At 43.1% G+C, this 523471-nt stretch overlaps 5 protein-coding genes and 1 pseudogene across 9 annotated transcripts; 3 read left to right on the top strand and 3 right to left on the bottom strand.

Annotated features, from left to right (window-relative positions):
- The first annotated feature begins 25425 nt into the window (after positions 1 to 25425).
- LOC121441881 (E3 ubiquitin-protein ligase RNF125) lies at positions 25426 to 56594 on the top strand. Its single transcript, XM_041643215.1, has 6 exons — positions 25426 to 25639; positions 39464 to 39617; positions 50648 to 50742; positions 52132 to 52222; positions 53924 to 54031; positions 55622 to 56594. The coding sequence occupies exons 1-6, from the start codon at positions 25476 to 25478 to the stop codon at positions 55706 to 55708; spliced, it is 699 nt and encodes a 232-aa protein (XP_041499149.1). The 5' UTR covers positions 25426 to 25475; the 3' UTR covers positions 55709 to 56594.
- Positions 56595 to 75115: 18521 nt separating this feature from the next.
- Positions 75116 to 98593, top strand: LOC121441891 (E3 ubiquitin-protein ligase RNF138). 3 transcript variants are annotated; one of them, XM_041643255.1, is made up of 8 exons: positions 75116 to 75250; positions 75653 to 75847; positions 83399 to 83564; positions 84901 to 85016; positions 90234 to 90290; positions 92209 to 92320; positions 95157 to 95264; positions 97149 to 98593. In XM_041643255.1, the coding sequence occupies exons 2-8, from the start codon at positions 75738 to 75740 to the stop codon at positions 97215 to 97217; spliced, it is 738 nt and encodes a 245-aa protein (XP_041499189.1). In that variant the 5' UTR covers positions 75116 to 75250; positions 75653 to 75737; the 3' UTR covers positions 97218 to 98593. The 3 variants fall into 3 exon arrangements, with proteins under 3 accessions (XP_041499189.1, XP_041499191.1, XP_041499190.1); XM_041643257.1 differs by lacking the exon at positions 95157 to 95264; XM_041643256.1 differs by lacking the exons at positions 75116 to 75250; positions 75653 to 75847 and adding an exon at positions 79122 to 79198.
- Positions 98594 to 130592: 31999 nt separating this feature from the next.
- On the bottom strand, positions 130593 to 157148 carry LOC121441893 (meprin A subunit beta-like). Of its 3 annotated transcripts, none has more exons than XM_041643259.1 (14): positions 157136 to 157148; positions 156511 to 156561; positions 155732 to 155772; positions 152927 to 152982; positions 145621 to 145738; positions 144102 to 144280; positions 142950 to 143168; positions 142205 to 142357; positions 140752 to 140967; positions 138976 to 139419; positions 136866 to 137045; positions 135972 to 136098; positions 131488 to 131692; positions 130593 to 130760 (listed from the first exon to the last, which is right to left on the bottom strand). In XM_041643259.1, exons 2-14 carry the CDS (start codon positions 156547 to 156549, stop codon positions 130746 to 130748), a joined length of 1992 nt encoding a protein of 663 aa, XP_041499193.1. In that variant the 5' UTR covers positions 156550 to 156561; positions 157136 to 157148; the 3' UTR covers positions 130593 to 130745. The 3 variants fall into 3 exon arrangements, with proteins under 3 accessions (XP_041499193.1, XP_041499195.1, XP_041499192.1); XM_041643261.1 differs by lacking the exon at positions 157136 to 157148 and adding an exon at positions 157102 to 157124; XM_041643258.1 differs by lacking the exon at positions 157136 to 157148 and adding an exon at positions 157102 to 157118 and having other exon boundaries at positions 152904 to 152982.
- Positions 157149 to 182951: 25803 nt separating this feature from the next.
- On the top strand, positions 182952 to 207123 carry LOC121441844 (meprin A subunit beta-like). The gene is made up of 15 exons (XM_041643165.1): positions 182952 to 183014; positions 185934 to 185952; positions 186526 to 186576; positions 187311 to 187351; positions 190000 to 190078; positions 194741 to 194858; positions 196198 to 196376; positions 197296 to 197514; positions 198074 to 198226; positions 199488 to 199703; positions 202195 to 202638; positions 203726 to 203905; positions 204890 to 205043; positions 206110 to 206305; positions 207034 to 207123. Exons 1-15 carry the CDS (start codon positions 182952 to 182954, stop codon positions 207121 to 207123), a joined length of 2202 nt encoding a protein of 733 aa, XP_041499099.1.
- Positions 207124 to 242987: 35864 nt separating this feature from the next.
- On the bottom strand, positions 242988 to 423419 carry LOC121441859 (GRB2-associated and regulator of MAPK protein). The gene is made up of 6 exons (XM_041643181.1): positions 422950 to 423419; positions 362179 to 362319; positions 289099 to 289229; positions 269044 to 270216; positions 249599 to 249765; positions 242988 to 248082 (listed from the first exon to the last, which is right to left on the bottom strand). The coding sequence occupies exons 1-6, from the start codon at positions 423068 to 423070 to the stop codon at positions 247182 to 247184; spliced, it is 2634 nt and encodes an 877-aa protein (XP_041499115.1). The 5' UTR covers positions 423071 to 423419; the 3' UTR covers positions 242988 to 247181.
- LOC121441860 lies at positions 399707 to 399961 on the bottom strand (annotated as a pseudogene).
- Positions 423420 to 523471: the final 100052 nt, after the last annotated feature.

Genomic DNA, 523471 nt, shown 5'->3' with positions numbered 1-523471 from the left:
TCAGCTGGTGGGGTGTTTATCCAGTGTGTACAAAGCCCTCTGGCTTCAATCCCTAGCTCAAATACAAAGGCTCGAGACATGGTGGAGCCTTAATCCCAGCACTCAAGAATAACAGGCAGGCAGGGCAGAAATTCAAGGTCATTTTCTGATACACAGTAAATTTAAATCTAGCCTGGGCTACATGAGACCCGGCTATACACAAAACAAAATGAAAGGTGAGGTATCTAGCTTTTGCCATATTTAAAGTTAAAATGGGGCTTGTAAAGATGGCTCAGCAGTTAAGAGAACTGGCTGTTCTTCCAGACGATCTGGGTTCAATTCCCAGCACCCACACAGTGTCTGTCTCACAGTGATCTTAACTCCAGTTTCAAAGGATCCGACACACTCTTCTGGCCTCTTCAGGCACCAGGCATGCATGTGGTGCACAGACATGCAAGCAAAACATGCGTATAAACAAAATAAAAAAATTAAACATAAATAAATAAGGTTATGGGGGGTTAAAGTGCGGCTCAGTGGTATAGTGCTTATACTGTAGAAGAAGCACAATTCAGTTTTCTATGGCAAAAATCAAAGATGAATTTAACATGTTTCAAGATATCTCATGCTCAGTTAGGCATGGTGGAACAACACAGTAATCCCAGCACTTGGGAGACTGATGCAGGAGGATTGCCATGAGTTTGGGTTTGATAGTAACTTGAGTTATACAGTAAGACCCTGTCTTAAAACAAAGTCAGGACCATGACTTTGACTTGTACTTGTGGTGTCAGAACCCTAGTACTTCTTTGTGCCATGTTCCAAGTAGACCCAGATACATATTTGTTTGGTTGAGTTGACTTGAGTTCCAGAATTGGTAAAGAAATGTACTGATGGGGAAGAAGGATTTGATTTACTTAAAGGAAGACTTGCAACACAGCTCTTCTAAACCTGTCCTTGTACTCCCCAAAGTGTCCTCAGGAGATGACATAGCTCAGAAGCCTTCGGACCCCAACCTACAAGCTTTGCCTTTTAATTTGTTTTTAATTTTAATTCTATTCATTGCTAGTGGGGGATACTCACTTGCATGGTGTCCATGTGGAAACCATAACTTTTCAGAGTCAATTCTTTCCTTCCACCATGGGATATGAGCTCAAACTCAGCACAGGCATGCACAGCAATCCCTTTACCTTCTGAGCCATCATACTCACCGATCTTTGCCTTAAGTCACCACAGGTGTAATAACCTAAGCAGCTACATCCTGTGTGTCACTGTCATTCTCTCCCTTCGTGTCACAGCCTTCTAGCAAAGGTGTTTTCAATTTGTTAATTTTTTTTTTAAAAAAAAGATGCATTACACTTACTCATTTTGCCTTTGTATGTATGTACTTATTGGGGGCACACAGGCTACAGTGCATGTGTGGGGATCCGAAGCCAACTTTTGGATAGCTCTCTCCTTCCACCATGTAGGATGCGGGAATGAAACTACCATTGTCAGGGTTCCGTGACAAGCTCACTAAAGCAGATTTCCCCCCCAAATTCCCAGTGTAGCTAAGAATGACCTTGAACTTCTGGTCCTCTGTCATCTACCTCCCAAGCACTAAGACAGACTTAGTGCTTGTACCCCACCACACCTGCTGGTTTGTGCAATACTGATGACCAGATAGAGTGCTTTGAGAGCTAAGCTGGCGCTCCACCAACTGGAGACACCTGAAGCTCAGCAAGGTTTGTTGTTATTGTTGCTTGTTTGTTTGTTTTAATAAAGGAGAAATTATCATATAGGAAGAGATACTTTGGAAAGCGTTTCTGTGTCAAGTGTCTAAAACTAGGAGTCTGAGATAGTCACATGCAAAGACCCCAAAGAGAAAGCCTGGGAGGGAGGGAAAGCTGTCTGTCAAGTAACTGGTGTGCTGTGACTTCCCAGAATCATCTGACACAATGACCTAATTCATGCCAAGTTGGGACTGTGTAGCTCCCAGCAAAGTGCATTGGCTGGAGTCCTGTGGATGCAAAAGACCTTGCGTCTACTTGCCCTTGTTTAAGAAAGGTTTACACTTTAACCATATGCTTATTAGCAGCACAAGTTGTACTGTCACTGGGACCGTGGATGTTTTCTGAGAGAGAAACAGGCACCAGTCTTGGGACATGGCCCTGGGCATGCTATCCAAGGAGGGGTTAGAGAATGTGACTCAGCTAATGAACGTCTAGCCAGGAGGGTAGAGTACAGTGTGCTTGGGTAAAACAGCCAGTGTTGGGGAGATCTGTCTTGCTTGATGATAATCTCCACTCACCAAAAAGGCTGGGTTGCAGGTACAAGGTCTCAGTTGCCAAGGAGATGAGCAAAAGCGCACCCTATATCCTTTCCTTGCTCCCAGTCTTTTAGCTAATATGGATCTTAGGCCAGGACAGCTGTGTAGCACCTGCTGTCTTAATGTAACTAACAGTCTCTTTCCTGGCATGGTAGCATGCCTATGATACAAGCGCTCAGGAGATAGAGGCAGAAGAATCAGGAATTGAAGGTCACTGTTTGCCACAGGAACCTTGCCTTTACCCCTTCTTGCCCCCAAATCCCAAGAATCATCTTCCTCATTTTCAACGAGGTTTTGCTTAGGACAATAAATTTCCTATCATTATTGGCATGAAGTACTTAGAAGGGTACCTACCAGATAAAGAGCGTTTTGCAATAGAGACCAAAGCGAAGACCAGTTTTATAAACTAAGCCAAGAGGAATCCAGGTGGGAAACAAAGGACCTCAGGTGTGCTGTTCTTGCAGTACAGGGAGCCTAGAAAACAATCTGAACCACACTATGCCTTGAATAACAGTTCAAGGTCGTCCTTGGCTACCTATCGTATTTAAGATCAGCCTGGACTACGTGAGACCTTGTCTCACTCAAATAACAAAAATAAGTGTCTTCCTGGGAGCCAGGTGTGCTGATAGAGGTGTAATCCTGCCTCTCAAAACACTGGGGCAGGGAAACCTTGAGTTCAAGGCTGGTTTGGGCTACATACAAGATCTTGTCTCTAAATACATAAATAAATACATGCCAGGATGTAATAACTTAAAAACCCAATGCCTACTTAATGGCAACCCAGTTGTGCTTATTGTCATTTTTACGAGAATCTGAAAAGAAAGCATTGATCACTTCAGGCTGAGAAAAATCAAACAAACTTAGGCAAAAGATGGGGTGTCAGATCTGAAGAACTTCTCTGGGGAGGTGGTGTTTTTAGAGGGGGGGGGTCTCATGCAGCCCTGCAGAGCTGAGTGCGGACTTACCATGGATGATGACAACATATCCTGATCGTCCCAACGCTGCCTCCAGACCCCTGGGATCACAGGTGTGTGATGGCGCCTGGCCATAGGACTTCTTGTTTATTGTGTTTCTTAGTTGTCAGGCTCTGAAAGAGTTTGTGAGATCAGTTCTCATATCCATGGCATATACAAAATGGATGTGAGGGCTATGGCACTCAGACAGTGATGGTGGAGCTGGTGGACGCAGACTGTGTCTGTCTTATGTCAAAGTTTTCTTTTTTCCAAATAAGAGGAAGGGATAGCACAAACAGAATCGAAACCCCTGAGAGATCGAACAAGTTAAGAAGAGATTTAGCTATGGAAGTTGAGTTTGGAGTTACACAGCTGCCCTATTTAACAGGAGTGAAGGTCTGCCGAAAATGGTGTTGTGGCTCAAGTGATACTTGCCAGCAGCTGTGGCCCAGTCTTATTGTGTGGCCTAGAGTCCAGAATGGAGAGTGATGCTCCAGGGTCTGCATTGTGTGCACTGACAAGGCAATGCTCCAGTCAGTCCCAGGTGCCATTACAAGTGGACTGGGAAGTGTGTGGGGGGGTGCACACCTTTAATCACAGCACTTGGGAGGCACAGGCAGGAGGATCCCTGAGTTTCAGGCCAGCCTGGTAGGTCTAGCACAGCAAGTCCCAGGCCAGCCTGGGCTACATAGTGAGACTCTATCTCTAAAAAAGGGGAACTTGGAGTGACAGCTAAGAGGTTAAGAAGAGCCCTGATTCTTAACCCAGGTTCAACCGCCAGAACCCATATAGCAGTTCACAACCATCCATGACCCTAGGGATCCCATACTTCCCTTTGGTCTCTGTAGGTATGAGGTATGGATGTGATGCACAGACATGCATGTAGGCAAAATACACACATGTATAACAGTTTTTGTTTTTTTTTTTTTTTGAGACAAGGTTTCTCTGTAACTTTGGAGCCTGTCCTGGAACTAGCTCTTGTAGACCAGGCTGGCTTTGAACTCACAGAGATCCGCCTGCCTCTGCCTCCTGAGTGCTGGGATTAAAGGTGTGCACCACCACTGCCCGGCTGTATAATAGTTTTTAAAAACTTCATAAAATCAAAAGGAGAAGGAACTAAAACAAGAAGGCCCAGATGAACTGCAAAGTCAAAAGGCAAACAGGAGGCGAGCAAAGGCAGAGGCTTCGAATCTCGGTTGAGTTTAACTCCTGACTGTGCTGCTTCTTCTGCTTGGCCTTGGCCTGCTCTCTCAGATCCAGGATCCCTAGGTGAAATATGCTTCCTCTGTGGTTGAACTTTGTGACTGACTCTTCTTAAACCCTCTTCTCAGCTTATCAAACTAAGCTAATCCAGAAAATCCTGTTCTCTTTGCTGATAACTGGTTCAGGGAAGGCAAATACAATATGAGGAGGGATGGTATGGATTGAACTATGTTCACACACAACTAATACATTACAAAGGTACCTGGCAAAGCCCGTGGATCTCGTGCAAAGCTGGTAGGAACTGTCTCGCTGGTCCTGTCCTTGAAGGACACACCTGCTCCCATTTCCTGGCACCTTTGATATGCTGGTGGGAGGAACACATTAGAACAACCACGGAAAGTCTCCAGTGGGCCACAAGTGGGAGTCTGTGGTGCAAGATGTCCTTGGCTTGTGGACACTTCTCTCCAGACGTGTCAGCACTGCTAGTGTAAAGCTCATTCATCTGCCCTCCACTCTGGCTGATGATTGGCATGGGCAGAGGGCTGCATTTGGAGGGTATGGCAACATTGCAATCCTCAGAATTTTGAAAAGTACCAGAAGAACTGAACTGATAGGGATACCTGTGTAGCTTTGAGGTTGGAAAGGGAAAGAATGTGTGTTGTGTAAGAAGAAAAGGCTTGGAAGTAGAATGACCGCCATTCTACTTCGCTGTCTTCCCAGTGTATCAGTTATCTCCGTAAACATGAACTAATGGGAAGTAACTAACATGGTAAAACAAGAAGATGGGCATGTAGAAGAAACACATTTGTTGTACCAGAGATGGGGACTAGATATATCTCTATAGAAGGTCTCATATGGAATAGTTTGGATCTGATTAGGTGTTACGTAGGTCATGAGGCTGGGGCCCTCATAATGGAATCAATGCCCTTACAAGAAGAAAGTACGGCATGGAGTTGTTTGGTGGTGAAGAGCATGCATACAGCTCTTGTAGAGGACCCAAATTTGTTTCCTAGCACCCACATGAGGCAACTGGCAACCTACCCTTAACTCCAGCTCTGGGTGACTCGCTGCCATCTTCTGACCTCAGCAAGTACTGCACTCATGGTTCAGTTGGCATCTCCAGCTCCCCTCACCCCCATAGTCTGAGAAGCACCATTCCTGTCTCTCTCTGTCTCCTAACTCCTCCTCGGAGAGTCTCTGAGCAAAGGAAAGGCACCAAAACAAGTTCTTAGCGAGTATTGCATCTTCCTCCCCTAATGCTGCCACTCAAGTCCCCCTAGGTACTCTGCTTTTTATCATACTTGGCCACAAACCCAGGTTGTAGCAGACACGTCATCATCCCTTGCCTACAATCTATAAAATTTCCCTGCCTTAGTTCAGGCAGGTGACTTCTCTGGCCTCTATCTCCGGGTCAGTGAACCCACCCAGAAGGTGCTTTGCTCAATAATCCTGCTGTTATACTTTTTCAGTTTAATTTGATCTGACTTACTGCACCAGCAGAGAAACTTATTATCAGGTGGCAGAAAACCTAGTATTCATGTGCACACATACACACACCAACCCATCTTTCTTCTTTCCTTCTCTCTTTCCTTCCTTCCTTCACCCTTTATCCCTTACCCCTCTTAAAATTTATATTCTAGTTGACAGAGAGGAGATCAGAAGTGATAGGGCTGGATATTATAGCTCAGCAGGTAAAATGGTTTGCCACCAAACCTGACTGACTGAGCCCAGTCCCCAGCACCCACATGATGGAAGGAGAAAGATCAGCTGGTGCCTTTCTTGAGCTCTTTTCCTTCTGCTTATTTTGTCTAATGTCAATATGTTAGTTTTTGTTTTATCTTATTTTACTTTATTTTTGATTAAATTGTTATATATTTATTTTATGATTATTCCTTTGAAGCCTGTTTGTTTTCTAACAAGAGACAGAAAAGGTGTGGATCCAGATGGCAGGGGAAGTGGGGAGAAACTGGAAGGAACAGGGGAAGGGAAAAACTGTAATCAGGATATATTATATGAGAAAAAAATATTTTCAATAAATGGAGAAAAAAGATATCCTGTGACCACTTTTGAACTGTGGCTCATGCAGCACACATGTTTGTGCACACACACTAATGATGATGATGAGGGTGATAAAATATAGCTATTAAGCATACTTATCTTTAAAGTGACATAGATGTTGAACTGTGGTCTCATTCTTTTTTCCTGTGGTCCTGCTAAGTGAAACAGCACGCTTTGCCTTAGAAGCTTCCTCGTATCATCAACATCTTTGGAATAGATTGCACTTTTATTATTATTCTTTAACTACTTTATTTACTGATTTTTTGAGACAAAGTCTCACAATGCAGTCCTAACTGTCCTAGAACTCACTCTGAAGACCAGGCTGGCCTAGAACTCACAGAGATCTGCCTGCCTCTGCCTCCCAAGTGCTGGGATTACAGGTGCCATACCTAACTTGGAATATATATATATATATATACACTTATATACATCTTTTAGTTAAACACTATGATTTAAGCAGGTAAGAAACAGTAAAAACTGCTTGTTTAGTTCTTTTCCAGTTCTACTTCTTTAAAGGTAAAAGATAACTATATATTTAAAGCAAAGTAAAACATAATAACTGAAAACTCTTCCCAAACTACATTGTTCACTTGACAGCGAGAGTCTAAACAAAATTGAGGTAGCCAGGAAGATGGCTGTGCTGGGCCCCTGGGACAAAACTTCCTTGAATTGTTGGAGTTGGTAATTAAGCTTGTCTTCATGGTAGGGTTGTTAAGATTTCTATTTTTACCAAGTTGCACTTTTAAGTCCTGAAAACTACTCTGTCCTTGACTACTTATGATATCACTTCCTTATTATTAAGAGAATGTAAAACAGATTAAGTTAGCAATTATGACCCTAAAGAAAATAGGGGGTGGGGGTGCAGGACATCACTCCAGAGATGTCCCTAGTGGCACCATCAAAACAGCAAAGAAGGAAATAACAAACTATTCTACAACAGAGGATCACTTGGATCCATTTTGATACAGCAGACGATACCACTGAGATGTGTGGTAAAATTCTATTAATTTGATATGCCCAGATACATAACATGAGCTTATAAAGATTTCTGATTTTCTATCAGAAGTATAGTTCAGCTTACTTTGTGCCCAAGACCCTAGGTCCATAGATGGGCATAGTGACACATACCTGTAATCCCAGAAGTTGAGAGGGGGAGGTGGGAAGATCAAGAGGTTCACAACTGGCCTTGGGTACATAGTGAACTTGTGTCTTCCTGTAGGAAGCCCTGTCTCAAAACAACTACACAAAGCCAACTCAAAGACAGTTTAGATAGTTCTATGTAAAGGGAAAATACTCCGTACATAGCCATAGGCAACAGAGACAGCAATACGCATCAGAGCTGTGAGCCTCACAAAGATAGTTCTGGCTAGAGAACTGGGGTAGCCTCCAAAGGGTCACGACAGCACCCAGCAGTATGAGGTCACTAGAAAATCATGGGACTGATGGGAATGAGCTCCTGCCTTATAACAACTTTCAAAAACCACCACAGTTAGAGTGACAAGGAACAGAATAGATGCTGCACTATGAGGGCACTACAACAAGATTTGAATTTGCTCTGGGGAGCAGGAGGAACAAGATCTAGTGTAGTCCAAAGCAATCTCAAACTCAGTACACAGCCAAGGCTTTCCTTTATTAGAAAGGTCATTTCACAGAGAAACAAAGCACAAGTGACCCAACAAGGCAATTTCTTCTTGCAGAAAGGGCGTGCCACAACCTAATACCAGGCTAGCAAGCACACTGGGACAGGAAGCTTTTATACTAATGCAGGTGGAGACAGTGTCTCACCCTCTTGGTGAGAGCTTGACCTCACAGTCTGAGACAACTGATTAATAAATAATTGGCATGGAAAAAATAAAGGGAAGGGAGAGGACATCAACCTCCCTGAGTCACCGGGTTCTGGGGTGCAGCAGGACCTGTTTATAAACAAAAGTTGACCAGGGGGAAAATATAAAATTTGCATAAAAGTTTTACAAGATTGGGGCAGGTTTGTAGAATATTGGCCTCTGGAGACCAAGTCACCTTTGACAGTCACACCTCAGCCTTCTGATCCTTAACCGAAGTGCTTATTTTCTTTGTTGTTAGAAAGGAACCAAGACCACAGGTCTGCTCCAAAGTGAGCTGTCTCTAGCCTGAGTTCTTGTCTCCTGTAAGAAAACAAACCAGCACTTAGTGTTGAATGAGGAAGAAAAGGTTATAGTGAAGAGGAAAAAAGGTTAAGGGAGGGAGGGATGAAGGGAGGGAAGAAAAGAGAATGAGGGAGGAGGGGGAGCAAAACATGGAGAAAAGTAGAAAAAGAAAGAAATTGTGCATGATGGCACCTATCTATGTCCCAGCATGGAGAGGTGGAGGCAGGAAGATTAGTTCAAGGTTGTCTTCATCCATATAGCAAAATGTGAGGCCAATCTGGGCTACACTGTTTCAACCATCCCTTTGAAGGGGTTAACAATATGCAAATGTGGAGTAATTGTTAAGTAAATAGTCAGAGGGGAATCCTACTTTCTTTCAACAAGTTTTTATCTTATTTCTTCCACATTTAAGACCTTGGACAGAAAATAGAAAAATAAAATAAAAAGGGCTGGTCATGATGGTGCATGTCTTTAATCCCAGCACTAGGGGTCAGAGGCCTGCCTGGTCTATGCAGCAAGTTCCAGGACAGCCAGGAGTGCAAAGAGAGAACTTATCTTAAGATCAAAAACAAACAGACCACCTTGTACTAGAAGTTAGGTGTATAAAGTTGACTGACATAGGTAACTCTTAGGTCCAGAATAAGCCCCCCAAATGGCAGTGCTGGTAGCAACATCCTAAACAGACGAACCTGGTGAGAAGGACTGTGACTGGGTAAATGGAAGCCTATACTCAGCGTTCCTCAGGAAAACCTTTATCTCCCCAACAGTCACCAACCTCAAGCAAGGGCATCCAATTCCCATCAGTCTGAAAGACCCCCACCCTGCTGACTATCCTGTAAAATTTGATGGCTTTCCAACCAGGATGCTGTGTGCTACTTAGAGGCAGCCTGGTAGTTCGTTCCCCTAATAAACATTTCTTTCTCCCCACGGAGTGGTCAGGTTTGGTGACTTCACTGCACCCTCACATCCAATACCTAATTCAGGAGACAGACAAGGCTCATTGTTAAAATACTTTCATTTTACTTCTGTGTCTGTGTATGGATATGAGCATGTGTGTGGGGAGCCCGTGGAGCCATCATATCCTTTGGAGCTAGTATTACACAGGATTGTGCACAGACCATCACAGGTGCTGGGAACCAAACTGGTCCTTTCTAAGAGTAGTGTGTGCTCTCAACCACTGAGCCACCTTTCCAGCCCAAAGGCTCCCTGATTTTACTTACTTCTTGGCATCATGCATTTTTATTCTTTCTTAATTTCTATCGAACCTTAGATATTAACAAGATCATAATGCCTAATGTAAAATTAACTGTGGGTCACCAGTGTAAAAAAGATACAAATGCCGGGCAGTGGTGGCGCACGCCTTTAATCCCAGCACTCAGGAGGCAGAGGCAGGCAGATCTCTGGGAGTTCGAGGCCAGCCTGGTCTACAAGAGCTAGTTCCAGGACAGGCACCAAAGCTACAGGGAAACCCTGTCTCGAAAAACCAAAAAAAAAAAAAAAAAAAAAAAAAAAAGATACAAATACAGAGGAAAAAAATCCATTTATTTGCTCTTAGCTCTTTTCCTCTTGGTGGCATAATGCCATTGAGCCTTCACTTATAAAATACATTCCAGAATAAACCAGAGTGATCTCTCTTCAGCTTACTGAGTGCTGGGATGACAAATGTTTACCAAAGTTGACTCCCATTTTCCAATGTTGATCAGGTATCTTTTCCTATGACATGATAGCTGTTCTTGGTTGTCACCTTGACTACATCTGGAACTAACACCCAAAATGGAGGGCATATCTGTGAGGGATATTTATTTTCTAATACATCTTTTTTCTATATACATAGAAATTCAGTCTGTAAGTTCTGTTACTCTAGAGAATGCTGACTCATACTTTGAGTACTGGCATGTTTGGAGGAGGCTTGTTTTTCACACTTAGCTCGAAGGATCTGCAGCTGGAACTGGGAAAGACAGTGATGCAAAGTGCAGATCAATGAGCTTGCGGCCACCATCTCAGCTGAATGAATCTGTGGGTGAATGAATATGCCAGGGTCATTTATGAAGACCTGTCTACTGGATGCTACCATGCACCACCCAGATCTGCCTACAACCGCTGTTCTCTCTCTCTCTCTCTCTCTCTCTCTCTCTCTCTCTCTCTCTCTGTCTCTCTCTCTATTCAGACAGGGCATTATTACCAGGCTGCTCTCAAATGCACAATTCTGCCTTATCTTCCTGAGCTCTGAGATGACAGGAGTGAGCCATGTCCAACTCCCAAGTCATCTAGCCCTGCCCACTGCCATGAGTGATGACTGCTGACAGCTCATAGCCAGAACCACTTCATGGGTTGTCCTGTCTGAATTCTCAGGGGAACTCTCACCAGTTTCCTCATGGGAGACAAAAATGTGAGGCAAGGGTAGGTACAAAGGCCTCATGAGTCAGTCCTGTTTCTCCCCTCCCCACCGAACTGTGTGACGCCTCTGAGACAACTGTGTCATTAGGCTCAACCTCTCCCTCTGCCCAGGAAGCAGGCTTCCTTCTCTTAATCATGGGGTAGACCTCAACAGTACAGGCCAATATTGCCTGCATCCAAATTCCTATCTCAGAGTCTGCGCCCTGGGACCTGGAAAAAAAGTGTTATGATAGATGATAGTAGATAGGTAGGTAAGTAGGTAGATAGGTAGGTAGGTAGCTGTAGATAGATGATAGGTGATAGATAGATAGATAGAAGATAAGAGATAGATAGATGATAGGTGATTGATAGATAAACAAAAGATAGTGATAGACAGATAGATAGATTATAGGTGATTGATAGATATATAGAAGATAAGAGATAGATAGATAGATGATAGGTGATTGATAGATGTATAAAAGATAGATGATAGATAGATAGATAGATAGATAGATGAGAGAGAGGGGATGGATGGGTGACAGATCTCATATAGCCCAGTCATAGTATAGCTAAACATAATTTTTAACTACTGTTTTTTTTAATTTTATGTATATGAATGCTTTACTTACATGTATGTCTGTGTGGCATGTTTGTACCTCATGCCTTCAGAAGTCAGAAGAGAGACTTGGTTCCCCTGAAACTGAAGTTAAAGATGGTTGTGAGCCACCATGTAGCTGGAAATTGAATCCTGGACCTCTGGAAGAGCAGCCAGTGCTCTTAACTACTGTCTTTAGTTCATCCTTGAGCTTCTGATCCTTGAAACTCTGTCTGAGAGCTGGGGTGGCAAGTATTTTTCCACCACTCCCAGCTTATGTGGTGCTGGGGATTGAACACAGGGCCTTGTGCATTGTATACAAGCACTCTACCAGTCAAGAAACATCACAGACTCTATATATACTATTTTTCAGATATAAGGTCTCACATTGTAGTTCAGGTTGACCTGCAACTTACTGTATAGTCAGTCCAGGCTGGTCTTAAACTCATGGCAGTCATTCCTACTCCATTTCCCCAAGTGCTGAAGCCTGCCTCACTCAGCACCCCACCCCATGCATGGTAAGTGCCATGACTAGCCTTGTTTCATGGATAAGACAATCAGGCACTGGAGAACTAAACACGATACCCTGATTCACACACATGCTAAGTGTCACAGTGGGGACCCAAGCCTAGGAAATGTATTTGAAGACTTTCTATGCTCTTTGATGTAGCTGCCTTTCAAAACTTTTGGACACTGCTTGCCCTGTTTTATTTTTTTTTCCCATTTCATAGCCATGACCAGCCTGGAACTGGGTATGTGGACCAGGTAGGTCTCCAACTCAGAGATGCATCTGTCCTGCCTCCTGAGGCCTGAGATTAAAGGTGTGCACTGCCACACCCGACTGTTTGGTTAGTTTTTGAGATGGGCACTTCTAATTTTCCTACCTCAGCTTCTTGAGGGCAGGAATTACAGAGTTCACCAGCATGCCTGTTTTAATTCTTCCTCTGCCTTCCTCTAGGTCTTCTGTCTTTCCCTCACTGTCAAACGGCTTTGTCTGCTCTTCAATTTACAATGAAGAATGTGAATTCCATAAAGCTCTTCAATTTTGCATGTCACAACCAATGCAAGAGAAACATTTATCCTCCTGCCCTCCTTTTTCTCCCACCTCTGTATTTTGAAATCTTTCTACCTGAATTTTGAAATTCCCGTAGAATAAACTCAGCCTGGATGGGGTCAGGCAGCTACCTTGAGCTAGTAAACAGTAGCTCATAGGGTCAGGGGAGGTCCAGTTCAAGGCCACTTCTAGAGAAGTGGCAGCTCCTGTGCTGAAAGGACCGAGTGGGTGGGGAGAACAATACAAGGAAAAGAAGTTCCCAGCAGCATTCATACAAGCAAACAATAATGAAGGGAATCTGAGAAACTGAAAGCATTTCAAAGTCATGTGAGTACTTAGGAAGTTATTCCCCTTAAACTTTGTGTTTTCAAACAGAAACTAGAGTGCAGAAGCTAACAAATTGAAACTGTAATCACAGAAACCTAAGTTTACATCTGGGATGTGAGCTTATCAGCTTCATTCCTTGTGCTGGTTATCTGAGTTCAAATGGGGCTGGCTGCATTGTCTGACAGCGAGAGGCAAGACCAGTTACCTATACAATATGCTCAGCATAGCAAACACCCCATAAATAATCCTGAGGGGTGGCATACAGAGACCTAAATGACCTGATACTAAGTCTGATGACCAGGACGAGCATGGTGGAGGGAGAGAACCAACTCCTGCACACTGTCCCCTGACCTCCACAAGTGTGCTCCCCTACACACGCAATAACTAACAAAATTAATGTAAATTAAAAGTAGCTAATATTGCTGGGCAGTGGTGGCACAAGGCTTTAATTCTAACATTCAGGAGGCAGAGGCAGGTGGATCTCTGTGAGTACAAGGCCAGCCTTGTCTACAGAGCTAGTTCCAGACAGTCAAGGATACATAGAGAAACCTTGTCTCAAAAATAAATAAATAAATATCAAAATAAAGAAAGGAAGGAAGGGGAAAGGAAAGTAAAAGGTAGCGGATATTATTTGTGAATCTTCTTTAAATGGATGAAATATTTAAAAGAATTATAGACAGGCTGGGGATGAGGCTCAGGTAGGATGCACAAGGCCCTGGATTTAATCCCCAGCACTGCATAAATTAGGGTACGGTGGCTCTTACCTGTAAGCCAGGGGTGGTAGCAGTCAAAGCATAATGATCAGAAAATTAATCCCAGCTTCAGTGAATTTGAGAAGCCAACCACTGCTACATGAGACACCCCACACACACACACACAATCAAAACAAACAAACAAGCAGAAAAACTGAGAGGGACGTGGTAGTGCATGCTTGCAATTCCAGGACTCTGTAAGCTTAGGCAGGCTCATTGTCACAATGGAGCTACATAGTAAGTTTCCAGTTAGACTGGAGTATGCATGAGACCTTGCCTCAAACACGGAAGTAAATAGCTTCAGTCCCCAGCACCACGATAAAATTCAAATACAGTTGACTTGTTTTGGGGGGAAACATGTCTCACGCAACCCAGTTTGGCCTCCTATAGTTGGAGATGATCTTTGTTTTCCTGCAGTCACCTTCATAGTGCTGGGACAGCAGACAAGGACTGCCTGCCTGTTTCTGCCCTGTACTCTGGGGAGTGAACCCAGGGCCTCATGGTAGGCAGGCATTCTACCAAATACAACTTTAACAGCAGGCTGAAAATGGAGAGGGCTGGACATTTTTTCTGTTTTGTCTGAACCAAGTTATCAGTCACAAGTACCCAGGAGAAGCAGTCTGGCTAGGGCTCTGAGGACATCAGCTATTTTCTTTGATGGATGTATATGGTTTCTTATCTGCAGTCTGCTTTGCTGCAAGATGTTTGTATTGATTCCCTGCAGAGGAATCTGCTCGCAGATCTGACTACAGCAGAACCATTAGCAACATCCCCTCCAGAGCCTTCTGGCATTGATTTCCCTCTATCCTTCCTGAGGGAGGGGCTAAGAGCCTTGAGTAAAGGAAATGCTGAGTCTCTCCTCTCTGCCACAGCTGACCGATAAGCACCTGCTTTTTCCATATTCATTGTGACAACACAGAGATAAGCAGGAAGTAGCCACTGCCATGCCATATAAAAAGCCATTATATATTACAGTGGCTGGCCTGTAAGTCCTGGCACTCAGGAGGCCAAGGGAAGATCACCAAGTGTCTGAGCCCTATCTGAGCCCAGCATGAGCAACTTAGTCCTGTCTACATATTAGGGGAAAAGACATTATTCCTCAGATTGTATATGTGTTAGTAGCCTAGTGGTTCTGTTTTGCTAGGCATGTAGCTCTGGTAGAATACTTGCTAGATATGTGTAAGGTTCTGGTATTTTGGGGGCTTGTTTTCACTTTGATTGCATGATTTGGAGTTGGCTAGTTGGGTTTTAGTTGTGAAGGTCTTAAAAATTACATTTATGAAAGCGGGGGAGGAAGGACAACTTGCAAAAGTCAGTTCTTCTAACATGTGAGACCCGGGGATTCAACTGAGGTCATCAGGCTTGGTGACAAGTGCTGGTATTTAGTTTCTATTTTGTCTTGTTTCATTTGGCTTGTTGTTGTTGGGTTTGGGGTTTTGTTATTGGTCTTTTGAGACAGGGTGTCACTAGGTAGGGAACTTGTTATATAGACCAAGCTAGCCCCAAACTCATAAAGATCTCCCTTTTCCTGCCCCTCAAGTGTGAATGCTGAAATTAAGGTGTGTGCCACTCTGTCCCATTTATTTCTGTTCTTTTGAGGTAAAAGGTCTCAATGCATAGCTGCGGTTTGCCTCATATTTAAGTGTCCTGGACCAAACCCAAACTTCTGATTCCCCTGCCTCAGCCTCTAAAGCTTTGGGTGTATTGACATGCGCCCTCTTCAGACCTTTGCCATTTATTTGTGTAGTGCTGCTTGAATTCCGTAGAATGGTCTTAGATGAGGCTCAGATATAAAAATGTAATAGTACCCCGTCTGACAGGTCGCGCTGCTGTTTCTCTTCACCAGTCTGTTCACTGCGCAGCACTGGCATTTCCATAGCTGCTGGCTCATATGACAGAAGGGCAGCCAGTTTTACATCAGGGTCAACAGAAGAAGAAAACAGGCTAATGCAATGCATTCAAGCTAGACAGACTAAAAAGCAATTATGGCATATTTTGATCCTGCTGGGTCTAATTACCTAATGCCTTGAAGAATTTATGGATAAATATAAGCTAGTTCTTGTCATATGACCTTTTATATACTCATATTATTGTTTTAATGAGTTTTTTATTGCTAGTGATGATGTGTTATCTTGATATTTTGTACTGAAGGGAGAAAATGCATATATTTTTGAGGGGAGCATTTCATATAGCCAAGTCTGCGCTGGAGATCACTATGTAGCCAAAGATGACCTTTAGTTTCTAGTCTTCCTTCCTTTGTCTTCTGAGTACTGCCATACCTGGTTTAATGTTTTTCTTTTAATGTCCTCAGATTAAGAATATAGTTCTGCTGCCCACTGATCTATGAATTCTCTTGCAGCAGTATCTGCTGCCTACTGTAAAGGGGTAGGGGATGACTTTTCTCAGCTTCCAAGATGCTTACACTAGCAAGTTCACACACGATGGGTGTGAGCCCATCATGGTATCTAGAGATGTAGCCTAGTCCAGGAGTTCATGGTCTATCATCGCTAGGTGGACCATGGCTCCCCACTGTCTCCATGTTGTCCCACTTTCCTCTGGTGGCCGAAGGATAATAGGACAGAAAAAAAGCCAAAACCAAATAGTGTTTTGCCTTTTTTTTTTCTTTTTCTTTTTAAGAAAATACCTTATTTTCTGGTTTCCTTCCACACCTGAGCTTAATACAACCCGTGTTTCATGTGGTACAAGCAATTTGAAATTTGAGGTGATTTTAAAAGTGACAATGTGACTGTGGTGGCACATATCATCAGTCCAGCACTCAGAAGCAGGAGGATCAGAAGTTCAAGACCATCCTCAACTACAAGAAATCTGCTCTCAATGCCTCTGCCTGCCCCATCCTTGCTACTGAGTCGGTCATTGTCTCAAGGAGAGAGCTAGGGAAATGCTGTATTTTAAAAACAGCTCTTAGCTCTGTCTTTCCCAGAGGTTCCTAAAATGCATATATCATTTGCTCTTGCCAGCTTTAGGTCATTACCATTTAAGTGCTGCCATGCTTCCCATGCGTCTGTTTCTCAGCTGCCCTGTGTTTCTAATTATGGGGGCACAGACTATAAATAAAGTGCCCCACATCTATTTATACCCTTCAGTTTTCCATTTGTGAAATGGGATAATAAAGTTCATACATGCTTTTTTCTGGAGATACTTGAATTACTCTGACTTTTTGTGGTGTGGGAACAACACTATGTGGATGATGCCTTATCCTGAGGCTCTGCTCTGAGATCTTAAGGCTGTGCCTTAAAGACATAAAGTTTTCCCATTTTCACTGTACTTCGTATTATTTCAGGGATTTATGAATTCAGACTTTAAATCTTGATACTATCTTAATTAAGATTTCTATTGCTGTAATGAAACACTGTGACCAAAAAGCAAGTTGGGAAGGAAAGGGATTTTTGGCTTACATTTCAGCATTGCTGTTCATCACTGAAGGAAGTTTGGGCAGAAACTCAAATAGAGCAGGATCTTAGAGGCAGGAGCTGATGCAGAGGCCATGGAGGGGAGCTGCTCACTGGCCTGTTTCTCTGGGCTCTCTCAGCCTGATGCTTTATAGAACCCAGGACCACCAGCTCAGGGATAGCACCACCCACTGTGGGCTAAGCCCTCCCTCGCTGATCACTAATTGAGAAATGCCTGCAAGTGGATCTCATGGAGGCATTTCTTCAACTGAGGCTCCATCCTCTCTGATGACTCTAGCTTGTGTCAAGTTGACACACAAAACCAGCCAGTACCAATACATTAAAGGAAACACAGCACAGAAATCGAACACGCCCAGTCCTGTCTATATTTTCATGACATGATGAGAGGCAGAATCACTGACTAAGCATCACACATAGGACCTTTGCTCTAGTCCAGGCAGAGCAATAGGTGGCTCAAGGCTTGTTTGTCAGAAGAAGCCCTGAGTTCCATCTCAGCACTGCCGAACACTATCCTGTCATGTAGGGGTTGCTAGGTTGTGGAAACTCTCTGAGCCTGACTATGTAGAAAGTGGGAACGAAAAAGATGCACGCTATAAACATTGTATGTGTGTGTGTTAAGTGTGCTTGTACTTACACATGACACACACAACTTAAGGAAGGAAGGATTTGGTTTATTTGGCTCGCAATTTTGAGAGCACAGCCTGTCCCTGTGGGGAAAGCTCGGCGGCAGGGGTGAGCGGCAGCTCATCACATTGCATCCACAGTTGGGAAGCAGAGAGAGACCAATGTGGTGCTCGGCTCACTTTCTCTTTCTTCGGCAGTCCATCCGTGCTGTGCTGCCACTCACATTCAGGCTGTCTTCCCTATTCCATTAGCCCTTTCTGGAAGTATCCTTCACCCAGACATGTGTTTCTGTGGTTAGCCTACAGCCAGTCACACTCACAGCAGCTATCAGACATCATGTACAGCTTAATTTTTATAATACAGACATACACATGCTTATATATTAATTATAATAATATTTACATGGCCTATGTAGTCATCTAAACTAGTATTAGTGTATTCGTTTGTTGTTGATATTTGAGACAGAGTTTCCACTTATAGATAGCCTTGAACTCACTATGGAGTCCAGGCTAACCTCAAATTCTTGCTCCTTTTGCCTTGCTAAGATTATAGATGTTTGCCACTACGTTCAGCACTGGTTTGTATTTTCATTGTTGCCTACCATTTCTTAAGGTGTAGAATATAGACAGCATTTAATAGAGTAATAAGGTATGAGAGTAGGCAATGGCCAAAGGGATCCCAGTCTTGCCAGTTAACTGAAAGAAGCCTTCTAACTTGAGGCAGATTTATATACATGTGTAGGACATACCTACAAAAAGAAAGCTTCACTTACCCAGGTGAAAGATAAGATTTACGTAAATTACATTCATATATTGCTAGTACAAGATACAACCACAGCTCATACACAGACACACAGACACACCCTGACACACTGGTAGAGGTCAGTGGACACTTTCTGAAGTGTTCTCTCCTTCCACCATGCGGGTCCTGGAGATGAACCCAGATTGTTAGGTGTGGCAGCAAGCCCCTTTACCTGCTGAGCCACCTTGCCCACCAACATTTACTCTGTTTTGAAGTGGACACCTGAAGCACTGACATCCTTTTGTGATATAGGACAAGTGTACATGGTAGGCAAATATCAAGTAGGAAATTGTTTATGTCGTGTGAGGCTGTCTGGCAAAAAATCATAAAAGCTCTTGCATGTGGTGAGTCATGGATTAATAGACAGTGTTGCTTTTAGGTTTCTATGGTGTTGCTATTTTTGTTTTTAAGACAGGGTCTCTCTATGTAGCCCTAACTGTCCTGAAGCTCCATATGTAGACCAGTTTGAATTTGAACTCATGGAGATAATCTTGCCTCTGCCTCTCAGGTGCTGGGATTAAGGAGTGTACCACCACACCCAGCTATGCCTTATTATTTCCAAGTATTGGCCCATTTACAAGGGAGGGATAACATTGGCTCTGAGCAGTTCTGGATCTGCTGCTTTTCTCAACCCTGATACAAAATATATGACAGAAGCCATGTCATGAGAAGCAGAGACTCAGGCGGGCTCAGAACTTCAGTCCCTCTTGAGAGAAGGCATGGCGGCTGCATGGCACGAGGAATGTGTACTGAATTTCCTCACATGGTGACAGACCAGGCAACAGAAAACAAGACAGCAAGCAGGGCCAGGATAAACCCCTTAAACACCCACCCTGGTATCCAAGTCTCACGTATTAAAGGTTCCTCTACCCCTCAAAACTGTGTTACTAGCTAAGTGTTCATGTTTGTGGTGCTGGAGGTGGAACCCAGGGCTTGCTCATGCTGAGCAAGTTTTACCTCTGAACTGCACTCCTGGCCCAAAGACTCCATTTGTATTTCAGATGTGACTATCTGAAACATTGAAAGAGGCAGAGTGAATGCTTTTGCCCAACTGGGAATTAGTTTACTTCCTGGGAAATGGGAGGATTGGATCAGGTGCTCCTTTGGACCTTTTCCATTCTGTACCTGTTGTGATTTCATGCTAATTGAAGTAGAACACCCCAAATGTGAAAGAAATGCAGGCCTGGGAGTTACCCAGGAAGAATTTCCCACTGACACCTACATAGTCTTCTGTGAGTCATCACTAAAGTAAAACAGCTGATTTTGGGGCTATGTTGTACTGGGACTACCTACAGCAGATGAAGAATTCATTGGTCGGAATGGCATGGAGATACCTGCCTACCATGCACGCACCATCTGATCCTTAGGAACTAAAGATGGTAAGATTGGCTAGCAGAAAGACGAAGGGCAACACTTAAGTCTGAAAAACCAGTGATCCAAATTAAGGCAGAAAATCCAGGTCCTTGGTTGATTTACCTGGATGAACACACAAGTCCTTTGGTAGAATGGCATTTAGGATGATGTCCTTTTTGCTTTGAGAAGAACGCAATGGAGCCAGCGAGATAGTTAAGTGGGAAAGGAGCTTGCTGCCAGTCTAAGTGGAAAGAGAGAACCGACTCCCACGAGTTGTTCTCTGACCTCCACATGCACGCCATGGCACGTGAGCACCTCGCCGCTGACAAGTAGACATTTAAAAAATAAACAACTGTAAAAGTAACTAATAATAATAAATGGAACTCTGAAGACAACTTAGTACAGAGCATATGGCTAGCATGTGTGGCCCTCGTTTCCATCCCCGAGTATTGCCTAAAAAAGAAAATGATTTTTCATTTTATCATTGTGAAGGTGCTATATACTGCTCAAGATCACATCTCAGATGCTTCAATTATTATTATGCCCACCCAGTAGGACTTACAGGTGAGAATTTACTAAGTAATCACCATAGCCTGTAGATGCCCTTGTTTCGGGGCCTGAGTGACTAGCCAGCGTGAAGTCACCCAGTGGTGTCAGAATAAAAGCACGCACCTCTCCACCACCTGACAGGTCTGCTATTGCTGCAGTGACTTACAGAGGCTGCTGCGGGGGAAGCCACTGAACTGCTTCTCAAGGAATGGTCTACTGAGCCCCTTATGCTAGCCAGCTGGGGACTTTAAGGATTTTATCTGGTTGGTTGTCTGGTTTGGTTTGGTTTTAGTTTTGATTTGCTAGTGTTTCCTTTACCTTTCTGAGGTCTTTCTGTGTACCCCAAGCTGGCCTCATCATACACTCAGTGATATTCCTGTGCTTGCTTCCTGAGGGCACCACCACACCCAGCTAAAGTGTAGCTTTCATAACTCACCCAGACACTGAAATTTGATATGTTGGCATTGAACGGTTTCAACAGGCTTTCAGGTGAGTCTGATGCAAGACACTTTGAGGACAGAATGACTTGACAAAACTGTCTGTGTGGCCATGCCACTGACTTGCTCAATTGATTCTATAAAGCCAACTAAAAATACCTAACCAGGGCCATTTTCATGTTCACACCTCCTGGTCTCTAGTTTCCTCTGTGATGGGTGCTGTGTGCTGAAAATTCTAGCAGCAGGGATCTGAGTGCAGCTTTCTGAACCAGAGCTTGGGGCTTCCTGCCCCCTTGTCTCTGCCTACCACATTATAGTCATCCCCATCTGTCTGGAGTGCTTTGATTTTCCTTCATTTGAATTGAGAATATCTTCTCTCCTCACATCTTCCTCCTCCTCCTCTTCCTAGAAGACTCACTGTATAGCCCTGGTTGTCCTGAAACTCCCTATGTAGACAGGCCTCTATTCCGAAGAGAACTTCCTACCTCTGTCCCCTGAGTGCTGAGATTAAGTGTGCTCCATTATGACTAACCATGAAATGCTGTTTTCTATTTTGATCTTTTCTTCCTTTTTTATTTTCTATTTTTCTTTTTGAGACAGGGTTTGTCTATGTAACCCTGTTTGTTCTGGAACTTGGTATATAGACAAGGCTCTCCTCAAACATACAGAAATCCACCTGCCTCTGTCTACAAAGTGCTGGGGTTAAAGGCCTTCAATACCATGCTGGCATTTGTAATTTTTTAAGATAGGCCTAGAGGTGTGTCACGCAGGCAGGCCTCAAATTTGCTACATAGCTGAGAAAGACCTTGAATTTTTGATCCTCCTGCCTCCACCTCCCCAAGCTGGGATTACAGGTGTGCACTGCCACACTCAGTTTCTGTTGTGCCGGAGATGGAACTCAGAGTTCCTTGTGGCTCTACCAACTGAGCCACATCCCTAAAAAGAACACATTTCCAGAGTGTTCTTTCTTGTGCTCACCTTCCTTTTACACTCTGGGTGATGTCAGCATTCTCATTCATTTCATAGATTCTGGTCACTGATGATATACTGTATTATGAAGGTTTTTCTTTAATTTTTGGGGAGGGGGCTGTTTCAAGACAGGGTTTCTCTGTATCCCTGCTGTAGACCAGGCTGGCCACAATCTTACAGAGATCTGCCTCCTGAGTGCTGGAACTAAAGGTGTGCATGCACCGCCCAGCTAAGATGTTATTCTCTTAGGCAGCTTATGTATCAGAAATGAAAGCCTTGAGGACAGGAAAAAGCTGTCAACTTTGGTGTGAACCACAGGATTAACTGAATAGATTATGCAAGAGAAAAAGGAAGTGTTGGTAAAATGTGGGCTGCAAAGGCAGGAGATGGCTATGAGGGAGGTGCTGGAAAGCTGGGGACTCCGTGGAAGGGGACAACACTCCAAAGTCACTGTGTGTCATGGAAACGTACATAGACACACACTGCATTGCCTTTACCACCGCAGTCCACAGTAACCAGCCAAAAGTGTCTCTTAAATTCAGAGGTGAAGCAAAGAATGCACCCAAAGAGGACAGTGAAGGGGAAGAGGCGCTCAGTGGCCAAAACCAGTAGCTGCCCACTCCTTAGTTTATCCTAGTTTCCTTCTTGTTGCTGTGAGAAAACATTCTAACTAAAACAACCTATGGGAGGGAAAAATTTATTAGGCTTCACCTCCAGGTCACAGTCCATTATTGAGGGAAGTCAGGGAAGGAACTGAAGACAGGAGCCTGAAGCAGGAACCATGGGGACCACTGTTTTCTGGCTCTCTTCCAGGCTCATGCTTAGGTCACTTCCTGATATAGCCCAGGACCACCTGCTTGGAGAAAGGTGCTGCCTGCCATGGGCTGTGCTCTCCTACATCAATAAACAACCAAGACAACTTCTCATTGTCACACACAAGCCCAAATACCAAACTGGTAAAGACAATCTCTCAGTTACTTTCTAGACGGGGTCATGTTGGCAACTAATGCTAACTAACTAACAGAACACTCCTTATCCTGCCCCAGAGACTAGTGATATATTTGACACAAAGCAGACTCCCTCATTAAATGCCTGCAGAATGGGTAAAGCCAGAGACAGAGCATAGCTTAACTCTACCTGGTTGGTTCCACTGATCATGGCATCCATTGACTTCTAACCAAAATTCTACCTGCGAAGATTGCCTATCACTGTTGTAATAGTGGCATGGCTGTTCTGGGATTAACCAACTGATTTTTGATTGGATTTCAGGCCTGGTCTAAAGGAGAGAATACATAACTTGTGTTATGCCCGTGTCACGGAATCCCCAAACAAGACCACAACAGAACTGGTATTGGATGCAAATACACTGGGATTTATTGATTACAAGTTAGCTACCTCAGACTGTAATCCAACACACCGCCACAGCAGATGGGGGAGAACGGGCCTCAAGGCTTCAAGGTAAGGGGATTTTAGAGGGGAAAACCACAGTTAGGGTGGCACAAGCCTTGACGTTTCAGGATTGGGTAAAAGTTTACAAATTCGTTGGTTGGGGTCTAGGGGAATTTCAAAACAGTGGTTAATCAGATACCTACCTGATGGGTCACTTTGACCAGGGCTGGCACAGTTTCTTGGGAATATTTATGACTTTGCTGGGCTGCATTCACCTCCGTAGTAGGTCCTGTCTAAAATGGAGTTCTTTCTTAAAATGGAGTTTGTTCTACTCCTTCACTTGATAGTGTAAACCTATTCATTAGCTTATGGCTAGGCCAAGCATGTTGGTTATGCTGTGGAATATTCCTTTACACTGTTTGAATATATGTTGCTGTGATTGGTTTAATAAAGACACTGACTGGCCAATAGATGAACAGAATAATGTTAGGCAGGAGAGCCAGACTAGGAGAATGTGGGGAGAAAGAAGGGCAGAGTATGGAGTTGCCAGCCAGACACAAAAGGAACAGGATATAATAATAAAGGTACTGCCACGCGACAGAGTGTAAATAAGGAATATGGGCTAACTTAAATGAAAAGCTAGTTAGTAATAAGCCTAAGCTATTGGCCAAGCATTTATGAATAATATAAGTCTCTGTGTGTTTATTTGAGAGTGGCTGCCTACATTGGTGCTTTCCTTTAATTCCAGTATTCGGGAGGAAGAGGCAGGTAGATCTCTGGGAACTCAAGGCCAGTCTGAGCTCTAGGCCAGCTATTGCTACATTGTAAGACCCATTTTCAAAACAGCAACAACCAAAATCAAAAACTAAGCCAAAAAAAAAAAAAACCTTACCAAAAACTAACTAAAAAGAAAGTCCCAGCTTAATGTCTGCCTGAGAGAGAAGGCCCAGCATCAATTAAGCAATAGCAAATAAAATTAAAAGTGTCAGCTGGGCATGGTGGTATATGCCTTTGATTCCAGCAGAGGCAGATGCAGGCAGCTCCTTGAGTTTGAGGCCAGCATGGTCTACAAAGCAAGTTTCAGGGCAGCCAGACTATCCAAAGAGACCCTGTCTTGAGAAGAAAGAAAAAATAAAATTAAAAGTCTCAAAAACAAATGGAAAACATAAAGACTGGAAGAAACTGGATGAAGACCAGAAATTTTAATACATTACATATTTTGTAGTATTATCTATAGTCCACAGCATACTGTATATTTGTCCATGCAATTGCATTTAATATATAACTCTCCAACCTATGTTTCCCTCCCTTCTCAGCCTCCCAGGCACTGTTACTACAGGCGTGACCACCACAGGCAGGTACGAGCTTTAGTGTATCCTTCACTTTTTCATTTACATCAGTACTGGGGACCAAACCCAGACCTCATCCAGCGTGGACAAGCACACCACCACTAAACTACATCTAAAACGATGGTGTTTTCTTGAGATGGACTCATTCCATAGCCCTGAATGTTCTGGAATTCACTGTATAGCCCAGTGCTGCCCTGAAACTTTGGATAATCCTCTTTCCTGAGTGTCCTACGTGCTGAAATTTAAGGCATAAACCACGATGTCTGTCTGGCTTTTTTGTGTTTTTGAAACACAGCCGTGTTCAAATGCAGCCCAGGCTGGCCTCGAACTCACAGCTAACAGACTGTTGGCTTTGTATTTGTTAAGTCACCAAGTGGCACACTCTGGAGCAGGAAACTTTCCACTACCCCAGGCTATCATCTCACCCTGATTGAAGTATTGAGTCAATCACCGAAATGGTCATAGGTCGGCTCTGAGGCTTATTAAGATACCAACTTGGAGGCCAGATAGAGTCATCCTGTCTCCAGTGGGTGTTCTCAAACTGTACTTTGCAGAACTCTTAGTGCGGTCGCCTGGTGGAAGGTTCAGGTTTCACTCTCCAGGGACCTCGAGCCTCTGCAGCGCCTGGTCGCTCGCGGAAGAGCGTTTGCAAGCGGCAGCCGCGCGCTCCGCTTGCGCTCCACCGAGAGGCCCCGCGACGCTGCTGGCCGAGCCAGGAGGCGGCGATCCCGGCTGGGCCGGGACTTCCTTCCTCCCGGGAGGGACAACTGACACACCCCCCCCCCCCCCCCCGCCCAGCCCGCAGCCCGCACCGAGCTCCTGGCAGCCTGCGGTGCTAGCGCGCAGCGATGGGCTCCCTGCTGAGCAGCGACAGCTCCAAGTCCGCGCCCGCCTCCGCCGCCCCGCGGTCCCTGGAGCGCAGCCGGGACCCCGAGCTGCCCATCACCTCCTTCGACTGCTCAGTGTGCCTGGAGGTGCTACATCAGCCGGTCCGGACCCGCTGTGGCCACGTGTGAGTGTTTGGGAGCTTGAGTGGCGCGCCCACCCAGCGGGGAAGGATGCGGGAGGCAGAGGAGGGCGAGGTGGGGGAGTGGAGGGGCACAAAGTGGGTGGGAGTAGAAGCAGCGACTATTGAGGAAACTGACACAGGACTGGTTAGGGGCGCACTTACACAAGGATTGCAAGAGCTGAGTCTCATGGGGCTGTATGGTAGGGGCTTCCACCATGAACAGGTCCCCCGGATTTTGAGTGAATTCGGGTGTGCTTCCTACTCTCCTGAGAACCTGGGTGGGTTTTGTTTTGCTGGAGCTTTGTACATGTTCCAGAAGCTTATCTCTTGTGCTGTAGAGGATCAGTACGAACTCTTTCAATTCCCACCCCGCGTCCTTTTCCCAACAGACACAGACGCCGACCCCCTCGAAGGTGGAAGGTCGTAGGTCGTTAATATGACTTTCATATTGCCAAAGATCTCTCAGACGTTTGCTCCCCGCCAGTATATTCACTCATTTAAAATTCAGCTGCAAAGTGACTGGATGCTGTGTGCTACCTGCCAGAGGCACCGGCTCCTCCCAGAACTGAAAGTATAGACCGAACTGAAAGTATAGAGCGTGTTCTTCAAAATCTTGTGTCATGTCGTGAAAACTCACTACTGTTGCAAAGCAGTGGTAGTTTCTAAGGCTTTAAAAATGAAGCCCCAACCCTAATGGGTATGCTCTTAGGGGATGTTCGAAAAAACCAGGAGGCCTTCGATGTGTGAATGTGTGTTAACCATTTTTTAGGCAGTTTTTTTTCGTGGTAATGTGGGTCTGAGTTGTGTGTGCGTCATAGGTCGAAATTAAAGCTCACAGCACCGTCAACTCTACGAAACTAACTACACTGAGATAAAGCAACAGAACAAAAACACTGTTTGTTGGTGTGGACATTCAGCTGATCCACAAAAACAAACCAAATCCTGTATATTAAAAATGCATGTGCGCGACTGTGCTTCTTAATAGCGCTTGAGTGAGGCTTGACAGCTACGGAGAGCCAGGGCGAAGTATGTGCCGGTCACACAGTGTTTAAATCAAGAGTGCTCTGCACTCTACTTTGTGGTTTATTCTCAGGACCTATTTTTTTTTTTCCAGCTTTGTACTTTAAACTAAAGGCTTACATTTTAAACGTCTTTTCCAATTAGTGATGTTTCCTAGCTTTCTCAACATAGCTCTTTGACATACCATCCAAAGGCCAAGTGGATGGTTTAAGAGCCAAGGTTCTGTTGTGTAATGTCATGAAAGATGTTATTAGGTCAGAACAATAGCCTAAAGAGAACTACATTTTTTAAAGACCTATTTGTTTTCCTTTGGGAGGCTCAGAGGTGAGTTTGGGTCTCATGTAGAATAGTCTAGCTTCAGACTTACTAAGTAGCTGAGGATGTGAGTTTTTTTTGGTTTTTGTTTTGTTTTGAGAATCTATTTAGCCTTGGCTGGCCTTGATATCGCTTTTGTAGACAGGCCGACCTCTAACTCAGAGATCTGATGACCTCTGCCTCTTGGGTGCTGCCACACTCGCCCAGCCTTGGCCTTGAACCTCCTGTGTCCACTGGCCAACTGCTGGGACCACTGACCTGCATACACCGCATGCCCAGTTTGTATCAGGCTGGGGATCCTTGCATGGCAAGAAAGCTCCCTGCCTGCCAGCTCCTCCTTTTCCACTGTGTGTGTGGAATTCAGGGACCTGTAGATCACTAAGTGAGTGTTCTGTCCCTGAGCTAGATCCCCACAGTTTTAACTTAAACTTTATTAAAGTTTTGCAGTTGAACCAAAGATGTGTAATAGTGTTGAAAATCCCTTCTACAGCACTGAAGGGGCAGAGCGGCTGCTGTAATCAGATGACTCCAGACTGTTTTTAAGGGTTGGACTTTAAACACAATAATTTATTTGTTTCTACCAAAGGGTAGTATAAACTTACAAAATGTTACATTTATTTTTGTTTCATCTTTTTTTCTTTGTTAAAGTGAATAGGAAACTGGCCCCTGGAAAAATAGTCATAAAGTAGCATAATAAGGGCTGGATGAATTGTCTTCCCTCCCTTCGCTGTTCTTTGTTTGGACAAATTTATGTCCATTGTTCTGGCTGGGGCAGAATTTCCATGTCCTTCCTTTTGGCCAACTTGGGCCCCTTCCATTTTATAAATGTTAACGCAAGGCCTTCTACACTGGAGACTGTTGTTAGCACCAATTGCACATTCTAAATGAATTCCTCTTTTCTGCCCAACGTCGGTTGGAAAATGAGAAAATCGCAAGTGAAGCCCTTTGTTTTCAATATCCCGTATTGAGGTTAGATTTCTAACAGGACTGGCTTTGTTGATTTTAGTTCATAAATGTATGACAAGTCAAATACACATAGTGACAGCAGTTCTCTGCATGGATGTGTAGATGATTCTTACGAACACAATTGTGCCACAGCTGAGCATGATTGAAAGTGGGGCTGAAATCAGCACAGCCGCGAGCCATCTTGTGACCAAGTGGCTGGATCTCAGAATCTCAGTCTCTTCCTTTTAAAATGGTGAGAAATGTGATTTTGTGGGCATGTGAAACTTAGAGAAGCCTGCAAGAAGGGCTGAGAGCTGGAAGTGTGGATGCAGCGGTAGAGCACTTGCATAGCACAAGCCAAGCCCTGTACTGGATCCCAGTGTCCCACACGCAAAAGGCTCAAAATGTGGTTTCTACTTGTTTCAGTCATTTTATAAGCAACGCATCCATACATAGGTATGATCATCATCATCTTTATTTTGACAGAGTCCCAGGTATTCCTGAACTCACCATGTAGTCAAGGATGACTGTCCATTTTTAGTCATTAAATTTCTCTCGTTTTTTTTTCTTCTTTCTTTCAGGCTGGCATTAAACTCACTTTAGAAGCAAGGATGACCTTGAACTTCTGATCTTCATGCCTCTCTCTCCCCTTCTACTTTGTGGGCTCTGGGGATTAAACTAACAAATGCCTTTCTTCTCAGAGCCATCTTAATGGCCCAATGTTTTATACTTTGGACAATTTCTATAACTGTAGGACTCAGTCTCTCTCTCTTTCTGAAACAAGATCTCATTCTATATCCCAGACTGGCCTGGAACTCACTGTGTAGTGACATCCAGTATTTTATATTTTATATTAATTATCCATATCACAAAAATAGTTTTAAAGCCGGGTGGTGGTGGCGCACACCTTCAATCCCAGTACTTGGGAGGCAGAGGTAGGCAGATCTCTGTGAGTTCGAGGTCAGCCTGGTCTACAAGAACTATTCCAGGACAGGCACCAAAGCTACAAAGAAACCTTGTCTCAAGAAAAAAATAATAATAATAATAATAGTTTTTAAAATGGAGTAGGAGAAAAGGATTTTTTACTTTTGCTTTAATATTGTCAGAGAACTAGGGAAAGAGGGAATTACTGAATAGAAACTGTGAACTGAACTAAAAAGGAACCAGATTTACAGGTAGAGAGAAAAATCAAAGATGTGGGGCAGTTGTTCCTTGGTAAAGCGCTTGTCTGGCATGCAAGGCCCAGGCTCAGTGACCAGCGCCAGCGAAATCAACTGTTGTGAGCGCTCTAACACTGATGAGTGACATGCCTGCCCAGGGCTGGGCATACACATTAGCTCTTTGTTGTTACTATGCTAAGACACTGTGACCAAGGCAACCTATAAAAGAAGGAATTTCTTATAGTTCCATGATGGCAGAGTGGAGGCATGGCAGCTAAAAACTGAGAGCTTACCTTTTGGAACACAAACAGGAAGTAGGGAGAATGAGCTCAGTCTTTAAATTCTCAAAGCCTGCCTCAGGTGGATCCTTCCTCCATCAAAGCTGCAACCCCCAACCTTCCCAAACATCACCACCAGCGAGGGACCAAATGTCTACATGCCCAGAACTAGAAGGGACATCTTCAGACCAGCACAGGGTATATTGCAGTGGCAGGGTTCTTGCCTGGGATGCGCAAGGTTTGGGATTCAATCCCTTAGTTTCACACACTCAAATAGAAACAGCCGAATAATTAGTTTTCCAGTTGGGTATGGAAGACAAAGGAGAAAGATGTTGGAGACGATTCCTAGGATTTAATGGACTCATGAAAGAGCCTTGTATTGTTTGGGGTTCTCTAGAGTCACAGAACTTATAGAATGAACTCTCTCGATATATAGAAAGGGGATTTATTAGAATGGCTTACAGGTTGCCATTCAGCTAATCCAACAATGGCTGGCTGTGAATGGAAGGTCCAAGAATCCAGTAGTTGCTCAGTCCACAAGGCTGAAAGTCTCAGATGGTCTTCAGTCTACCCTAAAATCCTGAAGAAGTCAGCTGTAATGCCAGTGAGGGAATGGATGTGCTAGCAAGGCAAGGGCAAGCAGGCAAAGAGCAGAAGCTTTGGTCTCCCACGTCCTCAGCAGGTGTATTTTCCTGCCACAAGATCTGGATCAGAGGTCCTACCTTAAAGATCTGGATTAGAAGTGTATCTACCTATTTCAAATTAAGAAAAATGAAATCCCTCATAGGTGTGCCCTCCATTTTGGGGTTTTGGTTAATTCCAGATGTAGTCAATTTGACAACCTAGAATAGCCACCACAGGCCTACTGAGCATTTAACAATCTGGTAAAAAGAGAATTTAAAATGCAGTTGCTTATAGCTGGTTCTGGTGGGGCATGCTTGTAATCGCAGAATTTGAAACGTAGAAGCTGAAGACTGTCACAAGTTTAAATCCAGCCTGAATATCAAGTGTTGGCCAGCTAGGACTGCATAAGGAGACACTGTCTCCAAAATAACAAATGCCACAAACAAATAAGCAAACACAATTTTCTCAAAGATCGGGAGTAATTTTGGGGAAGTAGATGAAAGCTAAAAGGGTAACTTACAAGATCTAGAACAGTGTTTCTCAACCTGTGGGTCACGGCCCCTTTGGGTGTTGTCATGTTCATTTCACAGCATTTACCTAAGACCACCAGAAAACACAAATATTTACATTATGATTTATAACAGTAGCAAAATCACAGCTATGAAGTAGCAACAAAAATAATTTTATTGCTGGGGAGTCACCAAGGGTTGCAGAATTAGGAAGGTTGAGAACCACTGCTCTAGAGGTTGAGAATGGGCCTAAGAGAGCCAAGACTGGGGTGTGGGATAGGATGGGAAGAGCTGTATCTCCCTCGAACTCAGTGGAGACAATGGCTTAAAGCTATAGATGTGCACACTTTTCCTGGAAGGAAAAGCTGCTGAGGAAAGTGGATGAAAGTGTTCATTTGTGATGAAGTAGCAGCAAAGCTTCTCCGAGGTGGCAGCTCTCTCGACTAAGCACATCCTGGCTGGTTTTTGTTTGTTTGGTTGCTTGGTTTTGGGATGGTTCTTGCTATGTCGCCCTACCTAGTCTAGAACTTGAGATTCTCTGGCCCCAGACTCCTAAATGCTATGATTGTGGGCATACTCTATGACACCAGACTCAGATGAGGTTTCACTTCCCCGTGACTAAGAATCAAACTTGGGCCCTTGAGTCAAGAGGCAAGTGCTGAGTTACACCCCCAAATACAGAGCTTTCATTCTTGGAGATGAACAACTCAAAGACTTCTTTCTTAACTTAAAGTGACCCCATCTTACCTTATTGTGTAACATAGTCTTCGTTATCTGCTTATGTATTAGCAGTTAGTGAGAGTCCCTAGAGAAACTATCTAGGGGACGTGTGTCTCTGTGTGCTTGTTACGTTCAGCCTCCAGGGTGTAACCGAGTTTGGTGAAGACAGTAGACAGAAGTTTTGTGGCTTTTCCTCCCGAGATGTGAATTAACACCTATTCACTCCAGATAAGACACCAGTTGACAGATCAACGGGATTATTTCAAGTGCCTCTTGGTAAAACAGTGAGTTCATTTTGGGGGTTACCTACATGATCATAAGTGACTCAGAAGCTTTGTCACAAACCCCCATTCCAATGTGAATGGTGAACCTAAAGAGCTGTATCCCTGCAGCTCCTTGGACAATCTGTAAGTACCTCCACTCAAGAGTCACCTCTCCACTAGCAATTATTAAAGGTTTATTTTTAGTTATGTGTGTGTGTGTGTGTGTGGTGTGCATGTGTGTGTGTGGTGTGTGTGTGTAGTGTGGTGTGCATGTGTGTGTGATGTGTGTGTAGTGTGGTGTGCATGTGGGTGTGGTGTGGTGTGGTGTGTATTTGTGGGTAGGTGCACACCAGTGTAAGTACCTTCAGAGACCAGAGAGGGAGCTTGATTTCCTAGGGCTGGCTGGGATTGCAGTGTTTGTGTACCCCTGACATGGATGAGGGGAGCAGAACTCAGGTCCTCTAGAAGAGCAGGATGTGCTCTTAACCACTGTGTTATCTCTCCAGCCCCCTAGATAGCTTTCTTGTTTCTGTAACAAAATGCCTGAGAAGCAACTTAAGGAAGGGTTTTTTTTTTTATATTTTAAATTGTTCAGTTATATCACAAAAAACTTTTAAAGTAGGAGAGGATTTCTTATATTTGCTTTAATATTGTCAGAGAACTAGGGAAAGAGGGAATTACTGAATAGAAACTGTGAACTGAACTAAAATGGAACCTGATTTACAGTTAAAAAGAAAAATCAAAGATGTGGGGCAGTTGTTCCTTGGTAAAGCGCTTGTCTGGCGTGCAAGGCCCAGGTTCAGTGCCCAGTGTCAGCGAAATCAACTGTTGTGAGCGTTCTAACACTGATGAGTAACATGCCTGCCCAGGGGCCGGGGATACACATTAGCTGCTATGGTGACCATGACCAAGAATTTTATAAAAGAATGAATTTATTTGGGCATATGGAAGGCATGGTGGGCAGAGTACAAGGCACCTGATGATATTTTGTCTACAGTTAGGAAGCTGAGGGAGATGAATTATGAAGTCGCTAGCTTTATACTTTCCCTCCTTTTATTCAGTCTGGGGCCCCAGCCCATGGGATAGTGCCACCCAGATTCTGACTGGATCTTCTTCAGAAACCTCTCCAGAAATGTGTGTGCTGCATGCTTCCAAATACAGTTGAACTGACGATGAAGATGAGCCTTCATGGACCCTTCTAACTTTGTTTGCGTCCTGAGTTTTGTGAGCTCTCCTCTCCCTCTAGGAGGGCATGCTGGGATTGCTGGAGTGGGCCACCGTGCTCAGCTCCTTCTATAGACTTAACATGAACATTAATGAACAACTCTTTATTCCTGGGGGAAAGAAGGGTAAGGAAGTTATTTTGGTTACAGCTAAGTGAATGAGGGTCCAGGTAAGCTTTTTTCTTAGATTGATTTTTATTTTCTTGACCAAACCATTGCCATTTTTAACATTAGTGTATGGTAGAAAGTCTCTAATTTCCTGGAAATCCTCACCTGCCTCACATAGACTTTCAGACTTCATCTGAACAAAACAAGTTCAGGTCATGAGACTCAGACGGGGACATATGTACTTGGGTTTGTGAGGTGTTATTGGGGATTGAACCCAGGACTTTGTGGATGCTAGGCAAGCACTCTACCAACTGAGCCACACCCCGGCTCCAATGATCTATGATTTGTCTATAATGATTTTAAGATAAACCTGATTAGACACAAACCTCCATACCCCAGAAGAACACGCCAGTGTACCTGGTGAGTGTGTTAGGATGTGATGTATGAAGTCCTTTGTGTCACAGCAATCTGGAAGTTCTTAAGAACCATTGTTCTAGTAAATGAACACTCCTCTTAAAATCACAATGCCCCCTGATGTAGGGTTCCCCTCTGTGTGTTGTGAACACCATTGGTGAATAAAGAAACCGTCTTGGGCCTGAGCAGGTAGGTGGGGAAAACTAAACAGAATGCTGAGAGAAAGGAGGCAGAGTCAGGAGAAGCCATGTAGCCCTGCAGGAGACAGTCGCTGAAACTTTGCCAGTAACCCACAGCCTCATGGTGATCCTTGGGCCAAGCAGTAATTTAAATAATACAGTTTCTGTGTGATTATTTTGGGGCTGAGCAGCGGGGAACAAGTGAGTGGTCCTCCTACAACAGTCACCACTCCATGAAGGTTTGGCAATTAAATGTTGGATATTGGTTGGGTTAACGAGTATAAGTGACTCCAAAATAAAACATAGTTTGTACCATTTGATGTCCTTCCATATCATAAGTCACCCAACCTTGTGTGTGTGTGTGTGTGTGTGTGTGTGTGTGTGTGTGTGTGTGATATTAGACAGGATAGGATTGCTGTTGGTTTTTGTTTTGTTTTGTTTTGCTGTGCTGGGAACTGAACTCTGTTTCTCGCTCCTACTAGGCAACCACTATATACATACACTGTACTCTGTAGCTGTACTTGGGTCTGAGCTGTATGGTATGATCTATAGTTGAAGGGAAAGTGTGTGTGTGTGTGTGTGTGTGTGTGTGTGTGTGTGTTACCCTATAGTAGACTCTTGTCTTTGGATAATGGCTCTAATTCTGTTATTCTATTTCCATTTTCATGCTTACTTTGCCAGCTTGTCTTTTGTTTTTAAACACTGTTTAGACAGGTTCTTACTGTAACCCAGGCTGACATAGAACACACTACATAGCCTCGACCAGTCTTTAACTTAAAGAAATCCTCCTGCTTCAGCCTCCAACTGGTGGGATTCCAGGTGTGAGCCATTAAACTAGCCATCTCAAGGTTTGAACTCAACTTTGTAATGTGGTGAAGCTTTGTGTTAGGTCTCACTTAAAAGGTTAGGCCTGCCACATGCTGCCAGCAGCCTCTTCCAGAACCCTGCCCTGTCCCCAAGAGAGTCCCCAGGGCTTCTCTTTCCTGTTTCAATTCATTTAGAGTTTAGTTTTGCCCTGAGATTGGGACATACGTCTCTCCATTGTCCTTAGCTGTGTTTTCCTGGTTCCTTCCAGCACTCTGCTGGCCTGTTTATCACAGGGGATTTGGCTAATTACTTAATTTAGAGAAATAGAATGGGGTTTGTAAAGTAAAAAATAGAAGTGATGTAATTCAGTTTCCAGCTGGTTTCAGAGTTGGTTGAGTTGTTATGGAGTTTCCTTATTGGTTTGCTCCCGCTGTGCTACAGGGGAGGCAAGGGGAGTGCCGTCTCTTCAGGGAGGGCTTCAGGCACAGCCCTTCTGGGAGATGGCACTGTAGGGGCAGGGACTAGTAAGGCAAGCCACACCGCTGAGCCACGAGACTGGACTCCTGTTAAATCTCATTTCTAAGCCCTGGTAATTCTTTCAGATTTCCTTTTGTTGTGTTTTCATTTAAAAATTACATTTGTCTATCTTATGTGGGGTGTATGTGGAAGGGTGCGTGTGCCGAGTCTGCACGTGGCAGTGGGAGAACCACTGGTGATAGACTGGGTATTTCACTGACCACATTCAGAGTTTTTGAAAAAGAGGAGCCAGATTGTTTTTTTTTCTGTTGCTATTTGAGACATGGGGTCTCACAACGCAGTAGTCATGGCTGGCCTATAGACAAGGCTGGTCCTGAATTCACAGGGATCCTCCAGCCTCTGCCTCCTGGGTACTAGGATTAAAGGAGTGTTCCACCATGCTAGAGTGGAGCGAGATTTCCATCCATGTCCAACTTTTATCTTCCAACTACATATTGTCTTTGTGATGGTCCTCCCTTTGCGATTGCTCATTGCACAGCCTCCTGATGGGACAGGCCAGATGAGCAAATCTCCTTTCCTTAGTGTCCATTCCTCCCCTTGGACTCCTCAGGGCAGAAAGAATCACCCCCTTTGAGACAAGTTCTCACGTAGAGTTCTGGCTGGTCAACTCTTTGTCATTGGGGTTGATCTTGAACTGTGGGCCTCCTGCCCTCACCTTCCCAATGCTGGGATTATAGACCTGCACAGCGGCACCTGGGGCTCTGTGCACAGGCACTCCATCCCCTGAGCTACAGGGCACCACAGTATGACTTACTCCCGGGAACTTTGGGAATTCCCAGAAAAGACCCTATTGGGCAATTCCTCCTGATTGTTATGTCAACTTTCTGACCGTGTTCTGAGCAGTTGTGTCCTGCGTGGTGTAGAAGGGAGGCTGTGTTGGAAGTGGTCCTGTGATCTTTCTCACAGTGTTACTGTAACTGCCCTGGCATCACAGAGACGTTTTTGTTTTGCTCCTCGGCTTTACTGAGGTGATAGAGTGTGACTCATGCAGTGTGTGTGGTTGATGAATTCCAGCAATTGTTGACGGCCTGTAACAACACCACACGGAGATCTGAACAATTAGTTCCTTAAGCTGAGAAATCCCTTCCTGTCCTTTGTGGTCACTCTCTCCTGTGGCTAGCCCCATCAGCCCCATCTGCTTCTGCCATCAACTTTGGGATCACTTGCACAAGGGGCATGGCTTTTATTTTGCCTGTCTTGTCCCTTCGCCACTGTCAACTGCCATATGCTGCTGTAAGGCACAAGTATGTCTTGGCTTTTGAGTGAGGGTCTCCCATATCAAACTCACTAATGTAGCTAAGATGACTCTGAACAACTCCTCCCTCCACCTCCTGATTTCTGAGATTACTGGTATGTTCAACCATGTCTCGTTGTGGTGGGTATGGGTCCTGGGGCTGGATACGTGCTAGGCAAGCACTCTACCCACTGAGCCATAGTCCTAACCTGGTCCTGGTTTTTAGAGACAAGATCTCAGGTGGCTGAAGCTGGTCTTGAACTTGTTTGGGGTCACATTAGTCTTCTGATCCTCCTTATACTTCCCAAGTATAAGGTTTGCAAGTTTGTTTTTCCACACCCAGCTTAAGGCACCAAAGTGTCTTGAATAAATTTATTATAAACTTAAAAGCATATGAGGTGGTTGCTTCTTTTGTAGGGCCTAGAATAGCCTATGAAATGTTAAACCTCCTGCTTAATTCTAAATACCTTTCTATGACTCTCAGCTTTAGCCCTGGTTTTATGTTTTGTGAGAGGTCCCCAGGGCTGAAAGTGTATTCTTGAAGTACATATTGCAAGAGGTTCAAATGTTCAACTAAAAATAACATATTTTTTAATGGTCCTCCGGATCTGCAACTAGGCTGGCCTTGAACTTGTGTGATCTTCCTCTTGAGTTTAGGCTGGTCCCCATTTACTTCTGCCCCCTCTCCCTCCCTCCCTTTCTCTCTCCCTCCTTCCCTCCCTAGCTCAGATTATGTCCTAGGATTCCTAGCTGCCTTCCCTAACTTCATTCAGCAAAATGGTAAAATGGTCCCAAGCTGGTGTAGTTTTTGGTTTTGTTTCCATTAGGAAAGTATTCCCAGTTCTCCAGGTTTCTTTGGACATGCACCACTGTTTTTCTGTTTGGTTTCTGGAAAGGGTCTTATATTGTAGCTTGGGCTATCTCATGTGTAGCCCAGGTTGACTGAAATCCTCTGCCTAGATCTCCCAGTACTGGGATTATAGTGGTGAGTTACCATGCTCATTTAAATTGTGTCCTTCTAATATGACAAAGAATGTACCCCTGTTTTTATTTCATTCCTCTTCTTTCTATCCCCTTTTAGTTTAGTTTGTTTGTTTTTTGTATTTGGAGGTTCCAGGTCAGCCAGAGTCATACAGTGAGACCCTGTTTCAAAAAAAGAAGGTGGGAGTACCTGGGCTTGTAAAGGCCACTCAGCTGCTCCCAGGGGAAAAGACCAGGAATCCAAGGTCTGCCTATGGCTCTGCATGGACACCCAAAACAGTCAATCCAGCTAGGCCCATCAATCACCTAGCACTGGCTGACTTTCTCAAGCCTTGATAAAACGATGGGAGGAGTAACTATCTCCTTAATGGGAAACATTCTTTTCCTTCTCAGAAACCCCACCCTGGAAGTAATCTTTTCCTTCTCAGAAACCCCACCCTGGAAGTAGTCTCTTATGGGAGTCTCAACTTTTCTGATTACCCAGAAAAACGTTAACTTTTTTCCTTCCTTCCTTCCTTCCTTCCTTCCTCCCTCCCTCCCTTCCTTCCCTCCTCCCTCCCTAACTCTGGGCATACCCTCATTGATTGATACTCTGGGTTTCTCAGTCTCTGCTCCCGCCATGTGGCTGCTTGCTGAACATGCTGGACCCTAACTCAAAAGGCATGACTTTCTCCCCACATCTAAATCCTTTTATGAATGAGATGAAGAATCTGAAGAGGGAACCTCAGTTTTCTCACTAACATCTCTACCTCCTATAATCTACCTGGGTGTTTGTTATGGTTTTGGTCCCTTTAAGAGACAAGCCACACCCATTCCCCTCCCCATCCGCTGAGGCAGGCTGATCTTCAGCTTCCAGCCTGAGCTCGCTCTCTTTTCCATCTTCCTCTCGGAGAGGCAGCTTTGCTTCTGCCTCTCTCCCCACTTTTCTCTTCCCCCTTCTCTGTCTCTTTCTTCTCTTCTCTTCTCTCTCTCTCTCTCTCTCTCTCTCTCTCTCTGTCCCCCCTTTCACCCTTCCTCCTCCATAACCCCCTGAATAAACATTCAACCTCACCCTGCATGTCGTGTCTATCCATGTTTCTGTCTTCTTCCCACCCGCCATGTATCTCCCTGCCTGGAACCAGCCATTGCTCGGGGACCAGCACCCATCTCCCATCTCTGCCTGGGGCCCACTGCCTGCTGCCACATGGCCCGCCACCACTGCTCTGGGACCAGCAGCCATCTCTGCCTGGGACTGGCTGCTCCCAGGGCCTGCTGTCTGCCGCCACATGGCCCGCCGCCACCCTGGGACCGGCAGCCATTTCTGCCTGGGACTGGCTGCTCCCAGAGTCCGCTGCCTGCCACCACATGGCCCGCTGCCACCGTTTGGGACCTATAGCATTTCTGCTGCCTACTGCCGCGGGGATCTTGCAGCATTTTTTAAAAAAGAACAACACTGGGGTTACAGGAATACATCACTAGGCCTGACTGAATGTAATTCTTGTTTTGTTTGTCCGTTTTGGAGAAAGGGTCTAACTGTGTAGTCTTGGTTGTTCTGGAACACACTATGTAGATGAGGCTGGCTCACAGATTCTGCTTCCTAAGTGCTAAGAGTATGGGCCACCATGCACAGCCTTCAAAGTATATTCTTTTAAGAGTATTCATTACAAATGGTTCAAAGGTATTTGTTTATTTGTTTGTTTTTGAGACAGGGTTTCACTGTGAAGCCCTGGTTGTCCTGAAACTCACTCTGTAGACCAGACTGGCCTCAAACCACAGAGATGCACCTGCCTCTGCCTCCTGAGTGCTGGGATTAAAGGCATGAGCCACCAGTGTCCTGTTATAAATGGTTCAAATGTCCAACTAAAAAAATTAACATGCCAACTACACTATAATTGGCTCCAACCTGAATTAATCTGCTTATGTGACTTGTGTACCAGCAGATAACCCTTACTCTACAGAAGTTGGAAATGAGACTCAGAAGTACTCAGTTTAATAAGACCCGAGGTTTTAAGTTGGGCATGGTGCCCAGCACTCGGGAGGCAGAGGCAGGCGGATCTCTGTGAGTTCGAGACCAGCCTGGTCTACAGAGCTAGTTCCAGGACAGGCTCCAAAGCCACAGAGAAACCCTGTATCGAAAAACCAAAAAAAAAAAAAAAAAAAAAAAAAGTTGGGCATGGTGGCACACATCTATAATCTTAGCACTTGGGAGTTGGAGGCAGGAAAATTGGAAGTTCAAGGTCATCCCCAGCTTAATATCTAATGAGTCTAGTCTAGCCTCCAGGCTGGCCTTGAACTCGCAGAACTGTTTGTCTCTGCCTCCTGAGTGCTAGCATTAAAATCATGGACTACCAAGCCTAGCTATTTTATTTTCAGTCATGTGTCTGTAATGGGTGTGTGCCCACATGAGTGCAGGTGTCCTGGGAGGCCAGAAGACTTGGGTGCTGGGAATGGAATCAGGTCCTCTGGACAAGCAGTGTGAACTCAAGTGCTAAGCAGTGTCTCCTGATGCATCCTCTGTCTGTTTTGAGTAGGTTCTGCCGATCCTGTATTGCGACCAGTATTAAAAATCATAAATGGACATGTCCATACTGCCGAGCATACCTTCCTTCGGAGGGAGTGCCAGCAACTGACATAGCCAAGAGAATGAAGTCAGAATACCAGAACTGTGCTGAGTGCGGGACTCTGGTGAGTAACACAACCCTCGTTCATGATTACAAGAAAAGTTTTCCAGGGATGTTTTCATTCCACCTGCTCTGTCTCTCCAGCTCCTCCACTTTGGGAACAGGATCTCATTCTGTAACCCACGGCGAACTTAAACTTGCCATCCTCCTGCCTCTGCTGTGGAAGTGTCAGGATTACATGCATACCCACCACATCAGCTCCTTTAATTTTGGTGTATATATAGCACAGAGAGATGGAACCCAAGGCTTCCTGCATGCTAGGTGACTGTTTACCCCAGCCCTCATTTTTACCTTTGATATAGAGACAGAGTCATTAAGTGACCTGTGCAGCTGTGAACTTACTCTGTAGCCCTGTAGTAGCTTGTATTACAGGCTTGCCCCACCAGCCTTGTAAACACTTGGTAAGGAGGAGGGGGGTTTCAAGACAGGGTTTCTCAGTGTAGTCTTGGCTGTCTTGGAACTAGCTCTATAGACCAGGTTGGTCCCAAGCCCACGGAGATCCGCCTGCCTCTGCCTCCCGAGTGCTGCGACTAAAAGCATGCACCACCACCTGGCAAACATTTTTTTTTCAAAGTTGGAACTTTTACTTCATTCTTCTGTTTTCTTACCACCATCCAGAGCTGGAAAATAAAATATTTTTAACCTGGATGGAATTTAAAGAAACATACGAAAAATTCATGCCTTTAATCTCAGCACACCAGAGGCCGAAACAGGAGGATCTGCTGCATGTTCACGGCAGTAGTTCTAGTCCAGCTAGGACACTGTAACAATGCACATGCCTGAACAATAAGGACAAATACCCAAAACAAAGTCAGTCCTCGCCAGGACGTGGTGGCGCACTCAGGAGGCAGAAGCCAGCCTGGGCTACAGAGCAAGTTTCAGGACAGCCAAGGCTACATGAAGAAACCCTGTCTGGGAAAAAAAGGGAAAAGAGGCTGGAGAGATGGCTCAGCGGTTAAGAGCACTGACTGCTTGTCCAGAGGTCCCGAGTTCAACTCCAACACCCACATGGTGACTCACAACCACCTGTGATGAAATCTGGTGCCCTCTTTCGGCAAGTAGGCATGTATGCAGGCAGAATGCTATACATAATAAGTAAACTTAAAAAAAAAAACCCAATCCTCAGCAGTTATTCTCACCCCTTGCCTGAGATCCTGGAAACCAACTGAACTTCATCCTCCTTCATCTGCCCCTTAAGAAATTACTACTGACTGAGGGAGCAGGAAGATGCTAAATGGCCTTTCATTTTCCTAGCTTCTGAGAGTGATTGATTGTAACACCCGATTTGGTGTTACACCCTCGGTACAGTTCGCGCGCCACTGTACCGAACGCGAGTCGGGCAAGGGCCTGGAGATTGAAAAGAAGACACAGAGAGACCAGGGTCATTCGAAAGGAGATCAGCCGAATGTCACTTTATTCAGCATTGGGGGAGTCCTTATCTACCTGACTGTAGCACAAGGATCTCCGCCCAGGCAGGTGGGAAATTACCATATTAACAATGGAGTAAATGCCCTGCAGCTAACCACCAGGTGGGGCAGGCATAGCACAGAAACACACAGGAAGCTTAGTTAGTTGATCATAAACTGTCCCCATGAATGCACCACAGGAATAAGGGAGACCAGGGCCCTACAGGTCCCCCTTTTGTATAAATTATGACTAGGCCTGTTTTGGGTGGTATTGGACGTCAGGCAATACCCCTTACCCGTTATGGGAAAGTATCCAGGTCAAAACACATTTCCTGTCTTAGGTTGAGGCAGCCCCCCAAAAGCCTTTCCTGTCTTTGGCTCACTAGTCATCCATTACCGAGTTTAGCCAGATTTGTGTTGAGATTCTCTGGGGCAATAGCTAAGAGGACTTGCCATGTGGCAATATTGACCTGAGCTTGCCTTTGGCTCTGGCATCATAACCATGAAGATGATGCTCCAGCACATGTAAGCATCCCTTAAGGAGACTGTGCTTGCTCAATCCTTAATAATTCTGCCCAAAATGGAGCCCTATAAGTAAGGTCTTAGCGCTGGTGAAAATAACCTTGGTAAAGCTAACTAGAATAATTTTAAGAGCCAATTTGTAAATTGTACAGCTCAGGGTCTGTGAATAACAGCAATAAGCTTATCATTGTAACATCTAGCAGTGGTCTTTAACCACAACCAAGAGCAAAATTAACTGTAATATTCATTTGTAAATTTAGCTCAATTTGAATGGCTACGGCATTTGTAACCTGTCCTGAGAAGGTATCCTTTGTGCTAGCAGGAAGCAACTGACTGACTAATGAAAAATCCAGCAGCTTAGCTGCTGTGGCAGCAACAGCTGTGGCTGCCGATATCATGGGATGGGTAGATGGGTAGACAGGCGAGGAATAATCCTTGGCACTTGGACCACCGCAGCCAGCTCCTCAGGAATCCCGCAACTCTTCAGTTGACAAGCCAGAATCTCTTTGATCTCTCGGCTCTGTCTTGTCTTCAGGCTTTTGGACAGGAAAATCCACAGCACGCACCAGCCGCTCAGGTACCCAAATTGGATTGTCAGCATCCTGTGGGAAAACACAAACAGCCCCTCTTCCCCACACCAGTACAGGATCTGGACCATGCCAGGTGCCATCTGATAGATTCTTCCATTTGACATGAGGCATCCCGGAAGAATCTGGCCGCCAATGTCTGTCAGCGGCAGTATGAGATTGAGCATCAACAGTCAAAAAATTTAAAATGTATAAAATAAAAGATAAATGATCTCTGGGGGTGGAACCATATTCCCCCTTTTTAGTTTTATGTAAATAGGCTTTGAGCGTACAATGAGCTCGTTCCATTATAGCTTGTCCTTGAGGATTATAAGGTATACCCGTTTTGTGAGAAATTGAAAACTCAGAACAAAATTTAGCAAAGCCAGTGTTAGTATAGGCTGGTCCATTATCAGTTTTTACAGTTTTAGGAACTCCCATGTAGGCAAAAGCCTGGAGACAATGACTTTTAACATCTCGTAATCTTTCTCCTGTGTGAGTTGAGGCAAAAATGAGATGAGAATATGTATCCACGGTTACGTGAACATATTGCATGCGCCCAAAAGAAGGAATATGGGTGACATCCATTTGTCATAAATGATTAGGGGCAAGCCCACGAGGATTAACTCCCAAATGGGGAACAGTTAAAAGTTCTGTACACAGAGAGCACTTTTTAACAATATTAGTGGCTTGCTCTCGAGATATCTTAAAATGAAATCTTAAAGATCCAGCATTGAGATGAAAATGATTATGAGCTTTTTTTGTAACTTTATAAGATTTTTGACTAACTACATAAATTTGATGAGTGAGCTGATCAGCCAAAGCATTTCCCTCATTCAAAGGACCAGGGAGGTCAGTATGAGCCCGCAAATGCCCTACGTAAATGGGTACAGATCGGGCCCAAAGCAAAGTTTGAATAGCCAATAACTGTATCTGGACTCGAGATACAGAGGCAATATAAGCTGCAGTTTCCAACGGTGTAAGAATTTTGTTTATATACTGACTGTCAGTAAAAAGGTTAAATGGAATATCAGCATATTTCTCTAGGGCTATCTGGACAGTAACCAATTTGCCACCTGAGCAGAGTTATTATTAACAGACTGAATATCAAAATCAGGAGGGGAGGCTACTACAGCTCTCCCGGTGGAAGATCCATCAGTAAACACATTTTGTGCCCCTGCCAGGGACTGCAAACAAATAATTTTAGGGAAACATATCGGATGATTTTTAAAGAACGTGACTAACTTATCAGAAGGATAATGATTGTCTAACTTGTAGGGATTAGTGTATAAAAATAAAGTCCAATCTTTAGCAAAATTTTGTAACCAAGTTATTTCTGCCTGAGTATAAGGTGTAATAACCTCACCAGGTAACATTCCAAAAGTTTGTAAACTAAGCTTATATCCTTTCTGAATAACACGTAGCACAGCTGATGGATACGAGATAACAATTTTTACAGGTGACACATGTTCATGTACCCACAGGATGGGTCCTTGTTGCCAAAAAACTCCAGTAGGACTATGCTTGGAGGGGAAAATTATTAACAGCAGTGGCTGACTATAGTCAATATAATTAATATGAGCAGAGGCAAGCTTTTTTTTAATTAAAGTAATACATTGTCTTGCTTGAGGTGTTAACTCACGAAAGGAGGTTGGGTTTGGATTTTCCTGCAGAATGTCAAAAAGTGGTTTTAAGTCTCCAGTAGGAATTTCCAGACTTGGCCGGACCCAATTTAGGTCTCCAAGCAACTTTTGAAAATCATTTAAAGTTTGTAGTTTATCTAGGCGAAGAGTAACTTTCTGCGGTTTTACTCCTGTCTGCAACAGCTGATGCCCCAAGTATTGATATGGAAACTGTTGTTGTATTTTTTCAGAAGCAATAACTAACCCAGCATGTGCTAGGCATTCTTGCAAGTCAGCAAAAGCCTCAAGGACTATTTCTGGGTCCTGTCCAGTTAATAGGATGTCATCCAAATAATGACTTATATATAGTTGAGAATATTTATACCTAATAGGGGCAATGACCCGTGCCATAAACATTTGGCAAATTACAGAACTATTGGCCATACCCTGGGGCAATGTTACCCATTGGTAGCGCTTGTATGGTTCTGTGAAATTTACAGACGGTACACTGAAAGCAAATTTATCAGAGTCTTTTGGATGCAAGGGAATGGTGAAAAAACAATCCTTCAGGTCAATAACTAAAAGATGATATCTTGCAGGAATACCTACAGGCTGAGGCAACCCAGGTTGAGTTGTCCCCATAATTTTTATGTAATCATTTACTGCTCTAAGATCCTCCATTTACCAGACTTTTTTTTTAATAACAAAGATAGGGGTATTTCAGGGAGAAGTGGATGGCACTATGTGTCCTGCTTCTAGCTGTTTCTGGACTAGAGTACGAGCAGCCTGTAATTTCTCTTTACTCAGGGGCCATTGCTCTATCCAAACAGGTTTTTTAGTTTTTTATTTTATAGGAATGTTTTTTGGCTGCTCTGCAATGGCCCCTAGGAAAAATTTCCTAACCCTGCATGCTGTCCAGGTGACTGTTGTATAATTTTCTTGTCTGTTAAAATCTGCACATCCCCTTGCAGATTTTTGCCCAAACCCTGACCAGGGACAAAGCCCTGCCTCGATAGCATACGCTGCACAGGTTCAGTGGTCAGAACTGCTCCCATAGCTTGCAAAACGTCTCTTCCCCACAAATTAAGAGGAAGGTGTTCCAGTACAAATGGTTTAAAAATGTCCTTATGGCCTTCTTTGTCTTCCCAATTTAAATATTGAGTACTGCATTCTGGAGAACTGGCCGTTCCTACTCCCTGTAAGGTTGTAGAGGCTGGCTGTAGAGGCCAGGCTACAGGCCAGTGCCTTTTAGCAATCACTGAAGAATCAGCCCCTGTATCAGGAAGGCCTTGGAACCTTTTCCCATTGACTGTTAAAGTAAGGGTGGGGCGATTCTCTAAACTAGAAACCCAAAAAGCTCCAGGGGATCCTGTGGAGCCAAATCTCTTGTCTCCTCGTTCTTGTTTAAAGAAAGGATTAGTAGAGCGAAACATGGGCAAAAGCACTAATTGAGCTATTTTTGTTCCTTGAGGGATGACAAGGACTCCCATACCAGCTTTAATCATAATTTTAATTTCTCCAGTAAAATCACAGTCTATAATTCCTGGTAAAATTTTGATTCCCTTGAGCGCAGAACTACTTCTACCCAAAACTATACCTACTGAACCCTCTGGGATAGGTCCAAATACTCCAGTCCCCAAGGCTTGCATACCCATTTGTGGGGTCAATATTACTCGGGCGGAGGTACAGAGATCTAGTCCTGCATTTCCTGAGGTACCTCGTACAAGGTTGTTGACAGTGAGGCATTTCTCTGAGGAATGAATCTGATGGGAGCTGCTGCTCCGCTCATGGCCCCATACACTTGTGTTTTGGGGGCCCGGGGCAGGCCCCTCCCCCCGTTTTTTGACCTGGGGATAAGATTTCCTTGACTGTCTGTCTTAGAGTGACAGTCATTGGCCCAGTGAACTCCCTTTTGGCATTTTGGGCAAACGCCTGGATTTCCTCTAGGCTGATTAATAGCTCCTTTACCAGCAGGGCAGTTCCTTTTGAGGTGTCCTGACCTTCCGCATTGAAAACAATTCCTAGGCCTAGCTCCACCTTGGCCTTCCTTGAGGGCAGAAACAATGACCTGGCCCATCACGTGGGTGCCATCAATGTCTCTGCATAATCGGATAAAGTCATTCAAATCTCCATCTCTATGGGGGCGTAAAACTTGCTGACAGAACTTGTTTGCATTTTTAAAGGCCAAATGTTTGACGACTGGCATAGCTGAATCCACATCCCCAAAAATGCGGCTTCCCACCTATAGAAGGTGGTCAATGAACTCAGAATAAGGTTCTGAAGATCCTTGAAGGATCTTAGAAAGCTGTTCTCGTGATCCTTTGTTAGGTAAAGTTTTCCAAGCTTTAACGGCTGCTGCAGCTATCTGAGCATAAATTGCAGGATCATAAGCAATCTGTGCTTCTAAGCTAGTATATTGTCCTTCACCAGTTAACATGTCAAGGTTATTCTGGGGGAAACCTGCTTCAGCATTTTTGTCTGCAGTCTTTTTGCAATTTTTCTGCATTTCACCTCTCCATAACAAATAATCTCCCCCTGAAAGACAAGCCCTGCAAAGCTGCATCCAGTCATTGGGTATAAGGTTGAGTTCTGTAAAAGATTCCAATAAAGCTACAGTGAAAGGAGCATGAGCTCCATAGTCTACAACTGCTTCTTTTAACTGCTTGATATCCTTAAAGGCCAGAGGGTTATGTTGCCTGGCCCTCTGTCCCTGTTGATCAATCTTTTCCATAACAGGATAAATCTGCTTCTCTCCAACTAAATTATTTAATCTGTCCCGGATCTCTCGGATCTCTGCCTCTAAGTCCATAGGGGCAGAAGCAGTAGTGCAAGGATTACGCGGAGGAGGTCTCATGGAGACATCTCCGTTTGCTTTCTTCCTTTCCTCTTTTTTTAACTTCTTTCTTATCAGTGTGATATCCTTTTCTAAAATTTCTTTTTCTTCTATATCCTTTTTATTACTTCCTGTTCCTAAAACTTTCTGTTCCTCAAAACTCTTAATAGAACTCATAGATTTTACTTCCTGAATCTCCTCAAGGGTTTTGTTTAAACTCTCTAATTGCTCCTTCATTTTAACATCATCATTGAGAAGAGCATCTCTGACCAAGCGCCATAGTGAAAATATCGCCATGGGGAATTCTTGTGGCCCTCGCTCTTTTAGTGTATTTTGAAGATCAGCCTTTACCTGCTCCCAATCAGTAATATTAAAACCCCCTGCTTGTAGGAACCAGGGACTAAACTCTAAAACTGTCTTAATGATCTCTTGTGCTGTTTTAACTTTAATACCGGTGCCTTTATTTTCCAAAAGACCTAACAACTGGCCTGTTAACCGGCCCTTTAACACAGGAACAGAATAACTTGCATCCATAACCAATTCACCCTCGCCGCATAATTTCTTACCTGCTGGCCAGCCTTCCTGAGGGCGACCTCTCAGGGATCCCTACTTCCCGATCTCACAGATGGGTCTAGTTGCCGATGATCATCCCAGCGGGGCCTCCAATTGTAACACCCGATTTGGTGTTACACCCTCGGTAGAGTTCGCGCGCCACTGTACCGAACGCGAGTCGGGCAAGGGCCTGGAGATTGAAAAGAAGACACAGAGAGACCAGGGTCATTTGAAAGGAGATCAGCCGAATGTCACTTTATTCAGCATTGGGGGAGTCCTTATCTACCTGACTGTAGCACAAGGATCTCCGCCCAGGCAGGTGGGAAATTACCATATTAACAATGGAGTAAATGCCCTGCAGCTAACCACCAGGTGGGGCAGGCATAGCACAGAAACACACAGGAAGCTTAGTTGATCATAAACTGTCCCCATGAATGCACCACAGGAATAAGGGAGACCAGGGCCCTACAATTGATTTGATTTGGTTCCCTGCACCCCTTTCTCAGGGCCCTTGTCTCCTGTTAGGCTCCCTTCCTGTTACCATCTTTCCTGTTACCTGGAGAGCTGTATGGTCACACTCTCCATGTCAGCCACTGCCAGGGCCCTTGAGGCAAGAACACAGGGGAGCTTGGCACCTCCTCTAACATAGCACCCAGCACCTACCCTCTAAGGCCTTGGTGCATTAAAAGACATTTATAAGATTGGCGTGTTGGCACACACCTTTAAGCCTAGCTCTTCGGAAGCAGAGGCAGGTAGATCTCCATGAGTTCGAGGCCAGCCTGGTCTACAGAGCAAGTTCCAGGACAGCCACAGCAGTTACAAAGAGAAACCCTGTCTCGAGAAACAAAAAAACAAAAGTAAAAGGAAAAAATAAAGACATTTTTAAGTATAAGGCTCAATAATCTATCATGACCACCTGGCCAGAATTTATACATATCCTTCGGAGACAAGCATCCTGAGATCCAACACTAATTCTCTGTTTCTGGTTTTACACAAATGATTTGTCTGTTCTTATTAATCTATTTATTTTATGTTTGCGGGGGTTAGGGGACACACATAGACAACCTTACTTTGGTTGTCTATCCTGGGTGGACCCCTCACCTGATTCTCATCTCTGGTAGCCGTCGGTCACAGGATTTTGGTTAATGTATGAGGAACTCTGTGCCCTCTCTTGCTTTCTAGACTGTTCTGTCCAGGAGTGCTGCCTGTTTCTTTTACAGGTTTCAGCTTTGCATGCTTCACTGTGAGGCCTGCTCTCCTCTCCATGCAGCCTGGCCTTGGTATTTTTAGTTCCTCTCAAAACAACTTCTGAGATAGTCGTCTGCACATATTTTCCTCTGTTTGGTTATCTGCAGCATTAGAACACTCAAGAGGCTCGTTGTCTACCGTCTCTTCAATGGCATCTTACATAATGTTGTTTGTATCTCTGGATTATAAATTTAACAATCTGTTTATTTGTCAGTGTACAATCCCCAGGTTGATGATTTTTCTAAGGAAAGCTTGTCTTTTTTGAGCAAAGAATCTGAATTTTTTTGTGAAACAGAGTCTTAGTCTGGTCTAGCCTGAAACTTGTGATCCTCCTGCTTCAAATCCTCCTCCTTTCAAACCTTGAGAATTATGTATGTACCACCACACCCACTGTCACACTGATTTTGCTTTCCTTTTCCTCCCTCTCTCCCTCCCTCCCTCCCTCCCTCCCTCCTTCCCTCCATCCCTCCCTCCCATTCTTTCTCTTTCTTCCTTTCTTTCTTCCTTCTCCTGTTTTTATGTTTCTTTGGAGACCAGTCTCACTCAGTATGCCTGTATGGCCTGGGACTCACAGTGTGGATCAGGTTGGCAGAGATTACATGCTTCTCCCTCTCAAGTGTTGGGATTAAAAATGTGTGCCATAATGCCTGGCTTAGAAGTATAGACGATTAAACTAAATAAAGAGAAGCTATGTAAATAGAATTCTTAAATTTTTATCTTGGTTAAGAGGAGAGCGGGAGCATGTGTGCGCACCAACAGGCATACATGGGCCACAGCGTGCATGTGGAAACCAGAATACAGTTTGTAGGAACTGGTTCTCTCCTCCCTTGTGGGGGCCTAGAATCAGTTGTCAGGCTTAGTAGCAGGTACCTTTACTCAGTGAACTATCTCAGCCACACCCAAAGAAGATGCTACAGGTTATAAACATGTCCTTCCTCCTTCCGTTCCTCCTCCTCCTCCCCTTCCCCACCCCCCTCTCAGATAGGGTCTCATTGTATAGCCCTGGCTGGTCTGGAACTCGGAAAGATCTACTCACCTTTGCCTTCCAAGTACTGCGATTAGAGGCGTGCGCCACTGCTGGGCTTACACCTTTAATCCTTTATATCTTAATATCTTTTTAAGATCGGTACCTTCATCAGTCTCCTTTTTATGTTTTTGATGGGTTCTTTGTCACTGTTTTCATGTTCTCGCTAGCTTGCTTTACTTCTGCCTTTTGTTAAGTGACTGTGGCTATTTCCATCACGTGGTAGAGTCTTTGAAGCTGAACTTTCAAACGAAGTTTGGGCAGAATGAGGCTGGCTGTGGGCTGCCACCTAACTACAGCTGTAAGAAGCCTCCTCCACCGGGAGATCTTATCAGTGTTTCTGCTGAAACTGAGTGCAGGGTTACTGTTTGTCTAGCCCCTGAGTGTTTGTCTGCACTGATCAAGGTGGGCTACAAGAACTGTGGCTCCTTAGCCCTGATGGCACCATTAAGCATACTGTGCATTCTGAATTCACACAACACTCTTGGCCATATGGTGAATTGATGGCATTATGACTTCACTTAAGGTGTGAGAGGTTTCCTTTACTTCATGATGGACACTTGTAAAGCGTGTGCATTCGGTGATCTCCATCTCCATTTCTTTTCATCTCTTGTTAATGTTTTTCTTCTTCTCTTATTCTCACTCTTTCTCTTCATCTAGTTTTCTTTTTATCCAAAACCTACTTACAAAACAGCATGCACCAGGCGGCGGTGGCGCACACCTTTAATCCCAGCACTTGGGAAGCAGAGCAGAACGCTGTGAGTTCAAGGCCAGCCTGGTCTACAAGAGCTAGTTCCAGGACATGCTCCAAACCTACAGAGAAATACTATCTCAAAAAAAAACCCCAAAAAACAAAAAAAAAAAAAAGAAAGAAAGAAAAAATAGCATGCTTTTTTAGAAGGAACAAATTTAAAAGCTTAACATTGTGTTAGGAGATTTTAACACAGTATATTTATTATTATTATTATTATTATTACTACTACTACTACTATTACTTTTTGGTTTTTAGAAACAGGGTTTCTCTGTGTATCCCTGGCTATCCACAGGCCGTGAACACAGAGATCTGCCTGCCTCTGCCTCTTGAGTGCTGGGATTAAAAGGCGTTCTCATCGGACTTAGTATTATTCTTGATAATGCCTGTACTTTGTGACTATTCATGAATAAATCCAATTAATTACTGCCCCGATTTGAAAGTTATGGAGCTAGGTCACATAAAGGCCCTCTCCCACAGGAGTCTGATCTTGAATGTGCCTTTTTGTAGGTTTGCCTCAGTGACATGAGGACGCACATAAGGACTTGTGAGAAGTACATTGACAGATATGGACCACTGCAAGAACTTGGCGAGACAACAACAAGGTTTGCTTGAATACGGTGTAGTGTCATGCTAAATTCAGTATGTCTCTGAAGAATTTAAGCTTAACACTTGGGAAGCGGAGACAGGAGGATTCTTATGAGTCTGAGGCCATCCTGGGCTACATACGAAATTGCACTAGAAATTCAGTTTGAATATCTCTTTTAAAAAAGACTTTTAAAAATTTTTATTTTATGTGTCTTGCATTGTCTGTGCACCATGTGTATGCAATGGCCACAGAGGTCAGAAGAAGGTGTCAGAAAACCACCATGCAGGTATTAGAATTCCAAGCCAGGTCCTCTGTAAGAATAGCCAGTGCTCTTCCCTGCTGAGCTATCTCTCCAGCCCCAACAGCCCTTTGTTTTTAATAGTGAGTGATTTCAGTACCCATATCCCATCTCTATTTTCTTAGTATTAGTGTGTATGTATGGTGCTTGAGTGTATGTCTGTACCAAGTGGATGCAGGGCCCTGTGGAGGTGGGAAATTGTGTTGGATCCCCACGGGAGTTATGCAGAGTTGTGAACCGCCCCTACGCAGATGCTGAGACTGGGCCTGTGTCCTCTGCAAGTGCAGCGAGTGCTTTGCACCACCGAGCCATCTCCAGCCTCGGACTTACGCATCTCAACCTGGAAGTCTAAGGCTTACTCTGGCCTTTTTATAAATGATGCCATAAATTTTAAATGAATATTTTTAATGTAAGCAGAGTACAGATTCTGCTAAATTGACCAGAAGAGAGGGGAAAAAAAAAAGACTAAAATATAGCTTGAGAAAATATGGCTTTGACTGCAAATTGATGGAGTTTATGGAAAATTTAAAATATATAGAAATTAACTTAACCTCTTATTTCTTTTGCTGGTTAAAGTTATAGCAAAGACTCCTGCAGCTAAACTTGGAGGCGCCAACTATAATTCCAGTACTTAGGAGACTAAGGCAGGAGGATCACCACTGCAGGGCTAGCCTATGCTACATAACAACTTTGAGGGCAGCTTGAACCATGCAACAAAACAGACAAAAACCCAGCCCAGTATGGTGACAAATGTCTATAACTACAGGATTCTAAGAAGCTGAGGCAGAGGGATTGCTATAAGCTTGAGAAAAGCCTGAGCTACATAGCAAAACACTTGTCTCAAAACAAACAAACCAGAAAAGCAAACCAGGTGTGATGGTACATACCCATAATCCCAGCACTTAGAGGCTAGAAGTAGAAGGACCAAGGTAAGCCTGGGATACATAATGAGACCCTGCTTCCTCACACAAAACAAAACAAAACAAAGAAAAGAAAAGATACTAACCTAGCTATAGTCAGTATAGTCTGTTTTTTTAAATTTCTAATTAGGTGACTACGCTCTAGCAGGCCACTATTTTAGTGATTGCAATTCTGTGCTATTTCTAGATGTGTCTGTCCATTTTGTCAGAAGGAATTGGAAGAAGACTGCTTGCTGGATCATTGTATTACCTATCACAGATCAGAGAGGAGGCCTGTGGTAATGACTCTTGCCTACTACCTGTCTGTCTGCCTTTCTGTCTGTATGTACTGTCTAAATTTAAGATGTGTTAGAATCTGGGTATCGTGGCTCATGTTTGTAATCTCAGCACTGGGGAGGTAAGGAAGGACGGATGCTGGAGGTTTGAGACCAACCTGAACTACACAGTGAGTTCCATGTCAGCACTTACGTACTTTTTAAAGTTACTACATTTATTTACCTGTGAGTTCACACATGTGGAGATGAGAGAACTTGGAAAGTCTTTGGCAGAGAACTTTTGGCACAACTGGTGTCAAGTGCCTTTACCACAGAGCACTTCACCAGCCCTGAGAAACTGTTTAATACTGTGTTGCTGGCATGCTGGCACACACGTTTGGAAGGCAGAAGCAGGCAGATCTTCATGAATTCAAGACAAACCTGGCCTACACAGTAAGTTCTAGGCTAGGCAGGTCTACAGCAGTGAAACACTGTCATTTTTTTAATTCTTAAAAAAAAAAAAAGATATTCAGTTGAAAAATAAATGCATAGGATCTCACTATGCAGCCCCATCTGACCTGACCTGGAAATTTCTTTGTGAACCTGACTGGCCTTGAACTCACAGAGATCTTCCTGGCTATACATGTAATTCTTTTAATATTGAGATATGAAACCAAGTATAGTAGTAGACAGGTTGTTTCAGGCCATCCTTGGCCACAGTGGATTCAAAGCTAGCCTGAACTACATGAGAAACAAAACAAAGCAGTTCTAGAGAGGTGACTTGGTCACCCAAGCAGGAAGACCCAAGTTCTGATCCCCAGCACTCCCCTAAAGCCCACGTGTGATGCTGCGGTGCCCACCTGGAATCCCAGAACTGGGAATACAGAGGTGGAGTCCTGGAGCCTGCTGGCCAGCCAGCTAGATGAGCTTAATTGCGTACCTCCAGGCTCAATGAGAAGCTCTCTCTCAAAAAAGAAAGTTGGAGGGGGCTGAAGAGACTGCTCAGTGTTTAAGAATACTTGCTTCTCTTCCAGAGGACCTGGGTTCAGGTCTCAGCACCTATGTGGTGACCTACAGCAATCTATAACTTCAGTTCCAGGATATCTGATGCTCTCTTCTGGATTTTATGGGCACCAGGCATGGATGTGATACACATATCATATGCTAGCAAACACTCATACATGTAAAGTCAATAAATCATTTTTTTAAAACCATAAAAACTGTATGGCAACTTAAATACATAAAATGGAAATTAAAAATAAAAATAAGAACACAGGGTTGAGAACAATTGAGGAAAACACCTGACATTGACCTATGACCTTCACATGAACACGCACAAACATGACCAAGTACATATACATGCAAACACAAGAACACACACATGAAACGAAACAAAGCACAATGTTGAGGTATGTTCTATGTATTTCTAGTTAAAATTCACATTCAATGGTGACTTCTTTTTAAAAATTCTGGTATTGCCGGGCGATGGTAGCACACGCCTTTAATCCCAGCACTTGGGAGGCAAAGGCAGGTGGATCTCTGTGAGTTCGAGACCAGCCTGGTCTACAGAGCTAGTTCCAGGACAGGCTCCAAAGCCACAGAGAAACCCTGTCTCGAAAAACCAAAAAGAAATGAAAATAAAAAAAATAAAAAATAAATAAAAATTCTGGTATTAATAGTTATTTGAAATTCTTTCTTGAACTGTTGATTGGTCTTTCTCTCTAGTTCTGCCCACTTTGCCATTTGCTACCTAATGAGAGCCCAAGTACCTTCAACAGCAGTTTTATCAGACATCTGCAAGTCAGCCACACTTTGTTTTATGATGATTTCATAGTAAGTATAATTCTACCTTTTCCATTATGTTTTTGTGGTGTCTGTGTTAATATTACTTTTTAAAATCCCAGTGAATAAAATTATACAAGAAAAGTTGAGCATGTTGGTAAAGTGTATAGTATTAGCATTAGCAAGGAGACCGCCGGAACAGTAGAGTGCTTTATAGCGCTCACTACTAATGTTGACGTAGTCTGCTCTAACTGTCTGTGAAAGTGTGCACCTTTCACCCAGCACTGGAGAGGCAGAGGCAGCTGGAGCTCTGTGAGTTCAAGGCCAGCCTGTTCTACACAGTAAGTTCACTGTCTGAAAGAACAAACTAAAATGATAAAACGGACTTAAAGTAGCAGCTTCACCTTCGGTTGTAGAAGCAAGAGGGACTGGAAAGGGATGGAGATCTTACAGCTTTTGTTTTTACTCATAGAAGTGCTAATATGAAGCTTAAATTTCACCGTGACAAATAAAGAAGCAAGAAGAGCATTTTGCTACATTTTTCTGTCCATAAATCAATAATTAATAGAACTGTTAGCATTCTGAGTCCTAGGAGTGGCTTTGTTTTCCCCCCAGTGTTAGAGATTGACCCTGGGGTCTTCCCCATTCTAGGAAAATACAGTCATTCAACCATGACCGCCCCCCCCCCCGCGCCCCCCAGGCTATCAGGAATGTGTAAACTTTATTCCAAGTATGTGTGAAATGCAGAGAACATCCTGACCTGACAAGGCTTTCTTTCTCTTACATTTCTAAATCTTCAGGTTTTAGTTGACTTTTTACTTATATGTCTATGTGTATTGTTGCGGAAGAGGGGGTGTTTGTCCATTGAGGTCAGAAGTGGACCTCAGATTCCCTAGTAGTTGTGAGCCACCTGAGGTGGTGTTGTAGAGTTTGAGATCACCGGGAAAAGACCCCGGAGTCCATTCAGAGTATAATTAAACGAATTTATTAAGGCTGCTAGCAGGGACATCAGAGATGTGCCTTACAGAAGCAGGCGAAGGAAGGGCTCTTAAAGCCTTTTATCCCCAAGAACTGTTCTGCCATGCCAAGATTTGAGGTGGTCGAGGCCACCTCAAAATAGTCCTTGAATGTCTGCACAAGCAAGTTACAGAAGCCAAAATCAGCAGTTAGTCATAATGAGCAGATGGTCACAGCTGGGCATTCCTGAGTGGGGGTCAACGAGTCAGGGTTGCTGGGAACTTATCTTCCAGGAGCTTGAGTCAGAGGTGGCTTAGGTACCAACGTGGATGACTAGCACAAAATGGAGTTTCTTTAGCCATCACAGTGGGTGCTAGGACATGAGCTCAGGCCCTCTGGAAAAGCAGTTTGTGTTCTTAACACTGAGCCATTTCTCCAGCACACATTCTCTATATTCTCTATTAATTAAGACTTGATGGCAATTCCTGAAAGGCCAGTGAAGTCAAACAGGAACCAGTAACCTCAGAGTAAGTTCTGGGTCTGACAGGCTTCCTGGAATGATGGACAAGCCATGTAACTCAGGGAATTTATTCCTGAAAAATGAGCGTTGCATTCACCCTTGTTCTACCCCATCCCATTTCTGAAACACTACTGGCTGTTTCTAACCATTCTTCTCTATTGTAGGATTTTGATATAATCGAGGAAGCCCTTATCCGAAGAGTGTTAGACCGCTCACTTCTTGAATATGTGAATCACTCAAACACCACATAAGTTTATAAATAGCAAAGGACCATTCCCTTGTACCATTTAAGATGCTGCTTGAAGGACTGGGGGAAACTCTCAATGTTTCATGGAGAAAAATGTACTACAGTGTTACACACTTGTCTTTGTTATGTTGCTTTCATTCTGGTCTAGATCTGCCTTTACATTCTTGAGTTTCTTAGACATTTAACCACAGGCACTCGGCTCTACAAGCTGTCGGCAAATGGAAGAGTCACAGGCTGAGTATGTGTGCAGGAGCTCCGTGTGCACATTGGTGATGCTGGGCAGAATGCTACGTGTTCATGACTGTCATCATGGTTAGGCAAGATGACCAACCTTTGTTCGACACAAGAAGATGGAGAAAGGAACAAAATGTGGACATTAAAGGAAACCTGAAATTTATTGAAATCCTTATGCTCTAATCTCCAATAAAGGAATGTGGACAATCTTATGTGGAAGGAGGAAGGGAAAGAATTTGAAGTCAACAAAATCCATTTTAACCAAATTACAGTACATAATACTATAACAGGAACGTATGGTGATGCATGCCTGCAGTCCAAGTATTTGGGAGGAGAAAGAATCAGAAGTGCAAGGCCAGTCTTGGCTAATGAGACCATAAAAAAAACATTAAAAAAATTGAAAAAAGAAAAAATCTATGTGAACTTAACTATTGAAATACTATATATGCACATATAAAAATTTGATAGAATATTTTTCAAATATTTGTAGCTTATTATTTAGAAGTATTTTATAATGTAGGTGATTTCTTAAGACCTATCTGTTGATATCTGTGGTTGAAGTTTTCACATTGGTAATTTTGCATGGAATTCCAAGGCTTTGTTTTTAATTTTAACATCTTAAAAGGTGTAAAATAAAGCACACATACTGAAAACCAGATACGAAATGTATAGCTTAATGTGTTGTTGTAAGAAGCATTATTGCTCGTGGATGGTGACATGCATATTACTGAGAGACACAGCAGGATTGTTTCAAGTTCAAAGCCAATCTGGGCTACAAGTTGCAGGCCTGCTTGGGCTATCGTGTGAGACCCTGTCTCAAAACCAAAAAAACAAAGCACTATGAACTCATGTATCTAGACATCTATCAATGGACTTCCTTCCGTTACCTGTGTCACTTTCCTGAGGTTCAACCTCTCTTTTCTTTGACTGCTCCTCGAAGGTTGGCTGAGTCCTTTGAACACTTTAGTACTTTCCTTGCTGTCTCCTACGGCAAGATCTTCCCTGCTGAACCCATGTTTGCTACTATGGACCTGAAATCATCAACTCTCTTAGAAGCCTGGTTGCTTTCTGTGCAGAATGGTATTTCAAACCACAGTCTGAAGCTGGGGATAGTAGCCCGTGCCTGTAAGGAGGATTTGTTGAAGACCTTCCTCAGCTACATGGCAGGGTCAAGGACAGCCTAGGCTATCTCAACCCACCCCCTTTCTCATTCCAGAAAAAGTCTCTACGGATATTTACTGCTATTGAGGTGGCCGTTGTTTGAAGGAGAGAGCTGGTCAACAACTGTGTGTCTGTTTAAAGAGAGAACACTTCATAGCCAGGCCTGGTGGTCATGGTAGTCCAGGATGGCTGCTAACTTGAGACCCTCTTGCTTCAGCTTCCTGTGTGTGAGGATACCCGTGTGTGTTACCATGCCTGGCAGTTATTCCCCATTTTCAAAAATAGTTTATTGTGCCAACATTCTTGTGTTATGCTGCACTCTCTCCCTTTTATCCCCCAGTTCTGCAAATAATGTGCATTTATTATTACTGCAGTTTTCACCTCTGATTCTTTAATGACACATTCAGGACACTGATGAGAATTTCCATTCTGAAATGAAGAAAAAAAGGTAACAAAGACTGACCATCAACTCCTGAGGGTGAAGTGCTATTTGACTTAAAAGTAGCTTCTTTAAAGGGCTGGTGAGATGGCTCGATAGGCAAAGGCACTTGCTGCCAAGCCTAGCAATCCGAGTTTTGATCCCTGTGACCCACATAAAAGAGAACTAACTCCCACAAAGTACTGACATAAGGGGTACCACACACACAAACAAACACAATACAGCTAAAGTTGTAACGATTTATAAGCATCATTCATGCACATCAACATTGTCACAATCGGGTGTCGTGATTTCTTCCCCTCCTTTGTGAGACAGCTTCTCCATATGTATACCTGGCTGGTCTAGAACTCACTGTGTAGGGCAGACTGGCCTTGAGCATTAGGTGATCTTCCTGATTCTGCCTCCTAGTGCTGGAATTTAGATGTGGGCCACTGGTTTCTAAAATTTCTTTAATGAATTCTCCATGACTACTTTGATATTGCTACTGTTTTCCCACCCAGGACACGGTCACTTGGGAGATATAAAGGCAGGGAGGAAAAAGACTTCAGGACATCCCTTTTGTTCGTTCATTTCTCTATTTTTGGTCTTGGATTACATCCAAGAATTGGTGTGTGTCTGGCCAGTGTAACAGTCATTCTATGTTAATTTAGAATCATAAAGTCATTACATCTGTAAGTTTAAAAACCCATTCAGAGGGCTGGAGAGATCGCTCAGTGATTAAGAGCACTGGCTGCTCTTCCAGAGGACCCCAGTTCAATTCCAGCACCCACATGGGAGCTCACAACTGAAATTCCTGCTCTAGGGCACCTGACAGCCTCACACAGACATAAATTTAGGCAAAATACCAATGCACATAAAATAAGAATAAACATTGAAAAAATTAAGGAAAAAACACCAACCTATTCTGGATAACCAAGATGGCCCAGCAGGTAAAGGCTTTCTGCGCCAGTCTGGCATCCAAGTTTGTCTGATCCCCGACAGCTCGTGGTGGAAGAACTGACTCCGGAAAGTTGTCTTCACCTCCGCACGTGCACCATGCATGCTCATGTTGGAACTCAATCAGCACACCTAAAAGTAACAGCTTGGGGGGAGGGGCCTGGCTGAAGGGTGTCCAAGGTCCAGCACCCATGCAGGACAGCTCACTGCAGCAGCTCCTCTGACCTCTACTAGTACTTGAGAGCGAGTGAGCGAGCACAGGTGTAAAAGCATCTGCACACACAAAAAAACATTTAAAAATAATGAAGTAAGAAACCCAACAACCGAATTCTAAGTTGGACATGGTGACTAAAGTCTGTAGTCCCAGCACTTGGGAGGTAAATGCAGAAAGATCAGAAGCTTGGGGCCAGCCTCAGCTACACAACAAGTTTAGGCCAGCCTGGGTTCGCATGTGACTCTGTCTCTAAAACCAAAGCACTGTGTTTTAAGTACACGCATTGCTAACAATGCGTGGACAGACTCAGAATAGTATCTGAGGTTTGTTTTTTAATTTTGTCACCTATAGGATAAGGTAGTGCTGGCCACCTGAATGCTTTTGGGTTCTGGATCGCTGCAGTTTGAGAGCGGCATGCAGGTAGATATCCTTTCACTGTGTGCATACCTTTTTATAAAACGGCGTTTGTGATTCGTTGCTTTAAAAAGTCAAAATTGGTATTCAAAGCTGTGTCGATTGCCAATACAAATCTTTCATGTGCTTTCTTGTAAATACTGCCTTATGATACAACTGTATCGAAGGGAAAAATATTCCAGTGGCGTGCTAAAGCTAAGTTCTCCTAAACTGTGGGCGGAAAATGAAATGGCTGGGGACCAGTGGTAAAGAGGTCGCACTCCTAAGACCCCCTGACTGTGCTAATGTTGGTTCCATACTGTTACTGGGTATTACGTGTGTTTCGTTTCAAAGTGAGCTTACTCTACTTTTTGAATGCTTATCATATGATGATTTGTATGCTCACACATTGAAGGTATTTTTTAAGTACTAAGAGATTCATTCTTGTTCAAATGTAGAAAGAACTTTGACCAGAATTTAAAATGTATAATTATTTTTCTTTTGAAAACTATTATGAAAAATAAAAATGGCAGGACCATTGCTTTCATTAAAATATTCAATGTGTGTATTTGGTTTATTTTATTTTATTTATTTATTTATTTATTTATTTTGTTTTTCGAGACAGGGTTTCTCTGTGGTTTTGGAGCCTGTCCTGGAACTAGCTCTTTTGACCAGGCTGGTCTCGAACTCACAGAGATACGCCTGCCTCTGCCTCCCGAGTGCTGGGATTAAAGGCGTGCGCCACCACCGCCCGGCTTGGTTTTTTATTTTTGTGGTACTGAGCATTGAACCTGAGACCTCACACATGCTGGTAAAGCATTTGTGTGCCAAGCTACATCCCTGGTCCTCTTCCTTTTTAAGACAGAATCTAAATTAGTTGCCTAGGCTGCCCTCGAACTTGCGACCCTCTGTCTTAGCCTCTCAAGTGTCTGGGATTACAAGCCTGAGTCACCATAAAGTTTTTATGGTTTTGAAACAGGGTTTCACCATGTTGCCCTGCTTACATAGCCCAGGCTGGTCTTGAACTTGTGATCATTCTCTCTATGTGCTCCCCTGCAATCCTGGGACTGTGGCCCTGCACTACTATTCCTGGCCAGGTAGTTTGGAGAAGCCCCTCCCCTCTCCTTTGCAGTGCTAGGGCAGGACCCAGGACATGTGCACACCAGCTTACCTTTTCAGTTCCAGTGGAGCCCCTTGCTCACAGCCAGCAGTAACACCATGGTGCTCAGAATGCCCTGTTGTTATGGGTATTTTGAGTGTTAGCAAGGAGGGTCTACCTTCTCACTGTAGAATACTGAATATTCTTAGTTTCTGCCTAGATCCCAAGCCACAAGCATGCTCTTCCCTGTTAGGACAACCAGGCATGTCTCTAGACAATGACAGTGTCTGCTGGGACATAGGATCTTTAGTGTTGAGAACTACTGAACTAAGTGAAGATTTGTTTATGGGCCGGGTGGTAGTGGCACATGCCTTTAATTCCAGCACTCGGGAGGCAGGAAGATCTCTGTGAGTTCGTGGCCAGTCTGGTCTACAGAGCAAGTGCCAGGACAGGCTCTAAAGCCACAGAGAGACACCCTGACTTGAAAACAAAAACAAACAAAACAACAACAACAACAAAGAGGACTGTAGAGCTGGCTCAGCAGTTAAGAGCACTGACTGCGGTTCGAGTCCCAGATGAGTCTGTACTGTGTGAATGTGTCTGTGCCTCTGTGTATGAATGTCTCTGTGTCTGTGCTGTCTGTGTGCTGTGTGAGTGACGTCTGCATGCATAATTAATCAGAAAAAAAAAGCCAGGCGATGGTGGCACACGCCTTTAATCCCAGCACTCGGAAGGCAGAGGCATCTCTGTGAGTTCGAGACCAGCCTGGTCTACAGAGCTAGTTCCAGGACAGGCTCCAAAACCACAGAGAAACCCTGTCTCGAAAAACCAAAAAAGGGGCTGGAGAGACGGCTCAGTGGTTAAGAGCATTGCCTGCTCTTCCAAAGGTCATGAGTTCAATTCCCGGCAACCACATGGTGGCTCACAACCATCTGTAATGAGGTCTGGTGCCCTCTTCTGGCCTGCAGACATACATTCAGACAGAATATTGTATACATAATAAATAAATAAATATTAAAAAAAAAGCACTGACTGCCCTTCTAGAGGTTCTGAGTTCAATTCCCAGCAACCACGTGGGTGGCTCATAACCATCTGTAATGAGATCTCTTATGGCATGCAAGCATATATGTAGACAGAACACTGTGTGTATATATAAACAAAAATCTTTAAAAAAAAAAAAAAAAAGAAACAGCCAATACTTTTAACCACAGAATCATCTCTCCATCCAGAAGAGAACACATCTTGGTTTTTTTGTTTTTTAGGCAGAATCTTAACCTACAGCTCCTACTGGCCCTAGAAGTCAGAAATTTGCCTCCTGGGAACACAGATTAGACATGTGTGCCACCTTACTTAAAGCAAAGCAAAACAAAACAAAAAAAAATGAACACATCTTTCATTTGTTAATGTTTCCCAGGTTTGAGTAAAATTAACTAAAAGTTACCATGGCAAAACTGTCTACCAGAGCCAGGCACATCCCTCTAATCCTGGGATTTTGGAGGCTGACGCAGGAAGAGAGTTTAGACCTAACGAACTGTGTAAATAGGTCAAGACTAGACTTCAAACCTTAGTGAGAATCTTTTTTGTTTTTGAGACAGGATCTCAGCCCAGACTGACCTCAAATTCAACAGATAGCTAAGAACAACCTGGAACTCTCTCACCAGAATGCTCGGATTGCTAACCTGGAAGTCTGTCACTGGAATGCTAGGATTACTAACCTCAGGCTCTGTCACTGGAATGCTAGGATCACTAACCTGGAACTCTGTCACCGGGATGCTAGGATCGCTAACCTGGAACTCTGCCACCAGAATGCTAAGATTACTAACCTGGAACTCTGTCACTGGGATGCTAGGATTACTAGCACCTGCCATCTCATGTAGCTCTTGTTTTGTTTTTGAGACAGGCGCTCACTATGTAGCCCTGGCTGGAACTCTCTATGTTGACCAGGATGGCTTCAAACTCACAGACACTCCTCTCTCTCTCTAACTCTCTCTCCCCCCCCCCCCCCAGAGGGCCTAAAATATCATCCTTTGATTTCAAGGTTGTGGTCTGCTTGTTTGAAAAGAACTGAACAGTCAATAGCTAGGCAGAGAAAGGATAGGTGGGGCTGGCAGCAGAGGAGAAATCTAGGCTTGAGAGAAGAGAAGAACAAGAAGGAGGAGGAGAGAACGAGGAATTATGCTGCTGCGGCAAGAAGCCTGGCAAACACCAGCCAGCCAGACCAGGAACACGCCCGGGGCAAGAAGCCAGGGAGACGCCAGCCAGACATAAAGAAGCAAAGAAAGATCTACAGAAGTAAGAAAGGCAATAAACCCTGAGGCGAAAGGTAGATAAAGAGAAACTTTTAAGTTAAAAGAACTAGCCAGAAATGATCCTGAGTGAGACCCAGCACTCAAAACTAATAATAAGTCTCAGTGTCATGATTTGGGAGCTAGTTGGTGGCTAAAAGGAAAACCTGGTACAGATGGGGAATAACATTTCCCCCCAGTGTTGGGCACTGAACCGAGGACCTTACACATGCTGCCCAAATTCTCTACCACATAACAACACCCCCAGCCTTCCCAGTTAAAAACATGTAGTAATGTAATACAATTCATAGAAACAAAAAACGGAATGGTTTCCAGCAGTTGAAAGGAGGAAATTGGGAGTTATTGTTTAATGGGCATAGAGTTTCAGTTCAGTAGGAGGCAAAGTTCTAAAACCTGTTGTACAAACAAGGTATATAGCTGATACTATGACACTGTACATTTAAAAGTGATCAAAAAGGGCGGTTCGAGATTCAATTCCCAAACACCCACAGGGCCCTCTTCTGGCTTGTGCCAGCATTGTGTACACATGGTGCACAGACATACAAACTGGCAAAACACTGAAATCCAGAAGTAATAAAATCTCTGTTAGATGTATTCATTTTATAAGTGTTTTTGCCTGCATGTATGTATGGCTTGTTGCGCATGGAGGTCAGAAGAGGGCATCAGATACTCCGGAGTTGGAGTTACAGGTGCTGAGCCATCTCTCTACCACCCCCCCCCCCCCAATAAATAATCTTTTTTTTTTTTTTTTTTTTTTTTTTTTCCGAGTCAGGGTTTCTCTGTGGTTTTGGAGCCTGTCCTGGAACTAGCTCTTGTAGACCAGGCTGGTCTCGAACTCACAGAGATCCGCCTGCCTCTGCCTCCCGAGTGCTGGGATTAAAGGCGTGCACCACCACTGCCCGGCTCCCAATAAATAATCTTTAAAAAATTATCTAATTATCTAGATGGGTTTTCTTTTGTGTGAGTGCTTGTATGCATGTGAGGACTGCATGGAGGCCAGAGACTGGTGTCTTCATCAGTTTACTCTCCACTGGACTTTTTATTCTTGAGGCAAAGATCTCATTATGAAGCTCTGGCTAGCCTGGAACTTGCTATGGCCTCAACCTCACAGAGATTCACCTGCCACTGCCTCAAAAGATGTACACACTGGGGGCTGGAGAGATGGCTCAGTGGTTAAGAGCATTGCCTACTCTTCCAAAGGTCCTGAGTTCAATTCCCAGCAACCACATGGTGGCTCACAACCATCTGTAGTGACGTCTGGTGCCCTCTTCTGGTCGGCAGACATACGGACAGAATATTGTATACATAATAAATAAATAAATAAATAAAAAATATATAAAATTTAAAAAAAAGATGTACACACTATTCCTAGCTCCGCCTTAATTTTGGAGACAAGGTCCTCACTAAACATGGGTTTTGCTAATTTGGCTTGACTGGCTGGCCAGTCAATCCTAAGAATCCTCCTGTTGCTGCCTTACCTACACTGGGATTACAGATGCAAACTGCCCTTCCTGACTTTGGGGGGGGGGGTGCGGGGAGGTTTGAGACAGAGTTTCTCAGTGGTTTGGAGCCTGTCCTGGAACTAATTCTTGTAGACCAGGCTGGTCTTGAACTCACAGAGATCCTCCTGCCTCTGCCTCCCTAGTACTGGCATTAAAAGTCTGCACCACCAACACCTGGTTTATTCCTGGATTTTAAAAAACAAACAAACACCACAAATTCTGGGGAATCAAGGTCAGGTCTTCTTGCTTGTTATACCGAGCTGTCTCTTCAGTGCATAAGAGAGGCTACATTAGTGTTCTTTTTCTCACTCCAGTTCTCTCTCTCTCTCTCTCTCTCTCTCTCTCTCTCTCTCTCTCTGACACACACATACACACACACGAGTGTTTTTTTTAAAACAAGTCTGGTAAATTCTAGTTGTCAATGAAATTTGGAATAAAATTAAAGTCATCTCCCTGGAGTGTTCCTAAACTTTCAAAATTAAAGCATGTAAATATAGACTGAGAAACCCCTTGTGCTGGTTTTCACCCCTGGTTTCTGATCAGATCTCTGATAGAGCTCAAAGCACTCGGCCTTGTCTGACCTTTTCACCTTTCGTGTGCTGCTGTGGTGTTCTCTCACTGAGTGCTAGCCAGAGGACAATCACCCTCATTTTAACTTTTTTGTTCATTTGTGTTTTGTTTTGACACAAGGCCTCATTATGTAGAACCGGCTGGCCTGGAACTCACTGTGTAGACCAGACTGACCTGGAATTCACAAAGGACTTCTTACCTCTGCCTGGGTTAAGCTGTGTATCACCATGATTACCCCATTTTAACATTTTGTTTTGCAATGATGGGGATGGAGCCCAGGACCTTGCACATGCTAGGCAAGCATCCTACCACCCGGCTCCATCCCTTGCCTCCCCACCCTGTCTCAGCTTAGTTATCTCAAGTGCTCCACCACTGAGTGGCATACTTAGGAATGGGTTGGTTTCTTTTGGTGGGGGTTACACAGGTGGCCTTGACCTCCTGGGACCTAGTGAGCCTTCGGCCTCAGTCTCTCAAATAGCCTGGACTATGGCATATGACGCTGGACAGGGCTAAAATTCTCATATGGAGTTTCATGTAATGCAGACTTGTGGATGTCCAGTGTGCAATATGGCGAAGGAAGTTTATATAACCCTGTGAAGGGGCCATCTTTGTTAGGGTTTCTATTGTGAAGAAACACTATGACCACAGCAACTCTTAGAAATGAAAACATCAGGCAGTGGTGGCGCATGCCTTTAATCCCAGCACTAGGGAGGCAGAGGCAGGCAGATCTCTGTGAGTTCGAGGCCAGCCTGGTCTACAAGAGCCAGTTCCAGGAGAGGCTCCAAAGCTACAGAGAAACCCTGTCTCGAAAAACCAAAGAAAGAAAGAGAGAGAGAAAGAAAGAACTATCTGAGGCTTCCTTACAGTTTCAGAGGTTCATTCTATTATCATCACAGTGGGGAGCACGGTGGTGTGGGGAGCATGGCAGTGTGTAGGCAGCCATGATGCTGGAATAGTAGCTGGAATATCATGCAAGCAACAGAAAGTCATCTGACACACTGGGTGGTACTATGAGCATAGGAAACCTCAAAGCCTACCCCACCATATGCATTTCCTGTAACAAGGCTGTACCCACTCCAACAAAGTCACACTTCTTAATAGTGCCACTCCCTATGAGATTATGGGGCCAATTACATTGAACTGCCCCAGATCCCAAGACCAAATTCTCAGAACAAAGGAGATTTATTTGCCTCAGAGGGACAAAAGACAGGGAATATGAGACAAATACAGAAAAGGAAGGGTGAGGGAGAAGGGAACAAGGGGGAAGAGGAAGGCATATTTGCCCTGAAGGGACAATGGACTGCCTCTGCAGAGAGAGGAGGCAGTCACCACGGCCCACAGGCCATGAAGAGATATGGAAAAATGCATGTTAGGTCGAGGTGTTTAATTTTGTTTGGACAGGTTAATTAGGACTGCCAAAGGGGGCTTTTGCTTGCTGGACTTTGATATTTTGAAAGCAGGACCTTGGTAGTCAGCCTCAGGAGGAAGTGGCAAAATAAGGGAATAGACCTGGGTGGCCAGCTTTAGAAATGTAATCTATTTTAGCAAGGCAGAGGAAATAGGGGCAGGGCAAAGCCTAGCAGAACCGTGTTCGCCATGCTGGGCCTGCCAGAGCCATGTTCGCCATGCTGGGCCTGCCAGAGCCATGTTCGTCATGCTCAGGTCTGCTAGAACCAGGTTAGCCATGCTCAGGTCTGCCAGAGCCATGTTAGCTATGCTGGGCCTGCCAGAGCCATGTTAGCCATGCTGGGCCTGCCAGAGCCATGTTAGCTGTGCTCGGGTCCGGCCGAGTCATGTTAGCTGTGCTCAGGTTCCCCAGAGCCATGTTAGCCGTGCTCGGGTATGGTAGAGCCCCTCACCTGAGCTTTTGATTCCCCTGCTTTCCCAGTATAGAATGCAAGGGTATGTCTCTACACCTAGTTTTCATGGTAGTGGAGTCTGAACCCTGGGCCTCACCACAATACCAACTGAACCACAACCCATGCCCTTTGAGTTTTTTTCTCGACAAGATCTCACTATGTAGTGTAGGACCCAGCCATGACAATCTCAATAGAGGCCCAAGTCTCAGTAGTTTATCCTAAGGCATTCCCTGGTTCTGAGAAAGACCACAAACTGAGACTACCCAGGAGCCACCAACGAACAGATTATCTAAAGGAAATTCCTAACGTTCCAACCATTGTAGATAGGATCACCTGCCAGCACACACCCATTGCTTATCACCAGGATACCCCCAGACAAACATCAGCCAATCAGGGGTCCTGAACCTTAGAAAGCCCTCACCCCCACCTTTGCTACCATAAAAACCCAACCCTAACTAAGCTTGGGGCTCTCTGACCCCTCCAGTACGTTGGACACATGGAGAGTCCGAGTTTGCAAACTTGTGTGAGAATAAAGGCTCTTTCCAGGAGGATCTCTATATGTTTTGCTTTGGGTTCGCCTTATTATTTAACTTCTCTAGGATCACAAACTATAGGCTCAATGTCCTTTGTTTACGGCTAGAATCCACTAATGAGTGAGTACATACCATATTCATATTTTGGAAGCAGACAAGATTGCCAGACAAAAGTTGGGAGCATGTGGGTGGGGGTGGGATGAGGGGGGGAAGGGGAGGGGGAGAGAGAGAGGAGAAGGGAAGGGTTGGGGAGAGCTTGGGGGAGTGGAATGGTTGAGCTGGAGGAAGGATGGATATGGGAGCAGGGAAGAAGATATCTTAATTAAGGGAGCCATTTTGTGTAGGCAAGTGGCTTGGCTCTAGAGGGGCTCCCAGGTGTCCACGGGGATGTCCCCAGCTAGGACCCTGGGCAGTGGAGGAGAGGGTGCCTGAACTGGTCTTGTCCCATAGCCACATTGATGAATATCTTGAATATCACCATAGAACCTTCGTCCAGCAACAGATGGAGACAGAGACAGAGACCCACATCAGAGCACTGGACTGAGCTCCCAAGGTTCAGTTGAAGAGCAGAAGGAGGGAGAAGATGAGCAAGGAAGTCAGGACCACGAGGGGTTGGTCCACCTACTGAAACAGTGTGCCTGAGTTAATGGGAGCACCAAATCCAGCTGGACTGGAAAAGAATGAGCATGTGATCAAACTAAATCCTTTGAAAATGCGGTTGACAATTGGGGCAGGCTGAGGGGCCAATGATAATGGCACTGGGATTTGTTTCTACTGCATGTACTGGCTTTTTGGGATCCTAGTCTATTTGTTCTCTTTTTCTTTTTCTTTCTTTCTTTCTTTCTTTCTTTTTTTTTTTTTTCGAGACAGGGTTTCTCTGTGGCTTTAAAGCCTGTCCTGGAACTAGCTCTGTAGACCAGGCTGGTCTCGAACTCACAGAGATCCGCCTGCCTCTGCCTCCCGAGTGCTGGGATTAAAGGCGTGCTCCACCATCGCCCTGCGATCCTAGTCTATTTGGATGCATACCTTCCTAAGCCTGAATGGAGGAGGGCCTTAGACTTCCCACAGGGCAGGGTACCCAGCCCTGTCTTAGGACTGGAGGAGGGGAGGGTGAGTGGGGGAGTGGGAGGGAGGGAAGTGGGAGAAGAGGAGGAAGTGCAAATTTTGAATAGTAAAAAAAATAAAAATAATTTTTTAAAAAAGAATAAAGGCTCGTTGCTTTTTACATGGTGAAAAGGCCCTCTGCAAAGAAGGGCCACTTGGGAAGGTGAGAAATCCATGGTTTTCTGGAGGGCTGGAAGTTTTAAAATCTCCGAAGAGATCCTTCCCTAATTTAGAGTTGGTCATTTTGAAGAAAGACAGAGGGCTGTTGTGTAAACACGCCCTGACCCAGTCTTTGGGAGACAGGGGCCTACAAAGCCTTTGTCTTAAGCTGCCAGGCTTTCATCTCAGATCCAAAAGGCGAGGAAGAAGCCAGCTACCTTGCAAGTTCATTGTAGGGCCCATGGGTCTACCCCTGCTCCCGGGGTTCATTTTGAGGACAGTTTCTGGTCAGCCAGCATTTTGTTTGTTCCTGTGCTTCCTCCCCTCCCCCCATTAGCTATAGGGCATTGTTGACTCCACCTTGGATGTGGTAATTTCCCACCTGCCTGGGGGGTATTCCATTGTGCAGCAGCCAGGTATTTAAGGATTTTCCTAAATTTGAATAAATGGCATTCGGCTGTTCTCCTTTCAAATGACCCAGGTCTCTGGTGTGTTCTTTCAATCCCCAGGCCCTCGCCTGCCTCGCGCATATGGTACAGTGGCGAGTGAACTGCACCGAGAGTAACACAGGCACAGGCTTTACAGTTCGTCATCTTTATTACCCAGTCATGGTCCAGCTCCCTATCTGTCTGCCTACCTGGGAGTCTAAGCCCTAGTTTCTCAGGAGCACACCCATGCTGGCCAAGTGCTCTACCATGGAGCAATCTTCCCAGCCCCAGGCTTGGCTCTTCAATTCAGCAGACTTGCTGGCCTGACCAAGTTTTTGATGTTTGCATTTTAAAAGTTCCCCTGAAGCAAATCTAGCAGTGAATTCATCTCAGGGGAGTGTAAAGGCAAAGTAAGCACAGCCACAACTTAAACAGGGGAGGGAGTTGTCTTAACTGCTGCAGGATGGTTGAGCCTAGAGCAGTGTGAGTGTGTGTGTGTGTGTGTGTGTGTGTGTGTGATTTCCTCATCTATTCCTTCCTTGAACTAAGGAATCATGGGGATTTGTCTTTGGGGCCTCTATATAGTCATGTCCATCCTAAGCATGCTTAATGAAGGAGTCATTGCCGTGCAAACTCAGCTCAAGATCATAATCTCAGAAGACAGCGGACACGTTTTCAGGCATTTGTAGCTTAAGGTCATGGAGCAAACAGAAGGTGGAACCTGAGCCTTTCTCTCATTCTGTTGTTTTCCAGTTGCTTCTTCTAAAGCAATCATTTAACCAACAAAGTGGGCTTTTGAAGTTTTACATTGAGACAAAGTAAGGCTTTGTCAAGAAAGAAAATTATTTTCTTGTTTATTTAATTTTTGAGACAAGGTCTCATGAAAAGCTCATTTTGTGCCTAAGACTAGCTTTGAGAGTGTTGATTACAGGTTTGTCTCACCATGCCTACTTCTTTTTTTTTTAATGTTTATTTATTTATTATGTATACAATATTCTGTCTGTGTGTATGCCTGCAGGCCAGAAGAGGGCACCAGACCTCATTGCAGATGGCTGTGAGCCACTATGTGGTTGCTGGGAATTGAACTCAGGACCTTTGGAAGAGCAGGCAATGCTCTTAACCTCTGAGCCATCTCTCCAGCCCCCCATGCCTTAAAACAAATTTGTTGATGGATTTGTGTATGCTACCAACTACAGCTTACAGCTGCACCAAACAGTTTAGAATATAGGGAGCAGTATGAATATATTTGAAATAGACACATGGAAAGTCAGGATTACAGAGGATGAAACAAAATTAAAACCATAAGATTAACTTCATTGTTAGGTATTCTTAGAAATGACTTTAAAGAACACTTAAGGAAATGTTTAACATCCTTAGTCATCAGAGAAATGCAAATCAAAACAACTCTGAGATTCCAAGAATGGCTAAGATCAAAAACACTGATGACAACTTATGTTGGAAAGGTTGTGGGGAAAAGGGAACAGTTCTGCATTGCTGGTGGGAATGCAAGCTGGTACAACCCCTTTGGACGTCAATATGGCAATTTCTCAGAAAATTAGGAAACAACCTTCCTCAAGACCCAGTAATACCACTTTTGGGTATATATCCAAAGGATGCTCAATCGTGCCACAAGGACATGTGCTCAACTATGTTCATAACAGCATTGTTTATCATAGCCAGAACCTGGAAACAACCTAAATGCCCCTCTACTGACAAATGGATGAGGAAAATGTGGTACATTTACACAATGGAGTATTACACAGCAGAAAAAAATAATGACACCTTGAATTTTGCAGGAAAATGGATGGAGCTAGAAAACATTTTGAGTGAGGTAACCCAGACACAGAAAGACAATTATCACATGTACTCACTCATAGGTGGTTTTTAAACATAAAGCAAAGAAAACCAGCCTACAAACCACAATCCCAGAGAACTTAGACAACAATGAGGACACTAAGAGAGACTTACATAGATTTAATCTACATGGGAAGTAGAAAGTAGAAAAAGACAAGATCTCCTGAGTAAATTGGGAGCATGGGGACCTTGGGGGAGGGTTGAAGGACAGAGGGGAGAGGCAGGGAGGGGAGCAGAGAAAAATGTAGAGTTCAATATATATCAATTAAAAAAAAATAAAGGCGTGTGCCACCACACCCCCCCCCCAAAAAAAAAGAAAGAAAAAAAAAAGCTAAGACTAGTTTAACACAAGAAAGTTCTGAGCTTTCACATGAGGACGCTGAAGCAGAAACTCACTGCCTCTCATGAAAGGAAATAAATATATGAACTAGAGTGTGCTGGAACACACCTGTAATCTCACCAATGAGGAAGCAGAAGCTGGGAGATCACCATAGTTTTAGGCTAGCTTATACTACACAGTGAGTTCCAGTCTCAGCCTTCCCTCACCGAAGATGAGTGTACAAAGAGATATATCACTGCCATTCAGTTAACTACTCACCCTTGCACAATAAAGGGCACATGCCAAAAAAAAAAAAAAAAAAAAAAGAAATGACTTTAAAGACTATCATATTGTGTGCGTTTGTGGGATTTTTTTCCACTCCGAGTCATTGGTTCAGGCGCCACTGTAAACCGCTTTGGGTGGGCTACTCAGTCTAGGGGTTGTAACCCACCCTGCAGTTCAGTTATTCCAGGGTCACGGAGAGGCACTACCTAAAAGATATGAGCTAAAAAAGAGAAAGGAGGCTAAGCGGGGGTTCTTGTCAAAGCCTCAGTTTATTAGAGACGGGGTACAACTTTTATAGGGTAAAGAGTTGGGGGATGGGCACAGGGGCCTGGGCTCTTGCCCCGTGGTTCACGTTGGTCACATGGTCCGAGTTGGTCACGTAGGCAGGAGGTTGTCTTCGGTCGGGTCACTGTAGGCCAAAAGGTCACGAGTTGACACACCTAGATCTTTAGATAGTTTGGAATATGAAATGGGTTCCGCTAACAGATAGCTCTCCATAAACAGCCAATTTGGGTGTGGGGTAGGCTCTGTCAATAAAACGATTCCTAACACAATTAGGGGTGTGGGGGTTCTCTGCAGACTCCCCAGGGTGATGGTTCCTGTAATGATTTTTAGGAGAAAATTGGCTCCTGACAACTTAAAAAATAACTTTGCTATTTTATTTATGTGTCTTGCCTGCATGTATATCTGTGTACTGCCTGTGTGGCTGTGCTCTCAGAAGCCAGCAGATGTCATTGGATCCCCTGGAATTGGAGTTACAGATGTTTATGAGCTACCATGTGGGTGCTGGGTATTAAAGCTGAGTCCTCTATAAAAGGACTGGCTGCTCTTCCAAAGGTCCTGAGTTCAGTTTCCATCACCCACATAGTGGCTCAAAACTATCTGTAATGAGAGCTGGTGCCCTCTTCTGGTGTGTGTATACATAATACAGAAATCTTTAAAACACACACACACACACACACACACACACAGAGTAGCAAGTGCTCTCAACCATTGAACCATATCTCCAGCCCCTAATTTATTTACTTTTATTCTGTTTCTTTCCTGCCTCTTTTGTTGTTGTTTGTTTGTTTTTTGAGACAAGGTTTCTCTGTAGCTTTGGAGCCTGTCCTAGAACTAGCTCTTGTAGACCAGGCTGGCCTCCAACTCTGTGCCTGCCTCTGCCTCCTGAGTGCTGGGATTAAAGATGTGTGCCACCACTGTCTGGCTGCTTGTTTTGTAAAGAGAGAAAAAGAGGCATAGAGTTGAATAGGCAAGGAGGTGGGGGAGGATCTGGAAGGTGACAGGGGAAGGGGGAACATGATTAGAATATATTTTATAAATTGTAACTAAAAAGCAGAATATCAGATTGATACTGTATTATATTTCCTAAGGTGGTCAGAAGAGTGGAATGAGTTTAATATACACTATCAAACAGTGACACTGGCATCTGGAAAACATCTATGGAGCATGTCCTGCCTATCACATGCTCTTTCCCCTCCCAGGAAATTTCAAGCTAATATTAGCTTTCCTGCTCTGTTTCCACTTCCACTGTACTCGATGTTATGGAGCAAAAAAGAACAAGAATACAAGCAGTTATATCCTGGTAGAAGGAGTTAGCTATTCTAGAAACCCATCTCCCCACAAGTTTTTTTCTCTTTCCTGATACACAGTCTTTTTTTTTTTTTTTTGGTTTTTCGAGACAGGGTTTCTCTGTGGCTTTGGAGCCTGTCCTGGAACTAGCTCTGTAGACCAGGCTGGTCTCGAACTCACAGAGATCCACCTGCCTCTGCCTCCCGAGTGCTGGGATTAAAGGTGTGTGCCACCATCGCCCAGCCCTGATATACAGTCTTGCTATACAGTCCAGGTTGATCTTGAACTCTCCACCTTCCCACACTTTCAGCCTCTCACGTGCTGATTAGGACCTCCTCCTCCTCACCTTATCACGCACATTGAGACTCAAGGTTTTCTAGAAATCCGGATTCTAACCCTTCCATTTTCTACCCTCATAATCACTATTAATGTAAAATTTAATACTTTATGAAATAGCATGTTTTGTTTCTCCAGTTTCTCTTTGAATCATCATTTTGATATCAGAGTGAAATTAGTTGACACTAAAACTCATGACATCTGCAAAATCCCTAAAAGTGCTTTTAGAAAATTATAAATTTTGAAATCTCAATTTTATTTGCAATTTGTGAATCCACAACACCCCATTCCATCAAGTAAAGCAGTGTTGTGAGTAGGAGTCTGGCTGCATGGACAGAAGTAGGTTAGGAGAGCAAGATCAGAACAAGGATTCCAGTCAGCTAAGGTATTTTCCCCTGTGAAGGATAAAGCACAGGAGACTTCCCTAGACTGGCTAAAACTGGCTTATATGGGAATCTGGTTATTTCTCACTTTCCCTCCTAAATTTTTTTTTTAAACCAAGGACAGATAATTTAGTTTCAAATTTGACTTTGGCTGACTCCACGTTAGGATAGCCTGGTGTGATATGAGCTCTGTCCAGACCAGTATCCTACCAGTTTCTACTTTACAATACGAAGGACAACGACGGTGATGATGAACTACAGTAGGGACCTGACTAGGGTCTTCTTCCTTTTTTTTATTTTATTTTTTTCCCGAAACAGGTTTTTCTGTGTAGCCCTGGCTGTCCAGGAACTCACACTATAGACTAGACTGGCCCAAACTCAAGAGATCTGCCTGCCTCTGCCTCCCAAGTGCTGGGATTAAAGAAAGGCATGCGCCACCACCATCCAGCAAGTCTTTTGTTATAAAAAAAAAAAAACCAACTACTTTTCTTTGAATTTCTTTTCTTTTCTGAATGTTTTGTCTGCATGGATGCCAGTGCACCTTCATGTTTAGTGCCCATGAACTGGAGTTGCAGATGGCCCTGAGTTGCCATATGAGTGCTGAGAATTGAATGTGTCCTCTGTAAGAGCAGCCAGTGCTCATAACCACTGAGCCATCTCCCTGTCCCCCTACCTAGTGTCTTAGATGACATCTATTATAATTAATTTAGACTGTGTTTTAAGAGTTTAAACAAAACCCCTTTTTGTCATGAGATGACATGGGAACTTTAAAGTTTACTGAAGGTTCCCTCGTATATTGTGGATTTTCCTTACCTTGTCTTTCCCCCTACTGGTGTTCCTATTTCATGTGGTTTTACCTAGGAATTAAGGGCTCATTCAAGACTACACAGTTGTTTCTGTTTTTTTTAAAAATATTTATTTATTTACTTATTTATTTATTTATTATGTATACAATATTCTGTCTGTATGTAAGCCTGAAGGCCAGAAGAGGGCACCAGACCTCTTTACAGATGGTGTGGTTGCTGGGAATTGAACTCAGGACCTTTGGAAGAGCAGGCAATGCTCTTAACCACTGAGCCATCACTCCAGCCCAACACACACTTGTTTCTGAAGCGAGGCAAAAATAACGGATTAGTGACTTAGATGGAATGTGTAGGTACATGCTTCTAGCTCCTTCTTCCAATCTATCATTCTCACCCTCTTTACTCAAAAAGGTATTAGGGTGGAAGGTCAATGTGACTAGTCTGAAACGTGCAAATCTGTCTTTTTGTTTAACCCAAGGTTCAAATTCCACATCAGCTCAGGCTGTCTATCTTAGTCTCCCCAATTACAGAAGACTAACCAGATTGTGAATCCAAACGTGGCCAGTACAAATAATGGAAAATCAGATCCTTTATATTGGTAATATTTGGAAAACGAGAGACGGGGGGGGGGGGTGAGGGAGGGAGGAAGGGAGGGAGAGGAAGAGAGAGAGAGAGAACGAAATTAAAATGCACACAAACGCAGTAAGAGGACAAGAAACGGAATCCATCCCCTGCAGGCGGCCTAGGCTACCGGGTGAAGCAGGCCGCCTATTGCCTTCGTCACAATCCGCCGCCACGCCGCTCCCGGTTGCCATGGGGGCCGGGGAGGCTACCAAGTCCCCACCGGGCGGTGGGCGGTGATCTGCGGGAGAGCTGCGGGCCTCGCAATGCAGCGGGACTGCGGCTCCGGGGGTGGGGGCTCGGCAGTGCTCCACGAGCCTTGGTCGGGCCCAGTCCCCTGAGGCCTGTGCGCCGCGGGGCTGGAGTCCGACGACCGCGCTGGGCCGGCCCGTGACGGAGAGGGCGCTTAAGGCCCAGCGCGCCTCGGGGACGTGAGGTGAGGCTGGGCGAGCGCGCCGGAGGGGCGGGCGGGTCGCGCGGCAGCGCTCAGAGTGCGGGGGGCGGGCCGTGCGGAGCGGGCAAGCCGCGGAGCGTGGAACCGGGTAGCGTCGGCGCCTGGCCGCTGGGGGCGGGGCCTCGGCACCATGGCGGCCGGGAGGGGTGGGGCTTCGGCGCGCGCCGGCGATAGAAGCCGCGGCGCAACCAATGAGTGCGTCTTCTGCCGCCCCGCCCGCTGAGCCCCGCCTTCGCGCCGCGCGCGCCCGCCGAGAATGGGCGGGGTCTGCTCGTGCTGCTGCCTTGTCTCGGTGTTCCGCCCCGCCCCCGAGCCCCGCCCCCTTCCTGGCGCTGGCGGCTTCCTGAGCGAGCCGCTTCCTGACACCGCTCCCTCCCCCTTCAGGGCTCTGTCGGGGCCGAGGGCCGAGGGCCGCCACTACCACCCGGGCCCCCGCCGGCGCCGTCGCCTTTCCCGCCCAGCCCCCGCCATGTCCGAGGAGCTCTCGGAGGCCACGTCCTACACGGAAGACGATTTCTACTGCCCCGTCTGTCAGGAGGTGTTCAAGACGCCGGTGCGGACCGCGGCCTGTCAGCACGTGTGAGTGGACGCCCCTCGCCCGCGCCCCGCGCGCCCCGGCCTTCCCCGCCGCCGGCCTGGCCCCTGCCGCCCGCTCTGTGCGCGCCCGAGGTCGGCGCTCGGGCCCTCCCGGCGGCCTCCGTGCCAGGCCGGAGGGCAGTGGCAGAGAACGTGGAGCCTTTTTGTTTCCTAGCAACCCCTGTGGCGGCCCGGGCGTTGAGTGCTGGGCCCCGCGGAGGTGTCGGGCTTGTGGACGCGCTGGGCGACCCGCCTGCCGCGTTTTTTGGGCTCGTCTTGGTTTTCGAGACCCAGGCCCCTGGCTGTGCGAGAACCGCCCCCTCCTCCCCCGACCTTTGACCCCCTTTTTTTCACACCATCTTTGAGCGAATTTACAACTCAGGGATAAAGCGGTGTAAGCCGAGTTAGCCTCTTCCTCCCTCCCACGGTGGGTTGGATCTGGCAGGATTTCCTGGGCTTGAGGTCGCCCCTTTGTGCCTTCCTTCTGTTTACTATCGCTGGAGGAGGTACCTACTCCGGGGAGGAGGTGGAGCACAAAGATGGCAGGCAGGGTGGCCGGAGGTAGGTGCAGGAACAGCTTCAATGGCTTTCCCGACAGCCAGTTTCGTGAGGGTGGGAAACAGACCTCAGTCAAGTCTGTAAGCGAATGACAGACCTGGGTGGTGAGCACAACCCCCTCCCGGGGAACTTGGTTTGTTTTGAGCCAGAGTCTCCTGTAGCTCTGGCTGGTCTGGAACTCACAGAGATCTACCTGCCTCGAGGGTGAAAGGCGCGCACGGCCCAGCCAGAGTCTCCTGTAGCTCTGGCTGGTCTGGAACTCACAGAGACCTACCTGCCTCGGGGGTGAAAGGCGTGCACTAGCACGTGGGCTCCCCTGAGGGGCTTTTTAAAGCAAAGATAACCAACTCCTAGGCCCCTTTCCAAACTTAGATGGATTTCTGGCTGGTGCGGCCTAAAAAGGTTCTCTGCTTCCAAGCAGCTGCAAAGAATTGAACAAGTCTCTGGTTAAGTTTTTCTTTCCAATCTTTTGTTTTTAATGGTGGGACTTAGAATTTTCAAGGCATAATTACAAGCCAGGTGAGGTGGTGCTTGGGAGGCTCAAACAACAGAAAGGTTTTGAGTTTGAGGCTAGCCTTGCCATGTAGTGACTTCCAGGCCACCCTGCAAGACTGGTCACAGAACACAACCACCCAATAGTACCAGTAATCCCCTCTAAAAAAAAAGAATAAGGGTAGTGGATAGAACTTTGGTTTCTTAGTCACAGGTCTAACTACAGATGACTGTTTTGTTGTTAATTTTTGACATTGTTAATCTTTTTTAATTAAAAAATTTTGCACATTATAGTCTGATCACGGTTTCACCTCTCTCAGATCCTCCCCACCTACCTGCCCTTTCTTTACCTCAGTCTTTAGCAAACAAAGAAAAAGCTGAAACAAACGAGGCCTAAAAAAAAAAAGGAAAAGACAAGAAACAAATAAGACCCATAAAACTGCAAAATGGGACGATAATATATAACGAAACAGACAAAAAAATGCCCACACAAAGCAATATGATTTTAAAAATCTTCAGAAAAAACACAGAGCTCCTTTTGTGTTGGCCGTCTTCTCCTGGGCAAGGGCTAGCTAGCTCTCCACAGTTCTCCACCTCCACTTACACTATTCTGTGGTAGTCGGATGAATTAGCTTTTAGGGATGAAATGTCTAAGTTATTAAGTTATTTTTGCTCATCAAGAAAGATTAAGGAGCTTATTCATGGTGGTGCACGCCTTTAATCCCAGTACTTTGAAGCAGAGGCAAGTGGATCTCAGTGAGTTCGAGGCCAGCACTTGTCTACAGAGCAAATTTTAGGACAGCCAGGGCTACACAGCGGAACCCTGAAAGAGAGAAAGAAAGATGGGACTGGAGAGACGGCTCTGAGGTTAAGAACAATTACTGTTCTTCCACAGGCCCTGAGCTCAGTCCCTGCCACCTACAGCTGATAGACAACTGTTAACTGATTCTAAGGGTTCCGATATCTTTTGCTTCTCCGGACACTTGCACTCACATGCACATTTCCACATGCATGCACACACACGTAAACATAATTTAAAACAATAAAGTTAAGTTTTATACAGAAAAAGATGAATGACAGCCTGACTATCTGTTTGGTGCAGATGAGGTGAGAAGAAACTATAGTAAGTAGTTGCTGTGTGTGTGGGTTTGGTAGATCTTATGTACAGAATTATTTCAGATACTCTGGGATCACTAACTCAGACCCCATTGTAATTTTTAGTCCCCTCACAACTGCACAAAATTCCACTGTATTTCCTATGTTATATTTAAAATGAAGGACTGTAATTTGGCTTCACCTCAAGTGATGATTTTTTTTAACTTAGTTCTGACTTTCTTCAGATTAACTTATTGGACTTTGACATGAGCAGAATAGCTTTCTACCCCACTTTTCCTCCAGTTGCTGAACAGTATATTTAAAGGAGGAAGAGTAAGGAAAAGTTTTATATAGACGGGAAGGCGAGTAATGATGGAACAGGGTCTAGATTGACTGAACCGAATGGGGTGAAGAAATTGATTTTCTTTATAACTAGAATTATTTGAAACTACTGTATTGGTTTCTTACATCATTATCTCTTTTTTTAAAAAAAAAACATTTATTTATGGTGGCGCACGCCTTTAATACCAGCACTCGGGAGGCAGAAGCAGGCGGATCTCTGTGAGTTCGAGACCAGCCTGGTCTACAGAGCTAGTTCCAGGACAGGCTCCAAAGCCACAGAGAAACCCTGTCTCGAAAAACCAAAAAAAAAAAAAAATTTATTATGTATACAATATTCTGTCTGTGTATGCCAGAAGAGGGCACCAGGTCTCATTATAGATGGCTGTAAGCCACCATGTGGTTGCTGGGAATTGAACTCAGGACCTCTGGAAGAGCAGTCAGTGCTCTTAACCACTGAGCCATCTCTCCAGCCCCTCGTTATAATAACTTTATCAGGATATAAATGTCTCTTCAATCTTCATTTATTTCTCCAAATAGGAATTGTCTAATGCTTTCTATTTGGAGCAAGAAGTACTTTTTCTGGTAACTGTTGATGGTCTAGTGGAGAAAACTATAAATGAGTGTTACTGATATTTACAAGATTTTAGGTAGTAATTTTTATGTTAGCAGCAAGAAGCAAGTGTCTAAATCAGTTTAGGAATATAAATATAAATGGCTGATTTTCTTTATGAAGTTACTGATGACAGTTTGTATTTGGGGCACAGTGGGGTGTACCTTGTATAGGTTTACTTTGTGTACTGTGATAAAGAGGAGTACAGAAGATGGCTATCCTCATATGAACTTTGGATATTGGCAGGAATTTACAGGGTGAGCCATTTGTATGTTTTCCTACAAATCAGAGACCTATTTTGGCAGGAAAGCAGCATAGATAGTGTGGTTTCACTTTTAGAAAGTTTTTATTAGTGTCAAATTTCAGGTTGACAATTGAGACTAATATGATTGACACATTGATATGTCAGGAAAGAGAATGATTAGAACCTTAAACTAAGGTGATAGTGGTTATGCCGAGAAGAGACCCCTGACCGTTTAAGGATATTGTATAAGATTTAATGACAGCATGTCCATTTTTTCAATGTATATATTGTACATTGATCTGTAATAAATGGAGTGCCTTTGTGGGTATATTCACTGAGGAATGTATGTAACTGAAAGCAAGAAGGGAAAAGGTCCTAGACAGACCCAAGTTTTGGAGAATACTTACATAACTTGAGTAGAGAGAGCTGTATCCTGAGATACAGGATAAGAAGAAAACAGGCAAGACATAAACTGAAAGAATTAAAACAAAAAGCAAAGCAATAACAAAAAGACTTAACCACAGCACTGTTAGATACCTTATAATACTCAGATATAACGTTTTAAAGAATAAGTAAAAACAAAGGACTGAGGGTATTAATGTAAAAATGCTTGCTTAGCATGCACAAGGGTCTGGGTTCAATCCCCAGCAAGGAAAAACAAAACAAATTTGGCTTGGGTAGTACAGGCCTGCAAAAGCATCTGGGAAGACCGAGAAAGAAAGGACAATTGCAATTTCAAGGCTAGACTATGCAACTAAGTGAGACTCTGTCTCAAAACACCAAAATAAACTGGGGGACATAGCCCAATGTTAGCATATGCAAGGTTCCCATGCCTTTCTCCCCGCCCCCAACCAGGCATGAAAACAGCACTTGGGAGGTGAGGTAAGGTAGGAGGATTGCCACTAATTTGATACCAGCATGGGCCACATAGCAATACTGTTCTTCAAAAGGTCAAAAATAAAGTGTGTTTGAGGCAAGTATCCAAAAGACATTTCAGAAGAAAATAGAGTGGCTGTTGATAAGGTTATTTCTCTTATTTTACTTTGTAATCTTAAAAATCTCTTAGTTTCTGTTTATTTTCATTTTTTTTAATACTTTGTCACAAAGCAGCTTAGGAAAGGAAGGGTTTTTTTTTTTTATTTATTTATTTTTCTTATATGTATTTATTTATTTATTTATTTATTTATTTTTTGGTTTTTTGAGACATGGTTTCTCTGTGGTTTTGGAGCCTGTCCTGGAACTAGCTCCTGTAGACCAGGCTGGTCTCAAACTCACAGAGATCTGCCTGCCTCTGCCTCCCAAGTGCTGGGATTAAAGGCGTGCGCCACCACCACCGGGCTGTATTTATTTATTATGTGTACAGCATTCCTTCCATCTGTGCCCGCAAGCCAGAAGGGGGAGCCATGTCTCATTATAGATGGCTGTGAGCCACCATGTGGTTGCTGGGAATTGAACTCAGGACCTCTGGAAGAGCAGTCAGTGCTCTTAACCACTGAGCCATCTCTCCAGCCCCCAGGAAGGGTTTATTTGATTTACAATTGCAGTCTGTTTCTTTGGAGACATCAAGGCAGGAATTTAAAGTGTTACATCTAGTCAAGAACAGGTATATAGTAAATGCACAGAACCTTGTTGGCTACTTAGCCGGCTTTCTTTTATACAGTTCAGGGCCCCAAACCAGGGAAGGCTGCTGTCTGAATGGTCTGGGTCTTCCTGCATCAGTAACTATCAAAACAACAGTAAAATACACCCAAAGATCAGCCAACCTAATCTAGACAATACCTCTATTGACTTGACTTTCTCTTCCCAGGAGGTTCTGGGTTGTGCCTAGTTGACGCTTAAAACCAATCATCATAGTTTCTATCACTTTTTTTTTTAAAATGTCAAGGAATATTTGTACACTGTTAGAAACTCTAATCCAAATGAAAATTTACATATAATAACATATCTGGGAAACGTTAGTTTTCTTTCTTTGAGACTTCTCTTATATAGCCCAGGCTGACCTTGATCTCCTTAGATAGTTGAGACAGGCTTTGTACTCTGATTTTCCTGTCTCTACTTATCAAGTGCTGGGATGATAGGCATGGGCCAAGATATCGGCCCCCCCTTTTTTTTTTTTGAGTTTTGAGATGAAGTTTGACAATATAGCTCTAATTGGGAGCTCACTATAATTTTTTAATATTATTTGTTGACAGTCTCATACATAAAATGTATTTTGCTTTTTTTTTTTTTTTTTTTTTTTTTTGGTTTTTCGAGACAGGGTTTCTCTGTCGTTTTGGAGCCTGTCCTCCAACTAGCTCTTGTAGACCAGGCTGGTCTCGAACTCCCAGAGATCTGCCTGCCTCCGCCTCCCGAGTGCTGGGATTAAAGGCGTGCGCCGCCACCACCACCTGGTTATTTTGCTAATTTTTATTTTCAGTTACCTCCCTCTGACTTCCTCTGAACTTCTTTCCAACAAATCTTTGTTCCGGAATAACTAACTCTGTAGACCAGGCTGTCCTTGAACTCTCAGACTCTGCCTCCCAGGCTTTGGGATTAAAGGTGTGTCCTGCCACACCTTGAAGTCACAGACGCCAATCTACCTCTGCCTCCAAGTATTGGGATTAAAGGTGTGTACCACCACACCCAACTACTCTCTTTACTTCAAGAACTTTAACTTTTCTTTCAAGCCTGCATATATTTTTAAACACATGTAAACTATTTAGAGTTATTTTTTTTTTATTTTTTGAATCTCTCTTTACTGTATATCTCTCTTTCTGACCACACGAGTCTTTTTTTTTTGTTTTTTTTTTTTGTTTTTTCGAGACAGGGTTTCTCTGTGGCTTTGGAGCCTCTCCTGGAACTAGCTCTGTAGACCAGGCTGGTCTCGAACTCACAGAGATCCGCCTACCTCTGCCTCCCGAGTGCTGGGATTAAAGGCGTGCGCCACCACCGCCCGGCGAGCCTTTTTTTTTTAATATTTATTTATTTATTATGTATACAACATTCTGTCTGTGTGTATGTCTGCAGGCCAGAAGAGGGCACCAGACCTCATTACAGATGGTTGTGAGCCACCATGTGGTTGCTGGGAATTGAACTCAGGACCTTTGGAAGAGCAGGCAATGCTCTTAACCACTGAGCCATCTCTCCAGCCCCCCACACGAGTCTTTAATTTACCAAGCAATATGGGTAGGATTGAAGCCATGGCTTTGGCTGGATCCAGCCCATTCCTTAGCTTTCCAGAACCATGACAGAGGTACGAGCTGTAGCCATGTTTATTGCCACAACTCTGTGGCGTTTCCCTGCCAGCAAGTAAGCTGCATCAGTGCACTCAGAAACTACACTCAAACGCTCTGGTAGTAGGACCACCTGCCTGAAGGAGTTAGAGTTTGCCCTGGCAGGACGGCCCAGAAAGCCGGCATTTTAAAACAACTCAGCCAGCCTGGTCTACAAGAGCTAGTTCCAGGACAGGCTCCAAAACCACAGAGAAACCCTGTCTCGAAAAACCAAGAAAAAAAAAAAAAACAACTCAGGTGGCGCATGCCTTTAATCCCAGCACTTGGGAGGCAGAGGCAGGCAGATCTCTGTGAGTTCGAGACCAGCCTGGTCTACAAGAGCTAGTTCCAGGACAGGCTCCAAAACCGCAGAGAAACCCTGTCTTGAAAAAGCAAAAAAAAAAAAAAAAAAAACCCAAAAAAAACCAACTCAGCTTTTTTTCTGCTAAAGATGAAAACCAAAAAGCAAGCGTTCAGCTTTTCATCAACACCATTTAAGAGTTTTGTGGCAGGACCTCTTAAAAGAGCTGCAGGGTTTTGCAGCTAAAGCTGAGTCAGGAAGCCTCTCTTAGATGAGAGCGCTTGCTTGCCTCTAGCAAGCAGAGCAGACCTGAGAAATTGCTGCTACCAAGAAAACCTGCTTTACTCTATTCTTTCCCAAGCTTTCTCAAGCTTTAGGAAGTTAAAGAAGGATTGCTTCATTAGGGTCTAAACTTCAGCTTCAGAGTGAGACCCTTCTCAAAAAGAAAGTTGTAAAATGGACTTGAATTTCGTTTCATTTTGTTACCATATAATCCAATTATTAGTCTTACTGTTTGAGAGATAATTTTAAATTTGGACTGTACATACATTTGAATAACCTTACTACCTTGTATATGTACATATCCATATCATTTATGTTTAGTTATGGAAATAAAAGTAATTTTTTTCTGTAATTAATATGTCACAAATGTTTGGTTTAGTTTCTGTAGAAAATGTTTCCTGACTGCAATGAGAGAAAGTGGAATTCATTGTCCCCTGTGTCGTGGAAGTGTGACGAGAAGAGAAAGAGCATGTCCAGAACGGGCCTTAGATCTTGAAAATATCATGAGGAAGTTTTCTGGTAGCTGCAGATGCTGTTCAAAAAAGGTAGAGTTATATTATGACAGTGTTTTAATTTTCCTGGTGAACATGGTTTTAAAAAGAAAGACATTTCCAGGCAGTGTGGTGTACACCTATAATCCCTGCTCTCAGGAAGGCTGAACTGGGAGCGTTGCAAGTTCACAGCCAGTTTGGGCTACAAATTGAGATAGTCTCAAAAACAAAATAAACAGGATTTTATTTAGATTGAGTTATGTAGAAAAGACTAGAAGCTTGTGTATCAAAAACCTTGAGTTTTTTTATCTTTAAGATTAAAATTTTATTTTCTCAATAAGCTCACAGTCTTTCAAATGTTAATTTATTTAGCCTAATAGAACTCAAACCTCTGTAGCTGCTCACTTAGGTATTTAAGAAATCATGAAATATTTCGCAGAAGTCTGGTTTAAGTTTTAAGACACGGGATAATCAGATTGATAAACAAGTAGCATTCTCTAATCTACTTGAAGAAGGCTGTACTGGTGAGGCGTAGTTAGGTTTTGATATTTCCTTATATTTAGAGCATTTATTTACAAAAGTCAGGTCTGTTTTCTATCTCTGAAGATGTTGAACTGAAAAGGAAGAGAAATGAAAACACACTTGCAGGATTCTTGCCTCACTTCTCAGTGAGAAACCAAAAAATTTTCCCAATATGAACATGGGACCATCATTCTTTAACCAGCTTTCTAATTCTTACAGGCTGTAATAGTCAAACACCTAGAAGCATGAGGCAACCTCTTAGTATTCTTTCTTTTGCATTTTGTTTTCTGAGCTATTCTGTCAGGTAGCCCAAGTGGGCTGAGCTCATAATTGAGGATGACCTTGAACAGCTGATTTTTTTTTTTTTTGTCTGCCCAAATGCTGAGATAAGGTTGCACCACTGAGCCTGGCTTTTTCTTTCTTTTTTCTTCTTTTTCTTCTTCTTCTTTTTTTTTTTTTTTTGGCCTGGCTTTTTCTATCAGTATTATCATTTCAAGTGTAAAATTATTTGTTAATTTCCCCCAATGGTATAGTTGAAGCTGAACTTGTGTGCATGAACAAAAATGTGTTATCTATTTTTTTTTTATTTTTTTTATTTATTTATTTTTTTTTTGCGGCAGAGTCTCTCTGTGTAGCCCTAGCTGACCTGAAACTCACTGTGTAGACCTGATTAGCCTTGACCTCTAAGAGATCTCTACCTAGTGCTGAATGGGGTTAAAGCTGTGTGCCATCATGCCTTACACTAAACTTGATCTTAAATGAAATATTTAGTTACCTATTTTCATCTTTTTTTTCCTTCTATTGACAGTGTCTCAAACTTTGTATACTGTTTTAAATTAAAAGGTATATTTTAACCAATAATTTACAGATTAAATTCTATCGCATGAGACATCATTACAAATCTTGTAAGAAGTATCAGGATGAATATGGTGTTTCTTCTGTCATTCCAAACTTTAAGACTTCTCAAGATCCAGTAAGGAGCAGGTAAGCAGCATTTATTTTAAAAGCAAAATTTTAATAATTGAAATGGAAATTGCTATGGGAATTTTGGTTTTTTTTTTTTTTTTTATTTTTCGAGACAAGGTTTCTCTGTGGTTTTGGAGCCTGTCCTGGAACTAGCTCTGTAGACCAGGCTGGTCTCAAACTCACAGAGATCCGCCTGCCTCTGCCTCCCGAGTGCTGGGATTAAAGGCGTGCGCCACCACCGCCCGGCGGGAATTTTGGTTTGTATATGTTTAACAAATTACACTAGGTGTCCTAACTAGAATTTACCTTCAAAATTTTTTTGATAGTTGTATCGCTGATACCAACTTTATGATACCTAAACTTATACCTAAGTTTATGTTACTTAAAATCATTCTGGCAGTCTTTCTTTGAATAAAAACTGTATCTGGAAGTTGAAGACTCAACTGATTTTCATGTGAAACAATTTGAAAATTTGGCAAAATCACTTTCAATAATGTATTTAAATAGTAGTGTGGTTTTGTTTTGATTTTTTTTCTTCCTTCATTGCCCTCTAAGAAATAGGTTTAGCATTTGAAGTTTTTATTCTGATAGTGCTTCTCCTTTTTTTTTTTAAAACTATTATTTTGAGACTGTATATAATATATCCACAGCTGGTTTTAGTACTTTGCCTGTGATGGCTTTGAACTCCTTCTGATTCTCGTGGGCACTGGTCTTACAAATGCACAGTCCCAAACCTGGTACCACATATAGTTTTAAAAAAAAAATAGGGATTTATTTTTTATTGTTTTGTTGTTGCATCATTTATAAATATTACATAAACATTTATTACGTGTGTGTGTGTGTGTGTGTGTGTGTGTGTGTGCGTGTGTGCGCGCGCGCTGTGTATATTTGGAAGTCAGAGGACAACTTGGAGGACTCAGTTTTTTCTCCTGGGTCCTGGTGATTGAATTTGGGTCCAGGCCTACCTGCCTGCCTTAATTTATTTATTTTTAAGTGGGGTGAGAGAGTATATGGAGTACTGGGCTGGGTGTAAACAAATGTCTAAGCAGATTCTAAGCTGATGTTTAACTAGATGTTAAACTTTGACTAAGCCATTCTCCCTCAACCAGCTGATCTTAATATAATAAATACTTTTTGATATTTGGTAAATATTTAGGTAGTGTTTTATTTACTAGAGATTGATTTAGAGCTATCAGAAGCTTCTAGAATACAATAAATAGTCCTGAAATTTTCAGCAAAAGGAACATATTGTCTAAGTTTGTTGTTACTTATGTGTATTTCTCCACTTTTTTCACAGTTCTTTCACCATTCTAGTTTTTTCTGTATAAATTCTCTCCATTAATGTATAATGTAGAATAATTTTTAATGTTACAATATTTCTTATATTATAACACAATTTTTACTATTGTAATATATACATATACACACATATATACACATATATGTAGATATATAAATAAATGGCTGCTTTGGAACTTGTAGACCAGGCTGACCTTAGCTAGCATCAGTGACTCAGAGATTAACCTGCTTCTGTTGGGATTAAAGGCTTGCACCCCCACTTCTAGTGGTCATCAGGCTTAATAGCAAGTACCTGCTAAGCATATGTCTCCCCAGCCCTTCTATGAGTATTCTTTAACTAATTTTTAATAAAGGTATTTTTGATAATTTTTTTTGTTATTCTCCATATGTACACCCAGGTATGATATTGAATAAGTAACAGAAGCTCAATACCGTTAAAGTAAATAATAGTAATAATTTGTATACCTAGTTAGCCGCTAACCAGGTCAATAAATAGAGCGATTATCAGAACAGTTTCCTGTGAGCTGTATCCATTTAAACTCCATATTCCTATAACTACAGTTCTTCCATTTGGATGGTTAACCTCGTTTTTCTTCATATTTCATCATTTCCACATGTATCCCTAAATGTTTTGTTTCATTTAGAAAATTAATGACAAGCTTGTGTTCAAAAGTGTGAAGAAATGCAGTTTCTTTAGTCTTATAATAGTTTGTGAAAATCAGTGTGCTTAGTCAAATAAATAAAATTTTAATTTTAGTGCTTGATCCATGTTGCTACTATTCATATTTTAGCCATCTTTAAGCACTCTGGTTATCTATATAATTATCCCACTGCTTTTGAATGTTTTTCTGAGTACTTAGCTGAAACTTCTGGTAAGTTCTTTAGGCTGCTTTCACTGCTCTGCAGAACTTAACCCAGGTTCTCAACTTACTTGGTTTACTGTCAGTAGAGAAAATTGTTATTTTTCATTTAGTGACTTTTTAAAACCAAATTCCTGTGGATTCTTTTATCCCTGTGTTTTGTTTACTGTACTTCTGCTGTATTATAAGCACACATTTATTTGTTTTTGTCTTATTATTTTTGTTATTATTGGTTTTTTGAGACAGAGTTTCTGTGTAACCCTGGCTGTCTTGGACCTTGCTTTGTAGACCAGGCTGACCTCAGACTCGGGAGATCTGCCTGCCTCTGTCTCCCAAGTGCTGGGACTGAAGGTGTGTGCACTTGTTAATTCTTCTAAATATGGGGTAATGTTATCTTTTTTTTCAACACTATTCTGAATTGTCAGCAAAGTTCCTAGTGTCCTACTTATACAGTCACTGCTTATTGGACTGCTTTGTTTTTGTTTTGTTTTGTTCTTTTTTTGAGATTTGGTTTCACTATGTAGCCCTGCTGGTGTAGACCTTGATATATAGACTATCCTGACCTTAAACTTTGATGCCTCTGTTGCCTGACACTGTACTCTGAATTGCTTGTTAAATGACAGTTCCCTGCCGTATTCCTAGGAAACAGACCTTGCTCATTTGGGTTCCTTAGGTTCATTTGGTCAGACAATGTCTAGTCTTAGTAACAATATTCCTTATCTGTTTTGTTTCTTTCCTGTTGTTACTTCTGTAACTCAATCCCTCTTAATTTTCTGAATAGTATTAGTGTTCAGTTGATAGTTCTCTAATCTGCCTGATTGGGCATTCCAATCTGTTCAATTATGTGTAGACCTGTGTTTGTACATGTGAGTGCAGGTGCCTGCAGAGGCCAGAAGAGGGTGTTGTATCCCCCAGAATTGGAGTTACAGATGGTTGTAGCCAGTTGTCAGCATGTTGTCAGGTCTTCTGCAAGTACATGTTTTGGTGTTTCTGTTTTTGTTTTTTTGGCAACATCTCTACAACCCTGGCAATATATTTTCTTTGGTGTTTAGGAAAAAGGATATCATCTCCAAACTCTGATAACTGGCAGATAGCACAAAGTCTTATTCCAGACCCCTTTTTTATTTGACCTTTTTTTTTAACCTTTGTCTTTGCTGTGTAATTCTACATATCATTGTATATACTTTAAACCATGTTTAACATATCCGTGCTACCTTGTGTGTATTATGTATACATGTTAATGTATATGCATATGTGTTCATATGAGTCATTTTATTGGCTTTTTTTTTTTAAATTTAAACTGTTAGCTCCCCTGTGAAATCTTTCCTAACTTTTATAATTTTTTGTTAGTAGTAAAACTGTAGTTTATATTCCAACTAAATTTTTAAAACTTTATTTATTTACTACTAAATCTTTTGTTTTTTCTTGGTTTTTCAAGACAGGGTTTCTCTTCAGCTTTGGAGCCTGTTCAGGAACTAGCTCTTCTAGACCAGGCTGGCCTTGAACTCACAGTGATCCATCCGCCTGCCTCTGCCTCCCAAGTGCTGGAATTAAAGGCCTGCACCATCATCGCCTGGCTTAGTATTGTTTTTATATCCTATGCAGTGTGGTAATTGCCGTAGAAGGCATCATGAATTTTCAGTATGGACATGGGCAGAGTTGTGGCTTTTTGTTGTTGAGTTTGTTTGTTTTGTGGTGCGTAGGCATCAGACACAGGGATTTAGTGCTTTACATATTGTAGATAATCACTATACCACAAGCTGTATCATTAGATCTTAGTTTTTCTGAGATAGAATCTTGCTGTGTGACTACTAGGTAGTTTTGAATAGGCTTTGAACTGATGAGCTGGCTTCTGAATTGTAGGATTATAGGTGTTATGATACCTGGCAAAAGAAATGTTTTTCCTTGGGGGGGGGGGGCACTTCTTGCACTTCCAGATGTGTTTTGATTCCTAGCACCCACATCAGGTGACTTACAATCATCTAATTCCAAATCTAGGGGGAGCCACCACCGCCCGGCAAGTTCAAATATTTTGTGACACCTACTCCTACACTTTGGAGGCCACAATCTTCTACCATATCCTAGCTACATCAAAAAGGTTCACAAATATTTTAGTTTATCCAACAGTTTAAAAATTTAACAAGGAGCACTAGAGAGATGGCTTAATAGTTAGTAGAGCATTAGGTGCTCTTCCATAGGTGCTGGGTTTGAATCTCAGCATCTACATGGGGTCTCACAACCATCTGTGACTTCAAATACAGGGAATCCTGTACCCTTTCCTGGCGCCTGCAAGCAAAACACCCTGTATGTTTAAAAAGAAAATAGCAAGGGTCAAGTGTGATAGCTCATGCCTATAATGCCAGAAGGATGAATGAAGCAGGAACATGAGGAGTTTGAAGACATCCTGAAATAACTTCTAGACTTTGTCCAAGCCCCTACTTCACCATATCACCCCAAAAGAATATCACTGGTTGAGGGAAAAGATTTTATGTAATTACAATTCTTTGTTCTCTAATTTACACTTGGACTTGAATATTATAAAAGGTTTTGTTTGTGTGTGTGTGTGTGTGTGTGTGTGTGTGTGTGTGTGTGTGTTTCACTAGTGGCTTGGAATTCTCTTTGTAGCCCAGGATGGCTAAGACTCAGAGATACACCCGTTTTTGCCTGTGCCTCCCAAATACTGGGATTAAAGGTAAGTCTAGAGCTGGCCTCAATTGTATGATCCCTCCTGCCTCAGCATCCTGAGTGGTGGTGACTATGCCCTGCTGTAAAAATCTATTTTAAAAGGAATGAATATTTGAACAGTCTTACTTGATTTGGAAAGTAATGCCATGAATATCATGAATATTTTGTATTTTGAAGTTTACACTTTTTTTTAAAAAATGTGGATGAGTTTTTCCTGCACGTGTAACAGATGTGTGCCTGGTGCCTAAAAGATCAGAAGTATTAACTGCTGAACCATCTCTCCAGCCCCTGAAGTTCAGTCCTGTTATCTTCATTAAACAGTTCACATTAATGAAGTCCTGGTGTCTTATTATTTGGGGTATTAACTCTTTTCTACCCTGTGCTTCTTAAGTAATAGGAATGAAACACCTTCATCTGATAACACAGAAACTTACCAAGAGAATACAAGGTAAGTTTTTAAAAATTCTACTTTAGTAAATAATATTGTTGAATATTATAGAAGGTGATTATTATTTGTGGTGATCAGAGATTGAGCATGCTAGACATTCACTGTACCATTGAGCTATAACCCTGAATCCTCATAATAGTTTTTTTTCCCTCTAAGACATGATTTTGCTGTATAGCTTAGGCTGGCCCTAAAATCATGATCCTCTTGCCTATGCCTTCAGAGTACTTGGGGTTACAGGCTTATAGGTTATAAAAATAGATTAGTTAGCCGATTTTTTTACTATTGTATTTATTATGTGATTTTTTTATGTGTGCTGTGTTTTTGTGTGCATACCACATTCCATATATAGAGGATAGCTTGCAGAAGTTCTTTCTCTCTACCATTTATTTCTAATGCTTTTCAGAAATAAAAACAGTGCTTAAATCGTTTTTGCTCTCAGGACCATGTAAGAGCTTATCTATTTTCCTGGTCAGATTTCTTCCATGCATGATTCATGCAAAGATGTCAATATTGAACTGTCACTTGCTATAACATTCAGAAATGTTAAAACCCAGTGATGCTTGATTCTTAGATTGCTTTGAACTACTTTGTCTTAGGGTTTCTGTTGCTGTGGTAAAACACCATGACCAGTGCAACTTACAGAAGATAGAATTTATTGGGGGCTTATATTTCTAGATTAGAGTCCATGATGGTGGTATGAGGCTTAGTGATTGGCAGCTGGAACAGTTACTATCTTGATACATAAGGAGGAAGCAGAAAGCACACTAGAAATGGTATCAGTTGTTTGAAACTTCAAAGTCTGCCCAGTGACACACTTCCAACAAGGCCATACTTGCCTGTCCTTCTCAAACAGTTCTAACAAATGGGAACCAAGTATTCAAACATGATCCTTTGGGGGTCATTGTTATTTGAGCCACTACACATTTCTGTCTTTACTTTTTGCTTTTTCTTTGAATTTTGTCTTAGATTCTTAATCTGGGGTATATTAAAGTTAGAATTTGATGGAAATCCTTTTTTAATTGTATTTTATGTGCTTTGGGGAGGGTAGTAAAGCATATGCTGTTGTATACTTGTGCAGTTCAGATAACTACTTGTGCTTTCACTTGTTGAACTCTTTCACTGGTCCATGGAGTCTGTCTGTATATTCTAAAATGTGGTAAACTGTAGAACTGTTGACAGAGATTTCTGTCCCACCCGGTCCCACAGCCATTCAGTCCCAAAGAAACACACAGAGGCCTACATTAGTTATAAACATGTTGGCCTATTAGCTCAAGCTACTTACTAACTCTTACATCCTACATTAACTCATAATTCTTGTCTGTGTTAACCATGTGGCTTGGTACCTTTTATCAGTGAGGCATTTTCATCTTGCTTTCTCTGCATCTGGGTTACAATGGCAGACTGAGCCTTTCTGGTTGCCCTGACTATACTTCCTGCCTGGCTACTGGCCAGCTAGCATTTTATTGAACAAGTATAAGAGACAAATCTTTACAGAGTATAAGACTGTTGTGCCACAGCATATAACAGTTAGAAACTTGACTGGACACACAGTGACTTCTGGCATCATATGAGGGGTTACAATTAAATTTGGACTTCTTAGGTATGATCTCATGTTTTGTTTGTAATTGTTTGGAAATTGGTTTCATTAGGTAAATGTGGCAGATTTTGAACTCAGGATCTTACTGCTTTAGCCTTCTGAGTACTAAGAATTAAAGGCATGGACTATTGTACTTAGCCCCTATGCGGCGAGGGGAAAAACGGTCTGAAATGGTAAACATTAGTACTGTATAAAATGAGACTGAACTATGACTTAAAACACAGCAATAAATTCATAACAATGTATCAGAAAACAGAAACATCTCATTTTTTATGTTGATGGTTTTGAATTTCAGTATATCTCATTTGAATTGCCTTATAGTTCTTCTGGGCATCCCACCTTTAAGTGTCCCTTATGTCAAGAGTCAAATTTCACCAGACAGCGTTTATTGGATCACTGTAATAGTAACCATCTATTTCAGATAGTTCCTGTGGTGAGTACATATATCCAAAAGAATCTTTCGTTTAAAGCATGTGGTTCCATGAATCTGTCTTCCTGTATATAAAGGGGAGGGTTCTTTATTTAAATTTGGGTTTAAAAGTTTTAATAAATGATTGTGATGCAAAAAAATGAGATTTGAAATTTGATTACCTCATGTAAAGAAAGTTAGTTACTGTGAGTTAATGTAGACTAGTCTAAGAAAGAATGAAAGGTGAACTAGGGACTCATTTCTGTGTAGTGGCAGAGCAGAGCCTAATTCCATTGGGTCCTTTCAGTTTATTCTGCTGGATGTAGAGAACTGGATCCAGTCATGGGAACTGTTGCAGAAGATAATACCTATATATAAGAATAAAAATGGACTAGGCATGGTGGTGAATGCCTTTAATCCTAGCTCTGGCGAACAGTTCCCAGCTAGAGCTATACTGTGAGACCTTTTTTCAAAAAGCAAAGAGTAAAACCAGTAGATATTTTTAATTATATCTTTAGAGAATATGTAAAGAATGTGTAAAGCAAGAAAGAATCATGCTATATTTTTATTTTGATGCATACTTGTCTTCTTTGTCATTTTAGTGTAAATTAATGTAGAATACAGGGTTCCAGCATTTTGTTAATGATCCCAGAAGAACTCATTTTGAGCATACATTTCATAGAATTTTAACTCTTAGACAATGGAAGAGGACATATTAAGCTGAAAGATAATCTTTCATCTCTTTTATTTTATCCCTACCATGTACTGGGGTTTGAACTGGGGCACTTGCCCCACAAGCATCCTGCCATTAAAATATATCTCTAGCCTTTTAATTTTTTCTAATAAAATTTTATGATGGGGTCTTACTTAGTTGCCTAGGCAGACCTTGCATTTATATTCTTTCTGCCTCAGCATCAGTAGATGATTCTGTATATTTCTTTTTTTTTTTTTTTTTCTTTTTCGAGACAGGGTTTCTCTGTGGTTTTGGAGCCTGTCCTGAAACTAGCTCTTGTAGACCAGGCTGGTCTCGAACTCACAGAGATCTGCCTGCCTCTGCCTCCCAAATGCTGGGATTAAAGGCGTGCGCCACCGCCGCCCGGCGATTCTGTATATTTCTATACATATATAGTAGAAAGTTGTTGATTGCAATTTGGATTTAAGTTATTAATACAACATATTTTTGCTAATGATTGACCATGATGCGAAATGTGACATAAAATTTTACTACCTTATATAAAGGAGAATAATGTAGATAGTTTACAATAGGACTAGGGATTACAGGTTTGAGCTACCACAACCAGCTTCTTGAAGAGTGAGTAAAATATATTAGTAACATTTACAGCCACTCGTTAGATAATTTTAGCTAGTAGAACATGTTTCAGAAAAATGCCCTAGTAACTACTGAGGATTCCTTTCAATTTCTGCAACCATTCATTAGAAGGGAAGGGGTTAAATAAGCAAATACAGTACCAAAGAGGTATGTGAGGAATCTTCATACTTAAGACATTATGCTTGGTTTTATATTGAATTAATTTGATTTGTATTCTTTTTTTTTTTTAAATTTATTTATTATGCATACAATATTCTGTCTGTGTGCATGTCTGCAGGCCAGAAGAGGGCACCAGACCTCTTTACAGATGGTTGTGAGCCACCATGTGGTTGCTGGGAATTGAACTCAGGACCTTTGGAAGAACAGGCAATGCTCTTAACCACTGAGCCATCTCTCCAGCCCTGATTTGTATTCTTTTTTGCATAATACTTGTACATTGTCAGCTTTGGCTAGAATCCAGCTATTTCTTTTTGTGATATATAAATGTACTTCATTAAAACTTTGAGGATATAGTTTAAACTTTATAATTTATTTCATTTTTATTTTACATGTAAGTGAAATCAAGCTAATAATTCTATAATAGTTTTTAATTAGATTAAATAAGATTGTATATTGCACATGTTGTAGGTAATGAAAACTTACTACATTGATGTTAGTATAGGCTGCATGTGTTGTTTCTTGTTTAAATAGTTATATAACTAGAGATTTAAATTATAGAATATCCATGATCTTTCTTACTATAGTAGTGTTATTTATCTTAGGAAATTTGCTTGGGAAATGACCTAGTTATGGGATTTGACTTTTAGAAAAGAGCTGCATGTGGTAGCACATGTCTGCAGTTCCAGGACTTGGGAGGCTTAGAAGGATCACAAGTTCAAAGCAGCCTGGGCTACCTTGTGAGACTCTGTCTCAATGTGTTTATATACTATCCAGTGTTTTTTTTTTGTGTGTGTGTGTGTGTTCAGGCAAACCTTAAGAGACACTGTAGGTTTGAGTGCAGACACAGTAGTAAAGCAAATTGTGATGTGAAGGCTCGGTGTGCTGGTGCACACCTTTATGCCAGCATTTGGGAGGCAGTGAGTTTCAGGCCAGTCTAGTCTACATAGCAAGTTCCAGGACAGCTAGGACTACATTAGAGAGACCCTATCTCCAGGGAAAAAAGCCAAAACCTATATATATATATTTGGTGTGAATTGAGCTACACCTTTTCTGATTTTTCAGTGCATTTAAAAGTTACACTTGACTATCTATACTGTTTCTGTTTAGTATGCAATAGAACTTTGTCTAAAGTATAACATCTGAGTTAAATGCTTCATTGCTAAACATTTGAGCTGTTTGCCAAATAGGCTTGCTTGACACTGGTCGGCACAGACTTTCAATTTCTAAAGAAATGTAATATCTGCAAAATGCAACAATGAAATATACCTGACATTTTTAGTAACGTGAGCTTGTATTTTAATGCTCTCAATAAGTATATAATGTTTCATTATTTTGTAATTTTTTTTATTTAAAACAATCTGTTTCTCATAGACATGTCCTATTTGTGTGTCTCTTCCTTGGGGAGATCCTAGCCAGATTACTAGAAATTTCGTTAGTCATCTAAATCAAAGACATCAGTTTGATTATGGAGAATTTGTGGTAAGTGAGTTCTTCAAGATTAAGAAAGTTAAATTAACTTTTCAATCTAAATTTGAGTTTTCAGGCAAGTTATGGAATCAGACCACTGGATAAAGGGCAAGGTGCTGTATTTAGTAGTAAAATTGTTAAGCTTCATGAAGTTCTGAGAATTTATTGTTTATATTAGAGGGATAATTATTGGAAAAATAAGCCCCTTAATAGCAAAATGAAAGTTTAAGTAAAAATTACTTAGAATTAAGAGAAAATTATACCTGCTTGAAAAGTAAGATTGGCCGGGCGTTGGTGGTGCACGCCTTTAATCCCAGCACTCGGGAGGCAGAGGCAGGTGGATCTCTGTGAGCTCGAGGCCAGCCTGGTCTACAAGAGCTAGTTCCGGGACAGGTACCATAGCTACAGAGAAACCCTGTCTCAAAAAAAAAAAAAAAAAAGTAAAATTGGTACAACATGTGGGGGAGAATGTGTTACAAATCTAGAGTTAGTTGCTATATGAGGCACATTAACAAACAAAACCAAAGAAACCCATCAAAAACCAGGTTGTCTACTTAGGAAAGGCAACAAAGGCCCTCAAACCAAATGGGTCATTTTCTACTTTTCATATTCATGGTAATTTAAAAAAATGATGTGATAATTTTACTTTACTAATTATAAAACTGTACTTAGCTTGTGCGTGGTTAAGATCTTATTTAATACATGATTCTCAGTAAAGAATAGCTGATATTCGTTTTCCTGTTCAGGTAAACACAGGCATGCATAATTTTCATTTTTATGGACTTTGCAGTTTTAGTCTGTGGAGTGTAAAATTCACATGTGCTTCTTTAGTGACTTTAGGAAGCAATTGTATATTATTAAATTTCCACTTTAAGAACAGATTACTGTGCCTGCAGGGCTATATTTGGAAGAGCAAAATGGGTTTTGTCAGCTATTTTTACTCTTAATTCTTTGTTATACATGGCATAGAAAACTGTATTTCGCTTGTCAAGTAGACAACTTGATGTCTTTTTAAAGCTAATCCATGGGGCATAAATTGACAGCAAATTGCATTGATAAAGATAGAGTATGGTTTTTGTTGTTGCTGTTGTTTGACTTATGAGTCAGGGAGAGGGAACTCAGTGCATTCTAAGTAACTGTTCCACACCGAGGTACTTACTAAGCCCTATTCATAGAGTCAGTCTTTAATTTAAAGATGACTGAGCTGTAGTTACTTAGTTTCATGCTATGGTTAAGAAGCTGTTATTCAGCTATTAATTCAGTAAATGCTTATCGTTCTTAAAATTAGTTTCTCTTCAAAACAAATCTTTTCTAGAAATGATACAACTTTATTGTGTTATCAGTTTTTTTTTTTAAAAAAAGGTTTATTTATTAATTATGTATACAGCATTCTGCTTGCATGTGTCCCTGCAGGCCAGAAGAGGGCACCAGATCTTATTACAGATGGTAGTGAGCCCACCATGTGGTTCTTGGGAACCCCTGGAAGAACAGTTAGTGCTTTTAGCCTCTGAGCCATTTCCCCAGCCCCTATTGTAATTAGTTATAAGTTTAGTCAGTATAAATTTTATCCTCTGCTGAGCTGAGCAGTTATTAGTTATTGCTTAATAATTATAACAGAATTTAATTTTTAAATTTTGTGTGTTGAAACCTTATATTTTGCTATTTTTGAGATAGGGTCCCATTATGTCCATGCATGTTTCAAACCCCTGGGCTCAAGGTATCCTCCTGCCTCATGTTCCTGAGTGTCTGAGAATATGACACACACCATGGTGCTCAGCTTAATCTTGCATTTTAAAACCTAAAACTCCCTTGTATGCAAATGTATGCGAGGATGTATAATACATTAGATAAAATTGAATAGTTATTTTCCTGTTGACACGTTTTTTCTTGTTTTAGAATCTTCAGCTAGATGAGGAAGCCCAGTATCAAACTGCTGTAGAAGAGTCTTTTCAAGTAAACATCTGATGTGTGTACACATCTCTTCATCCTTGTACCTACAAGTGCCATCTTTAAGGGAAAGACATGAAGTCACCATTTCAGTAATTTGCTGTGCATATTAATAAAAATAATTCACTCTACTGTATTAGGTTTTTAATTGAAAATAAAGGTGGGCTACCCTAACTCCATTCTCTAGACAGTTACTTTAACAGCATGGAAAAGGTTGTATTTTATTTGTGTGGTGAAAGGGAATTCCTGTTGTCCTTTTCTTCCTTGTATTACATATTCTGAATGTTTCATTAAGTTGTTTTTGATATTTGATACAGTTTCTTCTATTTACTTTAGTACAAAGGTAACAGTACTTTATTACAAAGGTAATTAGCAAATTCTGAAAGATGTGATTCCTATAAAAATAATAAACCTGAGCCATTTGTCAGAGTTGCAGAATGGAAACTTGAAGTGCTAAGTGGGATAATCCAAAGGGATTTTTTAAAGTATAGATTCTAGCTGAGGAATTCAACAATAAGAAAATTGTATTTATGTAATGTTTTGTATTTTTGAAGACTAGTGAAATTTCTATAATAATTTTGACTTTGAAAGCGTATTGTACAAATGTTTCTTCTTTTGCTATTAGATGAACATAGCAAGAGAAGAGAAAAGAGTTTTCTGTGGTTAGTTTGTTATTTCGCTCTAGCTTGAGTAATTTGTAAGCATAAATGAGTTGTATGGCAGTTCTTTGTAGTTAGTATTTCTCACTAGCTGACTTCAGTCAGTGATGATATCACACTTAAATTAGTTTTTTAAAAATCCAAAGTTGAAGATGTATGTGGATATGTACATACACTTTAGCATGTATCTATACACATATATATCTTTGCCTAGAGTTTGTCAGGTTATGTATAGAATTTCTATTAAGAGTTTTAATAATGGGCAAGCAATATAGGATTGAAGTATTTATCTCATTTGATTAAAATTTTGTATGTTACCAAATTTTTTAAACAGTAAGCCAAATACTAAGTTGTACAGTTGGCTGTTATTACACCTGAAAATTTGTTATATGGTGCTCATTAGTTATATTTGAAAATAATGAATGCATAAGTGATGTAGTGAGACTTTACCAGCTACTGTTTGACTACACTTTAGTCAAAACTAAGTTTGTTCATAGTCTTTGGTGTAAAGTATTGTAGAGGAGGCCAGGTCACAGAGTATAGGGTGAAGAGTGAATTCCTGACATTCCATTGCTAACATACACTGTTATGCTTTCTTTAAAATAACTAAACTCAAAAGAAAATCTCTGAAGTAGTTTGCTGCTAATATATACATATATTGTTTAAAAAAAAGGTATATTTTGATTTTCTTAATACCCTCGTTGACTTTTCTACAATAAACGTTTTTTAACTTGATTTAATAAAAATGTTAATTTTGAACATGCATTTTGTAAAAACCTTTTTCAGTTAAACAGTAATAACTTTATTTATATTTAATAATACAGTCATACACACAAAAGCCATACATCTTAATGCCTTTTTTTCTGTTCTTTCTTTAATGTGATGTTTGCTGTGTTTTTCTAGCACTTTCAGTTGGCATACAGGAATTTTAGGAGCATCTATATAATGAACTCTTTAAAAGGAGACTTTTGTCCACAGTTCTTACAGCTTAAAGCAATAATAACTTTGATACTTTTATAAAGTTTATTTTAGCCATTGTGTCCATAAACCATCCTTCTTTAAAACTTCTTTAGATGGAAACTTGTACTAGAGGCCATTTTGAAATCCTGTTTTGAAGTCTTGTGGATGAGTTAAACATTAATAACTTTTTCATAAAAATTACCCCCTCCACACACACTCACACTTCGGGAAACTCCTAACTATGGAAAAAACTTAACTTCTCTTTGTTAGTGAATTAAGAACAGGTATAGATAGGCTTTATAATTTAATTCATAGGGGGAAATCCCCTACTTTATTTAGTCTGTAGCTCTTGGATAAAGCAAAGAAGTAGCAATATGCTGAGGCATCAGTTTCACAGAACCAGTTAGAAAAGCTATTTCTCCTTACAATTTAGTTTATGTTGTTAAATATGGTGTTATTTGAGATGTATTACTTTATTTTTTTCCAATTAAAAATGGTTTTCTCCTACTTGTGTGTCTTAATTAAAATTTGTCCTTAGTTAAACATTTTAGGTCTCCTAAGACCCTGCAAAATATGCATGAAACTTCTATTATTTTGCACTTGAAAAAGTTGACTTGCTGTTAGTGCTGATACTACTGTACTTTTGGGTTGAACTGTATAAAATTTTGTCTTTACTTATTTCCAATGTTAAACATCTGCATATAACTATTTCATAAAGTATTCATACAGCAAGATATTTCAAGTCCTGCTAGTCAAGCAGAAAGTCAGCTAGTTGACACCTTTAATGTGGAAAAATCAGCTGTAGGCAAAATAGGGCTCTAAGAATATTTTGCATATTTAGTGTCATCTTTGTTTTGGGTTGCTTGGTAAATATCACTGTCTTCAGTGAACCATGCCCTCTATAGGAATTGCAGATCTTGTATTCAAATATACTCCCATCAGAGGAATGCTGTTGTAGCTTATGTAGAAAAGATGTGTCCTAGAATACACCCAAATAGATCCATGTGCAGTTGGTAGTGGAGGTGGAATTTTTACATGATGCCCACCTACAGGGTTGGGGAAAGAATAGAGACCAAGCATAAGCGAGGTCAAATGTTGAGAGCTAGAGAGATGGCTCATCACTTGCTCTTGCAGGGGACCTGCATTTACAACCATCCATAACTCCAGTTACAGGGTATCTGCACATGGTAGACATTTGCAGGCAAAACACTCATATACACAAATCTTTTTAAGAGGTTGGTCATAGAGTAAAAAGGATAGACGTTCAGCGAGATGGCTCAGTGGGAATTACAAAGCACTTACAAAGTTTGGCAATTTGGGCTTGATCCCTGAAACTATACAGTGGAAAGAGCATAGACTTCCACAAAGTTGTCCCCTGGTGACACTGAGGCTGTAAAAACTGTAACCCCCCCAGTGGGTCAGTTAGTCTAGGGCTGTAACCCGCCTGGCAGGTCAGTTATTCCAGGATCCCGAAGAGGCGCTATCTGAAAAGACATGGGCAGGAAAGAGGAACGAGGCCTAGCAAGATGTGTTGTCAAGGCCTCCATTTATTATTGAAATGGTTGTGGCTTATATAGCCCTTGAATGAGGAATTTGGCTTGGGATGGGGGCAGGGGCATGGCAAGGGCAGGAAGGGATCTTGCAGCAATGGTCACGAGTAGACACACCTAGTGTTCTCTATGCAAGCGGAATCGTTCCTTTTGTGATTCCAACCACAATTCTCTAGATAGTTGGAATGTGGGGCTGGTTCCGCTAACAGCTCTCAAGATAGTTGGGTGTGGGGTGGGCTCCACAAACATCCTCAATGGTCCCTGCTATAATCTTTGGGAAAATGGCTCCTGACAAAAAACAAGGGCTTTGTGTAAAGGGGAATTAACAGCCCTCCACACCAACTGCACTTGGCCTGTCTGTCATAGGCTTTAGAGAGGCCAACCATCACACTGTACTCTTTAGTACAAGATGTGGGTGCCTTTCATTTCTGCTAAGGAACCAAACTGCAATGCAAGGTTGCAGTATATCTATCTTTTTTCTTGGAACTGAAGTATGTACTCATAAGGTACACTTCCAGCCCCTGTGTATGTACTCATAAGGTACACTTCCAGCCCCTGCGTAAGAGATCCTTATGAGTATAAGTTCTGGGAAAGCGGAGGCAAAGGGGATCACTGTAAGGTCAAGAACAGCCCGAGCTATGTAAGTAGATCTGTTCCAACCCTCTCTAAACATATTAGATTTCTGGACCTAGTGGTACATGTCTAATCCCTGCATTGGGGAGGTGGAGACCAGCCTGTTCTCAAGATCCTTGCTTTAAAAAGGTGTCGGCACTTGGAAGGCAGAGGCAGGAGTATTAGGAGTTTGAGGCCAGTCTGGTTTTAAAAAACTGCTTGTGTGTATCTGTCTAGACATGGTTTAGGGGATTAAAGCACTGGTTGCTTTTCCAGAGGTTCAGGGTTCAATTTCCTGTACCCATATGGAAGCTAACAATACCTGTAACTCCTGTTGTAGAGACTGATACCTCTGACCTCAACAGGTATCAGGCATGGTTGTACAGTCTCCATGCACATAAAGTGAAAATCTTAAAATTACTGGTCATGGTAGTACTTGAGAGATGGAGGCGGGAGAACCACATGAGACAAAAGATACTATTCATACAATTGGAGATGAGTAAGGTGCAAGAGTATAAGTGTGGATACAGAACATATTAGATGAATTAATAACCTATTCAATGGAGGACATGGAGCAGACACACAGGATGTGGGGAAGGAAATTGCTGGTCTATCCATGGCAGTGATGGACATGACACTGAGCATGCACAAAGAGAACAAGCGTAAGTGACTGCTCACATCAACCTATCTTCCCCACATATCTAATGTAGTCGACGGTGGTACACACCTTTAATCCCAGCACTCAAAGCAGAGACCAGCCAAGGCTACACAGAAAATTCTTGTCTCCAAAGAAAAGGTCTTTTTTTAAAAAAAAAAAAAATAAAAAATTAAGTTTCTTGGCAAGATCTTCCTCTGTAGCCTGGGCTACCTAGAACTTGAATCCTGTCTCAGCCTCTAGAACCTTGGGATTGCAGGCACGTACCACAATACCTAACCAAAGTTTTGGTGTTTGTGAACATTGGCTTGAAACTAGGCAGTCTCGTGACCTTAGCAGTGCTGTATATAATAAACCAAAAACTGGCTGATCTCACTGTAACTAACTGAAGGAAGGTGCAGATAGCCTAACACCTATCCATGCTCTCCCCGGCTATGTTTACATGTCTTTTCAACAAATGTGTGTGTATGAGAGAGGCAGAGGGGAGGGAGGGAGGGGAGAAAGACTGGGCATGTGAGTGCTGTGCATACGGAAACTAGAGGACAACTTTGAAGAGTCTTTTCTTCCACTGTGGGTTCCAGGGATCAAATTCAGGTCATCAGGTATGCAGACAAGTGCTTTCACCATCTGAGACATGTTGCTAATAAGCCTGAAGGCTTCCAGGTATTTTATTTATTTATTTATTAAGGATTTCTGCCTCCTCCCCGCAACCGCTTCCCATTTCCCTCCCCCTCCCCCGATCAAGTCCCCCTCCCTCATCAGATCGAGTAGCAATCAGGGTTCCCTGACCTGTGGGAAGCCCAAGGACCGCCCACCTCTATCCAGGTCTAGTAAGGTGAGCATCCAAACTGCCTAGACTCCCCCAAAGCCAGTACGTGCAGTAGGATCAAAAACCCACTGCGATTGTTCTTGAGATCTCAATATTCCTCATTGTCCGCTATGTTCAGCTAGTCCGGATTTATCCCATGCTTTTTCAGACCTAGGCCAGCTGGCCTTGGTGAGTTCCCGATAGAACATCCCCATTGTCTCAGTGTGTGGGTGCACCCCTCGCGGTCCTGAGTTCCTTGCTCGTGCTCCGTCTCCTTCTGCTCCTGATTTGGACCTTGAGATTTCTGTCCGGTGCTCCCATGTGGGTCTCTGTCTCTGTCTCCTTTCATCGCCTGATGAAGGTTAATATTCATGAGGATGCCTATGTGTTTGTCTTTGGATTCACCTTCTTATTTAGCTTCTCTAGGAACATGAATTATAAGCTCAATGTCCTTTATTTATGGCTATAAACCAAATATGAGTGAATACATCCCATGTTCCTCTTTTTGGGTCTGGCTTACCTCACTCAGGATAGTGTTTTCTATTTCCATCCATTTGTATGCAAAATTCAAGAAGTCCTTGTTTTTTACTGCTGAGTAATACTCTAATATGTATATATTCCATACCTTCTTCATCCATTCTTCCATTGAAGGGCATCTCGGTTGTTTCCAGGTTCTGGCTATTACAAACAATGCTGCCATGAACATAGTTGAGCATATACTTCCAGGTATTTTATAGGTATGGGTTGTCTGTCTTCTACAGAACCCTCTTGCTTCCTTGTTTTACATATTTAATAAAGGTATATAAGTATTAAGACTAAAAAATAGTTGCAGAACAAATTATTCATGTCATCCAGCCTTGATGGGAGCAAAAGTTCTTTCAACCATTTGGCATTTTCAAACATACGTTTTGGGGGAACCTCTCTCCTCCTCCACCCCATTTCCACACAAACTCTTCCAGCAAAAGTATTCCCCTTTTCATGTTGTATTTTTATTGCCCTCCTTACCCTACTCTTTTTTTTTTTTTTTTTTTTTTGATTTTTCGAGACAGGGTTTCTCCGTAGCTTTTTTGGTTCCTGTCCTGGAACTAGCTCTTGTAGACCAGGCTGGCCTCGAACTCACAGAGATCCGCCTGCCTCCGCCTCCCGAGTGCTGGGATTAAAGGCGTGCGCCACCACCGCCCGGCTCTCCTTACCCTACTCTTAAAACCTTTTTCCCCTCTAGATCCCTTTTTGGTTCTCTGGTATTTAGAGTCAATTCCACATAAACATACATAAACTTGAAGCAAAGTTCATGCATGAAATGTAACATGCTATGTTTGTCTTTCTGAGCCAGGACCTTAGATTTTTCACTGGGCCTGTGTTTTGAGCAGCTCTACTATGAAACTACATGCCTGTGCAGATCATCTTTAAGAATTGACAAATGTAAGATTCATAAATCTACTGGCAAGACTGAATTGATTTGTAATGTCTCCAAATCTACAGTTTAGATGCATTTGAAACATTCTTACAGGGCTAAAGAGTTGGCTTAGCAGTTTAGAACACTGATTGCTCTTCCAGAGGAACTGGGTTTGATTCTCAGCAATCATGTGGCAGCTCAGCTCACAGCTGTCCTTAACTCCAGGTTTTAACATCCTCACACAGACATACATATAGGCATAACACCAATGTACATAAAAAATAAAACCATTCTTTGTGGGATGTCATTTTTTTAATAATTTATTTAACTTTATTTTATGTGGATTGGTATGAAGGTATCATGTCCCCTGGAGCTGGAGTTAGACAGTTGTGAACTGCTATGTGGGTGCTGGGAAATGAACCCAGGTCCTCTGGAAGAACTGCCAGTGCTCTTAACCCACTAGCCATCTCTCCAGCTTGGGATGTCATTTTTTAATTACTGTGGAGATAACACAATGTGGCCAACATGGTGTTCTCTGGGCCTTCTGAAGTTCTCCAGGAACAATCCTCTGAGCTAAGTTGTGGGCATGTAAACAGAATGGGGGAAAACAGGACCCCCTTTCTTTTCTTTTTGCCTTTCCTGTGAGACACTAAACATTTTCAATAGTTCCTAGGAGATGTCACTACAGCCCTCCTCAGTCCAGTAACAAGGATAGGTGAACTACAAAAATGCCAAGTGTTGCTTTAGAATTACTGATTTTGAGGGTAGGGATGCACTTCAGTTGATGGACGGCTTGCCTAGCATGCCAGAGTCCCTGGGTTGACCTCTAGCCGGATAAAGCTGAGTGAGGTGGGCATGTGAGGACCAGGGAGGGAGTCAAGGTTATCCTTGGCTACAGAAAGTTTGAGACTGGCCTAGGCTACATTCCTTTTTCAAACCTAAAACAAAAAGAATTAGTAATTTTGAAATGAAAGAACTGTATTAACTGTATTAAAGAGAGCTAATGCTGGGCAAAATTTATGTCAAAAATTTTTTATGGGTCAATATAAGATTTTTTTATAAGGTTTTCTCTTTTGTATGTAGGGTTTTGTGTATCTGTATATCGGTATGGACACAAGGACAGATGCTGGAGGAGGCCAAAGGCATTTAGATTGTGTGTATGTGGGTTAGATTGTGTATATGTGGGTCAGATTGTTTGTATGTGGGTCAGATTGTGTGTATGTGGGTCAGTTTGTGTGTATGTGGGTCAGATTGTGTGTATGTGGGAAGGGTGGTAATATCCACTTGAGTGCAGGTGCCTGAAGAAGCCAGAAGGAATTAGATGTCACTAGAGTTGGAATTATAGGTGATTATAAGCCACATGATGTGGGTGCTAGGAACCAAACTTGGATCCTCTGATAGAGCAGCAAGTGCCCTTAACCACTGAACTGAAAGGCCCGGATAAATCCAAACCCCTCAAGCAGAAAAAATAAAGCCAAAAATCTAAGCAGGGAGAAAAGAATCAAAAATCTAGGTTAGCTGGTTCAGTGACTGTGTTCCAGGAACTAGCTGACCATAAAGTTAGATTATAATCTTGAGAAACAGGGAGTTACCCCCTTGAGATTATCACTGGTATTTTTGGAATTTTCCAATGATGCCCTCCCTACCCCCTTTGGGTTATTGGGTTATGGTTTCTTCCCTTAAATACCCCTTCTCCCAGCTACTCAGGGTCGAACTCTACCCCTGTGTGGGAAATGAGTTTCAGCCCCAGTGCATTGGTTTCTGTCCTGTCAATAAACTTCATGTGATTTCAGCAAGGACGTCTCTTGAGTTCCTGGGGGGAAGACTTGAGTGAGAGTCTCCCTACTCTGGGGGTCTTTCAGAACCATTTCCCCAGTCCCAGTACCAGATTTTGTTTGGAAGAAAATAAAAAAGATGGTTTCCCTAAGAACACTTAAATGTATTCTTGAAAGCTTGGCTACTTGGATTTGTGGAACTTGCAACAGAGTGCTAGAATTTGTGTGTATGTGTGTGTTAGTGGTATAACATTTGTGTTTTAATAAAACTTGCCTGAAGGTCAGTGCAAAGCAGTCTTACTTGTAATGATTTCAGCTACATAGGCTGATACTTCCAGGTTCTAGGGGTCATGCAGGTGCAGACAAGCCCTCAGGCAGAAGAGCCTAATGGCCCCTGGGGATGTTAAAGCCCCCCCCCCCCCCCATGACCCACATGAGGCATGGATTACATAACCCACCTATGACTCAGTTAAGCCCTTGCGTGCATGCGTGAGCCTTGTCATTTGCCTATGCCACATTAACCCCCTGTGCATGCGCTAGGCAGCTTTTAAAAGCTGGATGCGCCATCTTTTTCTCTCTGCACACTGACTTACCCAGGCCTATACACGCCTCCTCTAATAAACTCCTAAGTGGGTTTGTTGCATGTCCCGTGTTTCCTTCTCACTTGCACTAGTAATTTCAATACTAGTCAGCCATACAGGTCAGGCAGTGGTGGCATACAACTTTAATCCCAGCAGCTACACTAGTCAGCCACAGCAGCCCGATAGTGGTGGTACATGGCTTTAATCACAGCACTAGAGAGGAATATAAAACAGGATGAGGAACTCTCAATCTGAAGATTTCATAGAGCTAAGAGCTCTCTAGTGGCTTGGCTGCTTTGCTTTTCTGATCTTCAGGTTGAGCCCAAATATCTGCCTCTGGGTTTTTATTAGTCGTGATACAATGTGCTGTGGTGTGTGTGTGTGTGTGTGTGTGTGTGTGTGTTTGTGTGTGTGTGTGCTTTCCCTCCCAAACAGCTCACTTTTTCCCTCTTCCTGAAGATCTGCTCTATTTCCACTGTTGACCTGTTGACTTTCTTGTTTGAGGGATGTTTCTAGAAGGCACCACTCACCCTAAAAGAGAGGTGTGAGCATTTTGTCCCAGGTTTCCTTTATGATTATAATTGTCACATGGTCTTACATCAGGTTGCCTCATGCCTGCCCAATAAGTGCATGTGAAAGGAATCTGAATTGCCTGGGGAACAATGAGTCTTTAAAATGCAAATTTCAAGGTGAATGGGAAGTTGTGCACCCCTGCTGTTTTGGAGGTCTTGGGATGCTTGTTTTTTTTTTTTTTTTTTTTGGAAAAACATGGAGTATTGAAACCCATTTTCATGATTCTTAGAGGAATACTGGTGCTGCTGCAGAAGGAAGCATGTGTTTCAGCTCTCCTGTCATATGTGAGATGCACTGTTCCCAGATTTCAGGGGGTGTGGAAGGACCAGAATGTAGAAGGCAAAAGGAATTTGACATCAGACTGAAGCCAGGCTTCCCACTGCAGACTGCTTTTAACATGAATGTAGGAGCCACTAGATGGCAGCTTAGAACTATAACATGACAGGGCGTTCCAAATCCAGTAGTTTTGGAGTCAGTGGACAAGGAAGGAAAGAGTACAGTTTATGTCTGTACTTGTAGCATCTCTCATCTTGTTTTCTCTGTGGAACAGTATAACACAAATCCACACCTAAACACACACACACACACACACACACACGCACACACACACAGCCTCATGCATTGCACACTGTTATGGCCAGATCATGGAGTCCCCCAAAAACCAACTAGGAAACCAAGTCCTATACATGTAATAGCAAAGAGCCTTTATTCTTATTTAAGTTTGAACTCGGACTCTCCATGTATCCAACATTTTGGCATGATCAGAGAGCTTTGAGCTCAGTGGGGGTGGGGTTTTTTATAATAGCAGAGGCTGGGGTGAGGGATTTATAAGGTTCAGTGAATTACACACCTATCTAATACGCTTTTACAGGCTAGTTAACCTTTCAGTTTCTACCTAAGGTAGTTGCCTTCAAACTTCAGAGCTCTTTATAAAAGTGTATAGTTTTGGAGCTTTATCTGTAATTCATGACAATGTATACCCTCCATTGGTAAGAAGGGAAACTAGTATTTTCTTTCGTGATTCACACACAACAGGTGCTCAGTAGATGTTGGCTGCCTGAATGGAAGGAAAATGGAGAAAAGGTATCTGGAAGTGGGAGGTGAGGGACTGGTGGCAGTGGAGAAAAGGTATCTGGAAGTGGGAAGTGAGGGACTGGTGGCAGAATGAAAATGCAACACAATGTGGAGGGTCACAGAGGGCAAGAGAAGGGAAAAGAACATGCCTGCACCTCGTGCTCTTCTCAGAGCACACCTGCTACATTCATGAAATCCAAGGGCCTTTCACCAGCTTCTTATTAATCTTTGTTTATTTGTATGAGGCATGGTCTCATAAGGGCTGGTCACAAATTCTCTATGTAGTCAAAAATGACCTAGACCTCTCAATTGGATCCTCCCACTTCTACTTATCCATGCTGGGATTTACAGGCATATACTCCAGGCTTTTATGTTAGTAAGTAGATAGACAACTACACATCCAACTTGAATGGCAAAAATAAATGCTATGGAATCTCAGAGGGAGGAAGCCTTCATAGAAGGGTGAAGGCGTGAGTCTCAAAACAGTCCCATACCAATTTGGAATTACGATTAATAAAAGGGTTATTTATTTAAAGGGAAAAAACTTACAGATCACCATCCTAGACAACAGCCCTCTGCACAACCAGGAAAGGAGTATAGTAGCTGGAAGTGGAGCCAGAAGCAAGAGAGAGAGAGTGCATGGCTACTGCTTCTTTCTAAAGCAAAAGAGACCATGCCCAAGTGGGTTGGTATCTTAAAGGCTATTGGCTGAAGGAGCGGAAGGAGCTCCCACAGCACCTCCCCCTTTTGTTTAAGTAAGAGAGTTCTAAACCCAATACAAAACTATATACACTAGAAACAGATATTAAGTGTAAGATTAGCATTGAAATCAGCATAAACAATATTAAGCAAGAAACATATGCTAAATATTTTAATAAACGTTCTATCCTATGGAGTCTAAGTCTTGTGTTGGAGATTGCTTGACTAAATCATAAGAGGATGGTAACTATGACTATCTAATCTTCAACCCTATTGAAGGCCTGAGAAGGGAGATAATATTACTTGAGCAGTCAGGAAATACAATCAAGTAGCTTCCAAAGCGAGCACTATATGACAGATACAATTAGCTACCTGAACAATCACCCAAAGTCTCATTTTGCAACGTTGAAGCAACCAACTTTGGCTATGGCCTAGTGTAATTGACAGACCATTATCAGAGGCAGAAAAATTTTCAAAACCATCTTATCCTGTCTTGGCAAGATTTGACAGTCCTGCTTATCCATTTCCGGATATCATGTAACTTGAGGCACTGTCAGTTCCTTGCCCAAAGGCCAGTTTTGCCAAGAAGAAAATAAGTTCCAAGTGGAGTATCTTTGGTGCTCAACATTCTCTCGGGAATAGATTGGTGCTGTCAGAAGCAGTCATGTCTCATGTCAATAGAACCCTAAGTTATTTAAATGCAATGTTCCATAGAACCTTGAAGTGGTTGAAGATTACCTATCTAGACAGAATATAATCTCTAAGTATCTAAAGAACCTAATTGATCTAACTATGTACAGCAAGCATGAACAACTATTGACCTATAATAATTAATACCTATATAACTTAAAGACTAAAACTTCATGTCAGAATATTAAATAACCTATAAACAAATGTGCAACAAATGAGGACAATGACCTCAAAATGTAAACAATATTTAAGTATCTAAGTAGGAGTAATATATAATGCAATATGAAAATATATCCTAAAAGTTGTATCAATATACAAAATGTCCTAAACAGAGATAATCATATATATATATACAATCTGAAAAAATAACTTTGTATAGGTGTACAAATAAACAAAAGTAACAGATATAATTTGAACTTGTATCAATATACAAAAACTACCAATGTAAATTATCCATGAATAATAGCTCACAAGTATTCACTCTGTTACCCACTATTCCCCACCTCTTTTTTCAACAAACATAATTTTTACCCCAACCCTCTATCTAATACAAGTAATAGTCAATAACCCCTAAACAGTGTTCCCAACCCTATGGACAACCTTTTTGGAAATGGGGGTGTTGTCTTCTAGAATTGCTTCCCACTGTCATGGGGGCGATATTCTCTTAATGGAATCCTGCAAAATAAAGTGATGGTTAAGTTTCAAAATTACTGTCTAGTATAGTTGCAAACAATTTCCAAGCAGTCAATAAATAGGATTTTTTTTCAAAGTTCTTATTTGGAGTCCTGGCCAGAATGTCATGAGAAGGTACACCATTTCAGCAGCTGGTACCCAAATAAAGAAGCAGTCTTATAGAAGTGCTGTCTGCATCATGATGTCATCTCAACTAGGTAGAGTTGTTGCTGTGGGGCCCCATCTTCTTCGTGGAAACTTCAAAGATTACTGCAGGAAAAGAATCTGAGGAAAATCTATTGTTCATCATGGAAAACTTCATATATACATACATTCAATGAAGAATATGATATAGACAAAAAAGGCATGGAGAAAGTAAAAATTTTTCCTAAAGTCTTTCTTCTGTCCCATACCAGATGGCTCCCGATATGAGAAGGAAACTCTGAATGTTCCTTTTAACAACACACTTGGATTTAGAGAAGTACAGAGCCATTGTCCAACTACAAAACCAGCTGAATATATTAATATACATTGTGTATGTGCTCATGTGCATGTGTGTGTGTAAATGTAAGTGTAACCCATACCTGGATTTATAAACCATATTCTGTTTTCTAGATGCTCCTTAGTGGATAGTTATCTTTTCTTCTGTCAACATTCAAACATCCAGGGTCTCTTGAATTTTTGATGATGTGTATTTTCCTGCAAAGATAAAAGCAGAACCCTGCCCTAACCCTTATGAGCTTTGCTTACCACCTGTATGATTGTCACTGTTGTGGATGTGGTATCATTTCTCTTTTTCAAGAGGTTTCTCCTTTTCAGCATGAATCTTTATTAATTTTGATGGTATCTATAATTTTTTTTCTTCTGTGGAAACAAGCGCGAAAACCCTTCCCCAACATAGTACATTTCCCGGTTTCCATTGTGAGGTCAACACATCCTTGGAATATACTGGTTGCTTCAATTCAGAAGTTTTTTCCATTATCCAATGCCTCTTTGCTGCTGTTGTTCCTTTCTCATTAGCATTAAGAAAATTCAAGGTTAATAAAGCATTATTCAATCTATTTCTGGAGGTATTTTCCATCCCTTTCTCTTTGTTCAGTATATCCTTTATAGTACAATTTGACCTTTCTATGACTGCCTGATCTGTAGGATTATTTGGTATACCCGTAATGTGCTTTATATTATAATAAGCAAAAAAACATTTCATTTTCTTAGATCCAATCAATAATTGATCAATTTCTGCATTACCTTGTGCTAGAGGACCAGGCAGACCCATATGGGATCGGATGTGTGTTATGTACATAGGATAAAGCCTATTCCTAATTATGTCTTGCACCTGGATAAACAATGAAGTCAATTCTGTATCATCCGGTATAATTCAGCGGTTTCATTATGCAAGATAACTCTTTCTGCATATTGTGAATCCATAATTATATTAAGAGGTTCTTTAAAATTCCTTAGTACCATAAGAATGCCATATAATTCTCCTGGACAGAATTATAAGGGCTTTGTTCCACCTTACTCAATTCTTCTGATTTGTAACCTGCTTTTCCTGATTTATTTGCATCAGTATAAAATGTACAGGCTCCAGTTATTGGTGCATCATGTACAATTTGAGGAAGAATCCAAGAAGTTCTCTTTATGAGGTTAAGTCTATCACTTTTGGGATAGTTGCTATTAATTTCTCCCAAAAAAAATTAGCACAAGCTCTTTGCCATGATTCATTGTCTTCCCATAACTTTTTTTATTTCATCAGTAATAAAAGGCACTATAATTTTTGCTGGATCTATACCTGCTAGGTGTCGAAGTCTCAGCTTACCTTTTAAAATTAATTCAGAGATTTTTTCCACATAAGTTTTTAATTTTTTTTTTTTGGTTTATGTGGTATAAATATCCCTTCTAAATTAATGTCTTCCCTCTGCATTAAAATTCCCATAGGGGAAATTCTGGAAGGCAATATGACTAGGATACAACTAAGATTTGGATTCACCCTATCCACACGTGCCTCCTGTAATTTTTCCTCAACCATTGTCAATATCAAATGGAAAAAAGAAAGCATATTTAACAAGTGATGCTGGCATATCTGGATATCAACATGTAGAAGAATGAGAATAGACCCACATCTATCACCATGCACGAAACTCAAGTCCAAATGGATCAAAGACCTCAACATAAAGCCAGCCACACTGAACCTTATAGAAGAGAAAGTGGGAAGTACACTTGAACACATTGGCACAGGGAACCACTTCCCAAATATAACCCCAGCAGCACAGACACTGAGAGAAACAATTAATAAATGGGACCCCGTGAAACTGAAAAGCTTCTGTAAAGCAAAGCACACGGTCAATAAGACAAAACAACAGCCTACAGAATGGGAAAAGATCTTCACCAACCCCATATCAGACAGAGGTCTGATCTCTAAAATATACAAAGAACTCAAGAAATTGGTCATCAAAAGAACACATAATCCAATTTTAAAAAATGGAGTACAGACATAAATAGAGAACTCTCAACAGAGGAATCTAAAATGGCTGAAAGACCCTTAAGGAAGTGTTCAACATCCTTAGTCATCAGAGATATGCAAATCAAAACAACTCTGAGATTCTATCTTACACCTGTGTAAAATGGCCAAGATCAAAAACACTGATGACAACTTATCCTGGAGAGGTTGTGGGGAAAAGGGAACACTTCTGCATTGCTGATGGGAATGTAAACTGGTACAACCCCTTTGAATGTCAGTGTGGCAGTTTCTCAGAAAATTAGGAAACAACCTTTCTCAAGACCAGTAATACCACTTTTGGGTATATATCCAAAGGATGCTCAATTGTGCCACAAGGACATGTGCTCAACTATGTTCATAGCAGCTTTGTTTGTCATAGCCAGAACCTGGAACAACCAAAATGCCCCCCAACTGACAAATGGATGAGGAAAATGTGGTACATTTACAAAGTGGAGTACTACACAGCAGAAAAAAATAAGAACATCTTGAATTTTGCAGGCTAATGGATGGAGCTAATAAACATTATTTAGAGTGAGGTAGCCCAGACACAGAAAGACAATTATCACATGTACTCACTCATAGGTGGTTTTTAAACATAAAGCAAGGAAAGCCAGCCTACAAACCACAATCCCAGAGAATTTAGACAACAATGAAGACACTAAGAGAGATTTACATAGATCTAATCTGTATGGAAAGTTAGGGATTCCTTTGGATGGTCTGTTCCTGAGTGGTGCCTGGGTGGTCTTAGTTTGCGGTCTTTTTCAGAGGCAGGTATTGCCTCAGGGTAAACTACTGAGACTCAGGCTGCAATTGAGCTTGTCATCCTAAACCGGGAGAAGTTCAAGACCACACCTACAGGGTATTTAAACTGCCTCCTCTCCTCTCTGGAGGGTGGGGAGATCATCGAGGAGCCTTTTAATCATTAAACCTGGGCTTTTAATTTTTAATTTGGCTCGATTTGGATAACTGTGTCAGCAGAGAGGCTTAATATCGGGATACAGAAAACTTTCAGTGGGTAATGGAAATTCTAAAATGTATTTGGGCTATGGTTATAAAATCATCAATATGCTGTCATTGTACATTGCACACTTCTAGTGAATTATATGGTATATAAGTTGATTCTTAATAACAAAATTATCAGAAATAAAACCTCACTTGCCATGGATATCATAGTACTAGAAACAACTTCAAGATATCATCAAAAGTAGTTTAATCATATATAGTTCACCTAACTAATGTTAACCAAACAGTTAAGCACTTTCACAGGTCAAGTACTAAAGATATGCTGGTAGCCCTGGGTGAAGGCACTTGGCTCACACTGGAAGTCAGGAGTGCTCCTTGGAGAAGTTGGTACTTAAGCCAAGAGGTGAAGACTATTGATAGTGTTACAATAAAATAATAAAAGGGGCACCAGCGCAAGAAGTCCAATTAGGTCAAATCAAACCAAGTCAAAATGCCCATTGTTTTATTAAGTACAACGGCTCTCGGGTGGCCAAGCGCAGGGCGGGGAGACAGGACAGCGGGGAGCACATGCAAACCCGGAACCATGCGCTTCTCCTCTGGGAATCCACTTAAATACCTTGTGGGAGTGGTCCTCACCCCTGCCCCCAGGGAAGGGTCAGGACCTGGCATGCTAGGATTTGGAGTCCAGAGCAATGCAACTCCCAGACCAGGGGGCTGGGATGGACGCCAGGGGCTGGAGGCTACACTCCAGACTTAACAGGTAGCATGGAGGTATTAAGATGGAGGCCTGAATTGGTGGAGGACACAGATAGCGGCGTCCCAGACTTTTTGGTCTGGGTTGGAAGGTTAATCAACCTGGTTGGGCACTACGCCTGTGCGAAACAGCAGAGCTGTCCGTGGTGATGTGAGTGTGGGGGACCCAGATCTGAGGACCTGAGAGCAGGAGAACTGACCCTGCTTCTTGCCGTAGGCTGTCTTGGGTGAGCTAGTTGAGGGAGTGCTACAGAGCTTGCTCGGGTAGTGCCGATGAGGAAGAGCTGAAGGGTGGACCAACCCAGCTACCATCCATTGTGTCTACAATCATGGACCAGAGACTTGAATGCTCAGCTTGTTTCGTCTTTATTTCCATTTTTTATTCAACTTGGGATCCTAGTCAGTGAAATACCATCTACATTCAGGCTGAGTCTCCCCACTCAGCCCTCTGTGGAAACAATCCCACAGGCATGCCCAAAGTGTGTCTTCTAGGTGATTTCAAATCAAGTGAAAGTCACAGTAAAGATGAACCATCACAGCACCTATAACTTAGCATCACTCTGTCTGCACTGAGCCCTCTATTTCCCTCCCACCCCACCCAAACCATGCTTCTTTTTTTTTTTTTGGTTTTTCGAGACAGGGTTTCTCTGTGGTTTTGGAGCCTGTCCTGGAACTAGCTCTTGTAGACCAGGCTGGTCTCGAACTCACAGAGATCCGCCTGCCTCTGCCTCCCGAGTGCTGGGATTAAAGATGTGCGCCACCACCGCCCGGCTCAAACCATGCTTCTTTTATTTTTTCAAATTTTAGCCAAAAACAATTCAATGCTCCAAAATCAGTCTCCACCCTGATTTCTCCCCCCCCCCCCCCCCCATAGCTCATGTCCTGTCCAAGCCCCACTGACTACTTATAAAATATTCCCAGGATCCTCTTTGCACTATCCCCATGGCTACTTCCTTGGTGGGAACTAGATCCCCTACAGATTTTTACAATAACAATAACTGCGTTATCCCCATTCACAAATCTTTCAGTATAGTTCCCAATACAGCATCCTTAACAATCCTGACGAAATGTGCTTGTTACTCGCTGTTCAGGATCATCCCGTGGATCTTTATCCCATTGAGAAGAAGCCGAAGTCACAACAATGTCCTCTCTTCACCCCTACTCGGCCCCTCCTGCTGTTATCTTAGGTTCCACAATTACCCATCATCTTTGTCATTCTTTGAGTTATGCTTTCTGCAGGGTGGTCCTGTACGCCTTCCTGTATTCAGAACTCTCTTCCTATACAGTCCCCTGTGCCTGCACCTCAACTTTCCTCTCAATATTCAAACATCATCTTTGTTGTTGATGCTTCCAAGGACAGAGTTTAAAAAAAGCAATTTCCCTAGGAATCATCGGGTTGTCGAGGGAAGCTCTCACAGAGGAAGCATCAAAAGAGCAGTGACCATCCCTGGGCCTGGGGAAGCAGAGAGGAGAGGCTAGGACTCTTAAAGCTTAAGTACCATTTCAAGGGGATCTGGTTGATGCTGTTGTCTCTGAAGGAGCATCGGCAAACCCCAGAGAAACTGCAAACTGGATGCAGCCACCACTGAGGTAAATTGGGGCTGCTTGGTTGGCACTGGCAGGGACAGCCACCCTTCAATTAAGACAGGGATACATTTCATGAAGTCCAGCTTTGAGCTCTTAGTGTGGCTGAGGATGACCTTGAATTTTTTGATTATCCTGCTGTTCTCACCGAGTCTGGGATTCCTGGTGCAGGTTACCATGCCTGGCTAAAATGCCGTACTAATAGTAAATGTTTTCTTGACCATCCCGTTGAAAATTAATTGCACTCCCCAGATATTCCTTATTCCCTTCCTTAACCATGGAGGATATATAATGTGTCAGCTGAGCTCAGCTAGAGTTACATTTGCAGATTCTCCTCCCAGAGTTCCAAGGTTGCACAGGCCCAGAGCATACTGCTTAGGCATGGAAAGCAGACACGAGGCGGCACTTTTTTTCACACGGAAGACTCAAACAGGGCAGAACGTGGTGCTGTGCCTACGTGTGTGGGTTCACGTCTCACTTCTTGGGTCACCTGCTCGGCGTCCAGCAGTCACTGGACCCACAACTCCTTGTAGCTGACCCCTCTCAGTGTGCCGGTGTCCCGGGCCAGAGTGTGCTCAGCTATGTGATACAGAGGCTTCTCTCTTGGGGCTCTCTACTGGTCCTCAGCATGGAGGCTAGAAGACTGTGCCATCAGTGTCTCGGCCAGCCCTCCTGGTCTTCAGCTCAGCTGAGGGTTTCCGGGATGCGAAGTTGGGGGCAGGGCACACAGGGTCCTCAGACGGGACTGTTGGGAAGTTTGGTGATAACTGAGCCAGAGCACTGCAGGTCAAGAGCTGACTCGTCTTGGGCTGTGCTCACCCGTAAATAGCCCCTCGTGGTCCTCTTCTGTGTTTGCGCTAACATCTACCTGACTTTTAGATAAATCATTTTAGAATGTAAAAAAATAAAAACTAGCTTCCACCACCTGCTTTTGTAACCTACCTGCCTGGTGTTTTTGCCAACGTATTTACAAGGTACCTTGATTTATGACTCTTCGTTCTGTTACTTTAAGAACTTCATGACACTGTTACCATGATGGAACCTGTGTTCCTGGGCCGTGGTCCTTCTTATTTGGTTCCAGAATAAATTCTCTCTTATCCTCTCTGAGGTGACAGCTACACGTTTGCCCCAACAGTTCCACCCTGGTCCCCTTAATCTCTGCCTGATTATCCGCCTTGCTTACTTCAGGCACCAGCAACACCCACCAAAGAAACAGCCTCCTGCACACAGCTTGTCTAGTCTCTAGAACCGAATAAATGCCTGGATAGAGAGCAGGAAGGTGGGGAGGGGACAATGTACAAGGATGGGGGTGGGGAGGGAGGAAGAGAGAGAGAGAGAGAGAGAGAGAGAGAGAGAGAATATACGTGTGTAAAATGCAGCTTTTGGAAGCTGGGCGGTGCATGCCTTTAATCCCAGCACTCTGGAGGCAGAGGCAGGTGGATCTTTGTGAGTTCGAGGGCAGCCTGGTATACAAGAGCTAGTTTCAGGACAGGCACCAAAGCTACAGAGAAACCCTAAAAAGAAAGAAAGAAAGAAAGAAAGAAAGAAAGAAAGAAAGAAAGAAGAAAATGCAGCTTTTGGATGGGGAGGAGTCCTGACTGATAATCATTGCTAGCTTTCTGGTACAGATGTTCTCACCACAGTCAAATTTGGCCCATTTCTATGACATCACTGAGCAGTGAGAGGAGAGAAGAGAGTGAAATGCATTTGTAAGCTCCCTCAACCCTAAGACATTTTTCTAAAACCTTACACTCACTCTATCTTGGAAAAGGGACAGTTGCTTCCCCCCCCCCCCCCATACTGGACTGCTTATCCTCCTGTGTCCTTGTGAATAACCACGTGCTGGACTGCTCATCCCCCTGTGTCCTTGAGAATAATCTTCAAATGTAACTCCATTCTGGGAATTGAGGCAAATACAACCCGCAGATGTTGACTCAGTTCCTGATGTATTGATTTAGTCACTGAACCAAAGGTCAGGAAGACCACAGATGCTCTCCCTTATCACCTGACCACACAGCTATTCTCCTGCCCTGGAATAGACCAATCATTGCTAGTAAGCCTTTGAATAAGCCAATCCAATAAGTTGGAAAACAACCTACAGGTCACCCCCCCCCCCCCTTGTGTCTGTGGCTTTTTGCTTTAAAAGATGGACTGTAACAGCTATCGATGTCCTTCATATCCCGAACCTGAAGGACCCTGTCATGACAGAATAAAAATCCTCTTGCTTTTGCATCAATTTGTGGTTGTGTGAATGGTGTCTGGAGCAACTCTTCCCTGATGTTTGGACTTCTAGTCCAACAAGAGAAATGTTAAATGAGCCCCAACCGCTATAAACTGAGTCCAGCACAGCACTGTGAACGCTGACCAATGAGCTTGTCTTTCTCTTTGGTTTGTTTGCTTTTTGAGCCAGGGTTTCTCTGTGTAGCCCTAGCGGTTCTGGAACTTGTTCTGTAGATCAGCCAGGCTCGCCTTGAACTCAGACGGTTGCCTGTCTAGTACTGGGATTAAAGGCACTGTGTCCTGTGCCACCACACCTGGGTTTTTGTTTATTTGTTTTAAAGATTTCTTTATTTATTATGTATACAGTGTTCTGACGGCAGGTTTGCCTGCATGCCAGAAGAAGGCATCAGATCTCGTTATAGGGTTATAGGTGGCTGTGAGCTCCCATGTGGTTGTGGAATTGAACTCAGGACCCAGGACCTCCAGAAGAGCAGTCAATGCTTTTAATATCTGAGTTATCTCGCTAGACCTCCCTCATGCACTTTCTTTAAATGTACTGTGGAGTTTAGTTACCCATCTCCTGCCCTTAGAACGTCACCCTTTCGCGGCGAGGGTGCTTGCCTGTTTTAGTCCTGGCGCTGGAGAGCTGACCACACAATTAATGAGGCAGTGTGAACAGAGCACACGTGCCGCTGGCCAGTCACCTGGCTGTGTTGAACAAGCACTTGTAGGGTACCTACCATAGGCTGAATATTTTGTTAGCTGCTAAGGGACAAGAAAAGCACACGGCGTCTTTGCTAATCTGGCAGAAAGCAGCAAGAGAAGAGGAAAGTCACTGTCAGGAAAACCAGGGGTAACACACATTTTCAGGACTGGGGCAACATTCCACAGTTGGCCCCAAAGCCAGCACAATGCCGGTGTACAAAAGGGTTGAAGAGTCCTCTTTCCTGGAGAGTTCAATTATAGAAGGGTTCCCCCCACCCCATGCACAATTGCTGGGTGCTACACTGCCAAAGCATGTTGGCTATTGGTCATGTTGTTTCGGAGCCAGGCAATGTGATGTATCTGTTTTCATTACAGTGCCCCCCCCCCCTTTGAGACAGGTCCCTCTATGTAGCTCAGGCTGCCTTTAATCTCCCCATCTTTCTGCCCCAGCCTCCCCTCGCTGGGGTTACGGGTGTGTACCACCACACCAGGCAACAGTCATTCTTCTGTTGGAAATGTAGCAGGCAGGGCTGCTATTGATACCTTCTGTCCCTGCACAAATATTTGCATATCATTTACACGAAAAGGGTTGATATAAAGATATATAAAAACCTCGAGGGCTGGAGAGATAGCTCGGCGGTTGGGAGCATTGCCTGCTCTTCCAGGGGTCCTGGGTTCGATTCCCGGCGGCCACATGGTGGCTCACAGCCATCTGTGGTGAGATCTGGTGCCCTCTTCTGGCCTGCAGACATACACACAAACAGAGTATTGTATACATAATAAATGAATAAATATTAAAAAAAAACAAAAAAAACCAAAAAACCTCGAACAACGCAGTAGCAAGAAAATAGCCTTAGGATGGACAAAGGCCCTGGTAGACATTGTTTAAAAGAAGTTATCACTCTCCTATTGAAGTTGTAGTCTATGGAGTTGGTGCCACAGCAAACAGCAGGAGCTTGACTGGTCACATTGTATCTTTTTTTAAAATTGATTTTTATTGAGCTTTACATTTTTCTCTGCTCCTCTCCCTGACTTTCCCCTCCCCCTTCAGACCTCCCCCAAGGTCCCCATGCTCCCAATTTACTCAGGAGATCTTGTCTTTTTCTACTTCCCATATAGATTAGATCTATGTAAGTGTCTCTCGGTGTCCTCATTGTTGTCTAGGTTCTCTGGGATTGTGGTTTGTAGGCTGGTTTTCTTTACTTTATGTTTAAAAACCACCAATGAGTGAGTACATGTGATAGTTGTCTCCAATGCTGAGCTCTTCAAGATCTGCATCACCGACCCCTCATTGGCTTCCGGTGAGTGCAAGGAAAAGCTAGCTAACTACAGATTCCTTCCTCGGCCATCCTTGTAAAGTACATGCTCTAAATTGTGCTGATTTTTTTATTGTTATATGGACAGCTTGGAAGACTCAGTTTTCCATATGGGTCTGGGTACCGAACTCAGGTCATCAGGCTTGGTGGTAGATGTCTTTACCATTTAAGCCGTCTTAGCCACCCAGTCACACCCCCTTAAGTATCTTGGGCTCCTCACCTAGAGTTTTATTTCTGCGTGAGACTTATTCTGACGTGTGTCCCTGGTTACTTATTATCTATCACCCTTTTGCCTGCAGGCAGGGACTCTTATCTGTTTACGTCATTGCTCTCTGTCCAGCCCTGAGAATAGCCCCAACAAAAAGAAGCTGTAGGCAGTAAGTTGAACGGATGATTATGAGTCTTTGACATTGGACAGAGTCTCACTGTGTAGCCCTGACTGACCTGGAACTAGGTTTGTAGGCCAGCCTGACCTTGAACTCACAGGGATCTCCTGTCTCGGCTTCCAGAGTTCTGGGATTAAAGGTGTGTGCCACCAGCGCTAGCTGGTTCTGAGCCTTGGAGAGCAGTAAGTGGATCAGGGTCTCTCTACATAGCCCTGGTTGGCCTTAAATCCACAGAGATCTGCCTGCCTCTGCCTCTCTCGTGTTGGGATTATAGGTGTGTGTCACCATGCTCAGTCTCTCTTTAGAAGGTTTCCAGAAGCCCAGTGTGGTGGCTCACACCTGTGTGATTCCTGCATCTGGGAGGCTGAGGCCAGAAGGAAGTTTAGGGCCATTTTGGGCTACATAGTGAGTTAGTCCTAGGACAGTCTAAGTTATGGAGTAAGTCTCTATCTCTATATGCCACTGTACCACTAAAAGAAAAAAAAGAGAGAAAAAGTTTGCAGAAACCGGTAAGACAAGAACACTGGAGTCTCAGAAAGAGAGTGTCTCTTCTGAAAGGACCACCACACTCAAAGTCCCTCCCTATTACTTCCCGTGTGTCTCTCTATCTGTTTTCTGGACTCTCTCTGACTGTCTGTGATTACTTCCCGTCAACTAGTTGCTGGTTCTACCTCCGGACCCAAGGTTGATTTTATTTAATTAACACAAATGCAAACTCAGGCTTCACAGTGTGATCACACATCCCGCAACAGTTACCGCAACAGTCACCCTCTTGTCTATCGAGGACCCACAGATGCTCATTTGGTCTTGAGATGAAAGAGGAAACCGGATATGTGAAATCTATAGCAGTTACTTTAACTGAAGCAATTTGGGACCAAGCCAGGTGTCCCAGCCTAGAGAGCAGAACTGACCAATGTGACACAGGCTTTCAGAAGGGGAAAGAAAAGTCCAACACCATTTACATGGACAGTTACTATGCTTTTACTAAGGCACATGTCCACAGTATGAGCGATAGAGAAAGGTCTTCTCACCACTTGGGGAACAGACATTAAAAACAAAGAGAAAATCATGGCCCTCCTAGAGGCTATCTGGCTTCATCTATGAATTGCTGTCTTCTACCTCTCTAGTTGGAGGACATAGAATGGTGATTCCCCTGAGAGAAGAGGTCATTGGGACACTGACCTGGATGCCTCCAAATAGCCCTAAGAGCAGTGGGGCCTATTGGTATTCTGAGGATGTACCCTGACCCAGTATTGCCTGAGATTCCATGGTACAACGAAGAAGAAGCAGAATGTAAAAAGGTTGGTGGAGGACACCAGAGGGACATATCACTCTCCCGGAAACAATCGACAGGACTCTGGTAACTGTCTTTCACCAGGCTGGTCATCTGCAGCCTACAACGCGGCCTGAGCTGCTCAGACCAAGGTATGTTATACTTGTGACAGCCTGGGAGATGGGGTTGTGAAACCGAGGTTTCCTGGAAAATTTCTTAAGAAATATTCTGGCCTTTGGGAAACAGGGAGAACCTGGAGAATTGGAATCTATGCCACAGGAAGGAACCCTAGGGATAGATTCAAACCTGTCCTCGAGGTCCCCAGACCTTTGGGTCCTAACAAAGATCTCCTACCTGTGCTTAGTCCCTGACCTAGTTTTGTCTCCGAAGGACTTCCAACACCCAGGGCCAGAGCCCCACCTCACTGTCTAGGAAGCTGAGGGATCCCCATCTCTATTTTCCATTCTTGACAAGGTCCACTGCTTAGCTAATTATTCCCAGCAAGAAATCGGCCAGCATTTCTGGTTATTCTTAGAGCTCTAATCCCCAAACTATGTAGGGTTAGGGACTAACCAGACTGTCAGTCAATGACTGACAAAACTCACTGGGACTGGGTCGGGGGGGGAGGGGTAGGCCAAATCAACATTAAAGGATTTACAAGGTGCAGAAGCTTTTCTAATATCCCACACCTTTAGCCTAGGTACTTCGTCTTGTTCTGATGCCTGCTATTCTGCCTTGCAGGTTAACTCATCTGTACAATAGCAATATTACTGGGCCTCTGAGACTAGTTGGTGGGCACATACTAATAGATTAATTAAATGTTTTTCGTCTAATGCTTTCTGTAAATGGAGTTTTCTTGTCCTGAAGCTACTCTCAAATAGTCACTCAAAGGCTTAATATAAATTACAAGTACTTGGCTAATAGCTCAGGCTTATTAATAATTAGCTCTTACATTTTAAGTTAACCCATGTTCCTTAGTTATGCTCTGCCATGTGGTAGTATCTTTATTAGCATGGCATGTTCATTTCTTACTCCCTCTGTGTCTGACTTTTTGTGCTTTTTGTTGGGACATTTTATCCCAGCAGCAGAAAGGAAACTGTTATCTCAGGATAGCTATGCATGCAGCCCTGCATGTTTACAGACCATGACATCATGTCGCAATGTTAAAATATTGGGTACCTTTGTCTGACAGCCCTGCTGCTTGTGGGAGCCTAGACATGAGCACAGTGCCTCCTCTTGTCAATGGAGCATTAGCTCTTAGGGATGTTACTCTAGATCTTCATAGTTAATACACTGTCCATATCGTGTCGTCTGCTTCCACCTCCCAGGCTACCATGGAATAAATCTCATGACTGGTTAAATGGCTAGTGGTTAGTTAGACCTTTCTAAAACAGCTTTGCCAATCATCTGAGAGTTCTAAGGACAACTTTCTGTAATCTGTAGCTCTCCTGATAGCAAGTCCTGCCTGTGCTGTGTGTCATACATCTCCACACGAGTTCATGTTTATCATAATATGTACATACAGGCAGTCAGACATATGTTGCAGGGTGTTTATTTACACTGTGTGAAGATGTGTTGTCAGAGACCAACTTTGACAAGTATACTACTTACCAGCATAGGGGTTTGGAGATTAGAAAAGTTAGTAAAGAGAATGTAGATGTGAGTGAAAATAATAAAACACAAACATAGGATAGTACCAGGAATATTGAAATTCACCCACGTTTAATTTTTTACACACTTTTATACCCCAATATAACAGGGGGAAGAAGGCGAAAGACTGCTTTAACATGATACAAAGGACAACTATCAAGTCATGAATCATTGAGAAAAGCATTCTGTTGTTTAGGCAGTGAATTCACCCTAGAATAAGTATCTTGTGGGCAGCTACTCCCTAGGTGAAACCTTTAAACTCAAAAGAAGGAGCAGAAATATGCTAGAATTCTCTGACCTTTGGTCATGGTGGAGTGAATCAACTTGTATGGGCCATCTCAATGTCCAAAACACCAAGTGACCACACCCTAGGTCAGGGTGTGTAGCCACAGTCATTGTCAACAACTTTGAACAAAGCTAAAACTTTCTGACCTTTAGACAAGGTGGAAATAGGCTCATATTCTTGGGCCTTGACAATGTGTCATTGTGATTAGTTTAATAAAAAGCTGAATGGCCAATAGCTAGGCAGGAGAAAATAAGTGGGACTTCCAGTGAAAGAGAGGAACTCTGGAAAGAAGAGAGGTAGACAGACACCAGGAAGACACAGAGGAAGGCAGATGTACAGAATGAAAGAGGGGTAAAAAGTAACATGACAGAATATAGATTAATAGGACCAGGTTAATTGAGTTATAATAACTAGTTGGCAACAGGCCTAAGTTAAAGGCCAAGCTTTTATAATTAACAATAAGTCTCTACATCATTATTGGGGGGGGCTAACTGTCCCAAAAGAAAGTTCAACTGCATTTTGGCACTCCAATGAGTGACACAAACACACAGAGGGAGAAGTCACACCAGCTAATGCTGCTGTAGTTGCTACCTGGACCTCTCCGTGAGCATTCACCACAGTTGGCTGCCATTTGCGGGGACTCTGTCATTTTTATAGTTTTGGAAAGTGTTTGCTCTATACTTCCTGTTTACTCAGGTAATATATCGTCCTCAAGTCTCTGATGGGTTGAAGACTAGATAGTTAAAATTTCGCAGTTTTCCTTGTTACCAATTCAGAAAAGAAACTTAAATAAGAGATGTAAAGTTTATAAGGTTCAGAAACATAAAAACTTAATTTTTTATCTAAGAAAATGTTTTAAAGCGTGAAAAAACTTTTAGGTTGGTAATATGTTATAATAGAAAGTGGTTTAGGTATAAAACTTTGGACTAATCAAAGATAGAATAGATAATATTTTCTTTGAATTTGCCAAATGCTAATGGGCTGGACATTGTGAGTATAATTCTTATAACTATTCTTATTGTATATAGATGTACTGTGTTAAAGTTAAAATCTTTCCTTTTTATTTAGACAAAAAGGGGGAAATGTAATTCTTACCTGATAATCATTCTCTTTTTCATTCTGTATCAATATAAAAAATTTGTACACAATATGCAGAAGTCCAGTCTAATGTAAAGCATTTAAAACTTGCAGTTGCTTTTTAAAAAATAGATTCAATAAACTACCTCTTTATCTTATTATATCTCTATCCCCCTTTTCTCTTTTTAAAACAAGAACCTTGAATCTAATTTCCTTTGTTAAGCTTTTTTTTTTGGACCATTACCAATAACAACTTATAACTAATCCTCCTAAACAATAACAAATATCCATAACCAATCTAACAACCAAAAACCCACCTACCCCACCTCTTGGGAATGTGGGCATCGTGTTCTTAAATGTACTTCCTGCTATCTGTAGGCAACTGTATCTTTACGGGATCACAGAAAAAATATTGGGTTAATTGTCAAGTCCTGGGAGAGGTAGCTGTATCATTTGTTGTCCAGGATCTGTGTAATGGGAAAGTGCAGGGCTTATTTCAAGTTTTGGCTAGAGCAGTCTGTTAAGGCTGGATCATTTCAGCTATCCACTTCCAAACTTTTCTGAACAGTTTTAGTCCAAAAGCTGATTGTTAGGTGGTGTTTTTCAGCTTAGTGGTGTTATCATAGTCCTAGAGGATTCGTTGTTGTGGGGCCTCATCCTCCTTTTGGAGACTTCAAAGTTCACTGTTAGGTGTGCTCATGGCTCCCTGCAGAAAACTGATAGAGACTCAAACCCCAAATCATGTACAGGAAGGTAGATGAAACATTTTTCTAGAACTAGTTAATACTCTATATGACCATTATTATCATGACAAAGTTTAAATCTTTGTGTGCTCTTCCCACGTGTTGTATCTCAGTCTTCTCTTTTTTTTTTTTTTTCTTTTTTTTTTTTTTAAATATTTATTTATTTATTATGTGTACAATATTCTGAAGGCCAGAAGAGGGCGCCAGACCTCTTTACAGATGGTTGTGAGCCACCATGTGGTTGCTGGGAATTGAACTCAGGACCTTTGGAAGAACAGGCAATGCTCTTAACCACTGAGCCATCTCTCCAGCCCCCTATCTCAGTCTTCTCAATGTTTACTTTCATACCAAGGTTTTCACTGACTTCCACCACCAAATTTACTGTGGCATGGAGCTAATTTGGACTTTCAGCAAGTAGTGCTGTATTGTCGGTGAAACACATGTTATTTATTTTCACCACTTACCTGTATACCTGTCTCCTTATCACCTAGGGCTGTTGCTATTATTAATTCCAGGAATATATTAAAGAGTAGTGATGAGAGGATGCATCCCTGCAACACTCCTATGATTATCTCAAACTGATCACACAGTTCTCCATGGACTTTGACTGATGCAAAGTTATCTTTATAGACATTTTTCTTTAGGTACCTATAGAACCTCATTGTTTCCCAAAGTCTTTTCCTCCAAATGCTATTGAACGCCTTCCTGGAGTTTATGTAACAGATACATAAGTCTTTTCCAAATCCTTTGTATTTTTCTGTCAGTTGCCTTAAAGTGAAGATCTGATCAATTGTGCTCTTGTTAGCTCTGAATCTGCACTGGGCCTCTGCGAGGATTTCCCCTGTTTTACCCTCAATCCTCTGTAGGATAATGGGGGAGAAGATCTTACTGCTATGGCATAACAAACTAATATCCCTGTAATCTGAGAAGTCCAGCTTGTTCTTCTTCTTGTATATGGGAATTATGACTGAGTGCTTCCATGAGAATCACTTCATGTTCCCATATCTCTCTGAAGAGTCTAGAAGTGCCTCAGCCCCTGAGCCTATTGTAGCTACCCAGCTCCTCCACCATGATGTCATCCACTCCTGGGGCTTTCCTGAATTTTGCTCTCTTGATAGCTTCCTTTATCTTGCTCCTGTCACTATTTAATATTTCCTTATTGTCCCTGGTGTTCAAGTGGCTGCTGACATGTTTCACATTGTAGTATATGTTGACAGCATATGCTGACAGGGTCATTGTATAGGGTTTGACCTATAGTATAGTCTCCATCTTTGCTTTACTTCCCCTGGTTCTGTTAATAACATGTTTATGTTTTCACCCTTTCCACAGTATTTTTGGTCTCCTGGTAACTGCCTCCTCCTTGGCAAGACTGGAAATGACAAGCTAGGTCCTCTGGAAACATGGGGACTTTAGTATGTGGGTGGAAAGAGGTCCAGCTGGGTGACCAAAGGCTACCACATGAAGAGAAAGAGAGCTGGTCAATCATCCTCATCAATTCAGACTATGAAACCCAATATGGAATCTGAACCAGGTTCTCCGTTGTAATTGTGGACCAGGATCTAAAATACCTTTAACCAATTCTGTCAAGTTGTTAGGGATAATTCTATTACAAACTGACCGTGAGTTTAGCATTTGCTTCACAAAAGGTGAATGCATGCCATATGAGACTATTGCTTCTTTGAATCTCCTTAAATCTAACATTGCCACAGGAATCCAGTTAGCTTTAACAGAGCCTCTGCCATTTGGCAATTCTTGTAAGGTTATTGTATATATTAAGTTTGGTTGTCTGAAAACCTTAGGCTGTTCCTCTCTATTCTTATGATGCAACACTGTAATTGATTCTTCATTAAATTCCTCTGTCTGAATTTGAATATTTCTGTGATCTGTTCTTATTAGGTTTTTCTAAGGCCTGTATCTTAGCACTCAGATTAACTTTTTTAATGATAATACAAAAATGATAAAGTTGATGTTCATTTACAATTGACATTACATAAATCCCACCTAAATTAGATATTCTTTTATTTAATTGTTCCATTTTCAAACTGTCTAACATCTTATCATATAGAGACCAAAATACCTCCATTGTAATGGTTTTCCCCATTTTTTTTAATGTGGGAAAGAACTCTCTTTTAACTAATTTCTCCCTTTAAGAATTCCTGGCAGGGCAGTGGTGGCACATGCCTTTAATCCCAGCACTCGGGAGGCAGAGGCAGGTGGATCTCTGTGAGTTCGAGGCCAGCCTGGTCTACAAGAGCTAGTTCCAGGACAGGAACCAAAAGCTATGGAGAAACCCTGTCTCAAAAAATCCCCCCCCCCCAAAAAAAGAATTCCTGATTGTCTTTCCACATCTACTGATGATGTTGATACAGATGTGAGGCTTATTGCTGCTGCATAGAACAGTAAAAGTCTTACTGGATTTTAAGGCAGCTACCTGCTTTGGCAGTAGCCTGAGAAAAGGGTTCAGAGAGAACCAGCAATCCATGGTGGAGAGATAGAAGGAGAGAAGGGAGAGAAGAGAGAGAGAGAGAGAGAGAGAGAGAGAGAGAGAGAGATCTGAAAAACACACAGGGGATTGGGGATTGTTCACAAAAATTATGTGTGTTGGGGGGCCGCCTGAAGGCTACAACAAAAAAATCCCAAACTTGTACAGAGGCTTATGTAAAAGAAAGCCTAGATGGGTGGTGTGGTGCTGAAGCCCCACATGCAACTCTGGCTTGTGCCAATGCCTTTCTCATGAATTTGTACCCAGAGACAGATACTGAAGTTCAAGCTTAGGGTCAGAAAAGCAAACCAGCCAACCACTAGAGAGTCTTACCTCTACCAAGGCTGGGCACTGCAGACTGAGCTCTGAGCCTCTGTCTCTTCCCCTTTTATATTTTCCTTTAGTGCTGGGATTAAAGGTGTGTGACCCCCTAGTACTGGGATTAAAGGTGTGAGCTGCTACCACCACCTGGATCTGTTTCTGCATTGATCTTGTGTAGCCCACAGTGTCCTAGAATTTACAGAGATCCACTTGCCTCTGTCTCCCAAATCCTGAGATTAAAGGTGTGAAATTAAAGTGTCTTAGTTTATTTATGCTCTGATATTCAGCAAGCTTTATTCATTAAAACACAAATAAAATATCACTATAATAGAACAACAATAATAAATACAATTGAGCATCAGCAAAGTACACTAAAGGATTTCATATGCAGATGATAGAAGAAAAACATGAACACAAGGAACTACACCCCAAAGTGGCAACAGCACATGACCTTATATACATCAGTGATGCTGAAATTAAAAAACAGAACAAAATGGTGAAGACAGTGGCCCAGGTGTTTTGAGACTAGAAGAGCTGGAAGGGTGAGCAGGTGGCTCACAAGCATAGAGAATTGAAACTGTTCTGCAGGCGATGGGCATACACACACCATGCATTTAGCAGGGTGTGGTGGCACATGCTGGTAGGAATTGCCTGGGAGGCAGAGACAGACGGATCTCTGTGAGTTCAAGGACAGCCTGGTCTACAGAGTTATTCCAGGATGAAGATATACAGAGAACCTGTCTCAAAAAGTGAAAGAAAAATAAAAAAATAGAAGTTAAAATAAAGCTAAGTAAAGGTGGAAAATACACAAAGAATCTTGATACTGTATGCTATTATGCTCTCTTTGAATTGTTTGAATGCTGAGGAAGGAGCAACAGCTGTTAAAAGATATTTGCTTATAAATGCTGCAGAATTAATCCAAGATAGGTATTTTGAAAATACCTTGACTTCAAAATGGAAGGTATGTTACTTTGAAGAAGAGATTTTGCTTTTGTTTCCACAGAAAAAGAGAGGCTCTGGATTTATTCAGAGTTAAGAAAAAATCAGCTTTGATCAAGGAAGACCACCTGAGCAATCTCCAGCAGGAATAGATGGCCCAGATGTCTGAGTTCTTCATCCAGAACAGGTTCAAGACTGCTGCCTGAGATGATCAAGACTCACAGGACTTGATCATAACTCTAAATTTTCTTTAGGTCCCCATAAGATTATCAGTGCCCCTAACCAGCTGGAAGTAGCCTGGAATACTATGCCCACATTCCCAAAAAATAGACTATAAATATTTTTCTTTTTCTGTCTTTCTTTTTTCTTTTTTTTTTTTTAAAAAAAAGAGGGGGAAATGGTATGGGAGATTGTCTGTATTCTGACGATCGTGTTTTAAATAAACGCTGATTGGCCAGGCAGAAAGTATAGGCGGAAAAACCAGACAGGAAGTAGAAATGATACAATGAAAACAGGAAAATTCTGGGAAGGAGGAAGTTGATTCCTCCCAGTTTTGAGCAGACCACCAAGGAAGCAGAATGTGACCTGCCAGCTGAAAAAGGTACAGAGCCACATGGCTAAAATAGATCAGAATAATGGGTTAATATAAGTCATAAGAGCTAATAAGAAACCAATAAGGGCCAATCAGCTTTATAACCTTTAGAGATCTCTGTGTGATTTTCTTTGGGGCCTAAATAGCTGTGGGGTACTGGGCGGGATAAAAACCCCAACAACAAACATGACCCTCATGTTACATACACACACCATGCATTTCTCAAAGCCCAGAGGTTATGTAAAAACAAATGTGAACACAGTGAAAGGACTGGGCTTCTAATGCTAGTAACATTGTAATTTGGCTTTGATGTTCACGAAAGACCCCTCTGATTCAGTCTATTGATGGCGTGAAAGACCATGTGAATCTGGGGAATGTAGATGAAAGCTCTCTGCATCATCCACTTAATATTTTTTGAATCTAAAACTATTATAAAATTGAAGTCTGTAAGCAAAGCATGGTGGGACCTGCCTATAATTCCAGCACTTGGGAGATGAAGTCGGGAGGATTACAGATTAGAGGTCATCTGATTATATAGTGAGACTGTCTTAAATAATACAAAGTATTGATGATGATAGCAACAACAAACAAAAGCTGGCAAGGACTAAGGGAAACTGATTCACTCATGTGAACACGTGAGGGAAGCCCAGAAAGGCCTCCCAGTGTCCTTCCCTGCTTTAGGACAGGACAGCACTGAAACAGCCGAGATGCTAGCCCAGGGTATGTCTTCTCTAGTGACCCTTGGTGATTGCTGCGAGATACAATATTTAGTCCCTGAGTAGAAGGAACAATAATTTGGAAAGCTGTCTCTGCTTTCTTCCTTTTACTGCCAGAGTAATGCACCTAGGGAGGCCTGAACTGCTGAGACAGGCAGGGAGGGAGAGAGATCACCAGTTTGATTTTTACCAAAATAATGATTTATTATTCATTCAGCTATTTACAGAGATGGTTGGTTTGGAATGCTGTGAAGGTCATATGGCTTTTGTGAAAAATTCTTCCATGATGAAGAATTCTTTTCATCTCACTTGCTGGCTGTCTGATTGAGTTAATATTCAAAAAGCATGTTGCTGAAAGGAGAAAATACAATCAATGACACAATTCCTAAATATTAAAGCTGCCTCTTCTGTGGGTCACAATGCAAGAGTCAGGTTTTCAAATGAAGCCCCCATGTCAGTCTCCTGGCTCCCCTCCCAGTGGACATGCCTGCTTTGACCCTGGGAAGATGTTCTGCCTTTGTGGCTTGAGTGTCTCAGATGGAAAACATGGTGAGGATTCATGCTGGGGTCATTTAGAAGTTTCATCTGAGGCAAACTTAAAACCATTCACAAGAAAAAAATATTGCCTTGAAGACAGTATCTCCAGAAGAAGGCAGATGTCACTGGAATCTGTATTAAGAGAGACACTTCCCCAAACACACATCCACCCTCTTCCTGAGTCCAGCCATCTGAAGACCCTCAGAACAAAGACACTGATAAGCCATGTCTCCCTTGTTAGGGAGGTAGAGACGTACAGGGAAAGTCATCTGTGTGGGTCAGTTGTGTGGTTCACCCACGAAAAATCATAAACAACCAGAAATAACTCCTAGAGAATAATGAGGCCCCTCCAAAAAGGCTCTGAAGACTGCAGGTTCAGACTCTGATTCACAGTGGTGACAATGGGAGTGCAAATAGTCTCCTGTCAGCCAACTTAGTAAGATGCACAAGGTTAAAAATGAAGAAGATTATAAACGTGCTAAGCTCTTCTACATGGGTTCTCTCCAGAGGGTTTGAATAATAGCCATTACACTCAACTTACGTTTCTTATGTTCAAGGCTGCACTATTTGAACTCATCTTCTCACGGTATTTCCTCTGGGTGCAGTAGACACTGACAAGAGTGATGATCAGCATCACGACAAACACGGCGACAGTGGAAGAAACAGCAATGATAATGGTGTCTTGGGTGGACCCTCTCTTCTCACACAGTCTTCCCATGTACCACCAGTCTTCTCCTGCAGGACACCTACACGAAGAGATATGGTGACATTTATGGTATCGTATGGGTGACATTTAACTGTGAACGTCTTCATAGTTAAAGGGCCCTTGCATATTTGAACACAGATAGTCACTGATGCAGGTAACTATTTGACCCTAGACTACCTGAACCAATGAAGAGAGCACCAGGAGAGGATTATAATAATACCGAGTTAGGAGCTGGGAGAGCAGGGAGAAAGCCACCTGAGGGGATCTGGTCCACTATTGTGGGCTCCACACCTTGGCTAAGGACTCAGCACTTCAGCATGTTCATCTAGAATATGGGGACCTGAGAACCTGCAGAGTCGAGGGACAGGATTGCTGTGAGCATTAAGACATGTAGTAATATAATAAGACATGTAATATAATAAGACATGTAATATAATAAGATATGTAGTATAAGATGTAATATAATAAGACGTAATATAACAAGATATGTAATATAATAACACATAATATAAGACATGTAATAAATAATATATGTAATATAATGTATACTATAATAATATATGTAATTCCATCAGTTAGAGTCTAGTGCACTATGTCCTCACAAATAATTGTTATAGTGGCTGCCAGAGACCCAAATGGAGTTCAAAAGAGTAACTGTTCTGGACAGTTCTATGTCAGCTTGATGTCATCTGAGAGGAGGGAAGCTCAATTAAGAAAATGCCTCCATAAAATTCGACTGCAGTCAAAATACTCAATAAAATACTGGCAAACCAAATCCCTGAACACATAAAAAATAAATCCACCATGATCAAGTAGACTTAATCCCAGAAATTCAGGGATGATTCAACATACAAAAATCAGTCAATGTAATCCGCCATATAAATAAACTTAGAGAAACAAAAAAACAAAGTCATCTTATTAGGTGCTGAAAAACCTTAACAAAATTCAACGCCCTTTTTTGATAAATGTCTTAGAGAAATCAGGGATACAAGGAACATACCTAAACTTAATAAAGGCAATATAGAGCAAGCCAACAGCCAGCATCAAACTAAATGGAATGAAACACAGAGTGTTTCCACTGAAATCAGGACAGACAAGACTGGCCGCTCTCCCCTTATCTATTCAGTATAGAACTGGAGGTTCTAGCTAGAGCATTAAGACAACGAAAGGAGATCAAGGGGATACAAATTGGTAAGGAAGAAGTCAAACTCTCACTATTTGCAGATGATTTGGTAGTGTACATATGTGACCCAAACTCTACCAGGGAACTCCTATGGCTGATAAACACCTTCAGTAATTGTCGGAAGCTACCAGGGAACTCCTATGGCTGATAAACACCTTCAGTAATTGTTGGAAGCTGCAGATTCCTGCCCCCTTGATTTTCTTTGTCTACTTCAGATTCTTTGCCTACTGAAGTGAGCAAAACACTGCATGAGACCTGGCTTGCAGGCGAACTGAGCATGAGCTCTGAGCACGTGACCTCGCCTGCAGCTGCTCTGAGCATGAGATCTGAACACGAGGCCTGCAGCTGAAAAATCCCGAGAACTGGGCGTGGCTAAGGATCCCTATATAAGCTTTCTCTGAGCATAATAAACTTGGCACTTTGCCCTCTTGTATCAAGGATAACCTGGGTCCGCATCTCTCTGACTCTGTGTCTGTCTGTACATTTCTAACTGTCCAGGCTCCATTCCCAAGGCGCGTGCGCAACTGGTTCCGTGCAGGCCTAGTACCTTAGTACTTGTAGTACAGGCATGAACTGTATGGTAGAGCAAAGAGCTCTCGGAACTTTCAGGTTTTTACAGTTGGAGGCCCCACTGGGATAGAGACAGTGTTAGGTTTTTACAAGTAATGTGGCAGGACACAAGATTAACTCAAAATATTAGTAACCTTTTTATATACAAATGATAAACAGGTTGAGAAAGAAATCAGAGAAACATAACCCTTAACAATAGCCACAAATAATATAAAATATCTTGGGATAACCCTAACCAAACAAGTGAAAGACCTGTATTACAAGAACTTAAAGTCTTTAATGAAAGAAATTGAAGAAATATCAGAAAATATTTCAGAAATATCAGAAAAGTCTCCCATACTCTTGGATAGGTAGGATCAACACAATAAAAATGCCAATATTAGCCAGGCGGTGGTGGCACACGCCTTTAATCCCAGCACTTGGAAGGCAGAGGCAGGCGGATCTCTGTAGCCTGGTCTACAAGAGCTAGTACCAGGACAGGCTCCAAAGCTACAGAGAAACCCTCTCTAGAAAAACTAAAAATAAAAAAAAAATTAAAAATGCCAATATTACCAAAAGCAACCTACAGATTCAATGAAATCCCAATCAAAATCCCAGCACAATCACAGTCATCGAAATTAACAATATTCAACTTCATATGGAAAAACAGAAAAACCCAGGATAGCCAAAACAATCCTGTACAATAAAGGAACTTCCGGAGGCATCACCACCACCATCCCTTACTTTAAATTCTACTATAGAGCTATAGTAGTAAAAATAGCTTAGTATTGGCATAAAGACAGACGCATGGATCAATGGCATTGAATCGAAGATCTTGTTATTAATCCACACACATATGAACAAATTTTTGACAAAGAAGCCACAATTGCACAATAGAAAAAAGAGAGCATCTTCAACAAATGGTGCTGTCATAACTGACTGTTGACATGTAGAAGAATGAAAATAGATCCATCTCTATCCTGGACATTCACAAAACTCAAGTCCACATTTGGACTTGACCTCAGCATAAATCCAGTTACACTGACCCTGATAGAAGAGAAAGTGGGAAGTAGCCTTGAATGCTTGGGTACAGGAGACCACTTCCTAAACATAACATCAGTAGCACAGACACTGAGAGCAACAATTAATAAATGGAACCTCCTGAAACTGAGAAGCTTCTATAAGGGAAAGGACATGATAAATAAGACAAAACAATAGCCTACAGAGTGGAAAAAGATCTTCACCAACCCCACATCTGACAGAGGGCTGATTTCCAAAATACAAAAAGAACTAAAGAAAATAGACATCAAAATATCAAATAATCCAATTAAAATGGGGTACAGATCTAAACAGAGAATTCTCTACAGAAAAAACTCAAATGGCCAAAAGACATTTAAAGAATTGCTCAACATCATTGCCATTAGGGCAATGCAAAAAAAAAAAAAAAACCAACCCAAAACCAATCAACCAAACAACAACAACTCTGAGATACCATCTTACACCTGTTGGAATGACTAAGATAACAAACACTGATGACAATTTGTGCTGGAGAAGATATGGAGTAAGGGGAACACTCCTCCACTGCTGGTGGGAGTGCAAACTTTTACAGTCACTTTGGAAATCAGTATGGCAGTTTCTCAGAAAAGTGAGAATTAATCTACCTTAGGGCCTAACAATACCCCTCCTGGGCATATACCCAAAGGATGCACAATCATACCACAAAGACATTTGTTCAACTATGTTCATAGCAGCATTATTCATATTAGCCGGAACCTGGAATCAACCTAAATGCCTCTCAACTGAAGAGAGGATAAAGAAAATGTGGTGCATTTATACAATGGAGTATTAATCAGTGGTAAAAAAAAAAACAACAACACAATGACATCTTGATACTTGCAAGGAAAATGATGGAACTAGAATAAATATCCAGAGTGAGGTAACTCTGATCCAGAAAGACAAATATGGCTTGTACTCATTCATAAGTGGGTATTAGAAGTAAAGCATAGGATAACCAGGCTCAATACACAGTCTCAGAGAAGCTAGGAAAAAAAGAGGACCCTAAGAGGGACACACATAGAGAGCCCTGGTAAAGGGAAATAGTTAAATCTCCTAGATAAACTGCGAAGATGAGTAGTAAGGAGGGAATGGAGGGTGGGAACATGAAGACTCGAGATAACTGCATTGGGGGAGGGACAGAGAGGGGGAGCAATGAAAGAGATATCTCGATAGAAAGAGTCATTATGGGGTAAGGAGAAACCAGGTGCTAGGGAAATCCACAAGGATGACCCCAGCTAAGACTTTATTATTTACACCCTCTTTACTGCTGCTAGGAGTCTTAACTGGGGTCGTCCTGTTTGAGTTCCTACCCTAACTACCTTCAATGAGGGACTACAGTGTAAGAGTATAAGCCAAATAAATCGTTAACTCCCCAACCTGCTTTTCTTATGGTGTTTCATCACAGCAATGGAATCCCTAACTAAGACATTTCCTCAGTGTCATCCTTGTGCATTATCAGCATCAATGCCAGCAGGACAAGAAGGTATCTAGTGAGAGAGTGAGACAGTGAACCTCCCAAGGGAGCCCTCACCTGCACTCGGCTCTATCATCACGGACAGTGCAGATTCCGCCGTTCTGACACTCAACCTCGGAGCAGGAATTGTGGATGGTCGAGGAGGGGTCTGGGATGGTCGACTTAGAGTTGAGGTGAGATATATCTTCAGAGGGAAGGAGAGAACATGGTGGAAATCAACTTTTGTGTCACTTGTTGTTGACCCCAGATGATACTCAGAGTTCAGGCTTGTGACAAAAGTATGTGATCTTGGTGCATGATCCAGTAGCATTTGTGTGCAGTCAAAAGTGGCTTTTGGTAGCAGACTTGATGTCAGTCTCCAGACCCCATGTTTAAGAAAAAGCCATATGAGGTCATGCATCGTTATAATCTCAGCAGTAGAGAGCCAGGGAGACAGGCGAATAACGGGGTTAGAGCCAGCCAGCCAGCCAGCCTACCAGGTAGAAGTGAGAGAGACTGTCTCAAAAAACATGGTGGGTGGTGGTGTTTAAAGCTTAAAGCAGCCACTGGTATACACACACACACACACACACACACACACACACACACACCCCGAGTTGGGGAGCTGGGTGACAACTGCCATGCTTGGCTGTCAGTTGGAGCTCTGAAGGCCAACCTCCTGCCCAGGGTGTTGTGTTTCCTGTGTGAGGAAATAAGATAATACATTTCCAGCCTAAAGATTTCAACTGTTACTCCATAAAATAGTAAATAAATGTTTATCTCTATAACCTTTGATGTTTCAAATTAAGTTATTTTCAGATTTCTAATCATTCATACAAAAAAGTTCCCATCTGTGTCCAGTTCCTCCCACATCCCATAACAAATCGAAAAACAAAACCCAGAAGAACACAGCGGACAACCAATGGCTACAATGAGGAACAAGCTCCCATCAAACTACTGCTGTTTCTATACCTTCAACAGTTAGTAGGATGTAAACATCATCTCCTTTGACGAACTCCCTGCTCTTCAGCCTCTCGTAGGTTATAAAGGCCCAGGTACCATAGCCTATGCTTCTGTAATACTGAGTTCCATTAGGGAAGGAAGCCACATTTCCCACCTTGGAAGGCCTGTCCCAAAAATAGTTTCCATTACCTAAAAAAACAATTTATGTTAATAGGCTGTGTTTAGCATCATCATAATTTTCAGTGGTAGGAAAGCCCAGGCTGTGAGACACAGCTAGGATTGATTGATGCCATTGACCTGTGATGTGGCCCTAGGCACGTCAGTGCAACTAGGAAAGCCCAGGCTGTGAGACACAACTCGGATTGACTGATGCCATTGACCTGTGATGTAGCCCTAGGCACGTCAGTGCAACTAGGAAAGCCCAGGCTGTGAGACACAACTCGGATTGACTGATGCCATTGACCTGTGATGTGGCCCTAGGCACATCAGTGCAACTAGGAAAGCCCAGGCTGTGAGACACAGCTAGGACTGACTGATGCCATTGACCTGTGATGTGGCCCTAGGCACGTCAGTGCAACTAGGAAAGCCCAGGCTGTGAGACACAGCTAGGACTGACTGATGCCATTGACCTGTGATGTGGCCCTAGGCACGTCAGTGCAACTAGGAAAGCCCAGGATGTGAGACACAGCTAGGACTGACTGATGCCATTGACCTGTGATGTGGCCCTAGGCATGTCAGTGCCACGTTCATTCACGTTGCACCTCAGGAAAGGAGATTGCTCACGAGTGAGAACCAAATTCTAAACCAGTGGTTCTCAAGCCGCCTAAGGCTGCGACCCTTTAAGACAGTTCCTTATGTTAACCCTAAAGTTATTTTCACTGTCACTTCATAACTGTAATTTTGCTACAGTTTGAATTATGATGTAAGTATCTCTGTTTTCTGATGGTCTTAGGCAACCCTTGTGAAGGGGCGTTTGACTACCTCCAAGGGGTTGGGACCTACAGATTGAGAACTACTGCTCCTAGACAATGAGTTGAGAGCTACCAGGTGGGGATATAACCCCTATGTATGGTGTCTGTTACAAAAACTTTTCTGTTTGGTGGGATCAAGTCTCAGCAGCCTTCTGAGCTGCAATTGGTCCTTTAAACTGAGTTAAGGCAGTGAGTGGCTGAGGGTTTCCTATACGAGCAAAGAACAATTTATATCATAAACTGAACTTAATGGCATTTCAGTGCCATCCGGAGGGACGTGTTGGAAAGAATGAAATATCTTACATGTTTAAATCCTCCAGTTTCTGTTATTTTTTTTCTATCAGATTCAGTCACTATTTCCTATGTCATTTTGATCCATCCTTGCGATTTATAAAATTCCTTTGATGATATTCGCTTTCCCATAATTCTATGTTTCCCTCTAGTCAGTTTGCAGGAACAAAAGACTGGTGAAATTCCAAGTGTGATCATGGCTCCCTGGGTGATGACTCTTTTTGAGACTTGGAATGTACCACCACCAGTGACAACCCTCTATGGCGCATTAATAAGATGTCACCACCCACTTCCATGCTGTTGCCACCAGTGTCCCAGCAGCTCCATTCTGACTGAAAATCCTCTTCTCAAGAGCTGATTGTGTCCCACAGTGCCAGCAGTGTGACCAAGGCAGCATGGGCGAATGAAACTCACTGTCAGAGGAGCTCTCCCTCCCCACAGCCTTCCATACTGACCTCCCCTAATTCTCCTAACAATTCTATGAGGCTATTGTTCCTGCCTTGGTATGACAGCCAAGAACAGTGGGACTTCAGGAAGGGTTTTCTTTGGGATCACATGACTAATGAAAAGAAAATGTTGACTTAGAACCAAGCATGCCAGCCTCTAAAGCCAACACTCCTTGGCCTAGAATCCAGGGATGATTAAATCCCAGTGTCTCAGTCTTTGCTAACATTCCTAACAGCCTCGGCCTGGGGACTGTCTTCCACAACTGAATCTTTTCCCTGAAGCTGAAAATCCTTACCTCGAGGCTGAACTTCCATAACTAGCCAACGATGTAATCTCTCGTTCCCAAATGACCATCCCTCCTTGAACAACGATCAAGTCCCTAGCCATGAGGAAAATAAGAAGCTACAAACCATTGGTCATCGTTGGGTCTGTAGTTATACTCAGCTCGTTTGACATACGGCGTCGGATGTCAGGATTTTGATCCAAGAGTGTCATTGTGGCTTGTTGCCAGGGACACGGCCACTGTAATTGATCGTCATTGGCACCAGAGATCAGGTAGAAATAAATCCCTACTCTATTCGAGGAATTCAGGTCCAGGTAAACCTGATAAGCATAGCCTTTAGGAGAATAATATGGAGGACTGTACACATCTGTATTCTGGCTGTCAAGAAGCTGTGTGAAATTCGGTATACGCCAGATATGGTGAGGACAGCTGGTTTCTGAGAGATTGATGTCATCGATAGACAGACCACCCGATGATGATCCCGAGCCTCTGAGTCCTTCAAATGCCACTCGGAATTTCTCAGTCACTTGCAATGTTACGTAGTAAAGTTGCCAGCTCCCAATGGGTATATCTGCAGAAAGAGTCACTGTTTCAAGGGTGATGAAGAATTATGAATTCCTTTGTGACATGGTCAGTATTAGAATTCTTTACTTCAAAGGGAAATAATAGTTGGTGAGCCAAAGATACTTATGGATTTGGTGAATGGCTTCTCAATTCTTTATTCCAGGGCATTGCTGCGGCTGGACTGTCCACTGGGTATTGAATGTTTACATGTCTGCTCTCAGCTAGCTCACCCTTTCTCAGAGATGGGTAAGCACCAATCTCTGAGAGCTCCATTCTGCTTACCAGTTACCTGGTATTCTGTCTTAGTTAATAACTGAGCCATATTAACATCTCTGATTTTCTGGTACTCTCATAAAGGTTTCTTTATGTATGTATAACAAAACTGGAATACTTAAATTTCAGTGGAATTTAAGCAGAGTTAAACAGGAATCTACAAGCCCAGGAAGCCACGTCCCGTTCATTCCCAGTGACTAGGCATTACAAATGCTTGCCCGACAGTGGCAACCACATTTGCTGCCATCCACCTCCTTCCTGTCTTGCACGTCTAGCTCACTGGATAGGGAGATTCTTAGCTCACTTAAGCTGGAAATGAGAGGTGAGTCTCTCTTCCAGTCATAGGTTACCTCTGGTAAGAGGGAAGCTGGGAAGGGAAAGTCAAACTACCATCTACCCCTACTCCAGTGAGAAACGGCGTGCAGAAGCACTTCAGGAGCCCCGTGACAACAGGACAGAAAGTCATGCAAACTGTCGGTTCATGCTGGGGGGAAGCTCGACTATATCAGCACTGAATGACAATTGAAACTGCCAGGAAATAAATTGTAAACATCAGATTACAGAAAGTGCTACTGCCCATGGATAGATTACAGACTGAACAAAACCTTCCATCTACATTTGAAGGTTTGGCTTCAGTATGGTCCTTCTTACCCATGAGGACCAGAAGGACTCATAAACAGGTTCTGAAAAGTCTTGTGTGATTGTCTTTTATTTGTAGGCCCACAGGTTGTTCATTGGGCAAATCTGCATCCAAATTTGGACAATGACATATATATATGTCAATACTTCAATGTTTGCGATTACATACATATTAACGCATAATAATCCTTAATTTTTTCTTTACTCCCCATGTCACCCAGAGTTCACAGTGTATTTTTATTACTATGCACAGTTCCTGAGACCAGCTTTGTTTTCTAAGTAAGGACCCTTATTTTATCTTCTTTACAAATAAGGGAGATAAGTTCTATTGAAAGTCGATATTTTTACCCCCTGCTCTGCTGCAAGTAGCCACAGTAATTGAGGAGGTCTCACCTGCATCCAAACTGGGAGACTGTGGATACTGTACCTTGTATTTCTCTCTGTAGGGTTAAAACCCCGTCTGGGTGGCCTGCAGTGTACTCCCGGGTGTAGATTTTCACTTGGTCCTTTTCACTTCCGCTGTTGTACAGGTAAAATTCCAAGCACTGAAACCCTCTCTTGGGGTACAGCATTCTGCTCTCCAGCATTGCTGTGTCCCCCACATTTGCAGAGCTGCTGTTGAAATGCATGAAGAAGCCGGAATCTGTTGAGGGCACAGAAGCACAATGGAAGACAGCAGAGCTCTGGGCTAGGGCTGCTTTCTTTAGTGTTTGCTGAGCTCCCACCAAGCATGGATGCTACAGCCTGTTTGGCCCCAGAATTCACGCATGGGAAATAACTTTCAGACTTCTATGTTGAGGGCATTTGGAAGTGGGATCTTTGGAGGTGACAGAATTACACGAAGTCATGAGTGTGAGCAGTTGTGACTTTTTCAGAAGAGACCTGAGCCAGCAGAATGTTCTGTGTGACCATGTGGTGACCCTTGTCCTGGGAGGCAACAGAGTGTCCCTCTACAGCTGACAAGCAGACACCAGGTACCCTGCTCTTCAACTATCCTGTGTCCATAACCATAAGAAAGTGATATTTTAAAATAAAGCACCCAGTCTCGGGTACTCAGGTATAGAAAGAGGAAACAAACGAAACATGACATTGTGCTGGGTATTATGATGCAGTTCTATAAGCAGGGCGTTTGCAAATGAGACATAGTTAGACACCCTTTCTCTTGCTACAACTTGCAAAAACAGGAAGAATTTGGAAACACCTAGACTGGAGCTTCTTGTCATCATTGTAGGTATTTTGGTACCCAGCTAGGATTCTCTGTGGAGTGACTCACAGCCCAGCGGTGCTCATTCCTCTCCTAAATTCTGTGACGTGTGAGACAACACAGCCCCTGGAATAAAAGTGCATGCAGGAGGTGCATTGCGGTCTGCTCCGCATAGGTACTGAGGGAGACCTCACAGAAGCAAGCTGCTTGATGTAGAACGGAAGCCATTCTGAGTGAGTAAGGCAGAGAAAGGGCATCCCATTACTGTGCACAAGTCTCACTCCTTCGGAGAAACTGAACAGGCTACCAATAATAATTCTGATAGAGGAGATGGAGAAATTGCTCAGTGGTGAAATGCATCTAATGTTCTTGCAATGGACCAGAGTTCCATTCTCAGTACCCATGTTAGGCAGCTCACAACTGCTTGTAACTGCAGAGATTCTGACACCTCTGGTATCTAAGCACACATGCTTTATAGGGCACCTCAATCACATGTGTGTACTCCTGACCTCACACATCCACTCACTGTGCATGCCCGTGACCACATGCACATATTTGGAATAATAAAGAGAGATTATCTTAAAGCCAGTAATGATTCTGATAGAAACGAGAGATGAATCACCCATCTTTCAGACTGAAGAAGAAGCCTGGAGCCACTGATCCTGAAATCTGTTACCTATGCACTGGCCCATATTGGAGTGATCGTTTGCTGGTCCCCCGAGGACCTGTGAAACCCTTTGCCAGTCAGCATTGTCCCCTGAGTTTTGGATCATGCCACAGATATTTTCCAACTCAAAATCACAGGAGTCCATAAAACTCAGCGAAGAAGCTACAAAAAAACAAGGAAATCGATGTGAGCATTTGTTGAACATAGTGACATAAGCGGTCAAGTCTGAGCTGGTCACAGAACTATGAGGAACGTCACTGAAAAGGGAACATCTGGTTGACTGTGCGACCTTATGACTGAAAGACACTTCTCTGCCTGCAGAAGCCCAAAACGAACTTAGTTTGTGTGCATGAATTCCCAGTCCACACCAACCCTTTCTTCTCGTCTATTTGTGGAAAACAGAGTCAATATTCCTCCTGTTAGTCAAACTTTAATGCCACAGCAAAGGTTATTTTGTCTCACTTATGGGACAACTGCACATTTCATTATGACTTAAAAGAGGCTTGAATATAGAAACGGTCTGCACTGGAATTAGCAAACCCTTCGACAGTCAGCATGGGGCTCATTGTGCAAGGACTCCGGCTGCTTTAGTAAATCTCAAGGCAAACTTTGTAAGAAGACAAGTGCTGAAAATGGCTAGTAGGATATTCTGATATTTTTTAAATCAAACTTTTATGATCTCAGAGACCCCAAAGGTGTCCAGAACATCCCTTATCCAGCAAGGAGAGGTCCTTTCAAGGTGCCCATCACTTACAGCAGTTGTACAGCCGGTTCAGCTTCAACACATCATAGTCACTGAAGTCCATTTGTTGGCCAATCACATCTTCAAAATCCGAGATCTTTGTGACAATGGTGGGCTCTGTTCCGTTCTGGAAAGCTGTCTTATCGTAGTGCATGACCGAGGTGTAGTCATAGGGTACATTCAGGGAATCGGACACACTGTCATCATATATGTTGAAATTGTGTTCTCTGCCTGGATATGTTTTAAAAACTTTAATTGTTTTATGTTCAACGAAATAATGCCGCTCTTACTTAACACTGTTAACGGAGAAATACAAAACATAATAGAGCAAACTTTGTGCACATTATCTCCTGAGTGTCACGTGTTCCAGACACCCCTGTCTTTGGACCCGCTATCATGCACAGTTGTGATAGCAACAGTCAAACTAACAACTTGACACTTTCAGTCCAGCCCAAAGTCTAATTTCTACCGACTGTTGTTGGAAAGGAAGATTCTGTGAAACTGTGGAAACATTTAGAGTCACCGGCTAGCAATGCTCATGGTTTAATGTGCTCACAGCAGACCGGGTAAAAGCAGGTCTTTAGGGAGTATGCTAAAACGGGAGCCTGTGTTGATAACATGGGCGCAGCGTCATTAGAAAAGATGGACATCATTGAGGACTCAAAGGTTACTGGGATTCTTGCACTTGCATTTAAATTACATTGACTATAGTTCATAAAGCACATATTATAAAATTTCAAATAAGTGTCTTTGCAGCAAATGTGTTCTTACAAAAAATACTTCATGAAGTGACAGGCATGGTGACTGAGTTTATTTTAATGAGGCTCTAAATGTGCTATTTTATTAATATGTACATAGCAGAATATCACCTTGTTGCCCATATATGTATATAAAGATAATGGGAAATTCATAATGTTATTTTTTGAGCCATCATAAGCTCCAAGGACAATCATTTTAAAACATTTTCCTGAGTGTATTTAGAGAAGACACCAGGCTGCTTAGCATCCTTCTATTGGATAACTGATTGCAATTTGATATCAGGTGAATTTGTAGACACAATCAAGTACATCTGGTATCAAAGCACAGACACCCATTGCCTGGCTGGTCCTGATGCAAACATCCTCAGAAAGTTGACCTATAGCTAACTATATAAGAGAAACATACCTGATAGAATCCTGTCCCAAACTATAGTGACATAGTCATCTCGGTCAGAACGAGACTGCTCATGCAAGAATCCCAGGGCATGGAGGAACTCATGTTGAACCGTTGCTATTCTGTCACAGTTTTCCCCGATGGACAGCTCCTGCTTCCCAACATGCCAATTTCCCACTGAAGACCAGCACCTGACGGAGAGTGTGCAGATCAGGGACAGGCTGTTTGCACGAGGAACACGAGCTCACAAGATAGAGGCCTCACTGCCTAGCCCTCTTGTTAAACTGCATATGTCCTCTTGCTGAGTGTGGCCATGGAAGTGCTCTCAGCATAAACAAAGTGAGAAGTCAGCCGTGCTCATCCTGGGAATCACAACCCTTTCTAAGTGGGCATTGCTATGCTCTTCACCACGAGTTGTTTTGTTTCCTAATTTCATTGTTTATCTCTGTGAGTGTCTGTCTAGGTCTAAGTATGTGGTTGGATACCCCGGAAGTCATAAGAGGGAGCTGAGCCCCTGGAACTGGAATCACAGCTGTTTGTGAGCCAGCTAACACGGATGCTGGGAACAGAGTGCAGTTCCCTACAAGAGCATCTAGGGTCTTAACCACTGAGTTATTTCATCAGTTAACAGATAGGAGTTTTATAGGAACAGCAATCACTCAGAATCACTGTGTTCAGATCAATGACACTGCCACCTTTCAAGTAATAAGACTTACTCAGCTAAAATGAACTCCCACACTATGTACAGAACATTTTACTAGCAGGGAGAATAAAGAATATTCCGTTGTCAATGAGATGAAGCTCACAGGGCTGTAGGATAAATGGCATCCATTCACACTTACTCTTTGTTGACTTTGGTAGTCTGGTTGTGTGAATGAAACCATTTTCAATTTTCTTATGTCTTTTCCTGAATGTGCATCTGTGTACACATATTTATGCAGGTGTGTATGCGTGTGGCGGCCAGAAGCATGTCATCCTCAGTTACCCTCCCCCTTACATTTTGAGACAGGTTCTCTCACAGAACCTGAAGATCAGCAATTTGATTAGGCTGGCTGGCCAGTGACATCAGTGAATCTGCTCCTATATCCCTGAATGAAAAGTGGTCTGTCTCATCTAGGATTTTTTTTCAAATGGTGCTGGGGATCCGAACTCAGGAGGTCTTTTTGCTTTGCAGCAAGGATTTCAGCAACTGAGTCATCTCTCTATTACCAGGTTGACTGCTCTTTCCTTCCTTTCTTTTCTTTTTTCCTTTCTCCCCCTTTCTCCTTGTTCCTTCCTACTCATTCCTTTTCATAGTACTGTTACCCTAACCCAGGGACGGACACATACCAGGCAGGCCCTCTAATATTGTAAGAAAACTTTATTCTATGGCCAGAGAAACCAGGTCTAAAGGTCATGCTCCGCCCAGATAGTAAAGGAAGTTGTTGCCCCACCTGAAAGTCCGGACCTTGAATGATTACTGTGGTGTCTATATTGTTCCTTGGAGAACAATAGCCACCTCGGAACCTTACCAGGTAACCCTTGAACTTACCCACTGCCCTTGAACACTGATATGTAGTTAGCTTCTCCAGACCAGGGCTTGAAGTCGATGCACGTTTTAAGGCGGTAACGCTCGAAGGCTTTGAGGATAACTCCTTTAGCGTTCATATCTGACAGAAGACAAAAGTGTGCACTGAGATTCTTAAAACAAGGTCACCACATCACTGTCTTAGAGCCAGATGGAATCGGGGCCCAAGAGTAAAGCTCTGACAGGAGACCTTCATCCTTCTGTGAACCAAGCAGAACATGTGTGAAAGCATCACAAACTGCAGAGACCTCGAGCAGGGTAAGCTGTCCATTTACCGTGTGTCTTTACTACCACAGGCCTTGGCTAAGTGTGAGTCATTTGAAGAATGCTTGACTTGGCTCATGTGGGAAATTCTTCTCATCCCAAGGATGAAGGAAGTTCCTGAAAATCTCAGGATCTCAGCAAACATTAGAGTAGTTCCTTAGTTCCTTTTTTTTTTTTTTTTTTTTTTTTTTCTTTTTCAGACAGGGTTTCTCTGTAGCTTTGGAGCCTGTCCTGGAACTAGCTCTTGTAGCCCAGGCTGGTCTCAAACTCACAAAGATCCTCCTGCCTCTGCCTCCCGAGTGCTGGGATTTAACATGTACCACCACCGCCTGGCATTGGAGTAGTTCCTGAGACCTACATGTGATAAGGTTCCTCTGAGTCCACATGTACACTGTGGCACACACACAAACAGAATAGATAAATAATGTCATTTAAAAATACAAAAAGAAAAATGCAATACATTAACTTAAAGAACCAGAAAAACCTAGAACACCATAATTTCAATTATATAAAAATTTGTTTATTTGAATTGGAGTATCTATGCTGAATTCTTTTTTTTTTCTTTTTCTTTTTGTTCTTTTCTTTTTTGAGGTAGAGTTTTCTCTGTGTAGTCTTGGAGCCTATCCTAGAACTCACTCTGTAGACAAATCTGGCCTGGAACTCACAGAGCTCTGCCTGCCTCTGCCTCCCAAATTCTGGAACTAAAGGTATGCACCACCAGTACCCAACTCCATGCTGACTTCTTAACCTATCATGTTTTCTGAACAGTTGTTCTCTAAGCTGAGCTGCATCCTTGGTCATCCCTACACTCAGTACCCTCTTCTTGGTTCCTCACTTAGAGCCAGGTGTCTGTGGAGAGCCCTGATGTGTGTGATGTGCAAGGACTGCGTGCCAGACAAGCTCTCTACTAAGTGAGCTTCAGCCTTGTTCCTTTTTTTATTTTAAAGGATCTTTACAAGTTAATCAGTGTGAAAAGGATGAATCCATAATAATAACCATGTAAAGACATTTTTCTCTCAACTAGTGATTTCCGTTCTGCTACCATAGTTCAGCTTACCATTTGGTCTATAATAGTCACACCTCATTTCATAGGATCTGAACTATACAATTGTGTATTACAGACAAAATATCTTCAAGTTTGCTTTGAAATGATACAAGGAAAGAATAGATCAAGATTTCAAGTTTACGGAAAGCCATAGTACAACAGTTGACCAATATAAATAGTTCTTAATACTTGTTTATTCTGTTTTATTCAGATAACAACGCTAAGATTCTTAGCACCTGTTCCCCTATACTCTCCTTGTGCTAGTTTTCTGCTCTTTAAGTAAAAACTTTTCAAAGTCAACAAATTTATAGCCACTGTTTCTATCAAATAGTGATACATCAAAATCCCAATTCTCATGAATTTTAACATATTCAAAGGACATTATTTAACCTACGACTGAAAAACTGTGCCTTAACTTTTTTTAAAAAAAAAGACAGCCACATCAGTTTAATCACATATGTGATACTATCTATCCAATTTATTAAAAATTATAACAAAGAAAATAATGACCTAGTGCTCCAAACTTCAGCTGTGCGTGGAGAAGACACTATGAAGACACAAGAGACTGCCTTGCAATACAAAGTACAGATTCCTTCTACACAGGTGGATAAATAAAGGACAATTCTAGTTATCTAAAGTCAAGTAACTGTACACATTTTACCTACACTTTTGTGCACTGTCTTAATATGGATAGGACTGTTTTTCTACTGGTTACATTTGTAACCAGAGCAAAATAACCCAAGTAATACAAAGTGTTAAAGTTCAGTATAAACATTCAAAAGCAGACATACTAATTCTATTAGGAATGTAATTATGGTGTTACATTTTATAGTCTACAATGATGTTTAGGGATCCCACAGACAGACAACGATTACTGCTTGAGGGAAATACATAAAGTTGTAGCAAAGCTTTGTAGTTATAAGAAACATTACCAAAGAATGTGCGAATTTAATGTTTATTCCACCTTTCTGTCATATTTCTGGATTCTTTACCAATGTTACATGAAGAAGAAAAAAAACAAAAGCAAAACAAATGAAAACTGAAATCAGAATCAATAATGTTATGAAGGAGGAAAGCCAATAAATTAAACTTAGCAGCCATCAGCAAGAGGCCAGCAAGGAGCATGTTGTGGAAGGACACCAGGTTGCTGGAAAACTGCAAGACATGCTCCCGCACGGAGTGGAACAGAAGTAGATCTTTTCCTGCTAAGGTAACAGAAATGCAAGTTCTTTTTGAATACTGTGGCAAGGCAAATGTGTGTATTATGGTCATTCTAACCAGCTGTTACAGGGTGGGCCACATCTACGGGCAGATTCTGGGGTGGCGTATACTGCAATTCTTTGATTGGGATAGTGCACACACTAGCAAAAATTGGGGAGTGTGGGGGGGTGGAGACATGAACACAGAAGTACAAGACAAAGGTGAATGAGACTTCTCTTATATCTTAGCAACATTTATGTGGAATCAGCCTTCAATGCAGTCCACTTTGCTTGAACGAGGCTTTGTTTCAGCTCCCAGTCTCGCCTGCGTGATACATTCCTGTGAGAACACTCAGGTGTCTTCTTAAACAACAAACCTATTTTTAGTAGTGGAGCCACTCCTAGTAGCTGAGTCTGCCTGGGACTGATAACCAATCACTGTCTTTGGAGAAAGTCCTGACCTTTTCCTTGTGGACCTTCCTCTGCCTGTGACTGCGGCTCTGCTTTCACATTCAGTAGTCCATGTTGCTGTCTTATCACCTTCAGCTCTGTCACTGACAACAGCTCCACCTGTGTCATCGCTGAGGTCATCAAAATGCACAGTAGCATCTCTAGAAATGATTGATTCTTAAGAGACATTAGTTTTCATATTTCCCCCAAAGGGTGTTTTCAGACTCATATTCATCAGAGGCAATGCTTCTCCAGTTCACAGAGAAACTGAGCTCTTTACAGTTGAGCCAGGCTGGCTTGTGTTCTCTGTCAGCTCTCTCTGTCTGCCTCTCTCTCTGTCTCTCTGGCTGTCTCCCTCTGTGTCTATCTCTTTCCCTCTCTGTTTCTCTCTCTCTGTCCCTGTCTATTTCTGTCTCTATCCATCTCTCTCTTACCATGGTCAGGTCTTGGGCTCAGATCATCTGCCTTTCCTCCAGAGGAGGGCTGGAATGACAGGTGTGCCCCACCACACCTAGCTCATAACTGAATTTCTTTTGTATGAAAAGCTTTTTTTTTTTTTAGTTTTGTATTAGGTTCTTTTGACTATCCCCACCCTTTTCCTTTGTGTGTGTGTGTGTATTGTGCACATGTGTGGGCATGTGGCATGTGTGTGTGCATGTGGGTGGAAGCTGTGGGAACCCCTTCAGCCAATGGCCTTTAAGATAGCAGCCCACAATGGGCATTGTCTCATGTAATATAAAAGCATGTGTGGGCCTTTTGGCTACTGGATTTTGTTCCAGTTCCCAGCACATGCAGAGGATTGCAGATCTTTATTCTTTCTGTGAGTTTATCCCCAGATAAATAAACCTTTGTTATACTCCATTTCGGGCTATTGTGGAACTCTTTTGTATGCCAACAAATTGGCGCCCAACATGGCAGAGTCCATGCCATTATTGGACCCTGCCCAGAACCCTGTCTGTGGCCTTCTCCCACCCCAGGCAGCTAAACTACCACGCTGCAGCTGAACTACCCTCTTGGCTCACAGCTGCACACGTTTGGCTGGCCTGCTGCATGGTGACTTGGCAATTTCCTGCCGCCTTTGCTCATTTGGCTTGGTATTGCCTACTATGTGGTTGAATTGCTGTCATCCGCGGCTTTTTGCCAAAACTCCTCGGCATCTTCTGCCAGACCTACTATGATCAGGTCTAGCTCTGACTCTTGGAGCAGGGGCTGCTCTGGCTTGCATTTCCAGTTTGGATCTGCAAATGCCAAGCTTTGACCAATAGTTTTGCTACTTGCAACTGCCTGCCAGCTGTGGGTTCCTTGATATTCTGCTCAACTCAAACCTCTGTATGCAGATTTTAAGTAATTGACTAAATTTGTTAGTAATTCCAGATAATATCTAAAGATGAGAAGATAGCATTAAAGTAAAAATTTTAAACCTTAGAATCACATGTGTAGAATGATTAAAAGATTTCTACAAGAAATTAAGCAAACAGTAGTATCTTATGGCATACATTCACTATTTGTTAGGGAGATGGTAAAGATATGGGTTTCTCAAACATTGGTTTTAATTAATCTTAGTGGTGCTAGAAGATGGGCTGCAGTTATGGTGGAAGAACTATTGGAGAGAGGAGGCTAAAGCTCTAGAGCAGCAAGGTAGAGTTAAAGGGTTGGAGGCTTCCCAAGGTCAAATTCTTGGCAAGGGCCTCTATGCTGATCCACGGAGCCAAGCTATTTACAATGATCACATCTTGTCCCTATGCCACACAAAAACCTTAAATGCTTTGAACAGGATTCAAGAACTAGGAAGCAGAATTGAATCATATACTAAGGTCATAGAAGGCCCAAGAGAACCCTTTAGTGACTTTTTACAAAGATTAACTGAAGCTGTACAAATAGAGGTACCAGATCTAGAAGCTAGACAAATACTTATTGAATCTCTGGCTTTTGAAAATGCCAGTGTAGAATGCAAAAAGATACTTGTGCCTTTAAATGCCAGATCAGCACCAATGGCTGAGTGGATTCTGCACACAGTCAATGTTGAGTCATTTGACTATAATATTGAGGCTTGGGTAGGAGAAACAGTTTCCAAAGATATGAAGAGACATCAAAATACTAAATGTTTTAATTGTGGTAGAATAGGACATCTGAGAAGGTATTCCTAGAAATAATGTTTCCTCTGGGAATGACAAAATAGAAGGTGTCAATCTTCTGGACTATGTGGAAGATGCAGCAAAGGCTGACATTGGACCAATGAATGTAGACCAACAAGAAACAGACAAGGCAACCGCTACCATCATGAAATACCTTGGGGGGGGGGCTCTCATGGGCCTCCAGATCAGATGTGGTCCAGTCATTCCCAATCACTCTGGAGAACATGCCTCCCCAGGAAAATTAAAAAAATCCTGTGCCTGTTGTAAAAACCATACTTCCGGGGCTGGAGAGATGGCTCAGAGGTTAAGAGCACTGGTTATTCTTCCAGAGGTCCTGAGTTCAATTCCCAGCAACTACATGGTGGCTTACAACCATCTGTAATGAGATCTGGCACTCTCTTCTGGCCTACAGACATACATTCAGACAGACCACTGTATACATAATAAATAAATAAATAAAGTTTTTTAAAAAACCATACTTCTCTGGATGAAAGAATAAACATAGATGATGCATTAAAAATTCAAGTATAAAACAGAAAACATATATTTTGGCCAACTTCTATAAATGATCAAAGACCAAAGCTGAGAGTACAAATAAATAACATTGGTTAATGGATATTGGTGCAGATGTAACCAATATTACTTCAGAATCTTGGCATTTGAATTGACCTCTTCAGGAGTGTACACAGGATGTGGAGTCTCAGGATGATTTCAGAACTCATTCTCCATGGTTCCTCTACCTTAATCATTAGGGGAAGGTCTCTCAATCAAACTCAGAGTTTTCCAATATGGCTAGTCTCCATAGCCACCTTGCTCTGGGGTTCCTCAATTACAGTTAGTTCCTATACACAGCAAGCATCTATATGATTTCTGAATTCCCATTCTCATGCTTGTCATCTCCCCAGCCCTCTTCTGACTTTTTAATAATTGGCTACTAAGCTAGGAACTATATATTTTCTGAAAAGGTAAAAGATAGTGGACTCTTGTTAACACCTGGACTTGGCAAAATAAAATCTTGGCAAAGCAAAGCCATTTTCTATAAATTTGTTTGATTGGTTATTTTGTGAATTTTACTCATTTTTACACCCTGTGCTGGGACTAAGGCTGTGGGACTGGCTCAATAGTTAAGCTTTTGTACTGCTCAGCTAGAAGACTGAAATTCGGTTCCTAAAATCGACATGCAATGGCTCCAAGCAATTCACGGGGATTCAATGTCTCCTCTGCCCTCTGCCAGCACTGCAAATATGAGGTATTCACTCACAAGATATATGCACATACACATAACTAGGAGGAATAAACATGAATCTGTTTTTATAATCACTTATGATATGGTAGTGATCTGTGGTATTCCATCTGCTAGCATACCCAAGGCCTGGATTCTACCATTAGCTCTGCAAGGAATAAATAAATACCTAAACATGAGGAAATGTTGCCTTAAAAGAAAGACTATTGGGGCTGCAGAGATAGCTTATGGTCAAGAGCAAGCACTGCTCTTCCAGAGGACCCAACCTGAGTCCTCAGTGCATGTCAGGGGTTCACAGCTGACTGTAACTCCAGTTCCAGGGGCTCCAGCACTCCTCTGTCTACCACAGAACTACACTCACATCCACAGACACACAGAGAGGGGGCAGGAGAAGAAGTGTGAGGGGAGGGAGTGAGAAGGGGGGATGAAGGAAGAAAAGAGAAAGAGAGGAGCGAGAGAGGGTGAAAGAAAGAGAATATGAATTAAAAATAGCAATAAAATCTAGAGCAAGCCTTATTAAAACCAAGAGTGTTTCCTTAATCTCTATGTTTGAACTAAGGCAACACCCAGGGGCGGTGGCTTGGAATGGAACTTTCCACCAAATATCCCAGACTCCTTGGGTATAGGGGTGTTAGAGGGTGAGGTGATGCTTCCAACCAAAGCATTCAACACAAAGTAAGTAATCTCCATCAAGGTTGATTGAATTATTCTTAAATTGGTCAAAATCCAACTTGTATTCAGGCAGAATTATTTAAGTTCTTTTAATTCTACATTTTGCTTTTTTTTTTTTTTAAAGTGAATGTGCATAGCCACACAGAGGAACGACAAAAGCCTTAGGCCATTCTAGTAGACATTAATCTATCATCCCAGGAACACACAGTAGCTGTGGATACTCCAAAGTGAGTACTAACCCAAGCTATCATTTAGAACATACGGAATGGTATGTGGCCATCTAAAGATGTCTCCAATGATGGAACTCTTCCCTTGCGGCTGTCAAAAATAAATGTGAAAAGGATCAGTTAGGTAAACTAGACAAAGCCAATCAATAATCAATCTTGAAATAAGTGGAGTTTACAGTTCTTCCTGGTAGCTCAAACCAATAGGGCATGAGTCTGAATTTTGGCCATAATTTAATAAAGTTTATGGAAATAACTAACTAATTTATATATTTAACATGAAGCTAAAGAAGAAATGATACTCAAAAAAGATTGCTGGAAACTCCACTATAAGTACTGTTAGATGTTTAAATATTAAAAACACATAAGAACAGGCTATTGATATCTCCATAGTTAAGGCTGCCTACTGCCCTTTAAGAGGATCTAAGTTCAGTTCCCAGCACCCACATCAACAGCTCGTAGTTGCCTGTAACTCTAGAGGATCCAGTGCCCTCTCTGGCAGTCATGAGCAACTGCATGTATGTGGTACATGTAACCTCATGCAGGCTCAAACACGCAGGCACACACAGCATAAATATGGTACACATAATTTCATGCCAGGTCACACACACACAGCATGCATATGATATATATAAACAAAAGCAGGCTCACACAGATGTACACATACACAGCATACATATGATATACATAAATAAATGCAGGCTCACACATGTAAAAATAAATAAGTAAACATACAGAAGGAAAGTGATAACTAAACCAAACCTTAAAAATATGCATCTCAGGAAAAAAAAAGCAGACATAAGATGGATGAAAATTTTCAAATTTTTCTGAAGGAGGGCCTGGAGAGACAGCTCAGCTGTTAGAGCACTTGCTGTTCTTAAGAGCAGAGGGGCTAGTTTATTCCCAGCACCCATGTGGTAACTCAAAACCACCCATAACCCCAGTTCCAGGAGTCTCAATGACCTCTTATGGCTGCAGTAGCCCTAGACACACACACAGTACAGAGATACATGCCAGCAAAACACTCATACACATAGGATAAAAAGAGATGAATAAAAATATTTGTAAAGTAATTTAAACATTATAATGAAAATGAATGATGTTTTATTAGTCTATCTACTCTGGCAATATAACAAATGTCATCCCAGGCAACAGACACGTCTGGGTAGTAAACGCAGCAAGGTCTGCAAACTTGAAAAGCAGGTGCTTTATCTACTGAGTCATCTCTGCCACAGCCACCCATGTAGAAGATAACTTTACTATGGGAAATGGGCTTCCAAGTGGAAAAGATTATAGAGAGGGAAATGCAATATTTGAAACAGGAGGAAGAGTTTGAAGGCTATGAGAAACGTACAAGGAACCAAAGGACAGGGCTTGGATTATGATGGTGGGGAAGGTGCGTGACTCAGGGGAGCTATAGACAGGATGGCAGGGAGCGCGAACGGGCTGGGAAGGGGTGGAGATAGCTTAGGAGCAAAGGGGACTCCTGAAGCTTTTATGCATTTCCTTGAGGTGAAGGACGTGAAGCAATGCTGACCAGCTGGAGAGGAAGATTCTAGGGGAGGGCTCTCGTGGGGAGAGTCAGAGGACACCTGAGATTTGCAGTGTCTTGTAGACGTTCACATGCAGTGTACCAAGGGAGCCTGGGGCTCAGGGACAGGGCAGGGCTAGAGTTACCCACTGGCTGTCCTCGGCACAGAGGGCTTGTGTGATGCCCTGGCTCAGGTGAGAAGAAGAAGCAGAGAGAAAGGAGGGTCCAGGACCAGGGGAAAGCTTTCAGTGGCAACTCTCTCCCCATTTCCCTTTCTTCTCTTCTTCCTACCCTGTCATCCTCTCTCCTGCAGAGTTCTGGGGGAAATGGTGTGATTTTGCAGATCACTAAGCTCTATTGGATAATGTCTGTGTCTGAGGCCGTATATATTGTAAATTATGAATGATCTTGTTAATTTGTCTGTTTTTGTAAGTTTATACAAACTTACAAAATAATTCCAATATAAGAATTACTAACACATTAAGTATCTATGTTTGACTCCAACACCTACAAAGGGATAGTTAAGTTCTTAAATTTTTAAAAATGTGGCAAATAAACAATGATCTCTTGATTTTCTTTTTAAAAAGTGCCTAAGACACTGAACTTTTGTTTTTTGGTTGGTTGGTTTGTTTTGCTTTGTTTTTTTTTGGGGGGGGGAGGCAGGGTTTCACTGTGCAGCCCTGGCTGTCCTGGAACTTACCATGTTGACCAGGCTGCTTGAACTCAGAGACCAACAAGTTTCTGCCTGAGTGCTGGGATTAAAGGTGTGTGGCAGGCCACCATGTCCAGTAAGACACTGAAGTTTTAAACCCCATTACTCTGCATAGACATCTACCCATGCATTCAGCATGGCGTCGTGACAGCTAGGTCAGGATCAGTACTCTAAGAGCTGCTTTGGAAGAGCCCTTCCTTGATCTCACCATTTGTAGTGATGGGGAAGGGGAGAATAATAATAATAGCATTATTACTATTTCTTTTGATAAAAAGATTGGAGATATTTACAAATTCAGTTTTATTATGCTTCAATCAGTTAAACCAGTTCTGTTTTTAAATGAAAATTCTTATTGCTGCAATCATTAAAATCAGAGCACCACATATGTGAGATAGTGACCTTCACCGCACAGAAACCCTGAGCAATGGAAGATGAAGGTGTAGACATGAGAGTCCTTCCTGGACAGCATCTCAGGGAGTTAGCGCCACCGGCGGCTGCACCTTCAGAAACAGAGTCTACACAAGCAGCCTGTGCCCATCCATCTGCAGATACTCACAGCTGGCTCCCATCATTCACCATGCAAGCATCACTGCAACTCACCTTGAGTTTGATGTCTCCCTCAAAAAGGTCCAGTCCCAAACCTAAGAGAAGAATTCAGATAATTCATGTTATTGAACTGAGTTTGCATACCACATAATAGATGATGTTTTAACAATTCCAAAGAGAGAAGGCTCATAAGATCCTACCCACCACGATCTGTAGGCAGGTTAAAAGTTGCTTTATGTGGAAGAGACATTTTCTTTATCGGTATAGCCACTGTTAAGTTGCCCATGATGAAGAAAAGGTATTTTATTTATCAGTGTAGCCATATTAAGTTGTAAATGACCCTTCACACCCAGACTGTTGTAAGAAACCCTAATGACACACATCAGTTCCCAAGAGGAGAGAAAAACCAAGAGAGGAGAGTGGGACTAACTGAGAAGAGGGCGGAGAGTGCTGGAGCCTGGGGAACTGGAGGGAAATAGAGAGGGTAATGGGATAGACAGGAACAAATATGTTATATACATGCATTAAAATGTCATAAGGAAAGCCACCATCGTACATAAGTAAAATATGATAATAAAAAGAACTAAGAGGGGCCTTGCGAGACAGCTCAGGCAGTAAAAGGCACATGCCACCACGCCTTGACACCTGAGTTCGAGTCCTGGGAAGCCGTATGGTGGGAAAAGGATCGATTCCCACATGATGTCCTCTGACCTCCAACATGTACTGTGTCATACACACACACACACACACACACACACACACACACACACACACACAAATAATAAAAATATTTTAAATATGGTAGCAAAAAAGAATGAAAAAAATCCACAAACCTTCATTGATGTTGAATATGTCTCGATCAATGCCCTCATCTATATCTTTGACTGAAATAAGAAAAAAAAAACACATTGAACGTTATGTTCATGAGAGGAAAGAGGATCTCATTAATCAAACAATCAGAAGGAAACAAGTTGTTGCCTCAGATTCTAACTTAACTTGCATTGATTAACTGAGGGGGACGCTCATTCCTTGCGACCCTCCTGGGAGCCAGAGTGGGGACTAGACGGAGGATTTGGATGCATACTCTGTCCTTTCCACATCCCTTGGGTGTCAGGTGACTGTAGGAATAGCATGGGTCACTCCGTACGTCAGTAACCATAGCGTGGAAGGTGGGAATGAGTGACTAACTAGGAAATGAGTGTCTAAAATCGCTCAGCCCATAAGCCATTTTATTGGCCGTTCTTGCACTTCTGTTTTTCAGCTGGGCAGATGGGTCCTGGTGAACGGAGCCAGCCAGAGTTGAGCAAAGTTCAGGTCACCGCTGCAGTCACGCTGTCTTCTGCTCCATTCCACCTGCCACCTTCCCCTTGGGTGGGCACACCCTGGTGCTTCTGTCCCTGTCATTCACCCCATAACTGTCTTACCCTGCATGCTAGGGCAAATCTCCAGCAGACTCACCAAGGTTCTCTGGAGCCGGCTGTGAAATAAACACACAAAAAAATACAATTCTTGTGATACCCATAATACAAACGAATTTGTTACAATTTTAGATTAATTTTATAATCATCCTTAATATTTAAGATTTCATTCATTCATTTATTTATATGGTGTCCATGTGTGATGGACAGAGCAGAACTGGAGATGATCAGTTCCCTGTGTCCGGTGTGAGTTCCTAGGACTAAACTCACACCATCAAGCCTGCGGCCAGGGCTGTGTCACCTGCTGAGCCATCTCACTGGCCCCAATGTTGTATTTATTTTGAACAGAGTCTCTCTTTTACTTCAAACTGGAACTCATATTTCAGTCTAAGTCTAACCGTGAACTTGATACAATCCTCCTGCCTCAGCCGCCCAAGTACTGGGGTGACAAGCATGAGCCACAGTGGCTCTAACTCACAACCACACAATTCTTTTTACTAATATGACATATTGTTTCCTTCCATATATGCCAGACAAGCAAGCTGGGGTTTACATGACGTTCTGACCAGATATTCTTACTTCTTATAGAAACTGAACCCTCCTGTTCAATGAGTTTAAAGGTAGAGACAAAAAATCAACTTCAAAGCTGGAAAAGAACACAGTGCACAAGACTCCAGCCCTGGTATACACACTAGCTTTACACATGATATCATGTAACACTCATGAAACAGTGCTTGGGAGAGCTAAAAATTTATTTCCAAATAATAACAGAAACTTTTCCTCATACCTCAGGAAAATCATGTTTACTTTCATGTTTCTCTCAAGACTCTATATTCGAAAAACAATACCTAACATCTAAGCAAAGAACGAATAGGTAGATTTTGTGATTTTTTTTAAAAAAATATACATTCCTCTTTTCCGTTTTTGTTTGTTTTTGAAACAGTTTCTCTCTGAGTAGACCTGGCTCTCCTGTACACCAGGCTGGCCTTGGTGTCAGAGTTGCCTCTGCCTCCCAAGTGCAAGAATTAAAGGCTTGTGCCACCAGCACCCGGCTAAAATACATATATTTTCAAATGGATAGGAAACAAATTACAGAGTTATATTCACAATGTGTAAATAAAAATTAAAACCAACATCAGAAATTTATTTTGGGGGTGGGTTATGCACAGATGCATGTTGAGGGGGGTGCTTATAGTGGCCAGAAATCATCCACAGGTGTTATTCCTCAGGAGCCAACTGCCTTACTTCCAACACAGAGTCTCTCACTGGGCCCATAGCTCATCAAAGGCTAGGATGTCTCATCAACCGGCCTCCAGAAGCCCCACATTTTGGTCCCCCCAGCATTGACATGAGAAGCACATGTCATCATAGCTGGCCTTTTATATGTGTTCTGGGAGTTAAACTGAAGTCCTCTTGCCTTCAGTGGCAAGCAATTTACTGAATGCTGTCTCCTGTAGGCCCTTTGAGAAATTTCATAATTGATTATTCCTTTATCTTAATCTAAGAAGAAAGCAGCAGAACTGGTAGACTGTTTGAGTTATGCCTGGGTTCCCTAAGTTAAGTCAATTTAGTTTACCTCCTGTGTCTCAGATAATTTGTGTAACATGGTTACCACCCGATTTGGATGAGGGTCATTAAATTATATGGTACCACGCAAAAACATGCTGTAAAAATGTAATGTGTGCCACGTAAGTGTAAAGTCCAGTTGCATCCAAATTCAAACTAACAGCTGAAGTAAAGAATCCTCCGAAATGCTTGACAAGACATGGGGATGAACTGCTCAGATGGCTTCTGTCATGTCGACAGCAAACGCCCTAGTTTTCTCATACAGGATCACATACACACAGTCACAGATCATCCTGGCACATGTGCAGAAAGATTTCTGAGAAGCTACTGAGCCGCAGTCAAGCATGGTAAAACAGCACCTCACATCTTAGTTCTCCGGTCATATCTGTACACCATCAGCTCAGTGTGATGTATTTTAAGTCCAATTAAAGGGTTTCCTCGGCCATTAGAAATTCCATCTAAGACCTTGAACTAGCTTGTGGTACAAACTGCCCATCAGTGAGGGAAGATTAGTTTAGACCTACAAAGATGCAGAAGGGAAACTCCATATTAAACTTTGAAGTGTGGACATTGCCTCTGACATTTCTCAGTCTTCTCTTATGTCCTTACTCTAATGGCAATCAGTCTGCCACTCAGCAATAGCAATGGCTTTCAAAAGTCACATTATCTGTCTTAGCAAAAGAAACCTGTCACACAATAGAGAAACTGAAAGGAAAATACAATTATCTCTCACAATCTCCGGACCTCTCTGCCGGAGTGACTTCTTACACCCAATACCTTTCTGGCCTCTGTCTACCAGCAAGAAATGCTCATTTAAGATGACAATTTTGAAATACATAAAATAAAACCTGAGCAAATGATTGTCATTAAATGATTCATATCAATGAGCCCCCAATTGTTTTCTTACCAAGCCAGAAACCAGGAGAAATGTGGCACAAACCAGGAACCAAGGCCGATGCCAGGCATCCATACTGTGACTTCCAGCAGAAAGTTGTAAGCTCTGGCATAGTCATTGCAGAGCTAACTTTTAAAAGCTAGTCATCATAACTTCCGGCCTTTGGTCCTCACGTTAATGGCTCATCTCCCAAATCATCTTGTTGCTGTAGTCACTTCCGATCAAGGAGGTAAAGTCCACAGTGATTAACACACCTCTATTTTTCCCTCTCTTTACTGTGCCAACAATGAATTGCTAACACCTGTCACTGGAGTATAGTCTCTAATGTATGCGGACTGTTCACTTGAGCAAACAGAAACATATGCACACAAACACACACACACACACATGAGTGCAAAAGGTAGGAGGTGTGGGTCAGTTGGTAGAATGCTTGTCTGGCATGCATGTGGCCCAGGATTCACCCCAACCCCACATACACCGGGCATCGTGGTGCATGCTTGTAACCTCAGCAGCATTCAGTAGGTAAAGGCAGGAGGATCTGAAGTACAAGATCATCTTGGCTAAATAGTGAATTTGAGGCCAGCCTGGAATATATTTAAATCATGAAATATGTATACCAAGTTTATACTCTTGTTCAAATAATTAACATTTATAAAGTGTCTTCCATCAGATAGCCTATGTTGCTTTGATGTAGCCAGTTCTGTCCACTGACTCTTATCTGTCATTGACCTAATAAAACTTTTTTGACAATCTATAACTTTATAAAGTCTAGGATCTATTGACATACCTAGAAATGAACATGTTTGGTATTCAGATATAAAATAGCAAAATAGTGAAGTGTCTCCCTCCTGAAGGTCCTCAAAGACAAACTCAGATGGGAATGGGCTGAGAGGATAGCTATGCTCACTGGTCTTCTAATAAAATGTTCCTAAGCTCTCTCAAGTCTTTGTCATAGTTTCTTTTCTCCCTGGAATAACCTCTACTCTCTGGAGACAACATAACTCAGTCCCCACGGTTTCATCTGCCTGATACAGAGTAACAGTTTTGAAATATTATTTTCTATATATTTTTTCATTGCCTTTTCCTAGTTTGGTCTTTCTGTCCCATTCTGTGTTCATTGAAAGTCTACAAAAACATATGTGACCTCAACAAAGTGCCCAGGATGTTCTTCTCTTGTGAGTGTGCGTGATGCACATGTTTGTGTGAGTGTGTGATTATGTGCACGCAGGAGTGCTGTGTATTCTCAGGCCAGCTCTCATACAGCACAGAAGTAGGGAGGCCGGAGGCTGATTCAAGTGTTAATGCCCCTCACTTTACTTTTTTGAGACAGGGTCTCTCACTAAACCTAGAGTTCATCGGTTGGACTATAGCCTGACTAGACAGTGAGCTCTCAGAATCTGCCCACATCTGTCCCCTCAGCGCTGTGCTTACAGATGTGCACCATCATGCCTGACTTTTACATAGGTGTTGTGCCTCCAAGTTCAGGTCCCTGTGTTTGCACAGTAAACTGACTGAGCCATTTCCCCAGCCCAGGAGGATACATTTGAACCTGGGCAAGCCATTGCTACCCTCTGAGAGTAAGACAAGTTTTAAATGGAAAACTTTAAACAGTAGGTGTGGGTTGAGAACAATGTGCATTCCTATAATTTCAGCCCTCAGGATGCTGAGGCAGGAGGATGATGAGCTCAATGTCAGCCTGACCTATATATATAGTGACAATAAATCATAAGCTGGAGTTTCTCAGCGACACAGTACTTGAAAACCCTACACAAAACACAAGATTCAGTTCCAGGACTGTGAAACAAAACCAGAAGTTATGAAGATGGATGTTGTTTGTGTTGGGGTGCTTGTCTAGAACACACAAGGGTTTGATCCCAAGTGCACACACAGACACACTCACACCCACACATGTGCGCACATACACACGCATAAACACACATGTGTGCATGCATATGAATCAACCTCACACTGTCTTCCTGATACTCTAGGGATAGTTTATTAAGTGTTGAGTTACATGGTCTTTTTCCTGGTTAGAGCTATAAGGAGCCACAAATAGAGAAGGAAGCAAATATTAGGAAAGAAAAGAATCACTCCTGTGAGGCCAAAAGTGATCCATTCATGTCAGAGAACATACCCACTCTGAAGGGTCATAAACATGGAAATGAGGATGTTTCCATAGCAAGACTATTTAGGATGACAACCAGAGGAACAATTTTCCAAGGGTGCCTGAGAATAGATGACATTGGGGATCATATGTGGCCTTGCCAACACCTCTGGCTTTAAACTTGGACACAAAATAATTTGGGGTTGGAGGTGTGCTTCAGCAGCAGATCCCTTGCCCAGCCCTTCCATGGACCTGAGTTTGATTCCCCAACACCACATATGCAAAAATCGTTGGCCCTGCATTGGCTGCAGTGAAATCTCTACCAACTCTGTGGAATAGCAATGCCCCCTTTTTTTTTTTAATTTTTATTTTTTGGTTTTTCGAGACAGGGTTTCTCTGTGGTTTTGGAGTCTGTCCTGGAACTAGTTCTTGTAGACCAGGCTGGTCTCGAACTCACAGAGATCTGCCTGCCTCTGCCTCCCGAGTGCTGGGATTAAAGGCGTGCGCCACCACCGCCCGGCATAGCAATGCCTTTTAAAGAAAAGCGAAGTGAGGGAGCTGGAGAGATGACCGGGAACTTGGGAGCACTGGCTCCTCTTCACAGGACCCAGGTGCCTCCCAGGTAGAATCACACTAGTCTGTTATTCTAGTTCCACGGACTCTGTTGCCCTCTTCTGGCCTCTGCAGACACCAGGTAGACTTGTGGTGCATGCCCATATATATGCAGGCAAACAGTCATATACATACCAACCAGCTAACTTTTTTAAAGGAAAGATAAAGTGAGATCTTTTAATGAGTAAGACCGAATCACGAACATCTGGCTTTCCAAGGCTCCTTGTAGGCCTGACACACCTAACTGCACTCTATGCATCAGGACAGACAGCTGCCCTTGGGAATAGGAAAAGAGCAGCTGAAAGAGCAGGAAGCAGCAGTTTCTGGGACAGGGGAGTCTCTTTTCCACGCTAATCCCAGGATATGACACAAGTCCGAGGAGGCATCTCATAGACCATCAACGAGGCACTGCTGAATCCAACTGCAAAAGCTCTATGCAGCCTGCACTGGATGGACGGCTTCTGTGTTCTCTTCTGTACTGGGGTTCAATCAAACTCCACTGCAGAAGCATTACTTGTAGGGGAAAGGGGTCTCCAGCTTCCCTTCAAATACCATCAAGTCTATCCTGTCCCCAGAGAGCCTTCATAAGCTTTATCAGAAGCTGTGTTTGCTTCTGCTTGCTGTCCAACTGTGCCCTTCCTTTCTCCCAAGATAACATTATCAACTGGAACCCCTGTATTATGATTACAAATTTTATAGGTCAGTGGGAAATCCCCTGGAACCGGGAAAACGGTTTTTCTCAGAAATATGACTCACAAGGCAATCATGGAAGAGGATGACATTCTAGACCTGAGTGTTGCACACTAAGAGGGCAGAAAAGATTCTATAGGAGCTAGCACAGAGGTGCAACAAGGGCATCCAAAATATTACAGTGTCCTCATAATGTGTCTTTCTTTACCTGATTATCTTTCATAAAAAGTGCAGGTTGTAGGGATCGTCTCTTGCTCAGTTGGTAGAGTGTTTGCTTAGCAAGTGTGAAGCCCTGGGTTCAATGCCTAGAACTACACAAAAACAGGGAGCTATGGTATATCCTATAATCACTGAACTAATGTAGAAGTGGGTGGGTCAGAATTTGTGTGCATATATATATATATATATATATATATATATATATATATTCACTTATCTATTGGGAAGCTCCCTCCATTACTCTCTATAAAGTTATTGTACATACATATATCTGTGCACTTAAACTACATATATAAGGAGATAAGGGAAAGAACACTTATGGGTGGTTATGGAAGTACTTGCATTGAGACCACAAATGCAGAACCAGGTAGACTGTACAGCATGCACAAGGCACAGTCGCAGGCTGTCTGCAATGCCTGCTGCTGATCAGCCTGACACGTTTCTCAGGAAGGTTTTCCACGACCCTCCCTTAGATTACCTTCTTTTACCACGTTTCTCAGACCATGGTTTCTGATTAGCAGGGTGATTCAGATGGATGGAACACAGCGTGTGTAAACACCCAGAGGGAGACAGGTTTACTTGGATTAGTTGATTCCACATGATAACAGAGGCTAGCTCATCCAAAATCTGCAGACGGCTGGACCCAGCTAGCTGGACAACCCAGGCAGGAGAGTCACCAGACAGGTTGGCTAGAGAAATTCTTCTTCCTTTAAGGACCCCTATCCTTGATTCTCAGAAACAGCCAAGGATCAGGAGTAGCTCATCAGAGTCAGATGACAGAGGCTGAGAGGGAAAATTCTATCCCTAGACAGGCCACCCCACTTCTAATACCTGTGCTCTGCTGGCAGCAAGCTCATGGGGAACAAAGCAAAACAAATGATTCATGCTTCCATCAGACCAGGTTACAGCTTTCTCCACCCACAACAGGAGTACTGAGTCTAGCCCACTCAGCTGGTGTCTTGTTACTGTGAACGACTACAGTCTAGAGTGGGATTGGTGACTCTGGCCAAAAACAGTAACATTGAATCTTGCTTCTAATTGGTTGTTTGTCTACTTCATGGGGCTGCTCGAGGGATGTGGGGACTGGAAAGATGCTCACTGGTAAAAGCATCCACTGCTTTTGTAGAAGACCAGAATTCGGTTCCCAACTTAACACTGTCTGCAACCTCAGCTGCAGAGGATCCGAGGCCATATTCTGACTTCCATGGGCACTGATGTGAACAAGTACCACACAGAAACAAATAAATTCACAGAATTTTCCACATAATAGAATAAATCATTTTTTGAATGAAAGTTGACTCCCTCAAAGCCAAGTCCAGCTAAATGCCCCTTCAGCTCAAGCTTTCAAATGTCTTGAAGAAACATCACTCTTGATATTATTTTTAGATTTATTTTCTATATTCTACATGTATGAGTATTTTTCCTGCATGCTTCTCTCTCAACTATATGTGCCCTTTGCAGAAGTAAAAAGAGGGTACCAGGTCCCCTGGGACTGGAGTTACAAGTGGTTATTAGCCACCATGTGGGTGCTGGGATGGAACTAGTGTCTTCTGGAAGAGCAACCAATGCTTTTAACCACTGAGCATCTCTCCAGCCCCATTACTGAGTTTTGGGAAAATATTTGCTTGTTTGTTTGTTTGTATGTCTATGTATGCACATGTGAGAAGGTGGCATGTGTGTCTCTGCTCACACAAGCCCAGAAGGGGACACAGGTGTCCTCCTCTATCACGTTCAGTCTTTTCATTTGAGGCAGGTGTTGTGGGGCATTTTCCGGAGAAGACTGTTTGGACACTGATTTAAACAAAAAAACAAACAAACAAACAAACAAACAAACTTCATTTGCTGACTGAGCTAATAGTGGGCTGATAGGCCAGTTAGTTCCTATCTCTGTGTAGTACAGGGCCTGGGTGTCTCAGCATAACCAGCAATTCTGGCTGATTTTGGGCTGGAAACGATTATTGCTATCCTCAAGTTCCGTTCCCAGTTCCTGTTCCAGAGTTTGAGTTTTTGGTGCTTCCTCCATCCCTCTCCCCCTTCCAGAATACTTTGAAGGAATTTTTTAAGGAAGTCTTAGTTTTACAACCCTAATTATTGCAGTGCAAACTTCCTTGTTTCTGGTAACTAGGAGGACCACCCACAGGGCATGCATAGAATTGTAAACATTACGTTCTTATCTCAAAAGATAAGTTTTTATAGATTTTAGTTTTGCTCTGTACAACCAGACACGTGAAGTTGATACTAGTAAGTAAAGATCAAGATGGATGTCCGTTGCTGATCTGTAACTACGCTAGTGAATACGTTTCCCCGTGTAGGTCTTTCTCAGGTTCCAGGCCCTCCTTGTGAGTGGTGGAGGTTGGGCCAACACCTTGAATTCGTATCCATAGTACAAAACACGAGACTCAGGAGGAGGTAGAGGACCAGAGACTGGAAGGGCCCTGGGTCTAAAGAAACCTCAACTGAAATGAGCCCATAATCCAGAAGCCGTCCATTTGTCGTAGGTGTCTGTGGCTTGCACTTTCTTGGCCTGCTGTGGTGGATCCATGGTGTGATGTCAGCTGTCTTCACCACTGTGGGAGTAGAGACAGTCACCTTGTAGACTTCTTTCCCAGTTATTTCCAGCACCCTCTGGCTCTTCTCTTGACTCAGATGGCATCGCTGGAATGACAAGGGGAAACTGGTGGTGGACCCAGAGGTCAGCTGGGTCTCTCAGATAGTTTAATGAACAGCTGTATGGAGAACTGGAGGGTCTCTAATGACCTGAGAAAGGAGTGGTTAGGGAATTTTCCCAACTACAGTTCTCTGAGCCAGGGAAGCACCTGGGGAGATCTTTCAAATATAGTTTTGTAATGGTAAAAGTAAAATGCTGTGGATCCCCAAGTGGCTGCAGCCGGCAGTTGGCCATGAGACCACTGCAGGTCCCCAATGTAATGGTTGTTCTGTCTCTTTAAGAGACAAGCCATGCCCACTCCTTCCCCCATTCGCTGAGGCAGGCAGGTCTTCCTTCCTTCTTGCAGCCTTAGTCTCTCTCTTCTCTCCATCTTCCTCTTGGAGAGGCAGCTTCAGTCTCTCCTCTCTCTCTTTCTCCCTCTCCCTCTCCCCCTGCCTTTTTGCCCTTCTCTCCTTTTCCCTTCCCCTCTATAACTCCCTGAATAAGTATCCAACCTTACTCTGCTTGTCGTGCCTATTCATGTCTCTATCTCTCGCCCGCCTGCCATGTGTCTCCCTGCCTGGGACCAGCCACTGCTCAGGGACGGGCAGCTGTCTTTGCCTGGGACTGGCTGCTTTCAGGACCAGCTGCCTGCTGCCACATGGCCTGCTACCACAGCTTGGGGACCTACAGCATTTCTGCTGCCTACTGCCATGGGGGATCCTGCAGCATTTTTAATTTTTCCATTACACCCAAGGTGCAGGTAGCAGGCAGGGAGTCACGTGGTGGGAGTGAGATAGACGGATAGGTATGCCATGCAGAGTGAGGTTGGATATTTATTTCATGAGTTATGGAAGTGAAGGGGAGAAGGAAAGGAGAAGGGAGAGACAGAAGCTGCCTTTTTTCAGAGGGAGATGGAAAAAGACTCAGGCTGGAAGCTGAAGATCAGCTTGCCTAGGTGAACTGGTGGGGGGGGGGGTCATGGCTTATCTTTTAAAGGGACAGAGTAGACCATTACAAATCTCATAGTGGTGCAAATTCCTCCTTGTATGGGGTGCAGTGGGCCCAAAGCAATGCGGAGGAAGGAGGCCATTTCCTTCTTTGGTAGACTCTATTAAGAATTTTTTTAAAGTTTTTTTTAAATGTTGTATTTATTTTTAACCTGGCCAGATCTCTAAGTGCACAATAAAGTTTTAATCTAAGTCTAAAAGCTTTAGCTATTAATGAAGAGGTGTGGTGCTTTGAAAGAAAATAGTTCCCAAAGGGAGTGGTACTATTAGTAGGTGTGGCCTTATTTTAGCAAGTATTTCGCTGTGGATGCAGGCTTTGAGGTCTGATATATGCTCAAATTTTGTCCAGTGGAACAGATCACGTCCTGTTGCCTGTAAGTCAAGACTTAAGAACTCGCAGCTACCTTTCCAGAAGAATGTCTGCCTTTGTGTTGTCTTGATTCCCACCATGACCATCATGGATAGAACCTCTAAACTGTAAACAAACAACCACAATTCCTTCATAAGAGTTGCCATTGTCATGGTGTCTCATCACAGCAGTAGAAGATCTAACCAAGACAGAAGTTGGTGCCAGGAGTGGGGTGTTGCTGTGATAGCACTGACTATGTTCTTGTTTAGAATAATTTGGACTCTGATACTTTGGGTTAAGAAAGCAGTGGAATGCTCTAAGCACTGCTTAATGGGCCATACTAGTAGGAGCATGGAAGATTGTGGTGCTGAGTATGATTTGATGAACTGTGGGGGGCTACCTCAAGAGGTTTCAGAGGAGAAAATTTTAGTATGTTGTCTAGAGATCCTTCTTGTGATATTTGGTGAAGAAAGTGACTGCCCTTTACCCTTGTCCAAAGAGTCTGCCTGAGGCTAAGGTGAAGGGTTTAGGTTAATTCCACTGGCAGAGAAAAATCTCAAAACACTTTGTCATGTGGCTAATGGTCATTCTAATGGAGATTTATAATAAAAGGGAACAAGCTGAGCTGGATAAATTACAAAATAAAAGATTTGCAAAGAAAAAGAGCACCAGGAAGTAGAGTGGAGCCAAGTCTTGTGTTCAGGAAACAAACAATTTAAGAAATGGAATAAAGGGAGTGGTAACCTCAGGGCAAGATCCTACCCAGCTAAGTTTCCATTTGTGAAAACTAATTAAAGAAAAACTTAGAGGAAGGTATGGTAGCACACACCTTTAATCTCAGGAGTCAGAACTCAGAGGCTGATGGATCTCTGAGTTTGAGGACATCTTGGTCTACAGAGTAAGTTCCAGAACAGCTAAGTTTAGGCAGTGGAAAAAATATTAAAATCAGAAAGCTGGTAAAGATGTAATTGAACAAGTGGGCAATGTTCCAGTCCAGGCAAGCAGCAGAACCTGGCAGCTTTGGACACATAATTCTAGCACTGAAGATAGATGAAAGGGACTATGGAATTTGCATCCACAACTAAGGAAAGCTGATGAGGCCAGGCATTGCCAATGACTATCCCTGAATTGAATCCTAGAGAGGCTATTGTGTGAAGCTGTGAAATTGAAGCCTGGATTGCTTTGGAGGTCCCAAGATGTTGGAGATGCCAGAGACATGGAATACCTGACAAGAAAAACTGCTGACAGGGAGTGAAAACAGCTCAAGAGAAAGAAGTCCGTTGCAGGCGCCAAAGCTGAAAGGAGTTGGAGATCTGAAAAGGGTTTTGACATCAGACATGGAGATGCAGAGTTTGGAGTTTGCCCAGTAGGTTTTGGGTTTTGTTTTGGTTCAGTATTTCCTCATTGTAGTAATAAGGGCGGCGGGGCTGCGTCCCCAGCACCCCAGCCGCCCGCACGGCTAGCTTATGCCCGAAATAACAACACACAAACTGTATTCATTTAAACACTGCTTGGCCCATTCTCTTCTAGGCTAATTCTCACATATTAATTTAGCCCATTTCTAATCATCTGTGTGTAGCACCCCAAGGTGCGCTTACCGGGGAGATTCTAGCCTAGTCCATCCTGGGTCGGAGCTTCATCCCAGGAGCGGGGCATGGCGTCTCTCTCAGGTGTCTGCTCCCGAGAGGAGAGCTGTCGAGTCTGAGCTCACTTCCTCTTCCTCCCAGCGTTCTGTTCTGTTTACTCCTCCTACCTATCCTCTAACCAATAAAATGGGCCAAGGCAGTTCCTTTATTAGCCAATGACCTTCCTCCATCACCTCATTATGCTACCTCCCCTGTGTTTTAGATCATTAAAGTGTATCCTGTGCCATTATATGTTAGAAGTACGTGATTTCCCTTTTTTTTTATTTTATAGGGGATTACAGGTAAGAGATTGTATGAACCCCTTAAGAGACTTTGAAATTCAGACTTCCAAGTAAGTGTGAGACTGTTATATGAGACAATGGGGACTATTGGAGTTGGACTGAATGTATTTTTGCATTATGATATAACTACAAGCCTTTGGGGGCCAGAGAGTGGAAAGCAGTGGTTTGAAAGGAAGTGGCACTATTAGGATGTGTGTGTCACTGTGAGACAGGCTCTGAAGAGGTTTCGGCTAGGAATGCCAGGTCATATTGGAACTCATTGCTAAGGGGAGGTCATATCGGGAAATCGGTTCCTGGAGGAGCTTTTTAGCTGCTGTTTGAGCAGTTTTAGATTAGGTGATACACTTTTTACCCACCGTGAACAGATTTTGGCAAACACTATTATCCTTCCCCAGCAGGTCAGATCTTGGTGGAGTCAGTTTTCCCAGAGTTCACCAGGGTGTTGGTCTCTCCTTTGGACCCCTTCCTGGCAAAGGGCTCTCTGTTTTAGATTTACTTGATCGCAAACCTGGCATCTGGCTGAGACATCGCCTACCAGAATATTCAGTCTGGTATGAGACTGAACTGAGCAACTCAGAAAATTTTGTGAGCCAAAAGGTTTATTGGGCCTGATGAAGGTTAGATTTTTGTTGTTGTTGTTTGTTTGTTTAGTTTAGTTTTTTTTTTCAAGACAGGATTTCTCTGTGTAGCTTTGGCTGTTCTGGAACTCACTCTGTAGTCCAGGCTGGCCTCAAACTCACAGAGATCTGCCTGCCTCTGCCTCCCGAGTGCTGGGATTAAAGGCGTGCGCCACCAACACCCGGCTTTAGCTCATGATTCTTATTGACTAGCTCTTATATCTTAAATTAACCCATTTCTATTAATCTATGTATTGCCACATGGTTGTGGCCTGCCAGTAAAATTCTGTCCTGCATCTGGCATATGTCTGCTGGGGTGGCTACATGGCTTCACTTTGATTCCACCTACTCTCTCCTCCTTTATCTGCTTGGAATTCCCTCCTTGCCCTGTTCTGTGCTGCAATAGGTCCAAAGCAGGTTCTTTATTAACCAATGGTATTCATAACATACAAAGGGGAATCCCACATCAGGGGAGAATAAAAGTACTTGCTAGATACTTTTTCAGGGTGGGTAAATGTGTTCCCCACCTGAACTAAAAATGCTCAAATAGTAGATAAAAAAATTCCTTCAAGTACTAGTCCCCTTATTTGGCCTCCCCTTAGTAATGAATTATAGCAATGGCCTGGCTTTCATAGCCAACACCTCTTGTCATATATGGTACCTCAAAGCCTGCCTCCACAGTGACACACTTCCCACATCAAGACCACATCTTCTAGAACAAGGCCACACCTCCTAACAGGGCCACTTTCTTTGGGAGCCATTTTCTTTTAAACCCTCACATTCTACTCAAAGCTTGTTGCTATATCATAATGCAAAAATGTGTTCAGTCCAACTTCAAAAGTCCCCATGGTCTACAACAGTCTCAAACTTATTTAAAAAGTCTAAAGTTCAGGGCTGGAGAGATGGCTCGGTGGTTAAGAGCATTGCCTGTTCTTCCAAAGGTCCTGAGTTCAATTCCCAGCAACCACATGGTGGCTCACAAACGTCTGTAATTATGTCTGGTGCCCTCTTCTGGCCTGCAGGAATACATGCAGACAGAACATTGTATATATAATAAATAAATAAATATTTAAAAAAATAAAAAAAAGTCTAAAGTTCAAAGTCTCCTGAGATTCATGCAATCTCTTAGCTGTAATCCCCTGTAAAATCAAAATGAAAAAGTAAATCACATACTTCCAACATATAATGACACAAAATACACTTAACATTTCACAAACAGGGAAGGGAACATAATGAGGAAATAATGGACCAAAGCAAGGCAGAAACCAGCTGGGAAAACTCCAAACTCTTCTTTTTCTTGGGTTGGCTCCACTCCCTGTTGGCAGCTTCCCTTGTCAGGTGTCCCATGACTCTGGCATCTCCAGTATCTTAGGATCTCCAAGACAATCCAGCCTTCAATTTCACAGCTTCAAGCAATGGCTTCTGTAGGCCTCAGTTCAGGGACACCTCTAACACATGCCTGACCTCAGTAGCTTTCTTTAGTTGTGAAGACAAATTCTATGGCCCCTTTCATCTGTCCTTAACTCTAGAATCATGTGTTCAAACTACCAAGTTCTGCTGCTTGTCTGGACTGGAACATAACCCCGTGTTTTATTACATCTTCAGTAAATTCCTGTTTTTGTTGATTTTCTCCACTGCCTAAGCTTGGCTGTTCTGGAACTTGGTCTGTAGACCAGGGTAGTCTTAGATTTCCACCATTCTCTTCTATCTGAGTGCCATTAAAAGTGTGCCCCACCATACCCAGCTTTAAGATTTTCTTTAATTCCTTTTCACAAGTTGGAAACTTAGCTCGGTAGGATTTTGCTCTGAGGTTACCACTCCCTTTTTCCACTTCTTAATAAATTCATCTCTCTGAACACAGAACTTAGCTCCATTCCACTTCCTGGAACTTCTTTTCTCTTCAAATCTTACATTTTGCAATTTACTCTGTTCAGTTTGTACCCTTTCATTATAAATCTTCATTAGAGTACCACAAATAACCACATGACAGAGCCTACACTAGGCTGTTTTGAAACTTCCTTTGCTGATGGAATTAACCCAAAACTTTTCACTTTGCCCTCAAGCAGACTCTTTGGACAAGGGAAAATGGCATCCACATTTTTCACCAAAATGTCACAAGACCAGTTTCTAGGCTACATATTTACATTCTTCTCTGAAACCTCTTGATCCAGACAACCCACCTTTCAAATCACACTCACTGTCTTCCATGTTCCTCTTTGGATGGCCCATTAAGATGCAGTTAAGGTGTGAAACTGCTGTTTTAATCATAGGCTTCAAGGTCCACATTCCTTCAAACAAAAGTATGGTCTTCATCACAGCAATACCCCACTCCTGGTACCACTTTTTATTTTAGTTAAGGTTTCTATTGCTGTGAAGAGACACCATGACCACATCTGTAACACGAGGGGCCTGCTAGTTGGGGTTTCTGTCCTTCCCAGATCACTGAAGAAGCAGGATGTGACCTGCTCCACTGAAAAAGGTAAATATGTAACACACCAACTCTTTAACTGTGCTTGCTTGTTAGTGGTTTAGAAGTTTAGCCCGTTATTGTTGTGGCAGGAAGCAGGGCAGTAGGCAAGTCAACACGGTGCTAGAGAGTTATTTGAGAGTTCTTACATCTAGACCTGTTGGAAACAAAAAGTGGTCTGTCTCACGGGGAATGGCTTGAGCATATATGAGACCTCAAAGCCTGTCCCCACAGTGACACACTTCCTGTCCCCACAGTGACACACTTCCTCCAACCAGGCCAGGCCTATTTCCACAAGGACGTACCGTCTAATAGTGCCACTCCTTTTGGGGACCATTTTTATTCAAGCCACACATTTATAAATTAATAGTTAAAACTTTAGACTTCAATTAAAAATTTCTATCTGCATTTAGACCTCAGAGATCTGACCAGATTTAAAAAATAATTAAGACATTAAAAACTTTAACAAAACTCTTGGGAGTATCTACCAAAGAAGGAAATGGCCTCCTTCCTTTGCATTGCTTTGGGCCCACTGCACCCCATGCAGGGAGGGATTTGCACCACTATAAGATTATATTTGAAAGATCTCCCCAGTTGCTTCCCTGGCTCAGAGAACTATAGTTGGGAAAACTCCCTAACCATTCCTTTCCCAGGTCATTAGAGACCCTCCAGTTCTCCATACAGCTGTTCATTAAACTATCTGAGAGACTCAGCTGACCTCTGGGTCCACCACCAGCTTCCCCTTGTCATTTCAGCGATGCCATCTGAGTCAGGAGAAGAGCCAGAGGGTGCTGGAAATAACAGGTCAAGAAGTTTACAAGGTGACTGTCTCTACTCCCACAGTGGTGAAGACAGCTGACATCACACCATGGGTCCACCACAGCAGGCCAAGAAAGTGCAAGCCACAGACACCCACGACAAATGGACTGCTTCTGGATTATGGGCTCATTTCAGTTGAGGTTTCTTTAGACCCAGGGCCCTTCCAGTCTCTGGTCCTCTACCTCCTCCTGAGTCTTGTGTTTTGTACCATGGTTATGAATTCAGGGTTATGGACCAACCCTCAGGAATAGACTGGAATTTGAGAAACATACATACTGGGATGGTATTAGCTGGAGTGACTACAGATCAGCAACCCGTAATCTATCTCGACCTTTACTTGCTGGTGCCCACTCCAAGTGTCTCATTTTACAGAAAATTGAAATATCTCTAAAAACTTATCTTTTGAGATAAAATATAAAGTTTAAAATTCTGTGTATGTTTTGTGGACGGGTTCCCTAATTGTCAGAAACAGGAATATTTTTATTGAAAAAGTTGGTGTTTTAAAACTAAAATTTCCTGAAAAATTCCTTTAAAATGTTTTGATCTTTGGGAAAAAAGGCTGAGAAATCCCACACAGGAAGGGACTTTGGGGATAGCAATAATCATTCCAGCCCAAAGTCAGCCAGAATTGCTGGTTATGCTTAAACACCCAACCTCTGTACTACATAGATTTAGGAGCTAACTAGCATATCTGCCCACTATTTGCCCAAATGGCAAATGAAGATTTTTTTTTTTTTTGCTTAAATCCAAGTCCAAACAGTCTTCTCTGGTGAATGCCCCACAACACCTGCCTCAAATGAAAAGACTGAACGTGATAGAGGAGGACACCTGTGTCCCCTTCTGGGCTTGTGTGAGCAGAGACACACATGCCACCATCTCACATGTGCATACATAGACATACAAACAAACAAAAAGCAAATATTTTACCAAAACTCAGTAATGGGGCTGGAGAGATGCTCAGTGGTTAAAAGCATTGGCTGCTCTTCCAGAAGACACTGGTTAAATCCCAGCACCCACATGGTGGCTAATAACCATCTGTAACTCCAGTCCCAGGGGACCTGGTAGCTTCCTTTTGCTTCTGCAAGGGGCACATGTAGTTGAGAGAGAAGCATGCAGGAAAAATACTCATACATGTAGAATATAGAAAATAAATCTAAAAATAATATCAAGAGTGATGTTTCTTCAAGACATTTGAAAGCTTGAGCTGAAGGGGCATTTAGCTGGACTTGATGGAGTCAACTTCTATTACTAAAAAAGATTTACTCTACTACTTAGAAAACTATGTGCATTTGTATGTTTTTGTGTGGTATTTGTTCACAGGTATACAAGTGTCCATGGAAGTCAGAATATGGCCTCGGATCCTCTGGAGCTGAGGTTGCAGGCAGTGTTAAGTTGGGAACCGAATTCTGGTCTTCTACAAAAGCAGTGGATGCTTTTACCAGTGAGCATCTTTCCAGTCCCCACATCCCTCGAGCAGCCCCATGAAGTAGACAAACAACCAATTAGAAGCAAGATCCAATGTTACTGTTTTTGGCCAGAGTCACCAATCCCACTTTAGACTGTAGTCGTTCACAGTAACAAGACACCAGCTGAGTGGGCTAGACTCAGTACTCCTGTTGTGGGTGGAGAAAGCTGTAACCTGGTCTGATGGAAGCATGAATCATTTGTTTTGCTTTGTTCCCCATGAGCTTGCTGCCAGCAAAGCACAGGTATTAGAAGTGGGGTGGCCTGTGTATGGATAGAATTTTCCCTTTCAGCCTCTGTCATCTGACTTTGATGAGCGACTCCTGATCCTTGGCTGCTTCTGAGAACCAAAGATAGAGTGTAACTGGAGGTTTCTCTCCCACCTGCCAGTTCCTGAAAACCACTCTGAGCTCAATATTAATTGCAATCTGTTTGACTCTTTAGCTTAGGCTTATTATTAACTATCTCTTACAATTTCAATCAACAAATTTCCAATATTCTTTATTTTATTAAGGGCTCATGGCTTACTTCCATGGTGACTGCTGGCATCTCTCTGACCCTGCCCTTTTTCTTTCTGTATTTTTTTGGGGGGGGGGGATTTCCTGCCTGGTTCTATTCTGCCTGCCTATTGGCCAAATCAGCTTCTTTATTTACCAATGGTAATAAAATCTATTCATGGCATACTGTCAAACATACCACATCAAGAGAGATCTTTAAAGGAAGAATTTCTCCAGTCAACTTATTATGTGACTGCAATTCCAGCTCCTGCCTGGCTTGTCCAGCTAGCTGGGTCCTGCTGTCTGCAGATTTTGGATGAGGTAGCCTCTGTTAACATGTAGGGCCAACTAATCAAAGTAAATCTGTCTCCCTCTGGGTATATACACATGCTTGTGTTCCTTCCATCTGAAACACCCTTGCTCATTAGAAACAAACTATGTTCTGAGAAATGTGGAAAAAAAGGGTAATCTAAGGGCGGGTCGTGGAAAACCTTCGTGAGAAACGTGTCAGGCTGATCAGCAGCAAACAGTGCAGACAGCCTGCGACTGTGCCTTGTGCATGCTATTGCAGTCTACCTGGTCTGCGTTTGTGGTCTCAATGCGAGGACTTCCATAACCACCCATAAGTGTTCATTCCCTTATCTCCTTATATATGTAGTTTAAGTGCACAGATATATGTATGTACATATGACTTTATAGAGAGTGATGGAGGGAGCTTCCCAATAGATATATATGTGTATATATATATATATATATATATATATATATAATAGATATATATGGAGAGAGAGAGGATAGAGAGAGAGAGAGCTTCTCAATATCTTTAGAAGTCTTTATAAAATTTTGTGAAGAACTGGTTTTAGGAAACTCATGTCATAACAGCTGTTCTTGTTTTTAATTGAGACAGAATCATGTAGCCCATGATCTTGAGCTCCTTCCTGAGTAGAGCATGGCTTTGAACTTCTTTCTCCTACTTTTAAGATTAATTTATTTTCTGTGTTGTTCTGTGTGCAGGCCAGAAGAGGGCACCAGATCTCTTTATCGATGGTTGTGAGCCACCATGTGGTTGCTGGGAATTGAACTCTGGACTTCTGAAAAAGCAGCCAATGCTCTTAACTGCTGAGTCATCACTCCAGCCTCTTGAACTTCTGATCCATCCATTTCTGCATTAGTTCAACGATTACAGGATATTTCATAGCTACTGTTTTTTTAAAGTTCCAGAGATTGAACTCATAGCTTCATATATGCTAAGCAAATATTCTACCAACTGAGCTAGTGACCCTGCCCTCAACTTGCACTTCCTGTGTGGGAGAATCAGGTAAAGAAAGACACATTATGAGGACACTGTGTAATATTTTGGATGCCCTTGTTGCACCTCCGTGCTAGCTCCTGCAGAATCCTTTCTGCCCTCATAGTGTGTAACACTCAGGTCTAGAATGTCATCCTCTTCCATGGTTGCTTTGTGAGTCATATTTCTGAGAAAAACCGTTTTCCCGGTTCCAGGGGATTTCCCACTGACCTATAAACTTTGTAATCATAATACAGGGGTTCCAGTTGATAATGTTATCTTGGGAGAAAGGAAGGGCACAGTTGGACAGCAAGCAAAGGCAAATACGGCTTCACAGGTCTGATAAAGCTTGTGAAGGCTCTCTGGGGACAGGATGGACAGGATGGTATTTGAAGCTGGAGACCCTTTCCCCTACAAGTGATGCTCCTGTAATAGAGTTTGATTGAACCCCAGGACAGAAGAGAATACAGAAGCCGTGCATCCAGTGTAGGCCGCATAGAGCTTTTGCAGTTAGATTCAGCAGTGCCTTGTTGATGGTCTAAGAGATGCCTTCTCAGAGTTGGGTCATACCCTGGGATTAGCATGGAAAAGAGACTCCCCTTTCCCAGGAACTGCTGCTTCCTGCTCTTTTTTTTTTTTTTTAAATTTATTCATTATGTATACAATTTTCTGTCTGCATATATGCCTGAAAGCCAGAAGAGGGCACCAGTCCTAATTACTGACGGTTGTGAGCCACCATGTGGCTGCTGGAAATTGAACTCAGGACCTTTGGAAGAGCAGGCAATGCTCTTAACCTCTGATCCATCTCTCCAGCCCCTGCTTCCTGCTCTTTCAGCTGCTGTTTTCCTATTTCCAAGGGCAGCTGTCTGTCCTGATGCATAGAGTGCAGTTAGGTGTGTCAGGCCTACAAGGAGCCTTGGAAAGCCAGATGTTCGTGATTCGGTCTTAACTCATTAAAGGATCTCACTTCATCTTTCTTTCCTTAAAAATATAGTTGATTTATATGTATATGACTTTTTGCCTGCATATATATGGGCGTGCACCACATGTCTACCTGGCGTCTGCAGAGGCCAGAAGAGGGCACCAGAGTCCCTGGAATTGTAGTTACAGACTATTGTGATCCTGCCACAGGTCATTATTGTTTAGTACAGCAGAATGCATGGGTGGAGAGATAGCTCAGGGGTTAAGAGCACTGACCGCTCTTCCAAACATCATCTGTTCAATTCCCAGCAGTCACATGGTGGCTCACAACCATCCATAATTAGATCTGGTGCCCTCTTCTGGATTGCAGGCATGCATACAGACAGAACACTATATACATAGTTAAATCTTTAAAAACATACAGCAGATGGCAATTAATATTTAGGTGCCAACCCACCAAAAACAAATTCTTGTTTAAGCAAGGCTATGAAAATACTGATCCATGAGTATCCTTTGATTCTGGCTGTATTTACCTGTGCTATTGCAATCTTCTCGTGGATATGGGGAATTCTCTAGTGCCTGTATCGTGTGTGTGTGTGTGTGTGTGTGTGTGTGTGTGTGTCATTAATATATCCCAATTTACTGAGCATTTCTATATGTGGTTGTCAGGAAGGTGTCTCTTCCTTAGTTGTATTGTCCAACTGATACTAATGTTAGCCTACAGAGTTTTGATGAATAAAATGAATACAAAGAGATGGTACTCAAGTTAAGGGTTACAAGTTCCCTTTTTAAAATTTTATTGATTTTTATTGAGCTCTACATTTTTCTCTGCTCCTCTCCCTGCCTCTCCCCTCCCCTCAATCCTTTCCCAAGGTCCCTATGCTCCCAGTTTACTCCTCAGGAGATCTTGTCTTTTTCTACTTCCCATGTAGATTAGATCTATGTATATCTCTCTTAGGGTCCTCATTGTTGTCTAGGTTCTCTGGGATTGTGATTTGTGGGCTGGTTTTCTTTGCTTTATGTTTAAAAACCACCTATGAGTGAGTACATGTGATAATTGTCTTTGTGTGTCTGGATTACCTCACCCAAAATAATGTTTTATAGCTCTATCCATTTGCCTGCAAATTTCAAGATGTTGTTATCTTTTTCTACTGTGTAGTACTCCATTGTGTAAATGTACCACATTTTCCTTATTCATTCTTTGGTCAAGGGGCATTTAGGTTGTTTCCAGGTTCTGGCTATGATAGACAAAGCTGCTATGAACATAGTTGAGCACATGTCCTTGTGGCATGATTGAGCATACTTTGGTTATATACCCAAAAGTGGTATTACTAGGTCTTGAGGAAGATTGTTTTCTAATTTTCTGAGAAATCACCACACTGACATCCAAAGGGGGTGTACCAGCCTGCATTCCCACCAGCAATGCAAAAGTGTTCTCTTTTCCCCACACCCTTTACAGCATAAGTTGTCATCAGTGTTTTTGATCTTGGCCATTCTTACTGGTGTAAGAGGGAATCTCAGAGTTGTTTTGATTTACATTTCTCTGATGACTAAGGATGTTTCCTTAAGTGTCTTTCAGTCTTTTAGATTCTTCTGTTTAGGTCTGTACTCCATATTTTTTTTTTACTGGTTTATGTGTTCTTTTGATGACCAATTTCTTGAGTTCTTTGTATATTTTGGAGATCAGACCTCTGTCTGATGTGGGGTTAGTGAGGATCTTTTCCCAATCTGTAGGCTGTCATTTTGTCTTGTTGACCATGTCCTTTGCTATACAGAAGCTTTTCAGTTTCAGGAAGTCACATTTATTAATTGTTTCTCCCAGTGTCTGTGTTGCTGTGGTTATATTCAGGAAGTGGTCTCCTGTGCCAATGCACTCAAGTGTATTTCCCACTTTCTCTTCTATGAGGTTCAGTGTGGCTGGCTTTATGTTAAGGTCTTTGATCCATTTGGACTTGAGTTTTGTGCATGGTGATAGATATGAATCTATTTTCTTTCTTTTACATGTTGATATCCATTATACCAGCACCATTTGTTAAATATGTTTCTTTTTTCATTTGATATTTTTTGCTTCTTTATCAAAAATTAGGTATTCGAAGGTGTGTGGATTAATATCTGGGTCTTCAGTTCCATTGGTCCTCCTGTCTGTTCTTATGCCAATACCAGGCTCTTTTCAGTACTGTAGTAGAGTTTGAAGTTAGGGATTCTTTTATTGTACAGGATTGTTTTGGCTATCCTGGGGTTTTTGCTTTTCCATATGAAGTTAAGTACTGTTCTTTCTGGGTCTGTGAAGAATTTGGTAGAATTTTGCTGGTCATTGCATTGAATCTGTAGACTGCTTTTTGGTAAGATTGCCATTTTTACTATGTTAATTCTATCTACCCAAGAGCATGGGAGATCTTTCCACTTTCTGGTGTCTTCTTCAATTTCTTTCTTCAAAGATTTAAAGTTCTTGTCATACGAGTCTTCCACTTGTTTGTTTAGAGTTACATCAAGATATTTTATGCTATCTGTGGCATATCTGTGAAGGGTGATGTTTCTCTGATTTCTTTCTCAGCCCATTTATCATCTGTATATAGGAGGGCTACTCTTTTTTTTTTTTAATTAATACAAGTTCCCTTTAAGAGCTGTCTTGGAACACAGCCTAAAAACAGCTCTATTTCCCCAGCTGCCAAGTTAGCTATATACTATCAGCTGATAGAAAATTTCAAAAATAGCTTTAGATTAGACCAGGTGCCTTGCTGATGGTTTCTAAGACAGGATATTCCCGGGGGGCGAAGGGGTTGGGAAAAACAATCTTATTTACAAGAGCATGTAACAACCTGATCTGTTGAACCTTGATAAAATGTAAGAAGCAACTTAATTGCTGTGTCAGGTGTGGCTGATAACCACACCTCTTTGTACAAAATCCTAACCTTAGTTTTATGACTTTTGTTAAGATATGCCACAGGGAATGATTCTCTAACTGGTCAGAGCTGCAAAAATTATCATCATAGCCCTAAGAAAGAGCTACAAGTTTCCTTTTTTATGGTCTAAAATTACATGCAAGACATAAAAATACATTTTGAGAACTAAAACTCTCTAGTGTCTCTGTGCCTTGGAAAGAGGCAGTAGAGCTAACACTAAGAAATTCGCAGTAACTCTGAGTCCAAGCTAAAGAACTTACAACATGACTCATGGCTTTTTAGAAACAGTCCGAGAAAACCTGGCTTTTACAACTGCTAACCACAGAATGTTTAAAATGTCTATACACTTAGAAGTATAATAGCACACAGATGTCTTATTTCTCTTAGACTCCTTAGTAGCTTTGTTTTATAAGGTTCCTTCTATAGATGAGATAACAAAAAATGGATTCTGTCTTTACAGCTTCCTTCTGTATTGTGACTCCTTATGGCTCTAACCAGGAAACAAGCCATTTAATTCAGGACTTAATAAACTGTCCCTGGAGTATCAGGAAGAAAGTGAGAGGTTGAGTCGTGTGTGTGTGTGTGTGTGTGTGTGTGTGTGTGTGTGTGTGTGTGAGCGCTTGTGATTAAACCCTTGTGCATGCTAGGCAACCATCCCAACACCAAGATATGACCAGCTTCATACCTGCCTTATGGGTTTTTGTTTTGTTTTGTTTTGGGCAGAGCCAAGGAGCCAAACAAACGCCATCACAGGCTCCTAGTGTCCCTGGCAGGGACCAGGCCTCAGTTTCAGTTTACTGGAACTGAACAAGCAGTTCTTGGAAGGATCACAACTCAGGGCAACCAATCAGTAAGTGCCCTGCATCCTTATGCAAGCTCAAGATAGCCAAAGATAGCTTCTCCCACCCTGCTGCTGGAAAGTTCCTACTCACTAAGTCACCTACCAATCCTAAAGTAACCCATATACTTTGTGTTTAAACCCACCAATCAAGCCTCAGTCTAACTTTCCCTCCCTGGAATTCCCCTGTTCTGGATTAAAGGAAGCCTGAGAACTTCTCTTGGGGTCTCAGTTTGCCACCACTGTATGTAGGCATTATTATTCTCAAATCCCATGCTCTTGTTCATTGTGTACATGACTGGTGGTCTTTTGTGAAACTTCTCGTGGACCTTAAGAATTTTATGGTCCTGGGACTGAGTCTTGGACTTCATGTATGGTGGTCAAGTACTGAGAAACTTCAGCTTATGAATTTTTATCACTATATATGTAGGTCAGGCTGACATTGAGCTCATCATCCTCCTGCCTCAGCATCCGGAGGGCTGGAATTATAGGAATGCACATTGCTCCAAGCCCACACTTGTTGTTTAAAGTTTTTCATTTAAACTTTGTATTACTCTCAGAGGGTAGTGATGGCTTGCTCAGGTTCAAAACTATCCTCCTGGGCTGGGAAAATGGCTCATTCAGTTTACTGCGCAAACACAGGGACCTGAACTTGGAGGCACAACACCTATGTAAAAGTCAGGCATGATAGTGCACATCTGTAAGCACAGCGCTGAGGGAACAGATGTGGGCAGATTTTGAGAGCTCACTGTCTAGTCAGGCTATAGTCCAACCGATGAACTCTAGGTTCAGTGAGAGTTCCTGTCTCAAAAAAGTAAAGTGAGGGGCATTAACACGTGAATCAGCCTCCGGCCTCCCTACTTCTGTGCTGTATGAGAGCTGGCCTGAGAATACCCAGCACTCCTGCGTGCACATAATCACACACTCACAAGAGAAGCAGCATCCTGGGTACTTTGTCTAAGCCACATATCTTTCTGTAGACTTTCAATGAACACAGAATGGGACAGAAAGACCAAACTAGGAAAAGGCAATGAAGAAAAAATATATAGAAAATAATATTTCAAAACTGTTACTCTGCATCAGGCAGATGAAACTGTGGGGACTGAGTTATGTTGTCTCCAGAGAGTAAAGGTTATTCCAGGGAGAAAAGAAACTATGACAAAGACTTGAGAGAGCTTAGGAACATTTTATTAGAAGACCAGTGAGCATAGCTATCCTCTCAGCCCATTCCCATCTGAGTTTGTCTTTGAGGACCTTCAGGAGGGAGACACTTCACTATTTTGCTATTTCATATCAGAATACCAAGTATGTTCATTTCTAGGTATGTCAAAAGATCCTAGACTTTATAAAGTTATAGAATGTCTTTATAGGTTTACTAGCTCAATGACTGATAAGGTCAGTGGACAGAACTGGCTACATCAAAGCAACATAGGCTATCTGGATGGAAGATACTTCATAAATGCTAATTATTTGAACAAGAGTATAAACTTGGTATATGTATTTAGCTATTTTCCCGGCTGGCCTCAAACTCACTATGTAGCCAAGATAATCTTGAACTTCAAACCCTCCTGCCTTTACCTACTGAGTGCTGAGATTACAAGCGTGCACCACCATGCCTGGTATATGTGGGGTTGGGGTGAACCCTGGGCCACATGCATGCCAGACAAGCGCTCTACCAACTGACCCACACCTCTGACCTTGTGTGTGTGTGTGCTTGCATATGTTTCTGTTTGCTCAAGTGGTATTCAGCATTGTTGGGGAACAGTCTATATACATTAGAGAATATATTCTAGTGGCAGGTTTTAGCAATTCATTGTTGGCGCAGAAAAGAGAGGAAAAAATGAGATGCGTTCATGACTCTGGACTTTACTTGCTGAGTTGGAAGTTACTACAACAGCAAGATTAATTAAGAGATGAGCCATTAACATAAAGACCAAAGGCCAGGAGTCATTATGTTTACCCTTTAAAAGTCAGTTCTGCTGGCGACTGTCATAATTTACAACATTCATTTGGAAGTCACAGTATGGATACCTGGCATCGGCCTTGGTTCCTGGTTTGTGCCACATTTCTCCTGGTTTCTGGCTTGGTAAGAAAACAGTTGGGGGCCCATTGATATCAATCATTTAATGATAATCATTTGCTCAGGTTTTGTTTTATGTATTTCAAAATTTTCATCTTAAATGAGCATTTCTTGCTGGTAGACAGAGGCCAGAAAGGTATTGGGTGTAAGAAGTCACTTCGGCAGAGAGGTCCAGAGATTGTGAGAGATAATTGTATTTTCCTTTCAGTTTCTCTGTTGTGTGACAGGTTTCTTTTGCTAAGACAGAGAATGTGACTTTTGAAAGCCATTGCTATTGCTGAGTGGCAGACTGATTGCCATTAGAGTAAGGACATAAGAGAAGACTGAGAAATGTCAGAGGCAATGGCCACACTTCAAAGTTTAATATGGAGTTTCCCTTCTGTATCTTTGTGGGTCTAAACTAATCTTCCCTCACTGATGGGCAGTTTGTACCCCAAGCTAGTTCAAGGTCTTAGACAGAATTTCTAATGGCTGAGGAAACCCTTTAATTGGACTTAAAATACATCACACTGAGCTGATGGTGTACAGATATGACTGGAGAACTAAGATGTGAGGTGCTGTTTTACCATGTTTGACTGCGGATCAGTAGCTTGTTGGAAATCTCTTTCTGCACGTGTGCCGGGATGATCTGTGACTGTGTGTGTGTGTGAGATCCTGTATGAGAAAACTAGGGCGTTTGCTGTCGACATGACAGAAGCCATCTGAGCAATTCATCCCCGTGTCTTGTCAAGCATTTCGGAGGATTCTTTACTTTAGCTGTTAGTTTGAATTTGGATGCAACTGATCTTTACATTTGTGTGACACACATTACATTTTTACAGAATGTTTTTGTATGGCATAATATAGCTTACGACACTCATCCAAATCACGTGGTGACCACCTCACACATATCATTTGAGACCTAGGAGGGTAAACTAAATTGACTTAGCTTAAGGAACCCAGGCATAACTCACACAGTCTACCAGTTCTGCTGACTTCTTCCTAGGTTAAGATAAAGGAATAATCGATTATGAAATTTCTCAGAGGGCTTGCGGGAGACAGCCTTCAGTAAATTGCTTGCCACTGCAGGCAAGAGGACTTCAGTTTGACTCTCAGGACACATATAAAAGGCCAGCTGTGATAGCATGTGCTTCTAATGCCAATGCTGGGGGGACCAAGATGTGGGGCTTCTGGAGGCTGGTTGATGAGACATCCTAGCCTAATTGATAAGCCATGGGCCCAGTGAGAGACTCTTTGTCAGAAGTAAGGCTATTGGCTCCTGAGGAATAACACCTGTGGATGATTTCTGGCCACTATAAGCACCCCCCTCAACATGCATCTGTGCATAACCCACCCCCAAAATAAATTTCTGATGTTGGTTTTAAATTTTATTTAAACATTGTGTATGTTTAAATACACAATTTGTTTCCTATCCATTTGAAAATATATGCATTTTAGCTGGGTGCTGGTGGCACAAGCCTTTAATTCTTGCACTTGTAGAGGCAGAGGCAGTCAGATCTCTGAGTTCAAGGCCAGCCTGGTCTACAGGACAGCCAGGGCTACACAGAGAGACTTCTTATAAGTTCTGGGAGTCAAACTGAAGTCCCCTTGCCTGCAATGGCAAGCGCTTTACTGAAGGCTGTCTCCTGAAGGCCCTCTGAGAAATTTTGTAATCAATATTTTTTTTTTTGCTTCAAAAACAAGCAAACAAAAAGAAAAAAGAGAAGCGTATATATTTTTTAAAAAGTCACAAAATCTACCTATTGGTTCTTTGCTTAGATGTTAGGTGTTGTTTTCCGAATGTAGAGTCCTGGGAGAAACATGAAAGTAAACATGATTTTCCCGAGGTATGAGGAAAAGTTTTTGTTATTGTTTGGAAATAAATTTTTAGTTTTTGAAAGCACTGTTTCATGAGTGTTACATGATATCATGTGTAAAGCTAGTGTGTATACCAGGGCTGGAGTCTTGTGCACTGTGTTCTTTTCCAACTTTGAAGTTGATTTTTTGTCTGTACCTTTAAACTCATTGAACAGGAAGGATCAGTTTCTATAAGAAGTAAGAATATCTGGACAGAACGTCATGTAAACCCCAGCTTGCTTGTCTGGCATATATGGAAGAAAACAATATGTCGTATTAGTAAAAAGAATTGTGTGGTTGTGAGTTAGAGCCACTGTGGCTCAGGCTTGTCACCCCAGTACTTGGGCGGCTGAGGCAGGAGGATTGTATCAAGTTCACGGTTAGACTTAGACTGAAATGTGAGTTCCAGTTTGAAGTAAAAGAGAGACTCTGTTCAAAATAAATACAACATTGGGGCCAGTGAGATGGCTCAGCAGGTGAAACAGCCCTGCCTGCAGGCTTGATGGTGTGAGTTTAGTCCTAGGAACTCACACCGGACACAGAGAACTGATCATCTCCAGTTCTGCTCTGTCCAATCCTAGAAACTCACACTGAATACAGAGAACTTTGTTGATGTTAGCTCGATTTGTGAAATAACCAGGCTAGCTAAAAGATAAAACAATTATATTTTAATTTTTTTTTTTATAAGGGGCAAACTTACGAAACAGGAACAAGAAATCCAAGCTCAGCTGTGCAGCAAGGGAACCACACAGAGAGAGCACCTGGGCTGTGTGCCTGTTTTTCCCCAGGTCCCAGAAAGCCACACCCTTACTTAGTCCCACCTTTTAAAGATAATTGGTTGACAAAGCTTCCTCATCAGAACAGTATTATCTCAAGTTCTGCTCTTTTCAGTTCCATGAACTCACACGGGACACAGAACTGACTACCACAAGTTCTCCTCTGTCCATCATAGACGGACACCATATAAATGAATGAATGAATGAATGAATGAAATCTTAAGGATGATTATAAAAGGAATCTAAACTTGTAACAAAATGTCATTTATATTATGGGTGTCACAATAATATCTTTTGTGTGTTTATTTCACAGCCGGCTCCAGAGAACCTTGGTGAGTCTGCTGGAGATTTGCCCTAGCATGCAGGGTAAGACAGTTATGGGGTGAATGACAGGGACAGAAGCACCAGGGTGTGCCCACCCAAGGGGAAGGCGGCAGGTGGAATGGAGCAGAAGACAGCGTGACTGCAGCGGTGACCTGAACTTTGCTCAACTCTGGCTGGCTCCGTTCACCAGGACCCATCTGCCCAGCTGAAAAACAGAAGTGCAAGAACGGCCAATAAAATGGCTTTTGGGTTGAGTGATTTTAGACACTCATTTCCTAGTTAGTCACTCATTCCCACCTTCCACGCTATGGTTACTGACGTACGGAGTGACCCATGCTATTCCTACAGTCACCTGACACCCAAGGGATGTGGAGAGGACAGAGTATGCACCCAAATTCTCCGTCTAATCCTCACTCTGGCTCCCAGGAGGGTCGCAAGGAATGAGCGTCCCCCTCAGTTAATCAATGCAAGTTAAATTAGAATCTGAGGCAACAACTTGTTTCCTTCTGATTGTTTGATTAATGAGATCCTCTTTCCTCTCATGAACATAACGTTCAATGTGGTTTTTTTTCTTATTTCAGTCAAAGATATAGATGAGGGAATTGATCGAGACATATTCGATATCAATGAAGGTTTGTGGATTTTTCATTCTTTTTTTTCCTTTTTTTAATTCTTCTTTCTCTTTTTTTTCTTCATTCTTTTTTGCTACCATATTTAAAATATTTTTATTATTTGTGTGTGTGTGTGTGTGTGTGACACAGTACATGTTGGAGGTCAGAGGACAGCATGTGGGAGTCGGTCCTCTTTTCCCACCACATGGGTTGCCAGGGCTTGAACTCAGGCGTCAAGGCGTGGTGGCAGGTGCCTTTTACTGCCTGCGCTGTCTTTTATGTCCCTTCTTTGTTTTATTATCATGGTTTACTTATATATGATGACAGCTTTCCTTGTGTCATTTTCATACATGTATATAAAGTATTTGTTCGTATTCAACCTGTTACCCTCTCTACTTCCCTCCAGTTCCCCAGACTCCCATCAATCTCCACCCTTCTCTCAGTTAGTACCAGTTCTCAAGTTTGTTCTTCTTCTTGTGAAGTGATGAGTGTCCTTAGGATTGCTTACAGAAGCCTGAGGGTGGGGTCATTTATGAGAGCATGGGCAACTTAACAGGGGCTAAACCGCTGAAAAAAGTCTCTCCCACACTACGTGACCATTAACCTGCCTATAGATAAGCATCCTCTCCCCATGGAATTTTTAAAGCATCATCCTATAGATGAGCCCCTCTTCCCATGGAATTTTTAAAGCATCATCTATTATGTGGTACAGGAACCCAACGTAATAACATGAATTATCTGAATTCTTCTCTTAGGTTTGGGACTGGACCTTTTTGAGGGGGACATCAGACTCGAGGTGAGTTGCAATGATGCTTGCATGGTGAAGCATAGAAGCCAGCTGTGAGTATCTGAGGATGGATGGGCACAGGCTGCTTGTTGGGACTCTGTTTCTGAAGGTGCAGTCACTGGTGGTGCTACCTCCCTGAGATGCTGTTCTGGAAGGACTCATATGTCTGTATCTTCATCTTCCATCGCTCAGGTTTCTGTGCCGAAGGTCACTGTCATCTCAACATGTGTGTTGTGCTCTGATTTTAATGATTACAGAAATAAGGAGAATTTTTACTTAAAAACAGAACTTCACTGGTTTAGTCTAGTTGAAGTAAAATAAAACTTAATTCATAAATATCTCCAGTCTCTTTATCATAAAATAATATTATATATATTTATTTTATTATTTCTTAAATATATTATACATATAAATTATATTGTTAAAATAATAAAATAGAATAAAACTTTAAAAATAGACAAATTAATGGGTTCTTTGAGAAAATCAACAAAATTGACAAACCCTTATCCAAACTACTCAAAAGGCAAAGAGAGAACATCCAAATTAACAAAATCAGAAATGAAAAGGGGGACATAACAACAGACACTGAGGAAATCCAGAGAATCATTAGGTCTTACTACAAAAACCTGTACTCCACAAAATTGGAAAATGTAAAAGAAAAGGACAATTTTTAGATAGATATCATATACCAAAATTAAATCAAGACCAGGTGAGCAATTTAAATAGACCTATAAGCCATAGGGAAATAGAAGCTGTCACCAAAAACCATCCAGGGCCAGATGGTTTTAGTGCAGAATTCTATCAGAACTTTCAAGAAGAGGTAATACCTATACTCCTCAAAGTGTTCCACATAATAGAAACAAAAGGGTCATTGCCAAACTCTTTTTATGAGGCTACAGTTACCCTAATACCAAAACTGCACAAAGACTCAATCAAGAAAGAGAATTACAGACCAATCTCACTCAAGGACATTGAGGCAAAAATTCTCAATAAAATACTGGCAAACCGAATCTAAGAACACATTAAAAAAATCATCCATCATGATCAAGTAGGCTTCATCCCAGAGATGCAGGGCTGGTTCAACATACGAAAATCTATCAATGTAATCCATCATATAAACTGAAAGAAAAAAAACCCATATGATCATTTCATTAGATGCTGAAAAAGCATTTGACAAAATTCAACACTCTTTCATGATAAAAGTCTTGGAGAGATTAGGGATACAAGGATCATACCTAAATATAATAAAAGCAATATACAGCAAGCCGACATCTAACATCAAATTAAATGGAGAGAAACTCAAAGCGATTTCACTAAAATAGGAACAAGACAAGGCTGTCCACTCTCTCCTTATCTCTTCAACATAGTGCTTGAAGTTCTAGCAATAGCAATAAGACAACATAAGGAGATCCTTGTATGTTTCTCATAGCCTTCAAACTTGTCCTGTTTCAAATATTGCATTTCCCTCTCCATTATCTTTTTCTCCTGGAAGCCCATTTCCCATAGTAAAGTTATCTTCTAAATGGGTGGCTGTGGCAGAGATGACTCAGTAGATAAAGCACCTGCTTTTCAAGTTCGAGGCCCTTGCTGCATTTACTACCCAGACATTTCTGTTATCTGGAATGACATTTATTGCCAGAGTATATGCAATAAGAAAATATCATTCATTTTCTATTATAAAATTTGAATTGCTTTACAAAGATTTTTATCTATTTTTATCTTACATGTATGGGTATTTTGATGGCACGTGTTTGTGCAATATATGTATTCCTGGGGACATTGGAGCCATAAGAGGTCATTGGATCACCTGGAACTGGGCTGATGGGTGGTTTTGAGTTATCACATGGGTGCTGGGAATAAATTGGGCCCTCTGCAAGAACAGCAAGTGCTCTAGCAGCTGAGCCATCTCTCCAGGCCCTCCTTCAGAAAAGTTCTTAAATTTTTAAAACTTAAATTCATTCATCTTGTGTCTGCTTTTTTCCTCCCTGAGATTCATATTTTTAATGTTTGGTTTAGTTATCAGTTTTCTTTTGTGTATTTACTGATTTATTTGTATGTGTGGAGTCTGCATAAGTTTTTGTGTACCACATGCATGTTGTCTCTGTGCCTGTGTGACTGCATGAGTTCATGTGTACCACATGCATGCTCTCTGTGTGTGTGTGTGTGTGTGTGTGTGTGTGTGTGTGTGTGTGTGTGCCTGTGTGGGGAGCCTGCATGAGGTTATGTGTACCACATGCATGCAGTTGCTCATGGCCAGCAGAAGAGGGCACTGAATCCTCTAGAGTTACAGGCACTTGTGAGCTGCAAATGTGGGTACTGTGAACTGAACTTAGGTCCTCTTCAAGGGTAGCAGGTAGTCTTAACTATGGAGGTGTCAACAGTCCGTTCTTATGTGCTTTTAATATCTAAACATCTAACAGTATTCAGAGAATACTTTCCACCAACTTTTCTTGAGTGTCATTTCTCTTTTAGCTCCATGTTAATTATAGAAATTGTTCTTCCTGTAAGCTTTATTAAATTATGCTCAAAATCCAGACTCATGCCCCATTGGTTTGAGCTACCAGGAAGAACTGTTAACTCCACTTATTTCCAGATTGATTATTGATTGGCTTTGTCTAGTTTACCTAACTGATCCTTTTCACATTTATTTTTGACAGCCACAAGGGAAGAATTCCATCATTGGAGACATCTATAGATGGCCACATACCATTCCGTATGTTCTAGATGATAGCTTGGGTTAGTACGCGCTTTGGAGTAGCCACAGCTACTGTGTGTTCCTGAGATGATAAATTCACGTCTACCAGAATTGCCTTGTGTGATTGTGTAAATCACTTTTAAAAAACAAGCAAAATGTAGAATTAAAAGATCTTAAAAATTCAGCCTGAATATGTGGAATACGTGTTGGGTTTTAACAAATATCAATTTAACCAACTGTAATGGAGAGCTAACTTACTTTGTGTTGGATGCTAAGGATATAGAGATTAGGGAGGCATTCTTGGTTTTAATAAGTTTTTTTTTCTAGATTTTACTGTTATTTTTAATTCATATGTTCTCTCTTTCTCTCTCTCCCTCTTTTTTTCCATTCCTTGCCCTTCCTCCTCTCTCTCTTTCCCCTGTGTGTCTGTGGTGTGAGTGTAGTTCTGTGGAAGACAGAGAAGAGTGCTGGATCCCCGGGAACTGGAATTACAGTCAGCTGTGAACCCCCGACATGCACTGGGAACTTATGTTGGGTCCTCTGGAAGAGCAGCACATGCTCTTGACCATAAGCTATCTCTCCAGTCCTAGTAATCTTTCTTTTAAAGCAACATTTCCTCATGTTTAGGTATTTATTTATTCTTTGCAGACCTGATGGTAGAATCCAGGCCTTGGGTATGCTAGCAGATGGAATAGCACTGGTCACTTCCTGACCATCAATTTTTTTTTTTAAAAAAAAGATTCATTTTTACTCCTTCTAGTTATGTATATGTGTGCATATCTGGTGAGTCACTACCACATGTGTGCAGTGCTGGCAGAGGTCAGAGGAGACACTGAATCCCTTGGAGTTGTTTGGAGCCATTGCATGTCGGTTCTTGGAACCGAATTTCAGTCTTCCAGAAGAGCCCTAGAAGAGCTTAACTATTGAGCCACCCCCACAGCCCTAGCCCCAGCACAGAGTGTAAATACAAATAAAACTCACAAAATAACCAGTCGAAACAAATTTACAGAAAATGGCATTGCTTTGCCAAGATTTTATTTTGCCAAGTCCAGATGTTAATGAGTCCACTATCTTTTATCTTTTCAGGGAATAAGTAATTCCTAGTTTAGTATTAAATTATTAAAAGGTCAGAAGAGGTTCATTAGGATCATGAACTATAGGCTCAATATCCTTTGTTTATAGCTAGTATTCACTTATGAGTGAGTACGTACCATATTCATCTTTTTGTGCCTGGGTTACCTCATTCAGGATGGTGTTTTCTAGTTCTATCAATTAGCATGTAAAATTCAAGTCACCATTTTTTTTTAACCACTGAGTAGTACTCTAATGTGTAAACGTGCCACATTTTCTTTATCCATTCTTCAGTTGAGGGGCATCTAGGTTGTGTCCAGGTTCTGGCTATTACAAGTAATGCTGCTATGAACATAGTTGAATAAATGTCCTTGTAGTATGATTGAGCGTCTTTTGAGAATATGCCCAAGAGTGGTATTGCTGTTTGTACTGACTTTTTGGGAACCCATTCCCTTTAGATGTATACCTTGCTCAGCCTAGATATAGTAGGAAGGGCCTTGAACCTTCCCCAAAGCAACGTGTCTTACCCTCTCTGAGGAGTGTATGGGGGGTAGAGTGGGAGTAAGTGGAGGAAATGGGAGGAGAGGAGGGAGTGGGAACTTGGATTGGTATGTATAATGAGAAAAGATAGTTTGTTTTCTTTATTAAAAGGTAAAAGAATTTTTTTTAAAAAAAAGGTCAGAAGAGGGTTGAGGAGATGGCAAGCATGAGGATGGGAATTCATAACTTCAGAAATCACATGAATGCTGGCTGTGTGTGGGAACTGACTGTAATTCCATCTTCCTTGGAGATAAGGGATCCCAGAGTAAGGTGGCTACGGAGACTAGTCACATCAGAGAACTCGAAGTTTGACTGAGAGTCCTTCCCTTAATGACCAAGGTAGAGAAGCCATGGAGGATGAGTTCTGAGATCATTGCCAGACTCCACCCACACGCTGTACACACACGTGCTTGTGCACCCATTCAAGTGCACTCACACGCACACACTCATGCCACATATCCCACATATGTGCACACACACAGGCATGCACACACACAAAGAAAAAGGGTGGGGATAGTCAAAAGAATCTAATACAAAACTAAAAAAAGCTTTTTATACAGAAGAAATTTAGTTATGAGCTAGGTGTGGTGAGGCATACCTGTCATTCCAGCCCTCCTCTGGAGAAATGGCAGATGATCCTGAGCCCAAGACCTGACCAGAGTTAAGAGAGAGATGGACAGAGACAGAGACAGATAAAGACAGAGAGAAACAGAGAGAGAAAGAGATGGACACGGAGAGAGACAGCCAGACAGAGAAGACATGGAGGGACAGAGATAAAGAAAGAGGCAGAGACACAAAGACAGGCAGAGAGAGGCAAACACAGAGAGATGACAGACAGATGTAGCACAACTAATAAAAAACCAGAGATAGATATTGGGGTTCAACCTGAAGGTCAGAAAAGCAAAGCAGTTGGCTGTCTTTGCCTTGACTGCTGACAGTATGCTGTTCTAATTGGATAAGCAGGACACGAAAGAAAATGACTGCCAAACATTGTCAAGACAAGAAGGGACAGCCCTTCAGAATATCCTACTTCACAGAAAGTCTATCAAATATGCTAGTCCTATAGGATAAAGATAGATGTCCCAACATTGCAGAGAAACTTTGGGTGATGGTCCAGGCAAGCAGCTGTTTCTGTCATTTCTCATATTTTTTTGGAAGTTGCTTGCTCACATTTCTTGCTTACTCAGTTAATATTATTTACTTCTTGGGTCTCTGAGGGAGTTGAAGACTAGATAGTTATAGTTTTCCTTGTTCACCTGATGCAGAATGCATATTATGATAAAAAGTAAGTGAGGTATAAGACTTTGGACTCACCAAGATAGGATAGATATGGAGTATTTTCTCTGAATTTGTCAAATGCAAATGGACTAGACATTGTTGATGTATTTATTGCCTGTTTGTATTGTAGTCATTGTATTTATTATATATAGTTTTTCTAATATTAGTAATAGCCTTCTTTTTTATTTTAGACATTTTAGACAAAAAAGGGAAATGTGATGATACTTTATTTATATTTTAATAAATAAAGCTTGCCTGAAGATCAGAGAGTAAAACAGTTCCACTGGTCAGCCGTAGAGACCAGGCAGTTCTGACACACATTTTTAATCCCAGGAGCCACATTAGTTTGTCATAGAAACTGGGTGTTAAGTGATGCACACCTTTAATCCCAGTCCTAGAGGGGAATATACGATGGGAGGAGACAGCTCTCACACACAGTCTCATTCTGAAATTCCTGGGAGCATGATCGCCATTTCAGACTGAGGTCGAGGTAAGAGCCAGACTATTTTCCTTTTCTGATCTTCAGGTTGAACCCTAATATCTGTCTCTGGGTTTTTATTAATCATGCTACAGACAGACACAGAGAGAAACACACACACACACACACACACACACACACACACACACACACTAATAGACAGAGACACAGACACAGAGGCAGACAGAGGCAGAGAGTTGACAGACACAGAGAACACAAACCAGCATGGTTCCGCCGTAAAGAGGTCAGTTTCTCTGTGGACTGGTTAGCAGTGCCTCTGATGAGCATCAGCTTGAAGAATACCCTTTGGGGGAAAGATGAAAAATAATGTCACCTTAAGAATCAAGCGTTTCTTGGGCCGGGGCTGAAGCTCACTTGGTAGAGAGCGTGTCTGGTACACAGTCCTTGTGCATCACACTCATCAGGGTTCTCCACAGACACCTGACTCTAAGTGAGGGATCAAGAAGAGGGTACTGAGTGCGGGGATGACCAAGGATGCAGCTCAGCTTAGAGAACAACTGTTTAGAAAATATGATAGGTTAAGAAGTCAGTATAGGGGCTGGAGAGATGGCTCAAAGGTTAAGAGCATTGTCTGCTCTTCCAAAGGTCCTGAGTTCAATTCCCAGCAACCACATGGTGGCTCACAACCATCTGTAATGGGATCTGGTGCCCTCTTCTGGCCTGCAGACATACACACAGACAGAATATTGTATACATAATAAATAAATAAATATTAAAATACATATATTTAAAAAAAAAGAAGTCAGTATAGATCCTCCAATTCAAATAAACAGATTTTCATATAATTGTAATCATGGTGTTCTAGATTTTTCTGTTTCTTTCATGTAACCTATTGCATTTTCTGTGTTATATTTTTAATTGGCATTACTCATTGATGGTGTGAATGTGCATGTACCACAGTGTGCACGTGAACTCAGAGGACCTCGCCACATGCAGGTCTCATGAACTGTTCCTCTGTTTGTTGAGATCCTGGGATTTTCAGGAACTTCCTTCATCCTTGGGATGGCAAGGATTGCTGACATGAGCCAGGTCAAAAATTCTATAAATGACCCAAACTTAGCCAAGGCCCGTGGCAGTAAAGACACATGGTAAATGGACATCTTACCCTGCTTGAGGTCTCTGCAGTTTGTGATGCTTTCACACATGTTCTGCTTGGTTCAAAGAAGAATGAAATTTTCCTCTCAAAGCTTCACTATCGGGCCCGTTTCCAGCCCGTTCTAAGGCAGTCATGCAGTGGCCATGGCATCCTGCCTTACTTTAAGGATATGTTAGGTTTGAAACAGAGAACTCAGAGCACACTTTTGTCTTCCATCAGACATGAACGCTAAAGGAGTTATCCTCAATGCCTTCGAGCGCTACCGCCTTAAAACGTGCATCGACTTCAAGCCCTGGTCTGGAGAAGCTAACTACATATCAGTGTTCAAGGGCAGTGGGTAAGTTCCAGGGTTATCTGATAAGGCTCTGAGGAGACTTATTCCCCAGGGCATCATGCCACCACAATGGTTCAAGGTCTGGAACATAACTTCCTTTGCTATCTGGGCAGAGCATGACTTTTAGACCTGGTTTCCCTGGCTATAAAATAATGTTTTCACAGCATTAGAGTGCCTGCCTGGTATGTATATGTCCCTGGGTTAGGGCCACAGTACTAAGAAAAGCAAAGAGTGGGAAGGAACAAGGTGGAGGAGAAAAAAGGGGAAAAAGGCAAAAAAGAAAGGAAGGAAGGAAAAAAAAGTAAGGAAGAAAGGAAAGAAAGAAGAAAGGAAGGAAGGGGCAGCCAACCTGGTGCTGGAGAGATGGCCCAATAGCTGAAGTCCTGGTTGCATAAACACAAAGACCACCCCAGGCACCTTTAGAAAAAAAAACTGGGTGAGAAAGCCTTTCATTTAGGGCAATAGGGTCAGATCCCTGCACATCACTGGCCAGCCAGACCAAATTGCTGAGCTTCAGGCTCTGTGAGAGACCCTGTCTCAAAATGTAAGGTGGAGGATAACTGAGGACATGCTTCTGGCCACCACACGCATACACACCTGCATAAACATGTGTACACAGATGCACATTCAGGAAAATACATAAGAAAACTGAAAATGGTTTCATTCACACAACCAGACTACCAAAGTCAACAAACAGTAAGTGTGAATGGATGCCATTTATCCTACAGCCCTGTGAGCTTCATCTCATTGACAATATTCTTTATTCTCCCTGCTAGTAAAATGTACTGTACATAGTGTGGGAGTTCATTTTAGCTGAGTAAGTCTTATTACTTGAAAGGTGGCAGTGTCATTGATCTGAACACAGTGATTCTGAGTGATTGCTGTTCCTATAAAACTCCTATCTGTTAACTGATGAGATAACTCAGTGGTTAAGACCCTAGATGCTCTTGTAGGGAACTGCACTCTGTTCCCAGCATCCGTGTTAGCTGGCTCACAAACAGCTGTGATTCCAGTTCCAGGGGCTCAGCTCCCTCTTATGACTTCCGGGGTATCCAACCACATACTTAGACCTAGACAGACACTCACAGAGATAAACAATGAAATTAGGAAACAAAACAACTCGTGGTGAAGAGCATAGCAATGCCCACTTAGAAAGGGTTGTGATTCCTAGGATGAGCACGGCTGACTTCTCACTTTGTTTATGCTGAGAGCACTTCCATGGCCACACTCAGCAAGAGGACATATGCAGTTTAACAAGTGGGCTAGGCAGTGAGGCCTCTATCTTGTGAGCTCGTGTTCCTCGTGCAAACAGCCTGTCCCTGATCTGCACACTCTCCGTCAGGTGCTGGTCTTCAGTGGGAAACAGGCATGTTGGGAAGCAGGAGCTGTCCATCGGGGAAAACTGTGACAGAATAGCAACGGTTCAACATGAGTTCCTCCATGCCCTGGGATTCTGGCATGAGCAGTCTCGTTCTGACCGAGATGACTATGTCACTATAGTTTGGGACAGGATTCTATCAGGTATGTTTCTCTTATATACGTAGCTATAGGTCAACTTTCTGAGGATGTTTGCATCAGGACCAGCCTGGCAATGGGTGTCTGTGCTTTGATACCAGATTTACTTGACTGTGTCTACCAATTCATCTGATATCAAATTGCAATCAGTTATCCAATAGAAGGATGCTAAACAGCCTGGTGTCTTCTCTATATATACTCAGGGTAATGTTTTAAAATGATTGTCTTTGGATCTCATGATGGCTCAAAAAATATCATTTTAAATTTACCATTATAATTGTATACATTTATGGCAACAAGATGACATTTTGCTATGTGAATATTAATAAAATAGCACATTCATTGCTTCATTTAAAATAAACTCAGTCAGCATGCTTGTCACCTCTTCAATCATTTTTTGGGGAATAAGATACTTTGTTGCTAAGACACTAACTTGTTTACAGTTTTATAATGTATAATGCACTATGTGCATGTACAAGAATCAGTAACCTTTGAGTCCTCAATGATGTCCATCTTTTCTAATGACTCCTGGCCATGTTATCAATGCGGGGTCCCATTTTAGCAAACTCCCTAAAGTCTTGCTTTTACCCGGTCTGCTGTGAGCACATTAAACCATCAGCATTGCTGGCCGGTGACTCTAAATGTTTCCACACTGGTTTGCAGAACCTTCCTTTCCATCCCCAGTCTTTGAACCTTAGACTTGGGGCTGGACTGGAAGTGTCAAGTTGTTAGTTTGATTGTTGCTATCACAATGGTGCATGATAGCGGGTCCAAAGACAGGGGTGTCTGCAACACGTGACACTCAGGAGATAATGTGCACAAAGTTTGCTCTATTATGTTTTGTATTTCTCCGTTAACAGTGTTAAGTAAGAGCGGCATTATTTCGTTGAACATAAAACAATTAAAGTTTTTAAAACATATCCAGGCAGAGAACACAATTTCAACATATACGATGACAGTGTGTCCGATTCCCTGAATGTACCCTATGACTACACCTCGGTCATGCACTACAGTAAGACAGCTTTCCAGAACGGAACAGAGCCCACCATTGTCACAAGGATCTCAGACTTTGAAAATGTGATTGGCCAACGAATGGACTTCAGTGACTATGACCTGCTGAAACTGAACCGGCTGTACAACTGCTGTAAGTGATGGGCACCTTGAAAGGACCTCTCCTTGCTGGATAAGGGATGTTCTGGCCACCTTTGGGGTCTCTGAGATCATAAAAGTTTGATTTAAAAAAATATCAGAATATCACTCAGGTCCCCTCCTACTAGCCATTTTCAGCACTTGTCATCTTACAAAGTTTGCCTTGAGATTTACTAAAGCAGCCGGAGTCCTTGCACAATGAGCCCCATGCTGACTGTCGAAGGGTTTGCTAATTCCAGTGCAGACCGTTTCTATATTCAAGCCTCTTTCAAGTCATAATGAAATGTGCAGTTGTCCCATAAGTGAGACAAAATAACCTTTGCTGTGGCATTAAAGTTTGACTAACAGGAGGAATATTGACTCGGTTTTCCACAAATAGACGAGAAGAAAGGGTTGGTGTGGACTGGGAATTCACACACACAAACTAAGTTCGTTTTGGGCTTCTACAGGCAGAGAAGTGTCTTTCTCATAGTTCTGTGACCAGCTCAGACTTGACCGCTTATGTCACTATGTTCAACAAATGCTCACATCGGTTTCCTTGTTTGCTTTTGTAGCTTCTTCGCTGAGTTTTATGGACTCCTGTGATTTTGAGTTGGAAAATATCTGTGGCATGATCCAAAACTCAGGGGACAATGCTGACTGGCAATGGGTTTCACAGGTCCCCGGGGGACCAGCAAACGATCACTCCAATATGGGCCAGTGCATAGGTAACGGATTTCAGGATCAGTGGCTCCAGGCTTCTTCTTCAGTCTGAAAGATGGGTGATTCATCTCTCATTTCTATTTGAATTATTACTGGCTTTAAGATAATCTCTCTTTATTATTCCAAATATGTGCATGTGGTCACGGGCATGCACAGTGAGTGGATGTGTGAGGTCAGGAGTACACACGTGTGATTGCAGGTGCCCTTTATGCATGTGTGCTTAGATACCAGAGGTGTCAGAATCTCTGCAGTGACAAGCAGTTGTGAGCTGCCTAACATGGATACTGGGAATGGAACTCTGGTCCATTGCAAGAACATTAGGTGCATTTCACCACTGAGCAATTTCTCCATCTCCTCTATCAGAATTATTATTGGTAGCCCGTTCAGTTTCTCCGAAGGAGTGAGACTTGTGCACAGTAATGGGATGCCGTTTCTCTGCCTTACTCACTCAGAATGGCTTCCATTCTACATCTCGCAGCTTGCTTCTGGGAGGTCTCCCTCAGTACCTATGCGGAGCAGACCGCAATGCACCTCCTGCATGCACTTTTATTCCAGGGGCTGTGTTGTCTCCTCTCACACATCACAGAATGTAGGAGAGGAATGAGCACCTCTGGGCTGTGAGTCACTCCACAGAGAATCCTAGCTGGATGTAATTGTGTGTCCTGGGTACCAAAATACCTACAATGACGACAAGAAGCTCCAGTCTAGGTGTTCCCAAATTCTTCCTGTTTTTGCAAGCTGTAGCAAGAGAAAGGGTGTCTAACTATGTCTCATTTGCAAACGCCCTGCTTATAGAACTGCATCATAATACCCAGCACAATGCCATGTTCTGTTTGCTTCCTCTTGTTATACCTGAGTACCCGAGACTGAGTGCTTTATTTTAAAATATCACTTTCTTATGGTTATGGACACAGGATAGTTGAAGAGCAGGGTACCTGGTGTCTGCTTGTCAGCTGTAGAGGGACACTCTGTTGCCTCCCAGGACAAGGGTCACCACATGGTCACACAGAACATTCTGCTGGCTCAGGTCTCTTCTGAAAAAGTCACAACTGCTCACACTCATGACTTCGTGTAATTCTGTCACCTCCAAAGATCCCACTTCCAAATGCCCTCAACATAGAAGTCTGAAAGTTATTTCCCATGCGTGAACTCTGGGGCCAAACAGGCTGTAGCATCCATGCTTGGTGGGAGCTCAGCAAACACTAAAGAAAGCAGCCCTAGCCCAGAGCTCTGCTGTCTTCCATTGTGCTTCTGTGCCCTCAACAGATTCCGGCTTCTTCATGCATTTCGACAGCAGCTCTGCAAATGTGGGGGACACAGCAATGCTGGAGAGCAGAATGCTGTACCCCAAGAGAGGGTTTCAGTGCTTGGAATTTTACCTGTACAACAGTGGAAGTGAAAACAACCAAGTGAAAATCTACACCCGGGAGTACACTGCAGGCCACCCAGACGGGGTTTTAACCCTACAGAGAGAAATACAAGGTACAGTATCCACAGTCTCCCAGTTTGGATGCAGGTGAGACCTCTTCAATTACTGTGGCTACTCGCAGCAGAGCAGGGGGTGAAAACACCGACTTTCAATAGAACTTGTCTGCCTTATTTGAAAAGGAAAATAAAATTAGGATCCTTTGTGATACTTACTTAAATAACATAGCTGGTCTCTGGAACTGTGGCCTTCAGTTTTATTATCCAGTAACAAAAATACAGTGTGAACTCTGGGTGACACGGGGGAGGGTTGATGGCTAAAAGAAACTAAACTATGGAATGGATAAAGGCAGGACTGGCCTCAGGGAGGCCTGGGCTTCTCCCTAAATAACCACTGTTGAGACATCTCATTTTCTCTTACTGTGATCCAGTCTTACCTAAGGGCTATACACTGGAAAGAGGACCCTACCTAACTTCCAGCTTAAAAACATGAATCCCAGTGAAGGTGTCTGCTATGAGATGAAGTCAATGTCCCTGTAGGCACTATTTCTGTGGGTAGGAGCTGTCCACATTTCAGATAACCATGTATTGGAGAGGTGGGCCAACTGACCACGTATTAAAGCAGATGGGGAAGGAAGGGATGTGGGCCACTGTTTTAATGAGCCTCAGTATTAGGATGTAATACCTGAGAAAATCAAGGCACGGAGGGGTTCATTCTGGACCACAGTCCCTCATGGCAAGAGTGTGAGGCAGCAGGCCACACTGCATCTGTCACCAAGAGTACAGACAGCAATGTTAATGGGGTCATCTCATTTTCTTCTCTTGGTGCAGTCAAGGACCTTAGCCCGTGCAACGGCGCTGCCCACATTTAGGATGATCTTTCCATTTCAATCGACCTAATCTCTCACCGATATGCACTGGAGTGGTCTCCATGGTAGTTCTCAATCCCACCAAGTTGATACTTGTGGTTAATGGCCAACAGCGAACAGACTACTCTTTCTTCTTGTACACACTGACCCCTTAATTTAATAGACAAAACCAAACACACTATGAAGTGAGTAAACTCTGCACTATACCTCACAGCCCCCTCCCATGCACGGAAACCTCTGAAATACATGGGCTGCTTGTGTTTGTGGCCACCCAAGTACAGTGAGGTTTTAAATCTCAGAGAAAGTACGCATGCATTGCACATATATTCTACATGTAGTTATGTAAGATAGATATTGAAACGATATATCTTAATTTTGTAAGTATGAATTATGTCTTAATGGGTATACTAATGCAAATATTAAAGTGTATATATATATATATATATATGTGTGTGTGTGTGTGTGTGTGTGTGTCATTGTCCATGTTTGGGATGCAGATCTTCCCAGGATGAACAACCTGGGCCTATGAATGAAAGACAGTCACCTTCTGGGCCTCATGGGGAGGAAGGACCATACTGAAGCCAAACCTTCAAATGTAGATGGAAGGTTTTGTTCAGTCTGTAAACTATCTATGGGCAGTAGCACTTTTTGTAATCTGATGTTTACAGTTTATTTCCTGGCAGTTTCAATTGTCATTCAGTGCTGATATAGTCGAGCTTCCCCCCAGCATGAACCGACAGTTTGCATGACTTTCTGTCCTGTTGTCACGGGGGCTCCTGAAGTGCTTCTGCACGCCGTTTCTCAGTGGAGTAGGGGTAGATGGTAGTTTGACTTTCCCTTCCCAGCTTCCCTCTTACCAGAGGTAACCTATGACTGGAAGAGAGACTCACCTCTCATTTCCAGCTTAAGTGAGCTAAGAATCTCCCTATTCAGTGAGCTAGACGTGCAAGACAGGAAGGAGGTGGATGGCAGCAAATGTGGTTGCCACTGTCGGGCAAGCATTTGTAACGCCGAGTCACTGGGAATGAACGGGACGTGGCTTCCTGGGCTTGTAGATTCCTGTTTAACTCTGCTTAAATTCCACTGAAATTTAAGTATTCCAGTTTTGTTAGACATACATAAAGAAATCTTTATGAGAGTACCAGCAAATCACAGATGTTAATATGGCTCGGTTATTAACTAAGACAGAATACCAGGTAACTGGTAAGCAGAATGGAGCTCTCAGAGATTGGTGCTTACCCATCTCTGAGAAAGGGTGAGCTGTATCGGCGTAAATAAATGCAATGCAGATATAAAAGAATATTTACAACTTTAATGATAAATTTACAGAACCTAGATTCCTGCGTAGCTCAGGAGGTAGGAAAGAAAGGGCGGAGCCACCTCCCGCGAGACCATTTATCTGTAAGCATTCGCCCGAGGCAAACCTGCCTCCTAAAGGGACTGGCTTAACCCTACAGTGAGCTAGCTGAGAGCAGGTATGGAAACATTTGATACCCAGTGGACAGTCCAGCTGCAGCAATGTCCTGGGATAAAGAATTGAGAAGCCATTCACCAAATCCATAACTATCTTTGGCTCACCACCTTTTATTTCCCTTTGAAGTATAGAATTCTAATACTGACCATGTCAGGAAGGAATTCATAATCCTTCATCACCCTTGAAACAGTGACTCTTTCTGCAGATATACCCATTGGGAGCTGGCAACTTTACTACGTAACATTGCAAGTGACTGAGAAATTCCGAGTGGCATTTGAAGGACTCAGAGGCTCGGGATCATCATCGGGTGGTCTGTCTATCGATGACATCAATCTCTCAGAAACCAGGTGTCCTCACCATATCTGGCGTATACCGAATTTCACACAGCTTCTTGACAGCCAGAATACAGATGTGTACAGTCCTCCATATTATTCTCCTAAAGGCTATGCTTATCAGGTTTACCTGGATCTGAATTCCTCGACTAATGTGGGGATTTATTTCTACCTGATCTCTGGTGCCAATGACGATCAATTACAGTGGCCGTGTCCCTGGCAACAAGCCACAATGACACTCTTGGATCAAAATCCTGACATCCGGCAGCGTATGTCCAACCAACGGAGTATAACTACAGACCCAACGATGACCAATGGTTTGTAGCTTCTTATTTTCCTCATAGCTAGGGACTTGATCGTTGTTCAAGGAGGGATGGTCATTTGGGAATGAGAGATTGCATCGTTGGTTAGTTACGGAAGTTTAGCCTTGAAGTAAAGATTTTCAGCTTCAGGGAAAAGATTCAATTGACCTGGGAAGACAGTTCCCAGGTCAAGGCTGTTAGGAATGTTGCGACACTGGGATTTTATGATCCCTGGATTCTAGGTATTGGCTAAGGAGTGTTGGCTTTAGAGGCTGGCATGCTTGGTTCTAAGTCAAGATTTTCTTTTCATTAGTCATGTGATCCCGAAGAAAACCCTTCCTGAAGTCCCACTGTTCTTGGCTGTCATACCAAGGCAGGAACAATAGCCCCATAGAATTGTTAGGAGAATTAGGGGAGGTCAGTATGGAAGGCTGTGGGGAGGGAGAGCTCCTCTGACAATGAGTTTCATTCGCCCATGCTGCCTTGGTCTCACTGCTGGCACTGTGGGACACAATCAGCTCTTGAGAAGAGGATTTTCAGTCAGAATGGAGCTGCTGGGACACTGGTGGCAACATCATGGAAGTGGGTGGTGACAGCTTATTAATGCGCCATAGAGGGTTGTCCCCGGTGGTGGCTACATTCCAAGTCTCAAAAAGAGTCATCACCCAGGGAGCCATGATCACACTTGGAATTTCACCAGTCTTTTGTTCCTGCAAACTGACTAGAGGGAAACATAGAATTATGGGAAAGCGAATATCATCAGAGGAATTTTATAAATCGCAAGGATGGATCAAAATGACATAGGACATAGTGACTGAATCTGATAGAAAAAAACATAACAGAAACTGGAGGGTTTAAACATGCAGAATATTTCATTCTTTCCAACACGTCCCTCCGGATGGCACTAGATACCATTAAGTTCAGTTTATGATATAAATTGTTCTTTGCTTGTATAGGAAACTCTCAGCCACTCACTGCCTTAACTCAGTTTAAAGGACCAATTGCATCTCAGAAGGCTGCTGAGACTTCCTACCACTGAGAGCTATGATGATGCTAAACACAGCCTATTCATATAATTTTTTATTTATTTATTTTTTTTTAGGTAATGAAAGCTATTTTTGGGATAGGCCTTCCAAGCTGGGATATACGGCTCTCTTCCCTAATGGAACTCGGTATTACAGAACCAGAGGCTATGGAACCAGTGCCTTCATAACCTATGAGAGGCTGAAGAGCAGGGAGTTCATCAAGGGAGATGATGTTTACATCCTACTAACTGTTGAAGGTATAGAAGCAGCAGTAGTTTGATGGGAGCTTGCTCCTTGTTGTAGCCCTTGGTTGTCCACTGTGTTCTTCTGGGTTTTGTTTATAGATTTGTTATAGGATGTGGGAGGAACTGGACAGAGATGGGAACTTTTTTGTATCAATGATTAGAAATATGAAAATAGCTTAATTTGAAACATCAAGGGTTTCAGAGTTAAACATTTATTTTTTTCTTTCTTTCTTTCTTTCTTTCTTTCTTTTTTTTTTTTTTTGGTTTTTCGAGACAGGGTTTCTCTGTGGTTTTGGAGCCTGTCATAGAACTAGCTCTTGTTGACCAGGCTGGTCTCTAACTCACAGAGATCCGCCTGCCTCTGCCTCCCGAGTGCTGGGATTAAAGGCATGCGCCACCACCGCCCGGCTACATTTATTTACTGTATTGTGGAACAACAGTTGAAATCTTTAGGCTGGAAATCTGTTCTAGTGTTTCCTCACCCAGGATACTCAGTACTCTGGACAGGCACTAATGGGTGCTGGACTCAGATCTCCAAGTGCCGGTCAAACATGGGTATTGTCACCTAGCACCATGACTTGGTGTATGTGAGTTTGAGTTTGTCATCGTGTGCATGTTTGTGTGTGTGTGTGTGTGAGTGTGTGTATAAATAAGTGGACAACTCTGTCCACTTTGCCACCACCCACCATGCTTTTTGAGACAGTCTCTCACTTTAACCTGGTAGGCTGGCTGGTCTCTAACCCCGTTAGCAACCTCTCTCCCTGGTTCTCCAGTGTTGAGACCTCATATGGCTTTTTCTTAAACATGGGGTCTGGAGATTGATATCAAGTCTGCCACCAAAAGCCACTCTCCACCCTTGCCTGATTCTCATCTGACTGCACAGGAACGCTGGGGATCACACACCAAGACTTTTGTCACAAGCCCGAACTCTGAGTATTATCTCTGTCCAATGACAAGTAAAACAAAAGCTGATTTCCACCATCCTTCCCTCTGCAGATATATCTCACCTCAACTCTACGTCGACAATCCCAGTCCCCACCTCGTCCATCCCGGACCCAGTCCCCACCTCGAACGTCCACAATTCCTGCTCTGAGGTTGAGTGTCAGAACGGTGGGATCTGCACTGTCCAAGACAATAGAGCCGAGTGCAGGTGAGGTCTCCCTTGGGAGGTTCACTGTCTCACTCTCTCACTAGATACCTTCTTGTCCTGCTGGCATTGATGCTGATAATGCACAAGGATGACACTGAGGAAATGTCTTAGTTAGGGATTCCATTGCTGTGATGAAACATTGTGACCAAAAACAGGCTGGAGAGGAAAGGATGTATTTAACTTCCACATTGAAGTCCATCACTGATGGAAGTTAGGACAGGAACTTAAACAGTGCAGGAAGCTGGAGGCCGAGGCGGATGAAGAGGCTATGGAAGGGTACTGGTTTGCTACTCATGGCTTGCTCGAGCTGCTTTCTTATAAAACGCAGCACCACCAGCCAAGGGGTGGCACCACCCACAATGGGCCGGGTCCTCCAAAATCAATCACCAATAAAGAAAATGCTCTACAGGTTGACTGCAGCTCAGTCTTATGGAGGCATTTTCTTAATTGAGCTTCCCTCCTCTCAGATGACATCAAGCTGACATAGAACTGTCCAGAACAGTTACTCTTTTGAACTCCCTTTGGGTCTTTTGGCAGCCACCATAACAATTATTGGTGAGGACATAGTGCACTAGAGTTTAACTGACAGAATTACATATATTGTTATATTACATACATATGACATGTCTTATTATATTTACATATCTTATTATATTACATGTCTTATTATATGACATGTCTTATTATATTAACATATCTTATTATAATACTACATGTCTTAATGCTCACAGCAATCCTGTCCCTCGACTCTGCAGGTTCTCAGGTCCCCATTTTCTAGAACACGCTAAAGTGCTGAGTCCTTAGCCAAGGTGTGGAGCCCACAATAATGGACCAGATCCCCTCAGGTGGCTTTCTCCCTGCTCTCCCAGCTCCTAACTCGGTATCAGATTAGTTATAATCCTCTCCTGGTGCTCTCTTCATTGGTTCAGGTAGTCTAGGGTCAAATAGTTACCTGCGTCAGTGACTATCTGTGTTCAAATATGCAAGGGCCCTTTAACTATGAAGACGTTCACAGTTAAATGTCACCCATACGATACCATAAATGTCACCATATCTCTTCGTGTAGGTGTCCTGCAGGAGAAGACTGGTGGTACATGGGAAGACTGTGTGAGAAGAGAGGGTCCACCCAAGACACTGTTGTCATTGCTGTTTCTTCCACTGTCGCCGTGTTTGTCGTGATGCTGATCATCACTCTTTTCAGTGTCTACTGCACCCGGAGGAAATACCGCAAGAAGATGAGTTCAAATAGCGCGGCCACGAATGTAAGTTGAGTGTAATGGTTATTATTCAAACCCTCTGGAGGGAACCCATGTAGAAGAGCTTAGCATGTTTACAATCTTCTTCATTTTTAACCTTGTGCATCTTACTAAGTTGGCTGATGGGAGACTATTTGCACTCCCATTGTCACCACTGTGAATCAGAGTCTGAACCTGCAGTCTTCAGAGCCTTTTTGGAGGGGCCTCATTATTCTCTAGGAGTTATTTTTGGTTGTTTATGATTTTTCGTGGGTGAACCACACAACTGACCCACACAGATGACTTTCCCTGTACGTCTCTACCTCCCTAACAAGGGGGACATGGCTTATCAGTGTCTTTGTTCTGAGGGTCTTCAGATGGCTGGACTCAGGAAGTGGATGGACGTGTGTTTGTGGAAGTGTCTCTCTTAATGCAGGTTCCAGTGACATCTGCCTTCTTCTGGAGTAACTGTCTCCAAGGCAATTTTTTTTTTCTTGTGAAAGGTTTTAAGTTTGCCTCAGATGAAACTTCTAATGACCCCAGATGTTTGAAATCTCCAGATCCAAACACAGGTTCCTAGTCCGTATGTTCCGAGTGTATAGTTGGGTGCAGGCGGTTTACTGAGGAGTGTTTTGGGGAGCACCTGGGATAGAATGAGGCAGTTTACTGAGGAGTGTTTTGGGGAGCACCTGGGATAGAAAGAGGGCAGCAGCCACACTGGGTAAAAGTGAAGCTGGGCTTCACCTGTGCTTCAGCTGTCCTCCAAGGACCCTGGGGACTGCGACAGACCCCTCCACACATTCACCTTGGAGGACATGGACCAGGCCTTTGTGCTCACCACATGAATGCCAGCACATGAGGGCAGACATAGGGGATGACACAAAACTGCCTGGGTGATGGCCTTTGAGAGAGGACGGTGCTTGGATGAAAGCTGGCAGGGCTGAGCATTGCCTGGAATTCTCCAGAGAACACAGAGATAGAGAGCAGGGTACATAGAGCAACATCCGGCCTTACAACAGAGCTCAAAGCACTTGGTGTCACACTGAACGCTGGAGTGAGAATCTGAGCTGTGGAGCTCCATTTTATTCAGACCGAAGGATTTAGGAGATGGCTAGTGAGACAAATGGAAAAAAGAGATCAGAATAGCAACATATTGGTGAACTAAAGGAAGATGTATTGTCTTAAGCAGAGGGACTTACTGCTGAAGACCATGTGTGAAGAGTCCAGTAAGAATCCAGACATGATGTGTAGAACTCTCTCTCAATGTGTATCATTATTTAACGATGAGTCTATCTCTTATTTTTGCAAAATCAGTTGGAAGATGGTCAGTGATGCTGAAAACAATTGGTTCTATAATCATTTGGTATTATTCATTGTCTTAAACTTGAGGAGGATGTTTAATGTCATCCTCCAGCAATAGAGCACACATTTTAAAAATACATAAGGTGGGCATGATGGCACACACCTTTAACGTCTGCAAGTGGAAGGCAGAGGCAGGAGGATCTGGGTTACAGAGCAGTGCCAGGACTATATAGTGATCTTATCTCCTCAAAATATCAAAAACAGTAAATTAAATGTATACAAGTTGATTTTCTTTTGAATGTTTTTTTTTCCCCCAGCTCATTCTTTGAGTTAAATAACAGGAGTAGAGCATCCAATGTGGGACCCTGCTGGACTCACTGTCTGCAGCTATGCCTGTGTGCCTGGTCCCCACTGTTAGGAAGGATGCCCCAGACATGGGTGCAAGGAGGGGCTGAGAATGGTGAGGTGGGACCAGCAGTACAGGTGCAGGTGACTATCAAGAGCCCTCCCTAGACCTGGGCGGTGCAAGAGAGGTTGTGAGGGCTCTAACCGAGTCAGCACATGTCAGAATAGTGAAAGAAACCTGATAAAACAAAGAGATGAGGCTAAGTCAACAGAGGAGTAACAATATGAGCGTACCAGGGACATGGCAGGAACACTGAGTGGATGCATATGCCACCATGATGTCACAGGGGACATGGCAGGGACCATGTGGACACACACTCAGCCATGATGTCACAACAGCCCTGCTCTGAGTCATTAAATCCACTGTCAGGTGTGAGGAGTCCTCTACATTTCCTTTCGTCTTTGGATTTCTTCAGTGTGTTTAGCGGTAACGGGTCTTGCAGATCAGTTAGATCTTAACTGGATGCTAATCCTTCTGAGGCCAGCATGAACCCTCACCATGCTGGCCTCATTTCCATCTGAGACACTCAAGCCACAAAGGCCAGAACCTCTTCCCAGGGTCAGAGCAGGCACTGCATGTCAGCTGGGAGGGGAGCCAGGAGACTGTCATGGGGGCTTCCTTTGAAAACCTAACTGTTGCGTTGTGAACCACAGAAGAGGCAGCTTTTATATTTGGGAATTGTGTCATCAATTGTATTTTCTCCTTTCAGCAACATGCTTTTTGAATATTAACTCAACCAGACAGCCAGCAAGTGAGATGAAAAGGATTCTTCATCATGGAAGAATTTTTCACAAAAGCCGTATGACCTTCACAGCATTCCAAACCGACCATCTCTGTAAATAGCTGAATGGATAATAAATCATTATTTTCAGGAAACGTCAAACTGGTCATCTCTCTCCCTCCCTGCCTATCTCAGCAGTTCAGGCCTCCCTAGGTGCATAACTCTGGCAGTAAAAGGAAGAAAGCAGAGACAGCTTTCCAAATTATTGTTCCTTCTACTCAGGGACAAAATATTGTATCTCGCAGCAATCACCATGGGTCACTAGAGAAGACACACCCTGGGCTAGCATCTCGGCTGTTTCAGTGTCGTCCAGTCCCAAAGCAGGGAAGGACACTGGGAGGCTTTTCTGGGCTTCCCTCACGTGCGTTTCCAAACTGGCTCTTTTCTCCGGTGGTCTTGGATACTTGATCCTGCCTTAAAGTAAAACTGAAGGCATCATGAAAACTTTTAGCTCAAAATCTGGGGTAGAGGACGGTTTGTACCCCCACCAGTGGTACATGAATGAATCATTTTCCCTGAGTCCTTGCCCACTTCTGTTTGTTGTTGTTACTAATCATCATCATTACTTTGTATTATTTAAGACAGTCTCACTATATCATCTGAGATGACCTCTAATCTGTAATCTTCCTGCCTTCATCTCCCAAGTGCTGGAATTAGAGACAGGTCCCACCACAACTTGCTTATATTTTTTTAGTAGTTTTAGATTCATAACAAAATTTAGTGGACAATGCAGAGTTCTTACATACAGTTCCCCATATAAACATAGCCTTCCCACCATCAGTAGCTTGAATCAGAGGCATCGCTTATGACAATCAAATCTACATTGCTATGCCATTATCCTCGGAAGCTGTAGTTGTTCATTTTTATACTCTTAACTCATTTGGCTCCCTGGAGGCCCTCCACTCTGCTCCCAAATAAGCACACACAGAGACTTAAATTCTTTTTTTATGAATGCCCGGCCTTAGCTAGGTTTGTTTCTAGACAGCTTTTCTTAACTTAAATTATCCCATAAAAGCCCACCTTTTGCCTCTTGGCTTTTATCTTTATTTCTGAATACCTTTCTTTCTCCATGGTTTGCTGTATAGCTGACCCCTGGAGTCCTCTTCCTTCTTTTCTTGTTCCTTCTTCTCTCTCCTTCCTAATAGCCCTTTTTATCCCATTTATTCTCTCTGTCTACCATCCCCTTTTATTCTGTCTCCTACCTTTCTATTGGCCATTCATCTCTTTATTAGACCAATCATGTGTTTTAGACAAAGTAACACATCTTCATTAAAGAATGCAACACATCTTTGCATCATTATAACAAATGTTCCACAGCATAAACAAATGCAGCACATTTTAAAGTAAAATTCTACAGCAGGAAGCCCAGTCCTGTCATGTGTTCACATTTGTTGTTGCATAATCTCTGGGCTTCTAGAAAAGCATGGTGTGTGTATGCCCATCACCTGCAGAACAGTTTCAATTCTCTATGCTTGTGAGCCACCTGCTCACCCTTCCTGCCCCCTAGTCCCAACAAACATGGGACCAATGTCTTCACCATTTGTTCTGTTCTTTAATTTCAGCATCACTGATGTACTTGAGGTCATGTTCTGTTATCACTTTGGTTAGCATTTCCTTCTGTTCATGTTTTTATTCTCGCCACCTGCATATGAAATCTTCTTTTGCTTGTGCTCAGTTGTATTTTTGCTGTTGTTGTTCTATTGTAGGAGGTCTTTATATAGTCTGTACAGTCTACTTTTGTCAGGTATTGCTGTGGGAAAGGATTTTCCCAAGCCAGGCATGGTGGCACTCCTGTCCCCCACTGGGACCCGATCTGGGGCCTCACACATGCCAGGCTCTGCTCTCCTGTTTGGGTCCTTCTCTACTTCTCCAGCCCCTCCTTTTTTCCTTATAGATTCATGGGGAGTGTGGAAGGCATGGCTTAAATCTCAGCACACTGGAGGCACAGGCAAGAGGAGCTGAATTACATAGCAAAGTTCTAGACCAGATGTGGCTACATAGTGAGACCTTGTCTCAACAAACAACAACAAGAAAAACCCAGACAGGATTTTCAGAATAAAAGTTTAGATGAAGCCCAATTTATCTTTTTATTTCCCAATGAATAAGTTATGCTTTGGACTAGGAATTTTAAGATCTCTGCCTGGCTGTCGACTGTGAATAGTTTCTATTAAAACAAAAACAAAAACAAAACAAAAACCCTTAACCATTTTAGTGTTCTATGCATGAGTGGTGATTTGTTACTTGTTGGTTTTGAGAAGTCAGGTTGAGGGAGATTTCCCCTTTCCACAAGAGCAGGTTTTCAGCATCATCTGATGAAAAGCAGCCTTGCTTGCACATGGCTGCGTGTTTGGGTCTGTCACTGAAGTATCTTTTCTGCTTTGCTGATGTATGTGTCTGGTCCTCTGCAAAATGGGCTTCACAATCTTGATTACTGCATAGTAGCAATTGCTACGTTGCCTGTCAGTATCCCATAGTCTTCGCTACAGTATTTGTATGGTGGCTATACAGTGAGTTTTAAAATAAGGTAGATGAATTCTTCTCATTTTGATGTTTTAACGTGATTTTGGTCATATTCATTCATTTTCCTTTCCAGATATATTTTAGAGTAATGTAGTCTGTAACTGGAAAAAAATTGCTGGGATTTTGACAATAATTGTGTGAAATCTGGTTATAAAAGTTGAGAGAACTTGCATTTTTTTCTCTGTTGTCTTTTTATGATCATGTCATGTGTGTCTATCCTTAGAATATTTTTAAGGACACATCTTTTGCTATCATTACAACCTGGCAGAGATTCTGAACATGTCCTATTAGAATTACAGCTCCGTGTCCCTTTTTGGTGAGGCAATTATAAATTACTCAAGATCTCAACTTTTCGTGCCTCTGTGTTAGGCTTCCTTAGCCTCCTTATTCCCCAGGGAAAGGTGAGTGCGCTATCCGCCCATTCCACAGTCCTACGGGCAGGACAATCAGACGTGATAGGGAGTCAAGTCAAAGCAGGAACTCAGTTTATTACTGTGAGCATGCCTTTTCTGTGTGCATGCCTTTTCTGTGTGCATGCCTTTTCTGTGTGCATGCCTTTTCTGTGTGCATGCCTTTTCTGTGTGCATGCCTTTTCTGTCTGCATGCCTTCTCTGTGTGCATGCCTTTTCTGTGTGCATGCCTTTTCTGTCTGCATGCCTTTTCTGTCTGATTTTTCTTGCCATATTGGAGTGGCTAGAGCCCCCTGCTGTTCTGAATCTGGTGATGGAAGTGGCCCTGCTGCCCTGCTCCATTCAGGAAAACCTTTAGTCTTTCATGGCTCACTACGGTGTGATCTATCTGTAGAGCAAGGTTACCTGTGCATTCATCTTTTTAAAATTTTTTCTTTAACATAATTGTAGTATGAATTATATTTGATCTTAATAATAAAAACCCAGAACCAAATATTGGGGTAAATGCTGGAAGATTACCTCACCAAGTTCTCAGTAAAAAAGGGGCCAAGCTTGTAGTGATGAGGCAAGCAGGCCTGCCTTTTGTCCCGCCTGGCTCCTGCATGGCTAGCTTAGCCCTGGAAATAATAACACAGAAACTGTATTCATTTAAACACTGCCTGGCTCATTATTTCTAGCCTCATATTGGCTAACTCTCACATCTTGATTAACCCATTTCCATTAAATCTGTGTAGCACCACCAAGCTGTGGCCTACCGGGAAAGATCCTAACCTACGTTCGTCTCGGGCCGGAGATTCATGGCGTCTGCCTGACTCTGCTTCTCTCGTCCAGCATTCTGTCCTGTCTTCCCTGCCTACCTATGTTCTGACCTATCAGGCCAAGCAGTTTTCTTTATTAATTAACCAATGAAAGCAACAGATAGATAGAAGACCCTCCTACATCACAAGCTCCTGTCTCCACCCTGCCTTATCACTTCCTCTAGCCATATCATTTCTTGTTTCCTCCTCCCGGGTGCTGGGATGAAAGGTGTGTGCCTCCACTGCTTGACCTCTATGGCTCACTAATGGTTAGCCCTGCAGTCTAACAAGCTTTGTTTGTTAGAGCACAAACAAAATATCACCACACAAAATTTTTAATTGATTATTTGGGAATTACACATCACATACCAAATCACTCATTTCCCAGCCCCTCCATATCTGTCCCTCAGCCCTGTTGCATCCCCCTGAAAAAAAGAAAAATTTAAAAATATTAATTACCAACCAAACAAAATGAGTTAACTACAACAGCAACAAAGACAATTTAACCCCCTGTCTCCAACACCTCTTCGTTCATCTTGGTGACACTGGGAGCTGCAGTGTGTCATGCAGTAGACCGTTTTGTGAACTCGGCTTTACTTGTAAACGTTCATTGTGATGAGTTGTTGATCTGGTTCAAGGCCTCTGGCTTCTGGTCCACCATCAGTTCTGGACCCTCCCTGAAACTCCTTTCAAATATCCTGCTACCGCCCAGTCATGAAGATCGTGTGGCTATGGTTCCCAGGACCAGTCCCTTCATGCATTCTGGCACGTCATAGATAGGGTAGATGTTGGACTGGGGCAACTCAAAGCCCTGAATTTGGTCAATCTGGGATGCTGAGACTGCGAGGATCAGGTGAAGGGTGGAGCCAATTCTTCTAAGCCCATGGTGAGGGGCAGGGCCATCTCTCTGGAGCACTGGGTCCCCTCTACCATGAAGGGCAGGGCCAACTCTTATGCTGCAGTGGCCACCACCAAGGGGCAAGGTTAACTCTCTCAGGGCCAGGGAAGTATGGCTCAGCTCGGCCCTCGGATTTCATCGTGCATGGTTCCTATGGCCCCCATCATAATAATGGGCCGTGGACAACACAGAAGTTTTGCACAAATATTTATCAGGGATATTTTCTGTCTGTGTTTTTGAACTATTGGTGTTCAGCTTGGGCATCTAGCTGAGCCTTATAAATTAAACTGGGAAATACTCTCTCCTCTTGAAGAGATTATATACAATAGGGAGTTATAGAGATCTATGTAGAATTATATGGAATTTCTTCCTTCAAATTTTAATTTAAAATATTTTTTATGCACCTGCATATTGTGTGTTGTGCATATCCCACCTCTCCAGTTCCAGTGCCCTTTACCTTCCCTTCCTCATGTAGATTTTAAAAATAGTAGGATAGCCCGTGAGAACACATGGGCCAGTCATTAGTTTCAGGGAAGGTTTAATCTTGTAGATTTATTCTCAAGTTAGCAAACCAGATGATATATTTCACAAGTTTTTTCAAGGAACTGGTGTATTTTTTCTAAGTTATCAGATTTTATGTGTATATTGTTTTGGAGATATTTTTGTCTCTTTGCCTTTGGGTGACACACACACACACACACACACACACACACACACACAGCCTAGAAACTGTTACGTAACTGAGGATGGCATGTAGCTTCTGAGCCTCCTAATTCCACTTCTTAACTTCTGGGTTACAAGTGTGTACCGTCTCTCTCTCCTCTCCTCTCCTCTCCTCTCCTCTCCTCTCCTCTCCTCTCCTCTCCTCTCCTCTCCTCTCCTCTATCCCCCCTCTCCTCTCTCCCTCCCTCCTCCCCCTCTCTTCTCTCTCTCCTCTCTCTCTTTTCTCTCTCTCTCTCTCTCTCTCTCTCCCTCCTCTCCTCTATCCCCCCTCTCCTCTCCTCTCCTCTCTCTCTTCTCTCTCTCTCTCTCCCTCCTCTCCTCTCCCCTCCTCTCCCCTCCCCTCTCCTCTCCTCTCCTCTCTCCCCCCTCTCCTCTCTCCCTCCCTCCTCCCCCTCTCTCCCTCCCTCCTCCCCCTCTCTTCTCTCTCCTCTCTCTCTTCTCTCTCTTCTCTCTCCTCTCTCTCTCTCTCTCTCTCTCTCTCTCCCCCTCTTCTCTCTCTCTCTCCTCTCTCTCTCTCTCTCTCTCTCTTTCTCTCTCTCTCTCTTTCTCTGTGTGTGTGTGTGCTCGTGAGGATTCTTATTCACCATGGTTTGGGTAGATGTTAGGAGCAGAATTGCTGGGTTATCTAATGAATCTGTGGTTAACTACAGTAGGCATTCTTGGACCACCAGCCCCCAAATCTTACACAGAACTTGTTATTAGTTATGAATGCTTGGCCTTAGCTTATGCTGGTTTCTTGCTAGCACTCATAGCTTAATTTAACCCATTTCTCTTCATCAACATTTTGCCTCAGCTTTTTCCCTTTCTTTCATTCTTTATATCCTACTTTCCTGCTTTCTCTATGGCTGGCTGTGTTGGCTGGCTGGTTGACTGGCCCCTGGTGTCTCCCTCTTTTCTCCCTTTTCCCCTCCTCTCTCTAGCCTAGGTTCCTCCTCCTTGTTATTCCCTCTGCCACCAGCCCTGCCTATTCTCTCCTGCCTAGCTATTGACCACTCAACTTTTTATTAAACTAATCACAATGACACATTTTCACACAGTGTAAACAATGATCCTGTAAAATATATATGTATCTATGTATGTATTATGATGATGATAAACATGAACTCATGTGGACATGTATCACACATGGGACAGGCAGGACTTGCGCTCAGGAGAGCTACAGATTACAGAACGTTGTCCTTAGAACTCTCAAATGATTGGCAAAGCTGTTTTAGAAAGGTGTAACTAACCACTAGCCATTTAACCAGCCATGAGATTTATTCCATGGTAGCCTGGGAGGTGGGAGCAGACCATACAAGATGGCAGCACATTAACCCTGGGGATCCAGAGTAACATCCCAAGGAGCTAATGCTCCGTTGGCAAGGGGAGGCGCTGTGCCCAAGTCTAGGCTCTCTGAGGAATCTTAGATGTTATTTAATCTTCTTTGTCCTTTATGTGGCAGGTCGTAGCTTGTTTAACTTCCAACCATCATGTGTTTAGTGTCCGAGGCAAGGCAAGCCACCCCACTGAGGGGCCAGCCATGTCTGAAAGGGAGCAGATGGAACTCCTTGTCTGTTCTCTCAGTACAACTTATATGGAACTTACATGAAAGTCTTTGTGAAGGTCAGTTATTGAGCAGAGCCAAGCCAGGATAACAGGAAAGGGTGGTGAGATCTCCACACAGGAAGAGACTGGTGAAGACGGCAAGGATGGCCTTCCATGGGCGTTTGCTTTGCTAAGGGGTTTGCTTGAACTGGCGATTGGAAGACCAGCCTTCGACCTACATTCTTCCTTGTTCCTGCTTTAATTGCTATTGTAGAATGTCATCCTGTGAGCACAGTAGCTGCCATCTTCATCATAATAGCTGTGCCTACTCACAGAGACCTCCACGGCTTGCTGGCTGGAGCCATCTCTCAGAGCAGAAGTAGGTGCAATGGGCTATAGGATCTTTATCAGTAACTCAGAACTTATCTCCTGCACCTGCCTTTCATTCGCATATTATCTTGCCCTATTTCTGCGTGGCATTGTGATCCCAGGAGGTGCTGGAGTGAGCTGGCTGTGGAAGCTTAACTGAGATGGAGGCCTCCAGCTATGGGGAGGTGGTCGTGAGTGCTGGGGTAAGACCTATCAGTGGTGTGGTTCTCCCATGGGTTTGTAATAAACCTCTCTTTATCTATGCAAGCCTAATAAAATTGTTAGTTTCCGGGCAGGACTTCTGTAGACTTGGACTTTGGTTTGTCAGTGGCGCCCTAGAAAGAAGGGGTACAGCTTGTTTTTGTTCCCTAGGGCAAGAGGAAATCTTTGACTTCCTTAAGATCTCCATTGACTATTAATGCTATAAAATGAGCAAGTTTCTGGCCCTATTCTGATGTCATTCCCACAAGGGTATCCTGAGGCTGTTCCTGCTGCCTGCACACTACATTTGCATGCACAGTACTCTGAGAACCTGGGAACTCCGGATTCCTATACGGGCAGAGGACAAAAAGCAACAAGGGGGCAGCATTTTACTTGTTAGTATTTTCCTTTTGGATGTTTTACATGACTAAATTTATTACACATTTCCAATAGCCATGCTTAGGACATCTAAGCTGGGAAGGGGGCTTATTTGAAAAGAAATCTTACATGTACGTCCTTTATGCATCTATATTTAGAGCATGCACAAATTATATAACATGCAGGGCTAGCTTAGCCATCTGGCTTGTTTGTTTTAAAAAGGGTCTTGCTACATAGCCCAGGCTAGCCTCAGATTCACCATCTTCCTGTCTCTGCCTCCTAGTGCTGATGTTACAAATGTTCCTACTGCAGCCGGCTGCTGGTTTAAAACAAGTGTTTTCTTTTTCTGGTATTTTACTATGGTGTGCTTTTTTGGGGGTTTAGTCTACTGATTATATAAAAAGATTTAATATCTGACTCCTTTCTGATAATTGCAAAATAAAATTAAAACTCATCCCAGGTCCTACTGGAGTGACCTCCCTTAGGTCCAAGGTGGCCTCTTCCTGAAAGTGACTCAGGGGGTCCTCAGCCTGAATGACTGTGACTTGGTAAATCTCAGAAAATCTAGGATTGTGGCGTTTTTCATTTTAGACAGTCCTGGAAGATTCAAGTGCAATGGACAGAGTCATTACCAGGAACCACGGAGGCTATGCCATCACTGAGAAGGCAGCATCTCCATTATTGATTATCACTCCAGCAAGCCTCCAGGCCAGGATCAGAGCAAACAAAAAACAGATGCTTAGTATTAGAAAAGAGGAATGACCTTCTTTACTCAGACACTCCACCATTCCAAGGAGATCTGCTATTTTCTAACTGTTGCTGTTTGGAGACTTACCCGGGCTAGCCTCTAACAAACCGCAGTCCTGTTGTCTCAGCCTCTCAAGCGCTGAGATTACAGGTGTGTGCCACTGTGCCAGGTTTATAGCCCCCTCCAATCCTCTCTTCCTAGACAAGGACTTTCTCTGTCCTATGCAAGCCTTGCACTTGGGATTCCCCCCCCCCCCCCCCCCCGCTAATCTTCCTGAATGCTGGACTTATGCACTTACACCAACACTGCAATCTTCCAGCTGTCAATTTTCCCCTAGCGGGCCACACCTTTCCTGGAGCCTGCTCTGGAGTTTTATGAAGCCTTCAAGGCAAGCACCAGACCACTAACTCACACTCGGGCTATTTTCTCCTCATTTCCCTCTGAGTGGCTTCTTTTGGCTGATGCTGCCTCCGTGTTATTCTTTCCTTGGGTTTTATCTTTTTGAATCATTTGTAATGACAGTATAAGCAGGTCCAGGAAAAGAAGGGCACACTGAAGACCAGGGACCCTGATAGCTGGAATGCTTTCGTGAACTAATGCTCTTCGAATCCTATGACGGGTGACATTTATAAACTGTGACATGCCAACCTCGTCACAGCCCACAAGAGAAAGGAACATGGTTCTACAGGATTCTCCTGCACAGGCCACTTCCTCCAGGTGATACAGGAAGCTTTTATCTCCCGGCTAGTGACAGCTGGCACTGGGATTTAACAGGGGCGTTAAGACTCTATTTATTTAACCACTGCTGCCTGGCAGAGCCATGAGAAATGAGAGAGAAATTGTAGCTGACTTTAAGGAAAGTGTGAGTGTTTCTGGTTAGTCACAGGCATTCTGATGGAAGCCAGAACAGCCAGAAGAGGATGCGGAACAAAGCAATTGAAACTGGACTCTGGGTTATAAAACTCAGAAACCTTTGGATCATGGATGAATTTACAAGTTCGCATAAATAGGTGGACACTTTATTGGCTGCAGATCTGGACTTTGGGATCCAACGGTGATGATGGGAAGCAGCAACAGCCTTGGCATCAGGTCATCCGGGCTCTGTCCTCTGCTCTCCCTTCTTGTCTCTCCCTATCAATCCAGCTCCATTGCTGAGTCAGGGCTTGTGGCTGCTGGTGGGACTAGATTGAGACCCCAACAGCTCTGCCACAAATAGGACCTGGCTCTTCTTCCCAGCTCCTGGTTGGAACCGTGTAGGGTAAGGTTTGCTTGTGCTGGCTTAGGTTATGTGCTCTCCTGGGAAGGGGTGTGGTCTTGTGAGTGGTACACTGTGGCTCACACACATACCCTAGTGGCCAAGAAGGGGAATGGAGACAAAGACCTTGGAAAAATCACTGTGGAAAATACTGTTTCTTGTGTTGGGAATAACTGATCTGGGAGTGATTTCTAAGTGATATTTTAGGGGCTGTCTCCGCCAATAAAATGTTGGTTGTGCATGTGCAAGGACCCAAGTTTGGTCCCCAGCCTATACATGAAAAAACAACAAGATGTTTCAGAGATGGTTCCAGTAGTTAAGAACTCTTGTTGCTCTTCCAGAGGACCTGAGTTCGGTTTCCAGCACCCAAGTCCAGCAGCTCACAATTGCCTGTAACTCCAGCTGGCCTCCAAGGATACATGCACACACATGTCATTCATGTGCACAGGCATATGCACATACACAAAACCAAAATGAATCTCAAACAAACAAACCTGGGTGCAGTGTAATTCCAGTTCTGGGAAGAAGTAGGCTGGCAGATCTCTGTGCTCACTGACCAGACGGTCTAGCTTGACTGGTGAGCCCTGGGCCAGTGAGAGACCCTCGTCATAAGGAAGCATGGATGGAAACCAAGGAATGACGCCCAAGTTTGACCTCTGGCCTCTACATGTGCGCATGCACACACATTCACACCTGCATGCTCCCACCTGCATATACACTCACACCTGTGCATGCACACATACATACACACAAATAAAATTGATACTTTTTTTTAAAAAAAAAAGAGAGATTATGATGTTTTTCAAACTGTCATACCATAAGAGATTCCGTTCTCAGTCTGCCATGGCACCCCAGTAAATTTTCACCTCTCTGTATCAACACCACAGGCACCAGGAAGGGAATAAAGGTGGTTTTCTGCCACCTGTTCTTCCACGGGGTGCAATGAGCCGTGACCACCATGCCCTGGTGTCCACTCTTCATGAAGACAACAGGTAGAGAAAACAGCTAACGACTCAGGGATGGTGACTACTCAGGACTCTTAAAGCAGCATATATTAAAATTTATGGAAATCAAAAAGTATTGCTTACTTTAGCATTAGAGACAGCTGAAGAGAAAACAAGCTGCCATTTAAGGATCCTCATGGTTGTGAGAAGACACAGTTATCGGTGAAGTCAAAGAACCTATAGTTCCCTTTTTGTGGGTTTTACAATTTTACCGTATGAAAATTCAAAGGAATATTTTAAAAGTTACCAGGTGCAATAGCTTTTAATTATAAACCTGAAGTGAATCTGTGAGATTTATTATTACTTATATATGTGAATACTGCAATGCTAAAATGGAAGAATAATGAGCCCTTTTTGTTTTGTGCCAATATTGAATTGTTGAGAGTTGAGTCAGAATATGCAATATTTAAGAAGTTCATAAAATACATGAAAAGAGGATGAGAATAAATAGGGAAATATATACCATTGTTTGCTGAGAAATTTGAATGAATAAGACAGCAATTGTCTTCTATATACAACATAGATTCACACATTGCTGATGGGGACTCAAGCACCAGATCTGAAATCATAAATATGTATATGTTTACATTAAATTTCTCTCTGTCTCATCGAAACTATTTTAGGAAGTAAATAAACCAAACATTACCCTGCTGATTAAAAGAAGACAGAGTGGCTGACGGGTCTGCTCCTTCTCACGTGTTAACGGTTGAGCAAGACACGAAACGGAAGTGACCCCTGGGGAGAAAGGTGACGGGTGTTGGTGACTCTGTTCTGGAGGCCTCTGCCGCGGGGTCTAAACTTCTCCACAGACTTAGGTGCTGTGTCCTCAGGCCTTTCCTATGTACACACATCTAAGGTGTAAACTGTTCATAATACATTGCCCTTAAAAATGGTGTTAGTTTTGAGTGTAGGCTTAGGTCATATAGGGGTGAAAGGAATTGTAATTCCCTCCTAAAAGCCTGCGTCTCTAAAATCACCTCCCCCCATCCTGTGTGTATGTGCTCCCGTATTCATGTGCCCATACACATGCCACGGAGTGTGTGTAGAGATTAAAGGACACACCCTCAGTGCTGGGTCTTACCTTTCACCGTGTTTGCAACAGGATTGCTTGTTTTGTCCACCGGGCTAGCTGTGAGTGTTGCGACCCTTCCCTCAGCTCCTGGGGATCCATCTCCCTCCTAGGGCTCTGTGTTACAGATGGACACTACTGGTTTATTTGGGTTCTGGGGATCCCTGTGTGGCAAGTCCTTCATCTCTTGAGCCATCTCCTCCGCCCACAGTCTAGGTCTAATTCATATGCTGTAGCTCAATGACCCTGAACTCTTGATCCTAATGCCTCCACCTGCCAAGTGCTGAGGTTAAAGGAGTGTACCATTGTAGAATGATTAATAAAAACCCAGAGACAGATACTGGGGTTCAACCTGAAGGTCAGAAAAGCAAAACAGCCAGCTGCTGGCTCTTACCTCTACCTCAGTCTAAAATGGTGATCCTGCCTCCAGGAATCTCAGAATGAGATCGTCTGAGAGCTGTCTCCTCCCATTCTATATTCCTCTCTAGGGCTGGGATTAAAGGCATACGCCACTACCACCTGGTATTTATGGCAAACTAGTGTGGCTACTGGTATTAAAGGTGTGTGCTACCACCACCTGGTCTGTAAGGTTTACCAGTGGGGTGGTTTTAATCTCTGATCTCCAGGTGAGCTTTATTCATTAAATACAAATGAAATCTCACTCCACACCACCACACCTGATTTATGTCATGATGGGGACTGGACTCTGCACATACCTGGCAAGTACATGACCAACTGAATCACATCCTCTTCCCCCAAAGTGATAGTTTCTTATTTTCTATGTCTTTAAAATTTTTCATGAGTTTCTGGTAGATTCAGAAGTGGAATGTGGTCAAGAGAGCATTCAGGTTTTTTTAATGTAATATTTGACACTTTCATACCTGTCTATCCCCCTCCCCATTCATTATCCTTTCCTCCACCAGTCCTTCACCATGCTCATGCCTTTTTTGTGTGTATTTAGTTAGTTTAATTAGTGTTGCTTGCATGAGCAAGGATGGGAGGTTATTTACTGGCTTGTGAGCAACCTACCAGGGGCTACACCACTGGAGGAAGTGAGCCCACCCTGAAAGCAGCTATAACTGCCTAATGTCCTTAAGGAATGGCACCTTCACAAGCCCTTCCCCCATCCGTGATGGATTGTTGGGAAGGTATCTTGTTCGGGTCACCTATGTTTTTGAGACAATTTGTCACTGGGATCTGGGGCTTACCCAGGTTAGGCTAGGCTGACCGGCCAGCAAACCCCAGCGACCACGTCTCTACTTGCCTAACGTTGGGGTTGTTGTCTGTGTTCGCCGTTGTTTCTTTGAATTGAACTTTAAGCTTTATAGTCTTTGTTTGCACAGCAAGCATTTTACCAGCTGAGTAGCCTTCCCTGGCCATTTCTTATCTCTCTCATTTCAGCAGAAGCTTAGTCTCTCTCTCTCTCTCTTTTTTTTTTTTAAGTAGTAAACTTAAGGCCAGTGACATGGGTAAAAGCACTTGCACCCACATGGTGGGAAGAGAGAACTGACTCCTCTAAGTTGTCCTCTGATTTCATGTGCACAGACTCACATGCATGCAGACACACAGATACACACACACACACACAGACACCACACACACACACACACACACACACACACACACTCAGATGAATGAATAACAAAAAACAACAGAAAGAAAGACTTCCATAATCTTCAGAAAGAGTCTATAAAAATATAGGTTACTAGTGTCCTTAGAAATGAAATTCTGCCCCCCCCAACTTCCCCTCTTCCTTCTGTTCCAACATGAGTGTCCGTCTGCTGTGCAGTCCCTGCTCCCCGTGGCTCACTCTGCAGCTTTCCTGGCCTATTAGTCCTTGTCATTCCATCATCTGTTCCTTCTAACCAGCCGCACGTAAGACTAACTTAATAGCAAAATGGGAGGCCATTCCTCTGGCCTCCAGCCGCCTAATGTGAGTAGTCTGAACTTCTGGCTAGTTATTTTAATTCCATCTTTCTGTGGCTTTATCTCCAGAAATAGTGGAGGATGTTCCTGTTTGGGGGCTCTGAGCAACAGCTGATCACCACAGAGAAGGAAGCAGGAGTCAGCCCAGCTGGGGCAGCCAGGTGGGGCGGTTACTTAAGGTTCTATGGGCAGCAAAATGAACCCAAATGCAGCTCCTCTGATCTCAGTTCCACCTTGACTATTGGAAAACACACAGCAGAGAGGAACATTCCCCTTTACATATCCTCAGGCAGGGGTATGGCTCGGTGTAGAGCACTTGCCTTGCATAGAAAAGGCCCTGGCTTTCATCCCAGCACCTCAATAAAAAAAGTCGGAAGCCCAGCTTGAGGGTGCATGCCTGTAATACCAGTACTTGGGAAAGATGAGACAGGAGGATTGCTTCAAGTTTAAGACAAGACTGGACTCTGAAAAGTGTCTTGATCAGTGTTTACTGCTGTGAAGAGACCATGACCATGGTGACTCTTGTAAAGGAAAAACATTTAATTGCGGCTGGCTTGCGGCTTCAGACCAATGGTTTAGTCCATTGTCAGGATGGGAAGCATGGCGGCACGTGGGCAGCCGTAGTGCTGGAGAAGGAGCCAGCCGAGAGCTCTCCATCTGGATCTGCAGGCAGCGGGGAGAAGAGGGACACTTTGGAAATCTCAAAGCCCATCCCTGGTGACACACTCCATCAAGGCCACACCTCCTAATCCTTGGAAACAGTGCCTCTCTTTGGTGACCAAGCATTCAAATCTATGAGCCCATGGGAGCCATTCTCATTTAAACCAGCACAGAAGTGTACAGTACCAATCAGTCAGGAATATATAGCAAGACCCCGACTCACAAAGCCAAGAAGCCAAAATTAAACAAAAAACAAGTTAAATAAATTACCTGCAGATAAACATTCAAGAACACCCAGGAAGATGCTAGGTTTCAGTATTTTTTTAAAGGTTTTTTAAATTCATGTTTGCATTCCTAATATCCACAAGCCCTTCACCCCTCTTCTCACACTGCCAGGTACCCCAAGTGCCTGGAGTGATCCGTGTTTACAGAACTGAGTGGTAGACAGCAAAAGGCATGGTAAAACTGAAAAGCACCTTGCAAAGAATGACTCTTCAGAAAGAATATTTAAAGCAGATATAGCATTGCATTTAAATTCTTTTTTTTTTTTTTTTTTTTTTGGATTTTTGAGACAGGGTTTCTCCGTAGCTTTTTGGTTCCTGTCCTGGAACTAGCTCTTGTAGACCAGGCTGGCCTCGAACTCACAGAGATCCGCCTGCCTCTGCCTCCCGAGTGCTGGGATTAAAGGTGTGAGCCACCACCGCCCGGCTGCATTTAAATTCTTAATTATGATTATCAAATTGTTGACTTAAATAATATGCAAAGGAAGGGCTGGTGAGATGACTCAGCGGGTAGAGGTGTCTGATGTCAAACCTGACGACCTGGGTTGAATCCTTGGGACCTGTCTGGTGGAATGAAGGCGCTTGTCTTCTATGTGCTCTGCCGTGGAAGTCATGCCTGTACCTCCATCCATAGCCCGTAACTCCATACACACAAATAATTTTTTAGTAAAAAAAAAAAAAAGTGATAAAAAGACTACTTCCTTCCTGGCACTTTCTGTTTGTGCCTTCCGTCGACATTCTGCTTACTTCTGTCTTGACCTATGAATCATTCCAGTGCGCGGTGCACTGACCTCTGTACCTCTTTATCCCCTCTTTCTCTTCCTGAAGCTCCTTAAGGAAAAGCTTCAAATAGTTGTTACCTCAAGGAATGGAAGAGACAGTTTATTCTGGTCTGGAGTGACCATGGCCCTGGGCAGGATTCAGGTCCCAAATTCCATATTCTGACCTGCTAACAGATTCATGAAGTGTTTGTAGTAACAGAACAAAGGAAGCCATAAATCAGGTTTATCTTTCAAGTACATTGGCAAAAACATCAGTTAGGTGAGGGTTACAGAGGGGTGGAGCAGTCTCTGCTGGAGGTCTCAGATACCCCCAGATTAGCTTAGCCTTGGACCTGTGGAAGCTGGGGGTACGGGTGCGTTTGTGGAAGCCGGGGATACGGGTGCGTTTGTGGAAGCCGGGGGTACGGGTGCGTTTGTGGAAGCCGGGGGTACGGGTGCGTTTGTGGAAGCTGGGGGTGCGGGTGCGTTTGTGGAAGCAGAGGTGAGAATGCGTTTGCGTTTGTACACTGCACGAGGACTATACCTAATAGTCACAAGGATGTGAGGTCACATGCAGAGTTAATGATTGGCTATTGAGGGGGCAGCAGAGAGCTGAAAAAATGGCCCCCAATTTGCAACAACCCAGCTGTCTACAGTCACAGGTTTTCGTCTGTCATTCAGCTCCTAGAATGTTTAATGCAGATGTGCCCCTCACCCTGGTAACTATAGTCTACCGTGTCTCTCACTCCTGTTTTGTTAGTTGTAGGTGGTACCTGGCGTGCACTGTTTCCCTACTGCATGTTCAGTGAATATATTTGATCTGTTTCTGTGATTAAGCAGAATTAATATATGTGTTTTTGTGTCCTTCCCCCAGCCCACCAGAGCGCCCATCATTGATTGACTGAATTAACAGCAGGTAGAGATTCAACAGTTCCAAGTTCTTAGATGAAAGTGCCCCACGGCTTCCATGAAGCTCTGCTCAGCTTGGGCACATCTGCTCGTGGATAAGTAGGAAGACTGAACATCATCCCAGTTAGAAAGGATTCTGACCGCAATTCAGACTGTTAGAATTTTCAGTAGATCAATAGTCAGATAATGGTGGGAGCAAGGGACCAAGTGGAGGAATTTGGGGTACCTGGCTGATGTATAGGACATAACATACTTGTGCAAAAGGTCAAATGATGTTCTTGCAGATAGAAGACATCTCTAATAAAAAGCAAGCACATCTTTATGCTAGAAAATGATGACATGGGAACGGTGCTAGTTTGGCCTTTTGTTTTTGTGCTCATATTACATCACCGAACCACACAAGCATGGTGAGGAGGGGACAATAAAAATAAGTTATCAATGCACTATTAACTCAGCGTGCTCTTACCTATTAATAAGACATTGATGTCTCCTCTTAAGCGTGTCCCATTGAGAAGTACTTTCTCATTACCTCCAAGCGGCATACACAAAATGGCTTTTTTAATATACTCGAGTCTGTGGATGCTTGGTGCTAAAGACTTGCTTAAATGGTCAAAGATATCCTATTTAAGAAACAGGAAACACTTACATTGCACATTATCAACATTAGAATAGAATCTCATTATCCATTAGCTGGTATTTGTGCGATTTACAACTCTCTTTAGATTGAGTTTTGCAGAATTTCATGATCTTTGCCACATCATCAGCTGAACACGTAGGTGTGATGTCTTTGCTCATCAGTTTGATATTATTAGCCAGGATTATGGCTGGAGAAATCTTTTAAGAGATGCTCCTAATTAACTGTTAAATAAATGCATGGATGACGTTATTTTCATAACAGATAAGCCACTTAGAAATTGCCTTCCATAAAACAGAATGAGGTAACTTTTTTTTCTTCGTGTTTTTGTTAACCTTTGCCCGTTTCCTCTCAGTCTTGGGTAGGAAACTCTACAGTGTGTTCCTTTTCAACTTGGACTCTCTTATGAGTTTTCTAAGAACAAAACTGGAAAGAGAACCTCTTTGAAATGGCCCTTGGGAATTAAAGATGCAACAAATGACTCCCATGTTCCTCTGCGTTGAGGCGGATCTGGCAGAAGGCATCTGCTTGTTCACACAGGGAAAGAAGAAAATCTAATAGAGGCAAGCCTTTCAAGCTGCAAAACGTAAATCACATTCTAAATTAGAGAGAATTATATATTCATTAAGTTGAAAGCTTTTTTGTATCATTTTGAATGAGAGAAGACAAATAAAAACGGAAAAAAAGCTAGAAGCGGCTGCCTTGTGTCTTTTGAAAGCTGACATTATTTCATTGGAGTGAAAACTAATTGTAGACTTCAATTTTGGGCACAAAAGGAAAATTTAAAGTAACTAAGTACAGGTATTTCAACAGACTTAATACTGACTAAACATTAATATTCCTTGTCAAAAAATAAAAAAAAACAAAGACACTAAAATAATAGTTTGCTGACTATTTCCTGGGGGGACAGCCTGGGCCAGTCCTGGGACACCAGGAAGATGGAAACATGACTTGCCCTCTGGTGTTTAGCTGTCTAGATCTACTGTTTATGACATGACATGGCCCTGTAGTACTGATGAGGGTGATCTGATGGCTGCCTGGCCCTTGGGGCCAGGAGGAAAAGATTGCTGTAAGGGTGGAGAATAAGAAGAAAAGAAGAAAAAAAAAAACCCCAAAAAACTTGCTTGCTGCATTTAAATCTACCAGGGCTGGAGAGATTGCTCAGTGGTTAAGAGCTTGGAGCTCTTCTAGAGGTTCTGAGTTTCATCCCCAGACTCCAGTTAGGTCATTCACAACCTTCTTGCAACTCGAGGTGGTCCAATACCTCTGTGCCTGCACTCATATGGACACACTGGCCCCATACACACAATTTAGAATGTAAGATGAATATTCTTTAAAAATCCACCCATCCAGTCATTCACTCTCATTTATCAGCTCACCCACCAAAAACCAAAAGCTGTTAAACTGTCCACCAGGGACAGAGTGCCGCATTAGTTGTGCAGGGGCAGAAAGACCAGTTAGACCACTTCCTGACCTCAGAAAGAGAATCTCAAAGTCAGTTCATTCTTGCCTGGGGAGAGGTTAGTGCTGGGGTCTCAACCTTGCCAGCTGGCAGGATGCTGACCCAGAGCCCTTTCTCCCGCTGCAGACTTGTAAGCTGTTTCATTTGTTTTTCCTTTGAGATTCCATTTCCCTTTTCAAGGAAATGAAGTCTTGCTTTTGTTTCCTGAAGGCTATTTTATTCCTGTCGTACTGTTCCTAAGAGTGTAAGCTTGCCTGAGTTACGAAAAGGGAAAATAAATTGTTCTACATTGAGAAGTCCTGGATTTTTTTCTTTACAAGAAAGGCCTGCGATATCTTGTTGTGTTCCGTTCATGGGGTTGCAGGGATGTCCTCGCTGATTTTCTACTACTGTGATAAAACATTCTGACCAAAAGCCGCTTGTGGAGGAGAGGGTTTATTTGGTTCACACCTCTGAGTCACAGTCTGTTATTGAGGGAAGTCAAGGCAGGAACTCAAGCAGGGCAGGAACCTGGAGGAAGGAAGTTAAACAGAGACCATGCAGGAGGAGTGTTGCTTACTGGCTTGCTCCCCATGGCTTACTCAGTCTGCTTTCCTAGTCAACCCAGAGGCGGCACTACCTACAGTGGGCTATCAATCAAAAAATGTCTTACAAGCCTGCTTACAGGGCAATCTAGTGGAGGGATTTTTCTCTATTGAAGTTCCCACTTCCCTGATGACCCTGATATGTATTGTTTACAAAAAAAAAATCTAACCATGACATAGTCCATCACTGAGGGAAGCCAAAGGAAGAACTCAAGCACAGCAAGAACCCGGAGGCAAGCACTGAAACAGAGACCATGTGGGGACTGCTCACTGTCTTACTCAGCCACTTTTTTGTACAACTCAGGACCACTTGCCCAGAAATGGTACTGGCAGTGGGCTGGGCCCTCACATATGCCATTATTCCAGGATATGCTCCCCACAGACATTCCTACAGACCAATATGATGGAGGCAATTCCTCAACTGAGGTTCCCTTTTCCCAGGTGACTCTAGTTTGCGTGAAGTTGGCAGAAAACCTACCAACCCACCAAACCACCAACCAATCATCCAACCCACCAACTAATCAACCAACCCACCAACTAACCCATCAACCAAAAACCCCACCAATTAATCCACCAACTAACTAACCAACAAACCCACAAAACAACCAGCTCACCAACCCACCAAACAAGCAATCCACCAATCAACCCACCAAGTAACCAACAAACCCACCAAATAACCCACCAAACAACCAACTCACCAACCCACCAACCAACCAATCAATCTAATAATCCACAAATCCACCAACCAACTAACCCACCAACTCACAAACCAACCAATACACCAACCAACTATCCCACCAACTCACCAACCAAACAACCCACCAACCAACTAACCCATTGACTCACCAACTAAACAACCCACCAACCAACTAACCCACCAACTCACCAACCAAACAAGCCACCAACCAACTAACCCACCAACTCACCAACCAAACAACCCACCAACCAACAACCAACCCACCAACCAATCAACAAACAACCCACCAACCAACAAATCAACCAACAAACCCACCAGCCAACCAACCCACCAATCAACCAACCAACAAAATAACCAACCAACCCAACCACCAACGAACACTCCAATACACCAACCCTCCAACCAACCAACCCACCTACCAACCAACTCACCAACCCACCAACCAACAAACCAACACACCAACCTACCAACACACCAATGCACCAACCACAAACAACAAAGTTACCCAGCACAGGCAATAAGTGTCAGCAGTAAACTTATAGTTTATGCTGAAAGCGACAGAACAGCAAAGACGGAAATGTAAGATGTATGCTATATCACTAGCACTATAGGTTAAGAAACTGGCTTTGTTATATTCACTTCTGAGTTAGTCTTGTGGAAAGTATGTATTTTCAGTTTTCACAGTTCCTGAGATTGAGTAACATCTAAAGAACAACAGTTTGGTTTAGTTCATGATCCTCAGGCTGAAGTATCCAAAAGCGTGGTTGAAGAATCTTTTTGTTTTTTTTGTAGGCAGAGTTTCTCTGTGTCCTGCTAGTTGCTCCCAAATAACCACACAAAGACTTAATATTAATTATAAATGTTTGGCCAATAGCTTAGTCTTGTTACTAGCTAGCCTTTACAACTTAAATTAACTCATTTCCATTAATCTGTGTGCTGCCCTGTGGCTCATTTACCTCATCTATGAACTTCCCATGTTGCTTCTTCCATGTCTGGCTCAAGACTCCTCAGACTTTGTTCTTCTTTCTCCCAGCATTTTCTCAGCCCCCAAAGTCCTGCCTAGCTATCGGCCAATCATCTTTTTATTAACAGTGAGAGAAACACATCTTCATGGTGTGGTTCTCGTGAGAGTTTCATACTGCTCGGGGGCAAAAGAGGAAAGTGTGTAAGTATGTGTGTGTGCATGTATGTCTGTATGTATATGTGTGTGTGTGCATGTGTGTATGTACGTGTGTGCATGTGTGTATATACTTGTGTGTATGCATTTGTGAACACACTTGGTGTGCATGTGTGTGTATGTATGTGTGCATGTGTGTATACACTTGTGCATGTGTATGTGCATGTGTGTGTGTGTACAGTATTTGCTACATACTTTGTCCACCACTAACTGAACTACTCGGCTGTGCTTCTCAATCATGATGGACTGAAACCTTCTTTTTTTTATTATAATTAAATTTTATTGTACTTCTACATATCTGCATGAGACAGATATTTATAGCAATTTTCTTTTTTTTTAATTATTTATTAAAGATTTCTGCCTCCTCCCTGCCACCGCCTCCCGTTTCCCTCCCCCTCCCCCGGTCAAGTCCCCCTCCCTCGTCAGCCCAAAGAGCAATCAGGGTTCCCTGCCCTGTGGGAAGTCCAAGGACCACCCACCTCCATCCAGGTCTTGTAAGGTGAGCATCCAAACTGCCTAGGCTCCCACAAAGCCAGTATGTGCAGTAGGATAAAAAACCCATTGCCATTGTTCTTGAGTTCTCAGTAGTCCTCATTGTCCGCTATGTTCAGTGAGTCTGGTTTTATCCCATGCTTTTTCAGACCCGGGCCAGCTGGTCTTGGTGAGTTCCCGGTAGAACATCCCCATTGTCTCAGTGTGTGGGTGCACCCCTCATGGTCCTGAGTTCCTTGCTCGTATTCTCTCTCCATCTGCTCCTGATTTGGACCTTGAGATTTCGGACTGAAACCTTCTGAAACTGTGAGCCAAACTAACTTTTCTTCCTTCAAGTTATTCTTGCAGTATTGTGACAGCAATGTTAAAGTAATCAGTATGAGGCTGTGGGTGGTTTTCTTGATCACAGATTATCTCCTAGTTGTGAGAACGTCAAGTACATTTCCTGAAGGGATTGGCGGGAGGTATAAACTCAGGGCCTGGTGCTCTCTAGGACACATGGCCAGTGGCTGTGTGCCATTTGGAAGCTTTCTTTTGGAGAGATCTTGTCAAATTTCAGTCAGGCAACTGGGCACTTAGCTGTAGATCAGATCATGATCTGTATGTTCAACATATCTAAAGCAATAAACTTAATTTTCTTCTTTAAGATACTTTGATAATTCTGCTAAAAGGATCATTTTAAATGCTTTCCCATCCATTATGATAGCAAAGCAAGGCTAATTCCCCCTTTCATTATCTCTGACACAAACCATCTGATACATCCATCCCTCTCAGAGACCACTCCTGAGAGATCTGTATGGCACATATGCGGATAAAAGTCCCATTGCATCCCTGTACTCAGAAGTGAAAGATCTGGCAGGGATTCTGGCCTGAGGAAAGTCTATTTGGGTAGCTATAACAAAATGCCACAGACTGCATTATTTATGATGGTAACCGGAAGCTGGGAGCTCACACACAGAAGACTAGATAGATGTCTGGTGAAGGCCTGTGTTCTCACAGATGCTGCCTTCTTAGCATGTCTTCAGGTGGAGAGTGGAGCTAGTTAGCTCCTGAGGTATCTTTTTTCTTAAAAAAAAAAAAAAAGACTTTACTTTCAATTGTGTGTGTGTGTGTGTGTGTGTGTGTGTGTGTTATGTACAGGTGTTAGTGAAACCTGGAAGATGGCACTGATCTTCTGGAGCTGGAGCTATGTGAAGTTGTAAGCAGTCTGGTGTTGTGGAATCTCAGTTAAAGATGTGTTACATTTGTTTATGCCGTGGAGCATTTGTTTAATGAGGCAAAGATGTGTTGCATTCTTTTATGTTGCATCTGTTTAACTCTGTGAAGCTGTGTTTCTTTGCCTGTCTAAAACACCTGATTGGTCTAATAATGAGCTGAGTGGCCAATAGCAAGGCAGGAGAAAGAACAGGTGGGGCTGGCAGACAGAGAATAAAGAGGAGGAGGAATCTGGAAGGAAGAGATCAAGGAGTGAGAAAAGAAGAGTAGGGTGCCGGGGCCAGGCCCTGAGCCTGTCATGGAATTAGAAGGAAAGATAGAAATAGAGAAAGGTAAAAGTCCAGAGGCAAAAGATAGATTGGATAATTAGTTAAGAAAAGCTGTCTAGAAACAAGCCAAGCTAAGGCTGGGTATTTATAAGAAAGAGTAAGCTAACATGTGTTTTATTTGAGAGCTGAGTTGTGAATTACCAAAGAGCATAACAACAACCAACTACAACCTGACATGCATTCTAGAAACTGAACTTTGGTGTTTTGGAAGAGCGGTGTGGTGGCGAGCCATCTCTCCAGTCCAGGATGTCTCTCGACAAGTGAACCAGTCCTATTTCCAGGGGTTCCATCCTCATGACCTAACACTTCCCCACAGCTCATCTCCTAACATCATGACACTGGAGACTAAGTTTGGACATATGGGCTGGGATAGTAGCGACGGTGGGAGGGACCAATAGAAGTGTGCACTATAATTTTTTTTTAATGCCCAGGAACCATGGGATATTGTCATAAAGTTGAAGTTTTACTTCTCCCATGTTGTATCAGGAGAAGGGGGTTAAGGCTTGTGAGACTCACTGGCATGTGGAGCCGGGGTGGGGGCAGGGAGTGACACACGTTTCAAACATCTTTGGCCACAATAGGTGAGCCCAGCCCAAATATTGCCTCCTCAACTTTGTCAGAGCTGATGGATTCCTCTGCATTGCCTAGTGGCATTTCACCCAGTTCCTATCACTTCTTACATGAATTACTTCCTCTTACTTTGCTCCTCAGCATCCAGGGTTAGCATACTTCCAGCTCACTTTCCACTGGCTGTTTGTGGGGATGCTCTATGTTCGTGTGAGCTATGCAGAGCCTGTTGTGGAAGGGCTCCATCCATGTCGACTGGTTCATTTGGGTTCTTTACCACTACTCTATTGCTGGAGGCCTTATGAAACCAAGCTCTGTTCTCTGTCTCTAGGACTTTGAGACTCCTGTGTTATTCCTTGAACCTTCTCCCTCCTTCTCTTTGTCTTCCTACTTATCATGCAACTTTAGAAGCCACTCTTTCCAAGAGTCCCTCTCTGACCATTTATTTGTCAAAGACTCAGTTTTACCTGGTTCAGAACTAGAAGTAGAAGCTCTCGGCGATGGCAGCCTACTTCTCTTGGCCATCTGTTCCTTTTTTTTCCCCTTGACTTCTTTCATCCTCATGACCAAACGTTTAGCATATTCTGCAACTTCTCCGTTTCTCTTTGTTCCCTGTTTCTTCAGAGCAATGTGCTGGTGTTAATATTGCAGGACATGTGGAACAACAGGCTGCTGCTCCTGGGCTTCTTGCCTCCCTTGTTCAAGGGCCTTCTGACAACATATGCAGAAATCATCTTCCTTAGAGAGATGGGACAGGGTTTCCTTTGGATGCTGCTCACTCTTTGGGGCCTCAATCAACAAGACACAGTAGTGTCCATAAGTTATTTATTTATTTATTTATTATAATAATACAATAACCAAGTTGACAACACTAACACTGACACCCACAATGCCTCTAAGAACAGACTTGTGCTTTCTCTCTCCAGCTCTCCTTAGTCTACAAGAATGTCCTGTACTCAACAGCCTACACACTCTGGCCTGGGTCAGGATGCCTCGCTTCATGGGAAAACCTTGTTTGTTTATTCCCACAATTGTTTTTGCCACATAACCCTGCGCCTCCTCCCCCAGAGCATTGGCGGCTACTTCTGGGGCCAAGCATGTCTCAAAGAAGTGCGAGGTTTGCATCCATCATCCACTCCAGTGAGTTTAATTCTGTTTGAGTTGGGACTTTACTCCTTGTTACTCATGTAATTATGATGCTATGCTCTTGTTCATAAAATGGGAGTGATGACCACTATTTCTGACAGCTGCATTAACTACTTTTCTTCTTGCTGTGACCAAATACCTGACCAGAAGTGACTTAAGGGAGGGAGAGGTTTTTGTTTTGTTTTTTTTAATTTATAGGGTCTACTGAATAGGAGATGCCCATGAAAAAGAACCCAGACTTCTTTATGAATGAACCCACACAACTGCCGACCAGCAGGCAGACTTCCTTCTATCTGCCTCTGAGACCCACACGTTTCTCCAGTGCAGTTGGTCTCAGAACGTAAGTGACTTGCTGAACATAGGAACAGAAGATCTTTTAAAACATCACAACAAGCAAACTGGGGGTGCGAAGAGATAGCAAAAGAGGAATTTAGGGAAATGAGGAATTTGGAGGAAGTGTGAATAAAGACATAAGAAACCCCAGGGAGAGAGAAGCCAGAGGCTGGAAATGCCCATCAGGGGCAGAGGGCTCAGCTAGCTTGCATAAGGCCAGTTTGTGCCTGAGATCTGTTTCTATAAACAGTGAGTGAGGAGAGCAACTGAGCTACCTTGAGAGATAATGGGGATCCATAGCCCAGCAACTACTGTGCACTTCTCCCATCATCTTCTAAACACTAAGCCACACCCTCTAGGGTCTGATTTTAATTGACCCCCCTCACCTCTGCAAAGGGGACATGTGTTGCCACTACTGGAAGTGATTGGATCCTGAGGGCACAGACCTAAGCAATGGATTCACCATACATGGAGTTGATTTATAACGATGACATTTTTGGGTGGTGAGACTCATTGGCAGAAGGTCACCGGGAGTGTGTGTAACATGAGGGCCTGCTTGTTGGGGTTTCTGTCCTGCCCAGTACCCCAGAGCCGGCATGCCCCAAAGAAAATCACATAGAGATCTCCATAAGTTATAAAACTCATTGACCCATTAGCTCAGGCTACTTATTAGTTCTTGTAGCTTATATTAACCCATTATTCTTATCTATGTTGGCCACATGGCTCAGTACCTTTCTCAGCAGGGAAGCTCACATCTTGCTTCTTTGGTGGTCTGGGCAGAGCTATGAAGGGAGCTTCCTGCTTCTCAGAATACTCCTGTTCTCATTGTCCCACCTCTATTTCCTGTCTGGTTGACCCACCTATACTTCCTGCCTGGCAAATAAGCTTTTATTTAAAACAGATAAACATAATATAGACAATTCTCCTGCACCAAGTATGACTCGGAAGGAAACATCTTGCTCCTGCCCCTTTCTGTCTCTTTGCTTCCTTGCAGTCCCGAGGTGAGCTTACACAGCCTTCCACTGTGATAGGGCAGAAAGCAATGGGGTCAGCCATGTGTGGACAGAAACTCAGACATGGAGATGAAATCGGTCCTTTCTCCTTTTAAATGATTTTTTTTCAGGTATTTGTCATAGAAACAAACAAACAAACAAACAAACAAACAAAAAACCTGACCAATTCACCTCCCTGACAGTAAGTGACAGTCAGGAACAAATGATGTCTGTTGAGTGGAAGATGGGATCTTTAAATGTGGTGAGTACTGGCAACCTGCTGGGGTGGTCAGTCAATAATGCATGTCCCTGTCACAGGAGCTGCCAGGGCCGCTCATGGCACATGCCCCTCACTCTTTTGCTTTGCAGATATTCCCGAGAGCTAACGGGATAACAGGAAGCACTTCCTTCTCCTACCTCTTACTTCATCCGTGAAGGAGAAATTAATTCTCCTTCCATGTTCCAAATGATGAGTTTTCAGTGATGAACCGAGTGGCTGGTGGATCACGGTTCTTCACATGTGGTCACCACAGCTCAACATGCTGCCTTTCTTCATCCAGAACAGATGTCATCCACACCTTACCATCACCCAGGGTCCGACAACAAGGACATCTTACTGCTGAACAATGTGCCCCAGGGAGACCCCGTCATGGGGACAAGAACTCAAGTCCTGTTCTTGTCTAAGGAAACAAGGAATTCAAATGAAGTCTCTGGGCCTGAGAAAGAATGCAGAATGACCTCCATAGTTCATCTCCACACAGGGCCACGTGAACACATAAAACACCATGCTCACAACTGACGTACTATAAGACCATGTGACTAGAGAGAAGCAGAAGGCCGGGTTGAAGGCCCTCCACTGGAGGGTGAGACCCACTGCTCTGGAGGCCAAGTACAGTAAGAGCTCTCAAGGTGTGAGAAGAAAAGCCCTCTGGGGCTCAGGTTTCAGAAAAAGGTTCCTAAGTGCTCCTGCCTCAAGTGGTCAGTCTCAAGACTCACAGAGAATGTATGTGCACACACATACTACACCATACACAGTGACAATAAATGTATGTGCATACACAGATTACACTCTACACAGTGACAATAAATGCATGTGCACACACATACTACCTCATACACAGTGACAATAAATGTATGTGCACACACATACTACCTCATACACAATGAAAATAAATGATGATGAACACATTTGCTTCAGTAGGAAAATGCCTGAACTTTTTCAAATTCAGATGAAGGGAAACAGTAAACCTGGCGCCCTCTAGTCCCATATACACAGAACTGTAGCAGGCCTTTGCTTTTGGGCACCGGCTAGCACCAAATCATGATACGGAAATTTCTTATTAGTTAAGACTGCTCTGCCTTATCTTATACTTGTCCCACTAGCTCTTACAACTTATTTAACCTGTCTCTCTTCATCTGCGTTTTGCCTTCCGGCCTTTTACCTTTCTTCCTGTGTATCTTGCTTTGAGGCTGTCTCCATGCCTGTCTGGCCCTGGGCATGTCCTCTTTCTCCCTCATTCTCCCTCCTTCTTCTCTTCCCTCCCTTGAGCCTAGATTTCTCTTCCTACTTATTGTCTCTACCTGCCAGCCCCACCCATCCCTCTTACGCTGAGCTACTGGCCTTTCATACTTTTATTAGCTCAATCAGGTGGCACAGCCATACATCTTTACAGAGTTTAACAAATGCAGAGTAAACCAATTTAACACATCCTTACATGGTTAAAATAACATCCCACAACACAGAACACAGAGAATCTTAGAGCCGAGGAGTCACAGGTAGCTTTGTCAACTTGAAACACACCTAGACACACCTGGGAACAGGAAGCCTCATCAGAGACCTTGCCCCCATCAGATTTGCCTGTGGGCGTGTCTGTGGGTGTGCTTCTTAACTGCTAACTGATGAAGGACGGTCCAGTGCACTAGGACTCTTTAAGAAAGGTAGTTGTAGGGCGGTGGTGCACAGCTTGAATCCTAGCACTTAGGAGGCAGAGGCAAGAGATGTCTGAATTTGAGGCCAGCCTGGTCTACAGAATGAGTTCCACGACAGCCAGGGCCACACAGAGAAACCCTGTCTCGAAAAACAAACAAGAAAAAAAGAAAGAAAGGAGGGAGGGAGGGAGAAAGATAGTGGAGCAAGCCAGCCGAGGGGTGCATCCAGTAAATTCCTTTCCTCTGTGGTCTCTGCTTCAGCTTCTGCTCCATGCTTCTGCCTTGGCTGTATCCATGATGGACTGTCACCTGTAAGCCAAATACATTCTTTCCTCCCTAAGTTGGTCTTGGTCTGTGTTTATCACAGCAGCAGAAAGCAAACTAGGGCAGCAGGGGTGATGTGACAAAGGAACATGACCTCAGCAGCCTGCAGTGTGAGTTGTGACTCCCTCCTAGCGGTCAGGTTCCTCCGCGACCCTCATTCCCAAATCACCAAAGTTTGAAAAAGCTAGCTAAGCATGACTAAGTAAAAACATAAATCACCAAACACACCATTCAAAGATAGAAATCTAAACTACTAAAAAGCAAATTTATAAAGGTCACTCATCTCCATAAGAGCTGTTTAGTTTTCTATTATCTTTATATATCTTTTTCATTAAAACTTTTTCATTTCTAATTGTCTGTATTATTAAGGCAGAAGGGAGCATCAGATCTCTGAAGCAAGAAGGAGCAGGCCCTATGACAAATCAGTTTTATGCTTTGAAATGATCCTTGGTTTGTCATTAAAGTCTATCAACTGTCATGGGTGGAAGAGTCTTCCACCTAGTGGCCATATTTGACATTACAGCTTCCTTCTCCCTTGCTGTTCCTTCATAAGCTGTTTCTAGTATATAGCTTGGACACAGCCAAATGAAGTGTGCCTACAGGTTATCTGAATTTCTACTGAGCCATCGCTTTGGATGAAGGAGAAGCTTTGCTCAGAGGCTCTTTAAAGAAAAAAGACTTATGACTTGTGTGTATGTGTCTATTGTGGAAGGCATGAGGGTATTGAGTGCCCTGGATCCTAGCTAGGTGTGAGCTGCCTATGTGGGTACCGGGCACTGAACTCAGGGTGTCTGGAACAGAAACAAGTATTTATTTGCTCAGCCACCTCTTCAGCCCAGCTTCTGTTTTACAAGCAGAAGTTTTTCTTTTTCTCTTTCTGGCTATCTTTCCTTTTCTTTTTGGACAGAGAGCCTTGGTATGCAGTAAGGCTGGTATTGAAGTCATAGAAATCCTCTTGCCTCAGTGACTCTCAAGTTCTGGGATTACAGGGGTGCCACTAAGCCCAGTTGGCAGTTTCCTCTATTCTAGCTAGTACCTACTGGGGAGGATCAGTTGATGATTGCCTTCTGATTGATTTTTTCAGCCTAAGGACAGAAGCTAGAGGATCACAGTAGGGTGTGTCACACATCCATGGCAAAGCCTTCCTATCATTTATGGAAGCTAACAGTGGGGGGAAATCAGGAGGTTTGTGATGATTACACAATGGAGGAGAACGTTCTAATTCTATCCCTTGTGATAGCTCATGTGGGCTCTGGAGGAATTGACACAGTGTAACTCTTATTCCTGTGAAGTTAAGAGAGTAGGTTTCCAAAGTTCTGCTTGCTTTAAAGCTCTGTTGTGCCATATCTCCTGGGTCACTGCATCTTGGAGGACACAGACCTGTTATCTTTCCCCACTGCCTCTGGCCTGAGAACACGCCACCACATGAACTATCTTTCAATGGACTGTATCTCTTGAAGCCAATATTTGTGGCCACCTATGAAACAAACTGCTCTTGGTTCATTTTCATATCCATCACTAAGGGAAGTCACTGGTTCAAGTTGTAAGAAAAATGTACTTGTAAGAAATTCTCACTGCATCCATCAATGGTCATGACACAAACTCAACTTGGGGTCACCAACAACTTTATGTCTCATTCTCTTATAATCTGCTCCTCTTTTTTATGCGGGAGTGCCAATGACGTCATTCATTTGCCTTTGATTTTTGGGTGCTGAAGATTGAACTGAGGGCCTCACACATGCTAAACCCATGCATTCTCACTGAGCTGCATCCCCTGCACCTCATTTGACTCAGCTTCATCCTGTTATTCTGTGACTAATGCCTTGATCTTCAAGGCACAGTAATCACCCACTCCTAGGAATGTCACAGTGTTTGATGTGGGATGTCCTTCTGTATATGTGTTGCTTTTATTTGTTGATGAATAAAGCTGTTTGGCCAATGGCTTAGCAGAGTAATGCCAGGTGGGAAATCCAAACAGAGAACACACACACACACACACACACACACACACACAGAGAGAGAGAGAGAGAGAGAGAGAGAGAGAGAGAGAGAGAGAGAGAGAAAGTTGGTGGAGTCAAGGAGATGCCATGATGTAGCTGCCAAAGGAAAAAGATACCAGAACATTACTAATAAGCCACAGCCTCATGGTAATACATAGATTAATAGAACTTGGTTAATTTAAGATGCCTAAGCCATTGGTCAAACCAGTGTTGTAATTAATAGAGTTTCTGTGTGATTATTTGGATCTGGGTGGCCGGGAAATAAAAGTGCAGTCTCCATTTACAAGTTGGAACCCAATGTTTGGCAACATACATCCACATAAAGCCTAAGAAAGCTTAAAAAAAGCTTCTAGACCCACAAAAATGTGAATCAATTGCAGCTTCCTGGTAGCCACATTTTTAAAATATGTTCTGTTTTCTGGTGGCAAACAAATGTGTGACTTCTTTAAGAGATGACTTCCTGACTCATGCTGGCAGCACAAAAGTCTAGCTCTTTCTGGGGGTCCTGCTATAAAGCACTTAAATGGGGTTTGCAGGCAGCATGCCATAAGTAGTTTAATGGTGACATAGACTGGTTGCATCCCTGAAGCTGGGGCAGTGAGCATGACTTGCAGAGGTTCTGAACATACCTCTGCCATGTTGGATGGGGTGAAGACAACAGGCAAAGCTATAACTTTAGTCCTAGCCATGCCTGCTTAGCATTTTAAAAAATACTCCTGGTCAGAAAAAGATTACAGATGCACAGTAAAGACAGAGTTAGACAAAAAAAAAAAAAGCCTCTAAAGACAGAGGATAAAAGACATACAGATAAAAATAATTTAAGAATATTAAACGGAGGTTCTTAAGGGAAAAAGAGAGCTTAAAAAAATGGGTTACAAAAAGATGAAAAATACACAAAGAATCTAGCTTATGTATATTATTATGTTTTCTTTGAATTTTTTGACTACAGAGAGACATTTGATTCTGGGGGCTTCTAAACTAAACAAACATATATATTTCAAAGGTATTTTTACTTCAAAATTTGAGTCTAAGAATATGTTACTTTGGAAAAGAGGTTCTGCTTTTGTTTCCACAGAGGATGGGAACCTGTGGATTCCTTCCAGGCTAATGTAGTTTGATGGAACAAGAGCCCCCTGATTTCCATGAACCCTAAAAATACTTTGCCCAACAAACAGCTGAAAGAAGTTTGGAGAAAACTATGTCCAAATTTCCAAAATGGTTGTTTATAAATGTTTGTTTTCATTTTATTTATTTTTTTTTAAAATATTTATTTATTTATTATGTATACAATGTTCTGCCTACACGTACCCCTGCAGGCCAGAAGAGGGCACCAGGCCTCATTACAGATGGTTGTGAGCCACCATGTGGTTGCTGGGAATTGAACTCAGGACCTTTGAAAGAGCAGGCAATGCTCTTAACCACTGAGCCATCTCTCCAGCCCCTTGTTTTCATTTTAAAAGGGTTGGTCATAAATGGTTAATGGTTACAGTCAATTTCTAAAAAAGGGGGGATATGATATAGAGATAAATACTTTACATTAGTATGGATTTTGGTTTATTGATACAAATTTAAGGTTGATTTAGTTAAACTGTAATATATATATATATTTCTACTCTTGTTTAAAGTATTATGTTTATCAGCTCATTTAAAAATGTAATGTATAGTTAAGAAATACAGACTTATAGATAGTCATCTATAATAATTAAACTTTTAATTATATTAGTTAGGTTTTCTAGATATACAGATATATTTCAGTTAAGTAGACAATCTTCAACACTTCAAAGACCTCAGAATATGACACTTAAAATGTTTTAAGAATTTAGACATTTCTCAACAGTGAGACATGTCTGGTTCTAGCACCACCAATATACTTCAGTAGGATGATGGGCATCGAAGAGGTTCCTTTATGGAGTTTGCTAGCCATTTGGGCAAGAAAATGCTCTGGCTGGGACTGCTTGATGGTATGCTATATAAACTGGACATGTAGGACCCACAGAAAAATGACTTGTTTAAACTGTCAAAAGAAGGCTAGACAGTCCTTCAGACTTCCTACTTCATAAAAGAGTCTGCCAGATATTCTGCAAGACTCAGAAGAAAGTGACTAACAAACTGCAATATAGGCAAAACAGTTTTTCAAATTTCCTGCTTCATAGAAAAGTCTGCCAGATACTATGGTCCTGTAGGCTGAAGATGGATGCCCCAACATTACAGAAGTTTGGGTGACTGTCCAGGCAGCAAGATGTCTCTGTCAATTCTAGAGTTTTGAAAGCTCTTTACAATGCACTTCCTGTTTACTTGGGTAATATTATATTCTTCTGGGGTCTTTGATAAAGTTGAAGACAGATAGTTAAAATTATAGTTAGCTATATTAAAAGATAAATTCGATATGAAACTTTGGACTCACAAAGATAGAATATTTTCTTTAATTTTAATTTTCTTTAAATATTGTAACTGTAATTCTTGCTTGATAACTGTTTTGTTACATGTAATTTGACTGTGTTAAAGTTAAAACCTTCCTTTTTATTTAGACAGAAAAGGGGAGATGATGTGGAATGTCCTTCTGTATATGTGTTGCTTTTATTGGTTGATGAATAAAGCTATTTTGACCAAGGCTTAGCAGAGTAAAGCCAGGTGGGAAATCCAAACAGAAAAAGAGAGAGTGAGGGAAGGAGAGAGAGAGAGGACAGAGTCAAGGAGATACCATATAATCACTGAAGGAGAAAGATAGGAACATTACCAGTAAAACTACAACTTCGTGGCAATATGTAAATCAATAGAAATGGATTCATTTAAGATGTAAGAGTTAGCTAGGAATACGCTAAGCCATTGGCCAAACAGTGTTGTAATTAATATGGTTTCTATGTGATTATCCAGGTCTGGGTGGCCAGGAAATGAAAACACAGTCTCCATTTACAGGTGTTCTGCCATTCAACATCTGCTCAAGAATCCTCTAACTTTGAAGACTCTGGAGGCCAAGGAATGGGGAGCTCATAAGGGCTGGGTACACATAGGTGGCTCTCTCATTATGAAGAGCATAATGTACAAAGCCTTGGGATGCTGCCTAATAATACCCAAAGCATATAGATGAATCATCCAAGCAAGAAGGGGCCAAGGTGAGCAGGCATAGGTGAAAGTCAATTGGGCAAAGTAGGATGCATCCTGTGCTTAATATTTTCAGTAGATTATGTATTTTCTAGCCTCTTCCATAGGAATCAGAGGACATGTGGTCCTAATGCAACTTATTTCCAGTTTCAAATTTCTCAGCAATATCGTTTGTGGAGCATCCCAGTATACCCAAGGTAGGCATTATTAGGACCCCGACTTAGAGCTTTTAGGTTTAGTCATGTGTATGGTTCTTCAAGTGCTTAGCTCTGGGAAAGTGGGACTGTAGGAAAAGGGGGCATGAATGACTCTGGGAGTCCTCTGATTGAGAAATAGGATGTGGGAAGTGATTTCATGATAAGTTGAGAACAACGAAAACTCTAACCAATCTGTCATCCTCCAGTCTCTCTGTAAAACTTACTTATACAGTAGGGTGAATAGGCCTGCCTCCTCACCAGCACCTGGGAGCGCTGCTCTGGGCCATCTCTGCATGAGCTGAACAATACTGACGCCAAAGACAGAATTTGCAATAGCTACCCTCTCACAGGAACATGTATACTTTCTTTCAAATTAAAAGATATCTGCACTTGTCTTTTGACCACACAGGTACTGGGTCCTTTTTTGAATGACACGGTTGCCTGGTTACCAGAGTCTATAAACTGTTGCTTTTATCTTGCCTGTCTCAATTCAGAATGGGGTTTGCAGTATTAGAATCCCTTTCTAGTTCCTCATGTCTGAGGTTGGAGAATGAGGCCTTTGAGAAGTCAGTACTAGGTCTGACTCACTCAGGAAAAACCACAAGAGCAACCTTGAAAATTTCTTTATTTATAGACATTTCAGAACCATTTAAATCAACAGACAATGGATTATTTTTGACATAACATACTGGATTCTCTTGAGGTACACATTGGGCCCATTAGATAACGCTCTGGAAAGCAACACAACCAACTGCTGACATGGAGTTAGCAGCCCACTGTTTCCCCAGCCAAGAAACTGTACAGACACTTCCAAAATCCTCAGAAACTACAATTTCCATTTAAGTGAAGGAAAATTTCTTAACTTCTTGAGTTTCACTTTTTTTCTGAGTCTTAGATGAAGCAATATTCCAAATGGAACATAATATAAACACAGGGGTCAGGTTTATGAGTAGGGGATTATCTAAGTCCTATCCTACAGGACATTGTAAACCAAGGGAACTCACCATCCGCTAAGCTCTGTGACAAAAGGCATAGCTTTGGAGTTAGACAGAGGAGCACAGCTACAGACGAGGTTTGCACCTAGCTTGAGACGTTTACTTATTTCTTATCATCACAATGAGGCAAACTGTAAAACAAGAAGTCTTGAAAACTCAGAAATGTGAACTTGACATGATAGGGCCACCAGGATCCTACATTACAAACCCACAGTATAATAAAAGTCCTGTTGGCCCCGTTTGTTCTCTGGCCCTTTGATTCTTCTTTCCTTAGCAGCTTCAGATTTTCAGAAAAGCAATGGCAATGGGTGTTATGGAAATGTTTCTGAAAGCCTCATGTGTCCAACAGATGTTAAGTTTTTGGTAGACTGCAACACAAATTTATTGGGTTCTTTGGAGAAGTATTTTGTCCCCCAGTTTGCTACTCGGGGTATACACTTCCAGATGTTAGGCATGAGGAACACACTAGGAAAATGAAGGGCTCTCCATCCGTCCACACCTACCCCCTGAAATCTCAAGGAGGTGAGTGCATGCTAGGCAGGTGCCTGGGCAATGAGAGTGGCGCTTGTTATGCGGGTATCTGACCAGCTGGAATGGACTATCACATTTCCCATAAGGCTGTGGCATTTCTGCAAGATAAGAATAAACACTACAATTTAGCTGAATGGGCAGTTTGGTACAACTTCATAAATTTGAATGGTGTGTGTGGGCTGAGAGAGTATACATGGACATTTCACAGTTCATAAACTTGAGCAGTTCAACTTAAAGATAGAACGTGCAGGGAGTTGGAAGATTCTGTGGCAGGATTGGTGGGAGAATGCTGGAGTTTTCACTCTGAATTGACTTCGTATTTTACATTTCAGCTGCTTGGCTTGTTTTATTGCTGATGCTCTTTCCTGATGGGAGGGGGCAGGAAGATTTTAGACATGAGTTTAAGGATCACCCAAAGATCCTGTTTAGACAGTACTTCTCCACAAGTCCCACAGTCACTTACGGGGTTGCAGGGAATCTGCCACAAAAAGAGAGAGGTATTATCTTGACCTGGCTGGTTGGAAGAGGTTCCACGGTGGGATGTGGAAGGCGAGAGCTGTTTCTGCCTTCTGCTCTATGTAGCATGTCTCTTTCCCTCTGCTGGCTTATGAATTCCTTGTCTAGCCAACATCCTCCGCAGACAGGTGTTCAGCTCAGAAGTGGCAATTATACTTATTTGTGGCTTTCAGAAATGCCAGTACTAATTATCATTAAAAAATTCCAAGTCAGTAAAAGAAAACAGGAGACAGTGAAAGACAGAAGCATTTTTCCTCTAAAGTATTCCAAGTGTTAGTGTCTTGGGGTATTTACTGTATGTCTTAGAAGGGGCTGTCATTGCTTCCATCTGTGGGCTCCTTAAAGATGGGACACAATACTCTCCATAAATCCACCTTCCAGGAAAACTCCAGAGTCTCTCATGCACACACAGTGTCAGCAACTGTGATTTTGAAACATAAACAAGTTCTCAGAGAGCGGGGGTCATCTCTTTCCTCAGCCTCGGGTCTGGCACACAGAAAGGGCTCAGTGAATGTCCAATCAATGCCTGATTCCAAGGCCTATTCTTGCTCTCAGGGAGGCTCCAGGATCCCAATCAATACAGAGTTGGCACAAGCACACCAGGACCAAAGCAAACTAAAAGAAGATGGACAATCTTATTTTAAGGTTCTTGCAAAAGATGCATCACGGCAATTGTTTATGTGGGGACAACCTTCACAGTAAGTGCAAGCCAACCCTGTGGCCTGCGGATGAGCTTGAGAATCACGGTCAAGTGCTGGGTACTAGAGGATGGACAAAGGAAGGTTTGTCAGCAGTGATCACAGTGCCTCTACTGCAGGTTGTCTGTCTTCATTCTCAAGGGAAGTAATGCTCTTGGGCTAGGCAAACTTTCTAAGGAGTTAGTTCCTCTCACCGAGGGTTGCCTGAAACAGATTTTCCACAAGTCTTGGTTGTGAGAGGGCAGAACGGGAACTTCACCAATTCATGAATGGCTTCTGAAGCACTCCAGCTACTTAGTTTTATGGAAGATTCTTTTGACTTGCACTGTAGTATTTACATCTAGGATGCATGTTAGGATGGGATAACGAACTTTGCTTCTTTTAATGTGATCAGAAATGACAAACTAGACTAGGTGTCAATTCATCTCAGCTCTAAATCACAAGATGGAATGAAGGAGCTTTCTAACAAAAAGAAATAGTGACGTACTTCACAGGACTGCAAGTGCTGGCTGCTGACTCTTGCTCTTAACAGTTATTTCTTTTTTGGTGAGTAGGAAGACATGATACGGTCAATCCTTCAGAATACACTACCTCCTGGTGGCCAAACAACCTCACCTGAGAAGCTCTGGTGTGCATCTTGGTAAGAGATTGTCTGCCCAGTTAGAATCTGGGGACAGACCCAGGAACTGTTTGGAGGGTATATTTGTTGCTCAGAAAAAAACAGGAACTCTTTGAGGTTATATGCCTTCAAAGAGTCAAGGGTGGGGATATGATGCTATATTTTAAAGTATTTAATCACATTTAGCAAAATCCTTAGATACGTTCTAGAATTCTCAGAATATGGGTATGGTAATTGTTATTATTAGTTATTATTATTACTTTAGAGGAATAGAAAGAGGAGGTCTGTGGAATGAGCAAGTACTCATTGATATTTACGAATCAGTGCAGAGATGTGGCGTATATAACAGAGAGGTGGTCTGTCTGAGTCACGAGCTTTCCTAACACAAGAGGTGTGGAGAGAAGACCTCACATCTGTGGAGAAATGCTTTTCAGATTTCTCCCTGGGACACATGGGAGGAAGGTGGCTGTCGTGTCCCCAACCATCACATGGGTCTGTAGGAATCAGCCCTCGCAGGGCTTAGATAACACATTAAATCCTTCAACACTCCTGACTGATCACTCCTGAGTTTTCAGGGTGGAGCCTATAAGGCCAAGCTTCAAAGGTCAGGGTCTGAGACTCTTTAGAATCATCCTGCCAACTGGTCTTAGAGAATTCACTCAGTTAAAGGCCCCTAAAACCTCAATGGATATTAGAAAATTAACAGATGTTATTTAAAATATCAGATTCAAAAGTTACATTTCAACATATCTGCATGTGCTGCATAAGAACACACACATACCTATTTTGTTTTTTCTCTGCTCAATAAAACTAGCAGCAGGTACAGATCAAATGGTCATGATCTGTGTCATTTCCAAGGACATCAGATGTCCTCCATCAAATCATGATTTTTGGAAAATGCCTTTTGATAAAAAGATCTCCACCAAGCATATAACATCAAAGTGTCATTTCGCACCACTAACATCGTCAGGCACAAGAGTTGAACAATTGGCATGAAGCAAAGCAAGCCGCAGAATACAAGTAACTGTTGGATGGACGGACGTTGACTCCCCGCGGAAGGGCCTGCTCCCAAGTGTTTATGTCTTTCAGCTTTGGCTGTTTGTAATAAATACCATGCCTTCTTGAAAACCCACTGGAGTAAAAATGAGTTCTCTGAATATGACTTTAGTTCTTTTAGCAGCTGTTGAATGTTGAGTGACGTACAAGGCACACCTCTAAGTGTTCTGTGCAGCATCTTTATTGATGTACAAAATAGCCTGTTCACCATTCAGAAATGGAGTCTGCATAGTAAGACTTTCTCTAGCTCTATTTACAGACGGCTTTTGTTTTGTTTTCTCTCTCTCTCTCTCTTTTTTTTAGTGCAAAAACGTGGATTTGAGACCCCGCCCACCCTGCTGGCACACTTTTCCCAGCTCTGTTTCACGCTGACCAGGGACATTTGCCTATATCTTGGGTCTCCAGCCATTTATAAACTGCATTATTTTCTTCACCTGCAGTTTGCTTAGTTTGAAATCCTCTGAGAGGATTTCTTCTGTTAACTGAACAAGCAAATTCCCATCGATCTTTTCCGTGACAAAGAAAGCTATGACGTCTTCAGACAAACCAATGAACCGTAAGGACTTGGACACTTCCTCTATCGAGAGTCCGGATAGGTCGGCAGGTGGCTGCCATGGGGAACCATCCCCACAGGATCTGGGGGCCAGCTGGAGGTGGAGTGGAGATGAGAACGGGTAAGAGACAGCGAAGACGTCCTGCGCGCCCTTTCTCACAAAATACTGGTCCTCGGAGAGGTCCAGCGACCCGGCGGTGGGGTCCTCCTCAGCACCATCAATTTTCAGAGGCAAAGGAGATGTTTCAGGGGTGGTTCTCTGTTCCACTGGCTTTGGGGCCCTTGGGGGCAAGGCAGGGCAGGAGATGCTCTGCTTGGTCATGCCAGCTGCAAGGGAGCGGTCCTCGGAGTTCTCCAGAGAGTAGCTGGCGGACTTGGGGCAACTGGAGCCGCCGCTGCTGCTGAATTCTGCAGAGGCTGTGCTGGGCGGGCTGCCTAAGAGCTCGCAGCCATCAAAGTCAAAAGGGGCCGGGCAGTTTCTCTTTGGTGTGCCAGGTGTCTTCTGTCTGGGGTAGCTGTAGCTCCTGCTTGGATCGAGCAGGAAGTCACTCCGTGTCTGGCTCTCCGATGCTCCCGAGTAATGGTTGGGCCACGAGAGTCTGGAGGCCAGAGCGTCAGCAGAAGGACTTCCAAACGGGGACTTGGGGTCCACAGAGTCACTCTTTATTCGGTTGCAAGGGTAGCAGGAAACAGGGGCACTGTCAGGAGGACTTGGGTCACTCTTCGTGGTGCAGCTTAAAAAACAAAACAAAACACAGAAAAGGAAGTTAGTAAAATATAATTTAACCCTAGCCCTTGGGAGGTAGGGGGAGCTCTGTGAGTTCGAGGCCAACCTGGTTTTCATAGTGAGACCCTCTCTAAAAACAGCCAAACCCCAAGCTTTTCTTTATCATTATTCACAGATGTTATTTCTAAGGTGTAAGGGCAATATGTGTGTGTATGTGTGTGTGTGTGTGTGTGCGCGCGCGTCTATGCACACACACATATATATACATCTTCTTGAATTTAATAAATTACTATTAACTTTTTTTCTTAAGAAGACTAAATTTCTTTGTATTAGTAGATATGTGCATAATGATTTGAAATGCTGTAGTAGAGATAAAAATAATATATGCATACACATAAATAATGTATAGTTTAGCTAATAAGAAAGTACAGTTCGTCAGGGCCTGCGCCTTCATATTGAGAAAACTTTTCATGCCACGCTTTGGTCCGACACTGAAGGATAACGTCTGAGGTGGGCAAGGGTGGAGACAGAGTGGTGGCAAGTGTCTCACACAACCATACAAGAACCAAGGCTCTGGACACATCACCACTGTCCATAACTCTGTATCCTCCCCAAGGTCTGCTAGGAAAAAATGCTTCTGACAAAATGCCTATCCTTGCCTTGGTTTCAAACAATAGAGTTAACACATAGCATAAGCATTTTAATGTCCAGACAGGAAAAATGAAATAAAACATGCCTGCAAAGACTCTCAAGTTTAAGAGCACAGGCAGAGGTTCATTCGTCTTGGAGGCCACACTTCCATATTCTCATATTGACGGGGTGGGACCAGAGTATGCTGAAAGGTTGGTGAACAGGCCGAGGGGAGTGGGCGGTCATGTCTGGGGGAGCAGCAGAGGAAACGGGCATTTTGTTTCGCAGAAGAACTTAGTTTTCTGAGAAAAACGGGGATGGTCTGTTTTGTTTCTCTAGACAAACTACAGTTGAAAGTTACATAGAGCCAGACATACTATAACTTGAGCGCAATGAAGAGAACCTTTTAAAAAACAACGCCCATTTGTCAGTAGTGAAGCAGGCTGTGTCTTGTGAGAGCTCAGAGTTCTGGAGAGACCCAGACAGGAGCATCTTTGCAGCCATCGCCAAGAGGGGATTATTCCTGCTGGGTTCAAGTTCAGAGCAGAAGGCCAAGGGGAGAGCTTTTGGGTTTGAGGTCCCGATAGAAGGTGTTGTTTGCTTGTATCCAAGTCAAGATGAAAATAACCAGAGTCAGCTTCCGAGAAGCAATGGAAGCCCGCACGCTGCTTCTAAGAGGAGGGGCTTTCCTTGGTGTCTCACAGACCCTTGTGGAATCTTTTCTTACCATGATACCAGCTATTCCATCAAACCCAGCAGGGGCCAAACTATATTCTTCCTATAACCTTAGCTTTAAGAGGCAAACACCCACTTCCTCTCCCACCCTGCCGCCAGATGATATTCTCAAGCTGGTAAGGAGCTGGGTTGCTGTGGCTTCGGACAGGAAGACTTACATGTTATGCAGCCCTGAAGAATAGTAAGACAGGGTGGGGCTGGGAGAGCGTGTCTGTGGCCGAACAGGCTTGGCTGTGCGAGGAGGGATGGAGGGACTTGTGGATAAAGGCTTGGAGCTTCGGGGTGGAACAGGTGGGGCGTTCAGGAGCCGGCATTCTTCCCTGACCTGGTGTGGGAAAAGAACACTTCAGGTTAGCAACAGACTGATAGGACCAAGGCATGGATTTGGAGACGGGGTGGAAGGTTGAGGGTGAGGTTGTGGAGACAGCTCTGTCTTGCAGGGTTGGGGGGTACTTTAAGCAGTAAAGGCAGTGGGTAAGCAGGAGGCACACAAACAGAAAAATGGGGCAAACAAAAAGGCACACACACATACACACACACACACACACACACACACACACACTACTGCTGGGAACAGACAGATCTGGAAGAAAACTGTGTGGTGAATGTCAACTTCTGCGGAAATAAAGCAAGAAATGGGAAATACAAGCTCGAGGGATGCCAGGATGCATGGAGCAGACGTGGATGTGGGAGGCAATGAGGGTGTCAATCATGACAATGAGAGAGGATCAGGCTCTGCTTGAGTCCTGTTTATTTCCCCAATGCAATCCAAGTGGACTCAAACCTTTGGCAATGTGGACTTCATTTTTTTTTACACTGATTTTGTATGTGCACACACATGTGGATATGCATGTGTGAGCTGTGCCATGGAACCTGTGTGGAGGTCAGAGGACAATTTATGGGAGTCAGTTCTTTGCATCAACCATTTGGGTCCTGGAGATCAAATTTAGGCCATGAGGCTTGGTGGCCTTTACCATTGAGCCTTCTGGGGCAAAATGTGGGCTTTCTTCAGGGCTAAGGCTCCACTGACAGCTATGTCTGGTGCCTCTCAGATATTGATGTGTCTAAATTCAGTGACCTCGTTAAGATGCAGATTTGAATTTAGGAGATCCAGTCTGGGCTCTGAGAGTTGACATTTTCTTTCCATCTTTTACGGTGCTGAACTCAGGGCACTGTATATGCTAGACAAATGTTCTAGCTACTGAGCTATGATCAGCCCTTTCAAAGGTTATTGTTGAAGCCAGACAGGGTGTTACATGCCTGTAATTCCAGCACTCAGACGGCCACAGCAGTAGGATTGCCATGAGCTAAGGCTAGCCAGGGCTCCATAGTGAGAGTCTGTTTCAAGAAAGCTCCGGAGCCACTACCTTTTCTTTTTCTTCCTTTCCTTTCCTTTCCTTTCCTTTCCTTTCCTTTCCTTCTCTTCCCTCTCCTTCCCTTTCTCTTCTTTCCCTTCTCTTCCCCTTCCTTCCTTCCTTCCTTCCTTCCTTCCTTCCTTCCTTTCTCCCTCCCTCCCTCTTTTCCTTTCCTTTCTTTTGTTTGCCCCCACCTCTTTTTTTTTTTTTTTTGGTACAGTTTTCAAAGTCAGTCATGCTGGCTTGGAACTTGTGACCCACACCTGCTGCAACCTTCTGGGTAGCTGGGTTTACAGAAAGGCACGACTGTGTCTGGCAGAGTCTGTGTTTCCTACAAGCAGCAGGGTTATTGTGATGCTATTGGTCTATGGACCACACAGCTGCAGAGGGAGCAACGAGGTAGTACTCCAGTTCTAGAGCAGAACTTTTACTGATACAAAGCTACCTTGCCGGTCAGATGGCCTCCACTCATCTCCATACTGGGGAGGATCCAGGTGACCTAGGATGCCTGGGGCTTCAGCCACGTGACTGTCCTTACCCAAGCTGGCTTTCTGGTCACTCTAGCTTTTCTCAATATGAAGCATGACTATGGCATGCCCTTCTCCATGTCAGGCAGCAGGGGGCACTTGATGCCTGGCTGTGCTAGTCCACTCTGAACCTCTGAGACTCTGAGACATCCCCCACTTGCTTTCAGGCTGCGTTCCCGGCATTTCTCTTACCTTTTCCAGCAACAACGTGTCTTAGGGACAACGGAAATAGCAAATGCCCAGCAGCTTTGGTGACGAGGATGCTGAAGATGAAATGGACGGGCTCATATGATACAATATACTTTCTTTGTTGAACTATACACTGGGCCTCCAACTGGAGTCCAGGCCCGATTCTCTCGCTAAAGAAAATCAGCTGGAAAAGGAAGCCAGGTGATGATGAATAGTGCCTTGAACCTTGATTCAAGTGAGGTGGAAGCAATCTTATTTTTTATTAAGTTTTTTGAGACAGAATCATTTTGAATGATTTACTTATTTTCAGTTTATGAGCATTGATTGGTGTTTTACCTGCATATCTGTCAATGTGTATGAGGGTGTCAGGACCCTTGGAAATGGGAGTTACAGACAGTTGTAAGCTGCCATGTGGGTGCTGGGAATCAAACCCAGGTCCTCTGAAAGAGCAGCCAATACTCTTAACCACTGAGCCATCTCTCCAGCCTGGAGACAGAATTATTATACAGCCTCACTGGTCTTAAACTTTGTATGTAGTAAAGGATGACCCTGAACCCATCTTTCTGCCTGTACCCCCCCAAGTGCTGGGCTTACAGGTATACCCTACCGTAGCTAATGGGGGTGATTAAAGAGCACCCTTCACTGTATTCATCATGGCACTGCGGGTTTTTGCTCCTGCCCACAGAACCCCTAGTCCTAGGACTGGGTTGGGAAGAAGAGGGCAAGCAGCTCTACAAGCTAAAGCAAAATACTTGGGTAGGAGATGTCCTCCTCAATGGCTAGAGCAACTTTTCTGTTTTGTTGCCTTTCAAAAAGGTAATGCTGCAGAAAAGTAGCCCTTATCAAAGCTCTGCAGCAAATACAGACCGCTGCAGAAAACCACAACAGGTCACAGTGCAGACACCAACTGCTCATGTAGGGTGCATCCCAAGGGATACACCTATGGTACAAACCTCTGCACTAAAGGGCGCATCCCAAGGGATACACCTACAGTACAAACCTCTGCACTAAAGGCTCATGAGATAGTTTGGAAGAGCAAAGATTATAAGAACCAGGGGACCAGGCAATCTGCTGTAATCTTTTCTCCTAGAAATGACAGGGAAGCCACACCTATGACACCTCAACAATATGGCTACCTAAATGAGACCTCAACAAGGACACCACCACAGACAGGCTAAAGAGGAAGACGGAAAATACGGGTCTTGTCCTTATACAAAGAACTACAGGAAGCTAAGGGCGAGAGGAGTCTTTCCCCAGGGAGGAGTCCGCTTATTGATTATTCAATACCAAGATGTCAGCTCTGAAAGCATGTTCATGCAAACAACAGCGAAAGAAATCAGAGAGTTGTATTTATGTATTTATGTGCTTATACATATTTGGAAAAATAGCAATTATAAACAAAGAGGACATGAACTTGAAAGAGAATGGGAAGGTTGAATGAAGAAAAGGAATGGAAGGAAACAATTATATTTTTATTTTTAATAGATTTATTCATTTTATTTTATGTGTTTTGCCTACATGTATGTATGTGTGCCACATGTGAGCTTGGCACCCACAAAAATAAGAAGAGGGCACTGGTCCCCTAAAACTGGAGTTATGGATGGTTGTAAGCCACCACATAGGTACTGAGAACTGGACCAGGTCTTCCACAAGAGCAGCAAGTGCTCGTTGCCTCTGAATTAATTAAAATAAAAGGTGGGCGAGGTGTGGTGGTCTATGTACGCATCTTTGATTTGGTTTGGAGGCAGAGGCAGGCGATCTCCGTGAGTTTGGTTTAGAGAGTGAGTTCCAGACTAACTAGAACTACATAGTTAGACCTTGTCTCAAAAACTAAACAACCCTTCTTAAAGAAAAAAAAGATGGTAGCGGTGGGTAACTACAGAAAGGGACCCATAAGCAATGGGGTCTGCAGAGCGGGGAGGACTGTTCAGCTCTGACACTGGGGTGCTCTGCTTTTCTCAAGAGGAACTGGCTAATGTTTTAATATTTTTTTTAAATAAATGACTTCTCAATATCATAATTAAGCACAATGTAAAGAAAAAGCTTAGTGATGAATTCAATTTGGAATATCTACATTTTAGAATCAGTCATTAGGTATGATACTTCATTAGGGACAGCCTCCCTCGCCCGTCACCTGAGATGTGCTGAGATGCCCGTTGCAAGGTGCATTTCAATTTAGAATATTTGGCTGACCTTAACCTTGGAACTCTAAAAACCACCCACTTGCAGCTGAATGCGGTATGTTCCCCTTTCCTGTTCTCATGACTAAAGCACCTGGGGTGTTTGGACAGCACCTTCATAGCTGGGCGGTTCTGAAGTTCTTCCTGTGGGTGGGGGAAGGTGCACAGGAAGCAGCGCCTGGTGTAGGGGAGCTGTGGCTAATGGAGGGTTTACAGCCAAACTTCAGAATGGAATCTGGGACACAGGCCATGTTAGGGGCTTCCCCAGGCTCGGAAAGGAGTCTGGGTCTAACTCAGTTCATGAAAAGACCAAGCTTCCTTAAAATGTCCTTTGGAAAGACGGTCATATTAAAAGCGACAACTAATCCTCAGCATGGGTTCTGAGCATCTTCCTGCACAGGCACAGAATGAGGGGCTCGTGCTGCCCCGGGCTGGCAGAAAGGGCAGTCCTCAATGCAGTGAGGTCGCTTTCAGCTTGGGCTGCAGATACGGCTTCTCTGATGAAGTCCTATTTCACGACATAGTATGGGAAGGATTACACGCTTTGGCGGGATGTACACATCCTGGCATTTGGAGGTTATAAACAGTGAAGGTTGGTTGTGCCATCTTATATCCTGTCTTTCATGCTAGCTCTCAGTCTACTCTTCTTTGCTTCTTGATTTGATTCAACACAAGACATTTATATCCAAGAAGAGGGTAGCTATGCTGTAAATGAATTTTATCTCACAATAAAAGCTAATCGACAGGGCAGGATGGCCAAGCAGCCCGTTTCCTGCTTTCTCCTATATTCAGTTCACTTACATGTGCTACATGCCCAGCATATTCCTTCTGGAAGTCTCTGCATGTGGCTTTCATCATGCTCTTGCTCAGTTGATGAAGACTAGCCTTGGCTGGTCTTCCACTGAGGCATTTGCAGGCTAGCACTGACCCATCTTCCTGGGCCAATTCTCAGACTCTTCTTCCTCCTTCCTCCTTCCGTCCCCCACCCAAGCTATTCCTTCTCCTCTTCCTCCCTAGCAATGGATCTGTTTGGAGGCTCCTCTGTCACTTTAAGGACCTTGTGCTTTCCTGACTCTCCTCTGTTATAGTTTCTTGCTAGCCATCACACTCAATTGACCATTCCTGCTGTCTGGTCCTAAAGGCCACATGTTCTCTCTAGCCACTAGGACAGATCCCTGATTCTGAGCTAGGCTAACACACTGTTACAGCGATTCACCCTTCATGTGCAGTTTTTTTTTAATTTTTAATTTTGTTTAAAAAAGAAAACATACTATCTTTTTTCATTATACATACCAATCTAAGTTCCCAGTCGCTCCCCTCCACATACCCCCTCCACACATCCCCATCCACTCCTCAGAGAGGGCAAGGCGCATTGCTTTGGGGGAAGATCCAAGGTCCTCCCTACTATATCTAGGCTAAAAAGGTATCCATCCAAAGAGAATAGGTTCCCAAAAAGCCAGGACAAGCAGTAGGGCTAAATCCTGGTGTCACTGCCAGTGGCCCCTCAGTCTGCCCTAGCCATGCAACTATCAACCACATTCAGAGGGATCAGTTTGGTCTTATGGTTGTTCCTTCCCAGTCTGGCTGGTGTTGGTGAGCTCCCATTAGCTCAGGTAGACTCTTTCAGTGGGTGAACCCATCATGGTTTTGACCTCTTTGCTCATATTCTCATTCCTCACATTCTTCAACTGGACTTTGGGGCATGTGTATTTAATTACCTCAAAAATGACTCAAAGAGAGTCAAAATAAAATGGATCAATGTCATTGTTACTACTCTCTAGTACTGCTGGAATATGTTACACAGAGCTTCAGTGAAAATTTAACTAAACAGGTTAATTTCTTTAAAATAAAAAATGCAGCAGAAATGCACTTCTACGTTTAAATTTAAACTGGACATATCTTTTACATTCTAATGTGGAAAATTAGATTAAGTCACATGGGCTCGGTGTAAGTTTCTGTGGCACCTGGCATACAGACCACCATCCTGTCTCTATCGTAATTTGATATGCTAATGGGGTAAAAAGACAATAACTAAATTCCTCAACTAGAAATGGTCAGCGTTCCCATCTCCCGATAATTCCTATCCCCAAATAGGCATCTTATACACTATTCTGTGCCTGGCAGACGAGGGCTTTCAGAACTTCAGTTGGCAACAAGGCGCCTGTGTTTTCGGGAACAAACGCTAAGCTTGCTCTGTGAGGAACAACGTTCTGTTTCGAGTGACTGTTCACTGGATCACAGGTGACCTTCGCCCATCTCTAGGGGACATCTGGGTGTTCAGAGACATTCTCTGCACCAGCCTCCCCTGTTTAAGCAAAAGCCAGAGGACACAGTATGGACCCAGGTGACAGTGTGAAAGCTGGCTCCCACCAACCCAGAGCCTTGCCACCTTGGTCCCCAGGGGTCCTCCCATATCTTACCAAACACACAGAGCCTTGCCACCTTGGTCCCCGGGGTCCTCCATCATCTTACCAAACACACAGAGCCTTGCCACTTTGATCCCCAGGGTCCTCTCTCATCTTACCAAACACACAGAGCCTTGCCACCTTGATCCCCAGGGGTCCTCCTTCATCTTACCAAACACACAGAACCTTGCCACCTTGATCCCCAGGGGTCTTCCCTCATCTTACCAAACACACAGAGCTTTGCCATCTTGATCCCCAGGGGTCCTCCTTCATCTTACCAAACACACAGAGCCTTGCCACCTTGGTCCCCGGGGTTCTCCCTCATCTTACCAAACACAAGCCACTACTACTGTGGACCACTTGTTCTTGGTATTTACACAGGTGACAGCTAGAGCTAAACAGAAAGTTAATTTATGTAAAAGCACAACTGTAAGTTGGTCTTCCAGAGCCTACGTGGTACAGGGAGGTACATTCAAGTTCCTGCAATCTAACTCACAGAAAACATCTAAGAGAGCAAGAAGAAAACTGTCGCAGGCGTCTGTCCTGGCATCAACAGCTAGGACATGGTCTACTTGCACAGTTTCTAAGAGTCTACTGACTTCTTCCCTACATAGTTAACTTCGTTTTTCTACTTAGACGTTCAAGTGCATGTCGAGTGTCTACCACTGAGGTTGGGCTGAGTGTACAAAAATAAGTTAACTCCCAGAGTTAGCTCTAAGGGAGGGAAACAAATACAACAAAGATAAAAACTGGTATGTGTATTAATAGAACTATGAGCAGAGGTTCATGGGAGTACCATGAATTTACTCAAGATAGCAGCAGAATAAATTCATAGGATGCTTGAGTGGAAAAGTCTTGGGGAAGCAGAATTAAGGGTGTAAGAAAGGCGTAGAGGGCACGATGTTAGAAGCCCAGTGCACCTAGCATCCACATTTAGTATCTAACAACCACAGAGCCACGTAATAGTGGCAGAAACTCAGAAGAAGAGGGCAGGGAGAAACCGTGACATTCAAGGCTGAAAATACTGCTTGGACTAGACTTTGTACTCACTGATGGAATCTGAAGTCCTGGTGGCACTGAGTGAGCCCCCAAGGGATGAAGGAGAGAAGACCGCGGACAGAAGATGCAGGGTGAAGATGGAGAAGCATTACTGTAAGGTGTCGGGAAGCCCGAGAAGGTGGAGAAGAAGCACCATACGGCACTCAGCGGGTCACTGGAAGGCTCAGCAAATAGGGCGTGAGTGATGGGAAGGGCACAGAAGGCACATCCCGGTGAAAAGGAAAAAAGAATGGAGAGTCAGTGGGACCGGCCACTTACTGGCCACTTGCTTCTGATAATGGCCAGGAAGGAAGGACGAGCGGACACATGTTAGAGAACCTTGAGAAATGTGCCTGGGCACATCTCATGCACCTCTGGGCCTGTAAGGTGAACTTCCACTGATGAGGATGGGAAGGAGAACGAACACAGACTCTCACTGATTCCTGCCTTTGCCGTGCCCCTGCTGGCCACACCCCACTAGAAAACTGACGTGTGCTAACTTACCTGCAATCAGCTCGCCTGAGGATAAAATGGATCTAACAGCATGGTGGTGGTGGTGGGGGCTCCCGAAGGAGTCAAACACAACTTCAATAGCTGGGCCGAAACCAAATGCATCATGGGATGGGACACTCCTTGGCTTTTTTTGAAGATGGACTGGAAAGTTAGACTTGAGCTCTTGCCTCCCGGGAACAGGTATTTAACCTTTCCTGCCCACTAAAAGCAGCGGTTACAGCTCTGCTTAGCTGTGAGAGCATCTGGCCAGGAACAGGGTAAAGGACAACAGTTGGGAAAAAAAAGGATAACTGTTTTTTTTCTTGAAATGCCCATGTTAAGAATACTTTATGAAAGTTTAATTGTACAAAGTGGGTTCCTGTGTGGTTGGAAAACAGGCTAGAAAAATATATATGTTTTTACAACAAAAATTCAAGTTTTACATGTTGTTGTGGTATTTTTACATAAAATGAAAGTTTATTTTCTCCTACTCCATAATTTTGTCATATACTTCCTGGGATTAAAAGAATACAAAAAAATAAAAGTTGCCTCAAGTATCTACGAAGGGTGAGACTTTGATTAGGTGACATTTCTTAGGAAGCCTTTATTTCTGGATACGCTGTAACTCCCTGCTCTTACTCTGGATGGAATACACCTCCACTAGCTGGCTAGTGAGACAGCTTAGGAAAAGGAAACAGATCACATCACCAGCCACATTCTTTGCTTACCATCCTTTAGACGTCTTTCTGGGAAAAACTCAGTTTTATAGCAGAGGCTTAAGGGAAGCAAGTGGGCGTGGGGACACACCCGCTGAGGTCACGCCTCTTTAGAGCTTACTCCCTAAACCTACCTGGCACACCTGGCGGTGGTGGTGCTGCTGCTGCTGGGGGGCGGGGCGGGGCGGGGCGGGGCGGGGGTAACCTGCCGAAAAGATTACACTGCCTGGAACTGTGAGCTTTTGACTCCTCACCTGAGCTGAGTCTTATGCTTCCATACTGAGCCCTTCAGACACAGACATCCCAGTGCTGAGCTTGGTGGAAAGACGGACTCACCTTCAGTATGACTTTCTTCTCCAAAAGAACCAAACTGAGGCCAGTGCTGGCAGTCCAAAGAAAGGAGTTTTATAGCCACGCTGCCTTGAACTTTGTAACCTTGCCTTCCCTGCGTGCTCTCTGCCCTGCGTTTTACATTTCTTCCCACACTCTGTCTCCCAGATAACAAAATCATTACAGCCCTAAGAAATCTTCTTTATAAAGAGGCTTTTATACAAAGAGTTCATAACCCTGTCACATAGCCATAAGTGGGTATTTTCAGCCAAACAGAAACACAAGTTTTATCTTATCAAAATGCAATGAATGAATCTCCACTGGATTAATTACCCAAGGCCGACCTACAGTCTAAATCCCCATTCTCAGCCCTGGTGTCTTTTCCTTCCTTTCATTGCACTTCGACCACAAGGATCTGAGACAGAGCCTACTGGGAGAGGGCCTCCAATATTCAAGCCTCAGGCAAGGGCGACCAAGACGGAGCTGCAGTTACTCAGCTGGAGGCAAGAAGGGCAAGCGGCTCTGAAAGAGAGCTGTTGTTTAAGATCAAGGGTGCCATGCAGTTGGGGCCTAGGATAAAGACTTTCCTGAGAAAGGAGAGAATATATGACATATATCACTCAGGGCATATAGCTTTCCTGTCCTCAGTGAATGTCTGAAACATGACTTTCCCACCAGGGTACTATAATTATCTTTATTAGCATACTAGTCACCGAGAGTTCCAGTGGACATAGGAGGGAAAAAAAAAAGTCTTAGTTTAAAAAATTTCATTTAAAAACAACCTACCTGAAATGGAAGGCAATTAGTTTCAGAATTACCAAAACAGCATACTAATTTAGACGTCATTTCAATTAATAAATGAAAGCCCAGGTATGGCTTGCTTACAAAGTATTCCTCAAAAGTTGTAATTAAAAGTAATTAAATGCCGAAGTTCTAGGAGACCTCATTAATTAGTGGAATCCTGAATGGAGGCTATTGTAGAGTAGTTAGCTTGATGCAAATTATCACTTCCGCATCTTTTTCCTGCCCGGGGACTGAAAACCAGGGCCTCGTGCACACCAAGCAAGCATTTCAGTGCTGAGCTATATAAACTCCAGGCTCCAGTTTTCAATTTCTAATGGCTTTCAATTTAAACGAATATTAATACATCGGATGTTCTTGGGTAAGCCTGTCTTGTAATGCCTTTTCTGATATGAACATGCTTTTCTTTAAAGATGAGAAGATGTAGGATCATTTGTGTGTAGTGTGTGTGAGTGCAGGTGCACACACACCATGGTGTGTATGCGGAAGTCGTGGAACTCTTTACGGAAGAGCCAGCTCTTTCTTTCCTACCAGGAGTTCTCAGAGATGAACTCGGGTTGTCAGCCTTACATGTGAAGTATGCTTAGCCACCTCACTGGCTCCTCCCTACATTTGATAAGGGGGAAAATGCAAAGATAAAATACAAAATTGTGGTTGAATTGTTTCTCATGATCACTTCTCTTAGTTCACAGACAAACCTTTTCACAGATCTTTCTGAACCTGGGTAGTTATGAAAGACCCAAATTCAGAGGCAGGGGCACCCAGGGCTAAAGGGCCGGTGATGCCACAATCCAGCTTGGCTGCGCCAGAGGAAGGGAGAGTTCCACCATGGCAGTTTGGCTCCAGACAGCTATGCAGGCAGCCTGGGAATATTAGCTCCTTGACACTTGTACACAGGCACACTTTTTACAAGCACCCTCAAGTTCTTCACACCCCTTCAGTCCCCATGAAATGACACTTGTTACTGGGATCCTCAGAGAACTGGGTGATAGTGCAGTTTCTTACCATTGGGTTTATGGATCTCCCTCCATTGCCAGATAACTGTGAGAGACACTTACCCTGTGAGGTGTTTTCAAAGGCAAGTTAAAATACTGTTCTAGTTGTGTTTTTAAATTTACTTATTATGTATACAGTGTTCCGCCTGCATGTCTGCCTGAAGGCCAGAAGAGGGCACCAGATTTCATTACAGATGGCTGTGAGCCACCATGTTCTTGTTGGGAACTGAACTCAGGACCTCTGGAAGAGTAGCCAGTGCTCTTAACCGCTAGGCCAACTCTCCACCTCTGTTCTAGTTTTAAAATCAAGTGTTCTCTTGTATGAGTATTGATCTGCCTCTCTGGACTTGCACATGCCTGTGTCCTGACCCTTTGGAGGGACCTTACTTTCCCTCTGCACCCATTAGTCAAGGAAGGATGGGATGTTGGGGACAAACCTCAGCCGTCCACACATCCTGAAGGTCTCATTGTGGTGTGCTCCCTTAAGGCATTATTAACGATGAATGTCCCACCTACTAATGATGAGTGACATCATTCTTCCTCCTACAGCCCAGTCCTCATGCCTGCCTCTCAGGAGCTACAAGGACACCCTGTCTGTCTGAAAGGGCAACATCACTTTCTATCTGGCTGTGAGCTGGAACCCAGCCTACATTCAATTACTGCTCCTCTTCATTTTGAATGTTTACTAAGTGCTAAGGAGTCGTGCCAAGTCCTTTGTGTAACACAATAACACAGTGAAGAACTTATCATCCCACAGGCACTGACTCTGGAGGGCTCCATATTTTGCCCAAGTGTAAAGCTGCTAAGCTGAATGAGGATGCTGCTCCACACGGGGCTCTCAGGCGCGACTACATGTAGTGATCTATTCTGTGGTGTGGATACCAGTGCTTCCCTGAGTTCCGCCACCGGGGAAATGACTCCAGGGATCTAGGTATCTTCCATTCCCACTGACTGTTAAGCTTGCTGAAGTCTACTCTGACACTGGCTTCCAGCTGAAATGAGTTTCTTCTAGTGCCTGTTGCACCAGGGCCCAGTCAGCCCAGCTGTCCACTCAGGCTCTAAGGTCTTACGTGGTGTGCTTCATTAAGGGCATTATTAATGATGGGTTTCCCACCTTCTAATGACGAGTGACTTCATTCCTTCTCCTATAGCTCAGTTCTCATACCCCGCCTCCTCTTTGCAGCTGCAAAAGCATCCTGTCCTTCAGAAGAGTTAACAAATTCACAAACACTGTAGCAAAACTGGGTGAGATCAGCAGCTCCAATCCAGAGCTCATCCCAAGTCTTCCTTTCACCAGCATTACAGATTGGGCAATACCCACAACCAGCTAAGTGAATGTACAGAAGCTGCTGGTCCCAGATAGGACGCTGCTGCCCAAATGGCGTCAGAAGGTGGAGACCTGGAGATGAAGTTGGCTGTTTTGGAGTTGGGGATTGAACTGATGCTTCATGCATGCTAGATAAGTTCTCTGCTTCCAAGCTTCCAAGTCTGACCTTTAGTCAGACCCTGAGCATCACACCTCTGGTCAGACCCTGGGCTTCACACCTCCCATCAGACCCTGGGCTTCACACCTCCCGTCAGACCCTGAGCATCACACCTCCCGTCAGACCCTGAGCATCACACCTCCCGTCAGACCCTGAGCATCACACCTCCCGTCAGACCCTGAGCATCACACCTCCCATCAGACCCTGAGCATCACACCTCCCGTCAGACCCTGAGCATCACACCTCCCGTCAGACCCTGAGCATCACACCTCCCGTCAGACCCTGAGCATCACACCTCCCGTCAGACCCTGAGCATCACACCTCCCGTCAGACCCTGAGCATCACACCTCCCGTTAGACCCTGAGCATCACACCTCCCATCAGACCCTGAGCATCACACCTCCCGTCAGACCCTGAGCATCACACCTCCCGTCAGACCCTGAGCATCACACCTCCCGTCAGACCCTGAGCATCACACCTCCCGTCAGACCCTGAGCATCACACCTCCCGTCAGACTCTGAGCATCACACCTCCCGTCAGGCCCTGAGCATCACACCTCAGGTCAGACTTGGGCTTCACATCTCTGGTCAGACACTGAACTTCACACCTCCTGTCATACCCTGAGCTTCACACCTCCCATCAGACTCTGAGCTTCACACCTCTGGTCAGACCCTGAGCTTCTCACCTCCGGTCAGACACTGAGCATCACACCTCTGGTCAGACCCTGAATTTTTTTGGTATTTTTTCCTACTTTTTGCTATTTTCTTGTAAAAAAATTCATCCTGTGTGGTCACCATAGCTAGCATTGTGCTATGTAAGGTCACTTTCATAGAAGTGTGTACTGTATACTGAGCATGCACTCCTATCTCTAACACTCTTCTCTCCCCACTCTTGGTTCCCCTAAATAGGTCCACTTCTACTTTCACCACACACACACACACACACACACACACACACACGTGCACTTTTATGTATTTGTATAAAACTGGGATCCTCAAATAACAGAAAATATAGGCTGTTTGTCTTTCTGAGACTAATTCCCTTAATGTAATCATTTCTAGTTATATCAATTTCCTGCAAATGATGACTTTGTCCTTCCTAGCTGCAGAAATTTCCACAGTGTACAAACAGCACACTTTCCTTCTCCATCCCTCTGCTGTTGGACACCTGGGCTGCTTCTGTAACTTGGCTAATGTCAACAGCGCTGTTCTAAACACTGAAGAACAAGTCTCTGAGATGCTGACTTCAGGTAAACAGAAGGCGCTGCACTTCTGATAGCTACTAGAGGTGGGGACGGGGAGAGGGAAAAGTAGGGCCCAGGCAAACAGAGAGAGACAGAGGAGTTCTTGAAGACTGTCGCATGTCAAGTGTCTGGGTAAACGTTCTATAAACATTAGGGGGCTGGAGTCATAGCTCAGTGGTTAGGAACCCTGGGTGTTCTTCCAGAGTACCCAGGTTCAGTGCCCAGCATACACATGGCAGCTTAGAACTGTCAACAACTCCAGTTCCAGGAGAGCTGACACCGTCACACAGACATGAATGTAGGCAAAACACCAATGCACATAAAATAAAATAAATTATTAAAAAATATTAGGCACTATTCAGGAATTAAAGTCATGAATAGAGGCCCACAAGGAAGAATGAGTTATTATAAACTCATGGATCAAAGGATAATGTACTTAAGAATAACTTTCAGGTCATCACAGTATAGAGATCCTTGCAAAACTCATCCAAAATTACCTTTATTTATTACACGTGTGTGTACATGCACATGAGCCACGATACAAGTGTGGGGGTCAGACAGCTCACAGGTATTGGCTGGGCACTCCTGCCACGTGAGTCTCAGCTACTGAGCTCAAGCTGTCAGGCCTGGTGACAAGCACATCTGGCCTGCCCACCTAACAAGGCCTGAAGGTGACAATGGCCTGCCAGGGAGCGTGGCATGGTCCTTAACTTCTGCTCTGCTGTACAGTGGCAGAGTTCCTTCTCCCTAGACATCATTTCCTTTTGCTTTTCCCTAAGACACTTCTGTCAAGAGGAGCGCTCTCCTATTCCAGAGAGGCGAGTGGTAGCATGCTGTTAAAAGCCCCTGGGAAACTGTCTTTACCGAGAGGCGTCATGATGACGGTGTAATTCTAAGTTTCGCACAAAGAAACAAAGGCCATCAGTGTCCACTAGAGAGAAAACACAAAGCACAACTCAGCAGCAACGGGTAGGCATCTGGGACGAAAAGGATGAGCAGACAGGCACCAAGGACAGCACTGCACCGCAGGACCACACCGCAGCAGCAGTAACAGGCCAGCACCGCACCACAGGACCGCACCACAAGACCGCACCACAGGACCACACGGCAGCGGCCGTAACAGGCCAGCACCGCACCACAGGACCGCACCACAGGACCGCACCACAGGACCACACGGCAGCGGCGGCAGCGGCCGTAACAGGCCAGCACCGCACCACAGGACTGCACCACAGGACTGCACCACAGGACCGCAGGGCAGCGGCAGTAACAGGACAGCACCGCACCACAGGACTGCACCACAGGACTGCACCACAGGACCGCAGGGCAGCGGCAGTAACAGGACAGCACCGCACCACAGGACTGCACCACAGGACTGCACCACAGGACCGCAGGGCAGCGGCAGTAACAGGACAGCACCGCACCACAGGACCGCACCACAGGACCGCACCACAGGACCGCACAGCAGCGGCAGTAACAGGACAGCACCGCACCACAGGACTGCACCACAGGACCACATGGCAGCGGCCGTAACAGGCCAGCACCGCACCACAGGACCGCACCACAGGACTGCACCACACCACAGGACTGCACCACAGGACCGCAGGGCAGCGGCAGTAACAGGACAGCTCGCCTCCTGTTTGTGCACACACTCTTTTGTTGGCTGTTCTACTGCTCTAGCAGTTCCTGCAGGGGACGGTCAACTTCCTAGATAAGTGTTCTGCTGGCTTTGGTTACGGTTTAAGTGAGACATTTCTCCCAAAGGAACATGTGTTTGAATATTTGGTCTCCAGCTGGTGGAGCTGTTGTGGAATGCAATGGAACCCTGAGGAGGTGGAGCTCAGTTGGAAGGCATTGATAATGGGAGGTGGGTACTTCTTATCACTCTCTCTGCTTCCTGCCTGGTGACAACCTGATAGTTGCTATATACTTTCCCTGCCGCAGACCCTACCATTAGTCCAGATAACGCTTCCCACAGGACACTTCCACCACATCGGTTTTGTTACAGTGACTTCAGGGATTGGGTGGAGTGGGCGCTCGAAACAAGGCCATCTCTCTCTCAGCACTCCAAATACCCAAGGCAGAACTCTGAGTTCACTCTATGGGAACACTTGAATTTATACCCCATTAAAGTTCTTGTTTGAAAATTATAAGCTGAAGCCACATCTAACAGTCATGACAGTCTCTGGTTTCCCCACACATACTAAAAATGGAAAATTCATTTCACGGTCACAGAACCAATAAAAAAAAAAATGGCTTCAGTTAAAATATCTAGCCTTTCCTTACAAAGTAAATGATTTTCAGGTGTTTATAACACACCCTTTGTGTTTATCGTGTTTTATAAACACTGGGCATGCTGAGAAGAGTTTCTTGTGTCATGAGAAATTATAGCATGGACTAGAGGCCTGGGTCTTTCTCTCTGGCATTTGCTTTTAGTTTCAAATTTAAGTCTGATGTTTTTCTTTTAGACCCAAGGTAAAGACAGGATGACAGCTCAGTCATTTCTTTTTAAAGTTATTGTAAGTACCATCAAGAGGTTTAAATCATTATAAAAATGCTGCTAACTCTTATGCAAGTGACTTAACACAGATTGATGGAACAAAAACTGCACTTTAAAAACTGTGTACATCAAATGAAAAATATCTTGTTGGCAACCCTGTTTACAAATTTCAGTGACCTCAGATCAGCCACGCGGCAGTGACCTTTGAGGAAAGGCAGTCTCGGTGCCCATCAGAGTCAATGCAATCTTGCAAACTGACCTATATTCTTGCCAAAAGCCCCTAGGAACCCACCCAACCTCAGGGATGTGCCAGATAACCTCAGGCACTTCTCTCCACGAACACCTAGGAAAAGTATTCATCCATCAGGGATGAAGAAATTCTGAGATAACCAAAGCTGATCACAAGAAGCACAGGATTTGGGGCAATACACTGAAACATGCAACAGCACAAAACAACATTAATCCCCCTCACCCCCCAAAAAGCTCTCAATCTTTAGTAGGCAAGGAATCAGTCATGGTCATGATGGGACTTCTTAACATTGATATTCCTGTTCATCTGTCACTAGCCACAAAACACAACAATAACAAAAAACCAAGTGATATTAGTTTCCAGTCTCTAGATTTGGTTGCATAAGTGACCCTGGGTGTGATCGTTTTGATGAGCACACCTGAGTCAATTAACAAACATTTGGGCCACCGCAAGTAAGGCAGGACCAAAGTTCAATAGGAAAAACTCAGGTAGTTGTGTTCCTGATACAGATCAATGTTGATCATGAAGTCACGTCAGACATATTGCTGAGGTCTGACATCATTAAAGGTGTCTAGCACTTGCTAGGAAGGGTGTCCTGTACTTGTATTTATTTTTTGAAAATCCTTAGGGAACCTCTGACATGAATATAAGGTTTAAAGGTTTGAGGACCTCAAGTCACCCAGAATTCAGCAAAAATTCTAGGATCTCCTATTGAATGCAGGTATTTCTCTGCATTGTGCCTGGAGTCTTTGAAAGGTTCTGTAGAAGCACAGCACAGTCCAGTCTTGCGGTATCTGGGAAGCCGAAAGAGAATCTTGTCTTAGGAAACCTCTGTAACAGCAAGGACCCTTTGTGGGCAGCCGGTCAGATGTCTGGGATGAACTCCTGCCAACCCCAGGCTGTCCACACTTTGGCTTCAGCTTTCTGACTGCCCCTTCATGCACGCTCCATAGAATCTGCGCATACACGCTCCATAGAACCTACGCACTTAGGCCATCTCTGGATCCACATCCTCTTTCTCTGGAATGTGCCTCCCCCAATTTCTCTTCTCTTCTTCTTCTTTTTTTATCTTTTGGGTTTATTTTTTTTGAGATAGGGTTTCTATATGTAACTTTGGCTATCCTAAAACTTGGTCTGTAGACCAGGCTGGCCTCAAACTCACAGAGATCCACCCTCTTCTGCCTTCTGAGTGCAGGGATTAAAGGGGTAGGCTGCTGCCACAGCTACCACCACCTGGCTGCTCTGCTTTTCTAGTTCCTGCATATTTTTGATCCCATTGAAAACGCCATTATCTCTCCTAAGGCTTCACTCATTCACCTCCCACTGGGAGTTCCTCTCTGTGCTCTGAACTGCCTCACAAGCTTTCTGTCTCTTGACTGTTCCTCATCCTTTAACTTGGACTTCAGTATCTCTTTGCACTTGCTACCTCTTCTACAACTGATATCAGTATTTCTAGCAGTTCTCTGAGTAACTTCACAGTGGATTTGCTACAACTCTAGGGTCTCAGGGAGGCGTCGGAAGACCAGTTAATGGGGGAAGCGTGTGGGAGGGCTGTTTTTCCATTTCTTTGTTTTTAAAAAATATTTAAAACAAAAAACATTATTTTATTTGTGTGTGTGTGTGTGTGTGTGTGTGCGTGAGCACGAGCATGTCCGTGTGTGTGCCTATGTCTGCACACACCCACATAGGCCAAAAAAGGTGTTGGATCCTCTGGAGCTAGAGTTACAGGCAGTTGTGAGCTGCCTGACATTGGTGCTGGGAACTGAATTCAGGTCCTGCGCAAGAACAGCAAGCACTCTTAACCCTTGAGTCTTCCCTCCTGTAAAAAAGATGCTGAACACTAGATAGAAAAAAGAACCATTGTAGCAGATGTCAAATAAATGGAGAGAGTGATCATTGGCGCCTCTGTGGCTTTCTCCTCCAGACAGAATGGGATTCTCAACCAAGGAAGGTGGTCAAAAGACAAGAGACAGGTCCTTCCTCCTGTGTCCTCATTTTGGATTTGGGGGCTGCTGCGGATTAAACCATGGGCCACTGTTGAAGAAACTATATTATTTGAATCACTGCTTGGCCTATTAGCTCTAACTTCTTATTGGCTAGCTCTTACATATTAATTTAACCCATTTCTAATAATCTGTGTATTGCCACGATGATGTGGCTTACCAGGTAAAATTCTGGTGTCTGTCTCTGGCAGGGTTACATGGCTTCTTCTGACTCTGTCTTCTTTCTCCCAGCATTCAGTTTAGTTTTCCCCTCCTAGCTAAGTTCTGCCTGCTATAGGCCAAAGCAGTTTCTTTATTTATTAACCAATAAAAGCAACATGTAGACAGACAAACCTCCCACACCAGGCCACATGCATGGTAAAAGCAGGCTCCGGCATTGAAGTAACCACTCCAGCCATTAACCAAGCTTTTCACACTGAAACTCCACAGGCACCTCACCAAGCTCCGAATTATCCTCTAATATAAATAAAACTACAGGGCACCTGGTTCTGCGGCGTGTGTGTACCCCCACTATGATCTCAGTATAACTCAGGGACATGAGAGCGTTATTGAAGATACTGAGGTCTCCTTTTTCTTCCCATCTCAAGCACAGAGGATGTGCTGTCCCTTCAGACATAGCACTGTCTCTGCAAGTGAACGATGCCGTTTCTCTGGCTTCCTCTTCCCTCCTCTCTCCAAACACACTTGTCTGTGAATATTGCTGGTCTGCCTACAAACCATATTCCAAACCTCATGTCTTCAGGTCACCTATCCCAGACAGCTGCTACAGTTTAGACACTGTCACTTATACCTGTTATGACTGTCCCTTTCCTGGCCACCTAGTGTCCCCCGTCTCATCCCTGTAATTTGTTTTCTAGGCAATAGCAAGTCAGGCTTAAAGATCTGCTATTAGGAGCTCTCAGAGTTTCCCGCCCAGCACAGAAGAGGCCTATCACCTGCCCACTGAAGTAGCTGGGCTATCATCCGTATTTCACTCCAGATCAAGTACATTTATTCATCCTGACCATCTTGAATCGGGAACTTTCTTAAAGAAAATACGTGAGGTGATGACTGGGCAGACAGAAGACAGACAGACCATTCACACCCGGAAGTGACTTACGGCTTCAGATTTGGGAGGCACTGGAGGTGGAGGTAGGGCGATTTCTGAAGACTTCATTGTGGCTCCCAGGGTCGCAGGGGAAGGGAGAGAAGAAGTTGCACATTTGGACCGCGTGGAGCCTCTCAAGGGGTCACACCTGCTCTTCTCACTGAGGGAGCGAGTGAGAGGTTGGTGGCTAGGCTTGCCTTCCTCCAGCCACAGCTCTTCATAGGGAACCTCCGCCTTCCCTGGGACGCCCACCGACTCCTCACTAGCTTCTGGGAAAAGGTAGTCACTCCCGCTGTCACCAGAGTCTTGATAGGGAAGGACGTCATGGGGAAAAGGGGCCCATTCTCCCCCAAGGTCCCTGCAGCCATGGAGGTTCACCTCACTGTTGCCATGAAGATTGTTGCCATATACGCAGACTGAGAGTCGGTGGAAGGATTGGGTGAGCTCATCACGGGCATAGCTGAGGGAGTTGGGTAAATGGTTGTGGCCAGAGCAACGGCCCTTTTTGGGGCTCTTGCAGTCTTCATTCCAGTCTGTTTTCACATCGCGCACAGCCCGTGAATACTCATCGATGTCAAACTGCTCTTGGCAGATACCCAGCCAGTGATGGACTAGGGTTTCCGGCCACACCTCTCCCTTCACCAGGTGCTCTGGGAGGCTGAACTTGGGGACAGTCAAGTGCAAAGGAAAGTGCATGGGGAGGATCTTGTTGTTCCGGAGCACACAGCACACCACCACCGTCTTGGTCTGGATGTTCACAAACTTGTAGCGGTGTCCCTCTCTGATGAAGTGAAGGTCATAGGGGTTTCTGGGTGGAGGACTGGGCACCGTCACATTCACGGGGAGCCTAGTCTTCTCCACGATGTTTCGGATAGTGTGTTCCCCTTCCTGCATCTGAAGCTCCAGGGGACTTCGGGTGCTAAACCTGCCCTTGCATTGGAATGGAAGGCTGATACTTTCATTGGTCCGGTGGTTCATGCAGATGAGGCAGGGCATTTTGCCTTTCCCCAGCTTGCTGATGGAGTTGAGTTTCCCAATCTTTTTGAAAATTGTGTTGAGTCGCGACTTTTCCTTGAAGGTCTTTGCATAAAGGATTTCTGCCTGCCCCATTAGGGTGAGCTCGTCCCCAGTACACAGGGTGATGTTGTAAACTTCGGTGTCTTCGTTGCATTCGCCGGACGCAACCTATGACGTGATAAACCGAATTCCACGTTAGTGAGGACACACACGCAGGCGAACACTATGCTTCACTTTAATTCTAAATGAGGATGGTTCGGTTTTATTGATACGGCCGACAACAGCCACATTTTTCTTATTTGTCACATATATTTATTTTGGAGAGGAACTGAAGTAAATGCTGCCGAAAACTTTCTCATTCTGAACTAGTGTTTTATTTATTCCCCGGCAATTTCACACACGTCTATCATGCATTTTGAGCAGAGTCTCCTCTGTTTTCTTCTCTCAGCCCCTGTCCCTCTTAAATTGTTCTTCTTCCCAGGATGTTCTCTCCTACTTTCTTGTCTTTTAAAGTTTTTGAATAACCCACTGAGTTAACTGGGCTTCCCTCATGTGAATGGGTGTGGGGCTAGTTACTGGATCATGGATGGTTTATCAGTGGCCATACGCCTGAAGAAAGATAACTCCCCCTCCTCCAACAGCCATTAACTACCAACTGCCCCTCAGTTGAAAAAAAAACAGGCTTGATGTAAGACAACATTAATTTAGGCTTTAATTTAGTTTATCATTGTTTTTTACCTTGGTCTTTTTGAGATGTGGCCTTACACAGCTGGGGCTGACCTCAAATCGACCAGGCAGTTGGGGCCACCTTCTGCCTCAGTGCCCCAACTAAAGGCATGTGCCAGCACTCCAGTTTTACACTGGATCATTAAAACAGCTTTACCCCTATAGACAGAGAGAGGTCTATTTGATGGATAATTATTTTGGAATATTAACATTATTTTTTTACCACTATAACATGTCCATAAACAAGGTAGAAAAAAATTCTTTTTGGTATTTAAGATTTTGTTGAAGTTTACCTGTTAAAAATCTCCTAATAAATAGGTTTTTAAAATTTGGAACTGAGACAAAGGATTACAAAACTTTGTGTGCTTTACTAGATATTGAACCTGGGCTTTGAGCAAGCTAGACAACTGGTCTACCACCAAGCTACACCCCAGATCCTTAAAATGCTTTATTTCTCCATTAAAAAAGATTAGTATGCAAGGCATTCATAGTTATTGGAAGAAATATAAGACATAAAAATAACACAAAGCTATATTATTTTCTTACTTCATATCATCTGTCAAAAATCTTACATAAATAGAAATAAGAAATGGTATGTATTAGTTATCTCAGGGATCTGTAAAGCCACCCTCTGGAGTTTCCAATTGAAATCTCCCCATTTTTCCGAGTGCATACTTCACTAACAATAACTGTCATTTAATACATTTATTTATTACACAAAGATGGGCTTTACTTTGTTTTGGCCAGTTCCTTTTTGTTAGAAAAGTGGTAGTTTCCCCCCACATTTAGCAATTATAAATAGTACTGCAACGTAAACTTTTATAGTTCAATGATTTCCATAGGAAGCAGCAACAGAATCCGAACTGTGGGGGCCACAGCCATGTGAATCTGAGGTGAAACGGGACCTTTGCTTTTCATTCATGCTGTACTTCCACATCACCAATCTGAAAGAAAAGCCTGCATCCTTAGTTTACTTATTCAGGTTTTGTGTTAAGAGCTTTGACTATTAGTAAGTTGATGCTTGGGGTATTAACTCATCTCTTTGGGTCTCTCTCTTTTTTTGAGACAGGGTTTCTGTGCAACAGCCCTGGCTGTCCTGAAACTCACTTTGTAAACCAGGTTGACCTCAAACTCACAGAGATTCGCCTGCTTCTGCCTCCCTAATGCTATGATTAAAGGCATTTGCCACCATGCCTGACTCTTTAGGTCTCTTCTTAGAGTTTTTTTTTTTTTTAATGTAAAATCAATGGATTTCATACTATGTAGTTTCGACTGTTCCTCAGTTTTAAACTTTGTGGCTTCTTTAAATGAATTTTTTCTTTTTTATAAAAACATATAGACAGTATTTCCAGAATTATCTTTTGTGATTTATTCTGTGGTGCTCCGATTCTAGCTGAAAAGACAGGGACCAATGGTTTTAAACCAGGGTGATTTTACAACCCTCCCAGGAGATGGGTGGGAATTTCTGGAGACATTTTTGTTGTCATATCTCTGGGCACTGACCAGGGTGCTCCTAAGCATGAACAATACATAGGGCAGCCTGTTGCCCTGCTCCTCAGAAAAGACTACTCAAGCTCAAAATTTCAATTGCACTCAAGTTGGGAGTTGCTGGTGTAATTACCAACGTTGTTGGCCAGCATGTGGATTATTTTTAAAGTTAATAGAGTGTCTAGTATATTTCCTAAACAATATTCTATCATAGCTGAAGTGCCATCTTTAATATGTGTTAAAATTCACAAAACAAGTACTTAAAGGTTTGTGAATACATATCTATTTTGAGGACATATATCATAGTTATCGGTCCTACCATAGTTACACTGTTTAACTTCCTGTGTCTTTGCAATCATTTCATTACATTCGATAACAAATCTCTTTGTTATTCTGACTCAAAATCCCCACAGAAGCTGTCAATCAACTAACACCCTTGTTAGTTGTAAGTTAGAAGTGAGCTGGCCTCACTTCAAGAGTTGTGGTCCTGGGGTGATGTGTGTGTGTGTGTGTGTGTGTGCGCGCGCGCGCTGTTGTTTTGCTAAAGGAACAGGGTATCAAACTCTGCCAATATTTATATTTATACCCACAGATTAGTGTTGCCATCAGCCTTGGTCAGGGAAGTTTCTGTTTGCAATGGACACCAGCTAGTATAGAGACTTATAACTTGTCAAGTGTTGAGAATAAGTAACTGTTGAAAGCTCAGCCTTAAATGGGCGTCTATATCAATTCTTCAGCACTCTGGTACACTGCAGAAGAGAGGTGGAAAACCAGTAAGAACTGGAAGGTGAGGAGGCCATGACCTGGTTCTAACATCCATGAACTTACAACAACAGTGTTTACCTGCACGAGACCTGTTCAGGACAGGGCTCATCACCCTTCCCTTAGGAATAAGGGAGGGGTACCTATAGCCTTATCCCTCTGCAGTTAAAAGATTGCAGGGGGAAAGGGGTCAGGGTGCTCAGTGGTGAAGTCATGAGCAAGTTGCCTTTGCGCAAGTAAATCATATCACCTGTACTCAAGCAGACACCCTTAACTAAATGCAATAGATCATCAGAGTAGGAAGGGGACTTGTCACAAAGAAACAGTGCAGTGCTAGGGGGACAAGAAAGAATGGAGAGATATCATCAAAGTATATTACATATATGTTCAATATGGCCATGGCCAACTGGAGAATCTAATCCAGACTGAGCTGCTCTGGCAACTGCAGAAACAGTTTCTTTTCTAAGGGAAAGTCAGGGGGCTGTTTTAGTCGTTAGTCCACACACTAGTGACCCTAGAAGATATTATTTCTACTGTGACAGCCGTTCCAGATGCCCACACCCATGACTTCTCGCAGATGACGTCCGTGCAGACTGGTATGACCGTGCAGAAACTCTGTGGTTAGCAAACAGAAGGCTACACACATGTGTGACTGGATATGTAAACAGCCCTGCTCAATCTCCCAGGGTCAGTCAGTTAGGGAGGCCTCCCTCTTCCACACTGCTTCTCCACCCCCGACAGGCCGTGGGTTGCAGTCAAGATCTCAACAATTTCTTTTGGAGGCTTCATTGCCTACTGTGGTCCTTTATTGAGGGTAGACCAAGACGAAGCTTGTGATAGAACAAACAGACAACTCCTGTAGTCCCAGACAGCAGATAGGAAAGGGAGACTCCAAAGACCTGAAACAAGGCTGAGACAGTGCCAAGACGGCAAGAAGCTAAGGAAGGTGAGCACTACAAAGGCAGAACTGCTGAACAAAACAGCTGGCGTCAGCAGCTGGAAAGGCTCTAGGTAGGGGCTATAAGTTGTGCAGCAGGAGTGGCTGCCAGGGCTCCTAGGATTAGCTGCCGAGTGCCGGTCTGCTGTCGTTCAAAACTAGAAAGTGGCTCACAGCACGGGAGATGCACATGGCCTGCTTGTGAAGTCCCCCAAACAGAGCAAAGGACCCTCTGCTGATTGCAGCGAGTCCAATAAAGTTCAATGACAGAACAGAGAGGATGCATTCAGCAAAGGCGAAATGCAAAGGATTGTGGAGAACGTTCTCCTTTGCCTAGAAAATGGTGCTTATATTTTCTGCTTATTAATTTATTTACCCCCCCTTTTTATTTTTTTTATTGAGAAAAGGAGAAAAAAAAAACAAGTTTCCACCTCCTCCCAGCCTCCCATTTCCCTCCCCCTCCTCCCACCCTTCTCCCCCTCCTCCCACCCTTCTCCCCCTCCCCCCACTCCTTTCTCCCTCCCTCTCCAGTCCAAAGAGCAGTCAGGGTTTTCTGCCCTGTGGTAAGTCCTAGGTCCTCCCCCCTCCGTCCATATCTAGGAAGGTGAACATCCAAACTGGCTAGGGTCCCACCAAGCCAGCACATTAAGCAGGATCAAAACCCCGTGCCATTGTCCTTTGCGTCTCATCAGCCCTTTTTTTTAGAAAAGAAGAAACACAAAGAAAAAAACAATAAAGTGAGTTACTTTTCAAGAGGGGATTGGGAGGATTAGGGTAGAGGGAAGCTGGTGAAAGCAACAGCTGAGACAGCCTTGCCAAGTTTCGACCTTTAGATGCTACACATTCAAACCAGCTAATAAATACGGTGTTTCCTTTAGAAAATTCTGTTCTTCACAGCAGAGAAGTGGAGTAGAATCCAAGTGAGTTGACTTCATGTGCACTGTAGAACAAATAAATGTGTGTGTGGATGTTTGGATCAGCGAGATGCCTCAGTGGGTTAAGGTACCCGCTATCAAGCCTGATGACCTGAGTTTGAGTCCAGGGACCCATGCGGTGGAAGGAGAGAAGTGACCCCTGCATGCTTCCTTCTGAGCTCCACACATGCACGGTGTCTATCCACACATACAGATAACTTAATGCTATTTGTAATAACGTAATAAAAACTTAAAGACTAAACCTGCAAAGTTTTGCTATGGAAGAAGAGGTAGAAATAACATCATGCAAAGCAGGAAAGAGTGAAAAAGAACTCCTTGCAGGCTGGTTGAGAATTGGAGTTATCAGAAGACATATACCTATAAAGACTCTGACAAAAGAACACACAGACACTCATACATACACACATACATACATACACACACACTGGCACACATATCCAGTCTCTTTCTCTCTCTCTCTCTCTGTCTCTTTCTCTCTCTGTCATTCTCTTTTCTTATATCCAAAACCCAATAAAAACCAGGATTTGTTGAGGAATAACGACTCTAGGGTGAGCTGGGGGTGAAGGATAAGCGTGGGACATCCTGTTGTGCCAGGAAACAGAGTACTTATAAGATGATGAGGATATGTCCAGGGAACAGGAGATGGCTTGACTTACCTCATACTGACAAATTCTGGGATAAATTAAGAATAACAATAAATATAACATAATGAATTAAATAACACAATCAATCTACCCAATAAAATAGGACAGAATTTATACTGACAACAAAAACCATAAACAAATGAAAATAATAAGGCGGGGGAAAGCCAACAAATGTGGAGGAATGGTGGGAATGGAGAAATCTTGATTTTGCCATCACCACCTCTCAGTCATTTACAGGTTATAAACTCAGAAAAGCTTGAATAAAGAGCAATTTGTCCAAGGAGTTACTGCTGGTTAACAGATGCTGGGAGGAAGAGAAATTTTCTCCAGTGTTGTAGCCACTGGTAAGCTGCCCGCAAGCCAGTAGAAACCCCACATCCACGCTCATCAGCGAAAAGACAAATATAAAAGTAAAAGGACACTTGTTAGGAAGCTGAAGGGGTCCAAGAGTGTGTGGGAGGGAGATCAGAAATGTGTTAACACATTATATACAGGTATGAAATTGTCAAAGAGTAAACAAAAATACTTACAAAAAACCCCATGTCATATGTATAGTTAAACATCTTCCTCCAGAACAGTGGTTCTCAACCTTTGGGTTTTAACCCCTTTGACAAACTTCTATCTCCAAAAATATTTACATTACAATTTATAATGGCAGCAAATTACAGTTATGAAGTAGCAATGGAGATAATTTTATGGTTGGGGTCACCACAACATGAGAAATTGCATTAAAGGGCGGCAGCATTGGGAAGGTTGAGAGTCCCTGCTCTAGATTGATTATAACCGTCGGGAGGAAAAAGGAGCAATACACTGAAGAAACTGGACCAACTTTGCCTGAAAGATCAGGATCAATCACACCCAAGAGATGTATATCAATTGTGTACCCCAAGATGCTCATGATTTAATACTCCAAGCTATCACTGGAATCTAGGCATGAACTATCAGACACACCCAGACAGAAACATTCAGCCTCCTTTCCGTACTCTCTGCTGTGCAGGGATGTAACTGGGCATCAACCAGGCAAGTGCTTGTCCACCGAGCTGTACCTCAGTCATTCACCCGGAAGACAAGAAAGCCTGAAAGACTGTTTTAGAGGGGAATAAAGAGAAATAAAAAACAAATCAATTAATTGCTAACAGTTGGCTGGCATATATTTTGGTGCTATTTTCTGCGTCTCACTATGTAGAAACTTACAGAATTATTTTTTGAAAAGATTGTTGTTTTTATTATGTGTCTATTTGTAAATTATGCACAAATGCATATGTGTGTGTGCAGAGGCCAGAAGAGGGTGTTGCAGGAGTTCTGGGTGTCCCTGATGTGCTGGGATCCTGGTAAACCGCGTTCTGTGGAAGAGCAGCAAGTGCTCTCAACATCTGAGTCATCTCTCTCTAGCCCAAAATTCCCTTGGAATTTGAGATCACCCCCATATACCTGATGAAACAAATTATCTTCCACTTTTCAATTTTCTCCTGTTCTTTCCAATGACATGGTGGTGGGGGCAGTGAGTGTTCTATGCCTCTGAGCTTCACATGAGTGCACTCAGCATTTCCGTACACAACTACGGGAAACACACTGGCCCAAGAGACCCTTCACCACACCTTTAATTAATTTTCCAACTTCGGTTTTCTAGAAGTTTCTACAAGGAAATTAATTTTTAAACTGATTGCTATTTCACTATCCAGTAATACAGTCATGATTCTTTCTTTTATTTCAGTGCGGTACTTTATAATCCTAGCAGTAGAGTCTCAGATTCTAAAATGACTACATGCTTGAAATAATTTACGCACGATCACGGTGCGCCTGTGACAAGACCGCGCGATTCTCTGCGATAGTGTTTGCTCTATGGTGTGTAGATTTTAGCTACAGGGGAGAATGGCCTACAGTTTTATTAGTCTGCCTCTATTAGGTCTGGGTATCAGGGCTTCGCATTCATGAGATTAAACTTTTTCTTTGCCAATAAAGAGTGTCTGCCTGAACTGATCGACGATGTTAAATTGCTTCCCGAGTAGCAAGTGCCAGTGTGCATTGAGAAAAACTAGGCAGAGACAGCTCTGCAAATAACTTCTTATCATTACAAGTCATCTCTATGCAATTTTAATCGCTAGAAAAAGCAATTTGTCAATCAACATTAGTACTATAAAAAACAAACAACTCTGGCGTTTCCATAGTGAAGCGTATTTTTCTAGAGGAGTCATTCTAAGTACCTGATGCCAACACAATCTTATTTTAATGGTGCTTCACGCAGGGGTTTAAAGTCCATTTGGAGTGACTCACAGGAGTATTATTAAGTTTTAAAGACTAGTATCTGTTTTCTTTCAGTCAGTATTTACCCACCTGCCCTAGATGGATTCTCAGCTTCTACAGCAGAGTAAAGGTAAGAATATTTATTTGAAATAATTTCTGACTGTTTAAGAAGCTGCATATTAGCCGGGCGGTGGTGGTGCATGCCTTTAATCCCAGCACTCGGGAGGCAGAGGCAGGTGGATCTTTGTGAGTTCGAGACCAGCCTGGTCAACAGAGCTAGTTCCAGGACAGGCTCCAAAGCCACAGAGAAACCTTGTCTCAAAAAAAAAAAAAAAAAAAAAGAAGCTGCATATGACAGTTCCTATGAGCCCAACACTAAGTGCCTGCTAACAACTGATGTGATTTTGCTACAACTGTGCTTATGTACAGGTGCATGTGTGTATGCCCATGGGTGCACTTGCATGTGTGGGGACCAGAGGTCAACCTCAGATGCTGTTTCTTCAGAGCACCCCTCCTGTATTGTAGAAAGGGACCCTCATTGATAGCCAAGGCTCACCAAGTAGACTTGGCTGGCAGCCAGCAAGCCCGAGGGCTTTGTGTGTCTATCTTCCCAGAGCTTGGAGTACAGCATGTGCCGTCACACCTGGCTTTTAGCACGAGTGCTAGGGATCAAGTTCAGTTCCTCCTGGATGCACAGCACATACCTAACTCCCTGAGACATTTTTTCTAGCCTCAGTTTTCCTTTTCTTCAGGATCTGTAGCTTCGGGATTCAGTTACCTTGTTTCCTTGACTTTGGTCTCCAGAATCCTCCACTATTGATTTGAACTTTTAGTATATATCTAAGGCTTTAATTTCAGCTAGCATCTACAAGCATGCATGCAGACCCAAGGTCAGCAGACTACTGTTCATGGTGGAAATCTGCCCTACAATCTGACTGTATGAAGACACTGTCACACAAACCCGTTCACATCCAGTCCATGGCTGCTCTGTCCTAACAAAGGCAGCGTTGAGTATTTGCAGGCAGTTAGTTACATGACCCACGAACTCTAAAATACTGTTCAATGTTCTTTTCCACAAAAAAATCTCACCAATCATGGAAGAGACCATGGCCTTTGGGATTTGATTGGTACAATTCTACTGGTTAACACACTATGAAAACACAGGCTGAGTCTGAATCCTGCCTGAAACAGGAAGGGACTCTAGACAAAGTGTTCACCCTTTCAGTGCCTCTTTCTTCACCTGTATTTATTCTGCTGGTTAAAGGCACATATATGAACAGCTACCATAGTTCTTGGCATGGGAGGCACTCAGTCCACGGAGACAGCATAACCACTCCTTTTTTCAAGAACACTCGACTTCTTCGGTATCACAATCACCTTTCGTAGCCCTGTATTTTCACACGGGCGAGTTTTCACCCACTACGTTTTCAAACCCCCAAACCACTACCTCTAAGCGTTGTCTGCACTGAAGAGAGCTCAAGTTGTTATCGAATGTATTACCTTGGAATAAAGCTTAATGTCAGAATGGAGCCCGATGTGTGCTTACAGACACATCCCAGAGGAAATGAGTCAAAACTTCCTGATTTAGAACAGACTGGTGTGTGAAGTTCTCAGCTTGATCGCCACGCTTCCTTCTTAGTCTTGTGAAAAACTCAGGGGTTCTGAAGATGCGGTGCTCATGATTTTGAGTCTCTTTCTACATCTGTTTTCTCTACAAACCATCTTCAGCTAGTATTCAGGGAATCAGTAATGTACCTTAAATGTGAAGAAATAAAAAAAAACAAAACAAAAACAAAAAACCTTTCTCTGTCTCCCCTCCCCCACCACAGTGCTGAGGACTGAACCCAGTACTTTCTTTGTGTTTACTAGGCCAGCACTCTTCAAGGAACCAACCCCACCCCACCGCACCCCACCCCACCCTACCCCACCCCACCCCCACCCAGGCTGTAAAGCATATGTTCCTTCCTAGGCAATTAATTTGTTGCTTCTACTTTTTCCTACTGTACCTTTATAAACACACACTTCCTAGAATGAAGAAATTACAGGGTGAGAAGTGCCCGCCATGAAATACATTGAAAGCCGATGTCAGTGAGCGTCCAAGACATGGGGCAGAAAGGACGTATACAGACCAGACAGAGCAGAGCTTTCCTTAGCAAATGTCACTGTCTGGGCACACTCAACACCTCCGCCTCCTCTGTGTCTGTGTATTCAGTAAGGCGGCCCCCTTTTACACAGAAACTGCATAATGCATGGGACTACGGGCTGCAGTCTGTGCTCCAACTCTGAAGCCATCATGAATACTGGCAATTAGTCCTGCATGCGTTATGACCTTAGTAGATCTGTGGTCACTGTCTGGGACAGAGGAGGAATCTCAGAGAGCAACGCTCTTCCTCTGGTCAATGAGCCTGACATCTTTTTAGGTTTTCTTTCTTTCTTTTTCTCTTTCTTTTTTACTGCAAAAGAAACAACGTGCTCTGTCTAAGTGCTTTGGTATGTGAGCCTGGTTAACATTTCCAGCTTCAGTGTTTCCTGAGAGGAAGTAATTCAAAGTGTGTTATCTAAACAACTCTAATAGGTCTAATCCAGGAAATGATCAGGCTTTTACTGCTCATAATGCCACTCAGAACTAATATCCCCACCCCCATTACTCTAAACCACTGATGTAAAGTATGCACACGGCACAGACACACATACATATTCTCTCTCTGCAATAGGCACTGTATCTCTAATAACCGAACAATAAAACAGAAGAACTGAGGCAGCATCCCTTGAAGAAGGTCACTTTAACTTGCAGTTTCTGATGAAGATCTAAGAGAGACAATGGAGATGGGTCCTTTGAAGTTATGTTTATGAAAAGTCCTTTCTTTGTTTCAATAAAGTTAACATTGTGGTAAAACTAAAAATTCCAATTCTCAATAACAATAACCGATCTCATAAATATGTGTAGATTAAGTGCACAATGTTTGATATCTAAAACTACAAATCCAGCTGTGTCTGGGAAAATGGCAACAATTAGTGCTTTAAGAGATAAGGTAAGTGTCGCTCCTGTGTGTGTGTGTGTGTGTGTGTGTGTGTGTGTGAGAGAGAGAGAGAGAGAGAGAGAGAGAGAGAGAAAGAGAGAGTGAGTTTGTGTATGTGTGTATGTGCATGTGTGTGTGTATCTAACAACAACTAGGCGAGGAACAGGAAGCACAATGGCACTGGCTTAGTGGTGACGGCATGGCAGACAGCTTGCCAACTTGGTATTTCCTCGGAGATGTTCACAAAGGCTCAGCAAACAGAAAAAGCATCAAACACTAAAATAAGCAAGCCCATAGTTGTATCCAGTTTATCATCCTCCATGAGTCTTGACAATAGATGTCATCTGACTCATGCTAAGGAAACCCTGTGATTTTTAAAACAAGCAAACAAAACTTGGCTACGTTTAAAATTTACTGTTATTTTAGAATCTTCCCTCTCCACCTGCAAAACCTACATTGAATGTGTAGCCATCAATCCTTTCTAACCTTGGCATGGAGCCAAGAACAAGGCTGTGTGCTGAGGAGGCTCTCGGTGACCACCAGAAAGGTGTGTCACTCTGTGAGGTTTTTGGTAGAGAAGCCAGTGTGGTCTTCTGTGCTGATCCAAACACTATCCAATGTGGTTCCCAATTCCCAGCCCAGCTAATCAGAGACGGGAAGTAAAACTGGAAAAGGGAGTATTGAGGCAGGTGTTCTAACAGACACAGGGGTGCCACATGACTTAGATGGGACCGTGAGATACTAAGTTATCAGCCAAAAAGAAAATGGATCAACTGCACATGCTACTGGGACAATGGAGAGTATGTTCAGACCACTATTGAGTCCTGCCAGATGCCAGACAGACAGACACACAGACAGAATGAGGCAGAGCACAGAGGTGGCTGGGTTGGACTGCGAGACCTGGAATCCATTCTAGACGTCGCTGACTGAGTCACTGAAGTCAACTAAGGCATTTGCTTCTTAGTTGTTATATTTGGTCAAGGGAAGAAGACTTAGGGGATGTATAAAGACCCCTCCAGATCTAAAACTATGCCTACAAAAACTCAAACTCCTCACCTTATTAAATTGTTTACAGTATTCTAAAATTTGATTCTTGAGTACATTAATCAGTATCAAGAAATGAGCCTTAGGTATAAGGATTCTGTTGTAGGTGTACCAGTTGGTGCTGGACATTCCTTGATCTCTTACTTTGTTTTTTGACATTATGGATCTCTGTAGTAGCCTCATTCTACTCAAAAAAAAAAAAAAAAAAGCTCATTTTCTGAGGGACAAGAGCTATACTTATCTGTGAATGTAAGTATAAAGAATATATATATATATATAAATATAAAGAATAGTTAAAAACTACACTGACTTTGGAAAATAGTAGTGTAGATTTCTCCTTTAAGGTCTAGGATCTCTTTTGCCATGGACTGTTGGCTAGTTTTACAGAACCAAGCAATAAGTTCCCTCCATTCCATTGAGAGGATCTTAAGTTCATTTAGATAACTTGTAGTCATCCCCAAGAGTATATGTGCCACTATTACAGCATTGTGGATCTCCTGCCATGTTGACCGTTGTTACAGCTCATGGGCTTTAGGTACTGACTACTTCTCTGCTTGGCAGCTGGCATAGCTCAGGCTGATTTTGATCACGGCGTCTCACGACAGAAAAAGAAACCCTAACTAAGACACCTTTGATAGAGCACATCCTAAATGCCATCATCAGAAGTTCCTTCTATGAGGTCTGGGCAAGGACAGGGAGTTCCTGTCCACATCTGACCAAAGCGTCACATGGCTGCGTGGCTCACTTTCCTTATTTGAGGTAATGCAAACTTGTCATTTTGCCTCTGGGGAAATGTCTGTGGAGACAGCTGAAAGCCAGACCTCCCAGGCCGGAACTAAAAGCCGTAAGATAGCGTCCAGTTTGCAGCGGGGGCCTCTCAGTCTGGAAGGAAGTAATTTGAAAGCTTTTGGGGGCAGCAGTGAAGACAGGACAGCTCAGAACCAATGCCAAGTCCAAGCTGCCTTTCGTGTCCCCACCCTCCTCCAGATGCAGCAACGAGGACAGAACGCAAATTAAAACCTAATTGGTTAGTCATTATTTTGATGGCAAGAATGTATGTGTGGGAAAATTTCCCATCAGCACTGGGCTGAGTTTGAAAGGCTGAAGACATTTCAAATAATTCACTAGCTATTAGTGTAATGTCTCCTAAAGATATTGGAATAAAGGGGTAATTTTGAATCAGCGACAAAAACTAGCTTCTCGATATGGCATGCTTAATGAAGACAATGGCTCTGAAGTATTAAATAAAGTGGAAGTGAAGTGATGTGCAGGGCAATTCTTCTAAAATGAGAGACAATTCAGTATGACTGAAAGTTCTGCAACAGGAACTGAAGCTTCTCCATATGGGCTTTGGGAGCCACAGGGTCTCTGTCGTGTGGCTGCTGGGTGAAAGAAGCCACAGCCAACACATAAATAGGGCTTCACTCTATACGATACCGAAACACATATGGAAACATGGGTGTGTCCACAGCCCATGGCTCACTAACCCCACACTAGATACTTAAACAGGACGGGACTGCATGGCTTCGTGTAATTCTTACAACACAGTTCCGAGGAGGGCAGTATCACTCCATTGCGCAGGTGAAGATGCTGGGAGTTCCCGGGGTTCTGCAATGTGAATGTGGTTACACTATCTGTGGGCGAGGCTGAACTCGGCTCTAAACCCAGTACCAGAGCAACTCCACAGCTTCATAGGTCTTCAGGTCACGGTGGCTTTAAAGAGAGACACATGGACTGAACAGTTATGTAGCTGGTGAAAAAAAGATTGACTGATTTTCTTTTCTTTTCTCTCTCTTTATTTATTTTTTTGAGACAGGGTTTCTCTTTGTGGCTTTGGAGCCTGTCCTGGAACTCACTCTGTAGATCAGGCTGACCTTGAACTCACAGGGATCCGCTGGGATTAAAGGCGTGCACCACCATCACCTGGCTAAAATAGAAACTTTTTTTTCTCTAAGATTTATTTATTCATTATGTATATAGTGTTCTGCCTGCATGTATGCCTGAACACCAGAAGAGGGCACCAGATCTCATTACAGATGGTTGTGAGCTACAATATGGTTGCTGGGAATTGAACTCAGGACCTCTAGAAGATCAGGCAGTGCTCTTAACCTTTGAGTCATCTCTCCAACCGATTTATTTATTTATTTTTAGAGGTGTGTGTGTGTGTGTGTGTGTGTGTGTGTGTGTGTGTGAAGGCAGAAGTCCACAGAGGCCAGTGTGTGTGTGTGTGTGTGTGTGTGTGTGTGTGTGAAGGCGGAAGCCCACAGAGGCCAGTGTGTGTGTGTGTGTGTGTGTGTGTGTGTGTGAAGGCAGAAGCCCATAGAGGCCAGTGTGTGTGTGTGTGTGTGTGTGTGTGTGTGTGTGAAGGCGGAAGCCCACAGAGGCCAGGAGAGGATGCTTGATGTTGGAGCTAGAGTTCAGGAGCTCTGAGCTGCTGGCTGTGGTTGATTAGAACTGAACTTGGGTCCTCCTCGAAGCAGTAAGCACTCTTAGTGCTGAGCCATCTGTCTAGCAGCCGGTGTGGCTGTTTTGAAAGACAGAGGAGAGGCTAGAGAGATGGATGGCTTGGCCATTCAGAGCCCTTGGTGCTTTCCAGAGGACCTGGCCTTGGTTCTCAGAACCCACCACTACCAGCTTACGACCTCTTGTAACTCTGGCTCCCGAGGGTTAGACTCCCATTTCTGGTCTCCTTGGGTACGTGCACACACATATATACTACAAATAATAATAAAAATTTTCATCATGGAAACCAAAAACTGAAGGATAAGGGAAAATGTGATGAAGGAAGGTGGGGGAACGCTGTTCTAAAAACATGGAATACTTTGGTTCTTTGTTTTCAGGACAGGGTCTCAAGTAGCCTAGGCTGACCTTGAACTACTATGCAACTGAGCATAATCTCGAACTTCTGATTATTCTGCCTCCACCTCTCCTGAGCTGGGATGAAAGGCATGGACAACCATGTCAGGTTTTGTATGGTTCGGTTGTCATTTGTCCTGGAAACTGGGCTTTGAGGATACTGCAAGTCCCCTTCTGGCACTGACCTCATTTGGAGCTCAGTTCTTTTTCCTCACCTTACTCTCTGGATGCCGCGGTGCTTCAGGCCCCAGGCCTGAGCCCTCTGCCCTCTGCTCTCTGGGTTGTGTTTTCTTAGCTGTTTTGGAATGGACAGCTCTTCATTGCTTTGCACTCAGGAGCACCCCGGCCCCACACACTGACTGGGGACCAGGAACCTCCTCCATCCCATGATCATGACAAAGTTACCTAGAGTCACTGCCAATGTGCCCAGGAACAAAATCGCCCGCCAATGAGAGCAGTTATTGCAACTCAGTGAAACTCGACTCAGAGTTTCAAATATCCTCTAAAGGTGAGGGGCTATACACGTACACCCCAACTTCAACCTTTCTCCAAGTTTGAAATCTGTGGAGCAGTTATATACCACATTTCCTCTTGGAGTTAGGATAAACATTTATTTATTGTCTTCCTCTCCTACTAGGCTGTGTCCCTGAAGACAGGCACCTGCATACTCACTGAGAACAGTCCTGGACAGACAGTAGGAGTTCAAAATACATTTGCCAGTTAACCAGTTAAATACTGCATAGGAACTCATTTTGTGTGGTTCACGAATGATGGGGCAATCAGGTCAATGATTTGAAATGTACCAAGATACCTTTTATAGACAAGTTTTCCTTGTTAATGTTAGGCTAGGAGAACGGCTTGGTGAGTATGGCAGCACACCTGTGGTGCCAGTCCCAGGCAGCCGGGGAGGAGGAGTGCTGTGAGCTCGAGACCGGCCAGGGCTGCATCTGAAACCCAGTATTGCGCATATAATGAAACGGACACTTCATTTTAAGTAAGTGTCGATAGATATGATACTATCCACTGTACTTAATTAAAATTTTACTATAGTCTTAGACAGAAGACAGAACTAAGGTTGCTGTCCTTATGATTTATTATTTTTGTAGTGTTGAGGAGTAAATTTAGGGTCTAACACATGCTAGGCAAGACTCTATTACTGAGATATATTTCCAACCCTGAGTTGCTATTATGTCAATATATTTGTTATTACTTCAAGTTATTACAATTAATTTCCACTTTGGGCTTTATAAAATGCATATTTATTTATGTATGTAAATATGTATGTCTTTGGACAATTATAAAGACAGCTCATGAATTCATAACTACAAAAAATTTCAATAGTGTATCTTATTGGCCTAGTTCATCCCATTCCTTTTCTATTTCATGTATGTGAATGCAAGCACACACATGAACGCATATGTGCATGTGGAGGCCTGAGTTTGATGTTAAGAATCATCCATGACCATCCTTCTACCTGTTCACTGAGCCAGGAACTCTCAGTCAAACACAGAGCTCACTGATATGACCAGTCTTGACAATCAGCTTGCCAGGGATCAACTGCCTCTGCCTTCTGAGGCTAGAACCACAGGTGGGCTACTAAGCCCTCCTAGCATTTATGGAGGTTCTAGTGATCTGAACTCTGGCAAGTGCTTTAGCCACTGAGCCATCGTCCTACTACCTATGCCACTTCTGAATTGGAAAATAAAGGGTGACATTTTTTCTATGTAGGTTTAATTCATTGAAAAACAACCCTGCCCCCAAATTCTGCCTCTTGGGAAACAGTTTCCACCTGAGCCTATATAGTGCTATTTTTCATTTTGTTCTTTCTCCAGGGGATGCAATGACCAAACATGGCATTCTGTCCCGCCCACATCTGTACCCAACACCAATATCTCGTAAACTGTTGTTAGAGGCCACGCTTCCCAGCGCTGGACTTCAGTGCCAGCAGCACCCAACATTCCTGCAAGTGTCCCAGTTCATTCACCTGCCCGGGTACACATTTACTAAGCACACGGAGTTCTGTACTTCATTACACAAATTTCCCCAAATTTTTCTACCAATGGTTCTTTGAACAGAAGAATGCAAACTTGACTGATGGCTCTTAAAACTCTGTAAGTACTAAACAACTCTGTAAGTTATCAAATACCGATGTATGCACAGCTTGGAACTCAATCAAAACCCACTTGGCTCTGGGTGTTCTGAGCTCACATTTCCTAAACTAATCTGTGCCCTCAAACTTGTAAGTGGCATCTCTATTACACATACCTATCTTTTTGTTGTGTTGTGTGTGTTTATGTTTACTTATATGTGTGTGTATGTGTGTAAGAGGTCCACATTGACTATCTTTCTCTATCACTCTCTACCTTGTTTCTCTCTCACTGAACATGGACGTTACCCAGTGACTAGGTAGGCTGGCCAGTGAATACAGAAATCCTACTGCCTGCCTCTCCAGCACTGGAATTACGGGCATGCAAGGCCAGGTTAAGCTTTTATATGGATGCTGGGGATCAAACTCAGATTCTGCCTACACAGCAAGCATATTACTGACTTAGCCATCTGCCCAGCCTGTATTGTACATGAGGCAGGGTATGGTGGTGTATGCATTAAATCCCAGGCAGGAGGATCTCTGTGAGTTCAAGGCTAGCTTAAACTACATAGTGAGTTCTAGACTAATTAGGGCTACACAATGAGACCATGTCTCAGAAAATTTTACATGAGCAATATGTAACCAAAAATAGAATGTTAATCTTCAAATCCATAAAAGATTTTATGCCTGACTTGTCACCAGCTAGGAGATAAATTAATTTTAGAAAAGAATTTAAAAGTATTAGCTTGACTTTTATTTTTTTCATATAGCTAATTTTAAATAAAAGTTTTAAGGGGAAGGTTTTGACTTTAAAAACCTAGATTCAATATTTTATGAATTAATGGAACTTAGTAAGTTTAAAAACAAAGAATATGCTCTCATGCACGTGGAAATGAAGGTTTGCTCTACTGATAACATCGGGGCACTGGAGGAAAAACCAGACCTTTGCATATAAGTAAAACATTCAGTAGAAGATTTTACATAACATAAAATCTCCCTAAGTCGAACAATAAAACTATAGAAAGCAGACCATAGTGACTGTCCTTCAGAAGCGGGGAAGAATGGCGTGCCTTTGCCATCGTCATGGGCACATGTTTGGGAACCACCTGGTCCTGTGTTCCCTGAGGAGTGTAGGCGGGGCGACTAACCCAGAGGCACGAATGCCGTCTTGGGCCAATACCTCATGTAGCCTGTTGTTCTAAGAAACAGGTACGCTGACTCCTAACATTTGACCTGCTCATAGAATCCGACTAAGTTGACTTCCTATGTAAAAGAGGGTAAACAGGAAATCCTTTCAACATAGACACCTGAAGGTGTTTGAGGGTGACTGTGGGTGTCGATGACAAAATGAAGCAGGCGTGTGAACAGTACAGTTGGAACCCATGTGAGGGCCCTGCTCCCCTGGCCAGTCTGGTCAGAGGAGCTTGCCCATATATGGAAGCGCACCGTCCCTTTGAGAACAACAGGCAGCACTGGGCTGTCTCAGATTCTCTGTACACCGAGACAGTCCACAGAGAATGGAGGGGATGTGTGCTGACCTCAGTGCTGGCACTGGGCGTGTGCCTGTGAGCTCTCTCGTCCCTCCTTGATTTCTTTTTAAAAAACGAAATGATGATATTTGGTTCATCATAGGCCTTTTGCTTCTAAGAGTGGAAAACCCAACTTAGCAGAGGCCCTGGTGAAACAGCTGTTGGAGATGGGAGGATGAAGTTCAAGATAAAAGCATCTTTTATTTGCTTAGGAATTGTGATGCTCAGTATTGACTATGAACACGACAGGAGACAAGACTCCATGCTTGTCTGTGAGGGAGTTTCTAGGTCGGATTAACTGGCTAATCCGTGGGCTGGAATCCCAGACTGCAGGAAAAGAAGAAAGCAAGCTGAGCATGGGAACTCTTTGCTCTGCATCCTGACTGTGACGTAGTGAGGCCAGGGCCTTGAATTCCTTCCTGCTGCCACGGTGTCCCCTCACTGATGGGACTGTCCCCTCAAAGCTGTGAGCCAAAAAAAATTATCTTTCTTTAAATTGCTTTTTGTTGATATTTGTCTCAGGCATGAGAAAAATAGATACAGCAATGTTACTTCTGAAATCAACAATTTTAAGATCGAATAAAAGACTGTGGTGATAAATACAGTGTGTGGATAGGCATGGGGTCGTCTCTACCACCTGCAGCGTTTCAGATGCTAACATTCACCCACTGAGAGGATGGAATGTTTCTAGGAGGCACAGATGTGCACACCTCGTATATCACACACTTGAATGTGACAGCGGCTCAGTGAGGGGTAAACATCTGTTTCTTCAGAGCTACCTTCACGTTGAATGTGATTTCCTCCATGACGTACACACGTTCAGGAAATGCTTTGGCCACCTCCTCCACGCTGTTGAAATATTGCACCGGCTCCTTTATGTCCCGGTCTTGTTCCAGCAGCTTGAATTGTCCTAAAACACACGACAAGCAGAAGAGAAGTAAGATGTTTATGCTGGATAGCTGTCACCGTGGCGACAACATCCTCTTCCTTCACGGCAGCTCTTCTCTGTTGTAGATTGCTATTCACTACCATGTTAAAAAAGGACGATCACCCCTGAAGGTTTGGTTAAACTAGAATCTATACAATTTTCAAAAATCAGTGTGAAAATGAGAACAAATTGCATTTCATCTTTTTCTGATCAGATTCAGGGTTCATTATCAGGGCTCTAAAATTATAGTGGATAGATGCTTGCATGTCTTTAGACCTCCAAGGGAAAACATAGTCTGCTATAAACAGTGGCTCGGTTTGTTTTCAGCACTAAATTTTCGTGCCATTTCGTTTTAATAACTATTGATATTACTTTCTAAAACTGAGGCCCTGTACCATGGCAGAGCAAATCTTTTGAAGTTATTATTTAGGATAGAATAAAATCAGGGCTGGGGTGTAGCTCAGAGACAGCATCTGACACCAGACGGAGGAGTTGCCCCAGACAAGCCATGGGCAACCCACCTTCAGCTGTATACAGCAGGGGCAGCAGTGTGACCTGGACTTAGCTCCCTTTCCTGATTCAAGGTTTCCAGTTAGAGTTGGAGAGAAGGTATCAGCTGAAGGCGAGGTGGAAGAGAGTAATGGAGGTTTAAAGAAAGAAGAGGTCAAGTGCCCACTGAGGACACACAGGGCGGTGCGTGCTGAGCAGCATGAAGTCAACACTGGAGGTTCCCGGCTGAGAATTAAAGGGAAGCCAGAGAGCACAAGGCAAGGTCAGGGACACGGGCACGAAATGGGAAGAGACTTAGTCTTAGATTCTGCCACCGCTGCGAAACCGCCGGTGCCTATGAGAAGTGAGGCAGGAGGAAGGACTCAGGAGATATGCAAGGGGGACCCCAACGCCTGCTCATCCACCTTTAGGTTGGGAAAGATGCCAAAGCTCTTGGTGGGAAGGCAGAGAGATAGTGAAGACATAGTGGGAACAATGGCTCTGATGTAGAGGGAATTAGTTCAAAAGCTATAAAGGAGAGAGGCCTACTTAAAACACATCCCTTGGATGCTCTACACAAGCTCAAATATTACTTTTCAGGAGCCAGCCTAGCCAAGAAATAGATTTGATACACTCCAGCTGAGATAGACAATCTCTCTGTGTTACGGGATGAGTGACGGGACCAAAGCAGTTGTCGGGGGAGTTAGAATATATATATATATGTGTGTGTGTGTGTGTGTGTGTGTATATATACATATATAGATATACACATTATATATATAATATATATAATCCTTTATATATATGTGTGTATATATATACATATATAGATATACACATTATATATATAATCCTTATATATATAATCCATATATATATATATATATCCTTTAAGCACTTCACCAATTGAGCCATCTCCCTAGTGCTTGCACTAAATCTCTTAAATACAATATATGTTTCATATCTTGACAGAGTAGACCATATCTTGTTCATGAAATAACAAGGCTTACAATTAGTATTTCCTTATTTCCTTATTTCCTTATTTCCTTATTCCCTCCCTCCCTCCCTCCCTCCCTCCCTCCCTCCTTCCTTCTTCCTTCTTCCTTCTTCCCTCCCTGGTTACCATGATACCTGATACTGTGTTTTGTATAAGATTTGTGTGTTTGTGTTTCTGGGAATTAATCCCAGGTCCTGTGCTAGGCGCGTGCTCTCTGTAGAACACTATCCTCAGTCCTTTCTTCCTTCCTGAAGGTTTTGGGAACTGGATCTAGTGTGTGTGCAGGCCAGGCATGAGCTCCTCTGCAGAGCCACACATCTAGCTCTCGGTTTTCATACAATTCCTCCCATCCATTTCTCTCTACACACCTAGCTCTCGGTTGTCATACAATTCCTCCCATCCATTTCTCTCCACACATCTAGCTCTCGGTGTTCATACAACTTCCTCCCATCCATTCCTCTCCCACCAAGGCTCTTGTTCTTCGGGCACTCTGGAGTCATTCTTCTATGGTGCCTATGATTTCGTATGATTGATCTTCTCAAGTATAACTTAGCATTTAAGCATCAGAGCCTTGCCTGTGCTTGTCAGCTCATTGTTCAGGAAGGTCAAAAGTGCACATGTGTGGAGTTCTGAGACCCACCACACACAGGTGAGGGATAAGAAACAAATAGAGCAGCAGCCAAATGCTACTCAGCTTTTATCACCTGAACATTCTACACATCAGAAAAAGACCGCTTTCATTTTAGAATGCTTTCCAGATCTCAGTGTAGCATTCTGACTTTCATGCTTGTCTCTGTATATTCCAACTACTCTCCTGTGATAGGCTACCTAACACCAATTGTTTATAGTTCTTAGAGTCTCCGGATGACTTCCAAATCTAGATTACTAAAACCTGACATGCCTTCTTTTCTTCTCGAATCTTATTTTTGAGACACATCTTGCTGTGTAGCCTAGGCTGGCCCTGTGGCCCTTTCGCCTCGGTCACCTGAGTATCACAACCACGTGTTTTCATGGGCTGAGTCGTAGCATGGATGTGACTCCTACGGCAGGGTTGGTACACTTTTCTGTAAATGTTTTAGGTCTCACTAGCTAAGTGGTCTCTGGCAAGAGAGTGCAAAAGGAGTCATAGAAACTTTACATTGAAAGAGAGCATTAGACCACACTTACAACAGCAGATGACGGTCAGAGGTGGCCCTCGGGTTGGCCGACGCCTGTCCTGCTGGACAGGGTAGAAAGTACAGACCAGGGTAAGTCACAAAACAAGACATCACAAATGGCCATCCCTCTAATTCTACATCACTGAATAGTCACACCAAGGTCTCGGGAGAGCCTGTAACGTGTACTACACTGCCAATATCTCGGAATGGCAGTTTGGCTCGAAATGGGTGAACTTGTCCTGGGATGATGACATAAAAAGCCAGCCGCAGGATGCTCCCACCTTCTGCCCATGCTTTAGACAGCCAGACTTGTGGAGTTTTTGCTTGGCTTCTACTGTTTTATAAATGATATGATGGTGTCAGACTAGTTAGTCTGACACACTCTAGGGAAGATGCTAGGCTATGTCATTGATCTACATCCTCTGTCACTCTGTGGCCTTAAAATTGGAACTTTGTTAGAGCCCAACCTTGCAGACTGGATGAGTTAAGGGCCGGTTTCCTGCCAAAAGTAAAATCAATTTATATTACACATATTCCCACGACCCCCACACAGGGGAACTAATCCTTTAACAGACCATTTCATGAATAACACAGTCTTTTGTGCCACCAAATAAAAACATGTGGAGGCTGTGGAAACATCTGTTCTGAGATGTTACTGTCAAGTTCTGTTCTTGGAGACAGAGGGAGCTGCATTGTCTTTCAGCCGCTTTGATGATCTCATAAAACATCTCCATTGTGAGACCTGGCCCATCTGTGGTACCCTGGAACTCCCAGGAGCTAACCCCACACCAATGACAAGCTTGTTGGTGAGAGTTTAAATGACTCTAAGTGGATGTTTAGAAGCCAAGGACTCATGCCTTAGTCCATGTGCTGTTCCGAAAACTCCATTTCATAATTAACATGTTGACTAGGACTGCCATTTGGAAAATAGTTATTTTTTTACGTGTCCCTCAAGGCAGAAGTGCTGGATGAACTTCATACTATATTAAGCACAATCGAGAGGCCCCAAGCCCTTCCCTTGACATCTAAAATATAACACCCTCCCAATACCAAGGGACTATTTTACAACAACGCTTCTTTCCTTCCGGGGGAAGGTTGTGCTGGACATGAAAAAGAGAAACAAAACTTACTGATTAAGAAGAGGGAGCAACAGTGCTGAGTTGTAGCAGGGAGAGAAAGAGGGAGGTGAGTACAAGTTTGTCAAACATGCTATGGGCTGGAAGTTAAGTGTGGCAACCATCGGCAAGAATTCATTCTGCGCCCAGTGAGGACCAGACTGCAGGAGTACTCATCACTGTGGCAGTGAGCATGGCCAGGGGTAAATATTCTGTTTTTACAGCAATGCTCTTACTGCTTGCCATCTTGTCAGCACAGAGGTGCACTGCACGTGTGTGAATGAGAGAACAAGGTTAGAGCAGAGGTTTGCAGTGTCCCTCATGGGACATAACTCACCTGAACAGCATCCTACTGATGTCCTCCACGCCCACTGTGGGAACAGCAGAAGCAGCAGAGACCACCCCAGGAGGATAAAACAGAGAAGAATGGAGGAGTGCCAGGAATGGGCTATAATACAAGCACAGCCAAAGGCTAGCCTGAGCCAAGGCTAAGCAAAGAGAGCCCTGAATGTCGAGATGCTGTGTTCTTCGTGAGACCGCCATACTGGCAGAAAGAAGCAGGTGCTTAGAAACAGTGGATAGTTCTAACTCTTCTCCTCTCGCCTCTTTCAGAGACAGACTGCCAGCGTTAAGGTGGACAGGCTTGAGACCACCGTGCAGAAATGCTTTTCGGTTGGTTAATTAATTAACTGATTAACTTTTAATACAAGATCTCATGCATTCTAGACTGGTCACCAATTTGCATTCTAGAAGATGACCTTCGTCTCCTGGACCTCCTGCCCCTGCCTTCCTGATACTGAGATTCAGACGTGTACAGTTACAGCTGACTCAGCGATGTCTTTTAAATAGCTCAAATATCTGAACCTTTGAACCGCTGGGCCATTTCCACAGGTGAAGAAAGAAGTGAGCCATTCCCAATGAATGAAACAACAAACCAAATGCCACCTCCCAGGAAATAAAAAAGGCTGGGCAGCAATCTGTGCTGATGATCAAGCTCTCCCTAGCAAAGTATTCTTGTTTTTTATCTGTATATACAGCAAGTTAAGGCTTGGAGTAAAAGGACTGCCTGGGATAAGATACACACAGCAGCAGCAACTAACCCTCTTGCACGCATGCGTCTACTTCCACAAGCGCTGGGAGTTCATTTACTCACATCCTTCCCCAAGTCCAAGAGTGTCTGACACAGCCCAGCTATTTGCCTAACGCCGAACAACAAGCAGCATTCTATGTGGACAGCTCATCGTGGTGTGCAAACCATCTTGTTCTTTGTCAGAGCGGCACAGAATCCAACTCCACACATGGCATCACCCATTTAAACAGCTTCCTCCGGGTGGGCGTCCAGACTTATTCCAGTCTTTTGGAGCCACAGTGAAGTCAGCTAGTGTTCTTGTACTGAAGGTTCTGAGTATTTAATCCCAGGCCACTGGTGGAAAATGCCTAAATGAGAATTTGCTGGGCCAAAGGGCAAGTACATTTTAATTCTTTACCCTGCCAAACAAAGTACAAATTTGTGCCCACTCACACTTCCCCCAACCTCATGTTTTGCCTAATGGTTTACTGGAAAACCTTTAAAAATCATTGTCAATCAAGTCTCTCACTGGGATTTGAATCATATTTTTATTATAAAAGATGACACAATTATTTTTCACTAATTCCTATTTTATATCTTGGGGATTTAAAAATTCATTTTCTTATTACCAACTTTGAAATTTGTACCAATCTTAAACATAATTTTAAAAATAAGAACTGGGCTAGGGAGACTGCTCCGGCTATGAAGCGCTTGGTGCAGAAGCACGAGGATCTGCTCTGCACCCCAGAGCCTATACAAATGGGCAGTGTAGTGGTGTGTGCCCATGATCTCCCAGCTGTGGAAGGCGAAGCAGGAGTGTCTGGGCTCACTGGCCAACCACAGGCGAACCAGAGAGTTCCAGGGATACTGTGAGACCTTGTCTTAAAAATACAGTAGAGAAGTGATTGAAGAAGACACTCAATTCTGACCTCTGACTGCCGCAAGTGCATGCATGTTCATGTACACACATGCACAGAGATGTACAAATGTATGCACTATACACACACACACACACACATACACACACACACATAAAATAAGAACAGGCTTGAAATGCTACAAGGTGGCATTTCCTATTTTCACCTGATTCTCTGTATCAGCTTGTGTTAGTTTCTAAAGCCACAGTCTGGGGTGAGAAGAACGAAGTCCCTTACAATCAAAGAGAAGGAATGGATCCCAATACAAAGGCCCTCATCGTTATCAAGAACAGGAATTAAAACAACACAGAAAACAACCATCAGTCAAAAAACAATTACCTCACAAAAAAGCACAATATACAAAGGTGGACTATTGCAAGTAATATGTGGATATTTCTACTTATGTGTCCACAGGGCTTATACAAACAAACTAGACTATCACCTTCTACTCTGACACACCATCTTTGGATGAACCTAAATCTACCTGGATTTAAAACTGTATAATTAAAAAAAATAAAACTGTATAATCATTGCATAATTCTGGGTAGATGTTTCAAACAGTCATGTTAGTCTATACTCTGAAAAAAGCTTCCCTATCTTTTTCTTTTGCAAAAAGGGAAAATTTTATTTTTCAAGGTATCTAATTTGTCATTTGTGTCTTTAGATTTACTAGAAAATTTCTGGGGCAAGTGTTCCACTGAAAGGATGGCCCTAATATGATCTCAGAATTGAGCGTGGCTGCTAACCCTCCGTAATAGGACTCTCAATACTGTTGTTATCCCTCCTCTACTGAATTCAGGCTCCCTCTAACTCTCCCATATTCTTTTCTAGGAATCTTTTTGTCCTCAGCACCCATTGTGTCTATTCTGCTTTCTACATCATTCTATATGGTATTATTGCTTCAAATTGAAATCCCATTTCCATCCTTCCCCATCTGTTACCACTACACTCGAAGCTAAATCCACCTCTCTTGAGGACCAGAGCATCCCTTAATCATGCGTACAATGAATAACACTGTACCACAATAGCTCTCCAATCTCTAAGGGCCTTCCATGACCTGCTCTGCTCTGAAGGCTGAAGTGTGCCCAGTGCCAACACAGAAAAAGAGCTAGAGAATCACACACCACATGAGCAGCTTGTTCAGTGTCCCATCAGCCTTGGGAGGCCCCACCTCTGGATGAGAGCCATCTCAGGATGCTAATTTACAGTCAGTCTGGTTTCCCACCCAGTGTCCCCTTCAACAGTCCAGGGATGGGTGGGACGATTAGAGACTGAGCTGGCAAGGGAACTGGAGCCTGCAGAGATTAAAGTGTTTGCTTTGGTCTGCGTGGGTCAGGAGTAAATCCGGGATTGGGGCTGTGTTCTGACCCAAATCGGCTGCTGCCATGAAGCTCTCAAAGCACCAGCAGCTCCTGGGGATGGAGTGGCCTGCTCATTCCAGCTCACCTCCCGCTGGAAGAACAGAGAGGAAGCCAGTAGCAAGAGCGGTCATTAATTTAGTCAATGAATTCGTTTTTGATAAAATTTGAAAGCCTACTCGAATCGTCTCATTTAATCCCCAAAGTGACCTGAAATTGAGTAAATGATAAGGCCATATTTCATTTAAGCATGCTGTAGGGCAGCTAAGCATGGACAGCTCACGGAGTGCCTGGAACTGACCCTGTTCTGGGAAAGTAGAACCCAGCCTACCCCCCCCCCCCCGGGCCTTCCGTTTATAATATCTGGCATGGTTGCTAGTGCAGCCTGTTATGGAGCAGCTGCTTCTACTAAAGAGCAAGAACATACATTAAAAAAGTAGGCTCCAGATGGGCACAGGAGATCGCTTCCTAGGTATAACCCCAGCAGCACAGACATTAAGGGCAACATTGAATAAATGGGACCTACTAAAACTGAGAAGCTTCTGTAAAGCAAAGGACACTGTCACTAAGACAAAAAGGCAACCTACTGACTGGGAGAAGATCTTTATCAACCCCGCAACAGACAAAGGTCGGATCTCCAAAATATATAAAGAACTCAAGAAACTAGACTTTAAAATGCTAATTAACCCAATTAAAAATGGGGCACTGAACTGAACAGAGAATTCTCAACAGAAGAAGTTCAAATGGCTAAAAGACACTTAAGGTCATGCTCAACCTCCTTAGCGATCAGGGAAATGCAAATCAAAACAACTTTGAGATATCATCTTACACCTGTCAGAATGGCTAAAATCAAAAACACCAATGATAGCCTTTGCTGGAGAGGCTGTGGAGGAAGGGGTACCCTCATCCATTGCTGGTGGGAATGCAATCTTGTGCAACCACTTTGGAAAGCAGTGTTTCGGTTTCTCAGGAAATTCGGGATCAACCTACCCCTGGACCCAGCCATACCACTCTTGGGAATATACCCAAGAGATGCCCGATCATATGACAAAAGCATTTGTTCAACTATGTTCATAGCAGTATTATTTGTAATAGCCAGATCCTGGAAACAACCTAGATGTCCTTCAGTGGAAGAATGGATGAAGAAAGTGTGGAATATATACACAGTAGAGTACTACGCTGCGGTAAAAAACAATGACTTCTCGAATTTTGCATGCAAATGGATGGAAATAGAAAACACTATCCTGAGCGAGGTAACCCAGACCCAAAAAGATGAACATGAGATGTACTCACTCACAATTAGTTTCTAGCCATAAATAAGGGTCACGGAGTCTACAATTGGTGAACCTAAAGAAGCTAAATAAGAAGGTGAACCCAAGGAAAAACATATAGTTATCCTCTTGCCTATGGGAAGTAGACAAAACTGCCGGGGAGGAAAGTGGGATCTTGGGGGTGGGGTGGGTTGGGGGTAAGGGGAGATGGGGAGAGAAAAGTGACAAGGGGAGGATGGGGGGAACTTGGGGAAACAGGATGATTGGGATAAAGGAAGGCTGGATAGGGGAGCATGGAAGCACAATTCTTAGTTAAGGGAGCCACCTTAGGGCTGGCAAGAGACTTGAACCTAGAGTGGCTCCCAGGAGCCCAAGGCGATGTCCCCAGTCAGTTCCTTGGGCAGATGAGGATAGGGAACCTGAAACGACCCTATCCTATAGCAATACTGATGAATATCTTGCATATCACCATAGAACCTTCATCTGGTGATGGATGGAGATAGAGACGGAGACCCACACTGGAGCACTGGACTGAGCTCCCAAGGTCTCAATGAGGAGCAGAAGGAGGGAGAAGATGAGCAAGGAAGTCAGGACCACGAGGGGTGCACCCACCCACTGAGACAGTGGGGCTGATCTATTGGGAGCTCACCAAGGCCAGCTGGACTATGACTGAAAAAGCATGGGATAAAACCGGACTCTCTGAACATGGTGAACAATGACAGATGATGAGAAGCCAAGGACAATGGCATGGGGTTTTGATCTTACTTCATGTTCAGGCTTTGTGGGAGCCTAGCCAGTTTGGATGTTCAACTTCCTAGACATGGACGGAGGGGGGAGGACCTTGGACTTTCCACAGGGCAGGGAACCCTGACTGCTCGTTGGACTGGAGAGGGAGGGGGAGAGGAGTGGGGGGAGGGGGAGAAGGGTGGGAGGAGGGGGAGGGAAATGGGAGGCTGGGAGGAGGGGGAAACTTTTTTTTTTTTCCTTTTCTCAATAAAAAAAAAGTAGGCTCCAATATATAAAAGTCAATTTTATTTGAGGTAGGTTCTTAAGAAACAGAAATATAATGAAATGACCTATTATCTACATAAAGATCGAGTACCCAAAATAAAACTTAATTTATTTAATTTGAAGTTGGATTGTATGAAAGTGAAGGGGCAAACAAAGGTAAGCAGAAAATTAGGAGAGAGAACAGATTAAGTGAGAAAGACAGACAAGAAAAAATCAGAATGCACATATACACACTTTCCACCCAGAAAACTGGGAGTGTGGAGTCTATGTGGAAGTCGAGGAGTCTGGGTGGTACGTGCTTCCCCTCCACGCCTAAGGAAAGCATCTACAGGGGAAGGAGAAAGCCAGAGTTGTGGCCAGAGAGCAAGGGTGGTGAGGAACACACAGGACTGCAGGATCCCACCACTTTCCCTCTCTTGAAACATGACCCCACTCTTGGCTTCCTGCTCGCTCTCTTCCACAGCTCAAGAGCAAACTCCCACACACCGGTGGGACTACAGAGGACAGGCAGCCAGGCAGCGGCTGCTCACACAGTGGTTCCCATTAGGGGGAAATGCCTCGATTATAGAAGATTTAGGTTCTTAAATTCTGCACCCAAGCTAGAGTGATTAAGAACCTCCGTGCACAGAAACGCGATGTGTCCCAGAACCATACTACATAGCAATCGCTGCACGGGCTCAGTCCACGCAAATATAGCAACAGAAAAATGAAAACATTTTACACACAGGCCCTATGTGGTGCCTCTGGAAATCTGGTAGATACATTTCTACCAAATTCTTAAGGCAGAAACAGTGAAGCATACTAACTCTAAAAAGACATGGAGGAAAGTTAAATCTGTACTACTGTGTGAGAGATGCCAATCTGAAAAGCTATGCAGCATATGATTCCAAACACATGACATTCTGAAAGGCCACACTGTGTGCACAGTATAATGACCTGTGGCTCCAGGGTGGAGAAGGGACTACAGAGGCCAGGCGATAGAAGCACTCTGCATGACAGAACGGTGGCTTCAGGTCATTACGATCTGTCCAAGCGCACAGGTGTCCAAGAGAAACCCTAAGTAAACAATGGATTTTGGGTAATGATGTGCCAAGGTAGGTCTGTCAACTCTGACAAATACTCTCTCCACTGTGGTGTGAGACGCTGATAATAGGGGAGGGTGAGAATGTATACGTCGGGGTAGGGGACTATGGGAAATCTCCCCAAAACTGCTCTGTTAAAAAAAAAATTACGGCAAGGCAGGGCCTCTAAGTGCTTCAGTGGCAAGGCCAGAGCCAAGGGAGGGCACCATCAGGCAGGCGTGTTCTATTCTCTTGGCTCAGCGCAGGCTCAGCTTTTGACTATCACTGTGTCTCCAGCTCGGCACAGCAGTTAAGTGTGTGGGCTTCTGTAGTCCAAGTCTTGTCTCTCACAGGGAGATTCTGTTTAAGTCCTAACTTTCTAGACACATCCACTCCCTGGTTCCGTAATCCAGGTCAGAAATACTGACATTAGACTTATGAGTTTGACTAGATATACAGACAGAGCTCGGCACAGCGACAGAAGATAAGAGCTCAGTGGACGCACTCATCAGTGCTGGGTCAAAGTGTGGGAAGAAGATGTGTTATCGATGGGGAGTAACCATGCTGCTATCCTAACCTTTCCTAGGACACAAGCTTTCTTAGCTCTTGACAGTGATCTGGGAGAGTTCCTGCAGGGTACAAGACACCAAAAGGTTCTGTGAATTTGACTTAGATAAAGAGGTGACAGTTGGAGGTTAGATGCCAAGTGGGGAGGGCAGAGAAACAAACTCGAAGTACTTAGAGTGGTTTTCCACCACCTTGTTGGAGATCGGTTCTGAGAAAGACAGGGATTGGCACGCACCATGCCGAGTGTAATCTGTTTTGATGACTAGTTGCTAACCAAACCCTCTGCTCACCTGGCGAAGAGCAATTCCAATCCAAATGTCACACGCTTAAAATATATTTGTGACCACAATGACTATGGACTAGAGTCCTATCCTTATTAAGACTCAATCCTAGCTGTGGAAAAACCCTTACCACTCAGACGAAAAGGCCCTACATTATGGCAAGCCTCTTCAATCTTGCCAGTCCTTCTGTTTTCAGTAAGAAATGGAGACCTGAACAGTCCAGGGGCTGCTCTGCTGCTTACAGCTCCATTCTCCTGCAAGTGCTTCGTTAACCCTGCTGAGCAGCAGACGCATACATTGTTCCTCTATTCCAAAGCACCAAGTGGTTCCCCTCCCGCCCCCCACCCCCGCCAGAGAAGACTCCCTCTCCTGCTTGCTTCAGTCTTTGCTGATGAAATGGCCCTGCTCTTGTTCCAATACTTCATTTTCCTCCAAATGCCTCCTTCTTTGTTCTGCAAAGAATTAGCTTACTGGGCATTCTCTGGTGCTTTCAGGTTCTGACCCTGTTCCATGTTAAACAGGCTGGACTTGGTGTGGAGGACAGGCCTCTGTAAAACACTCCATCTGAGGGCAGTTATGTAAACAGGGCCGCTGGCAAGATGTCTGATGGGATCAACACAGCTCAGGAGAAAAAGCGCTTTTAGAGAGGGCTGAATCTGTCAGGGAACAGATGAACTCTAAGCAACACTACCATTATTCGTTCAGGCCCGCCCCTCCCGATTCACTGTGAGGTCCAGGCTGGCCTTGGAATGTAAGATACACCTGCCACAGCCTCCCAAGTGCTAGGACTGTAGGTTAGCGTCACCATATCTGAGGAGAAAAAGCAACATCTTGTTTCCAATGTAAGGCTAAACTTTTAACAAACAGAAATCATCCGGGAAATTTTTAAAAAATTAATAATGACCTAGTTGATCACTGTAATTTCTGATATCATCAAAAGGGACCATTTTGAGATTTTAAAATTTTATTATTTTAAAAGGAAAAATCAAAAATATTTAAACTATCTGGGATATTTCAGAAGGCTGCCCTTAGAATTAATAATATTTAAAAAACTATATTGAAGAGACAAGTACAAATTAATATATAAAGTACGGTTCTGTTTACTCTGAATCATAGAAGATGCCAATAATCAATCCACAGTGACAATGTGCATCAGCTACCCTCCGTGGGGAGAACTCAAAGGTGACACACTGTATGTGTAAAGCTGCCCTCTGTGGAGACAACTCAAAGCAACAATCACAAAACCGAAGTGTTTGTTGTTTTGATGGTGATTACTATGGTCTTAAAGCTACATAATTGATTACAAATGGAAATTATCTGTGAATTACACAGGCAGATGGCCATCAGGTAGATGGACTTGGTCCTCACACATGTTCATCATTTATATGGTGGTGCATTCAGAGGAGTAAAGAATGTATATAAAAAGTTTATTACTCCATGGTGATGACAGTTCATAATCAAGAAAACCAGTATTGATTAAGACAATCGAAAGGGATCTGGAGAGATGGCTCAGTAGCTAAGAGCACTTGCTGTTCTCACAGAGGATGTGGTAGGATGCTCAGTGTCCACACTGGACAGTTAGCAACCATCTGTCACTCCAGTGCCCTCTTCCTGGCCTCTGGGACACCTCTACTCATGATGCATGCGTACACACATAATTCCTTTTTTAATTTTTCAAGTGTCGTTCTTACTAAACACTGGGACATAGTTTTATTTTGCTTGACTTCTGGTCATTTTGGTGTTCAGGAATATTTTTGTGAAATAAATGAATTTACAGTTAAGGAAGATGAAAAATTATTAATAATATATGATTAAAAAATGTTGCCACTACCAACTAGAAAAGACCAGTCTTTGGTATTGGCAAAGCTGGCTCCTTCTACAGAGAAAAACCAAATTGGACTTCCAAAGCAAATGTAAAGTCAAAACAATCATTTTTATCAAAATTAAGTGTTTTTGTTTGCAGAACTATACTGTGGGAAAAGTTGATGGGCAGGTCGTAGAAAAGATGAAACTTAGAAAGCCTGAAATGGAGCTAAGATGAATGCTGGGAAAGTCATCCGGAAGATACCACCACCAATACCACACTGTGCAAGGAGTACCAACAGGCATTTACTTAAGGATGCTGCACAAATGACTGACAGGCATGTGAAACAAAGCTGAGAAGTCCAACAAATACAAACGAAGAGCAACCCTTCACACCTAGTAGGACTACACAGTTGTATTTCCTCATGGAGGTAAGGATTCTTTTATGCAGCCCAGCTAGCCTGAGACTTGCTATTTTGCTTTGGATGAGCTGAGACTTCAGATCCCCCCACCTCCTGAGTACTGAGCAGACAGGTATGATACATCATGTCTGGTTTTACGCAGCGCAAAGGATCAAATCACACATGCTAGGCAAGGGCTACCAACTGAGTTACGTCCCCAGCCTGCAGGTAAGAAATCTGACTGAAAAGTGGATGGAATAGAGGGGGGCAGCAGCTCCACAGAATGACCTGGCACCATTTAGTCAGGCTAACACTCCATATTTCCAACTTCCAGAAATTCTACTCTGACGAATAAGTGCCAAATGTAAGGACACACAGGGACATAATGGCAGAGCCTATGGGGACATTCATTGCAGCACCATTTTGATAACCTTTGGTCAACAGCGGGGTACAAACACACTGCAAAAATGGGATTTGAAGCAAGGCTGGATCTTGCCAGATGAAAAAAGAAAAGAGATGAGATTTATATCACTACTCAATTTACATAAATTAAAGATACTTGTGGGCTGGGGAGACTGCTCAGGGGATTGGAGTACATAACGAGGGCCTGAATTTGGATCCTAGTGTCATGAAGAAGGTTTGATGTAATTGTCAGATCCTTACCTCACAGCAGTGGGGGCAGGGGGTGGGGGTGCCTATAGGCAGGAGGACTAGTGGAGTCTGCTGGCCAGGTAGCCTAGCTGACCAACTGTACCTCCAGGTTTACTGAGAGATCCTGTGTCAAGGGAACAAGGGAGAGGGTGATGGAGAAGATGCCCAAAGTCCTCCTCTGGCCTTTGAGTGTGAACTCACAAACATGTGCACACACATGTATCACCCACCTAAAAGTGTGTGCACAGAAATATCATGGAACCTTTACAAAAGCACTTCTAAAGAAACCAGGCATAATAAGCATGTTTAAATGACTGCACATGGATGGGTGAGAAGGGAGTGAGCAATCACAATAAAACGGCATTAAAATAAAGTCTCCCCCATGCTTTTATTAGTTGAAGAAAAATTAAGGCTGGTTTTCAAAATTACTATTTGCTACAGAAGGAGAAAGGGTAGAGGGCAGAGGGAACATTGCCACAGCGTCTCAAGGTCAAACACTGGGTGCAAGAGTAAATCAACACGCTCTTTTAGGAATCAGCTCGATTGCATGTTGCAAGTGTTCCCTTCAAAGCTCCACACAGGTCCCAGGGTCAGCTTCTGAAAGGATTATGCCTGGACATCATGGCCTAAGCAAACACTCCAGCACACAGAACTCTGCTCCTCCCTCTTCTTCAAAAGCCCCTTGGGAGCCCATGCAGGGTGGCCTGGTGTCCCGCCCCTTTCTTCTGTGCTTAGCTGGTTCAGGGGTTGTGAAGAACCTAACATTTTTCTTTATATAATGCTCAAGATAAAACTATTAGTCTTAGAGACAAAGATAAAAATTGAAATGACTTTCAACAGTTGGTCCAAATGTTCATTCAACTGTTTGATATAACAATAAAAACTCACAAATGTGGCTCAAACCATAGTGTATGGATGGCCTCACCATGGAAAAACCTATATCAAGTAACAAAAATAATGGGTAAATTCTAAAGCAGTATTATAAACTTGCCGTAGTCAAATCCTTGGATATCTCATTAAAATGAACTTCTGAGGCTCCATCAACTACCCCAATTTGATTCAGGTGTGGGGGTGACAGAAGACACTCAGCACTCCAACAAAGTGATGCTGGCACTAAACACCCAGTTCATTCTTAAGAACCCCAGCCACAAGTCAGGCTGATATCGGGGAGTTTAAGGCTAGCCTGGTCTACAAAGAGAGTTCCAGGACAGCCAAGACTGTTATACAGAGAAACCCTGTCTCACCCCCTCACACATACAAAAGAACCCTTGATGCAGTGAGAGGAGGACAAACACAATGGCATCAATGGAGGAGAGAAGAGACTGAGAAATTCAGGAGAGGTTGGAGGTACTCAGCTTTGCAGAAAAAGAGAAGGTGGAGGGTCAATTTTAGGGAAGGTTTTTTTCTTTAGATGACTTAAAGCCAAGATGATGAAATAACAGAATGGAAACATATAAAAAAGGAGGAGGAAGAGGAGGAGGAGGAGGAAAAGGAAGAAGAGAGATGAGAATAAACAGAACCCCATGAGTGGGAAGGACAAACAGCAGGGACAGTTTGTCCATAGAGCCTGATGACAGGGCTACTGAAGGAGGGCCTGGACTACATTTACCAAACTGCTGCAGACTGTTGCCCCTGCAGTCCTGTCAATTTGACATGCACATCTCCTAGCTGCCACTCTGTGCTTGCAATCCCTCACGAAGAAAGCTGGGCAGACAGCACATCTGACTGTCCCTTATGATGAAGCCATCTGCTTATCATGCCTTCAGAAAGCCTATTATAGTTGTCATGGCCACAGAAGCGTTAAGGCCGTGGTCCAAAGCTTTTCTCCAGGATGTACATGGGAGCTGGACAGGGCTGCATCTCTAGCATTACCCAGTGAACTATGCACCACTAATGTTTACTAAGGAATGCCACCGTGCAAGGCTTCAGAGCCAAGGTGGCCCAAGTGTGACAAAGTCCTTCTGGAGCCTTCTCTCACTTCTCTTACCCTTTGAAAACTTAGCAGCAAAGACTATGCTGAGCCTTAAAATTCTCACTCCTCTAGGCAGAGCCAAAGACAGATGCCAAATGGAAGTAAGTCTTACCAGTCTGAAAAGAGGAGACTCAAGATCCCAAGCACAAACTCTCCAAGGGAGTCGGCCCACCGTGCAATCTAGATTATGGCCATTCACCCTTTAGTCTTCTAGATGTCTACAGAGGGAGGGAGCGAGAGGTGCTGCATGGGTCCCAGGCCCTATGTAGAAGCCTGAGCCCTCCTGTTGCCAGCCGTGGTGGCTACTTTTATGTCAGTTTGACACAACCTGGAGTCATCTGAGAGCAGGGGACCTCAGTTGAAAATGCCTCCGTAAGATTGGGCTGTAGGCAAACCTGGAAGATATTTTCTTAGTTAATGATTGAGGGTGGAGAGCTCAGCCCATCATGGGTGGGAGCATCCTTGGGCCGGTGGTCCTGAGTTCTATAAGAGAGCAGGCTGAGGAAGCCAGGAAGAGCAAGTAAGCAAACAGCGCTCCTATGGGCATCTGCATCAATTCCTCCTTCAGGTTCCAGCCTTGGCTTCCATCTTCCCTTGATAAATTGCGATTAAGGAAGTGCAAGCTAGATAAACCTTTCTCCCCAAGTTGCTTTTGGTCATGACATTCATCACAGCAACAGAAACTTGAATTAAAACACCATCTGCAAGGATTCTGTGAGGGTCACATAGAGTAAACCTATAGTGGGGTACAGCACAGTGCTCAGTAGAGAGTCCCTTCAGATGGGGTCTATTATCTCAGGTCTTTTTTTCCACCCCCTGTTTGTACCAACAACTTATTTTATTGATTAATGACAAAGTAGAACTAATCAAATTATATTGCATAAAGAGTTTTTGCAAAAATTATCCATTTCTTGATAATAAATAAATACAGATCTGTACAACTAGAAAATCCAGGACAGTGACAAATACCAAAATAAGAAGACAATAGATTCTGGGCCCCAAATCCAATAGCCAAACCAAAGAACGAAGTTAAAAGTTCTCAGATTTTCCTCTGAAAATAGAGAGTCATAGTCTTCATATGATTCCACCTCAGAGAGGCTCTAAATATAAAGCCTTTACCAAGAGGTTTTATTGTGAGTCCCTAGTGTTCAGCTGTAGTTCAGAAGTCTACCTGAGCTCTTTCTTTCCTGGAAATGCCACCACAGTGAGGAACGTAGAAAGATTAATATGGCCCAGTGCATGGACTGCGGTGACAATGACAATTACAGAAGAGGAGGGTGGGGAGAAAATTTACTTCCTAGGTTAACGCTGACATTTGTGTTTTGATGCTATTCTTTCTCCTGAGCCTTGGAAACTACCTTGGATCTCATCTCTGGTGTAAATAGCATGATGCGGGCAGCTATGACTGGGTACACTCAGATCACCACCCAGGCAGGATCTGTAGAGGGAACAGCAAAAGCCACTTGGGTCCTATTGAACTGAGAAAGCCACCACCACCAGGGTCACCCAGGGAGTGCTCAGAGGATGGGTCAGGGCAGGGCTCATTTGAGATGCAGAAAGCCACACTGGGCAGAGCAAGAAAGACCCCTGTGAAATCCCAGGTAGAAAGAAGCTGGTGTCTAGAGAGATGGGGGTAGAACCAAAGATCCTCAACAAGTATAACTAAGCCAAAAGTTTCAATTCCAACCCAAATTAGTCACCTCCTTACCAGGAAAGTCTGTAGGTGAGGGCTGATAGAAGGCTTAGTCACAGCCCAAGAGGGACACACTCCCCAGGTGGGTTTGCTGGGCCAGAGGAGGTTTAGAGGTATATTTAGAGTCGGAAACAGCTTTGAGATTCATTACACCTGCAGATGTCAAAATTATTATTTCTGTGAAAATAAAATCTGCTGTCAAGTTTTTTTTTTTTATTTACCAAGACTTCTCACCTTACAGGAAAAATAAACAGAGAAGCATAGAGCTCTGACACAGCCACATGGTGGGGCTGGGAGAGCAAGAGCAGGGTGGGGGCTGGGAGAGCAAGAGCAGGGTGGGGGCTGGGAGAGCAAGAGCAGGGTGAGGGCTGGGAGAGCAGGAACAGGGTGGGGGCTGGGAAAGTAGGAACAGGGTGGGGGCTGGGAGAGCAAGTGCAGGTTGGGGGCTGGGAGAGCAGGAACAGGGTGGGGGCTGGGAGAGCAGGAGCCAGGATACTTTTCTAGCACAATGGAGAAATGCTGAGGAAAATCCTACTTTATATGGTAGAAGATAGTCTCCCCAAAATAGTGTTCCACCCAGGAAGAGGGCAAGACACAAGTAAGAGATAACAGAAGATGGGGAGGCTCAGGAGCACAGCTGTTCTGAGACAGAACATCCTGGTCCTTTGCTTTTGTTAGTGGTTAGATGTGAGTGATAACCCCAACCTGCTGTCTTCCTCCCTAGGACATTTCTGGAGCTGAAGGGGGAATGTGATCCCCATGGGCCTATCACTTCTCTACCATTGCTCAGTGAAAACCCACCTCTCTCCTCCTGGTGAAAGTGGGAAGCGGGTTTGGGTAGGAGAGACATGGGAACTTTCAAGAAGGTCGGACAAAAATACCACGGACATCTGAGCCAGAGCTGGTGTCTGGTGCCATCCCACCATTGCCAGAGAATGCCCACTCAGACCCGGGAGCTGTAGGAGAGCTACCTCTGCCCACTCCTTCCTTCCTCCTTAAATATAGCCACCTCCCTCCCTTGCCAATCTTCAGATTGGCACAATGATTAATGACCCAGGCAAGAACTTAATTTCCTGTCCAGTAGTCCAAGGCTGATTTCCAATAAAAGAACTCACTCAAGACAACTATTTCCTCTCCACAGTTCCTAATCTTTTATTCAATCGTGGGCATTCTTCTCTCTCAGTGTGAAAGCAGAATCAATTTTTGAACCTCCATTTGGTGAATATTCCAAAGGATCACTGAATGCTGAATCTGGAAGGGACCTTGATGGCAGTGTCATGGAGCCTCCTCTCCTCTTGCAGTACAGACAGGAGTGAGGGTGAAGGCTGACACTCACACCATTCTGTGGACACATGGTTTGGTGAAGAGGGAAGTGCAATTTTACAGGACACAGCTTGGGCTCCTCGCTGGACTCATTATGGAGTTACCTTTAATGAAACAGTCAATTCTAAACTGGGAACTAATCACCATGGCCGAATGTTTTTGCAATTACAGGCTCAGGCAAAACACAACCCCAAAACAAGCATCAGGGAAAACCTTCAGATACCATAACACAATTACTATGTCCAATTACCTCCGGACGCCTTAAACACCCAGAGCAGGTGTAATGAACTGTCTTAATTTGAACTACATGTATCCGTCTCTTGTATTTATTTCTCAGAAACGCCTGATAAATAAGGAACTGCACTACTCTCTGTGAAATTAATTCTGAAAACAGAGGTTCCTAAATGATATGCTAATGACTGCATAATAGAATACCTTTTTTAGATGCATGACTTCCCCTAGACAATTCCAGTTACAACTCAGGAAATGCTTTCTGTGTTGGTGCCTAAGTGATCTGAAATTCACAAGTACAGTATTCAAATGGTAGGCGGTGGGCTGGGCTGAGCTGGGTTGAGCTGAGTTCACAGAGCAGGGGACACTCCAACAGGGCCACAGCCACAGACAGGAGACTAAAAGCTTTTTGTGTAGATCCAGCTTTTCCCATTAGATGAGTACTCTTCCTCAAGTAACTGGTTCATTATGAATGTTTGTGAGTGTCATATGGTACATGTGTGTGCCCAGCGCCAAGGTCAGAAGAGGATGTCAGGTGTCTTGGTCGATCATTCGGTGCCTTATTTCCTTGAGACAGTGTCTCTCAGTGGACCCAGAGTTAGGGTGACAGGCAGCAAGCCCCACTGACCCTCCTGTTCCTTCCCACATAAAGTGCTAGGGTTAAAGATGCATGAGTCACCATGCCTGACTTTTTATGTGGGCTCTGGGGATTTGAACTCGGGTTCTTACTCTTGGGCAGCACAAACTCTTATAGGCTGAGTTATCTTCCCAGCCGGAGACACTGTTTCTTTATTTGTAAACGAGCAATAACTAAGGCTTGTTGAGATGTTACTGTTAAAAACTAAATGAATAGCATGTATAAAAGTATCCACAATATGGTGTGCTAGAACTATTTGTTTTTTTTATTTATTATTTATTATGTATACAATATTCTTTCTGTGTGTATGCTTGCAGGCCAGAAGAGGACACTGGACCTCATTACAGATGGTTGTGAGCCACCATGTGGTTGCTGGGAATTGAACTCAGGACCTTTGGAAGATCAGGCAATGCTCTTAACCACTGAGCCATCTCTCCAGCCCCTAGAACTATTTGTTGAACTTAAGTTTCATAATTGTGTTTTCTTTCTGAGTGAAAACATTACAATTGCTATAAAATACAAGTACAAGGGTTTATGTTATTTTATTACTAAAGTAGATTTATAGTGGCTCTAGATTCCAACAAGTCAGCTCCCTATCAGCTATCACTTATTTCCCATCTCAGTGTTACAATGGACTAATAGCAGAATATCGACCAGCCCTGGAGCAGAGCACTAGGAATTAACCTACAATGTGGTGAAGCTCATGGACTGCTGCCCCAGTTACTCTTCTACTGCTGGGATAAAATGCCCCAACAAAAGACACTTACAGCACGATTAATAAAAACTCAGAGAGAGAAATTGGGGCTAAACCTGAAGGTCAGAAAAGCAAAATAGCCAGTCACTGGCTCTTAACCTCGACCTCAATCTGAAAATGGTGATTCTACCTCCAGGAATCTCAGAATGAGACTGTGATTGAGAGCTGTCTCTTCCTGTTTTATAATCCTCTCTAGGGCTGAGATTAAAGGCATGCACCACCCGGTTTCTATGGCAACTAGCGTGGTCACTGGGATTAAAAGTGTGTACCACTGCCTGGTCTGTAAGGCTGACCACTGGGGTTGTTTTACTCTTCAATCTTCAGGCAAGTTTTATTTATTAAAATACAAACGAATTATCATTACATACAAGAGAAAGGGTTTACTCTGGTCCATACTGGATGGTACAGAGCAGTCACCACAGCACAAGATGGTCCCGTTGCATCAACACTCAAGCAGCACAGAATCACGAATGCTATGCTAGAGGTCATCTCCCAGGACCGTGGGCAGGAAATGGCCTCACCACAGCTATTAAACCATCCTTCATAGGTCTGACCAGAGTCTGTCTACAGGTAATTCTAGATTTGGTCAAGATGACAACTGATACAAACAGTCGCCAGAATGACAGCCTTCACCAGGTGGGCTCCAGGACCCAGTGGAAAGGACAGAACATATCTTCTTCATCTGCAAAGTCTGTTTTACTGATTTCATAGGCTGCGATTAATTAATGTTAGCAAATAAATATATAAAACAGCTAGCGAAATTGCAGACTCAGAGTAAGCAGCTAAAAACTGTAAGTGTTCAAAATTTTGCAGTATGGGGTCTGCAGAGGAATGCGCTCTGTTTTCTGTTTTCATTTATTTTATAAGACAGTAGTAACATCAGTTCTTCTACATGCTGAGAAGAAGATTTGCTATGGAAATCCCGTGGAGAAATACAGGAGCAAGGGCCAATCTTTTTTTTTTTTCTATTTTTTTTTAAATATTTATTTATTTATTACGTATACAGTATTCTTCCTGCAGGCCTCATTATAGATGGTTGTGAGCCACCATGTGGTTGCTGGGAATTGAACTCAAGACCTTTGGAAGAGCAGGCAATGCTCTTAACCGCTGAGCCATCTCTCCAGCCCGAATCTTTAAAGTAGTAGGTACTGTTAAACCTAAGTTTCTCATCCCCAAATGAATTCACAGAGCCGAATTTCCAATGCAAATTACATGAGAGTTTGGACCAACACCTTTCCTGCACTCCAGCATGGTAGGTGCAGAAAGTGTGGCAGGGAACCCTCCAAGGGTAGAACTTTTAAAGGGGAAATGCTATAATGAAGGGAGTTCATATCCTGTTGTCTTGGGATTGGGTAAGGAGGGCATGGAGTAACATAGTTTTTGAAACCAATGGTCAGCTTTGGGCACGAAAACCTAACAAAGAGTCATAAATTACTGACAAGGTATCTTCAAGGAGAGTGTGTCTCCTAGGAGCATCTCAATCTCATTAAATTTTATAGTCCTAGCTCCTTAATTGGCTATTTTCAGGGTACTTATTCGAATTCTGCTATTGCAGCACATTTCTGGAGCTGAGATTGCCCCCACCCATTATATGGTTTAAGATGAAGTCTCCCTTCTTTAAAATGGAGCTTGCAAAGTCAGGTCCTCACCGTATGAATGAGCACATCTATATTCAAGAAAAATATGCACTGTATGTTGGTATTGTGCTGGGTGATGTGGGAGTGATTTCTTTCTAATCTGTTGCTTTCATTGGTTAATTAATAAAGAAACTGCCTAGGCCCATTTGATAGGCCAACCCTTAGGTAGGTGGAGTAAACAGAACAGAATGCTGGGAGAAAGAAAGCTGAGTCAGTGAGTCACCATGATTCTCCCACTCCAGACAGACGCAGGTTAAGATCTTCCCTGGTAAGCCACCTCGTGGGCTACACAGAATATTAGAAATGGGTTAGATCAATATGTAAGAGCTAGCCAATAAGAGGCTGGAACTAATGGGCCAGGCAGTGTTTAAAAGAATACAGTTTCCGTGTAATTATTTCGGGTAAAGCTAGCCATGCTGGCGGCTGGGTGCCGGGGATGCAGCCCTATTACAACAGCTGGGGACAAGGATCACTGTGAAAATATACATACATCTGATGGCTCGGTCATAGCTCTAGGATGTTTGAAAAAGTACCAGAAGTGGGGATCAAAAAGCCAACTGTAAGTTTCCTATGAAAGACCAAACAGATCTTTGGTTATGGATGTAAACTTCACCCACACGGGCAGGAGTGGGTCAGAATGCATCTGATGGACACTAGTCCTTTCTGGAGCAGTTGGAACACTGTAGTTCCTGTGTGGTCCTGTGTGTCATTACCTAGCTTATGCACTTCACTGCTGCCCAGCTCCATTAGGGACAGAAAAGGGCAAGCTAAATTTCCATGACCTTTGAAGTCCAGATGATTCAGTGCAGAAACTTAAAAAATTCAAAACTAAACTCTTGACCATACTTAATATGATAATGAGTGAGGATATGAGCCTTTAAGATGGCCAAGAGCTGGAGAGCCAGAAGACGGTTCCAAAGGCTATAGAATGTTCAAGAAGGACATTATGTACTATGGAAAACTCAGTTTTTGCCCTATGCTCTCCCAGCCTAAAATTAGTGGGTGGTTTGTTCAACCATCACTCTGAGAATTCAGCTAGCCTGCCACTTGTAACTTGGACAGCATTTCCACCTTTGCTGGCTTTCAGAGACAGCATTTTGATTTCCTTGGCTGAATGCAAAACACATTAGCTAACTAACCACACAAGCTGGAAGGAGCTTGACTCAACGCTGGCAGACAGGATGCCTGACAACAGTCTTAAAGGTCATGGGGTGGAGACAGGATGACCTAGAGAATTCAGGACATGGGCTATGTAGTTTCCAGACTTACTCATGCATGGCAGTCACTGAAAATATAGACCTAGAAAGGAACGGATCTTACTCTAAACCCATCCCACCTCCCTTCTTGTCCCCACAACTTGGTCTCACTATCTAGTCAAAATGGCCTACAACTTCTTAAGTAGCTCAGCCCAGGCTGGGCTTGAACGCAGGATCTGTTAGATACGCCATCTACATACACTCTGCTCCTTGAAGCTGTCCTCATCTCTCTAGTTCTGTTGTCTGAGTTCTGGTCTGAAACAGTTTTCATCACACCACTTAATTATAGTCTGGCTCTGTTTTCCACCCATCCACAGCCCTGGTGCTAACACAATAGCTCTAAAATGTAACATATTTCTATAAGCAGGGGCAGGGCTGGAACCCTTGCTAGCTCCTCAGAACTCCAGACACAATTCAAACTCCCCGCTCTGGCAGAATTGTTTGACTGTCTGTCTCTTCAGCAGACTCCCCGAGGGCAGTCTCTTTGTCTGGAATCCCCGATCTCCTAATACACATGAATTGAAGAGAAGAATAAATAATTGAATAATATATACTTAGAAATGTCTGCTAGATCAATGAAGCAAGTGCAGTGTGAACAGAAGCTTAGGTGACTGTAGCAGAGAAAGGGGATGCCTACTTTTTCTCTGGGTGTGTCCACCAACCCGTCCTGAAGGCAGTTTACTCTGCTTATCACTGTATTGTTTGCCCAAGCTTCCTCTGTCCTAAAATATTTGGCATATAGCATTACCTACAGATGTAAGAACTTGAGCTTGGCCAGGGGAGTATTTATTCAAAGCCTTGAAGCAGCAGGAACACCATGCTGAGGCTTAGTATTTAGCTCCCTAATCTCTGAGTCAGTCTGTGCAAATACTGCTAACTTACTTCATCAATGGCTATACACCCCCAGATCACAAGACCCAATCTCTGATGTTTACTGCTGACTTTTCTAATTAGAAATATGCATATTATGAATTTTTTTTTACAAGATCCACTATCTAGGGCTGGGGATGTAGCTGAGTGTTAGAGTGCTTCCCTAGCATGTACGAAGTCCTGGCTCAGTCCTCAGCACTATATAAAATTGGTTTGATGGTGCAAGCCTGTAATCCTAGCAACTGGGAGGGGAATAGGAGGATCAGAAACTCAGGGTCATCCTCAAATACACAGCAAGTGATGATGGTGTGCTATCTAGAAAATGCCCTCAGGTGGCAAAGTGTGACAGAGACAGAAGGCAGGACAGGTAGAGAGGAGCATCATTTTTGAGGATCTGAACATGTGATTTCTGAAAAAGCCACAGACTACTTTCAAAGCCAGCCAGTTCAATGAGAAAGAGACCCCACGTTTCTTACCTCAACATAGGTCCCAGATCATAGTATTTGATAAAACACATTAACATTTACCTACCACGCATTTACAGTAACTTTGTGGGAAGTAGCAGCTGTCATTCTGAGCACTGTTTTGGTCCATGTGAGTAGCCAGCAAGTACATGGAAGAGGCGGTGAGCTGCCCACTCTGGGTGGAGTCAGGTTGTGTGTAAACACCTCTTCCTTCACTTTTTCTGTCCCTGCCGCAGTGCAGAGGCTGTGCCTGTGCTCCTCCCACCGCGAGCTTCTCCTGTCCCGTCCAGGGCTCCATAAGAATCAAGGCTGCTCCCTCCTTTGGGGGTGCCTAGGTTCAGGTGTCTCCAAGCATCCGGTTCACAACCAATCCAGAGGACATTGTGGACACGCCCACTTGAACAGGCATCCACATCACCCTGTATTATAGTCACAGACCTGTGGTTTCTCACCATCCTACCCTAGTCCTCAAAACTCAGACTGTTTATTTGGATCTGACATCTTTCTTAGATGGAACTGTTTGCATTCCTGTTTTTATTAGCCTTGTCCCTACAATCGAGCACCTTTGAAAGTTTCTCAAAATGAGGGTTAATGCTAACCAAGTAGATCATTTCTGCTGAGTCTTGGCAAAAATATCTATAGACCTTTTGGAAGCCTACATTGCCAACAAGGGCTTGCAGAGATCTAGGTAATATACCGATGTTCAGATTTTTTAAGGAACAGAACAGATTATATACAAGGAAACTATCAATGGTTATGTCCAATCATGCAAAGTTAATGGCTCACCATGCCGGGTACAGAGCAATCTGATACATCTAGAAGTGCTTATCAAATAATCATTTGGAAATTAAATCATGGGTAAAATATTAATCTTAAAGATTTATAGTTTAAAAATTTTTCTCAAAACAAAATAGTGACAAATGATAAAACACATGCATATACTGATACACACATTTTAACACTGAAGGGTCAGGTCAGAAAGCTAATGAGTAGCCCATGACAAACAGCCCATAATCTATGAGTAAGCTAGATAGTGCAATGTCTCAGCAGCACAAGTCTTCATGGAGAGAACTAAGTGCTCCATGATCCAGGGGACAAATTAACCACACTATAAAGGAGGGTATGGCTATGCACTAGGAAATCAGTGCTAGGAGCCCACTGAGCATGGCAAGTCTTCTATATCAACTGCATGTTTCTATTGCATTGCTGAAATCTAAGCCTGATAACCAGAGATATCATTCAACGATAATGTCACAGGATATAAAATGTGAACAAATTAATTCCACCATGTCTGCACTGAACCCTTCATATAGACTGACAGTAAGAACACAATGGAAGCTGAAGGGATCTTTTATCCACAGCTCTGATGAGGCAAAGTTTATTAATATCAGCATATGGAATTAATATTAGCAACAAGCACAGGAGATGCCTGTTCCTGGTTAATTCTGTCCAAACAAGCAAATGATTATGTGACTCTCACCAGGAAAAGCAGGTGATGAATTTCTGGCTGATAATTACACCACCATGTTGACAAAAATGACACAGGGAACAACTTGACCTGAGTTTGAGTTCTGAAAGGTGATAGCAATGTTGAAGGGGGGACAGGGTCCTGCCAGACAAACACAGATGATTGTCACTGTAGCATTTAATCATTGTCATTGTCTACAACTGAATGTGCCTTGGTTTCAGAATAGAGTCTCTACTGGGCTGGCTCCATCAACTCTGACTAGAGCTTAAGCCCGCAAGTTTCCACAGATACTGCCATGTTTATCAAAAATCTGACTTGTTTTCATCATTATACTGATCAATTAGAGACGTAGTTGGAAAAGAACCCCAATTTCACTAACTGATAATTTTAAAAGTAGACACAACATTTTAGTATATCTTTATATAAAATTATTGGCCTTTACTGGTTTAGTTCTACCAATATAAATGAGCCTAACTGGACCATAGGAATTTAAATTTAATAATTTAAATTCAAATAGGAATTTCCTTACACATTTGATGAATGTTACATTAACAGAAGTACATTTTCTCTAGGGAGAACAGGCCCTGCACCTCACCTGGGCAGCACAACAGAGGTTACCCTGTGGAGATGGGCTTGGAGAGCAGACCCATAGATTTGGCCCCACCCATCATCTTACATAAGGTGGTGTGAGCAAGGGGAAGATGCCCTCCCCTCCCCCACAACCCCATTACCTGTGGCAGGTGGGAGAGCTGGTCCTGAGACCACAAGAACCAGTGAGTTGGCTAGGCACTTCACCAAACTGGGCCTGCCTCTCACCGGCTACAGCATTTGACAGAACAGTCCCTGCACCTTGCCTGAGAAACACAGGAGAGCTGGCCATGGTGGTGTAGGTGTGGGTGAGCCAGCACTGAGGATCTGCAGGTGCTCTGCCCCTTGCTACTTGCTACATAAGAGTGAGCTAGCCAGGGCAGTGCTGGAGAGCTCATCCTGATGTTGAGCATGAGGGACAGCTGGCAGGCTGACCAACCCAGCAACCACCCAGGTTCAAAACCAGGGTTATAAGTTGGCCTGCCCCAACATCCACACCATCTATGACCTGCAGGAACATATGAAGGGGCCAGTCCTATAGACCCAAAGTTGTAGGATCTCCATGACATAGGAGAACAACAGAATATCCAAGAGGAGTCCTAGTAAGTGGCCAGTATTGATACTGTAGCAGAAACCAGAGGCCTTGAACCAGACCAATGACTTATTGCAATGAACACTTGCAAGTAAAGATGTATAGACTAAAAGGTTTACTGCATGACTCACTGTGTCACACTGCAGCTTCTAAGGCAAGATTTTTCTCTTATTTTTTCTTTTCTTTTAAATTTTATTATTTTATCTTGTGGGAGAGATTGTGAGGGCAGAAGGTAGATGCGAAGGGACAGGGAGATGAGTGGGATTGAGATACATGATGTGGCCGGGCGGTGGTGGCGCACGCCTTTAATCCCAGCGCTCGGGAGGCAGAGGCAGGCGGATCTCTGGGAGTTTGAGGCCAGCCTGGTCTATAAGAGCTAGTTCCGGGACAGGTACCAAAGCTACAGAGAAACCCTGTCTCGAAAAACAAAAAACAAAAAAACAAAAACAAAAAAAAAAAAACAAAGAGAGAGATACATGATGTGAAAGACATCAATAAAATGTTAAATAATAAAAAAGTAAATTTTCTTCAAAACTGATAGCGATTATCAGAAGTAAACTATAATGTGGGAAAAGTTTCTACCCCCTGACTAATGGTTCTTTTGTTTCAGCATACATGTAAATGTAAAATTCCAATACAGTTCAAAGATTGGGCTCTGGTGGGAAGAGAATGAACAACTTATTGTTCTGTTCATTTTTAAATACATTAATGTTCTGGAAGTGAAGAAGTCAAATCATGACTCCTTGATCTATGAGACACTGAAGAGCGAAGGGGAGCAGAACTCTGGGCTTTGAAGAATTTTAGTGAATGAGATTTTAAAACTCTTAACAAGTTTCTCAAAAAGCAAGTATGGTGGTTTGAAAGAAAATGGCTCCCAAAGGGAGTGGCACTATTAGGAGATGTGCCACTGTAGGGTTAGCTTTGAGCTCTCCTATGCTCAAGTTACATCCAGCGAGACAGACTACTTTCTGCTGCTTGAAAGTCAAGATATAGAACTCTCAGCTACTTCTCCAGCACCATGTCTGCCTGTGTGCCACCACGTCACACTATGGTGATTATGGACTTAACTTCTGAAAATGTTAGCCACCCCAACTACATGTTTTTCCTTTTTAAAAGTTGCTGTGGTCATGGTGTCTCTTCACAGCAACAGAAACCCTAAGGCAGTAAGTCTAGTGTTAAAACCTACAGCTCTACTAAGAACATTCTATAAAAGGGAAGAGAGGATCTCCAGGGTAAGACCAAGGGAGAGACAAGCCATTCTGTTCAATTCAACCCTTCAGTCTCTGCTTTGTTAACACAGCATTTCTGTTTGAAAATAGAACCTTTAGAAGTCTGAAGACAAACCTGCCACAGAGCCTTGATTTATGGTGCATGTGCATACCATGATCTCAAGTGCTGGTTCTGTACACACAAAGGCAGAAAAGCAAGCGATTCTTAAGATAGTTAACGACAAAGGGAACAAGTTTAGAGAATAAAAGATTAATGTCTTAGTAAGAAGACCATTAAAAAGAAAGAAAAAGAAAACCGCTGGTGAAGAAAAGCAATCTTCTGTAGTCAAGGGAATCAACTCATGTCCTTGGTAAACAAGGATTCTACTAGGTTGCTTGGGAACAAAGGTACCCCTGCAGCTCACACTGGGAACAAGAATCTGGGTACAGTACATGGAAGCAAACACAGAAGGGTGGTCTTTTATAACGGTGATCCGTGAATACTGTGTTAAAGTTGGGCAAGACAGAAAGACTCAGATCAATGAGGATGCTCCTCTGCAGGGGGAATGTAGCCTTTCTTTAGGAAATGTTGGAAGGTACACAATACCAACATCAATTATAGAAGTGCCAAACCCATGTCAATTAGCAAAACATTTATGTCTTTTATGAACTCAATGAAGGTGAGAGAAGAGAGAATACCAGGTTTATGAGTACCTGTTTCTCAATGACAAGAGCTGCCTCTACCACAGCACACCAGCATGTAGGGCAGCAGACATGTCTGTTGTCCTTCCACAAGTACCTAACTTCCAGCTTCCTAGATGCTCTGCTGGATAAATGCACCCCAAAGTACCCCTGAACCTGCTATCCTCGGAAGTCCTAGGAAACCTTCAGAAAGGTAGAAACCAGACTCCTGACCCTTCTGGAACTCAGGTCCCTTTCTAGCTCTGGAGACTCTGCTGGGATTCTAGATAATACAGGTAGGTGTGCTCACCCAGGGATGAAATGTTGATTGAGTCCTCCTTGCTAATTTGGAAACTGCTTCTAGAATCTGCAATTATTTCTTAAAATAGAGTTTTACAAATCTCTGTCTTCAACTAGACTTTAATTTGCCTAGTTTAACTTGTTTTGAAATTTCTATAAAAAGACACAAAAGAACACTCTAAAAATTACCAAAAGGATACATTTACCAAGAACAGTAAGAGGAAGATTAAACATAAAATTCACAATGGTTTAAATTTATGAATTGGAATCTTATCAAAAGCCATTATACTGTTCAACGGGACAGAGGACAGAAGGCACGGGCTCTGCCTGACTGACATCATGCATCTGAGTGTCTGGGGAAGTTTCTGCCTCAAGAAGCTCCATTATTTTAAATGAATCAAAATTCAATGATTAAAAGAAAGCTATTCATAATCCTCCTTTTCCTAAGAGGATGTAGTCAATACCCAGAGTGAGTTTCTGCCAACTAAGGTTCAATGTAAAAAGTAACAGTCAAGAAAATTCCTGCTTTCCTTCCTTTAGGTATTAATTTCCCTATTCAAATGAGAGGACATAAAAATTAATATATATACTTATAGTATAAGCACATACTGCCATTTTATTTTATATTAAGGTTAATCAGGTCATTAATGGGCATTAACTAACAAGCTTATATTTACCAGGCATTTAAAAGAAGTCTGAGAACTAACTCAGTTCACAGAACTTGCAATCTTTAGCTCAGCTCAACACATTTATACTATCCGCAATCACACAGAGACCTAAAACTTACCCGTGAAATTTTAGTCAGACTCCATGTTCTACCAGGGTCATGGCAGAACTAGAATTATACACACGGCTTCTAATTACACGAGATAATTAGCTCAGATGTAACAGGTGTGGAAAAGACCAGGTTTTATTTTAATGCTTTGTTCTCTAAAAGCCCATAAAATTGAGTTTACACACATTTTAAAATGCTGGATGGATTCAACTCCTCCTGTGTCTCACAACACACACGCGACATCTGTGGAATGGAGTAAGGTGTGAAGGAGAGTTGTACAACTCTAACCGCAGCTGGCTCCATACACTTTCAATAACTATCCGGGTTTAAAAAATATTTATAGCTTCTAGGCCAAAATTGTTATCTGACTAGAAATTATTACCTAGTAGTTTCCAACGAGCTGGGCAACAACCAAGAAATGCTGTAAGTTGTGTAAGAATTCTATACACTGTGGACAATATTCTACAACGGAAATTACTTTCCCCAATTAAGCATCTGACATTGTTATTTGTGATGAAGAAAGTCAATGAGAATATATTATTAGTATGGGTGTATAATGTAAATACTTGCTGTATGAAAGAATACTGAATTTTAAAAAATCATCTTAGGAGACTAATAAAGCCTTACTGGTTTGAAAGATCAATAAGCGTCTGGTAACTTTATTCTCATGACCAACAAATGCAGAAAGTGTTATGCGAGTTTATACATTACCAAGTTGTTTTAGAAAATGGACTCCTGGTTTCGAAAGGTAACACAGGAAAGGCAGGAGGGCAAACAAGGTGCTTCTCTGATCCCCTCCTTCAGTGAGCTCTAAAGGACGTTTGCTCAAGTTGGAGAAAGTGGAGCACAGCAGGAGACGTGAGCATTCCTGGTCAGCTGACATCATCATGACAACGCTGGCAGGGCTCCAAGGGCCGGAGCAGAAGGGACTCTTGTTTTTGAAGTGTGAGGAAGAAGCCAGGGTTTTCTGATTTACACCTTGGCAACAAGCAGATGCTTGGAAGGGGCACTTCTTATGTGCAGACACTGTAAGTGTGTGTGTGTGTGTGGGGGGGGGTACACATGAGGAGGAAAGAAGACCAGTGGGAAAGTTAAAAAATGCGCTCCCCCAATCCTAGGGAGTCATTTGTAGCCTCTTTCCTCCCTCCCCGCCTCTCTCATATATGTGTGATACATATAACACACACACGCACAGAAACACAAAAATCTATTGAAAAAAGAACAAAAAGCAACAGAACTATTTTATAGTTAGGAAAGTGAGAAATTAAAATTGTCCAGTTAAGTATAAGCACCTCTACTTAAACTCATGGTATTGCTGATTGTACACTCAAGCTACCTCATACGATTTCATACTGCAGAAAACACCCTTTCTCCCTGGGGTATAAGGAAAATGCATTTAGATGCAGTTTACAAAGTAGCCAAGTGAAACTCCTATTGATTGTGAATTGCTTTAAAGAGTCCTTACTTGGATGATAAATTGAAGTTTTCACTTCTACTTCATGTGATAAAAAGATAGCTATTTATAGAGATATCAAAGTGCAATGCTAGAACAAACCAAACAGCAGCCTGCTGGCCTCAAAATATACATGTGATCCAAATGGCCAACGCTTTGCATTTCTGTTACACATTAAATTTTATGGCCCATCAGGAATGTAAAGAACAGTGCTTTAAAAAAATTTCAACTTACCAGACAAGTTTCTACCTTTTGATACATATGCCATGCTTTTCTTTAATAGTGTGGCCTGTGTTTAAAACTAGGAAAGACAGGAAAATATGGAGTGGGGGCACAGAAATTCCTCTAAGAAGCCTGTACTAAGCTAATTTTAGTATGATGGTTAAACTTCAGATCCGTATCTTTCTTCACATCCACAAATATGCATCCAGACTTGTTTTTAGAAGAGGAATTAATGGTGCTATGTTGAACAGGAAGGAAGTTTCATCCAGTTACGTTCAACTAGAAAAGAAGACTGTGTAAAAAAGAAAATGTATTCGGGTGTCTTACTCATGTGTCCTTTTAAGTCATAATTATATATTCGCTTTCTTGGCTCTCCAATGGTTTTAAAAGGTTATCTTTAGATTTATTACTCATTAATCTGAGTCAAATTTACCAGTGGGAAAGGCTGATGTCAAACTACTGATGTAAGCAGAACAACAGTAATGGTAAGCTCTCAGGTCTCACTTAACACAGAAATAACTCATTTTCCACGAAGAGCCCCGAGGAGCACCTTCAAGGGCCTGCACTATGTGGGCGGCACACAGCTCAACCAAGTTTCCGAGTACACACAGAATCCAGTCAGGTCTAACCAAGAGAAGTGTGCAAAAACAAACTTGCAGGAGGGCGTTAGCTGTCTGACACTGCCAACACTCAAAGCAGTGCCCTGAACAACGAAACCATCACCAGCTCCAGGACCTCAGTCCATCTCTCCACCTCTCTCTGTCCCCCTCTTCCTGAATCCCCCTACTTGAACAGAAAACATCACTAGAAAAACTAGGAAAAATCAGCTTTCGCTCATCATGACCGGTCACCCTATACTTGGATTCTCAGTCCATTCTCTGAAAACGTGGATTAAAATATTAGTTCCATGCCATGACAATAATGACTGTGGAAAGGATCTTTTTCCTCCATGGGGTACATAGCTGCTGATATGTAGACTTAAGGAATTACATATGAGAAATAAATGTCTTCTGCAAACATTTACTACGCCCAAACTTAAGTGGAAGAGTCACATAAATTCAAATGATCACAAAGTGCTTTTAGATTTTCAAATTCTCAAGTCCTCTTTCTCCCACCTCCAACTCCAAACAAAGCCCTCAGCAGCTGTAGAGTACAGCCTTATCAGAAGGGGCAGACACCCATGCCAGACGTATGGTATGTTAAAAGTTCACTTCTTAGCCAGTCGCTTGTAACTTTAACACTTTCCCAGGGGCACAGAATTACAGTCGAGGATTGAGTAGCAAGATCAGCACAAAGGATGTGATTGGAAGAACAGTGCACGGTACCGAGTTACCATAGAACACTGGGAACTGCGCCCACAGCCAAGTCCAGTGGGGTAAGAACTATTGTCTCCTGAGAGGGAATCGTCCACAGCTTGTGCCAATTGTAGGCTCAGGGGTGGTGTGGACCACCGGTGGGGCTGACATAGCCTCAGGTGCTCAGGGGCTGAGCAGGTTACTGGGAACACTGGGTGGAGGGTGGTAAAAGGAGAAGTACAGCTAAATGCAGGGCAGAAAGAGGTGTGTGGGGAAAGAGGGTGAGGAAGAACAGGAGCCAGACATGGCCTCTGACTGGACCCAGCTGGTTCTAAGTACCGTGGAGAATGGCAACAGAGGAAGTGCCACAGGAGAGCATTCCAGGTCTCTCTGGAGTCCAGAAGGGGTGGGACATCTTAGCTGTGGCCAGGGACACAGAAGGACCCAGCATTGGCTTCTACTACTAAAATGCAGGTACGTGGTACAAACAGAACATGGAGGCACTTAGAACAAGACAACCAGGTTTTGGGAGGAAGGGACCAGTGCACACTATATCTTCCTACTACAAATATTCCAATCTCAACTCGATGGCTGAGAATGGGATTTTCCCTACACTTATTAATGCCCATTAACCATACATATTAATATGTTTCACAGTGACATCTCACACGGCACACCTTGTGGTTTGTACCCATCTCCCTCATGCCTTGCCCCACTTCTTACTCCTTTTCTTGGATGACAGAAGCCTGAGTTCTTACAAAGGTCAGGTGTCAATATTTTAACAAGAGAATAAATACCTGGGTGTACCATCTTTTGTCACCGACACTTATTCTATTTGTTTCATTAATATCTTTAACTCTTTCTGTAGTAAGGAATGTACCATGATAATGCGGCTAGAAAGATTTATTTTCACCAGGTATCTTCTGAGGGCTCACTACAGGCTGCGTGTGTGCTGCTTCATATGGTTACGTTAGTGAAGATTCCTCCACTAAGGAAGGTGTCTAGCTGTGATTACTACTTACTGATGTGCTAGCTATTTCTCTTAGTGTGCAGCCAAAGTTTGCATGTGCAGTACATGCATGCACATGCATGTGCACGTTCATGGGTGAGCATGAAGGGTGTTCCTGTGGAGGCGAGAGACAGATGGTGGGTGTTTGCTGTTACTTTCTACCTTACTTTTAAAGACAGAGTCTCTCACTGGACCTGGAGCTCTGTGATTTGGGAAGACAACCTGGCCAGCGAGCTCCAGGGAGCCTCCTGTCTGCCTCTCCAGGAGCAAGACTTCAGTCATGCACGCCTGCACGGCACCTTTCACACGGACGCTGGGGATCTGAACTCCGGTCCTTGTGTTCACACAGTCTATCAGGCGAGCTATTTCTCTAGCTCTACAACCAGCTCCTCTGATCTGAGCCCCAAAACAAGGGTTGAGCAACTTGTGGCTGACTGCAAGTCCTCCAGTCACTCATGCAAAGCGTCTCTTGGTGTGACTAGGACTTTCTCTGATGACAGGCTTTGACTTCTGAGTTGCAAAGCAAAAGTACATTGAAAACAGTAAAAGCATTGACCCTGGGCCAAGAGTGAAAAGACAAGATGAGTCAGAAAGGGGAAAGGGCTTTAACCTACTCAGTCACGGTACCTGTGCTGAGTGAGTGGCTTCTACAGTCTTCACGGGACAGCGCTGTGTGGAGTTGGGAACCTGGACTGGTCTGACCTGGAGTTGACAGGGTGCTGGAAAAACTCCAGTTGGGACAGAAAGTGAACTAGTGAATTGGAGAGAAGAAGGAAGAACTAAAATTCTCAAAGGCAAGAAAGCAAAGCTTCCCTTGGGAAAGGTATCTGAACATCTTTTGTGAGTAAGCTGATTAGTTAGAACAAATGATTGCTAATCAAAGAGGCCCACTTGGCTGACATTGGTAAGCTAAATTTATGAATACTGCCTAAGCCAAAAGCACCACAGATAACATGTATAAATCCTTTCGACAACCCAAACTGACACATTTGTTACAAGGTTGTGACAAAGTGGAAAACAGTGACTTAGTACCAGAGTCTGCAATCTGTCCACATTTGTTTCCCATTCATTGCCTGTGTTGAAATCGCATATGAAAGGCAAATGATCTCTTGAACACTATATGAAAGACAAAAGCAGAGATTTAAAAAAGAATATTTGCTTTTATTTGTGTGTATGTGTTTAAGTGTATGCTCTATATGTGGGTGTCCATGAAGGCCAGAAGGCGCCACGGGATTTCCCCGGACGTGGAGTTACAGACAGTTACGAGCTCCTGGAAACGAGACTTGGGTCCTCTGAAAGAGCAGGAAGTGCTCTTACTGTTGAGCCATCTCTCATGATGCGAAATGGGCATCATGATCATACAGAACGGGCTATAGAGTGGCATGGGAGAAGGAGCTACAGAGGAAGGAAGAGGAAGGGAAGGAGAGAGAGAGCATGCACAGAGAGCCTGGTGGCCCGTCACGAGGCAGAATAGCAACTAGTCCTTTTGACACCCCTCTGGTGTCTTCCTCTAGTGCCCATACTCTTCTCTCTTCAACATTTCACATGGGTTGCATTAGCCCCATCCCTTTAAGACCCCTCCCCCTCCCTCTCAGGGGCCCTTTCTAGCTTCCAGGGCTCTGCAGATTAAAGACACAAATCAGTGTCCTCCTCCTCACTGACTGTTAGTCAGCAGATGTTTGGTTTATGAGGAATCTGAAAAGCAATGACACTAGAAGGCAAAGTGACGAGGGTGTGACAGACACCCCGGTCGCATCACTAAGACTTCGCTGTGGTAAGGACATGGTTTCGGAAAATTCCACATGAAAAATTGTCTTCACTGTGATAAAAACTGGGTGTGAGATACAGACAGACATTTAATAGAAGCCTGCCATGTGATCGTTATTAATAATGAAGACCTCATGTTTAATTACAGCATTCCTTTTGCCAAAAATGATTTAGTAAATGAAGAATTTTACAAATCTACAATTCTCTTAAAAAGCACGGCGAGTTAGAAAGCAAGCTCTAAAGTAGAGGACAAAATAGTGCCCCCTAGAACCCCAACTCTGGGGAAGGAAATGAAGCTTCATTCTGTGACAAGATTTTGTAAGCAAGGCTATTTCATGTGGATTTTAATTTATGATAATCACTCAGAACACTACTTGAAGGAGTCAAGCATGGGAGGTAACGTATTCAAAACACTAGCTCTATACTCATGTTTCAGCTACTAACAATAGAATAAAATGAAATCTACCAAACAACAGAAATTGCCTTCCTTTTCTCTTCCTTTCTTTCTTAAGGGGAGATTGAACCCAAGACCCACTGAACTACTCTCCCAGCCCCTATCTCACTCACATTTATCTTCTGAAATAGCAAGTAAAGATGACTGATTTCACCTTGCTATTTATAAATGGGGTGAAGGAAGGACCTTTTCCTCCATTATCTTGACATTTAAAACTTTGATTAAAATCCACAGAAAGAACATAAAGGAATATGTTGGGTGGAAATGTTCTATGAAAGAAATGCGAGATTTTTAAGCAAACATATAGCTTTAAAGGCTACACGACTACCAAGGGGAATAATATTTGGGTCAACATAATCAGCGAAAACTAAAGCACATTTGGTACAGTAGAACAGGGCAATCCCATGTACACTCATCACAGAAGGCTGATTTGGGGGCATTAATGTCTACAAGTGCTCTTTGTTGCCATGAGCAACACTCCTTCGAGCACATTCGAATGCCTGAATCAGGTCACGATTACCTTCTGCGGGGACCTGGCAATTCTGGAGAGGCACTGCCTCTTTCATTCAGTATTTCAAAGGAAGTAGTTTTCGTCTCAGGCAGCTGAACATCTGGCTTCTTGGTTTGTTTTAAGAAGCAAAATAGGAAGAGAATGAATTGCCATGAAACAGATCAGGTTAGCAATCCCCCCTATTTTTTTGTAGCTATTTGTGGGGAATTTTGACTTGGTCTGATGACCATTCCCATTTATGCCCCTGTTTGCTTTCTGAAGTATCATGCTCATTCGAACTTACAACTAACTACTCAGAGTAAAACCACCCAGAATAAAAGGAGTGACATCACCCATGTTTTACTAGTACAGTTTTAGAGTTTTTTTTAATCACAAAAAAATTCATAAACACATGCTTCTGGTTCTTGGAACAAATTTTTCTATTTTTTCCTACTTGCTGATCAGCTTATTCTCCTGTGTCCATTAGTACCTCCTTCAAGTCCTCAAATACATAACTACGGCAACATCTACTCCTTCCACCACTGAGAACTCACTAAACATTAGGTACCACACCAGGGTCTTAGCAGTCCTTCATCTCCCGGCATGTACTATCGAGTCAGTTGGGATGTGGTAGGTCAAAGGCTTTCGGTGCAAGTCACACAATGAGCAATAAACAGATGCAGGATTTGAACTAAAAGGTTGTGACATCTACTTCCTAAGAACCATTTTTATAAAAAAAAAAAAAAATTGAAGATCTAATATTTCTACTTTTGCATTTAAATCTGAGCTTTCTGTTCTATCAATGACTTTCTACTGTTTATCACAGAAATTGGTTTATACCTTAAAAGTCTGAATTATTTTTGAAAATTAGTATACAAAGCATTAGGTTTCATTTTGGTCTCATCAGATCCAATCTCGCTGATTCTTCTCCCCTCATCCTTCCTCATTGTTGTGCCTACTCTTGAGCCCTGCCTGTTCCAGTTGCTCACTCTGGGCTTTCATGTAACATGCGTTCCACCCTCCTCCCCTTTCTAGTTTCACGACCTACAAACACACCAGCACATACATACCATCTACAAGCACAAACACACCAGTACATACATACCATCGACAAGCACAAACACACCAGCACATACATACCATCGACAAGCACAAACACACCAGCACATACATACCATCGACAAGCACAAACACACCAGCACATACATACCATCTACAAGCACAAACACGCCAGCACATACATACCATCTACAAGCACAAACACGCCAGCACATACATACCATCGACAAGCACAAACACTCCAGCACATACATACCATCGACAAGTGTTGAGCGCACAGCTTAATGGTGAAATTTCTGTGGTGTTTTTAGTTCTGGCAGCAGAGTCCAGCATGACCCCACTCTGCTCTTTCTACTCTGAGGAGGGGCCAGGACTTCTGGGAAGCAACTCCTCCGCAGCTTGTTGTTACCATCAATCCTGATTCCCTTGCTTGCAATCCTCTTTCTCGTCACATTATTCAGCTTACGAGTTACTCCCACGAAAAGATCTGTCCTGAACACGATAATACTTACTCCAACTTCTGGACCCTCATGACACCTTGAACTTTGCACTTACAGCCTTTATCTCAATGTGTAACTACATTCCTTGCTGCCTGCGCTGTGAGCTTCCTGAGGACAGACACCCCTGTTATCTTGCTCTACACTGGATCTTGCCGCGTCCTGTTCAGGGAATGTGAAGAGCACGGGACCTACAGGAGGGCTATCAGGAGCCAATACAGACAGAAAGGAGGAGCCTGCCTTGCCCATTAGCTTGACCTCGTGCTCTATAGCACTGTGTTATAGATCCCATCCTCTATAAAACGGTTTTCTCCAAAACTCAGAACAAGTCTTTATCTAAGCCACATATTCTCCCCTACAAAACAGAGTTATCCCTACTCACTGCAACCTTAAGTAATTTCAGTGAGTAAGTCACAGCTACAAATGAAATAACAAGAGAAACAGTGGGACACAGGCTTCCAAGAAGCAGCACCATTTAGACACAATGTTCTATGGGTGGCAATGATTACCATGTTATCATTAATGCTTTAATGTTTTTAAGGATCTCTTTGACAACTACTTTTAAAATGAATTAACTGACCACATCAGAAATCCTGCCTCCTCTCTTCAGGCCGCTGGTTCTAGTTGCCACAGGGACTCCTCCCAGATCACCACTTGACTCATTCAACTGAACTCTGACCAGAGATAGACCTCTGACAGTCTGGCTGTGGACTGCACAGATTTGCACAGGAAAGGTCGAGGGTTCACTTTGCCCACGTAGGAAGAGGCAATGGAGGGAGCCCTTTCTGAGCAGCACTTCAGATTTGCATTGCTTTTTGTCCAAGCTGCCTCACCTCACGGTGTGCACCAGGGAATCAAACCTCTGGCAGTGGGCACAGCTCACCACAGGAAGTCAAAGGAAGCTAGAGTCCCCCGAGGGGCAGCTTGTCCATCCTGGAGGCAGGTGCCTTGACAGCCTGGGTTTCTAGTCTGGACAGCAGGGACTGCAAGTTCAGCTTTCCATGTACTGTCCCTTCCCCCACTCCAGAAACAGGATTTCATTTAGTATAGAGTCACAGTTGAAAATGACCCTTTCCACGCCAATTTCTTCTTTAAGAGAAGACAGTAATGACCCATAAGAAATACCAGCACAACTGTACAGGGTGTCCTGTAATAAGCTACTTTCAACTTCTCTCAAGAAGTCAGTTTACTCCAATCCTCTTGGTCTTACCAATGCCTGAGGGTAGAAACAGGCCTGAGAAGGTCAGGGTCAGAGCAAGGAGTGGCAATCTCCCTGAGGCCAGATTCCAAACCTCTTTGTGAGCAGAGCTGCCTGAGGCCTGTCCTCAACCTGGGTCTGTAAACTACAGAGAATTTGGGGCCAGCAGATTGGCCCTAAACCATCTATAAACTATACTGTGCCTCCTCCCTCCTGTGTCACAACCCCGGTGGTGTTTTGTCACAGTGAAACAAAGAATGGCCTTCCTTCTGCTTTAGTCAAACAAAGCATTCTCACAGCTGGGATCATCAGATGGCGGAGGTACTAGCTGGTTGCTAGTTGGTTCTGTTACTATAACAAATACCTTAGCTAATGAACTTAGGAGGAAAAAAGGTTGTCTTTGGCTTTCATATTTGAAGACTCTAGCCCATTACTATATTGGTTCTTGTTACTCTGGGCCTTGGTGAGGCAGTGCATGAGGTGGGAGAGAGGCAGAGTAAAACCCCAGCCCTGTGGTCAGCGAGGAAGAGGCTGGCTTCCACAATCCTTTTCATTTAGTCCATTTCCCAAAAACCCAAAGGCCTCCCCCCAGGCACTATGTCTTAATGGTACCACCAACACCACAGAATGCCACCTAGGGACTCCATCTTTAATATTTGGACTGCAGGGGGCACTTAAGATTCATATTGTAGGGTGTGTAAGGCTTACAGTTCAAAAAAGGAAAACAGCAGCCTGTCCACGCCTCCCAAACTGATTCTTGCTTCCAAGAGACTATGAGTGGTTTCATCTGTGATTTTTTTTTCATGTTTCTGAATATATCAGAGAGAGAGAGAGAGAGAGAGAGAGAGAGAGAGAGAGAGAGAGAGAGAGAGAAGGCTGGGCATGATGGTTCAAGTCTCTAATCCCAGAATTTAGGGGAGAGGGGGCAAAGGCAGGCAGATCTCTGTGAGACCAGCTTAGTCTCACATAGCATTCCAGGCCAGCCAGGGCTAAAGTGAGACCCTGTCTAAAAACAAAAACTCCTGATTTTTTATACTTGGATAGTTTACTGTGCCACCTATTCTCTCCCTCAACCCTCCTAGCCTGGTTCTATGAATACTGTCCTTAGGATATGAACTGTCTCCACTGCCCTGTGTATTGACATCTGGTCCCCAGCTGGACCACCTAAAGGAAGTGGGGTCTGTGGAGATCATTGCTTGGTCCTGGGATCCCTTCCTGTGCTGGGCTTCCTGGTTACCCAGAGTTGAGCGGTCCTATTTAGCCACACCAACCTCATTATAAAAAGTTGAAACCTATGAAACCTTGGGCAAAATTATCATTTCTTCCCTTATACTGTGACCACAGCTATGTAAAGTTGAACAGAAAACTGTTACCAACAAGCTGCTATGACTGAGCGTATTTGTCTAAAAAGCTGGCGGAAATATCTGTGGGAGGAATTTGGAAGCATTTGGAGAAATGGGCTAGAGAAAGCATGGAATACTGCAAGCAAGAACTCCATGTTTGGTTTTATTTATTTATTTATTTATTTATTTATTTAATTTATTTATTTATTAAAGATTTCTGTCTCTTCTCGGCCACCCACACTGAACCTGATAGAAGAGAAAGTGGGAAGTACTCTACAACACATGGGCACAGGAGACCACTTCTTACGTATAACCCCAGCTGCACAGACATTAAGGACCTCATTGAATAAATGGGACCTCCTGAGACTCATGTTTGGTTTTGATGGGAGTGTAGAAGACCATAAGAATGCAGACAGCAGCCAGTAGCGGTGGCAGTGCACACCTTTAATCCTAGCACTTGGGAGGCGGAGCCTGGTAGATCTCTGTGAGTCAAGGCCAGCACCGTCCACAGAGTAAGTTCCTGGACTGTTATATACAAAACAAAAAAGAACTCAGACACCAAGGGCAGACTCATTAGGTTTCAAACAGAACAAGGGCTGGGAACTGGGAATTGTACCAGAGGCCATTTATACTACATTGAGGTAATGTAGTATAAATTATACCATTATGTCCTTGAGTGAGGCTGAATTTATTCTCAGGAAGAGTGTCATTGAAGGCTGTACCTGACTCCCGAGGTTCCTCCCTCATACCCTGCTTCCTGTTCACAGGTGAGGAAGGTCTATCACATGCTCCCAAAGACTTGATGCTCTCTACAGGGGACCAAAGAACCACGCACTAGGACAGAACCCCTGAAACAGAGCCCAGCCAAATCTTTCCTCTTAGGTTTCTGTCAGGTCACAGTGAAGATAAGACCAAGTGACAAACAGACAGCTTGGGACTGTGAGTACCACTAGGTGTTTGTACTAACAATTCGCAATGGAGTCAATGGACCATAGGTCCTTTCCTGTGTGACGCCACAGTCCCTGTGGGTGAACAACCGCCTTGCTTACCCTAAGTACAGAAGCCTCTCAAGAACGGTTCAGCATGCTGTGTGATCTTGCTGCTTCCTCAGTCCCCCTACCTCTTGTTTCTTTTCTGGAATACTTGTTACAAGTACAGATTTGATTTTCCCCATTTTACATACATCCTTTTGAAAATCTTATTTCTGGGACATTTTAGTGAAACAATCAATTGATTGTTAGTTTCTAAAGAGTGTTTCCAAATTCCAATTGCTTAAAAAATACTGATTTTATTGAATAAGTATTTTCTATTCTCTGAAAGAAGTCAAGGACTGGGGACCCCCACCCCCTTCCTGTATGTTGCTGCTTCTCAGGCTGCTTTTTCTGTGTGGCACTAGTGTGCGTCTTGCTCTTACTTGTTGCCCTGCAGACCTTGTTCATAGGTCTCACATTGTTCATGATTATGCATTTAAGAGGCTGGTAACACAAAGGGACTTGATGCTTGGTTAACATTTATGTAGGATGATGAACTAACAGCCTACTGTTTCCTTAGGGGACCCAAATGACTGTCTACTGATCCTTTTTACACAGATGCTGTCTTATTTATTTTGTCTCACCCCCCTCCCCGGAAAAGATGCCCTCTTCCTAGAGGAGTTTTGGCAGGTCAATAAACATTCCAAAGCCCATCAGTAGACTTCCACAGAATTACTATTTTTAAGCACTGGCAAACTAACAGGAAGTGGAATGAGAACGTATGACTACGAGGCAGATTTTACATCAGTATTTTGTAATTTCCCAATAACCTAGCCAATCATTTTAGGAAAGACTGTAAACTGTTTCCATCCCCTAAAGAGCTTATACAATGTACTGTTTACTTCGTATAAAATCAACACCAAGAGGTCAAACTAATAGAGAGAAATAAAGTTGAATCTGTTCACTTCAAATAAACCCAAGCTAATAATTAAAACATCAATGCATTTTTATCTCTGTGGTGTTCCATTTCTAGGCATGATCACTACATGTAGTGTTCAAAGAATAGATCAATTCCAAGCAAACCCCTTTACCACCTTCAAAGCTACTAGAAACTATGGCGTGGATCTGGCATGACGAGCAGACACGGAGAACGCCAATCCTGGACTATGTAGCTGGGTCTTCAGATCTCCACAGCTGTTTCCCATGTCTGCAGGACATGCACTCGCGATCACTAAGATGGCCAATCTCTTCGTATCCCTCCCCAAGCCTTCCCAGAACCTCCACTACCTCTCCACTTCTCCCAACTTTGTGTCTTGCTTTGCTTTTTTAAAGTAACTCACCAAGTCAACTCTGTGCAGCTCGTGTCCTCGTGCCCTTACTGAAAAGTGACCCTCCCTTCACCAGAAGCCATCGAGGTGCAACTACAGTTTATTCAATTAAGAACCTGAAGTCTTCCTCCCTTAAGCTGTTTTGGTCATGGTGAGGATAAAAGTCAATAAAGCGAAGGGACCTAGATGTGTTGTCTGCTACAGCTTATCTCTCTCCATTGTCTCTCTTCTACTGAGACAAGGTCTTACACGGCATCCCAGAGCATCCTTAAACTTGTTATACAGCCCAGGCACCTCACATTTGAGCTCTCGCTGACTCAGTCCTGAATTCTGGGATTATAGTCATGGAGCACCGCGCTTAGCCTAGAATTAGTCTTTTCCTAGAATAAGTCCTTTATGTCTTTGTAAAGAACTTTCAACAAAATTTTGGTGTGTTAATAATCTACCAAATTTATATATTAGGTATATTTTAAGTTATATTTTCCTTCAACTGTCATAAACTTATAGATAAATATAACAGACAGCAGGAATGTGATTTTTCTTAGCTTTCTGTATATCAGCAAGGGCAAATTACAGATGAGAAAAAGAGAGATTATCAAGAGTCATGAAAACCTCAATGAGGAAATGAATGAAAGAGACAACTACGTATAGATTTAACCAGATGATGACTATGCTGGTGTCTGCTGAGACGTGACCCCTGACATTGAGCAAGGCCTCGGTGACAGCATAACCATGTATTTATCCTTTCATCTGCCCGTCCAGCTTTGGTTTCATGAAAGTAAAGTTCACAATATTTTAATTACTAAAACAAGAGTGAGTATAAACAAGGAAATGGGATGTTTATGAGACATGCATATCCTTTAAATACAGCGGTATTCCTCTCTTTATACACTTGCATACCTCGTTGTATAACTGTAAATTCACCTCTACAATAGATTATTTTGTACCGACTAGCTAAGATTTCTCTTCCAAGGAATCTTATGACAATCATGTCAGTTATATAATGATTTAATTCTAATACCTTCCTATTTATATTCATTTATCAAGTTTGCTTAATTAGATAAACTATGATTGCATCTGGTAAGTAGTTTTTCCAGTAGGTTGTATGGGAAGATTAGTGCCAAGTCCAAACTGATTTCTGCTTTAACAAAAGCAGAACTACTCTGAAAAACTAAGGTTTATCACAGTTTCTTCAGTGATAAAAATTATTTCCTGTTTTGGGGGGAGGAAGAATTAATGAGATATACAGTATTCTTTAAGAACATTGATTATCTAAAGTTGTAATCTGGGCCTCCACTCCTTTACAAAGGCAGACACTGCATTTGGTCACCCCATCGCTCTCTAAAGTGAATGTGGATTTGCAGTCCGCTATACACCTGCACTGTAGTGAGATTTCATTTGTATTTTAATAAATAAAGCTTGCCTGAAGATCAGAGAGTAAAACAGCCCCACTGCTCAGCCTTACAGACCAGGCAGTGGTGACTGCCTTTAATCTCAGTAGCCACACTAATTGCTATAGAAACTGGGCAGTGCATGCCTTTAATCCCAGCCCTAGAGAGGATTATAAAATGGGGGAGACCGCTCGGAGTCTCAGTCTGAGATTCCTGGAGGCAGGATTGCCACTTCAGACTGAGGCACAGGTAAGAGCCAGTGGCTGGCTGCTTTGTTTCTCTAAACCTCAGGTTATAGTTTTATTTATTAAAATACAAACACAATGCCACGACACTGACAGTTAAGTCAGAGTGCTTGACCATCTGCACATTGTCCAGAGTAGCCAAAACAGAAATAAGTAACATTTCTTTGGCACTGAATCCATCAAGTTTTCTTTCTTAGTGAGGGGTCCCTTCTGACCTGGACAGGAATACCTTCTCTGTTTTCATCCAGAACAAACAGGTCCTCAGAAACTGCCTCATGCTTTAGGTAAATCACATGAGGGGCCTGATCCAACTGTGGATTCTCCACTTTCTCTGTTCAAACTTTGGCACCAGCAATTGCTTTGTAGGGCTGATTATTATGACTTTTAATTTCTTACCTCACGAATGTCATACAGTGAGTGTGTGGGGGAGAGGGGCAGGCTGGGAAAAGGAAGAAAATATCTTTCTAGTTTGTTCAGTGATTGAAGCCCAGTAAAAACACCCCATCACTGTCGCCATCATCATGACCATCAGTGGAGGCCCTGGACCAGAATAAGTTAACGCCTCAGCTATGGTGAAAGGAAGCACTGACGAAGTAAATCCCAAATCAAACTTGGCACACAGCACACAAATATGGGTGCTGAGCAGTGTGCACACAGCACATGGATGTGGGTGCTGAGCAGTGTGCACACAGTACACGGATGTGGGTGCTAAGCAGTGTGCGCATGGCACACGGATGTGGGTGCTACAGTGTATAAATAGCACATGGATGTGGGTGCCACACAGTAGGCACATGGAGAGATAGATGATTCTGAAGACTGCATCTCAAAGAGGCGGAGAAGAATGTACACCCTTTCTAGGGCCCGAGCGTGCCCGCCTCTCCTGTAGGAAAGGGGGACAGCCAACTGTATAGTTTCAAATGCATAATTTTACTCCCTTGAAAAAGTCCCTGCTCCTCCAATATCTCTTTCCTTCCCACCTGCCCTATCCTCCTTCACTGGCCACAGAATTCAGTCTAGGAGCTGACAGGAACCGGCTTGGTCTGGTCGCTTCTCACAGCACTGTGCCTTTTCTCTGTACGCTCCATGTCGGCTGACACTGTCAGGAAATGCCAGCTCCTTCCAGGAAGGCTTAGGATTTCCCTGTGTCCCAAGACTCATCAAGTGCTGCATCAACGAATACTACAGCAGAGCAACCCCAAGTAGGGCATGGAAATGAAGAGACCTTACAGCAGTGTACACTTACAATGGAAGACTTCCCTGTAACCCGAGATCCAGCTCGGAAAATGCCCTGGGTTGGCAGACTAGAAGACTACAACGGTGAACTTTAAATCACTCTCCTCCTCCACTTTTCAGGAAAATCTGACCACCACAGAAGAACATGAGATTAACTTTGGCTAAAATCATTAGCTATAATTTAGTGCCAGAGTTATATGTGGTTATGCAACACAGGAGTGATTTGTAAATTACGCTTGGTTTCCGGCTAGCTGGGAGGTCTACATACCAAAACTGGGTTGGCAAACTCGCAGCTGTTGAGAAAGTGCTACAAATATTCTGGAAAAACCAGCGGTGGAATGCAGGTTCTCATTAACAATGTCTTTGTTGCCAATAGGTAAAATGCAGGGTTGATAAACCAATAAGGCCACAACTTCACATGGAATGCTCAGTAAGGAAAAAAAAAAACTTGAAATAGCACCTTTTCTTAGTTATTTAAATGAGGACTGACTGATGATACACTACATGACCAAGGACAAGGTACAAATACAAATGTTTAATCTCTACTAAATCAGTCCTTCCCAGCTCCCAGAGTCTTCTAGCAGCACTCACGGCTTCAGGTTTTAATCTTAGGAATCTAATTTTCCAACTGCTCCATGTCAAACAAAAGTCCTAACAAAGTAAGATGGGATAGTTTAATGTTCTAAGATAAATCTACCAGTCCTTCAATTTTCTGCAAAGCCCAAGAAGTTCTTGACTTATAAAACTGACAAACTACTGTCTCCAAACAGTATTTTAAAAACATTATTTAAAGGCGAGGAATGCTATACAAGTTTGTTTCAAACCACTTCTTTGGTGACTGGAGGGCAGCAGAGGAGTCACCACAAGTTCCAGGCTGGTCCACGGTACCGTGAGTTCCAGGCCAGCCCGGCTTACACAGTGAGAGCACCCCTATACCAATTACACTTGCATTATGGATGTGTGTGTCATCACAGCTAACATATGTGTGACAGTCTTTACTATAAACTCACAGGTAACAAACTTGTTAATACTAATAGACTCTAAGCAAAGATTCAAACTAAGCCTTGATATTGTCCTAACACATTTAGTTACAGACATCTAGGCATAACCTAAGTTCCATCAATTTACAGAGGATATACTCCTTTGAGAAGTTTCTTTTTTTCCCCATTTATTAATTAATTTATTGTTGGTGTGCGTGTGTATACCAATGGAGATTAGGGGACAACTTACACCATGTGGGTTTCAGGGATGAAATTCAGTGGTGGTTGGGTTTCCTATTCAGCATCTTTATTACCTGAGTCACCTTGCCAGCAGTGGCCGTCAGGTTTGGCACTCGGCATCAAGGTGGTACCGAGTCACCTCACCAGTCCCTTTGCTCTTCCACGTATTCTTTTTCACTTCCTTACATACGAACAGTGTGAACATGGCTGTTTAATGGGGTTGTATTTAGATTAAGAATCTGGGCTGGGTACTAGTGATGTACACCTTTAATTCCAAACCTCATGAGGCGGAGGCAGGTGGATCTCTGAGTTTGAGGCCAACCTGGTCTATAGAATAAGTTCCAAGACAGCCAGGGCTACACAGAGAAAGCGTGTCTTGAAACCACACACCCTCCTGAAAAAAATCTATAAAACACAGTTCCCTGTAAAATAAAATAAACAGCGGTAATACCTATTTTTTTAAAATGTAGCTAAGAAGAAAATACACTTCTGAGTTAAACAGAAAGTGCAATCATTGTCATTTTAGAAGGTGGACCATTAGTCTACATTTGGTCTGAACAATAAACCCGAATGAGTGGCCCCAGAGAAGGCTCTGCCAGAACAGCTACAACATCCAATTGCCACTTTTATTGCTGTGACAGTGGTACATGTCCATTTTTTTTATATTTATTTATTTGTTATGTATACAATATTCTGTCTGTGTGTATGCCTGCAGGCCAGAAGAAGGCACCAGACCCCATTACAGATGGTTGTGAGCCACCATGTGGTTGCTGGGAATTGAACTCAGGACCTTTGGAAGAGCAGGCAATGTTCCCAACCTCTGAGCCATCTCTCCAGCCCCGGTACTTGTCCATTTGATAGGAGCTGGAATCATAGCCGGTAAAGCTCCAGGCACACCTGAGAGGAACTATGTAGACCGCAAGCCTTTGAGAATGTCTGTGAGAGACTATCTGGATTAGGATAACTGATGTGGTGAGTTCTGTTAGGACTGTGGACAGGAGCCCTCCTTGGGCTGCATGGAATGCACCAAGTGAGCTGAGCATCACCTCTTGTTGGTCTCTGCTACTTGTGAGCATGTGCAACCAACTCCTTCACGCTCCTGCCTTTTTGACTTTCCGGCCATGATGGCTGTGCCCTTGAACTGTGTGACAGAATAAACCTCACACTTAAGTCACTTCTGAAAGGATATATTATCAGGACAACAAGAAAAGAAACAAAGACAATAATCTTTCCCCGTGATAGGATGAATACTTTCTGGAACAGTATTAGATACTAGAGAGATGGAGACAGGGAGAAAGCTAGTTCTACACACGAGGTCCCATTTCAGAGCTCAAGTGCTTCATCCAAAGTTGTGGGAGTATTTTCCACACCAGGAATCTAGATGGGCATCCAAACGACTTCACATTTGTCTGGGAAATATCTTTTCCTTGGAGTTGTGAAGAGAGACAGAAACTGGCTCTGCAGAGGTTTTGAAGCCTAAGCTGTTTGCAATAGTAGCATCTTAAATTTTTATCAGTAATGCAGATATCATAAATAAAAGTATTGATTTTAAAATGTGCTGTCTACTAGAGCCAGGTCCACTGGCAGATGCTGGAGGAACAAGAGGCATTCTTTACCAGCCCTCCTGTACCTATCCACAAACACAAGGAGCTGCTAGGAAAGGGGAGCACCATAATGAGACCAGGAAGGTCAAGGATGCATCAGGAAAGTCTCCTAGGAAAGTCCGGGTGGAGAAGACAGCATGACGACAGGGAGGATGTGATGATGACGCGGTCCACATCGGGAACTCCTCACAGAATGCCACAGAGACACAGGCAGGCCCTAGAGAGGAACACACTACTCAAGTGTGCCTAGCACTCTGCTAAGACAGTCTCTTGGCCTGGAGATCCATACAAGTACTTAAGGTGAAGATGTAGGGCAGGAAGGTTTTAATACTGACCATCTCTGGCTACTCTGTGGGTGGTAGGATCTGGGGGAATGAAGCTGGAAGCAGTTGAAAGGCTGTGGTAAGTGGAAAATACAAAGGGTTTGAGTGAGGGCAGCAAACAGTTTTTTTAAAGGCACATTTGATATGCAGAGAAGATAGAATCCCAGGGACCTTTCATCACAGGATGTGGAGGATGAAGCCGTGGGAGACTCCTAGTTTTCTGGCCTGGGTGGTGATGCCACCAAACAGGATGCAGGAAGAAGAACAGGTTTAGGGTGGGCAGGAAGTTTAGACAGAGCTGTACTGAACTGACACTAGACATTCCTTCAGACATGGCTCAGGAGGGGAAAGGAATGAGCCCAAGGTGGCATTCAAGGTGACAGCAGGCCACAAGGATGGCAACTCTACGGGTGAGGGAGCTTGAAAAGGGAAGAGAGCAAAGAGTGAGGTCTTGGCAGCCCCAGAAGCCCACAAAGGTCAAAGGTCAAGGAGAGAGCAGTAAAGGAAAGAAGGGCACTGGAAATTCTATTTACACTAGGATGGACTGAACACCTTAGAGAACGCTCCTGGGGTGACGGGATGAGAACTCTTAGCCCTCAAAGGCTGGTGAGGTCAGAGGTCAGTGCTCAGTCAAAGAGCTGCTAGAAACACAGGGGTGTGGGGGGGTTAAGGTTGTGATGTTCTTTAAATTACTTATTGTCAAGGCATGACCAACCTAATATTTTGGTGGCAATCTTTTGTTCCTTCTTATGGGGTTTATGTGCATGTACACATACATTATAGACAAAAGGCATTTACTGTGAGCAAGAATGGCTCATTATAATCCAGGGATTATGTCTCTATATCTAAATCACCGATTAGGTTCTCAGTATCACAGACATATACAAAAAGGAAATAGTATTTCTTATAATCAAAACCTGATCCTTCTATACGACACATGTGACCTCTTGACAAGCAAGCATCTTTCTTACTTCTGAGAGGTACAAGGTAGGAAAAAGGAACACCCAGTCCCACTCACTGAGTTGCAGCAGAGAGGAAGCAATTACCCACCGGGAGGGCTTCCAAAACTTAGCAGGGAGCTCTGGGTGCTACACCCAGAAGGCAAAGGACATCTGAGAGAGAGAGTGCTAACACACACCCAAAGGAGTGACACCCAGTGAGTCATGCAGAGGGAGTCCCACCCTGGGAAGCTTCCACACCTGCCTTCTGTCTCACCACCACAAAGGGAGCCACACAGCGCTCTCTGGAGCAGTGTGGCAATGCGTAAGGAGCAGGAAAGACTGGTTAAACTGGCTCGTAGCTGAATGGCCACTGGACTTGGCGTGGGTTCACTCTCCCAGGAAATGGGCGAAGGGGTCAGAACTGTGGCATAGAAAAGTGGCTCCTGGAGATTTCTCAAGAGAGCTGGGCCAGGGCCTGCTACTGTAGAAAACTACGTGCTGGTACCTATCTACTCAGAGTCTCACCAGCCCAGGCTGGTCTTGAACTTCTTGTGTGAGCTTCCTGAGTGCTAGGATAGTAAGTGTGAACCTGTCTTGGGTATTTATCTTTCCAACAGAGGAACACCAGTGTTTCCTAAGCAGCCTCACTTCGGCCATAGCTTTCTCTGCTCTCGCTCTGAACCTCACCACTCTTACGCCCGTTTCTAAGTCATAGACTGTTCGAGCAGATGCCAGAGGAACACTGCAATCATGCTTTTCTGACTACACTCTCTACACAGATTGAGAGGATTCCTGTGACCCCTCTACTACCTCAAATAGATCCGCTTTTGTTTGTTAACTACAGAGCAAAATGCCAACTAGTAAACAAGCCTACCAGGAAGACGTTAAGAAAGCGAGTCTATTAACCCGGAAGGCAATTTCTTCCTGATTAGAACATGAAATCTCTGGGCATGTGATGAAATGAACTACCACACAGGCAGAACCAGGACCCATGTGGGAAGAGGGACTTGGTCCACCACTTAGTCTGAGTGCCCAGGTGGCCTCTCCACTCACTGGCAGAGTGAAACCCAACCCTTAATGTGATGGGAGGTGGTGCTTTGGGTGGTGATTAGCTTATGAGGGTGCAGCCCTTGTAAATGGGCGAGTGCCTTTTAAAGAGAACCCCCAAGAGAGCATCACCTCTTCAGTATGTGAAGACATGGAGAGAAGGTGCCCTCCGTAAGCCCGGACTGTCATTAGTCTGCCTGTTCTAGGTCCTCCAGCACCCCAGAATTCTGAAACATTTCTATTTCTAAGCCAATCAGTCAATGTTTGGCTTTCTTTTTTTTCTCAATGTGGCGGTTTCCATGGACTGAGACCCACTGAGGAACAACACGGGCTGCAGCTGATGGAAGCCCTGAATATCGTAGACAAGTCTCTGAAAACACAAGGTGCCAGACTTTTCAGTGGTTTTTAGACGGATGGACAGACAGGGAGGGATGGACAGACTGGTTAAAGGGGAAGAGGGTTTCCTGTTCAGCTGGGCTTTTCCAAGAAACAGCATAACCTACTTACAGCTTCTGTTTATTCTTGAGTAAAATCATTTTAAAAATATGAGTTTTCTCTTCTTCACGCTTTTTTTAAGATTCCGGCCAAAAAATAGTGGCATGGTGACTTTCTCATGTTTTCAAGGATATCTTTACAAGCAAAGTCACTTTCACACAAGGGTCTGGAAGAGTTGTCATGAGAGAGCCACTAATTTTGCTGCTCCATGCCATGCAGATTCCCCAGTCTCAGTACAGACACGGAGGAGCCTCCCACTGCCTGCTTCACTGCACGCTAGGTTTACTGCCAACGGTGTCAACCACGGAGTCCCTTACAATCATGTTGGTAAACCAATCTTGAGCGAATGTATGTGTATGCCTATATGTACGAATGCATGCTTGTGTGCACATATATGTGTATGTGTACAAAGACCAAAGAGCAAACTCATGTGTTTTTCCTTGCTGCCATTCACCTTGTCATTTGTTTCTTAAGACAAGGGCTCTTTATTGGCCTGGAGCTTGCCCATTTGTCTAGGCTGGCGGGAATCTACTCAATTCCACCTCCTTAGGACAGATGTTATAGAGGTTGCTACCACCCCAGCTTTTTACATGAGTTTGTGGTGATCCAGTAGGTTCTTGTGCTTGGTATGACAAGCACTTTTCTGATCGAGCTATCTGCCCCATCAGAAATCAGTCTTTAGAGCCTTATAAAACTGTCAGTAGTATTTCTGGCAAGCTGAATATGGTAGCTCACTTAAACCCTAGCACTGCAGAGGCTGAAGTAGACAAAGATAAAGTTAGGCCACGGGGTCATAAATGCCTTCTCTGGGCAGGTGGCCAGCTTCCCCCACCACATCCCGTCATTTCCACAGCGCCACTTCTTGCTCAGGATAATTACAAGAGTACTTCCTCTAACTTGCAGGCTAGTTTTCTACACTAAGTCCGTGTTCTTAGATCAGTGAATGCGTCCTTGCGGTCCTTGCTAGTGACCTTACCATGGTTGACACAGGCCCCTGGGATCAAAACCACACTGGCAGTAATCGAATGTTTGGATTCTGCTAGATCCTTTCTTAAACTCAGGCAAAGCAATGCAGCCCCAACACAAACAACTACTCGGGGCAGCACTCTGGAGGCACACGCCTGCTGAGACGGCGAGGGAAACAAAACGAAAGGAAAGAGGAAAATGCCTGAATGACAGCAGAAATAAAAGATGCTTGAGGAGCACACGCTTTTGAGGACAGCTTGGCTTGGTGGGCAACACACACGGCGACTTAATGACTGCTCGTGTTTTCAGCCATGAAGGAACCTCCAATATACCTTGCACACTGAATGCATTGTGACAAGGAGTCATAGGTTAAATGAAATAGGCCTAGGAGTTTATATGAGAGTCACAGGCATGTGATGGACATTTTATACCCTACTGTGACAGACACAGCTCTAATAAAGGACTGTGTGATTCACAAGTAAATTCTTCCAAGAAGGGGGACTGGGGCCATTTAGAATGACAAAGATCAAATGTCATTTGTTTAAGCACTAAGGACACCCATCCACCTGTTCCAAAAGATGTTAAGTGTACACTGAGTGTAAAAGAATGGTCCTGTATCATTTACAAAATTCAAACTATCACTTAGTATTCCAAGTTCTTAACAATCAAAGTCTCCTTATAACAAGGATTTAGTGGAAAAAAGTATTTTTGAAGTTGTAGAGTTGGAAATGTGAACTTCAGTTGCAAAGACCAGAATCAAGTAATTTTCCCTACAGCCACCTCAACACCCCAAAGAACAGCACTAACAACTGCAGGGACCACAAATCCATCAGAGAGCTGCCAGCCATAGAGACTGGCATGTTTAGTTGTTCTTGGCTCACCAAGTTCATTATGAGCAGGAGGGATACTCTCAAGCTCAGCTTTATCAATCTCAATGAGCAAGACATGGAGATTCCCCTAACTCATAGGAGCCCGTGAAAAAGAAACATGGAGCTGGGGATTTGCATGCACTAAAATGTCACACTGAAATCTCTTAACTATGTACAATTCCTGTGTAGCAATTGCAAATGGAAACACATTTGAAAAGCAGTAATGGCAGCTGAAAACACTCACACGGTGCTGAGAGTAGCCAGCTATGCTCCTAAGTGTCATCTAATCCTCATACAAGTGGATGAGATCCCTGTTGTCATGCTCATTTAATAAACGATGAAAGCGAGGCACAGAGGGGCCATGCACCGCGTAGAAGAGCTGTTGAGGCAGACGGTGAGCCTTCCTGGCATCGCCACCCTGTACAGAGGATTCTCACAGTGGCTGGAAAGTGGAGCCACAGAATGGCAAGGTGAGAATGGGACCTTTCTCTTGTCCTGCTTCTAAAGGCACCGCAGACGGCTGACCGACATAAGGGAGGTATGCACTGGAGTCTAGAGGCACCAGGACGGCAGACAGCTGACCGCCATAAGGGAGGTATGCACCGGAGTCTAGAGGCACCAGGACCGCAGATGGCTGACCGCCATAAGGGAGGTATGAACTGGAGTCTAGAGGCACCAGGACCGCAGACGGGTGACCGCCATAAGGGAGGTATGAACTGGAGTCTAGAGGCACCAGGACCGCAGACGGCTGACGGCCATAAGGGAGGTATGAACTAAAGTCTTTGGAAGGCATCACCGAACTGACTCAAGTGGTTCCTGCCACCTGGACATCTTGTCCAGAGTCCCTTTCAAGCTGTCAGCCAGAGGGACTGGCTTTCTCAAATGGTTCTTGATTGTCCAGTCTCATTACAACTAGGAGAGTGGCTCCTGAACTAGCCGGTGATACTGTTGCACTACTGTGCAATGTGGCACTATCCAGTTGCTAAGTGTGCAGATAGTTTTCAGGGCACCTGTGCGCAATGCCTTTCACAGGCATGCCCAGTCTGTGCCTCACAGGCCACATGCAACTTGACATGAGTATGATTGAAGTTCAACACAAAATTATAAACTTTCTGAACACATTCTAAGGGTATTATTCATTTAGTTTTACTTATTCTATTTCTTCGTGTGTGTGTGTGTGCTTGTGCATGTACACACACACCAAGGCACATATGTGGCCTTGTGGGGACAACTTGTGGGGTTCAGATACTCCTTTCATCATGTGTGTTCTCGAGACTGTAAGGCTCGGAGGCAGGTGCCTTTACTACTGAGCGATGTCACCGGCCTCACTTGAGGTTTTTTGTGTGTATGTATTTTTTCTTTGTTTTGTTTTTTGATGTACGTGGTGTATGTGTATGCCTGTGTGATCCTGTACAGCTCCATTGCAGGTTCTTGAGTGTAACTTGTAGACCACAATGTCATGACACAGTGTCAAAAGATGGACACCTCTTTGTAGAAACAAGCTCGGGGTCACCACATGGGAACTTGTCAGAAGCATGAGAGAAAAGAGTTTCTGAACGGCTTCCGTAGCAAGTAAAGTGCACCATCTGGTCCTCGCTTTTACATCTCAGAAGAGACCCTTGTTTGTTCTGTGCCGGGGCAGGTCGGAGAAGAGCAGCAGAGGAGATGAGTTAGAAAACACCAGGAACCACATTTCAGCTTCCAGCTCCGTCCCAGGTCACTGTACAACTTTGGAACACATGGGAGGCCTTCCTGTGGGATACTCTGACCTGAGAGGAATAGACATCGCAGCGTGTTGTGAGCTTTTCCTGAGGGAAGAGCTCTAATGAAGAGCACTCCCTGTGAACAACGACAAGAGGGTAAAGGAAGGGCGAGGTGGAAAAACAGAAGGAAGAATCACGGCCTTGGTCAATATCCTATCGACGCTCTTCATGATTCATAGAACCCAGACTGAGCAAGAGACGGGGGCAGCTTCTCTAAAGTCCTGAGGCTAAGGAACAAAGAGCTGTATTATCTGCCACTTCCACTGGGCTTGCACAATTTGCCAGTCACAAAGGGCTGTCCTCACCTGCTGCACAAAACCAACATAAGGAGGATGAGCTCACCCTTACAGAACAGAGATCAAGCCACGAGGTTCATGAGAAAACTCTGAAAGTTAGCTGCTCGGCAGGTTGGGTGTGGTGGTTCCATAGCCAGTTGGCTCTGGGTTTGAATCTCAACTTTACCTCTGTACCCTGGAGGACCAGAACCTGAGCTTCCATATCCAGTAAAGCACAGCTTGCCACCACGTGGTAGACACTCCCTGAGGCTCAACAGGGGACTCAACTCTCACCATGGCCAATTGTTGCCCCACTCCCTACATCTACTGTGTAGCACCTAGCAGGCATCCAATCATCTGATGGATATCTGGATAGATCTACAGACATGTAGCAATCCCATTTCATTGCTATCTCTCCTTCCTAGATCAGGCTCTCTATGCAGTTGCCTGAAGTTAAAAGCAAAATAAGAGACTTGTTGAAGTGGCTGGGAAGGATGAAAAATCAGCAATAGAAAATTGAAGAGATACACCTGTGAGGAGTACCAGGAGCAGGGGGCGGGGTCTCAGGTTGTTATTTCCTATGTTAAATTCTACATTTCATAACATTTAAGACCCATATCAGGTGGGTGGCTCCTACACTCTGAAACAGGTAGCCCTTGTTTGTGATGTTTTCATTCTTTGAAAAGATAGGCATTTATAGACATACTTTCCCTACCCCCTTTGGTAAAGAAGGAAGAAGGGGGAAAAGTTAAGGACACTTTGCTGGACGGTAAACAAAGCTTTCCAGCGGAAGGGATTGCTCCACCACAGCCCCCTGAATTTTTCTGCCATGACACGCTTGGCTGCTGTCAGTCTCAGGCAGAGTGTATGGAAAGTAACACGAACTCACAATCTGTTGAACTAGTTTTCCCCCTTTCTCCCGCCGCCCCGCAGTCTGGTCAACAACTGGTTGTTTTAGAAATCAACTCTGACATCGATTTTCCAGACAGTGTCTGCCTGACAGCCTGCATCTGAAAAGTGAGAATTTCTGATATGTAGCGGAATACAAAACGGATGCTGATGGTGATCTATCCGGGTGTGTCTGCGGTAGCACTACTGATGCTGGTGATCTATCTGGGTGTGTCTACTATGGCACTACTGATGCTGGTGATCTATCCGGGTGTGTCTGCTGTAGCACTACTGATGCTGGTGATCTATCCTGGTGTGTCTACTTCAGCACTACTGATGCTGGTGATCTATCTGGGTGTGTCTACTGTGGCACTACTGATGCTGGTGATCTATCCGGGTGTGTCTGCTGTAGCACTACTGATGCTGGTGATCTATCTGGGTGTGTCTACTTCAGCACTACTGATGCTGGTGATCTATCTGGGTGTGTCTACTTCAGCACTACTGATGCTGGTGATCTATCCGGGTGTGTCTGCTGTAGCACTACTGATGCTCGTGATCTATCCTGGTGTATCTACTTCAGCACTACTGATGCTGGTGATCTATCTGGGTGTGTCTACTTCAGCACTACTGATGCTGGTGATCTATCTGGGTGTGTCTACTTCAGCACTACTGATGCTGGTGATCTATCCGAGTGTGTCTACTTCAGCACTACTGATGCTGGTGATCTATCCTGGTGTATCTACTTCAGCACTACTGATGCTGGTGATCTATCCGGGTGTATCTACTTCAGCACTACTGATGCTCGTGATCTATCCTGGTGTGTCTACTTCAGCACTACTGATGCTGGTGATCTATCCGGGTGTGTCTACTTCAGCACTACTGATGCTGGTGATCTATCCGGGTGTGTCTACTTCAGCACTACTGATGCTCGTGATCTATCCTGGTGTATCTACTTCAGCACTACTGATGCTGGTGATCTATCCGGGTGTGTCTACTGTAGCACTACTGATGCTGGTGATCTATCCGGGTGTGTCTACTGTAGCACTACTGATGCTGGTGATCTATCCGGGTGTGTCTACTTCAGCACTACTGATGCTGGTGATCTATCCGAGTGTGTCTACTTCAGCAGTACTGATGCTGGTGATCTATCCTGGTGTATCTACTTCAGCACTACTGATGCTGGTGATCTATCCGGGTGTATCTACTTCAGCACTACTGATGCTCGTGATCTATCCTGGTGTATCTACTTCAGCACTACTGATGCTCGTGATCTATCTTGGTGTATCTACTTCAGCACTACTGATGCTGGTGATCTATCCGGGTGTGTCTGCTGTAGCACTACTGATGCTGGTGATCTATCCGGGTGTGTCTACTTCAGCACTACTGATGCTGGTGATCTATCCTGGTGTGTCTACTTCAGCACTACTGATGCTGGTGATCTATCCTGGTGTGTCTACTTCAGCACTACTGATGCTGGTGATCTATCCTGGTGTGTCTACTGTGGCACTACTGATGCTGGTGATCTATCCTGGTGTGTCTACTGTGGCACTGCTGATGCTGGTGATCTATCCTGGTGTGTCTGCTGTAGCACTACTGATGCTGGTGATCTATCCTGGTGTGTCTACTTCAGCACTACTGATGCTGGTGATCTATCCTGGTGTGTCTACTGTGGCACTACTGATGCTGGTGATCTATCCTGGTGTGTCTACTGTGGCACTGCTGATGCTGGTGATCTATCCTGGTGTGTCTGCTGTAGCACTACTGATGCTGGTGATCTATCCTGGTGTGTCTACTTCAGCACTACTGATGCTTGTGATCTATCCTGGTGTGTCTACTTCAGCACTACTGATGCTGGTGATCTATCCTGGTGTGTCTACTGTGGCACTACTGATGCTCGTGATCTATCCTGGTGTATCTACTTCAGCACTACTGATGCTCGTGATCTATCCGGGTGTGTCTACTGTAGCACTACTGATGCTGGTGATCTATCCGGGTGTGTCTACTGTAGCACTACTGATGCTGGTGATCTATCCGGGTGTGTCTACTTCAGCACTACTGATGCTGGTGATCTATCCTGGTGTGTCTACTTCAGCACTACTGATGCTGGTGATCTATCCGGGTGTGTCTACTTCAGCACTACTGATGCTCGTGATCTATCCGGGTGTGTCTACTTCAGCACTACTGATGCTCGTGATCTATCCTGGTGTATCTACTTCAGCACTACTGATGCTGGTGATCTATCCGGGTGTGTCTACTGTAGCACTACTGATGCTGGTGATCTATCCGGGTGTGTCTACTCTAGCACTACTGATGCTGGTGATCTATCCGGGTGTGTCTACTTCAGCACTACTGATGCTGGTGATCTATCCGGGTGTGTCTACTTCAGCACTACTGATGCTGGTGATCTATCCGGGTTTGTCTACTTCAGCACTACTGATGCTGGTGATCTATCCGGGTGTGTCTGCTGTAATATGACTGATGCTGATGATGAGGGCATTCTATCTGCTGCAGCTGCCACATGCACAGGAAGACTATAGGATGCTCAGTCGCATGCAGCAGCTGCCACACGCACAGGAAGACTGTAGAATGCTCAGTTGCATTTTTGGCTTCTTCCACAGATCATGGTAGCGGTCTTCCTCTGGCGGCAACCAAAAATGTGTCCACATTGGGCAGAGGTTCCCAGAGTTGGGAAACAGATGCTACTTTAAATCTGTTTAAGAACTGCCGGTCTATGTTAAACAAAGGAGACCATCATTCTTCCCTTATATGAGGAGCGACAGTGTCGTTAAGAACTCTGACAAATTCCCTGGCACATTTGCCATGTGCACGTGTCTGTGGCTACTATTCATCCCTCGGGTGCCATCCACACTTGGTTTCTAAGACAGGATCTCTCATTGACATGTGCCTGTCAAGGTTAGGATGGCTGAGCAGCGAGCTCCAGAGTCCGGCAGACCCTGTCTCCTCAGCACTAGGATTGCAAGCGTGATCCATCACACCTGCTTTCTGTTTTGTTTTTAACCCGGGATCTGGGAGCAAATTCAGGCCCCCATAGCAAACACTGTACTAACTGTGCTTTCTCCTCAGCCCCCTTGACAGAGACTTTGATTGTAGTAAGTTGACCTACATTATAGATTCTCCTTCATGGAGAAACTTGGTTAAACTTGAACTGAAAAATATGTGGCCATAATAGTTCTATTCATCTTTGCCCTAGATTTTAACATGTGAAATGAGGAATTCCTATAGGATGCAGTTAAAAAGTAAGAGCCAAATATAGGTGAAACTTCCCAGTTTTTGTAGGTTAGTCTTTAGAGCATGAGATTTTCACACACCCGCCCCTCCCTCTTTGTCATCTGACCCTTCACTGAAAGCAAAACTGTGCTATGCAGCAGTCTTGGCTGCCACACACAAAACCAAGCATGAAGAGATAAGTGCGTGCCTTCCAGTCCAGACTCTACAGACTCTAGTGTCTGAGATCATGAGAAATTTGGACCAGAAGGCCCCTGGCTTCTCAGAGGCCACAGGGTTTTAAAACAAAATCACACTGTATGACTACAAGACTTAACATTTGATATTCTTAGAATAATAATCCTAGTTAAAGATTTTAATCATATTTAATGTTATTGAAATATTTCATCTTGTTGCCAACATTTCTTTAAAATTATTACATTTATTTACTTACACACATGTATGTGAATGTGCTGGTGTGCACATATCATGGCATGTGTGTAGAGGTCAGTTTTCTCCTTCTACGATGTGGGTCCTGGGGACGAAACTCAGCTTGTCAAGGTTGGTAGCAAGTGCTTTATTCGCTGAGCCTTCTTGCTGGCCTAGCAACATTTAGTTTAAGCTGAAAAGCTTTTAGCAACGAAGACAAAGACATAGACATAAACTAATAGACATGGAAATGACAAAGAAATAAATTAAGGCTATTATGAAGAGGCAAGTGTGTGTTTGAAAGGAACGAAAGAGAGATAAGTGGGGGAGGCTAAAGGGATTCCTTAAAGTTTGGGCAAACATCTCCCTCTCCTATAATGTAGATATTAATTCTCACCTCCATCCCTACACCACCTCATCGAGGGCCTCGCTATCTTCCCTTGGCTTTATCTCAACAACTTCCTAACTGGTATTCCTACTACCATTATCATAGCTTTGTCTACTCCCAACCCATCTCACCTGGAGACACCACACACACACACACACACACACACACACACACGCACGCCAGTTGGGTTGTTCCCCATCACCTTCTAATCCTGACAGCTAACGCTGACAGCTCCCCAGCCCAGGGTTTCTGTACCTCCTGTTGATATACCTGGAGCCCTAACCCTTGCATGAACTCTGATTAGCTTCTTAACAAACCTACAAAAACCCCTGTCCCCCGCCCCCATCCTATGGACCACAGATACTAACTCTGCTTGTCAGAAGTCATGGGTGCAAACTGCTGCAGAGATTTTGAAGAGAAGGGAAGAAGATGGCCCCCTGGTGTGTGGGGACAGGGAGAAGGCGCTTAAGGACAACAGAATTTGAGGAAAGACTGCAGTCAGAAAGTGGCTGAGATGTGTGAGTCTTCTACACAAGGAACAGAAGACAGCAGGTCAACAAAACCTGTAAGAGCAATGTCAGCTTGGGGGACCTGAGAGTCAGCGTTAGACGATGTTGTAGTCACATGGGAGAGAACACTGGGAAAATCTGGCCAGCAATTAGGACAAAGAGAGCAAAAAGAACCTGACATTCAAAAAGAACACTCCATGAGAAGAAGAGGAAGGTCTCTGGAGCCAGGGTGGACAGGACTGGACTTCACACACAAACAGAAGGCTGAGATGGTGAAGTGGTATGAAGGACTATCAGAAGTACCAGTCGTTACCAAGGATGGAAAACTCTTGGCTGAAGGACAAGAACGGTTCACATGCCTACTTCCTACTGCGTTTCATTTCCTGACAACGACTTTTAATGTTCGAAGATAAAAACTATTTTGCTTGCCTTACAATCCCATTGGCTTGAGTCACTCTGAGGGTCAGACCCCAGGATGTTCTGTCAACCAGTTCTGACGAGCTGGAGGAGGCACTGCGTCACACACACCTACAGAAAACTAGCATGCTAGTGTCTGAATCATCTCTCCTCTTGCATCACACGGCAGCAGTGTGCATGCTAAGCTTGGTTCATTGTTGCTCTGTGTCTATTGACAGCTACCAGAAGGGTCAGTCTGCAGAGAAAGCCAGCACTCCACTTCCCCGGGTAGTGAGTCATAAAGTCAGATTCTAATCCCAAGAAACAGTGCCAAGTGACTTCAAAAAGTTTTACTAGCAGTGTAATTGGTTTGGAAGGTCTGTTTTCCACAAAGAGAAAAAGCACAAATTTGTTCCTAGGAGTTAAAAGGGAACCTTTGAAAAGACCAGAGGTACAAATCCAATGTGGAAATCAAATTACGAAGTGAGATGCGCATGTTCTCACCCGAGCTATAAACACTCCATTAACAGTGTGGTCACAGGCGGCTCTTCAAACTTTCCACCCATATTGATCACATTATCTCACAGGTTACATTAGCCCGGAACTGGCCTCAGCCCCTTCCAGCACCAGTTTTCCACTGAATACCAGGATATATGTAGAGGAGGCAAAGAGCAGCAGCCTCGGAGTTCTGAGCTCCATATGCTACTCCAGTTCTGAAGCTCCTGTGCATGCCATCCTGTTCTGACCCCCATGAGTGTACACCCCTGTTCTGAACTACAAATCCCACCCTGTCTGAACCCCCTGTACATGCCATCCCTGCTCTGAACCCCATGTGTATATACCCCTGTTCTGAACCCCATGAGTGTGCACCCCTGTTCTGAACCCCATGTGTATGTACCCCTGTTCTGAACTACACATCCTACCCTGTTCTGAATTCCCTGTGCATGCCATCCTGTTCTGAACCCCATGAGTGAGCACCCCTGTTCTGAACCCCCTGTGTGTGTACTCCTGTTCTGAACTACACATCCCACCCTGTTCTGAATTCCCTGTGCATGCCATCCTGTTCTGAACCCCATGAGTGAGCACCCCTGTTCTGAACCCCCTGTGTGTGTACTCCTGTTCTGAACTACACATCCCACCCTGTTCTGAATTCCCTGTGCATGCCATCCTGTTCTGAACCCCATGAGTGAGCACCCCTGTTCTGAACCCCCTGTGTGTGTACTCCTGTTCTGAACTACACATCCCATCCTCTTCTGAACACCCTGTACATGCCATCCCTGCTCTGAACCCCAGGTGTGCACCCCTGTTCTGAACCTCATGTGGATGTCACACCTGTCCTGAACTCCACGTTATTCCTGTTCTGAACCTCACATAAGACCTGTGTTCTAAACCCCATGTGCACCCATGTACTAAGTGCATGCCACCCTTGTCATGAGCCCCACATGTCATCTCTGTCATAAACCCCATGTGCCACCTGTCCTGAACCCCACATGCCACCCATGTCCTGAACCCCACACGCCACTCCTGTCCTGAATCCTACATACCACTTCTGCGTTGGCTTAGAAGTAAATTCTTTTGATCCTAGAGTTTCTGTATGTAGGTAAGTATATAACCTACAGGGTGTATAAGATTAAATAATCTAAGATTGGGAAATAGCAACCAAGTGATTCTATATCTTGTATTAAAGGTATTATATTAGCATTTATAGAACCATCAAGAAAAGGCACGTCATACGATGCCAAATAACTATGAATGTACTGGATCATAGTTTCTTCCCATATCTTCTAATAAAAAAATCATTTGTGTGTCTATATTAAGATCACATTTATCTTTCAATAACACTATCTTACAAAAATAAAGATAATTCCTATTATAATCAGGACAGCAATGTCACAGCTAACAAAACCAGCGAAACACATCATCAATTTCCTTGGGTCTGATGACTGCTGTTGAGGAGCAGGCACTGAAGCTGGGGCCCATCCCAATGCACCCTGGGTTAGTATTTGAAGCAATCAAAGTGGATGAGCCATGCTGAAGCTGTATCAATGATTGGTGGCAATCTTCAATTTATTCTTTCAGGAAAGTAGACATTTACATAATGTTTGCATTCTTGCTTTGAGCTGAGTGAGACTCTCTCTCTGACCAGAAATAAGGAGAATGGGGTGGGAGCATGCGAGGAGGCACTACCAGTGGAGTGGGCTTTGGCATGCTCCAAGAAGATGAAGATGTTTTTATTAACCTTTGCTGGCCACTTTTTTCTCTCTAACCTGTTTTTCTTCAGAAAAGAAATATTACACTTTTCTCAAGGGAAGATCCTAAAAGCCCTCTTCTCCAAAGCCACATGGAAGCCCTAGAAGGAGCTCTAGGCTTTCTCACCTTTGAGCTGCCATGGTCCTCTACCTCATGTGAAACTGGCTTGTAAGACCCTTGTTCTCCTGGGTGAAGGACAGGCCACCCAGAAATGCCAGGAGCTAAAACAGACATACCTTGCAGGGTCCCCCCTCAGTGCCTGCCCTTCACGACAGTCACATGCACCCTGAATGCAGTCACAAGAGCGGACAGTCCCCATGGCCTTTGCATCTTCACTTTGAAGTCTATGGGGCTGTATAAAACTAGAGAAAACAAACCTGCTAGCTTTTCCTTTGTCAACCTGCCTTTTGTTAAGCTTGTCAGCATGACTCTGAGGTGAGAGGAATAGATCCCTTCCTGCTAGACAATTTCCCAAACACCTGGCAATTACATTAGTTTTTTTCTTTCCCTCTCTTGAATTACTCCATTTGGCCTAGTAGAGTCTTCAGATTGTAGTATTCACTGAAAATGAAACAGTAAGAGCTTTTCATTCCTATGTCCTCTCATTTCCCTTTAATACAAAAGTCTTGATGAAAACACCGGTCCTCACTTGCTGTCTTCAGGGCCCACTGGCCGCTAACCAGTTAGCTTTACCAGTTTCAGTCCTGAGAATACCCTGGTGAGGACCACCTGTTTCCTCGGTTGGTACACAGCAGATCTTTCTCCAGCAATGACTTGGACTCAAAGCCCAGCAAGAGTCCATCCCACAGGCCTTGGCGTCCTGGAAGCTCTCCTTGGTAATCACTCAGAGAAGGGGAGATGGCTGCTGAGGGAAAAAGTCAAAACTGACTCTATCTACTGACTTATCCCCAGGGGTCAGAACATGGGCTGAGCCCTAAGGAAGCCAACATACTAGCTGATTCTAACAGGTCTAGGATGGATAGATGTCCTGTCCACACAGAAAGTGTCTTCTAGAACTTCCCAAGTGATTACAGTAAGAGAATCCATGGAGTCACGTATCCCGGCTTCAAGTCATATCTATTGGCCGTGTGACATCACCAGAGACTTAACAGTGCAAGAAAGGAGAAAAGAGACCTTAGCGGGTCTGTTGTGAAAGTCGTGTGAAGCAATACAAGGTCTAGGGAACAACAAGAACTAACGGAAGTTTCCTCATTTACCATGGCCGAGCAATTCAATCATGGATGCCTGCTTGCTTGTTTGATGTCTAATAATTATTAATGGCCAGCCTGGCTGGGATAAATGTTCCTTGGCCTAGAATGTCACTCCTCAGGACTTTCAAAGGAAAGTTTGCTCTTTTCCGGTTTTTCATCACAGAGTTCCCCTCCGAACAGAGTAAATGTGGCTCTACCCTGGCAGACACTTTTATAAACTGGTGATTCATGCTAATTAAACGTGTAGCTCAGGAGAATGGAATTGTTTGTTTCGACACTTCCTTTTGTTCAGTGATTATGATTCAAGGTTATATTAGATCGCGCACAATTATAACTCTGTCATGAGATAGACACTGTACATGTCACAGCTTTAAAAGCAGGCACTGCCGTGTAAGCCCAGGTGCTTTGCCGAGGACGGGCTGCGCAGACTGCATAAGCAAGTCTACCAAACGTGTGCGCGAGCATCCCTCATTTCTACACGGGGAGTCGCTCCAAGAGAAGACACTGAGATCATTCTGGCTTCTTAGAGAGTGACCGGATTCGCAGGAGAATAGGAATTTAAAAATAGAAGCTAACGTGGCTGGAGTTTATCTCAGACGCTTACCTCCCGGGAGCAATCTGGTCATCCGTGATGACAGCAAGCGGAGTGATTTAGATTCTCACGAACACACTCAGAATTGCATTACCTGCCAACGTGGTCGAGCACGGACACACAGGCATCTCACATTCCCATCCATTTCTCCATTCTCGTTCCTTTCCCTTTGCTCTTCTCCTTTCCTGTCTACAATGGGGATTGAAAGCTACGGCCTCACACATGCTAAACAAGTACTCCACTACTGAGCCATATCCTCAGCCTTCTATTTACTTTGTACTTTGAGACAGGGTCTTAGTAAGTAGCCCAGGCTGGCCTTGAACTCTGTCTGTACCCCAGACTGGCCTTGAATTTGTAATATTCCTATTTCTGCCTTCACTCCTCAGTAGCTGGGATCACAGGCCTTGCCCTCCAGAGCTAGGCTTACCTCTTTTTTTGTTTGTTTGTTTTTTCTGTTTGTTTGTTTTTGTTTTGCTTTTTTTCCCTGAGACAAGTTTCTCTGTGGCAATCCTGGAACTCACTGTTGTGGATAAGGCTGGCCTCAAATTCACAAAAATCTGCCTGCCTCTGCCTCCCAAGTGCTGGGATTAAAGGTGTGAGCCAACACTGCCTGGCCCTCTTTGGTTTCTTAAAGTTATGTCTTAGATGTTTTTTTTTTTTTATTTTTTATCTTTTAATCTATTTTGGCTATTGTTGGTGTTTAGAAATGGTTTTACTATGCAGTTCAGGCTGACCTGGAAGTTGCTATATATGACCAAGCTGACCTAAAACTCATGAACTTCCTACTCACCCTCCCTTGTGTTACAAACATGTTACAACATGTTACAAACACGTTGAGTTACAAACATGGGCTACCATGCCAAGTAGATAGTTTTATTTTGCTTTTCTTGAGATGTGAGCAAAAAAAAAAAAAATCCTTGGCTTCAAAGGCTCATGAGCAGAAGCATTTAGAAAGTTAGATCTATAGGCCAGGTGTGGTGACATATGCCTTTAATCCCAGCACTTGGGAGGCAGAGGCAGGTGGATCTCTGTGAGTTCAATGCCAGCCTGGTCTACAGAGCAAGTTCCAGGATAGACACCAAAGCTACAGAGAAACCCTGTCTCGAAAACAAAATAAAATAAAACAAAACAAAACAAAATCTTTGTCTGGAGCACACTGAATCATCTCAGAAGCCAGCACAAGGAGTGTCTTAGGGCTGCCGTGTCCAAGTGCAGACTTCAGGACACATTTGGCTCCTTCTTACATTGTAGAAAGTCGTTCTCACATGAGAAATGTCATGAAAATCTCTGACATAGAGTATTGGAAGGTTCAGAATTGGGACTTTTTAACAATGTTGAGTTTGGAACCAGATGTGGTGGTACATGACCTGTAATCCAAGGCTGAGGCACGAGGATCTCAACTGAGAGACCAGCTGGGCTACACAGTTAGACTCAGTCTCAAAAAAGGAAAAGAAAAAAACAGGGGGAAAAAAGCATAGAGTTTCACCACTTTCTTGGATACATGTGGCTTCCCAGGCTGTCCACCATCCAAACCCATGGGACTCCGTTTGCAAAGACCACAAAGTGAGGGGCAGTGCTTTTGCTCCTTCTAACTGAAGGGATGCCTGCGACCTAAGCCAGAAAGGATGGCATGCTAGACACGGGGCCAGCAATTGAAGCATTAACGTAAATAAGAACAGTAATCCGTAGGCATGTAAAGAAATGAGCAAAAAGCTTCTCCTTACAGCAGGGTGAAGACTGACTGAGCACCAGTTCCTGACACAGCACAGCAAACGCTGCACTGGACAGATGTGGCCAGCGGCTGTACAAACAGGGTGAAGTGGAGGGGCAGGATGATGCAGAGGAGAAAAGAGGGTCTGGAAGCTTCCTCTTCCATATTTACAAGCAATGGCCCTACCATCCATCTATCTATCTACCTATCTATAAAAAATATAGATACAGAGAAGAAATCGGACAACCCGATGATGGAACAGGTATGATTAGTAATAGGCACACTGGTTCCCTGCTGTGGCTCCTGAGGAGGACACGGTCACATACATAGAACCCTGCACAGAGTGCACAGGTGGAAAATGATCACGAGGCAAAAGTCTGTACTCTTCGAACATGTCCACACCACACAGCACAAAGACAGCCAAGGGGCGGTCCCAGATGAAAGCAAGCCGAAGAGACTTGATGATGGAATGCACTAGGTGAACTGGTGCCATCCTCGACAGGAAAAGGCGACAAAGGACACTAGCGGCAGCACTGGAATAGGGGCTGCAGAGGAAAGCATTGAGTGCCCCGAATCTGCCAACTGTATAAGTACCGCGCGCTAACCGATTGCACCACTGGAGCATCCCGAATCTGCCAAACTGTATGGCAGTTGTATTAGACACGCACAGTGAAGCATCAGGGCACATGTGCTGTCTACTCCCAAATATTCAAAAAGATACACATCTGTGGGTCTGAATACACATTTGTGCAGGGGAAGAATGATAAAAATAAGTGAGAACATGAGATCAAAATGGACCACACTGAGTAACGATATAAGGATAAGGCTTCAAGACAAAAAGTTCAGAAGTTGCATTCAGGAACTCCCAAAATATGACGGCCCGAATCCGACCAGCAATAATGACAATACCGGCTATCATGCCAGTGTGGAGGGGGCAAATTCCACATGGCCTCAGCCCTAGATGGAGAGCTACAGGTGGCCAATAGCTGCCGAGAGATGGAGAATCTAGTCTAGGACCAAGCTCCCACACAGGTCGCCCAGTCTCAAGAGGCCAATTCTACACATATGTACATATGAGCAACGTAAATGGACTCAGTAGGCTGAACACTCAAAGGTGCACACAGATGCACACAGATATTCATATGTCTGTACACATAACAATAATAAAAATGGGAACATGAATTTGGGAGGTGGCATAGGAGGAACTGGAGGGAGAGGAAGGGCAGGAGTGATGCATATATACAGGGCTCACCTATGAAGTTCTCAAAACTATTAAAAGGCAAAATGAAATAGACAACACAGACACAACAGAGAGAGAGAGAGAGAGAGAGAGAGAGAGAGAGAGAGAGAGAGACCCAAACTATGCACAGTTGCCAGAACAATGCTAAGGGGTGTTGATGTTCATTTTGCTTCAGTGAAGAGAAAAGCAAGCAATTCGCCTTTTGATTAATCCAAACTAGGAGCAAGGAACTAAGGCATTTTGTTGGGCTCACTGTGGTGATCAGCATGGTTAACGTCTGCTCAGAAGGTGCTAAGTGGTCTGAAAGGTGTTCCATTTGCATGAGCTCCAGGCTTCTTGGGAAGAAAGGTACTCTATCCCACTGGCACGTGAAGAAGCTGGGATTTGTCCAAGCCGTACAGAGAGTGAGCAAGAGGCAGAAATCAAAGGAAGCCATCACGAGGCTGGTGGGCTGTGCTACCGCGGCTAAGTAAGGTGTTTGCCAACTACTTAGTAAGCCTTCTCCAGGAATCAAAGATGAATCCCAACTTAGATGAGATCCTGAAGCTAATAATACAATAGTAACACACGCCTGGGTAAGTGGATTCTGTACTAATTACAGCCGGGGCTCAAATGAGCGAGAACATGAAGTGACAGCTTTTGTTCCCACTCTGCACTTGAATGCTCTCTCTTCCAAGGCTGAACTCTTGAATAAATCTCTTCTTGGAAACAAACTGGATGCCACTCTAAGATGAGCAGGGTGCTACCCCAGACACTTGGGTAGGCTGAGGCAGGAGAAGGATGGCTTGGGTCCAGGAGTTTGAGAGAAGCCTGGGAAACAGTGAAACTTTGCCTGAAAAACTAAGAACACGGTTTATAAATATGCCACCCAAACCAGTGAAGTGATTGAACCAAAATTAATAAATCTATTTAAAATATAACCAAAAAACCTGCCTTCTTGTTTATCTATTAGCATAGAAGATGGAAGGAAATAAAAACTTGAAAAATCACTAACATCTGTCTTTGTGAACATTTTTCTTTGTAGTGCTGGAGGTCAGGGTCAGGGTTGTGCACACAGGATTAATGCCAGGGCTAAACACACAGGAAGCAAATATTCTACCAAGAGGCAAGAGAGCCAGCCAGTGTTTTGACTGTAAACTCTGAAATGCAAATGCCTTCATGTGTCAAAAGATGTGGAACCCCAAACAAAAGGTCAATAATATCTATCTGGACCTCCAAACTTCTACTCAAGCTTCCTGCAGAAGAAATCCAAGAGAAACAACTCAGAAATCTGGGACTGCCATCACCAGCCACCTGTCCTTGCCCAATGGCAAATGACCTCATAAAGCACTTGGCATCATTTCAGGTTTCTCTCCTTTAATTTATTTCCTATTCATTAATGTAAAATGGTGTGACGTTAGTCCCGACTTCTCAATTCAGCACAGAATCGGCAGCTCTATTTCATTAATGATAATCCGCATCTTTGCGACATGTGGCATTACAGGCACCGTCTGTCACCTGTGTCCTCATTTCTCATCCAGAGTTAGTGTCTGAACATGCTATTCCTTTCTTCCCACTGAAAGATGGATGGCTATCAACATAAAAGCATAAGCTCAAAATACTTGGGTCTGTTGTTGGTTTTGTGGGGGATCTTATCATTTGATACTGGATGCTGTTCCCCAACTTTAATTGTATTTTTAACCATGGAAAAGCCTTGACAAACCTGATGCTCATCTTATACAACCATTTAGACCTATGCAACCATTGCAAACAACCGAACTAGACTCTCTACAGGTAGGACTCAGCAACCACTCTTTCCAGAACCTTCTCCTTGATTCCACTGTGTAGCCAAGATTACAATCCCTGGACTGAACACCCATTTCCACGAAGAAGTGAATCAACCATAGACTGGCAGAAAAAAATGCCCAAGGAATTTTTGACATCTGTCTTATTGGTTAAGGAATGTACAGTCCAGTGGTGAGCGGAGGGAGGTATATGTGAGCACAGGAAGTAGCAACTGAATGAAGAGTCGTGACCTGTGGCAGATGAATATGGCATGCAGTAGAGGCGATCTGAGACAGAGGAAGGTCCTCCCTACCAGAGAAGCTGCCTGTCTGAAGGAGCTGCCTCCGGCAGGGTGACTGGGGCGATGGGAAAGTGCCCAGTGTAGCCAACAGAGAGGTGACTGACCCAGCTAGTAGAATGTCCACTCTTTAGAGTAGAAATATTGGGAAAACAGGCCAGAACTCTCAGACGAGGCAGGAGGGAATCTCCATGGAGATAAGCAGTCTACTGGGAAGACTGATTTGACAGAGTCAATCACCGTGTTTTATAGAAACTTCTAAAACGCAAGTTGACTGATAGAACACTGTCCAGGTAAAAACAAACATGACAGCAATTTACTTTCTAGTTTTCTATAAAGAGAGAAACTAGAGTTGAGCTTGCTGAAAATAATGTGGACCTTGTTTGGGTGGAACCCCTTAGAGGCGAACGTGGGCAACCCAAGGGCTTGCAAAATTCCCTGCTCCTACAAACTCTGCCCAGCTGCCTGGCTGCTAATCTCACAAACACAGCACCTTTTGCAGGCGCCACCTACTTACTTTGCCGGTAAAGCCTACTCATAACTAAGCAGTATAGCTGCCGTGGAACAATCTTTTTGCACACTGTGAATATCTGTTGCTCTCAATGGTCTGATAAAGGGATGAATGGCCAACAGGAAGGCAGGAAAAGTTTAGGTGGGACTAGGAGACAAAAACAGAGTGTGGTGAAGAAAAAGGCAAAGTCACAAGGAGATGTTGAGAGAAGCAAGATGAACGTGCCATGTTGAAAAGCTGCTGCCACATGGTAGAGCATAAATAAGAAATATGAATCAATTAAAGTTGTAAGAATTAGCTAGTAACAAGCCTAAGTTATTGGCTGAACATTTATAATTAATATCAAGTCTCTGTGTGGTTATTTGGGAGCTGGCCAGAGGTCCTGATGGAAAAATCCACCCACACATAATTCTAAAGGACTAAGTTTTAGGCCACAAAAATTCTCTTTCCTATAATAGATTTGAAAAGTTTTTTTTTTTAAAGTTTAGTGAACAACTGAAGACTCCTAAGAATCAAAAAGCTACCAAAGCATTTATTCATTCATTAAGCACTGTTTGAACAAATACCATTTGCTACTATTCTAGAATATGGCAAGAATCTGTTTTCAAATAAGTAACTTGCCTAACATTGTAGACAAGTCTGTCAAAGCCAGAACAGCAGTTTATATTTACACAATTTATAGTTAGATGGTTAAAACATCCTGCAATAACATTTTAAAAAGTGGAAAAAACAGGTAAGTTAATAAGCTTATTTGATGAACTTTAAAACCCAGGAGACAGCAAATAGTAATATGTTTGTTTTTTAAAAACTGATTTATAGGCTATCCCTACTAAAATTTTATTAAGCAAAGTTTATTTATTTATACAAGTTCAATTCTCGCTACAGAATTTACTCATCAAAACCAAGAGCAATGACATCCCTGAGCCAAATGGAGATTCCAGTAAGGTGACAAGCTGACAAGGTGGGCATTGTCCACATTTAAGTAGAGCAATGAGGTCATGCCAGTGCTAACAGACTACTTGAGAGAAGTGGCATGCCCAAGTATGTGACCTTCTAAACAGAAACTTTTAAAGCCAGACTACTATGCTCACTTGTGAAATGGCACCTAGTGGAGTTGCTCCATCCCAGTCTTTCACAAAAGCTTTGCTCAGGTTGTACTTGGATTACTCAGATGCACACAAATGGGGAGCTCCTGGATTGGCTTCACATAGTGCTCCGATTCCAGGACAACAGAGTTCTTCGTGTAAAATTTTCACCTTATAAACACTCAGCTCCATTACCTACAAATATCTGTGACAAAATGGAACTATCATTTATTAAAATAATAATAATAATAACCACAAGAAGTGTTGGTAGGCTAGAAAAAATATAGGAAATATAATAAGAAATATTCCTATTTCCTGCTACAAAGACCTAAGAAAATCAACTCTTCCTCTTCTCTCTGCACATCTTGCCCAGTCTTACCTGCATAATGTACGGGGATCTCTATCTTTGGCCCGATGACATAGTGACCTTCCTCCAGGCTATGAGCAGTTATGGTGGTCCACTGCCTGCAGGAATGGATCAGCAGGTAGTCATTCTCCCTCAGCCCTTCCACGCATTCTCCTAGAAAACACAATTTCATAGAAGAAAGTTGGAATTCATGTCAGCCTGCTCCACATCCTACAGTGAAATTTCTTTAGTTGAAACTTGTGTGGGTTTGGGGAGATGGCATAGTCTGGAAAACACTTGCCACATAGGCGTTAGGACCTAAATTCAATCCTCAGCACGGGGGAGGCAGAGGCAGGAGGATCTCTGGTGTTTACTCACCAGCCAGTCTCTACCTAATTAGCAGGTGCCTGGCCAGTGAAAGAACTTACCTCAAAGAATATGGTGGTGCTCTGGGTGTCTCTGCTCCCACTAGAGCTGGAGGCCATGTGAGCCTAATTTTGTTGGTGACATTTCTCAAACAACCAAACAAAAAACTGTTTAACTTAAGGAAAAAGGGTAGCATTACCTTCCAGCCATAAACATACACACACACACACACACACACACACAAAGAGAGAAAGAGAGAGGGGGAAGAAAGATTTTACTTATTAACAAATTGACAATTCATCACACAATATTAATTCCTTAAGTTGGAAAAAAAGGAGGAAAGAAAGATATAAAGAAAAAAGGGTTTCCATGCCAAGTTGAAAATTATACACAAGGTTTCATATAGGCGTTTTCCATTTATTTGGCAAAATGGTATTTACATACATCATCATATCTAAATGGCTGGGATTTGATTACAAACATCATTCAGTGCCTACTGTCATTTCATGGAAGATAGCATTACTAAGAAGACACTGCTCCTTCCCAGGTGAGGAAAACCAAGATGCAAATATGAAGTGATATGTCTAAACTCAGAGGCTTAATGAGTGGAAAACTGGGATTCAAATGTAGAGCAGAAGGTGCCAAAACTTAGCTCTGTGGCACTACAATAAACTATCACAAGCAAACTTTGGTCTGTTGAAGGAGTGTTTGACACGAAATTCATATATTCCTTTTAAGTCCCACCCGCTCACCAGCCAGTTCTCTGGCCTGCCACCAACCCTCCCAATCAATTAAGTATAATGAAGTTTTAAAACATCCAAATGGAATTGTTTCTCACTTAAATACTCCCTGAAGTACCTTCTTAGCCTTCTGAAATGATGACAAACTATTTCAAAAGGGAAATTCACTCCTTCAAATGTAAAAGATGTTTTTCAGATGCCGTCAAAATCCAGCCTATTAACTCTGGGTTAGTCATTCTAAATTCCCAATGAAAATATCTGCAGAAGTTAATTCCTTCATAGGGAAGACAGTCTTCTTCATTTTTTATGTAACTTTACTGCAATAATTAAGAGGTATTAGTGATGTAATTGTATGTTTTGAAATGACATTTGCAGACCTCTCTAAAAAGAAAAGATTCAGTACTTTTCCTATCATTAATGAAGCCAGTTGTACCAACCATAAGCTAACTGGCTTCTAAACCAATACCATGATGATCTTTGAAAGTTTTAATGCAAGAATATTTTATCTTTGAACATAGAAAACAAAGATTTAAATACTTCATTTAGAGGGTGGGAATGACCTGGAAGTAGTGTTCATTAGCAGGGTGGGAAGGGGGTGGGGTTCCCAGACTCCCTTGCACCTCATGCTTGGGGAGGACTAGGCTATTTCATAATAACATCTCCTGGGGCACTCATCAGCCCTTCGCATTCCTCAGGCTTATGAAGGCAGGAAGGAAAAGCTCTAGAAGCTTCATCCAAAGGAGATAATAAGCAGTATCTACAACAGCAACCCCCAGGGAGGCGGAGCATGCAGCGGGTGTGTTCAGCCGACCTGCTCTCCAGCAGCCCTGTGCTCCAGGGAGTGGTCTCAGGCAGGACCTCTGCTTCTCACCAACAAGATGACAAACCCCTACTTCTCAGAGAACACACGGTGACAACAAATGGAAGGTATCATGACCAAATCGGATCTGTTAGGACTCATCAGAGAACTTCGGCCACTAACTTTTGTTTTTCGGCCTAAATATTAATCCAACACTGTAATTTTAGTTCATGCTGTTCTTTAACAGGGAAGGAAATGACCTTCAAAGCAGTCAAGGAGTTTGCTTGGAGGTGTACAGCTAGTTAAGTAGGAGACTCTATATGTCTCCCTTATCTTCTGCCACCACACTAACCTTACCTGGAAAACCACTGCAGGAACCCAGGAAGCAGGGAGAAGCTGACTGTGAGCTCCCAGTTCACTCACTGATTCACCAGTACAGCCAGCACGCTGCTGAGACACATCAGTGAACTAAATACACACCCTGGGATCCAGCGAAGAGGGGGCAGCCATGCCACCATGAACGGTGAATGCTTTCATCACCAGAGAATTATAAAAGGTGCGATGAAAACAGGAAAAGTTTATTTAATTTATTTATTTATTTATTTATTTATTTATTTTTTGGTTTTTCGAGACAAGGTTTCTCTGTAGCGTTAGAGCCTGTCCTAGAACTAGCTCTTGTAGACCAGGCTGGCCTCGAACTCCCAGAGATTCACCTGCCTCTGCCTCCCGAGTGCTGGGATTAAAGGTTTGTGCCACCACCACCCGGATCAGGAAAAGTTTATTAAAGGGATCCTGAAAGTATTACAAAGGGGTCACAGGTCTGAGGGGGCAGGCTGCATGCTTTTCCAACTTCAAAATATACTTTATTCATTTGTCCAACAAACTTTTATTTTTTATTTAATAATTTGTTTACATACTTATTTTGTGTGTGTACATGTTTGTTGGTGCCCAAGCGCCATGATGTCTACACCCACTTAATTTGTATTGCTTTTTTATTTCTGTGAGCAGGCAATGAAGGAGCTTGGAGAAATATAAAGGAGACTTGGTTCTGTCGTTTCAGAAGCTCACAGCATGCCCACGTGTAATTTAGTGGGAGGAGCACAAGATCTACGCTGTGGAAAGAGATATGCGGTCTAGACCAAACCTAGAAGTCAGCAGAGATGAAGGCAGCCTTAAGGGGAGAGCAGAGCCACCGGGCTTTTCCTGCGATGGATGAATTGGGCTCATGAGGAGCCAAGAATGAACACCACCACTCAGGGAACACGAATCTGGAGATATTACCGAAAGATACATTGGTGAAGGGGGAAAACCAAGCCCTGGGACCTACCTGGGAAACTTAGCGGGAGAGCACACTGCCACTCAGGGAGAGAAGAAAAATGCCATTTTCAGCATGTGAATTGTTGTACCATAAAGAATATTTTAATTTTATTCCACAATGGGCTCTAAAGTGGCACCCAAAAAACCACTGCAGTGAAGTCAATCCAAACGGGAACATAGTGCTCAGTCCTGCGCTTGCTGCTGTACCAAACACTAGGAAGAGTCAGGAAGATTTCAGAGCCATAAAGTAGGAAAAAGCATGACTATTTTTGAGATTATGTCTTATTTTATTTTTTAACAACTGGTTTGTGTGCCTGCTTTAGGCAAAATAAGTTTCACAAAATTTGTCTGGAAATAGAACAATACAATAACTTAAAATATCTCAGAGTAGGTCACTAATAAAGATAGGGAATTAAATGAATTCACAAAGCAAACATCTTTTTGTGACATAATTATCCTGGTGCTTAACAACGATGCCAAATGCAATACATTTTACAGCTCAATGCTGTAGGCATGGGAAGCCTAAAGGAAGGAGGCTTTACATTCTAAACATGCAATCATCCTGAAATTACTCTGAGCTGAGACGCTTCAGGATGCACCCCATGTGCTTGCTTTGGCCTTGCTCCCCTCTATAGTAATCTACATATTCCTCTTACAATATCCATATTTTTGTCAACATTGAGCAGTTTCAAAGTAAGTCTGCTTTAAAATAAGGCTCAATTTCAAAATCCCAACTAAACATTTATGAGTTGGACAGGAGAAACGAATAATCGTCCTTCTGCCTTTGGCTTATGGTACAAAGCACCCTCCCAAATCACCATCTCTGTCACCTCTCTCAGTGTCCCCCCTTCACCATCTCTGTCACCTCTCTCAGTGTCCCCTTCACATCTCTGTCACCTCTCTCAGTGTCCCCCCTTCACCATCTCTGTCACCTCTCTCAGTGTCTCCTCATCACCATCTCTGTCACCTCTCTCAGTGTCCCCTTCACATCTCTGTCACCTCTCTCTGTGTCTCCCCTTCACATCTCTGTCACCTCTCTCAGTGTCTCCCCTTCACATCTCTGTCACCTCTCTCAGTGTCTCCCCTTCACCATCTCTGTCACCTCTCTCAGTGTCCCCTTCACCATCTCTGTCACCTCTCTCAGTGTCTCCCCTTCACCATCTCTGTCACCTCTCTCAGCGTCTCCTCATCACCATCTCTGTCACCTCTCTCAGTGTCCCCTTCACATCTCTGTCACCTCTCTCTGTGTCCCCCCCTTCACCATCTCTGTCACCTCTCTCAGTGTCCCCCCTTCACATCTCTGTCACCTCTCTCAGTGTCTCCCCTTCACCATCTCTGTCACCTCTCTCAGTGCCCCCTTCACATCTCTGTCACCTCTCTCAGTGTCCCCTTCACATCTCTGTCACCTCTCTCAGTGTCTCCCCTTCACCATCTCTGTCACCTCTCTCAGTGTCCCCTTCACATCTCTGTCACCTCTCTCAGTGTCCCCCCTTCACCATCTCTGTCACCTCTCTCTGTGTCTCCCCTTCACATCTCTGTCACCTCTCTCAGTGTCTCCCCTTCACATCTGTCACCTCTCTCAGTGTCCCCTTCACCATCTCTGTCACCTCTCTCAGTGTCTCCCCTTCACCATCTCTGTCACCTCTCTCAGTGTCCCCCCTTCACATCTCTGTCACCTCTCTCAGTGTCCCCCCCTTCACATCTCTGTCACCTCTCTCAGTGTCCCCCCCTTCACATCTCTGTCACCTCTCTCAGTGTCTCCCCTTCACCATCTCTGTCACCTCTCTCAGTGTCCCCTTCACATCTCTGTCACCTCTCTCAGTGTTCCCCCTTCACCATCTCTGTCACCTCTCTCAGTGTCTCCTCATCACCATCTCTGTCACCTCTCTCAGTGTCCCCTTCACATCTCTGTCACCTCTCTCTGTGTCTCCCCTTCACATCTCTGTCACCTCTCTTAGTGTCCCCTTCACCATCTCTGTCACCTCTCTCAGTGTCTCCCCCTTCACCAGCCATTACAGGGATGGGAAGGTTCAGCCTAAGCCTGTTCCTTTCTGTCTCCCTTAGCTACAAGTCACTCTCCAGCTCATGGTATCAATTGTTAATTTCTATGTAAAGCACCTAATCTAGGCTTACTTTCCATACTGCTGAAGGGACGCCTCTCTCCTGGTCATGTGTCATCCACCACACAGCCATTCAGCGACACTGACAGATGACTGTCTATGTTCTATGTTCCAGGTCCTGCCCTGTGTCACACACCACACAACCATTCAGTGACACTAACAGATGACTGTCTATGTTCTATGTTCCAGGTCCTGCCCTGTGTCACACACCACACAGTCAGTCAGTGACGCTGACAGATGATTCACTATGTTCTATGTTCCAGGTCCTGCCATGTGTCACACACCACATAGTCAGTCAGTGACGCTGACAGATGATTCACTATGTTCTATGTTCCAGGTCTTGTCCTGTGTCACACACCACAAAGTCACTCAGTGACGCTGACAGATGACTGACTATGTTCTATGTTCCAGGTCCTAGCAACACAGTAGCAAGACAAACGAACAGAGCCAACCTTCTGGGCCTTCCACCTTAATTTTCCCTCTTCTCACCTATTCAGATACTCCTCTAGTGAAGACCAACTTCAAGTATAGTATCCTATTACTCTATTCACACATCTTCAAAGGTTTTCATCCATCCCTTGGACGAAAGCAATCTCACGTCCCTGCCCTACATTAACTCCCCAAAGAGCTCTTTGCTGTTCAAACATTTGCTCCATTCTAACGTACTGGTCCCTGTCCTCACTTTTGTTCTTCTCTTTATATTCTCACCTCTATATGCCCAGATCTTCTCCTATTGATCTTTAAAAAAGAGCTCAAATGCCACCTACATAAGTGTCTTTCCATCTCAAGCCTAATCCCAGCTAAATATCAACACAAATTTTATTGATTTAAATCACAATAATTTTGTAGCTTTGCTTATGGTCTATGCTGGAATTTTAAATTTATTTTAGAACTATGAAGTCAACTTTTAAATGTATGTGTATATAATTATAATAAAGACATTTAAAATTTTGTCTTTAAAGGGCAATGGTGTCAGTTATCCGTTCCTTCCAGCACCTGGAAGCCTCAGGCAGAAGGATTCCAAATTTCAGGACAGCCTGGGCTACACAGTGAGTTTAAAGCCTGGGCTGCATAGCTAGCAACTGTCTTAAAAACAAAAATGAGAGGCTCAGACACGCGTCAGGTTTAAGAAACACATTTGTGGTCCCAGAGAAAAGATATTCAGGACTATAAACAGAAACTTCTTTGTGGCCGGGCATCACATCAGACCCCACAGAATGTGACACAGAGGACACGCATGGCCTTGGGTCTCATGGGCCTTTAAATACTCCAGCATGCTTGCTACCTTTATGTGGCACACCCCGTTCTGGGCTGGATCACAACTTGTTACACACCCCATAGCTACTTTAGCTTTGCACATCAGTACAGATGAACATAACTGAGTTACAGCACAGGCAGCTTCTAGTATGTATGAATTATTTGGGGTGGTTCTGAATCAGCTCAAAGTTGTACAACACTTTTCATAGTAGAACATAAGTGTGTCAAAAGCTTCTTTTCTTTTTAACCAGAAAAATGAGGTACATATTAAATATTTTAAGTCATCTCTAAATTAAAAAATCTGAAATTTGAAATGCTTCAAAATCCAGTATTTTTTAATGCTACCATGACGTCATAAGTGGAAAATTCTACACATGGCCTCATATGAGAGTTGTACTTAAAATATAAGTGAACTAAAATACCGCACAGTTCCTTTCAGGCTATATATACGAGGTTTATATAGGATGGAAATGAGTTCTGTGTTTAGACCTAGGCCCTAAGATGTAACTGCAAATATCACAAAATCCAAAAAAGAAAAGACAAAACTCCGTAGATGTGAACTCTGATGGCTAAATGTGTCTAATATTAAATCTACCAGTTCAAGACTAAAGTTTTCTTTTAACGTTAGGATAAAGTCAAAACTGGGAAAGACAGATGCATGTCCATGTTGGGTTTGTTTCTGACATGTTCCTGTCCATATAGAACATATCCTACGTTAACAGAACCAAGAAAAGGCCAAACCCATGTGAATTTAATAATTCCTTAAACTGAGAGAGCTGTGTGACAACGGCAACTATAAAATTAAGGCTTATTAACAATCGCACTTGTTTCCCTTGTTCTCGGTGCCGCACTTCACAGGAGATCTAACGCTGGGTCAGCGAACTGTCGCTCCACAGGAGCTGCGTTCACACCCCCAACCCCAAGGACACCTGACTTTGTGCAGCAAATGCACAGCCTTACATGCAGATTCATTTTTCTCCTGTTTGCTGTTATTCCTGGTTGACTTCATTTGGTCTCAGCACCGTTACAGAATTCTGGCTATGGTGGACACCACATACTCATTGACAGATAATAAAGCCCCAACCGAAATAATCTGATTTGTTTATGCTTTTGCAATGAGAATCAATCACTGAAAATGAAATTTTTTATTTGAAATGGACATAAACTGGTTCTTATGTCTGGTTAAATTAGCCAAAATGGGTAAACAATTTTTTTTCCACAATTTCCTTGTTGATTCTCATTTCAAATCTACTTTAATAGTTGTGAGTTGTCCTTTTTTCCCCAACATCCAGAAGAAAGCTGGTCAAGTGACAGCATTATATTTAGAGTTTTTCACTCCATTAATGAATACTGTGACATTTTAACTGTGTGTTTATTTGATGGTACAATCTTTTCCATACAGCAGGAAAACCTCTGCATGTTTCTTTTTTTTTTTTTTTTTAATTTAAAAATACCTTCAATGTCAGGGGTAAACACCACATACACTTGCTCTTCTTTCCAGGCATACAAAAGAGCAAGGCACCTCACTGCCCTGGCAGTTACCCTGTCGTATTCCTGAGTTCCAGCCAATGGTGTGTAAGCAGACTGCCATTGCCTACCCCCTGCCCTGGGCACACCCATAATGGTGGTTCACATGCCCTGTGAGAAATATTGACTTCCAAGAGCACCTGGAACAGACCAAAGACAGGGCAGTGCCAGCTGTCTGGCCTCCTTAGTCAACACAAAGTAGAACAAACTACCTGCTGCACGGCTGACCACACACACAGCCTGAGACACAGCCTTCTACTGGGACATCACACCAGCGTCAGCTCCAGCATTCCCTTCTTGTTACCACAGTTAGCCTTCCTGAAGCAAAGTGTCTATCAGCATCACCTTCCACCCTGGCAGTCTCCCAACTACAGGAACTGAAAAGGCACGTAAGCAGCTACTCTATCTAGTGTTCTGCATAAATATAAACTTCTCTGCACTTTGAAAAGGTAGTTTAGAGGCAACATCTCTTGCTTGTACTCTATATACTGAGGACTATAACCCAGTATGATGCAACTAGCATCCTTGAGCATTTTCAGGGAAGGATGTCTTAGCAGTGTCACCGTTTTCCAAATAAAAAGCTGTAGAATGCACCTGTGATATTTCTGTCCCTAAGGACTGGACACCAAATGATGAAAGGAACAGAGAAGAGATGACACCACAGCAAATGAGTCAGGAGAGCCCAAGAGCATCACAAAAATCAACACTAGAATGCTGTCTGTGTGGAAAAGGTAGTAAGGGGCTCCAGAGAGAAAGCAGCAGAAAGGGAGGGGAATCCTCAAAGAAGGAACTAATTGACAAGTAACTGTCAAGAGGGAAAATCATAAAGCAATCGAGAAGGATGTGGTCACAGGAAATCACTGGAGCACAGGTAATAGTCTGAAATCAATGGGAACTGAGCAAACCAAAGCCCGGAGAACAAGAAGAGAGACTGCTTTTAGCCTAATAGCTGAGCTACTCAAGAGTGCCTAGACGGCAGGAGAGCACTGGCAGCAGCCTTACTCAGACACAGGGACCTGTCTGAGGCTGCTAGATAAGAGCCTGGGAATGCAGCAAATGGATTTAAAAAAAAAAAAAAAAGCTTTTGTTATAGATACCATGTGGGGGAAAACATAAACAAAATGAAACAAACCAGCATCCTAAGTTTAGGCAAACACAGTAAATGGTTTTAATATCTCTAATAGAAGTCACCGATAATTTTCTGCACTCCCAAATGACCCTCCAAGGACACGTGAGCACGTGCATTTCTATACCCACAGACATCAATCTTGACCTTCAACACCGCATCCTGTTTCTAGCATTGTCATTTTGTGAACAAAGGCCTCTGGGGGGGGGGGGGGAAACGCTAAAAAGGCACAGTCAACAGCAGTACTCTTGGACCTTCGTGGATCGACATCCTGCTGTAATCATTTCCAAAAATGAGCACCTATCTGATTGTCCCAGGGGCAGCTGTCCCTTGTATGTGATGAGAGGACCATCAGTCCAGAGGAAGACAGTTTTGACCCCAGGCTGTGTGGTCACTGTAATCATCTGGAGACCTGTAGGAACTCTAATCAGTTCCTGTCTCTGGTCAGGAATATTTGGCATGGTATCCCTGGACCAGAAGACTCTGAAATCTTCCCTGTATGCTAATGTGCAGCCCAGGCTTTCAAGGGGCCTTGCAGAGACTGTATTCCATTAGATGACTCAGTTCTTGAGTTCTTCAGGGCATGTATGTATGTATGTAGGTATGTAGGTATGTAGGTATGATGTGCATTGGTGTTTTGCCATGGGTGTTGGCTCCTTTGGAACTGGAATTATAGACAGTTGTGAACTGCCTGTGCATGCTGGGAACTGAACCCAGATCCTCTGGAAGAGTAGTCAGTGCTCTTAACTGCAGAGCTGTGTCTGCAGCCCCTTGAGCTCTTAGGTATTCGAGATTCAAGTTTCTTATTAGATATATGAGCTACAAATATGTTTCATTGTGTAGAGTCTTCCTTTCACTTTCTTGATAGTATCCTTTGTAGAGCAAATTTTTTAGTTTGGGTGAAGTCAGATACATTTTTTTTCCTTTGTTATTTGTGCTTTTACGGTCCAGCATGAAAGACGGTTGTCTATCATAAGGTCAAGAAGAGCTGTGCCTATGTTTCCACAGTTTTATCCTTTAAAAACATTTAGGTCGACAACTCAAGTTAAATTTTTATATGTTATAGGTGTGGTACAGATGCACTGCTGTGATTGTGGATATTCAAAAGTCTAAGCACTGACCCTGGCAAAGGTGGCCCTTCTTGGTAGCATTCATCTCAGGTTCCAGAGAGAATTAAGGACTAGCGAGTGAGGCCGGGGCTGGAGTAAAGAGAAGAAACTTTGGTTCCAAGCGTCTTGGGCAGCACACTAGCCTCAGGTCTCCTATCTGGACTCTTTATTTTGGGATTTCTGAGATTGTAGCTGAATCTAAGCCTACACTGATGCTAAGGAGCAAATGAAAGAAATTATAGAGCACGATGCCTGCACAACTCAGTTATGCCATATTTTCAGAGCACTAGGATTTTGTTAATTTATTTCTAAACTAATTTTAGTGAAGAATCCTAGTTAAACATTAATCCTAATGCTGCCTAAGACTCCTGGTTTGTCTAGCACCTAGTGGTATTTTTTTAATTTGAAAATAATGTCACAGAGCTTAAAGCACCCGTCATTTTGATTCTGATATATTCTTTCATAATATATCTTATCATAATAACATAACTTCCTAACTAGCTTATGATTCTAGAGGCTACCCTATTCTTATAAACTCACATTTATTTAATAAAGGCCAGATTATTCTAAAAAGTCATCAAAATATGTTACATATTTAATAAAAATTATATATATATGCTGTTTTTCAGCCTTAAAATGTAAAAGGTTCAATCCATAAGCCTTATAAGGTTTAATTCTAATGTATTTATGAAACCAAGGGGTAGAACCTTGCAAAGGGTGATCATAAATACTCCAAATGCAGAGAGTGAAACTCTCCTTACACTAACAGCCAAAAACCATCATGAGAAATACAGATAAGATGTCTTTCTAAGGCGAGCACTCACAGGAGAATTCACTGCGTGCGTAGTGGCACCAAAGAGGAGTGCTATGGAAGGTGAGGCACTCCATACCCACATGCCATCTGACTGCAACCAAGAACAAGCACTGGGGCTCTGTCTGGTACCTCCTGTGCATTCTACTTGGGCAGTGAACCTTTATAACAAAAATTCTAGTTTAGTGCAAAGCTTAGGAGGTCCCTGTTTCCTGAAAATGTGCAAGAATTCAAAGAAAAGAAATTGACTCCTTTGGAGTAGAATCTATGATGATATGCTAACTAAATCAGGAAAGATTCTCCCTTAGTCCCGGAACACTTCTATTCTTGGAGGATATTCTGATGAAGTTGCATATGCTGTCATGGCATGCTGACTAACTGAAGAGTGATTTCCAGTTCCTTTGCTGATTAAAACTATCATGTGTTTAGGAAGTGAGACAAACAGAGGCTAAGGGCTCCACACACAGATTCTCACTTTGAGTGCATGCACATGAAACAGCAGAGCTCTTGGGTCCCCACCCAACTATTACCAATCACATCTGTGGGCTCACATAATTTGTTTCTGCTCTGCGGCATTCCGCAAGATTTCTGGACAACAGAATGGGTATATAAAAGAATGCATTTCAATGAAAAGAATCTTGAGTATAATATCATCGATATTCACATAATATAAGTCTAAAGAGAAATTAAGCACTCTCCTCTTACTCAACCCTTAAGTCTCTCAGGATGTTCAAGCATCTTCTTGTGTGTGTGTGTGTGTTTGTGGTTTTCCGAGACAGGGTTTCTTTGTAGCTTTGGAGCCTGTCCTAGAATAGCTCTTGTAGACCAGGCTGGCCTTGAACTCACAGAGATCCATCTGCCTCTGCCTCCTGAGTGCTGGGATTAAAGGCGTGCACCCCCACTGCACAGCTCTCAAGCATCTCCTATTGTTTTCTCCTGCCTTCATAAACACCAAGGAACCCTCATCACCCAGAGGCCTACTTTCAGATAAATACCTTATTCATAGGTCCTAAGATTATAATCTTGAATTTTAAGTTATTTATTCTAAGAAAAGTAGGAAAAAGAGATTAATTTAGTCAAAGCATTAACTAGTAATGTGCTCAGAGAGCTTCCTACTGAAATTTTAGTAAAATGGAATGCATGACGCAAAGGAGAAAAAAGATTAGGGATATACTGTTACCTCTTTTTAAATAAGCCCTCAGAGAAAGGAATCTTTGCTAATGGGAGATTTAGCAGTTATGGTACCTAATTCCTTCTGTATGAAACAGTAGTATGCCTAGGTCAAACCCCAAATTCTATACTCCGAAATGGGAAGCCATAGCTAACATTTTAAAGACAGGAATTCAGCAGAAGGGAGTTTTTAGAAAACAGCAGGTGAGCAGCTGTGGTTCTCACAGTTCTTCAGACATTCAAATTCAAGCCAGGATAGTGCCCAGCGGGTGGTGTGCAATTCTTCAGGGAGTAGCTCAGATTCCCAGGAGAAAGGTATTCACTGAAAATCCACTGAGCTAAGGCACTCAGGTCTGCTGCCGCAGGTCTGCTTCAGGCCTGATGTGTCGCCTTTCCTGCCCCTCCCACCGAGTGCTGGATTCTGACCATCAGTGTGATCACCCCTTCAGTCTGAGGGGTATGTATCTGTAACGTAGTGTCAGAAGATGCTCACACCACAAATGGTACACAAAAACTGAGACCCACAAGTGCATGCAGGTGTCGCCCCAGGCTCCACCAGGCATCGACGGTAAAAGGTAAAATCACTGGGCACATTCCTAGTATTTCTCCCTCCAACTCTCGGGTTCTGATAATTGATGCAAATACGATGACTTCACATAGTACATGGGAGAGGGCAAGGCGTCTCAAAAACAGCCAGGGTCTTTCCAGGCAGCCGAGCTTAAATGGTGGCTATTTATTTTATATGTGTTTGTGAGTGTGGCGTGTATACATATGCGTGTGTGTACGTCTGAGGGACTCACGTGACTGCAGTGTGCATGTTTATGAGCATGAGCACGTGGGGGTCTGAGGATGATGTTAGTGTCTTCCTCTGTTGCTCTTCAGCTTATTCACTGAGGCAAGGTCTCTCAACAGAACCCAGAGCTCAGAAAAACTCCCAGTGAGATGGCCAGTTTGCTTCAGAGGTTTCCTGTCTTTGCCTTCCTGGCGAGGAATCAGGTGGGCCACCACACTTGACCAGTATGTTAGGGAGTTCCGGGGATCCAAGCTCTGGTCTTCACAGGTGGCTGTTGTCCTTGCTGAGCCATCTCTCCAACCCTAGAGGGTAGCTTTGTTATTTGTGTGGCTGTGGGCAATTCCGGGTCTTCTCTGAGCGAGCTATGGAGGCCTGTAGGGCTGAATAAGTGAGACACTACTAGTCACAGGGACAGGAGACTCTCCAGGAAGACTCTGGCTTTGCTTTCTTGCTCATCAAGTTTCTTCCCCTATTGCTGGCTCAGTACAACCTGTAGATTCCTAGTTTCCTGAGGAAAATCACTGCTAAGGTGCAGTGGCCACATTTATTTTTTCATGTTAAAAAAGAGGTGATTTGATTTCAGTGTAAAACCCAACCATTTTAGTGTATTGAGCACACGTGTATAGGTGCATATGTGTGTTTAATATGTGTGAGAGTCTGTGTGTGTCTGTGTGTAGAGGGGAGACAAATGTTAGCACTGGGTGTCTTCCTTGATTCCTCTTCACTTATGGAACCTGGAGGTTTTTAATTGGCTAAACTAGCTGGCTGACCTGCAAGACCCAGAGACCCAAAGTCCCCCACCCCTCACTCACCACCACCCTCGGTTACAGAGAGCTTCTGTGCCCAATTTTTACCTTTTTACCTTTTTTGTGCTGGAGATGAGACTGTCCTCATGTTTTCCAGGCAGGCATTTTACAGATTGAGCCACCTCCCTAGCTCCCCCAACGATTTTATTTCAAATGGACAAATTGAGTCACAGATCAGATTTGAAAGATGTCCAACATTATTTTGTTTCAACTTATGCTTAAGTGTCTCTTGACCTTCATTACATGACAGCAACATGAAATATGAATGAATCAAGTCTTAAAGTTCACCACATAGAACTTGTATCAAAAGACCAGTCTTATGAAAATATTTAAATTACATATTTGATAACTTGAAAATGTTGCTCACATTAAGCAGATTTCCAAAAACTACAAACCAGTCTTAAAAAGCAAAACCAAACAAAATATAAACAAAGCCTCACGCATATGTTTAAAGAAACAAAGGTCAATGTTGAAACTAACAGTTTCAGTATCAATGTACAAATCTACTGATTTTAATGGTCTCTGTACACATAACAGCTTTTTATTACAGTGTAGGTGCCAAGTAGCAGTGGAAGGCTTTCATTTTCCAGGCGAACTGCTCTTGCAGGCAGCAGCAGTACAGCACTCTACACCGTGACTTCCAAATACACACAACTGAAGAACTCAAATGGAAATGCTATTATCTATCTATTAAAGTATCTACTAAAATGATGGAGGTAGGCAAACACTTTCAAAATCAAATCAAATTTTATAGACACATAAAGGTCACTAGGAAACAGAGGCAGACAGGAAGGACACAGTGTCCCAAGTAAGGTGCCACTTCTCAAAGCATAACCAGAAAGTGAAACAGGGCAACAAAATTTCTTTCTAAATACACAAAACCAAACAAGGCAATAAGGACACCAGGAAGGCAGCCGGAGAGATTGCTGGTGGGACGGTATGGAAGGATCGTGCCGTGTAACCCTGGCAACCTCAGCTGCATCCCAGGACACATGTGAAGGTGTAAGGAGAAACGACTCCACAGAGCTGTCCTCTGACCTTTCACATGCTGCGGCATGCACGCCCCGACACGTCAGGCACAAAACAACAGTAATAAAAAAAAAAGCTTTTAAAGAGTTTATACATATTAACTGTTAATGAACTTGGTATTATAGTTAGTTATATTTCCTAACCAATTTTATTGCTTATAAATTATCAATACAGCCAGGTGGTACTGGTACATGCCTTTAATCCCAGGCAAGGGCAGGCCTGGTCTACAGAGCTAGTTCCAGGCCAGCCAGGGCCACAGAGAGAAACCTGCCTCGTAGAACAACAACAACAAAAAATTATCAGTCCAATTTTCTGTGGTTAAAGGTACCACAAAAAAAGTAATCTTGACAGTTAATCCTAAAGGGCTAGTTTCTGGACTGGTCTGAAACACGGACTAACAGGTCTGAAGAGGAGTTTCTGCACCCTGGTGCACACACCCTTTTAAAGGTCTTTTGAATGCTTGAAAGGATGTCAGCAAGGTTGCTACTCGCAAAATTAAATATGCCAATTTTTTTGTGAGGTTTTAAGGATTTGTTTTTTGTTTTTTTTTTAATATGCCAAATTTAAACAATATTTTAAAAGGTTTTTCAGACATGGGAAAACATGGGCTTTGGGCTCAATAAACGTGCTGGTGCCACCCTACCAAACTCACCGAGTCTCTATATTTCTTGATCAAGAGTGTTTTAACTTAGCTCCTAGCCCAGATAGTGCCATGGTTTAGATGTCACATGATTACATAATTACTTTAAAACTACATCGTGAGGGAAAGGCCTGGCCCACAGCTGGTGGTGCTAGCGAGAGGTGCGCTAATGTCAGGCTAGATGAACCTACTGATGAGCCCACATCTGACTGGGCTAAGTGGAGGTGGAAGCTAGTCTGCAGGCGCTGTCGTGCCCTCTGCTTCCATGAGGTATGCAGCCTGCTTCACATGTCCCTACTGTCACCTGACCGGAACCTCTAAAACCAGGAGCGAAAACAGCCTTTTCTTCCTTTAAGTTGTTTGCTTAGGGATTCTGCCAAGGGGACAAAAAGCTGATTAACAGACCGGTCAACATAGGGGCAGTTGGTCAGAGGAGCTAAATCCAGATTAACCTATCAGGATGAAATCCGTGTTGGCTGGCCACTTTCTCATCTGATCTGGGGCCTCAGTTGCAGCTCTTGGCTGACATTCCTGTTTTTTGACTACAGATCAGAGTCCACTCCCCAGCTAAAGGCCGGTGTCAGGGCCTAGTCTGTAAGCCTCACCCCATCCGGGCAGCATAGAGACAGTCTCACAGCAGAGCCCTCCAGTCCTCCAATATGTCTGACTCCTCTGTGAACTGCCAGAGCACAGATTGACTTTGAAAAGACCTGTAGAAGTAAGCTGGGCCAGTCTTCCCCCAGGGCACTGGCTGTCCACGTTCTCTGGAGAACCCAGGTCCTAGGTTGACGGGTTTGAGAAGGCCATGCAGTGAAGACTGACCCTCTGAAATAAGATGAGCGTCTTCATGAAAGGAGCCCCAAAGCTCTCGCTCTTTTCCTGGCACTTGAGGCTACAAGGAGAGGTCAGCACTCTGCAGTGAAAACTCCTTGCCCAACCCAGCCATGCTGGTCACTTGATTTCACATTTCTAGTCTCCAGAGCAACGAGATGTAAATTCCCACTAACACAAGCCACCTAGTCTATGGCATTTTGTTATACAGCCCAAACTAAGGCACCCTTTAACTTAAAGGCTGGAAGACACTACCTGTTTTAAAGTAAATTAATTAATGATCCTAATTACATCTATACAATCTCATTTCCATATATATACAATATAGTGTTGATAACACCCAGTGACTAAGAGCAAGGGACAGTCTCAGAAGTCTGCTTATCATGGATGTTAAATCATGGGGAAAGCGAGTTGTTCAATCAAGGCAGATACAGAATTTAATGAGTATTATGGATACAACTTTATGTTTACAAGGTAATTTTCAAAGTGACTCCATGCATATAAATCAATCAAAATCAATTACTACTCTGAGACATGATATGCAAACACTGCTCCTCTGCCTGAGGGGAGGGGAAGAGCTGAGGATGAGGGTGACAGCTTCATTAGCATTGCTACCAGGCCAAGAGGTTGTGCTTCACTCCCCTGCAAGACAAACGTGGTCTTGACATCAGATAAATTTAATTGAGAGATGGATGCAGCCCAAACCAATTAGTTTATGTTTAAGAATAAAATCTGGAGTGATTTTTTTTTAACAATTTCACTTGGCTTTTTAAAAGCTAACTATGAAAGTTTTGAATAGTTTTAGAATTATTACTGTCCACATCATGGTTAGGTTGTAAGGCTTCCTTGCTGTTGTTCTTATTTCAAAAGGAGAGGGGGGAAGAAGAGAAGGGGCTCGTGGCGACCCCCGCCTTTTAACGAGGAATGCAAGGGCGTCTGGGAAAGGTGTCCTGCGCCTGCGCGCGCTGGTATGCGTAGTCCAGGGGAATGTTGGGAGCTGTAGTTTGCAAAAGGAACAACACTTGCTTTGCTCTTGTGACTAGTTTTCATCCCTTTCAAGAAGAAGGAAGCCAGAGGAGGGCCTGGGGATCGGAAGTGGGGGGCATGCTAGGCTTGGAGAATGTTTTAAATCCTGAAAGTACCAGGCACTGGCACTGTTGGAAATAAACAATATCAACTCACACCCACCACTGTCTCCTGGGTTGTATCCAGTGTCTAAGCTACCTCAAGAAACTATTCATTGGAATCTACATTCTAGATTCTTAACTGCCAACCTAGCTGGAATCAAACCCCCAACCTTGGGAAGGGGTTCAGATTTCCCCCTGTAACATTCATCTACACCATAGCTTCCGGGTTAGGAAAGAACATAAGAACATTTTCAGCAGTTGGGAAGATGGCTCTGTAAATTGCTTGACTCAGTAAGCATGAGTAGCTGGGGTCAATCCCAGGAATCCACTTTTTAGCTGTAAAAAGTGGCATGTGCTTGTAATTCCAGCACTGGGGAGACCAGAACAGGTGGCTCCCTGGGGCACACTGGCCAGCCAGAGCAGCCTACTGGGCAAGCTCCATGCTAAGGAGATGCCTGTCTAAAACCCAAATAGGGCTGGAGAGATGGCTTATCCTAGTGCCAAGTCTTAGCATCCATGTAAAAGGCCCGGAGGCTTGTCTGTATGTCCAGCACTCAGGAAACAGACAGGCTACCCCTGGAGCAAGCTGGCTAGCTAGACTCGCTGTGTTGATGAGTCTGGCTTCTATTAGGAGATCTTGCCTCAGTGATTAAGTCAGAGAATCACTGAGGAAGACTCCTGTCAGCCAATGGCTTACACACATACATGCACATCTCACCGCACACATACACGATGCAAAGAATCCAGGTACACACACATGTGCATGCACACACACAGGAAATCCATGTTGATTTTTTTTTCTTTAAGTAACAATCTTTAGAGGAGCAGTAGCAATGAAATGTGGGTTCAGAGAATTTTAGAGCTGAAGCGTTTTTGTTTGATAATTGGGGAAATGTATACATACTTCTCATTCGTGACACCGGCAAGAGCAGAACTCAGCTTCCTGCTTCTTAGATGCAAACCTGAAGCCCCTGATGATTGCCAAGTCCAAAGACCAACGAAGGGTTCGGATCTGATCTCACACACACACATCTACACAATTCACTTAAACCACATATCTCGGCGTCACATCACAGCGGATACAGGGGAAGACCAAGTGGGTGTGAGGGCTGGTCTTCGCGCTGAGTGGGAGCCCTATCCCAGCCGTGAAGGTGTGCTCCTGGTTGGTCAGGAGATCCAGGAAGGTGGTCTCCTAATCAGAAACGTGAGAGCTCTCTTTCCACTCTGCCCTGAGGATTAGGGACGAAGGATGGCAACTGTGCTCAATGAATCATAAACCTAGGTGCTGGCTGGTAAGACAGACACTAGTTTACTCTACATTTGCCCTTTAGCAATAGATCAACCACCAGCTAATGACTGTCCTGACTTCCTCCTTTTCTGACTTCAGCATTTATCTGGCTCAACAGAATTACATCAGTGTGTGTGTGTGTGTGTGGGGGGGGGTAATGTGGGTACTGAATATGTATTAATTCACATTTCCTAGTTTCTCTTGTCAGAATGTGCAGCCGCAAGTTATTATTACTGTGTGATATGACTGCCACTTACAAACTTACAGACACAATGTGACTCAGACAAGTTTAATGTGTGCTGGTAAAGCACTGAGCCTCCTCAGCTAAAAGGAGTATAAGGATCATCTGAATCTTATCTTTTAGCTAAAGGAGATGTAAGGCAAACACCTAGCTCAAGGAACTCCCTCTAACTCCTAAGTTATAGTATTTTTCTACTTCATCCTGTAGTGTTTCCTATGTGGTACCTGACAGTAGATTGTAGATTAGCCATTAAAAAACAGAAGCAACTTTCACCACCCCCAGGAGGCTTTTCATATGATAAAGAGCTATGACTGAGTAGAGGCAAGATAAATGCTCCCCTTGTGACACTGCCACTGACTACGGAGTATTTCCCAGCTATCTCCCTTCTCAACAGGAAATGGCACTGATCTTTGTAAGACCAGGATGTGTACTGACAGGTGAATATAAGAACACAATTCTCTGGTGGGCTACATCTCAAAGAGCACAGAGTTACTTATTCTTAGACCTCAGATAAGATACTAGGATACAAGTCAAAGACAAGAGAAAAGAAACAATCAGAGGTGTGTGTGTCCCCGGGTGTAATCAGTACTGTACGAGCTTGGTTAAAATAAAGCATCTTACCAGAGTCTGATACATTTCAAACCAGAAAGGGAAAAGATCAGATTCTAAAATAGAATGAGCTCTACTGAGAGATCACATATATTTGGAACCAGATGAAATCATCCACTCTCCACAAATGCATATGTGTTTGGTACAGTCTTTAAAGGAGAGCTTTAAGCACAGCTTCTGACTATCAGCTCACATATAAACAGAACTTGTAAACATCAGACGTTTTGCCCACTTTCCTTTGTCAAACATCCTCTAACATTCCCTTAATTCAGCATGTTGTCAAATAGTACTGACTAGGCACTATTCTCAGTAACTAAACAGAACAGGCCCTTGTTCTGTGCTGTAATTTGGCACAGAGAGCATCCACAGAGGCCAGCCTTCCGAAGGGTATATCAGAACAGTTCTAAAGAAAGATCACAACAGCAAGGCCCAAGAAAAAGGCACTTAAAATTCTGTGCCATTCCCAATTTAGCGTTTGCAATTGAGTGAAGGGCCATCTCCATGATCGCTTGGCTCCTTGTGCAACTATTTTTACCCCAGTGGGTTGGCATACATTAATCAGTTACTGCTTGATTGGATCATCACTCGTTGTGCCGAGCATATTCCCCACAGAGTCAGCTTTTAAACCCTTGTTAACTAAACTGTTTAAGAAACGTATGTTCTCCCATAGATGGTAGGTGGTAGGAAATACAATTACCACATTCACTTGGAGTCTTACCAGTGTGCATACTTCCTAAGGAAGAGGTTTGTTTTCAAATGTAATTTGCCACTATCTCAGGTAAACAGTGATTCTAAGTAACTCCATTAAGAGAAGGGAAACTGTCTTCATAGTCAACTAAGCTATTAGGCCAAAGAATGTCTCCTTTGATGGCCATAGAATTCATTTTCTGCTCCCTACTACCTTCCGACTTGGAACAGAAAGTAGGGAATTAGAGAGAAGCAGAGATTAACATTCATGACAGAAGCACAACACAATCGCATACAACCGCAATCGCTACACTCAGGAGACGGCATTAATGCAAGCTGGAAGAAAGCCTACTATACTAAAAGTTCCAGAAGAGCCATCCAGAGCTTTCTGGGAAGGTCCGTATTTAAAAAAAAAAAAAAAGAAACAAAAAGAAAAATGAAAGAAAAAAATAAATGCTAACTGTGTGGTCAAGTGCATGACAGCAAACGGTGAAGACACAGTCCCCTCCTGAAAACAGAGTCCAGTCTACAGCCGTCCCCTCGCTAGAGGGACCTCATCTACCCAAGTGTCGCCCCAGTTCTCAGGGAGAAAGCAAGTCATTTCTCAGTAATCTTTTTCATGAGTAGTCTCTTTAACTTCTCTTTGAACTAAGGATTTATGGCTCCCGGTAAGCCTTAGTAACCAACATTCTTTGGTTAATTCTATTGTCTTTTATGAACTGTAACTATTTTTCCCTTTTAATTCTGAAGTCCAAGGAGAAAATAAAATGTTCAACTAAAGACCTGGCCAACATCAAAGCAAAATTAAATATTTAATTTTTTATTATCATTGAAACATGACTCCTAAGGTCCAAGGTAAAAGGAACATAAGATAGTTAATTCTGTTTTTGTATTCCGGTGGGTACTAAGGATCGAATCCAGGAACCTCTGCACACACGCTGGAGGCAAGTGCTCTTACCACTAAGTTACGTCCAGCAAGATAGCAATTCTGGGTTCAAACTGAGCTTCTCCTTACTATATTTAGATTTATTCTCTCAATTTCCATTCTCTATTTCATGTCTCCAAATATATCACTACCACTTTTCATTCTATAGCAATTATCTTTTTAATTCTACTTAGAGTGTTCACAGTCTCATACACCCAACCAGTTTATTACTTGAGTTGCTAATGAACCTGCCACCAATTTTATCTGTAGACTCCTAAATTTGTTATTATTCTCATTGTCCCAATGTGCCCTGTAGCTTCTGGGAGCACTGAGATAGGAGAGTCGTATAAAGTTGCACTGGGAGGCCTCAGAAGACACTGCAGATTAAGCAAGGTGGGGCTTCTTACTGGAGAAGCTGTGCTATGTAAGAAACACATGTTAAACACTGTAGTGCAGGAATTACTTCCAGGAATGAGGCTAACTTGTTCTCAAAGGTCTACAGCTATATAAGCTCTTTTTAAGTTAGTATGTGAGGGAAACTCAAGTTCCAAGAGGTGAAATAACTAGCCCAAAGTCACCTGCTAATGAGTGACCGAGCCGAAGACAGAGCCAGAGCACCTCTTCATTGACTGACACAGACAACCAGAGCTCAGCTCTGAAACGTGGAAATGTGGCTGTAGTCTGGGCACAAGGGATTGCATGATTACATTCTGTCACACCCCAAGATTAAAATCAGACATATGCAGACAAGTGATATTCTGCATTTAAATTTAAGCATCTAAACCTGGAGAGAAAAGCTAGCCTTAAATTCACTTAGACAATTCAAATGACTCATAAATATTTCCAATTTTCCTTCCAACCATAAAAAATGTGACCTTTCAAAAAAAATGCCACATCACTTTTGGCTATATTAAAGCTATACTTTCTAAAATTGAAAGTTGAAGTCTTTTCGGTCTAAAAAGTTCCAATACAAAGAAGGGATGAGGAAAGGTGAAGTCTAGTGCAACTTAAGTATAATCGTATCAAGATCCTGACCACATATAAAGGTGTGCGTTATAGAGTTCTAACAGTGAGTATGGGTTATAGTGGGACACGAAGCCGTTTCTTTAAAAACATATGCAACCGCTGAGACACAGTGCAAACACCTGGATGAGATTGTTAAAACAGTTTGGCTGCTTCTGAGAGAAAATGTTTAAAAAGCTGAACTTGCAAGTTTGATGGATTTTGTAAGGCCCCAGAAGGCTGCACATCAGGAATGGCTGCAATTATAATAAGACAGTGAATTTGAACATGGGATCAATGCTCTCAGAGAGTTCGGTCTCATTTAATCCACTCACTTTTACATTTTCTCTCATGCCAGAGGAGTACTGTGGCCACAACCTGAAGCAGAGGCGGCTCATCTTCCCAGATACGGCTGAAGACACGGGGATGGACACGTGACCCTAGATGAGAAATCTGACCACCCTCCGTCTACTCAATCCCTTGCAGATGTGCCTGACCACTAGACACATGAAGCCAAAGACAGACAGGAATTCAGTCAACACAGAACTGTAAATTTACTTAACACATTATTTTCTTCTCTCTCTCCTTCAAATCTACTTTTCAGAAATGATAACATCAAGTTGAAATGCCAAAGGCTGGACCTGCCTTTGTGACCCCTTGCCCTTGGATTCCTGGGTGGTCCTGTATTTTCCCTTTTTGATGAAGCAGCTCAAGTTTGCTTTGCACAATTTGCCAGGATCTAGCAAAAGTTTGGGTCTTAAAAAGCATTTAATACAATATATTTTATGCTTCTCTGCATATTGCCTCTTCCTATCAAGAAATGACATTTTAGAATGGAGATGGGGGACTGGGGTAATGACTTGGTGGATAAAGGCTCTATTTCCAGGATCTACATGACAGGAGAGAAATAACTCCCACAGGTTATTCTGAGCTCCACAAGAGCACCATGGGATACATGGCTCCTAAAACATGCACACAAATGAATTAAAGAATGAAATAGAAACAAGTCTAAGGCAAAGATGGCAATGACCTTCCTGTTCTTGGTGATGGGGTAGGGAGGAAGGAAAGCTAGCCAAGTTAGCCTCTCCAGCTGTGGTGCGAGCTCACTTTCACCCTGTCCATCTACACAAGAGGAATGCCTGTTTCACCGTCAGACTTTGATCATACACTTACAGTCGACTTAGTGAGAACACACCGTTTCACACTCGCTACTGGAAATGTACTCCTTATTTCCCGAGGTAGTCTAATTTTCATCATTGTGGAGCCAAAGATCTATACCTTGGGATTATATATCATGAAGACCAATGCAAACAGTTCATAAAATAACTGCAGCACTCTGGGCACTGATGCCCATCTCTCAGAATGTCATTAATAACAAAGCCTACCCCTTTCCAACAAAACAAGTCCTTTCCCCAGTGCAACCACCTTTACTTCAAAGCACGGATGCAGCCCGTTCTGAATTCTGGTGCTACCATGACATTTTTGAACCCCACAGCATGGTACTTTGGCTTCTAAAAGTGAATTCATGCTGTGAGGATAGGAAGTGAGGAAAATCAGATGGTTTCAGTTCATAGGCTATGTTTCCGGCTTAGGTCTTTGATAGTATTTTAATCTACAATGATCAAGGGCACTTGACTTCTCAGTGAAAAGCAGTGATCCAACTGAGGTGAACTTTATTCTAATGAATGGCCTTTCTTTCCAGCTCATTCCTTCCTGGTGCAGAAGAATGACATTCTCTTAGTCTAACTGCTCCTGGCCTCCTTTGTGCCTGTAAGTTAGCAGACAACAATAATCAAAAAAGAGGCAAATGCTCGTGCACTCTTTGCAAATCAAGCTTAATTAATGGAAACAAAGAAAAACGGGCACCGTGGTTTTGTCTTAGACAATGCAATAACATGAAACCTAAGGCTATGACACGGCAGCAATCTGGTTTCTGCTGTTTTCGTTTGAATTTTGAAACAATCACTGTCGTGTGATTTTTTTTTTTAAAGGCTAGTCCTTTTTACTTATCAAGAAAACAACACAACAAATTTCCTGACATAACTACCAGTCACAACAAGAATGCTGGTCACATGCTAATAGTCCAGAACATCAATAAGAACAGAAAACAGGGGAGGTGGCTCTGCACTAAAGGCTGGGATCACAAGCAAGGACATAAGAACAGAAAACAGTTACTGCTCAGCATGGTCCAAGTGGGAGTTGGTAAGCAGAAGAAATGGTTAACGTTGAAATACAACTTTGCATTTGAAAAGGTTTCAAAGGCAGAACCGATATGCTGATATTTTGGGGTGTCCTAAAGATATGAAATCCAATCTTTAAATTTTTGTCTTACAAAAAAATGGCTTACACAAATACAGCAAAGGGGATGGAAGGAGCTCATGTTGGTTACTGTTTGAATTATTTCTGACTTGATGATGTAATGGTAACAAGAAAGACTTACACAAAAATGCTGAGTTCTGATTGTTATCTGTCCTCACAGGGGTACTAGGTTGTTAACTAAGGTTGATGGAATATGCAAATATCCTGAAAGCTAAGTTGTCTCAGTCTGTACGGGATGCTCAGAAGAGCCATGGCCTTTGCAGCATCATCAGGAGTGAGGATTAGATACAGTGCATGCTGGCGTGTGTACTGCTGCACCTAGTTATAAGGCCTGGACAGATGCAGAAGGCAGCATCCCGAGGATGCTCTAGAGTGAGCAGCAGCAGGCAGGAACTTGACAGAGCAACACACCGGTCTTTGAGCAGGCCAGTGTGATGGTGGTAAGAGCTGACCACGTTCCTGCCTGAGGAAACTTTGGTCCCAAGACCTTTGGACAGATTACATTTACTCCCATCCTGTCCTCTTGCTTGTCTGTGGACAGATGCCAATTGTGGGAACTGTATATCAGAGGAAGTTGAAAATCTTTAACTTTTTGGCCTGAAATCAGAAAGGAGAATTCTAGGGAGTCTGGAACATAAGGGCAATCAGAGATCAGGGAGCTGGTTCCAGCGTATGCAATCCTGGGCTTATCTACAGGCTGAGAATATATAGGTCTCACTTAAGCAATTTCGAGACATTTAAAAAACTAAATAAAAGTACAGTCTGCTGACCAGGACAAGATTGTCTTCAGTGTAACATATATAGATCAGATCCATGTAGAAGGAAAAGCAGGAAGATCTAAAGATAAACCAACGAGAAATTTCTAATATGAACAACACAAGGGAAAAAAAATGGAAGGAAAAAATGATGAATAAGTTAAGTCTCCAGGTGTGAAAATAGCAAAAGATATGACATTGTGTTATCACAGCCGGGGGCAGGAGAAATAGTGACGTGGAAAAAAATATTAAGCCCTGGTTGAAAATGCTACAATTCAGTAAACAATACAAACAGAGAGATTCCAAGTTCTAAGTAGAAAAAGCAGGCTTAAAGAAATCAAGGCAAGCCGGGCGATGGTGGCGCACGCCTTTAATCCCAGCACTCGGGAGGCAGAGGCAGGCGGATCTCTGTGAGTTCGAGACCAGCCTGGTCTACAGAGCTAGTTCCAGGACAGGCTCCAAAGCCACAGAGAAACCCTGTCTCAAAAAACCAAAAAAAAAAAAAAAAAAAAAAAAAAAAAGAAATCAAGGCAATGATATACCACAGTCATAAACACTGCACACAGGGTAACTACTGACGAAAACTTGATTAAGGTGACATGCTACCTACAGGAAAATCATGATTCAAATGATTTTCCCATCAGAAATTGTACAGGCCAGAGAGAAGGAGACTATTTTTCAAACTGTAAAAACAGACTTGTCCACGGAAAAGTTTACAGTAGCAAAACCATCCTTGATAAATGGAGTTGAAATCAAGGCATTTTAATATGAAGAAAAACTAAGAGAAAATCTGTCGGTCAGTAGATCTGCTCCAGAGGAAACACTAAAGGAGTTCTGCTTAGAGAAAGAAGCTTGGAAAACTGAGACCCAGGACAAGGGAACTGGGACCTGCAAGACAGCCTGGTGAAAGGCACTTGCCACCAGTCTGGCAACCTGAGTTTCAACCCTAGAACCCATGTAGTTTCCAAGAGTAATTAAATTATAAGGCATAGATAGCCTTATAATTCTTATTCAACATAATACTAGAAATTCTAACCATTTCAGTTAAGACAAAAAGAAGATTTTAGATTGTCAAAGAAGGAGAAAGTGTTCATATTTGCAGAGAGTATGAATATCTACGTAGAAAATCTTATGAAATTAAAAACCTTTCCAAGAACTGGTAAGTAAATTAATAAAGGCTAAAGAATATCAAGATAATTTTAAAAGTCAATCAAATTTCTATGTATTAGCAATTAACAATCAGAGAACAATTTAAAATAATAGTTTTGATAATACTTTAAAAGATAGTTAAAGCCAGGCAGTGGTGGCGCATGCCTTTAATCCCAGCACTCAGGAGGCAGAGGCAGGCTGATCTCTGTGAGTTCGAGGCCAGCCTGGTCTACAAGAGCTAGTTCCAGGACAGGAACCAAAAGCTACGGAGAAACCCTGTCTCAAAAATCCAAAAAAGGAAAAAAAGAGATACTTAAGTATACACTGAGAAAACCATGTAGAAAATATCAAAACTTTAGGAAGAAGTAAAAAAAAAAAAAAAAGAAGTAAAGAGGCATAGCATGTCCATGGACTGGGAAAATAGGGAACTTGTAATAGTTCAGATGATGATTTATTCTTATATGACTTGTATTTAATCTAATTACAATGTAATGTATTGCAATTAACATCTTGGCAGCTTGAATTAAGTTGGAGAACTAATACCCCCTAACTTTAGAGGGAAAAAAGAAAAGGAAAAAGGGATAAGAAACTTTAGACTGATAGCTGGAGCTTAAAACTCTGTGCAAAGCGCACGGCTACAGCCAAAGATAACTCTTCTTTCTTACACATAAATGGGTGCGGCAGCTCAGCCAGAGGGCTTCCAGGAGTTTACCCACTTCCTCTGAGAGGTACTTGAGAACATGGTCCTACCCGCACTCCAGTTTCTCCTGAATGCGGGTTTTAAATGAAAGCAAAAAGTAGGATTACAGTTTAAGAAGAATGTCCGATTCTGGTTTGACATTTCAGATATTTAAAACTGATCAGCGCAAGCATGAGCTCATTTATTCTATAGCTATTATATATTATATTCTTTAGCACCTATAGCTAGGAAATATCAAAAGGGCAGAGACTGGCAAAACCTGAATGAGTATGTGCGCCTCCTGCACAGGGGTGCATGCATACCTGTGGAGGTCAGACGATAACTTTCAGGAGCCATTTTTTTCTCTTCTTCCACCTTGTGGATTTCTGGGGATCGAGCTCAGGCCAGCAGATTGGTCAGCTGCACCTTCAAAGCACGGCCACCTTCCCAACCCACGGGCAGACGTGTTTTGAGAAACAATTTCAAAACTCAGTGTAGTGGCTTGTGCCTACAATCCCAGCTTCTGGATCATGGTCTCTATGCCATTCACACTCCTCAATGAGGCAATCCCAGTTCACCCCGAAGCAATGTTGATGGCTCTGGTTTCACTCAGATACAGATGGCTCACAACCATCGGTAATGCTAGGCCTGAGGGATCCCTCTTCTGTCCTCCATGGTCACTAGGTCATAAATGTGGTACACAGATATACATGCAGGTAAAACATCCAGATGCATAACAAAAAATAAAATAAATAAATTAATTAATAATAGAGCAAAACAGATTAATATCCCAAAAGACAAAAAGGGGGGAGGCAATTAGATTGAACCAAGTAATATCCATCTAATAGTTGAAAATAAATAACCCAAACCTAGCAATTTTTCTACTGCCATTTCTACTCATAAGATAGACAGACAGATGGACATACAGATGGATTATAGGTGGGTAGGTGGGTAGGTGGGTGCGTGGGTGGGCGGGCGGGCAGGTAGGTAGGTAGGTAGGTAGGTAGGTAGTAAGAAAAGGCATACACGACCGAATGAAGTCTGTAGGCTCTCTCTGGCAGACAATTTGCTCCGGCCTGAGGCTATGAGGCTATGCTCTCAGCATGCAGTGGTCTTGAATCCCTGTCAACTATGGCTTTGGTCCACAAGCTTCCTTCGACAGGTCTCATTCTCACTCACCCTGGCAGCCTGCCTGGCTCCTAAGATGACAGACAGCTTCCTCTGCAAGGTGCCTCTGCCCAGGAGGAAGCTGAACCACTATCATACTGACCCTTCCCCTCTGCTAGCTTCCAACCCCAGAGGCTGCGAGAAGAGCATTGGGTCAGAGGGAATGACAGCTATCTGGTCGTTCCAAAGGCTGCAATGGAGAAGTGTCCAGGAGAAAAGGTAGTAAACTTTCACCCTTACAATCCCAGCACTGAAACCCAGGAACTTCTGCTAGCTACAAGTTTACGAGGGAATTTACCTTTTACTTTTGTCTTTGAACAATTTCTTACTGTTGACTCTGAGTTTATCTGCAAAGTGAGATTTCTACTATCCTCAAAGATTGCTTTCAAGGTATCAGTGATTGCCAATCCACATTTACAGGGACTAGTCCTCTCAAGGTGGTCAATCTGGAGATGCCATTTCCTCTAGACAAAGCTGCAAGGCTTGGCTGGACATCTGAGGCTGGAAAGAGAAGCTGGGCCTTACCTTCTGCCTTTACTCATGTCCACAGGTAAATACCATTAGGTATGATGATGTAAGAGCCTCACTCTAGCTCCCCATGCACATGACAGCCACCAAACTGAGAATGTGAAAAGTTGGTACTCTAAAGCCCATTTTTGGCCTTGTCATTACCACTTCTGCTATTTAACAAGAAGAATTAGAGAAGAAAGTTCTTTCTCAGGTGAATACATGAAGAAAACAAACTACCCACAAAAATCAAGAATTGCATAAGAATCAAAGAGTGGTTTTTAGGCATGGCTGGCATCAGGTAAACATGCAACTGGCGCTCAGATAAGCCCCAAACGGGCAGTGGTACAGGGAGAAACTTCTCATTATTATGGGCTCAACTGAATTCTGGTAACGTAATTGCTGGAAGTTTCTCTCGTCCTATAAAATATCCCCAACTGGGAGGTCAGAGGGTATACAATCTGTAGATTTGTGCTTGCTCTGCGTCCATTCTTGACCAAAAGATATTGAGGAAGCAGATAAAATACTTCATCTGCAAAAGGAACAGAGGAGCCGAGGGAAAACCCTACTTTTTAAAAGGGAGGTTATTGTGAGTAAAGCAGTAGAGGGTGGTGACTGGCAGAGCTAAGGAGGGGCAAAACTGGGTGGTGGAGCCTTAGCAACCCCACTGCCAACTACCGTCCTGTGGTCACTATCATCCATCGGGTAACATCGAGCTCCAATACCAGGCACACAGACAGAGTATATGGAGAAAGTTCTAGATAAACAAATATAAGTTCTGCCTTTCATGCTCCCATGGGATTTCATGGTTGGACTGTTCCAGTAGGGAAGGAGACTATAGCTTAGAAAATTCTCCTGTGGGGAGCAGAGGAAGCCCTTAATGAATGTATAAAAAGTGGGGTAAGTCCTGAGAGAATGTATATTGTTGACATGGGTACAACCACACCAAGGACCTAAAGCCTCAGACCCATGGGAGTGGCAAAGTGAGAGGGACAGGCTTGGAAGTGACGCAGCCTTCCTCAGGTCACCGTGAGAAAGTTGGCAATGTGTACAAAAACCAGCAACTGCAGCTTCCTCCTCCAGGAGGATGGCAACCTGAGGCCACTTTCCTACAAAGACTCCCTACCAGGACCGAGACCTGTGGACGTGGATTCCCTGTGGTTCGCCTCCTCCAGTAGGCAAAGAAGCCCTAGAGTAGAACACTGTTAATCTGAATGTGGTCCCTGGGGCAGAGACCTCTTCTACAGCTTCCGTCTGGGCTCCCTCTCTGCTGGCCGACCTCCTCCACTTACACTTTGTTCTCTACTTCTTGAAGCGACCAGTCATTGTTTGTTTACTAACTGGTTGGGCACTTACCAGCATATGAAGCAGCAGCTTAAAGGCTCTATGGTTATCATCTATGAAGTTTAAGCATCCCCGAGGTGAAAACTACCATGTTTACCTTTTGAAGTACTGAGAAGTTAAGTACCTTACTTCTCATATGGCTTCTGTGTGGCTCCAAGAGCTTTGGGCATCTCTCTCCATCACAATATCGTGACTTCAGCTCCCACAGCTGTTGATGTTCCCTAGCTCGAGTTCTCATGAGAGACTTAACCAAGAAGCTCTGCTTAACACTGTGATGGTCACACTGTACGCCATTATCATTACCAATGATGAGTACGCGCACGCACGTTCCAGAAGCATACGGGCAAGCCCTATTAAAAGTGACGTTAAGAAAGCTGGGATTTGGATTTCATTTCTTCTCTTAATAGTACACTATGAAGTTTCGATTCTGGAGTGAATCTCTCAAGTTGGAATGCATGTTATAATCACTGCTGGCCAGATGGCAGTTGTATGTCTTTGTTGGATATGATGCCCACTGTGAGGGATATCAGTAGCTGAGAAGAAAGTTGAGGAGGCAGCATCACCATTCCTAAGAAATGCTTTATCAGCAGTGCTCTCGATGGCAGGGAGGTCCCTATGGGGTGGGGAATCATGAGCATCTACAGCTGAGTAGAGGAGCAATACTTAGAGACGCCTTATTTTAATACAGATTCTTACTGGCATGGGTCCAAACGTTTGTGTGAAACAACTCGTAGAGACTAGCATAGAGTAGAATTTTAGGTGAGAGGCACACTGTTAGGGTACATACATATAACATTTCTTACCATTAGTGCTTTGTAGACCAGGATGGCCTTGAACTCAGAGATTCACCTGCCCCTGCCTCCCGAGTGCTGAGATTAAAAGTATGCGCCTCCCATTGCCTGGCCATTAGTGCTTTCTTAATAAGACTTAATAAAAAAATAATAATAAATTCAGAACGTCACCTGAAAACCAGGAGTGTGTATCTTTAAAACATAGGAGCCAGCAGGGCTACACAGTTCATGTGTTTTCTTTCAAAGACAAAAAGACCTTATAATGGTTTCAGTGTGCATTGTTCCCAGGTCTCTGAGCCCTTGGTGCCTAGCTAGAGGCACTGTTTAGGAAACTTGTGGAATGGAACCTCAGAACACAGGCCGAGCAGGCAGCTGCTGGCCATTAGCAATAAGCCTTAAGGGCCATAGCACAGTCCTACTTCTGGTGCTGTCTTTTTTCCTGTTTGGCATCACAGATTGGTCCATTGCAGCCACCATACCTTCCCTGCCACGAGGGCTCATCTCCCATGAACTAAACAGGGTGTTTATACTCTACTCGTCATACTGGGTTCTGTGATACCCCGACTCTGTAGGTTACTCGTCCAGGTAGTGTGGTGTTCCAGTAACTAATTCAGACTTCTGAGAGATTCTCAAGACGGGGGCCTGGAGAATATGCGTGGAAAGACGTGGAAAACGGCATCTAATATGGCTTCAAATTGTTTTTCTGCCATTCTCTAGAGAATCTGGGTTGTGTGTGGATTGTCAGTTAATCCAACAATCACCTCAGTGAAAGGAAGACAATCCCAAGTCTACTTAAGAAAGCACCTTGCTTGATGGACGGAACTCAATAAACATGAGGCAGTCCTCGCAGCCCACAGTGGGGAAGACAGCGTTTGGCAAAGATGAACGCAGCAGCCCAGTCAAGCTGCTCATGGCCTCTCGCCCTCACTGGAGCTTCCTCCCTGGCTGTGCTCTCTGCTGAATGTCTGCTCACCCAGACACAACAGCTTTCAAACACACAGAAGCCTTCCCTTGTGTCCAGAAACAAAAGCCGGCCTGCTCTGGTTTTATTCCCGCTTTGCTTCGGTCCTCAGTGCCCGGTATAAAAGGGCTCCTTCTTCGGACACAAGCCAACCCACTCAGCAATCTCCCCCCACACAGCCCACCCCCTCCGTCCTTCACAGAGAGAAGAGTACTGGTAAAGTCATCTGCAGAAACAATGTGCTGATATTTCTGCTTGCATTCCAAAATATAGCAAACTTCCTGTCCCTGGTGCAGATGATGGAGTCCCTGGGAAGGTCACCAGCAAGCACAGCAAGCACTTGAAGCAGTTCACAGAATCTAAGTCCTGCTGTGAAAGCTGCTTCCGTCACATCCAAGGTGCAAAATGTCTTTTCTTTTCGCTGAAGTCTCTCTGAAGTGCTGAGAGCAGCTTTGCCAAGACCAAATTATCGAACTGTTATAAATACTATTACTGACCTTGTAAAAATAAAACTTACATTGAAAATGTTGTTTTTAACACTGCTAAGTAAACTATATAGATTTATGGTCATTAATGTCTATTGTCCTTTATAGCACTCTGAATACATACGTAGCAAATAATTGTCAATTTCTGTATTTAGTGCAACAAAGTATACAACTCTATTGTTTAGGCCAAAACAAATTTCAAATACCTGAAAGGCATATATATCCAAAGAATATAAGGCGCCAACAGGAACCTGCACGTGACTTCAATGGAAGACTTCAATCTTGGCTTTTCACTCACCATGCAGGGGTTCAGCCAGGAAGGAACTCTTCTGAGACACAGAGCACACTTGAACTGATCCTGACATTCATAAATGAAAGTTGTGCTGTGTACCCAGAGTGGCACACTGAATGTTGAACTAAGCATAACAAAGAATAAGAAAAGCCCATAGGTTACTTTCTTAAAAGTCTGCTTGTCAAATCGCTGGAGAAGAACAGGCTGGGAAGCTACGGAAACTCGGCTTCAGAAAGGATGTTCATGTCCAGCCTTGACAGAGAAGACAGCACTGGGGTTTCCAGGTCACCTGCATGTCCGCAGCTTTAGCCCTCTGCCCGGTGGCTTTGTTCATTGTTAGACAAGAAGCTGATGGGAAGAGAGATGCTTTCAATGAAAGGTCCCAAACAAGTGTCCTCAGAAAAGGAAGAGATTGTTCTAGAACAGAGACCAACTGTTCAGGTTAAGAGAGCAAGAGCGTTCAGAAGCATGCTGCACTTGCTACTGCAGAAGAGAAAATATGTATTCTTCAGCTCACGATAGAGCTTAAAAATTGAACTGAATAGCTATGTTGTCAAAGAGGGTCCTCCGCCCTCCAGTGAACAAGACAGGCATGTGAAAGGTTTTCCTTCAAACTTTTCATCTAATTTCAGGGGACTAAAACGCCAGAAGTAATTTAGAGATAACACAATTGGGCAATGCAGACAATTCAGCATTAAATAAAAATTTATATGAAAATTAACTCATTGGATAAAGTTCCAAATGTACTACAACTCTAAACTCTAAAAGGGAAAGCCCATGAGCAAGCCCATGACCTTGAATTACCAGCGCTCTCTCATATTTGACACCCAAAGTGTAAGCAATGCAAAAACTAGGAATGTTCAATTTGGGCAATATTTAAGACTTAGTAACATTTGTGCTTCTAAAGATTTCATCAAGAAAAGTGAAAAGATAGCCCATTTGGTGGGAAGAAACTCTTGCATAACACTTAGCTGACAAAGGCCTTATACTCAGATCATACCCAGAATCCTTAACAGTTCTGCATAAATAGGAGTCTAATTTAAAAGCAAACACACAATTCAATGAAGCATTGCTCCAAAGAAGAGAAGCAAACATTAATGAGTACTAAAGGTATTCAACACTCTTGGAGAATTAAGAGAAACATGCATCAAAGCCACTGTGAGACACAGCACACCTGTCGGGATGGCTGCAACAACCAAGAGGCAAATAGGCAAAATGTAGACATTGGGATTGTTGTACATCGCTGGCAGGGATGTGAAAGGGCGCAGACATTGTGGAAAACATTCTGCCAGTTCGTCAAATGACTCATCAGAGAACTGCCATATGACTCAGCAACTCCTAAATGTGAATCCAAAAGAAATGAAAACAGATGTTCAGACAATAACTTACATACAAATAATCAGCAGTGTAGATGACAGTCCAACCAGAAACAACCCAAAGCCCATCTACTGGCCAATGTGTTTGATTCAGCCAGTGGAACTCTAGCCTAGGTAGGTTTGTAAGTGTCATCTACTTGGCTGGCGTGCTGGCATGATTTTAGAGGTCTTTCTGCAGTCACGATATGGCAAAACCTAGCAACAATCCCCATGCACACTTGAGAACTGACAGAAATTTAACATTCCATTCTGGGTTGGATAGTCACTCTGTGGGGGCAATCATCAAAAAAAAAAAATCAAGTTAGAACAGAAGTGGGCACAGTGATGCCCACTAAACCACACTGTCCCCAGCAGCACCAGGTCCCATTCCAACCTTTCCAACCTGCCCAGGCACATAACCCAGCGTGGGGGAGGAAGCTTCATTTCCCTGTTCCTAGATCACATTCAAAAACTGAATGCATATGTTCTTTTTTTTTGGTTTTTCAAGACAGGGTTTCTCTGTGGCTTTGGAGCCTATCCTGGAACTAGCTCTGTAGACCAGGCTGGTCTCGAACTCCCAGAGATCCGCCTGCCTCTGCCTCCCGAGTGCTGCCGAGAGACCTCATTTTCAAAGATTAAGAGAAGGTTACACATGACAAAGAGGTATTTGAGAGAGAAAAAAAACAAAAACAAAAACAAAAAAACAACAAAAACCCAACAGGCTCCTGAAGGGATGTGTCTTGCTTCTCATTCCATGCCTGGATCTGTCTGGAGCTATTGCTAGTCTGAGACACCAGAATGGGGCCTATGGAAGGTCAAAGGTAGAAGAAAGAGAAACAGCCCCCCTTGAGGCATTTTACCTGGATTGCCACCACCAAATCTCAAAGCTCACTGCTTCCCACTTCATCCTTCATGTCTCCGTAACTCACCACGGAGCTCTGGGATTCCTCACTGGGAGAAGTACAGCTCATTTTAAAAGGCTCTTGGAGGCAGACGGGAAAATGTGCAGTTAATGGGTGAACGTGGAATGAATCAAAGGTCTATAGCTGTCACATAGCATGTCAGTAACCTACGAGTACAGCGGTGCCCTGGCCACGTGCAGCACCAGCAGCTGCAGGGACAGAGGTGTGTGCTCCTCCAGAGCACGTTCACTGTGTCAGCAGAAAAGAGACAGCCCGAGAGAAGGAAATGCACTGGAAAGTCTTGTCAAAAGCATGGCATATGGTAATATAGAATTCATGAATTAGTAATTTCTTGCCTTTGAATATAGGTCAGAAATCTAATAAAAGATGATGAAACCAAGATGTGTGGCTGACAGACTTCTAGACTAAATAGCTAAAATTGTGTGTATAAGATTCACTTGTTTTGTAGGATTCTAAACTGAATCATCTTACTGTCAGGGACAAATTATGTCCACAGTCTAAAAAGTTTGAATACTTAAATCACAAACATTTAATTAGTATGTATAATAATCCCAGAACCAGGTCATTTGGTATTAACTTAAATTCACCTATCAAAAATGTTCAGTGAGGTAATAATAGAATAAAATTACACTCACATTATTTCAGTAGCAGAGCCACGAACACCAGGAAATGTAAGCATAGTTGTGTTCCTCATTTTTATGCTATTTAATTTCATCACTGCAACCTGAGGAGGATGGAGGTACTATCTCCAGTCAACAGAATGCCCATGTGTTGGCAGTTCTAGGACACTAGCTCTTGCATGCGTCTATTTCGTAAGTATGTTCACATGTGTTTGTGCAGAGGCATATGCATGTGTGCCTGTGTGTTCTGTACACCTGACTTCGATGTCAGGTGTCTCGCTCAGCCGTTCTCTACTATACTGGGGCTCTTGGTGAACCTGGAGCTCACCGTTGATTCTGGGAAGTTAGGCAGCCATCCTGCCCAGGAACCTTTGTCCCTGCCTCCAGAGCGTTGGAAATACATGTGCCAATACCTTCTCTGGCTTTCACATGGGTTCTAGGGATCCAGACTTCAACGTTTTACCTGCTAAGTCATCTCTCCAGCCCTACGAGGGTGCTCTGAGTGGAAAAGGGGACCATACGCAATCCCACGGGCACCAGAGGGTAATCCTGGACAAAACGGGATGCTGAGACTTCCAGAAAAGGAGGGAAGCGTAGAGAAGTTTCTTGACTTTTCAGGTTCACACACAGTGACCAGAGAAAATAAGGGCTGGAATTCACACCTGAATGGTTCAAAATAACAACCTCCCGAGCAAACAGAAATGGGAAAACAGAAGCACAAAGCTCCAGTTTCCTGCTTCCCACACTGTTGTCACTGTGGAGTCAGAACATGGTTGTATGAGGGTTCTTAAGCTGATGATGATCACTGCGCCCACAGACACTACTCCCCAACCTCCTGCAATTCCTCTGGGGATTCGAGGTATAAAAGCGGGGATTAAATTCCCAAGCCACTGAGATGACGAAACTGTGTGTGTAGCTCAGACACGGCCAGCTAGCCCTGCTGAGTGTTCCCACGCGCTGTCCGGAGTGAGCACGGGCTTGTTACCAGCTGTTTTCTGTCCTTGTCTTCTCAGGGCTCAACTGTCACAGCTGTCAATAGCCCTGGCTGCACTGTCCACACAAAGAACACAATGACAGGCAGCTTTGCTGTTCCTAGACGAACATCCACAATCCACCACCACCTGATTTATGCTCACTAGAGAGTGGCTTCCGCCAAAGACTCTGGATGAGAATATCTGTTACCAAATTTTAGAATTTCTTTCAGGTTGTAATTTAATACAGATAACTTTAAGAAACAACAGTTTTCTACACTACATTAGAATTCAACAAAATTCTCGAGTTTTGAATTTTTCTTTTGCATATTTAAAAACCCATTAATAAAGCCACTCATCAAATGTGTGATCCTTAACCCTATGGTATATGATCCTTCACCTCAGATTGTATGCAAATTTCCTTGACTTTACTGAAAAACAAGCCTTTAAATTGCAAAATATCCTCCCTCCTCCTGCCCTGGTCCTCCTCCTTCCCTCTCCTTCCACCTCTTCTTCCCCCCCCCCCCCTCACTCCCCTCTCCTCCCTGACTCCTGCTGTAAAATAAGCCCCATGGTCTTAAGCATACCCTTAAATGGAGTGTCCACCACTGAGCTACTCCCCTCAATGCGGGAGCGGCAGCCTATCAATTTTCTCTCTCACCAATGGACCGATGACATCTATAAAGCTTAACCTATTTGTTTTATGGCACAGAAAAATGCTGAAGCACTACCTTTCACAATGGCTACAGATTCAATCTTCTAAGTCTGCAATAGTTGTGAAAATGATGTAACTCTAACAGTAAATGTCAACATTTCCTGTGTGCATGAGAGAGACTGAGTTTATTGTAGAGAACGTTAACAGAGATTGGGGTTGGATAAGAAGAGCTGGACACAGAGCTAACGTGGGCCTTCTGTCCACAGGCTTAGCAGCCCTGCCATGGGTCTGCCCGGTTCTTTGGCATCACAAAGTTAATCTTTGGAGCCATTACCATGTGGTAGATCCATGGCATGTTTCACAGCTCTCCCGCTTGCGGCGGCAGGGCTTCTCATAGAAGCGCCATCGCTTTATGGCTTCAGTAAGCCTCAGTAGTGAGGACTGTTCAGGGTCCTGTATGCACCTCCATGTTCCTCTCCGGAAGCACAACAGTCCTGGCAATGGACTTCAGGTGGTTAGCCATGGCCTTGCTCTCAACTCTTGATGCTCCAGGACCTACCGACTGTGGCTTCAGCACTCCAACTCCAATTTCAACATTTCTTGTAGGTGGGGGCCTTATATTTCTTTGTTCCTCCCACCTGCCTTCTCCACTGTGACCATGCTTTCAATTGATTTCCACAGTTCTCAGTCACATTAATGAAAACAAAGAAAACCTGAAGAATTTCATGATTTGCTTTGTCAAATGAGATGACTCTGGCTCTTTGGTTCTATGCTCTGTGATATTTTATTAAAGAATTTAGTCTGTTTCATCTAGGTGTCTCATGAGAGGGTATGTAAAAGCCTGGCCTGTGAAATTATGCCATTTCACACATAGATAACAGTGACATAGATAATAAGGGATTGTCACACTGTATTCCTAAATGGGCCAATTTGAGGATCTCTTTTGTTCCATACCTATCATCTATTAAATGAGCAAGCATGAGACTCATATATAAGCCTGTCAGTCTCACAATACCTGCCAACATGTAACCACCATCCATATAAACAAACACTAAAGTTAAGTAGCTAAGAACAAGTGGCTTAAGATGAGAGTTGGTCAATTTGTTCTTTCAAGTGAGCGGATGGTAAAGATTTTAGGCTTGGTGGATGGACTCTGTCACTAGACTATGCAATTCCTATTCACGTCTGTGATAGTAGTGCAAAAGCAACTGAGAAAGTATGTGCACAGGTGCGCAGCCTTCTAGTAAAATGACGGCCGCTACTTAGACCATCGCAGGCCAGAGTGAGCCTGGGGCGCCCAGGTGCTGACCTCAGGCTTAGGACAAACTCACCGCTACTTGGGAGGAGCGTACTTAAGCGAAGTGAGGTCAGATTGGTGTGAACTGGTGTGAACATTTCCAATTCTGAGAAGCTTGCTGTACCAGTCCTGTCACAGGGCACTGCTAACACCACCACCCAGCACACATACAACAATAATGTCACTATTCCGCGGATGCTATCTCATAAACTAAAGACTTCAGTGTAAAACAAGGAAGTAGAGATGCATGAGGTAAGCCTTTCCATTCTCAGTAACATGCACGGTGTGGAGGTTTGCCCCATCGTGAGGTGCTATCCACGTCCCTCAGAACGCTCTCGCCTCAGACGGGAGTGTAAGTCTATCTATGGACACGTTACCATTATGTGAAAAGTTCGGATGTCCACCTTTCTTACACCTTGGAATAGTCGGGCAAGAATCACCACTAATGTCATAACAACGCAAAACTGGTCCGATCCTGCTGTGTTTTGGACAGTGGGAGTCTATTGATTATTGAAACTGGAAGCTAAGTGTGATCACACGCCTGTTCATGACACATCGGTGTTCTCATCACCCCTGCAGCTTGTTTCTGCTTGGTTTCCACAGCGGTTGCTCCTCCCTCCTGTTGCATAAAGCACACTGGCCCCCTGACTACGGGCATGAGCTATGATACAAGAGACCAGAGGGAAGGGCTCACTGGAAAGAAGGCGAGCATTCCTTCAAGTCACATCTCATGGTAAGTGACGGCTAACCCTGTACTTACGGATATCTGTGTAGACAATACAAATGCACACAAACACACAGACAATTTGGGAATGTGTGTTTTAAAAGCCGAGAACAAAAACTGAAAATTATTAGTATTGTTATGGGCCACCTCCCACTTCTTTATTATCTTGCCCTTAGATCCTACCCTTTAGCCCCACTGTTGGGAAGCAGGGGTGGGAGGACACAAATATTCCAAACACTGGGGTCCTCAGTGTCACTCCAGCTCCTGTCCTCTGAAAAGGGTTCTTCAGAACTCTCACGGTGCTTCCCACTGGTTACTGGGGCAGACCTATTTTCGATACTTTTGCCCAGAAAGGTTCAGTTTCTCATAAAGACAACCAACAACAAACTGTCTCATTTTGCAAAGTGCAACACAAACACAAACAGTGAGGAATGCTGGCCAGTGTGAGGACTAGGAGAGGCAGGCTGGAACTGTGTTTGTATTCTCAAGGCCTCCAGCCACTGACTGCACTTCAGCTCCATGACCTGCAAATCTGTCCTATGTCAGGGCTATTCGAAGCAAATGAGATCACGTATACAACTGAACAATGGTCAGCGCCGTAATTAGTCCTGGATAAATGTGAACTCTAATTATTACACAGGTGTGAACACTAGTGCCTTAGCCCACTTGGAAAGCACACAACTGTTGTGTTTCACAGTTTTCTGCGCTCCTGTCAAGAAGGTAAAAGCTTGTGTTCTCAAGCTGGTGGTAGTTTTTTAATAATGTAAACACATTAATTAGCACTCAATTAACATCTCAGTGTCAGTATCAGGATTTCTGTGGGCCATGATGGGCCAATTCTGAGAACAGAAATTAGTGTCTAGTTAGCCAACAGCTCCATAAATAAGCACGTGAGGTTACATGTTGGCAGGGCAATGTTAGGAACCTGGCCTCATCCTCCCCCTCTTCCCTTTGCAAGCTGGAGCAAGCTGATACACTTGCCAGCAAGTATCAAAGGTGAATTGTTTGTACATATCCCATTCATGATGAATCACAATTAAATTGTAGAAAAATAGCAATATTGAGATTAAGTTTTAATTACATGTAATGATGACAAATAGTTAACAAAGCAGGTGGTATTATTCCTTCCTCACTGACAAGGCATGTTGATCTATTCTAAAGACTGGACTGAAGCTAATTTTGTACTTTCTATAATTCTGCTTCCAGTTTGCCTTCTGGAAAGATCAGCATGGTAACTATAAAGTTCAATGTAATAGAATTTAACACCGATTTTCTTGTTTTGTGTTCATGTAGATCCTTTGTTGAATGCCCCCTTTTTTATGGATGTATAATTATTCCATCTTGGGGTGTGTATGTGTGTGTATGATGCACATATATGATGCATATAGTGTGTTACACATATGATGCATATATATGATATATGCATATATATCACCTATATGCACAAAAAGTAAAAGCTAGCTTCCTACTTAAACTTCTTTCAGTCATTCATAGTGCTATCAGAAAGTAAAAAGTTAATGAAACATTGATTGCTCCAACTGTGAAGGCTGGAATTGTCATTTTACTATCATTACTGCTATCACAATGCCTCAAACTTTCCATTAAAAGATAATGATGGGCTCAGGATGTGGCTCAGCTGGTAGAGTGCTTGTCTAACACGTAGGAAGCCCTGAATTGAATCCCTGACATCACATTAAACAGGATCAGGAGCCTGCAGTCATCCTGGACATAGAGAGTGAGTTTCGGGCTAGCTTGGGCTACACGATACATGAGAACTTGTTTCAGGAAAAAAAAACTGGGAGCATGCAGCAGGGCCAGGCTATTTCTTCATTTTTCTGATAAATATACAATTTTGAAGAAAGGAGAAGTGACTTCGTGAGAGTAATTAATTATATGTGTACATACAAAACGTTTCAAAAGTGAGTACTCTAGTGTAGACCCCTATGGAGGTCAGCAGGCAAATGTGTAAAACCTTTTGAGAGAATGGAGAATAGGAAATGCAAGTCTTATGTCTGAACCCCAGTCTGGGGAAAACTGCTATTAACTACCTCCCTTTGCCAGTAATTGAAGCTATAAAAAGAACATCATTACAGCAAGGATAAGCCTATCTCGCTGTCTGAGGCAGACAGGAAAGAAAATGAAGGCATTCAAATTTTCTGAGTACTCAGTGATCTTGGTATCTATCGACATATAACTAGCCTTCTTCCATTCCAACTGACAGTAGATACCCTTTGCTAGGTATCATCTCTCCTGCTGGGCTGAAAAACTGTGGAGAGTTTCCTGCAAAATCTAAAGACACCCTTTAAATCACCGAACACCAGTCAGCAATTTGGGAGTCTACAAAAGCCACATTCTGTTTAAGTGATTCATCCAACCCTATGGCAAGCACTAGATAAAATGTAAAAGTTATAGCCAGCTGCTACAAAGCATACAGGGTTTCAGGGTCAGAACATCTGTCTCCACAAGCTTATCAACCTTGGTCTTTTCCCACCTCTGAAGTGGCTCCAGTCTCACCTGTTATCACATTCACTTGATTTATGACCACTGCATTCAAGCTCCTAGTTCCGTTTCTCTTGCCCTGGTCTCTCAAGATGCAAACTCCCCAACTTTGAAACACACCTTCCCTAAAATACTCCCGCATGCCTGCAGATAATCATGCTGTCTTCCCATATCTCCCACCATAACCAACACTGGAGTCATTCTTGACACATGCAGATGGCATGGATCTTGAAAGCTAAATGTGTGTGGCCAGTTCTCTAACAATGGCATGTAACAGTGAGGCTTTACAGGACCCAAGTGAGACGTGCCTACTATTCTCCTGCTTCAACAATGTGGACACACACTTCTGGGAACTCCAAACCTGGGACCCACAGTGGGAGGAGGCTGTGGAGTAGTCAATTTGTGAGGCATTACATATTCAGTTATGTGAATGCCAGGGACTGACCTGGGGGTGGCACAAGCTACCACATGCTTTACTTTTCCACACTTGGATCCACAGCCTGACCTTTTCTGTTTGAAAAGTGTGATTTTGGAGCTGTCTTTCACTAACACTCAGCAGCCACCTGCTTTTTGGGGAATGGTCACCTTTGATACAGTACTGGCACCAAAGCCAGTAACCTCGGGCCTAGCTAGAGCTCCCACTTCTCCTCGCAGCCAATCACCTATGCTGCAGGACTCAGCTACAAGTCGGTGCCATCACCCTGCACACTTCTCCACAACAGGCTTGGGCTAATGGATGCTTTGTTCCTTGGCTACATAATCCTATTTTGATTATGAGAGAATGTTTGATTCTTTGAGAAATATTCTTGAAGATTATATTCGTTCTTACGCCTGACCTTTTACTGTTCTAAATGATCTTCCAAAATAATGAAAATGATCCTTATAAAAAAATTAATCTAGATACCTGCTACACTTGTGGCCCTTTAATGGTTTTCAGCTCCGTTTGGTAACTTGTTTCCGACCTGTGTGGCTTACCTAGTCTTTATAATATAGATCACTGTATTATTTGCAGTTTTGGCAAAGAAATCATCACAGTTAGGGACTCCAATGTATCCACTGTCACATGTGCTTTGGAAGGGAGCCCGGGATTAAGGGCTACCTGTGCGGCCACAGGTGACAGGCAAACTTCAGTATGTAAGAGCTCTTCCAAGTCTCATTCCAGCTTGTCTTTAGGGCCTCATTTCTTCTCTCAGATGCCTGCGTTTCGGCTGTTCTGAACCTCTGTCAGAAATACAATTATGCCTGTTCTAAACAGGGCAAAATTCTATTCATACTTCACTGACTAGCTCACTGGTCAAACGACGCTTTCTGAGAAGCTGCTCAAGAGTCCCTGGCAAAATTAACTGACCTCTGAGATGAGGTTCCATCTCTGCCTATCACAAGTTAACATTTAACTGTCTAGGAACCTACCTACCCAGTGGGCCTGTGAGCCTCTGGAAGATTGGGTCGACATTTATTTATCTTTGTGCTCCTTGCTCTTGGTACTGTGTGTATCAGATAGCAGGGCTCATGAGCTATAGTTTGTAAATGAATAGCATTGTGTAAACCACATACCATACTCCCACTCACACATCCCATTGATGGATGTTAGGGTAAAGTCTATATTTATAACTTCTATTTTTAAAATTCTAGCATTTTACTTAACTATAGGTCAGCAAAACTTGTGTGTGTCCATATGCTTGTGTGTACATGTAGCCCAGTAGTTTCCCGTGAGTGCTATAGTAAATTAATATGAACTGGGTAGTCTAAAACAACAGAGATTTATTCCTTCCCCATTCTGGGGGCCAAACCCCAAATTAATTACTGAGCAGGACGACACTCCTATGAAGTTTCTACTTCTGTTTTCTGCCTCACTCACTTCTAATGGTACCAAGTAAATCTTGACTTATATAACCTTCTCTCCAGCTTCTTTCTGTCTCCATGGTCCCACTGCTACTCCATTCCAAATCTCTCTAAGCTCTCCTCCCTCCTCTTAGAAGGAAGCCTCCTGTGGTTTTACATTCAAATCAGGTGGTACCTTCACTTCAGGACTGTCAAATACATCTGCAAAGACTTTATCTAAGAAACATAACATAAAAAGGGATTAGACATAGCCTTGTCACTTAGGATGGGGTGAGCATCATTTAACGCACTACTTTGTTAGTATGCTTGTGTGTATCATATACTAGACCACAAAAGGAGGCCTTGGGGTGGTGAGACAGTTCTGAGGGGAGGGGTATTTGTGCACAGGCCTGAGCACTTGAGTTTGTTACCTGGATCCCATAAGTTAGCATGAGAAAATCAGCTCCCAAGAGCTGTCCTCTGACCTCCACACACAGATGTACTGCACACATGTGCACACACACACATGTATCCTAATAGTTTCCTCTTAGTTATCTCTCTGTTACTATAAAGATACTTACTTGAAATAATCAACTTACGCCAGGTGCTGGTGGGGCATGCCTTTAATTCCAGCACTGGGGAGGCAGAAGCAGGAGAATCTCTGAGTTTGAAGCCAGCCTGGACTACAGAGTGAGTTCCAGGAGAGCCAGAGCTTTGCTGGGAAACTCTCTTATAAAACCAAACAAACAAACAAAAAAAAAAATAAGAAAAGAGCCTATAAGAAAAATCTATATTTGTTTACAACTTTGGAGGGTCTACTCTGTCAGTTCCTCTGTTACTCTGGGGCCCATGGCCAGGCAACAGCAGCACATCATGGCATAAAACCATGACTTTGTAGCCAGGAAGCAAAAAGGAGGGAGAGGATATGAGGTCCCTCTACTCCACTCAATGGCACAGCACAGTGACCAGAAGTATCTTCATTAATGCCTACCTTTCAGAGTTCCCATGATCTCCTTATAGCACCATGATGAGGACTAAGCCGTTAAGAGGGCCTCTGGGGGATTGCTCCTTGACTTCAGCTTGGATTATATCCTGCTCGTTACTGGGGCATTCACACCTTGTTTCATATGTTTGCTCTCAACACTGCATGACTTGTCTGAAAGACAATCTATAGAATGGCTATAATTCATGCCATCTGGGATGTCAACATCTGTGATGTAGGATAATCATCATTTTACAACAACCAAGACAGAACAAACACCACCGATTCAACTATGCCATACCATAAAGCACATTCTAATTAAAACATGCATTTTAGAATCAGTAAATATATTAGTACCTGTTTTGGAATATTCTCCCACAACACACTGAAAAATGTAAACAGCTTTCGATTGAAATAGTTTAGACAAATATCAATGATCCACCTGCGAAATTTCAACACTACATTGTCTTCATCTATCCAATTTCTTTCTATTATGCCAATACACATAAATAATCTCAGCTAATAGATGGATGCCTTTGAGAATTGAGTGTGAAAAAATCAGAGCCTTAGAAAAACTCTAGAATGTACGTTTGTATGAACATGACTTATGTAACCCAGGACCACCCACATATAAGGAACATATATACAAGGAAAAGTTTTAAAGGTCTCTAAATTAGCAGAACTTAGAGCTCTCGCAGGAAGGAAAGAGGTTCTGGAGCTGAGATGTTTTCCTTGCCCAGAACCTGCTAGAAGACTGCAGTGTGAAGAATGAGGTGTGTGCACATGTGTACACATCATATGATCTCAATGAGCCTGAAATAGAGCCATTCACCTGGATTTCAATCTACCAAGTGGGACATCAACACTAGTCCCTGTGCAACCTGTGATAGATGGGAAACTTGGATCTCTGCCCACAGCCGAGAATACAAATCTAGAATAGAATAAAATATTTAAGCACACACTATTCCAGCTTTATAAATTTCCTCAGGAAATTCAGAGTTGTGGCTCTGCTGAAATTTTGCACAAGACACATGCAATAAACAAAGTTTCAGAGAATACTTTCATTATTTATGCAAACACTATGAATTTTGAACCTGAGGTATGAGGCCCACATTGTTCTACATCTCTTCTAAAAAGGTTTAATTCTGGCCTCTGCAAGAGTGATTTAAAGGAATTAGGAAGACAATGCTAACAATTATTTTGGGAGAGATAAAATGTAAGAGAAACTTAAGTCTTTCAAAATGGACAGAAGTAGGTAACTATGGAGTCTGAGGGAAGTAGATGCATACACATTGAGAATAGTGTGCCCCTTGTTTGTACAGAAAATAAGAGAACTACACACTTAATTACAGAATCTAAAAGTGAGTATGACTTGTAAACCTCCTCTTAAATTGATTCTTCCCACATCCCTTCCTCTTACGCACACACACACACACACACACACACACACACGTACGTACACATACACACACACACACACAGAGCAGCTTAGTAGAGAATCAATGTAAAACAAACTCATCCCTAGGGAAAGCCTACTGCCAAAGCATCTGGACTCTGCTTCCAGACGGCGTTTAACAAGTTCCTATCGCTTCCAGACCTCACCAGGGCAGCCCTGCTTCAAAAGGAATTTAATTTTTTCTTTGCACAAACAAATATTGGATCTCCCATGGCCACTGGATGAGAAGAATACGTCAATACTAGAGAGACAGGTCTTCTACGATTTTTCTTTAGGGAATAAAGAGATTGTTTTCAGATCTCATTAACCTTTTATGTTCTTGGAACACAGCCCATGGTAATCTCTGAAAGACAGGTGCGGCTCAAGTGTGTTTTCCTACTGTTAAAAAGCAAAATAAATTCAACAAAGATAGCTCATATCAGTGGGTAAACAGATTTTTTTAATAACTAGGCTCACATAACAACAGCCTGTAAGAAAATAGAAATCTTACATCATATGCAAAAATTAATTCCAGATGGACTGAAGACATATTTGAAAATTTCAAATCTTCCTAAACCATCTAAAAGACTACACACACAACCTATGTTTCTGGGTGGATTTTCTTAATCAGGACTAAAGATGTCTATTTGTGTAAAAGTTAAAATCTGTTAAATGGAATAATACATGGTCAGCAGATACAATAAGTGTAAATAAAAATGTCCCCAGAGAATACAAATCCTACCTAGAAGGGTGGTGAAATGGCCTAGTGGTTGAAGGCCCTTGCTGCCAAGCTTGATGATCTGAGTTCATTCCCCGGGACCCTCACAAAAAAGTGAGAGAACAGACTCCTACAAGTGTCCTCTGTTCTCCTTATGCACACACCATGCTCTGTATGCACCTACACACACACACACACACACACACACACACACACACACACACGTTGATTCTCAGAGAAGAGATTTATGTATGTATGTAACAATAAGACCTTATTTCACTTACATCCATCAAGCTGGTAAGAACATCTTAAACGAAGGTTGACACAGCCTTGGGGAAGTGGTATTCCCACACGAGAATGTGACAGAGCAAGAATTGTGGGAGACTTCTCGGACTTCGTCTTATCAACCCTCATTAAATCAAACCCACTCACTCTATCATCTGGGCTTTGAATCTGATGTGAGACTCATTCTTTTCTCCCCCACTGCAAAGTTTGCTGCTTGATTGCGACATCATAACATTTGGGAAGACGATGATATGAGAGGTGGTAGAGAGGAGCAGACACAAACTAGAAGATTCTGGAAAACAGTGAAATCAATGACAAGGAGGTTTGGAGAGCTAATTACCGGGATTTCCAATCAAAGAGAATGAAGCTGGGTGTGGTGGTGCACACTTTTAATCCTTTTTTAATAAAAGTAGTCAACTTTTATTAAACAGTGACAGGACTGCGTACGTGTCTGGGTAAATTGTGACACCGGGTGAATGCAGAGCAAGTATGAAGAACACACACTGGATTAAGTAGATTACAATCTGCTGGTTTGAATAAGAATGGTCCCATAAATATATATGAATGCTTAGTCACCAATGAGTGGCACTATTTGAAAGGATTAGAAGAATTAGGAGGTGTGGCCTTGTTGGAGGAAGTGTGTCCCTGGGGGTGGGCTTTCAGAAGCCTATGCCAAGCTCAGAGTCTCGCTCTGCTTGTAGATCAGGATGCAGTTCTCAGCTACTTCTCCCACACCACGCCTGCCTGCTGCCATGCTCCCCATCATGATCATAACGGACTAACTCTCTGAAACTGGGAGCAAAGCCCCAATTAAATGTTTTCTTTTATAAGAGCTGCCTTGATCATGGTGTCTCTTCACAGCAATAAGACAATGACTAAGACAAATGGGCAGGCAAGGTTTCAAGGGTAGGAAGACTTGATGTAAAGGATGAAATAAGCTAGGTGAAGGTCACTGCTCTCTAGGCTCTGCTTAGCCTGAAACTCCTTCGATATCAGAGTACTAAACTGTGCATAAGCTACTCAGATTACTCTCTTCCAGCAGAGTCTAAGAAGACCAAAGGGTGAGGACGGAAGGGAGAACAAAAGGAGAGACATAGAAGGCTGGGATGAGCTTCCTCAGCCGCGATGTAGTAAATTTGAGACTTTTCCTCTGGCAATAAAAGATTCTCTTTCAAAACTGTCACCTCTCCACGCTGATAGATACAGCTGCTTGTAAAGCCCTTCAGTGCAAAGTTGGCAGACTGAGATAATATTTTATTTTTCTGTCAATCACAGGCTGAGAGACCTGAGCCAGGCTTTCCTGACTCCCTTCTCCACAGACAGCATGGTGAAGACAGCGTTTGCACAGATGTTCACCAGAAGACAATGACATTCAAGCTCTTGCATTTGTTCGTCCCCACGTCTTGAAGTGCCCTGCTGTCATTTATCCTGTACCAGTGCTTACACTCATGGCTATAACACGCTGGAACCATGTTCTGGCTCACCCAGCTGGCCCACACATCACTTTGGGCATGTTATGGATTACATGCAAAAAAGAAGGCATGCAGTATTTTTAAATAATCATAACTATTCGATTACAAAAACAGAGGCAACGACTATTTAACAGTAAAAAAAAAGGAAAGAAAATTTAGAAAATGACTAACTTCTGATAAACTTGAGATTATCCATAAATATTCCATAGAAAACAACATAAAGTGCATTAAGATTTTTTGTTAGTATGATCACAAGATCTTTGCAAAAAATTTTTAATTGAATAAAAATCCCAGGAAATTCACATAAAAATTTATTAGTGAAGCTAATTTAACTGTAACCAAAGAAACACTAATACAAATGAAAAACGTATGTTTTTTTTTTAAATTATCTAAATTAACAGAGAATAAGAAATGACATACAAAGTGACAAGTTTACTCATCATGGGCTCAACCAGTGGTTCTCAACCTGTGGGTCATGGCCCCCTTTTGGAAGCCACATCAGATAGCCAACATATCAGATATTTATATTATGATCCATAACAGTAGCAAAATTACAGTTATGAAGTAGCAACGAAAATAACTATTGGTTGGTGGTCATCATAACATGTGGAACTGTATGAAAAGGTGAAAGCATTGGGAAGGTTGGGAACCATGTGTCTAAACATTCCTAGCTGTGATTTACCAACACCTCACAATCTAAAAGCAACACTTTTGCTTCTGGGAGCCTCAAAGAATAATATGATAAGAAACTGGCCGATGTAAATACAAAAATGTTCTCAAAAACAGCACACTCAAAAGGCATGTCTTACAGCAGGAAAATGGTGAAAAAAACTAATGATGATTTACTGGCAAGGCACAAGTCCATTAACGTTAATAATTCTACCTTCCAGAAATAATAAAGTATAGCACAGCAGTGTGCAAGTCTGAGTGATGTACAGGCTGGTCCCACGTTTACATGTATTTTCTTTACATTCCACATCTGTCTTACATATCTGCCAAATACCAGTTGTTATCTAACAACCAATATGATCTTCGAGTTTAAAGCCAATATTCACTCTGCCTTCTTTTTCTATATTTTCAAAATTGCCTGTAACAAGGAAAATAGAAAATACTGTTTTAATTACAACTGTCACATCTTTCTGGTTAAGGGACCAGAATAGGGGGAGAACGTCTTTCAAATATTATACAGCTAATCCCACGAGTGCATCAGTCAGAGAGAAAGTAAAAAGTATACAAGTGGAAGCAAGAATAAGGTGGGGTGTGCTGTAGCCACCGATCCTAACCAATACGTAAGTCTTCGTAGAATAAGGTGGGGTGTGCTGTAGCCACCGATCCTAACCAATACGTAAGTAAGTCTTTGTAGAATAAGGTGGGGTGTGCTGTAGCCACTGATCCTAACCAATACGTAAGTCTTTGTAGAATATAAGGTGGGGTGTGCTGTAGCCACCGATCCTAACCAATACGTAAGTCTTCGTAGAATAAGGTGGGGTGTGCTGTAGCCACCGATCCTAACCAATATGTAAGTAAGTCTTTGTAGAATAAGGTGGGGTGTGCTGTAGCCACCGATCCTAACCAATACGTAAGTCTTCGTAGAATAAGGTGGGGTGTGCTGTAGCCACCGATCCTAACCAATACGTAAGTAAGTCTTTGTAGAATAAGGTGGGGTGTGCTGTAGCCACCGATCCTAACCAATACGTAAGTCTTCGTAGAATAAGGTGGGGTGTGCTGTAGCCACCGATCCTAACCAATACGTAAGTCTTTGTAGAATATAAGGTGGGGTGTGCTGTAGCCACCGATCCTAACCAATACGTAAGTCTTTGTAGAATAAGGTGGGGTGTGCTGTAGCCACCGATCCTAACCAATACGTAAGTCTTCGTAGAATAAGGTGGGGTGTGCTGTAGCCACCGATCCTAACCAATACGTAAGTCTTTGTAGAATATAAGGTGGGGTGTGCTGTAGCCACCGATCCTAATAAATGCATAACTCTTCGTAGAATAAGGTGGGGTGTGCTGTAGCCACCGATCCTAATAAATGCATAACCCTTTGTAGAATAAGGTGGGGTGTGCTGTAGCCACCGATCCTAATAAATGCATAACCCTTTGTAGAATAAGGTGGGGTGTGCCACAGCCACCATTCCTATAGACGCATAACTCTTCGAGGCCTACTTTTGGTACAGCATTCTCAGCTCTAATGACAGAGTTTCTTGGCTGGGGATGTAGCTCATGGTAGATTACTGGCCTAGCATGCATAAGTCCTAATTACCACCCCCCAACAAACAAACAAGCAAGCAAACAGGCTTCTTAAATACAAGGGAGATCTCAGGGAGCTACGGCTGCTCTAAAACCCTTCTGAGTAACAGGCGGTCCCTCATGCCCAGTGCACCCATCTCTTGCCATAGGGACCCTCAGTCAGAAGTCAGACTTCAACTCTGCCTTCTGACACTTCCATGCCGAAGTGCCAACGTCCTGACCAATGAGATGTGAGCGAGATGTGGCAAGGAACTAGAACATACCCCTTGGCCCTTCTTGCTATGTGAGTCGCAGACAAAATAACTTAACAGTTCCAGCAGCCATTCAGAACCATGAGGTCACCCTGACAGTGACAACAGCCTGAAGCGAGCAAAGCAGAAAGACAGAAGAACGGTGTAAATTTTCAACTCTGAACCTTGTGTGTCAGTCCTGGACAACACACCAATAGGCTTTTCCATGTTGTGTAAGTCCCTGTGTGGTGTGTGTGTAATTTTCAACTTGTGATGCATGACTGAAATTAACCTTGACTGATATACATAACTAAGATAAATGAGCTTCTGCAGTTACTGCCAAACCTATCTTCTGACTCCATCTTAACTGACCAAAACATGGGACCAAAATAAACAGAAAAAAATAAGGGCGGTCTCTTAACACAGCTTTCTGTTACTTGTTATTTTTAAGTAGGTAATTTGAACCTTCTAGGGCACTTTGCTCTCACATATGCACATGTGCCTCTCTCTCAACTCATTAAGTTGCTTTTTAACTTGGGCCTGGAGTTGACTGATTCTGCGGGATGCCCCAAGGTAAAAATGAATGTTGAATTCTTCTAAATGTGAACACCCTGAAACTGTCTGAAATAAGAGCTGAGAGCATGAGACTACGGCTCAGAAATGACAAAGGAGTGGGCATATGCTAGTCCCTTGGTTCTGACCACTCTCACTAGTGTTTGGTGACTATAGGAGAAGGTAATTGAAAGTGAGCATCACTTACAGAAGAAACAACGTCTGCAGAGACAGATGATCATGTGTCATGAAAGGTTTTCTCAGAAATTCTTCAACCTTTTTATGAATGGAAGACAGTCTCCACAATAGCCAGTGTTCGTACTGCCTAAATGCAAGTAGACGTGATCAAACGCAACAAAAATAACACAAAGGGGGTGACTCTTGACTATTATTTTGAGATATATAAATCTAGTCCCTTGATAGAAAAATAGCATGTTTCATTTCCAACATTTTAAAATTTGTTATTAAAGAAACTATCACCTTAATAAAGAAAATAAAAGTGTGCGGCTGAAGAAAACTTTCTATCGCGCTCAGAAAATTAACCAGCACACACAACCTCTCTAAACCTTTCCCACTCCCAACAATCATCAGTGCAAGCTCAGTGTTACCCAGAATAACAAACGTCTCCACAGTGGGAAGGAATTCATACTGCATTTTAAATTCAATAACATGGTACTTATTAAACAACCATTAAGCCATCCAAGCCCAAGTGGTGTTTAAATACTTCAATCTGGGTTTAACAATTAGCAGAATCAATTACAATGACTTGCCCTGTATTGTAAGGCAATTCATCCACAGTCCTGCAAAGGGCTTGCGAGTGTTGTTTTTCCTTCCTTTCCTATGACAGAATACTCCTTCAAGGGCATAAAAGGAAACTCATTGTCTGGGATTAAGACACTACAGTCAGTTTTATGGCTATTCTAGGAAGAAACAACTGCTTCAAATTAGCAACTATAGTCTTGTGGCACATTTGAACCAAGTGGTTTGCTTTGCTAAGAAATAAAATTGCTAGTGTCCATGATGAGATCCTGGGCAGCTAGAGAGATGGTTACCTCACTGGGCCTTTCTAGAGGTAAGAGATGACCAGTCTCAAGGATTACAGCATTCTAGTACAAACAAGGGGATCACGTGAGCACTATGACATCAAAGTTTTAAAATTCAAAGGCATGTCCCCATGCAACATGGACAGTCACCTTCATGTTAGCATGACAGTTGATTTATTTAGTCAGTAAATTTTATTTAGCCTAAAAATAAGTCACAATTTCTAAAAAGAATTTATTTAAAATACTATAACTAACAGCTCCGTAAACCACTGTCTTATAAATTATGATGGTCTATGAGTTTCTTATTTTTCTTGTTGCTTGCCTAGAAGGTTGATTCTAATTTATAAACTTAATAATATAATATCTGCCTCAAATGGGACAAGGTGAACTGCTATTACAGGCCTGTAGATGTCTAAGGCCACACAGTTACTAACACTGAGATTTGCTCATTCATTTGTTAAATGCTTACCAGAGTCTCCCATATGATGGGGTCTGTGTGAGGAACTGAGAGATAATAAAATGAGTTCTAGGTAACATTAACCTGAAGTTGGGGAAAAGATTCTTGTGGATTTCAGAGTAGAAGTGGGTAGGGAAGTGGGGGAGGCTTATACTCCATTGAAGAATTAATTTCTAGAAATGTAAAATGTTTTAGCAGGTATTTTGCTTCAAGGTATCTTCTTCAAGAATGATAAAATATGTAACCATGAATGGGAGTTACTTTTCATTTTGTACATAAGAGCTGGTGTACTAAAGATTGAGGGTCCTGTTAAGACCAGAGGGGAGTTTACGAGTCTTCCACGAGCTGTGGTTTAGTAAGTGAAAAGGCAGATCCCTCAGGGATAGCCAACAAAAATAAATGAGTTTGCAAGCTGGCCTACAAGAACTGGCTATTTTAGTAAGGCAGCCAATGAGAGGAAAAGACCCAAAATACTCCCTCTTCAACTGATGATGCAGATGATCACAGCAGTCGAAGCATTTTCCCAGATTCTCAATGCCAGTGTGGAAATGCATTTCATGTAAGACTTTCAAAACAACCACGGTTCTTGAATACAAAGACACTAAAGTAGCTATGGCCGCCCTCGCCTCTTGGATCTAAATGTTTATCACCTTCCACTGCCTAAGACAACATCCTCTCCCATCCTGAGTTCATCACTTTTAGACATGGCCAGTAATCAGAGTAAGGGAGAACTAGGAAAACCTAGAAGTATACAGTGTATGAGACAACATTAAACCGGCTTTCCCACCATGTACCTTATATACAAAAGTAACTATAGGCACTAAAAAGACCACTGATAGCCAAACCATGTAAACATACACTCGAATGTTTAAATGCCTCAGCTCATTACTTTGGTACCACATGACTGGATTCAGTTAAAAATTCTTCCTGACTTCATCCCTCCTGGCCCAACCTTTAGTTAGTTTATAACACTTTCACACTGATGAAGACTTAGTTCTTTTTATAACCTGCAGATGTCTAGGTATCTATAATTCACAGAAGGAACCAGGCTCAGCCACTTGGAGCATTTCTGTTCCTCCCTCTACTGTATAAGTGTACTACAATCTATTGGTTCCTTCTGCACTCTCAGATATGTGCAGAAGCCTCCCTTTGAAAGCATATAAGCATCTCTATGCCAATCTTAAATATGCATATATGATATTATGCAATACACATGTTATTCATATATGCTATTTACATTAACGCCCCAAATAAGTAGATACACAAGACTGCTGGCTCCAAAGTTTTTCTCACTCCTATAATTCTAATATCTATAATAGGGCATTACATAGTATAGTCTTAAAGAATATTAGTTAATATTATAGACCCATTTACAAGACACATCAGAGGCAGGTATGTCTATTTTTCCTCCATGAAAAAAACTACAAATGAAAGAAATGAAGAAACCTGATCAAGATTGTACAAGAGAGTTCTTGACTCCAAATTCAACATCATTTAGCATCATTTTTATCTTCCCTGGGCTTATATATACACCCTTTATATTGGAAATACAGACTGCCAGAGAGAAATGAAGCCCTAGATAAGTATATATGCCTTCTGGGGCAATATTTTTATGTTGCTAGTTTAACAAAGCAACATTACACACACACACACACACACACACACACACACACACACATCAATCACAGAGCACTGTGTCAGAACTTACATGAATTTCAAAGGCAGAGCATGGATTTAGAAGGATCTCTGACATTTGCAAGCAGCCATTTGGAGCCCACTGGGGGGTCTAATTGTTCATATTTCTGCTTCTACAGTCTCCAGGTGCATAACTGATAAAAGTCACAGAACAACTCAGCACAACAATGCTAAACCCAAGTTCCCACTACCCAATACCCCAAGGCATAGAATCAGAATGGACTTCCCCCATAGCTAATACAATAGTTAATTTCAATAGTCAGCGTGACTGGATTAAGAAACATGACCAGACTTATTACTGAGACACGCTTGGGGTGTATATGTTAGCTTTTTTCCAGAAAGAATCAGCTACAGGGAAAAGACTTACTCTGAATGTGGGAGGCACCACACTCGGGGCTGGGATCCAGTCTGAAAACAAAAGTGAAGAAGAAAGCCATCTGGGTGTCTCCAATCCCTCTCTGCTTCCTGATTGCAGGGATGTGAGCAAGCAGCTTCCACAAGCTCCTGTGACCACAGAGCATGCCCCCATCACTAGGCCTTCCTCCCAGGATGACTAACACCCCTCAGACTGTGAGCCACAGTTAACCTTGTCTTCCTTAAGTTGCTTCTGGCTTGATACTGGGTCCCAGAGGGGAAAGAGTAACTAATACAATGAGGCAGGAGACGAGAGCTGTTTTATTTACCTGTTTTCAACTCATATCACCTTCTTTTTTCCTCTCTCCGTCATTTTCTGCAGCCTTGGACTTCCTTTTCCTTTTGGAAACAAAGCCTTGACCTCTTTTTTACTACCCTTGAACCATTGGGATACCTTGAACAGTATCTTCAAACTGTTCAAAGGTAAAACCAACTATTTCCAAGTTTCCTCAAAACTACAGGCCGCTGTATTTCCAGATTCCTCACTTACAAAGCTACTTATTTAAAAGGCATTCTGCTTGGGCCATGACTATGGTGGAAGGACTTCTCTCCTGCGGGGACCACGTCTGTGATGATGGAATCTGCTCTTCACCTACCCCTCAATGGTCCTTTACCCACGAAATTCCAGTAACTCATATGTGATGTTTTCTCCCAGATCTTTCTCAAATACACTGGCCAGGGGTACAAAGATCGCAAGAGGATAAGCAAAGGAGACAACAGAAATACTGGTGCATATTGACGGGTGAAAGTCTCCAATATCTGAGTGATAATTTTTCTACCTCAAGAAATTCTGTCTATGCTGGGAGGGGTGTCTCGGGAATGAGCCCAGGGCCTCTTGCGTGCCAGGTAAGCACTCTATCACTAAACAATAGGCCCAGCTCTAATCCTTTCTTTACTAAACGCTCTGATGGGTAAAGGTGCTTGGCACAAAAGCCTGATGCTCTGAGTTCAAGCCCGAGAGCTGACATAAAGAAGTATGAAGGGAGAAATCCCATAACACATGGCTGTCCTCTGACCTCTACACACACACCACGCATGCCCCATCACAGAATAACACTGTCTCATTTTATTTTATTGACATCTGGAAACCTTCAAATTCTGAAGTGTTATGGTTAAAAAAGTACAAAATTCTATATTTAAATTTACTCTTTCTGTTTCAGAACTTGTCACAGAAGTGATCAATAAAGCCATTGGCTCTATGGGAACAGGTACCTGCTGCCAAGCCTGATCCCTGGGGCCTACCAGGTAGAGGGAGAGAAGCAATGCCTACAGGCTGTCCTCTGACCTCCACACTCACATCAGGGGACAAGCATACACACACATACACATGTACACACAAAACAAATGTGATAAAAAATATGAAATATTGGGAATCAAATAAAGATTTTACTAGAGCTTTTGAAATAACTATGTTTCTTAAAATGTGAATATTATAAAATACAAAGCATTCTTTGCATTGCAAGCAAAGATGAAAACTTTTAAAGAACAAGTTTAAAATGTGCTTAGGGCACAGGAGTTCATACAGTCTTTAAGGAAGAGAGAGAGGGGAAGCAAGGGAGAAAGGAAGGAATGGAAAAAGGGGGAGGGAGGATGGAGGGACAGAAAGGGGAGAAAAGGAAACTCTGAGCTAGGACTTCTGCAAGATGAAGCTACAAAATGGGCAGCTTCTTCAGTCCTGGTTTTAGGCATGGACTGCTGGAATGGAGCAAGAGTTAATATTTCTGGCTCTGAATGAATTTGTGGACCCTGATCCTACAAAGAATTTACAAGACTACAACCATTTAGAATACCTAACAGTGAGCTAATCAATACCTGGGGTCGGCCGCGCTGAGTGCAGCCATCCTATCAACTCTACCAGGGAGAACCACTATACAGGCTTTTCTTTTGGGTTCCCCAAAAAGACTTGTGTGTGGGGGGGGAAGACCCAGGAAGTCTCACCAATTGTATTTACCACTCAAAGACAAATTTCTTCACAGGAGAGCTAGCAAGATGGTTCAGTAGGTAAAGGCACTTGCTGCCAAGTCTGATGACCTGAGTTCCATCCCCCACGTCGTGGAAAGAGAAAATTGACTCCCACGAATTTTCCTCTGACCATCACATATGCACTGTGGCATGCATGTGCAAACACACACACACACACACAAACAAATAAATGAAATTTAAAATTTCCATCATTGAGCCGGGCGGTAGTGGCACACACCTTTAATCCCAGCAGGCGGATCTCTGAGTTGAAGGCCAGCCTGGTCTACAAGAGCTAGTTCCAGGATAGGCAGCAAATCTACAGAAAAACCCTATCACAAAAATCAAAAACAAAGACAAACACACACACACACAAAAACAACCAACAAAAAAAAAAAATTCCATCGTTGAACATATCAAGTTGAATGCATCTAACTGACCTGTCTCGGGCAAAGAATTGGAAAATTCTTTACATATTGTAGAGTTACTACTTTTTAAATAGTAAATGTACAAGGAAGCTATTTGAACAGATACAAATACAAGCCCCAAACACCACTTGTTTCCCTCACCTTCCCTCTCTCTCCTTCTATAACCTCCCTTCTTCCCTTCTCAGCCACTCCTTTGGGAAGCAGAAAGTCATCTACTTACGATGGATGACTCCAGCACTTACTTCGGTGCCTACACCACTTTAAAAACTGACTTTCTGGTCTGGTCCTCAAGCTTTCAGACACAGTGAGGCTATTTAGAGCAGAAGTCAGACCCGCCCCATCCCACTGCCTCTCGGCAGGAGCCTGTGATAAGGGGCAGCACAGAAGCTGCTGGAAACCCCACTGCTCATTCTGAATTTCATTGCTCAAGTTCTCTGCGTCCAGGCCCCCTAAATCCTTAAAGCAGGGCTGCTGAGGAGCAGAAACAATGCGTGCAACATGTGGAAACACGCCTACATACAGCAGGCTCCGATGATCAACACTGACCAACTCCAACTTCCAGCGTTCTTTCACGACAGCTTAAAGGTGGCCCCTATCTTCCTCTTGGCATAATGTCAACTTGTGGCATGTCTTTTCCATTTCTTTCTGGTTTCTTTTAAAGCAAATGATTTGTAAAAATTACTACTTTTCCTGTCTAAGCAGATGTTTGTGTGTTCGTGTGTGTCTAAAATATTCCCGTAGCATTAAAACTGGGTAAAAAAATACACACCAGATTAGGACTCTACAAAGCCTGTGAGTTTACCAGGGGCATTTTAAACTATGCTAGCAAAGCCCTTAACCTGTCCTCAGTACTGCAGTGAAACTTGTTAATGTAAAGAATCTATAATTTGGCTCTTTTAAAGTCTACCCAAATTAAATTGTTAAAATAATTGTCCCCCATCCCATCAGATTAGCAAAGATTTAAGAAGTAAACAAAGAGTAAACTACCATAGTAAGGATATGGGCCAGTGGTATTCCCACAATGCCTGTTTGCATGAGTAACCCTTGGTCTTGAGAGCAACGGCAAGTGTATCACAGTTTTAAAGGGATTCGCATGTGCTTTCAGCAAGGTAGGAATACATTCTCACCCCCAAAAGAAGCCGATGTATAGGAATGCTTATTATCTCAGGATTTACAAGTATTAAAGAGGGAGAAGTAGAAGAAGAAGAAGGAGAAGAAGAAGAAGAAACAGCAACTTTAGGTCCAACAACGAGGGAGTAGATATAAACACAATTTAATGTCCACCAATAGGGAACCAGATAGATATATGTTATAGCCATTCCCATCGAATATTATGCAGCTATTAAAATCTATGCTAACAAAAAGGAGATGGCATTGTTAATAAATAACCAGGGACACAGTAGTACTGGCTACAAGTATGACTTTGGTGTGCAGAAATCACAAGAGGAATTTACAATAAAGAACTGGAATTACACATGGTAATCAAAATCCATCCCAAGGCTTGAAAGGACACAGTGTTAAGACTTGCAGCCCACATCCTAATTTGAAAAGAAGTGTGGGGTGAGCTCAGTGCTGATTCAGCTCCTTTTAATGAATGACAGGGATAGGAAAGTGGATAATGAGACTAAGAGTTGTGTCTGAGGCTCATACACAGCCTCTTTGCACTTTGACTTGGAGGACGGCTGAGTGATTTGCATACTATATGCACCAATGCTCTCTTGCCTAGCTAGGAAGTTTTGGCAGAGTTTGCAGCGATGAGGGAAGGTCTGGAAATGGAAAGGTAAAGATTCACAACCTGCCAAAACATACAGTTTTGCTCAGGGAAGGAGGAAAAGAAACTGTGCACGCACACGCACAAACACACACATACACACACACACACACACCATACACACACCTGCAGATACATATTAAAGCACAACACACTTCGCCACCCCCATGCTAAGCAGAAATGCTTCAATATGCCATCTGTCCTCACCTCGATTCAACAGTTATTATCATTGTACACTTCATTCTTAGTTTATAAACTCCCAGGTTATTCCCAGTGCCCACCACAACCACCACCACCAACCAGACAAGGACAGCAAGCATACCAATGTTGTTCTCCTGCTCTTACAACTTTCCTCTATGTTAATTCTCTTGTCAGTGTTTCCAGTGTCTAACCTAACCCCACAGACAAGCAATAGAGTAAGTCGTCCTCGGGGACATCTGTGTGTCTCCTGTGAAACACTCTTTTACTCTAGAAAGCAAGGAGTAAGGCAAGCGTCTGTGGCTGAAAGAAAGGATATCTTCTGCTCAAACCTGTTTTAATCGGACTTGCTTGTGACCAAGGCTCTATCTATACACTGCCTGCTGCCAGCCCGGGTCCCGCTGCCCTACAGCAAAGCAGACTTCTCCCTACAATCTGAAATCCCAAGAAGCCAACCCGGTGAAGTTACAGTGCAAAAAAACAGACACCATTTAAAATGTCCCCTCCAATGTCACAACTCTCAAACATAAAGGTGTCCACTTGACTGACAGTAGCAATCTACATATTTGTTTGCAGATGTCACCGTGCAGAATAATCTGTGTGTGTGTGTGTGTGGGGGGTGTTCTTGGCTGTTTTCTTGTGGTCAGTTTCAGGAAATACAGGCATTTCTTGGTTCAGAGCTCAGATTGCAAATCAATATGTTTTAGTGGCTTAAAATATTTTTTTCTAAGCTGGAAGCGCGCTAAGCTAATAATTAACCGTGAGCATACCATCACTTCTGCTAAAGACATTTTTTGCACACAACCCCAAATCACTCGATGTTGTGTTAAACAGAATAGACGAGCTGTAATAAAAGCTCTCCAAGAAACGTGATCGTTTTCATTGGGTCACCCGGGAGCTTTTCTGCAGCTTCTTGGCAGACATAGAGCGGGCCAGTTGGAGAGAGCACCCCAAACAAGATACCACCCAGAGCCCAATTATTTTTGTCAGAAAGTTGCCTAAGAAAACTTCAGGGTTCCCAGATTGAGTAATTCTTGAGTCCAAGGTTACTATCTGCAGGTTTCCACGATGTTGATTTTTTTTTTTTTTTAAGGTGCCCTTATTGACTGCACTACAAGGGTTCTGATTTGCACCTCTCTGGCGGCGGCGGCTGCTGGGGGGAATGAAGAGCAACGCGCCAGGGCTGCGGCAGCCTCGCAGGCCAAGTAGACGGCTAGGGGCGAACACTATCCCCTCCCCGGTCCCACCATTCCTGGCACCCGCGCGCCCCGCCGGTACTCACCGCTGTCCAGCCGCGCGATCTGGGGCAGCCGGTAGGTGCTGACCAGCAGGTCGAGCGGCACAGCCACTGGGCTCCACTTCACATCCTTGAGGCTGCAGCCCAACGAGGGCACCGGGTCCATCTTCCCCGCCTCCCCGGCCCCGCGCTCCCTCTCCCGCTCCACCGCTGGCTGGCGGGCGGCTTCGCTCTCCCGCCGCGGGCAGCCTGGCAGCGAGGCACAGCGGCGGGGACGCCGGCGCCCGGCTTCAGCGGCCACACCGAGGCATGGCTGGCGTCCCGCGCCCTCAAGCCAGGGTAGCACTGCAGGCGGTCCGGCTGGCTGCGGCGCCTCCCGCTCCGCCTCCCCTGGCCCCGGCTCTGCAGCTGCGGCGGCCGGCCGCCCGCCTCCTCCTCCTCGGCCCCCTCCTAGCCTCCGCCCCGAGCACTGTGTGAGGAGGAGCCGCGGGTCCGAGGAACGCCATAGCAGCGCTCCCGGCACTGACTAATCAACAAGGTGCAAGGGACGCCTGCGCAGCCCGCCCCGGCACCGCCTCCGTGCCCGCCTCCCACCGAGGACTCCGCCTCCGTGGGGCACAGGCTCCGCCTCCCCACCTCGGACCTCGCCTCTTTGGCTCGGATTCCACCTCCACGCCTCTAGCTCCACCTCTCTGGAGCGCAGGCTTCACCTCCCAGGAGCTCGGGCTCCACCACTAGCTCCGCCTACCTTCGAGTAGGTTCAATCTTCCACACGTCCCGCCCCCATATAACCACGCCTTCTTCTAGCTCCGCCTCCCTCCCTCTAGCCCCGCCTCCCCGGCCACAGCTCCCGCGGGCCCCGCCTCCCTCGCTCCGCCTTCCGCACATTTCTCTAGCTAGGAGCTCAGCCTCCCTCCGAGGCGGCTCCCGGGACTGCGGTGCCCGCTCGGCTGCTCTCCGCAAGCTTTGGCTCTCGCTCCCCCGTCCGACGGCTCGCGCGCCCTGCAGCTTCGCCCAGCGCGTCCTTCCCGGAGCCCGCGGTGCAGCGCTCTTCGTGGTCTGCAGTGGAGAACTCTAATGTTGCCTCTGGCCAGCTGCAGGTTCTCCTGGCTTTAGGGACCCTGCCTAGCCTTCCACGGTGCTTTTTACTCAACTCTACAGACAGAGCTGGAAATTTCTGTAATCAGCTCAAGCATGGCTGCAAGGCAGGGTACAAAAGTGCCTTACACGTAGAAAGCTGGGGAGTATCACCTACCAGGAGGCCACCCTCCTCCGATGTGCAGAGGGAAAGGGCCGCGAGGTTTTCTGAGAATCAGGGATAAATTCCGTTTCCTAAACATGCTACCAGAACTTTTGGGTATGTCACAAAACGACACAGCTCTTGGGAGACGGTGCTAGCAATCAATCCACAGGTTGCTTTCCATCATAATGCTGCCCACAGTTTTGAAACAGGATTTGCTTGGTGTTATAGGAGCTCAGATAATAGAAGGGATTGCAAAGTTCCTGTTTTCCAGGCACACTCCGGACTTGTGTGTTGGTTTTTTTTTTCTTTTCTCACACGAAGTTCAATTAGGAGAGGTGAGCAATTGCTGAAGTGAACGTGTTACTTCAACACATTTTCAGTATTAGGTGTTCGGTATACAAAAGACAGAAAGCTTTCAGGGGCCAGGAAAGGGTCCACTGCCTTTTAGAAGGCTTAAGAAAAATCTGCCCTCATAAAGTAGCCAGTGCGTTTGCTTTTGAAGGAAAACACGAGATTTTGAGATTATTCCTTTCTTCTTCCCGGGCCTCTCACTTTAGAATATTTGTTATATTATCTACTAACTCTTCTGCTAAAGTTTTCCATTCTGTGTCATTCATATTAATTTTTTCAGTTGTGAAGAAAAAAATTGCACCAGAGGTTCATAACTCACGTTTCAAAACCATAGTGTGCTGAGAACCAACTATTTTTTTGTAAATAATCATTCCTAGAAATAAAGCTTAGACTCAAAAAGAAGAAAGATAACAGAAAATATCTATGGTTAGATAAGGCCAGGGGTCCTTCATTTGTCCAATAAGTAGGTCCTGATCTTTATATGGTAAACTGACTTTTTAAAAACATCACTTTCTGTTTCTAGTCTAATCTCCTTAAAAGCTTTGGAGAATATGAAAAGTAGTTCTCTCTCACAAAAAGGACTGGTGACCTATGACCTAAACACAAGACAAAAATAAAAAGATTAATGTAATCAGATTTGCTTTTAAGTCAATAAAGGTCTTATATTAGATTTGCTGTTATTGCTGACCTGGTAGAAAAGATTCATTTTAGTATTCAGTATTGAAGGGAAGAAGTTTTAATGAGCTAATTCCTGGTAAGTTTTACATCCTGAAGAAATCCTTTAGAAGGATAGTAAGTATGAGGTGGAGCTCTGGTAAGACTATGAAAATATCAACTGAACTGTCAAAGTTCCAAATATGTTTTGAGGATTATTAAACCAGTACAAGGTATGTAAAAGCTCAAAAGCAGGGTGCAAGGGTGCTGTTGCTTGGATCTTAAACGTTTTCCTGGAGCCCATGGATTGGGGGCTGCTCAGAGATGGTGCAACCTGTAAGACATGGAGACTGATGAACAATCTCTAGGTTACTGGGATGGGGTACCCCTGAGGAGAATAAACTGTGGGGCCCTGACTTCTTCGTTTCCCCCTCTTTTGCTTCCTTGATGTGATGAAGTGAGTTGAGTGATGGTGGCGTACAACTTTAATCCCAGCACTCTGCACGCAGAAGCAGGAAGATCTCTGTCAGTGTGAGGCTAGCCTGGTCTACAGAGTGAGTTCCAGGACAGCCAGGGCTACACAGAGACCCTGTCTTGAAAAACAAAGTACCTAGTTGTGATGAGGTGAAAGCTCTGCTCCATCTTATAGAGGCCCCAAAGCAGAGTCCAACCCATCATGGACCACACCAGAAACTTTAAAACTCTGAGTCAACTGGAAGCTGATTCATCTGAAGTATTGTTATAATTGTTATAATAAAGGAAGGCTGACTAGCACAGCTGGTGGGATGCACAGCAGATTCTTTATGAGCATGCCTTATTTAGATAGTTAATGAGGGGGAGAGAGAAAACTTGTCACATGTGTGCAGGTACCCGTAGAGGCCAGAGTGATAAGAAGTTGTGAGCTGACTGATATGGGTGCTCAGAGCCAGACTCAGGTCCTCTAGAAGCATAGCAAGTACTCTAAACCATGGTGAATGGTTAAAACTATCAACTCCAAGGCCAGTGAGATGACGCAGTGGATAAAGGCATTTGCTGCCAAGCTTGATAATGTGAGTTTCGTCTCCAGAGTTCACACGGTAGAAAGAAAGAACTGACCTTCACACACGTACACATGCAAGCTTAAATATTTAAATATTATATGCATGCAGTCCTTGAGTTCAGTCTGCCGTGTTGCTCCTGTATAGGATCTTGGGAAGCTGTGGTTTGTTCTTCTGAAAAATGTAAGTTATTAATAGTATTCCTCTCAGAGGGCTTGTGTGAGAATCTAATCATTTCATACACACTGAGAAATTAGCCTGATGTCTGATCCATGGAGAGCACTTTGCTATTACAGGTTGAGTATTCCTTATCTGAAATGCTTGAAACAAGTATTTCAGATTTGCTTGATGTGGGATTCCCCTTTGTATGCTGTGACAATGTTTTATTACCATTGGTTAATAAAGAACTTCTTTGGCCTATGGCAGGGCAGAGTAGAACTAGGTGGGAAAACTAAACTGAATGCAGGGAGAAAGAAGGTGGAGTTGGACAAACACCATGCGGCTGCTGAAAGAGAAAGACGCAGGAACCTTACCGGTAGGACACAGCCTCATGGTGATATATAGATTAATAGAAACGGGTTAATTTAAGATATAAGCTAGAAAGATGCCTAAGCCATTGGCCAAACAGTGTTGTTTCTGTGTAATTATTCAGGTTTGAGCAGTCGGGAAATGAACAAGCAGTCTCTGTTTACATTTGCTTTTATTTTATAATATTTGCATATATTTAGATGCAGATACATAAGGTAGCTTGAGGATGAGATCCTAGTTTAAATATGAAATCCATTTATTTTCATATATACCTTGAGTATATACTATTTTATATATTTTATGTATAACATTTATATTTCATATATACCTAAACACCATGGTAGATTCTTTTTTATTTTATTGTAGGTGCTAAGGCTTGAATTCAGGGCTTCACATGTGCTCAGCATGTGCACTACCCTTGAGTCCCATGATGGCAATTTTACATGTTTGCTGTTGTGCCTGTGACTGACATTTGAGGCCAACTATGGAATTATCCTGTCAGTTCTCAAAGCTTGTAACTTTGGGACCTTCCTGACTTAGGATTTTGAATTAGGAATGTTCAGTCTGTGTTATTAAAAGTACTCTTGGAGGGGACTGTTTTGGAGGATAGATGAAGAGACAAATTCAGATTGAAAGGCAGGCTTAGATTTAGGAAAACCAGCACGCAGTAGAGGAATAGCCCTCAAAAGGGAGACGTGATATAGGGTTTCCCTCCCTAATTTTAGAGTCTATGGAATGGATGAACCTCAGCAAGCCTGGCAGAACTGGCCTTGATCCCAAGGGTGAACTGGACAGGAAATGCCTGCAGACTCTGACTAATCTAGCCTCCTAACTCTGTGCCCACTGTTCACAAATACATAGCTTGTTCATTCTCCACATTATCAGCACGGCAAGATAAAAACATTACATGTTGCTCTTATATCGCAGTGTCCCGGAGAACATAATAATCTAGCGGTCAAACGTAATGACAAATTTCATGGCCCTAATGATTCTCTGGAACTTCAGGCTCTTTTTTCTTTCTGTTAAATTCTGTGCTACTGCCAGAGATAATCTAGAAGTCACTCCGTGGCTAAATACTTGTACGGTGTCTGTGTCCCTGTTGTCTGAGGAATCGCGTTTAAGCCTTTTGTGCAACCGTATATTCTCTTACGTGGTTGATCTGCCTGCCACAGCCTCGTTTCTATTGGCTGTCTTCTGACATAGTATAATGCAGTGGCCACCTTGCTGTGCATGCCTTTGTAGGGATCCTCTCCGTCCGGACTGTCTTCTAGACTAATCTTTCTCCTTTTCTCTTCCTGGGGAATACCTCTTCTAGCTCCAGCTTCTTATATTTAGCAAAATGTATACCCCTTGTCTGTGATATCATTGCACCTAGCAATGCCTTCTTCTACTGTGTTAATTGCTGTCTGTTTTCACGTTGACTTTCGCTGTTAGAAGCCAAGTAGCTGTGGGCATGGATGTATTAGATTCTTCTCTGTTTCTCCCACTCTTATTACCATACTTGGTACAGGGAAAGTGATGTTCGTTGAAATGACCAATCAACAGCCTAGGTGAGCATATTCTGTGTTATTTCAGAGGTCTGTGCATCTCTTTATCATAACAATCCATCAGGTCTAGATACTATCAAGATCTTTAAGATCCACAGACATATGGACAACATTCATTGCTATTCATCTGAAAATCTGAACCACTGCTTGATATCTCCACTCATAACAGCATAAAGATTATGTCTACTGACTAGGGTTGTTATAATTATTGGCATGGTTAGCATGTTCATTGTTAACTTATTTGTGGTATCCCTTGCTGTGACTGTCTCCCTAAAGGATGTCTTTCGTTGGCTTTCCTAACGCTTCGCACATAGTAGGCACTACAGGCGGAGGATATCTGTGTATGTCAAAAGTGAATATATATATCCCAAATGGACACCAAGAAATTTACTTTTGTAATTTCCTCTTCTTAACTTTTGATACAGGCTATGGCTTTCCTAAGTAGATCATTGAATAACACAGATGTTGCAATGTTGTTGGAGGATGATGAAGAGAAACATCACAGCTGTTGTGCATGTATGTGAAAGCCAGAGGAAAATTGCACGAGTTGATTCTCTCTTCTCACCTTGTGAATCCTGGGGATAGAATTCAATTGATAGGCTCAGGGGCAAATACCTTAACTCACTGAGTCATTTCTCTGTCTTTAGAATCATGATTTTAGGTAAGATTCTCTTGTTCTTTTTATTATTTTCAGCCCTTCAAAACAGATAACATTATGGTGAAAGTTATAGAAACTTCGAAGAAGTCAGAAATAAAATGACAGATGACAAGAATTAAATTGAGTTGAGAAACAAATTGTTGAGTTTACCAAAGCCATCATGTGTGTGTGTGTGTGTGTGTGTGTGTGTGTGTTTGTGTGAGAAAGAGAGAAAGAGAGAGACAGAGACAGAGACAGAGAGAGACAGAGAGAGACAGAGAGACAGAGAGAGACAGAGAGAGAGAGAGGTTAGCTTCACGGGTTATAAGGTCTAGTTCGTGAAGAAGTTGGCTCTTTGCAGGAGGTACTTTTACTTGAAGCAAGGGTAAGATCCCAGTTGGAGAATCCATATAGTTTGGGTAATTATGCAAGACTTCTCAGTGGCATGGTTAAGTGGACAGAGGTAGTCTATACAGCCCTAAAGCTTCAATAAATGCTCTCTAAGGTGAAACTAAATTATTGAATCATTAATTATTTGTTTTGCATGGTGATGATTTTTTTGAGGGATCTGTGGTTGTTTTGACTTTTTCAGTGCTAGGAATCAAACTAAGGGTCTTGTGCATGTTAAGACAAACTCTCTAGGTCAATAAATTGTTTTTAAAATATGCTTAGAATAATGGTCAAACAAAATTTAACTATTGTATCTCTAGTTAAATATATAAGCTAAGTTTTTTACACTTAGAAGAGTCTGTAGTTTGTTGCAAGATATTTGTACACTGTGTAATGTTGTTGTGATTGGTGTAATAAAAAGTTGAACTACCAATTGCTAGATTGGAGAGTACAGGCAGACAGACAACCCTGGTAAGAAAAAATTGCCAGTCAGACGCAGAGGAAATGATGAGCAGTACAGAGATGAAGTAAAAATATAGGTTAAAAATATGGATTAATTTAAATTATAAGAACTAGTTTACAATAAGCCTTGTCTAAGGCTGAGCTTTTATAATCAATAAGTCTCCCTGTTATTATTTGTTATCTGGTGGTCACACAAAAAATCTGAATACAGTAGTTGGTGAAATAATTTAGATTTTTCCTCAATGAATTTATCTATTTAATGTCACAAAGTAAAGGTACAAGACATTCTATTTTGCTCTAATTAGTACCAAAATAAAATGATTCTATTATTAAATTATTAGTGCCAAAAAATCTTTTTAGACTGTGTGAGTCTGTGGCTCTGCTGACTCGAAGTCTCAGAGGTGTTTTTGTGTCAGAGGCAGTTTAGATGACTTCCAGCAAGTCTCTCCCTAGAAAGAGAATGCGCTTTTTAGGTCTGCTGAAACAGCCTCCCCAGAAGGCCCATCCCACCAGCATTCCTAAGTTACACAGTTTCTACTCTGTCTCTACTGAGCAATGCAAGAAGGCTGGGTGGTGCTGGACTCCTCTGTCAGATATACCTGCGAACACTCATGAAAACTGGACATACTCGGTGCTCAGTGATAGAGTGAGCTCACACTCAGTGACACAGTGAGTGTGTACTCAGTGCTCAAGTTGGTAGCCCCGAGTTCCTGTCCTCAAACTCCTCCTGCTACTGTGAACGTCTAGTGAGCAACAGTATAAACTGAGTGTACTTACTGAGGTGTGGGTCTACAAAGGATAAGAATACTTAATAGGAATGGACAACATGGCTTGGTGGATGAAGGAACTTGGCAACTTGAGTTCAATCCCTGAGACCCTGTGTTAGTTACTTTTTGATCCCTAATAGAAAACAAACTACACCATGATTGAGTTGGAGAACTAGCCCTGCCCCTCATCGACTGCAGCATATAAGAGAGCCGGTTCTATACCACATCTGGGCAGCACACTAGAGCTAATCCTATTGTAGGGGATGTAGGTAAGACAGCCCAGAAGGCGTGAGAGCAGCAGAGTTTACCCCTCCACCCTCCATTTTTGCTACCTATGGCAGGCTAGAGAGTTGGCTTGGGGTCACAAGCCTTGCCCCTCACTAGCTGCAGTGCACCGGAGAGCAGGCCCTACACCCCACCTAGACAGATGCTAGAGCTAACATTATTGTAGGGGGCACCCGTGAGCCATCACTGAGAATGTGAGAGCAATAGAACTGACCCCACCCCTACAGCAGTCAGGAAAGAGGGCTCTGCACCTTGCCTGGGCAAAACAATATAGCTGACCCTGATGGTGTGAGTGTGGGTGACCTGGATCTGAGGACCTGAGAGCAGAAGACCTGAAACTGTCCCTTGTTGCAGGCTGCATTGGGTGGACAGACTGAGCCAGTGCAGAACAGCTCACCTAGGTGGTGGTCACGGAGGAAATCTGCTGGACTGACCTACATAGCCACCACCCAGGCCAGAACCAGGGCTATGAGTTGGCCCACCCCAACATCTACCTCATCCATGAATTGTTGGACCATGTGAAGGGGATAAAGTTACAGAAACAAGACTGCAGTATCTTCATGACACAGGACAACAGGACAGCCAAGAGGAGCCCCAAGGACGGACCATTCTGAACAGTGTAGCTGAAGCCAGAGGCTTCAGGCCAGACCAGAGACTCATGACAATCAACACTTAAGAAGGAAACATGAACAGTCTACAGGTAAACCGTGTAGCTCAGCGGGCTACACTGCAGCTGGCAAGATGAGAGTCTTCTCTTTCATTTATTTATTTATTTGTTGTTGGTAGTGGTGGTTGGTTGGTTTGGTATTTGATTTTTTTAAAAATTTTATTGTGTGTGTGTGGTGGGATGGGGGAAGGTTGCATAGTCAGATGCAAGGGGATCGGGAGATAAATGGAATCCGGATGTGAAATCCACAAAGAATCAATAAAAGTTAACAAAGAAACAACAACAATAAAAACAAAACAGAACCCCACCATGACCAAGGCAACTTAAAGAAGGAGGGTTTATTTGGGCTTATGGTTCCAGAGGGTTAGAGTCTGTGAAGTGGGGTGGAGGCAGCCGTGGGGCAGCCATGCTGCTGGAGCAGCAGGTGAGACTTCACATCTTGAACTGCAAACCCAAAGCAGAGAGTGAACTAGAAATGGCTGGGATCTTTAAAATCTCAAATCTTGCCTCCAGTGATGTGTTTACCACAGCAAAGCCTCATCTCCTAAATCTACCCAAACAGCACTACCAACTGGGGACCAAGTGTTCAAATGCCTAAGACTGTAGGGGACATTTATTATTCAGGTCACTGGAGACTCATATGGTAGAGTTCCATACATGTTCTGCGATACACACACACACACACACACACACACACACACACACACGGAAGGGGGTAGAGAAAATTGAGAGAGAGACAGGAGAGAGAGAGTGAGAGAGAGGCCAAATAAATCGATATAATTAAAAAGATACTGTACCTTTAAATAAAGAGAATAATTAATGAGAGCCACAAGTCTGGATAAATTCTTCCCACGTTTTATATTTTTGGCCATGAGCCTAACCCTTAACAGCCAAACCATTTCACCAGCTCTCTTCCTGCTTTTGAAAAGAACACATATAAGTAGAAAAATAAGATAAAAATATACGAGGGCATAGAAGGAACCATCAGATGTTGGGGAAGAGTAGAGAGTATTTACCAGGTAGAGCTGTGAGGACTCTTGTTTTCCACACCTCTGTCAAGGCCTATGTGTGTATTTCCTCTACAAAACAGCCCAGAAGTTTGACATTTTTCCTTTCTTGACTTTTTCAGTAAGATGTATGTCTTTAATTTCCCTGCATCCTTACCATTAAATCTTATGGGGAGACAAAACCTATGAGGAGGTATCTAGCTTAAGTTGATTGGTGCTCACAGTCCCCAGGCATTTAAATGGGCACTGGGGAGTCGTGGGGGCAGAAGCCATTGAGTTTCACTTTGCTCTAACTGTTTTGCTAATGTACTGGAAGATGTGTCATTAACGGGATTATGCAAACTCTCCTTGGGTCCTGTTGAAGGGTCTGACACTCACAAAAGGCCCCATCTTCACTTGCCTCCTTCAAACTCCCATTCTATTTTAAGATACATTTATCTAGCACTACCTCAGATGCCAAAATACCTTTTTTAAAAACTACTTCAATTGTAGTAGAAATGTAAAATTCCACCTACCCTTTCTACATATTTTCTCATCTTATTGACGAATAATTTAGAGTCACATTTACACTTAGCGCAGTTGTCCCTCTTCCAAGGACTCAAGTCATTTGCCACATTTTTACAAAGTTGATATGATGAGAATGAACTCTCTAAAAACAATACAGATTTTTGATATAGTAATAGAAAACCCACTTTTTTACATTGATTTTTAATACCACAATTGCACTGTGCCTATCATAAGAACAAATATACTGAGTTGAAAATATTTGCTATGTTCCAATTTATCAGTTAATTTTTTTTTGTTTGTTTTTGAGATAAGGTTGTTGTGTAGCCCTGGCCACCCTGGAGCTCGCTCTGTAGACCAGGCTGGCCTTGAACTCAGATCTGCCTGCCTGTGCCTCCCAGATGCTGGGATTAAAGGCGTGCGCCACCACCGACAGACAACTGTTACATTTCTAACTTGTCAGAGTTTAATAAGAGAAAACGAAAGTATGGAAATTGTTGAAGTAACAGACAGGGGTGTTCTTTTGTTGATATATCTATCCCAGGAACTGATGCCCTTCCAAAAGGGAAACAGGCAGTAATGTGCTCTTCTATCCTTTGACTACCTTTTAAATTATACTTTAATTAAACTGCACATAAATGCCCTTAGCTCATTACCCAGTCTTCATCCATCCATCTACCAATCTACCCACTTGTTCAATAAGTGTTTATAGCATTCATATATGTGAGGCACCCTCTAAGCCAGTGGGGACAGAAAGACGTGTTCATGGGAGAGCCAGAAAGACTATAATTAAAATCCATGGAGACAAGGGTGGGGATAAGAAGGGTGGCGTTGGGGTATTGCAAAGAGAGTCTCCTCTTTGGAGAAGATAGCCTTCTAGAAACTCCTGCTACAGTCCAAGACTCCAGACCATGACAAGGCATGGGAAGAGGACTAGGAAGAGGCCAGTGTGTGGAATACCACTGAGGCTAGGGCAGTCCATTACCCAGGAGAACCACTCTAGCTAGTTTGGTTTTCCTGTATCATGAGATATGAGCTAGGGAGTAGCTGAGATGAGAGAGAGAATTTGACAGGATTCGGATCACCCATGCCCATCCTGTGAAGGGACATTAGCGTTATCATCACAGAAGACCTGAAATAGATAATCTACTGTGTAAGGGAGGGCTACTGGAATAGCATGGCAGGTAAGTACCAAGATCAGGTCTGAATTTTGGAAAGAGTACACAAAATAGATCTGAAGAGTTGGAGAAGATGGAGGACAAGTCAGGGGCAGGAGAAAAATCTGGTGACAGATCACAAAACATTAACTAGGATCGTATAGTTCCAGAAGTGTAAATAAAGGAGCAGATCTAAAAAAAACTTATTAAGGAGCTGAAATCCTCAAAATTTGATTAATCCACCCATTGTGGGTAAAGCAATTCTCCAAAAATGATCAGGACTTTATAGGTATAAAAGGCAAACTCAGCCTTAAGACATCCAATGTATGTAGGAATGTAATTAGCACAAAGCAGGGACATGTATAAAGACTTAAAAAAAAACAATTGGCACATCGAAATTTATGTCAGTCTATAATAAGTCAGACTAGAGATGAAGCAAAGCAACTTAGGGGTTTTATCAACTGTCTCATCACTTGGTAGAGTCTTCTCTACTAAGCAACGTTTATCTCAGCCTGGTACTATTAAATTGACTTTGTTCTGTTGACATGCCTGACTAACAATGAGGATCCTTTATGGATTTTTTTTTTTTTTGGTTTTTTCGAGACAAGGTTTCTCTGTGGTTTTGGAGCCTGTCCTGGAACTAGCTCTGTAGACCAGGCTGGTCTCGAACTCACAGAGATCCGCCTGCCTCTGCCTCCCGAGTGCTGGGATTACAGGCGTGCGCCACCACCGCCCGGCTCCTTTATGGATTTTTTGTTTGGGGTCCTTGTAGTGATGATCCCGTTAACAGCTTGGAGGAAAGAAGAGCCCACTGAATATGTGATGGGCAAGAGAGAGAATGTGTTGAACGCGGGCATTTTAAATTTGAGTCATTTGTGAACTACGTCAGACAGACTGGCAAGAACAGGCTAGAATTGGGAGCAAAAATGTAGGACAGAGGTGCATATCTGATAGCCAAAGTCACTGGGGTGTTACCCATTGGCAGTCTGGGATCTTTTTGCCCTACCTAGTTAGAAATCATGAATAGATGAGAGAAACTCTCCTAGTGTTGGTCTTTGTATTCCTTAGCATCTGTGAGCAGCAGCAAGCAGGTGGGAGCAGCAGTAGGTGGTACCATCTAGTGTTTTACAGCTCTCGGAGGACTGGGAACATGAGACATCTTAGCTCTACAAATGTTCCAGCTCTTGTATAAACAGAAGAAGTCAGCGCTCCTCAGTCAGTGGTGGAAGCTGTCATTGCAACTTGCAGGCATACACTCTGGGACTGGTCAGTTCCTACCAGTGGCTGATATTACAGCTTCTAGGCCTGTGGTATCTAAGACTCGTGATCTTTATGGCCATTGCTGATGCTTCTGATGCTGTCATTGTTGATGTCGTGGCCTTTGCTTCAGTGTCACTCTGCCTCTCCGTTGTCACAGTCTGAGACAGCTCCCTAGCTCCAATTCTTTGGTTGTCAAGGTTTTCACAAACCCTGTGGCTCCCAGGTCTCCCACGGTTGCCACAGTCAAGGTGGCATTGTTCCTGTTACATTCCCAGTTCTGCATGCCCAGTGCTCTCCGTGGATCCTCCTTTGATTCAGCTACCAAGCCAGTATTTTGCTGCTTCTACAGTTCAGCCAGGCAGCCATTTGCTCAGCCGTCTCTGCTTCTGCAGCCACTTTCTTGCTGTCACCAGCTTAGCCTGCTCTGTTATGAACCTGACATCGAAACACAGGAACATATCTTCTGGGAGACTCAGCAGATGAACCAACAGCCTGCTTAGGGGTCCAGAGAAGGGGTGTTTGCTTTGTGACAAACAAACTTCCATGCAAATGAAGATTTCCAATCATGTCATTCCCGTTGCACCGGTCCCAGTCGTCCCTCTGCAGGGATCTCAGGGGCAGTGCGCCCCCTCTGGCTGGATAGAAATGGTTGTCAAGACAGACCTAAACTGCTTGAAACAGTCCCAACTAAGTAAATACAAGCTCCCAGGAGTAAGTGGCTTCCTCGAGCTCTCTGGGGAGTGTTCAGAGTGGTCAGTACAGATAGAAGAGTGGGTCATCTGCCTGTTTGAATGACAGCCCTTGTTGCTCAAGGCAGCAAGAACAGCCAGTCAGAGTGTTGTAAGAGGCCGCCTGTTTGTTCTCGGCTACCCAGAACCAAAATAACCACATAGAAACTGTATTATTAAAATCACTGCTTGGCCCATTAGCTCTGGCTTCTTATTGGCTTACTCTTATATCTTAATTTAACCTATTTTTATTAATCTGTGTAATCACTTGCTTACCAGCAAGATTTCGGCATGTCTGTTCCTGGTGGGGCTACAAGGTGTCTCCTGACTCTACCTTCTTTCTCCCAGAATTCAGTTCAGTTTTCCTGCCTAGCTCAACTCTGCTAAACCACTGCTGAAACAGATTTTTTTTTTTATCCATTAAACAATAAAAGCAACACTATACAGAGGGACTTCCCACCAGGAGAGTCTAGTAGCTGCCAATCATGGCATCAAAAATAATTAAGATCCCCCTTATAGTAATTTGTGTACTTTTAAACATCCTTACTCAGTACTGTCAAAAACCAGAGAATTTATATACTTCTTAGCTCACAATGCAGCCTACATACACTTGTCAAAAGGCAAGACACACCTGGACCAGAGACAATGGCGGGCTCCTCTTGGCATTGCAGGTAGCAAAGTTTCATGTTGCCCTTTGTTTCTTCCAACCATCAATCCCATGTCTCCACCTTCTGCTCACAGTCTGATAAAGATGGCCCAGGGTTACCGATGCTTCTGTTAACAAGGTGAGCAGATGCTAGGGATTCAGGGAGACTGCCCACCACTAGGTACACTTCATGTCTTCTCTGCTTTTAAAAACATTTATTCTCTCTCCTCTCTCTCTTTATCCCCTCTCATCTCTCATCCTCCTCTTTTTCTCCCCTCATGCGTGTGTGTGTGTGTGTGTGTGTGTGTGTGTGCACTTAAAGCATGAATTGCAAGTGTAGGTCAGAGAAAAATGAGTGGGAGCTAATTCTCTCCTTCCACCATGTGAACCCTAGGGACTGAACTTGGATTGTCAGGCTTGGCAGCAAGCACCTTTATGCTCTTAGCCATATTGCTTGTCTTCTCTGTTTTTTTTTTTTTTGTACGCTTTGAATCTCTCAGGTTAGTGATTGTCATTGGGAAGTTATTGATAGTCACTCAAGTAATCATTTCAAGTGACACCAACATCATTTAGAGGATATTTTACAGAATTATTCAAAAAGAGAGATATATTTTGGATTTTATTTTATGATACATAGAAAAGACTTTGCTCATAGCTAGTACCAATATGTATTAATTCATTCTGATTTTTTATAGCTTAAAACAGAGCCCAGAACACCATAATTTGTTCACAAAATTTAAGTAAACTTGATCATGTGAATGCTTCCACACATCTAAATGGTACAGGGTGACGTCACCCCTAAAGCATGTAGAGGATGAAAGACAATGCACAAGCTACAAGCTCTTGCTAACTGCTGGTAACTTGGTGGATTAGTTCTAAGCAAAGCTTTAAAAAACACTTTAAGAGTAGTCTTGATGTCAAGGGCATGACGACATTGGGATTTCTCAGACTGTTGTCCAAAATGTAAATAGGTATAACCTTTGTGTTTGCAATGACCTGTTTTCAGTGATGCTTCAAATGCTCCCTACCAAGTTAATACTGAAGAGAACACCCTAAGCAGATTATGCTAAGTGTAGAAGAGAAGTTTATGCACAAATACGCTAAACCCAGAAATGTATTTATAATAGCATACAATTTTTAGATTCCTTCTTGAGGTTGAGGAGTTCTACCATAGCGTGAGAAATCACTCCATAGACCATGGAAAGATATCATTAGCAACTTCTCCTCTGCAGAATAAATTATCATGAACCCCTCAGACAATTGAAATGGTAGCATGCATCTTCCTGGGGTCTCTTCCATGTCATTTAGTTATGTGATTCACACTTGGCTGTATGGAAAAATAGAACTTGCGGAAGCTTCTTGTTTTCATGTTACAGTTGTTCTCTAAGTACAGTGATACTCAGCTAAGAAGATAGAGGAAAATTATTCGGGTGTCCTTACCTATCCAGATTCTCCAGCTCTCCCTCCCAGTCAGTTAATACGAAGAAACTGCCCCCAGGTAAATTATTCCAAGAGTAGAAAAGAAACTTAATGGACAAGTTAAACTCAGAAATTTACTTATAAATGCATTCCATTCTTGATATAATAGAAATATCATTATCAAATTTATTCAATACTACAATATTTTATATTTCTGCAGTGAGAAGAATTACTAACTTCAAAACTCAGGTTGATAAACTGACTTTTAAGTTTTATTTTAATATACAACTATCTGACATTTCATTACTTATATTTAGCACGATTACATAAAAGTGCTAATAAGAAAGTCAGCTAGTGCCTATCAATGTTAGCCTGCTACACCTCCCCTAACAGTGTCAGTCAGTGAGATCAAGTGAGCAACTGCGAGGCAGATGACAAGAACACCTACTCAGGCTTTTCTTAAAATGGAAATATGAAATCCTCTTGGAACATTTGGAATTTCATTAAATTAAATGCTGCCCCTCAGTTGTGTAATGTCAAAAACCAAATAGCACATCCGAAGGGAAGATTAATAAAGCATGCAACTTTTGTATATTACTAAAATATAAGCTCCAGAAAGAGTTGATACAGTTCTCTTTATTGCTAAATCTTTTGGATGACAAGATATACATTGGCACACTTAATTTACTTTTATCTGAAGTAAGTGCTCTTGGGTCTCACTGACATATAGGTGAGATTTAGTGGCTTTGGTTTTGGGGGAGGGCCTCCAGTCAGCTGTTGTCCTGCCCTTGCCTGAATTAAAGAAACACAGAAAAGTACAGTCATCCCAGTGGGTGTTGCGGCATCTTCTAAACTTATATGATCAGGGTATAAATAAACACTGCAAAAGGAAACAGTAATGATCTGTGGGGATGAATCCATCTCCAGAAGAGGAGGATGCCTTCTCTATCACCTTTTGCTTTAAAGTGAGCCAGCAAGGGAAAGACAGGGTCAGAGCTAAGACAGAACACTTCAAGTGGGAAAGAGCATGGAGAAGGCCATGAAAGAACAGAAGAGACAAGGAAGGAGTGGTGTGAAAGCCTGTGGGATCAGACTGAGCTGTGCCTGGTGTAGATAACAGGGACAGTGAAGAGAGCAGGGCTTTCCTATGGGGGGCCAGGGAGGGATGAAAGAGAAGGTTGGGGGTGGGCCGTAGAAGTTTGGCAATGAATGTTACTTTATTTTCCTGAAATGGAAATGTTGGAAATACAAGATTTTCTGTGCGCTGAAGAGTATTCATTATTGGGTTTTGTTTGTTTGTTTGTTTGTTTTGCTTTTCAAGACAGGGTTTCTCTATGAAATGGCCCTGGCTGTCCTGAAACAAGCTCTGTAAACCAGGTTGGCTTCAGACTCACAGAAATTGGCCTGCCTCTGCCTCCCAAGTGCTGGAATTAACAGTGTGAGCCAACACTGCCTAGCACTTATTGGTTTTTGAGACTCGTAGCCAACCTTCTTTCAATTATCTTTAATATGGTAAATAATGTTCTTTATGCATATATATATGCAAATTTAATCCAGCAAAGTTTCCATGTTTGTTTTATCAACTCTTTCTTAAAGAATTCTCCATGTGTGGGTGTTTTTCCTGCATGCATGTGTGTGTGAGCCACATGCTTGATTGCTGCCCATGGAGGCCATAACAGGGCACAGAGGGCATTTGGCGCCGAGACTTGAGTTATAGAAGGCTATGAACTGCCATGTGGGTTCTGAGAATCAAACTTGGTTCACCTGGGAGAGCCGCTAGTGCTCTCAACAACTGAGCCATTTCTCCATCCCCCAAATGTTCCATATTCCTTTACTTCCTACCTCTCTTCTCCTCCCCCTCTTCTTCCTCCTCCTCACTATAGGCCAGAGCAGCCTCAAATTTACCACAATCTTCCTTCCTTGACCTCCTGAGTGACAGGAGAGCTGGGATTGCAAGTGGGTACCACTATACCTGACTCTCCCTTTTAATAAGTAGATATCCATGTTTTGATCTCAGCATGGCTGTGTATCTTTTGATAACACAGCAATATTTTGATGTAGACTAGTTATCATTTTGTTCTAAAGTACTATCTATATTCTGTCATGAGAACTTCTTTAATTGATGAGTTATTAGACATATACTTCAAGTTTTCTGAGTATCTGGATTTTTTTTTGCCCCAATTATTAATTTCCAACTTTGGTGTTTTGTGGTCAGGGAATGTATTAATTCTTCAAAATTTATTGAATTCCTTTGTCACCTGTTTGTGATCAATTTCTGTGAATGAATCGTGGGTACTTGAAAATGTACTTCCTGACAGGCATTTCTTATTTATTCCACTTAGGGAGTAATCCATTGCCATTATCATTACATTTGCAATGGAAACGTTCTCTTCCTACTCATGTTTTGGTGTTTTTTTAAAAATGTCTGCTTCTCATGTATATATTTTAAAATTGCTGGCTATGATTTGGACTCCTTCACTTGTTCTTACAACTGACTTCTTATTTCTGTTTATATGTTTTGTCATTAGGCTCATGGAAGCTTATGATTGTCACATCTTCTTGATGACCTATTCCTTTTATGTCACCTGTCTCTTTGCTTATTTGTCTTATATATTTATATTCTTTTTGCTGGTGTTTTCCTAATGCATCTATTCTATTAATTTTCCTTTTTATATTTATGTGCCATTATAACACTGTCTTTTAATATATTGCTAGAGTTGAAAGAAATGCAGTCTGCTCTGAGAAAAAGGAGAGCCATCTCATGGTTGGGGAGTGCTGGGTCTACTGATGCCGCCCGATTTGTCTGCTGCCTTAATCTCCTTTGTCTCTTTGTTATATAATTTCTCAGTGAGAAATACAAGATGCCTCTGACAACGGTTGCAAGGAAACAGACTTAGGTTTACGCAGTAGATGTCAAGATGCCCAAAGCAGGCAATAAATCCAAGACTTAATTTGGTTTTCTTGTGTGCCTGTGGAAATCAGGACAGAAATGATTGTGCAGGTACAATAAAAGAACAATTTAATAAATTCTACTTTGCTTTCCATTATTTCTCCCCTTAGGTTTTCATGGATGAGGACTCTTGGGAAGGCATTTTACCATGATCTATGCGGATAGACACCATTGCTGAGCTGTCAAGTGTTTGGAGGTGAGCGTGACTTGTGCTTATACAGTGCGGGTTCAAAGTGGCCAAAGCCTTAACTTTCATGGAAGGGAAAGTGCATTTGCAAAGCGACCCTTTTCTTTATGATGTGAACACTTCTGAGGGGTGACAGTGATGCTGGGGTTTCCTTTCTCTTCACTTCAGATCTGAGGGTGGCCTTAATGGCTATCCTTTATAAATGAGCCCAATTACACTGTTAACAACTTTGAAACAACAAGTTAAAGGTAGTTTTACACTGAAAAACAGGTATCACCCTTGCAAATCTGAGGGATACACCTTGTTGTCTCCCTGGAGCAGTGGTTCTCAACCCGTGGGTCGTGACCCCTTTGGGAGGTGTCGAATGACCTTTCACAGGTGTCATCTGAGATCATCAGAAAACACAGATATTTTCATTACAATTCATAACAGTGGCACAATAACAGTTATGAAGTAGCGATGAAAATAATTTTACGGTTGGGGGTCACAACACATGAGGAACTGTACTAAAGGGTTGCAGCAATAGAAAGGCTGAGGACCACTGCCCTAGAGGGTTGTAACAACGGTACCTGGCGCACAGTAGGTGCTTATATGTTCGAATAGATAATGATGGGTGCCATATTAGTTATTTTCCTCATTGCTGTAATGAAATGTCTCGCAAGAGACTGATTAAGGGGAGAAGGGTTTGGTTCGGCAATATTTCAGGGGGGATGTAGTCTGCCATGGAGGGGAAGGCACAGCAGCAGGACCTCAAGGAAGCAGGAGACAGGAAGCAGGAGCCGTGCACACTGGGCTCAGCTTGTTTGCTCCTTTTCATCCAGTCCAGACTCCCCTAGCTCTGGAATGATACTGCCTAAATTAGGGTGATTCTTTCTACCTAATTAGCATAATATAGATCATCCCCAGAAGTTTGTTTCCATGGTGATTCTTAGCCCTACCTTGTTGACAATCAAGAATAAGTACCACAGTTGCCCAGATCTTTACTCACAACCTTGCCTTCACTGAACACTTTCCAGATTCACATAGGTTCTGTGCTTGTAGCCAAACACAAGTTTTGCCAGATCTGATGTTCTGGCTTCCGGAAGTAGTAAGCCTTTTCCTTCTTCCACTTTGCCAATCTCATCCAGCAGCACTTTTTAAAAGCACCTTGTAGGAAGAGTCAGCCACTTGTTCACTTCCCCACCACCCAGACTCCCGAAATAACCACACAGGAACTGTATTAATTAAATCACTATAACATATTTCTAACAAGCTCTTACATATTAAATTAACCCATTTACATTATTTTATATTTTATGATGAAGTTCGTGGCCTACAGGCAAGGTTCCAGCATGTCTATCTCTGGTGGCAGCTCCATGGCTTCTCTCTGACTCCGCCTTCTTTGTCCCAGCATTCAGTTTAGTTTCCCCGCCTAGCTCATCAGGCCAAGCCAGTTCCTTTATTAACCAATGGTACTCACAGCATCAGAGGGGAATCCCACAGCAGCATCGTACATGTTTTGTTCCCTTTATTATCTTCCTTCAGCCTCTCCTAGATAATCACCCTTGAATTCTAGCACCCCTCACTTCAAGCTGATAGCCTCTTTTTTATAATTATTGCATCATGTTGCTTGTGCCTATTGGCACATCTATCCCCTTCTAGCTTATGGTGGGCTGTTTCTTTTTATTAATATTTTCACCAGTTCTTGAGAATTCCATGCAGTGTATTTTGATCACATTCACCCCAACTTCTTCTCCCCCTAACTCCTCTCAGGTCCATCTCTATCTCCCCACATCTTTCCAACTTCACATCCTCTTTTTTCTTTTCTTTTTTTTTTCCATTTTTTTTATTGAGAAAAGGAGAAAAAAAAACAAGTTTCCACCTCCTCCCAGCCTCCCATTTCCCTCCCCCTCCTCCCACCCTTCTCCCCCTCCTTCCACCCTTCTCCCCCTCCCCCCACTCCTCTCCCCCTCCCTCTCCAGTCCAAAGAGCAGTCAGGGTTCCCTGCCCTGTGGTAAGTCCTAGGTCCTCCCCCCTCCATCCATATCTAGGAAGGTGAACATCCAAACTGGCTAGGCTCCCACAAAGCCAGCACATTACGTAGGTTCAAAACCCCGTGCCATTGTCCTTGGCTTCTCATCAGCCCTCATTGTTCGCCATGCTCAGAGAGTCCAGTTTTATCCCATGCTTTTTCAGTCACAGTCCAGCTGGCCTTGGTGAGCTCCCAATAGATCAGCTCCACTGTCTCAGTGTGTGGGTGCACCCCTCGTGGTCCCGACTTCTTTGCTCATGTTCTCCCTCCTTCTGCTCCTCATTGGGACCTTGGGAGCTCAGTCCAGTGCTCCAGTGCGGGTCTCTGTCTCTATCTCCATCCATCACCAGATGAAGGTTCTATGATGATATGCAAGATATTCGTCAGTATTGCTATAGGATAGGGTCATTTCAGGTTCCCTATCCTCAGCTGCCCAAGGAACTGACTGGAGACCTCGGCTTGGGCATCTGGGAGCCACTCTAGGTTCAAGTCTCTTGCCAACTCTAAGGTGGCTCCCTTAACTAAGAATTGTGCTTCCGTGCTCCCCTATCCAACCTTCCTTTATCCCAATCCTCCTTTTTCCCCAAGTTCCCCCCATTCTCCCCTTTTCCCTTTTCTCTCCCCATCTCCCCTTACCCCCATCCCACTCCACCCCCAAGATCTCAATTTTCTCCCCGGCCATTTTGTCTACCTCCCATAGCCAAGAGGACAACTATATGTTTTTCCTTTGGTTCACCTTCTTACTTAGCTTCTTTGGGATCACCAATTGTAGACTCCGTGACCCTTTTTTCTTTTTAAAAAGCCATTCAGTCAAATTTGTGTTTTCTGTGTACTCCTGGGTGTAGAGCCATCCACCGGAATGTGGTCAACCTACCAGCGGCCACGCCCCTTAAGAATACAGACTTCCCTTTTCCAGAACCCATCACCTGTCAATAGCTTCTCGGCTGGGAGTGGGGGCTCCTGAGTCCCTCCCTACTCAACCCTGGGATGTTGCTTGGCTTGCCCTGTGCAGGCAGGTGAGTTCATGAGGGCAGCAGAAGTCACTGTTTCACTCTGGTCCTCCCTGACTTCTGGCTCTTGCAGTCTTCTTGCCCCATCTTCTGTGAATTTTGTGGGAGCCTTGTGGTCAGGGAGCAGTGATGCAGATGTGCCCTTTGTCCAGAACACTCCGATGACACTCCTTCTCTGCACTGTGGTGACCCGAGGTTTTCTGCATTGGCCACTGCTCACAGCACAGAAACTATCCCTGGTGCAGCTCTGACCTGTAAATAGAGAGGAGTGGAGGAGTAGCTGATGCTGCGGGAAATCATTCCTTAGCGGCTTTAAAATCTATTTTGCACTTGCAAAAGTTCAGCAAGTCTTTCTCTTTTTGCTGTTGTTGTTTACTGTTGTTTTTTTTTTTTAAAAAAAATAACATTCAACTACATGTAAAACTCAAACAATACAGAAGCATAGAAAGTCGATGACTGAAGTTCCATTTACCTCCTATTCTCCTGTCCCATCTGCCTTCATACACAGTTAAAAACCATACTCATTTTGTTCACTAAATACATCTTGGAATTTTTCTGAAGACAGCTCAAGGAAGGTTACTTATTAATAAATCTTTCTTAAACTGGATGTTTGGAAAGTAGGTTATTTTTCATGGAACAACTACCATGGTTTAAAAGCTTTGTAAGGACATTTAAAATTCTTCTTTGGGGTTATCATTATAATTCGCTGAAGGATGTATTATTTGTCCTGTTTTGTATATAATAACATGAAACGTAATGTAATTAAGCTAATTCTCCTGGGCCAAACTTTGCGGAAGTGAGGAAGGTCAGACTAACTGTGTTCTCCTCTCAGTTGGCCACACTTCTCTAGCTGATTCCTGGGCCCTAACCAAGCTGACAAGCAAGGCTACACATGTTCTGACTATATTGCCAACTTCTGAAACATACCATACAGAAAATAGGGTTTACCTGATTGTCACTGGTGCTGTTGTGGAATCTGCTTCCCTCAAAATGCACAAGATGATATACATGCTCACCTCTGGGAACATGTTCTTCCTAGGATGCAAATACCTAGAAAGCAGAAATTATGTCTATTCATACTAAGTGATCATTGAACCATTTTCCTCCCTCTCTTCCTTATTTTTTCCCTTCTTATTTCTTTATTTCTGGCCTGGGAGGTAAACAGGTAGGGAGACATGATCTCACTATTTAGACCATGCTGGCATCAAATCTATGGTCCTTCTGCCTCTACTTCCAAGGGCCGGAACTTCAGGTGTGCATCATCATGCCCAGCTTTGGAACGTGATGTGGCTATTGGGTGCAGATCTACCTTCTAAGTGCTTATGAACTAACAAGACAAATTCAAGGTCTGTAGCAAACATTAAGGTAGATGCTGTTGCTGTGGGAAGAGAATGTTCTTCCAACTGGGGAACTTTGCAGTCCCATGTGTCTGCACTTAGACATGTCCTCTCACCGCTCATAAGCACTGTGCCTTGGGTCGGGTGCTTGGCTTCTCACAGTTCCCTCAGATATAAAACACAGAGGAAAATGTCTTCTGTGTACATTGCATAGGACAATGCTCAACCTTTAAAGCAGAAGTCATGATTGCTATTGTTACCCTAGAAAAGCAATGTTTTCACAAACAATAAGCAAATTATATTTGTCTCTATGTGTTAAACATCTCTAGTGAATACCACCCATTGTTCTCCAGGCTATTCTCATACCCACCCAGGGATAAATTAGGTGAAGGAATCCCCTCCATGGATGTCATTCTTGAGACAGAGATTAGAGAGAACTCGAATGTCCTCTCTTCTATTCTTGTGTCGCAGTTATAGGCGCATTAGAGTGGGACGTGATGTAAGTTTTGCACAGACTACCTTAAATACACCAAGCCTGCCCCATCCATAATAGCCGCACCATCCATCACGGGCGTTACCTGCCAGTCACGATTCTCTAAACTAAACTGGGCCTGTAATGAAATCTGAATGTGCAGAAGTCCCATGGCGATCTATTAGAGGTTTTCTGCATTCTTTCCCGGCCCCTTCGGATCCTTTTAGGCTCTTATTAGCAGACCATTGGTCATGACTAAAGGCGGCTAAGTGCTTCCTTCTTGGTAGTTAGCAGTTTCTCTAGGAATCAACAACCAGTAATGTAGCCCTTAAAACAGACTCAGACCAAATTTAGTGAGCAGAGGGAAGAGCATCATACAGGCCTTTCAAGAAGATTAGTGAAGACAAATGATTTCAGGGTAACCTTTAAGTCACATGGCCATGAACTTTTTTCTTCATAGATCACTTCTGAAACTTCAGATCTCTAGAAAAAGGGCTGAAAGAAGTAGAATGAAGGCATTATTTAAATGATAGGAAAGAAAAAAAGTGAGTTATATGCCATGAGATCTATGTTTGTAAGACAAAAGAAAAGTGCCTCCAATGTTGGAGGAGAGAGCTGCCTGTTGGTTCCTAGCTGCCCAGCTAACTTAGACCCAAAATAATCACACAGAAACTGTATTTATTAAATCACTGCTTGGCCTATTAGCTCTAGCTTCTTATTGGTTAACTCTTACTTATTAATTTAACCCATTTTTAGTAATCTGTATATTGCTACGTGGCTGTGACTTACCAGCTAAAGTTCCAGTGTGTGTCTCCGGTGGGGCTACCTTGAGTCTCTCTGACTCTGCCCTTCTTTCTCCCAGCATTCAGTTTAGTTTTCCCCACCTAGTTAAGTTCTGTCCTGCTATAGGTCCAAAGCAGTTTCTTTCTTTATTAATGGTAATCACAGCATACAGAGGGAAATCCCACATCACCTCCAAATTCTGGGATAAAAATAAGATTTAATTCTAAATGGTTTTCCTGGATGCTCAGTGTAGATGAGATTCTCTCCTGGAGTTTAAGCCTTGTTGTTTGTCTGTTTGGTTTGTTTTTGGATGTTTGTTTTTTTGAGACAGGGTTTCTCTGTGTAACATCCTTGGCTGTCCTGGAACTAGTTCTTCTAAACCAGGCTGGCCTTGTACTCACAGAGATCCACCTGTCTCTGCCTCCTGAGTGCTGGGATTAAAGGCATGCACTACCACTGCCTAGCCCCTAGCCCTTGTTTTATTGTTTTGTTTTCTGATAAGCCCATTAATTGTTTGAGCAATAGTCTTGACTTTTCTCCTGAAGATCGTCCATGTTGTGACCATAGTTGTCCTAGATGGCTCTGTTCTAATGAAGCAAATGATTCCTCTCCTTAGACTAGGGTCAGCTGACCTCCACCCTGTCCCCTTACTAGCTTGTTTCTAGCTTAACTTTAGAGCATGGAATTGTGAAACTAAAAGAAATATCAAACCAATAAGAAATATCAAACCAATGTCAATATTTTTGAAGTAAATGTGTTATTTCTGAATTCTTGATGATATCTATAAGAAGACAAGTTATAATAAGTACTCATTTAATGAATTAATCTTGCTCTTGAATATTAAAAATTGCTGTTCCCCTTAGAACCAGCACACAGCCAGCCTCTTGGACCACAGCATATATAATGAATGATCTGTAACTTAGAGCTTATCACATTTTGGGTAGAAATCATGTCACATCCAACTTATCACTTTTGTTTCCTGTTCTTTTCCTTTTCTTGCTCTCATGGGATATTTAGGTTTTCAAAAATCATTTCTGGCAGCCCTCAAGGTATTTTTTGACTGTGCCTATAAGATGCTGATGTCCTTATTCTTATTTTATTTGTTAGTGTGTATCATGGGATAAATCAAATAAATATGATGCTTGCATTATTTTGATTTGTGGCATGGGGAAAGGAATTATATAGAATTAAGATAAAAGAGGTTAAATGAAAATGTCACAGCCTTGGTTTTGATGAGAAATATCAATAGACTTTTCTAAATGCATTTTTTTCTAATCCCATTCTAGGAAACCACTGAGACACTATCATGATTGCAGGACTGACAAGATCCTTAGGACTCACACATTACCTCAGAATACTATTGACCCTGAGAAGGAAGCACACCTCCTGAAGAAATGGCTGTTTATACACTTGGGGCAAGAAATCCAGCAAAATTAGCCCAGAATATTCTTTTTTTTCCTGTTTTCTTTTACTTTTACTGATTCTTTATAGATTTCACATCGTGCAGTCCAGTCCCACTTATCTCCCTTTCCCCTTGCATCTGCCATTGTAACCCCCCCCCAACAAAAGCAAATTTAAGAGAAAAACCAAAAACCAAACAAAACAAAGAAACAAAACAAAACAACAACAAAAACAAAAAACATAACAACTACAGAAAAGAACCCCTTCCCCAAAAAGAAAAGAAGAGTTAAGAGAAGAAGAATCCTATGGAAGCTGAAGTGTGGCCTGGTGAGTCACACAGTTTACCCTTTAGTCTGTTCATCTTTACTTGGAAGTATTCGTTGCTATGAGTCATTGGATGACTCAAGGCCTCTGGTTTCTGCAACCTTAGTGATAATGGTCTCTCTCGCTGGGCTCCTCTTGGATATCCTGTTGTTGTCCTGTGTTGTGGAGATCCTGCTGTTTTGGATCTGTAGGTTTATCCCCTTCACAAGCTCCAATGGTTCATAGATTTGGTGGATGTTGGGTGGATCAACTCATAGCCCTAATTCTGGGCCTGAGTGATAGCTCGGTTGGTCAGCTCCCTAGCTTTCCCTCATGGTCACTACTCTGACGAGTTCTCCATCACTGCCTCTGCTAGCTTACCCAATGCAGCCTACAGCAAGGAGAAGGGCCATTTCTGCTCTTGGACCTTCAGATCTGGGTGCCCCTCACTCATATCGCCAGGACCAGTTCTACAGTTCTGTCCAGGCAAGGTGCAGGGGCCCTCTCTCCTGATTGCTGTAGGGGGCATACAAGTAGAAGGAAAGGACGGGGCCAGCTCTCCTGCTCTCAGGGTTGGCTCATCTGTGTCCCTGACTACAGGGTCAGCTCTAGTGTGCTGTCCAGGCAGGGTTAATGCCTATGGTGAATGCTGGGGCCACTTCCCAAGTGATGGGGCAAGCTTTCCCCTGAGCAGTAGGGCCAGCTCACCTGCTGCAATATCCAGCCAGGGGTAGAAGTAGCCATCCCAGGGCCAGTGAACAGTAGGGCCACCTCAGCACACATGGATCCAACGACCCCTGTGCAGGGGTCATGGATATCACCACAGACGCCTGCTCCAGCCGTCCTGGCCCAGATGACACCATAGGCGTAGATGTCAGCACAAGTTACTCAGATCTGGATATCTCTGGTGGCAGCATGACCTTCTAACACCCTCGTGGCCACAGGTTGTGGACCAGACTCCAGGCATCTATGTGACCTTTGGTGGCAACATGGGTCACTGACATCAATACAGACCCTGGCTGTGGTAGGGCCACAGACCCAGGCCAGTATGTCACCGTGGTTCCATGTGCAGCACAGGCCAGCTGCTCCAGGACCCAGGACCAAGACCTGGACTATGTCATAGCCCAGTTCCAGACATCTCCTGGGACTCGGGTGGCCAGATGGCCATTCAGGTAAGCTTGTTCTTTATCACCTTCAACTTTCCAGATTCCTCTCTCCCCAGTACACAAAACCATTTCTCCTCTCCCGCTCTTTCACCTCCCTACCCTGTAGTTTCGCACCACAATGGTGCCCAACCGCCTAGTGCCAGGGCTCTTGGGCTCTTGTTTGGGTCACAGGAGGTGCTTGGTTGAATACTGCCTGCCCCAGCCATGAGGAATGGCACGTCTCTGCTCTCTCCCCCTTGCTCAGGCCAGGCCTACAGATTCAGGTCTGGTTGGGGCAGTGGCTCCTGCTTGAGAGTGGCCCCCACAGACCCCAAAATAATGAGTCAGAGGGCAGGGTTTCCAGCTGTGTCCATTGCCGATTCATCCAGAATATTCTTATCAGAAAGCAAAGAAGTCATCCAAAACTAATAAAGATGCCAATTTTAGGAGCTAATCTTGGATTGAAATTAATTAAATAGATTCACGAACAAACTTATTAATCACCACTGGAAGGTACGAAATAGCGGGTTTAACATTTAAGTTGATACGTAAAGAGAGAGATTCAAACATCCTGCCTATTTAAAAACAAAATGATACTCATGTCTTAGAATAACTAATTACTGGGATAAAAATATCCCTTAGTCATAGCTACCATATTCCTATTAGTCAGTGAATATGGGCTTTTCGTCACTGTTTTACAAGCCCTATTTAATTCATGCATCTATGTAATACTCACAGATGTTGTGAGCCTCAAAAACAAAAACAAAAAAAGAGTCATGTGTTTCATGATGGAGATACCTCACATCATCTATAGAGAGGGCTATGTAAAAATCATTGACCCTGAATCTGACCCAATCTCGGCACCATCCACCAAATTACAGGAAAAGAACGTGTTTACGGACACCATGCTGATGAAGTCGCGCTAGACTCTGGGACAAGTTTCCTTCTGTAAGAAATGGAGGGGAGATTTCAAGAAAGATTTCAAGGAAGAAAATGAGTACAAGAGAGAAATCTAAAGATTGAAAGACACTCTAAGGCAGACCACACAATAGCTATGTTTGGATGTTGTTTTGACTTTGATTTAATAAAAAATTTTAACTGAAATTGCAAGATAATTGGGGAAATTACAATACTAGCCTGTCAATTTTGATGGTAAGTAGTTATCATTAAGTTTAGAAATGCAATTATGCAGACATGTTCAAAGAGAATTCTTAGCTTTGGGAGGTACAGAATGAAGGCCTTACACATAATATGAAATGTCTGTGGGTTATTTTTAATTCCTTTTAAAAATTATGTGTATTGCTGTTTCTTGACTATGTGATGATGTATATGTTATTTGCACCTTATGCATGCCTGGTGTCCACTGAAGCCAGAAGAGGGGTTTATACGGCCTGTCACTGGCATTCCAGATGATTGTGAGCCACTGTGTGGGTGCTAGGGATTGAACCCTGGTCCTCAGCAAGAACTCACCATTAAACCGTACCTCTAGCCCCTAAGACTTGATTTTAAATAATCCAGAGCTTGTCTGAGATTTTAGATGTGTTTAAATGAAACAGGACTGAGCACAAGGCGATAAGTTTTGAAGTTGAGTCATTGATATATGGGGGTTCAGTACTCTTCTCTCTAATCTTCATATGTATTTGAATTTTTTTGGGGATAAAAGTGAAATTATTTTCACAAGTCATTTTCTATGGGCAATGGATGTGTAACAACTACATCTTCTTTTGTTTGTCTCTTTTTTATGCTTAGTGAAAGGAAAATTATTGATTGACTCATGACCCACAAACCAAGTTCTCAGCACAAGGAGATTTATTTGTCCCAAAGAGACAGAGGACAGGGATAAGAGACAAAGGTAGAAGACAGAGGAAGAGGGAGAAGGGGAAGGGAACAAGGGAAAGAGGACACCGGCATTTGTCCCGGAAGACAAACAACTACCTCTGGATAGAGAGGAGACAGACACAGCAATATATACAGGAAAATGGCAGTTTATAAAGGTACAAGGAGAAACCCCGTGTTAGCATGAGCTGTTTAATTTTAGTTGGGCATGTTGATTAAGTGAGCCAAAGGAAGCTTCTGATTGCTGAATTCCCATACTTTGGTAACTGGATCTAAGCAGTCAGTCTCAGGAGGAAGAATTGGCCAAAGACGGGAATAGACCTTGGGGTCTAGCGTTAGGAATGCCATCTAATGGTTTTTAGCAAGGCGGAGGGAATTGGGGAGAAAAGCAAGGCCTGCCAGAGTCACATATGTGAGCGGGCTAGTGTCCCTTCACTCGCATTGTGAGAGAAAGCTACCCTTTGGGTGGGAGCACCTTCCTTGAGCATCTATTTAAAGGTATTTTAGGATGAGTGAAGATTGTGTAGTGAAATACAGCAGCATAACTGTTCCTTCATAGGTTTCTATTGTCAGGTAGGGTCTGGAGACAAAGATACAGAGATTAGATGGGGGCCTTTTGGAGCTACCACTGGATCTGGAAGAGAGTGTCTGGTGAGAAAGGGTGAACTGTGCTCCACACAGTAGAGAGCTGGGACCGAGTCATGGCTTCTCATGAGGGTCCGTTGTGTCCAGCTCTGCCTGGTTCCTTGTGCAGTGACACAATTAGTGGTTTGAAATTAGGCCTGGTATTTACACCATGGACATGGGCAACTGCTACTAACCAGGGCTCTCGTTGTTCCTCTGAGAGGACTAGTGGCTAACTGTGTACATAACACTATGATTCTCCTTCTGCTATTTCATCCCACTGCCTTGTACCGGGACAACACTAGGACAGTGTGTAAGTGTGGAGTCTAGCATGGCAACAGAGCTCAGGAAGTGGAGGCAGAGGGGTTGCAAATTTGAGGCTAGCATGGGCTATGTGAACCTATCGAAAATGCCGCCTGCTACTCCCCAGATAGAAAGAAATCACTCCAGCTAGCTCTAAGCCAGCTGGTTTGAACGGAGAGATGACAGTCTCAGGAGGGATAAATAATAATAGATGTGTACAGTTGTTTCTTGTGTATAGCATTTTAAATACTGCCAGTAGATGCCCTAGGATGCTAGTCAAGGGCGTGTTTATCTTACATCGTCATCATTCCCACCCTACACTCTCAGTACATTCCCATATGTTTTTTGAGACAGGGTTTCTCTGTGTAATCACTCTGGCTCTCCTGGTACTCCCTTTGTAGACCAGGCTGGCCTTGAACTCACAGAGATCTGCCTGCCTCTATATCCCGAGTGCTGGGGTTAAAGTTGCGTGCCACCATTGCCTGGCTCTTCATGCATTCTTAAATCTATGAATAGTCAGTATTTTACCGTGCAAATATTGTTCATAGTGATGTCACATGTGCTATCATGATAATATTTCCTTCCATGAACAGCTTTTCAGCTTTTTCACAAATGATAATTGACTCATTTTATTACACGTAGCTATATGTGTGTGTGTGTGTGTGTGTATAATAGGTAACCAATTCTTTCTTTATCCAGCATATTTTTTCTCAGTTTTTATTCATAATTATAAACATAACCCTGAAATCCAGCTAGACTTGGAGGGGAATAAGGAAAATATGGACCCTGAAGAACTTCAGTGAGAGTAGAGAAATCAGAAGAATTAGTGTTGACTGCAGTCAGCAATGACGATCTTCGTGTTGGTTTTTGTGGTTATTGGACCCAAAAGCTCTCCAGGACTTCCACGATGTTCATGCCTTCTTTAAACTTTTCCTAAGATCACCATCCAGCCACCCAGTCTTGGTAGGGCCCATGAAAAACTGGGAACCTTTTCTGTTTTGCCCAGCATTTGCCATGGACAAGACGCCAGGACCTGTATGCTTCAGGAGAGAGTCCTTATCCTTAACAGTTTTCCCCTAGATGGATGCGCTGCCAATGCCATATGGCGTGTGGAGTTGCCACGTGGTCAGATGAATCCTGGGATAATTCTGTAAAAAGAGGAACCCTTATATCCAAATCCTTTCTCTCCAGTGCTCAGAGCACAGAATTCTTTGGAATTTTTTCTGCAAACCGCTTGAAGGGGAGGTGGCTCAAAGGTTCGCAATGTCAAAGAATATGATGGGGTTGCAGCAAGTGGCAACAGGGAACAGAGGCATCTGCAAAGCCCTTATCCAGCATGTTTACAAGACAGCTCTCTGCATAATTTATAGTTATTCAAGGTGAGGAGATTATCTCTTGGTCCCACTTCTTTATCCTGCATCTCATCCTCACTGAGAACATCAGGCTCCAGTTCCCATTCTACTGGTCACATACGCGTCTGTTATATAGCCGCTCCCTGGGACTGGCCTCTACTGCTTCCCGGGGAGTCGTGCCCTTGTCTCCTGAGCCTTAGTTTATTTCTTGGTCTACTCTCTCCTCCAAAATGTCTTCTGTTCATCCATTCTTCAAAGAGGATGCACGTGAAATGAATTGGATTCTTTAATGTCTGAAAATGTCTGCTCTTGAAGCTCCAGTGTCCTCCAGCTTCTCACGCTGCGGCTGAGCAGTTCCGTCCCGTTGTGGCTTCAGAAGCTTTATTTTACACGGTGAAAGGCTCTGCTCAGCATAACTAATATTTTGGGATATTTGCGAAAATGTTCTTTGGTTCTGATTCCCCAATCCCCTGTAATCATTACCCTGAAAATGAAGTTCCAAAGCTCTAGAGAGTTGAGATTTTTCAGTCCTTGTTAAATTTTCTCCTTTCTCTAAATCTCCTCTAATTTTTTTCTGCAGAAGCCAATATGCTTTACGTTAGATTCTTTAGTATTTTCTTATCTTTTCTTTTGCCCCGTGTTTTCCTCTGTTCTATCCTCTGAACGTTTCTTTGCTATTATCTTACAGTATTGCCCCTAGACTATTTTGAATGCCATGACTTTTGTGCTTTAATAGCTATGTTCTGTTAAATGGTTGTGAATTTTATTCCCCTTCAGCATATTGAGAGTTTTTAAATGTTATCTTCTCTAAATCCTGTACATTTTCTTCAAAGTTTGAAAACTCATTGTGTATGTAAATATGTAGACATATGATGGTTATTATTCATAGTCATTTAGACTAGATTGAGGAACACCTTTAGGTGTGTCCATGAGAATATTGTTAGAGTATAACAGCAGAGATATGGTCTACCCTGAATGCGAACAGTACCATCCCGTGGACTAGTAGTCCAAGATGAAGGAAGAAAAAGATGTTTTACAATGGAGCATGTGGGGAAGGCAGAGAACAGCTTTATGGAGTCTTTCGTCTCCATCCTCCTTCATGTGGGTTTAGAGGCTAGAACTAGAGAACTAGAGGCCACCAGGCTTGCCAGCCAGCATCTTTGTCCACTCAGCTGTCTTGCCAGTCCTACAGTCTTTTTAAAATTATCATCCTTTTTATTATTTTTAAAATCTTTCACACATTTTAATCATATTCTTTCTGCTCCCCAAATTCCTCCCAGGCCTTCCTCACCACCTTACCCATCCAACTTTATAGTCCTTTCTTTCTCAAAAAAAAAAAAAAAAAAACCAAACAAACAAAAAACAAAATAAAAACTCAAGAAAACAACACAAAAGAAAAAAGCAAAAAGATAAAGTCCTCCATAAGAAAAAACTACACACAAATACATGGACTCCTTTTTGTGTTGGCCAAATACTCCTGGCCGTAGGCCTGCCCAGGAGTGTAGCAGATCAGGATTCTCGTTTCCAGCAGGTATCGGTTGTTAATAGTTTCTCGGTTATGCGTGGGAATAGGCATTCACTGCCTCTCCTCAGTGCTGGGATTTTGTGTGGCTTGAGTTTGTGCACATCCCATGCAGGTTGCCCAGTGTCTGTGAGTTCAAGCGTGTGTCAGCCCTGTTGTGCCCGGAAGACACTGTTCCTTAATGCCATCCATCACTTCTGCCTCTTACAGTCTTTCCCCCTGCCATTTCCACATAGTTCCCTGAGCCTAGAGGGAAGGGATCTGATAAAGACATGCCATTTAGGACCGAGCACGCCAGAGCTTTCTGTGCTCTGATCATTGTCCAAAGCTGGTTTCTGTGTTAGTTTCCTTGTATGGCAAGAAGAAACTTCTCTGATGAGATTTGGGCAACACATTAATCTGGGCCCTACCCGAGTATCTCTTTTTTATTTTGAATTATTATTTTCATCATGGCTATTTTTCTTTGCCTTTTATTCTTTTTGTTTGTTTGTTTGAAATTTACTGAATGATTGCTGGATCCATCCCTGACCTTGTAGGCTTTCATTATTGAACTGTTAAGTTAATAACCGTGGCACTAAGAAATGAATTCATCTCTGCAAACAAAGCTATTCTATATCTGCAGACTTGTGTTTGGTCTATGTGATGTAGTACGGCTTTCATTCATCTCTCCAAACATATTTTTCATCTTTTTATGCTGCTCTTTGCCTCTGGAGCCCATATGTACTCACCGGAAGATGCTGTTTCTACACCAATGAGCTCTTTTCCTACCAGCTGTACTTGAAATGACCAATGAACATCCTTGGGAATAAAGGACTTACCTCTCCATATTCCTCATGGTGTCATCTTCTGGGGCTGTCAAGCTAATACTGGATACTAAATGTCTACATGACTCTTTGAGGGTAACAGATCATACACACATAGGTGGTGATTATCCCTGTTTTCTTTACTCATCATATCCTCACTTTTAAAATTAGTTCCTCCATCAAATTCTCTTAGAATTATTCTCATTTTTTTTGTGTGTGTGCCAATTATTTCTGGCTTGGACTTTGATTCTATGATCAGTTCCACGATTGTCACAAGGAAAGATACCTTTGAAATAAGATTCTGAAATCTGTATCTCAAATTTTGAGAATGTAGGAATAAATGCATTTTCAGAGAAATACAGGATATGAGTAAGCCATCTCATGTGGTGCCATTATGGCATTCAAATTTTTACAGGTGGTACCCAAGGATGTGAAAGTTACAGGGTTGTAGGAAAGAACTGGCTGAGGTATGCAGTTGCTATAGCAACAGTAGTGAGTCACTTGGCTTCTCCTGGCTCTATAAAGCCTTCATGAGGAAAAACAGAGTTTAGAAGGTTTGAAAACGCAATTAAGCGTATGTATGGGGAGCCAGATCCACTGTGGTATGGTTAAAACAACTTCTTTATCCTATTGTTACTCAGAAGATATGGTTGCAAACCATTCTTGGCTATAATGGATATAAGGTCATTGGTGAGTAAGAACAGAACCCTCAACAGAGGAGAAACAAGTGTTCAAACTGTAACTGAGTTTGAGAAGTTGATCTTTAGTTCTTTCTGAAACCTACAAACAAATGTCAATTCTCTGCACTCTCTCACTCCTTCTAAGCCTAGAGTGAGAGTCAGGTCCAACAGAGCATGCACAGAGGGAGCCCGTGTCTTCAGGGAGGAAATGCTGGTGTTTCACATGGGCAGAAGCCTGGGGAACATACACCGTGCAGAAGGGCTAGACCAAGAGACTGAATTCATTTACCCAAGATTTTGGATTCAACAGATCCTGAGTACTTGGATGGATGGGTAGGTGGGTGGATGGATTACATTTATATTTACATTCATATTCTTTGGAGATTTCTGTATAATATATAGAGTGATACTGAGCCTACTTTCAGCTCCGGGTGTGGCATCTGTACTGAAGCAAACACATATGATGAAGGTTCAAATACTTTTAAAATTTTCACAAGTGAAAAAAATAGATTGTATTTGTACATAAGGGGGTAACTTATATCACTTGTCACCGATTCAGCCTCCAGGGAATCCCAAACTGAGTCTTCAAGGAGTCAGACTGGGAGAAGATTGCGGACATGGTGCAATCTGTGCTTCCAGTGAAGAGGAAGAGGCTGAGAGTTTCAAGTCTATAGTACCACGACATCCGTCCTGACAAGGGAGAGAAGCTGCTGCCCCGTATCTTTCTCCGAGTACTCTATGGCCTTCTTTGAGGTATTGGGGCAACATATGCCATAAGTGGGCCGTAACAGTTCATTGAATAGGTAACTTCATAAGGTGACAATATTTAGTGGTACCTGGACGTAAAAGTAGCTGTAAGCCAAGCTACCTTAGTCTTCTGACATAGACCCTTTCACCCCAATGGACCCTTCATCAGTGGTAGAAAAAAAGTCTCTCCAGAATACTCGGCAGACTTCAGCAGAAAGAGCACAACACGGGCCCTGGGGTTTGGGAATAAGACTGCATCATACTCTGCCAACCACCAGTCATTAGAAAGGGAGACCCTGACTGGTTCCTGCTCTTGGGATAGATTGAATTCTTGACCATGGGATATCCAAATTGCCAAACTTGTGTTTTCCAATCCACTGAACCATAAAATTAGATGTGCACAGTGCATTCCATTATAAAATAGAATAGTATATATAAGGGGTCAGAAACTTTTATCCATCAAGAGTCAGCTAGTAAGTAGTTTAGGCATTATGGGCCATATGGTTTCTGTTGCAACTCTTCAGGTCTGTGACTGTAGAACAGAAGAGACTGTAAAATACGTAGAGAGTAGGGCAGTATTTCAATAAAGCTTTATTTTAATTTCAGATAATCTATTCAGGAACTATGTGCTTTTCTGTGTGTATGTGTAGTCTGAATGCATCTCTCTCACTGTGAATGTGTGTATGTGTTTTCCTGACCATTTAAAAGTGAGACCCAGCATTCCCCTTTCTTGGTTTCCTGGCCTGTCATGGCATGCCCATTCTACCCTGTCACTCCATCCCTGCTATGATGGACAGGATCCTCTCAACTATGATCAAAATAAATCTTTTCTCCCTTAAGTTGTTTCTGCCAGGTGTTTTAGACACAGTGATAAAAGAACTAACTTATAGATCTATTTCTTTGGTCATTTCCCCTGCCATGTAGTATGTATAGCCATGTGGCAAGTCAAAGCTGAGCCCACTGCAGGTAGATTAGGCTGTAATAGCCATTCATGCCTTACATTTTCATATTCCTGGCAGTTCCATGTGTTCGCTGATCCCCCATCTTTTTCTCTTCAATTATTTACTATAGAGCAGAATGGGGTAAACCAGGAGGAGGCAAGCAGGGTCTGGCACTATCCCTTCTTAGTCATGTATTGTGCCATGAACCTCCCTGAATTCAGCTTAATTTGTACCAGAGACTAACAAACTTCAGTCCATGGGCCAAATCTAGCTTCCCATCTCTCATAGACTGTATTTCTTAAAAACTAAAGGTGGTCTTTATATTTTTAAAAATCTTTTTCTTCCTTTAGCTTGGACTACTAGTCCATGGGATGGTACTGTTCACATTCAGGGTAGACCATATCTCTGCTGTTATACTCTAAAAATATTCTCATGGACACACCTAAAGGTGTTCCTCAGTCTAGTCCAATTGACTATGAAGATTAATCATCATATGTCTAGCTCTTGTCAACTTGACACCAAAATAAAACACTGTACTGTGAGTACCCAAACCCTAACCCTGGGCACCTAATAGCAAAAATGCATCCAGTCCAGTTTCAAGAGTCCCCATAGTCATAATAATTCCAACGTTGTTCAAAAGTCAAAGTTCAAAGTCTCCTCTGAAATTCAAGGAAATATCTTTGGTATGTGCCTCTGTATAAAAGTAAGCATTTTAAATGGTACAGAATGAATATTTCCACTTGAAAGTGAAGAATGGAAGAATAGTTAAAGAAGGATCAAATCAAAGCAACACGGACTCAGCAGAGAGAGCATTAAATCCTGCAGCTCCATGTCTGGGGACCTAGGGCATGGAGTGTCATGAAAAGAGCTTCTATGAGTTGAGCATCTCTGCCCCCCTGGCTTTGCTGCTTGCAATCCATGACCTCTCACCTGGGGTGGCTCTACATATTCTCTGCGACTTTGCTCAGTACACACTCCACAGCCCACAGTCGACAATATCTTCAGCTTTTCCTCCCGTGGCAACAATTGTGTCGTAGCCTAAATGATACACTGTCTTGAACTTCTTTTGCCAAACTACTTAGATTTTCATGTTTATACTCAGAACAAGGACAAAGTACAGACAGCTACTTTGCTGGAGTGTGACACCAATGGCCCCTAGTCTAGTACTCGATGAAGTCCTGCTTCTCATCTGAAATCTCATGAGAAGATGTCACCATCCACATTTCCATTAGCAATCCAGTCTTCTGAGCTCCTACTATACTTGCTCAGACTTTTTATCTCTAGGTCTTCGATTTAGCTGTCTGGATTCGGGTCAACTAACCCAACCTGTTTAACACTAACCCTGAGTCCACTATTTCTTCCTTCAAAGCTGTGCCTATCACGGTAATTTCTTTATGTCGGTGTAGCTTATATTCTTCCTCCATGTTATTATATAAAAATAACAATCAATTTTGTCTCATACCAAACTCTTGAGTAATCTCATCCATTAATCAACCTGGATATTCTTTTCTTCATCAAATGGACATAGAGAATGCCCATGAGGCTGAACAGGTTTTGGTTACCTTTTCTTATGGATATTGATTCTCTCATCAGTTCATTTAACACCAGAGGCTGACACTAGAGTTTGTCCTTTGACATATCCGGGTAGTGCATTGTCATCTGATCTGGCCAGTTTTTGCAAGGACCAGACAGGTTAAATGACAGCAGAGCTCATTTCTCCTGATCTTCCTAGGAAGTAGCATTGCTTTAAAATTGTTATTTTGGCAGGGGCTGAAGGATAAATTGGAAGCAGATATTATTTCATGATTTTTGTAGTCTTCTTCTGTCCCTGGATAGACAAAGAAGGGGCTTATTTCATGAAGAGAGAGAGAGAGAGAGAGAGAGAGAGAGAGAGAGGCACAGAGAGAAACACAGAGACAGAGAGAGAGACACAGAGTGGAACACACACACACACACACACACACGGGGAGGGAGAGAGAGAGAGAGAGAGAAACAGAGAGAGAGAGAAACAGAGAGAGAGAGAGCGCCACCATATATTGCAATGGTTACTTAAGATAGTGAACCAAATTAAAAATAACACTTGAATCTTACTCCCTTACTTTGACAGTATGGACAAGAGAATAAGCAGGAAGTTAGCTGCTCCCGTTCTCTCCATGGAATGGCACCTAGCAAGTCAGACACATACCCGTGCAGAGGGAGATAGTCTCATCAGTATCTATGAAGGCAGGGTCTGTCACAGACTGCACTCTGGGTAAAGAGTTCCAGGTATTTTAGCTCCTAGTGTTAACAGGGAGAAGACAAGAGGGGCTATGAATGCAAAAGGCCACATAGTCTGACTGCAGCTCACAGAACCACCTGAGCATTCAAAGACCTATTCTAACAGAGGGTTCTGAACAGGGACACCAGGCCTGGGCTGTTCATTACAGCCCCCCTCCCCCTAGAGAGCACAGTATATTGTCTTCCCACTGAATCTGATGTAAGAAAGATGACTGTTCCCTTACTGCCTTCCTGCTTCCTGAGAGGCATGGAAGATAAAGCCATTCTTCCGAGCTGTTGCTTGGCCTGAGAGGCCACACACAGGGTTTTGACTCGGAGACAAACTCCTCAGCTCTTGTATTGTCTTCACAACTGACTGATATTTGGGGCAGACTGGGTTGTTGCTACACCATGGAGCAAGAAGGACTATGGGTGGGAATGAGAGGAGTTTTAGGAGTGGCTCCTGTTGGCTTGGCAGTCATTTTCCATTGGTCTTCACCTATTTAAATCTGAGACAATACAATCTAAGAACCAATCATTCTAGGGAGAGGAGGTTTGGGGGTCACCCTTTCCAAAGTGTCTGCAACTGAGGTGCTGGCAGAGAGCAATATGAGCATGGTGCATCTGGCAGAACAAAGTTGAAGATTTCCTGCCCTGGCCATACACACTCTGGGAGTGTCTAGGCTTCTTCTGTGGAGTTGTTTCTCCCGTTTGTCTTTGCTACCTTCTTTAAAAATGCCATTGATGTGGCCAATTTTTGGTTTGCATGGAACCTATTAGAATTTAGTAGCTGAGCAGACTTCAAGGCACTGTAGTGTAGGAGCAGAGATGCCTTAAATGCCTGATGGAGGAGAAAGCATCTGAGGATCAGAGACAATGCACTGAGCTAGGCAGCATCCATTTGAGCCCAGGTCCTCCTTTGCTTAGGAATCAGTTCTGCAGGGATCATCCAAAAACTCCCTCTTGCCTTCTGCATTCTCATGGGCTTTGACCGGAGAGGAGCCCATGACAACAAGACCGAGAAAAAGGTGTATCTTTTCCAGCTTTCCCCTTGCAGGCTTGTATTAGGTTGGTCGTGACCATAGCTAAGGTCATTGCTATTCTCCGGAAAGCATTTTCTCCACTTTGGATTTCTAGCAACTGTTCTTCCTCTCCTTCTTCAGATCCAAGGTGGTAAGTCGTACCATCACCAGACCCTGGGTACTACTTGTTCTTCTGTGTTCCTGAGTCCTTCCAAGAACTTTGGTATTATTCCTTCCGTCAAACATGTCTTTAATTATTCAGAATAATAGTCTTGGTTGCTATTGTAAGCCCAATTTTTGAAGTCTCCCACTGCCTTCCTTTTTATGCTGAGTCCAGGGTCCCCAGGACCGAAAACTTAAGCCATTCCTTAAGAGCAATCAGCTGAGTGGTCCATGTTAGCACGTTTGTGAGGACTATGCACCACCTTCCAAGCTGCTTCCTGGCCCACTCTCCCCAAGTACAGAGTTTATTTCATTGAGGCAAATTGTAGAGAGCCCCTTGTTTTCTTAAAATTCCTAATGGTGGGGACGAACAGATTGCTGTTGGGAAAATGCCTGCCTTTCAAGCACGAGGACTCTTAAATCCCCAGAGCCAATGAAAGAAGGGCTGGGCTTGGTTATGTGTGCTGTACTCTCTGCACTGGAGAGACAGAGACAGGAGGTGGGAGTTTGCTGGACAACTAGGCTAGTTCTGCCGGCAAGTTCCAAGCTCTGTCTAAAAACAAGCAAAACAAACCTGGGCAGTGCCTAAGGCCAGATTTTCCTCTGGCCTCCCCACATAAACACACACACACACACACACACACACACACACACACGATTCCTCTCTCTCTCCCTCCCCCCGACTCTCCCTCTTCCATAGAACAACATAAATTCTACAGCATCTTCTGCTCATCTGGAGGCATGTCCCCTCTCCCTCCCAGCCACACTGAACCACACGTAGTCCCCTGATGAGAAGTCTCCTGGTCCTGGAAGAACAGGTCACCCCTTGATTTAACATACTTTAGTTAATTTTTCTCCTTGTTGTGACTATGTGACTAAGCAACTTAAGGGAGAAAGGGTTTATTTTGGCTTACAGTATGAGAGGGGACAGTCCATTATGTCAGGGAAACATGGAGCCAGGTGACCTCATGGTGATCAGAAGATAAGCTTGTTTCCATCTTCGTGGATCAGCAAGCAGAGACAGGAGCATGCTGGTACTAGATGGCCAGTTCCCTTTCCATTTCCATTCAGTTCAAACCTCCGGGTCTTGGTATTATGTCACTTGGATTTAGAGTCAGTCAGTTGTTCCTCTCTAGTAAAGCCCTTGTGAACACACCCAAAGATGTGTCTTGTAGTTGTACTTTTTGTCCAAACCACCAGCCCACAAAAAATGACATGGAGTCTTATTAGTTATGAAAGCGTAGCCTTAGGTTAAGTTTGTTCCTAACTAGTTCTTATAACTTAAATTAACCCATTTCTATTCATCTATGTTCTATCAGGTGGCGTTACCTCTCTTTCATCTTGTACTACCTCCTTCCCCTTCATGTCTCCTGGTGTCTCCCACACACCTCAATTTTTCTCTTCCTCTCTCTGTTTCTCTCTGCCTGGAAGTCCTGCCTCTCTCTCGCGCCTAGCTATTGGCCATTCACCGTTTTATTACACAATTACAGTAATCCTCTTCCCAGTGTACAAATATCCCACAACAGTCTCTCATTAATGACCCAGATAGTTATAAATCCAATCGTCAATTGAAATTAACCACCCCAGCTGCCGTGGTCCATCCTGTCTCCCTCGGTTCTGCTACTCCTGTGTTTCTAGACTTGCCGGCACATCACCTCAGCTCTGCACTCCCAGGACACTTGGTCTCTTTCCATGGCATTATGTTCAAATTTTATTTAAAAACTGAGCACATTATCTTACGACTTGTATACTCAACTCTCCTCAATACATACTCAGTACAGAAGTCCCTCTTTTGTTACTAAAACATAATAAGTGTCATGTAGCTATTGGATGAACTACTTTAATTTTATAAAATGATCTGGATCTCTTAAATATCCACGGTTCTCCTCTTCCTTGGTCCTCGGAGGATCTGGTCCCCTTTTCAGTTCTCCTCCTGCTGAATTAATATCGCCTCCCTTTAGATACATTGTTTCCTCTGAGTTTTAATTCTTATTTCTTTTCCCAATAGGAAATCTCCCTCATGAGAGGGAACGAATCTTTCTCCAAGTCTCCAAATTGTTATTGCACACTAGAGACCTGAAGTCGCTTAATTATTCCTCTGATTCCAGCCAAACCCAGAGGAAATACCAAGTAAGTAATTACCAGGGTGCTGTTGTAAGCCACAACCTTATTTTAATTTACACTAAATTAATTAAAAGTTGATTTTATTCACATCTATAACATATCAAGCTAAACATAATTTTGTATATCTTTAAATGTGCTATGAGTTAACCTAGTTTTCTGGAAAAAGGCATTCGTAGAACATAGTGATTGACTTGGTGACAAATAATGTAGCTATCCACTATATATAAATTGAATACCTATATTGTGTCTGGTTAAACTTATGAAAAATTAAGGTACAAAATATAACATACACAGAGATGAAGGATGGCTCAGCAGTTAGGAGTGTTTTTGTCAGAGAAATGGAACCAAAAATAGGTGTAGCATACGGAGCTTTTCATTACCTCTAATTTTCATTTTATGTTCATGTGCAGGTGTTTTTCCTGTGTATGTCTGTGCACCACCATGGAGGCCAAAAGAGGGAGTTGGATTTCCTGGAATTGGAGCTATGGATGCTGTTGGCCACACCAAGTAGATGCTGGGAAAAAACCCAGATCCAGTGGAAGAGCAGCCGTCTCATCTTAACCATGACTTGTTTCACCAGCCCACAAAAACTCCTCTTAAAAGTTATGGTACAATGTTCTATTAGAACAAGCTTCTGCATATTTTTCTCTTATTTCTGGACAATAGTAGCAAAGCTACAAAACAAATACACAATATGACCAGAGTTTATAGGCTTTATCGTAAGACCTTCAGAGCTTTTAGCCTAAATCCCCAAAAGGATAAATCTAAACAAGGAAATACGCTTGCATCTTTTCTCTCATTTTCCATTTGATTTAGAAACGGAAGAAGATTGAATCATTTGCTGGAATTCAGGAGTGGGTGTGGACGACGTCAATTTAGCTTGGCGCAATCATTCAACACAATTTCTGTACTGAGAAAAACGACATAGCCTCTACCACTCTATTCCAAGTAATATTTAATTGCCTTCTGAACCTCTTCCAACTTCAATTAGTGTTAATTTAGTGTGTAACTAAATACATTACCCTAAAATAATTAGGAATGGTAGAGTGTCCTCTGGAACACATGTGATTTGTATTAGCAGTCCTGGTTCAGCAGCGTCTTAAGCAGTAAACAGATTCAGAAGTCGTTTCTCCAACATGATCTTCCTCCATCACGCTTACCTAGTCTTGACTGTCAATAGGTTCTTCTGGTCTTTGGGGGGCACAGGCTAGTGCTGGTAATTTTAGCAATGCCTGGGCAAGTGCTTCATGTCACTTTGATTGGATTAAGAAACACCTAAGGGATTCATTAGTGAAGTACGGCTCTGGGCTTGACTCTGGAGGTTTGCCAGAGTTAAGTCACAAGGGCTTGAACTAGTAAATGGAGTCTTCCCTTGATGGACTCATACAAAGGTTGCACTCCTAAGAGGTGGTGAACCACAGCAGGTAGGACGTAGGGAAGAAGTCGGTCACCGGGCATGTTGGTGGGTGCTGTGTATTGCCCTGACACCTTCCTGCATGTCTCTCTCTGCTTCCTTTCAGTCATGATGGCGCTAGCTCTCCCCAAAGCCAAAACTGGGAACCAAGAGAGATCTTTTCCTCCCTATGTTGTTCCGTCAGCAACAGTGGAACTGATAACTGCAAGAAGATACACCAGCCCCTGCACGACCTGCCTTCCACTTGTCTCTGACTCCGAAACCCACACTTACCCGCTCCCCACCTCATCTGGCTGTCGCCTTTGTTGTGATGCCTCCCTAAAATACTCTCCAGGCATCTGACTGAGTCACCCCAATCATGCTCTAGACTCCGACTAGGTGCGAGTGAGCTGCAGGTCTCCACTTGCCACTCCAGCTCCATCCCTCACTCTTCCCCAGCTGCTCTGTGCTCCTTGGGCTGGTGTGGGAGGTCCTTGTTACCATGACTCCTGAACTCTGCCTTGCATCTGATCCCTCTTACTGATCCCTACCTTTTTAAAGTTTCAGTATTCCTACATATATTATCTCATTTAAATATCTAAATAATTCTCCATCCTCGTTTGACAGGGTTAGAATCCATCAATATTCAGCCCAAATCAAAATAAGAGATGAAGTCTACATTTCAAATTTTATTCAAGAGGCCCATTTTTTTTTTAAAAAAAATCCAATTATGTCTTTTTTGAATAATGAGATGGAATTTCCCAAAAACTCACAGGGTTTAGCCTAAGCACTTTCTTCTTCATGTTTTCTAAGCTAAATACTTCCTGTCTTGACCGTTGCTCAGAGGAAAGTCTGGGTGTTAACAATATCCACACACCAAAAAAACAAAAACAAAAACAAAAAAACAAAAAACAAACAAACAAACAAAAAAAAACCAAAAAAAAAAAACCAAACCCTTATTTTGTGTTATTATATGTAAATTTTGATTCTGGCAGAAGAAATTGCAATTTATATGTTTGAGCTTTGATATGTTAAATTAATTAGTTTTCCCTGAAGGGTAATACTTCTTGTGCTATGAGGGTGGGGTGATGGGGTTCCATGAGAGTAGGGAATGAGGATTCATGAAGGTAGGGTGATGAAGGTTCCATGAGGGTAGATGATGGGGGTTCCATGAGGGTAGGTGATGGGGGTTCCATGAGGGTAGGTGATGGGGGTTCCATGAGGGTAGGGGGATGGGGGTTCCATGAGGGTAGGTGATGAAGGTTCCATGAGGGTAGGTGATGGGGATTCCGTGAGGGTAGGTGATGGGGGTTCCGTGAGGATAGGGGGATGGGAATTCCATGAGGGTGGGTAATGGGGATTCCATGAGGGTAGGTGATGGGGGTTCCATGAGGGTGGGTAATGGGGATTCCATGAGGGTAGGTGATGGGGGTTCCATGAGGGTGGGTAATGGGGATTCCATGAGGGTAGGTGATGGGGGTTCCATGAGGGTAGGTGATGAGGGTTCCATGAGGGTAGGTGATGAGGGTTCCATGAGGGTAGGGGATGAGGGTTACATGAAGGTAGGGGATTGGGTTCCATGAGGGTAGGGTAGTGACAGATCCATGAGGGTAGGGGTTGAGTGTTCCATGAGGGTAGGGGATGATGGATCCATTGATAAATGAGAAGGGTTGGAGAACAGCAATAATCCAGGTAGAATGGATTCCAATAATGAATTTATGGTTGAAACCATACAGCTTAGACCTGACCAATATTTACATAATGGTCTAATCATTGATAATTTTCTTGGTGTGTGGGGTGTTCACTTTGTAAATTAATCTGTTTAGTTATCATTTAAATGGAAATTACTGCACTTATGTGAAGTGGTAGGAAGTGTACATGGCTTGTGTCCCTCAAGTACACACTCTATTTGAAAAGACTAATTGACACGCACATCTTTTTTATTAATTTATTTTTTTACAACAATCTTCTCAGTTTACATACCAAACCAAGTTCTCTCTCCCTCCCCTCCTCTTACTTTCCCCACCTTCTACCCACCCCATGCTCCATCCACTCCTCAGAGAGAGTAAGGTTTCCCATGGGGAGTCTACAAAGTCTGGCATATCGCTTTGAGGCAAAACCAATGCCTTCCCTCCTTTATCTAAGCTGAGCAAAGTATCCCTCCATAGGGGCACCAAAAAGTCAGTTCAAACCCTAGGGATAAATCCTGGTTCCATTGCTAGTGATCCCATAGACTGCCCCAACCACACAACCGTCACCTACATTAAAAGGGCTTAGTCTGAGCCTATGCAGGTTCCCCTGCTGTCAGTCTGGAGTCAGTGAGCCCCACTAGCTCAGGTCAGCTGATTTGGTGAGTATCCGCATTATGGTATCGATCCCTTTGCTCATAATATCACTCCTCTATCTCTTCAACTGGACTCTGGGAGGTTGGCCCAATGTTAGCTGTGAATCTCTGCATTTCCTTCCATCAGTTGCTGGATGAAGTTTCTATGATGACAATCAAAGTAGTCATTAATCTGATTAAAAGGGAAGGCCAGTTAAGGTACCCTGTTCACTTTAGGGTCTTAGCTGGGGTTGTCCTTTTGGATTCATTGGAATTTCTCTAGTACCAGGTTTCTCACTAGCCGCATAATGGCTCCCTCAATCAAGGTATCTCTTTCCTTGCTGTCTATCTCTGTTCTTGCTCTCCATCTCTCTCCTTCTCCCATCTCAACCATCCTGTTCATTTCCAGTTCTCCTCCCACCTCCCCTTCTCTCCTCCTCCTCTCATTTGTCCTTCCCTTATCCTCCATCCCCATGTTCTCAATTTTCTAAGAAGATCTTGTCTATTTTCCCTTCCCAGGGGGATCTATATATGTTTCTTTTTGGGTTCCCTTTGTTCCCCAGCTTATCTGGGGTGGTGGACTATAGACTGTTTATCCTTTGCTTTATGTCTAATATCCACTTATAAGTGTGTAATACCATGTTTGTCTTTCTGGGTCTGGGTTATCTCACTCCAGATGTTCTTTCTAGTTCCATCCAAATTTCAAGATGTCATTGTTTTTTTTTTTTTTTACTGGTGAGTAATATTCCAGTAATATTGTGTAAATGTACTACATTTTTTATCCATTCTTCAGTTGAGGGGCATCTAGGTTGTTTCCAGGTTCTGACTATTATGAATAATGCTGCTATGAACATAATTGAGCAAGTGTCCTTGTGGTATGAGTATGTCACGGATGTTTAACAAGAGGCCATACCTAGAGCTTATTTTAATTTTATTATTCTCCCTCTCTCTCCTCTCTTTCTCTTTTGTGATTTGTAGGCTTGTTTTCTTTGCTTTATGTTTAAAGACTACGTATGAGTGAGTAATAATAGTCTTTCTGTGTCTGGATTACCTCACTCAAAATGATGTTTTCTAGCTTCACCATTTGCCTGCAAAATTCAAGGTAGTTATTTTTTTCTGCTGTGTAGTACTCCACTGTGTAAATGGACCACATTTTCCTTATCCATTCTTTGGTCAAAGGGCATTTAGGTTGTTTCCAGATTCTGGCTATGACAAACAATGCTGCTGTGAACATAGCTGAGCACAATTGAGCATCCTTAGGATACATACATAAAAGTGGTATTACTGGGTCTTGAGGAAGGTTGTTTCCTAATTTTCTGAGAAATCACCACACTGACATCCAAAGGGGTTGTACCAGCTTGCACTCCCACCAGCAATGCAGGAGTGTTCCCTTTACCCCACAACCTCTCCAGGATAAGTTGTCATCAGTGTTTTTGATCTTGGCCATTCTTATAGGTGCAAGAGGGAATCTCAGAGTTATATTGATTTGCATTTCTCTGATGACTAAGGATGTTGAGCATTTCCTTAAGCGTCTTTCAGCCATTTTAGATTCCTCCATTGAGAGTTCTCTGTTTAGGTCTGTACTCCATTTTTTTTTTTATTGGATTATGTGTTCTTTTGGTGACCAATTTCTTGAGTACTTTGTATACTTTGGAGATCAGACCTCTGTCTGATGTGGGGTTAGTGAAGATCTTTTCCCAATCTGTAGGCTGTCGTCTTGTCTTGTTGACCGTGTCCTTTGTTTTACAGAAACTTTTCAGTTTCAGGAGGTCCCCGGATATTAATCCACACACCTTTGAACACCTACTTTTTGACAAAGAAGCAAAATTATCAAATGGAAAAAAGAAAACATATTTAACAAATGGTGCTGGCATGACTGGATATCAACATGTAGAAGAATGAAAATAGACCCATATCTATCACTATGCAAAAAACCCAAGTCCAAATAGATCAAAGTCCTTAACATAAAGCCAGCCACACTGAACCTCATAGAAGAGAAAGTGGGAAGTACACTTGAATGCATTGGCACAGGAGACCACTTCCTAAATATAGCCTCAGTAGCACAGACATTGAGAGAAACTTCACAGGTATTATATGCACATAGATTCATTAGCTCATTATGTAAAATATCTTGTTCATTTTAGGAATCCCCAAAGAGAAATTCTTTCAGGAGGGAATTACTCATCATGCCTAAAACAGCCTAGTAGAAATCGGTTTTTGTTTATTTTTTTTTCTGTCTGGTCTTGATACCTGGAATACAAGACAGAAAATATTATTCTCCTGCCCCATAAAAGCTGTGCTTGCCCTGTGCCATGCTTCCTACTCTAGCACTTTGGGTGATCTATAAAATTTTAATGTTCAGCAGCTCCCTCTTCCACAATTATCTAGAAGTAAAAAGAGGAAAATGCATTAAGTGATAAAAACTTTAGGTCAGTCCTTTCAAAGTCATTTCTAATGCTGCATTAAAAAACAAAAAAAGCAACCCACAAGCAGAATAAATGAGGTGTGCCATTTAATTCTGGATATTACAGGGCAGTGTAATGAAGCAGGGAAGTGCATTTCCAGAGAAGCAGAGACTCAAGTCTGGAAAAGAAGCTTTACCTGTCTGGGGATTGAAAATAAACAATTTGCAGAGGTCAGAGACCTAGGAAACAAACCCAGAAAGCTAATGTGCTCTCCTCGTGCAAGGTGAGAAAGTGCTGCAGAGCATGGACTGCCTTAAACAGAAATAAGTTCCCAGAAAACCTCATTTGCCTTGGAAAATATAACTTTCATATGAGTTATCCAAAGACTGGTCTCTAGCCATGCCCAGCCTTGGGGAGTGTTTTCTTGAAGGCTGTTATTAATTCCATTAGTTTTTTAAATATGTTTTTTATTTTCAAGCTTTTAGCTCCTAATACCATCCCCACATATATCTTATTCTACTTGGGTCATGGTTTCAGAGCTCCTAAAACTTTTTTTCTCCCAGGAAATCCCTGTACCTTACAATATTTTGATATGTCCATGACTTACAACCCTACTCACAAGGAGTTTGCCATCATTACAGTAAATCTCCTGGAGAGATCTCAAGGTCACACCAGTGAAATATAGACTATTAGTACCGAGTCTCCAAACTAATGAATCTGGACATAGAAATAGAGTGTCAGAGCAAATACAAACTACATAGCACGCAGGGTGCTATGAAATAGTATCCAGGGTATAAAGGTTATTTGACTGGTAAATAGATTGAAGATACAGTAATGTAATCACTTATATAACTTACATCAGAAAATATACTTATTTACTTCAAATTAATTGTACCTCTGCATTCACGATTTTTTTTTAAAAATTTGCATGCATATCAATGTGTTAAGTGTTGGAATTTGTAGGCAGAGAATTTCATTGGGATTACTGTCTCCCCAATAAATGATATTGTGACTTACTATTAATTATAAATGCTCAGCTGATAGCTTAGGCTTGTTACTAACTAACTCTTACAATTTAAATTTATCCATACTTATTAATTTACATGCTGCCATTGGGCTCATGGCTTGTTGCATCTTCATCTTCTACATGCCCTGCTTCCTCTGCATCTGAATGATTACTCCGCCTTTTTTCTTCCCAGCATTCTTTTAGTCTGGCTCTCTTGCCTAAATATTGTACAGTTAGCTCTTTATTAGACCAGTGAGAGCAACACATCTTCACAGTGTACAGAAGGATTATTCCACAACAGGAATTATGAAGAAAACTGGTGATTTACTTCTAAAAAAATTACCTATTTATTTATCATCCTATTTATTTATTCATTCATGGTGGGGACATGTATGCCACAGCAAGCATGTGGGGATCTGAGGACAGGGTTAGAGAATCAGTTTTCTTCTTCTGCCATGTACATCTCACAGATCAAGCTCAAGCTGGCAGGCTTGGCAGAGTACTTCTACCCACTGAGCCATCTGACAGTCCTAGTTTGCATTTTAGTATAAAATATTAAATAGTTTTTTTTCAAGAAAGCGTAATCGTAATTTAAGAAAACAAATACAGATAATTTAGGACATATCAAGTTATCAGAAAAGAAAGGTCATGGTTAAACTTGGAGGCTTCATGATAACAAGAGAAAATGTGCTAATAAAATGGAAATAATTGTTGCACAATTAGCTTGGTGAAATCTACTTTCCCATCGGAAAAGGAAGAAAAACGGTAATAGTTGTCTACAGCATTGTTAGGAGTGTTAAGTGAGATAATATTATACAATGTAAAGCTCTTAATACAGTGGCCGGTTCACACTGTCTTCCTTAAACACTGGCAATCACTTTAGTTGGTGATTTCAGATCCCACTGTTTAGGCAGGGGCACGGTAGCTGCTCCCAGCATTTTGCCATGTGGTATGTACTGTACAGTTTCTGCTTTTCCAAAGTTTTGCTGAAAATAATGATGGTGAGTAACCTCCACACCAAGACCTTGAGTCTCCTCTCCAGATCTGGCTCTGAGCTCTTAAAGTGGACAAAAGTAACTGTTGGATAAAGCCGTTGTCACCAGAAACTCACAGCTGAACACAACAAGGAACACTAAGGAAAGCAATGGTCTGGTTTTCCTACAAGGTGACAGTCACTTACGCAATATCAATATTCCAGAACATGCTTGCCCTTTCCTTAAGTGAAAAATTAGCCCTCCCTTTCCTTCACTTTATTTTAAAGTTTAACTTAAATGAGTATTATTGTCTAATATTACTTTACTTACTGCTGGGGCCCATAAATCCCAGTGACTTAGCACTTGACTGCATGAGAGGATTGAAGAGAGTTTAGACGCTCTGCCGCCATGGCACTGTAGTGATGACAATCAATGATGATAATGAAGGATATTAACAAACGCAGATTCCCAGGTTGGGATAGCTAGTGGTGCCAACTCACACGATCCAGAATCGGCTAGAAGACAAGACTCACAGCTTACTTGGGTGGAATTATCTAGATCAGGTTAGCCTTTGAGTGTGCGTGTAAGGGATTATTTTCACTACGTCAACTGGTGTGAGCCGACCCACCTTAACTGTGGATGGCACCAGACAGTGGGCTGGGGTCTTGGACTAGCTAAAAAGAAGAGCACGATCTAAGATGAGCATTTATCACTCCCTGCTTCCTGAATATTAGGTGTTTGAAAAACTTTCATCCGTGCCACCACAAAATTCTGTGAGTTAGCTCTACTAATTTTAATCTTTTTCACACGAATTCACTTTACACACAGGTGCTTTTAATGCATAATTTTCTCCTTTGCAACATGAAGATATTTTCTGGTTTGACTCACATCTTATTGAAGGTTTGTAATCATGGTATGTCATTAAATGGAATCTACTATCTTTTCTGAAACTTGAACAAATTGGTATTTTGTTTCCTACAAAAACATAAACAAACACTATTTAAAAAGAAAGACACAAAGAAGGGGAAATGGGCAGAAAGAGCAAAGAAAGACAAAGGCAATGAGGAAGGAAAGAAGAAACGGAGGAAGGAAGGTGGAGATGGAACGGGAAAGATTAAGGGAAAGAGGGGGACATGGAGGGGGAAAAAGAGGGAGGGGAAAGAGGAAGAAAAAAGGAGGAGAAGGGAGAAGACAAGAGAGAGTGAAGCTCTTGGCATGCCCCATCTGAGCCCACATGATGCTGGTAGGATCAGAGGTTGACCCTGCCCTGGAGATGCTGCTATAGCTCTAGGTGTTGGTTGTGTTGAAGAATCGGCCTGTCTGCCTCCACTTCATTATTAGAACTGATGTCTTCCCCACCAGCTTCTGCTTATGAATGGTTGCAGCTCTCTTGTGATTTCCTGGTTTCTGGTCTGTCCACACTGGGTACTCACATTTATGAATCTTTCAAAGAAAGTGAATCAGTCCAGATCAGTAGGTCTCCATTGAGTGTGGGTGCATCCTCTCTGAGGTTTGTTAGAAAGCACATACATAATGAGGAGATTCTAAAAAACTTACATCAGAGAACCCTACAAATAAGGACTTAAAAAAAAAAAGAAAACCAAGCTTTCACTTTAGAACAGTGATGTGGGAGTGATTTCTTATTAATAAAGAAACTGCCTAGACCCATTTGATAGGCCCACCCTTAGGTAGGTGGAGAAAACAGAACAGAATACTGGGAGAAAGAAGCTGAGTCAGAGAGTTGCCATAATTCTCCTACTGGACACAGACGCAGGTTAAGATCTTCCCTGGTAAGATACCTTGTGGTGTTACAGGGATATTAGAAATGGGTTAGATCGATATGTAAGAGCTAGCCAATAAGAGGCCAGGCAGTGTTTAAAAGAATACAGTTTCCATGTAATTATTTCGGGGCATAAAATAGCAGTGCGGGGACGCAGCCCCCCCCCCGCCCCCCCGCTCCTAATACAACAGAACAGGTTCCTGGCCTACAAAAAAGATGAGCATTGTGCAATGTTCTCAGGTTTCTCTCTCAGCTCACCTTACTGGAATCTTGCATTCCAGGGACACATGGGTTATGACTGACAATTGTAATTGATGCACTATAATTATTGTTTTTATTTAGTTTTAAGCTATTGTCCTGTTTTTCTCTTCCAGGATCCCATTTAAAACTCCAGTTTCCATGAGTTCCTATGCTATCTATCTCTGCTTGACTGTGAAGGTTCCTTTGCTTTTGATATCTTGACAGTGAGGAATATTGTGGTATATTGTTGAATGACCTCAGTTAGGATTGTGGGTCTCATGATTAGATTTGCAGCATGGATCTTGGGCAGAGAAACACAGATCCTAAGCCCTCTTTGGCCTCCCTACTGTAAAAACTCAGTCTGCTGCATTCCTGTCACCTCTGTGAATGGAAATCACTCCACAGAGCCACACTTGATGGCAGAAGTTAGCATGCAGAGCTAGCCATAAGAAGTGGAGCTGGACTCTGTCTCTTCCAGAGTGGACTTCAAATTCTACACAGGGAATTGTTTTCACTCATTTGTTCATTTGTTTCTTCTTTCAGTAGTTTATGCTGCTTTGGACTCTGGGATTTGTATTTGTTCCCTAGGGATGATTCTATACTACTTGGTGCTCACGTTTTTTCAGCTTTGGCCACTGGTGCTGTCAGTTGGTTTGTATGCCCATGCCCACCCCCACTCCCAACTTCCGTCATCGTGGCCTGTGTCATTGTGTGTAGCACTTCTTTGGATTGAGGTACTATAAGAAATTTCAGCCATGGTTCTATGTAGTCACAGTTCTTCACTGACTCCTATTATTTTTCACAGTTATAAAAACTCGGTGTGCTAGACAAAGGCTCTATTACTGAGCTATGCTTCCTTAAGAACACTGGCTGGGGCTGGAGAAATGACTCAAAGGTTAAGAGCACTGGTTGCTCTTCCAAAGATCCTGAGTTCAATTTCCAGCAACTACATGACGGCTTACAACTATCTCTACTGAGATCTGGTGCCCTCTTCTGGCCTACAGACACACATGCTGATAGAACACCGTATACATAATAAATAAATAAATCTTTAAAAAAATGTGTGGGTTTCAGGACAGCCAGGACTACACAGAGAAAGAAATATATATAAAAGAAAGAAAAAAAAAAGCACTGACCGCTCTTCCAAAAGACTCAGTTTCAGTTGTCAGCATCCACAAGAGGCGGTTCAGGAGTCTGATGTCTTCTCCAGCCTTTTCGGGCACAAGGCATTCAATGGTGCATGTACATACACATGGGCAAAATAGTCATACATACATAAAAATTAAAATCTTTAACAAAAAAAGAGAGACCCCATGATTTGAGTGCCAGGCATGCTTGAGGCTAATAGAATGTCATCGCCTTTATATGCTCTCAGCTGACAGAACAAAGGAATATGTATGTATCCATAATTATGTACTAAATATTAAAATAATTACATATTAAAATAGTTACAGCTCATGGCAAATGTACTTTTAACCAGCTTCATCTGAATGTGACAACTTTGATAACTTTAGTGCAATACCAAACTAAGGAAGCTGACACAAGTTAGCTGTGTTTCTATTTCATCTTCGCATAAGTTTATTCACGGATCACCCCAATGGAGATGCAGGATTCCGTTTGGAAGATATTTGTTCTGTGTGGCTTCGTGCCATCAATCTGATAAACCCAAGAGGGAGGGAGTTGAAGAACTACCTTTGTGTCGTCAATTTGATAAACCTGAGAAGAGAGCCTCAGTTGAAGAGCTACCCATGGGCACGTCTGTGGGGCATTTTCCTAATTGCCGATTCTTGGGAGCCTAGTCTGCTGTCTGTGGAACCAACGCTAGGCAGGGGCTCTTGGGTTGCCTAAGAGAGACAGCTGAGCAGAAGACAGGGTGCTAGAGAGGGTCAGTAGTAATCAACGTTCCTCTGGGCTCTCTAGCTTAGTTCCTGCTGGAGTTCCTGCCCAGACTGCCCTCCGTGATAGACTTCACCTGGACACAGAAGCTCACTAAGCCTTCTCTCCTCAAACTGCGTTGGTCTTGGTGTTTATCACAGCGATAGACAGCAGACTCGAGCAATATCCCTCCTGCTGCTCCGCGGTAATCACATTTGTCTCCCCATTTCCTCCTTTGCCAATGTCTTTGAATGCTCACAACCACTCATCTCTTTTGTTCATAATCTTGTTTTGAGAGTATTGCATGAATGTAATCATGTAGCATTAACCCTTTGAGATCAAATATTGTTGTTTTAAATTGGAGATCCAGTTAACATGTATGTGTTGATACTTTCTTTCTTTGCTATTTCTATGTAACATTCCATGGTTTATTGAGCCCTTTAGAGGACAGGATGATTGTTCCCATTTTTTTTTTTTTTTTTTTTTTTTGGTTTTTCGAGACAGGGTTTCTCTGTGGCTTTGGAGCCTATCCTGGAACTAGCTCTTGTAGACCAGGCTGGTCTCGAACTCACAGAGATCCGCCTGGCTCTGCCTCCCAAGTGCTGGGATTAAAGGCGTGTGCCACCACAGCCTGGCTCGTTTGTTCCCATTTTTGATAAATAATAAAGAAACTGCCATGGACATTTCTGTACAGGCTTTTGTATAGACATAAAATTTCACTTCTCTGGGACACATTCCAAGAAGCCATATACTATTATTTCAAATATAAACTGTGGAGAAAAGCAGTGTTACATAGCAGTGCAAACAGGAGAGTGACTGACAGATTGCTAAGCCTGCAAAACATTACTCTAAATAGCAAGCTCCCTTTACTCTTCTGTTTTCTGACTCTGCTCCCCACAATTTCTTTCACTGTGTGGGAAATTCATGCCCTTGTTTTCCAAAGCTCTTTTAGAACTATGTTTGATGAGGAATACATTTGTATTCTTTCACTGAAAGTTCTCAGAATATGGGTCTGGGGACCCATGAGCATCCCAATGATCCCTTTAGTGAGCTTATGAAGTCAAAATAATTTTCATAACAGTTTGAAGACTTCATTGACGTTTGCACTGCCGTCTTTCCAGAGATCGTGTGGTATGTGATAACAGGGCTGACGGAATGTGTGCTTGCATGTTGAAATTTTCAGAATTTATACTATAAATCTCAGTAGATACAACCCACATAAACAAAACATCTTGGAGGTTCCCTCATAATCTTCAGAGCATACAAGGGAATCTGAAACTAGTTTGAAATGATTGGTTTTTTCCTATTAATGTTATTTCTACTTTCTCTGTACATCTTCATAAAGTATTTAAGGTATTCAACAGCATTCCCATAGTTTTGCCATTCTTTGAAGCCTACAGCAGCAGTACAGGAAGACGAGTGGATGCTAAAACCAAGATGAATGACTACGTATGACATAAACCAATAAGGCCTGAGCCCCCCTGTGAAAGGAGCAGGTATTCATTTCAGAAGATGGAGGGAGGACTTCTCAAGTTATCATTCACCCAAGCCTAGAAGAATAATGAAAGTTTTTCTACCCAGATTCTCTCTGCCGCTTACTCATATGCTAGAAAGGAGTCATACAAATTGAGGACTGATATTTCTTTTTGCAATATTCAGAACTAAAGAAACAAAACATTTATAGGATATGGAGCCTCTGTTGCCTTGTGAAATCCTCCTTAGACTATTCTTTTAAAACAGAGATGATTTCTAGTGAATCCAGTGGCAACGTGGAAAGAACCCACTACCCATTTTTTAAAGTGACATACATATGAACTTTCCTCTTATTCTGCTGGATTTTGTACTAGGTTTATGAATATAATCAAGAAGGTCATGTTTCTAGTCACAAATAGATTCAATTTAATGTTGGTTTAATTTTTGAACCAGCAATAAAATCTCAAGCCTCTGTAAATTCTGTGGCTTATTTGGGCTCTCTCTCTTTCTCTTCCTTCCTCTTCCCCCTCGACTCACTTCCTTTGTTTCACTCATTCTATTTTTTTTAAGACATGGTATCATATATCCTGGCCTGGTATCAAGCACAGATTTGTGGTACCATGCCTGGTTTTATGTGGTATTGCCACCAGGGCTTCATACATGCTAGGCAGACACTCTGCCAACTGGGATATATCCCCCAGTTCTCTGATTTTATATTTTAAAAAGAAGGTGTTTATTTTCAGATATTCATGTAGTGAGCCCGACAGGATCGCCATTACAAGATGGCGCCAACATCCTGTCTTGTTGGAAATAAACAACTCCATATTTGGCTATGCCTTTGAGAGCTGCGTGTCCCCCGCTTCCTGCTTCCCGCATGCACGGTGGATGAGGATCCTTGAGCCCATCCCGATGCGGTCTGGTGTCAGCTGTTGGTGGCAGCCAATCACAGGGCGACCCGTGTGCCATTTCCCTATTTAAGCAGCTGCCTAAGAGCCCTTCATCCCTTCTCTTCATGCTCTCCCTGCCCTTCCCTTCCTGCCCCTTGTTTCCCTGCCCCTCTTGCTTCCTGCTCCCCATCAATCAAGGGTACTCTAGTAAAGCGTGATCCGATCCGAGTGGAATCCTGATGTGGTGGTTGTTCTTTCTCGCTGGTCGAGAGGTCCGCCACATATTCACTTTTTAAAATTTAATTAAAAAGCAAATTCAGATCCCCTTTTATTCTGAAACGGCTTAATTTATAGATAGAAAAATGGCCAAATGTTTAGAATAAGTGTGTGAAGGGGCCCATTCTAGCTATGGAGAAGCAGGAATATGTATGGATAAGATACTTTGTTCTTGGCCCATTTGAAGGTGACAATCTGACAAAAGAATTAGTTTTTCATTACTTACAAGAGTATTTTTCTTTATTAGAAGAAAATATATTTATATGTGGTTTTTAAAATGATGCATTGCCAATCTTGTAAGTGGAACCCCAAGTGGAAAAGCCAGTTTGACAATGTTCATTTGACCTTTATGGGATAGAATATCTCCTCTTTATTTTAAGACTTAGCTCTTTTTATTTCGTTGTAATCCGTGTATGGCCCATCTCCTTTCTTCTGTTACAGTTCTTGCTTTTTAATTAGGTTAGTGAATGCTAATGCGCAGCTGATTGTAGGGGAATATTTTAAGTTTTATTTTAACTGCAATAAAATAGTCTTGTGCTAAATATTTGCAAAGGTCAAAATTTTTACATGAGAAAAGCACTTCTACAGAGAATAAAAGAATATAATTGAATAGCTTTTTATATACCAAGCACATGGTAGATGCTTGGTTAATGTGTACCCAGTGATGAAGCTGTTTGTACATGCTGAAATTCTCTTATTACATCTTCATTGATTCTGCTAAATATCTATTGTGTACATCCTTTATCTCAGGACAGTGTAGAAATGAGTTTGTCCCTTAGAAACCAGGGGAAGATACTCGGTTACCCTAAATAGACATATAATATAAATATGATGGTAAGGATAACAGTGGTATATATAAGCAAATATTATGAGAACAAAATTTTTGAGTTATGAACCCAGATTCAAGGGATCAAGTGGATGGCTTGAACACCTATTTGAGTAATAACGGGATTCCTCTCTATTGGTGAAGAGCAGGGAGAATGATGGTGGGGAGGGAAGGCCCGGAGTGATAAGCATGAGAAGAAATGTCAGTGAGGACTGAGGAAGGGTAATGTGGAAGGAGGAAGGCCATAGAGGAAAATGGAGGGACTGAAAATTCGAGCCATGGTCCGGGGTAGAAACACAGGGGTAAGGGGAAGAGATAGGCAGAACCATTTGCATAGGCGGTACTCTGCTCTCCCTTGAGAGGGTCTCCGCTGCAGCAGTGCTTCTTAAGGTGGGCCTCTAAGTCCAGTGGAGGGAGACACAGAGCAGGGAGCACGACAAACCCAGAGCCCTGGGTGAATAGGCTAAGCTTCCTCAGTGGGATCCAAACATATGTCAAGGGCAAAGATGCAACTTCCATGTGGTAGAGTATCCTCTCTGGAATTCTCTCCTCCTGGTAAGTCTTCCTCCATCAACAGCTTTCTGCTGTTCTGGGTTATTGACTTAAGAATTCCGGCATGGTTCTGGGAGGGCGAGACACACTCAGAAAGACTCATCTCCCCAAATATAGTGATTTGGAAGAGGCTGAGGTGAAAGGGGATGGAACCATATGTTTAAAGTGCTTTGTATCTATGCCTAAGAACAGTTGAACAAAACCTTCCTCAATATAGTTCAGCCCAAATCTCCATGGGACCTGGCTGGAGATTCCCTACGTCTGCAACAGGCCCTCACTTACTACCCCCAGGCTCCTTTGTTCCAGATGGTTTTGAAAGAACCAAGGCCAAATGTCCTTCCTTTCCCATAGGAGGGAATTCAGGTCTTTGTTCCTTTAGGGATCTAGCACGGAGATGAGAGAGTCGATGAAGTGTGCGTGGTGACTGGGATTGATGACAGGCTGCGAGGCTGTGCCTGGAGCTGAGGCGGTGCGGAAACTAGACTCAGCCAGGCTTCCTCTGGGTGAGAGCTGGAGGGAGAAGAAATTCAAGCGGCAACCACCACAGCCCTCACTGGATTTGGGAGGAACTCTCTGGGGAGCACTGAAAAGTGTCAGAGGGCAATGAACCTCCAAGTAGGAGCACGAGAAGTTTCCATTCTTGGTGTCTGAACATCAGGTGGAAGCAGCTGTGGACTCTTGTTTGCTTACACCTATGCCCAAAGAGAATGAATATATTATGCCTTAGCTGTGTTAATTTTCTAGGCTGATGAACAAAATGCCAAAAGCTGAGTAATCTTAACAGAGAAACTTATTTTTTCCCAGTGACCCCCCCAGTACTGGAGGCTATAATCAAGATGGTTGCTAGGTGGTTCCTTGAGAGACTTGTGAATAGAGTCCATCCATGGCTTCCTTAGCTTACAGCATCCTTGGTTTTTGAAGTGCAACTCAGTCTCTGTTTTGATTTTCTGTGTGTCTGTCTGTCTGTCTACACACACACACACACACACACACACACACACACACACACACACACATATTCTGATGCTCCTGTATGTGGTGGATTGAAAGAAAATGGCCCCTAAAGGAAGTGGCACTATTAGGAGGTACAACCTTATTGGAGGAAGTGTATCACTGTAGGGGTGAGCTTTGAAGTTTTGAAGCTCAAGCTTCCCTCAGGAGAAGTTCAGCTGACTTCCTGTTTCCTACAAGATGTAGGAAACACATCTTTATGTATGCCGCCATGCTCCCTGTCATGATGATAATGGACTGAACCTCTGAAACTGTAAGTGAGCCACCCCAACTAAATGTTTTCTTTATAAGAGTTGTCATGGTCATGGTGTCTCTTCACAGCAATGAAAACCCAAACTAAGACACTGTATCAGTGTTTCTACCCAAATTTTCTCATTTTGTCCTGGATGAGGGGACTATCCTAATTCCTCTATTATAATTAATTACACTTGTGACATTTCTAATAATGTGCTTAGGTAAGAATTTTAATATAGCTTTTGTGGGGGATGAGGGATAAGATTCACTCACAACACCAACCAAGTTTTGAAACTCTTTTTTAAATATTTTAAATTACAGTTTTGTGTAATTATACTTTTGTGTGTGTGCACATGTACATGTTTACACAAACGTACACACACAGAGCTATCAGAGGAAACCTTGGAATTGATTATCTTCTTCAACCCTTTGCATCCTGGTGATCAGGCTTGGAGGCAGGTGTCTTTACTTGAGCCATCTTGTCAACCTGAGATTAAAATCTTAGTTTTATTTTGTGTGTGTATGTGTGTGTAAATATATATATATATATATATATATATATATATATATATATATATATATATATGTATATCTTACTATAAGAAAAACAGCAACAAGCCCTGTTATTGTCAAATGTAGTACAGAACCAACTATTTCTTCTTTATCATCACTTGCCAACATTCTACCACCCCACACCTACCTCTTCAGCACTTTTAGTGCCCACCTTCTGTATAAGCTTGGAGAAACCAGGAAATAGATCCTAGTCCTAAGAAAGTCACAGTTTCAAGGAGGCAGCAGATTTGCAAACAGTCTTAGAGAAACTTGTGATACTGCTATACTGACTTAATTTCCTCGCTGAGAGGCCTGCCTTGTTTAAGAACTGGGTAAAATCTTCATTGTGAAGCTTGTGGTTGGAAGCCACGGAACATCAGAGTGGGGACCACGGAGGCCTTTTTAAAAAAGCTATTCAAGTTCCACACAACCAAATTTTCCCATATGTTATTTTAAAGGTGGGCAGGCTGTTAAAAGAAAATAGTCACTGTGCACGAATGGCTGGTTGTTTGGTTGAGTCAAGATAATTAAGAGCTAGACATGATAACTGTAAGCTTCCATCAATGTGTGGATACCAAGGGTTTCTCAGTCTTGGCACTATTGCCATTTAGGACAAGATAACTTTAATAAATATCAAAGTGGCTGTTTTGTGAATCCATTGGCACTTCAGTAGCCTCTCTGTATCTACCTATGGGTTCCAGTCGCGCCTCCCCTTTCTTTGTGGCATCTGTAGGACTTGGCTCCAGTTGGAAACCATTTGCAAGCACCTGAACACATGCTCTGTTTCATTGTATCCAACTTAACATGGGATATGCTTTTTTTTGAGATTCCTAGTCAATTTTACCTTTTACTTACCTGGAACGGAGTTAATGTATTTGTGAGTGTTTTGGGGACGGAGGGGAAGGTGGTTAACACAGACACTTGAGAGCTTAAAACGTCATACTGACAACTTATAACTTGAGTTACTAACTCAAAGCTCTTGAAACATTCTTATGAGTGGACTACAGTTTAGTGTAGACAATGGGAATGATTAAGGAAGCCAGGAAAGGAAGAAGACATAGAGAAGAGTGGTTTAAACCTCATCTTCTTAACCTGAGTGATGGGGGGCATCATTAGCTGAAGTAGTCTGTCTGTTTAAGGCTAAGGTATGTATTGTGCATGTGTGTGTGTGTGTGTGTGTGTGTGTGTGTGTGTATGTGTGTGTGTTCCCAAGTGAGCATGAGTATGCAAGCACACGTGTCTGTGAAGGCCAGAAGATAACCGTGGCTGGCTCCACCCACTTTCCCCACCTTGTCACTGGCCTGGAACTGCCCAGGCAGGTTATGCTGGATGGCCAGTGAGTATCAGGGATGCTCCTTCCTCCACCTCCCTAGTGCTAGGCTAGAGATGCAAACCACTGGACCCGGCTTTTCTTTCTGGGTGAACACATTCAGGTCCTCATGTTTGCAGGGTGAGCTCTTTGTCAACTGAATTGTCCCCTCTGTCCCTTTATCCTGAGTTTTTAAAAGGTCTGTTATGTTGCCCCCCGGCCCTCAGCTCATTCCTGTTTCTCATCATGTAACAATATGGCTGAGACTATGAATCTTAAACTGCCGATCCTCTTCAGGCCTACTTGGTGTGAGTTACCTAGACAGTGTTAGGAATCCCCCACTTTCTGAGCTGGAAAGACTAAACTTGACAATGAGAACTCTCAGTGATTTGCTGACAACAGCCCTGGCACAAATAGTTCTCACCAGCAGTTCTTTTTACTGAGCTGAACTTTCTTAACATATCAGATCATTACTCTTAAGTACAAATACGTAGTCTTAGTGGAGTAACGGGGCATAGCCTGTATTGGATTTTGATCGTTCTGGCATTTGGTTCAGCAGCAGCTTGACCCTGAGTTAATTAGTCTGACAATTCCTGCTGGCTGTTTCATCAAAATACTGCAACTTTCAACTTCATCAGTAATTTAGTTCATTTGTCTTTATTATGATTACTTCTGGTAGAAGAGTAGTACTTTTGATGATTGTAATGTTAGTGATGAATGGCAATAACAATGTATGGAAACATGCATTAATGTTTGTACTCACATGAACGTTAAAATACAGTTCTTTGCATGAAATGAGATGGCAGCTGTGCTGCCTAACACTCAAACTATCTTTCCTATGCTTAGATAACTTAGATTAATGCCAATGAGAGGAAAACATTCAATTTAAAAGAACACACAACTTCTTCCCTAAAATGCTCTAAATATTTTTGGAAATTGTACAAAAAGAACTGTAAAGAGAATGAGGCTTTTAAAAGCAAGTCTTCAATTTACTTCCTTAAATCACTTACACTTTCCTGTTTCCCCCAATCTTGTTTGCATGCATAACCAATTTTATATAGTTGCAATTACAGTGTAGATTCAATTTTGTATTCTGCTTTTTTCACTTAGCATTATTCTTCCATAATAATTTAAAGAGAGTTTTATTTACGGTTATTTCAAATGTAGAGAATATAATTTTCTAAACTGTACTTAAGTGCTCAATTTAAATATTTTAATGACCAACCCAAATCATCAAATACACTTAGATAAGAGTGCATTATAGTTAATGCTTAACACTGCAGGAAACAACTTGCACATACATTAAAGTCAAATGTTATATGCAAATGAATGAGGACACTAAAGCCTGGTCTTTTTTATGTATTGCGATTTTTTTTTTTATCAGTCAGATGTATTCTTAGAATTGGATAGTCTGGCTGCTAAATTTTCATGCCCTGAACTAATTCAGCCAGTTGTAAAATTGTACCTTTCTGCAGATGATTTAACATGTGCACCTCATTTATACTTGAACTTGCTATGATTCAGACAGCATTATCCTAAATGATGTTAGGAAATTGTTCATTTTCTGTGTCAGCGAAAAATGAGGAAAGGCCAACCACATTTCGCCTGAAGAGAGTCATGTCAGAACTGACATCTTGGCAGATACAAAAATGCAAGTAAGATATTTTAATAGGGCATAGTAAAACTAATGAGCTGAGGACCAATCTACACTTCTCCATTGTATTAAAGAGGCATCTCCCGAATTTACTAATGTTAAAAGACATGCTTTATTAGTTGCTGGAGGAGGTCTATTTCATTAGATGATCAGTTAAAAACAAATTTGCTTCCTTTTTGTGTGATTTTTTTTTTTTGCCTTGGTTTTTTAAAATGTGGCTTGGGAAAGTGGGTTTTAAAAATTATTAGTTGTGAATTTAAAATATGGAAAGCAAAGTTAGATTCTTGTTTCCACATTATTATTAAAGAAACGGGGAGTCTGAAGAATGCTTTCACTTTGGCTAGATGAACTAAGCAGTCTAGTGAGGCCCCACGAGCAGAGCTGTTGGGAGGTTAGCAAGCTCCGCGGGGCCGACTTCTACTGGTTCTGCTGTCTGTTGGGCATTTATTTGCATAGATGTATAGTTTTAAGGTTTCTGTCCAGAAAATGCAGAGAATGGCAGAAAGGCTGATTAGAGCAGTATCAGCTGGCAGATGCCAATCAGATCAGGCTGCTTTCTCGAGACAGAACTGGGGCGGTTGCTTCTGGCTCACCTTGGGTTTATTGGCTTTACACCGCTCAACCAGGGCAGTTTCAGACAGTCCCTTGGACCTGATTAGAACACAGTCTCTCAGAGTACAGCCCCATGCCAGTGGCCTCAGCAGCACCTTCAAATTCATAAAAAATACAAATAATTCCCTCCCTCTAACCTGCACCATCAGGAATGCTGCAGGAGTCGAGCATGCTGGCCCATGCCTGTAACCCCGATCCCAGTATTTAGGGGACTGACGCTGCAGAATTTAGATTGGCCTGACATACATAGCAAGACTGTCTCAAAACAAACAAACAAAGCAAAATTGAAAATCAAAACCCAAACAATACCCATCCACCCCGAAAGAACAAAACCTGAGTGGATTGGGTTTAACAAGAGCTTTTAACAAGCCACGGAGATTGTCCTAATTCCAGTTCTATTGCTGTGATGAAATACTCGGACAACAAACAAGTTAGAGGGTCCACGTTTATTTTAGTGGTGGGAGCTGCCACAGCGGCATGGGCTTGAGACCACTAGTCCATCTAGGGTCCCGAAACAGGAAATGGTTCTGCCCATTTTCAACTAAGGTAATGGAGACCAAGCCCCACAGACATGCTTACCACTCACCCAGCTCCAAATGACCCATCACTGATACTCTTCCCAGGTGCATCTAGGCTGTCAAGTTGACAAGTAAAACTATCCATCACAGAGCCAAAACCAACATCTGGTCATAGAGCTGAAAACTAACGTTTGGGGAAGCATGATTCAGAGGTAGTGCTGAGAAAGAACAGATGGTAAAAATAAGGATGGTTCTTTCAAAGGTAAAGATGAGCAGATGGCTTTCACTTTAAGAACAATTGCTTAAAGAAACTGGGCAATTGGTGCAATTAGTTATATTTCACCAATGTAGTAGTGGGGGTTTTCAGTCTCTCTGGTCTTACACGTATGTAGCAGAGAAACCAAGAATTGCCATAAGTGGCATGTAGAATGGTGTTGCTGAACAAGACTGTTTTGTGATCAGCACGAATATAGAAGACAAGTAGGCCAGTCAGTTCTTTATTTAGGTAGACGCATAATCGAATGTATTTATGAGGCATGGTGCAATATTTCAATACATACAATATAATGGTGACAGCAGGGAAATTGACATGGCATCGCCTCAAAGACATCATTGCTGTGTGTTCGTATTGTTCAAAAAATTCTCTCTACTATTTCTTTTTAAATATTGCCAGCCATTGTTCCCGTACTGTATGACATAGAACATTAGTCGTTATTCCTTCTATGGCAAGTTTGTTCTTGTGACTGGCAGAGAAAGGAAAAAGCTCCATTAGTTCTACCTTTTCTGAGACATTAATATATCTGCATATTATCATTCTACTGACTTCCTTCTGCAAAGATGTGTGAAAATGTTGCATAGTTTATATCCACTAATTTTGGAAAGTAAGGAGCATTCAGGCTGGAATGCTGAATAGACTGGGAAGTTGAAGGTCCCTTTAATTCCTTTCTTTTGACCTTGTAACCTTAGAAGAGGTTGGCAAACAAAAAGCTGTTACTATTGAAATGTAAAGTCAGAACGGAAACAGTAAAATGCTCTGGTTTTAACAAGCCCTGAAGGTGAGTCTGCTGCAGCCACATTTGAGAACTAGAGCAGAGAAGCAAATTCAAAAGTAATTTGATAGGAAGTTGGATTTTTTTTTTTTGCTTTGGTTTTATTTAGTATTTTGTTTATTTTGTTTTGTTTTTTTTGTTGAGACAGTGTTTCTCTGTAGTTTTGGAGTCTGCCCTGGAACTAGCTCTTGTAGACCAGGCTGGCCTCAAACTCACAGAAATCCACCTGCCTCTGCCTCCTGAGTGTTGGGATCAAATGCATGCATCACCACCGCCCAGCTTTATTTAGCATTTTTTTCTTTTTAAAGATTTGTCTTATTTTTAATTATGTGATGTGTGTGTGTGTGTGGGTGGGTGGGAAGAATGAGACCCTGGAGTTGGAGTCCCAAGCGGTTGTGAACCTTGACACATGCATGCTGGAAACCAAACTCTGGTCCTCTGTAAAAGCATCGAATGCACTAAATACTAGGCCAGCTCCCCAGCCCCATCTCCCTAGCCCCGTTTTTTAGTTGTTTGAGACTGGATCTCATGTAGCCCAGGCTGACTTTGAACTTGCTCTGTGTTGTTCTTAATTCCTGTTTGTCCTATGGGGTAAAGACGATTATGCAGGGAAAAGACACAGACACGCGGCGGTACCACGTGGTAGGTACACTTTTTAATGGGAAGGGAAAACACACTAGGAAAAGTGAAAGGAAGGGACAAAGGGAAGGGTTAAGAAGGGGAGGGAAGGGAAGGGGCGAACTTGTGGCTTGTCCTTGCTTTTAACAGAGGATGCAAAGGCTTCTGGGAAATGTGTCCCGCGCTTGCCATGCGCTGGAGTCCAGAGGGATGATGGGAGTTGGCACCAAAATGTTGTTCTTAATTCCTGTTTGTCCTATGGGGTAAAGATGATTATGCAGGGAAAAGACACAGACACGCGGCGGTACCACGTGGTACACTTTTTTTTTTTTTTTTTTTTTTTTTTGGTTTTTCGAGACAGGGTTTCTCTGTGGTTTTGGAGCCTGTCCTGGAACTAGCTCTTGTAGACCAGGCTGGTCTCGAACTCATAGAGATCCGCCTGCCTCTGCCTCCCGAGTGCTGGGATTAAAGGCGTGTGCCACCACCGCCCGGCCCGTGGTACACTTTTTAATGGGAGGGGAAAACACACTAGGAAAAGTGAAAGGAAGGGACAAAGGGAAGGGTTAAGAAGGGAAGGGAAGGGAAGGGGCGAACTCGTGGCTTGTCCTTGCTTTTAACGGAGGATGCAAAGGCTTCTGGGAAATGTGTCCCACGCTTGCGTGCGCTGGAGTCCAGAGGGATGTTGGGAGTTGTAGTGTTGCAAGGGAACAACACTCTGTATACAAGGATTACCAGAAATTCCGCATTCTCCTGCCTCTTCTCTTAAGTCTTGGGATTGGAGTTCAGGACCAGCATGCTTGACTAGCTGAGAATGTGGTAAAAAGAACATGAGGTCACTGGCATCAAGGTCCATCTTGAATGCATTCAGTGCCCCCAACAAAGATGGCAGTACTGCAAGGATTTACAGGTGTTTGCATTTGTTTCCTGCTGCGCTGAATCAAATCACCACAAAAGTATTGGCTTATCCCGACGTAACTTGTGATTTTACAGTCCTGGAGGTAAGCGATCTTGAAACATCTGTCATTGGGCCTTCAAGGTGCAAGCAGGTTGTCTCTTCTGCAGGCTCTCTCTTATTTGGCTTGTGGCACTTGGTTCCAGTTGTCAAGCCATCGACTTGGTACCTCCAAACCTCTCTGACTCTGTCGTGCTGCCTTACTTCATTACTAAGTATCCCCAAGATTACTCCATTTATTAGTCACTTTAAGATAATCTAACCATCTCCGGGTCCTTCATTTAACAGTTGTCAAATCCTGCATAGCATACTCCCAGTCCCAGAGACTAAGATGTGGGCTCCTCTGACGGTGTATGCCACCATGTTTATTAGGCAAAATAAAATATTGAGCAGATAACACATTTGGTCTGGATGAATGCATCTCAGTTAGTAGTTTCTGACTAGCATGCATGAGACTCCAGGTTCTGTCCACATACACCAGAGTGGTAGCTCATGCCTGTAATCCCAGCTCTCAGCAGGTTAAAGCAGAAGGATCAGAAATTTAAGGTCATTCTTGGCTGCAGAGTGAGTTGGAGGCTAGCCTTGGCTATTTAGCCCCTGTTTCAAAGCAAGAAAAGAAAAGGGGAGGAGGTCTTTGTTATGCCCAGATCACAGAGCCCCCCTCCCCCAAACCAAGTAGGAGACTGAGTCCTGTAGTAAAAGCAAAAAGCCTTTATTCTTACACAAGTTTACAAACTTGGTCTCTCCAAGTGTCCAATGTATTGGAGTGCTCAGAGAGCCCTGAGCTCAGTTGGGGGTTGGGTTTTTGTAGTAGCAAAGGTGGGGGTGAGAGATTTCTAAGGCTCAGGACCACTGATTGGCTGACATTTGTCTAGGGGTGTCCTGGTGAAAAGCGATGGGTGTGTGCTGGCACATGATCCTACCTACAGTGTTTGGAATGTTAGGAATTTCCTTGGGATGGTCTGTTCCTGGGAGGTGCCTGGGTAGTCTCAAGTTTTTGGTCTTTCTTGGAACCAGGGTAAACTACTGAGACTCAGGCTTCTATTGAGCTTGTCATGGCTGGGTCCTACAGTCTTCAGAATGTCAAAACAATTGTTTGAGGGGCAATGTAAGTAGCAATTACAGAGAGCTAGATCAAAGTAAGGCCTTTGCAATCTATTAAAATCCATTAAGATGGACGTTTCATGTGGCTAGTCATAATAAAGACATCAACTATATTTATGTCTGTCATATGTGTGGTGGCCAAGAACATAGGGTCAGTTCCAGTGGGACTGGGGTGCTCTAGAGACCCATGTCAACTAAGAGACCTCTACCACTGTTAGGGACTCACGAACACCTTTGTCTCTGAAGAGGGAAACAGCTAGAAAGGAGCCATTGTTATAATTAAGGCTTGAGCTAGTGTTTTGCTCAAATATGATTTATCTGTGAAATCCAGTTAGAATGGATTCGATTGCCTAGAAGAAGAAAGACCATAAATATGGTAGCCTGAGGCACCATCAGTGGAAGCATATGTGGCGTTTGTTCTGTGGAAAACTAAGCTAGTTATGCTGACATGGTGGAATTATTGTGTGAATTATATATATATATATATATATATATATATATATATATATATATATATATAATCTAAAACACCACAAATTTTGGACCACAGATGTTTCATTCTCATTCCTTTTAAAGAGAGATGCGATGTTCTTTCAGGTATAAGGTAATTTCTCCATATGCACCAATCTTCATTTCCTGTCCCCTTGTATCACTCAGATGTCATAGCTTTCTCCCTCCACTTCAGTTTGGATCATGTTCTTGCTATTTTGATCCCCCAACCATGCATATCTCATGCTTCCTCCAGGTAGCCTTTCCTTCACTTTGATGCTTTATCTTAGCATTTCTTTCAATCGTCATTGCTCCTCCAGTTGTATCAGACGGTTCACATACCTGTGTCTATTTCATTTCCATTAAGGATCCTCTTTGGTGACATCGCTACTGAAACTGCTCAGCTGCCATTAGGGATGGATTACCAACTTTCTCATTGCTGTGACCAATACCACTCAAGAAGCAGGATTCTTAAGGGTGAAAGGGCTTAGTTTGGCTTACAGTTGGAAGGGGCTAATCCACCATGGTAGGAAAGGCATGACGTAGGTGTGTGAGATAGCTGATTATATATTCACCATCAGGCAGTAGAGAGCAGATAGGAAGTGGGACCAGTCTACCAAACCTCTAGACCCACACTACTGACCTACTTCCTCCAGCAAGACTCGGGCTCCTAAAAGTAACAACCTTCTAAAATAGTGTTCTCAGTTGGGGACCAAGTGTTCAAATACATAGCCAATGGGAGACATTTTATATTTAAACCACCACAGCAATCTTGTCACAAAATCTACCTTCATCTAATAACCTCCAATCCAGTAAATTTCTCCAAAGTATCTTGTTACTGGTCTTTTGTCAGAAATATGACCACCACCATTTATATCTAGAAATACCCCATAGTCAGACTCAGTTACTAAGTGACTACACATTGAGTGGTGTTGTGGACTAGAGCGATCCTCAGAGGAAGAGGAGTAGAAATACCCCATAGTCAGACTCAGTTACTAAGTGAATACACATTGAGTGGTGTTGTGGACTAGAGCGATCCTCAGAGGAGGTGGAGGTGAGATAAAAATAGATCAGGTCTTTGGACCTGGGGGGGGGGGACTTTGATTAATTTGTGGATCACCCAATGAATATGGTGATATAACAGTACAGCTGTGAAAAGGGTTACCAGACAGCCCTTCCCAGGGGAGACGTGACCCCAGGAAGCTCAGGCGTGTTCTACTACGTGTGGCTTGGAGAGCAACAAGTTCCCATTGCCTGTGGCAGGAGAAAGTGTGAGGAATATAAGGGCCTGAGGAAAGACCTGCTGGTCAGAGTGAAGGGTGCCAGAGTAGATTAGGAGGGGTTACAAAAGGAGCTGTCCTCCAGGGCATTGTGAGCCCCATTGAGCAGTAATGGAGACATATGAAGAACTCTAGGCATATAGATAACTGTCTTAGTCAGGGTTTCTGTTGCTGTGAAGAGACGTCATGGCCACAGCTACTGCTATAAAGGAAAGCATTTCATTTGAGATGATTTATAGTCCAGTTGTTTAGTCCCTTATTATCCTGGTGGGGAGCATTAAAGAGTTCAGGCAGATGTGGTGCTGGAGAGGGGCTGAGAGTTCTACATCTTGATTCAAGGGCAACAAGAAGAGAGGGTCAGCCACTGGGACTGCCTTGAATTTCTGAATCCTCACTGCCGGCCCCAGTGACACACTTCCTCCAACAAGGCCACACTATCCCAACAAGATCACACCTCTTCTTTACTTACTTACTTATTTAACTTTCTTATTATTTATTTTTTGTGTCTTTAACATCATGCATCTCCTTCACATCCATTTCCCCGTTCCTTCATATCCACCCTCTGCTCTTGCAAACCCCCTCCTGCAAAATAAAATTAAATAAAATTCAAGAGGAAAACAAAGAAAGAGAAGGAGAAAAAGAAAGAAAAAATAAGGAAGGAAAAATTAATCTCATATGGAAGCTGTAGCGTGACCCAGTAAGCCACGCAGTAACCCCCTTTTCCCCCTTTTTCCCATACATCTTTACCTGCAAGAGTTCATTGCACAGTCATCGATCTAGTCCGAGGCCTCTGGTTTCTGCTTTACTATCAATGCTGGGCCCTCACTGGAACTCCTCTTGGTTATCCTGCTGTTGCCCTGTGTTGTGGAAATCCTGCAGCTTTGGGTCTGCAAGACTGGTCCCTTCACGTGCTCCAGCAGATCACAGATGGGGCAAATGTTGGGGTGAGCCAACACACAACCCTGGTTCTGGGCCTGGGTAGTTGCAGGGTTGGTCAGCCTGCCAGCTCTCCCTTGTCCTCACCACCAGGGTGAGTTCTCCTTTTTGTCTTGGCTAGTTCATGCCTTTCAGCAAAGAGCAAGAGGCGTGGCCAGTTCTCCTACTTCCACTTCCTCAGGGTTAGTTTTCCCACACCTACACCTTCAGGGCCAGCTCTACTGTGTTGCTAAGCATGGTATAGGGGCCACTTTCCTGAGTGCTGCAGCTGATGAGGGGCAGGGTCAGCTCTTCCTCGCTTATGATCTCAGGGCCAGCTCTCCCAGATGCCTTAAGCATTGATGGGAGGCAGGGGTGAAGGTGGATGATGGGTAAGGAAGAGGACATCTCTCCTCTGTCCGTGCCACCATATGACAGACAGATGGGTGATGGGGACAGCTCACAACTTTGGGGTTGGCTCACCAACATCTGCCAGTGGGGTTGGTTCTATTGTGCTGCTCACTCAAAGTGCAGGGCCTGCTCTCCCAAGGGTTGCAGCTGGTGGTGGGCTGGGGCAGCTCTCCCACTCTTATGACATCAGGGCACAAGGCCAGGCCTTTTAATGCCACTCCCTGAGAATCAAGCACATGAATCTATAGGGGCCATTCTTATCCCAACATCACAATGAACGAGTAGCATAGGAGGCTAGATGGGAGCAGAAAGAAAGCAATGGTAAAGGGCTAAACCACACGTGAACTAACAATGCTTAGTGCCAAGGGCAGCGGAGAAATATTCTTTTTCCTTCTATTTCTGATAAACACCTTCCCACAGTCTACATATGACATTGTCACTTGGCTTTTGTGCACAGCACTTAAGCTGTGGCCACCCCCTTCTTCGCACTCCTGCCATTTTGCCTCATTTGCTTTGCTTACCTCATTTAGCCACCCTGTCTTTATCTCTCAGTGTATGTATCATAGAACATTCACAAAACCTCAGGCTCTTATGAACAGCGTATGACATCAGCATGCCAACTTAGGGTTCATGGAAACTGTCTCGAGCTGTTATTAAAATGCATCATCTGATTCTTTAGCTATAAAGTGGGTCCTGAAGTGATTCATTGCTAATGATGCCCAGATGTCACCAATGGCATTGTCCTGCTGGGACTACTGTCATAGGAAGGACTTTATTCCACTTTTTACCTTGGCTAGTAGTGTCTGGCGCTTTACAGGATTTTGACAAGTATTTCTTGAATAAATGGCCTCGTCTGTTTTTCAAAACAAACTGCTGCTATTTCCCATTTTCCACCCAAATCTCTAGTGTCATCTTAACGGCCCATGGCCTCTGCTCAAATAATTGCTTCATGTTACTTTAGCATTGTAGTTGCCAAAATTCCCAGGAAACAACCGTAAGGGAGTAAAGATTTACTTAGGCTCATAGCTGCAGGAGATGTTCAACCTGCCATGGTGGGGACACATGGAGGAGTTCACGACAGTGGGAGTGTGTGACGGAACCTCTTCACATCCCGGTGGTCAAGGAAACAGAGAGCTCAGGCCAGAACCGTGGGTGGTGTAACCTTCCAAGCCTACTCCCAGTGACCGACTTCTATCACCTGGCTCCCAACTCCACAGCCTTCGAAACAGCCATGATCTGGGGCCAGAGCACTGAAAACAGGAGCCTGTGGGGATGTTTCAGATTCAAAGCACAAGACTATGCCACTCTTACCTGGAAAATTCACCTTCTCATACTGAAACTAAACACTACCTCTGTACTGTACCCTTAAACCCATCTCCAACTCTTTGTCTGGAGAAGCTATTTCCTTACTCCTTAGCTAATTTTCTTTTCCGTAAACAAGACAGACATACTGTAGTTATTTTTTGAGACAGGCCCTCACATACCCAGGCTGTCCTTAAATCATCTGTGCAGCTGAGGATGACCTTGTCTTCTTGCCTCTACCTCCAGAATGCTGAGGTTAAAGATGTGTGGCCCTATGCCCACTTTATACAGTTGGTAGATGGAATCCAGGGCCTTGTTGCACGCTCCTCCAACTAAGATAAATTCAAGTCCCATGAATAATTGATTTTCTAATTATTTTATGTGCACTAATACCTACTAAGTTTTCATAGAACAAACACATCAGGGGAAAATAGACAGAGCCTCAGTTTTCCCTCTTAACTGCTCAGATCTGGGTTCACTCAGGAGAACTTGTAACTAGTGGATGAGCCATCTAGCAACTAGATGCACCGCTGGTGATCAGGAAATTCCCTTAGAGAAGACCGGGCAGTTTATCAGGAACGTGGAAGATTTGGTTTTTGATGTTTGAATGTGAAGACAGAGCAAGCATGATTTGTGCTTTCTGTCACTTGTTCTTCCTACTCAGGAGATAGCATCACCCTGAGTCAACCCAACACCTGCGCTTGTGAAACTACTCCTTATGGCTCTAAGGCAGATGTACAGGGCATGAGTCATTCTGCCTTTCAATCCACAGTCCTCTCACCTGAGAGGGAGGGAAACAGAGTGACTTTGTTCCAGAAACAAATGAGCTACACGTGTGTATTCTCGGCACACAGCAACATATAGGTGACATAAATGAGGAGTATGGTTTTAAGTCAGCAGACACCTATTCAGCCTGACAAACCTGGTGTAATTCATAGTGGTTCATGACAAAACGGGTTAAGCTTTCCCATTTGAAACTTAGACTTGATTGGCATTGTGAGGTGTTGTTTGGTTAGGTGAACAGTGAGCTTCCTCCTTCCTTCCTTCCTTCCTTTTTTCCTTCCTTCCTTCCTTCCTTCCTTCCTTCCTTCCTTCTTCCTTCCTCCTTCCTTCCCTCCCTTCCTCCCTCCCTCCCTCCCTCCCTCCCTCCCTCTCTCTCTTCCTTCATTTCTCCCTCTCTCTGTTGTACCCTAGTGTCCAATCACCGAGGAGGAGGAGTCTCCCCAAGAGACCATCTCTCATCACAGCTGATGTAAAAGCATGAGAATTTTATTAATTCTGTCATGACAGGGTCTTCCAGCAGTCGGGAGGCTAGAAGACCCTGAATGTCTGGTACAGTCTATTTTTAAAGGGAAAAACCACAGAAGGAAGGGGTGTCTGGGCGTTGTTCTTTAACTATTATGATTGGTTTATTCAAAAAGGCTATTACCATTTCAAGTATTCCTTTAAGTGTGTCGTTTTTACTAGTGCTATAAACAAAACCTATAAGTCTCCAGTGATTCAAGTTAGTTAAAAGCATGTATAGCTTTGTTAAACAAGTTGAGAAAATGTGATCTTGAACATTCTGCAGGATGGTATTTGTTTTACTAAGAATGCACAATTCCAATACTTGAAATGGAAGAAAATACAGAAAAAAAAACACTGCAAAAAAATAAGTACCTGACTGGGCAGTGGTGGCACACGCCTTTAATCCCAGCACTCGGAAAGCAGAGGCAGGCAAATCTCTGTGAGTTCGAGGCCAGCCTGGTCTACAAGAGCTAGTTCCAGGACAGGCTCCAAAAGCTATAGAGAAACCCTGTCTCGAAAAATCAATAAATAAATAAAAAAAAAAACCAAAAAGGCTATTACCAATAATTGGCTGGATAGTGGTTGCCAGATCAGATGAGGTAAAGGGAAACTTCTGAGGGTCACTTTGCCCCTTCCCAGGGACTAAGTCAAAACATCAGTAACTGAGTCAACACCTAAAGGTTATCTTGCCCTTATTCAGGGAGATGGAAAATTCCCAACATCTCAGTACGTGCATGCATAGCTGTTATATCCTTGGTTCCCAGGGGAGGTGGGGAAGTACTGAGAGTTGTCAGAAATGGCTTCAGAATTGTCTTAAAGTTCTACATCTCCCTTGCCTCCTTTTCCTTCTGTAATGCCGAGGATGAAACCTCATGCTTCATCCATCCTCAAAAATGCTCTACACTAATCTGATCCCACTTTCCTGCTCTCTTCAACTCTTTTTACACTAATTTCAGTGCAGATTTTTTGAAGGTACCCCTCCCCAGAAGGTGGCTACTATTTTAGAGCCAGTGAGATGAACACAGTGGAATCTCTTTCTTTACCCACCATCTTTCTCTTCCAGATCTCTTTTTGACACTCACAGACAAACAACCCAATGAAAGTGGAGTCTTGATGAACTCAGTCTTGGAAAACAACAAACTGAGTGGAGTTTGAAACACAGAAACAAACTAACATGGCAGATAGGAGGTTAGTAGGCCTGATGGCTGCGGGAGTGATTTGCCTGCCAGAGCCCTTAACACAGTTTCTTCTGAGAGGGAAGTTTAGGGTTCTAGGCAAATCAGAGCTCTCTCTCTCTCTCTCTCTCTCTCTCTCTCTTTTTTTCTCTCTCCCCCCCACCCTTGTCCTCTTCCAACTTGCTTTAGTTTTGACAGGCATTTAGTAACTCACGACACAGATCTTCACCCTCCTGGTCACAGGTTTGTTTGTGTTGTGTGATGGGCACCCCTCTTGCCTGCCTTCCCACCCACTGTTTCCTGCCCTTGCTTCTTGGCTTGGCTCACAGGTGATCTCAGCCTGGTAGGCTTCCCACCCACTCCCCATCTCCCGCAGCCTGGTTCTGCCCTTCATCAAAGCCTCATGAGCCCACAGAGCGTTTAGCAATGAAGGTGACAGGTGCTGCTCTGTGGACGACACAAGAGCTCCCCTCCATATGACAGGAGAAACTATTGTTTCATAGGACCTGGGCATCTTTGAACACACCGACAACTTGCTGCCATCACCTAGTGGTGAGATTTTTGTCTTAACTTTGTCCCAGTCTCAAGAGCGTTTGTCGTAAGGACACACACATCTTTCCCAGTGTCTGTTGACTAACCTTTTTCTCTTTCCATCTCCAAGATCTCTGCTCACCCCTTGCAAATGTTTTCATATGCCTTTTGCCAACTTCCTCCAAACTTGGAGGACTTCCAAAGTCTAGCTTCCATTTAGGCAAATATTTAAATAAAAAGCTTGTTATTCTATCACTATGGCTTTATCATCATGGCATGAAATACTGAACAATGAAGATGCAACCATTCATTTATGGTCCTATTGCAATCTTCCCTGTATAATTAGTATCTCTTATTAGAGGGAAGTTATATCATTTGCGATTTCGTGCAGCTTTCTTTAGTTCCCTGATGACTTCAAGGTAGTTTGCATGCTAGCTCACCTGTTGCTTATAATCAGCTTTTATTCGATAACTAGGCATCGAGCTCTTTGCATGCTCCCCTTCACTACTCATCCTCTCTAAGGGTGAGGGAAGCATCCTTCTTAAAGCTCTTTTGCATAATAAGGCTGCCTCTCTCTCCCCCTGTATCCCTGTCTCACACCAGAAGGAAATATTGCATCTGGCCCATTCTAAGGGCATGCTTGCAGGATGGCCTTGTTATAAAGCACAGAGACGAAGGCATATAAATCTAGCACATACCATAAAAAGAACTTGTCTCCCACTAAGCTCAGGGCACTCTGCTTGAGCTCTCTGTTCCGTCCTATTTATGGAAACATGAGCTGCTGCTGACATTGAAAACGGCTTCACATAGTTTCTTATCTCTTCACGTGATTGTACAAAGCTGGAGAGAAAATGGGTCACACATTCACAGGGTTAATGTTTGCACAGGATCCTGCTCTTTGTCCTTGCTCTCAGGTAGCACAGGCTATTGCTAATCTCGTATATCATGACAATAGCACCTCTTGAATTCCAATGCCCTGAAATACTTGCCATCGCTCATGGTGGGACAAAGGGGCAGAGAACACACAGAGACCAGTGCAAATCCATCACCCCTGCTGCCTGGCAATTCAATGTCATGCCCTCCAACGATGGGTCAATGGCTCAGGCCTCACCTGTGAAGGATGGCCCATCTGTCATCTGGCAGAGCTTTCCCCTGCCCTGGAACATCATGGATGAGTAAGCTCATCCTAAAATGCAGAGGGCAAGTGCTCTAATTGCCTTCCCACAACCCACACGGTCCATTGCACAATGTCCTTATTTATACAACCTCAGAGCCCGCCTCCTTTTCCCCTGAAGTTGCAAGTTTCAGTAGAACAATAGTTGCAAGGAATGAAACAACACGCTGATGGACGGCCTCAAGAACACAGTCGAACCTTTGTGTGTCATGATGTGGAGGTGCATTCTCTACGCTGGATTCCAGAGAATGCAATCTTAGGAAGTAGGTGTTTTCCCCTTCCCTCTCCTTCCTCTCTCTCCGTCTCTCCCTCTTGCTTTGGAATCTTTTTTTTTTTTTTTTGAGGCAGGGTTTCCATGCAGCTCACACTGGCCTACTCACTACTCACTATGTATGATTCCTGATCCTCCTGCCTTCACTTCCTATTTGCTAAGATTACAGGTGTTTTTCACCACGCTTGGTATTATGGGGTACTGTTGATCAAACCGAGGTGCTAAGCCCTTTTTCTTTTTCAAAATTACATTTTGAACCTTGTGAGCCTAAGGAAATTTCTTCTTTTATTTAGTTAGAAACAGGTTCTTAAAAAAATTAAATTTACTTAGCTGTTTGTGATGGGGAGTGTGCATGCCATGGTGTACATTTGGAGGTCAGAGGACAGCTTCATCATGTGGAGTTTGGGGATCCAACTTGGGTCATCAGGCTTGGTGGGAAGCACCTTTACTTGCTGAGCGACCTTGCCTGCTCAGAAATGAGTTTGGTAGAAACTGTTATCAAGGCGATGACCTGCTCTGTGTAGATAAGAATGCAGCCGACCACCTGGTCTGCCCCTCCCCCACCCATTGTTGGTGAACTCAGGGTCTGTGCATGTGGAGTGCACACTATACCGTTAGCATAGACTCCCAGTCTTTGGTCTTCTTTTCCTTATACCGCAATGAAAATAAGGGTACTTAAATTTTCTAACCTTTTCTTCCTTTTCTCGTCTCCAAATGGGGATAATAGCATCCATCTCAAAGTTTCATGAAGAGATCTCTGATGATGTCATAGAAAGAAGTAGCCACAGAGACCATGAATTGGGACATTAGGCAAATATTTAACATTTCAGGAGTGGAGGCTTTTCCATCAAATAGTTGATAGCTTCCTCTTAAAATAGTTTTTGGTTAAGGATTAAAATGATGTATATCTTTAAGTGATTTGTTATATCACGGTTGACCAACAATCATTAGCTTTCTTAAGTTAAATTGTTAGAGACAACATGTAAGACTCAAAGTACAGGCTGGGATAGAAATAGAATTGAAATCAGACTGCATAATTTAACAGCATCATGGCCTTTCCGTATGCAGATTAGACAACTTTTCGTCTCTGTCTTATTTGTGTTTTGACACAGACATTTCTCTGAGTTTCAGTCCACGTGCACAGCTCCATTGGAGTGTCTTCTACCCCAAGCTCCCATCCTTCCCCCAGCACGTCCGCATTCCTGAAAGCCAGTTTCGTTTCTCTTTGCCGCTTTCCTTGCTTCCTTTCCCCCTCTCCAGGCCTCTATCTCTTTATTTCTGAAACATTGACGCATGGGATAAAAACAGGCACAGTGGTGCACGCTGACGGTTCTGGTGCGGGAGAGGTGGAGGCAGGTGGAGAGGTGCATCTGTGGGGTTTGCTGCAGCCAGTCTAGCCCCACTGGTGAGCTCCAGGTTCAAGGAGAGACCTTACCTCAAAACACAGGGTGAATAGTGCACCTCTTAGTGGGCGCCAGTGCTGACCTCTAACCTCCACGTGCACACACCGTACTTGCACACACCCTTGTCCACACCTATACTTCCCATGAACACATGCACACAATAACTGCTCATTCTAACCCATGGTCAAATTGCAGAAAGTATCTCATACAATGAATGAATTATCTTTTCCCTAAACCCCTATGGGCAGTGTTCCATAAGTCACTTGTCTAACTGTCTAGACTTCAGAAAATGCATATGCAAACACATATTTGAACATTTCCTGTCTAGCTAATGAGAGCATTTTAGAGATAATGATCTGCAGCTCGTGACTCGCCTTCATCACACACTGCTCTCCATCCCAGGGCTACAGTGCTACTTCGTTCTCAGTCTACAGATGGGCCATCATTTATTTAACCATTTTGAAGGGACATTTGGGTTAGCCATTTCTTTATGTCATCTTACATCACACGGCAGTTGACATTCTTCTGGATGTTTTTGTCCTGTGTGTTCCTAAGAGAAGTCCCCCAGAAGCATGGTGGCCCACTCAGAGGTTATGATGACTTTTGCTTTGTTGGACAGCTGCATATGGCTCTCTGTAAAGGCCCCAGCATCCTTGTGGGTGGGATGAAAGTCCCCATTCCCACTTCCTTCTTAAAAAGAGGATTGCTGAGCCTCACAAAAGGCTCTCAAGGGACAATGCTTTCTCTGTGATGCATCAAGCAAAGTGACAGTTTAGGGAAAAGCGGGGTGGGGATGTATGTTGAAGGTGAAGTTCAGCTGGTAGAATGCATGGCTCCTATCGTGCTCTGGGTCCAATCTCCTACACGGCATCAGCTGGGTGTGGTGATGTATGCTTGCATTTCTAACACTTGGGAGGTGGAGACGGGGGATCAGAAGCTCAGGACCACCATGAGCTGCTTCGAGTTTGAGACTGGCCTGGGCTATATTGTAGTAATAAGAGCGGCAGGGCTGCATCCCCAGCACCCCAGCCGCCTGCTAGCTTATGCCCCGAAATAACAACACACAAACTGTATTCTTTTAAACACTGCTTGGCCCATTAGCTCTAGCCCTTACTGGCTAATTCTGATATCCCGATCAACCCATCTCTAATAATCTGTGAGCACCGGTTTTTCCGGGAAGATTCTAGCCTATGTCCATCCTGGGTCGGAGCTTCATCGCGTGTGTCTGCCCGGGAGCAGGGCATGGCGTCTCTGCTCCAGAGAGCAGAGCTGTCCTTCTGCGCTCACTTCCTCTTCCTCCCAGCATTCTGTTCTGTTTACTCCTCCCACCTATGTTTTAACCTATGAGGGCCAGCCAAGCAGTTTCTTTATTATAATTAACCAATGACCTTCCTCCATCACTATATGAGACCCTGGTAAAGAACAAACAAACAGATAAGGAAATTGACAGCTAGGAAGGAAATATAGGCAGCTCTGCTGGGCCTCTGTGCTTTGCATCACTGGCTTACAGGTGGGGGTAGAAAACACAAGTGCAGCGTGGGGAGGCTGGACCACCTTGTTAAGTTTTTTGAACTGTACTCTGGCTGATCTGAAGCCAGGGTGTCAGCTCCGTCATGCTCCTGTTAGAGACACCTGAGTTGTCTGGTATCAAAGGTTCAAGCCTTTCTTTAATAGAATTGGAGGTGGAAGAGGTGAGAGTCCCATACGCAGTGTCCTGACTACTCGGCAGGGGGCCAGAGTTAGAGAGGGAGAGCCAGCAGGAGCCCAGCAGCCCTCAGCAGCTGCTTCCTGGCAACCACCCAGACTGCCTTCTTTGTGCTTTCAGGGTGGAATTAAATACTGAGTTTTGGGTGACTTAGTTCATTTTTTCCCTCTCATTTCAATTGCAGGCATCCTCAAGTTGAGGACCAAGTCTAACTCATTCACGCTGTCTGGGTAGTCCAGAGAGAGGGCCAAGGGCACACTTAGTAAGGTCGGTCAGCTTTCTTGTCCATCGTCCATAACAGCATAGAAACTGTCATGTCAATGATACCCTTTCTGTCACTCAGTAGACTGTGCTTCTATGGGAGTTTTAGACTCAGTAATTTGGAGAGGGAAGTGCAGAATTCCATAAGCCTACTGGGTACATGCAGCCCCTGCAATTTCCTCACCCTATTGATTGGTCCATTTGATGCCATCCTCAAACCCACACTAACACATCATTACTTAGGGTCTACAGTGAATATCAAGGTTCATTCTTGGGATTGTAGATTTTCTGTTGTGCACAACAGAAAGGTTAGGTAGATGCAGAATGCAAAGATCGCATGATCTAGAGTAGCCCAGACCTGATACTATGTCACCATTTCAGAGATAACAGAAAGGCCAGGAGTGTGGCTCAGTGGTAGAACACTTGCCTAAACACGTGCACCAGGCCCTGGGTTTGATTCCCCAGTGCTTCCCTGCCCCAAGAGAAGAATGCAGGGGAGCAGCAGGACTAGCCTGCAGGAGCCTGGGGAACTCTAGGGGAGGCGATTTCCGTCAGAATCCAGTGGTGGTGGGGCTTAGGAATCCCAGGAAGGATTTTCTGTCTTAGCTTGGGTGGAAATATGAGTGACATGTAGGAACTGGGATCTTGTGACTGCTGTGTTGGCTGAAGTAGGCCCTGATCCTGCCGGTGAGGTGGGTTAATCCTGCAGCAGGTGAGGGTAGGCAGCTTCCCCAAAGTTTACCAAGCACGGTCCATACACTACCGGTCTTCTGCCATCATAGGAACGAATCACAATCAGCGTGAGGAAATTAAAACCAAGGTTAGACCAAGTGAGGAAATAATTCAAAACAGTTTAAGGGAATCAGCAAGTTCTATGATGTGTGCCTAAGTAGTTCTTTCTCATTAAATCTTCCTTTCGATGATTTTAGTATTGTTAATATTCGCACGTGGCGTGGTTCGTGTTCCATCTGTAGAGATGGTCATTTTTGTGGGGTTGTAATACTGCAGACACGAGCATTCTGGGTCCAGAATTTAAGAGTACCGCCTAAGGAGTTAATCGTCATCGTCAGGGTGAGGAACTCCTATTCTGAGTCCCCCTACTGCGCACCACCCTCAAGGTGGCCCTCGGTGGCGTGGAGGGTCTGAAACCCCAAAGAAGAGTGTGTCTTCTGAGGGGCTTCCACTTGAAACGTGGTTTAGGTACAATCCGGTCCAAGAGGAGAAGGGGTCTCCTCTCTCTCTGTTGAGCATCGCTCCACCGCCAGGGGTCTCCCTCTCCCAGATGCGCAGACAGAAATGACCGTTTTACAGATGAGAAAATGGAGGTGCAGCAAGCTTAAGTGACTTTCCCAAGGTGGGAGAATGGGGTCTGTGGGAGCTCCGGGAGGTCTACTCCGCTCCATTCCCTCCGGGGTTCTTATAGCCTGCGTGTTGTATAATGAAAGATTGGAGTGTGTAGGAACAGCTGAATTATGCTTTTTCTTTTTCGGTGGTGGGGGATTATGATCTGGAACTTGTGTTGAAAAAGTTCATTTGGGATGCTTTTAAAATCATTAAAATTACATATTTATTTATTTATTTACATACTGTGTTGCCCAGGCGAGGTGTAGGGCACCCTCTCCTGAGTGCTGCAGCCGAGGAGGGGCAGGGGCAGCTCTCCCACTCTTATGAACTCAGGGCAACTCTCCAACCTGCCATAGGGGTGGGGAGGACATCTCTCCTTTGCCCACACCACTACATGGCAGAAGAGGGGCAGGGCCAGATTTCCTACCCTCACATTCTCAGAGCGGGTTCCTCTGCACCCGGCCAGGAGGTCAGCTCTATTGTGCTGCTCAGACAAGGTGCAGGGCCTGCTCTCAGAAGTGCTGCCTCTGCTGAAGGTCAGGGGCTGGCTGTTCTCTCACTCTCCCATCTGCCTCAGGTGTAGGAGGGGAATCTCTCCTCTGCGCATACCTGACAAGTGCCAATTGAGGGGCGGGACCAAATCTCCCACGCTCCTATTCTTGGGCCAGCTCACCCCCACCCCTGTCAACAGGGTCATTTCTGCTGCGCTGCCCAGATGAGAGATGCAGGAGGCTCTCCTGAGTGTTCAGCGGGTAAAGGGGAGAGTCAGCTCCCTCGCCAGTGTGAGGCAGTAGGAGTGAGGGGGGAGAGCATCTTTCTCTCACCGCCACTACTACACCACAGGAGAGGAAGGTAGTACCAACTCTGACCCTCTCACACCTTCAGAGCTGGCTCACCTGCATCCCTGTCTACAAGGTCAACTCTACTGTGCTGTCCAGCCAAGGCACTGGGCCCATTCCCCCAAGTGCTGCAGCTGGTGAGAGGTTGGGTCAGTTCCCCCACCTGCGACAGGAGGCAAGGGATGAGCGGAGGCATCTTTCCCTCACCATGTGGCAGGGGTGTGCTGCTCTCCCATTCTCACGCCCTCAGGGCCAGCTTGCCCTTTTCCCTGCAAACAGGGTCAGCTCTATTGTGCTGCCCAGGTGAGGTGGAGGACTCCCTCTCCTGAGTGCTGCTTGCCAGTGTGGGACAGGACCAATTCTCCCTAGGATTGAAGCCAGTGGGGGGAGCAGGACCAACTCTGTACAGTCCTATCCTCTCAGCAGTTCATGGTTTCAGGAAGCATGAACATCAACACAGACCATGGCTGCATCAGGTCCATGAGCCCAGACATGGGCCCTGGCAACAGACCAGGACCAGACATCACCATGGCCCCGGGTGGCAATGAAGCCACCCACGTCAGCTTGTCCTGACTGATTTTAACTCTTCAGATATACCTCTGTCCTCCAGACATGAGCCATTCTCTCTCTCTCTCTCTCTCTCTCTCTCTCTCTCTCTCTCTCTCTCTCTCTCCATCATACATTTTGTTTACCATAATAGTGCCCATCTGCCTGGGGCTGTGTGGTCTTATTGCCCCTCTCCATCGATTGTGGTACATGGCAGAACCCTGTTTCCAAAAATCATAATGTTGCCTGACGGCTTGGCACCAGATGGGCTGAGAAGACTTGTGGGTGAAATTCTTCCCACCCCAAGTCCAGAGACTTGGGATGGAGCTGTGCTTGTTCCTTGGGGCCTAGAAATGCCAGGTGACTTGTGGATGAAACTCTTCCTGCCCTGTCTCATCCTTGATTTTTAATTCCTTTTGCTTACCATTAAGGCTCTGATAGTAGCTCGCTTTCTCCTGATGACTCTGCCTACCTGCCCGTGGTTTAACTCACCTGCTAGTTGAATGATTACCAGGCTTCTGTCTCTTGTTGCAGACTCCCCCAGTCTCTACCCCAAGCCCTACCACCTAGACTTTTCACATCTGCCAGGGGATGTGTCTAAAATGCAAAGCAGATGCTTACTCCTATTTGAAAATCCAACTGGCTCATCCTCCAATAGATAGTCTGGACAACTGAGGCTTAAAAACCAAAATCCTCTACTAGAACAACTCCATCACTTGATAGGATCATGATACCAAATGTTACTAAACCTCTGTGAGCGTGTCCTCTCTGTAAGATGGGCTGGGGGGTGATTGTAGTATTGTTGCATCTGACTTTTGGTGAGATTAAGTATCTGTAGGTAGCATGTAATGGTCCCTGCACACATTTGTGTCTAGAATTGTTTGTTAACTAAGCAAAGCTTAAGCACAAACTATGGAAATTTTGCGGTGAGCTCTCTGTTCCATGCCTGCTTTTCCATTTGCCTCTATCTTCCTTTAGTACACAGAATATACCTCCAGGCCTTTGCACTGTAAGCAATAGGGTTCTTTTCACCATGGTCTCTTGAAGACTCCAACTCACATGTAAAATTTACCCTAGGGTTACCTCTTCTGTGAGATCTCTAGAGCAGGGCTTCTCTGTGCTTCCCTATACAGACTTCTCACATTGTATCCCAACAGTCTTGTCTATAAAATTCATGCCTGAAATCCTTGTATGTACACACACACACACACACACACACACACACACACACACACGGAGAGAGAGAGAGAGAGAGAGAGAGAGAGAGAGCGCAGAATAGAGCAAAACAACAGCAACTACATGACACCCCCCCCCCATCTCATAATGTTTTGAGCAAGTCTATCATTTTATGTTAGGTTATATTCATAAATATTCTTGGCTGCATAAGACAGTAAGTGGGACAAATCTGAATTCATTGCCACAGTTGATATACTGTTGTGACCTTAGTTTACAAATATGTCTAAACCTGAAGGAATGTTAGGCCTTGGAAGACAAGAACCTACATTGTTCCCATCATTTTGCCCAGGCTGTGAAACCGTCTTTCACAGATATTTTCTGTGGATGTTCCCTGTTGTTGCTGTTTATCATATTGCAGTTAGAGGGATTAAAGAAACTAGTCTAACCTCATTTGTTTTTTTTTTTTTTTTTTAACATGACGCTGAAGACAAGAGATAAGGAGCCTTGCTAGAGGTTTTCTCCAACAGCGAGACTGGAAGCTGTTTCTCCTTCCTTCTTCTCTGCATTATGCATGGAAATCCTATTCCTGGCTCTGCCAAGAGTCGTGGACCAAGTGACAGACACATGCTCACCTGTGTCTGCCAGTTTAATGTATTTATGGAAACTTAGGCTAGAAGAGCCTATAACCCAGAGACTACACTCCACCTGGTGGCGATTACCTGAACTTCAAGTCCTCTTGAATTGGTGGTGACTTGTTCCCTGGGTTATCTTCTGTTCCCCTTTCTTATTTATTTTTTTTCGTGTGTCTTTTGTATGCTCAGCAAATATTATTTCTTTTAGTTATTGACCTTCTTATCCTAGTGCTTTCTCCAGGGGTAAGGGAATTTATTCACGTGCTATCTACATGCCGTGTCTGCCCCCACCCTTCCCTACAATCGGAGCATCTCTCCTATGCTGCGGCAGGGACTTCACATACGTTTGCACAGTCTGGTCATTGCCCTTCCCAGCACACTCTCTCTGCCTGGAAGTCTCACCTATTGCTCCTGCCAAGCTATTGATCATACAGATTTTTATTACACCAGTCACAGCAATCCACCTTCACAGTGTACAAATAAATATCCCACGACACTTATTCCTCCTTCCCAGCTTCAATTCTGTGTCTCTCTCCTGCCCCATCCCTGCCGGTCTCTGGAACCCCGCCTCAGCTGCTCCTGTCTTAGTTCAGGCCTTCAGCATCATGCACTGCCACAGTGTTCTCACTGATCTCCCCACACCATGTACGACTCTGATGCAAACTATAAATTTGGTCATTCTGTTTATCTGTTGAAAACCCCAAAACTGTTTCCTGTTGTCTCCAGGTGAAGTTTATAAAAAAAAAGTGATTTTTATAAGGTAGCTAAATCAGGAAAAGGTACTAATAATTAAGAAAAAGCTTTCTCTGAAGATGCAAAGCAGGGGAGATGTTCTATCTTTTTGGTTTGGGTTGACTTTGCTTTTTCTCATTGGTTGGCAAAAATCTATCATTTTTTATTTTATTTTTAGTTTTTTGAGACAGGGTTTCTCTTTAGCTTTCGAGCCTGCCCTGGAACTAGCTCTGTAGACCAGGCTGGCCTTGAACTCACAGAGATCCACCTGCCTCTGCCTTCCGAGTGCTGGGATTAAAGGCGTGCGCCATCACTGCCTGGCCAATCTATCATTTTTTTAAAGAAAACAAGTCTGTTGGAAGATTTTCCTGGTTCCTGCAGGCTTGAGTTTTATTGTGTGGCACTTTAGCACAACCGACTCCATTTTGTGTGTTAATCTGAGTAATTGGGCTCCAGGGAATTCTCCTTAATGCTCTGTTATGGTTATATTTTTATTATCGTCTCCACAAGACCTGACAGAGGTACCAGAAGGGAGTAACTGTTTATTTTGGTTGCAGTATCAGAACCATTTTAGTCCATCCTGGTGAGAAGGCATGGTGGTGGAAGAGGATCCGTCTGTGGTGGAAGGGGATGAGGAGATGCTGTTTACATGGTGGTAGAAGCGGCCCCATCTGGTAGAATGGGCTGGGGAGATGCCTTGTTTACACAGTGGACTGGGACAGGCGTAGCCTTCAAAGGGCTTAGTGCCCTTCTTGCACCAGTCGATCCTCACCTCTGAAAGGGTCACAGCCCTTCAAAATAGCCCCAGAAGCTGGGGAGTCAAAAGTGGGTCTGCTAGGGAAACACACTCTCATTATACTCCCCTTCCTCCATTATTTTTGGGTAACTTTAATTGGCCTCTCAAGGACCAGCTGGGTCATCGCTTCTCACAGGTCGTTCCCATTGGTCTGGATGCTCCTCTATTGTTTTCAGAAGGTGCTACTATCCTTTCTACAAAGCCTTTTCTTGTTATATGGTAGTTCAGCTGCTCCCCCACCCCATATTAGATTTACTGCCTTTTGGCCCAGACTACTTTTCATTCAGTTTTATTCAGACTTAACATCTCTTGAAGCACAAATAGGTGATGAGTAGATTCTTTCTTCAGAGGAAACAAATGTGATTGAATGAGAATGTCCCCTATACGCTCATATCTTTGCATTCTTGGTCCTTAGTTTGTGGAACTGTTTGGGGGAGGATTAGGAGGTGTGATCTTGTTGGAGGATATGAGTCATGGGGCAGGTTTTGGTGATTCTAAAGCTTTCTAACATCCCCAGTGCTTTCTCCCTGCTTCCTGTGCGGATCAAGATGCCAGCTCCCGGTTGTTTCTGCTGCCATACTTTGGCTGGGCCGTCGTGGTCTCTGACCACCTGAAACTGTGAGCCCAACTAAATCTTTCTTTCTTTTTTTTTTTTTAAAATACTTATTTATTTATTATGTATACAATATTCTGTGTGTATGCCTGCAGGCCAGAAGAAGACACCAGATCTCATTACAGATGGTTGTGAGCCACCATGTGGTTGCTGGGAATTGAACTCAGGACCTTTAGAAGAGCAGGCAATGCTCTTAACCTCTAAGCCATCTCGCCAGCCCCTAAATCTTTCTTTCTTTTTTTTTTAAATTTATTTATTTATTAAGGATTTCTGCCTCCTCCCCACCACCGCCTCCCATTTCCCTCCCCCTCCCCCAATCAAGTCCCCCTTCCTCATCTGCTCGAAGAGCAATCAGGGTTCCCTGACCTGTGGGAAGTCCAAGGACCGCCCACCTCTATCCAGGTCTAGTAAGGTGAGCATCCAAATTGCCTAGGCTCCCCCAAAGCCAGTATGTGCAGTAGGATCAAAAACCCACTGCCATTGTTCTTGAGTTCTCAGTATTCCTCATTGTCTGCTATGTTCAGCTAGTCCGGATTTGTCCCATGCTTTTTCAGACCCAGGCCAGCTGGCCTTGGTGAGTTCCCGATAGAACATCCCCATTGTCTCAGTGTGTGGGTGTACCCCTCGCGGTCCTGAGTTCCTTGCTCGTGCTCCCTCTACTTCTGCTCCTGATTTGGACCTTGAGATTTCTGTCCGGTGCTCCCATGTGGGTCTCTGTCTCTGTCTCCTTTCATCGCCTGATGAAGGTTAATATTCATGAGGATGCCTATGTGTTTGTCTTTGGATTCACCTTCTTATTTAGCTTCTCTAGGAACATGAATTATAAGTTCAATGTCCTTTATTTATGGCTAGAAACCAAATATGAGTGAGTACATCCCATGTTCCTCTTTTTGGGTCTGGCTTACCTCACTCAGGATAGTGTTTTCTATTTCCATCCATTTGCATGCAAAATTCAAGAAGTCCTGGTTTTTTACTGCTGAGTAATACTCTAATATGTATATATTCCATACTTTCTTCATCCATTCTTCCGTTGAAGGGCATCTAGGTTGTTTCCAGGTTCTGGAAACAATGCTGTTATGAACATAGTTGAGCATATACTTTTGTTGTATGATAAGGCCTCTCTTGGGTATATTCCCAAGAGTGGTATTGCTGGGTCCAGGGGTAGATTGATCCCGAATTTCCTGAGAAACCGCCACACTGCTTTCCAGAGTGATTGCACAAGTTTGCATTCCCATCAGCAATGGATGAGTGTACCCCTTTCTCCACAACCTCTCCAGCAAAGGCTATCATTGGTCATTTTATTTTAGCCATTCTGACAGGTATAAGATGGTATCTTAAAGTTGTCTTGATTTGCATTTCCCTGATCGCTAAGGAAGTTGAGCATGACCTTAAGTGTCTTTTGGCCATTTGAACTTCTTCTCTTGAATATTCTCTGTTCAGCTCAGTGCCCCATTTTATAATTGGGTTGATTAGTCTTTTATGGTCTAGTTTCTTGAGTTCTTTATATATTTTGGAGATCAGACCTTTGTCACTTGCGGGGTTGGTGAAGATCTTCTCCCAGTAAGTGGGTTGCCTTTTTGTCTTAGTGACAGTGTCCTTTGCTTTACAGAAGCTTCTCAGTCTCAGGAGGTCCCATTTACTCAATGATGCCCTTAGTGTCTGTGCTGCTGGGGTTATACGTAGGAAGTGGTCTCCTGTGCCCATGTGCTGTAGAGTACTTCCCACTTTCTCTTCTATCAGGTTCAGTGTGTTCGGACTGATATTGAGGTCTTTAATCCATTTGGACTTGAGTTTTGTGCATGGTGATAGATATGGATCTATTTTCATTCTTCTACAGATTGACATCCAGTTTTGCCAGCACAATTTGTTGAAGATGCTCTCTTTTTTCCATTGTATACTTTTAGCTCCTTTATAAAAAATCAGGTGTTCATAGATTTGTGGGTTAAAGTCAGGGTCTTCTATTCGATTCCATTGGTCGACTTCTCTGTTTTTATGCCAATACCAAGCTGTTTTCAATACTGTAGCTCTGTAATAGAGTTTGAAGTCAGGGATGGTAATGCCTCCAGACAATCCTTTATTGTATAAGATTGTTTTGGCTATCCTGGGTTTTTTGTTTTTCCATATAAAGTTGATTATTGTCTTCTGCAGATCTGTGAAGAATTTTGATGGGATTTTCATGGGGATTGCACTGAATCTATAGATTGCTTTTGGTAGAATTGCCATTTTTACTATGTTGATCCTCCCAATCCAAGAGCAAGGGAGGTCCTTCCATTTTCTGGTGTCCTCTTCAATATCTTTCTTCAAAGACTTATAGTTCTTGTCAAATAGATCTTTCACTTCCTTGGTCAGAGTTACCCCAAGATATTTTATGCTATTTGTGGCTATCGTGAAAGGTGATGCTTCTCTGATTTCACTCTCTGCTTCCTTATCCTTAGTGTATAGGAAGGCAACTGATTTTTTGGAGTTGATCTTGTATCCTGCCACATTACTAAAGGAGTTTATCAGCTGTAGGAGTTCTTTGGTAGAATTTTTGGGGTCGCTTATGTATACTATCATATCATCTGCAAATAACAAAAACTTAACTTCTTCCTTTCCAATACGAATCCCCTTGATCTCCTTATGTTGTCTTATTGCTATTGCTAGAACTTCAAGCACTATATTGAAGAGGTATGGAGAGAGTGGACATCCTTGTCGTGTTCCTGATTTTAGTGGGATGGCTTTGAGCTTTTCTCCGTTTAATTTAATGTTAGCTGTCGGCTTGCTGTAAATAGCTTTTAGTATATTTAGGTAGGACCCTTGTATCCCTATTCTCTCGAAGACCTTTATCATAAAGGGGTGTTGAATTTTGTCGAATGCTTTTTCAGCATCTAATGAAATGATCATATGGTTTTTTTTCTTTCAGTTTATTTATATGGTGGATTACATTGATAGATTTGCATATGTTGAACCAGCCCTGCATCTCTGGGATGAAGCCTACTTGATCATAATGGATAATTTTTCTAATGTGTTCTTGGATTTGGTTTGCCAGTATTTTATTGAGAATTTTTGCGTCGATATTCACGAGTGAGATAGGCCTGTAATTCTCTTTCTTGGTTGGGTCTTTGTGTGGTTTTGGTATCAGGGTAACTGTAGCTTCATAAAAGGAATTTGGCAATGACTCCTCTGTTTCTATATTGTGAAATACATTAAGGAATATAGGTTTTAGTTCTTCTTGGAACTTCTGGTAGAATTCTGCCTTGAAACCATCTGGTCCTGGGCTTTTTTTCGAAGGGAGATTTTTGATAACCATTTCTAATTCTTCGCGAGTAACAGGTCTATTTAGATCATTCACCTGGTCTTGGTTTAGCTTTGGTATATGGTACTTATTTAAAAAAATGTCCATTTCTTTTGTATTTTCCAGTTTTGTGGCATACAGGCTTTTGTAGTAAGATCTAATGATTCTCTGAATTTCCTCTGTGTTTGTGGTTATGTCCCCCTTTTCATTTCTGATCTTATTTATTTGCGTGTTCTCTCTCTGTCGTTTAATTAGTTTGGATAGGGGTTTGTTGATCTTGTTGATTTTCTCCAAGAACCAGCTTTTTGTTTCATTGATTCTTTGGACTGTTTTCTGTGTTTCTATTTTGTTGATTTCTGCCCTCAGTTTTATTATTTCCAGTCTTCTACTTCTCCTGGGCGCGTCTGCTTCTCTTTTTTTCTAGAGCTTTCAGGTGTGTTGTTAAATCCCCAATGTATGCATTCTCCGTTTTCTTTAAGTGGGCACTTGGTGCTATGAACTTTCCTCTTAGCACTGCTTTCATTGTGTCCTATAGGTTTGAGTATGTTGTCTCTTTATTTTCATTAAATTCAAGGAAGACTTTAATTTCTTTCTTAATATCTTCCTTGACCCAAGTGTGGTTCAGTAGTTGACTGTTCAGTTTCCATGAGTTTGTCAGCTTTCTGTGGGTAGCATTGTTGTTGCCTTCTAACTTTAATCCATGGTGATCAGATACAACACAGGTGGACACTGATATTTTTTTGTATCTGTGGAAGTTTCCTTTGTTTCCAAGTATGTGGTCAATTTTTGAGAAGGTTCCATGAGCTGCAGAGAAGAAGGTATATTGTTTCCTATTTGGGTGGAATGTTCTATAGATGTCTGTTTAGTCCATTTGCTTCATTACCTCCAATAATTCTCTTAATTCTCTATTAGGTTTCTGTCTGATTGACCTGTCCCTTGGAGAGAGAGGTGTGTTGAAGTCTCCTACTACTAGTGTGTGTGGTTTGATGTCTCCCTTGAGTTCTAGTAATATTTCTTTTACATAAGTGGGTGCTTTTATATTAGGGGCGTAGATATTCAGGATTGAGACATCATCCTGATGAACTGTTCCTGTTATGAGTATAAAGTGACCATCTCGGTCTCTTCTGATTGATTTTAGTTTGAAGTCAGTTTTGTTAGAAATTAGTATGGCCACACCTGCTTTTTTCTTAGGACCATTTGCTTGAAACACTTTTTCCCAACCCTTTACTCTGAGTAGGTGCCTGTCTTTGTGGTTGAGATGTGTTTCTTGTAAACAGCAGAATGTTGGATCCTGTTTTCATATCCAATCTCTTAGCCTGTGCCTTTTTATAGGTGAATTGAGCCCATTAATATTAAGTGATACTAATGACCAGTGGTTGTTTACTCCGGTTATTCTTATTGTTTTTGGTAGTAGAGATTGTGTGTCTCCCTTCTTTGAGATGTGCTGGTGAAGGGTCGCTAGATGCCTGAGTTATTGTAGGCAGTGTTGGATTCCTTGGTTTGCGATTTTCCTTCTATTACTTTCTGTAGGGCTGGATTTGTGGCTACGTATTGTTTAAATTTGTACTTATCCTGGAATGTCTTGTTTTCTCCATTGATAGTGAACGATAACTTGGCTGGGTATAGTAGTTTGGGTTTGCATCCATGGTCTCTTAGCTTCTGCAGTGCATCTATCCAGGACCTTCTGGCTTTCATGGTTTCCATAGAGAAGTCAGGTGTAAATCTGATTGGTTTACCTTTATAAGTTACTTGGCCTTTTTCCTTTGCAGCTCTTAATATTCTTTCTTTAACGTGTATATTTTGTGTTTTGATTATTATATGGCGAGGAGATGTTTTTCTTTGATCCAGTCTGTTTGGTGTTCTGTATGCTTCTTGAATATTTAAATGAATATCTTTCTTTATGTTGGGAAAGTTTTCTTCCATAATTTTGTTAAAAATATTTTCTGGGCCTTTGAGCTGTGACTCTTCTCCTTCTTCTATTCCTATTATTCTTAGGTTTGGTCTTTTTATTGTGTCCCATATTTCCTGAATGTTTTGTGTTGGGAATTTGTTGGCTTTGCTGTTTTCTTTGATCTGTTTGTTTATTTTCTCTATGGTGTCCTCAGAATCTGAGATTCTTTCTTCTATCTCTTGTATTCTATTGATTATGCTTGTTTCTGTAGACTCTGCTCATTGACCTAGATTTTCCATATCCAGCTGGTCCTCAGTTTGTATTTTCTTCCTTGCCTTCATTTCAGTTTTCAATTCTTGAACTGTTTCCATTACCTGTTTGATCATTTTTTCTTGGTTTCCCAGGGTATCATGTACATATTTACTCATTTCTTCAAACTTTTTGTTATACTTCTCATCCATTTCTATAAGGGCGTTTTTTACATGTTGTTTAAAGGACTCTATTGCTTTCATAAAGTCAATTTTTTCCACTTCTTCTCTGTTAGGCTGTTCAAATACTTCTGTTGTAAGATCATTGGGTTCTGGTGTTTTCATGTTGTTTTTCAGATTATTGGGTGAATTCTTGCTTTGGCGCCTGCCCATCTCCTCCTATGGATCCTATCTAATGGGTCTTTTAAAAACCGGATCAGGTTTCCCTGCTGGCCAAGGGCTCCACTTACAAAATGCCCTCGCTCTGTTTCCTGGTTCCTGCTGAAGGCCAAGAACCCTCTCACCCCTCCGAAGCGTCTTCAGGACAAGACCAGGCTCCCCGTTTGCCAGTGACCTCGCCAACAAAAGGCCTACCTCTTTGATTTAATTGTAGTAGGGCGATCTGCTCTCGTTATTGCACGCCCGTCCCCGCCGCTTGCGTCTGCCTCCGCGCAGGTCCCCGCCGCTTGCATCTGCCGCCGCACTGGTCCCCCAAATCCTCTTCCTGATTGCGGTGCCTCTCCGCCGCGTCTGGACGCCGCTTCTCTCCGCCGCGTCTGGACCCTAAATCTTTCTTTTATAAGTTACTTTGGTCATGCTGTTTTGTTATAGCAACAGAAAAATAAAAAATAAATGAAATAAACTATTATACAAATATTTTATTTGTGATTTCAAATCTTCAAAGTAATGGCAGCTGCCAGATGTTTTATCAGAAGGACAAAAATACATGCTGGATTCTATAGTATAGAAGTGACAGGGTCTAAGGAGGCCATACCAGGCTGCATGCTGTCCAATGGTAGAGGGTACTGTCTGACTTGAGAGCCTTCAGAACACTGCAGCCAGAAGTCCCCTTTACTCTCAAATATCTTTTTTTTTTTTCAGTTATACACTCAACTTCATTTTTAGAGGGGGCAGGGGCAGGGTCTTACTGTATAGCACTGGCTGGTCTTGAACTCAGAGATCAACTTGTTATGCCTCCCAGGTGATGGAATTAAAGGTGTACATCACCTTGACAGGTTCATCTGAGTTTCTTTTTCAGGGGATTCAAACCTTCTAGTTTAAAACCTTACCCTCAGTTTACCTAGACTAGCCCCTGCCCTCACACTGCCATCTTGAGAAGAGAGGTGAGAGTCTGGTGTCTTTACTCTGGCTCTCCCAGTGAGCAGCTGTAGTACAGAACCTGTAGAAAGTTACTGGTACTTGGCAGAGAAAAGAAAGATTACTTCAAAGTAGAATGAGGTGAAGGCATAGAGTTTAAATACTTCGCAATAAACAGTTTGCTGTTTGTTTGCTCATCAGTGCTGGTGATTTAATTCAGGTCCAATCTAAGCAAAAGTTCTACCACTGAGACATATCCACAGCCCAAGATAAAATTAGAATGCTTTATGGTTTTTCATGGATTGGCCTTTGTGTGTGCAAACATTTCAGTTCTGCTGAATGTCTCTGGCTCCTAGACAAACCAATTCCCTTGATCCCCAAAGAGAAACAAATAAAATGAGTTAGTGAGAGTGTTTAAGATGGTATAACTCTTAGAGTTAAGGAAAATGGTCACGAAAATTGAGAATAAATTTAATGCTCTCTAAGACTGACAGCAATAAAATGACATATCAGAGTGATATCCCAGGAAGTAACTTGAAAATTTCATAATTTTAATTAATTTCCATGACGTTGAGGACATGAAGTGAAGCACATGGCTAAAGATTTTTTTTTGTGAAAACCTAAACTTGGATGAATACTTTAATAATCTCTATAGAATTTAAAGTTTTCACAGTCAGTATTGAATTCAATTGTGTACATAAGCAGTAGGGTTTCAAACAGCATAGCTTGACTCTTCCTTCCCTGCTCCCAAAATAACACTGGAAACTCAGGAAATCCTGCTGCAGCATTGACAGGGCCATGCAGGACTCCCCTTCTTTGTGTACTTCACAGCTCAGATGATCTGGTTAGGGTATGTGCAATCCTTTTTAGTATCAACTTTCTATCAGTGCTAGTCAAATGAGGACCTATCTCATTTCTGTAACAACAAAAAATAAAGACATAGTCATACAGTGGATGTTTTTGGTACACACCTTTGGCTGAAAGGCACACTTGGTTTGAAGGACTTACAGCTGACTGGTCCTTTGAGTGGCCCAAAGTTGGAGAGGTGGCAGAGTTGTGTTTATTGAGGGTGATATCTCCTCTCTTGTCCTCCCTCCCTCTTCCTTATGGAGGGAGCTAAATGGTACAGGAAAGTGTATGTGCTCATTGGAGAGGGATGTGCTACACTAGGCCCTAGAATGACAGGTGGAGGGTCAAGGAAGGCAGTGCATTGTGTGGATGAGTAACTCACACAAAGCATGGCTCTGTGGAATGAAAGGAGAAATGGAAAAAATGCAAGGTGACAACCCAAGGTGCAATGCTACCTATCTGGAAGGCATTTGAAATAAAAGAGAGGCAAAGTGGTCTTTTTGGTTTTCATGTGCTTGAAGAATTGTAACATTTGGAGTTTGGTAGAGGCAAAATGATCAGAATCACATTGGTCAATATCAAGTGTTTTATATCGTGAAGCTAGTCAACAAATCATGGCTGGAACCTTCCCCTACTGTCACTTAGATGGATGGAACAGAATGCAGACTGCTAAAGGCAGATGAGAAGATGTACAGTTCTCTGTGTTGTGTCTTGTAGATTTATTTCTTATGTGTACCATGTAGATGCCTACAAAGGTCAAAAGAGTACCGTATTGGATCCCCTGAAACTGGAATTATAGGTAAGTGTACACAGTCTTGTGGGTGCTGGGAATTGAACCCAGGCCCTCTGGAAGAACAGCAAGTGCTCTTAACCTGGAGCTACCCCTCTAGCCCCTCCTGTGGTTTTAACAACAACAATGTTGCTAAAGTGTCAAGGTTCTACCAGCCCATATTGTTCTTTTAATTTTCACAAATCTTAGATAAAATGAAGCGTTCTGTCACTCAAAATAAATGTTTAGCAGCAACATGAAATTTGGGAGTTCACTCCAAGCACCACTGGAGAGGAGAAAACGATCTTAAACTAGAGACACATGGTGTCTAATTACAAAGACGAATGTGCCTGTCTGAGAACAATACATTTTGAAAGTATTTCGAAAAGAGACGTCAGTCCCCAAGGTCTACAGTTAAAGAATGAGCCACCTGTGAGAGAGGGGCAGGCTTGTGACTTAGTGTTTTAACTTTTAGAGAAGGGTTTTACTCAGAATAGCCTGGCAGACTTAGCAAGAATGACACCTCTTTAGAACAGGGGTGCTGTAGGATTCTTGAGGAAAAGTGGGCAGAGCTGATGCTTAAGCTTTTCCTTGGTGAGGGCTGGGAGAGGCAAGAATAAAGTTACCATGACCTTGCAAATTCAAATGACATCAGAGGAAGTTATAGCCCAAGCATGGAGATGGCCATTCCATTCCAGGACTCCAAGATGGAGTCTTGCCTAGCTTGATGTAGACAACTTACAAGTTTCTATACAGCCAGGTGATATGAGGTTTTCTCATGTCCTGAATGAACCTCCACATCTTTCTTCCCCAATTTTTAGGGTTGTGTGAACTATCCATCTTTCCCTTCTGTCAACACTCTTGACCTTGTAAATCGGACCGCCAGGACAATGAAACCAGCTCACTGACATTACTGTTCTCCTCGGTACCCAGACTCGGTTTCTAAACAATTATACTTACTTGACCTCATTTCTGAGGTCCCCCAAGTCAGTGTGCCTCCAGGGTATTGTTAGAGAACTCGCTCTGCCATTTCTTTCCTTTGTCTAAAGCTATCTGAAGCCTAGTCCTCGCCTGCCTGGATTACTACAGTCACTTCAAGAGGCACTCTGCTAGAACAACAGCACAGGCTTTAATAAGTCTGCAAATGTTAATATTTTTTAATGTGTTGAATTGTCCACCATTCATGTACCCTACCCCGTTTTTCTTCCTCTACCTTTTCTTTTGTAACCCCAGGTCTGTACTGAGAAACTAGCTGACAAAGTTCTGATAAGGGAGGAGTTTCACATAGGAATATAGAACCCAATTTTTTGAAATCCCTCTAACTTTTATGCCCCCAAATCTAGTAATCATCATCAAACGTATTATTAATTAGTGAGTGGCTGATGAACTCATGTAATTTTGCAAGTGGCCAGTGCTAGCAACATTTGCAGAGAGTTTGTTATGCAGTCATTAAATTCATTTAACTTTCAATAATTGGTGTGCTGGCTAGTTTTATGTCAAGTTGACACAAGCTACAGTCATCTGAGAGAATGGAGCCTCAATGGAGAAAGTGCATTCATAAGATCCAGCTCTAGACAAGCCTGTAAGACATTTTCTTTCAATTAGCCATTGCTGTGGGAGAGCCCAGTCCATTGTAGGGGACTCCTGGGCTGGCAGTCCAGGGTTCTATAAGAAAGCAGACCATTCACCTCACCTGGGCAGCCCAGTAGAGCCATACCTCCTGTTGGCAGCAGTGTAGGTGAGCCAGCCCCGAAGTTGTGAGCATGGGAGAGCTGTCCCCATTTCTCATCTGTCAAATGGCAGCATGGGTTTGGGAGAGATGCCCTCCCCTGCGTGCCCATCAACACGAGGCAGGTGGGAGAGCTGGCCCTGAGGTCATAAGAATGGAAGAGCTGTTCCTGTCCCTCAGCTGCAGCACTCAGGAGAATGACCACTGTGTCCTGTCTGGGCAACCCAGTAGGTGTGGGTGATCCGACCATGAGGATGTGAAAACTGAAGAACTGGCCCCGCCCCTTATTCATGGCTGCTAGGGGTAAACTCATCAGGACAAAGGAGAGCTGCAGGCTGACAAACCCTGCAACTACCTAGGCTTAGAACTAGGGTTATATGTTGTCTAACCCCAGCATTCACCCCATCTGTGGTCTTCTGGAGCACCTAGATGAACTGGTCTTGCAGACTCCAAGGTGCAGGATCTCCACAACACAGGATAACCAAGAAGAGTTCCAGTGAGGGTCCAGCATCGTTAGTGGAGTGTAGCAGAAACCAAAAGCCTTGAACCAGACCAATGACCCTTTGCAATGGACATTTGCAGGTAAAGATGTATGAATAAAGTGGTTACTGTGTGACTCACTGTATCACACTACAGCTTCCATGACAAGATTGATTTTTTCCTTGTCTGTTTTCTTTTTTCTCTTACATTTTATTTTATTTTATTTTGCAGGGACAGGGTTGCAAGAGCAGATGATAGATACGGGAAAATGAATGGGATGGAGGGGCATAATATGAAAGACACAAAGAATAAATAAATAAATAAAAAAAGAAATCAAGCTGAGCAAGCCATGGAGAACAAACCAAGAAGTAGCACTCTTCCATGACTTCTGCATCAGCACCTGCCTCCAAGTTTCAGCCTATTTGACTTCCTCAGTGTTGGACAGCAATGTGAACATATAAGTCAAATCAATTCTTTCCTCCCCAAATTCCTTTTGTTTCATCATAGCAAAAGTCACCCTAACTAGAACAATCTGGAAGTCTACTTATAACCTTTCTTATAACTTACCAGGTATCTTTTCTGTTAGAGTTTAGCTTTTTAAGTTTCATTTGGTTATTGACCTAAAATTACACAAAACTTGGAAAAAGATCCTCATAAAACTGGATGTTTTGTAGGTCAGTAATTTACTCACTGTTTCTGGACAGTGGCATATATTAACACCAAATTAATTATTATTTTGAGTTGCTTGCCTTCCTGCTTAAGGAGCTTCCCTAAAGAATGGAATGTTTCAGTCTTGAAGGAAACTGTTACACAGCAGCAACTAATAGTGTCTTGGCCAATTTTACCTAAAATGTGCTTTACTACTTGTGTGAATAGTATAGGAAAAATTAAAGTGTGAATTTATTGCCTTATGTTTTTGACTTAAAGATATACTGTCATGCTATAGAACAGTGGTTTTCCACACGTAGGTTGTGACCTCTTTGGGGGTTGTCTATCAGATATCTTCCATGTCAGATATTTACATTTTGATTAATAGCAATAGCAAAATTATAGTCATGAAGTAACAATTTTATAATTGGGGGTCATACCCAACCTAGGAATGTTGAGAACTACCTCTACCAATGCAATCGTGGAAGTTTTGTCTCTTCTGAAATCAAGCAGAATTTCACACAGACAAGCTTGCAAGTGTGCTGCGTCCACCCCTGGGAGCAGAACCTAAGCCCAGGACTTGCATACAGTGAACTATTCTGATAAATGACTGCCAAGGAATGGGAGCAGAGGATAAGAAGGGCTGAAGAGGAAAAAAGGAAAACCAAGGCAAGCACATGTCCCTAAGTTGAGTCCTTACTCTGTACAACTGCAGCTTGGCTCTGTCAAGGACCCTTTGAGAACCCATGTGGACTATCTTGCCCCACTGCCCACTTGCAGAAGGTGTTAAGGAAATATTTCTCTTCTGCTCGTGTTTTTACCATACCATCACCACCACTACCACACCACCACCACCATTTCCACACCACCACCACCATTTCCACACCACCACCACCATTTCCACACCACCACAACCATTTCCACACCACCACCACCATTTCCACACCACTACCACCATTACCACACCACCACCACTACCACACCACCACCACCATTTCCACACCACTACCACCACTACCACACCACCACCACCATCACCACCACGCCACCACCACCACACCACCACCACCACCACCACCACCACCACCACCACCACCACACCACCACCACTACCACACCACCACCAGCATTACCACCACATCCTCACCATGACCATAACTATTCTACCACGGCCACCACCAACAAAACAGCAAAATATCATTTTTGCTGAAAGTCGGAAAAGTATAGAGAGGTTGTTCTTTCATCAAATTGGTGATTTTTGTCTTATAAGTAATTGATCTCAGATGCATATAATAAGGCCTGGGAGTCTTGCTATGTGTTTATTGCCATCTAGGGGGAATAAATTGACACTCAGCTTTATTTATATGATTTTCTCAGGTCTCCCATAGCCCTAGCAGAGAAAGGCTGCATTTTGTGCCTTTAGGATAAGAGTGGTGAGGACCGAAGAGAATGGTCTTCACTTCTTCCCTTTCCAGTGAAGAAATGTAATGAACGTGGTGATCAAAGTGTCTTCACCATATCTGTGCTTGGAAAAGAATGGCATCCTACAAGCTTTTCCTCTATGGCTCAATTCACAGTGGGTGAAAGGTTTGTCTTTGATTCTGGGAGTGGGAACTTCAGAGCACAGGGCAATTACCAGAGGACAGGGAGAAAAGAACCAGGGTATATTCCTGGGGGTCTCAGGAGGTCAAGCTCTGAAAACAGTGTCATGAAAGTTGAGGATGTTGAAATTGATTTCCTTGCAATGACCCATAGCTGCGTGCACCTCAGAAAATGCTTCTGTCTCCCCTAGCTCACATTTGACTTTACTGGCTGTCTGAGGTCTGGACAGATGTTGCTTGCAGCAGCTGGTCCTTTTCTTAGACACATGTCCTTATGAATACTCATGGGAAGGTGGACTGTGAAAATAGGTGGACGGTGGTGGCGCACACCTTTAATCCCAGCACTCAGGAGTCAGAGGCAGGCAGAACTCTGTGAGTTTGAGGTCAGCCTGGTCTACAAGAGCTAGTTCCAGGTCAGGATCCAAAGCTACAGAGAAATCCTTTCTCGAAAAACCAAAAAAAAAAAAAAAACAAAAAAAAACAAAAAACAGAAATCAAACCAAACCGAAACCAAAACCAAACCAAACCAACCAACCAAACAAAAACCTCCATAGTGCATGACACTCTTTTCTTCACAGATGTTGCTGTTCTGGGGTTGGCAAGTGAACTGAAGTGGGGATCTTTGTCTTGGAATTGAACAGCTTGGCCCAGGAAACCTCATTCAGGTTCTTCTCTGGAAATTTTTCCCCCTCAAACCATCATTGGAGGTTATTCACCAAAATCACTGAAACAGAAATGTCCCCTGTCAGCAGGAGAATATGACTAGACATGCCCTCATTATTTCCATTGGAGGCATTTCCCATGAACTTCTAAATATATCATTACTGTTCAGATGACACTAAGCGATAAGTCTTAGGTCTTGGAGCTATAGGAGGAGGGGTGGGAAAAGCAGTTTTGGTTATTTTCTTTATTATTGTTGTTAAAATGTGAATCATGCCCTTCAGTTGATGAATTCTCATTGAAGCTTCAATGGAAGGAGAAGATGAAATAACATAAATGATAGCTATAATTAATTTTATACTAAGCTTCCTTGATGAAATTAATATTGTCAGATGGAAATGTAATTTAAGCAAAATATGCTTATATGCTCATGTAGGCTGAGTTACACATTTGGACTTTAAGAAAAAACTCAGTCTTGCATTTCACAGAACCGCTTACAAAATGATTTAGCTTAATTGTTTGTACAGCTTTCTAGACATTATAGCTTTTTAAAAGGGAAATAAGGGCAGGCAAGATGAAAGGGAGAAAGACAAAGGGTCATTTCAAATTTGTTTCCATTATTCTGAAAAATACAATCATACAGGATACTTTCAATTTTAAGGAAACTATTTTCTAACATACATGTGAGTATTCTTTGATTATAGCTCTTTATTTCTTAAAAAAACTTAAGATCATTTAAAAAAATCTACGTCTACACTGAAATGAATTATATTGACTTGTTAAGTAAACTTGGACACATATTGACCTGGCAGGTCAGCACATGTTGGTGGGAAGAACACAAGTCAATATCCACTGCATGCCTGAATTCTTTCCCTTTCTATGATAGCTGAAATAATTTTAATAACTGGTCAGAAAAACAGAATAAAACAAAGTCACAGTGAGACAGCTCACTATTTTCAGATAAACTTTCTGTATTCTTCAAGATCTACAAATGTCACAAACTGCCATTGATTAATCTAGAAAAAAAATGCTTGTAACTTGTTTCTTGATGTAAAAGCAAACATACTGTCACCTATAACAAGCGGGTGTGGGGGTAATTCAGGGAAGGTCAGGCAAACCTTGAGACGACTCTTTTAGGCCACTTGGCATACCAAGTGCTGTACTCTGGAGTGTTGTTTTCTATACAGTGATAGGTTACCAGGGTTAATATCAAACAAAACCAAGCTGTAGTGATAAGGCGAGCAGGCCTGCTTTTCGTCCCACCTGGCTCCCGCACGGCTAGCTTAACACCTGAAATAACAACACACAAATTGTATTCATTTAAACACTGCCTAGT

The sequence above is a fragment of the Microtus oregoni genome, unplaced genomic scaffold, assembly GCF_018167655.1.
Source record: "Microtus oregoni isolate MIOR12 unplaced genomic scaffold, Mior012 000082F_ref0000272, whole genome shotgun sequence".
Lineage (NCBI taxonomy): Eukaryota > Metazoa > Chordata > Mammalia > Rodentia > Cricetidae > Microtus > Microtus oregoni.
The sequence above is the reverse complement of the archived record's forward strand: the minus strand, read 5'-3'. Positions and strand labels throughout refer to the sequence as shown.

What these genes read in the sequence shown, in the direction of transcription:
- LOC121441881 (XM_041643215.1), top strand. Translation starts at nt 25,476, where the DNA reads ATGGGCTCCCTGCTGAGCAGCGACAGCTCCAAGTCCGCGCCCGCCTCC. An exon ending in GTGCTGAGTGCGGGACTCTG is followed by an intron (nt 39,618 to 50,647) that starts GTGAGTAACACA and finishes GCCTTTTTGTAG; the next exon opens with GTTTGCCTCAGTGACATGAG. An exon ending in TGTTTTATGATGATTTCATA is followed by an intron (nt 54,032 to 55,621) that starts GTAAGTATAATT and finishes TCTCTATTGTAG; the next exon opens with GATTTTGATATAATCGAGGA.
- LOC121441891 (XM_041643255.1), top strand. Translation starts at nt 75,738, where the DNA reads ATGTCCGAGGAGCTCTCGGAGGCCACGTCCTACACGGAAGACGATTTC. An exon ending in CAAGATCCAGTAAGGAGCAG is followed by an intron (nt 85,017 to 90,233) that starts GTAAGCAGCATT and finishes GTGCTTCTTAAG; the next exon opens with TAATAGGAATGAAACACCTT. An exon ending in TATTTCAGATAGTTCCTGTG is followed by an intron (nt 92,321 to 95,156) that starts GTGAGTACATAT and finishes TGTTTCTCATAG; the next exon opens with ACATGTCCTATTTGTGTGTC.
- LOC121441893 (XM_041643258.1), bottom strand. An exon ending in CATATTCAACATCAATGAAG is followed by an intron (nt 155,773 to 156,510) that starts GTTTGTGGATTT and finishes TTCTTCTCTTAG; the next exon opens with GTTTGGGACTGGACCTTTTT. An exon ending in TGTTCTAAATGATAGCTTGG is followed by an intron (nt 145,739 to 152,903) that starts GTTAGTACTCAC and finishes GTCTTCTGTCAG; the next exon opens with ATATGAACGCTAAAGGAGTT.
- LOC121441844 (XM_041643165.1), top strand. Translation starts at nt 182,952, where the DNA reads ATGGATACCTGGCATCGGCCTTGGTTCCTGGTTTGTGCCACATTTCTC. An exon ending in CATATTCGATATCAATGAAG is followed by an intron (nt 186,577 to 187,310) that starts GTTTGTGGATTT and finishes TTCTTCTCTTAG; the next exon opens with GTTTGGGACTGGACCTTTTT. An exon ending in GACAATAGAGCCGAGTGCAG is followed by an intron (nt 205,044 to 206,109) that starts GTGAGGTCTCCC and finishes CTCTTCGTGTAG; the next exon opens with GTGTCCTGCAGGAGAAGACT.
- LOC121441859 (XM_041643181.1), bottom strand. Translation starts at nt 423,070, where the DNA reads ATGGACCCGGTGCCCTCGTTGGGCTGCAGCCTCAAGGATGTGAAGTGG. An exon ending in GATCCCCGTACATTATGCAG is followed by an intron (nt 289,230 to 362,178) that starts GTAAGACTGGGC and finishes CGTGTGTTTTAG; the next exon opens with GACAATTCAAGCTGCTGGAA. An exon ending in AAATCACATTCAACGTGAAG is followed by an intron (nt 270,217 to 289,098) that starts GTAGCTCTGAAG and finishes ATCACGTCATAG; the next exon opens with GTTGCGTCCGGCGAATGCAA.